At 46.0% G+C, this 514,948-nt stretch overlaps 11 protein-coding genes and 2 long non-coding RNA genes across 63 annotated transcripts; 7 read left to right on the forward strand and 6 right to left on the reverse strand.

Annotated features, from left to right (window-relative positions):
* Window positions 1-12,104: 12,104 nt before the first annotated feature.
* Window positions 12,105-70,407, reverse strand: COL6A3 (collagen type VI alpha 3 chain). Its single transcript, XM_064718347.1, has 43 exons — window positions 70,105-70,407; window positions 61,609-61,756; window positions 55,730-56,332; window positions 51,193-51,795; window positions 48,360-48,959; window positions 46,538-47,104; window positions 43,115-43,735; window positions 41,335-41,934; window positions 39,753-40,355; window positions 38,757-39,359; window positions 36,759-37,105; window positions 36,218-36,296; window positions 35,750-35,895; window positions 34,452-34,544; window positions 34,003-34,056; window positions 33,006-33,077; window positions 32,097-32,123; window positions 31,934-31,978; window positions 31,761-31,814; window positions 31,534-31,596; window positions 31,063-31,128; window positions 30,324-30,377; window positions 29,547-29,582; window positions 28,982-29,044; window positions 28,641-28,703; window positions 27,911-27,973; window positions 27,393-27,455; window positions 27,170-27,220; window positions 27,012-27,047; window positions 26,849-26,911; window positions 26,651-26,713; window positions 25,978-26,010; window positions 25,849-25,885; window positions 25,724-25,735; window positions 25,085-25,578; window positions 24,451-24,550; window positions 23,255-23,953; window positions 22,072-22,180; window positions 21,069-21,352; window positions 19,246-19,500; window positions 17,701-17,775; window positions 12,943-13,113; window positions 12,105-12,840 (listed from the first exon to the last, which is right to left on the reverse strand). The coding sequence occupies exons 2-43, from the start codon at window positions 61,694-61,696 to the stop codon at window positions 12,800-12,802; spliced, it is 8,799 nt and encodes a 2,932-aa protein (XP_064574417.1). The 5' UTR covers window positions 61,697-61,756; window positions 70,105-70,407; the 3' UTR covers window positions 12,105-12,799.
* A 13,382-nt stretch (window positions 70,408-83,789) lies between these two features.
* Window positions 83,790-112,636, forward strand: MLPH (melanophilin). 3 transcript variants are annotated; one of them, XM_064718032.1, is made up of 17 exons: window positions 83,790-84,373; window positions 88,183-88,404; window positions 89,705-89,841; window positions 91,282-91,320; window positions 91,885-91,982; window positions 93,068-93,196; window positions 94,701-94,890; window positions 96,560-96,711; window positions 100,368-100,451; window positions 102,414-102,605; window positions 105,951-106,127; window positions 107,994-108,149; window positions 108,257-108,352; window positions 108,521-108,586; window positions 108,713-108,770; window positions 110,537-110,634; window positions 110,937-112,636. In XM_064718032.1, the coding sequence occupies exons 1-17, from the start codon at window positions 84,144-84,146 to the stop codon at window positions 110,961-110,963; spliced, it is 2,151 nt and encodes a 716-aa protein (XP_064574102.1). In that variant the 5' UTR covers window positions 83,790-84,143; the 3' UTR covers window positions 110,964-112,636. The 3 variants fall into 3 exon arrangements, with proteins under 3 accessions (XP_064574102.1, XP_064574104.1, XP_064574103.1); XM_064718033.1 differs by lacking the exon at window positions 105,951-106,127 and having other exon boundaries at window positions 83,793-84,373; XM_064718034.1 differs by lacking the exons at window positions 100,368-100,451; window positions 102,414-102,605; window positions 105,951-106,127 and having other exon boundaries at window positions 83,791-84,373.
* Window positions 112,637-114,289: 1,653 nt separating this feature from the next.
* On the forward strand, window positions 114,290-115,624 carry PRLH (prolactin releasing hormone). 2 transcript variants are annotated; one of them, XM_064718971.1, is made up of 3 exons: window positions 114,290-114,332; window positions 115,092-115,279; window positions 115,453-115,624. In XM_064718971.1, exons 2-3 carry the CDS (start codon window positions 115,153-115,155, stop codon window positions 115,590-115,592), a joined length of 267 nt encoding a protein of 88 aa, XP_064575041.1. In that variant the 5' UTR covers window positions 114,290-114,332; window positions 115,092-115,152; the 3' UTR covers window positions 115,593-115,624. The 2 variants fall into 2 exon arrangements, with proteins under 2 accessions (XP_064575041.1, XP_064575042.1); XM_064718972.1 differs by having other exon boundaries at window positions 115,092-115,264.
* Window positions 115,625-116,240: 616 nt separating this feature from the next.
* RAB17 (RAB17, member RAS oncogene family) lies at window positions 116,241-123,422 on the reverse strand. Of its 9 annotated transcripts, none has more exons than XM_064718162.1 (7): window positions 123,039-123,421; window positions 122,518-122,592; window positions 119,486-119,633; window positions 118,105-118,256; window positions 117,770-117,895; window positions 117,112-117,205; window positions 116,241-116,761 (listed from the first exon to the last, which is right to left on the reverse strand). In XM_064718162.1, exons 3-7 carry the CDS (start codon window positions 119,628-119,630, stop codon window positions 116,655-116,657), a joined length of 624 nt encoding a protein of 207 aa, XP_064574232.1. In that variant the 5' UTR covers window positions 119,631-119,633; window positions 122,518-122,592; window positions 123,039-123,421; the 3' UTR covers window positions 116,241-116,654. The 9 variants fall into 9 exon arrangements, with proteins under 9 accessions (XP_064574232.1, XP_064574231.1, XP_064574235.1 ...); XM_064718161.1 differs by having other exon boundaries at window positions 122,518-122,666; XM_064718165.1 differs by lacking the exon at window positions 122,518-122,592 and having other exon boundaries at window positions 123,039-123,422.
* A 15,237-nt stretch (window positions 123,423-138,659) lies between these two features.
* Window positions 138,660-247,560, forward strand: LRRFIP1 (LRR binding FLII interacting protein 1). Of its 31 annotated transcripts, none has more exons than XM_064718699.1 (24): window positions 138,660-138,833; window positions 186,115-186,201; window positions 192,759-192,776; window positions 196,042-196,089; window positions 197,282-197,326; window positions 197,846-197,896; window positions 201,241-201,273; window positions 202,724-202,771; window positions 206,045-206,101; window positions 210,078-210,122; window positions 210,988-211,053; window positions 214,844-214,921; window positions 223,226-223,258; window positions 224,013-224,138; window positions 227,390-227,560; window positions 228,450-228,542; window positions 229,017-229,109; window positions 230,222-230,314; window positions 230,786-230,927; window positions 241,000-241,046; window positions 242,159-242,276; window positions 242,703-242,782; window positions 243,383-243,487; window positions 244,757-247,560. In XM_064718699.1, the coding sequence occupies exons 1-24, from the start codon at window positions 138,744-138,746 to the stop codon at window positions 244,865-244,867; spliced, it is 1,878 nt and encodes a 625-aa protein (XP_064574769.1). In that variant the 5' UTR covers window positions 138,660-138,743; the 3' UTR covers window positions 244,868-247,560. The 31 variants fall into 31 exon arrangements, with proteins under 31 accessions (XP_064574769.1, XP_064574766.1, XP_064574767.1 ...); XM_064718696.1 differs by lacking the exon at window positions 206,045-206,101 and adding an exon at window positions 208,899-208,979; XM_064718697.1 differs by lacking the exons at window positions 206,045-206,101; window positions 229,017-229,109; window positions 230,222-230,314 and adding an exon at window positions 208,899-208,979.
* LOC135450476 (uncharacterized) lies at window positions 165,527-169,350 on the forward strand. The gene is made up of 3 exons (XR_010441076.1): window positions 165,527-165,581; window positions 168,786-169,014; window positions 169,110-169,350. It is a non-coding gene; the product is annotated as an uncharacterized LOC135450476 (long non-coding RNA).
* A 1,972-nt stretch (window positions 247,561-249,532) lies between the features above and the next one.
* On the forward strand, window positions 249,533-259,320 carry RBM44 (RNA binding motif protein 44). 7 transcript variants are annotated; one of them, XM_064718642.1, is made up of 14 exons: window positions 249,533-249,562; window positions 251,114-251,856; window positions 251,964-252,007; window positions 252,576-252,752; window positions 253,088-253,262; window positions 253,367-253,392; window positions 253,873-253,920; window positions 254,259-254,331; window positions 254,642-254,732; window positions 255,089-255,220; window positions 255,875-255,948; window positions 257,292-257,437; window positions 257,536-257,682; window positions 258,307-259,320. In XM_064718642.1, the coding sequence occupies exons 2-13, from the start codon at window positions 251,188-251,190 to the stop codon at window positions 257,675-257,677; spliced, it is 1,797 nt and encodes a 598-aa protein (XP_064574712.1). In that variant the 5' UTR covers window positions 249,533-249,562; window positions 251,114-251,187; the 3' UTR covers window positions 257,678-257,682; window positions 258,307-259,320. The 7 variants fall into 7 exon arrangements, with proteins under 7 accessions (XP_064574712.1, XP_064574713.1, XP_064574708.1 ...); XM_064718643.1 differs by having other exon boundaries at window positions 249,537-249,562; window positions 251,118-251,856; XM_064718638.1 differs by lacking the exon at window positions 249,533-249,562 and adding an exon at window positions 249,597-249,766.
* Window positions 259,321-260,027: 707 nt separating this feature from the next.
* On the forward strand, window positions 260,028-281,811 carry RAMP1 (receptor activity modifying protein 1). Its single transcript, XM_064718645.1, has 3 exons — window positions 260,028-260,300; window positions 271,502-271,640; window positions 281,044-281,811. Exons 1-3 carry the CDS (start codon window positions 260,261-260,263, stop codon window positions 281,297-281,299), a joined length of 435 nt encoding a protein of 144 aa, XP_064574715.1. The 5' UTR covers window positions 260,028-260,260; the 3' UTR covers window positions 281,300-281,811.
* A 2,146-nt stretch (window positions 281,812-283,957) lies between these two features.
* UBE2F (ubiquitin conjugating enzyme E2 F (putative)) lies at window positions 283,958-343,048 on the reverse strand. Of its 2 annotated transcripts, none has more exons than XM_064718151.1 (10): window positions 342,904-343,048; window positions 340,123-340,255; window positions 331,563-331,592; window positions 330,636-330,701; window positions 325,224-325,291; window positions 321,764-321,834; window positions 316,685-316,742; window positions 306,619-306,651; window positions 304,318-304,380; window positions 283,958-284,449 (listed from the first exon to the last, which is right to left on the reverse strand). In XM_064718151.1, exons 2-10 carry the CDS (start codon window positions 340,238-340,240, stop codon window positions 284,399-284,401), a joined length of 558 nt encoding a protein of 185 aa, XP_064574221.1. In that variant the 5' UTR covers window positions 340,241-340,255; window positions 342,904-343,048; the 3' UTR covers window positions 283,958-284,398. The 2 variants fall into 2 exon arrangements, with proteins under 2 accessions (XP_064574221.1, XP_064574220.1); XM_064718150.1 differs by lacking the exon at window positions 283,958-284,449 and adding an exon at window positions 292,169-292,325 and having other exon boundaries at window positions 342,904-343,025.
* Window positions 343,049-346,840: 3,792 nt separating this feature from the next.
* LOC135450348 (interferon lambda-3-like) lies at window positions 346,841-347,905 on the reverse strand. Its single transcript, XM_064718414.1, has 5 exons — window positions 347,744-347,905; window positions 347,447-347,509; window positions 347,163-347,312; window positions 347,020-347,091; window positions 346,841-346,933 (listed from the first exon to the last, which is right to left on the reverse strand). The coding sequence occupies exons 1-5, from the start codon at window positions 347,903-347,905 to the stop codon at window positions 346,841-346,843; spliced, it is 540 nt and encodes a 179-aa protein (XP_064574484.1).
* A 5,084-nt stretch (window positions 347,906-352,989) lies between these two features.
* Window positions 352,990-360,277, reverse strand: LOC135450305 (putative methyltransferase DDB_G0268948). 2 transcript variants are annotated; one of them, XM_064718349.1, is made up of 7 exons: window positions 360,146-360,277; window positions 359,003-359,130; window positions 358,514-358,674; window positions 356,676-356,889; window positions 355,169-355,269; window positions 354,896-355,033; window positions 352,990-353,438 (listed from the first exon to the last, which is right to left on the reverse strand). In XM_064718349.1, exons 2-7 carry the CDS (start codon window positions 359,111-359,113, stop codon window positions 353,348-353,350), a joined length of 816 nt encoding a protein of 271 aa, XP_064574419.1. In that variant the 5' UTR covers window positions 359,114-359,130; window positions 360,146-360,277; the 3' UTR covers window positions 352,990-353,347. The 2 variants fall into 2 exon arrangements, with proteins under 2 accessions (XP_064574419.1, XP_064574420.1); XM_064718350.1 differs by lacking the exon at window positions 360,146-360,277 and adding an exon at window positions 359,554-359,827.
* A 4,045-nt stretch (window positions 360,278-364,322) lies between these two features.
* Window positions 364,323-380,258, forward strand: MREG (melanoregulin). Its single transcript, XM_064718352.1, has 5 exons — window positions 364,323-364,473; window positions 368,525-368,684; window positions 375,285-375,375; window positions 376,928-377,091; window positions 379,055-380,258. The coding sequence occupies exons 1-5, from the start codon at window positions 364,385-364,387 to the stop codon at window positions 379,184-379,186; spliced, it is 636 nt and encodes a 211-aa protein (XP_064574422.1). The 5' UTR covers window positions 364,323-364,384; the 3' UTR covers window positions 379,187-380,258.
* Window positions 380,259-500,341: 120,083 nt separating this feature from the next.
* LOC135450309 (uncharacterized) lies at window positions 500,342-508,347 on the reverse strand. Of its 2 annotated transcripts, none has more exons than XR_010441013.1 (3): window positions 508,292-508,347; window positions 507,697-507,789; window positions 500,342-500,432 (listed from the first exon to the last, which is right to left on the reverse strand). It is a non-coding gene; the product is annotated as an uncharacterized LOC135450309 (long non-coding RNA). The 2 variants fall into 2 exon arrangements; XR_010441014.1 differs by lacking the exon at window positions 500,342-500,432 and adding an exon at window positions 502,282-502,355.
* Window positions 508,348-514,948: the final 6,601 nt, after the last annotated feature.

Consider the following 514,948-nt stretch of genomic DNA (forward strand, 5'->3'; position numbering starts at 1 on the left):
GCTTCAGCCTCACTCCTCACACATTTTTCAAGATATTAGCAGGGCTGGGTTTGGGGAGAAAGATCTCCTTTTCCACCTGCCTTGCTCATAAAATCATTCCAGAAAAATCACAGTGCAGCTGGGCTGTGGCTACACCAGTGTTGGGTTCTTCTCAGTCCCCCTGCGTTGGCATCACCAGCTTTGGGTGTACAATCCCCTCGATGGGTGTCCTCTGAGCTGGCTCCCACAGGGGGAATGCAGATAAAATCCTATTTTACAGGTGTTTTCCCAATTCCAAGGGGATGTTTGATGTTTATCCTGAAGTGGGGTGAGGACTGCTGGAGTACCAAGGTGGGGTAGGTGGGGTTTTGGTGATTGAGCTCACTAAAACCACATTTCTGCCAAATTTGGAGAAGTTTTATGGAAAATGTAATGGTGTTTTTCCCTGGATGACCTGGCTGTGACGTGGAGAGGTAGAGGATGAGCTGCCCCATCAGCTTTCCCGTGGGATCCTGCTCCATGATGCCATCCCAAGTGTGCAGGAACCAGAGCAGACGGTGGTGATCTCAGGAGGGCTGAACTTGCTGGGGCTGTTGACAAAAGTCTCTTTTTTCTCCACCAGAGCAGGGACAGCAGCCATAACATCAGCGAGGGACCTCTTCCAGCTCTCACACAGGGATTCACAGCCACAAATCATCCCCTTGTCCTAACCAGCCCAGAGGGCAGTCCAGCCATGCAGGATCTCTAAAACACTTGGCTCTTCACTAATGGGTTATTTCCTTGCATTCCTCACGATCTGAGCTGGTGCTGCTGTTGTTGACCCCCACCAGTGAGCAGAGAGATCCCTGAAATCCCAGAAGTTCCTTTCCTGCCCCTTGCATGGGGATTTCCCTGCTCATCCTTGTGTTCAGTACACACAGGGCTCACAGCATTCATAGGGGCTCAAAAGGCATGTAGTTAAGATGATTTTCCCCCCAGTTTGTGGAGTTGACAAAGGAACTGTTTTCAGCAGAGAACAGGCTCCTTTTGCCCTGCCCTGTCCCCATCCCTCTTGTCTTCTCTGGGAGCTGCTGTTGATCTGTGTGCACTTGGTCTCAAAGTATCTCTTTCTTTTTCTCTTTTTTGTTTTAAATTTTTCTTCTATTTTATCTTGCCCCTTTTTCCTGTTGTTCTTTTCCTTTTTCTTTTCTTTCTTCTTTCTTTTCTTTTTTTTTTTTTTTGTTGTTGATGTTGTTGTTGGGATTTTTTGTTGTTTTTTGGGGTGGTCTTTTTTGTTTTGGTGGTTTTTTCTTTTTTTTTTTAATTTTCCTTTTCCCCTTTTTCCTTCTCCCTTCTCCCTTTTCCCTTTCCCCTTTCTCTTTTTCCTTCTCCCTTCCCCATTCTCCCTTCTCCCTTTCTTCTTTATCTTTTTCCTTCTCCATTCTCCCTTTCCCCTTTTTCCTTCTCCTTTGTCCATTCTCCCTTTTCCCTTTCCCCTTCTTCCTTTCTACCTACCCTTTTCCTTCCTTTTATACCCACATACATTTCCCATTTCCCTTTTTGTGTTTCCTCTTTCCTTTTCCCCTTTCCCTTTCATACACCTTATTTAAATACACATACATTTCCCTTTTTCCTTTTCTCCCTTCTCTTTTCACCCTCTTTTTTCCTCTCCAACCCTCCTTTTTCTGGTTTTCCCTTCCCTTTTCCCCGTCTGTCCCTTCCCTGCAGCTGGCGCCGCCCCAGCCATGAGCTCACGCAGCTCCCGGCTGGATCCCGGATCTGCGTGGGAGGCAGGGAGGCTGCTCGGCCCAGGGCTGGCCACGTTTGGGGTCTGTGGGGGCTGATCCCGACATCCAAGTGTTCCTCGTGCCTCTGGGAAGGGATGGCTGCACACTGAGCTTGGGGTCAGACCCAGCTTCTCTCGATGGAGGAGTGCAGGGGAAAAGCAAAGGGGTTGTGCTGCCTCGTTTGGGATAACCATCCCAATCCATTTATAAGTGGCTTTCCAACATATCCAACTTATCCAACATTATAAACTTCCAGCAATGCCCCTTGGAATGAGTGTGTGCCCAAATATTTATCTCCTCAAACATGAAACTCACATGTGCCGGTTGTGTCTGAGATCCAAAGCTCCCACTGGGGCTCTCTGCTGAGGCCAGAGGGATGAAACTGCACTGAGGGGCCTGTTGGACCTTCAGGGCAAATCCAGGAGCTGTGGAGAATGGTTGTGGTCTGTGCTTTCCAGTTCTGAGCTCGCCAGTCCATGGGAAGCTCATTGCCAGCCTGCAATCCCTGGCAGCACGGTGGAGCCAGGGCAAGATTGGCCTCTTCCCACAGGGAACAAGGGACAGGCCTAGAGGAAAGGGCCTCAAGCTGTGCCAGAGGAAGTTCAGGTTGGACATCAAGAAGAATTTCTTCATGGAAAGGGTGGTCAGGCATTGGAAAAGAGGTTCCAAAGTGGTGGTGGATCCCACGTCCCTGGAGGTGTCCAAGGATGCGGCACTCAGTGCTCTGGGCTAGGGACAAGGTGGGCCTCAAGGTTGGACTCCATGGTCTTGGAGCTCTTTTCCAACCTTCATGACTCTTTCCAACCTTAGTGATTCTATGATTTGCTGCTTGGCCACTGCAGGATTGTCCTTTCCAGCTCTTCCAGAGTCAAGCATGGGCTGCTAGCAGCATTCCCAGGCCTTTACAGCTGGGAAATAGCAGCGACCTCCTGAGAGAGCCTGATGTCACAAGACTGTTCAGCCTGATTTCCAGAGCAGTGGTCTGGATGTGCTTCAAACCTCTGACTGCTTTTTCCAAGCTGATTTTTTGTTGTTCATGATTTCTGTCTTTCCTTTTTTTTCTAGACTCAACCTTGCCCAGCTCTCAGAGCTTCTTGTGCAATCCGTGTCCCATCGTAGACACGTCTGGGAGAAACGCGGAGATTTCCTGAGAGCGCTGCCATGGAAATTCCTGAGATTTCTGCTGTGGATGGACACGTAGGGAAGGAGGAGGCAGCCATTCAGGAGGTACATTTTCCACAGAAATGAATCCTTTCTGCTCACCAAAGGGTTTTTCACCCTGTGGTACCCCAGACCCAAGGGAAGGCTCAAGCATTCACTGCTGCACCAATTTTTTGTTGGCTGCTTTGTGCCTCTGGCAGGTTGGAAATGTGGCTTGGAGCTCTCCCTGCCTGCTGGAAATACCAAGGGAGAAAAGGCACGATAAAAACTCCTGGGGAGGTGGTGGATTTTGGCAGTGGGCTTCTCCCATGCTGCTGCTGAGGCTGGGAAAACTCATCACGTCCACCTCTGGCATGCCTGGAGGAGCCTGGTGGGATGCACAGTTCTGGGGTGTGTAGGAAGGGAAATTAGAATGGAATTAGAAGATCTCCAAGGTCCCTTCCAAGCCAAAGCCTCCTGTGATCCTGTGAGTCAGGATGAGCTGCCCCTGCATAGGGAAATCCATCTGGGAAAAGATCTGAGCCCACACTGCCTCGTGGAGATCCAGGGATCAGCACAGCCCCCTTAGAAAAGCATTCCCTGCCAAAGGAAACGTGCAGGGGGGGATGTTCTCCTCCCCATCCTTACGTGACCACCAGCATCAGATGTTCCCAGGATGGGACACAGCTGTGGGGACGACACACGGTGCTGACCAGAGCACAGCCTGCTCTTTTGCAAGGAGCTTGGCTGCAGGCTGCAAGCAAAACTGCCTTTTTATTCCCAAAAATAAGATTATAAAAGGGAGGCAGCCTTCCAGCTGCTGCCTGTTGCAGCAGCAGGAGAGGAGGGGGTGGAAAGGATGAGCAGTTTTCAGTTTTCCCAACCCAGCAATGCCCAAACTCCTGGGGCAGGACGGGGGGCTCAAAGTGGGGACTTTGAATGGAGAGGGGTCAAAGGGAGGGGTTAAAAAAAGGTGTGGAAAAGCAGAAAAAGACCTTCTAGAGTGTTAATGCAGGTGTGCAGGGGATGGTTGCTGGTTCCCAAAGAGATGGGGAGCTGCAAGCCCTGCTTAGGAAGAGTCACCATCCCTTTCCCTATGCCCACAGCCCTTCCCAAGGCAGCTGGGGCAGGAAAATGGGGCAGATGTGGCTGCTTAGGCCAGATTAGGGGAGAAAATGCTAAAACTGAGAGGTAACCCTCAAGCCAGAATCATCAAATCACAGAATATCCAGAGTGGAAAAGATCCATGAGGATCATGGAGTCCAACACCCCAAGAATCCCACTCTGTGCATCCCTGGGAGCATTGTCCAAATGTTCCTTGGGCTCTGGATGTGCTTGGGCTTGTGCCCATTCCCTGGGGAGCCTGGGCAGTGCCCAGCACCCTCTGGGGGAAGAACCTTTTCCTAAAATCCAACATAAACATCCCCTGAGACAGCTCCAGCCATTCCCTGGGTGCTTTCCCTGTCACAGGGAGCACAGACTGGAGCTGTCCCCTGGGAGATCTGACCTCAATCTCCTCACCAGGCTGTTGAATGTGAGATTAACCCCATCCCTGCAGGCCCCTGCCCTGCACAGCCAGCACCTGGCTCCCTTCCTTCCTCGGCTTCCACTTCCAGGGTGGAGCTGGCTTTAATCCCAAACACTTCAGGTCTCGCCTGTGTTTTTCTAGCACTTAACAAGGCCTTTGCACTTGGGTGTCAAACCTGGCTCACCTTCCTTGTCCTGCTGGGAATGGGCAAAAAGAGGCTCTGGGCTGCACTGGGAGGATGCTCTGACTTGGCCAACTTTAAAAATAATCCCACAGTGGGGAGAGAATTCTAATTCTCCTTGCTTGGTCTGTCTTATCCCTGTGTGGCGAGCTGTGGCTGTCCCCAGACACCCAGGGGCTTGTCCCCTGTGGTTTTTCAGGGCAACATTTCCATTTGTAGGTTTCCCATTGCCCAACTTGCTGCTTTTGATCCCAGACTGACACCTACAACCTGCAGGTTTTGAAGGTAGGAAAAGGGGGTGCAGTTCCAGGCTGCTCTGGGAGTGCCCTTCTGCCTTCCTCCCATGGCTGTTTCCATCCTGGGGGAGAAACAGCATTCCATGGTCCATCCTGGGGGAGAAAAACATTCCATGGTCCATCCTGGGGGAGAAATGGCAGTCCATGGCCCATCCTGAGGGAGAAATAGCATTAAATACAAATGCCCCTGACATTCTAGGGCCACCTGCATCCATTGCAGAGCTGAGCTGCTTTACAAGCCCAAGGAAAAAAGGGATGGGAGATGAGAAAGCACAGAGAAAAGAAGGAGAATTATGGTGCAAGGGGAGATTTTGAGTGTTTATTTTGAAAAAAGCTTCTGGATCTCTGACTTTTTGCTGTGTGTTCAGTCCAAAATCCACACCTTCATCACTCCAAACATCCAGGGATCTGGATGTTTCACCCAGCAAGCCATGCAGGGACCCCAGCACTCAGGGCAGGATTTTGGCTTTTCCAAAGTAATTTCTCATTTCTAGCAGCTTTAAAAAAAAAAACAAAAAAACAAAAAAAACTTTTTCTTTAGGCCTTTCTGTTCCACTCCAGTTCATTGACCATGCTCTTGCAGAGTCCATTTGTAAGGCATAAATATAATCATGTAATAATATATATAATATATATCTAATATTATATCTATTATATAATAATATAATATTTAGCATATTATGTATTACATATTATATATTGTTGTAGTGTGTTGTTAAGTTTCTTTTGTTATTCCCCCAATTTATGTATTGTTCTCCCCTATTATGTGTAAAATGGGTTCGTTCCCCCAGTTTTTCCCGCCCCTGCTAGCCTGTCAGCTAAGTTGCTATAGTAACCGCTATTCATAGTTGCCGATGTGTAATTGCTCCTCCCCTGGTTTCCCTTATAAGTGAAAGTTGTTTCTTCCCTAGGTCCAGTCAATCACTCCCTTTCTCCTCCCAGGTTTCGAGAACCTTCTCCTCTCTGGAGATGGTGGTTGGCTGGGGTCCCAGGACACCTCCTTTACCTTTTGATTATTGGTCTCCATGGAGTGTCAGTTCTGTGAAGTTCATCCCCTCACCTTTCCCGATTGGTTCCGCCTGTACCCACCCCCCTCCTTTATAATCCTGTTTCACCCCCTATGGAGATACTTTTTCCCGGTTGGTTTCCCCGCGTTTGGATCCCGCAACACCTTCAATAAACCGATGTTTAACCCCCGGGAAATGGTCAGCTCCGTTCCTCTCCTATACCAGCGGTGTACGCCAGTCCGCAGCCAGCACAGCCCGAGGCCATCAGACACCGAAGGGTGCTGGCCAGGAATTGCAGAGGGGCGTCGGCCTTTCACCCTCAGCTAGTCGGACTCTAAACTTCGGGCCATATATGCCCTCCTCTGCAATATATAATATTAAATTATATTATATTAATTATATTAAATATATAATGTAATATAATATAATATAATATAATATAATTAATGTAATGTAATATAATTTCTATTAACTCTCACCCACTTAAATAATTTCTGCCCTTTTTTCAAGAGCAATGGCTTATTTGGGCTTCATCCACTCCCACCTCAGAGGAGATCCCCAGCAGCACATTGGAGTGCTTTCATCCCAGGTTTGGAAGCTAATTTTTGGTGAGTGAGAGCTGGGTGTTATTCCTAGAGTGCTTCCCTGGCTGCAAGGCATGGGGCTGAATTTGGAAATCAGAAAATCATGGAATGGTTCAGGTTGAAAGGGACCTTAGAGCTCATCTTGGTTCTGCCCTGTGCCATGGGCAGGGACACCTTCTTCTGTCCCAGGTTGCTCCAAGCCCCATCCAACCCAGTCTTGGGCACTGCCAGGGATCCAGGGGCAGCCACAGCTGCTCTGGGCACCCTGTGCCAGGGCCTGCCCACCCTCACAGGGAGGAATTCCTTCCTAATATCCAATGTAAATCTAATCTCTTTCAGTCTGAGCTCATTCATGTCAGTTTGAAGCCATTCCCCTTTGTACTGTCACGCCAGGCCCTCATAACAAATTTCTCTCCGTGTTCCCTGCAGGCTCCCTTCAGGTACTGGATGGACACAATTTGGTTGCCTCAGAGCCTTCTCCAGGCTGAGCAATCCCAATTCTGCCAGCCTTTCCTCACAGCAGAGCTGCTCCATCCCTCTGATCTTCCTGTCCTGGGGACCCCAGAGCTGGACACAGAACTGGAGTACTCACGGAGGGGAGGGGAGGGGAGGGGAGGGGAGGGAGGGAGGAGGAGGAGGAGGGAGGGAGAGGGAGAGGAGAGGGAGAGGAGAGGAGAGGAGAGGAGAGGAGGAGAGGAAGAGGAGAGGGAGAGGGGAGGGGAGGGAGGGAGAGAGGGGAGGAGAGGAGAGGAGAGAGGGAGAGGAGAGGGAGGAAGGAGAGGGAGGAGAGGGAGGAGAGGAGAGGAGAGGAGAGGAGAGGAGAGGGAGAGGAGAGGGAGAGGAGAGGGAGAGGAGAGGGAGAGGAGAGGGAGGGAGGAGAGGAGAGGAGAGGGAGAGGAGAGGGAGAGGAGAGGAGAGGAGAGGGAGAGGAGAGGGAGAGGAGAGGGAGAGGAGAGGAGAGGAGCAGTCAAAACAATTCTTATCTCATCTGCTAATCCTGTATTTTAAAACATGAGGAATGTGTTGAGAGGTTGTCTACCCAAGGTGGTCACTTCATTGGAGTCTGGTGAGAGTGTTTTAATTCATTAACCAATTGGATCCACGTGTGGGTGTGGGGGACTGTCAGCAGTCACAAGGTTCTTCAGTTTGAGGTACTTCTTGTTAGTACAATACAGTGTAAAATGGAACGGAATAGAATAGAATAGAATAGAATAGAATAGAATAGAATAGAATAGAATAGAATAGAATAGAATAGAATAGTTAACCTCCTGATATCATAAAGTCAAATGCACATCATTCTTCCCTGCGTCTGGGGCCATCATAAATCCAATACAGAATTCCCCATTTTGTGCTTTTCCCTCAGGGACCCTTCTCCCCTGGCATCCCCAGGCAGCCCCCACCACTCTCCCACATCCCTCCCCCTTGCACCTTGCTGCCTGGGAGCGAAAACCCCCAAAATATGGATGTCTGAGCCTCTGAGCCTCCTGTCCTTCCCAGGAGCAGAGCCCAGAGCTCATCCCCAGCCCCTGCCGGGTCACATCTTTACAATATCGGGTTTTACGGTGAGCTCATCGCAGCCGGCAGCAGCGCTTTTATTTCTCCGCGGCAACGGAGGGAGGAAACAAAACACGGGGCTGGAGCAGCCTGGCTGCTGAAGTTTCCTGGCTGCCGGGGCTCATTTTTCTTGGTGAGCTGGCTCTGGGAGCATGCGGGGCTCATGGAAACTCAAACGTCTTTCCCTCTCCCCCGTCTGCTCCCCCGTCTCTCTGCGCAGCGATGGAGATAAAGGTTACACATCTGGTTCGGATCTGCTCTGTTTAACCAAAAAAAAAAAAAAAAAAAAAAACCAAGAAAGCCGTGCTGCTGCTGTCCCATAAATCCTGCCGCAGCTGGAGCGCACTCCCGGCTCTCGCTGGGGCTGTTTGTCCCGCCACGTCCCGCTGAGGCTTTGGGAAGGCTGCGCTTCCCCAGAGCTGCTGCTGCCGTTCTGAGCGATCCCCGGCCTCTGGGCAGCGTCTGGGAAGGTTAAAGTTATCGTGGATCAAAGTTTTTTGGGATTTAGAACCACCCGGGATGCTCAGCTTGGCTCAGGGGAATGAAGCTTCCCCTGCCAGGTGCTGCTGCCCAGGACATTCCAACTATTCTGTCCCCAAAACACTTGTGGGGCTGTAAAACATTGTCAAAAACCAATGGAGCACCTAGAAAATCTAGGATCTTCCAAATCCCCTCATTTTACCTGATCTCCACCTTACTGCAGTGATTTTGGGGTTGGGGGTTGGAGTATTTCCACCCCACAAGCTGCAGACCCCTGGCCAAGGAAATGCCCACACTCCTGTCCCCGTTTCCCAAAGATCCTTTGCTGCAGGCTCAGCTGCCCCAGGTTTATCTGCATCCCTGCTCAAGCACTTGGATACAATCCTCATTTCCAGGAATGCCCAGCATGGCAGGATGTCGTTTTCCTTGAACTCCTGACCTTGGAATGTCAACATTGGCATTGCTGGGAAACCCAGGAAGGATCTGAGCAGGTACATCTGAGCATCCATAGGCTTCTAGACTGGCTTCTTTTAGCGATGCAATAAATTTAATAGCGGCTAATAAAATGTGTCAGAGCCACTTTGCCTCTCCTTGTAAAGGTCTCCCTGGAAGGCTGTGATTAAATGCAAAGCTGCATCGTTGAGGGCACCCAACCAAGCATTAAATGCTGATGCTGTCCTAAATTTAAGGGTCTGGCTTCAGTGTTGAACTCTAGGACACGTCCTGCTCTTGGTTTTTATGACACCACTGGTACCATAAGTGGTTATGTCTGTGCTCTAGGGTTGAACCCTGGAGTTCTCACCACCAGGCTCGTAGCCTTCTGGTCTCTTGGAGCAGCAGAGGGATCCAGAACCCTCTGGATTTCAACTGGAAAAAGTGACATTTGACAGTGACTTTTTGGAGTAGTTTGTCCCAGGGGCTGTCCACTATCACTCTTTAAGGATGAAGTGTGGGTGAAGGAGCGAGTGTAGGATTTTTTGGCTTCTTCTGAACAGCCTGACTGGGAAATACTCCATGAGGAAATTCCCTGGTAAAATAAGGGCTGGTGGCTCTGCTGATTGTGCCTCATCCATCTCCCTTCAGGATCTCAAGGGACAGTGCAAGAAAGATGTAGTGACAGGACGAGGGGGAATGAATCCAAACTGAGGGTTTAGATGGGATATTGGGAATGAATTCTTCCCTGTGAGGATGCTGAGGCCCTGGCACAGGTTGCCCAGAGAAGCTGTGGCTGCCCTTGCATCCCTGGAAGTGTCCAAGACCAGGCTGGACAGGGCTTGGCATAGCCTGGGATAGTGGAAGGTGTCCCTGCCCATGGCAGGGGTGGCACTGGATGATCTTTAAGGTCCCTCCAACCTAAACCATTCTGTGGCTCTTTCCTTGGGTCAGAACCAGCACTCAGATTTGAAGACACGGCATTGAGGCTCACCTGGACTTTAGGCATGGTCATCTCAACCCACACCAGCCCTGTGAAGGTTTCCCTGCCCCAATCCTAGAAAACTCCAGAGATTTAGAGCAATTCCAGTGTCACTTCCATCTCACCACGTGCCCTCAGCTTGAAGGGAAATTCTAGCCCTGGTCCGGGGCAGGGCTGTAAGACTGACCTTCTGAATCATCTCCAGGGGCATTTCTGATGCAGGAGGTGAGGTCTACAGAAGAAACCCTGCATAAAGGGGGGTCTGGGCCACCCCAAAAGCAGCAGGGCGCGGCTCTGGGGGCTCCCCAGCGGCAGCGGGAGCGGCACGCGTGGCTCGGGCTATTTTTACAGCCGCAGCCACGCTGGCAGATGCGCTCCCGGCTGCAGATAACTTCCATGTGCAGCCCCTCGTGGCCCTGGCCGGGGACCCGGGGCGTAGCTCGCTTCCTTAAAAGGCTCGGGAGGCGCCTGCAACGCCCCCGGGATGGGATGGGAGGGGATGAGGGGCCCCTGCCCGAGCTGCTGCTTCTCCCCCCGGCGCGCTGTGACATCCCGGGATGCGCCCCGGCGTCCTGGAGCGCTCCATGGAAAGCAGCTGCCCCGGGAAACGCAGGCGGCGCAGGCATCGGGAAAAGCTCTCCCGTGATGCAGAGGGCTGGGAGCACGGAGGGAGGGATCACTTTAACCCAAGTGCAGCTTTTGGGAGCAGAAAATTGTGAGGGGCTTGGCCGTGCCCGGTTCGCAGTGAGATGCAGAGAGTCCCCCAGAGCCACTGCAAGAGCCAGTTACAATAATAAATAATAAATAAATGGAATTGACCCATTCCCCTCTTTTTCTAATGAAGTAGTGTGCTCTAAGGGGAAAGTGCCAAATAAACAGCTCAGCTTCCCCAGCTCAGCTGCCACGGCCTGGCTCGTTCCCAGCCGAGCTGTCCCCTGTCTGTCCCCACGCAAGCGACTCGGTGCTGGCGGGAAGTTTTGGGCTCTGGGCTGCTCCTCCTGCCAGGAATGAGATGCCTGAACTGTGAATCCCCACGAGGACAAAGCCCAGAGCAGCCCTGTGAGCTCTTCTTGCTCCCTTGGAACCCCCTGGATCCAAGGGGGTGCAATAATTCAGTATCATAAATGATGTGGTGAAGGGTAAATCCTCCTGGGAGATGCCTCCAAAGGAATTGGTGTTGTGTGTGCAGCACACGTGGAACGTCTCCTGCCCATGGAGACCTGACTAAAGTGCAGCAGGACAGCACCAGGTGGCCTTGTCCTCGTGCCAGCCCCATCCTGACCCCTGGAATAACACCTGGATAAGCCTTGAATGGCAAGGGTCTCCTTTCCAAGGTTTAACCAATCCAACCCAGTTCTCCAGGAGTCAGTGCCCTCTCCCAGTCCTCCCTCAGCAATGCCCTGGGTTTGGTGTTCCAGCTGCCCTCTCCATGGCAAGGCTCCCTTTTTCCTTCCAGGCACCTCCAGCAGGCCATGGGAAGTGTTACCAAGCCCTGCCTGGGGACAGCAACTGAGTCCCAAAACCCAGAGCTGCCCTGTGCCCTGGGGTGGCCACTTTCATCTGCTTTCTGCCTTCAGGGGGATTTGGGGGGGGGCAGGGAAATGTGCATTATTTCTGGGAATTTTATCTTCCTTAGGTGAGGTCAGAGAAGGAGAGGAAAGGTAAAAATCATGGCTGTGGAAAGCGAAGGAGACAGATGAAAATACTTAAGGTCATTGTACCATAATACACATAATAATAATACACAGGGACACCCAGGACTGGCTGAGGCCAAGTTGCTAAATGCCATGTCCAGCTCAGTTTAAATTCCTTCAGGATGGAGATTTGACAACCAAGACATCTCTGCTTCCACCTTTTTTCCAAGCTGGAAATCTCCAGGTTGCCAACAGCCTCTCAGTGCTGTCCCCCTGAATACCCTTACTACATCTATCCTCCCTTTGAGGAACAGTGGGATTTCCCCCCCACCCAAAAAATTGCTTTCCAGACCCTGGAAAATGATTCCATTGATGCCCACACTGGCTTTAACAAAGACAAACCCACAAGTTTCTCAAAACCTCCATTAGACTTTATTTAAAAGTTCTTTGTATAGACTTCCTGACACAGAATCCACAATAAAAATAAAACCCCCCCTCCCTCCCACTGCTCCCCCTCCCCAGACTGCTTTGCTTTGTATTTTATAAAACATACAACATCAGAAGAATGCCAGAGGCATCTTACACCACAATTTAAAGATTTGTTAACTGAGGCCTTGGTCCCAGCAGTGCATTTGCATTTGGAAACTTTGCTTCCTTTTCCTTGCTAGTTCGGTTGGCCACATGTGGTACAAATGCATACAAGAGATGTAGTCTGAGACTGAATCCAGCAAAAGGAGAAAAAAAAGAGAGGAAGAGTGGAAATGGAACCAATTTTTTATCAGAATCAGCCACTCTCTTACAAAAAGGCTTCCCCTGTAAAGTTACACTCAGTTATGAGAAGGATAAAAGCAAGCAGGTAACCAGTTGCATTGAAATTATGATGATTTTTTTTTTTACTAATTTTTGTGATGCCTTATATAGGCAGACAGCCAGAATTGGGGGGGCAAAAAGGCTAATTTAGAAGACATGTTGAGAGACAATAACAATCTGCACTTGGGTAAATATTTGGCAATGTTGAAGCTATTCAATATAACCCGGGCACGTGTAGCACTCAGTCCACAAACAGTTTAGCACCATATTGATAGGTCATGCAGCAAAACCCTCTCCTCGGGGTTTGCCTGGGAGTTTAAAGCATGAAATATTACAGTGCAAGGTTGTCTATACCCTTAGCTTCTATAGGGGCAAGGTGGCAAAGGTGATGCTGTCTCAGAGGTAAGTGTTGGCCGGCCCCTGGCTCTATGTCCCCATCGCCGTCACCGCGCCGGGGTTGATGGCACCTGGTGGGGAAAGAAGGAACAAATAAGGTTTTGATGCAGGATTTTAAAGGAAGATAAACAGCCAGGAGCAGCAGAGGGGGGATGCCAGGCTGGCTCTCTTACCAGGGGTGCAGAGTTTTTCACATTCTTTCTGCGTGTTGAACCTGTTGTCGTTGCCGCCGCAGCCGCCGTACCAGAAGCGGGCGCAGCTCTTGGTCTCGGGGTCGTAGTACCACTTGAGCACAAAGTTCCTGCAGGTGCCCTCGTCCTTCTGCAGCCGGCAGACATCCATCACTGTGGGGAAAACCAGGAGCAACAGGGGTCAGTGGCACTCCTGGGTGGAGCACTGGCTTTTCTCAGTGTGTCTGCAGGCTGGGAAAGGGCATCCACAGCTCAGATTGTGAAATCTCCTGATTTAGATGACTAAATCCCATCTCCTTCTTTGCAAAGAGAACCTCTTTCCCTGGAGGTCACCAGTTTGTTTGTCTCCTGTGTTGCTGCCATGCATCCAGGAGTGATGAAGGAGAGGTGATGCATGGCAGTAGTTGTCTGCAAATCCTTTGGATCTGTAGGAAATCAGCTGGCAGTCTCAGAACTGGGAGAGGACTGGCTGGGCTGCAAGGCAAGAAGAACTGGCACCACCAAAAGGACTGACTTCACTTTAAAGAGAAATTTTCCACGTGAAGATGCTCCTGGGTGCACCACACTGCATCTTGCATCCCTCTCTGGGTTAGCGGGGGACAAAACAACAGAGCGCTTGGATTGTGGCAAAATGAAATTGCTGGATAATTTTTTAAAAAATTAAATTAAAAAAATATATCACTGATTTGCCGTCAGGTCACGCATCTCCCTTCACACAGGAAAGGAGAAGGAGCTTATGCCACCTCTGCTCAGCACAGCCTAAACACCACAGGTAAGGGGTAGTCAGAAATCAGTATTGACCTTCCAGTTCAGCTTTGCTTTTGGGCTCCTACAGCCTAAAGCTTCCCCATGCCTTAGGCAGGCTCTTTGCCTTTTTTATATTCAGATTTTCTTTTTCCAAAGACATCTCCCTTCTTCCCCACTTTCCAAAACACTGAAATCTAGCAGATGTGAACACAGGAATGACTCTTCCCCAAACCCTGCACAAGAATGAAGTCCAAACACTAATCAAAACAGAAGGATTTCTTTTGTGTATATAACCTAATTTGCCCCTATTTCGGTCTGAAATGAAACAAAATCTTACCGAAAATTTTCCAAGAATTGATGGAGAGCAAGAACTAGGGAGTTAAAATGTGTTTTAAGCTGTAGGAGGTTGAAAAGATGGGGAGAGACAGGGTTTTAAGTCAGCCCACAGAGAAAATGTGTGCCTGGGCTCCTCAGTTACACTTAAGAGTTACTTTTGTCATGGTGAAAAAGTTATTAACAATTAAAAAATAAAACCATTGAACCATTAAGGTTGGAAAAGTCCTCTAAGACCCTTGAGCCCAGCACTGCCAAGCCCACCACTAAACCATGCTTCATGTTCCACATCTACACATGAAAAATTATCTGTAAAAAGTCCATAATTAAAGGGGATCACAGCATTTGAAAGGCTTCCAAAGGAAAGTGGGTCTGGTGCACGTTTTCACACCCAAAGTGCCTTAAAGTTTGGGAGCTCAACTCATTTCTCATTCTTGCACCTGCTGAGGGCTGAACCCAGAGCTTGAGCACCTTAAAAGCTGAGCTGCCCTGAACTCCTGTGTCCATTTTCCATGTGGATTCCAGCTCTGGCTTTGCAGAAAATGGAAAGGGAATAAAGGGAGCAGAGCGCAGCGGGCAGAGACCTGAACATCCCTCCAGGGCCCCAAGGCTGCTTTCCTTGACTCTGTGCCAGGGCAGAGCGGTGCCAAGTTGATGAAATATCACTTTAGCCTCAGAAACAGTTGCTGGAAACACCATCAAAGCATGTGACAGGGATCAGAAGGGGCTGGCCTGTGGGACAGGGCTAGCAGAAACTCCTGCCCTCCAGAGAAATCCTCATCAGGGAGGCTTCCCTGCTCTCCCAAGGAGGAATCCTGCTCTGGAATGAAGCTGTGTGCTGCTTCACTCTGGCAGCAAAGTGCTCAGACTACAGCCAGAGGATCCATGGTGCCCATTTGCATCCCCAAAGCACCTTGAAATGCCCTTTGGCCACCCCAGGCATCTCTGTGGCTGGTGGTGGCCACCTGCTCCTTGCCTCCTGGATCTTTGCCAGTGACAAAAATTCCCAAATACATTTAAGGATCCTAAAATGAACCTAAGAAAGGCAAATGAGGTGGAAGGGTCTGTAATTTGCCTTTTCAAACCCTGCCAGGCCACTGCAAGGACTAAAGCCCTGCCTCTAGGTACCAGAGCTGTCTTCGCTCCTTGGTTTCCCTCTAAGCTCCACAAAGGGCCCTAAAGCATCTCTGGGAGGGGGAGGCTGCTCTGATAAGGATTTTCTGGGCTCTGTTCCCATCCCAACCCCCTGCTGAACCAACACAGGCGATTTCAAGCCTCTTCTCCCTTCCCAGATCTTGAAGGGGTTTGCAAACATAATCCCTTAACCTCAGAAAATCCTTGAGGAGAGGAGGGCAGTGTTGTTTTCCTGCAGGCCCCTCCCTCAGGATTGGCTTTTCTCTTTTGGTGATGGAGGAAAAAGCCTCCATGCAATGCCCAAGCCCCATGGAGTCACTTTCCATCAGGTGTTTTGGTTACAGGCAGTGAAATGTTGGGAATTCTCTGCATTCCAGCAGAGGGGTGGCACTTCTTGGTCACACAGAGGTAACACAAACAGGTTTGGGACCGTGCCACGCTCCAGTTCAGCCACCCCAGGTCCCTGGTGAAATCCAGGGAGCTTTGCCACCCAGGCTGTGCCAGCACAGCACATCCTGGTGGGACAACACACATGCAAAGTGACTGGCTCATGCAAAGCAGATGGAAGGGCATGGTGGTGTGAAGGAGCAAGTGGAAACTAAATCTGTGCTACTTTTGATGTGGGGCTGGACAGGCTTGGATGCATGCTGTGAAATGGTCAGGGTGGAAGAATGGGTTTGCTTTGTTTGTGATGATTCATTTTGTTGGAGGAGGGGTGTGTTACCTGATGAGAATCTCTTCTCAAGGGGTGGCTGCTGCATGGCTTTCTCATCTGCTGCTGGAGGAGGAAAAAGCGCACGGGTTTGGATTTTAAATGGTGTTTTCTCTCTGATCCAAACATCATTTGACAACAGGACAAAATGCAAAAGGGTGAATCCTCATGGGGTACTTACATGGCTTTAAGCATTTGTTATAGCACTCAGCTTCGGTCTCAAATCTATTGGCATTACCTCCACAGCCACCATACCAACCCTGGCTGCAGAACTTGTGTTTGGAGTCAAAGAACCACACAATCTGATAGTCCTTGCACTGCATGCCCATGTCAAAGTCCAGCAAGCAAGGGTCTGGCCAATCTGCATGGCAAAAGGTGCAAAGGTTAAGTGATCCTGAGGGGGTTAAAAGCTGAAAAAGCAAAGAGGTTGAAAAGAGGGGGGAAAAAAGGAAAAATAAAGTCTGGTTCAGGACTGGTGGCATTTCCCTCTCGTGTGTTTTTCTGGATGCAAACCTTCCTCAGCCTCCAGTTTACCTCTTCTTGCTTTGGTTTTGTCACAGATCCTGGGAGCAGCATAGTGGGAACCCCTTACTCCCCACTGGTGCCCTCACACAAATCCCCCCACCCTCTTTTCAAAGCTCTTTGTCTTGGCAGTGACTTCTAGTCCTTAAGTGTGTTTATCTCTAAAACCAAGTTGCACCTGGCATATGTGAAAGCTCAATGAACACTTAAACGTATGCTCCTTTCCTGCCCCAAAAATGATAATTTAGGTCCAAATCCCAGAGTTTTGATTAGCTGTGCTGGGCCATCCATGGTATTTTACCCATACAAGGAGGGCAGAGTGTAGGGTTTACTCCAAAATCTCTCTGAAGATTTACACATGGGTGTCTCCCACGAACCAGAGGAGGCTCAACTAAACCCATCCCGAATTCCCTGCCCTTTTTATGGTCTTCATCCCATTAAAAACCTTTGGATGAGCATCCTTGGGGAATGCTCCCACCCCCAGATTGCTGGCTGCCATAAATTCTCAGGCAGAGGTGTTTGCTGCAAATGGAGCTGAGATGGAGAGGTCTATGTGGAGGTGCAGAGCAAAGCACTCAGCACATCCCTTTTCCCTAGGGCAGGAGAAGCCCACACACCTGGCTTGCCAAGGGCTGGTGCCAGGGGGTTAAACAAGGGGTTAAACAAAGGCAAGGGGTGCAAGGAACAAGGAGGGATGAGGGGGATGGCAGTGGCAGGGAGAGGGGCCAAATGAGCAGGAAGGAGCACATGGGAAGGGAAGGATGATGGGTCATGCAGGAAGGAGAAACGAGCTGGTCCAGCACAAGGCCTTGGCCCCTCTGCTGCACAAAGCTCCAGTGGTGCCACCAGCCAGGCATGACTGAGATCCATGCTCATCTCACTCAACACCAGCAGCAGCCAGAGCTCCACAGCAGCTCCACAGCTCCTGGCTGCATTTCCCTGTGCTCTCAGACCACTCTGTGAAGAAAATGAGCCCCAGCACAAGCAGAATGTCTGAAGGAAAACACGGGAGCGATGATGGCAGAGCCATTGTTGGTGTGGCTGCAGTGGCTGTGCTGCTGGGTGAAGGCTGAGAGCCCTTCCAGGTCCCTGGAGGAGGGGTTGTGGCACTGATGGTGTGTGACAGCACCGGTGTGATGAGCTTGGTGTCACCCAAAGCCATGAAAAGAGGCAGAGACCCCACTGCAGGGCTCTGGCCTGTGCTGCCAAGGGTGTCACCAGGGCCATGCTCAGATCCCTTGGTGTTAGTGGCACTGTGAGAGCACCCAGCCCAGCAAACCCCCCACACTCACCACTCTCAGGCCCTTCCAGTGGCTCAGTGTTGAGCATCATGTTGGCCAGGGACACCTGGCCCTGTGCCTGGGTCTCTGTGGGGAGAGGCAGAGGGTCACTCAGGGGGAGGGAGCAGCAGCAGCAGCACCCTCAGGACAGTCACAAACAACCCCCAGCCCCAGCTCCAGCACAGGGGCCAGCTCTGGATCTGTTTAGCCCAGCACACACATGGGAGAAATGTTTATTGCAGGCAGCTGATGGGAGGAGCAATCCCCCGCTGCCTGGCTGGGCCAGGATGGGATTGTCTTCCCTCCGCAGTGGCTCTGCTTGGGCTCATCCTCAGGGGTCAGCACAGAGGAGCATCCTAGGGCCCTTATGGGGCTGCTTTGGATGGCCCCACTCACCCCACAGCATTGACAGGGATGCTGGATGTGGCCTCTCAGGAGCCACTTTAGCTTTGGTGTCCTGGCCTTGGAGATGGCAGAACAAAAATGGCATCCCCTCATGGAGCCAATCCATGATGGATCTGTTCTCTCTTGTTCCCTCAAGGGCTCTCTGGGAGCACACTCCTCCCATCAGGCCTCATGCCCCTCTATGGTGAGGATTGTCACAGGTGAAAAATATTCCATGGAGGGTCTGCAGCCATGGGAAGGGCTGGATGTGCTTTTTTTTAGTGTATGGTTTGGTTGTGGCTATGAGGGACTCAGTGTCCAGGTCACAGCTTTCCACCAGTGCCTACTCAGTTTATTCCCATTCAAGGTTTGTTCCACAGGAAAAGCAGCATTGGGAGCTCCAATTCAGCACATGCAAATGTTACTTCTACCCACTGATGTCTTTTCTCAACATTTTTGTGGGCATGTTAATTGCTTGTGAAGGTGAGGGACTGGTCCAAACCCACTGAAGCCAGAGGAAAGGCTCTCCATGGGCACTGGAATTGTCTTGGAAGTGCCAGAGGAAGCCAGACACGGCACTGGCAGGACCAGCACAAACTTCACACCACCAAGCCAAGTCACCTCTGTGCCAACTGTATTAAAAAAAAACATTGGCTGTGTCTTAGACAGCAACTTTTGGCCATGGCAGAGAGTTTAGTGATGGCTGTGCACACATGGAGTTTGGATCCCCAAGGGACTAAACCTTCCCTTTCATCTCCTCTTTGTGGGTTTTTCTGGGTAGTGTGGGAAGCAGATCAGTAGCTGTGGAACTGGCTATTAGGAAAGCAGCTTTTCTTGCTTATTTTGAAATCAGGCTGGACTGAGTTTACCAGTTTGACTCATTATTAATTGCAGTAGTGCAGGCTGGGCCCCCACCAAGACCTTTTGCACCGATGTACAAACCCTCCAGCACATAACAAACCCACTCTGGGACTGCCTTTAATTATCCCACATTCTGTGCTGATTTAACCCCACTGAAGTGCAAACTCCCATTTTTCAAAGAAACACATCTGTCACGTTGGGATTGTTAGTACCAACTTATTCCCGATCCCTATATTTTTTTTTCCCCTCCCACTTTTTGTGCCCACTTAATGAAACAAAATAAATGCCCACATGTTTCTGAGAGCCACTTACTCGTGCTGAATGACCCTGTGTAGGTTACTTTGTGCTGGGATTTTTGGGAGCCAGTGATGACAACAGCGTATTTCTGCCCGCTCCGGAGCCCCCGGATGACGTGCTCGGTGCCAGTCAGGTTTTGCCTCTGCACGAGGGAATGGTCCTGTGCCAAGGTGACAGTGACATCAAAGGTGCTGTGGGGCTCAGGGCTGGCCCAGCGCAGCCTGGCACTGCTCTCGGTGACATCTGTGATCTGGATGTCGTGGGTCTTTGCTGCAGGGCAGAATCAGAATCAGAATCAGAATCAGAATCAGAATCAGAATCAGAATCAGAATCAGAATCAGAATCAATCAGAATCAGAATCAGGATATGAATCAGGATCAGAATCAGAATCAGAATCAGAATCAGAATCAGAATCAATCAGAATCAGAATCAGGATATGAATCAGAATCAGAATCAGAATCAGAATCAGAATCAGAATCAATCAGAATCAGAATCAGGATATGAATCAGAATCAGAATCAGAATCAGGATCAGAATCAGATTCAGAAGGGACACCAAGCAGTGAGTGAAGAGGGAAAAGATCTCGAGGAAGAAGTGCCTCAGTGCTGCAGAATCTTCTTTCCATGGCAAGTGCAAGCTAGGCTGTCTCAAATGCCCCTGCAGGGGAGGCTTTGTTTTCCATAGCTCAGATGATTCACCGAGTGGTTTATTTATCCTTAATAATCTGTTGCAATCTAGCAAATCAAAGCCTTTTTTCTTCTTTTTTCCCCCAAGATTCTCACAGCTTGAAATTCCCAGCACTTTCCCAACAACTGTAAATGTGCCCAGTCAGATCCTTCCTTCTCTAGGGTGCAATGGATTCACTGAGCTGCTGAAGACCTTCAAGCCAAGCCTGCTTAAGAATGAACATAAAATCACAGACTGGTTTGGGTTGGAAGGGACCTTCAAGACCATCTCCTTCCAACCTCCATGCCATGGGCAGGGACACCTTCCCCTACAGCAGGTTGCTCCAAGCCCTGGTCTTGAACACTTGCAGGGATGATAACCTTAACAGGTCAAAGAAGTTGTTATGGAAAGGTTTTCCTACTCTGGCAGATCACTGGATGAGACCTTTATAAACACTGTTTGAAGCACTGGTGGGGCAAGAAACACCCAGAAAAGTTTATTCCCCTCAAGCTCATAAAAGCATTAGCCTTGCAAAAGCTGATTGCTTTTATTTATTGCTTTTTGCTTATTATTTATGCAGGGACTTGCCATCAGTGACTGGATGAGCTTCCCTGTGCTTTTTTGATTTTTTGACACATTTTTTTGAACACATTTTTTGATCCTCACTCGGCTAGTGCAGATCTGCCTGTACCCCCTTGCAAAAATACCCCTTTGTATGAACTGTGCCCACATGAAAGATACTTGGTATTCCCAAAAAGGTCTCCACACTCATCCCTTGATGAACTAACTATTCCTGTTAGCTGAGAGTTCAAACAATGCCATGATATGAACTGCCATTATATGAACCACCATTTATAGCAAAACTTGGCCAAGGGGCAATGCTCCAAGGAAATCTTGGAAACAAATGAGCCACACTAGAAAGAGAAGCTCTCTGTGGAGAAATGGATTGATCCTGCTTGTGTTTTTTCTAGGGGCAGTCTGTCCCTCACCCATTTTGCACAAAATTCTTAACGCAAGTTGGCAGTGCCCCAGCACAGACCTCCCGATTTACACCTAAAACCAAAATTTGCCCTCTGTATGACATTTCCCACAGGAATAATCCTCTCAGAGGTGACAAGAGCCACAGCCTGCTGTGGTTCAGCCCTGCCCACACGGGAAGAGCTGCTCACGCACCGCTGTGTCTCCTCCTGCCGCCGGCCGCGGTGCCTGTGGCGTTGGTGGTGGTGGCAGCCCGGCCGCTGGCTTTGCTGTGGCTCGTGGTGGCACTGGCTGTTCCCTGGGCTGTGGCATTCCCCTGGGCCACAGAGGTGGCTGGGGTGGTCTGGGGGGCTCTAGCCTGGGCCGTGGTGCTGGCAGGAGTGGTTCTGGCGTGGGCACTCGCTGCTGGCTTGATGGTGGCGCTGACCGTGGTGCTGGCAGGGAAGGCGCGGCTGGCGGTCACGTTGGGAGCCACGAACCTGGGCAGAATTTTGGGAATGGAGGTGAGTTGGCGTAAAAACCACTGGCAAGAACCCACCTGAGGTCGAGAGTCTTTGTCAGCTTTAGATTTGCCCACAGTGAGTGAAAAGTGCTTAGATCCAAGCAGTGAAATGTGCCCCTAGTAGAGGTGTCTCTGCCCGTGGCGAGAGGTTGGAAGATGTTCTTTAAGGTTCCTTCCAACCCAAACTGTTCTGTGATTCTCTGATGAAAGTGAACTCAGACAGATCTTCAGTGTGCCTGATTTCAAGCGGCTTGGCCTTCTAAAGCCAGGACAGCTCTGTGCCACCAGTGAGTCTGGGTGACACAAGCTTCCACTTCTCTTCAGAAAATATTAGCATGGGTGAATATTAGCTGGATTCTGTGTATGAGATAACCCAGGGCAGCCCAGCCTCTGAAAATAGTGCTTGGAGTAGAAAGCCCCAAATTCATAGTAATTTCTGGAATTTCTCACCTACACAATCAAAGTCAGCATATACCTCCTTCATATTTTTATAAATATATAAATATGAAATTTACCCCAAATTTAAATTATTCATCACCCTTCTCTATAAGATATCTCTGTTGCTCTTTTGACACAGCACTGGGGGAGCCAGTAATATTAATTGAAATACTATTAGAATTATATTAATTAAAAGACAATCCTGATTTTTGAAAGTGAAGTTGCTTTTTCTTTCCTTTTCCCCAAAGCATTACTCACACTGCTTTCTGCCCAACGAGCACGGGGTGCTGGCCTTGGATTTGCTGACCATTCTGGAGCCACTCACACTGTTTCCTTATCTCTGGAGACAGGTAGAAAGCATATTCACCTGGAGATGGAGAGAGACATTAAATGCTGGAGCTGAGGATGGTTCATACCCACCACCAACACATTACATTTATTTCTTCTTAATTAAAAAGAAACAAAAAACAAAAAAAAAGGAAATTAGTTTCCTTTTCTTGCTTGATGTTTGGTTACTGCAACATCCTGGGATGGGAGATTTGTTATTTCAATTTACAAACACAAGGGCCTTAACTACAAGAGAGCTGTTTGCCTGAGTCTGTCACTTATTTCTTGTAACAGGACACTTCCAACCACACAGGTAATCAAGAGCTGGAAATTTCCAGGACTGCTGTAAGCAGTAAATGGAAAAAGCAAACTGAGATAACCTAAACATTTATTTCCAGATGTTTGCTTTCTATTTAGTGCATGACATTCCTGAATCTGTGGTATATCAGCCCATTAATCTGGTTTTCAGGAATTTTTGCTAAAAACTAGATTTCCTAAAAGAGGTCTATATCTTATCCTTGCTGGATGGGTGTGTTTAGGATCTGGAGGTCCAGCCAGGGTTCTCTAGATAAGCTGAGCTGTAGATTTTCGAGGCACAGTCAGCACATCCCAAATACAGCAGCTTTATTTATCCCTGAGCAAAGAATCCTGTAAATCTGGTCCTTAAATCTGCATAGAGCAACAGCAGATCTCAGCCTGAGCCAGCCAAGGGCCTGCTGGACATGATGTTTATGGTGAAATTGGGAAGAAAGATCTGCTGGGTTTTGAAGGAGCTCCAAGGAAGTGCTGCAAAGGGCCTCAGTGGGATCTACGTGAGAGGCAAGCCAGGTGGGATGAGATCAGAATCCACAGGTGAGCCCATGGAGACCAAGGCAAATCACATTGAAGTGCAAACTCTACTTGGTGGATCAACATGGAAGGGGATGGGGAGGCCAGAATGAGCAAAACCCAGACATACTCAAATTGGTAAAGTATTGGTAAAGCCCAAATTGCACCAAACAGTACAAACCATAAAAAAAGATACTAACTTCAGTGGGTCCTACTGCTAAAAACCTTTCAGAGGCCATGTGTTGCCCCTTCCATGACACTTGGGCTGCAAGGATGTTGCACTTACTTCTGATGAAGGATGGCAGCAGTGTCCCAAAACGCAGCAAGGGCTCTTCATGGAGCTCTCCTGGTTTATCAACCAGCTTGAAGAACACATCATTGGGCTCGCTGGCAAGGCTGTAGATGTTCTTGGCATTCACCTTCCTGCCAATGCCCAAGATAACAAAGAAGTACCCTTTGCATTTTGCACTGATGACAGCCCTCTGCAGGTGCTCAAGTTCTCTTTTGTTCACTTTTCCAGTCATCATCAGAACAATGACTTTTAGATCCCGAGGGCTTGGCACGCTTTCAAAGACATGAGTGATTGTGTGCTCAATTGCACTTCCTAGAGCCCTCGTGCCGTGCAGCTGGGTCATTTGGTTGTGGAGGTAATTAATGATCTTCTCTTTGGATGCATAATCAGTTAGTGAGAACTCAGTTTTCACTGGTGGGAAGCTTGAGTTGATTTCGTGTTCGTAAGGAGCTTGCTGGAGAACAGCCACTCTGGCGTGTTGCTGGGATACTTTTGGCTCTGAGCTGATTTCCAGGTTGGTTACAATGTGGGAAATGTATTTTTTCATTTCGCTGAACTGCAGGGGGGTGGTGGACTCGGAGCTGTCCAGGATGAAGGCTATGTCTGTGTCCACATCAGTGGGGGCTGCCCTTCTGTCTCGGAAGGAAGGTCTCTGGCCAGTTCCAGCACATCTGGGATCTGGGTCGCACACATCTGGGGAAGAAACACAGGGAGCTGGTTTCACCTGCAGGACCCAAACACAGCCCTCCCTCATCACCATAAACATCTCTTGTGTCGCATGAAATACCATCAAGCCCTGGAAATTCAGTGGTCCCATTGCTTGATACCAAAGTATTTCATCCCAGAACACATTCGGTTATGTGTTCTGTGTTTTTTTAATGTGTTTCTTTGTCCAAGGGGATTCCTGAAGCACACTGTCATAAGTGGCAGAAGGCCATCTTTTAGAGCACTTAGCTATCAGTATTTGGGCTGTAAAAGTGGCAACCAGACAAAAAAGGAGCTCCTCTTCACAAAGTGGAGTACGCCCAGCAAAACTCATTCACGATGCCGATGTTTTCCGCTCAACCCAAGAATCCCTTGTATACATCAACAAAAGGGCTGACTCCCAAGTTGGGCTTCCCTTCTTACAACCCACTGCTGCCTGGCCAGAAGGATTTGGAAGTGTTTAGAGGAGAAATTGGATGCCTTACCCAAACAAATGTGACAAGTCAAAAGCCTCTGAATGGTTTGATTCAGCTGACCGCCGCTGGTTGGGAGAACAATGGCGTGACCGACGGCCGTGTTGTTGATCTGGTGAGATGGAAACAGAAACACACAGAGTCAGTAACACTGCTTTCTGCTGCTCTCAGCTCAGAGGAATTCTCTGCTCAGCACAATGCTCTTGGTGATCCCTTTTGGAGGAGCCTCATATCCCCAGTGTCAGTTTAGAGCCATAAACTCCAAGAAAAGGGAGCACTTGAACCAGTGCTCAGTGAGTTTATCTGGGGCTTTTTCCCAGCTGTCTGTCCTCTCTCCCTCTGCCAGCAAAGCTAATGTACTCCCACCTTCCCACCCTTTGCCTTTCTGTCAGACTTTTCCTTCTGTTTCATCCCACACTTGAGTCATGGCCTGGGAAAAGAGGGGTCTCACTAGCATTTCCCAGCATGTGCTATGGGGATTACAAAATTAGTGTTTCTCTCCTAATAGATGGATGACTTTGGCCAGCCTTCCACATATGAGAGGCCTTTGAAAGCCAAGCTTCAAATAAATGCCTGTGGCATCCAACACCATGAAACCAGACTGAGGGCACGAGCAGAAAATAAAGAAAGGGTGAAGGAGCCCAACCTCCAGAGCTCTGGCAAGCACCGCATCCTGCCTGCTGGTGAGGAACACCGGCACAACCCCGGCATCGTAGAGCTTCAGCACAGCATCGTTGAGCTGTGGGGACGCCCTGGTGTCCCCATTGCTGAAGAAGACAGCCACCTTCCTCATCAGGAAGCCACTGCGGGCACGCTTGAAGGTGTTCCTGGCCACGAAGGACATGGCGGTCTCCAGGCTGCGCGGCTTCGTGGTCAGCGTTGCCTGGAAGTTTTGGATCTGCTGCAGGAGGCTGGATTTCTTCCTGGCGTCAGCAAAGCGGATCTCGGTGGTGACCTCGTTGTTGTAGGTGACCAGGGCCACCCGTGCCCCTCGGGGACAGTTGCTCTCAGCGATGGTCAAGTTGTTGACCACTCTGAGCACGGTTTGCTTCATCCTGTTGAAAACCTCCCTCACGACGCCCGAGGAGGTGTCAATAGCAAAGGCCAGCTCGGTTGGGAAGACAGGGCACTCCTTGGGACCTGTTGGAATGGGCATTGGGAACAAGCCATGCCTCAAGCAGCTGTCAGGATGCAGGGACAGTGTCCTCAGCAGGGGTAAATCATCCATACGTGGGGAGAGCAACATGCAGCCACCCTGGGGTTTAAAGGACTGAATGAGACTTACCATAGCAGCAAGCTGTGGAAAAGATGGAGAGAAAAGAACAGCTTGGTCAGTGCCATTCTTGTAACATGATGGGCAAATAAGGGTAGAGAGAGGGGGGCTCAGCAAGGCACTGAGGAGGTACTCACGGCATTTGTCTTTGATGTTCCGCACCAGCGCACATTGCTTTAGGAAATAAAGAAAGGAGAGGACAGAAATATGTCACACAGCCAACCCAGGGGTGTTCCAAAACAAGAGAGAAATTGTGCCACACTTACATCTCTGGATTCTCCTTTCTCGCCTTTAAGGCCCTGTTTCAAAGAAGGAAGAGAAGTTGAGTGCAAAGTGTATCTCCAGGGTGCCTCATGAACGCTGTCAGAATAACTACTGAGCCATGGGAAAATCTGTCTGTTTTCAGCTGTGTTTCCAGCAACAGAGTGCAGGGCTCTTCTGTGTGAGGAGTAAACCTAGCTGAGGTCAAACCCAAAAGGGAGGCTGGAACTGGATGGCCTTTAGGGTCCCTCCCAACCCAGACCACTCTATGAGTTATGATTCTCCAGGTTCACATGCAAAGCAAGCCCCCAGCCACCTTGGCCTTTCTAGGAAGCCTTGTGCCAGCCAGATTTGGTCATGGTCCTATCCTGAATGGGGTGGTGAATGATAAAGAGATGAGAATCTCCTAAAAGGAATTTTAAGGGGCATATTGCCATGGGCAATTCCTAATGCCAGGTAAGAGCATGTCCCTTGAGTTTTTCCTTTGGTTTGAGGAAGGGTAAATATTTGTCAGTGATAAACAGCTGCTTAAAAATTAATGGAGACACATCCAACACAAATAAAGAGGGATTTCCTCAACTTGAAATCAGCAGGAGACAGTGATGGACTTATTTTTCAACCCCTGGCACCCACAGAGACCATTACATGAAGGCAATCAGCAATGCAATGAACACTTACAGATGGCCCAGGGTATCCAATCTCTCCTTTCTGACCGGGTATCCCAGGTACTCCTGCATCTCCCTGGAAAGAGAGAGCAGAGAAATCCCCTCCATGAACATCTGCAGGAGGACTCCCAGAAGCACTTGGAGGAAAAGACGTGTCCATCTTTCAAGGCATTCATGCAGAAGGGAAAATTTGTACCATGGTCCAACTTACTCTGCGGCCTCTGTTTCCTTTGGGGCCGGGGCCTCCAGCAACACCACGGTCACCAGGTCCACCCTAGGAGGGGAAAACAGCACACAAACAGCAGCTCTAAACCTGCACAGGCCCGTGGAAAATTGCTTGGAAAATAAATGCACAGCTCATGGGATGCACCTACCTTTGGCCCTGCGTAACCTACGAAGCCACGTTCTCCCTGAAACAACAGAAAGGTTAATTTGGATATGTTCTAGAAAATTCCCTCATCCATCTGCACTGGAGATCTTGGCTGCCTCCCTGCCCTTGTTGAGGAGGTGAGAATGCTGAGCATACACCTACCTTCCTGCCTTTAGGACCTGGGCCACCAATTCCATCGCGTCCATCATCACCCTAAAATTGGAAAGCCAGAGTCATGAATATGAAAATGAATAACTTAAACCCCACAGGTCCAGCAGCACCAGTAGAAAGAACCCACTGAAGCCACAGGGCTTTGTGAAATTTTTAAATGCTCCTTGAAGTTCCTGAAGTGTCCTTAGAGGTGTGAAGGCATGGCCACACTCACCATCTCTCCTCGTGGGCCCGGCTGTCCGTTTGGCCCTTTGGGTCCAGGGTCTCCAGGCTCACCCTAAAAACAGGAGCATCTTTTAAAGGATGTGCTGAAATTCCAGGCTGCTCTGTGCCTTCCCCACCCCATCAACACTGGTTTCCTCTCACAGAGCAGTCTGCAGCCCTCCTTGTGGCAGAAAGGCATGACTGGACCTACACAGCCCAAAATGCTGCCACATGCATACTCTTTAGTGGGACCTTTGGTGATTTCAGGAAAGATTTCAGGAACCTTCCCGCATGGGCATTTTCTGAGAATCTGCCCAGGAAAGTTCATTGGGAATCTCAGTTGCTCAGCTACTTTTGCCTTTCTGCTCACTGAAATGGGAGCCTCATGAGACAATGAGCACAGGGTTGCTTCTGCCCACACTGCAAGCCCAAGAGGTTCACCTCATGGGTTTCTTTAAGCCCATGCAAAATCCAGCAGCTTTTCAACGCAGCTTTAGTTGCTGGTGCCCAGTGCTCCTGAAGACATACCTTCCTTCCCAGAGGACCAATCCTGCCACGGTCTCCTGGGGGTCCTGGAGGTCCACTCCCAGCCTGGAATGGAAACGGGGAGAGGCATGTTGGCAACGTTCAGGGAAACTTGGGTGCCAGGAACTAGGGAACTGGATGACCATAGAAATCATGTACTGACTACTAGAGCTGGTGTCTCTCAAAACACCTCAGGAAGTTCAGAAGTCTGCTTATGTTTGGGAGGTCCAGCTCAGTTCAATGCAGATGCCATCAGAAATTTATATTGACCCTAAGAGAACACCCACGGGAAAGCAGGAGGGGGAAAATCATGCTGGGGGTGGGGAAATGCAATGTGGCTTTGTGTCAAAGGATGTGGCTGAGGAATGCAGCAGGAGGGAGAAATAAATACATGGGGTGGCCCCTGCAGGCATGTGAGATGGTCATGCTCTGGCTTCAGAGGATGAAACATCACAGAGATGTCCCACCAGTCACTCAGTGATCCTCTTTAACTAAAATTGCAATAATGGACCAAACTCTGAAGTTCTGACCCCTCTGTGGTTGCTTTTATCTCTTTCTCTTCTGTAACTCTTGATCAAGAAGTCCTAAGCATAAGTTGAGAGGAGAATCATGCTGGAAGAGAGTGTGAAAAGAGATTGGAGCAGAGCTGGAGCCCTAGGAGAGGGGAATGTGAAAACACATTGGAATCTTATTAGTTCACAACAGCATGTCTGGGAAGCAGCAGAAGGATTACCCTGGGTCCAGGGATGCCCTGCTCTCCTCTGATGCCTGGTGTGCCAATCTGGCCAGGGGGACCCTGTGTGGGAGGAAAAGAGAGGCTGTCAGCACACCAGAAACACACCAAAAAACACACCAAGATCCAAGGGGAAGCAAATTCTGCCGCGTCTGAGGGATGCTCTGCAAACACGTCACACTTTGGCTGGTGTGGCGGGTGGGACAGCCAGGCCACAGCACACCCAAAAATACCCAAATCCCAACAGCCTTTGTGGGTGAGGGTCTCTGGGGAGGTGGCTGTGATGAGGTAACACCCAGCACCATGAGGCAAGGCCTTCCCTCTGCTGTGCCCTCACTGACCTGTGGCCCTCGCATGCCTTGTTCTCCAGCTGGCCCTGGCTGGCCAGGCGCGCCCTTGGTGCCCTGCAAGAATGAAACAGCACAGGGCAGGTTAGATGTGGTCAGCACCATGGGAAGGGAAAGGGGAGATCAGGGCATCCACAGCTGCACAATGAGTGGAGAAGATAGGATTTTCACTAAGGTTTTTTCTTTTTTTCTTTTTTTATTTTTTTTTAAGATATGGTGATAGTAGATAATAAGCGCAGTGATGGTGAGGGCAATTTGCCTCCTGCAATCAATGGCCAGCAACCATCAGGCCCTGTTACACTGCTCCAGCAGCACACAGGGACAAATCATGGATAGGGACCAGGGAATGCTGTGGCAGGACACCTCTGCACTGAGTCCAGCAAGGAGCACACAGGGAGATGAGACTGAGGAGGAGGAGCTGGGAAATTTGGAGGAGAGAGGAGGCAGAGAGGAACAAGCAGAGCCTGCATGAGCCTTCTCCTGGCACATCCCTCTGGGTGCTGAGGCTGCCTGGTCCATGGTGTGGCAGGAGCACCATTGTTGTCCCATCACCACCTACCTTTATTCCTATGGGCCCCCTTCGTCCTGCCATGCCCTGCAAAGGAAGGAACAATGAGGCTTGTTGATCTAATATCTAAGTACACCTTTCCCTATTACTTTTAGATAAATTCTTCTTATCAAAGCTTCTTAGTCCAAAAACTACATTTGGATGTTTTAAAACTACTGGAGGGAAAGAGAGAGAGAAATCCACATGGTCAGATCTCTTAAATCAGACTTGGGCATGTTTTTTTCCTCCTCATATCCCCCACAGAGGTGAGCTGCTCCCTCAAGCATGTCAGGAGCATGTCACCCTCCCTGGGACAGGAGTGACAAGCAGCAGGAAACACATCCCAGACATCCCTGCTCTAGCTCAGTTTTTGCCTTTCCAAAACCAGCAGCCAAATGCAGATGCATATAATGGAATCACAGACTGGTTTGGAATGGAAGGGACCTTCAAGACCATCGAATTTCAACCTCTTGCCATGGGCAAGGACACCTTCCCCAAGCACTATCCAACCTGGCCTCATACATAAATCATATGTAATGCCACTGACCTGAGCACTGAATTATTTTCATGGGAATAAATTCGACTTTTAAAGTTTCTACAAGTCAGGAAGCCAGGAGGCATTTTCCTTTTGAGATTTTTTTTTTCTTATTGTTGGGGTGGCTTGTTGGGTTTTGAAGTTGAATTCCTGTTGTTTGTTTGAATCAAAATACATGGAAAGGAAGGAGGGGAAAAGTTATGGTCAATCTAAGCTTGGGCCTTGCTGACTGGAGGTCTGGCAACTCTACTCACATTCCTCCCTGCTTCACCGTTTTGGCCCTCCGGCCCTGCCGGTCCAGGATCTCCCTAAGGGAAAAACAAAACTCAAGTGAGAGCACTGAGATGAGCAGGCACTGGGAAAACAGATTCAGTTCTCCAAAAATGGCTCGTTTCATGCTTTCACACAAGTTGAAAGTCCTGCCTTTGGTGGGAATCCTTCTACAACTCACAGAGACTTTCCATCAAGTTTCTGAGCCAGCAGAAGTCAACATTCCTATTTTTTGGGAAATGCCTTCTGACAAATTAAGTGCATTTTTTATTGTGAGCTGATGTGAAAACAGATGGGGTTTGACATTTTCCAAGGAGTGTGTGGGGGTTTTTTTCTTGAAAAGGTTTCAGGTGAATCAGGAGGTTTAGATTTGGTGTAATCTAATCAGTTCTCTGCTGTTGTATCTGACCCATGAGAACATACAAAGGTAATTTCCAAGTTCTTTTCAGAGGCAACATCACAAATGGCATTGTAAAATAATAAAAAAAAAAAAAATTAAAAGGTGCTTTTTACACAAAACATCTTCTAAACTGACATCTTCCCAGAGAAAGTTTTGGTCCCAAATCAACAACATTTTCTAGTGGAAAAAAATATTCCATCTGACAAGGCACAATGAGTTTAAGAAACTTGCATCTTTTTGGCAGCATCCCTTTTTCCCCCATTCTTTGGCCCATTCTGTTGTAAAAACCAAAAAACAACACAAAGACAACAAAGAAATTTTACCATTGGTCCAATTTCACCCTTTTGTCCTCTGGGGCCCCGTTGAGTATTATCAGCTCCTGAATCTCCCTGAAAGCAACAGAGCAATGAGAAACATCTGTGTAAGTGGGACATGAAAATCAAATCTCATAAACTGAGAGAGTTCTCAGCTAGAGCTGAGAACCAACTTTTCTTTTATTTTTTTCCCTTTTTTGACTGAAATAGATGAAGTATTGCTGATGTTTTCAGACAGACACAGCTTTTCAACTGAGAAGTAATACTAAAGGAGAAGAGGAAGGGGAATTTTAATATGGTGAAGCAGTGATTGATGCGTTGGTATAACGTGGTACTCATGTGTCACCTCTGAGTCCTTGCTCTGTCATGGGGCCTGCCACTGTCAAACAGCATTTAATAGGCCAGAGCCCCCCTCTCTGATGAGCCCAGGATCAGTGGGAAGGTGGTGGAAAATCAAGGAGATGCCTGAGCAGTATTTACCGGATCTCCACGGAGCCCGCGGTCGCCTCGTTCCCCTCGTTCTCCCTTGACTCCCTTATCTCCCTGTGGGAAGAGGTGGAGAGTTAGGAAGAGCAGCTCTTGCTTGTGAAAGCATCTCTGCCCAGCCCTCAGCCCTGAGGGGAGCACGATGGCTTTCCACCCTCCCCTGGCCCAAATCCACCTCTACACCATCATTTAGCCCCACTGTAAAAGAGATTAAAGCTTACCCTCCTGCCAGAATATCCCTTCTCTCCAGAGGAGCCAGGCAAACCTTTGTCTCCCTAAAAAAAAAAAAAAAAAAAAAAAAAAAAAATTAGGATATTTGCCACTTCCAAGGTGCTTTTTAGACACTTCGCTGAAGCATCAAGTCATTAAGAGAAAAGCAATTAAAATTACTGACCTCTTCTCCATCAATGCCATCCAGACCCATTTCTCCCAGTTCACCCTGTGGAAGGGAGGCAAGGGGCAAATGCTCAGTGAGAGGAAGGGGGAATGGGGAAGGGGATACTGATGTGCCACACACTCATTATCCACTGCTGTGGCATGAGGAAATGGCTCCCTACCTTCTCTCCTGGGAATCCCCGAGAACCCTGAGGAGATAAAAAAGAGAGTTACTCCACTTTTTTCCAGCTCACTGCCCTAGGGAGCAGTGGAGAAGGAGGGCTGGGCTTGGTGGCAGACCCAGAGCCATGACCAGGACAGGACTTTCCCTAATTTCTCTTATGTCAATGTTTGTCTTCAGCTGCCTCCCCAACACTTGTGCCAAGATAAAATATGTGGGGCATGGGGGTTAATCCAGCTGATCCAATAAAATATCTCACTCCTTGCCACAACTCTTCCTTCACTGACTTTCATTTCTCCCTGCACCCAATTTTATGTTAATCCAGAGCCAGTCTTAGTGCCTTTGTCCAAGGCTGAACAGACTTTTAATGAAACTCAGTATCTCAGCTAATGGGCTTGGTTTATGCATTCCTCTTCTCCTTGCCAGAGGATCATGCAGCCAGAGCAAATGGTAGGAAACATCCCCTCAATTTCAGTACTTCCCATTGTATGTTTCACCACCTTTTCTGGCATGGGGTGCAGCTGCTGTCCTGGCCATTAGCTCAAGGTTCCTCTTCAAAGCCCCAGCCATGGCTCACTTGTCTCCCTACTCCCCAGCAGCAGAATTCCACCCACTCACTGTCCCAGCCCTGTGCCAAGACACGCACATCCATCCCTTCCCAAACCTTTCCCCCAGAGCCAGACTGCAGAAGACAGATCATCCTTGTCTGTGGATTGAGCCTGGCTCTCTGGGCTGCCTTTTTGCTCTTCACAGCAACACCAAAGCCACAGCAGCCTCTGAAAGCCCTGGTGCCTGGCCAGGCGGACACAACCACTCAAGGGTGACCTCCTGAAGCAGCAGGAGATACCCCTGGGGGACTCCCACCCCCTGGGCTCTGGGTCTGCTCTTTGCAGGCTTGTTCTACATGTACCTTTGTTCCTCTGTGCCCGGGGCATCCCTGGAAACCTTGTGTCCCATTCGCACCCGGAGGTCCACGCTCACCCTGGTGCACAGAGGGGAAAAAACAAGTCAGGAGTTGCCTGCTAAGCCTGTTTCTGTAGCTGCCTGCCACAGGAGGTGGCTTCGAGGCACAGGAGCAGCAGGTTTTGCCTGGCCACCCCACTATCACTACAACATTCCTCACATAGAGACCAACTGCAAGTCTTCATCATCATCGAGAGAAACATCCTTGCCAGTCCCTCAGCTGTGAAAGAGCTTTGTGAAGCTTCTCTTCCAAAACCAAAATGACAAGATGAAGCCCTCAGAGCTGTGCACAGATGTCTAATCCCATCCTGACCTTCAAGCCCCAGGAAAACATTGCCTGGCACGGGATGTCTCACAGCAGCCTTTGGCCCCTGCCTGGGCTGTTGGAAAAGCCATGAGCTCTGTCAGCCCCTTGGCCTCAGCTTCAGCCCTTGGGAGTGATGCCTGCAGGGATGTTTATTCCAGGGCTGATGAGGGATTCATGCAGAGTTTGGATGAAGAGTGCTGGTAAGAATTCCTGGGATTCACATTGTCTGCCATGTGAGGGGTAGGAACATCACTCTTGGTTCCACTTTTGGACTAACTCAAATCTTTCAGCTGCAGGTGGTATGGATAACTTTGGCATAGGCTGCAGATTTGATGAAGTTGAGGATTTTATTTGCCTTGGGGAATAGCACAGAGAGGGGTCACATCAAATAATGGGAGTTATTCCCCCATTATCCTTCTCCAGCTCTCGAGAAGCTCCCTACTAACTTTCTCTCAGGAGAAGCTGGGACCAGCAACTCAGCATGTCAGGTGTGGGAAACTCAGAGTTCTGCTGCCTCTTGTAACCCACATCCACATTCCCAGCAGGAAAAAATGTTTGGAGGCTTTTCATTTAGTGGAAACACCTCCAAACACTTGACAGTGTTGAGGTCCCCATTGGAACAGGGGCACTCACTCACCGGTCCTCCTTCATCACCAGGGTAGCCTCCGTAGCCAAGATCCCCTGTGACACCCTAGAAGACAACAAAGAAAATTATTAACTCCCTTCATAGTTCTGTGATTGATATCCAAGGTTTTCTTAGATAAGGACAAAGCAGCTGCTTGGCCATATATGTTAATGAGAGATATAATCTTTTGATGTCCCTATATTGTTTCACAGGATGTTTCACCCTGTCATTCCAGACGTTTATCCCTGCCCTCTTGGATGTTTTGCAGCACTGAGGCTGTGGGGAAAGGGAAGAAGAGCAGCCACAATTGCTCTGCATGTCCCAGGGTCAGTTTTCAAAGGAGGGGAGAATAAATGATGCTGATCTCCCCATTAGCATCACCCACTGCAAATACACGACCTGCACATCGCCATCAGGTTCCTGTGCACAGGGAGCCCTCATCCCCAGATGGAGTGACAAACCTTTGGTCCTATAGGGCCTGGCACACCTCTGTCCCCTCTCTGTCCTGAGCACTTGCAGGGGACCTTGCAGCACGCCCTCTCTGCGATGTTGTCCTGCAGGAAAAATGGGAAGTGAAAGCATTAGAAACCTGCCAGAGTCCCAACAGCTGATTTTGGACACCAGAGGGAAGGGTTTAAACAGAAACTGTGTGGGGCAGAGTGCATGTAGCAGGACATCAGTCCCCAGAGCTGTGCCTGTCACTGAAGAGAGAAATCCCATCTCCAAAGGAAAAAATCCAGGCTGGGGAGCAGACCACAATAAAGTCGCTGCAGTGAGCAGCTCAGCAGCAACCCACAGGCTGAGAACAGTTTGCAAACACACAGTAAAGGAGGAAAAAAAAGGTTAAAAAGAATGATATGGACTCAGAGAAACCACAGCTTGGTTTTACATCATCCAACAGCAAAAAAGAGGGAAAAAATCACTTTCTTTGCCAAGTACATTGCTGGCTGCAAATGTTTCCTGCCAGCTTTGCACATTTACATTTTGAAAGGATTTTTCTGGGCTGAATTACCTGGGGAGGGGCTGGGGACCAATTCTTATCCCAAAACCCAAGGCTCACTCACAAGGGGCTGCGCTTTGATTTGTGAGGAAGGGCCCAGCAAGGCTACCACAGGGACCAGTGGTTAAACCCAATCTTATTAAATCTACTGGAAAAGGAGCTGAATCATGCTGGTAGCAGCTGAGAAGTTGGGAGGGACTGGACATACTGAGGCTGACAGAAAATTAACTCGAGAGGGACTGCATTGGGAAAGAAGTAAACGTATGAAGAGGAAAGAATCATGGAATGGGTTAGGCTGGGAGGGACTTAAAAGGGTAACTCCTACATTTGTTAAAAGCATGTCTAAAATACAGGCAGTGCATGAGATCAGGGAAAGAAACCTTGAAAGCAAGGCTTCTACAAGAGGTTTAGCACTGACCAGGCACGACAGGGCATTACTGTAAGGCTAAAAAAACCAACAGTGTAAACACAAGCAGAAGGCGGGTTTTTGGCACTGCAGCTTTTGATGGCATCTGATCCCATCCCATTTGACCTAAAGCCTTGGCTGGAGAAGGGTTTCTTCAGGAGTGGGAAGAGACTGTGATCTGCTCTGAACTTTGTTTGCTGTGGCATCTGTGAAAGGAGCTGACGTGAGGCAGGGAGGGGAGAGGAGCAGAGCCAAGAGGGTGTAATCCAGCCACGGCTCAGCCCCGCAGGACATCCAGCTGTGGGCTGCCCTCCAGCATTACAAGGCAGCACTGCCCGTGCCAAGTTACTTACAAGCTGCTCTGCCAGCTCAAAGTCCAGGTCCAGCAGATTAACTCTGAGAGGCCTGTTGTAGGTGAAGCCACGGCCGAACTCCAGCTGCATCACTCTGTCAAAGTTGGCCACTCGGTCCAGCCCGACGAAGATGAGAGCGTTGACTCCTGGCAGGGAGAAGCAGAGGGGGTTTTGTGATGGGGAGAGGTGTTAACCATGTGTTATCACCCTCCCCTGTGATCCATCCACATCTTTTATTTCTCCTTTTCAATAGAGAACAAGCATCTTCAGACACATCTAGTGTAAGTTGCCCACGTGCTTAGGTGGCAGCAGGCAGTTAAAACATCATAGGAAGGCAGTGAAGAACAGAAAGTGCATGTAGAGCTCACAAAATCCTTAGCTCTTACTTATCAAAAGCAGATGGATTTAGAAGTGGTGGTAAAATGGCTACGTGTTAACAGTCACTGCCTGGAAGAGCAAAAAAATTACCTTCTGAGTGTAAAGTAGACGAAGCAGCCTCCAGCTGACTTATTGGCTCATCTACACCATCAGTAAAATGGATTATGACCTGGGAGAGAGACAAATTTCTGTCAGGACCCAGAATATTTCAATGCTTCTGTCAGGACCCCTTTTCCCAATGCTTCATCTGAGACAAGGTGAGGGGACTTCTACACCTTTTCCAGGCCATGAAGCTCTGCATTCCTGTGCCAGGTTCCTGTGCATTCCTGTTCCTGTACATCATGCAGGTGTTGCTAGAGAACAACACAGGAAATATCTGGAGAGCAATAATTTGCAGCTAAGCAGTGATTGTGGGAACTGGCTGCAGTGATGCTCATCAATTGTCAGGACCTTGGCAATGCAGGGACAGTGCTGCAAGCAAGTAGGGTTAAGTGACTACATTTATGGTGAATAAATTAAATTTAATTTTTAAAAAAATTATTATTAATTTAGAGTTTCTTTAGCAACTAAAGGACACCAGAAGCCAGCTTTGCGGGCCAGTACCACCCCAGAGGCCTCGGCCCTGGCTCACCTTGGTGCTGCCAGCGGGTGAGGAGCGGAATTTGCTCAGGTAGGACCTCAGTGTGTCTGCCCTGAGGTAGTAGGGCCCGCGGGTCCGCATGTCCAGGAACCTCTCCAAGAGCTCGGGCCGGTACTCGGAAAAATCCAGCCCCTCCACAGGTCCCCCCTGGGCCTGGGCCATGATGGCCACCCTGACATTGGGTGCCTGGTTGCCAGTGCAGCTGATCTTCTGCATCTGTGTTATCCTGTTCAGCACAGACTCCATTCTGGACTCCAGGGCTCGCTGGGAAGTGAAGATGCTCTGGCCGGGCCCAACATCACTGACATCAAAGCCAATTATCACTTCTAGGTCACAGTCTGAAGGGGGAAGATAGAGAGAAGAGCAGCATGGAACAATGCAATGATTGGTTTTCAATTTCTAATTACTCTTTTAGCAGTTAATGAGGACACTGCATCAAGAACTGACACCACTTGCTGCACAAGTGCCTTCTGTTTCTTTTCACCATAGCAGTGACAACCTGGGGAAACTTGCATTTCATTAATTTTCTTTATTTAATTTTAGCACTGGGACGAGCTGCCTAAACCAAGTCCAAGAGAAATTTGCATTTTCATCAGGCAGCTAAGACTGCCTTTCTCTCTCTCCAGCACGTGGAAACCTGTCAGTAGTTGTACAGTGTGCACCTTCTGCCTGTGCTGGAAGTGACACTCAGAAAATCACAGGGAGTGGTTTGGATTCTCTTTGGTATTAGCCTGGTTAATGTCTTAACCACACTCGGGATAAGTTAATACCACCAGCAGTGGTTTGCTTTTCCCAGCACTCAGTTTTTCTTCCCAGTTGGAGCTGCTGCTTAGCTCAGGGCTGTTGTGCCTATCTTTCTATTTCTCCAGAGGTTTAGGAGACGCCTCTGCTTAAAGTCAGAGGGCTGAGGCATGATCAGCTGTGCTGGGAGTAGGATTGGCTGCAATGCAGTAAGTAAAACCAGCTGCTGGGAGCCTGATCCGACAGCAATACCAGCTCACTTACTCACCACAATTCCCCTGCTTGGCTTCTGAAGTAGCCAAATCATGGGATTCCTTCTTAAGGCAATTTTACCTTGAACTACAAGCACTCATGCCCTGTTTTTTTTTTTTTCTCATATACCTGTCATGAGATCAGGCGGGCATTCTGGGTGATCTGGCAAGGGAAATTCCCTGTTTTTCCCCTCCACTATCTAAAGGGGTTATAAGAGAGATGGGCATAGGATTTGGACAAGATCCTGGAGTGACAGCAGGGGAAATGGCTTCCCACTGCCAGAGAGCAGGGTTAGTTGGGATATTTGGAAGAAATTCTTCCATGTCAGGGTGGGCAGGTGCTGGCAGTAGTTGCCCAGAGAAGCTGTGGCAGCCCCATCCCTGGAAGTGTTCAAGGCCAGGTTAGACAGGGCTTGGAGCAACCTGAGATAGTGGGAGGTGTTTCATGGCAGGGAAGTTGAAATGAAATGGTATTTGGGGTGCCCTCCAACTCAAACTATACTAGAATTCTATTATTCTGTGATTTCCAGCATACCATGCATGCCTGAATGGCCAAAAATTTCAATTATATTGTAATAGACACAGGGAGGGGAAACAAAAGCCATCACTTTTCATTTTGACAAAGAAACAAGTTGGTCTGTCAAGATAATACTGGTATCATGTCCCTGTGAGAAAGTCCAAAGTGGGATTTAGTCCAAAGGCTAAATGTGGTGGTAGGAGGCCAGTGATTTAGTGCCTGGCTGTCACATCTGAAATGAGTTCCACCACGGTGGCACCTCTGTGGTGATGTTACTCCAGTCATTCACAGGCTGAAGGCCATGGACAGGCAGCTCTTGTACCAAAAGTTTGCAGCCTCCATCAGACTTCTGGAGGAGAAATGAGCCCATCCTGCACCTCAGGCCATAGGCAAAGCACAACAATAGGACAAACAAGTCCATCAAAACACACTGGACATTAAAAGCCACCCCTGAGAACGTCATGAAGGGATTGTCCTTACCTCTTGTCACATCTGTTGTTCCTGGGCACAACCTCTCCTCCATGGCAGCTTCCAGCGTGACCAGGACCTGCTCATTCAGCTCTGACAGCTCCTGGGCTGTGGCTGCTCTGAAACTCATGGCGCTCTCACTGGCCAGCAGGCTGACTTCCTTCAGGTCGATGTTCCTCACTCCGACCGCGAACACCTTGACGCCTTTCTGCGTGATTTCCACGGATGCCCTCGGCCCATCATCCGTAGACTTCCCACCCGTGACGATGAAGGCGATCTGGGGCACCCTCTGGTCAATCCTGCTGCCAGCCTCCTTCACAAAGTGCCTCTCCTGGATGTGCTTGATGGCCGCGCCGGTGTTCGCCACCCGCCCGCCTTTGTAGATGACTTTGTTGATGGCGTCTAAAATCTGAGCTTTGGTGGAGTGGTCCTTGAGGAAAAACTCATCAGTGACATCCGAGTTGTACTGGGCCAGCCCTACCTGGATAGAGTCGCCATCCCTGTAAATGGCATCCACCACGGAGTAGACGAACTGGAGGACTTCTTGGAAGTTATCTCTCCCCAGATTGATGGAGCCATCCAGCAAAAACACAATGTCAGCCTGCTTCTTGCCTCCTGAAAAGATTACAAAGAAAACACAGTTGTTAGTAATTGCATGCAGCACCTATAGCTTTTAAGCTGCTCAGGGCTTCATGAAGTAGCACTTTGCAAATGAAATTTCTCTCCCCTTTCTACCATTTTAATTTCATTGACCCTTGGCAGGATTTTACATCCATACAAGAAAATTTTTGTACAACATTTCATACAGCATTACTTCTGGTAGTCACCCTCATCTCCTTTCAGATTTAATTACATTCTTTCCTAACTCAACAACTTCAAAGAGTTCTTTTAGTCAATGCAACTAGAGGTTTGAGAATCGAAAGGTGTTATTAAAGCATAATTTTCACTTTATACAAATACCATCTGTACTCTGTTCAGAAAAGTCTTCAGGATGAATAGCAGCCTTACCAACTTGATTTATTCCAGGCGAGTCTGTTGTAGGTATCGGGAGCTCATCTAGAATGTTCTGCACCCTCTTTTCTAAGGTTGAGAGCCCTGTGAAGTCCTGCACCACAAGCACGCGCCCAGGATCGTTGGTAATGACCTGCAGCTGGTCCCTGTCCACGTTCCTGGCTCCGACACCCAGAGGTTTGATGCTTGTGGAAGTGATCACTCTGGCGGGTCTGTCCACATCATCCTGGGACCGGTCTCCAAGGATGACCACCAGGTGCTGGGGCACTCCATCTTCTATCCTGCTCCCTGCAGACTTGATGAAGTAGTTCTTCACCACGAAGTCCAGGGCTTTGCCAGCGTTCAGGGGGGACCCACCTCTAAGCCTCAGGCGGCGGATGGCTTCCAGGACAGCGTTTTTGGACTTGTGGGTCTTCAAGTAGAACTCGGGGAAGACGCTATTGCTGAACTGCACCACCCCAATCCGCACTTTGTTTGGCCCCACTTCCAGCTGCTGGACAATTCTGCTGATGAAATCCCGAATGTGAGCGAGCCCATCCGGCCGGACGCTGTCAGAGCTGTCAATGAGGAAGACTATGTCCTTTTCATCTCCAGAAACATCTGCAGGGAAACAAGAAGAGAGGAAATTATTGGCGTGCCATCCTTTGCTTAAGCTTTGCTGGAGGATTTCTGTGCGATCTGCGGTCATGTGAGGTAGAACCACGAGGCATATTTTGGTCAACTTTAGCCAAAATATGCCCCAGTGCTTCAGGGAGCCTCTCCAAAAGGGCCTGTGTACAAGCGGGGATGTGTGTCTGCCTAGAATTTGAAGCATGCATTACTCACAGCCTTATCTGTCTCATTCATTGATACTCTTCTCTGGATTTGTCAATGTTTCCAGCTTTCTTTTGCCCCGATTTATGCCTGTTTCTGTCACAGACATCTTTTCATAAAAATCTTTTCTTTTGGGATTTTTCCTTTCTGGGAAGCTGAGGCCCCAGAAGAAGAATGTAAACCATTGTTATCAGCTGGTGTGGAATCAAACAGGTGCAGCTGTGATTGGTCTTCTGTGAGTGTTTGGATTTGCTGTCCACTCACAGGAGAGATTGCTTGCTTTCTGCTTGGACACAGAACTTTGTTATTGATTCTATTCCTATTCTATTCTTAGCTTAGCAGCTTTTGAACTCTTCTCTATTCCTATTAGCATAGTAATAATGTATTATATATCATAAATTAATAAATCTAGCCTTCTGATCATGAAGCAAGATTCTCGTCTATCTCTCTCACCCTGAGGAACCCTCACAAGTCATGCAATATGTTTCCTAGAGAACTGCTAAGTGGGAACAGGCAATAGTACACATTGTGTATTTGAATTGAAATTTATCCAAATAAGTGCCATGTTTAAAGCACTTGACTTGAAAATCATAGGTTATAATGTATTTAGGTACTTGGGTAGAATTGCTATCTGTCTAAAGCTTTCCTTCTAAAATTGTACATGTGCTACCACTTAGGTTTTAACTAAGGAAAATCTTGACCTAAAGAGAAGGTCTTTTGGGCAACATTTGTTTGAGTAGCAGCCCAGAGAGAGACAATGCCTTACCTATGGGGGGCTGCACATCTCCCAGCAGCCGCCTGATTTGGTCCACAGTCAGGGTTTCAATCGGAGTCAGCAGCTTCTGCTCGAGGCTGGGCAGCTCCTGGAAGCTGGAGACTTGGAATACATATTCAGGGCTGAGGGAAATCTGTATCATCTCTTCAGTATCCACGTTCTTGGCTATCATTATAGGTGCCACCCCCACTTGCTTGACTTGGAGGGACGGGTACTCAAAGTCGTCGTCGGACTTGCGGGAGGAGAGGATGACCAGGAACTGCGGGACGCCCTCCTCGATGCGGCTCCCGGAGGGCCGGGTGAAGATGGTCTTGGCCACAAACTCCAGGGCCTCCCCCACGTTCACCAGCTGGCCGCCTTTGGACCGCAGCTGCCTCACGGCGTTCTGCACCTCGTCCTTGGTGGAGTGGGTGTTGAGCAGGAACTCCACGTGGGGGTGCTCGCTGAACTGCACCACCGAGATCCTGGTGGTGTCGATGCCCACGTCCAGGTTGTTGACGATCCTCCCGATGAGGTCGCGGACGAGGTAGAACTCCTGGGCGGCGTAGCGGGAGCCGTCAACCAGGAACACGATGTCCCTCTTCACGCCCGCTGCAGGAGAGAAGGCACTGGTCAGGAAGAAGCACCAGGAATTGCTCATGGAGAGCAGCTAAGCTCATCATCTACACCACTAAACCCATGCCTCTGGCCATGGGGATGGTACTCCTTGTTTTCCCTGCCTGGGATAACTCCTAGGAGCCCCAGCAGGAAGCTCTGGGTTCAACCCAGAGACACGACCAGGCTGCTAGGCACATCCCAGGGGTAGTAAGAACAGCAAATTCCAGAGCAAAGGAAGCGAGAGGGAGCAACGGGACACCTGGAACAGTAATTCCTTTTGAGATCTCCACCCGAGAAAATGTAGCCTGGTGGTAGTGCCTACTCAGGGCAGATTGCTTTACATTCAGAACCACCCTCTTTCTTTGGCTTTGCTCTCTAGGAAAGATTCTATCCTATTATACTTTCAGCTTCTGCCTTTCCAGGACGATTTTTTGATTCCTAATAGAGTGTTTTCTGCAGTGGTAATTCAGGTAATTCAGAGCCTGAATTATCGCAGAACATCACACTGATAAATGGGGATGGAGGAAAGTGGTCTGGTTTAGGAAAGTGATCTGGTTTAGAAGGGAATTAACAGAGTAGGACAGCGAATTTCTAAGGGACTTCTCTGGGGTGGATACTCTTCATCCCAGGCATATACTGGCTGGATTTCACTCCAAGGGAGACCAGAAAGGTAAGATCTGATCCTTCTTCTGATGCCTGCCTCCAATTTCCCTTTCCCCAGTGAATGAGGGAGGCAAAAGTAGGAAAAATCAGGATGTCTTACATTTAGCAGAAAGCTGACCTTGATTTTTATTGGTGTGAAGGTGCCCCTGTAGCATCTAAAGGACACGGTTTCCATTTCAGAAGGAACAGCATGGACTTAAAATCCATCCACTTAAAATAAGATTAAGGTGATAACATTCGCTTTGTGGGTCTTCCACGTGAATGTAGCATGGACCACCTTGAGGGGCTGGGCTTACAGGTGGTTCAGTTTAATTTGCACAGCTCCTACCAACCCTGAGTGCACCAACAGGGAGACCATGACAGAATTCTATCTAATTCTGAATTCTAGAATTCAGAATTGGTGTCTTAGCCATGACCATCTTTGCTTTTCTCAGTTTGTGTTGCAGCCATGATGTTTCTAAACATCATGTTTTGCCACTGGCTCTCGGTGCAGACACAAACATCTTCTCACCTGGGCTGGGTGATGTGAAAACCAGGTCAGGGGCCAGAGATTGTATCTCTTGCTTGGTCAGCCGGATGACTCTGTTGGAGACGACCTGCTGCACCGAGTCCAGCTGGCTGAAGTCGGGCACAGAGATAGCAAAATCTGGGAGGAAGGAAATGGTCTGCAGCTCTGTGAGGTCGGCATTTCCAATCCCAATGCCAAAGGGCACCGTGCCGCTCGTCTTCAGGACCACTGAGGGCCTCCTGACATCGTCCTGGGACCGGTCAGCAGTCAGCAGGATCAGGAACTGCGGGACACCCTCCGCTATCCTGCTGCCGCTTGACACCGTGAACACGTTCTTGATGAGGTAGTCAAGGGCTGCCCCCGTGTTCAGAGGAGACCCTCCCATGAGCTTCAGCTGCTGGATGGCACTGATGAGATCTGCTTTGTCCTCATGGGTGTCCAGCAGGAACTCGGGCTGGATGGTGTTGCTGTACTGCGCCACGGCCACGCGCACCTTGTCGCGGCCGATGTCCAGGCTCTCCACGACTCTTTGGACAAACGTCTTCAGGAGAGGGAAACCTCTTCTGACACCGTCCGAGCCATCGATCAGAAACACCACATCCTTCTTCTCACCTCTCTCAACTACTGTTTGAGACAAGTAAGGGAAGGGGGACGAGAAGTGAGATTCTCTTTCACAGTGGTTAATGTTCTCCTCGTACATTGAACCGAAGGAGAACAAAGCTCGGGGAGGGGAGGGCGAGGTGTCAGGAAAGGTGGTTCGGTTCCTTTGCCACTGGATGCAACCCCTGCTGAGGGGGCAGATGGGTGGAAGCTGGTGGAAATTGGAGTGCAGTGCATTCCGTGCCTTACCCACCGAGTCGTAGAATCATAGACCCATGGGAAACGGGGTGCCAAGGGATTTCTGGGTGCCATCTGCTACCTGAGCTCCCAAGGGGCATGGGAAGCTGGCATTTGACTTTGCAGCATGCAACAGGAGCCAGGGATATTTTGTTCCCAAGAAACAAAGAGCTTCTGGACAAAATGGCATACAGGGAGTGCTCACAGGGAGAGAAAAGCTTTTCTGGCGCATTACTGAACTTAGAAAGAAATACTTCTGAGAAGAAATTAAGAAATTGCTGGAGAGGACATCCAGCTGAAAATGCTGAAATGCTCTTCCAGGATGCATCTAGATACTCTAGATACTGATCTCTGGGGTTTTTTTCTTTACTATCTTCAGGCAGGAAAAAACATGCTAATTGTGGCCAAACTCTTCTTCTCAAAAAAAAAAAAAAAAAAAAACAAACAAACAAAAACCACAAAGAAACAAGTAAAAAAATCTCAAAATCAAGACTATCAAGTGTCAAAGATCAGAGAACTTTGACCTGTTATGCTATTGACCAACAGAATTGCAAAGTTTAGGCTAGGCCAAGCAGAAAATATCACTGCCTCTCAAAAACAGCAACTGCTGGATGACATCCCAAAAAGTACTCTTGGCTTGCTTAGAGCAAGGTCGAGTGGAATAAGCAGGAGCATGATCTGCCCCTCTGAAGAAAATATTAATTATCTACTTATGAATGCTCAGCCATGTAAAGAGTTAACAAGGGCAGTTGAACTCTTAATGCAGACTTCAGAACAAATGTATTTCTTAAGAGGATTGTTGGAAACCTGCATAGGAGAGGAAAAATAATATAGGTGGGAAGAGGGAGCAGACATTGCCTGGTGTTTCTCTGTTTCACATACTTCCTCTAAAGTTCAGGAACAATGGGAAAGCCCTATTAAAAATCCCTGTGTAGCAGATGAAGAAAAAAAAAAAAAAAGAAGAAAAATAAGATAAAGATAAGATAAAATAAGAAGATAAAAAATATAAAGAAGGAAAAAAATACAGTTGCTCCTATGGAATGGATGTCTTTTAGCCAAGAATACTAGGAAAACTGGGTGGATGCTGCTGTCCCTGAGCAAACAGCACAATTATTAATAGTCCTTGGTGGCCAAAGGAATTCCAAACGGTCTGGACAAGACAGAAATGGTTTTAAAAGGGAGGATGGAATTCAAGACTTGTGTCAATTGAATCAATTCAAATTGATTGCACAAGTCCTGGTTGAGACAGAAGCTGCACAAATATGGGAAGGGTCATGAATCCTCATGGAAAGGATGGGATAAGAGATGACCAGAGGATGCCATTGTCACGCTCTGGACATTTGGAGCAGGCTGATGTTGGGGAGGCAAAGGTGAAAATGTAGAAGAAAACCTACAAGACCTACAAGGAAGGATTGAATGAGCTAGGTACACAGCTGGTGACATGAGGACTAAGACCAACATGTTAAGCCTAAATTAGATGAAAAGACTGTAGAAAAATCTAAGACCTTTTCATCTCTCCAACGTAGATGAAAATATGAATGTTTGGGAGCAAGCTGACATCTGTGTCCTCCTCAGGTTGAAGGAGATGTAGAAGACTTGAACTGTGACTAGGGAGACAAAAGTGTGACGTGAAGGGAAAGTGCTGTCTGATGAAAGCAACTGAGCAGATTGGCTATGGAATCTGGAAAGTCTCCCCCAAAGGGTTTCCAGAACAGATTAGATCAATGTAATCCAGTTCTGGGCAAAAAGATCCTGCTGGGGACAAGGGTGTGTAGCAGATGGCACCCTGAGATTCCTTCCAGCCCTATTTCTTTTTCATGTTTCTATGATTCTAAGTCCATCTGCCCCCTTAGGGAGAGAAGAGATGGATGTTATCACACTTTTCCTTGTTTCCATCTCCTGTTGGGAGACGAGCTAATGCTCCAGTTGAGGTTGCCTCAGGAAATCACACAGCTGGACACTCATGATTTCCAGTACTGCGGTGTGAATTTGTTGTTGTGGCCATGTAGTTATTTTGAAGACCTTTTAAAAATTATTCTTTAATGAATCCATCTCATCTACTGAGCTTGAATGGTAACTGTGTCAAGAGCATCTGATTTATTGGTGTGTTTGTAGAAAATGTAGAAACTGCCATCATATCCTGGAAGAGATAGCAGAGCAAGAGTGAATCCAGTATGCTGGAATCCACTCCTCCAGAAGAGGGAAGCTGGAAAGAGAAACTGAGACAAGCCAGTGTTTGCTTCTTTTATCTCTAGCCCAGCATTGCACATCAATTAATGCAACATCTCTGGGGCAACAATGTCCTGTTATTTCAGGTTTGTCCCATGTTCTACACACTGGAAACAGCATCAGCTACAGCTCTTGCAGCAGAACAAAAGCATTTTCCCCACTTATCATCAAAATTTGGTTTGGCACTTAATGCTTTGCCAGATCAGAGTGTGAGCAGAGGAAACTCCAAGTACAACAGCAGTTTCTACACAATCATTTTAAACACCACCAGACCCAGATGCTCCAGTTACCAACTGAGCAGGGCATGTAAGTCATGTCTTTCAGCCTCTTGGAAACCCCAGGGCTTGGAAACCCCTGTACCTCCTGGCTGAAGCTGGACTGTTCTCAGCAGGTTGACTATGCTCGGCTGAAGCTCTGAAATCCGCTGGAGGGATTCGACGTTCAGAAGGAATTGTGGGGCGTAAACAATCCTTTCCAGCTCTACAGGGTCAGCATTTTTGGCTCTGATACCAAAGGTTACCACTCCAGCGTGCTTCAGAACATCTGATGGCTCCTCCACATTGTCGGTCGATCTCCCAGCAACGAGGAGGACCAAAAACTGAGGAACCCCTTCTTCGATTCTGCTTCCACCTTCCCTCACAAACAGCCTCCTTACAGCCTCATCGAGTGCAGCTCCGATGTTCAGCTGCTTCCCAGTTTTAATCTTCATCCTTTTCACTTTGGTAAGCATATCTTGTTTGGATGAGTACTCGTCAAAGTCAAATTCAATTTGGATGGTGTCGCTGAACTGCGCAACGGCGACTCGCGTGGCGTCGGGACCCACGTTCAGGTCAGAAATTACTTTGTGTACAAAATCCCGGACGGCAGGGAAGATGCCCAAGAGGTTGGCTGAGCCATCAATCAGGAATAAAACATCCTTCTTGCTTTCTAGAATAAATTCACAAATGAAAAGGGGAGGGGAGGGAAAAAAAGAAATGAAAGGGTTTTTCTTCTCGTATGCCATCCTAGAAAATTGTCTGCAAGTTAGCTGGGTTTCATTCTTTCAGTATTCTTATTTACCAAAGTATTCAAAGTCTGCAGAACTATACAGCTTCTGAGGAAGAAGGGAAAGCAAGGACATGTCTATCCTAAGACTCAATAAATACAGGCACCAGACAGAAATATCATATATTGTATCACATCATGAATTGGCTGGTTCAGTGATGTTTAAGCTCTAGCAATATGTTGACAATACAGACATGAAGTAAAGCAGCAGTGGAGGATTTGTTGGGGTTTTTTTTCCTATTGAAAGGCTCAATAGACAACAAATAGACAGTTCATGCACATAGACACGAAGCATTTTCTGGATCTTCTCCCAATTGCATCATAAGGAGCATCTAAATCCATAAAAGCCTTTCACCTGTTTCAATTTGATGCCCTTTTGATCTCATTGAATACCCAAGGCAAACCCAAGCCTCTTGTACTTTCATATTAATCTTAATGGTCTCCTTTCCATACTAACCCATCCCATATGTTCCCATGTCTTCCTGGGCAAATAGCCATGATAATGGAATTAATGAGAAAAGATCTGTTTAAAAAGGGTTAAACTTGCCAAAAGCCTTTGGGTTTAATACTGAAGGATAGCTTTGAATTTCTGGAATCAAATCCAGCCTCTGTGACAGCCTGATAACATCACTTTGACCAAGTGGTTCTGGGGATGGATTTGTCCACCTGTTCCTGGCTAGACCTCTGCTCCTGTGTGCTCTTTGGCATGATTTTAACCTTTCCACACCACTTCTTGTGGTCAAAATCTCACGCTCCCATTGCCTGATTTAGTGCACATGATGCATTTACAGGTTGTGGCCTTCTTATGGGAATAGCAAGGGAACACCAGAGCCAGTGACTGGTGGGCACAGACTCACTCAGGTCCTCCTTTGGTCCTGACCTACCAAAAGACTTAAAACTGTGCTTTTAAGGTGTGGTAGCAATGACTTGAACAAAATTAAGTGCTGCCAGTGTCAAGCCATGTATTCATAGAATCATAGAATGGTTTGGTTTGGAAGGGACCTTAAAGATCATCAAGTTAAGCACAGCCATAACCACTTTGATGACTCAGGGCTTGGACACGTGTACTGTGGAAACAAGAAATTCACTTAAACAAGATCAACTTCATGCAGTCAGCATGCAGGAAGGTAGGCATTACCTGTTGGGGCGAGTGGAACCTCTTCCACACCTCCACTAACATATGTTGTTATGGGCTTATTTAACTCCTGGGGTAAAGCTGCCAGGGCACTGAAATCATCCACAAAATACACCATTCTTGGATTAAAGGCAATCTGCTCAAGTTCTGCCTTATCCGCATTCCTAACGCCCACAGCAAAGGTCAGCACTCCGGCCCGAGCTAATTCATTGGAAACTTGGAGGAAGGGATCGGCAGAGCTCCCTGCCGCCACCAGGACCAGCACCTGGGGCACTTGTTCATTTATCCTGCTCCCACCGGCCCCCGTGAAGTGACTCGAGAGCACAAAGTTCAGCGCGGAGCCGGTGTTGAGCACCGAGCCCCCCCTGGGCCTCAGCTGCCCCAGGCGCTGGATTATGTCAGCTTTGCTCTGGTAGGAGTACAGGGAGAACTCGGTTTGGGGGGTGTCACTAAATTGCACTAAGCCCACTCGCGTTTTGTCGCTGCCGACATCAAGGTAGTTAACTAGGTCGGCCACAAAGTCCCGCACAAAGGGGAAGTTGGCATTTCCGACGTTGAGTGATCCGTCCAAAAGAAAGATGATATCCCTTTTGGTTACTTGAACTGCGGTAGAGCACAGAAAACAACGTGAGACATGGCACAAAACGAAAAATGGAATTTTTTTTTTTTTTCATCATGTGTGCATGCAGCGTACGCCGTACACGCATGTGGACCGTGTTAGGGTGGAGAGAGAGAGAGGAGCAAAGGTGTGATCAGCACAGAAGTAACAAGGACCTTGCTGGAAATGACTGAATTGGGCAGGGAAGGATCAGCAACCCTTTTAAATGTCAGGCTCAACAGCTACCTGAGGATACCTGCCTTCTTGAGCGCTGCACTTTACCGTCTGTTGTTACAGACATCTGTTTTGTGGGATGTTGAAGGGGGGAAAATTTCCCACTTTTGGCAGCTCTTAGTTCCATTTTTTAAGGTTAAATCCTTCCTGGGCTATCTCCAGGCATCTGAGCTCCAGGATGTAGGTCTACACCTCAAAGACATCACAGGGTCATCACCCTTTTTTTGCTCTTTTTTTGTTCTAAACACGTCCAGATCACAGACCAAAATGCCAAGCTTTTAAATAAAATCTTGGAGATCTGATGTCATCCAAGACATCCCCCAGATGCCTTCCTTCAAATGAATTATTCAAGGATTTATTTATGCCCTTTGCTAATTCTGCTCGTTATATTTCTGTTTAAAGCATTTCTGGCTAGATTCATCTATTCTCTAGCTTGCCTTGTCCCTGTAAGCTTGCTGTTCTGTATATAAAATACATAAATACTGAGCTATTCAGAACAAAAAGGAAATTAAAGGCTCTTTAGAATACAGGGATTGCTCTCAGATTTTACAGATTGTCTGGCTTTCTGTATTTTGAATTTTTCCCAGAAAAGTGCCATTCAAGGCCCAGGGTGAGACAATAGCCAGTTAAAATGCAACTGCCCAGTGTCAAAATCAGTTTTGTTGCTACACATAATAATTTATAGGGGTAGGATACAATCCTTTGCTTATTGTGTGTGTGAATAGCTGTAAGCACAAAAAAAGGACTGGAAAAATAGAGAAGCTGCATGAATGACCTTTGAAGAACGAGAAAACACAGGAACATTTTTAATTTACATTGAAAAATAAGCACATCAGCTTTGGTGTATAGCCATGCAAAACTGTATTAGCTGGAGACACACTCTGAAACCAAGCTTATTAAATTATAGGTCCTGTGATATTCATCTTCATTAAGGACAAGTATTGGCAAACTGATTTCAAAATGTCTTCTTTTCATGTAAATCAGACACATGCTTTAATTCTTTCAGGATTCTTTCCAAACATTCTGTCTCTTTTCCACTGCGGTTTATAATTTTAAATTACGTGAGAAACTAGAAAAAAGATGGACACAATTCAACAGCTACTTAAGCCAGTGGGAACCTCACTATTGATCTTACTGCGGGCTGGAAGAAATCCTGGTTTTCTAATGCTCACATGTCATGAGACAAAAAATCCAAGGCTCAAATATGGTCTAGCACAACATGGATTTCACCTCAAGCATCTCTATTGTGAAGAAATCCTGAGAAATTTGGTATAAAATCTTTGTGCACCTAGAATAACTCTTGAAATGCAGGGGGATCTTCCTCAAAAGCCACAACCTTATCAGTTTCTTCCAAAGTCTACTGATGTCAATGGCAAGGACATATAAAAAGAGTCCACTGTCTTCCTGGAGCTTTGGATCATCTTCCAAACAGATTAAATTAAAATCAATACTGAAATATCTTTGCATGCCTCTTGGGGCTCGAGCTGAGTAAATAATAAGAAATCAAAATACGTTCTTAAAGGGTGAATTTCCGTCCAGCAATGTCAGCTCTGAACATCTCCACAAACAAACTGGCTTATGTTCTTTACACTCCAGTGAAACCTCTACTTTTCTGAGCAAACACCCACTATGGATAATTCCCAAACTGAGGAAGAGACTTTAACACTCACAGGTGTCCCATTCATAGGCTACACAAACCCTAAGAAGAGCAAAACCCTCCACTGAACAATTTGGGTACCTAACTACTAAAGCACATCTTCCACATCATCCAGGCCTTTAAATGTTGGTGACAAAATGAGAACAGGACAAAAATCTCTAGGAAGGAGCCATAAATCTGTAACAACAACCACGCTACCGAGTTCACTGACCTGTTCATGCACTCACATTAAAACATGCTGGAACATGCATTGGTATGGTTTTCCCCATTATCTGTACATGTCGCAGAATAAGAATCGGCAAACTTATAAACCACACCTGCTTAATTAGAAAAAGGCCTTTAATTACCTGAGGGTGGCTCTGGGACGAGCAGTCCTCCAGAGAGTGTCCGGATAGGTGACAGCACTTCAGGAAGAATGGCTTGCATGAACTGGAGGCGGAAGTCGTTCGGGTTGAACACAAAATCTTGTTCATGAGCAATTTCTTGAAGCTCTGCCAGGTCAGCGTTTCTCGACCCAACGGCAAGGGTCACTATCCTATTCCTCTTCAGCTCTGCTGCAGCTTGGTCAACAGCATCCCTGGACTTACCCCCAGTGATGAGCACCAGCATGGGGAGCACCCCTTCCTCCACCCGGCACCCGGCAGCACTGGTGAAGAAGTTGGTCCTCACAAATTCCAGTGCCGAGCCAGTGTTGAGTGTTGTGCCACCCATGGGCTTCATCTTCCTCACATTGGCCATCACGTCCTTCCTGGTCTGGTGGGTGTTAAAATAAAACTCTGGCTTCACAGTGTCTGCATACTGTGCCACGGCCACTTGGATCAGCTCGGGTCCAACCTCCAGCCTTTGGACAATTTTGGCAACGAAATCACGGATTGCATTAAAGGGGGCGGCCCCCAAAGCAGTTGAGCCATCTATCAGGAAGACTATATCCTTCTTGTTCACTTCAATAACTGCAAGTAACACATGAACATCATGTTAGCCTTCAAAACACTCTGCATCAGTTCTGTGCCAACAGCTAAGCAATGTTCAGGACCTCTTGTTTATTTGGAGTACTGTTATTCTCAATGCCTTTAAAAAGGTCTAGATTACTTTTTTAGACTCCAGCAGAGGACTAATAGTAAATCTGACTTTTTTCCCTTTCTAAAACACCAAAGATTTGGAGAGTTGCAACAACTGTGATTTTTTTTACACACTTGAATAATAAAATATATGTACATGTGAAAGCATAGATGGAAAGAAGGAAGGAGAAATCTTGGCACTCAGAGGGCACATGAGATAAAATAAGCAGGTGATGCTCCTTCCACCTGCAGAGGAACCACCTTAATGGTGGTGGTTTGGTGTGAGAAGGATTAGGTTCCTGAGAACAATGACACAAGTAGTCTCCACCTACTCAACATACCTGGATTTTGGGTCTTTGCATCCTAAATCTTATTCCTTATTTAACAAAAATAAGTTAGGGTTTCTCTTGGCACAGCTGGCCCAGTCATGGATGAGCTGGATTGTGTTCTGGTGGCCATGTCTTTAACAAACAGGTTTCCTGGCTTGTTACTTCCAAAACTTTATTATTGATGATGGCACAGGACACAGAAAAGGAAAAACTAGCTTTCCAGTGTCCTGGCTAAGTTTGAAGAAAGATAGTCAGGGAGGAAAAAAACCCTGTTTTGTGGCATTGAAACCAAAGCATCATGATATTAAATACAGCAAATAAATTTTCTTAAAAGGTAGATATTAACAAGACCAAAATGATTGTGATAACAGCATTATACATGATTATCATGATGCCTAACCTTGATACCATCTTTTAGACAAATCCTCTCACATCATCACCTCCCTGACTTCATGCCATTGACGTGAGAAAGGAAACTTTGTGCTGCTTCCAAGTCATGCTGGAGCACCATGAATCATGGTGTTATGTTGGATTTGGGGTATCCTTAGATCACCCACCCACCTAAGAGCTCCTGAGATGGGTTCAGGATCCAAGGAGGCAGGTCCATCACCTCCCAGGCTTACTGCCTGCTTCCACAGGAATCTCACACCCCCAGGCCAAGCAGTAGAAACACTGCCTTGCCCTGCCTGGATGGAGAAAAGCAGCCCCCAGCCCATCAGGGCTCCTCTGCATGGAGTCTGTTTACTTTGGATTTCAACAAAGAACAAAACTTTGGCTGCAGTCCTCCTTGGCCAGCCACCAGCTGGCCATGGATAGCCGTGCTCCCAAAGGCTGGGTGCTGTCAGGTTTCTAACTAGGGGTGAGCGCCACGAGACTGGGCTGCCCCGAGGGGTGACTTGGAGCTGGGGGTGACATTTGTGACTCGGCTGCCCCTCTGCCCGCAGATCCTGAAAGATCTGCCAGCCTTGCATCACCTTTGCAAACACGCCTCTCATGGAGTCATGCTAGAAATAGTATAATTAAGGACCAATCGTAAAAAATGGAAGTTTAAAATTGCCTGCCATGGTGCTGCCAGGCACAAAATGATGAGGACGTGCACAAAGCAAACGTGGTGGTGCCCTCCTCAAGCCACAGCCTCAAGCGAGCTGACAGTCGTCTGCAATTGGCTGCCCAGGCTGTCAGAACAGAGCTACACACAAAGCAACGAGGATTTGTGTAAATGATCCCTTTCACAGAGCCATGATTTCCAGCATTGATCCCTCCAGCCAGGTTTTTTTCCTCCTCAGTTACTCCAAGGAGGAGAGGGCTGAAAACAGGAAACTTTCCAAATGGATAGCAAGGGCTGAAATCTCTGCTTTGTGTGACCCAGGAGAAATGTCCAAAGCACATCCCAGCAACTAGAAACTCTAAAGTGGAGAGCCTGAAAACTTTTGACTTTTGGGGGAAACATCAAAGGGGCTTTGGAAAGATGAGGGATGCTGGGAAGGAAGAGTTCTCTCAGCTTCTCATTCCTGTTGCAGCTCTCAAATCCTGCAGTACTTTTCCCTCAGAGGAATGCAAGAATCAAACCCAAAACACACAGGAAGAAACAACCCACGTTTATGGTTTGCATGGACGCAATTAATGCAAAAGCCTTTGAGCAGGGCTGTGCACATCTCATAGGGTTTAATCCAAAGCCCTGTAAATCTGATGGCAAGCCTCCCAAGAATTTCAAAGGATTTGGGATCAAAGCATTGTATCTTTGACTCTCAAAGCTGGGAATGTTGGAGGGTGTCAGCGCTGAACCCAGCCCTGCATAGCTCCATCCTCATTGCCATGTCAGCTGTCTGGTGAAGCTCCTCATCTAACTCCATCATCCAGGCTCCCCCACTGGGTGAAGGAGCAGAAAGCCTCTTTGGAACACCCCTTCAGCCCAGGATGAACAGCTGGCAAGCTAAAGTGAAGCAAGATGACTGCAGCATTTCATGGGAGCACTTGGCACTCAGAGGGTTTAGCATCCCTTTTGGGCTGCACAGTCTCCCAAACTGCTTTGCACTGCAGCCTTCCAAGTTGTCGATGTCAACCAAGCAAACCAGTCAAAATTTATTTCCATGGGTGTCAGGGGAAGGAAATTCCCTAAAGATCCTTTGGAAATAATCTACTTGCCCATTTAACATCCATCTGTATGTAACTGTACAGGCTGACGTAGTACCTTCCACAAATGAGCTGGAACTTTAAGTGAGAAATATACAAGTGGAGATGAAAAAAAAAAGGTACCAAAATTTTTTAATCTTGCCATTCAAACTGTTAAAAATCAGACAAGAGGAAAGAGAGATTTTCCACTGAGTTGCATGGATCCCAGTATTCACATTTTAGCTACACATGCCGACTTCATATTATTTGGCTAAATATGGCTCTTGTAGGGTGCTACAAGAAGTTCTTCATGTTCTTTCCTGGAATAATCAAGGCAAGGTCATAAAATGATCTTTAAGGCAAATTCCTCCCTTTGATTTAAGCCACAGGATAGCAACCATGTTTAGGCATGGATCAGCAAAGACATCTGGAATGCAGTTTTATATGTCAACATACACCATGAGGAACAGTGTGTACAGAACTCCAGACTGACAAGGGGATCCCACAAGTGCTGTTTGCATTAAGCATCCTGGTAATTAAGTGCAGCAGCTCCAGGCTGGCCCCTTCCAGGGGCCTCTGCAATATGACATATTGTGTCTTTCATAAATCACCTATTTGTACCATAAATCCAGGTATTCATTATTCTACCACACCTGAGCTGATGCTAGTCCAGAAATAATGCCAATGGGACTTATGGGTGACAAAGTAACCTAAGTGGAATATTAACACCTGCATTTTTAATTCCCACAGCCTCATGGAAACAGTAAACTTAGATGATGGATCAAAAGTAAGGATTTCACTCAGAAGAACGAAGGGCTGTTCAGTTTTTAAGTTCAACAAATATGAATGCCACCCTTTTACCAAGGGCAGCCCAGAGGTTCAGTGAGTTGTAGAATTTTACTGTTTTAGCAAGGAGATAATTTCAACTCTGGTACACAGGGATCCATTTAGCATTCCTGATGCCTTCCTCAGCCACATTTTATGGTCATGACACTTCCAACTGACATATAATGTAAGCTTACATGGCATAAATATTTTTGCAACTGGCAGTGCTGCAGTGTTTACTCCCAGGGTGCTTAGATACCTCAATAAGGATTATGTGAGTTTTTTATTTTACTCTTTTTTTTATACTCTGCTCCTGTCTTTTAAAACACCCCATATGTCATGCCAGCTATTGCAACAAGATCTCATGGTTTTTGAGAGATAACTCAGTGGGTTAGTGAATTTCTGCACAGAAACACTGCTTCTCCATAACCAGACCAGAGAGATTAATTGGAAAAAAAAAAAAAAGAATAATTAAAGCTTTAAATATGCTTGTAAATTGTGCAAAAGCTTAATCATTCATGGATTCACTGAAATGCAAGGGTCTAGAAAGGCATACATACCTTCAGTCACAATGGTTGGGGCCGCTAACAAAATGAGTCTTTGGGCCACTCCAACAATGTTGGGCAGTAATAATTCTTGAAGAGCATCAAGGTTACGGATATCCAGGGCAGTATAGGCGAAGCTTCCATCAGTAGCAATCTGCTGCAGCTCTGCACTGTCAGCATTCAGGACCCCAATGCTAAACGAAAATATACCAGCTTGCTTCACCGCTAACAAGCCCTCTCGGATATCATCACTAGATTCTCCACCACTTATCAGCACTAAAATCTGAGGCACCGCTTCCTCTATCCTGCTGCCTCCCGCCTGGGTGAAGAGGTTCTCCACCACGAACTCCAGTGCCGCACCGGTGTTCGCCTCCTCGCCCCCGCGGAATCCGAGTGCCTTCACGGCATCCAGGACATCCGCCTTTGTGGAGTAGCTGCTCAAAGGGAACTCGGTTCTGGGTTGATCACTATACTGCACCACCCCAATGTGTATCTGCTGAGCTCCAACTCTGAGGCTCTCAATCAAATTTACAAGGAAATCGCGTATGGCTGGAAAATTGACACCTCCGATGTTGTTTGATCCGTCAATAAGGAAAATTAGGTCAGCGGACTCTTGAGCTTTAAAAAAAAGAAATGCAAAAGGTGAAAGCATTAAAATGGGTGATTACATGCAGTTGTAACAGTGTTCTGACATGTTTCTTGGAAAACCAGTGAGAAACACGAAAATGAGAAAACAAAACAACGTGATCACTGAGAAGGTGATTTTTGCCTCTTAGTTCTGCATTCTGATTGAATATGAGCTCTCAGGCCCTTCCCAGCAGCATCCACAGCCCATCAAGGGAGGGCTTGAGTGAACACAACACGAGCCAGAGGCTGTAGTAACACGGGGTCAGCATTCTTGGCATGCAAGGAGAAACCTCTGCAAAATACAGTTTTTGGAAATCTACGTACATTCTGTCAGCGGCCTGTACTGTCCAAATATTTAGACAGAGCCAAAAGAAAAGGTGGAATTTGGTGGCAATTCATAGTGAAGGTAGAGGTTGAGGAGGTTTTTATCATTGCTGCCTTCTATTTTTTGGGAGGAAAAAAGCCAGCATTTACTGGATGCAGGGAAAGTTTCAGCTTCTCTGTCATGATTCTGCTCTTTTGCTGGTTAAACACAGAAGCTGAATCTATGGGCTTCCCCCACCATGAATAAATATTATTTAAAACACATTTGTTACAAACAATTGAAAAGGTTATCATTACTTTTCCTTGACTGTAACTCTTTTACCAGTCGCCAGCATCCACCTGAAGTTATGTCTCTAGCAGGCTGACCCACACAGTTCTCAACCCAGGCCACGCAAAAATTGCGTCACTTTAAACATTTTGCACAAAGACGGGTTGATCATTGCCAGAGGGGTCTGGTCTGTACTTTTCATATGGATTCTGGGTATTCAATCAAGGAATGCAGAATCAGGTTAAAACAGGGTGATGACATCAGTCATGACAAAATTATCCAACTCTAGTTGTTTGACCCTACCCAGATGATCACAACATTTGCTGAGATATACACACATCAAACAAAGCTTGCACATGGCTTGAACCTGGTTTTGAGGGGCAGTATTTTTGAGACTTACCAAAGCAGACCCAAAATGCCCTGGTGTCTGCTCTTACTCCTTTTGCTCAACTAATGTTACCATCAAGATCATCAAGAGCTCTATGCATGCAAAAAAGAGGAGTGGGGGGAAAAACCCCAAAGCATGCTCAGATGTTTCCATGCTGGTACTCTCCACTCGCATTAAGAACTCAAATTTCAGACTATTTGCAAATGGCTGACAAGGAACATTCGGAAATCTCTCTGTCAGCTTTCAACTTTGGAAAGCCAAAGGTGAAACCAACAGTGAAGCTGGCGTGTGGTTTAGCAAGGCCAGGAATAAACCTGAGATCTTTGCTATTAACCAGCACTGCCAGTAAATTATTTATTTATTGCCAATTTAGTTGTTTTTCTAGCCCATGTTTTCATAAACCAGGAGATTCAGATAATGCTGCAATTCCAGTGACAAAAGAGAAGGTCTCCATGTCACCATCACTCCCCTGGACCAACTCAATGGCCAGTGTTGGCTCAGAGGAAATCACCAGGGTACAGAATTTCAAGGAGCTCCAGGATTTATTTTTCCATGGAGGCAAAATTTAGGGGTGCTTAGGCTTGGTTTTACTGAGCCATTTTCAGTTGGGATGTACACGTTCCATTTCATTGTAAAAATGAAAGGGAAACCTCACATTGGTTTTACCCAGGGATGCTTTAGATAATCCTGGATATCTTTCTGGAGGAACAAGATTCCAGGCACTAACGGGTTGCTCCCATGGAAGAGAAAATAGATATGAAACAGATGCTTTGGATAATTTGTCATCACTGTAAAAAAAACCTTGTACTTCAGTGCACATTTATGGAACAAGCTGGTGTGGAGAACAAATAAAAAGCATGCTGGTTACACAACTAAGCGAGGAGGGTCAGATGAGACAGACAGGTCAGATTTAACAAATACTTCAGGGCAAACTCGGGGCTGACTGTTGTACTTACGTGAGTCAGCTCCAGGGACTGCCACAGACCAGCAGTTCTGGTTCTCTTTACTAGAACCACTACAGGACTGGGGCTTTTTTACACCTCCATTCCATATTAGGGCTCATTTCTAACATAGCATCAATGGCAGTTTTGGAAATTTTAATGCCACATGTAGTAATCAGATGAATAAATGACTTTTTAAACTCTTATGCAGATATTTGTACCATGTTTTGCACACTGTTGTTGTCCAAGGTTTAGGACCTGTAACATCTTTTCCCATGTTTAACAATACTCTGTATATCACCCATGCAAGTCACACAGGGACAACACTACAACAGTAGGATTAACTTAAATTTGTGTTATAGGATGGGAAGGAAATGCTTGCAAAAAATACCTTTAAACAGAAACAAACTTGTAAATGCACAAAATACACAAAGTAGGAATTTGGCTTTAAAGCTTTTAAGGGAATGTCTAAGGTTCCAGATGTTTCCATTCAATGGGGTTACCTGCTGGCATGGCCCAGAGGAGGATAGCCAGCTTCCAGAGACCAATTTCCCAATTGATTTCAACAGGGAATTTCACTGGGTTCCTTCACGACTGAGATGCCCAACAGCCACCAGAGTGCTGCCAGCAGGTTGGGTGTAACGTTGATTTTCCACCAATATTGGTGTCATCTCCTTAGCATTGGAGAGCCTTTTGTTGCGTTTGTGGGGCAGCTACTCCCCTGTGGCTTTCCTGTGACCTGGCTATTTGCCCTGCCAAGCGCTTTGCACGACAAGAAACACACATGAGCACGGCCTCTTGGTGTTGCTCGGTGCCATGCAGTGATGGAGAGCACCCAGTGGCACTGGCGTGAGGGTTAATCAGGCAAGACAACACAGGGGGATTAATGTCACACTGCCTCATCACACTGCTGTGGCCTTACGTCGCCCCACAAGCTCTCAGCCTTCAGATGGAGCCTCAGGAATAAAAAGAAAGGTTTGATCCCCAGGACTTCTGTTTTGAAAAACAACAAAGCTGCTCAGAAGGCTCTTGCCATGCTGGAATTTCATAAACAGAGGAGGGACGGAGGAAACTTGGTTTGGGTTTTTTTTTTCAGGGAAATTGGGCCCTGTGTTGCAGTCAGTGCAGATCCATTGAAGCCAACGTGGTTTGCAGGGAGGTTTCAGTTGTGGGAAGGGTCCAGTGCTCCAGCAGGTGGAAGCCATGGGCTTGTAGAGAAGACTTTTCAACCACACACCTTCTCCAGGTGCATGAGGAGAGAGGTTAAGGGTCAGGTCAGAGGTGGGCTTTCAGCAGAGAAATTCCCCACCCAGCTTCCTTTGCTGTCTTCACCAAGAGTGTGACTTTCTAGAATGGCACACTGCCCAAGAGTGTGACTTTCTGGAATGGCACACTGCACATCTCCCTGTCCCCCTACCTGGTTCTAAGGGGACATCCATCATGCTGTCCCCACAACCAGCAGCACCCTCTTCAGTCTCCAGAGGATTTTCAGTCAGGGTCACTACCAGGTCTGGTGTGCTCACCCTCTGTTTCCCCACTTTAGAAGTAAACAGGACATGGCAATTTGCTAACTCTGCAAAGCTCCCTATACTTGAATTTCCATGCCATATGTGCCAGAGGTTGGCCTCAAGGTGCCACTGCCCATTCAAGGATTCCTACCCTGACTCCTGGCAGCCCTGGCTCAGTCGGCAAACAGCACCTCAGCAGCTGCAAACACGGGGCCACAAGTTTCAAACCTTTATTTTTAAACCTCTGAACGTCCATCTCAGTCTTGCCCCTCCAGAGCGGCAATGCCAAACAGCGCAGTGCCAGCAGATACCACCAGCCAGCCATTACCTGTGATGTCTTTAACCAGTCCTTTGGCCCCAGCCTTTTCTGGAGTCATGGAGGAGCGGACACTCGCCACTAAGTCCCCAACTATGCCGTGGAGAGCGGTAAAATTCTCCAGGTTGAAGCGGTGCGTATCGAGGGGTCCGCTCGCTACTTCCCGCAACTGCCCTTCCACCGGCTCCTCAACGCCGACCGCAAACAGGTTTACACGGGCCGAGTTAAGGAGAGATGAGGGCAGAGCCACATCATCCCGGGGCTGTCCGTCTGTCAGCACTACAATAACCTGGGGCACGCCTTCACTGGCTCTGCTTCCCGCAGCTTTAGTGAGGTGCTTCTCGATTAGGTACTCTAATCCTTTTCCGGGCTCGGCGCCTCCCCCCACGTAAGTCATGTTGGCAATATGGGACAGGATGTCCTGGGTGGAGGGGAAGGTATTTAACTGGAACTCTGTGCGGGGGTTTCCGCTGAACTGGACCAGGGCAAAGCGAAAATCATTTCCTCCCACATCTAAAGCCTTTACAACATCATACAGAAACTCTCGAACGAGTTGGAAGTGTTCCTTCCCAACGCTCCAGGAGGAATCCACTAGAAATATTATATCAGCCGCGGCAATGGTTTTGACAGCTTTAAAAAAACAGATGGGGGTTTAGGATTTTCTATCGGTCAGCACAAGCATGCCTCCTCCTACTCCTCATCCTCCTCCTCCTCCTCACCCAAACAACCAACAGCCTCCTTGGCACGGTGAAAGTGAAGCTCAGCTTCCCCTTATCGCCCGCAGCAAAATGACAAGCGCTGGAGAACAACCACGCAGCCACCAGAGCCCTGCAGGTGCTGGGGGACAGCATGCCACCTGCCCTGCCCAGAGAGAGGGAGCTGAGGTGCTCCTGCCCTCCTACACCCTCACCCATGGGTTTGGACACAGCCCTGAGCCAGACAGAGACCCTGGCAGCTTCACCTGTTAGTTCAGGCTCATTCAGCTTCCAGCTGCCCGTGTCTCTTGCATGGGTTTTGCTGGCTCCATGGTAATGCTCAAGGAAGGAAGGACAGCTTGGTTTAAGCAGCCTGGGTGCTGGCATGAGCTTCCTGCATTTTTCCTGCTGTCACACTTGGTGACAGCAGATCTGGTCCCAAAGGTGCCAGCATCACCTCTCTAAACAGCCTTTCTGCAGGTCAGTGGCAGTGCTCTTCTCACTGCTAAAAACTCTTTTACACATGCAGGGAGAGCAGAACAGCTCTGCCCAGGAGAAGACCCTCTCAGGACCACCCTGAGCGCATGTCCCACACCCTGGTGCCCTGCAGAGCATCCTCCATGGCACAGCACCAGCCAGTGTCATGCTCGGGGAGGCACCGTGAGTGTTGGCCAAGGCCCGTGTCCCAAGGGCCCTCAGCAAGGTGGGAGCTGAGGAGCAGAACACATCCATCCACAGCATTCCACGGACATGCATGTCAAACACCAAACAGTGCCAAGGAGTGCTTGTACAGGGCCAAAGTCAGGTGAAGCAGCCCAGGCTCTTACCTGCTTGCTGCTGAGCACCAACAGAGCCAAAGCCCAAGAGCAGGAGGCAGAACATTGCCAAGAGGGGCAAATGCCGATGTTTCCTCATTTTGCTCTTTTAGGAGTTTTCCTTTTATTCTCTTTTGTTTCAAAGCACCTGACGTGAGACCTGAGGGAGGAAAACAGGGAGAGTGAGAAATAGCAGCAGTGCTGGCCAGGCACAGATGAGGCACAACATAGAAAAGCCAAACCATGTGGTTTTACAAGGCTTTGGCAGGAAAAAATTTCTTTGCTGCTGGATAGAGTGACAATTCACATAACTGACCTTCAATCACCTCTGTGGAATTAGATGATTTTTTTTTACCTGTGCTGTCCCAGGCAATATGTAATACATAGGAAAAAGCTTAGGTTTCTCTACCAAAATACACAGTGGCCTCCCACCTGCCCTCCCCATCCATGGATGACCAGCTGATACATCTCTGCCAACACACTTCCTTTTGCTGTTGCCTTTTCTCACTTTATTTCTTCCAAACACCACAATAACTGCCCTGAACATTCCCCCTTGCCTCAGCTCACCTTTTCAGCTGTCCCAAATATACTAATGGAAATTTAAGCACTCTAGGCCCAAGTGAGCCACATGATCTGGCTGCACAGCAAAAAGCCCTTGGACTCCCCCAGACTCAGAGCCCTGGTTGTGGAATAGCCTGCACTGGGCTGATCATATTTTGGAAAGGCACCAAGAATAATATTTTATCTTCTAGAGCCAAAAATATAATTTAAGCAAGTTTGTTATCTGTGATCCACCTGGCAAGCCTTCTGAAACAACGTCTCCGCCATGAAGGCTGTGTTTCTGTTGTCATAGAGATGACCAATTTATTATTTAATCTTCATTTCCAAGCCCACAGAGCAGAAAGCAGCAAGGCTTGCTTAACTGGGAAAATATCCTCCCAAAAGGGAACACAGTGATTTAATACCTTTCATTCCCCAGAGGGGATCAATTACTCAAATCAGCCAAAAGTGACTCCAATACATCAAACTGCTAACCAGGTCATCATAAAAGACAAAAAAAAAAAAAAAAAAAGTGATTCCATTTTCTTGTTAGCATCCTTGCCAATTCCATCAATCCAGACAGTTACAACCAAAACAAGAGCCTAAAAGGGCTAAAGGGAAGAGTAACTCTTATTTTTGAGGAAAACTGTGGCAATTACACTGATGGCTATTACTGGCTGGAAACAGAACAAAGAGTTGGGAATATGGGAACATCTGGACATAAGGAGCTAGTCCCACTTCTGCTGTAGAGACACTCCTCAGGGATATCAGAGGGCAGTTCTGTGGAAAGGAAGGAACAACTTCCACCTGGTTTCCTGAAATCCAATGTGATCCTGACACTTCCTCTGGCTCCCTGTGTGTCAAAGCTGGGCTGGGGTCTGGTCTTTTTTGGGAGAAGAGATTTGCAGTATGTGGTCTTTCCTGTGCTCCAGATGGAATTTATGAATGCCCTATAGCATGAGTCTGGGAAAAGGTCTCCTCTGCCTTTTATAATAATAATAATAATAATAATAATAATAATAATAATAATAATAATAATAATAATAATAAATGGAGAGACATTGAACAGGCCCCCAGAGACAGCACACAATGTTAATCAAGACATGGCAAAGTCTTCCCTTTTATTGGCAACCCCTCAATTTATAGAGGCACCTGCAGCAGCCCAGAGGTATCATTGTCATTCCTGAAGAGATTAAACCATCACCTTTGTGAGCTGGCAGCCATCCATCCCCCTGGATGTTCCAGTGCAAGCCAAACCTCCCAGTGCCTCCAGCAGGAGCAAACCTGCTCAGATGGATTGTGTCCCTGGTGGGCATCTTGCTCCCAGAAAAAATAAGTTTCACCCAAAAAATAGTTTCAAATGCAGAAGGGTTCTGTAGGTCCTAGACCTTTCTTTCTGCAAAAAGCACCAAGCTCATGACAACCAACCACCCAACTCCCTGGGAGAGTCTTTCCTCTGGGAAGAAATTTATGGAAGAGCTGTGAGTTTTTGAGTAGGATTCACTTTACAGCATCCTTTGGGATTGTATAGAAGCCTAGAAGAGCCCAAAGTGCTGGACAACACTCTCAGGCATAGGGTGGGGTTGTTGGGGTGTCCTGTGCAGGGCCAGGAGTTGGATTTTGATGATCCTTGTGGCTCCCTTCCAGCTCAGGATATCCCACGGTTCCCTGATTCAAGATGTGCACATCTCAGATCCTCACAGCTGTGCAGCCAACCAAGGATTGCTGGTGATAACAACCAAGGATTGTTGGCAGTAACCCACCCTGGGAAAGGGCAGGATGTGGCTGGAGAAGAGGCCACACGGAGATAGGGCAGCATTTTATGGGACAAACTTCCTTATTCTGGCTAGTGGGATAAGCACAGCACAGTTGAGAAGCTGGAAGGCCTCCGGAGCCCCTTGACCCATTTCAAGAAATGGGAAAACTAGGAAAACCTTGTTAGCTAATTTGCATAGAAAGTGAGAAATTTTTCTACAGGGAGGGAGAAATGCAACTATAAAAGGTACAGCCATGAAACCCAGGTGCATCTGTGCCCCTGGATATCCCGTCAGCTGGATCAATGCTGGAGTCAGGAATGGTGATCTCTCTTTCTCCCTTCCTTTAATCTCTATCTCTCCCTCTTCAATCCATCACCCTCCCTGTCTTCCCTTTCACTCTATCCTTTATCCAAAAGCCACTGCCACGTGCTTATACTGAAATCAGGGAGACCAGTGATTAACACACCAAATTCCATGCCAAGTGTGTAATTTGTTAATAAAACTTTGTAAGCTTTTGCAGGCCCTCTCACTTCTGTCTTCTCCTTCAGTCACAAGCACCTACAAACCTTGGGAGCCCCCTTCCCCTTAAGGGTGGGATGTCACAGAGTGAAAAGGCTGCTAGAACTGAATGGAGAACATGAAATAAAATGCATGCTAAGGAAAACAGCCCACTAAAGTAATGTGTGCTGTAAAGCTGCTCATATTTCTTTCCCAAAATGCAGGAAGTTATGTTATCATCCTGTTTATTAGCTGCTGGCAGCCAATCCCTCCTCAGACACAACAGCTGGGGATGAGCAGAGCACCAAGATAAACCAGTGAAAATTGATGTCTTGCTGGCTAAAAAGTGACAGGACTGAAGCAAACATTTGGGGGCTTTTTTGGTTTTAATGTCAATCAGCTGCTCGGAGCCTGTTTACAGCCACGAGACACAGCCAGAGGGAAAAGTGAAACTCCCTGAGGCTGTGGAATCCCCCCTGCCCACAGGATCACCCATGAACTCCCACAGCACTGGGAAGCTGAGATTTTCCACAGAATTTCTTAGGTTGGAAAAGACCCACAAGACCAAGTCCAACCTGGGGACTGATTCCCACCTTGTCACCCAGCCCAGAGCGCTGAGTGCCACATCCAGGTGTTCCTGGGACACCTCCAGGGATTTCACCTCATTCCCCATTTTATCTTTTAGGAGGCCTCCAGATCTATCTCCAGCTTTCTCTGTGACCTCCATGGTGGTATTCATAGTTCTGTGCAAGCAGGGGGACTTGTCCATCAACAAGAGATGAGTTTCAGCATCACACAAAACCATCCTAAAGTCATAGGAGCCAGGACCAGCCATCAGAAGGAAAAAGGCAGCAAAGTCTTCAGGAAGAGGTGATGGATGTCTCTTTGAGATTGACAACTTAAGGAAAAGAGGAGATTTTAAGAAGAGTTGCTCCTGAACAGGGTTTTCTCTTATAGCCCCCTCATTAGCTAATGAAGAAGAGTTCAGTGCTTGCAGAAAGAGGTGGGCATGGAGATGATTTTCCTGTAAAAGAAGATGCAGCAAGGACAGCAACTTTTTTTGTAAAGGTAATATAATGAGGGTTGGATAGGTGGGGGTAATTTTATTTTTCTTTCCTTGATTGGGGGAGTTCACCCAAAACTCCACTCAGCTCTGTTTTGACGGAGCAAAGTCTCTGGCTCAGTGAGAAAAGTGGGTTTAAGACAATGAATAATGTGATTTTTATTGCTTGGCTTGCCTCAGCCAGGCACAAGAAGTAATTTCCGCTGCTCAATGTGTTCTTGCTTTGTGTCCCAAATTACCATCAGTCACAGGAGCTGGAGGTGGCACCAGCTTGCAGGGGATGGATGATAAAACCAGAGATGTGAAATCATTTTAACACTTGGTTAAGGTAAGTATTTGTGTTGCAACTTTATTCTCTGGCATTGTTGCATTTTCAATAATGTGTTTTCAACAAGGCAATTTAATTGTGGATTTATTTCATTTTTTAAATGAAAAGTTCCTTGCAGGCCCGTGGGGTGACTTCTGGTCAAAAAGCTCTGGTGAAGCTTTTGCTATATCCATTTCAAGCTGGAAAAATATGCTGAAAAACCTGACTCCTTTCCTTTAGGAAAGGAGTTTTCCTGAATTAAGTTAGCACCAAAGCCTGGGGAGCCAATTTCTTCATGATTCATGTGCTAAGAGATTAACTCCTGTAGCCTTCAATAATCTGAAAGTTTTATGTCTGTCTAGAGTTTATATAGTCTGTGCTGACCTCTTAATATTACAGTATTTCATCAGAAGCAATACATCTGTTCCTAATACTGCTCTCAAAAAGCAATCATTCCTACCTCCGACACAATGAAGTGATTTCCTAAAATATTTTCCCCAGCAGCTATTTTTTGCATATATTGCATACTTCTCTGCGCATAAAACTTGACTTTTTACATTTTTTTTTCCTTTGAGTGGATGTTTTAAATTCACTTGCTAAGCTCTTGTTTGCTTGTGTTGAGGTGGGTTTTTTTCACTTGAGTGTAGTTAAAATAGAATAGATGGGATAATGGGAAGAAATTCTTCCCTGTGGGGGTGCTGAGGCCCTGGCACAGAGTGCCCAGAGAAGCTGTGGCTTCCCCATCCCTGCAAGTGTTGAAAGGGACTGGAACAAAATGGTTTTTAATGTCCCTTCCAACCCAAACCATTTTGTGATTGCATTTAAGACATTTGTTCCCATAATCTCCCTGTTCCTGTGACACATTCCTGCTGGAAAGCTGAGCAGCCTCTGGAAAGGAGCAGAGCATGGTGGGCAGAGCCACGATGGGCACATTTTCTGGGGACAAATGGCCTGGATTTGGGCTTGGCCTTGTGCAGCTTTCCCAGCTGGCACACCCAGAGACCTTTGGGATGCCCCACTACCCCAAATCACAGGATATCTACTCCAGTTTTCCTGCCCAGCCATGCAGCATCCACAAAAAATATATTGACTAAAAACCTGAGGAGCAATTGCAGCTCTTAAATTCCTTTGTGCATGAGGGGTGGGTTGTGCTTTTCTTGTGGAAAAAGAGGTGCATTTACAGCTGGGTCTCAACAGCTTTTCTGAAAGGGGGACAGGGAGAGCAAAGCATCATCCCACAGATGGTGCAGGATGCTGTGAGAATACTCTAGACTTCCCCAGAAGTCTCTCATGGGGATGTCAGAGCCAAAAAAAAAGAGGTTTCTGCCTTCACCTGCATTTGCTTTGTGGGGATTTTCCCAACCAAACTGCTCAGCCTCAAATTCCCTTGGCTTGGCTGTTCTCCGCTGCACCCACAGCAGCTGTAAGCCCTGCCAGTGGCTTGGAAGTGGACACCAGGCACCCAGAAAAACTAAATTTATTTTGCATCCCCAGCAGTGGGATAAGATTGCAGTCATGGCTGTGGAGTGAGCAGCTGGGAGAAGCAGCTCCCAAAATCCTGATGTGGATGGAGCCAGGGAGCTGCAGATTGCCCTCTGGAGGCAAGGCATGCTCCTCTCTCGCCTGGACGAATTCCCCCTCATATTTCTCTGAGCTGGGGAAAACGTTAGCCAAAAGCCACTCCCAGATTCTGAGGCTGAATGTCATGATTTTTTCCACGCAAAAAAAAAAAAAAAAAAAAAAAAAAAAAACTTGGTCACCTTTTCAAGGGACAGAAGTGTCTCATGCCTGGCCACCCCTTCATCACAGAACACTACTCTGCCTGGTTCCACAGCACTTGGGAGAAGCCAAGCTGGTTCCAGAGACCTGGTTCCAGAGACTCAGGATGGGTTGAACAGGACAGATCCTGGACTTATTAATGGCTCCAGGTGAAGACATTAAGATTTGTCTCAGCTCTTTTGAAGTGTAAACGTGGCTGCCAAGGGTTACTGGGAAGGTGAGGCTTGTGGGGTTGAGGGCTGCCCCTGAAAAAATTTATTCCTACAAAGGCAGACCTGGACACCAAAAAAAAAAAAAGAAGACAGAAAGGATGGAAAAAAGATCTCCCTGATTTTGCAAGCCGCTGGAGCTCTGATTTTTGAAAATCAGTGTTCAGCAAAGCAATAGAGTTATGGTGCTTCCGTATCCTACCCAGGCAAGTTCCCTGGGTGCTAGAATTTAATATGAATCACATATTCATTGCTGTCCTTCTAAGCATGCTGTTGGCTTGAAATCCAGTTGTTTTCTCCATCCAAAGACTGAGACCAAAATAGAGTTGTTAATAAGAGGAAAGGGAGTATTTGCTAAAATAAAAAAAAAAAAAAAGAGGAAACTCCCTCGAAGATCAATAACTCTTTATGTATAGTAACCAGAGCCTCCCGGAGCCTCCCCACCCAAACAAATCAGCTCCTTAATGTGGAACACAGATCATTTAAAAAGGTGGAAAAAGTGATGGGCATGTGGAGGGGTAAGTAAGGCTGGCTGTGATTCAGGGCAAGGAGCAGGCACACAGTGCCACCCGGCGCCGTGCACGCCCAGCACAGCGCAGGCTCACCCCTCTGCTGCAAATTCTGTGGGGAACACAATCCAAGGCTGGCAAGGCTGTGCACTTACCACAGCTTGTGCTGGTGGAAGGAATAGGATGTTCCCTCCTGTTCCTGGACAGGCACGTAGCAAAAGTAGAGGAGGAACGTGATTTTTTAATTTTTTTTTCCCCCCTCCTTGACATGTGGGAATAAAGCAGGGGCTGGTTTAGCTCACCCTGAAATCAGGGAAAGTTACTGAGTTTGAATGGAAAGTCGTAGAGATGTTTGAAAACCCAGAAAGGGGACTGGGGAGGGTGCTGGAAACTGGAGAGGGAATGAATGAACCGTGGTGTGGTGGCAGCAAGCGCACAGCCCTGCACTCCTGTCTTAAACACTGGCACAGCCCTCGCCATGGTCAGCCCCACTGCAAAGACAGAGAAATTTTGGGGATGAAAAGCCTGTTTGCCTGAGCTCTGACTAAAGGGATGGTGCCAGGGAGAAGCAGAGTTGAGTCTCTCCTCTGCCACCACTGCATTCTTACAGAATTCTTGGAGGAATTCTCCAGCTCTCTGCAACAGCCTTAGTCTGGAGGCATCTCTCTACAAACCTCCTAAACTGGGCATTTGTGGCCCAGAACAAACATAATACATATCACTATATAAGCACCATAATTACCCACCACAAATACTGATTCTTTTTTCCCTAAACCAGCAAGTAATGGGGAAAAACCAAAATTTTGAAAAACACTAGAAAGATTCCTCTCCCCCAAGAGCGTGCACATGAATCATCACACCAACCAGAAACGGGCTGAGAGTTTCCCATTGCACTCACTGGAACCAGAGGGGCTTTGGCTACCCCCATTCCAGCCACTTTTGGCCCTTTTGCTTGGTCAGGAAACCAGTTTGGCCACAAGCATCTCTTGCCCCAGCTCTGCTTGGGAAGGGAGGGCTCAGCTGAGCCCAGCGGGATGGTGGCAGGGTGTCTCCAGATTAGTCATAGCCACCCCCTCAGCACATCCCAGGAGGCTCAGGGCAACTGGGGCTGCGGGGGGAAAGGGCTGGGGAAGGCAGGAGGGACAGCAGACGGAGCTGTGGAGGGGGCCAGGGGCTCCATGCATGGCTGGAGAGCCTTTTCCTTAGGGGAAAAGCTGCTGTTTGGGTAATTTCCCTGTCTGTGGATGACCACAAGAGGATGAGGATTATCCTTGGAGCCACATGCCAGCCCACTCCGGAGCAATGGGGACATGCCTGGCAGCAGGACCTGAGTTGGCACAGCTGAACACCTCTGCTGTGTTCATCCTACTTCACCTTGGGGCAGGAGGGGTGAGGGCAGCTATCCAACATCCCCTAGCCCTGGGAGCAAGAAAGGGGCTGAGATACCCCCTCAGCACGTTCCTTGCAAGGTCCCATTGATGCCTCCACCTCCCTGAGCTGATACATCTTCCCAAAAACCACCACATGCCCTCCTTGGGGCACTGCTTCCCCTGTCATCCTGCTCCCATCCCATCACTCTGCTGCTGCAACAATTCCAAGGCACCAAATCCAAAACCCACGCTGAGGCAACAGGGGAAATACACTTGAATGGGTTTAGTTCCCCTGTAGTGGTGGGGACAGGAGTGTTCCCACACACATCAGCTCCGGGAGGCGCTCACGGGCTGAGCGAGCCGGCAGCTTTCCTAAGTGATGCAAACCTGGGGATGGCTGAAAAACCCCAAGTATACCACCCCACCAAGGAGAATAACCATGTCTTATCAGCTGCCGAGGGGTAAGCAGCACTTACCCCTGAGTGAACCTCCAGAGGAGCTCCTTACTCCGGGATTTTCCTCTCCGGAGCGCCTCTCACCGCTGCTTCATGGCGTGCGGCGCTGCTCAGCCTCCCCGGTCCCCTCTGGAGGGGTGCAGGCAGTGCTGGGATGAGGGAACAGCGGCGGGACAGGGCGCTGGAGGGACGCTGGTCCCTGCGCGGCGGCTGCCGTGGGTCTGAGCGCGGCCGGAGGAGGCGGCTGGCTCGGCAATGCCGGGGGGCCGGGCGTCGCAAATGGGATCCAGATGGTTGGTGCTGGCGTTCCCGGGGCTGAGGTCAGAGCTGCTCATCACACACACACACACACAAAGTCATCCCCCCCCTCTCTCTTCGGGGGACGCCTCCGCAATCTGCGGCTTCCCCCTCGCCGCGCTGGCCCTGCCGCGTCCGAAGCGCTGCTCCCTTGTTGGTGGGAAATAGATATTAAAATTTAAAAAACAAACAGGAAAAAAAAAAAAGGGGGAAAGATTAAAAAACAGCCCTGTGGGATTGGAGGAAGCTGACTGAACTATGTCTTTTGGTGCTGGATGTTTGCAGGAGCGGGGATGTGCCAAGGACCATCCCAAAGGAGCAGCGCCGCTCGGAGATGCTGAGGCTGGGTAAAGCAGAGCCTCTCTCCCTGAGTGGTTCTAACACCAGCATAAGGGGAGAGAGGCTGGGTAAAGCATTTATACATCCCCAGATGGGCAGGCAGAAGTGGGGGATTTATGTTATTCATAACTTATAACACCTTAGCATAAGGTGTTGTATTTTAAAAGATATATAAGTTTAAAAGGCTGCCAATCCAGACGGCAAGTTCCTGACTGGCTGTTTTTTAAATTTTTTTTTAACATATGTGAAGTGAAAGAATACTTTAACCTTTCATTAAGCAGAGCCTAATAAATCTGGGGCCAATTTTATCCCATTTTGTATTCCAGTACTCCAGCAGGACCACTGGCCAAAGTCAAACATTTCAGGCTGGGCTGTGTTTTGCAATAAGCACTGGTATGGAAACTTTAACTCTTATCTCTTGCTCTTGCTCGGTTCCATATAAGGCTGGAGTGGAGATGGAGTCCCTGGAACCAAATAGTCAAGTTCTTTTCTTTTCAAATGGGGGATTTATGATGTTTGCTCTTGGGTTGGTGCTGTTTGAAAGAGCAGCCACATAAAGAAATAGCTGGAATGCTTCAGGGAAGTGCTGAGCCCTTGGACTGAGGCAATAACTCCTTTTAGAAATTGTGCTTGGCTTGGTGCTGGCAGGGACTGAAGACAGAGTGAAGAAACTCCCCAGCCTCGTGCCCAAAGGCAAGCAGGGCGTTATGCCACCCCTCCAAAATCTGTCAGGCTGCAGCTTACAGGCAGGGAGTTCCCAAATAATAAATGAGTGTGGCCAAAGGGAGCTGCAGCTCCTCACTGGGTGTCAGTGGGCACTGAACTGGGGGTGGTGGAAACAGGAACTGCTGGAAAGCCATGACAATGAGCTTATTTTATTTTATTTTAATTTTTTAAAATTTTTATTTTTATTTACCCAGGGTGAGGGACAGCTGCTAAAAAATAAAACACCTGTGATAGAGGAGCATTATGTGGCCAGAAGGATCCAAACCAAAGGCCTTTCCAGGTGATTTCAGCTGTCAGGCAGAGCTCAGCTGGGATGCCCCATCCCTAGAAGCATTCCTGGCCAGCTTGGACAGGGCTTGGAGCAACCAGGTCTAGTGGAAGATGTCCCTACCCATGGCAGGGGGATAGAACAAGGTGGTCTTCAAGGTCCCTTCCAACCCAGGCTATTCTGAGGTTCAGTAAAGCAAGAACTTGAGGCTACAGTTACTATTATAATAAAGAATTACATCCGCCAGTGCTTCCAGTTTGCCACCACCAGTGGTAACCAGTATGCAGCTGGGATCTGTGTGGCCTTTTCTTCAGATCTGCCTGGAAAATCAGAGTTTTCTGTGTGGCAGTGAGGGAATGCAGGGAAACACTCTAATTGACTGAAAAAAAGCCCCAAAAGAACAAACCACAGGAAAGCTCCACGCACCCCCAGAACAGTGGTGAAAAACAGCCAAGTCAGAGAATTCCAGATAAATAATGTAACAACACTGGTGAAAATGTGTGTGAGCAGTGTAATGTGCCTATCACAGCTCAATTGAGAACACGATTAACTGGGGAGTTAGATTGATTTCTTTTCATGCTGTTAGCATTTCTTCTTTTTTTTTCCCATTTGACTTAACATGGTTTTAATATTGAAGTGACTTTTACCAAGTGCTCCAGTAATTAAATGAGGCTGCAAGAGCTCTTCAATTCCCATCTGACTGCCTCATGGCTGTAATAACCAAGCTGGAAGATCTTCCTTTCTAAAAAGGGGCTTTATCACTGACACATAGCAGGGGAGCAGCCAGACAGGATGCTCAGGGCATTTTGAGGTGGGGTTATTTTCCCCCCCCCTTTCACTCACAACCCTTTACAATCCTTCCTTTAGCAGTTCCCTTACAATTTGTGTTGGTGACTCCCAGAAAAATGATCCCCATCCATCATGGGAACCTGGCCTGTGGCTGCTGTGGCATTCTGGGGGTGGGTGACACCCCTGGGAAGAGGGTGACATCTGCAGGGACAGTCTACTTTCCACCCCTAGATACCAAACAAACCCTCTGATAATTAGTAAAAGACTGGATCACATCCCACTGGTAATTTCTAGAGGCATCTGGGACTAAGTTCAGTAATATTTTCTCCCTGGTGCATTAATAACTAGACGTGATTAATGCTATGAGTCAGGAAGAGGGTTTTGAGGAATTCTCTTTCTACCCATGAAAAAAATTAAAAGCCCTGTGTGCTACACCATCTCCAGGATGCAAAGGTGACTTTGACGTCCTCCCACCGCCAGAATGAGGGTCCCAGCTTAAAAAAACATCCAGTGAAACTGGCAGAGAGTGGTTAAATTTCGCAGTTCTTTTCTGATGTGCCTCAGCTGGGCAATTTCCACCCTGACTTAGGAAACCTCTGAGGATTTTGCTCGGCTGACTGCAGGTTCCTGGTGACACATGGTGACACCCAGGAACATCCTGGCTCCATCCTTGAGCACCATCTGCTGGCTTTTCCTCCAGGGACTCCTCGGGCATCTGCAAACCCAAAGTCACCTTTCCCCCCCTCAAATAAAAGCTGCTCCTGCAGAGAGAAAAGCTTCTTGCTCTGAAATCAGGGAGTAACACCAAACCCCAGGTTTGCTCCACTACTTTCCCATCTGCACAGCAGATCAGGGGTGCAAGATCCCACATCTCAAAGCCCTATTTTAAAGAACAAACTCTTTGTGCTGCTTGGAAATGAAGGCTAAGAGCAGCAGAGGGCAGGGCTGCAGATTGCATTTTAATTTTGCTTGCAATAGATAGTTTTCATTAGCTCCAAAGGATTTACTATTGCTTTTATCCAAATGCCTCCCCAGCACCCTGGTTAAGAAGTGGTCCAGGAAATATTTTCCTGAATTTCTCTTGGTTCTGCTCTTCTCCTGTGCTTTCTATTGGTCTGTCTGCCTTCATGCAAATATTTCTTGATGTATTTTTGTCTCATCAAATGGCTTTGGAGCAGTCAGGGAAAGGGGCAAGAGCATCTCTAGATGGGCAGGTCAGAGTGGGAATTAAGAAAAGATAAGAGACACTTGGATCTGCCCTTCCCATCCTGCAGCACTGGCCAAGAATTTAAAACATCTCTGCAAAATCTCCCATCTTCCATCCCTGGGAGTGTTCAAGGCTGTATTAGATGAACCTTGGAGCAACCTGGTCTAGTGGAAAGTGTCCCTGTCCATGGCAGTTAGTTGGAACAAGATGAACTTCCAAGTCCTTCCCAACCCAAACCACTCTTTGATTTTATTATTCTATGATATTTTTTTTTCCTCCCTCTCACAAAAAATCTCAGCAACAAAAACAAGCCCACACCAGGCTGTGTGCATTATCTGAGTGTATATACACACACTTAATCCACGGCCTGCAAAAGAGATCATAATTCAGAAGGTGAAGCTTGGAGCTCAAACCAACCACATCCTGCAAAAAGCACTCCTGCTAGAAGGGATTTTCAGTGATTACAGGGAACAAACTATGCTCAAGTATGTAAACAATGTGGATATTTTCCCCTCTAACACAATGCACAGCCTGTAGGTCAGTAAACTCTAATGTGAACTGTGTTGCTTGGCTTCTAGGAAAGATAGCTCAGCTCTTTTTCAGAATAAAAGATAACTCAGGGAGCATGAAATGCATTTTGGACAACACAGACCTTGCCAGCCTTTGCTTTGGGTTACTCCTGGTTTCTTGTTTTAGAGCCTTCCAGGTGATGCCTTGCACAAGGGAGTGAAAAAACCTTTCCAAGTCTTGGCCTTAGTGTCCTGTGGCAACTTGTGCTGCACAAAAAAAACTGTTAGGAATGGGCTGGATTTCAGCAGTTCAACGAAAATTCCAACTTTTGTGATGGAAAAGGCTGTTACTAATTACAGGGAGAGAGGTGAGGTGGCTTGAAAAGAGCTGGAGTCAGAAAAACGGAGAGGCCAGAAATACTCACTGCCCACACGGACAGGATGATGTAACGGCAGACGAGCCGAAGAGGAGTTACAGGGAATTATTTGCACTCCAAGAGGAATTGTAAGGAATTATTCATACCCATGAATGAGTGTTGTGTTATTTGGGAAGGTGCAAAGGGGAAAAATAGACCTGGGGGGTTTGCTGTAGGCAGTTCCTTGGAAACCTGTGGTCATTGTGTCCCAGCGCTGAAGAGAAAAAATCATGTGTAATGGCAAAAGGGAGAGGAGAGCCCAGGAAATGCAGAGCCCAGGGAGATGCTCCCCAATAAAGAAATAAGCAAATACATTTTTTATCTTTTATTTTATTTTTTTTACATGATAGAATATTCCATGGCTTTTCTTGCCCATGAGTAGGGTGAGATGGAAGCTGGGGATCAGCAATGCTGGAGTCTGATTTGACCTGTGGGGATGGCAGCCCACACCCCAACCTTGCCAGGGCTTCTGCTTCTCCCCTGGGACATCAGGTGAGCCCTGGCTGTGATTTCCTGACAGGATGCCTGTCCAAAATGCTGCTGCTTTTTAATTTTGGGGCTAAGTTGAACAGGTTTAATTAGGCTGTGAAAACTGGGCCACTCTCCTGACTTGAATTAAGGGGTAGGAAAATCCCTACATTCTGCTCACAGGGATTTGAGGAGGGTTGAATCCACTCTGCATCTCTTTCCATAGAATCACAGAAGGGTTTGGGTTGGAAGGGACCCTAAAGCTCCTCGAATTCCAACCCTGCCATGGGCAGGGACACCTTCCACTGTCCCAGGGTGCTCCAAGCTCAGTCCAACCTGGCCTGGAACAGTTCCAGGGATCCAGGGGCAACCACTCTGGGCAACCTGTGCTAAGGCCTCACCACACTCATAGGAAAGAATTTCTTCCCAATATCCCATCTAACCCTGCTTCTGGCAATGGGAAACCATTTCCCTCCACGCTGTGATTCCATGCCTCCCCTAAAAACCCTTCTCCAGCTCTTTTGGAGCCCATATAGACACTGGAAGGTTCTCTGAGGTCTCCCTGAAGCTGTGGGAGCTCCCCTGGGTGGGCACAGGGATCCAGGCCACATAATTTTCCTCTCTTCCCTGTAAACTTCCCGTCGGTTGATGGGGGAGCTTACATAAACATCATCTCCACGTCGTGGCTGTTTTGTTTGGAGCTCATGTCCAAAAAATCCCAGGAAACAGCACGTATGTGGTCGGTATGTATTTATTCCTGAGGGGCTTGTCCACAATTTATGTGGAGCATATGGAACAACTTGTGCTTGAGATGTTTGCCTCGAGATGTTTGATACATCTGGAGATGCCGAGTTTCGAACAAGGAGGGAAACCTTTGGAAGCTAAAAAGCCAAAGGTTTTGCCTTTAGAAGCTCACTTGAAGCTGGTCTAGGCAATTTTCAGAGAGATGGGTTTTGCTGCATGACAGTTGGAGAATTTTTCTTAAAGCAAACATCAGCCAGGTTATTCCCACGCAGTCAAATACAAACTAGTAAGAAAGTGGGAGACCTTAATTCGGTATTGAAGTCATTTTGAAATTGTGAAAAACAAACCACATTAATCTGGTGCAGCGGCACATGTGACCAGGTGTAAGCCTCTGCTTAAAATTGGTATAAAAAGGGTTAAAAAAAAAAAGTATTAGGAAATTACTTTCCTGAGGAAAATAATGTAGTTTTGCTAATTTGCTTGGCAAGAGGATTTGTTGTTTATTTGGCGTTTTTTTTTTTTTTGTTAAGGAAGACAGCCTAGTTTTAGAGAGTCATAGGAGAATTTGAGTTTTTTGTCCTGTAGTTCAGTTTTGAGAAACTCAGGAGATTGTTCAGTTTTGAGAGACTCAGGAGGTTGTTATTGGGAAGCATCTCCAAATTAACGGGAAACCTCTGATGAACTTTTCCCCATATTTAGGCGTCTCTTTGGGCAACCAGTACCTGCAGCTCTCACAGTGCCAGGATCCTGCTGCAGCCCCTGGGCTGGGGATGTCCCTGGATGTGAAAGATCAACCTGTGCTGGGACAGGAAGAGGTGGAGATGGCTTTGCGTGGTTACAGTTGCTGTTTATCACCCTTTCCAACCACTCGTGGCAGAAGGAGTGGAAAAATAGCCTTCAGCTCCCCACATAAAACCTGGAGCCAGAGGCCTTGCCAGCCTTACAAAGTATCCTCTGTCAAATGGCTCATTCATTCATCCTGCAGCGGGGACACGTGAAAATCACATCATTTCCCCAAGGTGGAACAGCAGCGTGCTTGTCCCTAAAAACTCCCAGTGTGGCAGCAGGTCACCTGTCACCTACAAGCAAGCTGGAACAGGGATGATCTTTATGGGACTGAGCACCTGTGGGAGTAAAGCTCAGGCAGAATGAGCCTGATGGAGATTTCTGGCTGCCTGAGGAACAAAAATAACATGGCCAGGAGTGCTGTCCCCTTCCCTCTGGGCTGGCACATCCCCATGCTGAGGGAGGAGGTGCATGGAGAGGATGAGCTCACAGTGGGTGATGGCCTGTCCCAAACTGTGACCAGGCACTCTGCACTGTCACCCCCAAGGGTGTCCCTTTCATCTGAACCTGCTCTGCAAAGCTCAGGCACTGAATTTTTTGGAGTATGGAGCCTGCTCCATTTCCACAGGGAGTGTTTTATACTCTTGATAAAACTGCAGCTTGCCTAGTCCAACCCCTTCCAAACACATGGAACCTCCACCATCCTGTCCCTTTGGCAAACTGCTGCTGCCCAGCCATGTGCCAGGACAACGCTGTGCATCCAAAATAATTAATGCTCCAGCTCAAAGCCCAGCTTTACCTCCATGGTACATGAGGTGAAAACTGATCAGCTGCTCCTCCTCTGTAGGGATGGCTCCCAAATCTTGGCTTGTCTTGCTTTAATCTGTGTGGGGTTTTTTATCTAACACTCAGGGGTCTCTGGTCCCCCAAGCAGCAAGGAGAGGGATGGCAAGTTGCCAACAAGAAGCATCCACAAACACCAGCATTTCTTTCACAGTTAATCTGCATCAGGCTCCCTCTCTGCCTTCAGAGCAACCTAATTCTTTGGAATTTTGGGGTTTTGCCATCTGACATGGCAGCTCTGATTCATCAACCCATCAGGCTTGTTGTCCTTTAATTAGCAGGACCTGCATCCAGCCTGGCCAGTGGTGAGATTATCACTAACCAGAAAATATTTGTGCAATTTATTGGGTGAATGTGATTCTTTTTCGATTCTTAGGGAAGCTTTATCCATCTTTATGTATCCTGCAAAGGTCCAGCCCAGGCTGCAGCACTCTAGGCAATCCCTCAGCTTTTCCATATTGCCATTCCCTCCCCAGTTTGGGTGCACACCCCAGAAGGTGAGCTCTGGCAGGGCACTTAAATTACCTGAAGGTGAGCTCTGGATACCTCAATAAGAGTGGCTTTCCCTCTGGCATCATCCTGGCAGCTGCATAAATCCCTCATGGAAGGCAACAAGCTCAGGGACCATCACTGTGTCCAGCATCTCACAAGGTCTGCTGATGTCTAGTGATATTTTGAGGGGGTTGGGCTGCATTATGTGGCTTTAAACTGATTTGTGTGGCTAAAGAGATATGAGGTTCTGTATTGGGAAATGCCTTGAAGGCAGTGGTAGCCTAGGAGCAGATACATGGCAAAAGGGGATCAAATCTTCTTTAGGATTTAACAACAGGAGCTATTTTTACACAAACGACCTGAAACTCCTCATAGAAAAACCAGTTTGGTATTCAGCTAGGATGAGAAATACCAGAGAGAAAGAGAGGAGGAGATTTGGGATTTTTTCCCTGTTAGAGGCCAGCCCTGGCCAGGCTCCACCAGTCATGGGATAGCAGCTGTGATTTTCCTTCTCTATCAGCAGAAGGAACAGAGAGGAGAAAGCTTTGATTTTAAGCCTTGCACAGAGGGGCTGTGTGGGGCTATAAGTGCTCTGAGGTCTGTGGGGGCTGTGAAGGCTAGAGCTGCAAGGGCTACAGAGATTTTGGGGGCTGTGAGGACCAGAAGGACTTGGAAGGTTTGGGGTCTGTGAGGTCCTAGAGAGCTCTCAAGGCTGTGAAGATTCTGGGGGCCATGGGATCCATCAGTGTTAAAATGTGGCTTTGAGGTCTGTTGGGGCTTGTGAGGGCTAAGACAGCCATGGAGACAGCAAGGTCATTTATAGTTGGGAGGAGAAGTGATTGACAGGTAGGACTAGGTGACTGACAGGCTATCAGATTGATTGACAGGTGGTTCCAAGAGTGATTGAGAAGGGGGTGAGCCACTCAGGGTGATGACAGACAGGGTGACAAGGGGCAGGGCAGCTTCAGGATTTAAACTGAGGGGAAAGATGACAAAAAACGAGTGGGAAAGGTCAGGGGGAAAGGGAGACAAAAAAAGGGTGAGGAATATGATGGGGAAGAGGCAGGAAAAGGTAGATAAAATGAGGGGGAAAGGGCTGGAAATGTGAGGTGAAAAAGAGGGGGAAAAGGGGGTAATAATGGCGGAAACGGTGAGGTGCAACGGAAAAGAAAAAAGGGTGGGAAAATGAAAGAAAAAAGGGCGAGAAAGATGAGGAGAAAAGGGAGAGAAAAGCAGCCGACAGCCCCAGCAGGGCGAGGACGAAGGCTCCCAAAGCCGAGCTGCCGTGCAGAACCTTCCGGGGAAGCTTGGTGTCGCTCCAGGCCTTGGGAATGCAGCAAACCGGGGCGGCGGAAGGGAAAGTAGCCTGGATGGAAGGAGCGGGGCCGGACCCTCTGCTCTCCCTGTTGCTCACCTGCGTTCCCAGGAGGGCGCAGAAGGAGCCGGGACACGCAGGGCTGGAGCTGGGACACGAAAGGTTGGAGCTGGGACACCCGCCCGGCTGCCACCCGCGGCCGCTCCCCTCATGCCGTCCGCGCCATCGCCGCGCCTTCGGGTTTCGCTTTGGAGAGGGATTCTACTTATTTATTTGTTTTCCCGGCGGAAAACTAGCAAATAAAGGAGACAACTCAGACCCACCAGGGGAAAAAAACCCAAAAAAACCAAAAAATAAACAAACAAACACAACAAAACACAAAACACTCGCCGGTCCGGAGCGCGGCTGGAAGGGGAAGGGATCGGTGGTGTCACACCCCGGCCGGGCCCCAGAGCACGCCCAGCCCCGGGTGAGGGATCTTAAACAGGTTTAAAGTCAGTTCTTCTCCCCAGAGACCTCTCCAATGGGAGTCTATGGGGTTTTTATAGAATATATTGCGTTGGAAGGAATTTCAAAGCTCATTTCCTTCCACTTCTTTGCTCCAAGCCCTGTCCATCCTGGCCTGGGACACTTCCAGGGATGGGGCAGCCACAGCTTCTCTGGGAAACCTGTGCCAGGGTCTCCCCACCCTTATTGTAAAAATATTTTCCTATTATTTATATTTGTATTTATATATATTTATATATTTCCCTCTAGTCTTCAGTTGAAAACCATCACTCCTTGTGCTGAGGGGTGCAGCATCCCCAGGTGTGGCTGGTGAGGGTGATGAGTGCGACAGCATTTGGGAGCCCTGGGAAGATCTTTTTCCTTTCTTCTTTCTATTTCATCTTCCCCATCCCTCACCAGTGCATCCCAATGCCCCCAGTTTCTACCCAGAGCATCCCAGTAACCCCAGAACAAAGGCAGGGAGTTCAGGGGAAAAGGGGTTTAAATTGAGGGGAAAACCTCCTTTTCCATTATTATTTATGTTTAAACTGGGGGGAAGACCCCTTCACCTGTGATTTAAGGGTTATAAATGGAAGGAAAACCTGCCTTTTCTGCGTTTTTAGGGGTATCAATTAATTGACCAGGAATTCCTGTTTTCCTGTTTAAGTGGAACGGAGTGATCTTTTTTACGTCATGTGATAGGTTTGAATTGAGGGCAACACACTCCTACACTTCCCCATTTTCATCATCATAGAGTTTAAATTGAGAGGGAATTCCTGTTGTCCCTCACATTTTTAGGGTTAAAATTGAGGGATATTACCCCATTTCCCCATAATTTGGGTATGTGTCCTTTGGGGTTGTGAGTGCTATGGGAGCTCTAAGGTCTGTAGGGTCAGTGTAGGCTATGGGGTTTGTAAGAGTTACCTATCATATGAGGGATGTGACAGCTATGTGGTTTGTTAAGGGTTGTGAGCTGTGTTAGGGATGTGAGGGGCTTTGAGGTCTGTTTGGGGTCTGTGGGCTCTGAGGTCTGTGTAGGGTATGGGGGCTTTGGGGGGCTGTCAGTGCTGTGAGGCTCATGAGGTTTTTGAGGATCTCTGAGGGCTGTGATGGCTGTGGGGGCTGAGAGCTCCTTAATGGTCACATTGACTGGAAAAAAATGTCCTTATATCTTCAACCCCACCAATGATACTCCACAAACTTTGTTTTCGTGTTCTCAGTTGATAGTTTCCTAATTGCTACAGATGTCAGAGCATCGTTATCCGTGATAATTAAAGCTGAATGGTTATTTTCTCTAAGTGAGGCTGTTGGGGTCATTCCAAATGAGATGTGGTCATGCCATAGCATAATTTAATTGCTGTATTAATAGATGAAACCCATGGCAATCCCTCGTGAGTCACATACAGAAATAGCAGTGGCATTGTGCACTCCTTCCCTGTCCTGCTTGTTCTTCTCCAGCATGATGGTGGTGATAAGGTGTCTTTGTAAAGCTGCCAAGAAACTGAAAGGAGAAGGAATGCCATCCCAGCGAGATCTCATGACTTGGAGATGATTGCAGGAGGATGGAGAGGAGAGGCAGAGGCACCCAGGAAACTCCTGGGGTCAGCAGCAACGTGCTTGTTGGAGCTCCTGTTTTGGTTATGCTCCTGTGAGTAAGGATCCTGTGACCTCTCTGCCTGTGGCTTTCAAATGGGCTGGAGCTGCTGGTGGATGTTCATGGTTTGACTCTATCTGGCTTTTGGAAACTCCTCTAGCTTGGCCAGGTGTTTGGGATGACCCTGTGTTGAGGGGAGGCAAAACACCCATCAGTGCTGATGGAGTGAGAAGCAAAGCTGGAGCAGACTCCACTGAAAATCACCATTTCAGCACCTTGTGTAGGCACATCTTCCTTCTGCAGCACTTAAAGCAGCTGTTTGGAAAACTGGGTACTGGAGAAATTATTGGGGTTTTGCCCTTTGGTTTGTCCAAACCCCTTCAGCAGGAAGAAAATGAGGATGTGGGAGTGTTGGGTGGCTTCACTGAGGTGGTGTTTGCTGTCTTTAGGAGCAACTGGATATTATCTTCCCTCATCTTTTTTGTTGAACTCAGATTATGGATTTCCTTCCAGTTATCAGTTAAAACATTGTGAAGTGAATGGCTGGAGGAGGGCCAGGCCACATGTCCCATATATCAGCTCACAGTTGTCTTACAAATAATTACCAAGAACTGCAAAGATAACAGCTCATATGACTGTTATTTTTAAAAGAGTGGCCCTGCAGCTAGAAGATCTCTTAAAGATACCCCAGAAATCCATTCTTTTCCTCATTTGGCAGTAATGAAAATTAGAAATGTTGCCTGGGATCCATCTATGCCTGGTTTCCCAGGAGAGGCTTAGCTTATTTTGCCACCATGTCCCCAGTTCAACTGGAATCAAGGTCCATTTGAGCCTCCAGCTAACAGGAAACATGTAACTTTTCCTTTACATCCCTGATCCTGATCTCCACCCACACATGTGTAGTCATTTCAGGGGCTGGTGGACTTAGGCAGACATATAACATCAGCTGGCCCTACAACTTGGAATCACAAAGGGAAAAGACTTTTAAAACTCCAACCATTAACCTAACACTGCCAGTTCCACCACTAAACCATGTCCCCAAGTGCCACATCCACTTATTTTTTGAAGGCTTCCGTGTGACAGTGTCTGCCTCAGAGGTTCTGGGTGTGTAGGGGGTTTTTTGTTGTTGTTTTTTTTTTTTTTTCTTTTGCATGATTTTGTAATATTTAGGAGCCTTTATTCACAGTTGTATGATAGGAGAGGGAGCTGTGGCGGGCAGGTTTGATTGTCCTCCTTAAGGCAGAGGATTGCTGGGTCTGAACTGCTACAAAATCCAACAAACTGCTTTGAAAGAGAGAGGGAAAAAAAAAAGAAAACAATTCTATCTTTGCTATTATACACACCAGTGAGCTGAGAGAGGAAAGTTTTCCTAACAAGACTCTGTTCCCAGGCAATAAATACTTTGAATTTACTCCTGCACCAGGGACATTTCCCTTGAGGTGGTTTGCTGGCTAAGCCAGCCCTTTTTAGGGGGTACTGGCGTTGCTGAACTCTTGCAATTTTTTCCCCCATTTTCACTGCATAGCAGGCCACATCTTCTTGATTTAAGCAACCTCTTTATCCTTTTGGAGGAGGATGTATTGGGATCTGGGGCGGTCGGGAGGCCCTGGAACAGGGTCTCGTTGTGATGTTAATTAGTGGCTATTGACCGCTCCCTGTTCGGGTGCAGCGGGGCGCAAGGGCTCTCCAGCTTACATAAGGACCTGCCCGACCGATGTCTGCCTCCTGCCAATAAACTGATTGCTTTTGTCGGCACCTCTGCTGGAAATCAATTTTTGGCTTCCAGAGGAGATCATGCGTCCCCGATATCCAAGCTCAAACGCTGCATCTGTAGTCATCACCTTTCCTGCACAAAATCCATCCTAATTTGGGTTCAAAATGCTTTTCTGGCTCTGGTCATGGAGCTTAATCTAATCTTTGTTTCAAGTGAGTTATCAGGGTGGATAATTCCCTGTACCCCTGTGTGAGCAGCAGGGATTTTAGTCCCATCGGGCAGAAGTTTTCCTCTTTGGTCTTGCTGTCTTGCTCCCTGTTTACATTCCTGTCAGGGTGGAAAAAAAATAAAAAGAGTACTATCAATGTTTGCTGCGATGAAGGTGAGAAATGGGTTTGCTTTAATATCCCTAGGCACAGAGGGAGTGTTTTACTGAGCAATAGACGGCAGTTGGAGATATATATATATATATATATTACAATTTATATCTCTTTGGTTGCGTGGTGTATTTAGCGCTTTTCTCCAAATCCTGTCGAACCGTCTTTTCTTGCTCACGGCAAGCGAGGGAAGCGCTGCGTCCTAATTAAGCTGTTTGCCTCAAGCAAAGAGCTCGGCTGCCCAAATTGCTGCGAGAGCAGCTCAGGACGCCAGTGTCTGCTGCAAAGTTTTCCTCACAAACTGCTGCTGGGGGCAAAATGAGATGAGACGCGGGAGATGGGAGCAGAGCATCCCGATGGAGCCGGTCCTCCCGGGCGTGCAGGCACAGCTCCTCCCGGGGATGCTGCGCTCCCTCCCCGAGCCCCTGGCCTGCCTTCCCCGGGGAGGCTCCCTTTCACTCGCACACCCTGCATCGGGCAGGCACACACACACAGAGTAAACATCTCCCGCAGCCCCAGCCGGGCGGGCGAGGCGTGCAGCTGCGGGCAGGAGCCCGGGGGAAGGCAGGGCGGCCCTGCCGGAGCGCCCGCCGCGATAGGCGCCGTGCCAGCCCGGCTCGCCCGGCAGAGCGGCTGTGGTGCTGGCAGGAGCCGGCTGGCCTGCCCGCAGCTCTGCCCCTGCCCGCTTATATGGGCAGCCGCGGAGGTGGGGCCGGGCTCTCCTCGCCCCTCCGACAGCAGCAGCAGCAGCAGCAGCGTCCCCACAGCGAGCGCTCGGGGGCAGCGAGTAACGGGAGCGGCTTCGGCGAGATGGGCAGGAAGCTGGACCTCTCCAAGCTCACCGATGAAGAAGCCAAGCATGTTTGGGAAGTCGTTCGGCGGGACTTTGATCTGCGGAAAAAAGAGGAGGAACGGCTGGAGTGAGTATCTGCTGTCCCGTCCCCTGAGTTGGGGGCAAAGCAGCCAGGACATCGTGGGGTGTAGGGATGAAACAAGGAGGTCGAGCACGGTGAATAGATTACGTTATCAGCGGCAAGGTGACGCATTCGGGCAGCCAAGGTACGAGCTGGCGCCGTGCCACCGGCAGCGATGCGGATCGGTGACTCCGCCGCGCTTTATGGGGACAAACACCAGGAAATGCCTCCGTGAGGCTGGTGGGGCTCTCCCAGGATAGGCTTCCCGGGAGCAGAGGATGGGGATCGGCTCTCTTGGTTTGGCTTCATGTGATGGGTCTCGTGTGTTTAGGGCAGGAGTTGTTCAGTGAGTCCTGGGAGTCCTCAGATCCCTGAAGACTCCTGGAAAAATAACTGAGAGGAGTAGTAAACCTACTACTACTAGTAAACCTATTTTAGTAGCCTTAAATATGCAATACTGAGGACTGTGCTGTCCTGGAAAAGTTTTAGGGGCCCACAAACTGGGAAAAGATTGAAAAGTCACTGGAGCAGCAAATTCTGTGAACTTCAGGGTGTTGGACGAAAGTGCTGTTTAAAAAATGTTCTATCAGATCAGATTAAGTTTTAAGCATGAGAAATCACAGGGGTTCAGGTTTTGTTCATGACCTGCATCAGATGCTGAACTTAATAATGCCTTCACATATTTCAAGAAGCTGCAGTGACCCTCTTCAGGGTCTGGCCAAGTTCTCACTATCCCAGAGGGATGGTCCATGCTCTCAGACTGGATTTGGGCTGTGCTGCACTCCCATTGAGCTCTCAGACCCTCCCAGCTCTGAATTTTGTGTGCCAGGGCTGGTGCTGATACCACGATAATGCCTGGAAAGCAGGAGCTCGTTAGTTCCTCTATCAGATCCAAAAGGAGGGGTGAGGAGTGATAGCCATCCTCGGTTTGGGATATCTGCATCCCCCAAAACCTTCCAATCGTGGGATTTACACCAATGGCTACACAAAACTCTCAGTCAAGTATTTTTCATCCCCCTGATTATTTTTTTTTTGCCTAAGAAAAAAACAGCCTGCGTGGGAGGCAGAGATAATTCAATATCATCATCTGCTGCCTTCCTCTGCTGGTGGCTCTGAAGAGCAGGAAGGAGATCAGACAGGGGTATTTAAAAAAATTACCACCCTGCAAAGGGTGAATGTCTCCCTTGTGATGCATCTGAGCTCAGCCTGGAGGGAGGAGGTGGAGACCCACATTGCTGTGCCCTGCAGCAGAGAATTGGGCGAGGTGAATTCCTTCTTTACTCGACCTTGGCGCCAGACTGGCTTATCTGGGTCCCCTCTGCTGCCCAGAAAGCTTCCAAATTGAGTTCCATGCTCTGGGAGATGCAGGATGGGGGAAGGTCTTGGGATGCTCCTTCCCAGCTGCTGTCTCTCCTCCCAAGGATCCTCTCCCCTGGTTTCTTATTTTTATTTTCTTCTTTAATCATTCTCTGCAGAGGGCTGGCTTAATGCATTCTGAACTTCAGAAATTCCTGTGCTTTCTGAATAATTTCTGCAACAGACCAGACCACCAGCCTGGGAAAGTATGCCACATTCCTGAGTGCTGGACATGGAGCTGCACAAGAATTTTCTGCCTGCAACAAGCTGGGACATGATGTGACATTGTGTCAGACCCTGCAGCCATTCACACCGTGCTCTGACCAGCCCCATTTACTTTTCTATTCATTTACTTTTCTATTCACCGGGCTTGTCCCAACCTGCCAGCCTTGAAGAAATGTCCTGTCCACCCCCTCCCCAGCTTGGTCTTTTTCTTCCTTTTTTTTGCTGCTTCTCTGTATTTTGGTTTTGGCAGAAGTTATTCACCAACAAGGGACAAAGGCTTCAGCTGGCCACAAGCTGCACAGGCGTGTGAGGGCAAAAAATTAAATAATGCCCATTTTGAGGGGTCTCTCCCTGATTCTTTCCATGCCTACAACCCCATTTTTGGGGGGTGGCTCCCTGCATCTCTCCTGGAGCTCTGTAGGTCCAACCCTGCTGCAGCTGGCATCCCAAGAGCACAGATTTATTCATGCTGCCGTGAGCAGAGCAGGGAAGGGGCTGGCTGCTGCTGCTGCCAGCAAGAGGAGACCAGAGGCATGCTGTTCCTGCGGGTTTCAAACTGGTTTGGCCGAGACTCTTCCTTCCTTTGGCAGGTCTGCTGGGTGAGGGAGAAGAGCTGAAGGGATCCAACCGGTCTCTGGGAACCAGAAAAAGCAGTTCTAGTAAAAAAGATTGGATCCTGCTGGCTACAGCCTTAGCACGGGAGTGGAAAAGGAGTGCAAAGTCCAACCCAGGGGTTTTCTGTTTGAGGGTTTCTTTTCAGAAGTCACGTAAATTTACTGCTGGGACTTTTGCACCAGTTTGTCCAAATCCCTGCTAGGATGATGGTGAACAGCAGGTTATACAAGCCAGGTGCCCAGTTTTCTGTCTTTATGCTGGTTTTTAACTCTCCCAGATGAAATGCAAGTTGGTGTCACTCCTGTGTCACCACAAGCAGAGGGAGTGACACCAAAATATGTGTTTTACAGTGTGCTGGCTGCCAGCTGGCCAGAAAATCCTTCCTCGGAAAAAAAATAAAATCAAAAGCTGAGCCCTAATGTGCAAACTGATTAGGTTAAACAGAGATTAGCTTGCTTGAGATGCCTGCCCTTCCCACTGCCAGTCCCAGCACTGCTCCCAGGGCCAGCCAGGCTCCTGCTGTGGTCACCCTGGCGTCAGTCAGGCCCTGGGAGCATCACCAGTGCCTCGTGCTCCACACTGTGATCCTGGAGCAGCCTCCAGACCTGCTTGCTTGGGGGCTTTAACCCAAGCTGACTTCTGCTCTGGGAAACACAGCTTCCTAATCCTGTCTAGAGAGAAAACAACTTTCTAGGACCTTCCCTGCAAGTCAAACATTTTCTTTTCAGCTGTGGCCCCAAAGGCAAACATGCCTGAGGCAGTGCATGGCACGGGCAGCAAACAGAGAGAGCTTTTGGGCAGTGCAGGGTGCCCCACCGGCCTGGCAGGCATCTCAGCTGTCCCCAGCTGCTGCTGGGCCTCAGCCTCATGCAGACACTGCTTCCCATGGGGACCTGCTCTGGCAGCCAGGTCTGGAGAGTGAAGGAAGCCTGCAGGGATGCACTGCAGGTGAAAGTGCTCTTGGAAAGGGCTTCCCTTTCACGGGATTGTCACAAGCCTCTCCCCCTGCTGCATCCTCTGAACAGCCAGAGCCTTGTTACACATAACTTTATAATAAAGTTCTCTGCTGAATTTTAATCCTTTTTAATCCCAGAATTCTTTTCTTCTTTCTCCCCCACACCTTTTTTTTTTAACTAAGAATTCCAGAAAGATTTTAATTCCCTGCAGGACTCCAGGCTTGAAGGTTGTGTCATGTTGGGATACAGCCACAGGGTTTGAGAAGAGTTGCTCTCCCGAGGTTCCTGGCATTAATGATCAACACCCTGTGAAACAAACAGGACAGGTTTTGGCACAATCACTTTTTTATTTTTTTAATGATCCTTGTGGGCCCTGAGCAACTCAGAATATTCTGTGATTCTCATATTAAATTAAATCTAATATTAAACTCCAGTTACCCATCCTGAATCTGGAGCCCACTTTGTTGTTAGCTTATTTAACTCATGATATGTCATTTATTAGATTTGCCCTACAGCTGTTTCCACAAGCTGCAGACTTGCAACGTTCCCTGGAAAATCGTTCCTGAAATGATTGTGACGTGATGGGCTTTGCCATGTGAGGGTTTGCAGTGAGACAGCAACAAACTCAAATTCCTGCTTTTTGTGGGGGGCTGTTTTCTACAGGGAGCTGAAATGCAAGATCAACCAGGAGAGCAGCAAGAGGGAGTTCCTGACCAGTCAGTCCCACCTAAATGAAACTCACTGTGTGCACTGCCTGCAGCCCTTCAAGTTCCTGCTGAACAGCAAGAGGCAGTGCCTGGACTGCCGCTTCTACACCTGCAAGAACTGCAGCCGCTACCACAAGAAGGAGCAGGGCTGGGTCTGTGATCCCTGCCGCCTCTCCAGGTGCTGCTCCTCCGGGAATCACAGGGTGCTTGGGGCTGGAAACCCAAAGCCCATCTCGTTCCTTAAAGCCCATCCCATTCCTTAAAGTCCATCTTATTCCTTAAAGCCCATCCCATTCCTTAAAGCCCATCTCATTCCTTAAAGCCCATCTCGTTCCTTAAAGCCCATCCCATTCCTTAAAGCCCATCCCGTTCCTTAAAGCCCATCTCATTCCTTAAAGCCCATCTCGTTCCTTAAAGCCCATCCCATTCCTTAAAGCCCATCTCATTCCTTAAAGCCCATCTTGTTCCTTAAAGCCCATCCAGTTCCACCTCCCCACCCTTCCACTAGAGCCCCATCCAACCTGGCCTGGAACACTTCCAGGGATGGGGCAGCCACAGCTTCTCTGGGCACCCTGTGCCAAGGCCTCCCCACCCTCACAGGGAAGAATTCCTTCCCTAAATCCCATCTAACCCTGCCCTCTGGCAGTGGGAAGCCATTCCCCCTTGTCCTGTCACTCCAAGCCCTTGTCTCAAGTCCTGGTCCAGCTCTCCTGGAGCCCCTTTAGACACACTCACTCTAAGGTCTCCCCAGAGCTTTCTCTTCTCCAGGTGAGCACCCCCAGCTCTCCCAGCCTGGCTCCAGAGCAGAGGGGCTCCATCCTCAGAGCACCTTTGTGGCCTCCTCTGGTCTCATTCCAGCAGCTCCACATCCTTTTTTGGGGACCCCAGAGATGGAGGCAGCTCTGCAGGTGGGGTCTTACCTGACTGGGGGAGACAGGCAGAATTCCCACCTCCCCTGCTGCCCACACTGGGGATCAGCCCAGCACTGGCTGCCAGTGCACATTTCTGGCTCTTGTCAACATTCTCACCCTCCAGCACCCCCAAATACTCCTCCAAGAGCTCGTCCCAATCCATTCTCCACCAAGCCTGTGTATTCACTTGGGATTGCTCCAACCCAGGGGCGGGACCTTGCACTTGGGCTTGTTGAGCCACATGAGTTTCTCACAGCCCCACCTCTCAAGGCTGTCACAGCCCCTCTGGCTGTCATTCCTGCCCTCCAGCATGTGATTGTGTGTCAGGAACTGAGGGAACACTCAATCCCAGTGCCCATGTCACCAACATGAATGTTAAAGAAATCCAGTCCAGCCATGGGAACACCACTCCTCATTTCTCTTTGCTCTGAGGGACAAGGTGATGAGGCTCAACAGCATTTGCCCAAATTCAGCATGCTTTTAGATGAAAGCATGCTGTGTTTTTGTTAAGACAGAGTTTTTTGGGTGTGTGCCTGCTGACCTGGGGTGCCTCCTTTCTTTGGGCAGGATCGTGAAGATCGGCTCCCTGGAGTGGTACTACGAACACGTGCGCTCCCGCTTCAAGAGGTTTGGAAGTGCCAAAGTGCTCCAGTCCCTCTATGGCAGGCTGCAGCCAGGCCAGGGGCTCAACTCTGCCTTTCTGGGTGAGGAATGGCCTCTGCTGCTCCTGGGGAATCTGTGCTGCACCACAGCAGTGGTGGTGCTGCTCTGAGTGATGTGGGGGACCAAGAATGCTCAGAACGTCTCAAGGAGGAAGCAGAGGTTAAGGGTTGTTCATTCAGACTCAGAACAGGTGTTCTTGATGGCTTTTCTACTGTTAAGTCTTAAGTTTTTACCACAGGCTGGAGAATGTAAGATCATTACAGCTGGAAAACACCTCTGGATCATCCAGTCCAACCCAGTACTACCATGACCACCATTAAACCACATCCCCAGCTGCCACATCCATGTGTTTTTGAACACTTTCAAGGAGTGTTTTTGAACATTTCCAAGGATTGTTGTTCCATAATCACCCTTTCAATGAAAAAAATTCCCTAATGCCTCATCTTTAATTTTCAAAGTCCCGCACCCTGCAGCTTGTAAGTACGTAAATTTGAAGCTCTATTTTTTTCTTTAGTTTTGGTCTTTTCATCTCAGAGCTTGCGGAATTAACCCTAGTTTAACCTGCAGGATAAAGCCAGCCCTCTTTTTTTTTTCCCCCAAGACCTGATGATTTTTACAACCAACCTGATTATCCCCTGGCACTGACAAAACTGTGCCAAAATTGGTGAGCTACCTGTCACCATAACTCTTTTCTTCAGAGCTTCATGGACCTTCCATATTTCTGATTTTTGTCCAAGGGTGCATAAATATATCATTATATTAGTATAGTATTATTACTAACCAGCTCCTGGTTGTTATTCATAGTGCTCCTACTCCTTGGCCTATTTCCTTTGGAAACCAGTGTGGAGTTTATTCCCATCTTGAGGAGCCATAGAAAAGTTTGCACATACCATTGACATGACCTGATTCAACTGCTGCAATCACTCTTTTAAATCACTCTTTTAGCCAGGCAACTCATAGCAGAAATAGCAGCAAAAAAATTTAATGGAGTGAGAGACAATCCATGCATTGTTTGGACAGAAAATGCATCAGAGCACACAAAAACCCAACCAAGCATGAGGGTAACAGCGCCTTAGGCTGCTTTAAATTGAGATTCTGATGCCTTTTTCAAAGGGAAATGATTTTGTTGTTTATTACTTCATTAACACCAGTGAATTGGCTTGACCCTCCAGCGAGCAAGGATCTCCTCCTGGGATGTATCCCTGGCCATCTGCAGTTGGCTGTGCCTTCCCTTGCAGCTCCCAGGCACGTTGCATCAGCCTGGGGAAGCTGTGGCGAGCAGCTCTTTGACTTTTAAAAGTCAAGTCCAATCTCCAAGCGCCTGTTTTGTTCTCTTTAAAGAGCTTTTATAACCATTGTTTCTTGTGAGGGCTAGAGAATGAGAATTCTAGTTAGCCATGGCTCTGAGGCTTGCCCTCTGCTCCAGGAACAGGAAGAAAATGTGATTATTCATTTTTCCCACCATTTTTCTCTTTGTTTAGGTCTTCATGACAGAGTTTATAGCCTGCCAGACATTAACAGTAAGTAAAAAAGGGGATTGAAGTTGATTGAAGGTGATTGAAGCAGGGGGCTTGCAGTTCAAGCAAGGTTTCCAAAACCTTTATGTCTTCACACTCTTAGAGCTGTGGGCCCTTCTGAGGAGATTTGGAGTGGTCAGACCAGGGAAAACATTCCTCCACTGCAGTGGAGATGGTCTGTAGTGCTCAACCCCTGCATTGTGGTACGTTTGGGTAGATTTGGATACAAGAGGACTTTCAGTTACATGCCAAACTTGAAGTTTGCAAGCTCCTTATCTCAAAGCAGTGGGTCATGGATAAACAAAAGAGCTGATGGGAATCAGGAATAGCTCCTGAGCCTTCAAGCAGTGGAGTCACCCAGATGGACCTTGGGGTGCCCCTTCACTTCCACATCTGTGATGGTGCACATCTGGCAGGGGAAGCAAGGAGAGGCCAGCAGAAAAAAATAAATTTGGGGAGTTACTTTAATCTGGGCTTTTTCACTCCATATAAGAAGCATGGCCTCACCTTCAGGTACTGGTGTGACCCCCAGGGTGGGGACTCACCTGCTCCCTGTGTCCCCTGCAGGAGAGTGCCAGCTGCTCAGCAGCTGTGACCCTGCTGGGGATGACAGCGATGAGGAAGACAACATCCTTCGTGGGGCTGAAGCAGAGCGCTACAGCAGGGTGAGTTTGGTGTTTACAGCAGGAGTTTGGTGCTGGAGCTGCCTCACTCTGTGTCCCTGGCCTGCCCTGGGTGATGGTGATGGTGGCTCTCTGTGCCACTTTCAGAACTGGGCCTTTCTCCTCTGTTTTTCTCCTCTGAGATAAGCTCTTCTCCCACTTAGTGTAAAAACAGCCATGTCAGTAACATCATAAATACTTGTGCTCTGGAAAAAAGGCCTACTCTTAACACTGTGGAGGTCACTAATTAATATAAAAGTCATAGCTCTCACCTGTATAATGAGAACCCACCTGTGGTGGTGTTTGCAGGGGCCCCAGGACGAGGGAAGAGGTGAGAATCTTGACTCCATATTTCAGAAGGCTGATTTATTATTTTATGATATATATCATATTAAAACTATACTAAAAGAATAGAAGAAAGGATTTCATCAGAAGGCTAGAAAGGAATAGAAGGGAATGGAATGATAATAAAATCCTGTGACTGACCAGACAGTCCAAGACAGCTGGGCTGTGAGTGGCCATTAATTAAAAGCAACCCCATGAGCCAATCACAGATCCACCTGTTGCATTCCACAGCAGCAGATAATCAATGTTTACATTTTGTTCCTGAGGCCTCTCAGCTTCTCAGGAGAAAAAAATCCCAAAGAAAAGATTTTTCATAAAAGGTGTCTGTGACACCCACCTTCTTGGGGTGTTTTTACTAATGACCTCAAATATTCCGAGACATCTGCCTGTATCATCCTTCTCTGAGGATGAGGAGATGCTTCAGGGCTCAAAAGCATCACCTGGGTCTCTCTCTGAGCTGTAACCTGGCTCAGCTTCCCCAGAGTGCCTTTATAAACCAGGAGAGAGATTCTCACTCTGCTTACAGAGGCTGTGGAAATCAGGAACCCACTTTCCTTTGCCTTTAGCACCAGCACAAGCTGTACCTGGCTCCCTTCAAGCACAACAGCGTCAGGCCCAAATTCCCTCTGCAAAAAGCAGAGCAAACTCAGGCAAACTAAGGAAAGGTCCTCCCTCCCCCTTTCCTCAAGGCCAACTGAGTGTCTGACACTGAATTTGCCTTTCTTGCACTTTGTGTGCTAAAGATGTGCAAGACAAAGCGGCTGCTGTCTGTGCACCCCTTTGATTTCGAACTGGACTCGGATTACTCTGCCCAGTCTCGCCGCCAGTCTGCACAGCTCTCTCCAGCAGCCAGCAGCCCGGATGCTTTCCAGGTACTGGGACACTCCTGGGGGGTTCCTTTCCTTTCTTCCTCCTCCTCCTTGCTTGCTACCACTGCTCCTTCAGCTGGTGTTGGGAGGCGATGGGCCAGATCTCCATTGCTGCTTGCAATCTCTTCTTCCAGTTGAAGTCCTTTGCCTCAGGCCAAGTCAGGAGCAGGACATCTGATCCAAGTAAGGATGAGTGCTAAGATGAGACAGCAGGAGGTTCTCTGGCCGTGTCCCTGCAGATTTCCTTGCTTTCAGCAGACCATGGTTGTTGTCCCCAGGCTGTGGAACATACCCTGTTTTCCACCAGATTCAGTGGTCAAGGGGTTAAATGAAATCAGGTTCTTCTCCCATGTTCCCATCCAGTTTGGCCAGCAGCTCCACGAGGCACAGGATCTTTGTGAGGTTGAGATGAATCCCACAGATCCAACGAGAGTGAAGGCCAGCCAGGGGGATGAACACTGCAGGAATGCTGGATACTTCTAAATAGGAGGCTGGATGTGCCGTAGTATCCAGAGCTTTGGCCAGGAGCAAGACAGAGAGATCCAGAAAGTGCCCTGTGATCCCACCAAGCCCAGGGGCTCACCAATTCCGCCTTCCTGCTCTGGGGAGGAACAGGGATGGGGCACCCTGGGTGTGGCAAAAGGTCTTCCAGCCTGAGAGACTTCAGGTCCAGCTTTTTGGGCTGCTCTTGTTTGCCTTTCCTGGTGAAACTGCACTTTTAAAGCATTAAACAGCTCCTTCTTTTTAAAAATGCTCTGATTAAACTATTCTTGGGTAGAAGCAGGGTGTGCTGAGATCTGTAACAACTTAAACAAATAAATCTGCACAATTCCACGCAAAATTACTGGAATTTGGGGGGAATAATTAGATCCCTCTTTTTGTTTGTCTTTTCCCCCTATTTTTGCAGCAGAATTCAGTGTGAGGTCTGGCCTCTGTCAAACTGGATTTGTGGATTACAGATTATTTAAAGTGGTGGCTGTTTGAATAGGTAGAAAGGGATGGTGTTTTAAAAGATCAGAGGGTGTTGCAGCCTGGCTGAAGGAACTCTGTGCTTGTAAAAGTTACCAGTGCCCCCTGGCAGTGAGGGGAAGTATTGCTCAGGGTTCAGCAGCCAGGCAAAGCCTTTAAATGGGATTATTATGAACTTTTATATTTTATTTAAATATAACTGGCATTATGAAAGGACAATCCATGCATATATTGAAGAGTTAAGAGAGGAGCTCTTAGTGGAGGTCAGGAGGGACAAGGATTTGTAGAATCATAGAACAAGTTGGGTTGGAGGGAGTGTAAAGATCATCTCATTCCACCTCCTTCCACTACCCCAGGTTGCTCTAAGCCCTCCCAACCTGGCCTTGGATGCTTCCAGGGATATCCAGGGGCAGCCACATCTCCACATTGTTCTCACTCTGGGGGCCCCCGAGCTGGAGGCAGCGCCACTGATGGGGTGGGGGCGACACCAGTGGAATCTCCGTTGGGCAGCTGCTCAGCAGCACCCTCAACTCTTCAGTCCTTCCCAGATTTCCCCACCTCAGCTGAAGATGTCTCCCAGGAGTCCAGGATCGGGGATGCAGACCTGGTGTTCCACCACGTGCTGCAGGAGCCGGGGGCCAGCGCTCCGGAGCAGCACTTCAGCACCGAGGTTCGGCTCACCGTCAACGCGCGCAGGAGGAGGAGCCTGGAGAGGAACCCAAAGCCTGGTGGGTGCCCTTGGCCAGATTCCCCTTGTACCCTCTTGGGACAAGTGGCTGAAGGCGTTGGAACAAAGTGGAAACAGCTTTGGGGGCTTTTTTCCTGAACAATCTCAAAGCCACTAAGAGCGTCAACACGAGTTATCCGTCTGCAAAAGGGATTTTCCTTAGGAAAGAATCTTGCTGACATTATTTAGTTGTAAAAGAGCAGATCTTGCTCCCAACAAAGCCAAAGGGGTTGTTCCTCAGGTGTCCATCCCTTTCATACCTACTGGTGATTTCCAGGGCAGAAGCTAGATACAATCCAGTGCTAAAAACAATGGGTTGTGTTTCCTGCTGCAGGCAGAGGAGTTCAACTCTTTAGTAAAGGACCTTGTGGCTGCAGAAAGCTTTGAGTTTTTAGAGGACTTGAACAAGAACTGGTGGTTGCTAAGTGGCATGCTTGTGACTGGGCAGGGTGCATGGGTAGGCTAAAGGATCTGTGGGTTTGTGAGTCTATAAATAACCTCTAAGAGGCAGAATTTGCCTTTTACAACCTCTGTTTTCCCTACAGGGATGGCAGAGTCAGGAGGGTTGGATATTGGCTTGTGTATATGCAAATGTAGAATATGTCTTTCTGTGTCTCCAGTGGCCTGGCTGTATTTTCAGGACATTTGGGAAGGCTGGGTAGACCTTAACATGGCTGTTTAAATTCCCATTCCAAGTCCTGCTGGGGCATCACAGGAACAAGATCCCCATGCATGTTAATTCCATTTTCTCTCATTGTTTTTGCCTCATTTGAAATTCTCCTTTACACAGGAGGCTTTCCACTTTTTTTAAATGCTCCATCCTAGGCTGGTACCTCTCTAGGCCAAGTCTAAACATCTTTCAGCACCTGGGCAGTGCACACAGGGCAAGAGCCAAACCTGGGCTCCCACAAAACTGAGAAGGCAGTGGTGGTTTTTGGTGAGCCTGTTCAGGGCATGATAGCAAGGATGGTGCTCCTCATGCCTTGTGTGGGACCCTGCTGTGCTCAGTGCTGTGTGGGCACAGAGTGCAGAGCTGCAGCCTGGCCCATCCTTAAACTTGGACCTTAAACTTGGTCTGGCTTGCAGAAGCCCCTCCTGCCAAAGGGTAGGAAGTCTGATCTGGGGAAATGCCTCATTATTTATTTGTTTTAAGGATAGGGCCAATGCCCAGAGAGAAACTCAGGGGTGTTTATGCCTTATGAAGGCTGACCTAGAACAGAGGCCAGACAGAGTTAAAGAATAAGGCAAGGATTTATTAAAAGGCCTCAATGGATCCACCTTGGGCAGCACAAGAGCCCAGTCAGGGCTGCACCCAAGATGAACCAAAATGGTCACAAAATGATCACGAGGTCTCTCACTTTTATAAGTTTTGGTCCATTTGCATATTGGAGTTAGTTGTCCAATATGCAAATAAAGGTTATGAGGTCTCATCCTCCTTGTTTTTCTCTCTTCATTCCACATTGTTTGTGCTCTTGGGCCTGAGATTTGGATCATTTATCCTTGGTCCCCAGCTATAGAAGGAATTGTTTTGTCTCCCTGCTCTGTGAAGACACCTCACCATGCCCTAATATGAAGCTCAGAACTGCACACTAAAGCAGCACAGAATTTGAAAATTATAAAATCCAAACCTGAGCACCCCTGTGAGTGCCCTGTTGCTCTCTCTCCCTGAGGCCTGCCCTGGAACGAACCGCCCCGGGCGCGGTACTCGGCCGACATGGACACGTCTGACGAGGAGCTGAGGGGAGCCCAGCTGCCAGTCCAGCCCAGCAAGCGCAGGAACAGAGCCTCCTCCCAGGAGAACATCAGCCACTCCTCCAACCAGGTACCAGCAGCCTCTGCTGACACCCCTGGCCACGTCCCTCTCGTTTCCTCTGAGGTGCAGGGTGGTTCAGGGGAGAAGAGGAGCAGCAGTGGCCAGCTGGGGTTTGCTTTTCCAGTCGCAGCACAAAGAAAAGCAGCTCTGGTTGGTGCTTCCATGGCATGTGCTGCCACCACAATAACAATCCTGCCCTTGCTGCTGCTGATTTCCCAGCTTGTCCTTATTAATCTGAGTTACTTGTGGGTTCTTGTGCCTCCAGAAAGGCTTGCTTAAATGGGATGTGCCAGTGCTTAATAAGCAGATGGAGGTCTGGAGATGGATGCTTAATAAGCACCAAGATCCTTCTCTTCCTCTGCAGTGTGTTCCTGCCTGGTAGGAGTGGGTCAGGGTGACCTGTCACATACCTCTCCTGAGTGATGGAAATGGGGGGAACAGCATAGAGAAAGGTGTCAGACAGGATCTAAGCTTGTGTTTTAATTCCCAAGCAAGGACCTGCTGTTCCTGGTGCTCCCTTTGCCAGTGGTGGGCAGTGAGGATGGTAAAGTTGATCCGGTTCCTCAGATCTCATGAGCAGCAAAATGCAGAGTGGTGTTTGGCTGCAGATGCAGGGGCAGAATCACTTTACAGTCTCACAGCTGGTAATTTGGCATGTCCTGGAGCCCTCTTTGGGCAATCAGTGAGATCTGTGACCACAGCCATCCCTCAGTGTGACGGTGTTCACAGGGGTCTTGGGATGAGGGAAGAGTTGAGGATCTGACTCCATGCTTCAGAAGGCTTGATTTATTATTTCATGGTATATATTATATTAAAACTATACTAAAAGAATAGAAGAAAGGACTTCATCAGAAGGCAGCTAAGAATAGCAGAAGGAATGATAACAAAGGTTTGTGGCTGGGACAGTGAGTCTGAGCCAGCTCACTGTGATTGGCCATTAATTAGAAACAACCACATGAGACCAATCACAGACCCACCTGTTGCATTCCACAGCAGCAGATAACCATCGTTTACATTTTGTTTCTGAGGCCTCTCAGCTTCTCAGGAGGGAAAATCCTAAGGGAAAGATTTTTCATAAAATGTGTCTGTGACGCCTCAGCACCACACTTCGCGTGCCTGGGTAGGCAAAGCTGCTCTTTGCCATTTACTCCTGTGGGCACATGTTTTAATTAACAAATACCATTCCTTCCTCAGCCAGCAGTAAATGGGAGAGCCCTGGACTGGGTGTCCTTAATGAGGCCATGCTATGCTAGGCATGAAATGTGCACCGTGCTTTACAGTGGGCAAATGGGCCCAAATTCCTACCAACGCCTCCCACAACTTCCTCCAGGAGCTGGGAAAGCTCCCACATCCCACATCGGGCAGTGTGGTTTGTTCCCTCACACCTGGTGGTGTGGAGCCCTGTCACCCTAATGGTTACAAGGCGTCTTCTCAGTCCCACTTTACCCCCATTTGCTCTTGTGGCAGCGTTGCTAATTAGCTGAAATAGCTCCCCATCCTCGCTGCCCTTTGTGCTGCTGATGTGTTTACAGCCAGCAACCATCCTACCACCCAGCTCTAGCTAAATCAGGGGTTCTTCCATGTTCCTGTGACTCCAGGAGCTGAAGGTCCAAGAGCAAAACTTTAAAAAAAGAAGAACTCTATTTTAAAAAGCACTTATGAGGCACAAAAAGAAGCCCTGAGTTGGTAACTGTGTGGGTCTTTGCCTCCACGTTTTTAAAAGTCAGGTAGCAACAGGACCAAGCCACAAGGAATAGCTCCAATATACCAAGTTTCTCTCCAGAAGCCATCCTGCTGTACCACAAGGGAGCTCAGTGATTCTGGATTCCCAAAGTCTTGATGCAGTCTGGCTCCTCTTCTTTACAAAAAGTTTCTGTTAGAGTAACCTGTCCTCCCTTCTCAGCAGCAAGGGGTAGTTTCCCCTACCTGGTGTTGTGGGCTGCGCTTTAAGCTTATTTTCCCTTGAATGTTTTAGTGCAGAGCCCACTTTGCCAGCCTTTGTCACACTGGGAAAATTGCAGGAGAAGTGCCCAAATGGGGTGCATCAAAGCCAGCCTTGACTGGGAAGGAGAATGAAGCTTTTTTCCAGCTGGTAGATACCCATCAATATCAACAGCAGCCCGTGCTTCAGGCTCTGATCTCTCTTCCTGATGGAGATGGGGCAGTGGTGACTCCTGGTTTGTCACCATCATCAGAGGCTTCTCATTGCCCCTGGGAGCCCTGCAGGACTCAGGCCTCAAACAGGACTGAAAAACCTCTCAGCAATGGGGCTGAAGTGCTTCCTGCCTGGGGGTTTAATGCTGCCTGGAGGTGCTTCCACTTCGGGCTGGTGATGACAGCTCTGCTCTCCACAGGGCCAGGTTTTTATATTCATCTTCCCTTAAGCAGATGCAATCATGCCTGGCTGTTGTGAGGGTCTAATTAATCAAAGGCTGGCGAGCACAAAAACTGAGTGAGAGGATGGAAATTGTTACAAAAACAAAGCCCACCCTTCACATCTCTTTGTTACCACCTCTGCTTGCTGCTTTTGCTGCTTGCTCCCCTTTGAATGGGCAGAAGCCACTCAGAACAGCAGTGATGCACTGGTAGTCTCATGAAACAGGCAATATTTATCATCATTTATGTTTTATTTGTCTGGATCAAAGGAAAGAGATTTAGTTTTTTAAAAGAAAACAAACCTTCCATTTCTAAAGGGAAATAAAAAAGCTTCTTTTAATGTTTACAGTGATCATAGAGACATTTTAGTTTAAATGGATCTGAAAAATATCTCATTCCAGCCCTCTCCCATGGGCAGGGACACTTTCCACTGTCCCAGGGTGCTCCAAGCCCTGTCCAGCCTGGCCTTGGGCACTTCCAGGGATTCAGGAGCAGCCACAGCTGCTCTGGGCACCCTGTGCCAGGGCCTGCCCACCTTACAGGGAACAATTCCCTCCTAATGTCTAATCCAAATCCACCCTCACCACAAAGGTTTGTCTTGGTTCTTGAGCACAGGAAGTAACTTCTCTTTGATTTCCAGGGTTCTGTCTGTCTGTAATTTCTCTGCCCTTCTCCCCATGCCCCCTTTTTAGTCAGAAGACTGAGGGAGAAGAGAGGGGCGAGCATCTGCATCAGAGAAGTCAGAAAATTTCAAAGTGGTGGGGAAAACTTTCAGGTTTTTCTACTCTGATTTTTTTTTTTTTGTGGATTCCTCTCCACCACTGTGTTGGCAGGCATGTGATGGGGTGGTTACAGCTTGAAAAACATGTTAGTAGGAAGTGAAAATGTATGTTGACTTCAATTTGGGGCAGCATGGGAACAATGGTGAGATGGGTGGCTTCATTACAGGCTGGTGCTTTTATTGGTGGTGAGGTTTTCCATTCACTGCATCACAGCTCCAGGTGCTTTGGTGGGAACTGCCTTGTGCTGGGGGCTTGGGATTGCTCGGAGTTTTCCAGATTTGAGGTTGCTCTGCACCTCCTGGGACTTCCTGCCATTTTTAAGCCATTCCTTAAAAAGATTTTATTTTTTAATGTTTTTCAACTCTTCTCACGGTGGCAGTGTGCTGCTGCTTGCTTTCCCCTGCTGGTTTCCTCACTGTGGTGGCTGGTCTCCTCACTGTGGTGGCTGGTCTGTTCTGTTCTCTCCTTCTTTTCCCTCTCCCTGTCTCTCTCTCCCCTTTCCTGTAGATCCATGAGCTCAACACTCGCATGTCCGCAATCGAGCGCGTGCTGAACCGCTTGGAGGAAAAAATCCTGGCGCGCCCTGACGAGGTAACCAGGCAGGAATCCTGCAGGGATGGGCCCTGGGCTCTGCTGCTCCCCTCCCCTGCCCGCTGCAGAGGCAGCCAGCGCTGCAGGGAGACACAAAATCATGGAAATATTTAGGCTGGAAGGGAGCTCCGAGATCAACCCTGCCGCTGCCAAGGCCTTCACTGAACCCTGTCCCCAAGTGCCACAACCACCTGGGCTGTTTGAGTTCACTCCTGTTTTGGCTTTGGAGGCTGTTCTCCACTTCCAGGTGGTGGAGTGCCTTAGGAAACATTGCATGGTAGGGCAGAAACTGCAGGAAATTGAACCCATTTAGACCCGGTACCTTCCTTGCCACCTCTGCACAAGGGAAATTTGGTTTCAGGCTGATGCTTCATGAAGTGCAAATTTCAGGAGTTTTGTTAGGTGGTGTCTGTGTCTCCAGAGCTGTGACAGCTCATTTGAACTCATGGGACACTCAAGTGTGCCTATGAGGAGGGCACCAGGTTATTGTGACTGTGAGAGCTGAGTCAAGGAGCATTTCTGCCTCTCTTCTGAGCTGCCCTGACCTTACCATGCCATCAAACTTGGAAGAAAGCAGCTAAATTAAGTTAAAGCTGAGCAAGAGTGCAGAATCTGTGAATACTTAGACCGCTTAACATTGATTTTTGGGCTTCTAATTTTAGACTATGCACTCTTTTCCTTCGTGTGAACCCATCACCACTCTGGCAGCTGATGGCTCAGTAGAATGGATGGTGATAATTACAGGCAAAGCCCCCAGGCATGGATGGAACAATGCAATTTTTCCTTTTTTTCTCTAAAATTCACAGAAGGGGTTGGCCACAATTTTAATCATTCATGGTTTCCATCAGTAATCCTGGCCAAGGGAGTAAGAGGTTCTCACAGTGTCAGGTTCCCACACTTTATTCCCATATCCAGGGCAAATCAGGGCAGAGGCAGTGAGTCCAAACAGCTGTGGGACAGGCTGAGGTTAATTACAAAGCAAAGTTTTCTAGCAGAAAGGATAGCAGAGCCCTGAAATAGGTTGCCTGGGAAAAAAAATATTGCCTGCTGCAGATGCTGCTGTTGGAGGCTGTTAAAAAACAGCTCAGACAAAACCCCACCACGTATGACACAGGTAATTGTATTCCCATCTTAATTCAGGGTTGAGCAAATTCAGGAACTTCTGGAGATCTCTTCCAGTGCCTGGGAGTTTAACAGGATTCCTCTCCAGCTGCCATGAATTGCACCTAACAACGGGGGTGGGTGGCAATTTGCCACCTATCCTATACAGAAATTTGATGTGTGGGTTCTCATCCCAAATGAGATCACCTAGAGGTTCCAGAAGTTACCTCAGGGAGTGGCCATTCTCATGACTGCTTGACCTTGTTTCTGGGTTCCTGTGATCTGTGACCAGCCATGCCATGGCTCCTAATGAAAATGTGGTGATTTTTGGCCCCAAATCCCTCATCCCCACCTTTTCAAGGCAATTTTCCACGGAGAAAACCTCGCAGGTTCTGTGTGTGGGGAAAATGGGAGTGGAGGTTCTTCAGGTGAGGGGTTTGTGTTCCTCAGGGAGGAGCTGCAGCACAGCTCTCTGGGCTCTGCTGTGCCCTGGGGTGGTTTGGAAGCCCCTCTGGCCCTCAGAGCCACCAGCCATGCCATGGCTCCTAATGAAAATGTGGTGATTTTTGGCCCCAAATCCCTCATCCCCACCTTTTCAAGGCAATTTTCCATGGAGAAAACCTCACAGGTTCTGTGTATGAGTAAAATGGGAGTGGAGGTTCTTCAGGTCAGGGGTTTGTGTTCCTCAGGGAGGAGCTGGGGCAGAGCTCTCTGGGCTCTGCTGTGCCCTGGGGTGGTTTGGAAGCCCCTCTGTGCTCCCACTCCTCGAGTTCCTCTGCTTGCTGAGCCTGTCTGGGCCCAGGCAGGCCCTGTGCCCACCACAGGAGGTTCTCACACCTTTCCCTTCTCCTGCTCCTCCAGTCTCTGGCCCCAGAGTCCCACACTGACCCTGATGCTGAGGAGGAGGAGTTGAAGAGGAAGCTGGAGGAGTTAGCCAGCAACATCAGTGACAAAGAAGTCTCCTCTGACGAGGAGGAGCGTGAGGAGGAGAAGAGGGCAAAGAAACCAGAGATGAGTTCCTCCACCGAGGCCATGACCAGGGATGTTAGAAAGGTAATCTGTGCCCTGTCACCCACATCATTCCAGGCTGCATCCATGGCTCCTGCTGCTCTCAGTGCTTTGTGGTTTTACACCATGAAATTGTGACTCTCCTTCTGTCCCACACCTCCACCAGGGCTGTGGCTGTGTCTGCATTAACAATGCCAAGGGATAGGGAAGTCCTGGGGTGTTAGATCTGGATATTTCTCCTTGTAGGCTCTCCCAGCCTCTGCCAAAAATCAAAAGTAAAGCCTCTGAGAGTTGTTGCAGGCTCCTGCCTGTCATGGAGAGGTGCACAGCCTCCACATCTACCTGAAGGAGTGGTCCCAGCATCTGGAAGTCACTATGGAGAAGAGCTCTGTGGTGGGAGAAGATCTTGGTGATGATTTAGTTCCTGCAGCCTTTGTCAGGCACCTGCTGCAGCCTGAAATGTCTTTTCCACACCTTGTCAGTGCTCCTGAATCCCTAAATCCCTGACCCCACTCTGCTAGATTTCCAGCTCTGTGCTGCCTCCTGTCCCTGCTCTGTGGTGGGTGACCCGTGGGGACAGGGGGAGAGATCACAGCAGTGTGTCCCCAGTTGTGCATAGGTTCCAAAATAATCCATTAGGGATGAACACATAGTAATTTATGCATCTAAATGCAAATAAATGCACCTGCATGAAGATATTTCAAATCCTCTCAATCCCCAAGAAATTGTTAAATGAGGATTAAATGGATAAGCTTCTGTTCCTGCCTGCCAGGAAAAGGTGGAGCTTGTGCTGACATGGCTTTATAGTTAATGCAGTTCACTTTTGGCAAGCAGATCTTGATTGTTACTTGATTTTGCCTTTTTTTACTGAAGGAGGTGAGTTGTTTGGTCTGCAGCAATAGCAATATTAATATACTTATTAATATTAATTAATATTAATTAATTAATTAAAGCACAGATGGAGAGGTCAGCAGGTTTGCTCATCCTCTCCCTCCTGCCTTGGCTGTGGAAAGGGGATGTGTGAATTTGCTCTAAAATGGTGGTAAAGGAAGGGAACAGGCACCATGCTGCCCCTCTCCTCTCCTGCAAAGCTTGGATTCTGTGGTGACTTTCATGGTGCTATGAAGCCTCCCTTTAGTGTGCATTTGTTCCTCACCACACAAAACCTGGTGGGGTTTGGGCACCACTGGCTGTGCTCTCACTGAGCAGCAGAGCTTCCTCACCCCCAGCATCCTTTACTGCCTCCTTTTTCCTCATCCTCACCCACAGCATCCTTTACTGCCTCCTTTTTCCTGATCCTCACCCACAGCATCCTTTACTGCCTCCCTTTTCCTGATCCTCACCCATAGCATCCTGTACTGCCTCCTTTATCCTGATCCTCATCCACAGCATCCTGTACTGCCTCCCTTTTCCTGATCCTCACCCACAGCATCCTTTACTGCCTCCTTTTTCCTGATCCTCACTCCCAGCATCCTTTACTGCCTCCTTTTTCCTGATCCTCACCCACAGCATCCTTTTCTGCCTCCTTTTTCCTGAGAGCTGCTTTCAGATGCTTGCTGCAGCCAGACTTAACTTCTGCCAGACTGAGCAATCTGCATCATCTTAATAACCATTTCTAATTAAGTGCAGATAAGTGGTAACTCACCAAGCCAAGGTTTCTGTGTTTGAAACCTCTGTTTTTGTGTTTGAAACCCTGAACTGTTGGTTTGGTATCAGTGTAAGATTCTGGTTTCTTCTTATCAAATGAAGCCTGGATCCTCCAGATTTTTTACTTTTATGCCCCCAGGCCCTGCTCTGAAGCAGGGAGGAGTATTGAGGTAGAAATGCCTGCAGTAGCTGGATCAGCCTTGGTTAAATGTTGCCAGCATGGATGATGTTTAGCACCAATTTTCCTTATACTTGCAGCAAATCCAGGTTTGGATTTTGTGTGATTCTGAGGGATTTTTGACAGGAGGTTCCTCCAGCCAAGAGGAAATATTCTGACTGGGGGAGCACTGTGATGGAAGCACAAGAACCTAATGGAAAATGTGGAAAAAACTCTGCTGTACCGTGAAGGCACCATAAAATGATAAAAATATCATCTGCACTGAGTTAGCTGGTTCTCTGCAGGACAGCTTGCCCGGAAATACATGCAGTTGTCAACACAACCAGCACATATGTCACCCCCATCTCCTTGGTTTCTAGGGAATTATCAGCTAGGAGAGACCTGATGAGTTTCTTAGGGCATTTTTACCCGTGTTTAGCACCTCATCAAGCCGAGGGGCAGCACTTAGAGGCAGTTATTGCCATCAGTGCTCCTTGGGGTGGGAAGAGAGGACATAATTAGCCCCGAGTTCTGTCATTGTGGCAATACAATCATTTTATGGGGTCAGGCTGATTTTGTTCCTTTGCCACCAACTCGAGGAGTTGTTTGCATCCCCGCTCAGGCCCGCTGAGGTGTAAAGCAATATGCTGCAATTAGATCTCAACTGCTGGCTAACCCAGTGGCCCTCAGGTGCTTCCAGGGAGAGAAACATCCCTCCCTAAGCTCTTCTCCAAGTATTGGAGGTGACCTCTTTTGTCTCATCAGAAAGCATGGGCTGAAATCAAAGCTCTGCTGGTGGAGAGTCCTTCATGAGCCCCTCAATCACCACTCCTCCCTCTTCCCACAGCTCCTGGAGCTCTGGTGCCCCTCTCCCCCCTGGCTTGTGCTGTTTTATGCACCACATCAACATAATGTTGTGAAAAATGCCAATCACTTGTTTTCTAAAATTTTAAAAGTTTAATAGTAATGAAATGGTTATAAAAATAGTGATACAATTAGAGTAATAATAATTTGGACGATTTGGATTAGGATAATATGAGACAATAGAAACAAAGAGTTACAGACAGTCCAGGTACCTTTTTCTGGGCAGCACAAGTCCAGAAAAGGACCCACATTAACAGAGGATTAACCCTTAAAAGCAACAGCCTGTTGCATATTCATACCCCTCATACATGATGCATAAATTCCATTTAAACACAGGATTCTGTCTGGTCAGTGTCAACTTCTTCCTCTGAATCCTGAGAGCGCCTTCGAAGTGGGAAGAAGTTCATTTCTTCTGATAATGGAGCAATTAATTCTTTTTCTCTAAAAGATTCAGGTGTTCTGATGCTGCTATCTCTCTGCAAGTCCTTTCTTTACAAAAAAAAAAGTATCCTACACAGCATAGTTTCTATTTTAACATTTTTTTTTATAACCTAAAACTATATTTAACAACACTACTTAAGAGAATTAATACAGCATCACTTTCTAACACAACACATATCATATTCATTTGAATAGTTGCAAAAAGCCAATCCTAAAATACACATTTTTCACAACATCCATATTTTTCCCCCCCCTCCCTCCCTGTGCTTTGGCTCTGGCAGAGGTCGTCGGCTCAGGCTTTGAGTGAGATCACGGCCAAAGTGCTGAGAGCCATAAACGCCACGGAGGAGGCGGTGTGGGAGTCGGTGCACGGACACAGCCAGGGCTGGGCCCTCCCTGCAGGGCACCTGCCAGCTGGGAGAGAGGTGGCCGGAGTGTACCAGGAGCTGGAGGAAAATGTAAGGCTCCCCAGAGGTTTTGGGCAGAGGAGGGGTGGTGTGGTGGTGTTCACAGGGGGCCCAAGACCAGGGAAGAGAGAAGGATCTGACTCCATGTTTCAGAAGGCTGATTTATTATTTTATGATATATATTGTGTTAAAACCACACTAAAAGAATAGAAGAAAGGGTTTCATCAGAAGGCTAGCAAGAAATAGAAAAGAATGATAACAAAGGCTTGTGACTGACTGAGACAGTCTGAGCCAGCTGGGCTGTGATTGGCCATTAATTAAAAACAACCACATGAGACCAATCACAGACTCACCTGTTGCATTCCACAGCAGCAGACAATCACTGTTTACATTTTGTTCCTGAGGCCTCTCAGCTTCTCAGGAGAAAAGAAATCCTAAGGAAAGGATTTTTCATAAAACATGTCTGTGACAGGGTGGGAACGCAAAGGAATCACCCACCCCGGAATTCCTTGTTAGGGGGTAGGTCAGCTCTGAAAGGATGGTCAGCTCTGAAAGGATGGTCAGCAGAGAGATTAAAAAGTCTGGACTTATGGTACAGCAGCAAAAGAAGGTGCTCTGTCTTGTGGCTTTCCCTTTCTTGGTTCCTGGTCCCCACCCTGCTGTAGCATGGCTTTGCTGGATCTCAGCAGTCCCTGCTCCAGCAAAACTCGTGCCCCATTCCCTCATTCCCTTCAGCTCCTCTCCAGCAGTGTGTGTGTTCCATCAAGGCGTTCATGAAAGCTGCTTTCAGGTGGTTGCTGCATCACCCCTCTCTTCACTAAGGCTGCCTGTACCTGGGGCAGGTGACAAGTCCACAGCCAGAGCCCAATCCCCCTGCAAGGTTTGTATGACCCTGGAGCACTGACAGCTTCTTTAGCCACCATAAACCCATAGGAATTTGTTCCCTGTGGAAATGTTGTGCACCCACAGTGCCCCATACCAAGCTCCAAAGAAACAGCTCAGAGAAGGGCTGGATCTCCATCTGGGTAGTTGGGTTTTGCTGTAGGGAATGCCCTGCAATGGGGAGCAGGGTTTTGGGACACACTCTGTGGCTCATCTCTCAATCCCTGTGGCTCAGGTTGGGTGGTGCATGGCCTTAGAGTTTGCACTGGGAGCCCTGGGAGTGTGGTGCTGTGATTTGGGTGGGTGGGCTCTGCAGCTCAGTGTATGCAGAGGGAGCTTTGCACAATGCCCAGCCCAGGGAAAGCTGAGAGGGCTGGAGGAGCAGAAATTGCCATGGCAGTGCTGAGATCCTGGAATCAGTCAGCAGAACATCTGATCATCTGATGGGAGTGCATAGGGATGTGTTAATGCTTCCTGAGCTGCCTGGCTTGGACCTGTGTCCTTGGAGTAACCTGGGAGGAGACAAGTGGCAGTAAAAGCAGAGGTTTTATTGGGATAGAACCAGAGGTTTTATTGGGATAGATCCTTTTAGCCTTCTTCTCTAGGCAGCAAAGGCTGCCCTGCTCTGACCCTGCTCCCAGCAACACAGACTGAGCAGGTTGGGAGAGTCAGTTTTTCTCCTCCTCACAGGACACAGCAGCCTGAGCTGGTTTGCAGCTGGTACCTGCTTTCCTTCTGAGCACACAGCACAAAGTGCTGGCTGCTGCTTCTCCAGCAGGTCACTGAGATTTGGTCCTTCCTGAGCCTCTCACCACTTCACACTGTTGGTAATTGCTCTCCAAAAGCCCAGGGAAGGGATAAAATGAGAAGGAAAGCCGTGTCAGAGCTGACTGGCACTGTCTGTGCTGCAAAGCAGCAAGGCGGTCAAAAAAGAGTGGCAGGAGCTGCTGCATCCAGGGCTGCAGCCACTGCAGGAGAGGAGAGCTCCAAGAAGGTTAATTCTTCAGTGCAATTTTTCCTTTTGCTGCATTTCAGGTGTACCTGGCTGCTGGAAAGACCTACCAGCTTGAGAAGACCCTGAAGGAGCTTGAGGAGGGGGCTCAGCACAGCGGCACCACTGACTCGGAGCTGTCGGAGCTGGAGGACAAAGTGGCCTCAGCAGCTGCCCAGGTGCAGCAGGCAGAGAGTGAGGTGAGGGCCTGACCCTGGCAGATGCTCTGCCCAGCCAGAGAGGGCAGACAGAGCCACTGATGGCTCCTCCAACCACCACCTGTGTGCCTTTTCTCCTCCTCCTACAGATATCGGATATCGAATCCCGAATCGCGGCCCTGTCCGCCGCAGGGCTGACAGTGAAGTCTGTGGAGAAGGCAAAGAAGGCAAAGTCGAGTGTGCTGGTGAGCATGGAGGGGGGTGGCTGTGATGTACCTGCTCCCCAGGGTGCTGGGAAGGGCTGTGTAGCTCGCTGAGCCATCCCCAGCCCTCCCCGTGCTGCCTGGTGCTCTGAGGTGTCTGCCTCCTCCTCCTGCAGCCCCAGAGACACCTCTGCCTCCCTCTGTCCACAGGCTGCCTGTCTCCATTCTCCTGCTCCTGCCAGCAGCAGCCCTGGGGAGTCTCTGGATGACATTAAAGTGAGTGTGTGTCAGTCACAGGCTGTGGCACAGCCAGGGGGCTGCCATCAGAGAGAGCAGTGGCCTCATGGAGACCCCTGCCCTCCCAGCCCTTGCCCACAGCAGGCTGCTCTCCTTCTCTTGCAGGCAATGCCCGGGCTGCAGAGGTTCAGGAGGAAGTTCAACAGCCCCCTGGAAATCACCAGTAAGGAGCAGGGCCCTGCCCCTGGGAGATGGGGACTCTCTGGGGCTGGGCTGGGCTTTGGGGGTGCTGCTCCCTCTTTCTCCTCCTCTGCATCCTCCCTGTGCTGTGTGCCTGCAGTGGAGTCCCCTTCCCTGTGCTCATGGGCAGTGAGGGCAGAGCAGAGGTCAGGCTGAGGTGGCTGAGTGCTCCAAGAACCAGGAATTGTCTGCAGCCACCCCATGGTCCAGGGAGACACCACAGTGCCTTCATCCCCTGGGCTGCTGGGTCTCAAAGCCTCTCCTCAGCCCATCCCCTCTTCTGACAGCAATTCCTCCCTTGCTTGGCCACCTTGGGGAAGGAATCCTTCCCTGGATGGTGTGCCCCACCCCTGGCAGTGCTCCAGGCCAGGCTGGATGGGGCTTGGAGCAACCTGGGACAGTGGAAGGTGTCCCTGCCCATGGCAGGGGGTGGAACAAGAGGGGATTTCAAGTTCCTCTCAACCCAAACCATTCCATGACTCTGTGAATCTTGGCCCTGCTGCCCACCTGACTCAGCCTGGGGCCAAGAATCCCTCCAGGGCCCAGCTCTGGACAAAGAGCAGCTTGGGAGAGCTTCAGAGTGGATGGTGACCTGAAACTTGGCCCAGCTGCTGGTGTGGTGGGGGGACAGTCACTGGAAATGCTTCATTCTGATCAACATCAGCGAGACCCATTAGGAAATTACTTTTCTATTTCTCTCTTATCTCTCCTCACAAGCTTAAAGGCAGAAAGAGTGGCTCTCCTTCCAGATACCGGGAGATGAAGGGAGTGAAGGGGGGAAGGATCATTTATTGCAGAGGCAGAGCAGCATTTCCCCCATTCACACAGACAATTATCAGTGCTGTTCCCAGTGCTGGCTGGTGGAAAGGTCCCTTGTCCTCATCCTCCTCAGGAATCGTCTGCTCTCCTTCCTGCAAAGGGCAGGCAGGTAAAGGTCCAGCTGGTGGAAGAGGAGATGAATGAACAGGCCAAGAGAGTCTCAAGAGATGAAGAGGAGAGGAGATGAATGAACAGGGCAAGAGAGTCTCAAGAGATGAAGAGGAGAGGAGATGAATGAACAGGGCAAGAGAGTCTCAAGGCTGGGGCAGGGAGAGCTGAGAGCCTTTCCCAGGCTGGGGTTTTGTTGCACCACCAGAGCAGAGTGTGGGAAGGCTGGCCCAGCTCACACAGAGCTCTGGAGTGTGATGGTGCTCACAGGGGTCCGAGGATGAGGGAAGAGATGAGGATCTGACTCCATGTTTCATTATGCTTGATTTATTATTTTATGATATATATTACATTAAAACTATACTAAAAGAATAGAAGAAAAGGTTTCATCAGAAGGCTAGCTAAGAATAGAATAGCAAAGAATGATAATAAAGGTTTGTGGCTTGGACTCTGAATCCAAGCCAGCTGGGCTGTGATTGGCCATTACTGACAAACATCTAACATAGACTAATCACAGATCCACCTGTTGCATTCCACAGCAGCAGATAAACAATGCTTACATTTTGTTCTTGAAGCTTCTCAGGAGAAAAAATCCTGAAGAAAGGATTTTTCATACAAGATGTCTGCAACACTAGAGAGCTGAGCAGCAGCAGCTCTGTCTCCTCCTTACCAAAGCGCTCCCATCCCAGAGAGAGGAGTGCTGGGATGAACCCAAACCCGCAGCCAGTGGGGGATTGGTGAATCCCAAGTGACTTGGTGGTGGCTGAAAGCTCTGGTGGGGTGGGTGAGGAGCTGCTGGCCACCTCTCCCCTGTCCCTGCAGGTTTTGACGACTCCTTTGACCGCAACTCCGCGTACCGCGGCTCACTGACGCAGCGGAACCCCAACGGCAAGAACAGGAGGGTGGAGCGGCTCTTCGCGGTACGGACCAGCCCAGGGCAGGGCTGCTGGCCTGGATTCCCCTGGCAGTGTCCTCCCCCAGGTTCTCCTGGAGCTGATGGAGCCCTCAGCTCCCTCCCTGCTGCCTGATGAGGGCAGGAACGCCCGGGCACCATCCCTGAGCTCAGGGGTGTCACAGCCCCAGAGAGGATGAACATCAATGAATTCCCTGCATGGTCCATGGGGTGGGATGGGGACTCCTCACTCCTAGAAAGGGACAAGGGGATGCTGGGCTGGCTCAGGGTGGCGTGGACACTGAGGTTTCTCCTTCTTGTGCCCCGCAGAAGCCTGTGATGACCCACCTGTCCTGAGGAGAGGGCACCTCCCTGCTGCTGCGTTTCAGTGAGGATACGAGACCTCAGCAAAGCCAAGCCTCTCACAGCCTTCCCTGCAACTCTTCCTCCTCCTTCTCCTGAGCCCCTCTCTCCCTGAAACCCTGGACAGAAAGGAAGCCAGAGGCCATGGGAGGAGGAGCAGAGCACTGGGGTGCAGACACGTGGCCAAGGGTTCTTGTGGGAGGATGCTGAAATGGGACCTTGGGTTGGGGCAGCTCTTTGGTGCTGGGGCAGCCAAGGGAACCAGAGAGGTGCAGAGCAGGAGTGACCTCCTTGGGGGCAGCTGGGTGTCAGTGTGACATTCGGGACAGGGACAGGGCAGGGACACAGCCCTCCCTTGGCAGAAGCTGTCAGTGCTTGTCCCTGCTCTCTCCAGGCTGCTGAGAACAGGGACAGGAGCTGATAGTGAGCATGGAATGCCCTTGAGGTACCTCAGGTAGAAGAGGGATTCAGGTACCCCAGGTAGCAGAGGGATCCAGGCATCCCAGTGCTGGGATTCGCACACTGATGCTGATCCCATTCCCTGCCATGTCCTTTGTTTCCCTGCCCTGAGCAGCAAAGCAGGATGAGAGCAGTGCTGGTCCCCTCCCAGTGAGCTTTTTGCTCTTTGCCCCAAGCCATGCAAACACCCAGGGATGGCATTGTGGGGCCTCTTGGGGCCACCCCATCCTTGGGCAGGGCTGTGCTGCCCTTTGGGGGCTGCAGCAGCCCTGGGCCCTTGGTGTCAGCCTCCCCCAGCTCCCCCAGGACGTTTGTTTGCCTCCAATATTCAGCTCTGCACTGATCCCAGTGGATCAGTACCAGCCCCATTCCCATGAGCAGAGCAGCAGGATGGGCAGAGGTTGCTTTCCCTTGCAGGTCACTTTGGAAGAGGTTTTTTTGTTCTGTCCCTGTCCTGTACAGCCCCCACTCTCCTCCTTCCCTCCCTCCCCAGTGGGCAAAGTGGGGAGGATCACTCTCAGCTGGAGCAGGGACGTCAGACCAATGCTGAGCTTCCCCTCCATGGCCACCCAGGCTGGATCATTTTAGGCAATTCCTGAGCATCTGAGCTAAAACCACTTTAATTAGGAGCAGTAGGGTGAGTTCTTATGCAAGTAACACATTTGTTTGGCTTTGCTAACAGTAGAGGCTGCTAACTGCCTAGGAATTGCTCCTGTGGTCATCCCAGAGAGTATTGCAAGTCCACAGTCTGAGCTCCCCAGCTGGAAACAAATCCAGTTTCTTAATTTAAAATGAAATCCTTGTGGCCTGAAGCTCAACAGGGTAAGTGCAAACCCTCTGCTGTGGCAGAAGCTCCCAGGCACTGCAGCTTCACTGCATCCAGCCTGGGCTCTGCTGGGATGGCAGCTCCTGGGCTGGGAAAAAGGAGCTCCACCAAAGGGTTTGCACCCACCCTTGTGGCCTCAGGGCTCAGCCCTCACCCCAGCCCATCTCCTGCTTGTCTGGTTCCAGCCCTGGCTCCAGTCCTTCTACACCTGACCCTGTGCAGGGATCCCCACAGGGAACCTCAGCAGTGCCCACCAAGGCAGCGCTCAGTAGCCACTCACCTTGTTCTTTGCTGGTTTCCTGACCCGTTTGCCTGTGTAGAGATGATAATAAACGTTCACTAAATCATGCAATAAAGCCAATTCTGTGTCCAGAACCACCCACCCATCTCCCAGTGTCTGTGTTTTCAGCCCACTCCAGCGAAGGCTCCCTTCCCTTCCCTTGGAACCCCAGAATGGCTGGGCTTGGAAGGGACCTCAAAACCCATCTCACACCCCCTGCCAAGGCCAGGGGTGCCTTCCAGGTTGTTCCAAGCTCTGTCCAGCCTGGCCTTGGACAATTCCAGGGATCCAGGGGCAGTCACAATTTTCTGAGGGCCTCCCCACCCTCATAGGGAAGAATTCCTTCCCTATATCCCATCCATCCCTGCCCTCTGGCAGTGGGAGCCATTCCCTGTGTCCTGTCCCTCCATCCCTTATACCAAATCCCTCTCCAGCTCTCCTGAAGCCCCTTTTAGGCACAGGAAAAGGGCTCTAAGGTCTCCCCAGAGCTTTCTCTCCTCCAGGTGAGCACCCCCAGCTCTCCCAGCCCTCAGAGCATCTCCATGGCCTCTTCTGGAGTTGCTCCAGCAGCTCCAACAATTTCTTTACCCATCCTGTTGCACTCTTTGCTTCAAGGCTGGCCAGGTGGAGCAGGCAGGAGCTGAACCAGCAGCACTGAAGCCAAGGGTGGGCCTGAAAATGTGCACTGGGTGGGCAAAGGGGACACCCAGGCTGGTGCTGAGGAGGAGCTGGCTTTCAAATAAAGGCTCCAACTTGCATGGAAACCCTGAGCAGCTGAAGCCACAAGAACCACAAGCCCACAGCATGAAGGGGCTGCTTTAAACTAGTATTAAAGCTTTAAACCTGTATTAAAGCTTTAAACCTGTATTAAATATCAGCAGCCCTGGGGTGGAGAGAGGCCTGCAGAGCCCAGGGTGGGGATTGCCCTGGCTGGAGCCCAGGCTGGGGCAGGTTCCACTCTCTGCAGCCCTGTCCCTGCTCTGCTGCACATCCGTGGCAGTGCCCTGTGTGCCAGCTGTGCCCAGCACGGACCGTGCTCAGGCAGGGGAGCTGGCACTGCCCCATTTGGAGCTCTGCCCCAGGGCAAAGCCACCCCACAAGGGTGAGATGACAGAGCCCTTTCCCTGCTGGTGACAGTGCCTGCACAGTCCTGCCAGCACAGAGATGTCCCTGTTTTGGGATGTCCCATTCTGTCTGCTTGGACAGACCCTCACGCTGGCTCCTCCAGCATCACATCCAGCAGCATAAACATCAGAAATCTTTAAAATCCGTTTAAAGTGGGAGTGGGGGGCAGGGAAGGTGGGGACTTGGGGAACAAGCCCGTTCCTGCCAGCGCCTTCCCCTGGTGTCTGTATTTAGTGTTCTACTTTCCCTAAAGAAAAATTTTTGGGGGGATGGAGGGGAAGGGGTGGTGGTACCGGTGTGAATCCCGCGGTGGAATTGCACTGTTCCCTCCAGCGTTCAGGGCAGCAGCATACACCGACCACGGCAGAAGAAAACTTCCCCTTGTCCCGAATAACCCCGCGTGGAGGTAGGGCATTAATTAACAAATCCCCAATGCACCTCCCTGAGCCAGCTCCAGCTAAAACGCTGCTCCCTCCTGACTCACCGACATGCCTGTGCTGATTCGATGAGAGGGGAGAGCGGCGAGGGAGGGGAGATGCCCCGGCTCGGGGTTCGCCTCTGACATCAGCAGCAGCCCGGCCATAAAAGCAGCGAGCGGGAGGACCCCGGCTCAGAGCGCCGGCCCCGGCTCAGAGGCACGGAGCGGACACCTCTGCTCGCCCTCGCCGCCCCGGTAAGTGCGATCGGCAGCGACGCTTTCCTCCTTCCCTCTGCCTGCCGTGATGCTCTCGGTGATTGCCGAGCCTGCTTTGCCTCTCCGTGTGTCTGTCTGCTTTGCCTCTCCGTCTGTCCAGCCGGCTGGCGGGGATGGGGAGGTTCACAAGTTGGTGGTTGCAGCACATCTGAGCTCCACGGAGCGCTGAGAACTTTTCCTTGCAAAAGTGGCTGGAAATGGAGCAGCCCCGCCGTGTCCTGCCTCGCCCGGCTCCTCCTCTTGGCTGCCCTGCCCTGCTCCCTGGTTTGGGCGGCTGCAGAGACCCAGCCCCTCGCCCAGCCCGCCCTGCTCAGCGCCTCGGTGCCCTGAAGGGTGGCACAGGGTGTTTGTCCCCAGGCTGTCACTGCAGCAGCCGCGGGTAGGGCTGGGTGCCAAGGGGGCAGAGGTGGTCTCCATCCATCCATCCATCCATCCGTCCGTCCGTCCGTCCGTCCGTCCATCCATCATCCATGGCTCTGCAGCCACAGCTGGATTTTGGTGCTGGTCCCCATCCCTTGGGCTCTGGGCTCTCACAGCTTTAGTCCCTGAGAAGATCAGGCCTGACTTAAGGCACCAGGCTAGGACCAAATCCTATTTCCATGACCACGAGGTTTGTGCAGCTCATGTTTGGTGGTGATATTTTCCCCAGAGCTCCAGCAAAACCCCTGGATTTGTTCTGCTGCTGTCCCACCAAGCCCTTTGCCGCTGATCCTCAGCCACATCCCTTCTCTCCTGCAGTGACATCGGAGCCTTCAGCAGGGCTCAGGAGCCTCCACAGCCAGGTCACAGCGTGCTGGGGATGAGGCTGGGGATGAAGCTGGGCGCCGCCTGCCTCCTGTGGCTGCTGCTGCTCTGCCTGAGCCTGCCCGCCACGCACGGCCGCGTCCTGGAGCGCTCCGTGGAGATCAGGAGTAAGGAGAACATGAGTAAGGGACCCATCCCACCACCCCCCTGCTCAGCTCCATTTGGGGGGTGAGGAGCTGCTGCCACTGTATACTCCTCATCCCCCTTCCCTGCTGCTCCCATCCCCTTCAATGGTGGGCGCAAGGCCCCTTCCCCACCACCCAGCCCCCTGAGGGTCTCTCGGCTTTCCCCGCAGCCCCGGACATCGATCCCTCGTGGTACACGGGCCGCGGGATCCGGCCCGTGGGGCGCTTCGGGCGGCGGCGGGCGCTGGGCGGGCCCGGGGCTGCTCTGCGGGGCTGCGCTGCTCCTGCCCGGCTGGAGCCGAGCCCCTGAGCCCGGCTGGCAATAAAATCCCTGCTCGCTCAGCCCCGTGTGCCAGCCTCTCTGTTCCTAACCTCACCCCCACATCTGCATGGGTGCCGTGGGTTCCTGCCCACCCTGGCGGTGTGACAGCTTTTCCCTCTCATGGTTATCCCTGAACATCCCAAGAAACACCCCAAAAATAATCACAGAGGCTCCCCTTTGCCAGGGGTAGTTCCTGAGCGTGCCAGCTCCCAGGGGTGACCCTGACACCTTCATTTCCATGAGTTGGGGACAGAAACAGCCACCCCATTTCTGTGGGGTCAGAAACTCCTAGGGGTGAAGCGATGCTCTGTCCACCCCACTGCCGTGCCCCAAAACCTCAGGGATCACTGCCCTGCAGGCAGGGTGGGTGCTGCTGCCTCTGCAGAGGGCACAGGTGGGTTTTGCTCCTCTTCCAGCCAAGGGGAGCTCCCACAGCGTAAATGCAAGGCACAGTGACACCACACGTTGGGTTTGGCCCCATTCTGGCTCAGTGATTGCCCCCAAAGATGGGCTGTGAGCCCTGCAATGGGGTGGGTGGGGTGAGGAAAGCACTGGCCCTGGTCCCTGCCACCCCCAGGCTTCCTGTGCTTCCCTACAGGCTGACCTGCAGGACGGGAGGGGAAAGAAATACACACCTTTAGGGCAAAATTCTCTTTATTTGCAGCCTGGGTGTAAAACCACCGGGATCTTTGCTTTGGGGAATTAAACCCTCCCTTTCCAGAGGGAAGGGGAGATGGAGGAGGTGACAGCCAGGGGTGGGGGGATGGCATCAGTCAGGGTTGGTGGCAGTGCTCCTGGCAGGTTGTGCTTTAATCTGGAAATGGGAGATTGGTGGAGGAAACCCCTGTGCTTTATCTCCCGGCTAAGAATGGAGCTAAAGGGTTGAAGAAACCCCTTGTAGCAGGCCAGGGTGGGCTCTGGGTGGGATTTCAGAGGGAGGGTGGCCAGGCTGAGCTGTTCCTGCAGCTCTGAGCCCCTCTCTGAGCTGTCCCAGAGCTCTGAGCTCTGTCTGTGCCCCTTTGGAGGTGGGCTGGGTGCAGTGTCACATCCTCAGCTCCTGCAGCACCTTGTCCCGCTCATCCTCAGGTCCACGGTGGGGCTCCCACGTGGGGATGGCCTGGGTGCTTTCTCTTTCTCCCTCCTCAGGAGCTCTTGCACTAGGAGGAAACAAGGCAAAAAGGGAGCTCCCTTTTCCCCTCTTTTCTCCTGCCAGAGGTTGGGATGCCACGGCCACCCCGTGTCCCACCCCAGGGCACCATCCTGCAGCAACAGCTGAGCTGGGCACACCATTGCCCTCCCAGACTGGATACCAATGCAAAATAACCTTGTGGTGCTGGGAGAAGGCCTGAAAACCCTCCCTGACACTGGGATACCTCGGGATGGATGTGTCCATCCTTCTGCCTTAAGGGCTGGCTGGCTGGGAGGAAGATCTCAGTGACAACGAAGGGGCTGAGCCTTTCAGGGTTCACCTGCCTCTGCTCCCACCCAGAGCCAACCCACAACTCACCTACAGCCATGAAGACATCGTTCACCTGGTGGTTGGATTTTGCAGATGTCTCCATGAACAGGAGGCCTTTTGTCCGTGCAAAGTCTTCCCCCTCCTAAGAGAAACGAGCAGAGTTATTCCCCTGCCCCCTCTGGGTCAGTTTTGTGGTGGATTTCATTGCCAGGCACTTCAGAGGTGTCTGAAAACCTCTTAAATGCTTGGATTTTCCCTGGAAATTTTCCCTGGATGTGTCCCAGTGTTTTCTGTGAGAGGTGGTGAGGGAACCCCAGGCACTCACTGTGGTGTTCCCAGGGGTCTCAGGACGAGGGAAGAGATGAGAATGTTGACTCCATGTTTCAGAAGGATGATTTATTATTTTATGATATATATTATATTAAAACTATACTAAAAGAATAGAAGAAAGGATTTCATCAGAAGGCTAGCTAAGAATACAAAAAGAATTATAACAAAGGGTTGTGACTGAGACAGTCCAGACAGCTGGACTGTGATTGGCCATTAATTAGAAACAACCACATGAGACCAATCACAGATGCACCTGTTGCATTCCACAGCAGCAGATAATCATTGTTTACATTTCATTTCTGAGGCCTCTCAGCTTCTCAGGAGAAAAAAATCCCAAAGAAAACATTTTCCATAAAATGTGTCTGTGACAACTCACCTCAGTGGTGACCTCTCTCTCAGCAGCAAGGTCTGTCTTGTTGCCCACCAGAGCAACCACGATTTCGTCAGGCAGGAATTTCTTCTCCAGCTCCTCCAGCCACAGCTTTGCTCTGCTGAATGTTTCCTGGAGAGATGGAGACAGAACCCCCCCAGAGATCAGGTTTTGATTTAATCCCTTTGTCTCACACCAAACCAGCGAGGGTGGGGATGTTCTGATTGCCCCTCTCAAGGAAACACGTCACCAGCCCTCAAACACATTGAGGGATAAATCACCCTTGGATGGGATTCATGGCACTAGAAACCATGGTGGCATGGTCCTGCCAGGGGCCTTACCTTGTTGGCAATGTCATAAACGATGAGGGCAGCATGGGCATCCCTGTAGTAGAGGTGACAGACACTCTGGTACTTCTCCTGGCCCGCCGTGTCCCAGATCTCAAACTTGACAGTGGCCTCGTCCAGCTCCAGGATCTGTGTGAAGAAGGAGCCTGCAGGCAAGATCCAGGGTGAGTGTTCACTTGGAACAGGAGCAGGGAGCTCAGATCCCCTTTCCTGAGGACAAACCCATCCTGAAGGTCATTAATGATGCTATAACACACAGAATCCACTTCTTGTGGCCATGGCACCAGGCTGAGGTGGCCCTTCCTGGCAGCAGATTTGGGTGGATGACCCCAGGTTTGATGTTGGGTAACTCTGAGCTTTGCAGAATGCCCCCAGACAGAGACAGCTCCACCTCACTGGTGGGTCAGAGCTGTGAATGGGAATATCCATGGAAAGGGCTCCCACTGGAGGGGAGCCTCCATCCTTTCCCTCAGAGAGCAGATGGCTGGTCCAGGAGAAGAAGCTCCACTTTGCTCCACCAGCTGGAGGTGGGATCACAGCCTCTGTACCTGCTGAAGGCAAAACCCAGGTGCATCTCATAAAATGAATTTCTATAAAGTCTAGGTGCTGCAGGAATTGAAACCAGGTGATCTTTATTCCAAACCTTTCTAAGAGACCCTCCTGGGGCGCCTGAATAGCTGGGAAGGCAGCACAGCATGCAGAGAGCAGATGGGCTGCACAGTTTACTCATAATTCTGCTGCTCACCTGCCTCTGAAAAGCAGCACAAAGCCAGAGCTGTGTGATGTGGATGTGGCTTTGCTTGGGTGGCCTGGAAATGCAGAGACGTGAAGGGGTAGCGTAGCCATGATATTTTCTGAAAAATCCCTTTAACAGGATTTTTTTTCTCCTGAGAAGCTGAGAGGCCTCAGGACCAAAATGTAAACATTGATTATCTGCTGCTGTGGAATGCAACAGGTGAGTCTGTGATTGGTCTCATGTGGTTGTTTGTAATTAATGGCCAATCACAGTCAGCTGGCTCGGACTCTCTGGTCAGTCACAAGATTTTATCATTCCATTCCTTTCCTTGCTGGCCTTCTGATGAAATCTTTTCTTCTATTCTTTCAGTATAGTTTTGGTATATAATTTTATTTTAATATAATATATATCAAAAAATAATAAATCAGCCTTCTGAAGTGTGGAGTCAAGATTCTCATCTCTCCCCTCATCCTGGGACCCCTCTAAACACCGTGAGGATCTGGCTTTTGGGTGAACCTGCACCAAAGTGGGTCTGTGCCAGTGCAGGATGGAGCAAGGAGCTCTCCTGCATCCCACCCCTCTGCAGGGAAGCACACCAGGCTTGGTGTCTTGTCCGGAGTCATGGAGCCCCTCACTCACATCCCACGGTGGGCAGCAGCTCCCTGAAGTCGTTCCTCACGTATCTGTAGGCCAGGCTGGACTTGCCCACGGACATGCTGCCCAGCAGCACCACCTTGTACATGTGGGAGACATGGGGCCCCTCCGGTGTCACTGGCTGTGCCATGTCCTGCAAGGAAACCAGCTCTGCTCAAGGAGCGATCCCAGGATCGGCTCGGCCTCCTGCAGCAGCTCCTGACCGGAAATTCTGAAATAGGCTGGAATAAAATCAAAATCGTTAATAACACCGCAAGATGCACATTTAATGCATCAAAGCATGTCAGCTACGACCAGAAGGTGGAGACGTTTAGGAGGAAACCTGATGCCAGAGGCCTCCTTGGATGTAGGCAAGTAGATTGGTGCATCTCCTTTAGGAAAGAGCTGGAGGAATTTCCCAGCAGAGGGAAACTCTTCTGGCTGTGCGCTGCTCTCCAGGACACCTCCTTCCCCGGACTCCTTAGGCTGATATCCCACATTTATTATCCCGGCTAGGAGTTCCATCAGGAGAGCCTCAGGAGTGAGCAGCCCTGCGCACAAAGCGGGTGGCAAAAGCTGAAGACCCCCAGAACCAGCCAAGCCCCTGGAGTGCCACCCCCATGCCACCCCAGAGTGTGACACACCGCCCTGCCGTGCCCAGGGACGGCAGGAAACACGGACCCAGCAACGGGGATGGCCTCAAACCTGACTGAAGAGAGCTGCTGCAGAGCCTCGGTCGGTGGGAGCCCTCCCGGGTGACACGGGTGTCCCCTGCTCCCAGCCCTGGGCCAGGGAGGTGCCACTGCCGGGTGGGAAGTGCCCGAGCAGGGCAGCAAAGCACACTTTGCCCTGCTCTGCCCTGGTTCCTCCTCACAGAGCTCCTCCTCCACAAACACTCAGCCCATGTGGACGCTTATAAAGGACAGAGGGAAGTGCACGGGGTGCTGGGCTGAGCTCTGCTGGAGTGGGGAGCATTCCCTCCACGTGGAATAAAACCCCGGTGGGGCAGACAGCAGGGATCTGCAAGATTTGTGACGAAGAATTGGTGCAATTTTTACCTGGGCTTCTGGGATTTGGCTGTGGAAGCAAGAAGGACCTTTTCAAAGACACCAGTGGAGTTCCTGCAGTTCCCTTCCTGCAGCTCCCTGAAGCTTCTGCAACTCCCTCCCTGCAGCTCCTGCAATTCTCTGCTCCCTGCAATTCCCTTCCTGCAGTTCCTACAGTTCTCTGCTCCCTGCAATTCCCTCCCTGCAGCTCCTGCAATTCTCTGCTCCCTGCAGCTCCCTGCAATCCCCTTCCCGCAGTTCCTACAGTTCTCTGCTCTCTGCAATTCCTTTCCTGCAGCTCCTGCAGTTCCCTCCCTGCAGTTCCTGCAATTCCCTTCCTACAGCTCCCTGCAGTTCCCTGCTCCCTGCAATTCCCTCTCTGCTCCCTGCAGTTCCCTCCCCTGACAAAAGCCCCTTGTTCCTGCGAGCTGCTCATCCCACGTGCCTCCTTTATTTTTCCTGTCCTCCCCCTGCAATCTGGCAGGCTCCAGACCTTTGATTCTTCATTAAGGCTTGTCATTAAGAGCGTTCCCTTGGCTGAACCCAGGTCTGGGTCTTTAGATCCAAGCAGTTTTTCTGCTGGGTGAGACAGGCTTTAATCCCCTCAAAAAACACAAGCAACATCATCTCCCCCAGCTCATGCAGCCCTGTGATGAAGAGCAGGATTTTAGGTTGTGCAGAACAGCTAGTTAGTCATATTTTTCAAGCAGGAAGAAGATAAGCCCTGTGGCACAGCATGATTGTGCTCCTTAAGGTATTGATTACATACATTGGCCTCTCTGGAGGCTGGAAACAAGACTGCCATCCATTCTGGGCAGTTATTGTCAGTAATTAGCCATAAAACTCTCTAAGGAAACAGGAAGCTGCTTGAAAACTACCCAAGGCTGTCTGTATTAAACACAGTTTCTCATCATTTCCCTCTGCTGCTCTCTGTTCACCCTTAGAAAGGTGGGTTGATGCTGGAACAAAACCCACCTGAGATTTATTGCACTGAGTTTTGCCAAAGCTCGCTTGAAACAATTTTTTCCCCCGTGTTAGGAGGCAGAGGGTGAGGCTCCCTTCCCACCTGAAGGAAGCAAAACAAGTGGCTTTGTTCTGATTCGATGGAAAACAGGATTTAGGGGGAAATGGTGGGGGCTTTGGGCTCTTTTTTTGTTGGAAAAGCAGAATACAGAGTAAAACCCTGCATTTCCTGGATGAGGGACTGTGGGGAAAGCATCCAGATATCTAAAATCATCAATTTGGGGAGCAGCAGCTGAGGTGGTGCAGGTCCCCTCCTTGTGCCAAGAGGCCACACTGAGGGGCAGGGAAAACTCCACCTGCTCAGATCCAGTTTCTCTTCAATCAGCTGTAAAAACCCTGCTGGGGGATTTAGTCTTCAGGTACAGCTTAATATTTTGTGGCAGCTGTGTTTGGCAGCAAGTATTAGGGTTAGGATTGCTTGATCCTACACTTGTCATGAAGGTGAGTTCCCAAACAGCCACAACACCAATAATTTCTCACTTCCTAGCAGAGGATTGAACATTGCTGCACCCAGGAAATTGTGTTCAGCATCTTTCACCTGGGCTGGAGGGATCCTGGTGTATTTGTTGTCAGGGGATAAGCCTTTTATTTCCAAAGGAAAGCAGTAATAGAAGAAAAGTCAGGCATGCCTTTGGGGATGGAGTCCCTGAGAAGTCTTATTTAAAATCCTGTTTAGCTCCCTGGGAAATCAGTGTTGTTCAAGTGTAATGATGTCTAACTCTGGTATAAGCTTTTCTAGGTACCAGACATCATTAAAGCCATTTTCTGAGTTTCTGCAAAGGGGTGCAAGGGTGAACCAGAACAAAAGTTACTAAGCACCTCAGAAAAATTACAGGACTTCAACACTTAACTGTGTAAGTCTGCAGTGTTTAACCCTGCAGGTTTTGGACACAGTATTTCAGGTTCTTTCAGATTTAGATACTTAACCTTTCCCCCTCAACACATACAAGATAGTGGTCATGCACCTACCTCCCCAGTTAAGTTGCAGCATCCAGCTCAAAGCTCTCCTCTGCTTTTGGGATCCTCCTCCCACCTGCTTAAGCTCTGGCTTAAATAAGAGAGTGGCCACTCAGAAAATTCACTTAAGCCAGGGCTACCAGGGGAGACAGCAATCCCAACTGCAAAGACACCATGTGTAAATATTAGATTTCCAAAGACACAATGTGTAAATATTAGATTTATACAGCGCTGATCTCCCAGAAGCAGCAGCTCCCCTCAGAGTGAAGGGGAAGGGAACGAGGATCATTAACCACGAAGGGAAGCAAAGCTGCAATAAACGGGACTGCCCAGAGACCCAGCAGCTCTGGGAGGATGGGGGTAGCACACAGAGCTTCCCAAAACCTCTCCTCCTGGGCAGGAGTCACTGCGGACCGTGCCGGGGCTGCGCCGAGAGGATGGGAGGGTTCCTTTCCCATCCTGGGAAAGGCACCTTGGAGAGGGTGGGTGATTCCCTGCCCGGCGGGGAACTCCCGAGCGGAGGATGCCTTTACCTTGCCGAAGGCTCGCTGTGCCCGCTCCGTGTGCCAGGGTGACAAACATGCGTGTGTCGCAGCCCCTCCGTGCCGGGAGCGGCCAAAAGCGAAAGCGCCGGCCCCGGCAAGGTGCCAAAGGTGAGAGAGGCAGCGCGGAGCAGTGAACCTTAGACCCGACACCGGGGCTAAGCTCTGGCAGCCAGGCGAGACGGCGACAGGCTGCTGTCACCGGGGCCATACCCCGTCCTTCCAACCGCCCTTCCCACGCTGGGGTGGATGGGCGGACAGACAGACAGACAGACGAACGGATGAACGGGTGGGTGCGGCTTTCCCCATGTCTCGGGGTCCAAGAGTGTCACCGTGATCTTTTCTGGAAAATCCTCTCTGCCCAGGATGTTCTCCTGGGAAGCTGAGAAGATTCAGCTTCTCCTGTGTTTGCTGCTCCGGAATGTGGTCCGGAGATTGTTTATCCAAACGTGTGAATTGTTCTTACTTAATGGCCAATCATCATCAGCTGTGTTGGACTCTGAGGAGTCAGTCACGAGTTTTTATCACCATTCCTGTTAAGCCTTCTGATGTATCCTTTCTCTTTCTTTAGTAGAGTTTTAGTATAGCATAATATAATATAATATAATATAATATAATATAATATAATATAATATAATATAATATAATATAATATAATATAATATAATATCTGCCTTCTGAGAACATGGAGTCAAATTCTCAATTCCTCATTCTTTCCTAGCCTTCTGTCTGTATCCTTTCTCTTTCTTTAGTATAGTTTTAGTACAGCATAATATAATATCATATAACATATAAATATAACATAGCATAATAATAAATCAGCCTTCTGAGAACATGTTGTCAAATTCTCAATTCCTTATTCTTTTCTAGCCTTCTGTCTGTATCCTTTCTCTTTCTTTAGTATAGTTTTAGTATAGAGTAATATAATATAATATAAGTCTTCTGAGAACATGGAGTCAAATTCTCAATTCCTCATTCTTTTCTAGCCTTCTGCCTGTATCCTTTCTCTTTCTTTAGCATAGTTTTAGTAATATGATATGACACGACACTACACAACATAATATAATATAATGTAATGTAATATAATATAATAATATAAGCCCGATGAGAACATGGAGTCAAATTCTCAATTCCTCATTGTTTTCTAGCCCTCTGTCTGTATTCTTTCTTTATAGTTTAGTATAGTTTTAGTATAGCATTCTTAAATATAATAAAATAATAAATCAGCCTTCTAAGAACATGTAGTGAAATTTTCAATTCCTCATTCTTTTCTAGCCTTCTGTCTGTATCCTTTCTCTTTCTTTAGAATAGTTTTAGTATAGCATTCTTTAATATAATAAAATAATAAATCAACCTTCTGAGAACTTGGAGTTAAATTATCAATTCCTCATTCTTTTCGAGCCTTCTGTCTGTATTCTTTCTCTATAGTTTAGTATCATTTTAGTATATCATTTTTTTAATATAATGTTGTATCATAAAATAATAAATCAGCCTTCTGAGAACATGGAGTCGGATTCTCATCTCTCACCTCATCCTGGGGATGAGTTTTTATCATCATTCTTTTCTAGCTTTCTGTCTGTATCCTTTCTCTTTCTTTAGTATAGTTTTAGTAATATGATAAGATATGACACGGCACGACATAATATAATATAATATAATATAATATAATAATAAATCAGCCTTCTGAGAACACGGAGTTGGATTCTCACCTCTCACCTCGTCCTGGGGACCTCACAAACATCACACAAGAGCATCCCAGCTGCCAAGGAGATGGGGGTAAAACCCCCCAAGGTTTGAGGATCAGGGAGGGCAGGGTGTGGCAGGAGTCATGGCACACACAGGATCTGTGCTCTTTGGTTTTTATAACATGGCAATTTCTGCTGCTGAACATTAGACCTGGCTTTGGTCTTGTGCCAGGGGCAGGCTCAGATATCCCAGGCTTGGGATTGCAAAGGGGATGTGTTTTGTGGGAGAAGATGTGCCCACTTGTCTGGCAAAATTCTTCAGCTGATGATAATTCTGTGTTTCTGTCACTCCTCTTGTCATAGTCAGTGTCTTTCCTCCAAGTAAGAGATCTGGAAGTGAAACAGGCTTAACAAAATCTAGTCCTAATAGTTATAGGGAACAGGGTGAAAAGCAGAAGTCCTGCAAGAAAGCTTAAAAACAATATCACCCTAGTTTTGAAATTAAAAATGTGTCTTGTGACTTCCAAGGCTTCAGCACTTCAGTTCAATTCCTTCCCATTTCAGTGATGAAAAGCCATGGACAGTTTACATTCCCAGGTCCTTCCCATCAGCTCTGCAGGGGCTAGAGCTGGATTTGGGGATCCTTTGAACACTACTTCTATGAATATATATAGTTTTTCCAGTCCAGAAGCAGTTTAATGTGCTCCCAAAAGTTTAATGGGAGTTTAACATGCACCCGTTTCTTATAACTTGTTTCCCAAAGGAGCTGACTTAAAGCCTTTTTATTCCTTTTTTTTTTTTTTTTTTTTTTTTTTTTTTTTTTTTTTTTTCCTTAGGGCTTTGGATTAGTCAGTCCTCTGTGACCCTGGTACAGCAAGGGGGTAGGAAGGTGTTTCAGGATTTTGGAAGGGCTGAGTGTGGATACCTTGGGCTGGGGAATCTTTGCCCACAGCAATGATTTTACCCACTGGTTTGCACCTACAGGCTCTGGTAGAATCATGCACCTAAACTCAACATCTAATTTTTAGTATTAAAAAAAGGCTGGGAGGCTTTGAAGCCTTATGAAAGGATGGCTTTGTCAGGGCTAAGAGAAGCTTCGTTCCCAGTTTGTGCCGCTCTGTTATTTTCATTCCTGCCCTGCCCCAGCCGGTGTCACATCTCAGAGGCCTCTGTGAAGGGCTTTTACAAGAGAAGGTGGTGGGGAGAGGTGCCCAAACAAAGTGCTGGTGCAAATGCCCCCGAGGCCTGCAGAGCCCGGGGCAGTGTGTCCTTTGTGAGAAATGGGACAGCCTGCCCTGGAAGGCTCCTCTGCTGAGCCAGACCCCACTAGAGGGCACAGCTCCTCCACCTTTGGAGACAGCGAGGATGCTGCTGCTGCTGCTGCCCAGCCTCATTTCTGGCCCGGACAGACAGACAGACAGACAGACACCAGCCCATGAGAGACAGATCGAGCTCTCTGCCAGAAGTGTGGATGGACAGCCAAGCTTCTCTTGCTCTTCGTTCTCCAAATAATCGGAAAAGGAACATCTCTGATAAGCACTGTTGCAGTGCCAGGGAGCCAATTTTTTTCTGATGTACCTCTGCCTGCTTCTTCTGAGGGAAAATATGCAGGATGCTGAGGATCAGAGCCCTTCAGTGGTGAGTGGTTTGCAAATAGACACTGTGGCTGCATGGGTAGGGCACCTGGAGCATCCTGCACAAACCTAGGGATGCACCCTGCTGTGCTTGTGCAGTGAGAAGTTCCTCACTTGAAATAAACTTTACTGGGAATGGGTTGTTTCTCTGAGGTTTAGGGACTGCATTTCACTTTACAGCCATCTGATGTAGTTGTGTCATGAGAATTTGATGGATGAGTCTGGCCACGGGAGTGGTGTGGATCAAATACACCTTGTAGACCTTCCCCATTGCTCCACCTCAGCCTTTTTATTTGATTTTTAACTGTGAAGGAAAGGCTGACACGTCAGTGGTGCACAAGAATTCCAGAGGAGGTTAAAAAACAAAACTTCTAGGGTAAGCACTCAAGAATAATTCCAATAATCTTGTATTTCTGGCTCTGCCTGCTGCATAACTTTGAGCAGGATGCCTCTCCTTCCTCCTTTATCTGAGTTAAAGGACAAGGCACAAGCACACAGATCTTTGTGGGTCAGTTTAGAAGCTCCTGGAGGGTTCTTTGTCAGTGGTTGTGCAGCACCTGGCTCTCCCTGACTGTGAGGAAGCATGGATGTGGGCACTGTAAATCCTCCCTTGCTGAAGGAGGAGTGGTTCTGTGGGGAAGGCAGCAGAGTCTGGCAACAAAGGCACAGCCCTGAGCTGAACACAGAGACGGAAAACTCAGCTTTGCCCCTTGTTTGCTGTCTGCCTGTGGGAAGAGTTCTTTTTTCTCCTCTGACTTGGTTCTCCCCCTCTCCTTGGGCTCATCCATATGAATTCCATGCGGTCCCTGTGCAGGCAACCCAGCTCAGGAGGTCTCATCACTATCAAAGCTCCCATGCTGTGGAGGTGAGGCTTGGACTTTGTACTGCTCTGAAATTATGCTCGTCTTCAGCATTTTTGGTCCTCTGAGGCCCCTGAATGCCACAGAATTGTTCCTGATGGGTCAGTTTGTGTCTGAAACACTCTCATTTCTTAATTTTTCAAGAACAAGCACCTGAAACCATGGTCAGCAAAATAAATTCAGAATAATTGATCCATCCAGAGGTAACAGCAAATGATGTTCTCAAAACTGTTTGCCATACCTGTGCTGTTAAACGCGTCATCCCTTGTTTGTGTGGTGGTTTTCATACACAACATGGCTAAGGAGTTAAATCACAGAATGGGAATGCTTGAAGTGTCCTGGAATTTGCTGTTTCTCCATTTCAGTGTGTGATGAAGTAATGAGAACCCAGGGTATTCCACTGGTGATCATACAAGCAAGGTCTGTCACCACTGCCATGCAGCATTGAAAGATCTTTTTGTTTTGAAAGGAGCAAGAATTGTGCCTTTGCTAATGAAAAAAAAAAAAAAAAAAAGATTGAGGTCCTCACTGTTACAGTGCCAAAAAGTTAAAAACATATTTTAAGGATTGGTGGAGCTGGAATGGTGAACAGATCATTTACACTGTGGCTCAAAACTGTGAGCCTGCCCTGAACTGCTCCAGGCCTCTAAAATGCTTGTCTTCCTGTTAATTAATTATTAACGTTGCTAAAACACTCCAGAGATTGGCTTGGAAACATTAAACAAACTTAATATTAATAGCTCCCAGATGATAAGTGATGGTGAACATTAGCATGTGTTAAAGACCGAGGAGGGAAAATAACTACCGACTACAATAAACATTTGAAGTCTGGTGGCATTGAATTACAAAGAGAATACAAGTGTGAACCACAAGAAAGGCTTTCCTGCAGCATTAGCACTTGAAGAGACAGGTGAGATTGTTTTCACTCCTGAAATTGCACTTGACAAGTCACAATAAATAGCCTTGAGGCATGTGCTGAGGTTCTTGCCATGTGTCTAATACGCAAGGTGCAGCTTGGGTGACAAATAAATGTATGTGGCTTGCTCGAGTAAAGATGCCTGCATTGAACAGTTTGTTTATCTCAAACTTCATATTCTTATTTCTCAGCAGACCTTGGCCAGGAGGATCCCTGTGAAAAACGCCAATCACTTGTTTTTAAAATTTTAAAAGTTTAATAGTAATAAAATGGTTATAAAAATAGTAATGCAATTAGAGTAATAATAATTTGGACAAATTGGATTAGGACAATATGAGACAACAAAGAGTTATGGACATCTGGGTACCTTTTTCTGGGCAGCATAAGCTTGAAAAAGAACCCACATTAACAGAGGATTAACCCTTAAAAACAATAACCTGTTGCATATCCATACATCTCATACATGATGCATAAATTCCATTCAAACACAGGATTCTGTCTGGTCAGTGTCAGCTTCTTCCTCTGAATCCTGACAGTGCCTTCGAGGAGGGAAGAAGTTTGTTTCTTCTGATAATGGAGCAACAACTTCTCTTTCTCTGAAAGATTCAGGTGTCCTGTGGCGTGGCTGGTATCTGGCTGTGAGTCCTTTCTTTACAAAAGTATCCTACATAGCATCGTTTCTATTTTAACAATTTTTATAACCTAAAACTATATTTAACACAATACTTAAGAGAATTGATACAGCATCACTTTCTAACACAACACATATAATATTCATTTTAATATTTGCAAAAAGCGAGTCATAAAACACATGCCTTTTTCACAATCCCCCTCCATGAGTCCAGCCCCCCTTGCCAGGAGAGCTGCCATGAGAGACCTTTGGCTCTAGGCTGGGTACCCAGCTTCAAAGGAAACAAAGGAAAAGCCAGCTCCCAAGGGCCACGGAAATGGAGGGAATGGTTCAGTGAAACAAGAGACATCTTTATCTGACAAGGTGCAGGTTTGGCAGCATTTCACATGATTAAAGCATTTAAGCACTCTCATCCACGTGCAGGGTCTGGTGTCTGCCCTGAGCTCCATGTGCTGCTTTCTATCCAGTGGGGAGATCACATTTGGGATGGACCTTGACCTCTCAGGAAAACTTGGTGGCATGTGGCCAGCTGGCTCCAGCTTTTAGTGTGGCACTGACAGAGTGATCACACACGTTCCCTTAGGAAACCAGGCTAAAAATGGCTGTAGGTGGTACCTTTCCAAGCCAAGGGCTATGGAGCAGCTCCCTGAGAGCCAAAAGTTGCTCAATAATCTCTCCCAGAAGCGCTTCATCTCTCTGTGCTCGTGAGGAAACTGTATCCAATGCAACTGAAAATGTTTTGCCTGTGCATGGAAAGAGAACTATTTAAGCAATGCTGTCTAGCACAGACTTGAAAAGCTCATGTGGGTGTGAATATGAGCTTCACTTCCCTGAAGTCCCCACCCAGCTTTGGGGATGCCTAGCCCAGAAAACTTCACAGGGCATTTTATGACAGGTTTTGCCTCTCCATGGCAGCCACAGCACAGTTTTGCCTTTTCAGGTCACAATCTAAATGTTTGGCTGGTTTTCAGCTGGTTTTTAGTCTCAGGCACTGTGTGTTACAGGCATGGTCTGTACAGGCACAAGAATAGAAATTATTTCATCCGTTTGAGCCTGAGTAACCTCGTTTAAGGCCAGATGCTGCTGGAAGAGTTGTAAAGCAGTCATCTTGGGCAGAGGTGAAATGACTCATTTGTTGCCAATAAACTTGGAAGGAACAGAGATGCCTGGGGGCAGGGGGGGGACGACACCATTATCTGCTGTTACCTCCAGCAACTCCTTTTATAATTGAAAAAGGTATTAAAAATTATTTTGGGAATTTCTAATTAGCTGAGCTGAACCACTAATGCGCTCCGGATGTTTCAGGAACTTAACCTAGCAGCTTCCCCAAAAGAGGCCACGCAGAGAAGTGTCTTTCCTGCCTTTCCCCTCTGCCACCACCAGCACCAAGGTCAGAGAGGATGAAAACCTCGGCAGAAATTGAAGCTGAGCAACAAAGGCGGTGCCTGGGGAGGTGCCTCCTCCTAACAGTGCCCAGACATCCATGGCTTAAGGCTGGAAACCCTAAAATGTATTGAGTAGCTGTCCTTAGGGAAAGGCACAGATAGGAAAGGCAGAAGGCAAGAGGAAGGAAAAGCAGAAACTTGGTGGCGGAGTCCATTCTACTCCTGTCTCTGCTTTCTTTTTTCCAGTATGATCCTTGACAAGTTGTTTAGCTGGCTGTGGAAATTGGTGCTTTCTAGGTGCAAAATGTTTTGCTTTCTGTCCAGTTTGGATTATTCCTTGCTTTATCTACCTACTGATTGATTTATTTACTGTTTTTACAGCAGCTGAAACAAAAGGGTTCTGCAGCAACTCATGTTTGGAGGGAAGGAAAATTATTCTCCTAATTCTTGCTACAATGGGAGGGAAAACTGAAAACTGGAGACTTTGACAACACTTGCCTGACTGTTTTGGCTCTTTGTTGATGGAGAGGAGAGGAGCTGATCCCTTCACATTCCTACTGGGAAGGATCAGAGGGGTTTTGGTGCTGCAATAATTAAAGCTGAGGAAAAGCTCACAGGAAAATGGCAGAGCACAGTACCTGCTGCAGGGCTGGGATGGATGAAGTGGGTTGGGATTCCCAGCGAGGCACTGGGCAGGTGAGTCAGCCCCATATGCCACTCATCAGTCACTCTGCATGGAAAACCAGGAATGCTGTGCATGCCAGAAAAATGTGTTATGATTTAAAATCAGATGCACCAGCTCTAACACACCGTATCACCTCAGATGTTTTGTCTCCGTTTCCCCTAATGTTTTGTTACCAGTATCATCTTTCACTTCCCAGTTTAGGCAAAGTCCGTTATTTCAGGAAACTATAATGGCCTGCCTTCCTGCCCTGCTGGTGATTATCCCAGCTGGAATGTGAAATCCTTTAGGTAAGCCAGGAATTGTTAGCTGCCACGGCTGGTTCGCTGCCATTCTGTGTGACAGGAGGTGGGGCAGGGATGTACAGCTTCAGATGATAAAGCAGAACCACAGGACATCACACAGGTGCTCTTCTGTCTGATGCCAAGTGGTTGGAACCATTCCCTGAGAACAGGCCTGGCCATTTTTCACTTTGCTGTAGAAGAGGTGAGTGGAAAATACCTCTTCCCTGACAGGAGTGAAAGATATAAAGTGAAAGAAGTGAAAGAAGCAGAGCACAGCTTTCTGTGCTTGAGGAGAGGGATGCTTTGCCTCTGGTTTGTGCCTTGGAGGAATCTGGATAGATTTCCATGGGGACAATAAACAGCACCTCCTTCCCCTTTTCCGCCCCAGCTGAGGGAGTTTTGGCTGTGATGTGGTTTCCCAAAAGCTCTCCCAAAAGCATGCTCATATGGCATTTTACAGAACACTATGACTAATTAGCGCAAGCACTTGGTCTTTTGCAAACAATTGGTTGTTTTTAGGCCATGTGTTGTGGCTGTGTTTTAACCCAGCCCAAAACAACTGGCGTTTCACAAAATCTGAAGGGCCTGCTTGGAAAATGTGGCTCAGCTTAATGCTGCAACATTTGGGATGGGAGTGGATGAGGCCACACAGCATGGAGCAGGAAAAACACAGGGAAACTTGTATCAAGGCCGTGTGATTCCTCACTCCCGTGTCTCCAGGCTGTCAGTGGGGTGAGGACACCGGCACCTCAGCAGCAGGAATGCTTTGATATATTAATCCCAAAGTGGCGCAGGGTTAGCTCCTCAGCTGCTCCAGCTGATGTAATGCATTGTTTGCACCGAAGCCAGCACGATTTTGTCTGGCTGAAGGATTTACTAGTTCAGACTATGTTTTTGGACAGATGTAGAGGCTGTATTCCCAAACTAAATATGTACATTGATCTCTCGCCTGCATTCCACCTGCAGTGCAGGCAGAGGGTATGCGAGGCACCCCACAGCCTGGAATAGGTTTTAGACCCACAGCACTTGAAATAGGGAAGAAGGGGTGTTTTTAGATTAGGTGGAAGAGACTGGGATGTCTTTTCTTCTGAAAATAGCACGGGGCTCTGTTAAAATGTAGCTTTTTTTACACATCAAGAGGGGAAGCCACAGGAGGAGCAGCCAAATTTGGAGCTCAGCAGTGCTGTGGCAGGCTGGGAATAGCAGATAGGAGCAGAGAGAGCAAACAACAGCCCATGAGCATCCGGCTTTGGGAGACAGCCTGGGGTGGGTTTGGCTCCCCAAACACAGCCCCAGCTGCTGTGGAGCTGGCTTCACTTTGCTCTGCTGGAACACCAAGCCATGGCATGTCTGCTGCTAATTAGATTGGGTGCACAGAGGCTGCCTTGAGCGGGTTCCCATTTTTGCCTGGGAATTTTGCGCCCCATTTTTTGTCACTGGGCTGCTCTCAGTGAGCTCAGTCATGGATGGCACACTGCGGGTGAGCTCCCTGCCTGGCACAGCCACACGGAGCCTGCACATGTTGGTCTGGGTGAAGGCTGGAGGTGCCCTCCAAGCAGGAGCATGGATGTGACAAGGACAAGGACAACCTCTCTGGGGTCACTGAGTGTCAGCTGGGGTGGACACACATGTCCCAGATTTCCTGGCAGGTTAAAAAGCCTGCAGTGCTTGCTAGGGCAGACACATACCCACTCACGACCTCTTTTGGGGTGCATGTTCAGAAATTTGGCAAGAAACCTCTGGTATCCAGACTAAAATGATATATGGTTTGTTTAGCTGCATGCTTTTGTGCTGCCTTGGCTTTAAGCTTCATTCCCATCCCACTTGTCTCCAAAGGACTTTATACAAGAGAGATGCACTTTGAACAGACAAGCCAACCCCTTCTCATCTCAGTAGAGTCCTCCTGCTGCTTATCCTAGGAGCTGCTCTTTCCACAAGTATTCAAGTTTTGATTTATTTTTAATATGGAAAAGCAGGCTTGTGGCACCATTTTAGGTAAGGTCTTGCAGAGGGTTGTGCAATGACCCTTTCTTGAAGTGCTCTCAGTATTTTGGTGTTTCTGTTGTGATGGTGGCATGCCACCAACCCTTGGCCAGTTTGTGACCCCAGAACTTCCTCCTTTTTCCTTATTAACAGTTGGTGAGATCATGAATTTAGCCTTTGGCAAGGTATTGGCTGTCTGCTTGATTTCACTCCACTTGTTTCTCAAGTCCTTAACCTCTTGTATGACTTTACCCTCCTTTTTTGGTGACACTGTAACACTGTGTCATCAGCTTATTTAATTAGCACTGTCCTACTTGTGCTGGGGTGCAGATGGAAATACTAAATGAAATCAACCCCGAGGCTAACCTTTGAAAAACTCCCTCCAAGGGAAGATTCTTCCTCAACCCTAAAAGCGATCCAACACTGAGACCTTGAGCTTCCCAAAGTGGCATCCTGAGTGACCTGTGAAAAATTCACAAATGGAAAACTATCTCTCATGGCATGCCAAGGTGATTAGAGGAGGCCAATAACTCATTAAGAGGTTTTGGAAAGATGAAGCCAAGCAATGATCTTTCTTCAGAAAAAAAACCACATCGCATTGCTGTTGGTAAAAGTGATCAAGGGCTGCTGCTGTGAGATTTTTTTTCCTCCTAAATTCCTCCTAAAGCTTGACTTGGAAGCCCCACAGTTTTGTCCTTGGCCAACCCAAGCCCATGGATCTTTGTTTTGGACCAGCTGGGAAGACATTAATCAGTTCTGGCTTTGCTGTGTGACTACAAACTCCAGGCTAGACATGACAAAGCTCAGCAAGGCTCCCCAAGGGCCAGGGCTCTGCTGATGCAAATAATGACCCTGCTGACTTGCAGAGATGGAATAACAGTGAGGAATTTCATCCAGGCAAAACATACATGGACACCACCAGTCTCCTGAGCCCTGTCTTGACACTGTTCAGATGTGGCAGCACACCTGAAAGCTTTTCCCAGGAGGTCTGGTTTGCTGGAGAGGATCACCTTGGTTGCGCCAGCGTTTTGTTCATTTTCCTGCAGAATTTCAGTGCCAGCACATATTTGTCTGTGATGTAATTTTTTTCCATTAATAAATCTGCAGACCCTGCTGGATACCAGTGCTGTTATGTTTGCAAAATATTGCAACGCTGAAGGAGCCCTGCTCATCTCATGTATCCTGACAGTCTCAAATATTGGCCTCCTCAGTGTGGATTTTCCAAGGTCTTTCAAGTGCTCCACTCTCCTTGGACTAATGGACATCTTGTTAAAGCTGCCAGGCTTCATTTCTGGCTTGGCAGATGCCGTGACCTTACAGTGGAGTGGAGAGGTGCCCTTGTGTTTGCTTTTAACACCCTCACTCAGCCACTGGATTCCCCTATCCCAGGGCTTGCCTCTAGTATAAATGTAATCACATTTTCCTTCACAGGACAAAAAACCATCAATTTTATTACATAAAAGAGGTTCATCAAGTACACCACCACCAGTTTGAACAGCTGATTGCTTGTTCTGATTCTCAACAGTGGAGTTTTACAAGAGGGTTTGGTTTAAGAGCAGCACAAAAATTGTATCTTTTAGGGTGTGCTCTGCACAAAGCAGCCTCCTTGCACACAGGATACTGGAGAATGAGGGGTTTATTATGCATTTATAACAGAGCCCTTTAAAGCTGGCATGGGATACTCAGTGTTGTCCGATTGTCATTCATCACAGTCATGACTTTCAGACAAAACCAGCCTCGCCCTTGTGTTGCTTGTTAAAACAAGGAATGTATGCTCAGTGTTTCATTTTCACTCACAGCGCTCCACAGCGCAGCCAAAACCAACGTGGTTTGAACCATTTATTTCAAATTTATCTGGACAAATTATCTATGTATAGTATTTTTATAACGAGATGGCTTATTTTGTCTATATTCAAAGAAATAAAAAATTACTGTGCGTGTCTGGAATGCAGGGAAAGAGAAGGATTTCTTATACTGCAGAGCACATTTAGTGAGTGGTTTGAAATCTGACGGCAGTCTCCCACCAGTGTATTCTCTTCCAATTTCTCTGCTTTACTCTTTGAATTCTTCCTTCCCTCCTCCACCTTTCTTTCCGCTATTCCCTGTATTTCCTTTCTCTATTTCTTCCTTTCTCCCTTGCTCTGTTTCTTTCTTCTCCCTCTTTCCCATCTTTCTCCTGGATTGCTTTTTTCTCTGTTTCTTCTCTCTCCCTTTCTCCCACCCATTTCTTACCTCCTTCCCCTGTATTTCTCTTCCTCCTTTGTCCCCCCAAGATTTCTATTCCTCTCTATTTCTTCCTCCCCTTCCCTTCTTTCTTTCCTTTGTCCCCTCAATTTTCAGTTTTTGGACAAAAAACCTGCCCAGCCCAAGGATCTGCAAGGCTTTCAGCCAGGCAGGCAAACAGCACTGATGCAAATCCTCCTGCACCCCTGAGCAGGGAAATTCCTTGCATGGATATCGTGATGCAGCTGCACAGGTGGCCGAAATCCCTGGGTAACAGGGACCTAAAAATAAGGCACTGCTCCGTCTCTCCAGCCAGAATTCCTCAAAGGGCAGGGGCAAATGTGAGGATAAGGGCTCAGGGAATGAGTAATGCAGAGCCTGGAAGGGTGGTAGTGCTAAGCCAGGGCTTGGGGAGGTGGAAAAGGAAAGCCTGAGTGATATCTAGGAAAGCCAGACCCAGCAAAGCTTTGCCTCCAGGGTGAGAGCTCAGTTTAAAGCCCCTTGCAAAGCAAGTCCCTTTTAATCCACTTGTGTGGAGTCAGAGCAAACCTGACACCAAATCTGAGGGGGTGACGCACATTCTGCTGCCCAAGCAAGGTGGGGGACTCATCCATCTGCTTCTGCTGACTAAATAATCATTTGATTCTTGCACAAGATAAACAGTCCCAGGTGCAAGGATGCACATCGATGCAGTATCACTACCCAGCCAGTCTGAGGATGACTCAGATCTCAGGTGTTGTACATGAAAACAGCCAATAAATATTGAGCGGGCAGGTGTTGCCTTTTACTTCAATCAAGTTTAAATCGATGGTAAAATTAAATCATAAAGATTAAAAGCAGCTTTCTGGTCAGAAGTGAGTGGGTAGGGTTTGTAGCCTTTTTTGTAGTCCTTTTCTCTGTCTATGTAATAATGAGAGTTTCAGCCACTTTAATTCATATTTAGGGAATTAGCATGAAAATTGAGGTGTAAGGGCTGTGACAGAAATCCCAGAAAATACATGTTCCTTGTCAGTGTGAGTTAATTAAGCACTGATGTACTTGAAACTAAAATTAATCCTGTCCACTTACACTTATTAGGAAAACTCATTGTTGAAAAGACCACGCAGGGCTATGAAGATGTGTAAGGTGTCAGGGCACAAGGAGTGTCTTGTTTCTGTCCTGCTCCCCCTCTGTTTGGGGCAGAGGAACTCCCCAGCTTTACAACTGGTACGGTTTTGATGCCCATTTCCATGATTTCTGGTAAATTTACTGTGTCCACTTCTGGGCTCCTCAGGACAAGAGAGGCTCCTGGAGAGGGTCCAGTGGAGGGTTCAGAGGTGATGAAGGGATTGGAGCATCTCTGGGGAGGAAAGGCTGAGGGAGCTGGGGCTCCTCAAGGGTAGCCACAGCTGAGAGGGGACCTCTGTAACGTGTATAAATATCAGAAGGATGGATATTTATAGATCTGGATATTCCAGAGCATGGACCAGGCTCTGCTCTGTGAGGCCCAGCAATGGGCTGTGAGGAACGGGCAGATGCTGATGCTCAGAAGCTCCACCTGAGCAGGAGGCAGGAATTCTTCCCTGGGCAGTGAATGAGCAGGGAACAGAGCATCCAGGGAGGCTGTGGAGCCTCCCTCACTGGGGATATTCCAGAGCCATCCAGACATAATCCTGTGCCCTGTGCTCTGGGACGACCCTGCTGGAGCAGGGAGGCTGGACCAGACGACCCTTTGTGGTCCTGTCCAACTTGACCCATTCTGGGATTCTGTAATTTCCTACAGCTTGGCAGGGAGCCCAGGCACCCCAGCGGGAAGGGGGTTGGTCCACAGTGGGGCTGGGGGAGCAGGAAAGGGACCCCATACATCCGATTTTGGGTGGTGAGGAGGAGAGTGAGCAGGGACCATCCCACAAACACACACTCACATCGATTGTAGATGGTGAGGACTGCGAGCAGGGTCCCTCAAACAATCCCCGCAAATTTTAGGTGGGGAGAGCAGAGACCCCTAAACACACCCTGATTTTGGATGGTGATGGGAGCAAGGAGGAATCACACACACACACCGATTTTGGGTGGTGAGGGCAGAGAGCAGGAGCCCAAACACAGCCCGGGTTTGGTGTGAGGGCAGTGAGCAGAGACCCCCAAACACTTCCCGGTTTTGGATGCAAGGGCAGCAATTAGGGAGCCCCAAACACACCTCAGGTTCGGTGCGAGGGAAGAGAGTAGGGACCACCAAATACACCCTGGGTTTGGTGAGAGGGCAGCAGACAGTGAGCCCCAAACACAGCCTGGGCTCGGTGTGAGAGCAGCAGATAGGGAGCCCCAAACACAGCCTGGTTTTGGGTGCAAGGGCAGAGAGCAGGAACCCCCAAACAAACCCCAGTTTTGATGCGAGGGTAGCGGACAGGGAGCCCCAAAGACACCCCAGGTTCGGTGCGGACGGAGACCGCCAAACACTTCCCGGTTTCAGATGTGAGGGCAGCGGACAGGGAGCCCCAAACACAGCCCGGACTCGTTGCGAGAGCAGCGGACAGGGAGCCCCAAACACAGCCCGGGCTCGGTGTGAGGGCAGCGGACAGGGAGCCCCAAACAAAGCCCGGGTTCGGATGCGAGGGCAAAGATTAGGGAGCCCCAAACATACACGGGGCTCCGTGTGAGGGCAGCGGGCAGGGAGCCCCAAAAACACCCTGGGTTCGGTGTGAGAGCAGTGGACAGGGAGCCCTAAACACAGCCCGGGCTCGGTGTGAGAGCAGTGGACAGGGAGCCCCAAACACAGTTTTGGTGAGAGGGCAGCAAGTCCCAAACACAGCCCGGGTTCGGTGAGAGGGCAGCGTACACTCAGGGTTCGGTGCGAGGGCAGGGAGCCCCAAACACAGCCCGGTTCGGCGTGAGGGCAGCGACCGGGCACCCCCAGCCCGGTTTCGGTAGGAGAGCAGTGAGCCCCAAACACAGCCCGGGTTCGGTGCGAGGGAAGAGAGTAAGGACCCCCAAACACACTCTGGGTTTGGTGCGAGGGCAGCGGGCAGGGAGCCCCCAGCACAGCCCGGCTTCGGTGTGAGGGCGGCGAGCCCCAAACACAGCCCGGGCTTGGTGTGAGGGCAGCGAGCGGGCACCCCCAGCCCGATTTCGGTGCGAGGGCAGGGAGTCCCAAACATAGCCCGGTGTCGGTGAGAGGGCAGCGAGCCCCAAACACAGCCCGGGCTCGGCGTGAGGGCAGCGAGCAGGCACCCCCAGCAAAGCTCGGGCGGGCGTGAGGCGGCCCGTCCTCGCAGGGCGGGGGGCGGCGGCGCATGCGCGGGGTGGGGGGCGGTGACGGCCGCGCCGGCGGAGGCGGCGGAGGGAGCGGGAGGGTCGCTCGGGGCCGGCGGTAGCGGCTCCGGCTTCGGCTTCGGCTGCGCTCCGGACCGGGCCGGGCCGGTCGGGACCGCCCCGCCATGGGGACGCCGGGCGCCGGACGCAAGCGGCTGCCGAACCGGGAGCGCCTGACGGCGGAGGACGATGCGCTCAACCAGATCGCCCGCGAGGTGAGCGGCGGGAGGCGGCATCCCCCCTTCTCCCGTCTCCATCCTCCTCCCCTCGCCTTCCCCCACGGGCTCCCCCGAGCGCCGCGCAGGCGCCCCCGGCCACCGGCACCGCGGCGGCTCAAGGGCGAGGTGGAAGCCCTGCTTCACCCCCGCCTGTGCTTCACCGAGACCGGGATCTGTGAGGGAAGGACGTGCGGTGCCGGAGCCGCCCCGCTCCAGCCCCGCCGCAGGGCATGTCCATCGGCCGTGCTGATGGGAACCGCTGGGGTTGGTGTGAAACACTGAAAATAGGCCGCTGGGGTGTGTTATGGATAGGTATAAATCATAGAATGGCAGCGTGGTTTGGGTTGGAAGGGATCCCGAAGATCATTTCCTTCCAAGCTCCCTGATGTGGAACACCTTCCACTGGACCAGGTTGCTCTGAGCCCCATCCAAGCTGGCCTGGAACACTTCCAGGGATGGGGGTAAAAATGAAAAGCAGAATACTGCAAGGTGATGGTGGGTGTGGGCATAAGTGACCCCTCTCACTTGGAAACTGCTTTTTGTATTGCTGCCCACCAGATGCTGCATTGTGCTCAATGTGACTTTAACCTACTAAACCAGCTGATTGCTGATGCGTCCTGCCTCCTTTTTCTTCTTAAATTGGTGCAGTGGTAACCAAGATAATGTGAATTTGTTTTTTGTGTTTGCTAAATCTGACAAAGCCTGTTCTCCATCCTTGCTGTGGCCGTCCTCCAATGGGGGAAAGGGGGATAAGCAGCCCTGGGGTTCTTCTCCAGTAGGAAACCTACGAGAAGGATGGAAAGGAACAGTTTACAGGAGCATAGGGACAGCACCAGGGGGAATGGATTCAGACTGAAAAAGACCAGGGTTGGATGGGATGTTAGGGAGAAATTCTTCCCTGTGAGGGTGGGAAGTCTCTGGCCCCAATAAGCTGTGTCTGCTCCATCCCTCGAAGGGATGGAGGGTCCAAGCTCAGGTTGGATGCAGCTCTGAGGAGCCTGGTCTGGTAGAAGATGTCCCTGCCCATGGCACGGGGTTGATCTGAGGTCCCTTCCCACCCAAACCATTCTGTGATTCAGTGTCTAGAATGCTCCAGTGCTGCTGCTGAATGTGGCCATCCTCTTCCCCTAGCGTGGGTTAGGTGTGTCAGCCCACCTGGTGTTGGTGTGACCCCAAGATGGGTTACCAGATAAATTGCTCTTCTGGAAGAATTTTAGGTCTCCCTTGGTTTCCATTCCTGATTCAGAGCTGCAGCAGGATCAGGTGAATGCTAATGCAGGGCTTATTTCTGGTGGCACTGGTAGGTTGAGTTAGCTGAGACATTGTGCTCCTCATTGCCACCAATGCCTTTCCAGTTGTTGTGCACCATTTTCTGGTGGTTTGTAGCATCTTTGGAGTGCATCCAGCAGAGTTTTGTGTGAGTGATTCACATGGTGTGTTCTCTGAAGGCAGATTTTTGTGGCAGGGTGCTGAGTAGGTTCCCAAGGATGGAGTTTGAGGTAGGAGGACAAGAATGTCTCATGTCCTGGACATGAGATAGCAAGTAAGAGTGATTGTGCTGTCTGTTAGAGTCATGATTATATCCTAAGAATTGTTTTGGGATGAGGGTTTGAATTCCACAGATGTGTCCTGGCTGTGCTGTCATTTGATCAAGGAAGGCATCAGTCTCTAACAAGGAACCCAGCTGCTCTTTTCAGTTGCACGTTTTTCTCCCACTTTCTCTTTTCTTTATCCTAGATCTGCTTTTCCCCGCATTGTGTAATGATTTGAGGACTCAAACATTGTGGTGGTTTGTGTTTTGTTATTTTTTCCCCCTTCCTTCTCCTGGGGTTTGTTTAAAGGACAACTCCATTTGCTCAAAAAGCCCAACACAAGCATGTCTTTTATCTTTTCCCTTGAGTGCTAAAGCTGTGAACTGCCAAGTTCAAGGTTCAGCATTTTCCCATATTATTTTATCTATTTGCATTACCCTGTCTCGGAGCTCTTTAATTGTTTTGTTGTTTAACTGCCTGTTCTCCACACGAAGGATCCCAGATGAATCCTTATGGATGATCCAGAATATGTCAACTAAACCTTTTGTCTCTTCTTAGCAAGGACGTTGGGAGCCTCCATGTTAAGAAGGTGGGAGGGTTCCTGATATTTTGGCTCTTCCAGCTTTCCTCACAGGTGTTTAACAAAACTGAGACACAGACACTTGGCTTTTGCACATAGATTTTCACTCCTCTCTTGCCTTTGGTCCTTTGTTGTCCAGAAGCCAGAGGTGATGGCAAGTTATTTGCAGATCCTAGAGTCTCATTTAGAGTCTCATTTCCCCATGGAAAATATATATATTCCATATGGGATAGCCCAAGAGAACATCCAAACCGGGCTGATTTTATTTTGTGGTTATTTTGGCAAACCCACCGTTCTCACTCTACTGTGTGCTCCCATAAGAAGACAGCAAGACTTGCAAGGACTTTGTGATGCTCCTGCCATTTGAATATTAAATTTGTGTGGATTTGCAGCTGGGATGTCCTGCTCTGTGTCTTGCAGAGCCCAGCAGAGAGCCTGGCGTGGTGAAGAGGGCAGCGAGAGCGAGCGTGAGGGGAAGCAACTGAGCAAGAGGAAGGAAATTGTGAGAGTGAAGCATCTTGTAGTGACAGGGATTTAGGAGCAGTATTAGTCATGTTAGTCAGTAGTAGTTTTAATGCTTGAGGGAGTTTCTGAAGTAGTTCATCACCTTGTTTGGAGCTGTTCACAGGTGGAAGGTGCAGATCCCTTCCATCAGGAAAGGGTAGTGCTGTACCGGCAGATCCTGCTGCAGGGTTTGACAGGCACGATAATTAAGTAGATGGCAAATATGTAAATATAATTAACACCAGACACGGTGTTCTGAGTGTCTGACAGACTCACAGGCTGCCACTCACAGGGTTTGCTGTTCACACACCTCTTTGCTGTTCACACACCTGCCCTGTGCTGCTGAGCTTGTTTTCTCCCGATCGATGATGGGCTTCTCCGCTCTCAGGCCGGCCTCCACACCCGCAGATCATTCCAATGTTTAGGCCAATGGAAACTTTTGGGCTCTTTCAGTGCCCTGGGTGAGCACATGGCAGCAGTGTTTGCAGAACCCAGCACTCTGATACTGCTCAAGGTCTGTGCCAGCAGAGCCGTGGGTGCTGTGTGCTGTGCGCTCATCTGTGCCTCGGGAAGGCACAATCCTGCCCGCTGAACCTTCCAGGAGCTGCTTTCCTGCTTGGATTACATGCCTTTGATGTGATTACTCCAGACATTTTTTCTTCAAGGAATTTTTTTTTTGCTAACTTCCACTCCGCTAGCCGCAGTAATAATTGTTCCGTGCTGCAAATCCAGCGAGGAGCTGTGTAAATGAGATATTTCTCTTGCAGGCAGATAATGTTAGTTACTGTTTTTCATTTTCGTGAATGAGAAAGGACAAGGTCAATTTCTTGTTTGTATTAGGAATGTAATTGACACCTTGTTTTGCCACAGGTTTGCAGGCAGATGTGTGTTACACTGTTCAGAAAAATGATCCTGCCATGTGTCCTCTCTCTGCTAGAAATCTTCTTCATCCACCATTTTATAGAGCAGAGCTCCTTAGGTAATAATTAATTTGCAATTAGCAATTCGAGCAGCATAATTTATTTTTTATTGTTAAAGAAAGTAATGTTGCAAGGGTTGTGCCTTCACTCTTTGTACACTTTATGTCGCTTTCAAGAAGTCACCTACATCTTTGTACATACATAATTATTACTTGGTTAAAAACCACCACGATCCATTTATGGACCATGCATTTGATTATTTCTGAAGTAATCAGTTTGGGCATTGACCTGTATTCTTAGAGATTCAAAAATAGGGATGTTACACTGCTATGATGGAACAGAAATTGTTGCTAATTAGAAAAAGCTCAAAATGCAAATGAAACCAACCAGCCAGGCTTAGTGGTTACATTAAGAAGGCACTAAGTAACTTCAGCAGGCTAAATTGGAGTTTGGAGACTAGTGAAGAGATGCTGTGATGGTTGAATGTGGAATCTGTTAAATTGAGGGGTTAATTTGGGGGAGAAAACTCTTTTTTATACAGCACTTTGGGTGACTTCCATAAATAGAGATGGAAACAATTGGCTACAAGTTAAAGCTAAAGCAAGCACACAAGCCACACAGATTTTATTGAACTGTTATGCAAAGCAGAGCATTTAAAGCAGTGTGTTCCCTAAGGATCTATTCCCTTAGGATATATTCCCTATAAGATCTGGGGTAGGATGGGGGTGGAACTTTTTGGAGCAGTATTTGGCATTACAGACGTGTGAAGGCTTTTGTAAGCTGGGTGGATGTTCCAAAAGAATCCCTTAGAAACAGCCTGGCTTGTGTAGCACCAGCACTTGACTTATTTTTTATTGCATTAGGAGTTTTAATGGCTGATCCAAACAAATGATCTGAGAAAAGCATGTCTGGCTTTTCTGTTCTAGAACAGAGAGTTACGAAAGCAAGGGATGCTCTTGGAGGCCTTGACTCAGCCTGGCTGACCTAAATATAGGAAGGAAGGAGGGCTCTGTGGGTGAGGCTTGCCAGTAGGGCGTGGGGAATTGTTCCAGATCTGAGATGATTTTATGTGGCAAATATGCTCTTCATCAAACTCTCCTTTTTTTTCTAATGCTTTGCATCCATAGATCCAAAAAAAAAGCTGTTGGCATCACCTACAGTCTCTCTCCCCCAAGGTAAATGTGGGAAGGAGCAGTTTAAAGAAGCGAGATAAAAATCTCAAGACCCATCTCATGATGGTTAAATGGGTGACTGGAGCCTGTCTTGCAATCTGCCTCTCAACTTGATAATAATTACTTGTCCCTTTATTTTTTTTTTGTGTCCGTGCCTGGCCTGAGTCCCCTTCAGCTGTTCCCTTGCTGTCTGAGGAAGCAGCTGTTTAGGAACTGTGATTCCTGTTCCAGTCAAGCAAGGGACTACTGGTAGGATTAACAGCCTGGGAAGCCCAGCCTCTGTCCCTGTGAGCCCAGATGCTGAGCTTGGCTGCAGGATGTAACACTAATCATTACCTCATCTACAGCGATGTTTTTCCAGGCCTGCTGCTGGATAAAGTTGGAGCTCAAATGTGCTTGCAAGATTTTCAACACTGTGATATATATATATATTTTTTTTTTTTCATCCTTTGCTTGCAAGGAGCATAGTCCAGGTCGTATTTTGGGTTTGTGGAGCGAGGTATTTGTCCCTCTTGTCGAGTCAGCAGGTTGCCAAGAGCAGTGAATGTGTCTAGCTAGGCTGGAGCACTCGTAGGCAATCCTTAAAATAGCAGCTCTGAAATATCAGCTGTTGTCTCGCTGGTGCTGAAATACTTTTTGGGGAGAAGCTGCCCACTGGAATGTGGGGTGTGGGGGGGAGGGCGTGAGGGAGCTGCAGCAAACCAAATTTTCCTTCAGAAAGGTGACTTTGAGGGTTTGTATTAAACCCCAGAGAAGAGGAGGTGCTTGGTCACTTCAACACCAGAAGCAGAGGAAGCTCCCTGATAACGGTGCTCTTGCACCTCTGAATCCAGCAGTGACACAGCTGGCTTTGCATGGAGTAGGAAAATAGCTGATTTTTTTGCTTCATCACACAGTAAAGATGAGGGAAGTGCTTAAGGGCTTCTTGTCAGAAGACATTTGTACCCTCTAACTCTCCTTTCCTTCACCTTATTTTAGTTATGGAACAAGAAGTAGGCTGAAGGACTTTCCTGGCTAATGCTGGGAAGATAAACTGGCATGTGCACTGAAATGAGAACATTACATCAGGCAAAAATATCTTTCCAAAGCATCCTTATGGGCAGGCTTGGTGTAGAAGCAGTAGGTTGCAAGAAATGTAAGGCAGCTCTGAAAGGCCTGGCTGCAGAAGATTTATCTGTTGAAATGAAAGCTTGCTGTGGCACAATAAATACTAAATAAAGCAGTGCTTCATTGGAAGGCATCTGATGGTTTTAGATAGGCAGGAAGAACCTTGCAGTGTGCAAACAACTTCAGGTAGCTGAATTAATTTTCTTTATGAAGATGTGGAAGTTCTGCTCATGCTGTTAAAAACTCATGGTTGTGAGGGTACAGAAATCTGGGGAAACACAGAAATACCACTTTGGTGCTGGCAGGAATGGCCCAGAACTCTGCCCAGTGGGAGAGTTTGCAAATGTCCTCACCTAGACCTCAGCCCCGAAGGCATTTCCCATTCATATTTGGGTGGTTTCTCCTCCTGCCTTTAAACAAACTTTGCTAAGTGGCATGAGGTGTGAAGGGCAAGGCTGGGAAGCATTTCCCAGTGAGCTTTTCTGGCCCAACCAGCTGAGAATTTGGAGTGTTGGGAGAGGAGAAAACTCAAAAAAACTCTGACTAATGCTGCTGTTTCCAAAACTGAGCGTTGCTTGTTAAACCAAAAACTGGGCAGAAATGGGTGGGTCCCTTGGCCAAATGAAGGCAGTGTCCTCCCAAGATGGATTTGACTTGCACTTGAGCATCCATCGTGCAGTTCTGTGTTCCATTCCTCCATCCCCTCAGTGTTTCATATTTTCCTTCAAGTGAAATTCTGATTCACTATGTGCTGCTTCAGGGTGTGGAATTCTGAAAGGAGAGATGTTTGTCTTCAGATTGTTTGAAAAGATGTTAGTTTTGTTAGAACTTGCACATTTTTATGTCTGAAATTAAAATCATCTATTTCTGGGTTGAGGAAAGATGGATGTTTTGGGGTTTGGATGTACTTGGAACATGAAGGGCACAGCTCTGGTCTAAAACTGCAGGTGACTAGTTCTGACTTGAAAGTTTCACTGAATACATTGAAATAACCTTTGTTAATTTAAGGACTTAAGATCCTGTTTGATGCCAGGAAAAAATGAGTGTCTGAGCTAATTGCTCATTAAAAATGTCTGTCCTAGAAGTGGGAAGTTGATTGCTTTGGGGAGTGCTTTCAGTAGGAAATAGCCTGGGTGTGATGGGAGGAGAGGGGGATTTGATACTGGCATCTGCCTTGCCCTTCTGTGTGCCTGTGGGTTTGTCCACCTTGGCATGGGCTGTGGGCTTGTCCACCTTGGCATGGGCTGTGGGTTTGCCCACGTTGGCATGGGCTGTGGGTTTGTCCACGTTGGCATGGGCTGTGGGTTTGTGCACCTTGGCATGGGCTGTGGGTTTATCCACGTTGGCATGGACTGTGGGTTTATCCACGTTGGCATGGGCTGTGGGTTTGTGCACCTTGGCATGGGCTGTGGGTTTGTCCACGTTGGCATGGGCTGTGGGTTTATCCACGTTGGCATGGGCTGTGGGTTTGTCCACGTTGGCATGGGCTGTGGGTTTGTCCTCCTTGGCATGGGCTGTGGGTTTGTCCATGGGCTGTGGGTTTGTGCACCTTGGCATGGGCTGTGGGTTTGCCCACCTAAACACTCCTGCAGCTTCTCACAGTTGAGCTGGAGACAAGGGAAGTGATCTGAAAGTGCCAAATCTGAGCTGTGCTCCCATCTCAGATGTGGTGAGGAATGAAGAAGCTTCTTCATTTCTTATTGCTTCTACTCCTGGCTGGTTTATCACATTTCTTTCCTCCTTCCTGCACATTGCTTTTGTCTGCAAGAGTGGAGATTCTTCTGCCATACAGCTTAACCCTCACATTAGGCTTGCAAAAACACTGTGTGCCTTCTGCTTCTCCAACACTTTGTGAGCTCTTGGAGACAATATTTAAATTATTTTTTTGTGTAATGTGTTGCTGTACCAGAAATCTGAGGCTTTGGTACACCCTAATTGCCAGGTGCACCACTGTGGCCATGTTCCTATTTTTAATAGCTGGTAATCAGGTATGAGAGTGCTTGTTATCTTTGGCATGGGAAGAAATGCAAAGGCAGTGGCTGGGTCTCAGGGCTGCAGTTTCCTTTCCTTTTAGTTCTTGGAAGGTTTATGTGAACGAGACTGGAATATTCAATTTGCATCCAAACCTCTGTCAAAGAACGAGCAAGATGGTATCTCCAACTGGCTTCCTCAGAAATAGAGCTGGGCTTTTCCTACATGATGTCATTACTTGCAGTTTTTGGATGTAATTAGTGTCAGATTGATTTATCTCTCCCAGAGCGGCCGGGTTTACTGGAAGAGAGTTCCACAAAAGAAGTTTATTTGTGTGTTTGCTGTTTGGGCAGTGACTTGTGTGTTAGTGTTGCCTGCAGTGCAGTGGTGATGCCTCTGCCCCCTCTGCATTCCAAACCATTCCCCAGTCCAGCAGATGCTCTGCTCAGACAGGGAATGTAAAGGAGTAATATTTCTTCCCTCCTGGTTTCTGCTTGTGCGTATCTTGTGACCTTTCCCTTCGCCAGCATCTGATTTAAATTTAATATCCCCTTTTTTTCCCCTTTGCCCTCCTCTTTTGAGTACTTCCTACGTCCCAAAATAACCTTTCTCTAATCCCACTGAATACCATGTTTAGTTGAGTCTGTCTCTCATGTGTGCCTTTGCCAGCCCTTTCCAGTAGGCAGGAATGGAATACAGGAGGATCTGGCATGCTAAAAGCTGGGTCAGGTTTTGAAACTCATTCCCTCAGGTCAGATGGATTTCAGGCATCCCCACTTGGGTCTTCTAATTATGGAGCATTTATCAGCTAACATGCTGGGATGACAGGAGAGCAAGGAAAGGCTCTTGGTGTGCCTCACATGCAGAAAAATCCCTGGGCTCTGCTCTCCTATCGGGCTCTTGTAGCTTCACATTTTTTCCCTTTTAAAACACACGTTGCTTCGGAGTCAGATAGTTGAGATATGTCTGGTTTTATCAGTGCCAAAGTGCTGCAGTCTTCACACAAACCCATGAAATTGTATTTGCTTCTGCTGGCTGCAGAGGAAACAGCCTACTTCTTTGGGTTTTTTTGTTTTTTTTTTTTGTTTTTAAATCTGTGTTTATGTTTTGTTTCTCTCTGATGGCAAACTTGAAGTTCTTTCAACAGACTTGCCAGGATAATAGTAGATACAGCTCTTAGGAAACAAGTCAATTTTTTGATGGTCTACAACCCCTATTTCTTTGCTGTGCAACTGTGCATTTCCCATAAGCTGTTTTCCTTAAAATGTCCGTTCTCCCATATGAAAAAAATGCGTGTGTTGGTCTTGGTTTGCTTCCTTTGCTGCATGTGCTGCCGGGCTCTAAGAGGATTTACACTGACAAATATGTTGAACCAACATCTGTTGGAAATGAAAGTGGGCTTTTGGGACATGCTTTGTGATACCCAAAGGTCACTCTGCTCCATTGTCTCTTGCATATGAAATTGAAATCTGCCCCGATGTGAAATGAGTGCGTTGGAGCAGTGATGTGACCTAACCTTTACATGAACTGTGCAGGAATCCAGGGGCTCTGGGAAATGCTGTGGATACAAGAGATAATGTTGGTGTATGTAGAGAATGTCACTGTTTTATTTATAGAAGGTTACACTGTGTTTTTAGGAATATTTGTGCGTTCTTGTTTAATTACCCTAGGGGAAAAAAAAATCATTATTTGGTGAACTGGAGCAAGTGAGGAAAGGTTCTCTGTATGTGTTGGTGAAATGCTTTTGTATCACGGATAGGATAAGCACATCCTGTCAAACTGAGCAATAATTTTCAGTCAAGAGGTAACCCAGAACTTTCTGTCTAACCAACCTATAAATTTAGCATTAGAAAATAAAGGTCATTTGTGACAGCATTCACAGGGGTCTTAGGGAAGAGAGGAGAATCTGACTCCATGTTTCAGAAGGCTTGATTTATTGTTTTATGATGTATATTATATTAAAACTATACTAAAAGAATAGAAGAAAGGATTTCATCAGAAGGCTGGCTAAGGATAGAATAGGAATGATAACAAAGGTTTGTGGCTCAGTCTGTCTGAGCCAGCTCACTGTGATTTGCCATTAATTAGAAACAACCACATGAGGCCAATCACAGATGCACCTGTTGCATTCCACAGCAGCAGATAATCAATGTTTACATTTTGTTCCTGAGGCCTCGCAGCTTCTCAGGAGGAAAAATCCTAAAGAAAGGATTTTCCATAAAAGATGTCTGTGACAATCAGTGGATTTGCAGGGCTGTTGCAAAAACCTAGCCTCATTTTCTAGGGGAGTCTGAACCTGCTAGAACAGAACCAAGCTTTTTTAGGGATCTGAATTACCCAGAGATGCTTCTCTGGGGTCTGCTGCCTGTGCTGCTGGCTGCACAAGGCTCCTCTTTCAGTCTTCCCACTATAAAGTCAATACAGTGCACCCAAAAAAAGTCTTTTTGCTCTGTGAGTTACAGCAATCAGCTATAAACCCCTTAGGAATAACCTTTCTAAGATTTCCTTGCTGCACCTCAGGAACTGGTAGAAAACCTTAGGGGAATTGGGATTTCATTGTAATTTCCTCTAATAGAATGTGATTCTCCAAGGGCTCAGCTTTTGCTGCTGGCCTATCCCATTCCCTCTCACCACTTGTTGTTTCTTTGCCATTTTTCAAACCCAGCAGCACAGGTCTGCACAATTTGGGTGTTAAATAGTTTGTGTGACTGAGGATACAATTTAAAATTCTATCTGCTGGGTGGTAAAGGCTGCTAGGCAAAAATGGAGCAGGCAAGGGAAGGAGCTGCCCAGAGCTGGGATTTCCAGAATCCCAGTAAAATTCCAGTAAAACCAGCTGTGAAGGTCCCTCTTGCTGTACCCCCTAGGCAAGGTGTGTGGAGCCCAGTAGCACATTTCAAACGGAATTAATTTGTTGGTGGGAGTGTCAGGGCACAGATTCTCCAGGTAATCCATTAGTGCTCAGCCCCAGTTGGGAGGCAGTAATCCCCTCCCACCCCCACACAAAAGCTGTCCAATCGTTTCTCAAAACAATGCTGTTTTTTTAGCCCTAATCCCACTTGAAGGGTGGTTCAGTGCCATTGCTGGACTCTGGGCAAGTTCTCCTACCATGTCCTGGCTCTCTCTCGGGGAATTCCTCTTCCCAGGAGGGAGAGGATTGTGGAATGATGGCAGCATGAGAGGGTAACTCCTGTCCACCAGCCAGGTAAGGCCATCTCAAAAAATTTCTGAGCTGATTCCAGAGAACAGTGTGGTTTTCAATTTTTGGTCTCTAAAAATTGCTGCAAAAGTGTGAAGTTATTTTTTTTTTTTAATTTTGTTCCCTGTGAAATATCCTCCTGTGTGTGCTTTTTCTGCAAACTGAGTGCAGGGCTTGGCTCCTCTCCTGGAGCGCCGTGGTTTCAGCGCCGTTGCTAAATGTTTGAAATTTGGTATTTGTGCTTGAAGGACAGAAAATCCAGTCCAGCATGGTGTAGTGGAAGCTGTTATCCATCCTCTGCAGCATCCAGCTGTACTAACAAGAAAAGCCCAGCTTTTTTTAAGGTGGTTTCTCTGGATTTAGACACTTTCCCTTCCATCAGATTTGCTCGAGCAGGTGTTGGCGTTCCCTTGGTGGGTGTTACAAATGGAGAATTTCAGCCTGAGTTTGAAGTGTTCTGCCTTTCCCTTGAGGATAGGAGTTAACCTGAGGGAGAGCTGTGGGCTATTTCCTGTAGCAGAATATCTAAATTAACCAGAAGCACAGGAAGGTGGTACAGTCTGAAGAATTCCATGTAATTCTTTCCCACCTGGATCTCTCCAAACACTTCTTACAAAAAGAAGTGGTCCAGAGCTTAACAAAAATGTATAGCAGTGAGTGGCATGAAAAAAATCACAATTTTTACAATAATTCCCTTGTATATGGTGATTTGTTTTACAGGAGTTTCTCTCATATGGCAAATTTGAAACATATTTCTTTTATATATAAAATAAAAATAGTCACCCCTGGTGACATCTCTTGTAGGATCCCTCATGAAATATATTTTATATACTGCACTTCTGATCTTCTCCAGTGCTCATGATGACTCTGGGCCCATCTTTTAGATTTCATATAAATCAATGCAGTTGGAGAGGGTGAAAAACCAGTGCCTTGCAGCTTGTAACCATTGCACAATATCTAACAAACCTGCACATTGTAAACATAATAAAATGGTCTATTAACAAATTGCTTTATTAACCCTAATCAGTCTAAAGAGCTAAATTTAATTAAATCTGCTTGTGGATGAGAACATTCCACTCATGGAAGGGTGCACTAAAGGTCATCTCCTGTTTTGAATCTTAATGTTTGCATGTGAAAGTTTGTTTTGTCCTTCCTTTGCTTGAGGTCAGGCAGGGATGTGCCTTTAAGCGTTTATTAATATTAATTATTTGAAGAGGTTTTGTCTCCCTGCCTTTTTGTGAGAGAAATTAGGAATATACCTATAAGGCATGAGGAAAAACTTGGATGTATATAGTTGTAGGTATCTAACACTTTTTTGAAATGGAAGTGATGTGCAAAAGGAGATGAAACCCTTTGTTCTATACTTGAATGTTTTTGCTTTGAACTCCCACTTTTTAAAGTACTTAACTCCAAATAGTAATTTGTTTTTTAAATATCTTGAATTTTAGGTCAATCCTTTCCAGGGCAAAAGGCTCTTAAACGAGGAAAAAGGAAAATATCTATTTTCATATACATGGCTGGGAAAGCAAAATGCCACTGAGTGCAGATATGAAACCTTTTTCACTACTGAAAAGTTGTCTTGGACTTATTTTTTTAAAGGATGCTCAAACAGTATGGAGTGTCCACATTTCTGAGTGGCTTCTGCAGCATTATCCCTTGTTTAGACATTTTTATATTACATTTTGGAAGAAGGCTCTGGACCTCTGCCTTACCATGAGAGTGTTCCAACACACTGATTTTTCTCCTGTTGTCAATGAGCTGTGGGATTGAGGATCAAAACTGTTACAAGAAGAGCTTAGCAGAGATAAAATAAAAATGATTTTGACTCCTGAACAGTTTAAATAGTGCTGATAGCAACAGATAATGTGGGGGTCTGTGTAACCTGATTTGATTATGCAGTCTGATCACAGACTTTAAAAGAAATGCACCTGAGGAGAGGAGTGCTCACCAAATACTGGGGAAACACGTGCTGGAGCAGAGAACAGTTCTGGGAACTGGACAGGTTAAAAATCCTTCAGCAGTCATTAGAAAAATTAATTTCACTTGTGTTGATTGCATTAGGCTCCAGGAAGTTCCACGAGCTGACACCATGGGCATGGCAGGAAATCCTGCCTGGCAGCCAAAAGTCTCAGTGTCACCTTGGGAAGGCCTGCAGAGTTTTATAAATTTGACCATTTGTTATGCCTGTGTTATTATATACCTGTGTATAAGTTACTGCTGAAAACCTCAGATGTTTTTATTTCTGTGTGCAGAGATTAATAAATTTGGTCAAGGGTAACTGAGTTATACCTGTGTTGTGTTACTGCTGAAAACCTTAAGTGGTTTTATTTTTGTGTGGGTTAAAACACTCTCTCTCCTGTGAGTAAATGCACGATGGTTTCTTGGATGTATTTTAATATTGAAAAAAGGATGGGGAGGCAGAGGGGGAAAAAACAGAGGCCTGGGAGAGAAGTGACATGCAGTGGTACAGCTTTGGTACTCCTGCAGGGTTTTGTCTGCTCAGGGCCTCAAATCTTTGTTTCTACTGCTTTGAATGATGTTCTTTACAAAAGGCTTTTCAAACTTAAAGAAACTCCACAATGAAGTGTAAGTGGTAGGTGTGATGGCTTTTTTTCAAAGACTGTGCACTCCTGCTCCTTGAGAATGATGGGGTGCTTTGAAAATAACTCCAAAGGGGGATTTTATTTTTTTTTTCTCCCCCTCATCCAGGAGAGCTTGGATTTGGCGTCAGGCAGGCTGTGTAATTCAGACATACTGTGCACCAGACAGGCAGTTTATATATAGAAGCAACACACTTCTAGTGCTGTCTTTAATGTGCTAAGCTTGACAGAATTCTATCTGAGATGCAGTAAGTGGTGGCTCTGGCTGGATTTGCTAGCTGGTGAAGGCTGGGGGAAAGTATGCCCTGGCAAATAAGGGAAATGCAGATAATTAACATCATGCATTGAATTGTTTCCTTCAAAATATTATATATGCTTTCAAAAGGGTCAATAAAGCAGTTATGGGATTTATTGATTTATTTATTGTCACACTCTTCACTTTGCTTTTGCCTCAGTGAAAGCAGGCATGGGATGCACTGAGATGAAATATTCATCCCAATGCTGCCAAACCAGGACAATTATATAAATGTATTTAATTTCCAATTCTATAGTGTTTCAGGGGGTTCTTTGTGAAGGGTGACCTGATTGTGCAGGGAGCACCTTGGGAAGTACAGAAATGAGATTTTTTTATTTCTATGCTTAGTTATTTATTTGATACAGCTTTTCTTGCACAATCGTTTTAAAACCAGTCCTATTTTTATAGTACATGAAAATACTCGGGCAGGGTGGGAGTCAGCAATAAATATTTTTATTCCCTAAAGTGGTGGCTCTTGGCCAATTTCTGTGCTCTTACTTATCAGCTGCTGGTCTTAATTCTGCTGAATTCAAACTTTTTATTTTTTATCTCCGAGAAGCAGGAGTAATTATTTATGCACGATTCCTGCTCCTGAGTGTTGTTTCATTAATGAGATGCTGTGATTGCACAGTTCTTGAAAAGGAGTTCATTCAGGGGCCTGGCTGTGCCACTGTGCCCTGTGTGACACCGTGCACTCAGTCAATGGAGATGTTGGCTTCAAAGTGTCCTTGTGTTTTCCTAAGTTTTACTGAAGATGGAGTCCCTTGAAAGATTATATAGCTGGCAATGCTCAGTGTGATACTTTTTGGATATTTTTTATTTAAGAGAGACCTTTACGCTGGGAGTTTGATTTCTTTTTTTTTTTTTTTTTTTTTGTGGGATAAAAAAATGTGGATCTGAGCACAGCAAGGAATTTTCACCGTGTTGGTTTATCTCCTCATCCTGCTTGGTTGCTTCTGCTGGGAGATTATGCTGCATAAAAATGAAATCCCAAGATAGAAACGAAAAACCCCCAAACCCCACACACTTAGGGCTTCCTAGAAGTTTTGTCAGTCTGTGCTTATTTTAGAAATGGACTAGTTCAGGGGCATGAGAGAAAATTATGGTAATGCCACTGACTGCTTCAGTAGTCAGATGTCAAAGCACTCTGCATTTGTTTTGCTTGAATGCCATTTATTGTTGCTGCTTTTAGAAGATAACGTTCTGCCTGCTGACTTTCATGCATCCCATGCTGGCATCAGCTTGTCTCCATTATGGAATGTCCCAAGCTCATCAAATCCAGAAGTTTCAGTCTTCTTTTTGGTTACTCTTAAGTGCAGGGCAGAAAACAGGAGCCTGGTTTGTTCTGTTGTCTGGTGGCTTTTTCTACCATGGCTGGAAATTCCAGGGGAAAGGGAATGGAAATGGAGAATGAGCTTCCCTCACTTGGACATGGATTCAAACCAGGAGCAGAGTGATCCTGGCAGAGAACTCTGGGAAAATCTGTCAAATGCACTGTAACACATATTCAAAATAAGAAAAAGGGGAAAAATTAATTGATTGTGGGGGAGAAAAAGGATAGAGGTGTTGTTATACCTTAAAATGTATTTGAAAGCAAATGCTGGTGTTGATTTTACCAGCTGCTTGGAAGTTGTGCCATAATTAAGGGAGAGGATGTGATCCTGTGTGTCCATCCAGGGCACCAGTAAAGAATGAGAGCAGAACCCAGTTATGGTGCATCTTTATCCCCCTTTCTCAATTCTTAGCACTTGCTTCCCTCCCTTTTCCTGTTGTTGGAGAGGTGAAGCAGTGCTGGCTCTGGAATGGTGTCACCCTGTGGTTCTGCCTTCCCCTCCCTGCTGCTGACTCACATTTGCACCCTAATGGCAAAGTTAACCCCTTAGAAGAGCAAAAACAATAACTCCTCTGGGAATGCCCAGTGCAGGAAAACTGCTGTCCTTTCCTTTTTTATTTTCCTTTGGGGTCTGGATTTTGCCTCAGGGCTGGAAATGTACTGAGCAGTTCTGCAGGCTGAAGTAGGTCAGAGTGTGAAGTGTCTCAGGCTCTCTGGTTCAGGTGTCACAGAGCTTTGCTGCTTGCTGGCCAACTTTCAATTCCATTCTGAAACAGATTACAGGTCCTTGGCAGCTTTTTTTGGATACAGCACCTTGGGTATTAGTGAAACCATTGCAGGAAATTCTTTTTTATTTTTGTTTCTTGAAGAAGAGCTGTCTTTTCCTGCCTGGATTTGGCAAGGTAGGAAGCCAGAATTGAAGGATTATTGAGATGAATTGATTGGAAGGTTAACCTGGACCTTCCTTCTGTGAGTAGAAGCTCCCTGGTGCAATAGATGTTGTTTTAGGATACTCCTAGAAGACAAGGATGTATTTAAAAGCAGTACTGATTTACTAGCAGAACCTAGAGAAAATGAGCTTTTGTGCTTGGCAGTTCTCCTCCTCTAATACATCTTTTTTCCAGTGCAAATTTGAGAAGTTGTGTCTGTGTGTCCCCCAAGTTTGGCAAGTTCAAAATATATAACTTTAAATATTTAATTCTGGAGTGGAGACTCAGTAGGACTTATGAATGAGGTGAAAGAATAGACAGGACAAGCCAAGAGATTCTTAATAGTTCTGGCTGCTTTTGCATGCAGTGCACCTTTCATCACTGCTTTTGGACTGGAGTCACTTCCTCACATCCAAGATTTTTGGCATCCTGTCTTCTCTCAGTGTAGCTGCAGCAGTGTTAGACCTCTATTGCTTAGCAGTAACCTCAAAGAGCTTTTTGAGGGGAAGAGCTGGAAAAGTGTCTTGGTGAAGTATTGAAGTGGAGGGAGACGACTCACCTTTGTTGGTCAGCATCTGACTCTGTTTATTGACTCAATCAGTACCTTTTTGTAACCGTGTTAATTAAGTTCATGCATATTGCAAACCCGAGCTCACAATAGGTCAGAGATAACACACCAACCCCTCCTTTTGTTTTCAATACTAAGATTTGTGTTCTCAAAACTTACTTTTACTTTCTCAAAACAGCCAAAGATAGAATATCTACTTGTTATGAGAAAACTGCCTGAGAACTCTGGTATGCAAGGTTCTCAAGGCCTTCATGTTTGTCACTTTTACTTTCTCATACCTTATCCAAGGACAAGATATTTACTAGTAATTAAAAACAACCTGAGAACTGCTGCTGTTTACAGAAACAGGCTGTGAGAATTTGCTCCTCACAGCTGCCTCCTAAGTCATTTCTGAAAAATCTCCAACAGTGAAGTTCAGGAGCAGAGCTGTCCCTTCATCTGTTCCTCCCTCCCTCAGGGTGACCAAGCGATGTGCGTGCAAGCAAAGGGGGCAACAAGTGACAGCTCAGAACGGGCTGGGAGTGCTCATGTTCACCTCCTTCTGGTAAAAAAAGTGAGAAAACCTCATCTAGAGACCTTTGCATTCTGGCTGTGGCTGAGGATTTCTCCCATGCAGGGGGGCTGAAGGCTTAGCTCATCTCTTTTACGAGATTATGTTGCAATCACTTGGCATGTGAGGCCAAGCTTTGTCAAAAAAGACATTGGAGATGACAGCTGAGAGCTGAAGAACTGGCACACCTAAAAGGGGAGGGACTTGTCACACTTGTTGCTGCTCAGATTCTGTGCAGGCTTCTCTGAAGATGCTGTGGATGCAATATTAACCTTCCCATATGGTGTGTGAGAGTGGGGTTTGAGGGGCAGAAATCTCTGTGTGACAACTCCAACTGTTGGATACCTCCCTGTGCTCTCCCAGCTTGGCAGCTCCATTCCTCCCCTATTTCTGCTCCTCAAGGGTGCCAGTGTCTGCTTTTCCCATTGGGACAGTTATCCAGGTGTCACTCCTTCCCTAAAAACCAGATTTCCTATTTGCTGCGAAATACCACTCCAGGTCTGAGCCTAAATATATCCCTGATTTTTAATTTATGAAGCATGGCGCTCCAAACAGGCGTGGAAGTAAAAGGATTCATATAAAAGCTTAAGAGGAGAGCATCAGTTCTTTTCAACACTTCCTCAAAAGCCAATTTTGTATCTCCAAGTGAATTTTGAAAGTTGCAGACTCATAACTGGATGCTAAATCTTGTCCACAGAGATATTCATGTTTATGTTTATACTCATTGTACTGAGTGAAGCAGTTCCATCATCCAGAGCAGTTCAGGATGGCAGATGATCAAATTGATTCTTTCAAAAAAAAACCCCACACTCAAAAAATTGCTCAAAGCTTTGATTTGTACTGGTAATTATGGCTAAAGACCTCTCAGAGTCTTACAATTAACTTTAATAACCTCATAAATATTCTGCAAATATAATTAAGGGAAATTACATGTTAGGGAAATAAAGATTAAGTGGCTGTGTTGGTGAGGACTAATAGGGCCTAGCAGAGCTGTGATTTACAAACAAGACCTCACAGAGAAAGTGGCAGGGATTTTGTTGACACTTCTAGTTTGAGGAGATAGTTTTGTTTATACACCTTGTGCAGCAAAATTAATAATTATATTGGACAATTTGAGACTGGTCAACACTATCACCAATCTGTGCTTGGATTTTTGAAGGCTTGAAAGGTAAGTTCAGCTTGAATCCTTTTCCCCATTGGATGGGAAGGGTGAGAGAACCTTCCCCAGAGTGATTCCCAGGCAGGCAGGCACAAATAAGGAAGGGCTGTGTTACATGAGGGAGTTATGGGAGTTATTTGGACTTGCCCGACAGCTGCAGCCCTCTGCTCCTGTATGAATGGTTTCCTTTTTGTCCCAGTGCTTATTTTAATGAACTCCATCTGCACAGAGCTCAGCCCATCACAGACAGCAGCTCACAGTGATCCCTGTGGATGCACTGTGCATGCCATGAGTTCTCCAGTCTATCAGGTTGCACATGAAAGCTGGATATGAAAATGAGGTCATCATCTGCAAAATTTATTTTGTAGTGAACTCCCTGGGGGGTTTGTTGTCATTTGGTTTTAATTTTTTCTTATTTTTCCTCCTTTCCCCTCCAAAAGTCATGATGATAGTGGCTTACCATTTGGGATTTTCCTGCTGTGGAAAGTAATTTTTTTTTTTCTGGAATCTCTGGTTTTACTCTGATATTGGTGTAGAAACTCAATGTCCTATCCTTCAACCTCTTGCCAAGACAAATATGACAAAGGAAATACAGAGTGGGATTATTTTAAGGCAAATTCCATCTGGAATCAAAGAACTTCTTTTAAAACAGAATTAAGGAAGCAGAATCAAAACAAAAATAATAAAAATAACTTAGATTTGTTAATAAGACTTAATTTTTAGCCTCAGCTTGCTCAGGTAAAGTTGCTTCTGCCTGAATCTAAATATATGAAGGATGGCATCCAAAGCTTACTGGGAATATATGGTGCAGCATATTTTCCTTTTCCCCTGCCATAGGTTGCACATAAATCCTCAAACAGCTCACCACACCAAAAATAAGGCTGTAAAAATATCTGAGCCCATGGAAAAATACCTCTCCTGTTGCTAGCACATTAGAAATTAAAAGAATTAGACCGTTTGAGGCACTAGGCAGGGACCTCTTAAATTAGTAACAATTCCCTGAACACAAACATCCAGTTTTTGGGCAGATTTCTGGAAATGAGCAAGGCAGTGCTGGCACCGAGATGACAGTTCCTAAGTAGTATTTCAGAGGAAGTGTTTGTCTGAGGGCTTGAACAATTTCCAGCAGCTGACATTTTGCACCCAAAAGTGTGCCAAATTAGGTAATTTACGTTGCTTTTTCGCTCTTTGTGCTCCACTTGCTTCTCCTTTCATTGCAGCATCCACACAGAGAATTCCTGCCTTAATCTGTGACTGCCTGAGAGCATGAATTAGTCACCTGAGCACTTCTAATAATCTTAAAATGACACTGTGGAGGGGAGTTAATGCCTTAGGCTGTCGCTGGTGGGATCTGCAAACTCTCATCTGCAGCTGTCAGGTCTGTATTGATAAGGAATTGCTGTTGCAATTGGATGCCTGTGATAACAATTAGGGTGGAAGAGATGCAGAAAAGGAACTCAGCTGTTAATCTGGGCATGGTTTGCTGCTGGAGGCTCCTTGGTGCCTCCTTTGGACACTTTCTAATATAACTTTCTATCCTCTTTATATTGTGGTGCCCAAAAGTGCAAACAGTAATCTCTGCCCTCAGTAATCTCAGCCTCCCAGGCAGATTTGGGAGCACTCTCAGTGCTTTTCCTGTTAATGAAAAGTTAATACCACCCACTCCCCACAAATCCTGTGGAAGCAAGAAAGGGAGAGTATTTTACAACTTCCTCTGATTGGCATAGCTAAGAAGGTGCTAAAATTCAGGATACTGCAGCTTCTTGGTTCTATTCCTGAGGCATTTCTTCATTTAAAGGTTAAAGATGACTTTAATATCTTAACCATCAGAATACAGGATGTTCATTCCTAGGCTTTAGCCACAAACTGAGCTGTTTGTGTCTGGTGTGGCTGAGTCTCATTTCTGTTCAAAGGGAGCAAAGTTTACATGGATGCTCTTGCTCTCCTGGTGGAAGCAAGAATTCCTTGCTGTGTCTCCAGGCAGCTTTTTTACGGCATGTGTGGCTTTCATTGCTTCCAGTCCTGAAGTTGGGAATAAAAACATTCTTTCAGGTGAAATCAAGTGTTCATGAAGAATTTAGCCTGTCTAGATTGTGCTCTGTAGGACTGAACTTCCATTGCTCCCAGGGGTATGGATGCTTATTCAGTGTTTAGTTGGTTATTTTCATGAACTTGTCCTTTTCCTGTTTGTAATAAACTCTGCTCAGGTGTATGAACAAACTGTCAGCTGGCAAAAATAAAAACTAATGCTAAACACGGGGTGAGAATAAAGGGATCGGGACTGGATTAACCAGGATTTTGCTGGTGAACTGGGTTAGAAATTCACTGTATCATGTGCCAAGGTTCCTGTCTGGTTGAATTTGCTGAAATATTGAGCTTTAAAAATTGCAAAACTAAACAATGATAGATCCTGCTGTACTAATGGTGTAGCTGATGGGTATTGCAGATTTTTATGTAGGATGTTGTTGATGTTGGTTTAAGTTTAGATTTGGAAAAATCAAGACACTGCCCATTTTTAAATGCAGTATTCTGTAAATAGCTGTGTGTTAACAAAGCTTAGTAACTTTTTATTTAAGACCACTTCATCTCTAAGTCCTCTGGAGCAGCATGGACACATTGAAATCAGTCAGCTACCAGTGAATTTGAAATCAAAAGCCTGAGGCTCAGATCTGTGAAAATATTTGTTTTCAGTGACTTAAAACCTCATCTCTATAGTTTTGTGCATTTTTCAACATCATGGTCATGCAGTTAAGGGTCAGCTCAGAGACCTTGGAGTGGCCTCCCTGCACTGTGGCTTTGTCACATCAGGGGTGATGTGAGCATTGCACAGATCCTGGTCTTGTGTCCCCTGAAAGCTTGAAGGAAAGTAGGTTTGAATCCATGAAACTGAAAACCTGTTTACAAGTATTTGAGGAAAAAGGTTTGCATTTAAAAGGTTGATTTGCATCATTTCCAGTCTGAGCAGTGGTTGGTAATGGTGGTGGAAAGACAGGAAAAAGTAATTTTTAAGTAATGGAAAAAAGGAATTTCTCAATAAGTTTTTGTGTTCCAGTTTCTCTTGGAAATGGTTTCCTGGAAAGCCTGGTGATGTGCAGATGGACCATTGCTTGGGAAGCTGGGACTGAGAGTGCCAGGGGGAAGTGCAGTGTGAGTCCAATGGAGTGGCCTTTGAGTGCTTTAGTGAACACATTTTAAAGATAAAACCAGCACAAGAACTGTGCTGAATCCACGCTGAAACGCCTCTGTAGCACAAAGGGTTTAAATGTCACTGTGAGGCATGAAAGTCTTGGTTTGAGGAGAAAAGACTATTTTTGTACAGCTTGTGTGCTAGAAAAAAAATGTGGTCACATAACTGTCAATTCTGATGCTCCTTTAAGATCAGGAATGTAATATTCCACTTATATTTAGCAGAACTATGGCTCTGTGTGAACGCTTGAACATTTGTTCTTTTTGTAAAGGCTATGGCAGCTCTGTGGGATTCAGAGCAGTGCTGGTGCTTTTTGACACTGAGGGGCTGCAAAGGTGGGGTTTTAAGTACTCTTCATGTTCAGACAACATAGAAAAGCCCACAAAAACCCACTAAATAATTATATTTATAAAGAGCATTGTTGCCAGCAGACAGGCAGGAATTTAGTTTTGGAGGGTGATGTATGCTATGAGGAGCACGCAGCTTTTCCAGAGTCCTTTCCTGGCTTTCCTGTCATCAGAAAGGCATTTGCTCGTAGTAAATGCATTTAATGAAACTAATTTTAGAACTGCAGGTCAGCCCTTAAATTTGTTTTCTCCTTGTTAGTCTCACACCTAGATCAGGCCCTAAATTTTATAACAAACAGGACTTCCAGGTATCATTTCTTCTCCCTGTGCCAGAGCTGTCTTTCACACAAACGAAAGAACACAATTGTCGCCAGTTTTGTACCTTTCCTAAGTCAGATTCCATTTTTTAACACTTGAATCATATTTGCAGCGCTGGGGTGGTGCTTCCCCCCCTTTCTTACTCAATTTTCCCTTTGTTCCCTCTCCTTTATTTCTTTTGTTAGCGACAGAAATAGCGGTTGCGCAAATCAGCAGCGCTGTCATGGGGAGACATCGCAGCATGAACGTGGTGAAAAATGGCCAATTTTCTTTCCTTCTTTTAGCTTTCTTTCTGCACTGACACACCACAGAGGGATGAGCAGGGAAGTCACTGATTTCCTATGATTTTCCAACCTGTGGCTGGACAGGGAGCAGTGGGGTGGTTGGTTCAGCTGGGCTGAACCGGGGGGACTCGCGGAGTATTCCTTGTGTGAAAAATGCCTATCACTTGTTTTTAAAACTGTAAAAGTTTAATGATAATAAAATGGTTGTAAAAATAGCAATATAAATAGAGTAATAATAATTTGGATTAGGACAATATGAGACAACAAATACAAAGAGTTATGGATGTCTGGGTACATTTTTTGGGGCAACATAAACCGGAAAAAGGACCCACATTAAGAGAGGATTAACCCTTAAAAACAATAACCTGTTGCAAATTCATACACCTCATACATGGTGCATAAATTCCATTCAAACACAGGATTCTGTCTGGTCATCATCAGCTTCTTCCTCCACATCCTAATGGCGTCTTCAGGGCTGAGCGAGGCAGGAAGAAGTTTGTTTCTTCTGATAACGGGGCAATAAATTCTCTTTCTCTGAAAGATTCAGGTGTCCTGTGGCTGCTATCTGGCTGTGAGTCTTTTCTTTACAAAAGTATCTCACATAGCATCATTTCTATTTTAACATTTTGTTATAACCTAAAACTATATTTAACACACTACTTAAGAGAATTAATACAGCAGAACTTTCTAACACAACACGCATAATATTCATTTGACTATTTGCAAAACGCCAATCAGAAAATAGGCATTTTTCATTCACACCTTGGCATCCAAGCCAGGCTGATTCCCTGGAGCAGCGTGGCTGGAGTGCCAGTGCCATCTGTCCCTTGGATCCGTGTGTCTGAGGCCGGGGGACAAACGGGCTGGGGCTGGGTGCCAGCTGCCGTGTGCCTGCTCCAGGCATTAATTCCCTAAGGAGATCGGATCAAGCCGTGCCTGAGGAATGGGAATAGCGCAGGAGCTGTGGGCTCAGCGCTGGAGAAACGTGGGAATTCCTTCTGGAAATGCCAAAGGGAATATTCAGGCTGTGCGGCTGCCCCTCAGGGCACCCTCTGCACAGAGGGTTTTAAAGGGGTTTTTAATGGGCCTGTTTAGGGTTCTTCCTGCTGCAGGGGTTTGATGGCCCTGGCAAGGTTTGCTGTCCCCCAGGAGGGTTTGGTGAAGGTTTGATGGCCCTGGCAAGGTTTGCTGTCCCCCAGGAGGGTTTGGTGAAGGTTTGATGGCCCTGGCAAGGTTTGCTGTCCCCCAGGAGGGTTTGGTGAAGGTTTGGTGGCCCTGGCAGGTTTTAGTGGCCCCCAGGAGGGTTTGGTGACCCTCAGGAAGGTTTGGTGGTCCTGGCAGGTTTTGGTGGTCCCCGGGAGGGTTTGGTGGCCCCCAGGAGGGTTTGGTGGCCCCCAGGAGGGTTTCTTGGCCCTCACAGTGTTTGGTGAAGGTCTGGTGGCCCTGGCAGGGTTTGGTAGCCGCTAGGAGGGTTTGGTGACGCCTAGGAGGGTTTGGTGGCCCTGTCAGTGTTTGGTGACCCCCAGGAGGGTTTGGTGAAGGTTTGGTGGCCTTGGCACAGTTTGCTGTCCCCCGGGAGGGTTTGGTGGCCCTGGCAGCATTTTGTGGCCCCCCCCGGAAGGTTTGGTGCCCCCAGGAGGGTTTGGTGGCCCCCAGGAGGGTTTCTTGGCCCTCACAGTGTTTGGTGAAGGTCTGGTGGCCCTGGCAGGTTTTATTGGCCCCCAGGAGGGTTTGGTGACCCTCAGGAAGGTTTGGTGGTCCCCGGGAGGGTTTGGTGGCCCTGGCAGTGTTTGATGGCCCCTAGGAGGGTTTGGTGGCCCCTAGGAGGGTTTCTTGGCCCTCACAATGTTTGGTGGCCCTGGCAGGGTTTGGTAGCTGCTAGGAAGGTTTGGTGGCCCTCCAGGAGGTTTTGGTGGGCACCAGGATGGTTTGGTGACCCCTAGGAGGGTTTGGTGGCCCTGTCAGTGTTTGGTGACCCCCAGGAGGGTTTGGTGAAGGTTTGGTGGCCCTGGCAGGTTTTATTGGCCCCCAGGAGGGTTTGGTGACCCTCAGGAAGGTTTGGTGGCCCTGGCAGGTTTTGGTGGCCCAGGAGGGTTTGGTGGCCCCCCGGAAGGTTTGGTGGTCCTCAGGAGGGTTTGGTGACCACCAGGAGGGTTTGGGGAAGGTTTGGTGGCCCTGGCAGGTTTTGGTGGTCCCCCAGGAGGGTTTGGTGGCCCCCAAGTGGGTTTGGTGCCTCTGGCAAGGTTTGGTGGATCCCAGGATGGTTTCATGGCCCTGGCAAGGTTTGGTGGCCCTGGCAGGGTTTGGTGACCCCCAAGAGGGTTTGGTGGCCATGGCAGGGCTTAATAGCCCCTAAGAGTGTTTGGTGGCCCCCATGGAGGGTTTGGTGGCCGTGACAGGGTTTAATAGACTCCAGGATGGTTTATTGGCCCTGGCAAGGTTTGGTGACCCCCAGGAGGATTTGGTGAAGGTTTCATGGCCCTCAGGAGGGTTTGATGACCCCCAGAAGGGTTTGGTGAAAGTTTGGTGGCCGTGGCAGGGTTTGGTGATCCACAGGAGTGTCTGGTGGCCCCCAGGAGGGTTTGGTGAATGTGGCAGGGTTTAATAGCTCCCAGGAGGGTTTGGTGGCCCCCAGAAGGGTTTGGTGGCCCTGGAATGGTTTGGTGGCCTCCAGAAGGGTTTGGTGGCCCTGGCAGTGTTTGGTGGCCACCAAGAGGGTTTGGTGACCCCCAGAAGGGTTTGGTCCTACCTGCTGCTGTTGGTGGAAGGACGTGGCAGAGGCTCAATCCTGGACACCATCAAAGGAAAACAAACCCTTCATCTTGGCTACATGGTGGTGAGAATTGGTTGTTACTGCAATGTCACAGCAAGATTTAAAAGCTCAGACAGATCCAGAGAGAATGATCAATACTCCCAGCAGTGCAGTTCTGTGGGATTTACAGGACTAATAAAAAACACAATGCACAAAGAGGGAAATAGGATAAACACTTAAATTTCCTCATAAAAGATGGCTGGAATGAAAGCTGTGCCATGTTTTGCTGTAAGGAGGTGGGAGTGGATGACTTTACTGTGACTGTGATAAAGCTTTCCTTTCCCAGATTGTATTTAATCCACGGGAATCTGCATGAAAGTCAGGAATGTATTCTGGGAGTAGCACACTAAACCTGTCACCTACTTTGCTAATTGTGTGCCATTTTGAGAACAAAAGCTAAAGCATGTGAAACATCCAATATAGAGCAAACTCCATGTTTAACCCTGATCAGCTGAGTGGTTTGTTATCTGTGGGTGATGGTATTGGCCAGATAAATCAGATACTGCTGACCCTGTAATGGTGTCAGTGCTGTATTTGCACTGTGCATCACAGCTAGAACCCTTATATAGTCAAATATTTAGGCAGACAAGCTGTGATCTCAGCTGAGTGTCACCAGAACATCAACATGTAAAAGGATATTTTATAAATAAGAGGTGAAAAATCCTTATTTGTGAAGAGTAAATATTGCAACTAGCTGCAACAATGTTCTGTTGGATTTAAGTGGATGATTTATCTTCAAAAGTGATACCTGGTGAAAACAAGTGAAGAGTATCAATTAATTAGTTAAAGAGTATCAATATGAATTTTGTATCAGTTTCTTAAAATGAATCATCCTGGTTGTGTTTTTAGTGGGAGAATCAGTCAGAGGAGATAAAATAATCAAAAATGGTCCAGAAGTGGCCACTGGAAAGGCGGAATTAAAGCATCAGTGAGTGTGTGCTGTGTCCTTTGCAGTGGGGCAGCTGTGGGCTCTCCTTTTGGCACCTCCCAAGCCTTGTCCTGGCTGTGCAGAGCCTGTGTTTGTTTTGCTGCCTGAGATAAGCCCAAGTAGGGTCCCGTGCCTGAAATCCCGGGAGCTGCTCTGGGCTGGCATTGGTAAGTGGGACAGGGCTGGGTGGGCTGGCATTCTGTTGTAGGGCGATATATCAGAAAATAAAGGTAGCATAGAAAGTAATCTTACCCCCTAAAGAGTTGCAGCTGAGCCAACTATTAGAGATTGGGAACAGGCCTGATGTTAACAGGCCACAGCTGTAGCCAATAAGAAGAGTGTTATAAAAGAGTGGATTGGTTGGTTGAGGGGAACTGGAGTCAGCTGGCTGCTGTGGGGACAGGGACCAGTCAGTGCCTAGAGGAGCTGCCCACAAGAAACATCAGGAAGGTACAAAACTCCAGCAATATGGAACCCTTGTAATGTAATGACAACATTCTGTGCCTGGCTTTGGGAAGTGGGACAGGGCTCAGTGGGCTAGTAGTCTGTGCCTGGCATTGGGAAGTGGGGCAGGGCTGAGCCAGCTGCTGGGCTGGCTGCCAGGGCCCTGGAGAGGAGCTGCATGGCCAGCAGGAAGGCTTGCACCCATCCCCAGGGCATTCCCTAGTGATGGAGCTCCTGTGGGGGTTTCATTTCTGCTCCTGCTGGGAATGTCTCAGAGCAGGGGCATCCTTCCCTGTCAAGGCAGTGTTTGGAGGGGAATTATTCCTAGATTGGGCTGGCAGAACTGGCCAGTGAGGAGTGGAGGCTGGGCTGGAGCCCTGTGCTGGCTGCTGCTTACCCAGTTTTCAGTGTCAGTGCTCAGCTTCCACTCTGCCATAAAGCAAATGCTGATATGTGCCTAATGTGAAGTGACTTGTTCTTCCTGAATTGTACGTCGCCTAAGTTCTTCAAAAAGAAGCCAATTAAGTTTTTCTTGCATAGAAAAACTTAAAGCCAAGTGGTTTTGTCTGAATGTGTGTGTAAGTTCTTATGTGCACTTAGGCACACAAAGGAGGAGACTGATTTCTGGAAAGGCTTCAGCATATAGTTGTATCTGAGATTTTCACGTGTATCTTTGTATATATCATCCTTGGGGTGATACTCTACACTTATTTGTCTCTGAAATATTCCATGGATCGCTTTTCATCCTGCTGCTCATCCGAAAAACAACAGTGCAAATTTTTAACAAATAATAACACTTAGCAATATTCTCACACTTGCCATTTTTAAATGCTGAGTGAGGCCTTTGATATGGATTGCTCTGTGACCTATTCCTGTGTGTAACTTTTCCCTGTGCTGGGATATGAGCTGTAGCACCTTGGCAGGTGTAGTGTGATGTGACAAGGCGCTCTTTTAAGCACGTGAGCATTTCCAAGCAGTTTTTGCAGCAGAACAGTTACAAAGGCATTTCTATAAAGACCTGGGCTGTTTATCATGCTTATTCCTACTATACAGCAGGATTTGTGTCAGAGCTTCTCCCGTTTGAAGGGATTTAGCCTTGCTTTTCCCAGGCCTGCACCATGGATTTGCATAAGCTGCAGTTACACACTCCAGTGGCTTTTCCAGGCTCTGGACTTCCAGGGAAGCAGACTGCTGATTGCAGCTCTTGTGGAGCCCTTAACTGAGCTGGGCAGTGTCCTCTGAATGCTCAAGGTGGTTTCCAGATAACCTTGGCATTGCCAGCACTTCAAAAACCCTGTCAGGTTAATAAGGGTGGAACTCCCCAGCCTTTCCCCTGCTGTATGAATGGAGCAGGGACTGATTTTGTGATATTGCTGCCCACTGAAGTGACAGCTCCGTTAATTGAGTAGTGCTGGTGTGAAATCTGCAGCTCCACATGTTTTATTCAGAGGAAACCTTAAACCTGCTGGTGGCTAATGCACGGTGTGAGCTGGGTGTATTCATCTGCTGGCCCAAACCTCAGCACTCTGAGCTTCTGTCTTCACTTCAATGTCTTTTTCAGAGAAAGAGTTCCCTTTTTTACTTCATTCTCTGCTAGGAACTGTATGAAGGAGAAAAAAAATCCATTTTTTATTTCATTCTCTGCTAGACACTGTATGAAGGGGTGGCTGGATAGCAGAAAATTGCATATCCTGGTTAGAGTGAGGCTTGATGACCTCAAGGGGCTTTTTAAAACTTTTTTTTGGCACCTTTATCTCCATGTATAAATAGCTCACAAGTCTCTTCCTCAGCATTGGCTAGATGTAGTGTTAAATGCTTTTGGGAGGTGAAAGTAGGCTTTCTCAGTTCCTTGTGGATGCAGCAAATCCAAGCTGCATGCTATATTTACACACTTAGGTTCCCTAGCAGCTTTTACTTCCTAAGTAATATATGTGCTGGTTTGTTGCACTGTATTTAAAATGCACTCCTAACAAAAGATTTATGCTTGACTTAAAAGCCAGAGAAGTGCTTTAACATCAGTAAGTGTGTATTTAAAATGCACTCCTAACAAAAGATTTATGCTGGACTTAAAAGACAGGGAAATGCTTTAACATCAGTTTGGAGCTGCATGCTGTCAGCAGCTCCATCTTAATTTATTCATGCAATTTTTAGATAATATTTTGATCAGCAGCAATTCTCACATCTGTGGAGGAGTCATTTAAGGTGGCCAGGTTGTGCTGCTCCCCTCGCTGGTGTTTGCTGGGAGCAGCTGAATAAGTGAATAAGCTTGTCATTCCCGCCCTTGAGCCTGCACTGATTGATATTTTTGGAATTGGCTTGGCAAGGGGACGTTTTTCTCAGCTCACTGCTCGTACCACAGGAGAATTTCTCATCTGTATGAAGTGCCCTGGCAGCAGATCCTCCTCCTGGAGGAGTTCACTGAGGACAAACCCAGGGGTTTCTCTGCGTTTGCAAAAGGTCACCAGGAATTCTCAGTGACCTCAAGGAGACTTTGCCTTTCCTTTCAGGCAGCAGCTCACATTTCAAGGAGCTCTCTTGCTTCCCTGCTTAATTGGTGTGCTCTTGAACCATGGAAATTTGGAGATTTTTCCACTGGCATGGAAGGCTTTGAGGTCTTCTCCCCAAATTTTAGTTGGTTGAAACTCTTGTGCTGTCTGACACGGCTGTGAGCATCACCACAGCTTGGGAGAGGTTGCTGTGAGTCTTTTCAGAAATGCTACTCTGCATGAAATTGTTTTCAGGGCTGAGAAAATAATGGAAGTTATTCTTTGTATAACTTCCATATGTATTGTGGGCTGGTTTTTTAATATACCTCAAACCCCTACTTTAGCTTTAGTCATAAACTGTGTTGTTATGATTAATGCTTGACATTAATATTCTGGAATAATTTACAATAAATCTTCTGTTCTCTGGCAGACATGCCTCTAAAACCTGTTGTTTTGTGTGTCTGTAGCTCCAAGTATTTCTACATCCATAACAGACAGCTTTAAAAAATTAGTCAGAGCTTTTGTTGAAGTCTGTATTGGGGTGATTGATGTGTGCAAAGGAACCCAGAACATGTAAAAATGCCTTGTGTTGTTTTTGTGGGGTTTTTTTTTGTGTCTGATATTGGCACTGTGTTGGATTCTACAGATGAATGTAAAATCCTCATATTTTTAATGATCAAAGGCATGGCTCCAATTCAGATTCCTCCTTTCCTCCCTTTGTCAGTCAGTAGGATGTGCATATAATGAAATACCTGTTGAGGTCACTACGGGTAATCCTAGAGGGAGAACCCTGGGAAAGGAAAGCAGCACCAAAAATACCAGAGGGATGAGAAGGGGACCAAACACACCCTGCAGGAGCAGCCAGAAGAGCTAATGATGGGTTCCAGCTGTGGCTCCTGCGGCAGGGACCAAGCTCAGCTGTGCTCTCTTGGCCCTCCTGATACTGCCCTGAGGTACAAAAAGAAATTCAATCTATTCCTCTGTCAAAGAGTTTCCACCAGTTTCCCATCTCTATTGTAATTTATGGTTAAATGTTCTCTCTTTACAGTTCCCACTCCTAACTAAGGAAATGCAGTAAATGATTAGTGAGTCCCAAAATGCTGAGCCTGGGAGGTAGGAGACAAAACAAGGCAGGAGGTTCTGCCCCTAAAAACAGCTTTTAGTTCAATCCTCAGCTTCTGCTTTGGGCTCTGAGGTGCTCCTACTTAAAAACCATCTGTCAGCACCGCACATTGCTGCCTGTTCTTCCACTTAGCCACAAGGCTGTGGGAGCCTGCAGGAATAATATTCTGAACCTTTCCAAACCTCTTCATGTTTGTGTTTTTCCTGCTGTTGAAGTGATGCTGAATGTGGAAGTGGTTACCTTTGGACAGGCTGGTTATTAAATAAATATTTAAATAAAAAACCATGTAGGTTTTGTTTGAGTACTTCAAAAGTATTGGAGATGGAGCAGAGAATGAGGATGCAGAACAGGAATTACTTACAAAACAAAGCTAGCTAGGATTTGTGGGTTATTTTGAGAATCTGGGGGGTCTGGATGCTTAACACAAATTCTAAACATCCCCACTCCCTTGCCAGCTTTGCTTCTTGACATAAGTGGTTGAAATGTATCTGGTGATGGCAATAATTTAATGCTGATTTACCAGGTCCTCATTAGGAATACAGAGCAGTGTCCCTCATCCTCTAATAGTAATTTTCATCCACATCCTCAATGAGAGAATAACCACGTAATTAAACATTTACATTGGAAATTCAGGGGTCCAGCTTTGTGTGGTGGAAGCAGTGTCTCCTTAGGGACACAGAAAAGTGCGCTCTGCTTGATTTACTTGATTTGCTTGATTGCTGCTCCCTCTTGTGGGGTTCAGGCCGGTTCAAACGAGCCTGGAGTTCATTCTTGGTGTGTTTAGATGGGGGAATTAATCAGTGATGGCCTCAAGGCTTGCTCCTCTGTGCACCTCTACAAACCAGAACATTCTTTTATGTCAAGGGGGCTAAATCTGTAAAACATTTAATTCAGATTTTTTTTTCAGGAATTGATCCATTCCCTGTGCTGTTAATCTGTGGCAGGGTTTGCCTTTCTGTCAGAGCAGGCTTGGCAGCACTGAAAGCTCTGACACCTCCTCTCCTGCACTCAGCGCTTCTGCCTCGCCCTCCTCGGGCCCCTGCCCTTCTTAAGGGAGTTATTCCTGAAAATTAAACCCCCAAAAATACCTCTCATGTGCTCTCCTAAATAAATGCAAATGCTCTAGCTGGGAGAAATATTTTTTTTTCCTTGTAACTTCTCAATTGTTCTGCTGGCCTAAAATCTCCACATCTAAAATGTGTTGTGCCTGAGGATGTAGAAATACTGCTTATGTTTGTTTTCCTCCAGAGAGACAGATGAGCTCTGGACATATAATCTCTGTTTTCTGGACAGGAAACTGAAGTGCTGTGGATTTCTTCATTGCTTCTAATTGATGGCAAAGACCATCAAAAGTGCAACTTCACTGCCCTGTTTTTGGCGTGAAACTCTTCCAGGAATTTCCCTCTGAAGCTTAAAAGACAAATTGTCCTGACCTCTTGCAAAATGGGAAGGGGCCACATGAGTGTGACACTGAAACAAGAGCAGTTCACATGATGTAATTTCTAATATTACACCATTTCACAATAATGATAGGATTTGTCTTAGCGCTGCAGTTTCCACTCATGTTGAACTGTTTCTGCCCAGGAGCTGCAATGTGGGTATTAAATCTCAGCTTTGGAGAGGATTCAATGGATTACCTGAAACTTTTGATCTTCATTTTACCTGGCTTTAAAGAATTAATCAATCTTAAATGTTCTGCATGCAAAGTCTGGGCTTCTGTGGAGACCCAGTGCTGTTGTTTGACACAGAATTAATTCCTTGTAAATGTATTTATTCTTTCTGTGATGCAGGCAGAAGTGGGATTTTGGCTGAGATTAAACCAGGAAGCAGGTGCACTTGATTTGAGAGAAAAAAAAAAAAGCAGAATTTAGTGTTCTATTTATGCCTTTTCTTGAAGTTTTATATTATTTTGTGTCACAAACTGAGTAATCCCTAGAACAGCACCAGTAACCTTTACTTCAAAATTTGTGATTTTCTTTTCTTTGGCTGGTAGTGTGAGCATTATTTTAAGCAGTTGCTGGGGTTTGTATCTAAGTGCAGAGCTGTGCTCAGGATTTGCCACCTTTCATTCAGATGAAATTTGCAGTTCAGTGGGGACCAGAGGGTGATCCCCACAGATTACATTGCTTGTAGCAGTCCCTCAATTTCACTTCTTATTTATACTTCAGATATTTTTACCTGTCAGCAACAAAACCTCTGTTTGTGTCTGTGCATCGAAAATATGTTGGCACCCACTCAGCCCCAGAGCCCTCCCCAACCTGTGCTTATGCTGTAAAGCAACCAGATGAGGAATTGCACTTCATTGCAGGTTCCAAATGGGGTTATTGTGCTTTACATTGTGGTCATGACAAATGTGTTTGCTTTTCAGTAACATGCAGCAGTGGCTGAATTAATTTTGCATGTGTGCTCTTTGTTAAGTGTGTGCTGGTGCCTGAGGAGGAGTCCCCAGTGGGAAACACTGGTTGGAGCTTTGCTTCCAAAGAGAAGTCAAGCACCAGAAGTCTGAAGTACAGCTCAGCTCGTTTATTTGTGAGCTCTGAGTGACTTTAATTGCAGTTCTGCAATCAAACAGAAATATGGTATTTAAGTGGCACTCTGCAATACAACCGTTCTGCTTGGGTGTTCTGAGGTTCAGTTTTATTTAAATTTTAAATGAGGATAACAGTTGTTGATGCAAAACACTGCTGGTGCCATAGAGACAACTACAAGAGGTCACTGCAGAAGAGAAACTTCTCTCTTTTTATAAAGAAGTTGGGTAAAACAGAAGAAACCACTGGCTGCAGCTTTATGCAAATAACTATTGCTGGAGACAACACTGGGAAGATTTTTATGCTTTCCTTGTGAAATTCCAGCCCATATTTGCCAATACTGCCAGTGGGTTTTGGTTTGTTTTTTTTTTTCTCCTTCTAGTTATAATTTCTGATTGATTAATTTATTTATATGAGTGATCCAGTCAACTGGACTCCCCCAAAACTATTTCCATGAGTTGCCAGTCTTGATGTAAATCCATGGCTGCAGTATTGTCCAGGGTGTAGAAAACACATGGATTTGTTCTCAGAGGTAACAGCTGTAGAGAGAGGAGTATCCAAATTCCTCCCTGGTGGGACCAACCAGTTACTGACCAGAGAGCTATTTAGGGAGAAAATGCCAATTGAAGAAGTGACGTAAATGTGGTCAGTTGATACTAACTGAGGAGCTGCCAGCCAACATCCTATCCTGGAGTTGCTCTTTCATCCCTGTTTTGCTTTTTTGGAGTGGAAACAGCACGAGTGATTGATTGCTAAATAGCAGTGGAAGTGGTGCACTCTATATATGGAGTGGTGCTGGAGAGCAGAGTTACAATGCTTATGAAGAAAAAACCCAAACCAAAACAAAACCCCACCAACAAAAACATTTACTGAGATAATAAATGCCTCTAAACCGCTGCCAAGATGGAAATGATAACAAGATACCTCGGTTTTAAGAGGTGTTTTAAGATCAATTCCTCGTGGCAGGATTTGCTTTGGTAATCCTGGTGGAGCTCAGTTATTGTTTAGACTAAATATTGTTTATTTTTGTATTTTTAGCAGCAGCTCCTTGCAACTCCAGGGCAATATAATTTACGAGGTAGGATGCAAGTCCCTGATTGTGTCTTGCATTGTACAGGCTGTTCAGTGCAGAATAAACATTCTCCTCCTTCTTGGGGGGGAAAAGGTCTGTGTCAACAAGGCTTTGCAGCCTCTGCTTGCATGCCTAAGCTCTATCTCCAAGATGGGTTTCCTGGCAAACACATCAGCAAATGTTTCTCCAAAGTGCACAGCGCTCATGTATAAATTCCTTCATTAGTCGTGGCTCTCGTTCCCTCCTCCCCTTCCCAGTCTTGGGCTCCAAATGTTGAGCAAGAGGACCAGGAATGCTGAGGCCTTAAACTCAGATAACTCACAGCAGCACCCTCGGCATGTCCTGGTGCTTGGGAATGAAAGAAAACAGAAAATCAGAGCTCTGCCATTCAGAGAAACCCTAAAAACAAAATTGAAAATCGCTCTTGGAATGCCCTTGCAAGAAAAACTTGTCATCATTTAATCTCCCACCAAACTTTAAGCTTGTAGGATTTAGGGTGTGGATGAGCCTGAGCAGGGAAATTAGGTTCAGGATTCACTCAGGGTGCTCATGGGAACATCACAATAGTTCTTCTGGCCAGATTTCCACTGTAGGAATGCTTTATTATCCTCATTCTATGGGAAAACTGGACACTTCTCAAAGGCAACTGCCAATGTTTTGCTAAAATGTTGGATAATGAGATTCTGTGGTGCTTGCAGAGGATGTGATCCCTGTTCATTGAAGGTGCCATCCTAGTTCATTCTCTCTAGGGAATGCAGTCAAATATTTGAGCTGAAGCCTGGTGAAGGTTAGCTGTAAGTCTGACTTTTTGGACTTGATTTTGTCTTTTTTTTTTTTTTTCTGTGTGTTTTGAGTGGGAGAGCTTGGTGACTTGGCACTTCCAGAGGCTACAAGTGCTGGTGATGCTTTCCCACCTATTGTCCCTGATGGGGTAGGATGGAGGGCAGAACCTCTGCCCTTCTTGGAATTACTGTTGGGTTTCTAATTCTACAACATTTACACTCCTGGTGGGAATGGTTAATGAATGGTTTAATGGTTAAATAGTTAATTAATTCTTTAATCTCATTAGGTTGGAAGTAGAGCCTTGGAGATGGCAAAGCTTCATGCTATAGATACACCAGCAGAGAAGCACTTTCCTACAAGTAAAATGCTCTTGCTGGATCCTTTTTGTATTTTTTTACACAGGTTTTTACACTCAGGTTCTGTGAGATAATCCAAACCAAAACTCTTTTTTCCCCTTTGGTTTGATCTGTTTTTTCTTCATTATTAAGCAAAGGAATGGAAAAGCTTAAGACTAGGCCAGGAATTTTTATTATAGGAGCCACTCTTGAATCTGTCACTTCTACAACAGGAAGATCACGTAACTTTTCATCCACCCATATTTCCAATTTCTGAAACTTTCACCCACCCATATTTCAATTTCTGAAGCTGAAGTAGCCCAGCTTTAATATATTCAATTTTAGGTTTTGGATTTTTTTTGCTACTACTACTTTTTTGCTACTTTTGTTAAGGTTGGGATTGAAGTTTTTGAGGTGATATTTTGTGTTTAGATTTTAATGTTTATTTTTCTTAGTTATGTTTTATAGGTAGTGAGTTTTGTAGTATTTTACTAACAAGGTACAAAATGGTTAATTATCTTTTGTTATAAGGTTTTTTAAGGTTAAACTGTCTAATTAAGAAATGACACTCAAATTATTTTTACTTTTAATTCAATAACTAATCACTCAAAGCCTGCAATGCGGATTTTATTTGTCTAATTACAAAATACTAGCTAGACTCATGAAGAAGTAAGAAGAAGGTAAAGAAGAAAGATTAGTTATTGTATTAAAGCTTCTGTTTTGTTTCATTTATTTTGATATATAGCGTATATAGCGTATATAGCGTATATTATACTGTATATATGTAGTATATATGATATATTAAAATAATAGATTATAGTATGATAATATATTATATGTCTATATAGACATTATAACATATAGTTATATAATATAGTTATATAATATAACTATATTATATCTATAGACATATGTGATATTATACATATAGACATATATGTGATATATATAGAGACACATGTCTGTATAGACATATATATTATACATATAGACATATACATATAGACATATAAAATACATATACTATAGGATATAGTTTTATTTAAACTCTATAGTATACTGTTTTATTTCAACTATATAATTCTAATAACAATGTAAACTATATACTTGTAATAATAATATAAACCATAGACTTGTAATTTTTGTGTTGTTAATTCATTTTGGAAGGTTTTTTTATGGCCTTAAGTTAAATATAGTATTTTTTGTGTGTGTGTTTGGGTTTTGAGTTTCAAATTCTCAGCCTCTAGGGTTCTACCAATTCAATATCCAAGTGTTGATGGCATCACTGTTTTGAGGCTGAATGACAAATGTGCCACAGGCTCGTTTGGAGCATGACTCAGTGTGACTTGTGCCTGATCCAGCAGTTTCCTTCCTCCTCCTCCTCCTCCTCCCTGCAGGCTGGCCGGAGGATAATCTGTTGATCCTGGCAGGGGATGGTGGCACTGAAAACCGGGCATTGTTTTCCTAATGAGCACTTGGCTGCGAGTGCTGGAGCGCAGTGCCTCGGTGGTGGCCACCACAAGGAGGTTTTGTTCCTGTGGCCAGCCGGGCTCCAGGCGTGCCAGGATGGCCCAGCAGGCAGGGGGGATGGCGTGATGAGGCACAGATGTCACTTTTCCTGTCCCTCTGACCTTGGTGGGTGTCACTCCAGAGGTTTTTATTGGCTTTCTTCAGCATTCGAAGAACAACACTGTGAACCTTATTAGAAAACCCCTCAAAAATTGGAGTAACCAAATATTTCTTGTAATATAAATTAATTTTTTAGCTTTTTTCCCCATAAAACAAGACATCCTTTCTCTGTTCCCACTGTTTGGAAAGCCAGGACTGAATAAGACACTGACGGACATTACCGAAATTCCAAGAATCATAGAATCATTTGGGTTGGGAAAGATTAAAGTCTAACCAATAACCCAACCCTGGCAAATCCACCAACAGTGACACCACTTGAAGAGAATGCAGGAAATGCACAACAGAATTTCATTTTTATAGCTATAAATGATATCATCAGAGTTATATATATGTTGGTGATGGATAGTGTTGGGAAGTGACAAGAATTAATACTGAGGTGGGCTAAGCTGGAGCCAGAGTGCTCTAAGGTGCAGGTTTCTTTCAGTTTTTAAACCTATCTCTAAAGATTTTGACTACTTTATTCCTACTTGCTTGCCTCTTAACCTACTCATAACATGCCTTAAAGACAAAATAAAAATCAGTTGAGTATGAGCTGTGCTGGGGGCCAAATTCCTTGGAATTTGAGTTATCAGTGATATTCACATGCCTGGAGGCTGACCGGGTGATCTTTCCCTCTTGCTTTTGACACAGCTCCTCGGTTGTTGGTTGTTATGGGTAAAGTACAGTTCTGGCAAGCTGATTTTTAGGCTTTGGGCCAGCATTTGATGAGGATTGCCTTGTTCTGAGTGCAGGCATGCATTTTGTGTGTGTGTGTTTGCAAAGGAGAGGTGTGTTCCCCACAGGGAGATAAGGACTCCATGTCACTGGAATCAGAGCTGCTGTCCTAAGTGCAGTAAACTTCCTTTTTACTTTCTGCTTAGACATACCCAGCTCACAGTTATCCCACCAGGTTTCTGGAAGTGTCAGCTGACTCTTTTTTTCCCCCCTTCTAAATCTCCCATTACCTGTTTTTCTTAGGCTCAGTTTAGCATTGTAGTACGTGCCGTGCATAAATGGGGACATCCTTCCTGCTTAGAAATGTCCTGGAATTAATGTCAGTCTTCCACAGCATCCTATTTCACATGGGAAATGCATGGACACAAGAGCTGTGTGCTGAATAAATAAATAAATATGAATTTTAGAAGATGCTGCTGTTTTTCTGAATAGGAGAGAGCTATGATGAGATAGACACTGCACTTTTGAGGGGATTTGTCAGGACCTGATTGGAATTTCGAGCCTCCTTTTACATAAAATCAATTACAAAATGCTGAAGTGTGTGCTCAGAGCTCTGTATTGCTGGGAAATGGAAGTTTGCTAGCATTAAAAAGACCTCTTGATCCTTCAGTTCCTACCCAGCAGGTCTGTAGTAGAGCTGTTTGTTTGAATTTATCCCAGGATACGTATGAAGTGCTTCCTCAAGGAAACCCAGTAAAACCAAACATCTTGGCTTGGAAAGTAAATAGGAAAAGGTGTGTGTGCAGGGGGGAGTAATTTATATTTTCAGTGTATTTTCCAAGTGACACTGCAAAACCTGTAGAGATTTGCCAGTGAATGTAAGGGGAGGTTAATTCCTGTTAACCAAGAAGCAGAACAAATTGTCTGTTTCAAGCTAAAATGAAGATATTTGTCACGCTGAGCTGTTCTGATGCTTCAGATTTACACAGTTACCATCACTCCCCTTCTCTGTTAAAATGTCTCACTTAAGGCAAAATGTGTTTTTTTCCTGAAGAATTGACTCCAGTGCCTGGTCCTGGCTGCCTTGGGGTGAGCTGTCATTGTGCAGAAGTGCTTTCTTCACAGCTGAGCACCAAACATTACTGGAAGCCCCAAATCATGCTGTTACCTGCACCAAAACTGAATGCTGAGCAGCCTCTGGGAATTAGGGCATGACTCCTCTTGGATTTAAGGCTATTCACAAAAGACAGACCTGTTGGAGGATGAAGTGAGTGTCTGTTAAATGAAGATTTAAATTATAGATGATTCACAGGAACATGGAGTATTTATTCGTTTCTTCATGCACGTGCTGGAGTGGATTTGAGATTTATTTTGTTGAAGCAAAGTTGGGTGATTTACCTGGCGAGGAAGTTAAAAATAACTTATAGGCTCAACTGGAGGCTTTGGAGGTTAATGAAAGATGTGACTTTGGAGATCTTATTGCAGCCTTTCAGTAAAAGAAATTGTTATAGGAATGACAGAGACTTTTGCAAAGTGTATGGGAGTGACAGGACACAGAGGAATGGCTTCACAATGACAGAGGGCAGGGTTAGATGGGATATTGGGATATTCTTTCTTGTGAGGATGCTGAGGCCCTGGCACAGGGTGCCCAGAGAAGCTGTGGCTGCCCCTGGATCCCTGGAAGTGCCCAAGGCCAGGTTGGATGGGGCTTGGAGCAACCTGGGATAGTGGAAGGTGCCCCTGCCTATGGCAGGGGTGGAACTGGATGGGCTTTAAGGCCCCTTCCAACCCAAACCATTCTGTAGTTCCATGATTCACATAAAAACCACTTTGTTTTACAATTGTAAAGTTTCACCTGACCTAAGCAGGGTTTCTCCCAGGGGCAGGGTGCAAGTTAGACCATCCCTAATCCCTCTTATTTAAAGGAAGCACGACTGGCCTTCCCAGGGACAGTGGGACATGGCTTGGCTCCAGGCACTGCCAAGTGATTGCCCCCAAGTGTAAAACAGTGCCAGCGCTTCCAAATGAGCTAGAATACAGTCAGCAGCATGGCAGGGTGTGGTGTGCCAGCCTGAGCAGCCGGATTCCTTGTGCTGGGCAGGCAGCTCATGGAAAATCTGAGCTCAGCCGCTGGGTGGAGGCTTCGCTGGGCTCCTGACCGGGAAGGAGGGCGCAGGCTGAGTTGCTAAGGAGCAACCTGTTTGGCTGGCCCTGGAGAATGCCGTGCCAGGAAGAGATGACTCCCCGAGTGCTCTGCTGTCGCTGCTGAGGAATGGCAGTCATGGGTAAAGTGAGCTCCTGAGGCTTCGCAGCTCTCCCGGCCCCGGGTGTTTCTCCCTGGCCTTTGGGAGGGCATGGCTGAGTGAGCTTCTGGTGAAGTCAAGGGGAATCGAGAGATGCTTTGGGTGAAAAATCCGGTGGAATCAACAGGTGGCATTAACCTCCGTGGAGCCAGGATATCTGCTCTGACCCTGTCTCCAATTGTTCTTGGAGTATCGATCCGTTTAGTGCCACTTAAAGCCACCTGTGCCCTCTAATCCTTCTGTGCTTTCGGCTCATCCACCTCATCACCTTTTGAAATGCAGGGTGTCTTTTTTTTTTGGCCAGCCGCTACTCCCGATTGCTCTTCTGCAGTACTGTCAGACTTCAGTCACACATTTTGGGGTTTTACATTTTTTTTCCCCATTATTCCGTTTCTAAAAGAATAAAACCAACACCAGCATGGATGCCTCATTTTAAGCTCGGCTCCACACATCGCAACCCGCAGCCCCGATATAATTAGCACCGCAATTAGCAGCGGCGGGGCGGTTTGTGTGTGCCATGCAAAGGCCGCCCGGCGTGAACAGGAATATACATTTATAAGCATGGATGTGCAGCCCGGAGGGAGGGAGGGCGGCCAGCTGTTGGGATGCTCTGTTTATCCTCCTCGGGGACACAAAGGAGGCGGGGAGGCGCTGTCCGTGGGGGTTCCGGAGCGATGCCCGGCAGGTGTATGTGTGTGTATAACAGACTGTGAGAGTGTGTGTGCGCTGCCCCGGCTCTTCCGAGCGCCGCTCCCCGCCCGCTCCCCGCTCCGCCCCCGGGCCGTGCCGTGCCGGGCGGGCCCCGGCGGGGACAGACGGCGGCAGCGGGAACCATGGACGCGGCTGCCGAGTGCCTCAGCCCGGCTGCCCAGCAGCAGGTAAGGCCGGGGGGCTGCGGGGGGCTCGGGCAGCGCCGCCGGTACAGCTCCGTGCGGTGCCCGGGAGCGGCCGGCGCCCAAATCGCTTTGCACAATCGCTGAGCAGAACCTGAGCTCTGAGCTGCTCCGGGAGCCTTCGTGCCAGCAGAAGCTGGGAAATAAGTGCTGAGTAAATGTCGCAGCAGCCCCATGGGACCGTCAGGTGGCCGCGGGCAGGTCGGGCATCCCTGAACACGAGCTGTCAGACCGGCCCAGGATGCGCTGTCGGGGTATTAGAAGGGAATCCCTATGGTTACGTGTAGGTTAAGGTTCATCAGCCTGCTGCCTCTGAGTAGTGATTTGCATTTAAGAGAAAGGTGAGGGGTAAAGAAGGATGTGGACTGACCGAGCCCTGTGTGATTCACGGGTTCATTACCATATGTGAGTAAGTGGTGCAAAGTGTTTTATGTATTTATAACTCATATGCAAAAAATGTCAGATAAATGTGCTGCCTTGACCTCTTAAACATAGTCCCTCTTGTTTCCATGCTAAATAGTCACCACTCACCTGGTGAGCTCCTGGGTTAGGTCACATGCTGCTGCAATGGAGACAGGGAAAAACATTGCCATGGGTTAGCACTGGTTCTACCCGGTAGCTATGCTGGTCAGCTGTGTTACAGGAATATTGCAAATCAGGTGTTTAAATTATGTAGGAGGGCAAGGAACCTTATCAGATTTTTGACTGATGGAATGTGACTTGGCTAAACAGAATGAGCAGTCCTATAATATTTGAGGAAGAGGATACAGAATACTGGAATGGGACAGCATCCATCATGAAAAATTACATTGGCCCCAAAAATGACTGGCTGGCTATGTCTTAAGCATGTTGGCAAGAGGTTTAAATCAGCCTGAGAATAGTTATTGCAGCAATGCCCAGCAGTGGTTGCTCACAGGGAGCAGGTGTAATTTAGTCAGGCAGACTTGTGTTTTAAGGTTTCTCTGGCAGTGGGATCAGAGAGCTTTTCTGGGTATGGTTTGGTGCTGGCAAGCTAACACTTCAATCCTCCATGACAAATATGACACTGACTTTGATTACTAGCCTTAGAAGCAGGTAATTTGGAGTGCACTGGAATTGAGGGGTGCTTTGTATAGCTGGAAAACTCTTACACATGTAACTATGTGGCAAGTCAACATGGTCATTTGTCACCGCTCAGAAAAGCAGCGTAACTTCCTGCCTTTGTTGGCTGTGTCTTGGGGCTGCCGGGCGAACAATGAAGCCCTGGCTGTTTCAGGAGGGAAAGGCTCTGAGAATGCACACCTTCAGGATGTGTGTGTGTGTCACTGGCCTCTACCTTAGCAGCTCACCTCAATAATTCTCTCATCGTGCCACGGTGACAGCGCAGCTTCCCCAACGCGCGCGCGGGGCCAGGAAGCCGCAGCTTCCGTCACCATTGTGCTCCGTCCCCTGCCACGGGCACAGCCAGGCCTGGTCCCCACCAGTGGGGTTTGAAAGGAGGCTCTGTGGGGTAGGGGTCTCTCTGCAGCAGCTGCACATCCCGTGCTCCTGCTTCTCCCAACTTCTGCAGGCAGCAGAAGATGCTTCTCACCCTTTCCAGCTGACAGCCAACACCTGCTTTGGTGTTTTGTTCACATGTAGTTCTGCTCCTGTTACAACCTGCTCAGTTCTTCCCTCTTCAGATCTAAACATACTGAACTCCTTAAGCCAGGGTAAAGATTTGCTGCTGCACAGGGCTGGGGTTTTATTTTCAGGCTGAGTGACCCTAAAGGTGGAGTGTCAAGTGCTGAGCAAGTAGCCCAGCAAAAGCAAGGAGTGTTTTGGAGTTCAGCAGTGCATTTCTTTCAGGGCTTGGTGACTGTAAATCATTCTGAGCAACTGCAATAAAAACCCAGCAATTCAGTGTGTATATTTGTAGTATTTGAGCAAGTCCCATAAATTAGGGTGATGATTTTTCAGCTGGTGCCCAGTTCTGTGTTCATCTCAGCCATCTCCTCTCGCTTTGCCCATGGGGCCCTTACAGAAGCCTCTGATGAGGTTTGGGTTTTTTTGGTGTGACATGCTCAGCAGGGCTGAAGCTGCCAGTTCTCCTTGTCAGATGAGCAATATTTCATAAAAGGGAAGTTGCAAAAGCTTGGTAATGAGTGCAATTAGACTTCATATTTTTATTCTTCTGTTTTTGACAATGATCTGTCACATTTGATTGAGGCCTATATTGCTTGCTGAGTCACTGATGAATTTTAGATGATTTTAAGAAGTCAAGGAGACTTCTTCAGTCTTAGTGATTTCTAATTTCTTTTTTTTTAAATCTTTCCTTGAATAGTTATTTATGCCTTAGGCAGCCTAAAGAACAGCTTTTAGTAAGCTGAATTTCAGAAGTATGTGAATTTTTGGGTGGTTTTCTAATGTTCAGCAGTGTCTCTTGCAGGTTGCAGTGTGTTTCTGCTACTGCCCTTAGAGGTGACTCTGCTCTGTCAAGTGCTTGGGCTGGACAAAGACCAAAGTCAGCCAGGCAAAGCCTGTTTTGGTTTAGTCAGCACAGAGGGAGAAATGTGAAGTTAGCGTTGCTGCTTGCAGGCTGTGCAAGAAATCAAGGTATTTATAGCACGGAGCAGAGTCCAGGAGGCGCAGAGAGTGTGGTCTGACAAACCCCGATGCGTTCCGTCACGCCCGTGCTGCTGAGCAAGAGCCCCACAATAAATAAATCTGACACTGCTCTGTGTGGGTCTGAAAGCCTGGCCTGTGTTTTTATTCTTACATCTCCTAAAAGTTCACAGCTTGAGCAGCTGGGGCTGTTCTGGGTGTCCCTGCCCTGTGCCATGCTGGGGGCACCCACTGTACCTGAGCTGGGCTTTGGCACAGGAAAATCTGTGTACAACAGGCTCCCACCCTCACTGCAGGGTGTGCTAGGCTTGCTAGCAGCCTTTGGTTTGACTTTGATAACTCCTTGCCCAGTGAGATGTGGGCTCCTCCCTGTCCTGATGGATTTACCTCCTCTGAGCTCACAGGTGATACCAGCTTCATCACCAGTGCCACCTACAGAGTATTAGAAACCAATTCATTCTGAGTGAAGTAATTCCATCCGCCAAAGTATGCTAGGAATGGGATTGTGAAGGCCACAGGTTGACCATTTGATGGCTGGCCTGACTCTTATAGCATGATGTATTTCTGTTGAGCTGGAGAGCACCCTCCAGGATTTGTGGGTAGCTTCACATACTGAAGACTTTTTTCCTCCTCTTTGCATATTTCCTGTCCCCCCCTTGTCTCATTTTGCTGTGGCCTCAAAAACCCTTTAGGGAAGGATGGCCTGTTTCTTACAAGCCCCCCTTTGTCCAACACAAATGAGCTGGTGTTTAGGAACCACGGTGAAAATAACTGTGTAATCATCTAAATGGCACCCAGACATCCTTGAGAATGTGCTTGAAAATATTCCTCAGTGCTTGATGCAGCCCTTTAAGGGACAGCAGCCTTCTGACAGAGAAGTTGGGGTTACTAAGGAGCCAAGAGCATGATTTGGTGGGGATTTGTTTCTTTACTCCATGAGGATGGTCAGGCAGGGGAACAGGAGCCTGGAGAGGCTGCAGAGCCACCAAACTCTGAGGTTTTCAGGAGCCATCTGGACCAAGCCCTGAGCAGCGTGGTCTGAATGTGATACTGACCCTGCTTTGAGCAGGAGGGTGGATAAGGCCTCCTGAGGTCCCTTCCAGCCCAAACAATTCTGTAATTATTTGTTTCAATGTGATGAAAATGAGTTGCTTCAAAATATGAGTGTTCAGAATGAAATAAAACTTCATGACTTCTTCAGTCTCTGATAACCACAGGTTTTTAGCTTAAAGTTCAAGAACCCAGGATACTATTTCTGTTGTTTTTTTTATTCAAAGATACTTAAGGCTGGTGTGGTCATGGAAAGAAAAAGTTCATAAATAAACAATATGCTTGTTCCAAGATGTAAGCCATTGTTAGTCAAAGCTGCTGAGTGAAAATGTGTTTTTTATTCTTACAAGGTTTGCAGGTCGGCTTTAAATGGGCAGCTGGAGGGCTGCAAAGATGAAATAGAATAAGGTAGAGATGCACCATGGATTGGCACTAAAAGCAGAATTATGTTCTAAGAAATGACACACAAAATGTGTGGTTTTGCATGAGGTAAAATTCATTTAACTTCCTGCAGTTGGTGTCTGTAATTTAGAAACTGGCAAGCCTCATTCTCAGGAAGGCCTGAGAAAAACTGGCTAAATTTTTAAATTTTTTTCCCTATTTTTCAAGTTCCTTCACTTCATATTGTATTGTGCTTGCTTCTGGGAGAATATATAATTCTGCAACATAGCTAGCAAGTGTGTAAATCCTTTGGCCCCTATCATATAAGGAAAACAAGGGGAAATATGTATCATTTGAATTATATCTGAATTTTACATACAGGCACCTAGTTCTGATGTGAAAACTCAGCTGGTTATTGAAATTCATGAGGATGACAGCTACAATCATGTTAACATCCAAATAATCTTGTTTCTGCCTTTTTCTGTCAGGAGGAAAGTTGGAGGATACACAACCTGTATTTTTGGTGTGTTTTGCTTGTGGTGACTTTAGGGCCCTTTGTTTTCCATAGGGAAAAACCAGTTTGTGCTGGTGTTATTCCTCACCTCTGTCAGGTGGTGTTTGCCAGTGTTTATTTAAATAAACAGAAGTGTTTATTTTTAAATAAACAGGAGGGATCACATGAAATCAATACCAGGCTTGTTTCCAGAGCTGTGATTTCAGCACACATTTCAGGGCATGTTTGGATACTGGGTGTCATCAGCAATTCCAAACACTGCAGATGGGTCAGGACACTGCCTGCCAGGGATTCCACCCGGGCTTTGCCCAGCAGCAGGGCTGGGGCTTTATTTTCCTGGACAGACTGCTTTAGGTTGGGAGGTGGTGTTGGAAACATGTTTGGGGATCCATGTCTGCACCCAGAGCCTGCTGTCACCTGGCTCTGTGAGTAACAGGTTATGGCACGGGATGGGTTTGGGTGCAGGTGTGAAGAATCTGCTCCTGCTATGAATTTCTGCCCATGGCAGAGCCACTTACCTTGAAATTCAGGCAAAGAACTCATGGAGAGCAGCTCTGTGCAAAACCAGCTCTTTACTCTTTCTACCTTGGGCTTTTAAAAATTCTCTGAGAAGGCTTCTTTACTTTTTAGAAGCAATTTTTCACTGGGACCTCTGGAGTCCCCCAGTCCAATCCCCTGGGTGACCCTGAGCAGGTGACACTGAAACATGTCCAGGTGGGTTTGGGATGCTCACCCTCAGTGAACAGAAATTCTCTCCCTCGTGCTGAGGCGAAACTTCTTGTGGTTCAGTTTATGGCCATTGTTCCTCATCCTGCTACTGGGCACCACTAAGAAGAGTCTGGCACCACCCTCTTGGTGGACTTTGGGATGTTTGTATGGATTTGTATGGATTGATGAGATCCCCTCTTGGTCTCTCCCAGTCTGAAGTTTTAAGATCTACAGCACCACAAGGCTCCTGGTCCTACCGTGCATCAGCTTGTGCTTGATTTTCATCAGCTCTTTTCTGTTAACTGCAAGTTTCAACCATCCTACTCCCTTCTTTTGGTTGGTTTATTGTTTTGTTTTGGGTTTTTTTGCTTTGTTTTTGGTTTGGTTTTTTCCCATGCTTTGTTTGTGTTTTTGGAGGCTGTGACACTTTTCCCTGGGTTTGAGTGGTGACTGCACTTACAGAAGGGAAAAGAAATTACACTTTCTGTTTTTTGGTGGTTTTCCTTCTGTTTAGAAGCACTACTGAAAACACCGGTGTTTTGATTTCTCTGTGTGCCTGACCTCGATGTTATGGCAGATTTTCCTGTCAGTTTGGATGCTGTAGTTACAGTGAAAGGTTTCAGAAGCAGAGGAGTTGGGTGCAACACCAGGGTGGCTATGAGTTGTGCCTTTGGCTCCCTTCTGAGCTGCTCATGGTTGTGCTGTACCAAAACCTGAGCTAATTTTACTTTTTCCTCTGTAAGATCTACTGGCTTTGCCTGGGATTTAAAGCAGAATATTAAAAATGTTACTGTCTATGATGTTCCATCACTTCCACCTGGGCTGAAGTGAGGAAGCACCGTAGATCTCTCGAGAGGTCTGTTCTTGGCAGAATTCCACTCCAGCGAGGTTTGGACTGGAATGTGGAATTTTGGAGATTTGTAATGGAGCTAGTGCATTTTCTCTCCATAATTTCAGCCTTAGCTGTGCATACTGAACCCCAGTGTTTACCCAAACCCTGTGCCCAGGTATGTGTGCACAGTGTCAGTGGTTAGGAAAAATGGCACATAATGTGTTTGGTGTTGGTCGAATTAATTCATCAATAAAAAAACAAGCCACGCTGCAGGGGAGGGAAGAAAAAACCCAACAAAACAACCCAAAACAAAACAAAACAAGCAATAAATAAATCAACCTGCTTCCTCTCCAGCCACACAAATAATAATTAAAGATCCCTTTTAAACACAAGTGTGCTCAGGGAGGGTAGTGCCTGCACGGGGGTGTTACGATAACAAGTTAGGGAAGGCAGGGCCATTACCTGCAGTAGGGAATTAACTCCTACAGATGTGTTTACAGCCTTGCCCAGTCAAACCTCCCCATTGCCTGCCCTGCTTCCAGAGCGTGCTCCCCCTTGGGCTGGCCAGCTTTGATCTCATCCCATGCCTGTGTTCCCCTTCCCAGGCTGAAGCCAGACTTGCGGCGAAGCGAGCGGCGCGGGCGGAGGCGCGGGAGATCCGCATGAAAGAGCTGGAGAGGCAGCAGAAGGAGGTAAGGCCGGGGCTTTGGGGGGCTGTATCCAGGGAGGAGGATGTTCAGAGATGCTGGAATAGAGGGCTTGTCTGTGTTTTGTTGAAATAGTCTGTGTGGAGCTAATGTTGATCATAGAAAAACCTGGAAAAAACGCAAGGATTTTTATCTCGGTGAAGCCGGCGTAATTATTCACAGAAAATCCTGGTGGTTGGTAATTCCTGTTTAATGTTAAACTTTGAAGTATGCAGCTTCCTTCTGTGCCTGTCGGAGGTGGTGGATTCTTATCACTTCGTTAGAAATCCAATGAATATGGAAGATTCCTGGCTCTTTGTGTAACTCCAGTGGGAAGCTGTTCTGCTTCCTGCTGTGAATCCACTGCCCTCCCCAAGTTTGGAAAAAGGATGGGCTGCTCTTGGCAGGGGCAAGGGGAGAAACTGCACTTGGCAAAGCATTGCCTACGTGGTGAACTCAACCAGGAGCTCTCAAAAGTTGTGCTTGGTGATGTGCATTGAGTGAAGCAGCAGAGTGGCTGCAACAACCACTCTGGTTGAGGTTAGAGGGACAACAGTAATCACAATTTAGTTTTTTCAGTAGATTTTTGAAGGAGAATGAAGAAGGAGTCTGGGGGCAAGGTCTGGGAATACTTAGTAGGAATAAATGTGGGGCAGCAAGAACGGGAAATGGCTTCACACTGACAGAGGGCAGAGTTGGAGTGGATATTAGGAAAAACATCTTTCCTGGAAGAGTGGTGAGGCCCTGGCACAGGGTGCCCATGGAAGCCCTGGATCCCTGGAAGTGTCCAAGGCCAGGCTGGATGGGACTTGGAACAACCTGGGATAGTGGAAAGTGTCCCTGCCCATGGCAGGGGATGGAACTTGATGATCTTAAGGTCCCTTCCAACCCAGACCATTCTGTAATTCAGTGGTTCTGCATTTGCTTTGAGGTGCAGAGCAGGATCTGGTTGAGCTGTGGAGCAGTGAATGAGGAGGTGACAGCAGGATGTGGATCAGGATGTGACAGCAGAGCCCACAAAGGAGCTCGTGGGCAGGCTGCCCACGCCCCGCTCCTGGTGAGGCAGGTCTGGATGCGTCTCAGCTCCCTTGCTGCAAACACAGAGCTTGGGGAAGGTGGGAGCCTTCTCCTGCTGCAGTTGCTGCTGTCTGAGGGATGTTTCTTGCAGCCTGGCCCAGCCTGGGAGGTGCTGTCACTGCTGTGCCAGCAGTCAGGGCTGGGGGATTTGGGAGCAGCCGTGGGAGGGCTGTGCTAAACAGGCACCACGTGTTTTGTTTGGGTAGCAAAGTAAATAGGGGTGTCCTGGCAGTGACACCATCTAATTTACAGGTGACTTAATGAAGCTGATGACCCCTTTGCAGATTAAAAGCTGATGCTGCAAAGGGTGTCTTAGTAAACTGAAATTTAGGTGTGAAAGCTAAAGCTCCTGCAATTAAGGGCTTGTCATCTGAAAACCTGTGAAAGCTTTGGGTAGATAGAAATTGGGCAGGGCAGGATGTCCCTGTGAAATACCACAGTCATTGAAAGCTCAGCCAGATACCCATCACAGTCTGCTTAGTAACTCACTGGCATAAATGGCACATTTATTTAATGTTTTGTATGCTTGGGTATTCTGTAACTTTTTGAAATAGTTTAATCTTACCCCCCAGATGCCAGGTAGAGATGTTAAGGGGAGCTGCAGGAAGTTTTTCATTGCCACAAGTGTCTTGCAGGTACAATAAAACATAAATACAGAAAATCCCAAGCAGTGATCAACACAAGATATCTGGCACCTACCCCTTCCTTGGAGGGGACCCTGCTGTGACACTGGGATCTGAACACCTGGTTCTCTGCCATCTTCATTTCCCTTTGCAAACTTTGCAGAAACATAAAGAGTGCTTTTCCACTGCTGCCATGTTAAATAACCAGGAGTTAAAGCACTTGCTTTACTACTTCAGAAGGCTTTTTAGAGCCCTAAGTCCCTTCTGGGAGTTAAAAAGCAATAAATGAATTTATTGCGTGTGCGTGTAGTCTTTCATGCTTTAAGCTGTGTGCATGCCCTGGCAGGCTTCTTGTGGAGCATGGATTACTTGGAAATATATTTACTCTGCTGCTCTGAGTTAAAAGTTTCCAGGTGCTACCATTACAGGCTCTAACTATGGCAGTGAAAGAGAGTGTTTTAATGATCTGGGTTTGGAAACTGGCTCCTCTCCTGCCCACCACCTCATATTTATGACATTTCTCAATCTTGCACTTCATTTCCCTCATTTTAAAGTAATTGGGTGACTTTTGCATGAAGAGTCTGCACACAGGATTGAGAAATGGTGCAGCAGGTATATCTGGGCCTCTGGCAGAGAGCTCTCAGTTGCAGGGGGAGATGTGGGAAAGTTCCTGTGGGAGACTGCTCTGCGGTGGGGCAGGATTGCAGGTGTGCTCCAGAGGCAGTGTCATCTCCTCACCTGGCACCTCCTCGTGCCAGGCAGCACAAAGAAGGGTAGCTGTGCCAGTGGTTTGGCTGTTTTGGTTTGCTCTCTTTGTTGTTGTTGTTGTTGTTTTTGGGGGTTTTTTTTCTCCAGGGAAGGGAAGCTAAAGAGGAGAAGTTGAGCGCAAGTTTCATAGGGACGTATAAGCTGGGTACATGAAAAGTGTTTTCTGAAGCTGAAGCAAAAAGTGGGCACAAGAATTGTGACCTGATCACAGAATCCCAGAATCTATTGAGTTAAAAGGACCTTAAACTTAACTTGTTCCACCCCCTGCCATGGGCAGGGACACCTCCACTAGCCCAGGCTGCTCTGTCCAGCCAGATCTTGGACACTTGCAGGGATCCAGGGGCAGCCACAGCTGCTCTGGGCACCTGTGCCAGAGCCTGCCCACCCTCCCAGGGGACAATTCCTTCCCAATATCCAATGTCAGCAGTGGGAAGCCATTCCCTCTTGTGCTGTCACTCCAGTCCCTTTGTGTTGCACCATATTTCCTGTTGGATGGGGCTCCTTTTGGAGCATTCCCAATTCTCCCAGCCTTTTCCCACAGCAGAGCTGCCCCATCCCTCTGATCATCCTGGTGCTTCCTCCAGCAGTTCTGCAGGTGGGGTCTCACCTGAGCAAGGCAGAAGGGCAGAATTCCCCCTTTCCTGCTGCCCACACTGTGGGATCAGCCCAGGACATGGGGAGTCCCTCTGGAGATAAGGGTGTTGATCACTCCTGAATCGCAGAGATGTGAATCAATTCCTCTGTTTATTAGAGAATGTGTTCTTGGTGATGAGGCTTTAGGAAAGGCACAGGTCTGACAAGTGTTACAGCTTGAATGCTTCTGACTTCTCATTCAGAGCTGCTTTGTTGTTGTTACCCACCAAAGATGTAAATAATTAATCTGGAAGTCTGGTATAATTCTCTGGTTTGCTTGCACACATCAGTGAGTGCAGGCTAGCTCTCATTGCCAGGGCCTGTTCTCAGCTGGAAGGACAATTAGGATATTTGATATTTCCTCCCTTCCCTGGTTTCCCAGCACTGGTGGGAGTCAGAGCAGTGAAGGGTCCTGGTTTACCATACCACGCTGCCATGCTTTTGAAACACTTGGTTTCCAGCTGCTGAGTCTGAGACCAGTCCCTTTGGCTTGTACTGTTGAGATGTGCCTGGTCCTGAGACAAATTCCTGTGTGCATTCAGGTATTCATTGTTAATTCATGCAGAACAGCAAGCCAGGAGTGGGCAGCCCAGTTTTTCTGAGTAACAATTTGTTAAAGGTAAAATTGGAGGAAGAATTTATTTTTTTTTTCCTGTGCATTTATTTTTTCCTCTCAGAAGCTTGACCTGAAATGTATTAAACCCTTTTTTTCCCAAGCAATATTTAACAGTAACAGTTTTTGAAAGCTGCAGCAGTAGGGCTAATTGCAGAGAATGCTTTCTTTGTGTTCTGCTGGCAAAGCTTTAAATGTCTCTTCAAGGGCTGACACTTGGAGACCACAGTGTAAGCTGATATTAGTGCCTGAAGTGAAAAGAGACTGATCTCCTCCCACTCCTTAATCGGTGGGATAAGATTCTTCCCTGCCAGTTCACACAGCAGATGAGCCTGTACTTCTGGTTCAAGGCAAGTGCACTGTGCTGCTCTCCTGCCTTCATCTGCAGCACTTGCTTTGAGGGCACAGCATGAAACTTGCCTTGGCTGCTTTGTGAATTCCTTCCTCACCTCACTTGCACATATTTTTCCCCCTTTTGGATTCATATTTCTTTGGAATAAAATGTGCTACCGATGCTTTCTAGTAAAAAAAAAGGGAAAAGCAGATTCTTGTGGCTCGAATGGGGAGGGGTGAGACTGGCTATGAAACTTGGTGCTTACATAAGCAGGGAGGAAATGGAGGAGGTTTGTGGTGGTTCATCTGTATCTTATACACTCACTGTGAAGATGCCCAAGAAAATTTGAAGAGGGATGATGTAGATGATGATTTTAGCAGACTCTTCTTCTGCCACCATGGCTTTTTCTGTCCAGTTTTAAACCTGCTTCTATGAAAAATTTTATTTCTGTGTGCAGCCTCCTTTGATGAGGAAATCAGGAAAGCTGTCTGCTGTTAATACTGTGGATGAAACATATTTGAGTTTTTTGGTCATACCCTAACACAGAAAACTGTGTACCCTAATAGAGGAAACTGTTCTTGAAAGCATTTGACTTCTTAGATGTGTATTGACTGTTTTTGGGGGTCACACATCTGCAACAGAGGTGATTGTTTAAAAGTATATGTTTTCTCTTTTCTAAAGAGGACAGTGTCATCACAGAATCCTAAAATGGCTTTTAAGGGTTGGAAAAACCCTTAAAAACCCCCTGATTCCAACCTCCCTGCCATGGGAGATTGGATTCAGGATTGGAATCAGGTTGGAATCACAACCTTTCCCTTGTGCACTGCTGAGGGATCAGTCACTTCGGAGCAGAGCCATTGTAATGCCTGTTGGTTAATGGGTTCCTCCAAAACTCCAGGTTTTATAAAAAGCTGGAATAGTCAAATTATTAATTTGGCTTTATCCCTAAAGCCTCCCCACCTCCCTCCACAGTGCCTGGCCTGAACAAGGGCCCTGTTGTTATCTTGTCCATTGGCAATTTGGGTCCTGGGCATGAGGCTCCTTGTGTGCCTTGCCTTGAATCCCTGCTGTGCCAGGCCTGGAGCACTGGGCTTTGGAAAATAAGGATTCCATGGAGCTGCCTCGAGGAGTGGGTGAAGAAAACCAGCATGGAAAAGTTAAAGCTTTGAGGTTAATCAGCTGTGTGGTAATTGCCACGTTTGAACCTGTGGTGTTTGGCTCCTGTGTGTGGATGAAAGGCACTTTGAGTGTGCCATGGAGAAGCCAGAAATTGGAATTGTATGCAGCCTTGTGGGAGGGCCCAGTTCATTTTCCTCTCCATGGCTTTCTTAGGGAAGTGGGGTGGTTACTGTGTGGTGGGAATGCTGGTTTTTAAATGGGTCCTAATTTTCCCTCCTGTTCCCCTGCTTGCTGGAATGGGAATTAAAGCTGCTGAGGCATTAATCTGGGTTGTGCATTGTCCTTCATGAAGGGGAACCTGATCAGGAGGGCAGGGATTGAGAGACATAAGCTTTGCTTCCCAGCTCTGGCATCCAGGTTCCCATGGGGTATCCCTGAGAGCAGTGAATGCCAGGGATCCTCCAAATTCCCCAAAATCTGGGAGACTTCACTGCCTTGCCACCAGAGGATTGTGCAGACAGCCAGGTGGTTTTCAACAAGAAGGGTTCTTTGGGGTAATCAGAAATGTTTCTGGTTTCAGGAAAGATGTGAGAAAAAACCTATTTTCTGTTTTTATGTGGATTCACGAAGCTTATCAGTTAAGAGCAGTTCTCCTAGAGCACAAAATTCAGGCGCAGTAGAGTGGCTGTAAAGGTTTTGTGTCTTATCAAAGTGCTCCAAGACTATGGAACAACACTGTCAGCAGGGCATTTATTAAAGCCTGAAAATAGTGTGAGGCTCCACAAGAACATTAAAAATTGACAGAACAACCTGCAGGGGTGCTTTAATGCCAACAATATCTGTGGAAGGAATTTCCCAGGAATTTTCACACACTGGCACTGTGCTGTGCACAGGTGAGAGGTGTGTGGGGTTGGTGCTTTTGTAACTGTGATTCATCCCTCAAGGACAAATTCTATCCTCCAAAGAGGAACAGTTGATCTGTAGTTAATGCTGTTTGCTTTTATTGTGCTGGTAGATACGCGACTCGTCCCGGGTGAATATTTGGGCATCCATTCCTGGTTTGGAGGGAAGGCTGGAAAAATGAGAGGTCCTGGCTCACAGCTGGGTTGGGTGCAAAGCCTGGGGATAAAATGTCCCATGTGCACCCCAGAGGGTGGTGGGAATGGGAACAGGAATGCTGTGCTCTAGCCAGTCACATGGAGGAGACCCACGATGCAAACACTGCTTTTGTCCTGCCTGAATCCACAGGGCTTCACTGTGCTCTTCTCTGTGTTGATGTTCTGCTGTATTTTCTCTATAAACGCTGTTTTTTCCCTCCAGAAGGAGCTGTGGAGCATTGCTATGTATCCATCATTCATGCTAGCTTTGTTCCTTGTTTCTTTCCCTTTCCCCCCAGATCTATCAGGTGCAGAAGGTAGGGCTTGCTCGCTTTCCTTCTTGTTTGCATGCCTTCTTCTTCCCACCCTGTGAGTCTTGCTGCAATTTCACAACCACACAGTCATTCAGGTGGCAAAAGACCTCCAAGATCCTCGAGTCCAACCTTGGAAATCCTCTGAGGAGTGGGAGATGCCCAGCAGGCTGCAAATTTCCATGTAATTCTGCCCTCCCCTCCCATAATCATGTGGGGTGCACAGTCAAGGGCAGTGGGGGAAGGTGACCCATGTAAGGTGTGTCTGGTCAGGCACTTAATGTGATTTTTTCCTACAGCCTGTTTGGCAAAGGATAAGCAGTAACAGAGAAGTGACTTGGCAAAGCAGGGTCACAGGAGGACGCAGTGGCTCCCTGTGTCACCTCTGTTCATGTGCTGAAGGCCAAGAAAATCACTGGAGTGTTTCAGGCTGGGCAAGCATTTAACAGGTGCCAGCAGGAAGAATGACTTGCAGATGACTTTATTTGCACAAAGTCACTGAAGGAAATCAGGGATGCTGTGTTTGAATTCATAATCCTTGGGTAAATAAACTGTATGGCCTTCAACCAACACATTAAACGTGATTTTATATTGTTTAATCCTCTCTTATCTCAGTTTAAAGTCATGATCTCTTCCCTCTTCCTAGTTTCCTTTCCATGATGATGGCAAAGAGGATAATAACAGTAGCTCTAACTGAGGTCACTTGCCATGTAGAAACAGAGATTTTGGGGTTTGTGTCGTGATGTCTGGTTGAAATAACAGCCATACATCTGAAAAGAACAGAATATAGCAGCCTGGCTGTTCTACACTTCCAGCATGTGAGCTGAGTGGCACCTATAATCAGAAATAACTCCCAAGAATTTTTACAGGGAGGGAGAAAACACATTTTTCTTCAAGCCTGCCATTTTGTACCTTATTGAATCTTTCTCTTTTTTTTTTTTTTTTTTTTTTTTTTTTTTTTTTTTTTTTTTTTTCTTCTGAGTGTTTTTATTGCTTGCTGAGTGCTGAATGTCTCCCTAAACCACAGTGTGCTTGGTTTTGTTCTGGCACTCCAGCTGCCCTAACTGCATGTTTCAAAGCCTGCCCCAGCCCTGCATGTGCTTCTTGGGAGTGCTGTTCTCCTCTTGGAGTGTGTATGTATATGAAAAGAGCTGCTCAAATCATGTGCTCTGCTATTTAATCCTGACCCCATCAATTTGGCAACAAGTCCCTCTCACTCCTGGTTTTATTTTTGGAGTTGGGTGAGCGCTGAGTGACTCAGTGTCTGCCCATGGATCGACAGGCTCCTTATTAATCTTCTTTATGGGAATTAATTTAACCTCCTGGTGCAGAAGCAGCCCCCTGGGAGCCCAGGAGGTTGTTTACTGGCCTGACATGGATGAGGAGATAAGTGGGTTATCCTCCCAACATCCCATGGTGAGTTTGTGAGTCCGGCAGTTTCGCCGGCGCTCAGGGAGCGAATCGCATCTGGAGTTCTCTCTCAATGGGATTAACATCATTAATTATTGAATTGTAATATCACTTTTCAAGGTGGGAGGGAACCTGAGTCCAGCAAGGGCCTCTAAGTGAAACCTGAATGAATGGAAAAGCAGCATTTCCTCCTTCAGCCCGTTGGAACCAGGCCCCTGGGGGCAGAACAGAAGAGTTGGTGTAGAGGGAGAGCTGAAAAAAGTGGCTGTGAGGGGTCAAAATACTTGAGAGCTCAAAAGCTGCCAGTTCAGTCCAGTATGACACGTGCTCTTTAAAATATTATAAATTCAAATAGTCTCTAGGCAGTCTCATTCATTAAGATTTTTCTTCAGGGGATGTTAAGCGTGTCGCTGAGTAATTTGAAATGGAGAAGGAAAAGCCTGTAAGTGGAACTTAAACTGTTTCCTTATCTGCCTTTTGCAAGGCTGAATTCATAAACCAGTGTCAGGAACTGAGGGCATGAAAAGAAAGCAGAAACCCTAAAAAAATTACAAATGTGTTTATGGATCCTTCCTATGTGTGAAAAAGGATTCTCCATTTCAATAGTGTGTTCGAGTTTTTTAAACTGATGTCTAGTGTTAGAAAATGTTCTCAGTCTGTTAATGGCTAAAAAGCCTCTAATAAGGCTTTACCTGACCTGCTTTACTACAAAGCATATAATCTGCAGGTTCTCATCATGCACACAGCTCTAGGAGTTCATGGAATTCTCAGGGGTCATTCTCAGGCTGAGATGTGTATAACGGCTACTTTTATAACAAGCTGGTGCATGGCTTATGAATCTGAAGTGGGAATAAAGTAATACAGCACAGAAGAATGTGCAGCTGTTTGGTTTAGTTTATCAGTAAATAGTGAATGAGGTTTTAAGGGTGAACATAAAATTACATTAATACCATTGAGTGAGTGCTAAAACCAGATTGCAATACAGAACAGGTTTCTATTTTTTAAAAAAATAATTTCCTAAGGTTTGGCTGTTGATATTTCTGCCTCCTCAAGCATGTAAGAAAGCTCTAAAATACATATTCTTGCTTAATTAAGCAAGATTGCCATTTGCCTATTGCTGTGCTGTAGGCCAGTGATTTTAATTCACACAGGAATCATTTTAATGGACACCATTAGAAACACAAAATTCCTGAGACCAGATTTGACAGGCTTCTTTGGGGAGGAAGAAAAGTCCCATTAAACCTGTGGATCTTTGAACAACTTGCTGCCTGGAGGAAATTCAAGTCCATGGGGAAGTTCCCAGTGTTGTCTTTGCCTGCACTGGTGGATCTTGTCCTCTTGTACCCTTGTTGGGGCTGCCTCTGCTCTCAGGTGGCTCAAACAGCCTGGTGCTCTGAAAGGAGCTCTGTGGAGCTCCAATCCAGCAAATCAGGGTGCCCAGAATGAGTTGTACCCAACTTGTCTGCCCAGTTTGACAGACCTTTACGGGAAACATGATTTGACAGCAATTTTCATCCTGGAAGAGTCCTGCGCTCGCCTCCCTTGTAATGAGTCTTGACTTAACTGGGTCAGGAATTCAAGACTCATTACTCTCCTTGCTCCTGTCCCCCAGCACAGGGGGTTTTGCAGTGCTGAGGGAGAGGAAGCTGCTGAGCACCCTGGTTGTGCCCAAATTCCCCTTTCTGCTTCCCAGGCAGCTTTTCCCAGGCATTCACTCCGGTGCCATGCGGCACAGCTCTCACTGGCACGGTCATGTGGAGCTGTGTGGCTTGGCCAGGGCCTGGCAGTGCATGCCTAAATGTTCTGTGTCTGCTTTTCTCATCTAAATTCTGCTTTTTTTTTTCCCCTTTTCTGTCTGTAGAAATATTATGGGCTGGATACTAAGTGGGGAGACATCGAGCAATGGATGGTAGGACTTGATCAACGTAGCTCAACAGCTTTTGCGTGTGGCAGTTCTGAGTAGTTTATCACAGAGTTTGAGATCCCTCCAAGTAGGTATTTTCATCCATTGGGAGTGTGAGTTCCACTCCAAGCAATCCCACAGTTTTGCTTTTCCAGCTGAAATGTGAGTTTTGATCAGCTTAAAACTGGTAAGGACTGGGTTAGAGCCATCTCCTTTTACAGACCTGTGTCCATGCTATTTGCTGGAAGATTAGATTAGGATAAAAACCTGTTAAAGCCCCTTGGGACACAGGGAGTCTTTGTGCTCATTTTACTTTTTGTGGGTTTCATCACCACTTCAGCCTTCTTAAATCTGCCTTCAGGTAAATTGTGGGCAGGTTTCACTCATGCTGTTTCATTTCCCTTAGCGCTTACTGGCCCTCAGAGAAATTATTGCTGCCATGTGTCAATCCTCACTTTTTTCCAATAATACCCTGTCCTGGATTTTAGAATTTGCTAAAACCAGTGAATACCAGCTACAGACATGGCCACTAGCAACATTTGACTGTTTTAACACCCGTGATAGGAGATGAAAAAGTTGCTAATGGGCTGGAAGGTTTCAAATGTGTTTCAGCCCTAAGTTTATGAAGCCAGTTAGCAACCATGCCAGCTGAAAGCTGTGGCCTGCAAAGCTGAGTATTGCACACTGGCAAAGGCAAAACTGAACAGCCAGCTTCCAGTGTGGAAGGTAGCTTCCCAAACTCCCCAAATTCCTCGGCCTTTGATAATTAATCAGTAAATACTGGTCTGCATTGACCGCCCCAGACTCACACTGAGTCTCCTCAAATCCTTGCTGGATGAGCACAACTCCACCTTACTGGCAGTTCCCTTGCTTGGAAGTCAGCTCTGTTGACTACAATATTAAAACTTTTTTTTTTCCTACTGCTGTTTCCAAATTCAGTGGCAAATCAATTTGTTCAAACCACCTTGTTGAAATGTAAAACATCTGATGTTGTTTCCAGTGTAGCAGAGAGGAATTTTGGGGTCTCGCAGGAGGGAGGAAGGGTTTTTCTGCTTCGACAGGGTGTCACCTCCTGTTGTTTGGTTTAAGTTTACTGGCTCCTGTGCGTGGCTGGAGCTCAGTGTGTGTTTCTGGAAGGCTCTGTTGCTGTGTGTGTCCTCTCAACACCTCCCTCTGTTTTCTCTCTCTGCCTTGGTAGGAAGACAGTGAGCGTTATTCCCGTAGAGCCCGAAGAAATGCCTCGGTCAGTACCTGCTTTTGCTTTTTCTCTTCAGACAGACATTTCAGGTTAAGAAAACAGACTCTGTATAAGTGTACAAGGCACTTCCTTCTCAAAAGAAAAGGAACCAAAACAAGCTCCCACCTCCCACCAGCCCCGGCAAGTGGAAACCCCAAAGCCACTTCCTGACTTCTCTGCCCTCTCCCCATCACTCCAGGGAGCTTTTGCAAATGTGCAAGAGTAAAGGGGGTGGAAAGTGGGGAAATAACCTGTTTGGAGTGTTTAATGTTCATGAAAGGGCCAAGAGCTTAGAGCAGGGAACACCTGAGCAAGCTCCTCCTTTACCCTACAGTAAAATGCTTGACTGTTTCTTGGGCAGGGTGTGATTTCATTTGCTTTCTGCTCACACTTCCAATGCAATCCTTTTGTAAAAACATTGAGTTTGTGCATCTCTCCCTTCCTCCTGTCCCATCAAAGCCATCAGTGCCTGTTACCTGTGTTCTTTTCACGGTTTCTTTTTGTCTCTATGCTTTCTCTCGCTAGGCTTCGGATGAAGATGAGCGCATGTCAGTGGGTAGCCGTGGAAGCCTGAGGGTTGGTAAACTGTGCAACCTCTGTGTGCATGTCTGTGTGTGGCTGTCACTGTCCCCTGTGCCCCCACACTCCGAGGGGACTGTCCTGGACGTGTTCCGTGTTGGGTTTTTCAAGTGCATCACTGATTGTCTGCAGTGTGTGCCCCGTGCAGGGAGCCTTTGTGGTCACTGCTCTTCACTCCTGCAGGAGGGACTCAGCCGAGACATTGGTGTCTGCATGCACCTTGTGAGCTCCCCTGTTTCACTCTGAAACTGGGAATTTGGGAAGGGGAATTGCTGGTGGGGTCAGTGTTTATTAGCCCAGGAAACCTGAAGTGATTGATCAGTGGAAGTAAGTGTTGGGCGCTTTGGAATTGCAGGTGAATATTCATAAAATAACAGAATATGCTGAGCTGGAAGGGACCCACAAGGATCATTCATCCATCTCCTGTCCCTGCACAGACCCCCCAACAATCTCACCCTGACATCCCTGAGAGCCTTGTCCAAACTCTCCTGGAGCTCTGGCAGCCTCAGGACTGTGCCCATTTGTGCCCATCCCTTGGCAGTGCCCAGCACTCTCTGGGGGAAGAACCTTTCCCTGATATCTAACTCAAAAATCCCTCTGACACAGCTCCAGCCATTCCCTTAGGTCCCGTCACTGGTTACTGGCTTTAAAACTGCTTTAGAAATACTTGAAAAACATCTGCAGGCCTGAGTTTTGTGGAGGGTGGGATTAGTGAAGCACTGAGTACTCATCTGTAGGAAAAGTTCAGTTTTTCCTCCAAATGTCCAGACAGTATTTTCCCAGATAACACACATTTATATAAACCTTAACTCTGTTTTTACATACTAAAAGACTGATTGAAAAAAAAGAAAATTCTGCTGCAGAGCCCTGCCAGGGATCCCACTGTAAAATTGCACAAAAATGTGCTTAAAAATATAAAGTGCTGCCTTGTTCCCTTTTTAGTGGAATCCTTATTGCTACTCATGAAATGCTGTTTAAACCTTTTTTGCTCAAGATTACAAACTTGAGTGCTTTTCAGAGCTAGGAGATGCCTCACAGCTCCAAAGATTCAGTGGAGAAAATCCTCTCTGCACAGCAGAACGTGAAAAGCAGTGTTTATTTTACTTAGGGTTAAATGTTGACATATGGAAGCGTTTTCTGGAGGGGAAAAAAGATCTTTAGTTCAGTTGAAATATCAATTCTATCTGTTTGGAAGGTGATGACAACATAGATGGGTTGTGTATCCCTGGCTGTAAAGTGGCACGATGCAAACACACCAGCTCTATGTTTATAGCACATCTGCATCTGAAACATCTTCTCTCCATGGAAATCCACCACTGATTGTTTCTGAGGTGCTTTTGCAGCACAATCCTGGGGTTTGTATACATTTAAGGAGCAGAAGCTCTGCGTTCTCCCTCCTCACCATCCATGGAGGAGTTTTCCTGGCCCTTTTTTGCTGAGCAGTCTCAGGCTCCGATAACCAGGGACGTGGGATGGCCCCAAATTCCTCCTACTTCTGCAAGGAATGTCCTTCTCTGACAGAAGCATCTGCCTGGAACTTTCCACCCTGCTGCTTCTCAGTGATGTTGCACAGGCCCTGTCCACAGAAAGCAGCATTTGGTGGTGGATCTGCTGACATTTAGGCAGGCACAGGAAGAGTTTTGACAGAGCTTCCTTGCCTTGTTTTTGTGTCACTGGGATTGTAGAAGCACGTAAATATTTGTCAGTCTGAACTGAAATTTAGCCTTCTACATCTTCCAGTTGTTCTATTCACAGTTAATTAATAGAATCACAGAATGGGTTGAGTCAGAAAAGACCTTAAAACTCATCTTGTTCCACCCCTTTCCACTATCCCAGGTTGCTCCAAGCCCCATCCAACCTGGACTGGAACACTTCCAGGAAAACACAGCTTCTCTGGACACCCTGTGCCAGGGCCTCAGCACCCTGCCAGGGAACAATTCCTTCCCAATACCCAATTTTAACCTATTTTTTGTCAGTTTGAAGCCGTTCTTCCCTTCCCTGTCACTCCAGGCCCTTGTCCACAGCCTCTCTGATCACTCTCCCAGTGTGGACTTACAGCAGATGCTTTTAGTAATTAGTAATTTAGTAATTTTAGACCACATCTGTGGCCAGCCTGTCAAGGTTTGGCTCCTGCTGCATCTGTCTTCAAAATAACAAAGCCAAAAGCCCCATAAATTTTGACCAGCCTTAAAAAATCACCTGAGTTCTTGTGTCCAGTTTGGCTTTGGAGCTATTTTAGCCTGAAGGCAGCATCACAAACAGTTGCCTGGTGTCCATGAAGGGTTTATAAATGGCTTGGAGAATTCTGAATGATGCTGTCTTTGTGGAGGCTCTCCTTCCATTGTTGCAGGATGCCATTTTTGGGACATTCCTCTTCCATCTTTGGCACTCAGGCTCCTTGCACTGTGAGGGGCTGGTGGTGCCAGGGCTTCCCTTTTGCAGCTGTGCTTCTCTTGTGTGCAGGAAGTTTTCACTGAAATGAGCCAATATCAGACATTCACTTCTCCCTGGGGCTTCACCACCCCGCTGATCAGTGTGGGTTTCACTCTGGGCTTTTCTCCTGGAATATTTCTGAAGTGGATGCCCGGACTGCAGGCACCAGAGATGTGCTGAGGTCACTTTTGGGGAGCTTCTGGATGCTTCTGGCAGAGCAGGCAGCACTGCACACTGCAGAACCTCCAGAGATGTTCATTAGAGCAGGCCAGCAAATGGGCTGAGGCTCCAGAGCTGGGACTGTGCTGCAAACAGGGACCAGAGGTCCAGGGCTGTGTCTGTGGCTCCTCCATGGAGAGGCTTCTTCAGCAGCTTCCCTGATGATCCTGAGCCCATCCACACCTCCTGCCACTCCTGTTCCAGGAGTTCTGCAAGCTCAGTTCTGTATCATTCAGATTTCCCTCAGTAACATCAGCCTGTGTTTGTTAGGGCTCTTGAACCTCTCTTCAGTCCCTTTTCTATTTCATTTGTCCTGGTTCTCCCACTTCCCAGCTGGCTGTCTCTAATCCAACACCATCAGCATGAAATATTGTTGTGTTATCAATCACTCATGATTAATTTGTGCATCCTTATTTTATCAATCACTCCTGAGTTATTTGTGCGTCCTTGTTTTGTATCCTCCCAACTTCAAACTTGTGCCTTTGTGCAAGAGATCCTGCATTATCAAAGTTCTTTAGTTGGGATTTCCATCTCCCTGCATTATCAAAGTTCTTTAGTCGGGATTTCCACCTCCCTGCCTATTTTTGTGTTTGTTTGCTGTTGGTTTTGTTTTGGGGGAGTTCCTTTGGTTGACATAACTTGCATTTTCCTTTGTTTTCTGATTTTCCTCTCCTCTCATGCCTTTACAGTCTCATTTGGATTATGCCAGCACCTACCCAGTGGTGAGAACAGTCTGCAAGTTGCAGAGTGTGTGTGTGTGTGTTCAAAAACTAATCATGAAGAAGCAGCTAACCCAGGTTGTGATAACTGCTCTGAGATCAGGGTGATCTGGAGGCGTCCTGAGGCAGTTTGTGGTCTGTGATGTCAGGGTGCCACTTCCCTCTCCTCCTGCTCTGACACAGTTCCGATGAGAAGTGACAAATGGTTAGAGAGATCCGAGCTGGGTTTGGCTCAGAGGTTACCACAGGCAGGGCAGAATGGATTTCCCCCGAAACACTGTCTCTGTTAAAGCCTGTCCATTGTTGGACCAGCTGCATCTGGATTTATTTCAGCACAGATCTGGAAAGGAACAAAACTCTCATAAACTGCCTGTAAATAGATCTAGTAAAGGTGACAGGATGTGGTACTTTCAGGGTCCCCAGAACAAAGGAGGAATTGAGATTCTGACTCCATGTTCTCAGAAAGTTAATCTATTATTCTATGATGTTATATTATATTAAAGAATGCTATACTAAAGCTATACTAAAGAATAGAGAAAGGATACAGACAGAAGGCGTAACAAGATAATAATGAAAACTCATGACTCTCTCCAGAGCCCTGACACAGCTGGCCGTGATTGGTCATTAAGTCAAAACAATTCACATGAAACCAATCAAACAAGCACCTGTTGGATAAACAATCTCCAAAGCAGCAAAACACAGGAGAAGCAATCAGATTATTATTGTTTTCTTTTCTATCTGAGGCTTCTTAGCTTCCCAGGAGAAGAAATCCTGGTGAAGGGATTTTTCCAGAAAACATGACAGTGACAGACAGGACAAGCACACTGCCTACCAAAGCTGCAGCTTGTGTTACCTTCGCTCTAGGGGACAAAATCACATTAATAATAATGCTTTGACAGCAAGTATTTGCTCTGGGAACACTGAGATAAAGCAGCTCCTGAAAGAACAGAAAGGGGCAATGAGGACTAAAGCTCAGTTGAGAACATTTCCACAACTGGAGGTGTGCCGGAGTCTGCAGGAAGCAAACTGGGCAGTGCAGTCCTGTAGATTCCCCTGCTTTTCCCCTCTCCTTCATTCCAGTTTCCAACCGGGATCTCAGCACATCCCTTTGTGCCTGACCTACATCCCGGAATAGCTGCAGCACGTTGGGGTGTTTGCATGGCTCTATTGATACAGTCAGGATGGACAGCTGTGCATTGACTGAGCCCGGCCAGCGTGGCTGATTGGGAGCACAGCTGCTGAATTTACCAGTGCATTTAAGCAATATTCCCAATAACTGAGCAATGTTCCCAATAACTGAGCAATATTCCCAATAACCGAGTGTTTTATTCCATTGGCTGCCCCCTGAGCCCTGCCCTGCTCCTCTGCCTGCATGGGGATGTGCATGCCTGGCCCTGCATGGGGGTGCACACACACTCACTGATCTCACCCCACGTTCTTCATCCCACTGCAGGCTGGATTAGAGAGTGAGAGGACCAAAAAGAAGAGCTACTCCAAAGCAGTATGTATTTCTGTGTGTGTCTCACAGAGGGTTCTGTGAGCCTCCAAAGCTGCTGTGGCAGGACAAGGAGTGTGTGCAGGTGGCAGAGCTGCCAGCCCAGTGTCAAGGATACACCACAGCTATCAGCACTTGATAGGAATAATGAGCATTTGAATAATTTCATCTCCAAAATGTGGGCTAATCCAAGCTCTTATTTCAGTGCTGTGCATAAAGAGTGTGTGGGAAAAGTCAAAAACTTACTGGAGCTGTAATAGGCAATATTGAGAGAATATGATAGAATCCCAAATGGTTTGGGTTAGAAAGGCCCTGAAACCCCATCTCATTCCACCCCCTGTCATGGGTGAATCTTATTCCAGGCAGGCAAAGAGGACACTGATGCCTCAGGTTTGAGCTTTTATGTTTTTCAGATTCTGTGCTGCTTTAGTGTGTAGCTCTGAGCTTCATATTAGGGCATGATGAGCTCTCTTCACAGAGCAGGGAGACAAAACAATTCCTTCTCTAGCTGGGGACCAAGGACAAGTTATCCAAATTTCAGGCCCAAGAGCACAAACAATGTAGGCTGGAGAGAGAAAAACAAGCAGGATGGGACTTCATAACCTGAAGTTATAATTGGACAATTAACTCCAATAGGCAAATAGACCAGAACTTATAGAAGTGAGAGACCTCGTGACTGGTCATCCATTTTGTGACTATTTTTGGGTTCATCTTGGGTGCAGCCCTGGCTGGGCTCTTGTGCTGCCCAAGATGGATCCATTGAGGCCTCCTAATAATTCCCTGCTTTATTCTTTAGCTCATCACAGCTGGAGGCTGGGTTGGGGTTCTTTGCCACACTGGAAACAAGCAGAGAATTTTTCTGAGGGCTGGAAGTTGGGTGTGGGATTGAGACAGCCTGAGGGAGCAGCAGGAGCCACAGCCTGAGGTAAAAAACATTGCAAGCAGAAGTGGACACAATGGCAGTGAAGTGGTTTCCTTTGACAAAAGCAAGAAGAAAATACAGAGAAAAATAGGGTCACAAAAGGGAGAAAAGTAAAATGGAGTCTTTTTTGCCTCACTAGCATGAAGTTTTATTTGTTCTAATTTTCATGAGGGTCAGATGCTTTGCATGTAAACGTGGCCTAGAACAAAGGCCAGCGAGGTCTGATAAAACTGACCCTGCTCTCCAAGAGCTGCCTGGAGCATTTGCCTTCAGAAATATGCACTGGAGAGGTTTCTGGAGAGGGTGGGTCAGAGGGAAATGGCCTCAGCTCTGGGGCTTCAGGCTCAAATCTCTGGGACACACAGGGCAAATGAGGCAGATTCCTTTAGAAGGGCCTGAACTGTCAAGTGATAACCAGTTACCCTGGCCTTGTGGAAAATCCATCATGCCAGTCCAGCTGGAGGTCCTAAGCAGGGTAATTATTTCAGGGCATAAAGGATGTTCCTGAGAATTGACTGTGAGGCTCCTGGCTGTCTCTGCGTGACACGAAGCGAAACCTTGGGCCAGACCTCCTTCTTGTAAAAGGAATGTACAGTTGGAAAATAGCTTGGTTAGAGAACAGGACAGCTGGGAAGGATCTCAGCTGCTCTGCTCCCAGCTAAGACAGCATCATCTGGGTTTTTTAAGGAGGGAAAAGCAGTTCCCCAGGAGTCTGTGTTGCCTGGCTGGCTGAGTGCAGGGAGTGAAGGCAGTTTCATACAGGGTTAGAGTGAAAATACTGATGATAAACAGGAGACAACTTGTCAGAATGGAATAACAGTAAAAACAAATGGGGAATACCACATCTGGGAAAAATGAAGGTACCATTGCAAAGTAATAGGATGGTTCAGATAGTGATCTGAGGTTACGTTTAGTCAATATTGCACAGCTGAAAAAGGCAAACAAGTCCTCAGTGTAGCAATAAAAGGGGTGGTGAGGTGATTGGTCTGCACACAGTGCTGCCTTCAGCTGCTGGAGATCCATTTTAACCATTCTTAAGCATTGGAGAAATTCAGGGAGCTTGGGAAAAAAAAAAACCAAACAACCTGGTAAAAGCTGGAAAGAAGCCAAGCTGTGTGAGAAGGCTACAGCAGAATTTCAAATCAGTTCTTGAATAAAAGAAACTTGGATGTTTGCCTTCCATTTGGGGTGATAGTATTGCATTTCAATAGAGATTCTAAGCTTTTCCCAGAAGTTGCTTTCCCAGCTTGGCTCTGAACTGGTTTCTAAGTTAATTTGTTTAATTTTTCATGCAAGCTGCTGTATAGTAGATGATAAATATTTCTCTTGGAAATTGATTCAGATTGGTTCTAGTGGATTTTCATTTTAGAACTCATTAAAGCATGGACTTCAAAACTCGATTTTAATAGAAATTCTAATTAAATTTCCACCAAGCCCCCACCCCAAATACACAGAGTGCTTCCTTGTCTTCAGTGTTAAACCAGGGCTGGTTGTGAGGTGATACCTGAACAGTGAATTGCTGGGGAAACCTGAGCTTTTAATGCTGTCCATTGAGGAGACTTTTGGGTCCTCTTCTTCACCACCCCATTCCCAGACTCAGGACTGAGTCACTGATTGTTTTCTTTTATTCCCAGCACCGCTGCCGTAGGGATTTGAAACACCTCACCTTGTTTGTGGAGCAGTCCTTGTGGGCTTGTTTGTTTTCCCTCCTGACCCCAGGGAGGACAGCTGAGCCCCCCCAAATCTCCTGCCAGCCCTCAGAATCCTGGTGTGAGGCAGATGGCCGCTGTCTGGGTTTCATTCTCATGCTCAAAATCAAAAAGAAGAGAATTTATCCAGCGCTGTATGTTCGCTAAGCTGGATTTCTCAAATGGAATTAATTCCTCTACTACAATTTGCAGCTTTTTAGGTGTTTAGCTGCCTGAGGTATAAACAGCTATAGTGATTTATGCCCTTTATTGTAGTCTCTGATCTCCTTTCTGTCCCCATTTTGTGCCCTATTCCTTTGACAGAGTGTTTGAATATAGAATAATATTTAAATATAGTAATAATAGGGGAGGCAAAAAAAAAAAAGAAAGAAGGGGGGATCAAAAAGGGCAAGCAGGAGTATCCTTGACATTTTTGGCTGTTCTAGAGGCAGTGACACAAATGTTTGTGTCCTCATGTTTGAAATCATGACCTAATCCTGCACTGCTCCTGCTCCTGGTGTATCTTTGAAAAGTTCTGTCTCTGCCTTTGCCTTTCATAAGTGATGACATTTGCTTAAAAACTCCCTTCGGGGTCTACGTCAATTTTCCTTCTCTCCTTTTTTGTCTTTCTTTCTTTCCTTTTTTGTTTTTCCTTTCCTTCCACAACAGACCAATGGTTATGAGGAAGACGTGTATGGATCATCCCAGAGTAGAAAATCTAGCAGGGTTAGTAGATGATTTCTATTGCTATAAAATTCTATCATTCCATTTGATGGGATTAAAGCTAATTAGCAAATTCTTTCTGGCAGTGAAGCAAGTTTTACCTGTCTTGCACGTTGTGGGTTTGGAGTTTGTCAGGCACTGGAGGTGCAGCAAGAAATAAAAAATCAAAATCTGGGAAATAAAAAATCAAAAATCAAACCCTGAGTGAGGAGTCTCAGAAATCAGTACAGAAAGATCTTGGGAGCCAGAACTGCTTTAACTTGTGAGCAAAAGTGGTTAGAAATTACATTGTGGCAGCGCTGGCAGGGAGGGTTTCCACCTGCTGGAAACAGAGTGAGTGCTTCTCCACCTCTGCAAAGGTGTTCATGCTGTGCTCTAGCACTGAATCTCTTAATTTAGACCATGCCTTGAGATTTGCATAGTTAAAATGGACTTTGGGTTTGAATTTGCATAGTTAAAATGGATTTTGAATTTTCCCCAAATGCACATTGTTTATTTGAAGTTTGCTTAACTAAATGCCTTTGGTTTTTTGGTCTTTTTTGTCTTTTTTTCCCTTTATAAACCATATCCTAGGGTTTCTGGAAACGCCTACAGAGCTGAAGAGCCAGTGCAAGTGTTCCCACTTAACTACTTAACATTGCTGGACTTTTATTTCCAGTCCAGAAAAGCTTAATAATTAACTCAGTTGTGAGGATGCAGGTCACAGTGTTCCAGCACAAGTGTTGTGTGTCAATTACAGCAACTCCTGGCCCTGCTTTGTTCAATACTGGGGACTGTGCAGATGATTTAAAGGGGGTGTCCAGGCACACCCTGGGGACAGAAGGGGAGCTGTTTGGGTTTTTTTATTCCCCCTTTATTTTAACAAAGCCACACAAAAAGCTCAGAGCCTGTTGATCTTTGTGCTGCCAAGGCTTCTTAAGACATTTAGTGCTGTGCAGCCTAAAGCTCAGTGTTTAGGCCAAAAATAAACTCTTGTAAGCCTCCATTTATCCAAGTGTTTGAGCAATAACAGGCTGAACATGAGAGGGAGTTCAGGGGGTGACTTTGTAGGCAGAGTTAAGCAGGAGCCTGGATAAACAGTGAAACCTGATATTTCACATCCATCTAAAATTGTTGCTGCCATATAATTTAGCTGGCATTATGTGGATAAGAGACAATGAAATGCTGTTGCTTGAGCTGCTGAAAAAACAGCCTGTCCCATTGCTGGCCCATTTGAGGAGTTCAAGGAGCTTTATTCTGTAGCACTGGTGATAAATTATGTTCTTACTCTTTACTGACATATTCCAGTGCTCCGAGGGCTGCAGGGAGAGCAAAATATCTGCAAGAAAGTCATCCAGGGGGAAGAGGTTGTTTGGTTTCCATTTAAATAATTTTAAATCATGCTGGAATTAGCGTTTGCAGCGTGGGGGTTTAGTCTGAGTAGGGCTTAATTACAGCAACATCGTTAGTTCCTTGTAGTTCTGTTGCTGTTTGGATTAATCATTAATTAGGAGGGGGAGGAAGGTTTGGGGGTAACTCAGAATAGCTGAAACTTCAAATTGATGCCAGCCTGCTTGGCATTCACTTTTTAGGAATATTGTCTCCAAAATGCCCAAGCTGAATCACAAAGTGACAAGGAAAAATGAAAAATAGGAAGATTCTTCAGGACAGCAGGGAAATGATGAATGAACCTGCTGGCAATGGCTGTTTCCAAAATGGGTGTCCAGTTTTAAGTCACAGCATGGGCTGATCTCCTTGTACACACTGCACTTGCAGTGTCACAGGTTGATCCCTTAAATATGATTAATGCCATGTGCCAAACAGCCCACGTGCAGATTGCAAACTCTAAGCAGGAATGAAAATAATTTCTTAAAGTTCACTTCAGGTTTCCCTTCAGACAAAGTCTCCTTTTACAGGCATTGTTTGAGGGGCTTTGGTTTGTGGCTGGTTGTTGCTTGGGTTAGGTTTTTTTGAGGTTGGACAATGATTTGCCTCAGCCTGTACCTGTAGGTATTGTGACATATCTAAATTTCAGAAAAAAATCAAACAAATTTCTTTATTTTGCCACAGATCTGCCTCCTTTGTGAGGGAATTACCACCTCCATGGACCTGTGGTGAGGCAGGTTAGGGTTGGTGAGGAGCTGACTGCTGAAAGCAGAGGGCCTTGGCTGTCTGAGAAATGTTTGGAGAGGAAAGGTGTCAGGGAACGGGTGTGAAAGGAGAGCTCTGGAGAGCAGCAAAGGGGGTGAAAGTGTGACATCTTTCAGAGCAACCACTCCTCATTAACATCCCCTGAGTGCACCAGAAGTGCAGGGATGACTGGATGCAAGGCAGACAGCAGGGAGAGAAGGTGTTTAATTTAAAGAAGGTGCTTAAAGTCTCACTTCTTAGAGAACAGTTTTCTTGCCATGTCTGACAGTGGCTGCTCACACTCCTGCTGGGCACAGGCAGCAGCTTTGGTCCCTGGCTTTGCTCTGCATCTCCCAGCATCTCAGGGTGTAGCTTGCAGGACATAAACTCCCCAGGATCCCAGGAGGAACCTGGCCAGCTCTCTGGCCAGTGCATTTTTCCAGTGCTTCAAAGGCCCCACAGTTTTCACACATCCTCACAACTTTAATGCAGTTCTCTCTTCACACATCCTCACAACTTTAATGCAGTTCTCTCTTCTTTGTGCATCTGTGACCACTTTGACTGCTTTGCAGTTTGTATTCACTTAGTTTACTTTTTGCTTCCCATTTAAAGGAATAAAGAATGAAGCTGAGTTCTCAAGGAGTTTTCTTTTTTTTTTTGTTTTGTTTTTTTGCTTTGTTTGTTAATGCAGGCTTCCTACTACTCTGACCTGGGTGTCCCCAACAGCAGCTATGCTTCCACATCTCAACTTTCTTCCCAAAATGGAAATTGGGTCTGTTGCCCTCTGGCTTCACCTGGCCTGGACTTTGTTTGGATAATACAACCTCTTGTGCTTAGGAATCAATTGGACCAATTGTCAAGAGTCTCTGTAGCTCTTTTTAGTGAAACTTTAAAAAAAGCCTCGAACAAACCAGACCTTTTAAGATTTGGAATGAGTCATGGAAAACTGTTTTCAAATGAGCACAGTCAGTTTTTCCTTTGCTGCTCCTCCCTTTCCTTGTTGGTCTGGAAAGATAAGGGAAATCTTAATTACCTGAAGTTCTCTGTTTGAGGCAGCTCCTCTGCATAGCGTGTCAGTCTGGTGAGCTTGAGACAATCCAGTCTGCACTACATGAAATTAAAGGGAAGCAGCTCCCAGAGTGCTGGGAGAGCATCAGTGGAGTGTAAAACCCTGTGAGGTTGCATTGTCCCCTGTGTGTGACAGAGCTGGTGCCAGCAGAGCTCCAGCAGTGCCCCAGGGGTATGGATGGGGCGCTGGCAGCAGGACCTGGGTTTGGGGTCACTGCTGGAGCCTCCTGCACCCAGCTCTGCCACACACACAGAGTGCTCTGGCTTTGTGTGAGTCCTGCCTTTTGTGGGGGGGATGTTACTAACACTTGTTTCAGGCTGCTCTGCTTGAAACACTTGTAATTTTTCCTGAATTGGTTGTGTTTTCTCTGTGTTTGTGAATAATGAAACACACAGGAGATGTTCTTACAACTAACAGTGTGTGCTTTGAAGCACTTCTGTGTAGCTCTTTTTCGTGAGGACAAACCCCATTTCTGGCTCCTGTACACCAACGTGTGGGAGACAATAACAGCTCAACAACCTAAAATTAAATTTTACTGTTTTGCTTTTGCATACTGTCTGTGTCCTCCCTTCCTGTAGGAAATGCACATGCCTGCTTGGTATTCTTAGTCTTTGGGAGCAGAGATCTAATGCTTTCATGGAGCACATGACTAATATTCTCTGTACTGGGTTTCCTTCTGCTGTCATGTAGGGGTCCTAATCTCTCACCAAGAGGGTTCATTCTGTTGTAGGCACCTGGTTGTTTTTTTTTCTGTCGAATTTTCTGTGCCAAACCAAAAAGTGTTGTGCTTGTCTCCCCCAGCCCTCCCTGCTGTACAGCGATGCCCTGCCAGCCAGGAGTTACAGGGTTTGTTGTGCTGATGCTCTGAGCACCAACACCAGAGCCTCCCACCCCCAGCCATGCACATCCTGTCCCCTGCTCTGTCTGTAATTCCCCTTGAGTGCATTTATTTGTCTCACCCCTGGTGTCCCATCCATCTGAATGCCACGTGTGTGATGCTGGTTGTGCACACCTTTGCTGAGCCTTTTTTTTTATTCCTGTTGGGATTGTGCTCATGGGGTTGTGATGCTGCCAGGGAATTGTCTTCCTTGGTGTCTTTGCAGCAGCAGGACAGAGAGGCAACATCAATTCTTGCTGGCTGCTTAACAGCTAACAAAAATCTGTTCACAAATATAATTTTTTAGACAAATTCCTGCCTTCTTGTTTAAAATTAGCTTCTCAGATTTTTTTCTCAGAGCTTAGAGTTTCCTGAACCATATATCTCTGTGCTAAACCAGAGTCTGTCTTAAAATATTCATTTTCCTCCTATTTTATTAATTTACTAAACTGGCTGGTAAGTGGAGCTTATTAGGAGGTAAGTGAAGCTCATCACTGCCAGCACCAGCAGTGAAAGTGAAACAGATGGGACCGGTGTAAGAATTGATGTAGCCATTTCATGGGTAGGCAGTCACAGCATTAAATTCAAATTGAATTGTGAGAAGGGTTGGTGTCCCACCTTGGGCTGGGTCAGATCCTGCACGTTCGCTCGCCTCGGCTCGGCTCTTCCCTGCATGCTGCTGGTGTTGCACCCAGGAGATGGCCCCGTGCTTGCCCCCAGGAGGTGTCCCTGTCCCTGCCCACGCTGCTGGCTGCCTGTGCTTGTTCTGGGTGAGTTTGTGGGTGTGCAGAGAGGCTGAGTGCCATGCTGTGCTGACTCTGTGTTTCATTGTAGGCGTCGGTGTACGACGAGAGCGTTTACAGCGGGAGCCGGCGCTATAGTGCCCCCAGTTCCCGTGCTGTAAGAGCTTTTCTGCTTTTCCCTGCTCTGTCCCTGTCCTCTGCCGGCCTGGGGAGCCTCCCACATGGGCTGTGTGACAGCCAGGACCTGCTGCTGTAGGCAGCAGGAGTGGGAGCACCATTCCCACCTGCTTCCATGGGGCGGTGATCAATGGGAGCTCGTCCCTCTGGGACTGGGGAATCCACTCCTGCCTCACACAGATCAAACACCTTGGGAAGGCCATGCATGAAATCCTTTCCCCCCACCTAAGTCTTAATTCTTGTCAAGTGCAATTTTGTAAAATAATCAGCCAAAAATTTAAAAATCAGTTCTGCATAAGCAGTGTGAAGTGGGAATATATGGGTGGCTTGGTTTTGTTTCTTGGATTTCCCATGAGTTTCCATGGAGCAGTGATGGATGGGAACTCATCCCTCTGTGGGACTGGGAATCCACTCCTGCCTCACACAGATCAAACACCTTGGAAGGCCATGCATTAAATCCATAAGGCCATACATGAAATCCTTTCCCCCCCTAAGTCTTAATTCTTCTTGTCAAGTACAATTTTGAAAAATAATCAGCCAAAAATGTAAAAATCAGTTCCACACAAGCAGTGTGAAGCGAATGATTTTTGGGAATATATGGGTGTCTTGGTTTTGTTTCTTGGGTTTTCCACCAGCTTCCATGGAGCAGTGATGAATGGGAACTCATCCCTCTGTGGGACTGGGAATCCACTTCTGCCTATGCTTGGTTTGCAGATAAAACACCTTGGAAAGGCCTTTCCCTCCCTAAGACTTAATTCTGCTGGTCAAAACTGAGAAAAATACAAGTTTGAAAAATATTCAGCCAAAAATTTAAAAATCAGTTCCACACAAGCAGTGTGAAGCAAATGATTTTTGGGAATATATGGGTAGCTTGGTTTTGTTTCTTGGATTTCACACCAGCTTCCATGAAGCAGTGATCAATGGGAGCTCATCCCTCTGTGGGACAGGGAATTCAGGTCTGCCTCACACTCAGTTTGCAGATAAAAAACCTTGGGAAGGCCATACATTAAATCCTTTTCCTCCCTGAGCCTTAATTCTTCTTGTCAAAACTGAGAAAAATACAAGTTTGAAAAATAATCAGCCAAAAATGTAAAAATCAGTTCCACACAAGCAGTGTGAAGTGAATGATTTTTGGGAATATATGGGTGGCTTGGTTTTGTTTCTTGGATTTCCCATGAGTTTCCAATGGGAACTCATCCCTCTGTGGGACAGGGAATTCAGATCTGCCTCACACTCAGTTTGCAGATAAAACAATTTGGAAAGGCCATACATGAAATCCTTTCCCTCCCTGAGACTTAATTCTTCTTGTCAAATACAGTTTTGAAAAATAATAAGCCAAAAATATAAAAATCAGTTCCACACAAGCAGTGTGAAGTGATTTTTGGGAATATATGGGTGTCTTGGTTTTGTTTCTTGGATTTATAGTTAAATATATTTTACAGTCATATATTTGACAGTGCTTCCAAAATGTGTGTTCATGTGAGTGGAGGGCTCTGTCATGGATGGGGAGCAACAATATAAGGAATGACCATATAAATTGTGTATTTGAAAAAAAGAAACTCCAGAAGTTGGTTTACAGATTAAAAGTCACAAAACACCTTCATATCTCCTCTGTGGGTTTTTGGGGCAGGCAGTATATCTGCTGCTGTTGTGTCCACCTGGAAAACAAAAAGGAAAAAAAGGCAATCTCTTTAGATTTTTCAGTCCTCCTCTGTGGGCCCTCTGCTTATTCTGCCTCTCATAGCAGAACCCAACCAACCAAGAGAACCCCAGCAAACAAATAACCACCATCTAAGGCCATAAGAGTGAAAAGCCTCGAGACAGACAGTGATGTTAACTTTAAACATCACATTTTTATTAGCTAGGAGGAGGAAACATTTCCAAGAGTGCTTACTGAGCACTTGTTAGTCCTTCAAGGGCTGTGCCATGCTCTTGCCAGCCCACTGATTCACATCATTTACAGCAAACCTTTCAGCCCAAAACCTGTTTGCGGGTCTGTCAGGGGCTGGCAGTGGCATGAGGACTGAAACCCTGGTGCTTTCCCCTCCCTCCATCCCCATCCCCATCCCACCCTGAGCTACAGGTGTTTATTTGTGTGTAACCCAGCCTTTCCAGTTCCTGGAGTAATGAGAGACTTGGAGCAGGAGGGGTTTGCCCCAGAGGCAGTGACCTTGTCACAGCACCTGTGGTTGTTTTAATGCCCCTGAACCTGAGAGGGAGTGTCACCTCTGCTGGCTGTTCCCAAAAAATGTTTTTGGAAGGGCAGGTGGATGCAGGGGGTGAGGCTGAAAGTGGCCTTGCTTGGTCACAGCCACTTCCACAGTCAGCCCTGCAACGCACAGGGAGCAGCTGTGGGATAAATAGGGCCTGGAAACATTAATATGGGGCTCATCCGTACTTACAAGTTTTTCCCTGTCACATGTTTCAGATTTATTCCAAACCCTTCTTTCAGTAAACATAAAACACTGCCGTGACCAAACAAAACCTGTGGTTTTACTTCAGTGCTTTTTGCCTTTGATTTAGGAATTATTGTGTGACTGGCAATAGTTGGAAGCAGTGTGCAGCAGAGTTTTATAACCTCTGGAAGGAAGATCAGGTGCCCAAAGCCACTGTTAGACACAGAGTCCCAGAATGGTTGGGGTTGGAAGGGACATCAAAGGCCACCTGGGCAGGGTCACCTTCCCCTCTCCGGACTGCTCCAAGCCCTGCCCAGCACTGACCATTCCAGGGATCCAGGGGCAGCCCCAGCTGCTCTGGACACTGTGCCAGGCCCTCCCTAGGGGTGCATCCAAGGGCACTGCCCTGCCCATGGGCTGTGCACCCTGCACAGGATGTTTTGTGGGCTTGTGCTCTAGCTGGGGTTATTTCCAGCTTACCCTCTCACCATTCATTAGTGCTGCAAGCTTAATTTGATGCTGTGCTGCTGTGACTAATGGTGATGGAGCAGCCCTGCAGTGGCTTGGCTGCTCCTGTAGTGACTTAATTTAAAAAGCCCTGAAAAAACCCACAGCATCTCCAAAGTGTAAAAATTCTTCAGATTTCTGTGTGTTTGTATCTGAGAAGTCCTTATCACCTCTGTAATAAACTCATTGTTTTCAGGGTAAGTTCTAGTTCTATTTCCCTGATGCTTTAAACTTTCATTTTCCTGTTCCATGTCCACTGCATTTAAACCTCTGGAAATAAAAGAGCATGGACACATTCCTTGTCCATGTCCTGCCCTGCATCTCTGCTCAGATGTTTCCTTTCACAAAAAGCTACAAGACTTTCTTTGGCAGGAGATGAGGACTGCAGGTGCTGGAAAACCAGGAGAGAGACTCAGTCTCTGAGCTGGGCTCAGTTTTTACTTTAATCCCCACATAGATGGATGTTTCTTCCTTTGGCCTGCAGAGCATGAATTCATTTTATATGTGCATAATGTTGGGAACATGGGAAAGTGATTCACCAGAGCTCTTGGAAAGTAGTAGGATGGAGCCTTTTGTAGAGAAACTGAATTGTTTACTTGTCACTGGTACCTGAAGAGATATAAATAAATGATTAGTATTCTAAGAATTGAGTCAAAGCTCTACTTGAACTGCCAGTGGAATTACTGCTTGCCTTGATTTTCAAATTAACAATTCTCTGTTTTTCACTGCTGTTCCTTTGTCCAGCTGCATGTAACCATCTCTTGAACTGATTTCAGATGTGATGCTCCACATCCTCTCCTGCTTCCCTTGCCAGTTCTAATGCCTCTCTCTTTTCTCTGCCTGCTGCTCCTGGATTTCCTGCTGCAGCCCTCTGAGTACAGCTGCTACCTTGGGTCGGGATCTCGGGCATCCTCCAGAGCCAGCTCTGCTCGGGCCAGTCCAGTGGTGAGCTCCTCTCTTTCTCTTTGCCCTTTGTTTCATTCCTCTCTCCTTCAAGGTCCTTTTTTTGTACAGAGAGGTCACTGTCTCTGAGTAATCCTCAAGGGATGTATTATTTGCTTAAAAGTGCTGTCACGCTTCTCCTGTAATCTGCCTAAATGTTTGGAACCTCAGAGTGAAAAATTATCTAGTAGTAGCAATGGCAGCAGCTATAAAATTCTAGAAAGATTTCTACAGAAATTTCAGCTATGAAATTCTATTTGCAACCTGGTAGTCCATAAAACAGCAGAAGATTTTTTTAGTGATTCAGGTACACCTACCTCAGACATTTCCCTTAATGGCACTGTTAAATAGTAACCACTAATCAGTCATCTGAGCAGGAATCCTCTAAATATCAGTGCTTGTATACCTGGATTTATAAATGCAGTGATGGAGAAAATTAGTTAAAGGAGTTTTTGTGAGTTTCTTAGGGTGTTAAGTAGACCTTCTGGGCAGCACTTTAGGAGGAACTGCAAAACTGAAGTGATTTCTATGCAGATGCATGTTAAGACAAAGAAACCAGAGGAGAAATTGCAAAACTGAAGTGATTTCTATGCAGATGAATGTTTGGACTCTCATGCACTTTGGACTCTCATGACAATGCTGTGTTTGCTTTAAATGGAGAAAAAAGGCCCAGCAAGGTTATTGTGGAAAAGACTGGGATGTTGATGGGAGTGCTGTGTCTCCTTTTGGGGAGGAGGAAACCCTAAACGTCCTGTAGCATTCAAGCAGTTCAGTTTCTGTCCAGTGAGCAGAATTTTGGTGCAGAGCTGCAGGGCTCTCCAGAGGTTGGATTTGATTATTTTGTGGGACTGCAGAGTACCAGGCGCTGCAGTATTTAGCAGGGTGAAGTGCTAGAGGGATAAAGAGCACCCAGCTCAAGCTGTGGCTGAGCAATGCTCAAGTGCTAATGATGCCTCAGGTTTGAGCTTTTATATTTTTCACATTGTGTGCTGCTTTAGTGTGTGTAGTTCTGAGTTTTATATGAGGGGATGGTGAGGTGTCTTCACAGAGCAGGGAGACAAAACAATTCTTCTATAGCTGGGGACCAAGGATAAATGATCCAGATCTCAGGCCCAAGAGCACAAACAACATGGGCTGAAGAGAGAAAAACAAGAAGGATGGGACTTCATAATCTAAAGCTGTAATTGGACAATTAACTCCAATATACAAATGAAGCAGAACTTATAAAACTATGAGACCCTGTGAACAGTTGTCCATTTTGTGACCATTTTGGTTCACCTTGGGTGCAGCCCTGGCTGGGCTCTTGTGCTGCCCAAGTGGATCCATTGAGGCTTTTTAATAAATCCCTGCTTTATTCTTTAACTCTGGCCTCTGTTCCAGGTCAGCCTTCACAGGGCATCACTAAAGGCTTCTCCACCCCCTGCTTTTAGGGGTTTCTGTTCCTCTCTGTGGCTGTTTCCAGCTCTGGGTATTTCTGATTTATTTCCAGGCATGGGGACAGCTGCTGAGTGCTCTAGGATGTCTGGTAGAGGAAACATGCAGCTTACAGTAAACTAAAATATAACAACATTAATTTGCCACAGAGAATGAGTTTTGGAGTCTGCCATTAGAAAACATACAACAGAGCTGTGTGCTCTGAAGTTTTGGTGTTCCAAGTGTACATTCACTTTTTTAAATTGTTAAAAAACAGAGGGAGTTTCATTGGATACTGTATGGCAGCTGGTGAGCTATAAATAAATCAGTGTTTTAATTAGCCCCTGAACCTGAGTCCCTGAGCTATGAGTTCTTGCAGAATATAACTAACATTAGTAATACATCTTAAATGGATTTGCAAACTGAATTTCAATTACCCCCAAAGCAAGAACTAACCAGAATAAACAGGGATTCCATGACAGCTCTGTTAGGGCAATAAGAACTGGGTACCCACGCAGTGCATGTGGTGTTTTCTGTGTGCCAGCTGAGTCACTCCTGCAAGTTCCTCACAGGAATCAATCACAGGATGCAGGGGTGGGTTTGGGCTTTAAATCCCCTGCTTACACTTTGGCCCCGTGGTATGCAAGTGGCTGGAGATGCTGTGCTGAGTCAGCACCAAGCTGAAAATCTGCTCTGCAGGGAGACAGCAGGCACTCCTTAAATCACCTTTCTTTGCTTTAATTAGTGGTTTATTGCCTGCTGTGAAGAGCTTCCCTTATTTCTGTCACCTTGAAGAAGAGCAGAGTTAATGCCACAGTGAGTCCAGGTGATCCTAAAAGTTCTCATTGCTACACAGGGTCAATCCAGCAGCACTTTGTGATTATGATATTTTTTTTCCTGCATTAAACAGACATTGCTTTTCCTGTAACTCAGGGGAGGGATCACTTTTACTGACAAGGTTCAAAGTGTTCTTGTAGAGTTTTCAGTCAGGTACTTGAGAGTGGAGAATGATTCCATGGAACTTTACAAATTAAAGCACACAACAGCTTGTCCCTGCAGCTCTGAAATTTTTTTACTCACTGTTCAGTGAGCAGTGAGCAAAAAGCAGCAGTAGTTTTCCTGCAGTGGTTTTCCTGCTGTGCACAGCTTTGCTAGCTCATGTTCTCGTTTGTGTTACCATGTTGGTGATACAGTCAAAGGCAGGAAGATACTTCAACACAATGTGTGAATATTTGGCTTTGTAGTTATTTTAGGAATTCACTATATCTGAATGAGGTTTGCTGTTTGTTTATTTTCCCTTAACATTTTTCATGTTATCCCACTGGTAATTATCTGCTGTCCTTGCAGTTACTGCAGGTATGCAAATATGTTGTTTAATAGTAAACCATCCTCACAGAAAGTACAGATCTTAACACTACTGAGAGCAAACATCAGGCATTTCTGTACAGATGGGCCTGAGCTCTCAGCATGTTTTGTCAGAGCTGGACTTTTGATAGGAATTGCAGGAGTTTTGTTGTTTTTCTTTGCTAAATCAAGAAGCCACTAGTGAAAAGCAATTATTTCTAAATCTGGAACAGGCTCAGTGGTATTTGTCTGAAGGCTCTCTAGGGCAAGGCAGGTGGAACAAGAGGAGAGGGCTGTGCTGAGATGATGATGATGGTGATGATGATGATGATGGTTCATCCTGGCTTGTGGAGGCTCAGGCAGCAGCACAAGCAGTGAGAGTTCATCCTGAGCACACACAGAGCTGTGGAATATCCTGAGCTGGAAGGGACCCACAGGGATCATCAGTCCAAGCCCTGGCCCTGCACAGACCCCCAACCATCCCACCCTGTGCATCCCTGGGAGTGTTATCCACTGGGGCTGTGCCCGTTCCCTGGGGAGCCTGGGCACTGCCCAGCACCCTCTGGGGGAGAACCTTTTCCTAAAATCCAGCCTAAGCATCCCCTGACATAGCTCCAGCCATGCCCTGCATCCAGAGGAATCACAGGGAGCAGAGATTGGAGCTGCCCCAGGGATGGAAGGTGCCAGCCATGCTGAGCTCTGCCCTCATCTCCTCTGCTCCAGCTGAACAATCCAAGTGCCTTCAGCTGCTCATGTGGCCCCTGCAGGCCCTTCCCCATCTTCTGTCCCTCCTTTGATGGCTCTCTGACAGCTTTAGATCTTCTCAAAAGCTGCCCCAGCCCAGGGCAGACAGGACAGTCCCCTCCCTGGCCTGGCTGGCACTGCTGGGGTGATCCCCCAGGACAGGGATGTCCCTCCTGGCTCCAGGCACTGCTGGCTCACATCCAGCTGGCCATCCACCAGCACTGCCAGATCCCTGCTGCCCTCTCACTCACTCCCAAGTGTGGGCATACCTCAGTGCCCAGCTGTGAACACATCTGCTCACTGGCAGACACTTACAGAAAGAAAGTGAAGGCACTGACAGACTTAATTGTGGTGGAGGCACTTAGGAAGCTTTGCCTTCTCTCTGGATAGGGTAGGTTGTGTCCTAGCCCTGCATTGAGAGTCTGGATGTGCTTTGGGATAGGGTAGGTTGTATCCTAGCCCTGCATTGAGAGTCTGCATGTGCTTTGGGATCCTTTGGATAGGGCAGGTTGTATCCTAGCCTTGCCTCTGATGGTCTGGGTGTGCTTTGGGACCCTTTGGATTGGGTAGGTTGTGTCCTAGCCCTGCATTGAGAGTCTGGATGTGCTTTGGGATAGGGTAGGTTGTATCCTAGCCCTGCATTGAGAGTCTGGATGTGCTTTGGGATAGGGCAGGTTGTATCCTAGCCCTGCATTGAGAGTCTGGATATGCTTTGGGTCCCTCTGGATAGAGTGGATTGTATCCTAGCCCTGCATTGAGAGTCTGCATGTGCTTTGGGATCCTTTGGATTGGGTAGGTTGTATCCTAGCCTTGCCTCTGATGGTCTGGGTGTGCTTTGGGATCCTTTGGATTGGGTAGGTTGTATCCTAACCCTCCCTCTGACAGTCTGATACAACCTTTGGATAGGGTGGGTTGTATCCTAGCCTTGCCTCTGACAGTGTGGGTGTGCTCTGGGCCCCTTTGGATAGGGTAGGTTGTGTCCTAACCCTGCCTCTGACAGTCTGGATGTGCTCTGGGACCCTTTGGATAGGGCAGGTTGTATCCTAGCCCTGCCTCTGACAGTGTGGATGTGCTTTGGGACCCTTTGGATAGGGCAGGTTGTATCCTAGCCTTGCCTCTGACAGTCTGGGTGTGCTCTGGGCCCCTTTGGATAGGGTAGGTTGTATCCTAGCCTTGCCTCTGACAGTGTGGGTGTGCTCTGGGCCCCTCTGGAGTGAGGATTTGCTGCAGTGCTAACTTGCATTTCTGGCACTGATAAGTTTGTTTAGGCAGTGACGTTTGGCATAGCACTCATTCCTGAGAGAGGATCCTTCTCACAAGCCCTCCTCAGACCTGACAGATCTCAGCAGTGGCTTTCCCCTGCTGACTGCTGCTCACTGCTGGAGCTCAGGTGGCTCTCAGAGAAGCAGCAGGAGCTCTGTTGCAGCTGATCAGACTGGTAAGATGGGGCTTCTTGGAGGGGTTGCACTGACTGCAGTGCCTCTTTCCTTCTTCTTAATTCCAGGTTTTGTAGATACCATGCTGTGTTAAGCTCTAGCCTAACAATTTTTCTCTGCTGTGGGCCATATTTCCATTGCAAGCTGTGCTGTGCTACTTTAAGGGCAGGAAATGATCTTAATTTGATTTGTCACCAAAAATCCCCTTTGCTTTTGTGAGGAAGTTAAGTGCAAGATGTGAGCTGGAGCAGGGACAGCCACAGTTCTGAACAGTGAAACTGTTTTGATACCTGAGCAGAGAACATGGCACAGGCAGAGGAATTTCAGGCTTCCCTTCCCTGATTGTTCAGGAGCCTGGAAGCTGGAAACTGTGCCTCAGTCCTGGCCTTTCACTGAATTTAAGATCCCTGTACTTGCAGTAGGTGTTTGGTTGGATGCCCTCTGTGGCAGTGCTGCAGGAACTCATTTTGGACACCCCACTGGTGGCAAAGAGCTTCACCCTAAAAGGGTTTTAACCCTTTTAATCCATGGAAAACAGGCACTTTGGCCATATAAAGGCTTGTGGGGTGATTTTGCTCGTGTTATGTTTCCAGCTGTGGTGAGCTCTGATATTGCTGACATTTTTGTAATGTGGCTCTGGATTTATTCTGAGATTGCTGTCAGAGGAGGCTGAACTCTGATCCCACTGCACCTACTTTGCACAGAGCAGCCAAAACAAAGATATGCATGCTGGAGTTCCTTGGAAAATTACTTCCTTTTCCTGCTTTTTTATGCACTGAAGTACAAATGGCCCCAGTTGTTGGTGGAGAGGAAGATAACCTGTGGTGCAAATGAGAAATGGTAGTGTTGTGTAAATTAAAGGTACCATTAGGTGAATCCCTATTTAAATCTCATTTTCTGGCAAGTATTCTGTCAATCCTTTATGTTTGTGTGTGGAGAAGTCCCAAAGCCAGGATATTTTTATGAAGGGCTGTGCTGAGTGCATGTGAAGGTGGAGAAGTTCTTCTCAGCCCATTTAACAATTGCAGTGCTCTTGATTGAATGCTAATACAGAATCAAGTGTTTGGGGCAAGAATTCTGTACAACTTCAAATAAACATAAACATTTCTCTCCTGACCTTTTTCTGTTTCATTTATTGCTGAATCAACTGCCAGAGGGCTTGGGAGGGACTGGGGGAAAGCTGGAAACCTGGAGGTCCCTCTGGTGGCTGATTCCTGTAGGAAAAATTTATCTTTTTAAAAGGTACTGTGAATACATTAGTCTAAACATGAGCACGATGAAAGCTGTATAAAATATTCATCTAAAGTAGATTTCTCTTTTTCTACAAGGCAGATTTTGGTGCATCACTGCCCTGTAACCATAAAATTAAATGCTGCTTGTTTCAACCTGGCTTTTTGCTTAGAAAAGTGCTGTGTAGCAGGAGGCAGCTGTGTAATGTAAGGATGTTATTTTGGTGTGAGGAACTGGCTTTTCTTGAAATTGATTGAGTTCTTAAGTGTTAATATTTAAATGAATTGTTAGGGATAGTTGCTGGTTTTGAGGAGGAACTGCTCTGAGTATGACATTCATGGCACTGAGTGGATGAAGATGAAATCTGGCTTTTTCCTTAACCAGCTCAATTTTAGATGTTACTTAATAGCTTTCATTATTAGAGATTATGCTCCATCAGAGTCATTATTTAAGATAGTTTTGCAATAAAGGTGTAGCAGGCTTCACAGGTGTGGCTAGGAATGCTCTGAGTAGAAACACTCACTGCAGTCATGTCTCTCACCACGTTGTCTTCAACATTCCCCTTTGTAAATGCAAGCTTCTGTTTGACTCATGTGATGAGTCAAATTTATTTTATTTTATTTTATTTTATTTTATTTTATTTTATTTTATTTTATTTTATTTTATTTTATTTTATTTTATTTTATTCTATTATATTTTATTCTATTTTCCTCATATGCTGCATCATTAAAACAATATCAATATTTGCTCCCTTCTTTATTTTGCTGAAAACTGAGATTGCACTTGGTTCCACAAAACAGAGGCCATTGTGCAGATGGCTAAAGGAACATAAATGTTTTGAGTTGTGCCCTGCAGGACAGATTTTGCAAAGGCTGTACACAGATTTCCAGAGGTACATGTGTGTGGACACAGACATCTTTTGTCACATGCCTTTATTGGCACTGCCACAACTGTCCTGATAAACAACACCACAGTGTTTGGCCAGGCTAGAAGGCTGCCAAATGCAGCACTTGGAGCTGTCTGGCATGAAAATAAAAAGCTGTTTGTACAATTCAGTCCATCTTGTTCATTGAGTCTGAGCTAAATTGTCTGCCTTCATTAATGACCCTCTCTTATTGCCTCCAAATTCAGAAATCGGAGCGATTTTTCCCTAAAGATTTTATGTATTCAGTGTCTTGGCAAGTTTAGATCTAGTGCTTTAAGTCTGGCTTATTTTACTTTGAAGCCTCAGCCTTAAGTTTTCTTAATGCTAATTCACAGGGAATTTTAGCTGTGAGATGTCAGTGTGAAAAGCTGATTTGTAACACAGTTCTGAGATTTTTTTAACAGGGTAACCTAGGTAAATTGATTAATAATGAGTGAGATTATCCCCATATTGTTCTATATAATAAAAGAAAAAAAATCTCCAAACAACTGTGCCAAATGTGGACTGATTAGAAAGAGATGTAGGTTTTGAGTGTGTTTTCAGTGGAAATTATCAATTTAACCTCAATTATGCCCTGCCTTCCCCTGAATCAGCTCTGTCCTGATTGTTTTTCCTGTAGTTTCAAAAACACTATTCCCTTTGCCAGTTAGGCTCTTCATTAATTTTTCTAGGAGTCTTTTGGGAAACCAGCTTGACTGTGCTGAATGTCCCAAGAAGAATTCAGGTTATGTTGAGTTCTGCTGAGTTTTTAATTTAATTCAGTCCTTTTTACACTTGATTCCATTTCAGATGGAGATGTTCTGTAACTTTTAAACCCTTTATCTGTCTGCATCCATGGTAATTTTCTGTCCTCCTAAATACTGCTTTCTCACTGTTTGGGTTCTTCTAGACTAGTTTTGGTACAGGATCTCTCTTGTAAATTAGCAAATTGCAGTGAAGTACTGAAACCCTTAAAAAACCATTTATTTAGACTTAGGACTGATCCCTGATTTTTGATTTGAGGGTCAGTTTTGTAGTCTAGGATCTTTGCTTGAAGTCCCTGTTTGTCTTGAGAGGGGAATATTAACCACAGGTTTGAAGCTTTAGATTTCAAGTCTAATTTGGTACCTTGCTTTTTGGGATGGGGAAGATGTGGTGGCATTTCTGGGATATTACTGCTTTCTCCTACCCTTTATTGATTCTATTAATAATTCCTTCTCAACCTCTCTTTTACAGATTGAGGAAAGGCCAGAAAAAGACTTTGAGAAGGTAAGAAGGATCTTATCAATTATTCTGACAATAGTGCTTTGTTCAATCTTTTCCATGGGTACAGCTTGCCATGAGTGCACAGAAATCTCCTATAAAATCCATTGTGAGGCAAAAATTGGAATTTCTGGAGCCTTCTGCTGCATTTTTGAAGATGAACTTTTGAGCCCCTGCTTACTCAATGTTAAGTAGCTGACCTCCAACAGCAGTTGGCTGAAACTGCTTTAGGCTAAGCCACACAAACACTGTGTGTGTTTATTAGATCTTAATTATGAGACCTAAGTTATTTATGTAAAAATAAATAAATCATCATAATAAAAGAGGAGGCTGCTGCATTAACCCTGAGTACAGTCAAACAGTTCATGTGGCCACTGCTGCAGAGTAAATAAATATCTGTAAAGGAGAGGAGCTTCCAAAGCTTCCACAAAATGTATTTTTACAATTTTTGAACATGTGTGGCAGGCTGATAGAAGCCCCTAAAGACTTTCTCCAATTAAGAATTAACAGTTAGAAGCTAAACTATGCAAACTCCTATTGCAGTCTTATTTAAATACTTCTGATCTGCTTTTTCTCATTAGTTTCCCTTGTTAAATCTTGATTTAGATTTTTTTTACTTCTTGGAAAGTTTGATTTTAATCAGAAGCGCATCATTTAGAAGTGCAAGGATTGGTATAAAAAAAAGAAAAGGGGAAAGCTACAAACCCATAATTTATGTGGAAAAGAAAGTTCTGAGCAGTTTATGTGTGTGTGATTGTAGGGAGCACGAACTGTCTCAAGTTTGTCAGCAGCTACCTTGGCCTCTCTGGGAGGCACTTCTTCACGGAGAGGCAGTGGGGACACGTCCATCTCAGCTGACACAGAGGCTTCCATCAGGGAAATCAAGGTGAGGAGTGCTCATCCCAGAATAAATCAGGCAATGTCCTTCAGGGGCAGTGAGTGGGCTGCTGGAAGGAGAAGCTGTGCTGGAGATGTGTCTCAGATGGGATCTCCGAGCCTGGAGCAGGGAATGGGAGGAGGGTGGGGATAACACAGAGGAGAGGGCCTGGCACAGAGGGTGATCAGCACTGAAAGGGACAGAGGAGAGGGCCTGGCACAGAGGGTGATCAGCACTGAAAGGGACAGAGGAGGGCTGGGATTGATGGAGCCTTTGAACCTGGGTCTGCACCTCGTCCTTAACACTGCAGATTCTGTTTTTTCCAGCCAAGAGAATCAGAATTAGCCCAACCCCCTGACCATGAAATCTGGTGGTGTGGTAAGGCCTCAGCTTAGGCTCAGAGCCCTTGAGGAGTGTGGGAGAGGTGTTGGGAGCAGCACCTTGAGCCCTGCTGGTCCCTGCCAGCTGCCCCCTGCCCTTAGGGCTGTCACTGACCTTTGTCACCTCCCTCAGGACATCTATGAGCTAAAGGACCAGATTCAGGATGTAGAAGGCAAATACATGCAGGGGCTGAAAGAGCTGAAGGTACTGAGTGCTGTGTGAACATTAACCCAGAGCTGCCCCTGCATGCTGTTCTCCTGGGAACTAAACTGGGTGCAGAGTGTCCCAATAACTGTGGCAGACTCTTCTGACTGGGGGGTTGTGGTGGGAAATGCTTCCAAGTGCTCCCTGAAAGGCTCCTGGTTGCTACTTGCACGTTGTCTTTGCTGGTTTGCATTGTTTTTCTAGCAAATTAAAATTATTTGGGGTTTTTCAATATAATTTCCTAATCCAGGAAACTATATAAAATATAAAATATATATAGCAAATTATAAAAAATATATAAAAATTATATAAATAAAATATATTAAAAAATATATATAAATAAAATGTATATAGCAAATATACTATATAATATAAATAGCAAATTATAAAATATATATATAAATAAAAATATATAAATAAAATACATATAAATAAAATATATATAAATAAAATGTATATACCAAATATACTATATAATATAGATAGCAAATTATAAAATATATATAAATGAAAATATATAAATAAAATATATGTAAATAAAAATATATATTAATAAATATATATATAAATAAAATGTATATAGCAAATATACTATATAAAATATATATAGCAAATTAAAATTATTTGGGTTTTTTTAATATAGTTTCCTAATCCAGGAAACTATATAAAATATAATATATATAGAGCAAATTATAAAATATATATAAATAAATATATAGAAATAAAAAAATGGTATATAGCAAATATGCTATATAATATATATAACAAATTATAAAATATATATAAATAAAAATATATAAATAAAATATATGTAAATAAAACATATAAATAAATATATATATAAATAAAATGTATATAGCAAATATACTATATAAAACATATATAGCAAATTAAAATTATTTGGGGTTTTTTGTATAGTTTCCTAATCCAGTACTGGGAGATGAACTAGAACTCATCTCCTACAGTACTAAAAACAAATATGAGTTTAGAACCTTGTCTGTTTTTATTTTTATAAGGCCATGTGAAGTGTCATTTTGGTTTCCCCTTAAAAAATTCTTGCAACAAAACTCCATTTATCAAAGCCACTTCATTTAACATGAAGAAGGAATTGTGAAGCTCTTGCTGCTTCCATGAAGCCATAAATACATTTTGCATAAACAAAATTTTATTTTGTTTATAAATACAACGTAAATATAACAACCAACTTGTACATCCATGTTCCACCCACCTCCTAAGTGAGCAGTGACACAAGCTGTGGCTTTTTGGGAAAGGCAAATAGATAAATTCAACATTTGCCAGCATTAATTGCTGATTGTGTCATCAGCTCAGTGCTGACAGATGAAGGTGTTGCCATTTTAAGTGAGTTTTATGAAAACAGCAGTAGTTAATCCTTTTTTTGGTTAAATTTTTGTTTTCTTTGTGGTCGCTGAATAGCAGATAAAGCAAAATAATCACACTGCATAGAAATGTTTCAATCCATGTCCCTTTAGGGGTGATTTGGACCTAAGCTGCACTGTTTGATGCTAAGACACCAAAACATGGCATGCTGAAGGAGTGGAGCAGAACTTCCTTAACTTCTTCCTTGCATATGCTTCCTTTCCAGCTCCTTTTTGAGCTTTCCAAATCCTGATGCCTTTCCTGTGCTTGCCATTTCTCATCTGGAGCTGGAAAGTGCCCCAAAACACAGTCAAACATTTGGAACTGGAGAAATTTCTATCCTAAAAGAAAAAAATATCTCATTTGTTAATAGAAATGCCAGTTAAACTGATTTAGATTTTGCCACTGTCATCCTTAGTTCTATTATCAGCTGGAAAAGGAAGTATATGAAATTCACCCCTACTTCAGCTGAAATAATTAAAATTACACAAGTTCCATGAGAAATTGTTTGATCTGTAAAAATGTTGACACGTGTGTCCTCCTTGTTTGCACATTTACACTCCTTTGTTTACATAACTCTTTGTTTATATAACTCTTTTATTTCTTTATGAAAATCAAGTAGTGCATAGTTTGCATAAATGAAAAATTATGCTAATCTTTATTTGTTGTTATAAATGTCTCAGTATCTTGTATTCAGGTCAAGCTGGCAGAAGGGGTTTTCAGGATTCTGGGAATTGTTTCTTAGAGAGTAAATTTGTAAAGAAGGGATGTAATATGGGAAATCACACATCAGATCACAAAAGCTGCACCTTTCTCTGTCACAGTGAATCCCGAGTCAGTATTGAGGATTCCCACATTGCAAGGATCTCTGAAATTACTGGCCGTCAAGCTGCCTGAATTTCAGGCTCAAATCATCCAAAGTGATTTTAATCAAGGCCAGTTCACCTTTAAAAATAAAAAAAACCCCAACTTGCCATCTTGAGCAGCAGCTTAGAGCTGCCAACGTGCAGGGGCAGGGGGAGGAGGGAGAAGGAGGGAGAGCAGGAAGGCAGGAGCTGCAGCAGCAGAGCTCAGGAAGCGCTGGATCCGTGCTGAGGTAAGGCTGCTTGCTTGGCAGCACAACCCTGATGGGGACTGGGCAGGTTTTCCTCACCTTGGGGCAGCTGGGAGCCTCCAGCACAGGATTTGTGCTGCTTTCCATAGGCAAATTTTGGTGCCTTATTTCCTCACTGAAGGTCTTGGTTGGCAAAGTGTCCTCCTCTATTTCTGGCTCTGACCGAGCTGCTTTTTCCCTGCAGGACTCTCTGGCTGAAGTTGAGGAGAAATACAAGAAGGCTATGGTGTCAAATGCTCAGCTGGACAATGAGAAAACCAATTTCATGTACCAGGTGGACACCCTGAAGGATGCACTCCTAGAGTTAGAGGAGCAGCTGGCAGAATCCAGGAGGCAATATGAAGAGAAAAGTAAAGTATGTAAAGAGCTCTGGCATGGGGAAAAAACAGGGAGAGATTTGGAGGGGGGGAGAGATCTTTGGGAGGAGGCAGCTAAATTATTATTCAATATTTTGCATTACTGGTTTAATTAGCATTAAGTGAAATACCAATTTGTTGTGTACTTGTGATCGTACAAATGAGAATTTTCCCTAAGCCATTTCTGAAGAAGGGGAGAAATGTTCTGGCTGGTAAAGGCTATATTGGTATTATCACACCTCCTTTTATATTCCATCTCCAAAGTAAATTCATGGGGTTTGTCCATAGGGACTTCTGGAGCAGTTTTGCACACAAAGGTGTCTCCAGGCAGCCTGTGGGAGGGTTGTGCAGTTCAGTGGTGGTTAAATGTTGAATTAAGTTTTACATTAATTCAGCAGCTGGCAGCGATTTGTTCTTAAATAATAAATCTGGGGCTTATGTTTTCAGAACTGTCTTCTTGTAGTTTGGGGCATTTCACTACACTCCACTTCAAAACACAGTTCCTGAAAGATACTGTGTGGTTTTTTTTCTTTTTATTTAAAAGTCCAGCTAACTTTCAGTTCATGGCCATGTGGGAAGAGTGGGTTAAATTGCCATCCATTCATCTGTGCAGTCTGAAGGACTGGAGTGTAAAAGCTCTTCAGCCTGCTGCTCAGCTTGTGAAATGGGCTAAATGATGTCTGCCACTTCTATATTTGGTGCAATAATAGCATCTTGGAAAAAGGACAAACTCGTTAAAAATTGCACTCTTGTGGGATTGTGATTAGAGGGATATTCATGAATTACATTGCAGTAAGCATTTTCTTTGTGTTTGGGCTTATTTTCCTCTTTTTGATGGGATGCTATTTTTGATTAATATTAATCTAGTGAATATTTTGTTATTCACAGGAATTTGAGAGGGAGAAACACGCTCATAGCATATTGCAGTTTCAGTTCATGGAAATCAAAGAGGCTTTGAAGCAGAGAGAAGAAATGCTTGCAGTAAGTAACTGGTTTTTTCTTTTAATGGCTTCTTTGATTGGTACATTCCCAAGCAGCAGTAGAGTGGAGAATGTGAGGCATGGAGAATTTTATTCCCTATTCAAGTTTCTCACCAGAAGAAATATTAGTGTTTCAGGCCAAACAGGTTCAGAGCTGACTAATGCAAATAGTACTTTCCTAAGTATTACCTTATTCTTCCTAAGTATTGCATTTTGGACAGCTGTTTGTGGAGATGCAGAGGAAAATAACAGAACTGGAAAATACAAGAACAGTAACTTGTTTTAAGTGATGTTGTGGATAACAAGATTGTCTTCAGGAGCACAGGTTCAGTTGGGATGTCAGGAACTGTGCATTGAAGTTACTCAATTACTTTAGCACCTGACTTTTTTCATTCTTTGGCATCACTGCAATCTTGGCCTTCCTTGTTAACCTGTTACCTGCTTTCTGTCTTCTTGTTTTGCTCCTGCCCCTCAGGAAATCCAACAGCTGCAACAGAAACAGCAGAGCTATGTCAGGGAAATTTCTGATCTCCAGGAGACAATAGAGTGGAAAGACAAAAAAATAGGGGTAGGACTTGTCAACTCCTCCAATGTGTTCAAAGTGACACTGATCCTGCTTTTGTAAAACCCCTCTGTAGTGCCTTTGCTTGCTGTGGCTGTCCTATGGTGTTGCCAGTGAAGTAGCAAATAGCAAGTGTTGTCTTTGGCCAGTAGTACCTTAAAATCCAAGGAAAACCTAGCAGCTGCTCTGCTTTCAAACCACGGGCAATTGATTTGCTGTGCTGCACCATTTGCATTTGCCATATGGGGAAAGGAAGTGCTATTTATAATGCAATTCCATCAGCACTGAGTTTTCTCTTGTTCGGATTCAATCTGCAGACTGAGCAGAAACTGGAGTGGGATAAAGAGGTAATGGAGCTATTTATAGGAGGTTGGGATGAAAGTCTCCCTTGCTTCTCATCCCTTCCCACCACCTCTTATCAAAGCCACATGGAAAGCCACTCTGGTTTTCTTTTGCAGCTGAACACTGAAAGGCTTCCTGAAGAAAGTAGGAGAAAGAAATCTGGCAGCTTGCCCATGTTTGTGATGTCCAATATTTTGTAGCAGCTTGAAACTGAAAATTGCCTAATTTTTTTTTAAATTGATCTATTTGTACTTAGATAGAAATACTGGGAGGGGGAAGTTCAGTAGCAAAATATGCATTTGCACATGGTGCATTCCAGACTAAGGATGGCTTAATGGCAGCTTTCAAATTAATTCAAATGTAAAATAAAAAGACTCCTGAAATCCAGTGGGCCTATTTCCATGCCCTTCCATTAACACGTGGGAATGACATGGAGTCCTCAGTGTGCATGCTGAAGCAGTGTGGGTTTGGATCAGCTTGTCTAGCAGATAAGAATAAAAAGTGGACCTTCATTTGAAGGGTCCCCAGTGAAGAATTGGGCTCTGAATGTCTTTGGCAGGAATTCTTGGTTACTGAGGAAGCTTTCTTGGATTTGAGGTTTCTCTCTCTGTATGCAAACTCAGTCCTATAATTTGTAAACTCAACCTTTTTCATCTGTGTCCCTTCCATCCCCTGAATATCTTAAATCTGCTCATTCTTGTCTACATTTGTTTTCATGGCCTTTACTTGTCTCCCTTCCTTTCTTCACATCTGCTCTGTCTGTGTTGGGAACTCAGGCACTAGAGAGGCAGAAAGATTTCTTTGATTCCATAAGGAGTGAGCGGGATGACCTTAGAGACGAAGTGCTTGTGCTGAAGGAGCAACTGAAGGTATGCAAGAGGAATAAAATAAATTTATATTCACCTGCTGACCCTTTTTCCCTGTACATTTGGGCAGAAATATTAGATCTAGCTCAGTAGCAGTAACTCAATTTTCATGTTGCCCATAAATTGCCATTTCAGGGATTTTCTATATGAAGTCCTTTCCCCTGCTATTGATTGTGAGTTCTCAGTGTAGACTGGAGTATAAAGAAGTTGTTTTTGTAGGAGTCACTTCTCTGAGGAACATCTTATGCAGCAGATTTATGTTAAAAATAATAAAAAAAAAGAGATGGGGTCACATGCTTTCTGTCAGAATGGCTGAACTGAGAACTGCAATATCTGTTCTCCTTCCTGACTCCCGGCCACGTTTAATGGAATGATTGAAACAATTGTTTATTCAGAGTATCTTGGACAAGAGCACTTGACAGTCCTTCCCTTGCTGAGCAGCAGGCTCTAAAGCTTTGCTTTTGCTTCCCACAGAAACATGGAATAATCCCAGACTCTGATGTAGCCACCAACGGGGACACATCAGACATCCTGGATAACGAAGGACACTTGGATTCTCCCCGAAGTGCCCCAGGCACCACTCAGGCATTAAAGACAGGAGGGGAGGGCATGCTAGGTAAGTGCTGTGTGTCCTCTCAGCCCCTGCTGCCTGTCTGTCCTTCATTCACCCACCTCTGCTTGGATGGGGCAGTTGTTAGTGGGACAATTAACAGCACGCAGCATGCTCCTTGTCCAGTCACTCCCTGTGCATTTCCCTGCTTCCTTCGTGTTGATTAGCACTCCCAAGTGTGTCCTGCAGCCTCCTCCAGCAGCAGACTTCACCTCCCCTGCAAGGTGACACAGGATGGGAATGCAAATAGGACATTACAGATAAGCAGCAGTCATTCACGTTGCCATTTACACTCTGAATTGGAAAATTGTCCCTGGATAATCCTGCTGCTGCTCAGTGTTTCTCAGCACATGCCTTAAATATTCAGGGAAAAAGGCATTTTAGTTTCCTATCAAGAGCTTGTATGTTGGTTCATTGATGTCCCTGAGAACTGTGTCTGCTTGAACAACAGTGCTGGGCTCTGCCAAAGCACACCAAAGGATAAATTCTTTGCTCTTGTGCTATTGAACACTTAAAATTAACACTTCTGTGTTTTTACTTGTTACATTGACACTTCAGTTACATCCTTTGAATTTGACAGCGTTAGGAAGGAGAAATCTGGTTGGCAAAACCTCTTTATGCTTTTATGTGTTGAACTTAGTAAAGAACTATTGTACTAGTGTAAGGAAATAAAGTAATATTTTTGCTTTGTTGGATTTTTTTTTTGTTCTAAATGAACATATTAATAAATAGCTGCAGGCAGCCAATTGTTGCAAGTGCAGGTTCTCTTGCTTTGAGCTTTTGGCTGCTTTTTCCTCACTCAGTTTCTGTGTGGAAACAATGTGGAACACCAAAAACCAAGGTAAGGGTGTATTTTTAAATGTAATATGTTTTCTACATCTCTTAATCCTGGGGTTTCTTTTTTCAGAATAGGTACAGCATAGACCCAAAAACTAACAACACTATTGTTTTAATATCTGTTGCTTTTAAATATAAATTGAAGGAAAAGTGTTACAACAAAAATAACCTTCAAAAAACCACAGAAGTCCCCACCCCTTTGGGTGGGTGAAATAAGGGGCTCAGGTTACCTGAGCTTTGATCTGTGCTGGGAGGTCTGAACAGCCAAACTATTCCCTTGCCAATCAGATTTTACATTCAGTGTCTGTCATCAGGCACTGATCATGCCTGTCTTGAGATTTTAAAAGCAAAATATTACTGAATATTCCTTCATGATTCCATTGTAATGGCATCAGACTCCTGCACGGATAGAGGGGTGTCAGGGTTAAGGCTGCAGAGAAAATTGCTGAGGAAGAGCAGTCCTTAGAGGTACATCTGCAGGTGTTGCTGTTAAATGGCACTGCTTCAACCAGCTGATCTCCTCTGCCAGAGCTGTCATCCCCACAGCCAGGAGCAAAAATCTCCTCCCTTACAAAACACGAGCCAGCACCTGAGAGTTCTTGCTTTGAGAGGGTGGTGGTGAGTTTCACTGATCAAACCCCCTGGATCCTTACTAATTCAATTGCTGCTTTGCCTCACAAAATTGGCAAAAGCTGATCTTTTATTAACCTGCTCTTATTCTGTCTTTCGGGTTTTGAGTGGGGAGGTAAGTGCTGTGGTGTGGCCCCCTCAACTTTCTCAATGGTCTTTTAGGCAAAGCCAAGGAAGTGGAGATGAAAAATGAGATTTTGGAGGATGTGGGGAAAAGAGAAATCTTGCAGAATACTGAGCATGAGGAACACAAAGAGGAGTCTGAGGAGGAAGTACAGACATTGCATGCTGCTGAAAACGCAAAGGCAGAACAAATGGTTGAAGAACGGCACGCCCTGCCTGCAGTGATGTTACCAGAGAGTAGGTTTGCAGAGCAAGCCCAAAGCCTCCCAGAACCTGTGTCAGGGAGCACTCCTTCAAACAGTGACAGTGACACAGATGGCTTGAGAAAGGTCACAGAGCCCAGGGGCACAGCAGCCCAGCAGCCTGAGAGTGCACAGGCTGAACACCATGACTTGAGTGCAAGGACAAATGAGATCCTGGAGCTGGGCTCTCTGCAAGGCCACCCGATTTTTGAGACTCCTCAGGAAATGTTCTGTGACTCAGGCACAGAGCAGCAGCTGGGAGAAGCTGCACCCAACCAGGAAGAGCAAGAGGATCTTGAAACCAGCCATGCCCTGAGTGATGATGAAATGGATGAAGGGTCTGACACCACAAGTGAGGGCAGTGAGTTGGTTTCCAACCAGGCAGGGCTACCTGAGGGAGCAGTGGCAGGCTTGCTTAGGGAAGAGGGAAATGTGGAGAGTTCCACTCCAGAGGAACCCCAGCACTCAGAAGAAAGTGCTGAAAACAAGGTTGCAAATGTCTTGGAGGAAAAGTTTGTTGACTGCACTGATGGGAGAAGTGATAAAACAGCAGGTGACAGAGCTGAAGAAGAAGATGAGGTTGGGAACACAGTTCAGGGTCAGATGAGGGAAGATGAGTCTGTGGCTTTGGAGGGGACAGAGCCATGTGAAAGGGATGTCCCAGCAGAGCCGCTTGGAAAGGAAGGTGGAGAACATCAGGTATTGATCCAACCAGATTCTTCACAGGACAGTGCTTCAGCATCCCCAGAGGAACCAGGTACACAAGGTAAAAGTGAAGAGGAAACTGCTACAGCTGAGAAGGATGGACAGAAGGAAGAGCTGATGGAAGAGCTGGAGGAGTGTTCAGGTTCTGCTGGAACAGGCAGGCAAGGTGTGGTGTCTGTGGAGGCAGCAGGCTCCATTCCTGAGGGAAAGGGAGGTGAGCTGCAGCAGGCACAGCCAGGAACAGAGGTTGGGGCGATCACTCAGGAAACCCATTCAGACCCAAGTCTTTTAGATGATAAAGTTAAGGAGTCAGAATTGGAAACAGGAGATGAGGCTGGCGAAGGACAGGAAAGTAGGACAGAATGGGTAGAAGATCTGAATCCAAAGGCAGAGGTTCAAACAAGTTGGGGTAGTGAAGAAACAGCAGAAGGTACAGAGGGAGAGAAAAATGTTCCTTCAGAGGGTGAAGAGCAGGAGGTGGTTCAACAAGTAGAAGGTGAATCTAAAGAGGAGTCAGGTGTAGGTGTTACTGTAACTACTGAAAACAAAGCCAGTAAAGAAACTCTGAAAGAAAACGAGCAAGAGGTAGAGCTTGCACACCACCCTGGTGGAGAATCTGCTTCTGAGGAAGGTGCAAATGATGCCCTGCAACAGAAACCTGTGCAGGATGAAAACATTGGTGAACAGGTTAAGTTGGAGGAAGGGGCAGATAATTCCCTGGCACAGAAACTTGTGCAGAACGAAAACATTGGCGAACAAGTTAAACTGGAGGAAGGTGCAAATAATTCCCTGCCCCAGGAAGCTGTGCAGGATGAAAAGATTAGTGAACAAGTTAAATTGGAGGAAGGTGTAAATGATTCCCTAGAACAGAAAGCTGTGCAGGATGAAAACACTAATGAACAGGTTAAATTGCAGGAAAGGGCAAATAATTCCCTGCCCCAGAAAGCTGTGCAGGATGAAAAGATTAGTGAACAAGTTAAACTGGAGGAAGGTGCAAATGATTCCCTGGAACAGAAAGCTGTGCAGGATGACATTAGTGAACAAGTGAAATTGGAGGAAGAAGTAAATGATTCCCTGCCACAGAAACCTGTGCTGGATGACATTAGTGAACAAGTGAAATTGGAGGACCAAGCAGAGGAAAGCCTGGAAGATGATGGTGATGCATTTGATTTTGATGAAGAGTCAAATCAAATACTAGAATCTGATGGAAAATGTGATGGAGAGAAAGCTGATGCACAGGGAGAAGAGGGTGATGGAGCAAATGGTGCTGTTGGAAAAACTGCCCACACAGACAAAGCTGGAGAGGGAAGAGACAAAATGGAAACCAAAGATGCCTTGACCAAAGGTGGTGAAGCCCTGCAGCATAAGAAAGATGAGCCTGAAGAAACAGGGTGCTTGCAAGGGGAAGCATTGGGGAAAGCTGATGAGGAGGAAGATGAAATCAAAGTATCAGATTCTAGTAAAGTGGGAAAATTCCAGGATCAAGATGTTTTGGAACAGGATTTGGAAAGTGCTTTCATTAAGAGGGCTGAAAGCAGGGAGGATCTGCAGGTTGGTAAAAGGAGTAAGGGCAGGTCCAGAGATGACTGTACAATCTCCTGAGCTCAGAATCTCAAACCTGCACGAGTTCCATGCTCTGTGAGCAGTCCCAGGACACAAACATGCACTTTGCACAAGACATCAGACCTTGGAATACTCTTAGAGCTTTGCCTTTGTAGGTAACTCAGCATAAAGCACGGATGTGGTAACGATGCAAGTTTTAAGTTATTCACTGTTGTATACCCACCACAAGAAATTGTGAGTGGGTTTGGTTTTGCTGTGTCTCAGGTGGAAAGCTTATCACCTGATGAGGAAGCTTCACAACTTGACTATTGAAATTATTTTATGCAATTAAAGTACCTCTAGTGTGGATAGCTGCTCCTGGGGAATTTCTATAGGAATTTTTTTATTCTAGCCTAGTTGATCAATATCATGAATGTATATTGGGCCTTTGTGAATTTATGCACATTATGCTTACTTGTACTTAGATCTACAACAAGTATATGAACTCTTGATGAAGGAACTCAGCAGATCAGCCATCACTGATGGTGAAACTTCTTTCAGAATGCTTAAAGCCTATGAACCAATCTCTTGATTTTTTTTTTAATATGAAGAAAAAAAGATCTTTTCATTCCACCTTGTGTGTATTTCTTATATGGTCACATTCCAAAATATAGTTCGATCACTGTGAATCTGCTTAGTCTGAGCACTTTGGAAAAGCAATACACAGTTTGGAGAAAGTGCAAGAAGCAGGTCTTAGTTTGATGAAAGGAATAAATATCTACATGTTTACTTCATTTAGGCACTTTGCACCACAATAGGCCTTTTACACCATGTCTCACATGGGGTTTTTATTTTTTTCCAGAGAAAGTGTCAATACACACTGTAATGTGTGCTTAGGTTTGCTATCAAGTACTGTCTAGATATGAATATATAAAAAATATCTATTTTTCCAAGAAGATTTTTGTTTAAAATTGCATTTGCTTGCTGCATTATATATATATTATTTTTTGCAAACTCTGATTCTGAAACAATGTTTTTATCTCTGAAACAAATCTTATCTCTTTCCTTCTGGAAAGAAGATAACTTTGCATGTCTTAACTCTTGCTGGATATCAGACCAAAGATGACTGTTGTTTTGTGTACTAGCCCCCTGGTGCCTTTTGGAAAAGCTGGGTTGCTTTGAATTGCTGGCATAAATTAAGCTTGTGGACTCCCTTGCTGTATTTCCTCTTGCATCTCTGCTAGTGCTTGGGAGGAAGAGCATGTTTTGCATATATAAATATTCATTTAAGTGTTAAGCAATGAATGTCCCAAGGGAATGCAGACCGAGGGGGGTGTGGGCTGTGGAAGGTTGTATTTGTGTTGATGTTACAAAGTTGTCCGAGCACAGACAGACTGCAAGATTTGAACTTGTATATCCAAATGTACTGCTGTATATAATTTAAATAAACATATTTTATACTTTAAAGCACCTGTCCAGAGCACTGTTTCTAAACCTGCACGAGGAGTTATTTAAACCTGTGTCATTTCAACACCATTTTTCTGCAGCTTTTGTTCAGTTTATTGCCTTGTGCCACGTAGCTACAGGAGCCATCTCCCTAGGACTGGGCAGCCTCGGGGTTTGAGCACCTTGAATATGTGATGGCACCTTAACTGTAGAGCTCTAACAGGTCTGTAACGCTGTAACTCCTTTCATGTGGCTTCTCTCCAACTTACAGCAGATGCACCGTGGTTCCTGTGAGTATTGGCAGTTGTTCCTAAGGGTTTGCACTAGATGCTAATCCAAAAAGTCATAGATCTTATAAGCATTTCTTATTAGCATGTAGCAGTGTTTATTTAAAGATTTAGCTCTGAGTAGTTCGTGTAATATTCTAAATAGTTCATTGAATAATAAATAAATTCAGTGAAAAGCGGTGTTTATTTAAAGATTTGGCTCTGCCATACTCTCAACAGTAATATATGGTTTAATGTTGGAAGTGGGTTTTAATTGTTTAATAGATTTCAACAGATCATTAAATGTTCTTACCTGGCTTCACCTCTACTGTGGATGGATCTATCAGAGTTAAATTAGGCATTATATCCTGTATTTCTTATGAGTGCATTTCTGATTTTAACTAGTTTTTCCACTTCAGAAAACACAGCGTCTTTAAGAGAATTCCTTTTTAAAGCCAAGTCACAGGAGCAGAAACACCTCCAGTCTTACCTGTCCAAGTACCAGCTTTGATCCCACTCCCAGTGTAACTGGGAGCAAGAACATGGAGAGGCTGTACAGAGTAGCTGCTGTGCCAGAAATCCATCCTGGAATGTTGAAAATGAGTGTGTGTGTGATCCAAGTACGAAACTTTTGTCTTCCGGAATAACCCCAAATGCTCACTGGGTTTTCTGGGCATCACCTAGTGGCACTTAAATGCTGTAGCCCAGGTTTGTGTATATCAGAGCTAGCCTGAAATGCTTTCAAAAGCAATATCTCAAGAAACTTACTTTGATAAAATAGGGGAATAAATTGTGAAAAGGTCTTAGTCAATATCTTCTTTACTATAGAGAAGAACAGTCCTCCTGTCCCCCTCAAAATCAGTACTGCAAGCCAGTGCTTCCAAATCCTGTGCTGTCCCTGGCAGTGCCCCTCTTCTGAGAAAGACAGAAAAGCATTTTCTTATCTTCCAAAATAAAGTGACAAATCTGGAGAGGGAGTGTGGTGGTGTTCACAGGACGAGGGAAGAGATGAGAATCTTGACTCCATGTTTCAGAAGGCCGATTTATTATTTTATGATATATATTATATTAAAAGAAATTTATATAGTAAAAGAATAGAAAAAAGGATTTCATCAGAAGGCTAGCAAGGAATAGAAAGGAATTGAATGACAATAAAATCTTGTGACTGACCAGAGAGTCCGAGACAGCTGGGCTGTGATTGGCCATTAATTAAAAACAACCACATGAGACCAATCACAGACCCACCTGTTGCATTCCACAGCAGCAGATAACCAATGTTTACATTTCATTTCTGAGGCCTCTCAGCTTCTCAGGAGGAAAATCCTAGCAAAAGGATTTTTCATAAAAGATGTCTGTGACAAGGGAGTTTTGCCCAAGCTGCTCTGAGAGCTGGATTCCTGCAGGCTGTTCTGAGTAGCTGCTTGGGGCTGGGATTCCATGGGATGTCTTTCCACTCTCCAAGAGCAGTTTATCCTTTTTATTTACATCAGGGTTTGTTACTTCCTGGGCCACACATCGTGTAAATCCTGCAGGTAAAACCAGCTGCTTCCCATCCCATGCTCCCCTCCAAGTGGAAAGAGCCATGGAGGCTCTGTGGCTGATTTGGGAATGTTTGGAGCAGCATCTGAGCGAGCAGTGCCTCGAGTCAGCTGCAGTGCCAAGGCAGTGAGATCAGTCCCTGCATGTGAAAGTGTGGCACAAGGCACTGGTCAGCACCATGCTCACCCTCTTGTGTCCTGCTCCCTCACAGGCCCCATCTCCTCCTCAGCCCTCTGTTAAACTCTGGTGTGGGAAGGCCATGAACTGGTGCAGTGAGTACCCTGGGAATCACCTTTCCAGAGTTAACTGAGGTGAATGGCACGCTCTCATTATTCACTGTGGTGTCTTTCTATGTGGAATAAGGATAATGACTGTTACAGATGAGAATTTTAATTAGCTGCTTCCTGTCCTGATTCAATAAGCTGTTCTTTCCTGCTCATCTGTTCTCAAGGTCCTCAGATTTGTTGGAAAAATATCTCCTAAATGCAAAATGAAGGTGACCCTGCAGAGCAAGTTTCTGTGTTAATGTGGGGGTTTAAGATAAGTGAAACCCAAGAGAACCTCATGTCTACAGGCAGAGAACTTTTCTTCTATATGAATGGCAATTTTAGCAAACTCATTTGTTCCCTGACTTGGTAAACCCTGCTGTCTGCATGTCCCAATGGGGTGCACAGATATCCATAATGAGGGCAGGGAGAACTGGAGGTGAACCAAACTTGAAGGTTCACCCCAAAATGCATCCTCTTTGCAGGAAAGGGGCTTTGGGGGAGCCAGTGTGCTTCCTCAGTGGAAGCTGGCACAGGTGTCCTTTCTTCAGGCAGGCAGGTTTCACCCCACAGCAGGGCTTGTGTTCATGAAAGTCACAACGACGTTGTTTTCAGATCAAAATTGTTACTTGGCCCTTTTGGAGTCAGTTGGTTTGGGCTAATTTTGAAGCAGCCTAAAGGTTTCCTGCTGCACCAGTCGTATTCTCTTCCCAGTCCTTGGAACTCCATTTCTCAGTCTTTGCCGGCCTCTAAATCCCAACACAATCTCTTGAGCCCAAGCTTCTCCAGCCTGTGTGCTGTTCTTGCTTTCTTCATTGACCTTTATGTTTCTGCCATATCTTCCATCTTTTGCAGAATTTGTCTTAAGTTTTCTTTCCTTCCCATATAGATCTGTGAAATTGTTTTATCATTTTAAAGGGTTTTATATTCGGAAATTTTGTTTGTGGGTGGTATTTACAAAATAATTTGGTTTGGGTTTTTTTTTTTATTTTCATATCAGTGCTCAGGTGTAGCAATGTTACAAATGGATGAAAAAAAAAGAATAGGACTTCAGGAAGTTCAAAATGAATCCATAGATCTGCTGAACTGAGATGTTATGCTAAGATCTGTGTTTGAGTATTGCATCAAAAGCCAAGGTAAAGATTTTATTCCATGCTCTGGAATGGGACTGTGTGGGGGTGTGTATTCCCAGCAGGGGAATGACATACCACACTAATGGACTCCTCATGTCTGCTGTACAGAGGGACTTCCATTGGGAGAACAGTTTTCACCATGATTTGACTCAATACAGACTTTTGGTTTCCTTTAAGTGCATGTGCTAACAAGAAAAATGGAGAACCACAAGACTTTGGCCTGTTCAGGAGTTGTCAACAAAGAAGAAATGGTATTTTTAAAGCTCTTAAAAATATTTAAGTCTGTCTATCAACAGAATTTGTGGGGTAAAAGCCCACCAGGTTCTTATGTGTAATTTACCTTGCTTTCCTAAAGTTTACAGAAAGATATTTCTCTTGAGTGACCTGTGGCTTTAAACCATTTAATCAGCAGGCCAGACCTCAGTTGTGGAGCTGAGCTCTGAACAGCCTGAGCTCTGCACTGCTGGCAAGGGAGGCCAGCTGAACAAACCTGCAGTGAGACCCAGCTGAGGTCAACAGATCCTCTCCTAATGAATGTATTTCCATGTGGTGTTGCAGTGTACTCCTGCCTGAGGTGTACCTGAACAAACTGAGCTTGTTAATTATTCATTTAGGTGGTAAGAAAATGTGCTTTCACATTTTGCAGCCCTTAATGGGGACAGAAAAAAATGAAGTGATTTGTTTGCTTGCTTTGTAGTTCTTTTTTCCAGCTGTCTCATTCTGTAGAGTGCACTTTATTAACGAAGGCTGCACATACCCACGTGCTGATCTGCAGCACTTCCAAGTCCAAATGTAGCACAACAGTTGGTGCAGGTTGTCCATTGGCTCTTGACGTTTGACCTGGAGAATTGACTCTGAAGAGAAAACAGAGTTTTACCAAACTGCTGCGTTCGAAACACAAATCATTTGATGAGCAAATGGTTTTTTTCTGGTCATAATATTGGGGCTAAAATGTCACTGCCATGTGAAAGAAGGGAAGAGTTAAAGTGCTGAGAATGTAATTGTAGGTGTTTACAGTATTGTCATTGTGTTAAACTGTCCAGACCTGTGAGATTTTTTGTTGCAGTTGTGCTTGACCCTAGAGTTCTTGCATGCTAACCTAACGTAGAAGATTAGCCTCTTTGCATGCAGCTGGCTGCTGCTACTGCTGGGACAAGCATGTTGTGTGAGAATGCCCTAAGTGCCCTGGCTGCAGCCCCCTGCCAGCCCTGCTGGGCCTCGTGTGTTGTGGTACGTGCCCTAACTCCCTATCAGTAGTCACTAACCTGAGCGGGCCAGCCTCGTGTCTCAGATGCGCTCCCGACGCGCCGCCGCTCGGTCAGCACTGAACTCTGCCTTTTCTCTTCCAGACAGGCTGAAAAGGCTCATTGATGAACGGGAGTCCTTGCTAGACCAGGTAACTACAGGGCAAGGGAGGGATTAAGGAAACAAAACCAGCCCAAACCCAACGTATAGATCAGCAGCACTGTGGTCTGGTTGCTCTTGCTGCCCACTCTGTTCTTCCTCCAAAACATTCCTCCCCTGTGTTAACTCAGGATACATGGTTCTCAGTAGTAGTCCTTCAATAGTCCTTGGCCATGGCTCAGAAATTGTAGAAGCAAATTTTCTCTCCAAGAGTAAGCCCTCCCCTCTGCTGGGTCTGTGGGTGAATGGGCCTTTTGGAAAGGTTTGGTGGAGGAACTGCAGATGGGTAAAGAGCAATTAAAGGAATTATTGCCATGGTATTCTGTGACGGCGTTCACAGGATCTGACTCCATGTTTCAGAAGGCTGATTTATTATTTTATTATATATATATTACATTAAAACTATACTAAAGGAATAAAAGAAGGGATTTCATCAGAAGGCTGGCTAAGAATAGAATAGAAAAGAATGATAACAAAGGTTTGTGGCTCGGATTCTCTGCTTGAGCCAGCTGAGTGTGATTGGCCATTAATTAGAAACATCCAACATGGGCCAATCACAGACCCACCTGTTGCATTCCACAGCAGCAGATAACCATTGTTTACATTTTGTTCCTGAGGCCTCTCAGCTTCTCAGGAGGAAAAATCCTAAGGGAAGGATTTTCCATAAAAGTTGTCTGCGACAGTATTCCAGAGTGGCTAAAAAGCTTATTCAAAAAAATCTTCAGCTGTCTGTTGACCTGCAGGACACTCTGTGCTTTCATTGATGCTCAGTGACCTTGGCCTTGAGACTGGCACGCAACCAAACACAGGTTTGGGAGTTTTTAAGAAAATAATGTTTTACATGGATGTGCCTGCAGAAGATTTATGGCTTTTCTAATAAACCAGTCATTTTTCACTGATTTTTTTGATCCTGAACTTGTACATAAGCACTGATGTGTAAAATACTGTGAGTCATTTGCCAAAATACTTTCTAGGATATTACAAAGGAACAGAATATTTTTTTGAATTTCTGTTTAAAGAATTCATAATTTGTTTTATAATACTGGAGTGAATTCAAGCCACAATTTCCCTTAGTGATTTTAATAACTGTTTTCTCTCCTTCAGATTAAAAAATTAAAGGGACAACTGGAAGAAAAGCAAAGGAATGCCAAGATGGAAAATACACAGTCTGAAGATGAAGTTCTGGAAAACGGGACAGATATGCACATAATTGACCTCCAAAGTGAGCTGTATTTTGGTTTTAAGAGAATTTTGTGCCCTGCATGTGAGTGAGAAAATGTATCAGTACAATAATAATCACATGGCTCTGAGTAAGAATGAGCCTTCAGTTCCAAGGGAGCTTTGCCCTTGGAGCAGCCATGCACCTCTGCAGAGGTGAGGGAATTAGGAGCCTTTGTTTAGGATTGCAGATGGAAATCTCTGTTATTGCTCCTCAGCAGAGCTGGGGGGAGTTCAGATTAATTCTGCCTTCAGAGTGGTTGGCAGGAGTCAGGCAGGACTGGGAATGGTGCCTCTCTGCTGGGCTCTTTCTGAGAGAACTCTCCTGCTGCCTCACATAGATCCTTGATGCATGGAAGTTTTAGCACAGACTTGTTAGAAACTGTTCACGCTTGTTCTGACATCTCTGATAAATCTGCGATTCTTTTAGGAGATGCCAACAGACAGATCAGTGATCTCAAATTTAAACTAGCAAAGTCTGAGCAAGAGATAACAGCATTGGAGCAGAATGTAAGTTTTTGGCTTGTTCTGTTTGTTCAGGCATGGTGAGAATACAAAGAGAAAGTGTGTTTTGATAAGTGATAAATGAAATTATGTTTACTGTGATTTTCCCTTCAAATAAGAAACGGGAGTGTTGGAGCATGAGGGCCACTATGACATTTATGTATGGGGAAGAAGGAATATATTATTCCTCTGTGCTGAGGGAAGAATGGTCAAAACCAAAAGTACCTGATGAACTCTGCTGAACATTTCCTTAGCATAGCTGTCAACAGGTTTTAAATGGTTCCCAGCAGATGGAGATGGAGTTTACACACAGCTGTTCCGATTTGATTGTTTGCTCTTGTCCAAGGTACATCAGCAACGCTCTTGCTAAGAGAAATGTAGTCAATGGACTGTATTTTTTCTTGCTGGAAGCATATTAAATATGGATGTGTACAAAAGGTCAGCAGTAAATTACTGTTGCCAGGCTTCCTTGGTGTTTTCTTCCCTTTTATTTTATCAAAGAGGAGTTAGCATCTCTCTGGTTATTCCTTGAGTACTAGTGGAGGACTAAAGCTTCAGAGTAACTTCTTGGCACAGCTTCTCATCCCAACCTTTGCCTTCACTCAGGTAATACGACTGGAAGGCCAGGTAGCCCGCTACAAAACTGCTGCTGAGAATGCTGAGCGAATAGAGGATGAACTGAAGGCAGAGAAACGCAAACTGCAGAGAGAGGTAACTCCCGCTGCACGCTGTCACAGCTCAGCCTGCTCCTGTGGGGGAAACCTGCTTCCCTGGGTGTTTTAGGGGAGGAACACCTTTCTTGGCACAGCAAGGGATGAGCATCTCATTGCTGTAGTGCATTATTTCCTCCTTATAAGTGTGCCACCAAGTTTTCAGCACTCAGACTGGAGGAACAGTCACGGCTGTGAGCTCCCACTGCATTTTCACTGTTCCTTCCCAACCTGACTTGCTCAAGGGATGTGAGTTGTTGCTCCCACTGCCTTTTCACTGTTCCTTCCCAACCTGACTTGCTCAAGGGATGTGAGTTGTTCTTTGTGAGCCTGTTTGCCTTGCCCTGCCAATCTGTTCAGGCCTGTCTGGGGTGGTGTGGCTGTGCACAGGCTCTGACCGTGCCTCTGTCTCCTTAGAGCCTGAATACCTTCATCAGCTTCTCTCTCACTGCCTCCAGAGGGGCTTCTTTGATTTTTTTTCCCAGTATGACTCCTTGCTTATTCTAAATATCCTTCTGCTTTGCTACCTATAAATATTGTTCTGTGCAGTCCAGCTCTCTCTCCCTACCCCGATCTCATGGATACATTCCAGCAGAATGAACATTACCCCTGGTGTCTAGGACAACATTTGTTCTCAGAAAGAAGTAAAACTGAATGTCAAAACTCACCTGAGAGAGCAAAACTCTGACTGCATAGAGCACATCCGTGCAGCTATCCTGAATAATAATAATAATAAATAATAAATAATTATAAAGAATAAATAATTCACCTCTGCCTTCCCCAGCCTGTGCTGCAGATTTATGGTCTGCCTCTTTATGCTTATGCAGGGTTTTATAGGAAACTGAGGCTGTGGATAGAGTTCTAGGAACCAGAAACACAAAAGCTGGGCAGTGAGACAGGGGTACATCACCCAGAGCCTCGTGCTTCTGGATTGAGGGAAATTCTGTGATTCTCTGGGTATCTCTTGCTCCACAGGAGTAACCTTCTGTCCATGGTGACTGCCTCAAGCCAAATCTGGACTTGGGAGACCGCATTTCTTCTTACCTCGGTCTTTTCTGTTCAGCATTCTGTAAATACCCTGGGTTCTTGGCAGTGTACTTAAACATTCATGTGTGTGGCCTGCAAAGCAGTTTAATGCTGTTAAAGGAATTTTCAGCTGCTTTGTGTTCTGAGTTAGTGTGGTCAGTTAGCCTTGACAACCACAGACCTTGCTGTGCCTTTGCAAAGGGATAACACGGTGAAATTCACGGTGTTTTTCTGCTTCCTTCAGCTCCGTTCAGCACTGGACAAAACCGAGGAGCTGGAGGTCAGCAACGGCCACCTGGTGAAGCGACTGGAGAAGATGAAGGCCAACCGGAGCGCTCTGCTGTCCCAGCAATAGCCAGCCCTTCCCGCTGCTCGGAAGCGGAATGCCGCCGCTGCCCGGGACGCTTGGTGCCACCGCCTCCCGAGACCAGGCCGCCCCAGCTCCTGCTCCGTGCCTCCCCACGCAGATCCCAGCCTGCTGCACTACATCCATAGGAGGAGTGATGTGATGTGATGTGATGTGATGATCCACGTGGCTGTGCCCCGCGGGAGCCCTTGCACGCCGAGCTCTGGGGGGCGCTCCAAGTACAACGCCTAAGAAGCACATGGAATTCTCCATCCTGAGGGCACAGCAGCCATTTATTGCCGTTTAAAACGGCACTCAAAGAAAACACTTGGTGACTGGAATTTTTGTTGTCTTGCTGAAAATTTTAAAACGAACACTGTAAGTTTTGGGACTTTTCTCATGACAGTATCTGTAATTTAGTGACTACGGTAGAGTTATTCATAGTAGGTTTTTCATTTACAAATCACTGTGGAACCACAAGCCATTACAAAGCAAAACTCCTTCAGTGGAAACCATGGAAGAAGATGGTCTTGGAAGCAAAAGTGACCTTAAATGACTTTGCCAATAAAACAAATGTGTTTGGAGGGATTTTTGCACCAGTAGAATCGTGAGACTCTTTTATTTCAGGGTAAATAGGCAATAGCTTCATTGAATTTTCAATTTTTATTTGTATTATTTAATCCCTGCTCTTGGAGTCGAAGTAAATGACTTTTAAAGGATGTAAGGTTGCATTAATAAACCAGCATAAGGCCGTGTTTTCAGAAATGGTGGGGTTTGCACTTGGGTCACTCTCTTCGGTGCATTTATCAAAGCAAGTGTCATTTGCTTAAACATAATATGTAATGGGTTTTTTACATCAGAAACTATCTACCGGTCCATGACCTACTAGGAAACGATGCCGCTACGAAATCCAAGTCTGATTTTTAAAAGAATAACTGCTAAGTAAAGAAGCACTTTAGAAAATATTACTGCATATGGGTTTTCTACAGCTACGGAAGTAGCGAGTTGTCTCCATCTAGGATCACCGCGGAGGTTTCCCATTCTCCCGCAGAGCAGCGCAACCCAGTGAATGCTGCGGGCGATCCTTGCGTGTGTAACGGTGGCACACGGCCGGCACTACAGCTCTGCTTCACCAGAACTCATTCTGAATGTACTACTCAAAGGAGAGCAGCAGCTACCCCAGGAACAAGGCTGCCCGTCCCACCTCAGCCCTAACAGGAAAGCCGGCGCCTCTGCTATCCGCTCGCGCGGTGGAGCAGCGTCTCCTGTCCCCTTGTGGCTGCCTCAAGAGCTTCTACCAAGCCAAATCAACGCCCAGGAGATCACATTTCTTCCTAACTCGGCCTTCAGACCCTGCAATCCAGGTCTTTCCCCAGCCTCCTCCTCGCAGACGGGAGGTTAGAGCAGGAACCGCTGCTGTTTCCAACACAAGGGGATCTCTGGTATCTTCCTCGAGCACCTTCGCGAATTCAGTAAACCAAAACTGCTGTCTGAATGTGTTTCTCTGGTTTGGCTAGGAAACAACACCCTCGTCTTCATCTCTTCCAAGTGCACAAGGAAAATTTAGGAATGAAGTACTGAAATTATTATTCCAGGAAAAGGATGAAGAAGGCTTTTTTTTGTGCCCTTGGGGAATTAAGTATGTCCTTGTTGATGAAATGTGGTGAAACGTGGGTTGGAAGGAATATTTTTAAATTAAATTTCCACTCCAGTTAGGGCTTTGGGTTTTTGGGTTTTTTAATTGTTTTTGAGAGGAACATTCAGGTGCAGAGCCAGGTTTCTTGTGGAATACCTCAAAATGGCTGTGGATACCAATTTACAATTTTCTGTGCATGACTTGTGTAATTTCTGGTGTACAAAGCCTCGGGGGCCTAAAAAACAAGCAAAGGGATTTTCAGAATGCAAACAAAGATGCTAAAATACAACATCTTACCAGTGGTAAGGTGTGTGATTGCCACCAGTCATCACTTCATTTGTGGCAGCAGTGCAAGCTGCCTCTCCTGGCAGGGCTCAGGAGAAACAACCCAGCAACCAAGCGTTGGTCCAAAAGGCAAAAAAATAACACTTTGTTCATCAAAAAGGGATGTGTTTATCATTTGGAAGTAGATTTCATCTCACACCCCATAAGCATCGACCTCATGACGGAAATCAGATGTGTATTTCACCCTGGATATGCTCTTAGTAGAAACCTTTGTGTGTAATAAAGTAGGTGAATGTTGAAGCCACATTTCCTCCCTCCCTCTCCCCTAACTTTCAGTATGACTTAGCGTTAGAATAAGGGAAGAAAAAGAACTGGTTGGTTTACTGCAAACTGTTCTATGTTTTTCTGTGAAGAATGTACAACAACAGGGCTTTGAATGGTGATAATAGCACATGTCCCAGTCCTAAAATTTGAGCACCAAACGAGAGAACCTCAGTGCCCTGAGAGTGGGGCTGAGGTGGCGGCAGCCGGGCGAGGAACAGCTCCTGGGGGAACCAGGACAGGTTTTCCTACAACTTCTGTTTCAATTTCCTATCCTCTGTTTTATTTTTAAATGTTACATGATTTTTATCGCTTGCAAATGGAATGCTACCTGAAATGTTTTTGGTTTTGTTTTTGTTGGGTTTTTTTTCCCCCCAGTCGCTCTGTTAGGAAATGTGAGCCTGGAAAAGGAAATCCATTATGAGCAGAACTCGCCAATAAAATGTCACTTGTTTGGGTAGTTTTTATGGAGTGGTCTGTCCATGCTGATGTTACCAGTACAGGTTCTCTTGGAAAATACAGAAAATTCAGGGTGATACGGGTCTAACAGCTCGTTTTTCTTTTCAAAACATTGCTGCAGGATCACACAGAACATGAGCAACACTGGTCGGGACATGTACAAATTCAGGGGCTTGTGTGACTGAGGGCACTGGTGTGAGATGTACCTCCAAATATCAGTGTTTTTTGTGGCAGAATGTGACATGCACCTCCAAATTTCAGCATTTTAATAGTCAAGTGCACTTGGGTAGTAGGAGGACAGAGACAGTCCCCCATCAGGAGAAATTTGAATGGTGTTGCTAATTGGATTCATTCTCCAATTTTATTTATGGTGAACACAGAGGTAACCCACACAGTAGCTTTCCCTGAAGAATCCTTCACGAAGACTCCTTCACAACAGGAGGCAGCTTGGTTCATAAAAAATACACTGTTCTAGTATTAAATGCCCTCTTGCCCTGATGCGTTGCCAGAACACTCACTTAAGTGAAAAAGACTAAGCAGGAGGGGAGTGCTTGTCTTCACTTTAGATGCTCTAAACCATCGTATGTCTCTGAAGATTAGTTTTAGGCAACTGAGTGGTGTTTTACACACTTCATTATGACCTTTACACATGTGTTTAAATGAAGAAGCAGAGCCCCTTGCCCAAGTAGCATGGACCTGTGTGGCAGGTAGGTTTGTCTGCGCTCCTTCAGCCTGGAAACTTTCAGGTAGGTTTTAATGTGTGCCAAAGGAGGTTAGAGCTGCATATTAGGAGAACTTCCCTCAAAGGGTGGGTTGGGCACTGAACAGGCTCCCCAGTGACTAGTCACAGCCCCAAAGTAGAGTTCAAGGAGCTGCCAGAGTTTGGTCAATGCTCTGAGGCACAGGGTGAGATTAGTGGGGTGTTCTGTGCATGGCTGGGGGTTGGACTCCAAGATCCTCGTGGGTCCCTTGCGGCACAGGATAATTCTGTGAGTCTGTAGTAGCCGTACAAGAGCTGCTGCTCTCCCTCCCCGCTGGCCGCGCTTTGGTCTGTCAGTGCTCGGCGGCGGGAGAGCCGTGAGGGGAGAGGAGGGACCGTGAGGCGACAGAAGGGACTGTGAGGAGAGAGAAGGGTTCGTGAGAGGAGATAAAGGATCATGAGGGGACAAAAGGATCCGTGGGCAGAGAAGGGTCCGTGAGGGGACAAAAGGGTCTGTGGGGGGAGAGAAGGGACCGTGAGGGGACAGAAGGGATCATGAGGGGAGAGAAGGGACCGTGAGGGAACCAAAGGGTCTGTGGGGGGAGAGAAGGGACCGTGAGGGGAGAAAAGGGTCTGTGAGGGGAGAGCAGGGACCGTGGAGGGAGAGAAGGGACCCAGAGGAAAGAGACCGTGAGGGAAGAGAAGGGACCATGAGGGGAGAGCAGAGACCGTGAGGGGAGAGAAGGTACCGTGAGGGGACAGAAAGGACGGTGAGGAGGGATAAAGGACCATAAGGAGAGAGAAGGGACCGTGGGAGGAGAGAAGGGTCAGTGAGGGGACAAAAGGGTCTGTGAAGGGAGAGCCGTGAGGGGACACGGCAGTACTGCTTCTGAAGGAATATGGCTGTACTGGCTCTGAGGGAACACGGCGGCCGCGCCTTTGAGGAGATGCGGCGGTACTGTCTCTGAGGGGATATGGCGGCACCACCTTTGAGGGGATACAGCGGTACGATACTGGGGAATATGACGGTACCGCCTTTGAGGGCATACAGCGGCACCAATTCTGGGGAAATATGGCGGTACCGCCTCCGAGGGGACACAGCGACCCCATTGTTGAGGGGCGGGGAGGAGGAGCCCGGGTAGTGGGGGCCGCAGCGGCCCGGGACTTCGTGCGCGGCGCGACGCAATGAGCGCGGGGCGCGGCTGGGCCGTGGCCGGTAGCGGGCGGGGCTCGTGAGGGCGGGCGACCGGAGCGGCCTGGGGCTTGTGTGGGCGCGACCGGAGCGAGCCCGGGGTTTTATGTGGTGTGTGACCGGAGCGGGCCCGGGACTTTGTGCGGGCGGCGACCGGAGCGGGCCCGGGGCTTCGTGTGGGCCGTGGCCGGAGCGGGCCCGGGGCTTCGTGCGGGCGGCGACCGGAGCGAGCCCGGGGCTTCGTGTGGGCCGCGACCGGAGCGGGCCCGGGGCTTCGTGCGGGCGGCGACCGGAGCGAGCCCGGGGTTTCGTGTGGTGTGTGACCGGAGCGGGCCCGGGGTTTCGTGTGGTGTGTGACCGGAGCGGGCCCGGGGTTTCGTGTGGTGTGTGACCGGAGCGGGCCCGGGGCTTCGTGCGGGCGGCGGGGCCGCGCCTCAGCCTGCCCTGGAGCTGCGGTGAGACGCCGTTCTCCGGTCTGAGGGTTTCTCCTGGGCGAGCGGGAGCACCGGGCTGCCCTCAGGGCTCCCGGGGCGGGCTCGGCTGTGGTTCAGCGTTTGGTTGTGTCACTAACAGCGACAAGGAGGGGTTATTGTACCTTATCTGTGGTGTGGAGGTGTTTTGGTTCTTGTTCTCAAGGGAAAAATGAGGGGGAAAAGTCACTTCTCTGTAGTAATAATGTGATTTCTGTACAGGCATCTGGGATGTGCTTTGGCAGCGTTCGGCTTCTTAATTCCACAGAGGTGCTCAAGCTTTAGTTAGGTGGTGAAAGTAGTTAGTGTAGTAAAAAAGGACAACGTTTTTGAGGCAAAAACAACTGTAGAAGTGTGTAATTAAACGGTGGAAGTGTTCAAGACCAGGTTGGAGGGGGCTTGGAGCAGCCTGGGCTAGTGGAAGGCTTGAATGTTTGAACATTTGAATATTAATCCTTATTCCTTCCCATCCCCTGGGGAAGGGCTGTCAGAGACAGTGACTGGAATTGGGATGTGTCATTTAAGTAGTTTAGAAAGCAGACATAATTGAGAAATACAGCTAATGCTTTTATGTATTCCTTTCTTTGTTAGAAGTTTCTGAGGGAAGGCAGAGAAGAATTGACAATATTTCTAAGAAACAAGCTTCACAGGGAGCATCTTCCATCCCTCCATGCTTTCTCTCTGCTTTTTGTTGGTGCTTGTTACCAAACTGGGTTTGCTGCAAGTTCAGAGGAGGTGCATTGCTTTAGTGTGGTGAATTGCACAGCTTCTTTCTGTTGCTAAATGACTTTCCTATGTTCCTTTATAACTGATGGAAAGGATTCTTGGGGTTTTGTCCCTGGTAAGTTTCTTAATTCTGGAGAAGCAAGAAGAGGAATATGCTTTGATTTCCCCCTTGTCCAACACCCAAGGGGGGTTTTAGTTTTTGGGAGGCACAGAGCTCAAGCTTCACCTCTTCCTTAATAGAAGCAACCTATATTTTAACCCTTTGTGTGCTGTATGGTGTCACAGGGATTCCACCAATTCAGAAATCAGCTCTTGGGATTTCTTTAGGAAGGTGCTGTAGAATTCCTCTGTGCATACAGTAGGTGAAAAGAGGATGGTTAATTTAATTATCAAATTAATTTAATGTATTTTTTTTGTCCTTCTGTATGCTATGGAGCATCTTGAACTTCTCTTCATTTTTATTAAGGCAGGAAGAGCCAAGCCAGTGACTTTGAGTTGTGTGATTCCCTCTGAGGAGCAGCAGGAGCTCGTGTTGGTGCCATGGAAGTGGAGAAGAGCAGCAGGAGGAGCTGCTTCACTCAGACCTCCTGCCTGGGTGCAGATTTAGGGGAGGACTCCCAGCTGGAGTATCTCAGTGCTCACGAGGAGTACGAGGAGGAGAAGAGCAACTGGAGTGAGTTTTCTGAGCAGGAGGAGGTTGCAGAGGTGAAGGCCGTGCCACCCCAAATCACAGCAGGGGAAGAAGATTCTGGAAAGAGCCTCAGACCCAGCCAGAGCGTAGCAGTGGAGCCAGACAGAGAGGAGGCCCAGCCCTGCAAACACGGAGAGCCCTCCTACTTCAGCAGCTGTGAAAAACCAGCTCATGGCACCAGCAGCACTGCAGGGGATGCTGAAACCCAGCTCCCAGCCCCTGAAATCCTCCCTGGCAAGAACCCTGTGGAAGCTGCAGATAAATCCTCTGCTGGGAGGCCAGAGCGTGGTGAATCCCTGAGGAGTGTCCCCAGTGTGGCTGTGGCTGCTGCCTCTGATCCCAGAGCTGCATTCCCAGCCAGCAGAGGCAGCAGTGCCCAGGTGTGTCTGTGCTCCAGGGCAGTGAGCACAGAGGTGACCGTGGTGAGCAGAGCTCGTGTGGGGTGGCAGGGTCAGACCTCTGTGGATGCTGCTTCCAACACGGAATGCTCCACAGGAGCTCTCAGCTCACACCTGCAGGTCAGTGACACAAACCAAGAAGGGCCAGCTTGACACAACTTTCATTGATTTTGACTCCATGGGTGTTAATCTGTAAGTTTTGACTTCTTTTTTTTCTTTTTGAAAAGGAGGAATTCAAAGATCATCTTGGTTGGAAGACAGGCACCAACAGGTGGGTCAGGAGTTGTTCTTGGTTTTGGAATTTGAGATCCTGCATCAGAGGTTTTTTCATGTTTTCTGTGGCTTGGCAAAACTGATGGTATTAAAAGCTTGCTGGGCACCAGTTTGTGCTGCAGGGGCTTGAACAGGTGAGAAGAGTGAGCTGAACACTTCCTGAAGTTGAACAAAGACCAAAGCAGCCTTCTTCTACAGATCTCCAGAGATCCTTTCCAACCTAAACTATTCCTGTGTTCATTCCTAAACTGTTCCTATTCCTAAACTCTATGGCTGTGGAAACAAAATAAGTATGTTTGTAGATCCACAGCATTGCCAAGTTTCTTTTTGTTCTTAAGGCTTCACTTTCTGAATAGAAATTATGATGTGCTTGTGCAGTTCCCACCTCTCTGATAAAACTGACTGTAATCCTCACAGTTATTATTGTGGGCTAAACAGGATTTTCCTTAAATCATACCAGAAATAGCTTCTGGCTATTTGAAGCTCTTTGCTTCAAAATAAAACACCTCAAACAAAATCTTGAAGGCCCAAATAATTATTCTGTTATTGTGATTATTATTTTAAAGGTCAGCACATCCCAACAAGCAAACTGGGAAGAATTGTGGATCGAGCTGCTGTCAGAACATCCTGCAGAGAGCGATTGAAGCAGAGCTGCAGCTCCTGGCCATCCATTACGAGATGTGCTACCAGCACTGCTTGAAGGTTTATGAGCTGGCTTTGGAGGAAAACACCTGTCTTGGGAGGCACGTGCTCCAATCTCCTTTAAAATAAAATGGGTGACTGGTTAGCAGGGAAAAAATTGCCAAATGGTGCTGGTAGATTCTATAGGAGTGTTTATAATTAGTGGTGTTATCCCCAGGCTTTATTTCCAGCCTTAATTTTTTTTTTTTTTTGTAGCATTCACAGTCCTAAAATCCTGCTTTTTCCCAGGAATAAAACTCAAGTTCATTCAGTTAATTCATGTTGTATATACTATAATCTTAGAGAGGAATCTTTAAACCCTGTAAAATCTTTGGGCATCTCCAGAAGCTGTAAAATCAATGAAATGTCTCAATTGATGTTGCTTTCTTATCCATAGCTGTGAGAAGAAGGCTGAGTTATATTCATCTCTGCTGCTGGCTTTGGATGAACTGGACAATAATTACAGCACCATGAGAAAGGAAATAAACATGGGCACGCCTTTAAATGAACTTCCACCACTGTCAGTTGAGCTGAAGTTTCCCCCCCTCTCTTCCTTCTACATTGCCTCCAAGGTAACTTCTTAACTGTTTCATGCTTTTCATAGAAATTGTTTTATAATTAAGATAATTATACTTAAATCCTTAAATCTTTCTCCTTTTTTTTTTTTTTTTGACAGTTTTTCAGAAAGATTCTTTACTCTGAGTAAGTAGTTTTCATTTGTTGTTGTACTTACCAAGTTAACTGGGGAATGAACATATAAGATGTTAAACCTATAATTTCTTTATTTCAGGATGCATTTTGTTGTTTCAGGCTGTTTAGCTGAAACATCAACGTTGCCCTGTGGGTACAATGGTTTTATTTTAAGGGCATTTTTCCTCTGTGGTGTTCTAATATGGAAAGCAGGGAGTATCTTTACTATATTTATAGTAAAAGTTATCAATTTACAGGTCATTTTCCCTGGTTCCCTGCTTTCACTTCTAAAAATCTTTGTCTACAGTTAAAATGGCACTGAGCAACAAAAAACTCCCCAAAAAATCCCACACCACAAAAACCCAAAAAGACTTTGCTGCCAGCAGAGATAATATTAAGCATACAGATAATAGTAAAAGATAACTTGAAACTGTTTTGCCAAGATTATCATTCAGATATGAAAAATGATAGAAAAATAACTTCTTATTTCAGGCAGGTACATGACAGAACACGTTCAGCGACCCCATCCAGTGACTCTCTGTAAGTGGAGATGAAAACAAATCTGGCAGTAAGTTTTTACTGAACTGGGTTAACTGCCAGAGACTGCTTGAAGCTTCCTGTTGAGCATGAGTGAAGTTAATCAAGAAAAAGCAAAGGCAGTTGTTTTGTTTTGTAAAAATTAGTCAAAGTTGCACAGGTGTTTTAAATTGTAAGGAATACATCTGAACATCACACAGAAAACCATTAAGATATAATGAAAATAGCCAAAATGTATTAATTATGTTAATTTTACTGTGAGCTTCTGGAAATATTTGAATTACTGTAGAACTTAAAATTGTTGTCCCATATTTTGTATGAAATTCTTGGATGTGTTTTAGTGATCTTTCAGGTGAAGGGAAAGCTGACTTTGAAGAACCAAAACAGCAAGAAAAGGGGATTTCTGTCAATATGGTAGGGAATTCTTCACTCCTGGGTTTTGGAGATGGTCATGCTGAGAAGTATTTTCTCCTTTTAGGTGCCTGCAAATGTGATCAGAGTCTTCAGGGCTCTCAGCCTGGGGTCTTCTGCCTCTGACTGCAAATGCAGCTCTTATGTTCACAATTTTAATTGCCCTTTCAAAATAAAATAACTTGGGGGTTCTTAAGGATGACCAGCAGATTTAACTTTTTTAAATTCAACCGCTTCATGGGCTGATATCCTGAAAAATAACTTACTTATAATCAGGTGGGAGTGCTGTGATGTAACTGAAATATGTTTGTAGGACAACTCACAGACTGATGGTGATCAGCCAGGTGACTCTGCTTCCCCTGAGAGGTGGGAAGAACTGATTAAAGATCAGGCTCTGGAACGTGGTGAGTGATCTCCTTGTAAAATAATCTTCATTTGTGAACTAAGCTCTCAGGGGAGGAAGGAAACCGTGTGTAAAACATGAGTATGGTAACACAGCTGCCCTTTCTGTGATGGAATTTTTATATATCAGCTATCAATGTTTATTAATAAGTAATAACAGCTCTATATTAATTACTTACAGCTTTAAAAAAAGTTTCTACTTAAATTAGAATTCCAAACTAGTAATGTCACCTCTTGGAAATGTAGCACCAAGAGATGGAAGTAGCTGAAATCCTCTTCAGCACAGAAATTTGATACTCATTTATGTAGCATACCGTGATTTGAACTTTAACACTTGAATTTTATCCCAACTGCCAAGGCTGTGTAAAAAATGAGGAAGGAAGTGAGTATTGGTTTGATGCTAAGGAAGACTTGTCAGCGGCAGATATTTCAGTAATGTGCAAAGAAATGAAAAAGCAACAAGGAAAGCAAGACTCGATTGACTCAAGAGGTAAAGTTGTGTGCTTTAAGCTGATAAACCAAATCATGGTGTTTATTATTGGAGTGCTCTGTTCCTTCTCCAAGCTTAAGTAAACTGGGAATAAATGCCAGCTGGGGTTTCAGATTTATTTTCTCATTCTCTGGCAGTGAATCCTTGCACTCAGCTGAGTACAAGGATGTTCTTCGTCCATCTGTATTTTTCCTTGAAAACTTCACCTGCAGTGCTTGAACTCAAATTAATAAATACCCAGCCAATCACATAGATGGAAATCTTCCATTTTTTATTCTCCTCTTTCTTTTTGTGCTTCCTTCTGTGCTGAACTTTTCAGATACAAATGGTTTGTGTTTGGACACTTGAGTGCTGGGTGTGGTGAGAAGTGCCAGGGTGCTGAAGGCAGAGAGTTTGGGGGCTCTCTGTACCAGCCTTTGCACTGATACTGTTAATTCAGGGCTGTGTTTCCTTTTAAAATCTCAGGAAACACTCAGAGAAAAGATGTTCCACAAACTGAACTGCTGTGCTTCTCAGGACACTCATTTTCTGCTAGAAGATTCTCTTCTTTCCCTTAGTTTGTTCTAAGGTTTTCTGTCTGGGCTGTCCAAAATCTGCAGAGATGTCAGCCCAAGAACAGTTAGTAACTTTTTGCTTTCTTACATTTATTGTTAGAAGTGAAGATAGTCGTGAGTGGGAAGGAACATTCCTCTGTTCCTGTCGGTGACCCAAAGCCCTCAGTGCCTGAGGTAGGTCTGTTCTTAATTTGTAGTAGGAATTTCTTGCCTTTTTAAGGCTTCTTTCATACTCTGCATTTACTACCAAGTGCCCTGATCTGAAATCACCTACTCAACAGCTGGCACATTCTGTACTTGGAGATAATAAAAGGGGAAATAATTATTACTAACACTCCTTGTGTAGCAGACTAAGAGCTTTAAATCTTCTTGTCTCATAACATTTAATAGATAGAAAATTATGTCAGGCAAGGAAAATACCTTACAATTTGGTAATAAATTTGTGGCAGAAGAGTGAAAGCACCATTCTTTTCCCCCTGCATTAAACTATGTCAGTCCAGCTATTTTTTCTTAATTCTAGGACAGTTCGGAATTTCCCCGTTTGCACTAGATTTTTCATCTTGTAACATCTATTTTTTAATGTAAATGTCATGTGGCTTTATACAGGAAAGATTTTGGGGTAATGGATGGGAAGGAAACTCATGGATTTTCTAACATAAATCCAAGAAACTTCTACATTCAAAGAGAGAGTATTGTGTTGGCTTAGCATGGTCCTTGGAGAGTAAAGGGCAAATCAGTAATTGCTGGTGCTGCTCACATAAACCACACAGATTTGCTGTCCTTGGGGATCTCCCTTTAAACATGCTGCTCCTTTGGGAAATGGTAATTGCATCTAAGCTAAAATAAATCAGATCCAGTTATTTTACTTTATTAGAATAAAGCAGGAATAAGATGAGCTTTAAGGTGCCTTCCAACCCAAACCATTCTGTGGGTCTAGTATTTCATATTTAATTATATTTTAAATTTATTTTATTATATTTATAATATTCTGTATATTATGTATATTTTATATATATTATATTATATATTATATTTTAATATTTTATGTTTAATTCATTATAATTATCGTATTGTATATAATTATATATTATATTTATTATATTCTTTTTATAATTAATTATGTTTATTTTTATTTAATTATATTTAATTATCTTTTATATTAAAAATAAATAATAATGTATTAAATAATATATTATTTTTATATTTATAGTATTATATATAATTACATATATAATATATATTTCTATATATTATATATATTTATATTTTAGATTTATTTTATTATATTTATAGTATTATATATAATTATGTATATAATAATATAAATATGATATAGATATAAAATATAAATAAATATATTTGTATGGTTTATATTTAATTATGGTTATTATTATTATTGTTATTGTTGTTATTTTATATAATTATATTCTATATTTCTTTTCATAGGAAAGAGGTGTTGTATTACCTGTATGATACTTAACCCATGCATTTTTCCTCTTATTTTGATGCAATTCCAGGATCCTGGGGAAAATTCCCTGCAGAAAACATCCACTTGTTCATCTGTGAAGTCATCTTGTATCTTTGTTTCTCCTTATGCACTGAACTTGAGCAGCTTTACCAAGTTAGTAAGGAGACTTCAAGAAAAGCATCCCGAGTTCAGCAGGTCAGATATTCGGGTTATTTTCAGCCCTGATTTGTAACTAATCACTAAATGTGTGGCACAAAACGTGATGTTAACCTTTATTTCCTCACTTCCCACAGAGCTGAAATTGTGGGGGCTGTGCAGGAGGTGAGGAGAATGAACAAAGGAGTGCTGAGTGGCCTGGCCATCAGTGCTATTGAGGAGAAGGCCTCTGCCATTCTGAGGAGTTCCACACCCTACTCTCAGTTGGAGGAGCCCTGAGAAAGGTGAATATTCCAGCCTGAGGGGATAACCCACCCGGCGGCCTGACTGGGTTAATGCAGGGGGTGCCAGGGTGAATCCACTGGAGCAGTGCTCTGTAAGGACTGGGAGCTGTAAAACAGGGTGTACTGTATAAAACTGGTGGTTAATTACTGCATATGGGGATTTTGGAAGGAATTTGGAATGAGTTAGAGACTGCACCTCTGAGTTTTTAGATGATGTGGTTTATTTTTCTTCCATATGGATAGGAAGGGTGAGTTTGGCTCACACCTTTACTGCATGGTTCAGGAGGTCACAATGTGTTTAGTTATAACACTTTTTAAGGCTTTATTGACCAGTAAAACACTGTTAGCAAGGATATTTATGGTTTTGTCCCAGTTTTAAATATTTTGTCTTACAGACTCATGCTGCAGTGTAAGTTTTCTTTGCCAGTCATGTTATGACACACAAACCTAGAGTATTGCATTCTAAACTAACTACTTTTATTTTTTCTGCATCTTAAACTCTAAATTTTTTTATCTCTGCTTTAAACTATAAATCCACATTCTCACTTCTAGCACCTCAGTTTGGAAGCCTTTTCCAAGGTCTCAAATCAAATCCTGTGTTTAATTCTAAGCTTTGGCTTACAGGCCCAAAGTTCTGAGTGCTCCCTGCATTTTGGATTCCAACATCTGGAGTGCTTCGCTGCTGAACTGTGTGGAGAGCACAGTCACACACCTTCGGTGCACAGCTGACACCTACCGGCCAGGCCTTGTGTAGCCTCTGATCCATCCAGAAATCCCAGCCCTGGCTCCCTTCTGCATCCCAGCACTGATGGTTCCTGTCTGGGGGCTCCTTTCTGCATCCCAGCACTGATGGTTCCTGTCTGGGGGCTCCTTTCTGCATCCCAGCACTGATGGTTCCTGTCTGGGGGCTCCTTTCTGCATCCCAGCACTGATGGTTTCTGGGCTGGAAACCTGACACAACCAGACTGTGCCTTGTCTTTTTCTCACACCAATCCCTTTTGCACAATCTCGTGGCACTGCAGGAAGCTGCAGCGAGCTGAAGGTGTGAAATCACAGCCCAGAATCCCAAAAATTGTGCCTGTCCATCCTTGCTTTGGGTACCTCCTAGCAGTGCCACTGCCAGGTTTCCTGCAGAAAGGAAAAAGTCTATGTGTTAATCTCCTGTCTGACTTTCACAGGGCTGCAGATAGGGACAGGAACTCACCCCCAAAATGTTAAAATCTTATGTTTGAAAGCGTTTTCAGTCAGTAAGGTTTTAACAGCCTTGAAATGTGTTGTGCTTTCCTTGTGGAGTGATTGTTTGGTTTTCCAGTGGTGCGTGGGCTCCGTAGTCCTAATTGTTCCTATTACAGTATGTTTTTCCTGCTGTTTTGTGTGGGAGATGATGACTTATAATAATTTTATTTTCCTCATGAGGGAGGTGTGAAATGGCCAAGTCATTACTAAATAATGGGGAGAAAAAGAATCCCCATTTTCTATATTAAGGAACAAGTACACAATACATGTAAGAGAAGGTGATTCTGCTCAGAGCTCACCTACAGTTACTCAGTCTCTCTGTTGTACTTTGTTCTAGACCCTGCTGCAATTGTTGCTGGAAAGAACAGCCTTGTTTACTGTCAATAAAGGTTAACATTTGTTCTTCAAAATAGTTGGGCCCATGTTGTGCTGTTTGCAGACCTCTGCTGCCTCAGGGCTGCGGCTTTGGCCCGTGCTGCAGGTGAGGCCTCAGCTTTGGTGTTTTTGGGGCTGCCAAGATGGGAGCACTCCCAGGCTTTGCTCTTCCCGCTCATTGCCAGCAGCTGCTGCTGTTTGTGTTCCCCGGGCTGGGCTCTGTGCTGGGCAGGTGCTAACAGTTCAGGAGGAGCCGGCTCTCTGTTCTGTTCCTCCTGGGAAAGCAGAAGCGTGCACGATGTGAGACTCGAGTCAGCACACTCTGTGTTCCTTCACGCTCCCTTTTTTATTGATCTTTGAAAGGAAGAGCTGACTCCAGGCGCGAGAGAGGCGGGTTGGGGGCAGTGACCGCGCTGCAGGCAGAGTCCTGCCCTGAGCCCAAGGGCGTATCGGGATCCGGAGCACCGGAGGAGCCCGGGCAGGCTCCGCTGCTCAGCACAGCTCGGAACGAGCTGCAGGTGGAGCTGTAGGAGCTCGGCAGCGATGTTACACTCCGATAGCAATTAAAGCAGAATCCACAAAACATTCCTCCTCAAAATCGCCTTCCATGTGTACGTTCAGCCCCAGAGAGGGGGAAGGCAGGGGTTTTTAGCTGGGGTGAAACCCCCTCGGAGGAGGTGGAAGCGGGGTTAGGGAAAGGGCGGGAAGCAGCCGGACTGCTCCGTGCATTTCTTCGGAACTGTTCGCTCCGTTCGCCGCGCCTCTGGGCTGCGAGAGGGCGATACGGAGAGCCCGAGCTCCATCCCGCTGCCCCACGGGAGCGCTTCCCTCCTCTGCCCCGCGCTGCCGCCGGGGGAGCGGGGCCGGAGCCGGGCGGGGCCGGACCGCCCCGGGCCCGCCCTCTGGCAGCGCCGCGGGCGCGGAGCCCGCCCGGCCCCGGGAGCGGAGCCGCTCCTGCCGCGGGGCCATGGCCCTGCTGCCGCGGCGCTTCCTCTGCTTCGTGCTGGGTAAGTGCGGCCGCCGCGACACAGCTTCCCCGGGGCTCCCCGGGACTCCCCTGGGCGCGGGCGGGCAGCCCCGGCCGCCTCCCCGCGGCTTCACCGCTCTCTCTGAGGCACGGCCCGGCTCCAGCCTGGCTTCGCTGGCCACACAGCAGTGGGGAAATTAAAAGGAGAAATGATTCCAGGGCGCTCGGCCTCGGGAGCAGCGACGCGGTGGTGCTGTGGGACGCAGCCTGCTTTGTGGGGGATTCCCTGCTGTCTCGGTGAGAAGGACCGAGGCGAGTTCTGCCTCCTCTCTGTGCGTTTTGTTGCAAATGTTTGAGTACTGCCTTTGGAGCGTGCCTGCCCTTTGCTGAGCCGCAGCGAAGAGGAGGCAGCCAGAAGTGCCCCTTCGGAGAGCTGAGGTTGGATGTTCTGGGGTTACCGGCGGTGGGGTGGGAAGCGCTGGCTTCCATGGGTTGTTTCCATGGGATGCACCGTGCCTCGGTTTCTTTGCCGCTCCTGGCATTTCAGTGCAACAGGTAGAGATCTGTGCCGTGCTTGTCACCCGTGTACCCGCAGCAAAAGCTCGGAAGGGTGTTGGTGCTGTGTAAAAGTGCGTTTATTTACGGTGCTCCAAAGGGAAACTGCACCCCCTCATCCTAGCGGTGATCTGCCACAAAATCAAATGCTCCTTGAGGCAGCACAAATTTCTCCTTCTTTCCCTTCCCTCCCCTGTGCCGGTTTCTCCCCCAAGCCCCGGTGAATAATGCATTGAGCCGTGCTGCACATAATGTGCTGATCTGTACATGTAATTAACTATTTACTACTCCTCAGCTGTGCAGGGCAGGAGCAGCCCGTGCCCTTGGACGAGGCGCATTCCCCTGCTGGGTTGCAGGGAAAAACTGCACGTTCCTGGCTGCGGAGCCCTGTGCAGGGAGCACTAACTCCTGCTAGCTAGGATTTCTCTCTGCTCCCTTTCTCCGACTCTCCCTTCTCTTGATCGGGGAGCTGTAACTTTCAAAAGTACTCCAGACTGCTCCTTTCCATCTCCAGTGGGCTCGGGAGCAGCGGGATGTGTGAGCCAGGTGCCCAGTGGCAGCTAACCTTGGTGCTGTGGATGTGTTTTTCGGTACCTTCTCCTCCTGGGATTTTGTTTTTGGAGCACATTTAAGGAAAAGACCCAGCCTTTTTACACTTTTCTGCTTTTATTGTCGGGGCTGCACTGAAATTGCAACCAAATGCCCAGAAATGGTGATTTGCACCAATGCAGGTGTTTTAAAGTGAGATTTTTTTTTTTTTGTAAAGGGAAGGGTATGAAAGAAAAATCTTTCTCTTAAAGCTTGAGCTTTTAGTAACTTCACCACTGGCTGCAGTCCTTAAAAAGCAGTGGCAGTCAGGGAATCAGCCGTCCTAAAAACCCGTGTCATTCAGCAGGCCAGGGATCCAGCTGTACCCCGAGGTAACCACTTCCATTAAGGCAAAAGGAGGCATTTTCTGGGTTTTGGCTGCAGCGTCCTGCAGAGGCTGCTCAGGGAGGAGGGGATGGGGCAGGGATGGTCGGCACACTCAGCTCTGTGCTGTGGTTTGGTGCTTGAGGGCAGTGCTTGGATTTCTTTTGGGTGTAGAGAACTATTACTGTGGGAGGTAAGAGGCAGTTGCAGGTAAGGTCAGTAAAACATTAATATCTTCTCGATTCCCTGCATTTTCTGTCTGTCTTTCCTGTTTGTGTAGCCTACAGATGCTTTCTTAAAAACAAAACTTCTGGGTACTGTGTGTGACCTCTCCTGGAAAACAGGAATTAAAGTGCTTTGCGTCCTCTCTCAGCCCAAGCACACTCGGTAATGCCTCCCACTGATTGCAGTTTGAGTGCCTCCTCTACAAAAGCTAAAGCTCCCTTGAAACTCGTATTTAAGGCTGCTGCCTCTCTGAGAAAACCCTCAATATTTACAGAGTGCCCTGGTAGAAATCCCTGACAATGAAGTAAAACATTCCTCCTCCTTTGAGAGCAGCTCTGGCATGGAGAGGACTCCGAACTTCCTATGCATCAAAAGGGAAGCATGTGGATGGGGACAACAAAATTCCTCCACCCTGTATTTCCTTGCAGCGCTCCCGTAGGTGCCAGTTGTTTTTCCTGCAGGATTTGGTGGCTGTGTGATGTGCTCAGGAAACCTCGTGGCTTTGAGAACCAGGGTTGCATTGATTAACCTGAAGAGACGCTGAGTTTAAGAGCCGTGAAGCGTCACAACCTCCCGTTCGTGCTGACCGAGAGGCTGCGGGTAATGCAAATACAAATGCCATGGCCTGGCTGGAATGAAATGAGACCTCGTAATGGCTAAAGATGGGCTTGGCATCTCTCACCTTTCCACGGGGCTGGAAATGCACCTTGGGGTTGTGGCAGAGTTGAGGGAGGTCTTGCCTGGGAATCCGGAGTTCCTGCTCTGCTCTGGCAACTTTGTTCTGCCTCCCTGACTGGATGCAGTCTGGCTCTGTCATTTTGGGGGGATTTGGGGCAGGTCTGGGCCCCAAAAGCGTGGCTGTGGTCAGAGCCCCTCCCAGCACAGACCCTGCTCCAAGCAAGGACCAAAACCCCACTGGGCTGGAGCGAGAGCAGCATTAAAATCCCATTAGAGGGGAAATGCAGCGTGTCAGCTTGCTCAGATAGCTGAGTGCCTTTTTCTCCTCTAAAACAGTGGCTGGGGTTTGCCAGGTCAGTTCCTGCTGTGGGTGGGTGATTACCAGGGAATCTTCATCCCTGTCTGCCTTTAAGCTGCCCACAGAGCTGGCTGCTTTTAATCATCAAATCCACTAATGAAGCTGCTTCATGCTTTCAGTCCCTCGTTTGTCTCTGTGCTTTTAAAACAGGAGCTTTTGGGGATGTGAAAACAGAGAACACCCCAGTGGGGCGGCAGGCAGCGGCCTGGGTGGAAATGCCCCGATTTCAGCCAAGGGTGACCCCCCTGGGCATCCCTGTATCCCTTAGGAAAGGTTTGCAGGGAAAGCAGCAGCACTGTGTGTGGGGGGGAGTTGCAGAGAGGTGCAAAATCTCTTCAGCTGGAAGGGGGGAAAACCACATTGAGAAGTCTCTGTTGGAAAGGAAAACAAATGATTCTGGTGATTCCTGGGCTGCTCACGTGGCTCAGCAGCAGATTCCAGCCTGGAAACTCAGTGCTGAAAGTGTTCAGGGAAGCTGCTGTTGTGTGCAGCCTGTGATGGGTGCACCAAGGTGACAGTGAGGTTATTTTGGTTTTCTCCCCAACAGATTTTTATATTTACTCTATATGTGCTTCTTCATGGGAAATCTGTTAGATTGCCCTGGCAGGGATTTTTTTATCTTGAAGGTAATTCAGTAAAATGTTGCAGAAAATCTGTGTTTAACACACGTTGAAACCTGAACCAGCAGGATCACAGTGTGTTGTCTCCAAACCAATGCCAGGCACTTTTAACCTTGGTGTTGCTTTCCCCTGTTCTTATTTTAGCCTCAATCAACTGAAATAGCTGGAGGAAAAAATAATCCCGGGGGTGGAAGGAGAGTACATTTGCCTTTAGCACATTCCTGAGATCTGGAGTGCGGTGGCTGCTCCTTTCTCCCTGGCTTGGAGACCAGGGATCTGTGGCATCCAGTGCTTTGTTGATGTTTTAAAAATAACTCTAAACCTTGCTCTAACGTTGGGCTGAGGTGTTGGTTTGGCAGTGTTGGACACCACAGTCCTGCCTGGGAATGCAGGGGGGATGTGGCTGATTCCCTTCAGCCCCTGGATTTGGGGTGCACAGAATCCAGTGGGGATCCCTCCTTTCTTCCACCCTGCTCTTGATGGTGGCCCCAGCCAGAGATGGTTTGAGCTCAGGGTGGGTGAAGTCAGGGCTGTGCAGGCATTGCTAGTGCCTGTGTAAAGCCTGTGCTTTGCCTCCATTAATTCAATCAAGAAGAGCTGTTTTCCAAAAGACCCCGCTGTTCATCAAGGATATAATTATCTTTATAACTAACAGCTCATGGCACATTTTTCCCTCCCCTGATGTGCAGCCAGCCAGCAGTTGGGTTTCAGCATGCCTGGCTTTTTATTTCCTTTCTCCTTCCTCCCTTCTCGGCTGCTTTTGATTTTATTTTACCTAGTGAGTGAATTTGGGTGGGTAAATAAAAGTATTTGTCATTCTGTCCTCTGCAGAATCAAGTCTAGGGACATGTAAGAGAAATCCCATTCCTGGAAATGTGCTTGGCAGCCTCTGATGGATTACAAGGCTAAGACAGGTGGGAAACTGAGGCAAGGAGGGAAAGACCCTCATGCAGTTTCTTGGAGCAGCCTATTTCAGAGTATTTAGTGGTTAATATTATTTAACAGCAATGCTCTATGACAAAAAGTCACCCAGCTAAGCAGGACTGGGTGCACTGGGCTGCACAGTACAAACCTTGATTTTGCATTTTCATTCCAGTCCCATACTCTGCATCTTACAGGAGCTGTTACATGGAACCTTGCATGGATTGGAATTACAATTGTATCATATATATCACTCCTCTTTCAAGTCCAGTGTTTCATGGAGCACCTACAGCATCCAATCCATGCCCAAATGAAAGACAATGATAAAAATTATAATATATAATTATATACTGGACTTGAAAGAGGACTCTCACAGTGCAGTGGTACCTCTGAGCCCCCAAAAGCCCCCAGGCAGGCTTTGCTTTCAGGCAGCTGGCTCCTACCTCAGCTTCCAGCTAATAATTCCCTGGCAGTTATTTTTAGCAGTTTATTTTGTGCCCTCTTACAATGCTTGGAGTAGCTATAGAATGGCAAAAAAAACTCAAGCATCCCCAACCCAGCAAAAAGTAAATGCCTACAAATCATCCAAGTAGCAGCTTGAGGGGTAAGTCACTTCCTTCCTTTGCAGGCACAACAGGATTTGTGCCAAATTTAAAACCTGGGAGATCCTTGTGGGGTTCATGAGGATGTTCAGCTGTATGCAAAACACCTCATTAGTGCTGGCTGGGAAAAAAAGAAGCAGCTTTCTCTTTATTTTGCTTAGTGTAATAAAATGAAGGGAGTAACCATTCCAGGAGCAGGGAGTTAATAAATCACATTAAAGCCCTTTAGGTTGTTGGTGCACTTCCCCTTAATATAAAAGTGGTTTGTGGGGAGGGCCCGAGAGGGCTCTTGAGGCCCAGCACATCTTGTGCTGCATTCCCTCAGCAGGGAAACCTTTGGCCCCTTTGGAAGCTTTCCACAGGGCCTGTCCCCAGCACCCTGATCAGGGGTGGATCCAGTGTCCCCTGCCTCCCAAGCCACCATGGGCTGTGTCCCAGCCCTGCCTCTTCCCATTTCAAGTTTTCCCCCCCTCTCAGCTTGAGTGGCTTCTCCCCCATCCCGCTTTCCTGAGTCCCTTTGTGGCAGTGAAGCTGTTGGACAGGCAGAACTGGGGATGAGCTCTCCATCTGCAGAGCTCCAGGGGAGCTCCATCCAGCAGGATCTGTCCCTGTGGCCGTGCCCTGTTCAAGCTCTGTGCTCTCCTTCTGCTGCTCCATCTGCAGCCCCCGGAGCAGAGGGCAGGGAGGGGGATCCTCCTTTGGAGGTTTTCTAAGTGAGCCTGGGCAGCTTGTCCAAGAAATCCTGGGATCAGCCTTGCCAGTGCTTGGAGATGGACAAACCCCCCCCACTCCCAGCATCTGCTCTGCCTCCAGAATCCTCACTGTGCTGGAAAATCCCCGCTCCCTTTCAGCACATAAACCCCCCCAAATCCCATGAATTCCCTTTTAATTCACAAATCCCATTAACTCCCTTTTAATTCACATCCTGGGTGCCTGCCCTGGAAAGGGAGTCTTGCAGGTTGAGGGACAGTGGCAGGAGCTGCCTGGGTTGGGGACCTGCTCCTGAAGCTCTATGAGCAGATTGGGAACGGGATGATCCTGCAGGTCTCTGCCTCCCCCATGGTCACCTGCAGGGCTCAGATCCCTTTATCCATCTCCATTCCCAGGCTGCTCATGGAACTTCAGGAGCATCCTGAGCCAGCTGGGCAGGAGGAGAGGCTTGAAAACTCCATTCCCTGTACAAATCCCAGAGGGAATAACCCTGCCTGGGCTGGCAGCACGGGCAGCTGCTCCTGAGGAGGGCACAGTGCTGGGCCAGCCCCTGCTGTCCCCAACCCCTGCTCCAGAGTTTTCTGTCCCAAAAAAGCATTCCAGCTGAACACCAGCTTTGTTTTTCCCTGCTGAACCGAGGGCTGTCTGCAGGCTCTGGAGCCTCTGCTGAGCTGTGGCAGCCCTAGTGGAAGGATTTTTTTAAACAGAGGGTACCAGACCCTTCCCAGGTTTCTGCAGATGTTGGAAGGGACAGTTTCCCATTTTTGTGGCTACAAACTGGGATGTTTTTCACGTTCATCCTCTGCCTCCTGCCCTGTGTCCTCTCCCCACCCTCCTGTGAGTGTTTTACTCAGCAGCCAGCTCCAGACCATGAGACTTGTTCTGAATAAAGCAGCAAAACCACCACCTTGAGGAGGAGAGGGAAACAGCCTGTTTCCATCTGGGGCTTGCTGAGAGCATTGATTATTTGAGAGTTTGGGAGAAGCCCAGGGGAGGATGCTGGGGTGTTTGTTCTCAGAGCCCAGAGCTGTGCTGGTGCCACCTGTGCCAGCCCTGCTGTCAGTGTCACTTTGCATTTATCTGCCATCTTTGGGCTTCAACTTTTGGATCAATATCTGCCTGTTTCCTGCTCTTGGCTATGAAGCCTTGAACAGTTTCCTCCTAAAAATCCAGGCGGTCCAGCTGGATGTTGTGGTGAATTCCCTGCAGGTGTTGTCAAGCAGTTTCATCGTTCACCCAGCACCACCAGGGGTGCCTGCAGAAGTGCCTGGGAAAGGGGAACATCCCATGCTGCTGTGCCAGTCTGGAATCCCCAAATATGTTCTCAAGCTCCACAGTCCTCCCTCTGGGGTTGGTTGCACATCCCAGCAAGAGAAACCCAGGAATTCCTGGGATTCCTGGAACGCTGAGGAGGGGAAAGGCCAGAGAGCAAGGGATGTGCAGAGGGGTGCTGATGGGAAGTGCAGGATGGTTCTGGTACAGAAAGCTCAGGATTTTTGCAGGTGAACCATCACTGTGACAGATGTGTGGGCTCACATCTGTGCTCCAGGCTCCAGCTCTGACAAGTGCAGTAGGAGAGTCCAGTTGCTTTCCCTCTTCCTGAATTTTTTGTAACACTTCAGGACCAACACTGTTTTCCTCCTGAAATAAAATGTGTGACAGGCTTTGTGCAGCTAACCCTCAGTAAGCTGAGTCCTGGTGGATGCTTGCTGGGACTCTCCAGGACATCAATCCCAGGGCAGTCATGAGGATCTGGGATGCCTGCAGAACCATCCCTCAATCACCTCCTCACCACTGCCCTCCAGGTGTTTCCTGTGAGGAGCAAACCAAGGGTCCTTAATGCTGCATCTTTTCACAGGCAATCAGGGATTCTCTCAGCAGGGAAGGTTGTTCATCAACATTCTCCTGAAAGGAGGAGAGGGAATGGCTTCCCACTGCCAGAGGGCAGGGTTAGATGGGATATTGGGAAGGAATTCTTCCCTGTGAGGGTGGGCAGGCCCTGGCCCAGGGTGCCCAGAGCAGCTGTGGCTGCCCCTGCATCCCTGGAAGTGGCCAAGGACAGGGCTTGGAGCAGCCTGGGATAGTGGAAGGTGTCCCTGCCCATGGCAGGGGTGGCACTGGATAAAGCTGAAGGTCCTTTCCAACCCAAACCATTCCAGGGTTCTGTGATTCCCCACGTCCCTGTGGCACCTGAAGACCCAGCTGGGCTGCAGTGGGATGCTCCCAGAGGAGCGCTGCATTCCTGCAGCCATTGTTCCTGAGGGAGTGGCAGTGATGGGGCCCATGAGAGGGGAGGCAGCTCAGCCTTGCTCCAGCGTTGTTGTGGAGCTCAGTTCTCCAGCAGCTCCTTGCAGCCTGCCCAGATGGATGCTGCTGAGTACTGAGCTGTGCCTGCTCTGGAGCTGAGTTATTTACAGCTCACTGCAGCTGACTTACACCATCTCCATCAGCAGAAGGAAACCTTCTGGAAGGAGAGACAGGAGAATGAAAATCCCTCCCTGCTTTTTTTTTCCTCCCCTGTTGTTACAAACCCTGAGCCTGAAGTCTGCAGTGGAGCTGGAGGAAAATCTGTGAAGCAGCAGGGATCTGTGGGGTGAGGTGGGCACCGTGTGGAAGCATGGCAGGAGCTTCTCACTTTGACCTTAATTTGTGCAGTTGCAGCTAAAGTCAGCTCTCCTGGTCAGCTGGAAACAAAAGAGCTTTTCTGCCTGGCCGTGCCCAGCTCCATCCTCACGGCACTGACACAAAAGGGCCCTTCACCATGGCCAGAATGCAGTGTCCTTGCAGAAGGTCACTGGCTGCTGCCTCTGCTTCCCCCAGCCCCTGGCCCCAAGGGATTTGCAGAGCCCACATGTAGGTGTGGGAGAAGCATCTCCAGGAGCAGGTCCTGCTGGGGCAAGCAGGGGGGCACTGAGGAGCTGCCAGGGGGCACAGCAATGTGCTCATCTGCGTCTGAAGGAGCTCCAGAGCTGCATCCTCTGAGCTGCTGGGACTGGCAAGTGTTTAAAGCTCCCCAGGGTTTGGGTTTCACTTGGTTCGGGTTGTTTTTTAATGGTAGGACTGATTTTCATGCTGGCTATGTGTGGCTTGCTGCTTCTTGCAGCCAGGTTGTAGTTGCTTCTTCCCCATGGTTTATTCAGTGTTTCTCCTCTCTCCACTCAAGGTTAAGGTGTTTTTGCTGAATTTCCTCAAGTGGCTTCGTCTTCCTGAATTTCTCTCTGTGCTTTGCATGTCTCACTCACTCCTTCCTGCTCTGTTTCCTCCTGTGCTCCTCAATCCCCTTGGCTGCTCATCTTTCTGCTCTTTAATCCCTTCTCCTCCCCTGCTCTCCCTTGTCCTTTTGCTGTGCTCTGCTCCGCACCTGCCACATTCCCCAGCAGCATTTCCTCTGCAAGCTGCTTGTCCAGACAAGTGATGGCTGTGGTATTTACGTGTCCTTCACAGCCCAGTGCACGGATGTCACCGAGGGGTGACCCCGGGGTGCTCCTGAGCCTCCCTGGGACGCTGGTGCTCACTCAGCCTTCACTTGGCTCATCCAGATGGGAAGGGATGGGGAGAAAATCTTCCTGGCCATCAACCATCCTTCAGCCTGTCTGGACTGAGATTTCCAGTCTGTAAAGCATTTTACATTTGCCTCATGTAAATTTGTTTCTTCCTCTTCTTCTTGTTCGTCTTTTTCTGCTTCTTCTTCTTCCTTCTTCTTTTTTCTTCTTCTTCTGCTTCTTCCTTCTTCTTTCTTCTTCTTTCTTTTTTCTTCTTCTTTTTTCTTCTTCTTCTGCTGCTTCTTCCTTCTTCTTTCTTCTTCTTTCTTTTTTCTTCTTCTTCTTCTTCTGCTTCTTTCTTCTTCTTTCTTCTTCTTCTGCTTCTTTCTTCTTTTGCTGCTTCTTCTTTCTTCTTCTTTCTGCTTCTTCTTTTTCTTCCTTTTCTTCTTCTTCTTCTTCTGCTTCTTTCTTCTTCTTTCTGCTTCTGCTTCTTCCTCTGCTGCTTCTTCTGCTTCTGCTTCTTCTTCTCTTGGTGCTTTGCTTCAGCATGTCAACCCTCCCATCTGGGAGCCTTGGCTGAGGCTGTGCTTCTGGTTGCTATCAGCTAGGCAGAGCTTGAGATTTTGATAAACTGAGTTTTATCATTGCAGCAGTGAGGGTTTAATGCTCTTGAACTTCTCTTGGCTGAGTAGCTCCCATGGTTTTATCTCAAGTCAGGCCAAAGTGGCTGCTGCTGTCAGAGGCAGCGTGGGAGCCCTGCACCCATCCAGGAACATCAGCCAAGGCTCTGGGGGCCCTTCCACCCAAATTCCCACCAGCTCCTGACTTCCCACCGATTGCCATGGGATGCTCTGAGGATTTTGGAGGCTGCAGAGGGATGGTGTCCCATGGTGATATCCCTTGGCCACTAAATAAGCAGCTCAGCCCTGTTGTGTTAAAAAAATCAGATAAAAATAAAGCACGGAGTTATTCACATGTAGCAGAAAATAGATGTGGTATGTGGTGCCTGCCTGCAGTGCACTCCAGAGCTGCAGAGGCACTAGCTGGCACTTTGGCACCAAGGGAGAGCTATTATTTATAGCCAGCCTCACTAAACCATTCCCCCAAAGGGTTTTTTCCCCTTCCCTTTGTAGCATCACTGTCCCTTCCCTTTCCCCTCACCAGCAGCTCTGCGCTGATTGTGCCTGAGGCTGTAAGCAGCTCCTTTTTGTCTCTGTTTTAAAGCAGTTGCAGGGGCACATTCCCAGGAGGGAATTCAATCAGCGCTGTGCAGCCAGGGGTGGGTTTGATGGATGTCCCTCTGTGTGTCCCTGTGCTCCATCAGAGGTGGATGTTTGTTCCCAAGTGGGGCACCGTGCAGGTCATTTTTCAGGGCTCAGCAGCAGGGTTCTCTCATTGCCCAGCTCCCCCCACACCCTTACTTGTGCTTTAAGCCCAAAACCTGGACATTTGAAGTCCAAAGGCATTTTGGGTGGTCAGCAGAGAATAAATCCATATCCTTACTGATTTATGAGCTGCCCAGCAGGTCTTGAATAACTGATTTACCAGCACCAGGCACTTGGGAGGGTTCAGTGCCCCAGGGCTGAGAGGAGAGGATCAAACCTGGGAGGAGGAGGACGTTTTGCAGAGCTGGGGCTGCTCTGGTGGCAGCAGGGCTTTGGCAGGTGCTCTGTGTGAGGACAGGGCTGGTGATGCCCTTTGAAGGCTGGCCTGGAACAGAGGCCAGGCAGAGTTAAGGAATAAAGTAGGGATTTATTAAAAGGATTTCCTCAGTGGATCCACTTTGGGCAGCACAAGCGTCCAGCCCACGTGAATCCAAAATGGACCAAGATGGTCACAAAATGGATGACTGGTCACGGGGTCTCTCACTTTTATAAGTTCTGCTCCATTTGTATATTGGAGTTAATTGTCCAATTACAGCTTTAGGTTATGAATCCCATCCTGCTTGTTTTTCTCTCTTTATTCTGCCATTGTTTGTGCTCTTGGGCCTGAGATTTGGATCATTTGTCCTTGGTCCCCAGCTAGAGAAGGAATTGTTTTGTCTCCCTGCTCTGTGCAGAGAGCTCACCATCCCCTAGTATGAAGTGCAGACCCACACACTAAAGCAGCTCAGAATGTGAAAAACATCAAAGCTCAAACCTGAGCAGCAGAGCTGACAGCCCTGGTGTCTCTTGCAGCCCAGCACTTCATCGCAGCCACGGCGTGCCAGGAGGCCGACTACGGCGCCATGATCCGCCACTACTGCCTCAAGGAGTTCCAGCACAGCATGGAGGGCATCGGCCAGCGCCTCTGGTGTGACTGGGACGAGACCGTGGGGTGAGTGAGCCCCCCTGCTCCTCCCTCTGCCATTCTGGGGTTTGTCTCGTGGGGGAACACCCTGCTGTCACTGCTTGGCTGCTGCTGCTGCCCTGCCTCTGTCCCTGCTGCGTGCCCAGGGAGTTTCTCCAGCCTGGTCACACCTGGAGGGTTTGGAGGGGGGAGCAGGGGATGTTGTGTTCCCAGGCTTTGGTGGGGTTTTTGGCACTGTCTCCTGTGTGTGCTGCGTGAGGTGGGTTGGGAATGCCAGAACAGCCAGGCCTGGGGGTGCTGATCATTGGGGTCACCTCTGTCCTGCATGATCTCTTCGTTTGTAATGTGGGTGATGGGACTGAGGGTAACCCCAGCACCTCAGGTGACACAAACCAGGAGGGTTGTGCTGCTGCCCACGGGGACCTCAGCAAGCTGGGAACCTCCTGAAGTTCAGCAAAGTCCTGCACCTGAGGAGGAGCAGCCCCAGGCACCAGGGTGGGCTGGAGCTGCTCAGAGAGAAACCAGTCTCTGGGTTTGGAAAGCCAGGTGTCTGCTAAGGAAGGCAGGAACCTCTCTTGGAATGGAAAATGCAAACCTCCTCCCTCTGAATATTAAAATTCTGAAATGAAGGGGAGCTCTCAGGTAAAGATATGGATATAGGAATAACAGTTCTTTCCTAGGAAAAATAAAAATAAAATACAAATGCAGTGATACAGAACACCACTGCCAGAGCAGGAGCTGCCCCCCTGTGTGTCAGGGAGGTGGCACAGCCCCATGCCATGGTGGCTCAGCCCTCCTGCAGTGCCAGCTGTGGTTCTGCTGGAGCAGGGATCCTGCACAAGGGGGGAGTTTTCCTCTGAAGCTCCAGGGGTGCTGGAGATGGGCCTGGGCTCCTCTGGGAATGCAGGGGAGCAGAAAGCTGCTCCTCTGGGAATGCAGGGCAAAGGCTGCTGTGCTGTACAAACCTCAGACTGTATCCAGGTAGGAATGCTTGGCTCCTCCCCTGGGAGATAGATGATGGAATTTTATCAGCCATGCAGGGCCACTCACTGGCCATGGACAGAAGAGATCTCCTGGAAGGAGGATTGGTTGTGGAAGAGATAAAAAAAACTGCCCAATGACAGATGGGAATGGAATACACAGCCCCAGGCACATCCTGCATTTCCAACCTGAGACAATCAGAAAGGGACCTGGGGGTTCTGGTGGGCACCAGGTTGAACCTGAGCCAGGAAAATGTCCTGGTGGGAAAGCGTGGGCAGAAACTGAGGTGTGTGTCCTCTCTGGACACCAGGAAATGTGTTTTCACTGTGAGGGTGGCCAAACTCTGGCACAGATCTCCCAGGGAGGATGTGGAATCTCCATCCTTGGAGATACTAAAAACCAGCTGAACATGGTCATGAGCAACTACAGGGCCTGCTGTAGGTGGGCCTGTGTGAGCAGGGGTGTTTGGACAAGCTGAAGTGGATCTCCAGAGGTAATCCCCAGCCTCAGCCATTCTGGGATTGAAGGGATTTTCAAGGAGGGTTTGGAAGTCGGGGTGGTGGTCATGCTCCATCACACAGCAGTGGAGCTCCAGTAGGAGAAGAGACCGTGGCCCTGCAGTGTGCTGGAAATCGATGGGTTAATGAAGAGGCAGACTGGGATCCCCATCATGGGGGCTCACAGTTTGTTGGACGCATTTTCCAGGAGGTTTTCCATTTTTGCTCAGCACTCTGGTTCTCCAGACAGTTCAAAACCCCATAACCCACTGAGATGTCCTCAGAGCCTGGCTGTGAGAAATCCCAAACTGTCCCACCAGAGCTGCTGGCTCAGCCCCTGCTTCACAAGTTGTGTGTTGATTTTCCCAAGCAACTACAGGGAGAGGCTGCAGTGGGATGGCAGTGGCAGCAGCCTGCTCAGCCTCCTGTTTGTAATCAGTGTCAGGGAGCCAGCTGTGATTTGACTTGGGAGCACAGGAGATGCAGCTCTGCTTCCCTGGTGGAATGCTTGGGGGCATCTCTGTGGGATGAGGAGGGTGGAAAGGGACACCCCACACATGCACTGTGAGGATTTGTTGGGTTTTTGGGGGGAATTTCCTTTGGCTTTGGTTTTATTTTTATTGCAAACAGTGCTTTCTTTGGATAAGCTCTTTCCTAATTTATAGTCAGCAGAGCTGAATGCTTTGGTACCACCACGGTGTAGATCTGCTGAGATGGTTTTGGTAGAAGCTCAAAGACTGGTCAGGGCTGGCTGTGTGTTGGTGTGAGGGCTTGAGAGAACAACCCCCCTCCTTCCCCCTTCTGCTGACTTTCCATCTTGTGCCTTTCCATGGCCTTTCCCTGGGAAAATGAAGTGGCAGAACAGAAACGAGCTCATGTGACAGCAGCAGGGCTGGGGGTCAGCTGGAGACAGGGAGCAGATGGTGCTGTGTGCCACGAGGGGTTTGCACAAAACCTGAGAGTTTTGGTGAGATTTCTGTGGTTTCCTGCTTCGTGGCCCTTTCTTCAGGGTGAAATCAAAACCTACACACGTTTGTGTATCCATCAAAGGTTGGACTTCAAGATCTTGGAGGTCTTTTCCAACCTTGATGATTCTGTTCTGTGACTCTAAACATACTGTTGAGATTTCCTTCTCCTTGATCCATGGCAGAATGTAGGGGAAGAAAAGAGAGCTGGAAGACTCTGGGAGGTTTCTGGTCTTGAGAAACCTCATCTGGTGCTCAGAAATGCCCAGGGCTGCTGATGTTGTTCCAGCCCTGACCATCTTGTTCTCTATCTCACATGTCCTGTTTGCCTCCTAAAGAGCTTCAGCTGAACTCCTTAGCCTTGAGGCACTTGGAGGAAATGTTGATAAGTTTGCAGGGTTTAATTTGATTGCCTGAATCCATTTGCTCCGTGCAAACACATGGCTCAGGGTTATTTGAGAGATGACATTCCTCTGATCCTCCTGTGCCCCCAGGACAGTAGGAAAATTGGGCAGAAACAGTTCAGTGACTGCAGTAAATCAGCTGCAAGGATGTGGGGTGTGGGTAGGCTCAGCACCTTGCTCCCTGGATGTGTGTGGGAATCTCCATCCCATTTTTGGGGAAAGGGAAGATGTCCCAGCAGGAGTGGGACACAGCTGGCTGGTCACCCCTCTGGCTCTAGGGGAAAGATTTTGTCTTCCACCGGGTGTGAGACAAAGAAATGGGAATGAAGCACTTGCCTAGAGCCTGTTCTCTGCAGATTTTCCCCCAAACCAAGGCATCTCAGTGCTTGAAACCTGTCTGAAACGAGGAGTGTTAGGAGGTTCTGCCTCTGTACCATCAGCAGCATCATGTTGGGATAATTCCCTGGATGCTGCATTTAGCAGGGAAATGCCCTAAGCTCCATCATTCCTGCTCAGTTGAGGATGGGAACATCTTGACACACACACAGAGAGACTCCAAAACTCAGACAGGATGAGTTTTAAAGTGGGTGTGCTTTTATTTGGCATGGGGATATCTCCACAAAGCCACGCCTGCCCCCTGTTCACTCAGATTTTCTTTTATCCCCTAGAATGTTACATATATATCAAGGTTCACAATAAATAATTTCCTGGCTCCCCTCCCTCTCTGCTCTGCATGCTAATCAGCTTATCAGTTGTCTCTGGGGGTCCTAGGGGATGAAGTAAAGTTGTCTTCCTCAGGGCTGACACTCTGACCCTGCTGCCTTGCACATGCTTACTGATCTTTTGGTCGCTGTCCAAGGCAGGAGATTCACCCAGATTCATCTGGTTTGAGAGGCCCAAGGAGCCTCATTATCTCAGCATCCTTGCATTCTGTATCCTGCTCTTGATAAACATCCTTCCCCTTATCAGGCATCCTTGCATTCTTCTTGCTGTTTTGCACGTATTCCTTTCCCTTCTCATGAGACCAAGGATGCAGCAAATATTAAGCAATGTCCATCATTTATGTGCCTATTCCTAATCAATACCTGCTAATTTCTGTGATTAATATTAATATAGATATCCTCTAGTTTCTGACTTCATGTTTCAATCTGATAAATGAATTGTCTCAGCACAGTCTGTAATTGTGGGTCGCTGGTCCTGTTTATAGGCAGCAGATGCTGCTCTGTGGATGGTTTTAGTAGTTGGTTGTAGGTTAAACAACTGAGTTAACAGAGAAGAAATTGATAAAACAAAGAAAGTAAAGAAGTTTTCTCCCAATAAGATAAAAAGTTTAGCACATAAACTGCTTTGTCTAATCTTCCCTGGGAAGTTTCTCCTTCCACTGCTCGCACCTCACCCTCAGAGGCATCAGCTGAGCTCCTGCTCCTGTCCTGATGCAGCCAGGGGCTCTCCCTGGAGCAGAGTGCTGGGTGAGCTTGGGTTGGGCCATGGGGACGAGCACCAACCCTCTGGGAAGGTTTGTCCATCCCCCTGAGCTCTGCTGGCTTTCTCAGCATTGCTTATTTAGGGAAAATGGATGGAGTTTGATATTCAAGTTCTTCCCGTGGGCTGAGGGAAGTTGTGTGAGCTGTTGCCACTTTGGCTGCCCTGGACTCACAAGCCAGACTGGAGCTGCATCTCGGGATGTTCGGTGGCTGAGCTCTGGCCAGGGGCTCAGCTGTGCCCAGTGCGTTATCCCAGAATCAGCCTGGCTATTTTGACTGCAGCTCCAGCTCCCTGGAAGCGGTGGCTGGGCCAGGGGCATTAGCTGTGGTGTCCCTGGGAGCAGCTATTTCAGGGATGTGGAGCCTGGGGCTGCCCTGCCCAGCCCAGTGCGTCAGCAGGCGCTGATGACTTGGGGATATTTGTCCTGCAGGGCCTGGCCAGGGAATGGATTTGCAGGAGGATTTGTGCACAGGGGGATGCTCAGGGTGCTGAGTGCTGCCACAGCTGTGGGTGTCACTCCAGCCCAGCCAGGCATCTTCATCCCAAATATATCCAGGCTGTGGCATTCCTGAAAATCTCCATGGAATGCTTTCCCTGGAGCTGCAGGGGGAAAGGAGCTCACCAGGGGGATCATGGTGCTGCTCTGACAGCTGCAGCCAGGGATGGAGCTGCTCTCCCAGCTGGCAGCACACTCACACTCTGTCTTCAGGTTATTTGTCCATTATTTCCACAAAACAGATTGATCCATTCTCTTATTATCTCATTATCTGCTTATTTATCTTCAGCTTGCCAGGTCCCTTCTGGATACCCCTTTAGCCTGGCTCCAGGCTCACCCTGCAGCCTTGCAGCGGAGGAAATCAATGTTTTCCTTTAATTTGCAAAACAAAAGTGAAGCCTTGTGGTGTTTGCTTTTTTCCCTTCTGAAGCAAGGAATTGAGGGAGGATAGGAAGTTCTGGGATACTCGCTGAAAAAAACCAAAGCTGTCAATCCTGTGAGCCCCAGTCCAGTGCAGCACCATCCACATCCAAGTGCTGTCAAGGAATAAATGCCAGAGCCAATTCCAGCCTTGGCTGCAGTGATAAAAAGCCCCAGAGGAATTCCTTAGGATTTATAGCAGTATAAGCATTCAGATGCCATCAAACCCTAAATCATTCTTTGACTGCTTCCCAGCATTCCCATCCCCATCCTGCCTGCAGCCCTTCATCCCCTCACAGTCCAACCACAGCATCCTTTAAAGCCAAACCATTGCCATGGTGACAGGGACAACAGTTGGAACTGCAGTTCACTTTGGGTAGGGAAAAAATACTCCAAAGCACAGCCAAGCTTTTCAGGGCCAGGTTTCTGTCTCCTGGCAGTGCTGGGATTGTTTGGGAAAACCTGCCCTCCTCCCAGTGCTATCCTACAGTGGCTGCTTCATAGTTTTGTGGAGGAGATGGTGTTTGGGAGATGGAGGCGTGCAAATGAGCTGTGGGCTTGTCTGAAAGCCAGAAGCTTGGCTCCAGGCAGAAAGGAAGCTTGGAGCAAAGTTTCTTAGGGAGGCTCTCCTGTTGAGTCAGGGGATGCAGAAAGGACCCCCTGGCCTCCTCAGTTTCCTGGGGTGGGGTCTGGGTGTGGCTGCATCCAATCATTCCCTACATAGCACAGGTGGTTATTTATATTGCCCTGTTTATTGAAACCAAACTGAAGCAAAGCTGTTAAAATGAGTAAAATAATTGTTGTGTAGAGATTGATGTCACCCATGTGGGCAAATCCTGACCCCCCTTCTCCATCCCTCCGTGGGAATTCTCACAAACAGGGTAAAGTTCAAGCTGCTTTACCCCCACTGAGGCAGAGCATCCTCTCTCCAGAGAGTTAAACTCTGCCTGAGGCTCATCCTTGCAGCCTTGGCTCAGCTTTGTCCTGCTCAGTGTGGGGGATGTGGGGGGAACACAGCGTTCTGGGGTGGCAATAGCAGGGCAGGAAAACACCCCCCTCTGCCTGAGGGATTTCCCCAGAGCCCAGGCTCAATTCCCAGTGGGAGCAGGCTGGCCTGTGCTGTCACAGTAACGTGGCCCTGCCTGTGAGAGGAGAGAACAGCAGATGCTGCTGTGCACAGGCAGTGGGACACGTTCAGCAGTGGCAGGAAGAGCACACCCAGGCCCAGGCAGGAACACTGCTGCTCTCCAGAGGGATCCTGATCCTGTCTGCCAGGGCACTGTGAGCAGCCTGGACCTGGGGTTAACCCTGGGTACCCTTCCCAGCCCATGGATCCCCTCTGTTGGTACCTGCTGTGGCAGGAGAAGGGCCCCAGTGCCCTGTGACTGGTGCATTTGGGATGGACAGGAGATGATGGAGGCTCACAGGGCTGTTGGTGGGTCTGTGAGATGCAGTGGGATAAATGAGAGCATTTGGCTGCAGCTGAGAGCTCAGCTTTGCTTTTAGCTGCTGATGCATAGCAGTGCCCTGGTCAGGTGAGCTCTGTGTAACCAGGGACAGAAACCAGCTCCTGAGGAGCACCAGCCTTGCTCTGCCCTGGCCAGGAGCTGAGGAGCCCTCAGTGTCACCTCTGCACTGGCACCTGTTCCTGAAAACATTTATTTTCCCTCTGGGACCCTCTCACTCATTCCCACTGCCCTCAGAGACCTGTGGGGCCAGAGGGTGAGAGATGCCACCCTGCTCTAATGAAAACAGCAAAAACAGAAGGGACAAGAGACTTAAGGTGTGTTAAGCCACCCCATTAAGGTGGAGGGACCCCCATGGCCACCTCCTTGTGTCCCCACGCTGCTGGTGGGGCTGTGGCTGCCCAGCCCCTCTGCTGAGCTCCATCCTCACATGCTGGAATACACTGCTGCCTCCTGGAAAGGGCAGTGCCAGTTTATCCTTCCATTTGCTGCCCCTGCTGGGCTCTGGTTCCTTGCATGCCTCACATGCACTGAGGGGAGCAGTGATTTATCCCCATGGAAGTGCAGTTGGAGCCAGGGAAGGGCTAAGCCAGCTGCACTATGGCTCTTCAGCTTTAAAAATAGCTTTTATTTGCCTGTTAGCGCTTTCCCTCTGGTTCCTGAAGTTGCTGCAGCTCCTGAGATCTCCTAAGGATGCTGATGAACGGGAAATGGTAATTCTGCACACTGGGATGCTGAGCAGAAGCTGCTTTTAGCAGCTGCAGGCCCTGTTAATTAAATCTCTGGCTGTGTGGGCACAGCCTGCCCCAAAACCCCAAACCCCAGCTGAGGAGCTGTGCTGGGGCTGTCCACATGGGCTGGGAAGCTGCTTCCAAAATATTTCTTTCCCCCAGGCAGGTTTTTAATTGGAGAGCTGGGGTTTGCTTTGCTTTGCTGCTCTGGGATTAGACGTGACTAATTGGGATGGGGGGGGAAATTGTATCTGGGTTTTTATGCATGGCCACTTCTAAAGCAGGGGGGATTTAGCTGTCAACTTTAAACAGGGAAGGTTTAGATGTCATTTTTAAACAGCTTTAGCTGTCATTCCAGAGCATGGCTGGATGGCCTGGCACAGGGACAGTGGCTCTGGCTCAGGGCTGCTCCTGCTTTTCCAGGTATTTTTTAAAAAATGGAAAAATGGACTTGATGGTCACAGAGCGGTGGGATGGGCCGTGGGCCTGCCCAGCTTTCTCCCAGTTTTAAGCAAATTAAAGGAGATTTTTGAGTAGATTCAATGTACTTATTTCTGTCCCCCTTTGGAATGAGCTCACACAAGGTGGAGGATGGTGCTCTGAAGGCCAAGTTGGGACAGGTTTCCTGAAGGTCTGCTTTAAATGTGGGTCTGGCCTGCATTTTCTAATAATACCAGTTCAGCCAGGAAATGGCGCAAAATTTAACACAAACCAAACAAAAACTTCCAAACTTGCTTCTTGGTGTTCCTGTAAATACTATTTCTGTTTTCATTTCCTTCTGTAAATTAAACTACCACTATGTCACTTCATAAATGAAAATTGCTTTTGGCTGTGAGTGAGAACTTAAAAGTTGCCATCAAATGTGGGAATTTAAAATACCCTGTTACCTTTTTACCTCCTAGCTATGAACTCAAAACCCCATATATTTTTATATTTGGGTTATCATAAATTTTCAAAACCCCTCTATATATTTTTATGGGGCTAGTTATGTCCAGCTGCAAACTCAAAAAATGGCTACAAAATTTAAGAACACAGATTTGTAGCAGAATCTCAGGTATGAACTTCTGTAACAGAATATAAAATACTGTACAGGGAGGGGTATTGTATATATAATATATATTGCCAAAGCATATAATATATCCCTCCCTGTACAATATATATTATATATAAAATATTTATTATATACACATTATATACAATATATATTTTAATATATATAACTATATATATGTATAATATATACTATATATAGTATATATATAGTATACTATATATGGTATATATAGTGTATATTTAGTATATATTCTATATAAAATATAGAACATATACATTATATCCAATATACATTATACATATTACCATATATATATTATATGCAATGTATACTATATACAATATAGAGTACATATACATGTATTATATATAATATATAACACATATATGATGTATATGACATATATATTCTATTCTACTCATTATAAATTACATAGTATATATTTTGTATTTTATATACACTGCATATAATGTATACAATACATACAATGTATAATATATATAGTATATATATGCCATATATATACTTATATGTGGTATATATACTATATACATGTATATACTGCATATTATGTATACAATGTATACTATATATAATACATATATACAATATATAGTATATATGTACTATAGTCTACTATATATAGTATATATAGCATATATACTATATAGATAGCATATATGCTATATAGATAATATATACCATATGTACTATATGTATTGTAATATATATTATATATAATACAGATATGATGTATGTTATATATATGAGATATTCTATGCTATGCTATGCTATTGTACTCATTATAAATTACATAGTATACATTTTGTATTTGATATACACTGGAATCCCATACTGGATATTGCTCGGGGGGAGGGTGGCGGTGCCACCGCGGTGCCAGCCTGTTGTGTCCCCGTGTTTTGTTTTGCAGCACCTACGGGGAGCTCACCAACTGCACGGCGCTGATCGCCGAGAAGCTCGACTGCTACTGGCCCAACCGGCTGGTGGACGAGTTCTTCGTGGCCGTGCACAGGCAATACTTCAGGAACTGCTCGCCGTCGGGCCGGGCGCTGCACGACCCCCCGAACGGCGTGCTGTGTCCCTTCATCGTGCTGCCCGTGCTCGTCACCCTGCTCATGACAGCGCTCGTCGTGTGGCGGAGCAAACGCAGCGAGGGCATCGTCTAGGGGCGGGGAGGGACGGGCGGGTGTTCCCTGGATTTGGGAAGCGCTGCCGGAGGGTACCGAGCCCCGGCGGCAGGGACAGCATCGGCACCGCTGCTCCTCCGCCCGTGGGCCCGCTGTTTCCCAAAAAATGGCATTTCAGCGGTGGGTGCTGGGCGGAGTGGGGACTCCGCGGGGCTCCCCCCGCACCGGCTCCGCTCCGCCTCTTCCAGCGTGTGCGAGCAGGGGAATTGTAAAGGGAAAAACCCCAGGGGGGTGTGGGGAGTTTGAAATCCTGCCAGCGGGTCTGGGGGCGCCTGAACATCCTCGGCTTCCTCTCTGTCCTATTCTGGGCTCCCCCCAGACGTGGAAAGGCATCTTCTCCCCCAGCCCCCTGCACAAGGGCTGGGTTTGCCTGGGAGCTGGGGAGCAACGCGAGGAGGCTGGTGGTGGGAGCGGGTGGTGCCCTGGGGCTACTAACAAGGAACGGGAATAAGGTGCTTTTCCTAAATAAATAAAGAAATACCTGAATTAACCAGGTGCCTGTCTCTGTGAAGGCTAAACTGAAGCCTCCCCCTCCATGCCCTCATTCTGTGGTGGCAGAGACCCCCAGCATCTATATATATCTATTTGGGGTCAGCTCCAGAGCAGGGAGCCTGGGCATCACCAGGGAAGGGATAGGACGGGACGGGACGGGACGGGACGGGACGGGATGGGATGGGATGGGATGGGATTGGGACCCCCAACCCCACCCTGACAGCTCCAGACCCCTTCAGTGCCTTGCTGGCTCAGGAAGGGGTTCCCTGAGGACACCCAGCTGCTGTTTACTCCTCACTCTCACATTTCCCAAAAACCCCAAAACCCAGTGGGATGCCCAGCCCCGTGCCTGGCCCACCCAGCCCAGGCCCCCTCTAACCCAGATCAGTCCATGATTCTGGCAGAAGCATAGATTAGTTGCACCTATACAAATACACATAAAAATACATACAAACAAATATATATTTATGTAAATACATACCCCCACCCCCTTCCCCCCCAGTCTCCTCATAAGAAATTCCATTTATTTTCCTGGACTGTGAGGTGATGAGATCTAGGATTCCCCCCCCTCCACATGAGCACAAACCAATGCTCAGACCTTCTTGTACAATATTTAACAGTATCCAAACTTTATTATTCTGCTCATCTCCTCCAGGCAAGCAACAATACAGGGAAGGGGTGGAACAGGATTGTTGTGGGAGGCAGGGAGGGCTCTGATGGCTGCAGCTCTGTGCTCTCAGGGCTGCTGGTACTGGCACAGCTTTCCCTGGCTGCCCTGAGCAGCACCCAGCTCTGCCCTGCCCTGGGCACAGCCATCCATGGTGACAGCCCAAGCAATGGGGACTCTGTTCCCTCCTCGTGCTGACAGCACCAGGGTGCCTCTACAGCAAGAACTAATTTCTTACAGCAACCTGGTTGAGTTTTTGATTCAAGAATAATAGAATCCTTTTCATGCCATAAGCAAAAACCAGATCCTTGCTATTTCTGTGAGTGTTTTACCCCCTACCTTTGCTGATATATCTGTTTTGGCAGCAAAGATCTCTCACTGCAGGTGCCTGCTTAAAACACTGAGCTGTTTCTTGTTTCTCTGTGAATACTGTCTGCAGGTGAAGCTCTCCATGCCAATCCCTGCATTTCACTCCCTGCTTTCCAGGCATCCAGCAACAGCTACAGGAGCTGCTGAAGCTGCAAAGGAAAAGGCACAGGGAGAACTCAACACAGAAGTTTCATGCCTACAGTTTGCACCCCAGCTCTGCTGTGCTCTTGAGGGAGATTGGTTTCATTTCCTCAGCATCTGCAGCAGAGGAACAGCAGGAGAGAATGAAGGGGGAGTAAAACCCCAACAGTCAATGGCCAAGTGTCACACACACACTTGCTCTGCATGAAAGCACACAAATATTTATTTCCTGGTTTGCAGAAGCTCAGCTGGGCTCCATCAGCTCCTCTGTGTGCTCCCAGTGCTGGAGGATGCCCAGGGAGCTCTGGCACCTGGACTGAAGCCTCTCCTGCAGGCTCCCAGTGCCACCCAGTTCCTTACAGAAAAGGCACCTGCAGCATCACATCCTCCCAAATCCAGAAAGCCAAATGTGCACGAGTGGGGGAATGTGCTGTGGTTCAAGCTGTGTCCTTCCCTCCAGTGCAGGAATCCTGGGAACACAATCAGGTGCTCTCCAGGTAACAGTGCCTAAATTTACCTTCATCAGAGCAAACTGCATCTGATGCTCCCTCACCACATCTTGATTGGAAAGCCAAAGGCAGATTTCTTTTTTAAAAAAATCTCCCTTCCATTAATTTTTTCACAGAAATATATAATATATATATATTTTTTATATATTTATATATATAATTTTACTAATACTAAACATGTACTTAAGTTACATATTAGCCTGTATTTCTTTTAACTACTTCACACAATGAGTAGAAACAAAAAACCAATAAACCTGTAGCCCAAACAGGGCCTGAAATTAACAAAGTAAAAATTCCAAACTGTGACAAAAACATACTTACATTAAACAGCATTGAGAACTTCAATACCAGAAGCAGAATCTCATTTTGCACTTCCACTCTGGCAAGCTCTAAGCCTCAGCTGAGTGATTCTGAGAAAAAGCTCATTTTGTTTTTTCTGCTCATCAAAGGCAACAGTTTAGTGATTTGGTTCACAGGAGACCATTTATTGCCAACTCGAAGTGTTCCAAAAACACGCCACCTTTTCTGCTTGGGCTGTTTGGGTTTGCTTTTTTCCTTCCCCCCCCTCCAGATTAGGCAAGAGTTTAAAAAAAAAAGTGTAATTACAATTTCAATAGTGACTTCTTTTAACTTCTCAAGCATACCTCATCAACAGGATATACAGTACAGTTCAGAAGAGTAAACATTTGTAAAAGGAAGCAGACAACTTTTTCAACCAACAGACACAATTTCTTGCTGTATTTATGCTGAACTCTCCTTTGAACATGGACAGGTTATGAAGTTAGTTTTCTTCTTCAGAACAACATGGACACAGGACTGGTACAAGCCAGGCTGCTTTGGCTGCTGCTGAGGTTAAGGACAGCTCTGGAGCCGTGGTCCTGCCATCCATCCATCCCTTCATCATCTGGCGTAGCGCTTAATGTAATCTTCCACTTTATTCCGAAAGTCCTCCTGCAGGGAAGCACAGCTCTGTTAGCCAGGCACAGCAGGGATGGGCTCACAGGGAAATGGGCCCCTGGCAGGAGCCCTGAATCCTTACAATGAGTGCTCCAAAGCAATGGAATCCAGGGGACACTGGGGAATCAAGTGGGGAAAATCTGCCATGACCAGCTGCAGCTTAGGTGCCTGTAAGAGCTGCAGTGAGGGACGTGGGACTCCAGGGGCTCTCCAAACTCCAGGGTGGTGGGTGACAGAGCTGTGCCCACAGCTGTCAGCTCCAGCTGCAGGCAGCCCTGGAGACCCTTTGCTTTTGGTTACAATGCATTATATACTTTTCTTTTGGTTACAATGCATTAGATACTTTTCTTTTGGTTACAATGCATTATATATTTCTCTTTGCTGAGCATCTTAATCCAGCAAAACCAATCTATACCTTAACTATTATCTATAGCCTATCATAACTACTGTAATTACCATATTCATCTTACTGTTCTCCAATCACTAAAAGTCAGTGCATTACAGTTTAAGCTAGAAGTTGTTTTTCAGTTTTCTTGCAGTAGAAAATTCTGAGACCTTTTTTCTACTTGCAACATTTGCTGACTTGTTTGCCTGTGCTGTCTTTCTGCTTGGTAAAAACATCTTCTTGTTTGGGGTGGGTTTATCCTTTGCTCTAAGTCATAAAAACCCCTTCTAACTAACACACCTTTTGCCTTCTTGGTTAGCCAGCAAGACTGGCTCAGCAATTCTTTTCTTCTATATCAAAACTTGCTTCCATCTCTATTCCTTCTTCAGATTCTACATTCAAAAACCTTTCTGCTAAGCACACATATCTGTGAGACTTTCTTGTCAACCTTTCATCCTTCCCAACAGGTGCACACACTGCTTGCTATTCCATAACCTCTGTATCCAGGGAAAACCACAGAATTCTGGTAGTTTGTGCTTATAAAGCAAGAAGAAATTCTGACATGGTGTGATCCCTGTGCAAGCAGGGATGCCAGGCAGACACCACATTCCTGCCATGTTATTCTGTGCCATTCACATTCTCTGAAAAATCCCTTCACCCAGGATTTTTCTCCTGGGCAGCTGAGAAGCCTCAGAGAAAAGGAAAATAATTCTTATCTCATTTGCTCCTCCTGTGCTGTGCTCATGTGGAATGTGTTTGGGGATTGTTCACCCACAGGTGATTGTTCCATTGGGTTCTGCTGGGAGTTGTTTTGGCTCTTTGGCCAATCAGGGCCAAGCTATGTCAGACTCTGGAAAGTCAGGAATTTTCATTATTATCTTTTTAGCATTCAGTAAGTATCCTTGCTGTATTCTTTAGTATAGTATTTAATATAATATAGTATTATAAAGTAATAAATTAGCCTTCTGAGAACATGGAGTCAGATGCATCATTCCTGCCTTCATTGGGACATTCCCTGCAAATAAAATATTATTCTCACAGGCTGGTATTAAATATGTTCCATCCAAACACACCAAGGGCCTGTGCTCCAGAGTGCATTCTGCTGCATTTCCAGCTCTCATTTTTATGTGCTGCTGGAATATAAAGCAGGAAAACCTGGGAAATGTATATACTCACACCTGTTAAAAAAGAAAACAACTAAAAAACCAATGCATGCAGTAGATGAGGAGGTTTTGAAGACTGTCCTGGTACACTGGAGATGCCTGCAAGAGCAGAAAATCCTCTGCCAAGGCTCTGCTTTTACTGGGAAGGGCACAAAATCCCCCTGCCATGACCTGTGGGATCATAGCAAGGCTTCAAACAATGTCACTTGTCAGCTCCATGTCTGCCAATGCACAAAATGATGCCTTTCAAACACAGCCCAAGTGTTCTGGCACACACCACCCAGAGCTGGACATCACAGCACACCAGGAAGGGGCACTAATATGACCTTTTTGCCTGAATCAAGCTTCAAACACATCAATATTTCCCTGGCTCCACCAACACACTTCAAACACTTGAGATCAGCTCCCCTTGTGAAGGTTTGGGTTTCTGCTGCTGAGTGAAAGGATAAAGGTTATCCCATGGTTCAAATCCAAAAGGATCAAAGCAAATCTATGATCCATGAGAAACTCAGTGGTTTCACTTTTCAGCTGATCAGGTTGCATCACAGATGTCCATAAAAGTGCAAAGTGCTTGGAATTTCAACAGAGTTTAAAATGCAGTTTAAGGCCAGAAATCCTGTTACAAACAGGGCTGCAGAAATCCCACTCCTCCTCAGGAACAGGCTGCCTGCTCTTTTGGGGTGAAAGAGCAGCTATTTGTGTCCAATATGGCACCTGCTAAAGGCAACAGTGTGTGTAGTGACTTTCTCACTCTGCTGCAAGCACACCCATTTCCACACTCATCCAACTGCATGCTGTGTTCAAAAATGCTGTATTTTAAAATGCCATCTCCACTGCAATTAAATTCCCAAACCCAGGGAATTCCAACCCATAGATGCAGGTTATGATGGCTGTGGTGGAAACTGTACTCACTCAGGGCTTCTTGCACATTGTTTCCTGTGGGAAATGGATTTGTAGAGAACTCTCAAAGCCAGACAGAAGGCTCACATATCTCTATATAAACTTTGAGATAAGGAATGCTGACTTAGAAATGCCATGGGGTAGGACAGACATTAAGAGAGAAATGGAACTAGAAACAAGTTTCAAAGGATGGCCTTGCAAATAAGGCTGGATACTTTGGAGACATAGAACTATGAAAGATGCATTGTAGAGGGAGCCACGAGGGGTAATTTTACATTACTGGCTTTAAGGCATTTACAGCATGGTGTGGCTAAAGCTGATAGGCCAAGAAACACTGACAGTGTATTGTAATTAGGAAATAGTTGAATGTATTGTAATTAAAAAATAGTTGGCTTCTGATTGTGATAACATGAATTATAACATCTGTATTGTCTCACCATTCTCATGAGACTGAAAATAGAATGAAAGTATTTAAATGCCTCTCAGTTGCCCCATTTCTGGTCAGAAAAGGGCATAATCCAAGAGTTTCCCACTCCTGTGTTTCTCCAAAAGATGAATGACTACAAGGAACTGAGCCCCCCTGGACACACACACAGAGCAGGGCAGTGCAGGCAGCTCAGAGCAGCCCTGGCTGCTCTGTCCCTCTGTCCCTTCATGAGTTGTTACACAGGGAAATGAGCTCTCAGCAGGGAAGGCAGAAGGCTCCAGAAAGGCTCCCTGTCACTCCCAAGGAGCTGATGGTGTTGGCAGGATGCATTCACAGGGTGCTGTGTGTGTGTGAACAGGAGGGGCTCAGCCCAGAGCTGCAATGTTCCATCCTCACCTGCCATATGGCTCAGCACCTCCTCATTAATGGGGGGCACTTCTCTCTGGGCACAGCTGCTTATGTGCAACACTGAATAATCAGATGCAAAATAATTCAGCAGAGCAGGATGTACCCTGCATTATAAAGAGGCAAAATGCTGCTAGAAATGAGAAGGGAAAGGAGGATTCCTAACATCCCTTCAAGGATGTAACATGTCCCACAGAAAGTGCCCTCTGTGTTTAAACAAAGATGTTTTGTTTGTACAAAGAGGTTTCATAAATAACCATTACATGAATAAACATATAAAATAAACAGGACAGGGGACAGTGATTTTAAAGGGATAAAGAGAAGGTTTCCTTTCAGTGAAAACTTCCTGCACACAAGAGAAGCACAGCTGCAAAAGGGAAGCCCTGGCACCACCAGCCCCTCACAGTGCAAGGAGCCTGAGTGCCAAAGATGGAAGAAGAATTTCCCAAAAATGGCATCCTGCAACAATGGAAGGAGAGCCTCCACAAAGACAGCATCATTCAGAATCCTCCAAGCCATTTATAAACCCTTCATGGACACAAGACAGCATCATTCAGAATCCTCCAAGCCATTTATAAACCCTTCATGGACACAAGACAGCATAATTCAGAATTCTCCAAGTCATTTATAAACCCTTCATGGACACAAGACAGCATCATTCAGAATTCTCCAAGCCATTTTATAAACCCTTCATGGACACCAGGCAACTGTTTGTGATGCTGCCTTCAGGCTAAAATAGCTCCAAAGCCAAATTGGACACAAGAACTCAGGTGATTTTTTTAAGGTTGGTCAAAATTTATGGGCTTTTGGCTTTGTTATTTTGAAGACAGATGCAGCAGGAGCCAAACCTTGACAGGTTGGCCACAGATGTGGTCTAAAATTACTAAATTACTAATTACTAAAAGCATCTGCTGTAAGTCCACACTGGGAGAGTGATCAGAGAGGCTGTGGACAAGGGCCTGGAGTGACAGAGAAGGGAAGAACGGCTTCAAACTGACAAAAAATAGGTTAAAATTGGGTATTGGGAAGGAATTGTTCCCTGGCAGGGTGGGCAGGCCCTGGCACAGGGTGCCCAGGGAAGCTGTGGCTGCCCCTGCATCCCTGGCAGTGCCCAAGGTGAGCCTGCACAGGGCTTGGAGCCACCTGGGATAGTGGAAGGTGTCTCTGCCATGGCAGGGGGTGGGATGGGATGAATTTTAGGGTCCCTTTCCAACCCAAACCATTCTGGGGTTCTGTAATTGTATTTAAGAGCACTTGGGGGAGGATCTGTAGAGCCTCAACCCCAGAAGAGAGTTCCACTGTGCCCTTTCAAGAGGCATGGTGAAACACACACTCAAGAACCAGGCACTGTTTCAAAAACTGACATTTGACCTGATTTGGCAGCTCTGGGAGAAGAGATTTCATTTTTTCAACTGTTTATACTACACCAAATTATGCTTATTAACTGCTTGTCTTTTATTAAGCTTTTAATTTGTAATTTGCTCAGTAATCCAAAGCAAACACAATATTTTGGTGACAGCTACCAGAGAAGCCTGGAAAAGTTCTGATGGAAACTTTCCCTAGGGAATCTTCTTTATTTATTTAAAACAAATTATGTATAAGCATTTCCCAGAAATAAAATTTTAAAAATAGATATTAAAAAACATCCAAAGTAGATTTAGCTCATTTATTAGCCCTAACATACTCACTAGTGGTACACCCTGCACTGTTTGGCCAGTCCCTGTGCAGTTTAACACATCTGTCCCCTCACTGTGATTACAACCATGATATTGTGATGAATTTATGATCTACCTCCCCATCCTTTAGATCCACAATCCTCTAAAATTCCAGTGAAACCAGAAAATGATCACAGATAATTGCTCCTGCCCTTCCCTCTTCTGTGCTAGTAATCATAACAGTAGTCATTCTTTTTTTTAAAGCAGCTCTATTTTAACAGAACATTATCTCAACCCTGCATTTATTACCAAGGTGAAATTCCAAATACCCTCTGCTAGGTCCTGACTTGTGGCTCTGTGGATCAGCAAAGGGGGTTCTGAGCAGCAGCAAAATGGCATTTATTAGTCAGCCAAGGCTTTAGATTTAAGAACCAGGCAGATCTACCCATTAGCCCTATGAATTATACTGCAAGGCACCTTTTCTTTCTTTCCCCCTTGCAGAAATAAGTACTCACACCCATCAACCCCCACACATCCCCTCCCATTTAAGGAGCTGAATGAAACCTTTGAGTAGTACAGAAATCTCAAGTATGAGGTGTTTTTTTTACAATTCTTGTTCCTGCCTTGCTCTCCTTTCTCTCTCATTGTTTTATTCAGCTCAGTCTCTACATGATGTGAAGAGTTTTCCAAGCTCTGTAATTAAATTTTAGCTCTCTGAACAAAGAGAGGAGTAGGGGGTGAAAAACCTGCACAAAGGAATCTCCCACAAGCTCTCTGCTTAGCAGGTGCAGCCAAAGCCACATCCATTTCCATGGATCCCAACTGTGATTTTAAAATCCTGTGATCCCAACTTCAGATTTTAAAATTCTCCTAGACACCAAGCCACTGTCATTTTGCAAAATGATGAGGAAATGCTCGAGCAGATTTCTTAGTAGCCAAATCATAAGGTGGGGAGAAAAAGGTGAATTTTTTACTGCAGTTAAAAAAAAAAAAAAAAAAAAAAAAAAAAAACCAAAAAAAAAAAAAAAAAAACAAAAAAAAAAACCACCAAAGCCAGAACACACCACTGCTGGTATTTGGAAAAGAGCAGCATTGTGAGGAAGAAGATAAAGACTAAGGTTTGGATTTTTTATTTTTTTTAGTATCTGGACACAGAGTTAGGTTACAGAATTGGTGTGGGAAGCACTGACCTGCCTGCCAGGACAGAGGGAAGCTGCAGATACCTTCCACAGACACAGCCATTCATTGGCACATTCATCTGAGATTTCACATCGTAAGGAGGAACCATTTCCCTCAAGCTTCCACAAACTTTCTGCTGTCTGGAGAAAGATAAAGGGAGAGAAGAACTCTCTGAAGTTCCTAGAGGTGGAGCAGGCTATGGATGAGATAAATACACCTAAATCCTGCTGGTGCCCAGGCAAGAGAACTGAGCCAGATGGGGAGAACCAAGCAGCTTCCCAAAGGAAATTGTGCCCTGGATCAGGTGCAAGCAATGGAAGGAGAGTCTCCAAAAAGACAGGATAATTCAGAATTCTCCAAGTCGTTTTATAAACCCCCTGAGGCTTGATGGAGAGGTAGGACAGGTCTCTTACTGCCATTTAACATTTCACCTGTGCTGCTAAAAACAGAGAAAATGGGAATGAACCAGGGAGCAGAGACTGCTGAGCTCAGGAGCCTCCTCTGCTCCTCCAGGGCTGGCCCAGGCTGTGGCAAAGGGTTACACAAAAGGAAAATAACCTGAATTATCCCAATTCCTCTGAGGGCAGCCTCCTGTGAGCTGCACACACACTTGCACCATGAGGATGCCCTTCACTGCCAAGAGAGGCTCTGTCCCTGGGCTGCAGGATCTGCTGGATGAATCACAGGCCCAGAGGACATGGGAGCAGCCTGGCTCTGGCCAGAGGTTCTGCAAGCTCTGCTCCAGGAGATGATGTTCAAACCATCCTGACAGGGCAGGTGAGGCTCCCCGAGCTCAGAGTCCCTGGGAACTGCCCTGCCATATGTTCCCTTTCAAAAGCCAAGATGTTCCTAAAGGATGCAAAGCAAAGATTCCTTTTAAGCCACTCAGCTGCCTGAAGCATCTAAAAACAAAAGCTTTTTAAAACATCTGCATTTCTTCCACATTACCTCAGCAAATCAAACCATCTGCAAAAGCTTAATCAACTCTGCTGAACCTGAGAGAGGCTCCATCCATAATCAAAGTGTTATGGAAGATGGGGAATGGCTGCTATAAATACTTGCAGCATTAGAGAAGTAATGCTTTTCCTATTTACATCTGTGAGCACAATTAGCAGCTGTGCTGTTGCTCATTTGCACATGCCATTTCATGCACTTTGTGCTGGCTGGGAAAAGCTTTCAAAGGCTGCTACAAGGACACACAACATAAACTAGGGAGGCAATCCAAGAAAAACCCCAGTGCAGCTCTGTACATGCAGAAATGCTGCAGAAAAACAAAGATGTGCTCTGCCATGGCTGCCAGGGTTTCAGTGGGAACAACAAACACCAAACAGGGAGCTTGGGGGAGCAGAGGAAGTGAAGGATTTACTGCAATAAATATGGAGATAAATAAATGCAATGACTCACAGGGAGAATTGTTGTGAAAAGATGTTTTTGGACTGGGATGGAACTGTTGTTCTTAATAAGCCATTAAGCTGTAATCGGAGAGTAATAAAAACCCCACAACAAAAGTTAAACAGCTTCCAAAAAAACCACATCTAGCTTGAAAGCCTTTTGGGATCACATTCTTTTCCAGTGTGGTAAAAGCTTGGAAAACTGAGGTTAGCCAGAGGTAAAGATCTACTTCAGATCCTCAGATACACCTTGTGGGTGCATTTAATTAAAAGAATTCTTCAGTGTTTCATAAGCTCTCCAGAAGAAATCTGGGAAGAGATACTTGATTCAGCAGCCAGGAATAAATCTGAGTTTCTTCTTTCACCTGAAAAAGGTTAAAAGCACCATCACACTTTCATCACTGCAGTTTGTACTGTTATAAATAAAAAGCAGCGTTCACACAAATATTTGGAAATAGGAAGAGAGATTGCAGGATGTCAAGGGCTGGTGCAGGGCCATCCATTTAAACCAGGGGATGGGGTTAAGTGGGAAACCTCATGCTGGACCAAGGACAGAGAGATCCCAGCCCACAGGAACCAAGCCCAGCAAGGATGAGCTGCGCTAATTTAGGCAACAGCATTGACTCAAATATTCTACAATGCAAACAACATAAAAAATGAGGTCCTGGCAAAGGCAGCTTGGAGCACACATGGTGAGAGCCAGCTCTGTTTGTGTCCCTGTCAGGACCAGGATGAGCAGCCCTTCTGCTCTCTGCCCTTCCCTGAGCTAAGAGCCTTCAACAAGAGCTTCTGACAAAGTCTGACACTGAACAGGCTGAAAATAAAAACTTGAATTTGCATCCTACGTTCTTGGACCCAGACCAGAAATCAAAAGCCTGAAAAGTTCCTGGTTTTGAACCAGTACTTATTTACAGTTTCTATGGGTATAGAAGTACTTGTATCACCCCAAACTGTTTTCTGACACAGCCTTGGATCTCACCATAAACTCTCAGGAACTTCCCTTTTTCACTGTAATTTGTCACTAGGAAAGACTCTGACCTCCCAAACTTCACATCAGAGTAATTCCAAAATCGTGTGGAGGAGCTGAAAATGAGAAATCCAGTCTGAAGATGAACTGAAAACAACAAAAAATGGCAAGAGGTAATCCAAGGAGATTTTATGAAAAGCAGAGCAGAATGCAGGCAAGCAGAGCAGCTAGTGTGACAAAGTCCATAATTTTACAATGATTTATATAATGTCACTCTTTCTCTATGCCTTGAGAATTAATAATTCACAATGAAGAAGCACCACTTCAAAGCCTTGACCTCAATTACTTCTTCAGCAATTTTAACAGCATATCTTGCTCCAGTGTGGGGAGTAAGAGCCAGCAGCACTGAAAATGAAAAAAATCAGAGTTGCATAGAATTCATATATGCAGCAGTGTGCCCACTAATTAGTTCAGATGTAGCTAAACAGGGAAGAGGAAAAAAGACAACAGCAAGTAAAACCCTGTGATCAGTAGGAAGCATGGACAGCCTGTGGTGTTTGAATGAAGCCTCACTCAGTGTGCAGGAGTCTGGAGCCCCTGCAGCCAGGGAATGCCTGGCACAGGCAAGGAAGGGCTCTGGCATGCAGAGACAGCAGAATGGGACTGCTCACATTCTGTGCAGACTCCCTGGCACTCTGCACCCCCTCAGGGCTCTGCTCTGAGCTGGGGGTGCCACAGAGCCCACCTGCAGCTGGCCTGGCTCTCTGCTGCTGCTGCTGCCGCCAGTTTTGGTGACAGCCACAGAACTGATGGAAAGACTCTGCTGCATGAAGGACAGGTGGGTGGCATCACTGCATGAGCCTTGTTCCTCTGCCAAAAACAAACACTACAAAGCAAAGCCATTGCCAAAGGTTCACCTCAGTGACACTGGGGAATGAACCTGCTCAAAGGCTGAGCTCAGCAGGCCATGAACAGTGGCAAAGAGTCACTGCCATCCCCAGAGGTGACTCTGGAAAATTCCTCCTGCAAATGTCTCAAGGATGAAGTGCTGGAAAAGCTACAGAGCAAACACCCCCTCTAATGTGATTCAGAATTATTTCACTTGGTTCTGCTGGTCATGAGCAAGAGAACAAAGAAATGTTTCCAGCACGTCCTTTAAGTTGCATTCCATTAAAATGTAAGATTATTTTCATGGAACCTGACAGCTGCCTTGCCAAGTTTTCCAGAGGCTCCTTACTTTCATCATTATCCATAATTTTATATTTCTTCAAATTATTCTGCTGCTGTTACAAGACTATCAGACTGACAGACTCCAACTTTCATCAGAGAAGTGAAAGGACAGAAAACAGAAAAGCTTTAAAAGCAACAGTGGCACTGGGCTGACACATCTGCACACAGCACAGATGCACCAAACACAGGAACATTTTGTTAAATCTTTGTTAAATCTTCTTCATAGTTCTTAGTCTTGGGGTATGGAGGAGAAAAACATCAGGCTTGTCAACTCAGTATCTCCTTGACCCTCAGCTCCACAGAAGTCCTTCTGTTCCACACCTAATTGCTGTTATCTTGTACTTCAGTATGTTCAAGAGAACATTGTTTAGTTTATAATATATGGAGGGATTCCCCTCCTTCCCCATGGCAATTACACTTCTACAGTCTAGGAAACTTCAATCAAAAATTTACTTTAAACCTGAAGTGCCCTGCAGTTCTGAATCTCTCCCCACTCAAAATAATTGGCATTAATCACATTAAATTGACTGCTTCTAAAGCTAAGGCATCAACTTTCTTTTCCTTTTCACCTATTTCAGCAGCTATCTGTACCATAAGGATATTACCACCCTGATGACAGCTTTTGCTTCTCTTTTTAAAAAGATGGCCACAGACTTTAATCCCACATGAGAGAAAATTCCCCTCCAGCCCAGGCATTATAGCTGGGACTGCCAGCAGAACACAGGAAATAAATCATGGATGAGCAGCCACTCATCCTAAGCCAGTGCCAGCCATGAAGAGCAGCTCTCCCTGAGCAGCACAAGGAGAATGGTTTAAAAACCCTCTTTCTGTCGGTGTCAGAGGCTTCCCAGGAGAGGGTGGCTTAGAGCTCCTTGCCAAACACTCTTTACTCTCTTTAGCACAAGGCTGGAGGGCTGAAGTTTCCAAGATGTAACAGAGAAAAGCCCTGGGATGTAACAGAATCAGCACTGATTCAAGCCACAGGCCAACCTCAGTTCTGACAACCAGAGACAAGAATTTATTTTGCAGGCAGATGAAAAGAATAAAAAGTAAAATGTCAAGATATAAAAACTGGTTGCTCCTTCCCTGGTGCATTTTAGCTTCTCTGGGCAATGGGAACCTTTGGCACCTGTGAGCACCAAGGGCAGCACAGCAGAGCAAAGTGGGCTGGGTTTATTCCTTCCAAAGTGATCCTGTGAGAGCACTGATAAATCAGGTGAGAGAGGCTGTCTGTGGAGGCACATCCCAGCAAGGAACAGAATGCAATTTAAATGTCAGGCTGTTAATCCAGGACTAAGATGATCCAGATGAATGCCCAGCCTCCCACTGCTCCATTGCCCTGCCCTGGGTGAATCATTTCCCTCTCCACAGCACTCCAATTCTCATCAACAAACTTCCAGCAGCTCTCCAGCCTTGAAATTTAGTTTGGTTGCCCAGCACTACAATTTGTGGACATCAGATTCTATTCTATTCACACAAAAATAAGTGTCAAGTCTACAAATTCTGGAGTAAACCAACATTAAGCACTTCATGATACTGAAAATAAAACAGCCACCTATTTTTGTTTAAAGTTGTTTTTCAGTTTATAACAAAAGATAAATAAAAGATAAATGAAATCACTTACAATGACTGCTGAACACTAAAAGGAAAATCAGTACAAGATGAAAAGCTTAGCTTGCCTGCAGCCAATGAAGAAAAAACCCCAAATTTGCAGTGGTAAAACATCATTTTTCATTCCTGATGAAGAGAGTAAGACTTTTAAACCAAAGGATCATCTTTTTTGCCTCCTGTTAAATCTGTCAGTGTTACCCACATATTTAAACTTTGCTGGCAGACATCTGTGAGTTTTCAAAGAATATCAAAACCAGAATATTCCAAATCCACCCAGTTTACTGGTGAGACCTGGTTTATCCTCTCCCCTATTAAATGAAATCCCCATTTCTTTTGCCAGGGGGATTTCAGCCCCGGGCTTCACAAGCTCAATGCCACTGAAGAATCCAAAGCAGCTGTTGTTTTGTGCAGCAAGCCCTGCAAGGGCTGGGGGAGTTAAAAGGGCTGCTTTGGAGTTGAGGGTTATGTTAGATGGTGCAGGAATCTGAGAACCCCCTGAGCTCCCATTTCATTGCTGGGGAGCACACACCCCAACAGGCTCCTCTGGCCAACTTGTTTCTGCTGCTGCAGCTCAATAAAACACAATAAAAGCAATTGCAGGATGAAATCTCTGCAATCCAAGCACTCAGAGTGCCTGACCAGAGGCTCTGCCTCATCACAGGAGGGCTCATGTGATAAGCACCATCCTCTGACACTCCCAGATGAAGAAACCCAGGGGGATGTTGGATTAAAGGCTCTCAACATGAAGGGCTGGTAAATTCACTGCAGAAAATTCCTGCACAACTTGCACAAAGGCTGATTTCTTTCCCCAGTGCTAAAACAAAATCTGCCAAAATAAACGTGGCTGCCCCATCCCTGGAAGTGTCCAAGGCCAAGTTGGAGCACCCAGGGACAGAGGAAGATGTCCCATGGCAAGAGGTGGCACTGAATGGTCTGCAGGGCTCCCTCCAAACCCCACCACTCTGTGACTCACATGGAAATCAATGTGGAGCTTACATGCTAAATGTTTTACTACTGAAATAAAGATCTTTCAAGACAGCAGGAAAAAAAAAAACAAAAAACCAAACTATTTTGGCTTGGTAGCTTTGTTACTGAATTATTCACACTGGTGACAAGGCAGGCAGGACACGATGACAAGCTGAATTTTCACACAGGTTCCTTTCAAGTCTGCCAAGACAGGCAGGAGTCCATGGAAAAGCCCCAGTCCCTGACAACACCTCACTTGGCAGCTGGAACCAATCCCCTTCTCTCCTGTCACTTTGTCAGAATGACTGCAGCCCTAACCCAGGCAAGCACCAGCACTGTGCCAGAAATAAATTCCAGAAAATCTTCTTTATTGCTGATTTCTCACTTCTTTATGCCACGTTCAAGAGGTCAAACTTTGATGCTTTGGTTTTTTAACCCCTCAGACATAATCCAGCTCAATCTGTTCATGCCTTATGAGTACCTGGCATACCCAGCACGTTGCTCCTCCAGCAGCAGCTCAAACACAATAATAATAAAATACTTTTAAAAACTACATTCAAGGAAATGTTTTTGAAGTATTTTCTCTGTTCTAAAGCAAATTTTCCAGCTGCCTTGAGTCATCACTAAATTTGACATTTGAGCTTAAAAAATGGTAACAGTAATTTTCAGAACTCTTCGTGTATCACTGTCACTGTTTGAATACAGAACTTTACAGGATTTGTTTGGAGAAAAATTCCAGCTGGCTGTGATGGGAAACCATTGGCAAGGGTGAAAAGCCTGACAAGAGAACTGGGCTAAAAATAATGAGTGAATGAAATAAATGAGCATTATTTCTTAAAAATTCCTTAGGGAAGGCATTAGAGAAAGCAGTTTGCCATTAAAATCCCTCGGAGTGCATTCCCTGGCTGCAGTCCAATGAAGAAACATTCAGACAGAAACATGATATCAGCTTGGGTCACAGAGATATTTCACTTTTGAGCCACCCATGTGCTTTGAATACTTTGCAAAACTAAAGCATTTCAATTTTCTGTTTCTTCAGGGACCACTACCCACCAGAGAACACAGATTATCTACAATTATCTGGAAAATAAAATACTGTTTAGAGCTATTTCTAATGCTTTTTACCACAAATAACATCTTCTCTGAAATGCACAGTGACAGGATGCAGCATCCACAGCCCATGACATTTTGGTTATTATATTTTACATTCTCTAAGTATTTTATATAAAAATGTCTTTTAGAGAATTTGGACAATTTTTTGGTGACTGCTATCCAAACAAGATGTTTTGCACCCATATTGGCCAACAATTACTACAGATCAGTGGATAATATTTCTAATTCCCAGACAGATTTAAGCCTCAAGGAATTAAGCCATAAATAAACTGAAAAATATCAGAATCTAAGCAGTCTGGAGGTAAGGAAGTGGCAAGGAAAAGACCTGATGTCTTCTGAAGAGGAAAAATCCTGCTAAATATTCAAATATGCCTTTGAAATAAAAATTATAAAGATAGAGGAGGTACAACAGAGAAACAAAGAAGGTACTGTAAGATCACTTAAATAAATTACTTTAAATCAGAAGATCTGAGGAGGAAATACAGATAATGAATATTTTCTTCCCCAAACTTCCAAGTTGAATTTTATTTTGTGTTAGTTTGCCTGCTAAGAGGATCCTGTGGCACACTGGCATTTACAGCATGCTTTTCACTCAGATGTATCAAAGAGCATTTCAATCAGACTGATCTCCTGAGATAGGAAATTACATTAACAGAAGAAAACTAACTTCATCAACATGATCAATGATGAGATAAAACAGAATCCAAATCTGAAGGTATTATTTAATTTCAAATACTTCTCTTCAGCTCTACAGAAAAATGGAATTTGAAGGAAGGCTTAAATCCAAATGTAATTATGCCCTTATTATGTATGAGCACAGAAATACAAAGGCAGGAGGATGAAAGCACAGCTGGCCAGGACTTTACTTTGGAGGAGTCTTTAGGAGGATCAGATCTGAAATGACACAGAGGCAGCGAGCTCTGGGACTCTTCAGCTGTCTGAAGGCAGCAGCAGGGCAAGGACAGAGTTACTGCAAACTTCAGCAGGGATAAACACCCCAAATCTTCCCCCTCAGATTAATAACTCAGAGAAGAAAGCACCAGGAATAACTCAGAGAAAGCACCAGGCTCTCAGATTGGGGTTGGATAAAACTTGAGGTGGGACACAGGGACAGGAATTCCTTTCCACTTGCAGATGTGCTTCCCAGGCCAGACCTAAGTGTCTGATTAAAAGCAACAAAAACAATCAACAAGGAGGAAATCAGTCTTGGCTAAACAAGCTTTACAATCCCAAGCTGCTGCTGCTTCCTGATGGCTTCAGAACTGAGGAGGCTGTGCAGGGCAAGTGGAAATTCAAATTGTGTTTCCAGAGGGATGCCTGGAGATCCTCTACAGAAAATCTATATTTATTTCTTACTTTCATCACTGACTTGCTGACAAGCTTCTCTTGCCATGGCTCACCTGCTCTCAGGAGGTCACTGGCCCAGGCCCTGATACTTTGTGCTGCTGGTTCCTGCCCAGTTCCCCAGGGGTTTCAGAGAATTCCACACTGGTTTGGGTTGGAAGTTCATCCCATTCCATCCCTGCCATGGGCTGGACACCTTCCACCATCCCTAGCCTTGTTCAACCTGGCCTTGGACACTTGCAGGGATGGGCAGCCACAGCTTCTCTGGGCAATGCTTGAACAATTAAGACTCTCCTGTAAAAATTCTGACCTGTTTGCTGTTTAAGGGCTCTAACAAACTGCCTACAACTATGAAATGTTATAAAAATTACCCACCTTTGTTTATTATTCTACTGTAATATTAAGAGCTTTTTTACAATGCCTGTTCTTCATCTGTGCCCTGCCAGACCTGATTTTCTCTCCTGCTCTGTTGCAGAGTTTGTATGACAAAACTTACAAGTCCAACCTGTAGGTTATGTCTTTTTCTTTCCACCCTTCCAGGTACATTTTTTTCTGTAAATTAGATTATTTGGTCCATAATTTTCATTCCATAACTCTGATGTAAGACTTATGGATATCTAAGGGAGATGCAGCATTGAAAGTCATTTGTCCAGCACCTAATGTTTTGAAGATGCCCCTAGAATCCTGCTGCCAGTTGTGACCAAAAAAAATCCAAAACCTCTGGCACTCACAGAGCAATTGTGGCTTCCCCATATTTTCTTAGTTCCATTACTAGAAGTTGTGTTAACTCTGTGAGCAGATCTCTTCAGTGAGATCTGTACTGAGCCACTGTTTCTAATTACTGATGGAATTTCTAATGGAGTGAGATCAGTGCTCTCCCTGGTGAGGACAATGACAGGAGAACATTCATCCCACAAGAGTCACCAGAACACCCTCCAAGGACCACAGGCAGCTGACAGGAGGGCCTGGGTATTTAAAGCCAAGTTTCCTACAAAACTGAGGGCAGAAAACCTTCAGAAGCAGCTTCAGATTCTCTAACGCCACAAACTTCATAAATCCATCTCCACAGAAATAATCCTGAAATAAAATCTTGTATTTTATTTATCAGCCAGAGAAACCTTTAATCAAAATTTAAAAATTAAAAAAAGAATTGCAAAAGTCAATCCAGAGCCAAACTCCTCCACACAAACTTATGCAAAATAATTGAGCATTAAATGCTGCTTTCCAAATAAAATCAAGGCTCACTGAATTAGGTAAAAAAAATGTGTTTGAAGTGGGTCCTTGGCAAACACTCACCTCTTCCCATTAGATTTCTCAGCTCTGGCACTTCAGAGCTGCAGGTAAATGTGACAAGCTGGATTTTCACAAGGAGGAAGAAAAATTCCCTGCCAAGAGCAATCTACCTGAGGCTTTCACAAGGACACAACAGCAAGCACTGAGTGAGGACTGATGGGCTGCACTGAGATGGAAACAGCACAGGGAGATGGAACTCAGCTTCTCCTACTGCTGAAACAGCTCCTGATCACAGGCATGAAAAATAATAGTGTTTGCTGATCTGTAGGATGACAGAACTTTGCTTGAATTGCACCAAACACGGGGGAAACATAATTAAAATAGGATACAGCATTGGGGTTTTTGACTCAGCAGGCCTAGATGAGGAAGAAATCTAAAAGGAATAGTTGGAAAAACATTTCTACTTTATGCCACACTGAGCTTGCAAGGAATTTCCTGTTGTGTGTTGTACAAATGGCTTTGAAAAGTTTTCTGGCAGCAGTGAACACCTCTAGGAAATGTAAAGATTTTTACATTTTACACTGGTAAATCACCATGTCCTGAGGCAGCTCCCAAAGCAGCCATGACAAGGCCATACAGAGAGCATTTCCTACATTTCAGCTACCAAATCACACCCACTGCCCCTCTGCATGAGGAATACCAAGTCCTGAAGCAAAGTTCACTTGGTTTTCCGCTGCCAAGCTCTTCCAGAACTCAGATCTTCCATGAAAAATAATAGAGTGCTTGCTAATCTGCAGGATGACAAAAGTTTGTTTGAATTGCACCAAACACAGGGGAAATATAATTCAAATAGGACACAGCATTGGGGTTTTTGACTCAGCAGGCCTAGGTGAGGAAGAAATCTAAAAGGAATAGCTGGAAAAACATTTCTACTTTATGCCACACTAAGCTAGCAATGAATTTTCTGTTGTGTGTAATACAAATGGCTTTGAAATGTTTTTTGGCAGCAGTGAACACCTCTAGGAAATGCAAAGGTTTTTACATTTTACACTGGCAAATCACCATTTGTCAGGAGGCAGCTCCCAAAGCAGCCATGACACATAAGAGCATTTCCTACATTTCAGCTAACAAATCACACCCACAGCCCCTCTGCATGAGGAATACCAAGTCCTGAAGCACTAAGCTCACTTGGTTTTCCACTGCCAAGCTCTTCCAGAGCTTGAATCTCCCAAAAGATCCCCAATGTTTCAGTGTTCAGCCTACCTGACAAGCTCTATGTGTTTGCTGTATAAAAACCAGCAAATCCCACAATTTTTATTTCACATCATTTTTAGGTGAGCAGTCATTAAAACTTAAAGACTTGCTCATTGCTTTAGAATCCATGGGATTGATTGATAATTAATGGCTCTGGCTATCCATAACTACTGACAGAGTGACTCCTGTGCTAAATGCACTGCTCCACAAGCTCATTAATTAGTAAGAGCTTCTTTAAATTCAGCAAGAAATCAACAACCAAACTGCTGAGATTGTATCAGTGTGAGAAGACAATGCTGGGCAACTCCTTGCTTGGTTTACACAGACACATCAATCATCTTTTTATCATCCTTTTATTCTGATTTATTGAGCTCTACACCAGGAGAGGATGCTTGCTTATCTCCCAGTGACTGACTCAACTGCAGAGCAATGTGGGCACCAGAGATGTCCAGCATTTGGGAAAACAGATGTTGCCCAAATTTGTTGTACAGCCTGCCAAAAATTACTGGCACCTAGCAAGGTGTGTGTGGGAGAAGTGTAGAATGAGTAAAGCTGCATAAACAAACACATTTATTTTTTAAAATAATTTGTAGAAGTGGCTTGATGCTCAGTGACTGAAGGGAGCTGCAAAGGAACAAGTTCAGTCAGTGGCAGCTCCCTCCTGGAGCTGAAGGAAGTCAGGCAGGGCTGGAAGGTGAAGCTGCACCAAACACATCTCAGGCAGGACAGGTTAATAAAACAATCAATTTATGGAATTGAGCTCTGAATTTTCTATCATTTTATATCTTAGAACAAGGCTGCTTTTCCAAATGTGCTCAGTTACACACCACAGGTTTTTTGCAAGAATGGAGAGGTGCCTCCCAGAGAAAGGGATCACAGCAGCCCCTTCCAGCCTGACCCAACACAAACATTCCCAGCACAGCTGCTTCCCAAGAAGAATTTGCTACCTAAAAAAACAGGTCTCAGAGGAAAGAAAACTAATTAACATTCCCATATTAATCCTATTGGGCATTGCAAATATTTCTTAAGAGCCAGGATGGTACCACAGCAGTCTGACTCCACAACAAAGTGTTTATGTAAAATATGACATCTCTGCCACAGGGAACCAAAACAACTCAGGCTGCAAGTGCAGCTTTTCCTCTCCCTTGCATTATTTATTCTCTCCACAAAGGCATCATTGATTTTTTTTGATGTCACCACAAAACATACTACAAAAAATCCAGCCCTACCTGGTGCTGTCATTACACACACATTAAATTCAGAGAGGCTCAAAAAAGAAAATTAAAATGGCATAATATGAATTTTAGAGATGCTTATGAGACCACTAGGAGTTTAATAAATAAAAAATATGTTTTCTCCAAAAAATTGTGATTTAGAAGATTGTCAAAAAATCACTTAATTTGCTTTTTACTTCTTCAAACAACTTCCATGTAATTAATAAGTGTTAACAGTACCTATTTTTGAGGGCTCACCTCTGTTTTTGAGGGAGGTGTGCCTTTTAAATCAGGCAGCATTTTCCTTTCTGTGGATTCCCAATCTCTCAATGAGGCTGAGAGGTGCAGGACAGCAATTTGAACCACCCAGGGGCTGGAATGGGATGGGTTTTAAGGTTCCTTCCAACCCAAATCATTCTGTAATTCCATAAAACAAAAGCACAGAGACCCCTCTCTTCCAGAGGAGGTTTGCACGTAATTTTTTCCAGCTTTGCTGTATGTTCTCATCTCAGCCCTGCACACATGGATGAATACCAGAATAGCTACAAGATCTCATTAATCAAAAAATAGCTGGAAAGATGAACTTGCAATCCTGGTATTTCCTCTTGAAAAAATGAGATAAATTAGGTGCACTGCCTGACTGTACTTTCAATGAACTCTTCAAATCAACACTTGCTTACCTGGAAACTTCCTGCAATCTTAAAGGTTAACTCCAACAAAAGTGTCAGAAAAGTTTAATTACAACAAGATGTCTGGAACATAACTAGGAGTGAGTTCTGTGGGCTTGAGGAATGCATCCATGACATGATGGAATTTTGGAGATGGATCCAAAGGAGAAATTGGCACTTTTGCTCAGAGGTGAGCAGTACATCTCATTTATGTTCACCAGGCCATGTTCTGCCTTGCCCAGTCCATAATACATAAATATTAGGATCAGTAAAAAGAAAACAGAAGTTTCTACTCTTGTTCTTTAAATTGCCCAGATTTCTCCTGGCTTTATAAACACAGGCAGCATGGAATAGCTCTGAGTAAAGGAGCTGCCTTTGGAAACACAGAGAGGAGATCTTCTCACAGCTCTTCTAAGGCAAAGGCCACCCTGCCAAAGCAGCTCACCACCAGCTTGCTGCACAGCACATGCACAACTTGAGGGAAATCTCAGCCACAAGAAGGGAAAGATGATCTATTTTGGGGCTGTGACCACATTGTGGCCCACAAGCCCAGCAGATGGTGACTAACTCAGCTGTGTGCAGTTTGCTTTCCCAGAGAAAGCCCTTTTTGTTTGAGTAACTGGCTGCTGATACAATGAGTCACTCAGCTACCTCGAGCAGCAGCTCCACCACTCTAAAAGGAACTGCCTGGGAAGTGCTGAGTACAGAATGTGTGCTTGTTTAGGAACAACCTGCCTTAAATAAACCACTGACTCACCTTGTCACGCAAATGATGCTCTGCAGCCTCAATATTCAAAGGATCGTCAAAATTCAAAAGATCCTAGAGAAGAAAGAGAGAACATTGAGGGGCTCCCACTCACTGCATCACCAGGAGCCCAGAGACCTCAGGAACAAGAAAATGGAATAAAGCAAACAGGACAGCAGGTTTTATTTCATCTTTTTTTTCAATATTTCATCATTTAATCACTGCCTCGGTGTCAAAGGTAAATGCAAATGAGTAATTTGGTAATTGGAAAGCAAATCACAGAGCAATTAAATGGCAACAGCACCAGGGCATTTAAGCCCTGCTGGTGTGGGCCCCATGACACTTCTCCCTGGAAGTGAAAGTATTTCTATCAGAAAACTAAATTTTAGAGGAACAGTCAAACCTTCAGGAGGCACAATTCCTGTTGGTTTTTCTTAGAGGACAAAGTAAACCTTGAAAAAAAACTTCTGCAAACAGTGTGCTGATAAAGTGGGAGTTTCCTTAATTCCACCTCCACAGAAAAGCAATTTCATTCTCTGTGAAGAAGCAATTTCCCTCTCTCTGTGACCTGGAGCCTGACAGGGAAGCTTTAGTGCTCTGGGAAAAACAGGGGAGTGGAAATAGAGGAAATAATAGAAATAGAGGAAATAGTGGAAATAGGGGTAAAAGAGTGCAAAGATCCTGAGAACTAATGTGGAGACACGGAGCAGAAATAGTCCTGACAAACCTCAGGTCTCTCAGTTTAAACTCAAATATTACCTTTGGAAGAAGAAAGGGTTTACAGTTAAAAACAACAAAGAAGAGGAATCAGCATTAAAAAATAACACACAATCACAAGTGGTAGATAAAACCAGCACTGAGAGATAAAATAAACAATGGGAAGGATTCCACTGATTGATGAATGGAAAAAGAGATTTGCTTTTACAAACAAACTGTAGTTTGCTGATAAATTAAATTGGAGATTGAAAGATTAAAGAAACACTGGGGAAAAACCCTGAATTCCATAAGAATGAAAAATTAAATAGGAGGACTGTACATTAGAGGCAAATCTTGGTGTCAGGCATTTCAAGAAGTCTGTACATCTCAAGTACCTCAGCCAATGGGGAAAGAGAGAAGGGAAATGGGGCTGGGAAATTGGGATAAAAAGGAGGCTGCATGTTCCAAAAATTGGAGAGACCCCAGGGGAACACCCCATGGCCTCTCCCTTTATTTGAATTAAGTTACAGGACTCTTCTGCCTCCTTTTTGGGCATAAACCTCTGGTGTTTGTGGATTTATTTTCCTGACACAGCCATGACAAACCCCCATGGTCTCCTAGGCAGGCCCACCCCTCCCTGCAGCTCTTTGCTCAATATTTTGATTTTATGCAGCTCTGCCCCTGAGGATTTTGTTTCCTCCCACTTGGCATGCACAGGGAGAGTGACTGTGAAATGCAATTCACTTTTGCTGGAAAGGCAAATGCTCTCCAAACTTTTACATCAATTTACCAAAGAAATTGTTGAAAAAACCAAGGCTTTGGATGCCAGGAAATCCAAGCTTCCTTCTACACTCTGGAGTGGGTGGGGTGGGCTCTCCAGAGGAGAAGACAAATGTAGCCACCAAGTCAGTGCTGCTCTTTGCCTCCTCCTGACCTTCCCACCCAGCAGCAATGGCTGAGGAAAGGAATCCCTAAAAAAGGTAACTTTTGTAAAGATTTTGTTTCTCTGCACTTTTAGGGCAAAAGCAGCTGTTGCTTCCTGCCCTCTCCTCCATTTTCAAGGTGCTCCTGAAATTACAAGTTCCTTGCTCCCAAATATCTTTAAAAAACAGAGGAGGAAATGAGATCCCTGAATAAAAACGCATAAATTCTGTGACAAGTCAGGTTTTATGCAAACAAGGAATGAGACTGCAGGGCAGATATTAATACCAAAATACATTTTTTTTTTAAAGACTAACACCAACACAATTCCTTCTCAGAGCAGTATGAATTTCTATTTCACAATTCCTTCTCAGAGCAGTATGAATTTCTATTTACTAAAATCAGCAGAAGTAGTTTCACAGTGTGTGGAAGATCCCAAATAATTTGTTATCAAAATATCCTCTAATATTTCTAACCAAAGTAAAACCCATGTACAAAAAGCTGGCATTTCAGACAGTCTGGATGAGTTCCACAAACAAAAGCACAATCTGACTTCATACTCATCCAACACCCACTGAAGCCGAGGGAAATCAAGACCTAAACTTTTAAAGGCAGTTTGGTTTGTCATTAGGTGATGCTGAAACTAAACCAGGCAGGCAAAGGAAAAGGGGGCATGCAAAATATTCTTTTACTTACAGTAAATAAAGAGTTTAACCCCCAGACAATATCCTGCAAAGAAAAACAGTTAGTTAGACAGGCATTTCAGGAGTTTTGAATGTGTTCACAAACTTAAGTTTTCCATTACATTAAACTTAGTTAATCCATTAAATAACTGGAAAAAATCTAGATTAGGAGTAATGTATGACTAATTTAAATCAAAATGCTGAAAAGGCATTCCCATTTCATGGCCACTTGATATTTAGAAGCCAGCAAAAACTAAATACTGCATATTCAAACAGAAGGTCAGAGCTTTCTGTGTGTATTCCTGTTGCTCCTCCATTCAAGGAGAGGAGTGATACCTCAGGATTTGCCACCAGCTGGAAACTGCACTGCTTGAAGGGTGGGTAATGAAAGCTAATTCAGCAATCTATTCTTAAATTAAAGAGGGGTCAAACTAATACTTGAAACTGCCAACATATCAGAGAAAAGAGGGTGAGCTGTAGTAGGAGTACAGAGAAATACTGTTCTCATATAAACATATGTCTCAAGTCTAAAATGCAAATTTACACTAAAGATAAAGCCTCAAAGCACCAAACTTTCTAAGCACAGCAAAGATCTTCAATAACTGAGTGTATGTGAGCTTGTTTGCTGCTCTGGGCCCTGTGCTGAGGGTGTGCAGCACAGAAACCCAAATCCCTTAAGGACCATGTCCAATTATGCCCTAATGAACAAGGCACAATGTCAGCATCCCACAGCCTCTCCCCATCCAATTCCCTCTGCTCCTGCACAAACCTACTCAAGTTTAGCTGCTTTTGGCCTGGATTCCCAAGTAAATTGGATTCTATTTGCCATCTGGATGGCAGCTGTCTTCTGCTAAGTTTTCCTTATCTCTTCCACAACACCTGCTAATAACAGACTATTGAATGTCCCTGCATGGCTGATAAGAACTAGAACATCCCATTGGGAGATGTGAGCCCAGGGGGAGGAGCCAAGCATTCCTGCCTGGATATAATCTGGAGATTCTGGAATAACTGCATGGCTTCTCCACTGGATTCCCCAGAGGAGCAGCAGCCTCTTCTTCCACTGGACCTTCAGAGGAAGAGACTGCACCTTTCTACAGGATCCCTGCTCCAGCAGAACCTCCCCTGGCACTGCAGGAGGGCTGAGCCACAATTCCAATGGGACTGCTGCCAACAGCCTGACCCACAGGGTGTCAGGTTGGGTTCTGACTCTGGCAGTGTTGTTCTAGTTTACTGCATTGTTTATCTTATCTTTTTATTTTCTTCCCTATTAAACAACTGTTATTCCTGCTCCCATATTTTTTGCCTGAGAGCCCCTTAATTTAAAATTTATAACAATTCAGAGGGAAAGGGTTCACATTTTCCATTTTAGGGGAGGCTCCTGCCTTCCTCAGCAGACACCTGTCTTTCCAAACCAAGAGAGCTTTGAAAACATCAATGTGCCCAGCAGGGCTGGCACTGCCAGCCTTTCCAGCCTCAGCCCCTTCTCAAGTGTGGCAAAGACAGCAATTTTCAAACGTGGCAGCACAGGCACTGAACTGCACAAAAGGGGTGACCCAGACATTTCATTCCAGTTATCTTCAAATATCTCTAGTGCTGAGCAGTCACCCTCACTTTCAAAGAACAGCTCTGCCAGTTCCCTGGCAAGCAGGAGAAAAATTAACATTTCAATTTTAATTGTTTTATTATTCAATTATTTCAAAGAAGGGATGGAAATCATTGTTTCACACTTTATTTAAGCTTCTGTGCTTGTTCAACTGCTGGCACAGACACCAGGCATAGCAGAGGGCAGCAGAGCATGGTATTAAGGACACCTGTATTAATCCTAGGGGTAAATTATTAGTACAATGCAGTGATGTGCCAAAGTCACAGATTAAAGGAAGGTTTGTTGGCATGGAGAGCAGCAAAAGGCAGGAAGGTCTCAATTTCCACTTGATTCTCCCACATCCAGGGATCAGAGGGTGCTCAGCAGCTCTGGGCAACCCCAAAGGTCAGGATCCCATTCCCCTGCTGCCCTCCAAGGCTGTTCTGTCCTTCAGGGAGGCAGAGTTGCAGGACAAAATGACATTTTTAGAAGTTGCCTTCTAGCTACACCATGGGACAGCAGGCTGCAGCTGCAGAACCACAACACTGAGCATCAAAGCCATCCTGGACAGGTACAAGGTCACCTGAGGACTCTGGGGCCTGGCCATTTCTAAGTGCTGAGTGCCAAACCTGCATCCCCAGGGGTACAAACTGTCCACAGTCGTTCCAGCAGCAGCATGGCTGAGAAGGAACAAACCAGGAGCAAGGCAGTGCCTTCCAAAACCCTAAGGAGCTCATGTTCTCCTTACCCTCAGCAGTGCTGCTCTGCCAGAAGCTCCCCAGACAGATCTCCTCCTTGTCCAAGACAAGCTCCAATGCCTCACACAAGTAAATGCTGCAGCTCAAAATGGAGATGTGATATCATATTTTCATATTATATAATCAATTGTTCCCAAATTCTTATTTGCTGAACCCTGGTTTTAAAGCTTTGGGGTGCTTGACTCACTTGAGTTGGTTTTACAGAGTTCTATTAAATAAAAAAAGGAAACATCAAACAAAAAAACTCCAACAAAAACCTTTGTACAGGCACAAGCTGTCAGAATGCAGTACAACTGCCATTCTAGACACCAAAAAGCATAACAGGATTACTGTTATTACTGAATAATTTACCTGTGAAAGTCTTAATACCATTTTTGATGTTTCCATCTATTCCAGTTTTATGATTTGCTGGATTCCTTTTACACCCTTACATGGCCCCATAAGAAAATAATGCTAAATTACTACCAGAGGACAATTGCTTTTTGTGATGAGCTTGAGGCTAGGCTGGATTGAAACCTAGGATATTGAGAAAGGGAAGTGGGATGGAACAGATGAGCAAAAGTGAAGCAACTATTTGGTATTTGAAAAACTCAACATATTGTTGAACTGCAGAAATAATCACTCTGCATTGCTGACTTCAGCAGAGCTGCTGGCTGCAGGCAGATAAGCACAGCCTTGATGCTTGCTTTGGCTGTTCCTGAGGAACCAAAAGGATGGATAAGGCACTGAAGATCTTGTCAGATTTAACAGCTTCAAAACTTCTCTTCTCCTTCAGTGTAATAAAACATCAGGATTCAAATATTTCCTGAACTTGTGGATTAAACAGCCTGAAAATCAAGTTAAGTCCATGTGCAGGTGTTTTTGAAGGTGATCTTCACAGGGAGGAGCAGAGAATGTTCATGGTGCACACCTTGACAGTGCTGCACTCCAGTGAGACCCCACTTGTACAAGATCAAACATTGAAAAGCTGTTTCCTTCACAAAGCTGCTTTTCATCAGACTTCTCCTCTGGCTGTAACATCAAACTTGCAGAGGACAAGGGCACCGCTGCTGAGGTGCAGCCACAGAGCAAAGCTGAGAGCCTCTGCTTCTGGCCCAAACCTGCTTTTTGTGCTGGACCTGCAGCCTGGTGCTCCAGACTGCAATGCAAGATGTTTTCCATTCCCATCTGTGTGGCAGATTACCTTTGTCAAGAGGGCAGTTTGCCTTTGAGTGACCACATTCACACCTCCCTGGGAGGGGACATTGCTGATAACAGCTATTGAATGTCACTGCATGGCTGATAAGAACAACAGCATCCCATTGGGAGATGTGAGCCCAGAGGGAGGAGCCAAGCATTGCTACCCAGATATAATCCAGAGGGAGGAGCCAGCATTGCTACCCAGATATAATCCAGAGTTTTGTGAGACACCAGCACGGCTTTCTCCATGGGATTCCCCAGAGGAACAGCAGCTGCCTCTCCTTCCACTGCATCTTCAGAGGAAGAATCCATCCTTCTCTACAGATCCCCCTGCTCCAACAGAACCACCCCTGACACTGCAGGAGGGCTGCAGCCACATTTCCAATGGGACTGCCACCAACAGCCTGACCCACAGGGTGTTAGGTTGGGTTCTGACTCTGGCAGTGTTGTTCTGGTGTACTGCAGTGCTTATTTCATCCTTTTATTTTCTTCCCTATTAAAGAACTGTTATTCCTGCTCCCATATTTTTAGCTGCCAGAGAGTCCCTTAATTTAAAATTTAATGCAATTTGAAGGGGAGGAGTTCATTTTCTCCATTTCAGGGGAGGCTCCTGCCTTCCTTAGCAGACTCCTGGCTTTCCAAACCAGGACACCTGGGCTGCCAAACTCCTTGAGCTGTTGTATCTGGGGCTGTTCCCTGGGTGGTGTCCCAGAGCTTTGCCATCAGCTCAGATGTCACCTGTGGCTCAGATGCATTTGGGAGTCCAAGGCAGGTCTTGGATATACAAATGGGCTTAATTCACATTTATTGTAAGTTCAGAGGAGGCAGGGATGGTGTTTGAAATCGAGATCTGGGGTTCCCAAGCCCAGCAGTACCTGGTTAAATCCACAGTGGGTGAGGGGAACATGGAATAATGAGGGAAGCACACTCTGCTCCATGGCACTGCCACCATCCTGGGCTGGAGCAGGGGAAGTCAACACAAGCAAGTCAGAAGTCCAACAGACTGCTGTAAACACCCCTTTAGAATTGTCCCTTTTCATTCTGCACTATTTCTGTCCTGCATCTGAGTGAAAAGTTACACTAAACCCCTGCCCACAGATTTATTTACAGCATGCCAAACGAGGAGAAAAAACCTGCTGCTGCAGCAGTGTCTGAAGTTCAAGAATCCTCAAAATCCTCAATGCAGCTTTTGAAACAGCCTCTCCTGAGGCCAGGGAGTCTCAAAGCTTTACATTTCTAGGAGGTCTTAACTCAGTCACTGATCTTGCCAAGGGACAGTTCTCAGAGCCACTTCACAAAAGCAATGCCACTGAAACCATGCCACACACAAGGGGCTCAGAAAGACAACCACAAACACTTCTGCAGAGTGAAAGCAAACATGGAAATTGCAAATTAAGATTAAATTAAAATTTTCCAGTTTACCTCAATGTTTTTGAGGTATGGAATTAATTAAGATTAAATTAAGATTTTCCTTTTAACAGGCAAAGTATATTTAACACATTAATTGAAGAAGAGAGCAAACCAGACAAAAGCATCTAACAAACTTCCAAACTAAGAAATTCCCTTAAGGGATCCAAGAAGCATTTCTGATCTAACAGACTGAACAAAACAAAACTCATTGCTAAACAATTCTTTATAAACAAACAATTTAACCCAGTCAGATGAACAAAAGGAGCAGCAGTCATTTATACAAGCATGTCTGAAGTAAATTTTTTTGGTTTGTTTTAAAAAGAGCTGGAAATGCCACTCCAAAGTCCAGCTTGCTCTAGTCCAGCCCATGCATGGCCAGCTCCTGGGGCAGCTCTGCTGTGCTGTCTGCCTATTCACCTCCTCAATGTGGTTTTCCTCTTCCTTTCCCTTCTTCCACCATCTCTTAAAAAGAATCTCAGTTTCTTCCTCTCCTCACTGCAGCCTAAAAAGCCACCAAGCACACTTCATCCCACCCCACCAAATAATCCCTCATCCCCACCAAAAACTTGTCCTGGGGATCAAAAAAAATGTTTTCCTTCCAGAGACAAACAAAATCTCTTTTTATATTTCCTCTCCTGCTCTTCTTTAATCTTGCAAAGGTTGAAAAACATTGTTTCCACCTAGAAAAAGGTGACAGAGTGAATGGCACCTCTCTTCAGCCACCCAAAAAAGCCAGCTCAGCTGTCATGGGCCTGTCACCCCTGCCTGTGCTTCCCACCCAAACACAGCAGCAGCTCCCCCAGGGCTCTGGGGACCCTCAAAGGCACAAACTGCTGCAGTTAGCAAACACAAAAGCAGGAGGGAGGCTGGAGAAGCATTCCTTTTGTACTGGAATATGGGAGGGGAAAGCAAACAGGAGCACAGCGCTGTCCTAGAGCAGGGCAGCTGGGAGGTGCCAGCATGCAGAGCACTCCCAGCCCTCACTCTGTCCCTGGCTCCTTGAGCCCTGTCCCCGTGGGTACTGCAGGACAAGGGGATAATCCTGGCCAAATTGTTCCTTGGGGAATTCTCTGGGACTTTTAAATGAACACAGGGATCTCAGCACTGAAGCCATCACCCTCTGGAGAGCACTCTGCTCAGTGCATTAAAGCTGACACTAAGTGAATATTCAGAAATCAGCAGTGTGGGGAGAACAAGCATGGGTTAATTACAATTATCTCAGCTCTCCTCACTCACATGCCCATAATAACAGCTACTCTACCTAAACCAAAAATTTGGCTTTGCCAAGGGACATTAAAGAGAGAAAATAAAAATTTTACTAAGCATTTCTGAAGCAAAAAAGCCATTAGAAGACACTCAGTTCTATATTTTCACCAGCCTGGGCATGTGTGGAGGGGAAAGAAATAAATCACCTCTTACAAAACTGATAAAGCCAATTTATAATATAGTCAAAATACAACACAATATCTCTTTGGAAAAATATTTCCTGAAGCTTATTTTAAGAAAAAACCTGAATGCCAGATCTGCACAGAAGATTGTCTTCAGCAGTTCATAGCTTCTTTTTCAAAATACTGGGTCTGAAGTTGTTATCTGGGGCTTATTCAATTTTCAGAGGTGAGGAAGACACATAAAAAGACCAACTCCAAAAGAGGATTTGAATAAATCAATAGCTGTACAATGTTATCATAATGCTGAGAAAAACAGCCTGAGCAACAAGAATTAATCTAACATAAAGCTTGCAGGTTTCTTTTTTCCCTTCATGCTCAAGACAGTGACAGTCACTTTACTGTCTGTTCCAAACACTCCTCTTCACTAATTACAGATGATGTTGACAGCAGACCATCTTATTTTCCTTGAGATGATAGGTGAAAGTTTTGTACTTTCAAAACTCCTCAGGCTGATGCTTAAACATTGAGGTAAACAGGGAAAATGAAGTCAGGACCTTCTGATTTATTTCTCCAAGAGATGAGTTTGACATTTGGATAATTCCAAATGAAGTCATTCCAGTGCCTGAAGACAAGGGCAGAACCAGTGAACCAAACAGGACAAAATGCTGCCATTTAGTATTAAAACATTAATTAAATAAGCAAGGCTCCTAAGGATTAACTCCAAGTAGCAATAGTTTACTGGAAATGAGTTTTAATTCCTTTTAGATCAGGTAATCTAATAGCACAGACAGATATTTATTAACCAGGATCTGGGGTTATGGGAGAGAAATTCCTGAGAAAACTGTGTTTCCTGCAGGGGGGCATGAAAAGCTCTCTGCAGATCTGTAGTTTCAGACTACCTGGATGTTTATTGCTCTCAGGAGAGCCAGGAGCAGAACACAAAAATGACAAACCCAGCACTTGGAACCATCTCAGTGAAAAACTGAACTGCACACACACCTAACAAACAGGGAAAGGCTCCAGAACAGCCCAGCTGATCTCTGCGAGAACACAGCCACAAAAAGAAAAAAGACAAATATTCCCTGTTAACATCCATCACACCTTTTTAAACACTGGCTTTACTGTTCATATGCTCAGCCCTCCACAGAGCTGCCCAAGTGTGCTTTGATTATTTTTAAGGTCCATCCATCAGGCAGTGATTTATGAAGCCATTTCCAGCTGCAATTAGTCAGAGGTAACTGCAGAAGGATCCTGACTTTTAGAACCAGTCAGGCATTTAAAATACACATCCACCTGTTCAGGTCTTAAAATCAATCACCTGAGATGTTTGCAGAGCAAAATGAAAACAAGCATTTAGGACAAAACTGAGGAATATTAAGAGAACTAACTGAGCTAGGCAGGTGATAATCCTGGCAAATGAGGCACATGTTGGGGACTAACAGGAGCCACTACAGCACTCTGGAGTTTGAAATTGAAATTACTGAAGGCTACAAAGCAGAGGAACAGCAGCAGTGTGAAGTCATGTGAGGTATTTAAAAGCTGGTACTTCCAACAACATTAAAATAACCCTGAGAACAGAATGGAATTAAAGCCATCTATTTGCTTTCTGCCTGGGAAACTTCAATTTAACCATCACACCTAAAAACAGGAGAAAAGCAAGTTCAGACACTCTGAGCAGGGCCCAAAGTAACTGCAGCAGTCTCCAGCTTTGTGAATAAGCTGCTTTGGAGAGAAAAGTGTGCAATAAAATGATGCACAATGTGACAGAATGGAGACTGAAAGGTAAATAAGCTCCTGTTGCTAATTCAGGTTTAGCCCCAAAGGAGCAGAAGGAACACAAAAATCACAAGAAGGAACACAAAAATCAGCTAAGAAACAGTGCAGCAGTGTTCACACAATCCACAGCCTGGAGACCAATCACTACCAGAAATTATCTAAGGGTTTGGGATTCTGGAGTGTTTCTATGAATAAAAAGAAAGTGATTTTAAAGGTGTATATATAGACAGGCTGGCAGGGTAATGTTTTAAATCTCTTCAGGAGAAGAGCCCAACTCTGCTCAGAGCCTGATTTCCAAACAGCATCTCATGCGGGAATTCAGAAATAGCAGCACATTCTTTATTTCCCTCTCTCACACACAGGCTGCTCTTCACAGTGGTCCATGGAAATGTGTTCCCAAGCACAAAGAAGGGAAAACAGATAAAGCTCAACTCTTGGTAACCTAAGAATTCAATCATGGATGAGATGACAGCAAGTGCAAAAAAATGTTGGGAAACAAAACTGAGTTAGGTCTTCCTCTCTTAAGAATCCTCCACACTGTAAAAAATACATTTTATCAGGTAAGTTTTCCAGACAATTTAACAGATTTTCATTTTTATTTCAGCAATTTTTTCATGTTTCTACTCATTTGATAATTAAAAAAATATTTAAAAGGTCACAGCAGTTATTTTGAAGGATTTTACATATAAGAGCTCTGCTGTCACCACAATGGCTCCAAAATGAGACCCAACCAAAAACTTGAGCCTTCTAAAGCACACAAGCCCCACACATGCAGCTGGCTTGTGCATGTGTATTTTCTATTTGAATGGCTTCTCTAATGCCCCTGGAACAGTTTTAGTGGCAGGAGGACATGGCCACTCCCAATTTAATTCTTTAGGAGTAGTTCAGAGTGCTTTACTGGGCAGGGCTGGGTGCTATTCCTCCAGAAAACCAGGCTGGCTTCATATAATTCACAAATTAAATCCTGATTTTCAAGTCCATAACAGGCCAAGAATGGATTCCAGCCCACAGAGCTTCTGTGCAAATTCTCACTGCTCCCCTGGTGGTGATGAAAAGCTGTAAATAGTGAGCTCACAACTGTGGTGCTTCAATGTTCAAAAACTTTAAAATCCAATCTGATTTTTCTCTTCTTGAAGTTAAGCTACTGCTTCCTTTTCTCCTGCTGAATCTTTCATTTCAACAATCACAGAAAAAGCTCCTTTCTTTTGTACTAATTTTTAAGCTTAAAACTTTCTCTGAATGAAAACACAGGGACAAGAACAGAACTAATTAACTTAAATTACTCAGTGTCTTGATTTAACCTGAGGTGAAAACAGGAAACACAAAGGGCAAAACAAAATCACACCAAGTGATGAAAAAGCAATAGGGAAAGAGTGCTTAAGAAAATCCACAAAACAAAACACTCATTTTGCTTCCAGAAAGTCACATGCTCACCTCAGCAGAGATTTTACAGATGAAGAAAGTCACAAATCTCATTCACAGCGCCAAAGAGCAAACCAAGTATCAGATAAAGGTCATTTTCAATTTGTTTTTTGAAAGAGACAAACACCTGATGTGTACCCTTTATCCACCTAATGCAGTTAAAGCTCTGCAAGAAACAACTTTGGCAGCATTCCTGGGAACAGCAAGAGGAAGATAAATGTCCTGCTCAGGGCTCTGCAGGGATTTTGTCAGGAGTATCAATCCCATGGAAATTACCAGGGTTATGGATTGCTCTTGTGTTTGCTGCCTGGTGAAAACCAGCACACCTCCCAGAGTGTGGGTCCTCAGGGTAATCCCAACCTCCAAAACCTTGGAGCAGAGCAGGATTTGTGCAGTCACCCCAAAATTCCCAAAACATTTCTACAGTCAGCACTGTACCAAAGACAAAAAATCCTCATCTCAAAAACCCGCTCTTGAGCAAACCACATCAGCTGTTTCTTTCCAAGGCCAAAAAAGGGTTTTTCAAGATTTATTTAGAAGGAAACATCCAAAAGGTAACAGTACCTTTAAGGTTCTAGTTGGGGCCCAGCCAGTGCCATCAATTGAGTGTTCTCTCAATAAACTGCAAAAGAAAGACACACACATTACACAGAGCAACTTCTGCTTCAATTGTCTTTGGCAGAAACCTCACAAGAAACCATCAGGAAGTAATTGCAAGATAAGATCTAATTCTTGCACTATTTATATCCAGGTAATGGAATTTTAAACCCCAGGAGTTGGGATGTCTGTCTAAAATTACCTTCTCCACAGTGTCATTACAGAACTCCCCATCTGAGCCCAACCTCTGTCAAAACACCTGAATTCTTCTCCTCCAGCAGCACAAGTGACAGAAATGCTTGTGACAGGCTCAGCATTGAACCCTTTTTTTATTCCCTGATGCATTTTAGAGCATGTTCATCTCTGGTGAAGAGACAGCCTTGCAGGGTAACCCGTCCCTCACCAAAACTGGCACAAACCAATCCAAAAAAGGGTGTTCTGGGGAGGGATAGCTAATTAGCAAAGAGAGGATCATCACCCTCTATTCTCTGAAAGGACTTCAGCTTCCTACAGGTAAAGATAAGAAAGGGAGAGAGTTTTAGTCTGGCTGCTCTGGAGGAAAAACTTCCATATAAAAAACATATTAAAAAATTTTAAAAATATATATAAAGATATATATATATATATAAAAGATATATCTACATAGGATATAAATTTATATCTCATATATAAAAATATATAGGATATAAAATATATAAATCCATATATAAATATAAAAATCTATTGCATTATAAAATAATAAATAAATATTACATTTGTATGATTGTATTCTATTACTATATTTATAAATATTGTATTATACAAATATGTATACACAAACATATATATCTATATATATATATCTTGAATTTTAATATTAATATAGAAAAATACAGAATTTCCTAGATGCACAATCCAGAATAGATGTCCCATTTTATGGTACATATTAAGCCCAGTGAAGCTGCTGAGCAATTTGCAAGTGGAAACCATTGAGGTGTTCAGGCATTTCTGGACCTTTCAGATCCCAACCTCAGCAGTAATGAGGAGGAGATATATTGGGGATCAGAGCAGAACTGAGAAATAAGCTGATGTCTTGCTCAGAAAAGTAATAATCTGAATGAAAACAATGTAAAAAGCTCCTTGAAGCATCATTTCACAATCACACCTTCCTCTGGAAGGAGTCAGCTGAAACAACTCACACAGCAAAGCACAGAAACTCCCCAGCAGCAGCAGCTTCTGCTACTGAAATGACAGGACAGGGTTAAAGAGAAATAGCTTAACTGTAAGGTTTTAGCAATTCCCAGGCTGACATGCATTAAGTCATTTTTAAATTACAGTAGGTGATTAGATCACAGAGGTTATGCAGTTGTTTAATGAACATGGCAAGTTCATATGCAAGGAAATTCAATCCTTGTTCAGTGCAGAGACCCCAGGAACAGGATGATAACCTGGACAAGCCCATTCCACCTTAAGTGTGCTGCTCATCTCATTCCTGTGCCTCTCAAAAGATAAAATATGCCATTACCACTTGTGCAACGTTCAGAATAACATCTTGTGGCTGCAGTTTGTCTCCATATGACAAAAGCAAAAAAAGCTTTTTGCCTGTTCCTTATCAAACTGTGTGGCAGCGCTTCCATTTGCCTCTCCATCCACCTGACTGGGAAATTCCAAGTGGGGGAAAGTTAACACACTAAATAAAGTCAGAAAAATATTCAGTGCCAGAGCACCTGAGCATGAGCTAAGGCTCATGGCCCCAGGGCTGTGCTGGCACAGCTCCAGCTGGAACACCACAGCCAGGATGAGGAGACACCTGCACCTCTCAGCACTCTGGCAGGAAAGCAGGGAACACACATGTCACACACATATTTTCTGAACAATCCTTTCATTAGGATTTTTCTTTTCTCCTGAGAAGCTTCTCTCCATGTTTTGCTGCTTTGCAATGTGATTTGGAGAACTGTGAATTGTTTTTACACGATGACCAATGGCAGCCACCTGTGTCAAGGCTGTGAGCAGTCACAAGATTTCATTATCATTCCATTCCTTTTCCTTGCTAGCCTTTTGATGAAATCCTTTCTTCTATTCTTTAGCACAGTTTTAGTAGATAATTTTCTTTTAATATATCATAAAATAACAAATCAGCCTTCTGAAATATGGAGTCAAGATTCTCATCTCTTCCCTTGTTCTTAGACTGCTGTGAACACCACTACTGACACAGAAGTGTCCTTTGGCTCCATACTCCCCATTTGCTGGTAATTTGTTATTAGAGCAGCACCCTCTTTCTTCTACAGATTAAAAATTATCATTAAACCCCTCAGAACCTTTCTGAGGGGTTTAATGATCATTAAACAGAATCTTTCCCCAGATCTAAGGAGATCCCTCAGCCTATGATTACAAATCAGAGATCAGCCTGGGTTCCATGGGCAGAGGGCACAATCACTGCTTTTGAACCTTCAGTAACCAAAACAGCCCTGATGTGACCAGTCAGCTGCTCAGCTCTCATTTCAACAAATACCTCCTCATCCTGTAACTCCTGCATGGCAGAAAGCTGAGGAACTGTTTTCTTTTTAAATAAAGAGATCTTTTAAAAAACATCTCCTGAAGTGGGAACTGCATGATTGCAGTAAGTGTAAAACCTTCTGAAACTCCAGCTGACCCAACCTGCAGCTTAAGTGACAACAATTTACTGGAAGAAGATCAATCTGGAAAAAACACAATTTTTCCTATCCACATGTGTACTAGAGGGGACATCCAGTATGGGCCAGACCTAATTAGGATCTGTCATTGATAATAGGGCCCAGGTAACTCATTTGCTGATGGGATTTGTTTGGAGAGGAGCATCCCCTTTCTTCTACAGATTGGGAATGATCATTCAAGCCCTCGAATGATCATTCAAGCCCTCAACAGAACCTTTCCCCAGATCTAAGGAGATCCCTCAGCCTATGATTCCAAATCAGAGATCAGCCAGGGTTCCATGGGCAGAGGGCACAATCACTGCTTTTGAACCTTCAGTAACCAAAACAGCCCTGATGTGACCAGTCAGCTGCTCAGCTCTCATTTCAACAAATACCTCCTCATCCTGTAACTCCTGCATGGCAGAAAGCTCTGAGGAATTTTTTGTCTTTTTAAATAAAGAGATCTTTCAAAAAGCATCTCATGAAGTGGGAACTGCATGATTGCAGTAAGTGTAAAACCTTCTGAAACTCCAGCTGACCCAACCTGCAGCTTAAGTGACAACAATTTACTGGAAGAAGATCAATCTGGAGAAAACACAATTTTTCCTATCCACATGTGTAGTAGAGGGGACATCAAGTAGGGCTAGACTTAAATTAGGATCTATCATTAATAACATGGCCCAGAGTAACTGCAGTAACTGCAGTCCATAACATAAAGCACAGAAAAACTCCACATTTCCTGCCCAAAACTGCTACACTTGACACAGTTAACTATTGAGAATGTTTCAATCCAGGGATGATTATCAAACCAACACATACCACAGCATGAGCTGTATGTGAGGGGAAAGCACTGATGAAGATGATTTTCTGCTTTTAAAAATAACTGCAGCTATTTTAATGCAGAGACTCTTGTGTAAGTTGATTGCAGATACTATACATAGAATGCATTCTCTAACAGGCAGAAAGCAATTCAGTTATTTTAGTTTTTCCATAGAATGCCAGACATTTCCAGGGTTTGATACGTTGAGGGATCTGACAATCCAAAGTGTTTCAGAGCAGATGCTGAAAGAATGCCTCCACTTCATTGGAATTATGATGCTCCAATCACCACATTCATCTCTTATAATTAAAATAACTTCTAGAAATGGAAAAGCTGTGGCTGTGCCATCCCTGGAAGTGCTCCAGGCCAGGCTGGATGGCTTTTGGAGCAGCCTGCTCTAGGGGAAGGTGTCCCTGCCCATGACAGGGAGGGAACGGGATGAGCTTTAAGGTCCCTTCCAAGCCCAAGCACTCTGGATTTTGTCAGTGTGAGGTTTTACTGAGCCCCAGCTGTGGTTTGGTGCCTGGTATTTATATAAACACCTCACCTGTTCACTCCTCTACCTGCATTCACAACATTTCAATTTCTTAGTTATGAGCCTGACCTGCCTAGGAAGGGCAATACAAATCTTCCTTTTCACCAGGACTTTCACCACAGCACTAAAATGATTTTTTCCATCTAGAGGAAAAATTCAGCTTCTCTTTAAGCACTGATTTGCTACACATGGTGACAAGCATGCAGGATTTTCAGAGCAGCTTTCAATCTCACTTACGGGCTTTGCTTCTGCTTCATCTGCTTTTTCTTCTGTGTGCAATTAACTTGAAAAATGACAGAGAAGCTTCTCACTTGTGTTTCTGTTTGGTTTCTGGCCAATTTCACCATCAGGTGTTGAGGATGAAATTACAAAGTTTCACAAATTCATTTGGAAGAGGAAACATTTACTATCAAGGAAAACCACCCAGCAAGAGAAGCCTCTCACTCTGGCAAAGTGAAGTTTTCAGGTTTCATTACTGACTTATCCTGACCCCAACCCTGCTTTGTTATAACTGGCACATGGGTCTTATCAATGGATATTAAATATTATAATTAACATAGAATAATTACTGTCAAATTATTATACAAATATATATAATATATAATATATAATATATAATATATAATATATAATATATAATATATAATATATAATATATAATATATAATATATAATATATAATATATCGTATACTTTCTTCCTCTCTTTTTGAAATAAAAAGAATTTTCAAGCTCTTAACACACTTGGGCATCAAATTTATCAAATGCTAAAAGCCTCTCTCAGGGCCTGAGGATGATTCAGATATGAGAGAAGGAAGAGAAAAAACAACCAAATACATTTTGTTTAGGATAGAGTTTATATTTTTACCCCATTTTTTGTTCTACAAGAAAAACAAAGCAAGAATGAGACTTTCAGTAGGTTTTTTATGCTCCTAGAAGTTACATGTTACAAAAAAATACTGTCAGGACAGTTACATCCAATATTTTATCAAACACAGAAACCTCCAAGGTTAAAAAACTCCAACAGAATGTTGTTCCTACCTTAGGCAGATTTCTCCTGTCTCTGTAATGTTTGGGTGCCAGATTCTTGTCAAACATTTTACCTTTGGAGGCTGCCAGGAGAGAAAACAAATTACTGTGTTATCTGTTAAGCTAAAACCCTGTTATAACTCATAAAACAGAAAAAAGGCAAATAGATTTGTATGGATTTGTATGTTTAGAGCAATGGTGCATTATCTACAAGAGTCAAAACAGATTTCTCTGCCCTTTTAGCTTTTCTCAACTCTTCATAAAAAACCAGGCTGGTATTAAGATTTTCTTTATAAAAAATAACTTTTAAGAAAGCCAAGAAAATTTACTCCTTCAGGGAAAACACTCTAAGCCATTCAGTTTCTTCATACTTAACTGTTAAGATAATAATTTAAACCAAAAAAACTTCACCAAGGATTTTGCAAATCAGAGATTTGTTAAAAAAACCAGCAGAGGATGCAAAGATAACAAAATAACTAATAATAAATAAGTAATAATAAAATAACTAACTAAATAATAAATAAATAGCTAATAATAAATAAAATTATTTTAAATACAGACCCTCCTGTTCACAGCTGAATTAGAGGCACTAAAATGAAAAGCCACAGGCAAGACCACCAAACTTCTCAATGTCACAGTGAGGTTCTGAAGTACAGATTTTTCAAGTATAATCTCTTTTGCTCTGGTTTGGTGAAGTAAATAAAGAGTGGGACAGAAAAATGTCAGTAGCTTAGCAACAGCACGTTGCTGCCTCCCTGCTCTCCCCATCAGGAGCTGCAGCTTTCAATCAGGCAGATTATTTCTGATGGGAAGTGTCCTGGAATCCATCAGCTCACACCAGCACCTTGCAGAACTTCAATTAAATCCCAGATTAGAAATGTGGAGCCATCTCTCCTTCCACTTTTTCCAATGATGTCTTCAATCAAGAGGCAGAACAGCTCCAAGAGCTGCATTTGCATGGCAGCATTGTGTGGTTTATCTCATTTTGTTCCCAACTTCCCAATGACCTTTTCAAGAAACTTTTTAAATTAAGACTCCTTGGAAGAGGTAAGAAAATATGCATGGCACTGAAACACCAAAAACAGACCTAAAAGAGATGTTCTAGGAAAAAAAACACTGATCACCACAATAAATCTGGGACTGATAATGCAGATTTTGCCTTTCCTCCACTTCATTTCTGTGCAATAACTCAAGGGACATCAGTCATGGCATTATTGAAAATTAAGTGGCTCACAGAAAATAGTCTCAAACTTTTTGCCCTCCAAAACAGCTCAGAAGTTTTCTAACAGCACAAGCTTTTCATTAGCCACACTTTCACATTGTTTTGAAAGATGGTGTCTAGTTCTCAAGCAAGGCAAAGCAGCAGAATTTATTCCATGCCATTAGATCAAGATAAAAGAGTAAATTTCTACCATATGCACCTTCAAACAGGAATGTATTGATGAGTCAAAAAAAAGATTTATGGAAACTCTTTTTAAAAAAAACCCAAATCCTTACAGTGAATTAACTAATGTCTCATTTTTTGTACTGTGGAAACAAAAGAATTCCTTTATCCTTTCAAAGTGATTTTCATTGCTGAAAGTTAGAAAAACCCACTCCTGACAGTAAGACAAAGGTTTTTCTCTCTCTCCTTTTTCCCTTTTAGACACACAGGACAACTGCAGCATCACCATAAAATTCATCTTCACACAAAACCTCACCTTGAAACTTGTTCCAAGTCATTTTGGAACCCTCCCTAGACCAGCAAATCCAGAGATTTCCTCAGGATGATGTTCTGTGAAATTCTGCACAACAGAGCTCCCCAAATCAATTTATTTCCCTGCTCAAACTCCTCCTTCCCCTCAGACTGCACAGGTAATGCAGCCTCAGCTGGGGGGCACAGCACTGACCACATTCACTTCCTTCTCCATTTCCAGCAGCCACTTCTGCTCTGGGATTAAGATGAGCAGTTTCAGTTCTTGATAAATCAGCACTCTAAAAAGATGTACCAACATCTTGTAATTTTTTTAAATTATGTATTATTTATATATTTAATTTGATCTCTTCACTAGTGAAGAAATTTACCTGGTGAAGGAAAATGGCTCCTAAGAGAAATCTGGAATCAAAGTTATTTGAAATGTTTTCTCTGGACACCAGCTAGTCCCAAAGCTAAACCAATTTCCCTAAACCACCCTGCAACTGCAGCTCCTCTTTACAGCTTGTAAAAAACAATTTTCCATAAGAGGAAGGATAGAAGAGGGATACAAGTTTCCCATAGAGAGGATACAAGTTCCTGGGACTGAACTACACTCCAGCCCTGAGATATTTCTTGCCATTTTCCAGCAGCAGTTTCTGCAGAATACAGACTGGCTGAAACTGAACACTGCAGCCAGCAAAGCACTGAGGGGTTTGCCTGCAGGACACAAGAGCAAATCTTCCAAATTGTTCCTCTTTATTTATGTTATGCTCCTCCACTCCATCCCACATATCCAGCCCTGGCAGGTCTGCAGAGCTCTCCTGAAATCACTTGTGTCAGTCCCTTCTCCCTGGCAGAAACCAACCACAGCCTCTGCAGAATTCCATCAATATTGGATTCATACTGCATTAACAACCTGACCACAATCCAACATTCAACCTCCTGCATTGTTCCAAAACTTTTATTTTTGTATTGGATAAGAGTTGCTCAAATTTAAAAATATTTCATTAACACTTGCTGTAGATTTCTCAGCTGAGCAGGGAACAATAATAAACCAGAGACTTTTTAGTTATGGAAACTGAGAATCAAAAACCTCAGATCAAAACTGAACCTCAGCTCTCCTGTTACACACAGCAAACACTTTCCTGCAGCAGTGCTGTTTGGGTGAACAACTGGAATACAAAAATTAAAGGAAATGAAATGAATACACAGAAGTTATTAAGGGTGACCTCTGCCACAGTTTGAAATTCTTTGGTAAAGTTAAGGGGAACTTCAAACACCCCACAACCAAACCCACCCAGCTGCAAACACTGCGTGGCTGTGACTGCCACTACCACACACAGCTAATGCTGAATTCAGGCTCAGCTGAACAGGAACCAAAGATCTTCCCTGAAATTCTTCTCCAGGATCCTCCCCCTCTCTGAAGAACTCTGCACTACCAACACCAAACTAGGACACCAAAGCAGAAGAATTTCAGGGAAAACTACAGAACTGTCAACTTTTTCCTTTTGGTTCACTTATTTCATTCTTAGATATATAACTTTTTAATGAGAATAATCATTAAATGCAGATCTCATGAATAATTAACAGGAGAGAGCAGAACCTCAGCCAGAAGGGAGGACACTCAGGTTTCACTCATCTGCACTTCCAAGAGCTTCTGCCAGACAATTGCAGAGATTTATTTTATTAAGAGACAGAAGATCCTTTCTCAATCTTCATGCCAAGCTCCCCCTGAAGTCCTGTTACCTGCAAGGAAAATCTAAAATGACAACTGTGAGACCAATGACAAATACTCACCACCATGTTGTAGGCATCAGGAACTTCAGTTTCAAACTGAAACTTTCCTCCTTGGTAATAGCCCTCATCTAGAAAAGGGAAAACAAGGCAAATAGTTAAATAAGAGAAAAACATCAAGATTAAAACAACAGCATAGGGTTATCATCAAACACTTCAGCTGGTTGCTGCCACCTAACCCAAGGAGTGTGTGAGTATTTTGTCTTCCTGCACTGCCAACATTTCTACAGCAGAAATCTGAAGTCAGGAGAGCAACCAGTCCCAGAAAAATCCACCATCCTGACCAGGAACAGGGACACCCAGCTGGAGGAACCTTGCAGTCAACTTCTCACTGTGGGGAGCAAATCCTGGCATGTGGCAGGCAGCACCACACCAGTGACCCTTGGAATGAGCTGGAGAAATTCTGTAATTGCTAAAGCATTGCCAGATGCTGCTCCAGAACTGAGCACATCTTCCAAATTTGTGCTTCTAAAGCATTGCTAAACCCTGCTCCAGTGTCACAGACACATTTTATGGAAAATCCTTTCCTTAGGATTTTTTCTCCTGAGAAGCTGAGAGGCCTCAGAAACAAAATGTAAACATTGGTTATCTGCTGCTGTGGAATGCAACAGGTGGGTCTGTGATTGGTCTCATGTGGTTGTTTCTAATTAATGGCCAATCACAGTCAGCTGGCTCAGACTCTCTGTCCCAGCCAGAAGCTTTTGTTATCATTCCTTCTTTTGCTATTCTTAGCTGCCTTCTGATGAAATCCTTTCTTCTATTCTTTTAGTATAGTTTTAATATAATATATATAATAAAATAATAAATCAGCCTTCTGAAACATGGAGTCAGATCCTCATCTCTTCCCTCATCCTCGGACCCCTGTGAACACCGGCACACTCCAGGAGTGAGCACATCTTCCCAAACCTGTGCTTATAAAGCACTGCTAAATCCTGCTCCAGGAGTGAGCACATCTTCCCAAATTTGTGCTTCCCAAAGCACTGCTATAAACTCTACCCCAAGATTTACCACATCTTCCCAAAGCTGTGCTGGCAATCCTGGTGAGTATACATTGGTGTGTGCAAGGAATTTCAGAGTGCACTTCAAGAAGGGCAAGCAGGCTGTTTCACTGTCATTGTCTTACTGTGATGTATCTGCTAGGAACACACGTCTGCCTCTCTGCCAAGCTTAGTACTGAATTATTAAAATGGCTAAATTATCAAATATGACATATTAAAAGATCTACTTGCATTTAAGCAGGGCTAACAGAATGGGATGCCAAACTGCAACTTTTGAAACAACTGTGCTTGGAAGCTGTTTCTTCAGAGCACTTTGCAAGTGATCTGAAATGCAGCTGGCATTGCCATGACTGAGGTTTTGCATGAAGAAAAGCAAACAGGTACCCAGGCCACAGTGGGGGTTTGAGACACCTGAGGGATGCTGTGGCTCCAAGCACCCAGGGCTGGTTACCATTCTATCATGCAGCTTTTTTATATTCCTTAAACCAACACTGCAAAGAAATGTTCTGTGAAACAATCCATAGTTTACAGAAAGACTAAGATTAACTTTACTATTATCTGGCTTGTTCCAAGCCACAAAAACCATAGCTTGTCTACTGTAGGTCAGCAAAATCCCCCTTCAGGTTGCTGCCTCCTGATCTGCTTTTCAAATCCATTCTCCATTCCCACTCCAAGTCAATTCTGAAGTGAGCTGGATTTATTAAGTAAATTTAGGCAGAAAGTAAAGTGACAGGCACTGATTTTTATAGGAAAAAAGCAAGATAAAATAATTTCTCTTATGTTTTTAAATATACAGAGGTAAAACTCAGCAAAGCAAGTCTTTACTGAAGAACAAGAAGTAAGAGGTGAATTACACTGATAGCCTTTGGTCAAACTGCTCCCTGTCAAATGTGCAGTGCCCTCAGAGTGAGACACTGCTCCAGAAAGGAATCCTTGGAAAATGGTCCAACATCCCCAGGAGCTCCAACACCACATTTATCCCACAGAACACAGACAGCTGACTGCACTTTACCCACCATCCAGCACTAGAACACATTTGAACCAAGTGTCAGGAATTATCACATTTCCAAGTACAAAAGTTCTTTTCCTTGGCTTAATTTCACTGGTTCCTTGACTGGCTGGACTAGGAGCAAAGCATGCAGCAGCTCTTCACATTCCACCCCTGCTAAAATGAAATAAATGCCTGCTGATGGATGTATCCATCTGTGGTTTGTGTCAAAGAAAATCCCCAGGTTTAATGAACACTCAAGAACTTTCAGATCAAGTCTTCCTCCAAGACAATTCCAAATTCATCACTGCCTTATATTAAATCTCATTTTATATTTTGGTTTTACCTTGTCACCAGTCACTAATCAAAACCCACACTGGGTAAGCTACAGGCTCTGCTATCAAATAAGGACATATTTACACAATTAGGAGAGCAAGACATCTCTCCTCCCCTCTTTTATACAATTCTGCCTCTGTGTTCCTAAAGCAACAATCAAGCTACTCATTACCAGTCACTCAAATATAAATTAAAAATTCTGGAGAGCCTCAGTACCCAGCCAGAAATCCTGCACTGCATTAACAAGATAATTCACAATGAAGTCATCTTTCAGCATCTCAAGTATATAGGTTCTCAGACTGAGAGAGAAATCCTCAATTTTTTAGGCACGGAAAAGTGGTGGGAAAAAAGTTCTGGCAGACTTAAAGAGAGGAAAGAGCTATAAATAAACCCATCAAATGGAAGAGCTTTAACACATAAGTTAGGAAGTTGGCCACAGGGACTTTTGCTAAAAAGGGAGGATGTCTGAGCCACAGTTTTCCTCCCACTGCTTAAATTTATGTCTTCAGGCTGTATTAGCAGAGCAAGCATCCCTCCCACTTCAGCCTCAAGTTTCATTACCAACAACCTGGCTAATCTTAGCTTGTGTTTGTAGGGTGCTTTAATGCTCTGCAAAACACTTAACCAAATGATTTCCTCACTTTAGAAGAAAATGCAAGGTAATTAGGGCAGGCCACAAAGGATGCACTTGGGATAGCTGCTCCCTGAATCAGCCATGCTCCAATATTTGTGGGCATTTCACCAGAAACCAGTGCCTTTATTAATCCCCCTAGAGGGGCACTCAAATATCCACAAATGCCCAGACTAGTCCAACAGCTTGGGAACTGCAGGGAAACTGCATTTACTGCACTTACTCTTCTGGGTTTTTAGCTACCTAAAGTCACCTCCTTGATTTTTCTCCAGGTCATTCCCATGATTTTAATCCTCAGCTTCCAATTTTGTGCTCCAAGTACCAGTGCAGCAAGCCTGGATTCTAAACACCTCCTTATTTTCCTTAAATTTTCATCCAATATGAGCAAAAATAAGAGCAGAGGCAATGGTGGCACAAGGGTGTTTTTCAAAGGCAGAACAAATGTTTCAGATGACAAAAGGGAAGAGAAGCTTCAGACAGCAGAGAAAAGCAGCAGTGTCTGCCTGGGGAACAGGGAGTTTGTCCACTGCAGCAGAAAAATCCAAGTCTGAGCCTTTTTTTATCCACTGATAGTGCACTGCAGGAAACTGGAGCATACACAGATTGGAATTATTTCAGTTATATTAAAAAAAAGCAGCCATCCTCATCAAGATTTTCTACAAAATCATTTTCAATTAAAAACTTGCTGTCAACCAGGATGATTTTGCCACATTAAATCCTGGCTGAGAAAGGTTTTTGTGAGAGGTGCTGAGCAAGGGACCTTGAAAGGATTTCTGCTTGGTGGTCAAGTTTATTTTCTTATTTAAATCAGTCTTTTTGTGAAGCCTAAGGAAGCTTCTTTTACTGTCCTTTCAGGACCAGCCACATTCAAAATGACAGCAGGGAACAAAGTCAAGATTCATGCAATCCTGTTCAGACAATACAAAAAGAGTTGGCTCAAGCTTTGGCCATAAAACTTCTGTGACAACCACTCTGCTGCCTCCAGGAAAAACTAGAGAGAACTTCAGTATTGAAAAGAGGCACAAAACTACAAAGATTTCTTGGTCTGTGTTCTGCCTTTAGAGTGCTAAACTCTGGCTGATCACAAGATTGTACACCTGAATTATGCACAGCTGAAAATAGCTGTTCACTGGGGTCAGGCTGCAAGTGCAGAGACTTCAGCTGTGCAGTTATATTTAAAGTAACAAAATGTTCATTAAGATCATCTCATTGGCAAGATCAGTGGCACAAAACCCCTGCTCTGCATTCAACAGCTGGTTTCTGCACAAACAAAACAATTCCTAGGGTTTAGACACCTTGGAGTTGGGACAGCTTTTTCATACATTAATCATTTGCATAGTGATGCTCTTGTAAAATCAGTTCTTTCCCAAAATATAATAAAGAGTGTCATGTGAAGGGAAGGGCATTTGGTGTAAGCAGAATTAACACCCACCAAGTAAACATGAGCACAACTCCTACACAGAATGACAGGGACAGAGCCCTAGATCAGCTCTTGGGTTTATTTTTAATTACACTGCCAAGGGCAGCCTCACTCATTTTTCCATCACAAAAGGGAGGCACATGAATGGATTTGTCACCAGAGACCACCCAAAATTTCTGCTGGGGGATGGCTCAGGGGGTTTGGGCTAAGGAACAGCAACAGTGACACCTAGTGCTGCTCTGGCTCCAAAATGCTGATTACAGAAACACTCCAAAACTCCTTTAAGTGCACACACAATTGTTTCTCCAGCTCAAACAGCAGCATGACTGCACTCTCCTCACCCAAACTCTGCTGACAAAAAGCAGCCACAGACAGTGGCACCAAGGAGAAGGAGCTGCAGGGGACACTGAGCCAGCCCAGCACACCTAACACTGCACACAGCAATGCTCTCACCTGAGCAGCTGCACAGCAACACACACAACAAGTGCATGCCAAGTTTAAATAAACTTCCACGCAAACTCATCCATAAAATACAACCCTTTATTCCAAAATGCAAATTTCAGGGGGCTATTAAGAAATGTACATGGAAATGATAATTTATGAAAATGCTTTTACTGCTAGCAAGAGTTTCACAGGATACTCAAGTTGTGTTAATAATAAAAAAGTCTGATTTGACATATTTGAACAATCAAAGGCTCAGAGATTGCTCCTTGTTAAGCATCTGTAGGCACACCCAATCAGCACAGGGAACACACAACCTAACAGGGCTGGAATGCCAAAATAAATCAAGGTGGTTTGGAACTGGCTGAGAGGAAAATGTTCTCCATCCAAGTACAAAAAAATCTGAGTATTTCCTAACCCTACTCATTTTTGAAGGCCTTTTTACTGGAATCTGGTTGTCAAAACTCAGCCCAGTTTCTCCATCTCTTCAATGAAATTATCATTATTACAGCCAGACTTTCTTTGACTCGAGGCTTCATTGGAATTCTTCTCCTAAACACCAACACAGACAGAAACAAAAGTAACATTGAAAAAAAATTACCTGGGGTTACAGTTAGCTGAAAGTAATGGAGCTTGTTTGGGTCAGGAAAATTCACTTTACATGTACCTGTGAAGCAAAAGAATAATTTACATCAGAAATGAGCTCTCCACAGCTGGCTGCCATGAGGAGACAAATCTATCATGGTTATTTTATCACCCACATTATTCAGCTTTTGGCCTCTTAACCCATCAAGCTGGCTGTTCCTTTTCTGCAGCCAAGGAGCTAAACAGTATATAAATATAAATAGTTATAAATCCTATTGGCCTGAAAAACCTACCTAGAACTGTACACAAACCTAGTAAAGCATTCACATTGTAGTGACTGAAACCACACATTCTTCTGGAGTTTGCTACCCTATAACAGAACTGAAAAAACTTTATCTAATTACTCTCTGTAAATTCTCTATAACTGCCTTTATATCTCAAGTAAGATTCCAGATCTAAAACCATATTATCTTGCCCTCTTTTTTTTTTTTTTTAGGGAATATGGATCACTCTTAAAAAATTACTTTTCAAGAGTATTTTCTCTATTAAAAGACACCAGGTTACATCTGGAAGTGAAAAACCTGCATGTTCCCTGAGAGCTGAGCTATTTGCTCTGCCCCTAAATCAGAATCTCCTGTTTTGAAAATGAGAGAATGAAATAAAAACACGAGTGAGGCACTAATTGCACCCTGGAGTCCCAGGAACCTTTTGGGCACTTGATCAAAGTTTTGCTGCCACTCCACAGCAATTAAAAACTGGATGCAAATTATCAATACTCCTTCCAAAGGACACTAATGAGAGTCCAGCTTCTCCCAGAAGATGAAGCAACAGAGAAAAATCTGTTCAAGGCAGAGTGGTGGAGCTTTGCACAGTTACCAGTCAAAATGCTCATTTCAATGCTCCTTTCCCCCTTAAAATGCACACTATTAAATGTTATACTCACAAGGTAAATTAGCTTCAAGGTCTGCAACCTCTGTTGAAAGAAAAAAGAGAAATAAAACCATTATTTATGTATTTATAAACAAGCATAAAGCTCTTCTTCAAGTCCAAATTGGCAGATCTAATTTAAACCACCCTGTAAATCCAATTTTATTAAAAAATATAATGAAGCTGCAGTGGAAGTTTACCTTGAAATTTCTCTTTAAGCCACTCAATTCATTACTAAAAATGCTCATCTGCCCTACAGACATGGCAAATGTATCCTCCTTTGATGGGGAGCTCAGCTCTGCCAAGGCTCTGCCACACAGAGCACTGGCATTTCTAAAATACAGGTTTTGTCATTGATATTCACTCTTATTCAATTAAATTCTCCTTTTATTTCTTTCCTGAGTTTAAAATTCATAAAGGAAAGGAAGCATCCTGATTCTGTTGCACAGCCCCTAGGAAATGAAGGTTTGAGGGTGTTGCTAAGCCTGCCAAGTTACCTTCCCTGGAAGAATCCTGCTTTTGTGTATTTTATTGAAATCTTCCTTTCAATTTCTTATGAACCACATGCACCAAGGTATCTCCCCCTTTTACTTCTGATGTCCTAGAAAATAAAATTGAGTATATTTTTGGCTTTTCCTGTGGTCTTCTTTTCCACTTCTGACTTTGCTTTCCACAGACACAGCCCATTTATTTGCGCTGGCAATGTGCAAGATTTCAATCCCAACTCTCAACACCACACATCTGAAGAGAACTGTCACTCAGAATTGCTGGCACTGAATCCAAACTTATCACAACTCATTCTCCAGAACTCCTCCTGCCACCCATGCTCACCATGGATTGCATTTCTGTGCAGTGGAATGATGTTTGTTTGATTTCCATCTCCCTTGTGCTTGGCACACCCCGCCCCTGCAGCCTAATACACCAAGAGCAAAAACCACCAAACCACACTTACCTAAACAATTCACAACTTCACTCTTTTAAAATCCCATCTTTGCAGCCAGAGCTGATTTAACCAAAGCCAGGCACTGAAAGGCAACACTGGAGCCATACTTTTGCTAAAGAACTGACTTTATAGAACAAACACACACACAAAAATGTAATTTCAGCTGTAATCAAGGACTTCATTTCAATTTTCCCTTCCTGGTTGATAAAAAAAATGTGACAACCAACCCCTGAAGGCTGCAGCTATGAAAACTTTTCCTGAGATTCTTTTCATTAAATTCACCAGCCTTTCATAGCAGCACACCAATCTCCACTGCAGGGCAGAGTTTGGGACCTGGTTCAATTATTTTAAAGTGTTGGCTGCTTTCCTTTATTGCTTTCTGTGCTTGATGTTCACCTTCATGAATTCCTGACCCCAAAAAAGGGAGATATTTACATGCTCAGTGCCAGCAAGGGCTGAGCTGGGCAGCTCTGCCTCCTGCAAGGGTCAGTACAGAGTTTAAGGTCACCAGAGTTTCTCTGAAGTGTGTAAATTCCCCGTGGTGTGTGCACACTCCTGTGTTTCTCTCTGCCCTGGCACAAGAATGAGTGGTTTTTCTGGTGAAAACATGAAAACAAAATGCTCACAGCCAGCAGAAGCTCCTTCTCTGAAGGTGTGCAATCAGGTGGGAATGCTGTGCTAATAAACCCACACTGAAGTTTTGGAAACAAACAACCCAAAATTGAGGTTTCTACTGAATGCTGTGCTAATAAACCCACACTGAAGTTTTGGGAACAAAGACAATCCAAAATTGAGGTTTCTAATGAATGCTGTGCTAATAAACCCACACAAAACTTCTGGAAACAAAGACAAATAACCCAAAATTGAGGTTTCTAATGAATGCTGTGCTAATAAACCCACACTGAAGTTTTGGAAACAAAGACAAATGACCCAAAATTAAGGTTTCTAATGAACTCTGCAACAAACCCCAAACTAAGAATGAAACAACTTCATGAAGCCAAAGCAGATAAAGATCTGCTTCAACAATATGAATGTTTAAAGCAGCACCAGGTAAGGCAAAGTTACTGTTATCTGTGCCATAGGAACACACACTGGTGATTCACCAATTAACAAGCACATTTAACAGCCAAAGCTCAGTGTTTGAGGCTTTCCCAAATTCTGAGTCTCTGGTGGTGACAGCAGTGACACTGGAACCATTTCTGAATGTTGCTGCTCCCAAAGCAAACATTTGGAGCAGAGCATTCAAGCTCCACTGAGATTGTGATGCTTTAACTCCCACATTTCCTGCATAAATCAATACCTCTGGCACAGCACTGTGTAAGCAAACACCCCTTGAGCAGCCTGCCAGCCCATTTAACAGAGATTTGTAAACAAGCAAAGCATGGAAACTCCAATGCACTCAACTGCCAAGAGCTCCAAAAGCTTCACTAAATTAAAGAACAAACCTTTTTCTAACCTATTTCCTCAATACAATACCTTACAAATATTTTTCAACCTATTAACTTCTACCACTCAACACTTCTAACACTAATCACCTATTTTTTTTCTCACAGTCCTGCTACAATTCATCTTTCACAATTCTGATTCTCTAAGATATCCAGTCTTTTATAATCTTCATAAATAATATAATAAGAATATATATGATCTTTTTTAATATTATATAACCTATATAGATGTGTATATTATATACTTATTTTTCTATAACCTTTTTTATTCACATTCTACTTCGACCTAAAGGTGTAGGGCAAAAGTAAATTATGAATGGCTATGGGTAGATGCCACTTATCACTGACCAAAATATTTATTTTCTACATAAAAGCATCTCCTGTCTGTGGTATAATGTCACTGTTGCAGTATTTTAAAAGATCATATTTTAAAACTTGTTAAAACTTAGTTCTAGTTCAATCTCTCTGAAGAATATCATCTCTATTCCATAGCCTTCCTAAATCAACACACCTTATCTCAGTGTTAACATATATACAAATATGTAAGATACATCTATACAAATATACAATTCTGTATAAACTTGGAAAGTTTTAAAAATTCTTTCCAAATCCATTCCCCACACAAACCTCAAGTTTTTCTGAGCTCCTCTTGCAAGAAATGACTGTCAGTACAGGTGAACAGTGACGAAAATTCAGTTTGAGTACTTTTCATGGTCATTTTGTGGAGAATCTGCATCTGGGTCTCAATTCATGGCATTAAGAGGAGGAGACAAGCAGAAAACCCAAGTGGTGGGAAACATTCAGATTCCTGCTCTTGACCCAGCACACACCTGCTTCAACAGCTCCAAATCTACCTCAAACCATAAAAAAGGCTGTCATATTTCCTGAAAAATCCTCTTTGCCCAGCATTTCTCTCCTGGGGAAGTGAGAAGCCTCAGAGAAAAAGGAAAACAATATTAGCTCATTGCTTCTCCTGTGTTGTGCTGCTTTGGAATGGGGTTTGGAGATTGTTTGGTTTCAACTCAATGACCAATCACAGTCAGAATATGTCAGACTCTGGAGAGTCACAAGTTTTCAGTATCTTGTTAAGCCTTCTGTAAGTGTCCTTTCTCTATTCTTTAATATAATATATATCATAAAATAATACATTAACCTTCTAAGAACATGGAGTCAGATTCACCTTTCCTTTCAATGACAGGGACTTCACAAAATACCACAAAAAGCAAGGCTTAAACTTAAACCCAGCACAAACACTGCAAGAGCTGGATGCAAACAGATTGTGGCTCAGCTTTTCTCCCTCCCATGCAGCTCCTGAGCAGCCAGAGTTATTTATAAATGATTCCACAAACAATAACTCTCCCTGGCCATGACAGTTCTCCAGACAGAAATAGGAGCACTCCTGCTGGGTGTACAGAGTTTATGAATGCTCAGTGCACACACCACAACCCCACTGCTCTGCTCCCTCACCCCAAGTCAGAGTTTAGCAGTGCTTTGGTTACTAAGCCTTCCAAAAACTCAGACTTTCTGCTTCATTTTGGAGCTGCAGTTTGGTGTTAAGTACACCAAATAAAAGCTTTATTTCCTCAAGTGAACATTCTCATCCACAGCACTATTGCTTCTCTGATTTTGTTCAAAAGCCCACTCTCCTGTTTAGGTCCCTCTTCAATTTACTTCTTTAAGACTTCCAGAGATGAAGATTAAATACCTTGGCATTAATAAAAATTCCATTTTCTCAGTATTAATTCTAATACTTTATTAATTCTGGAAATGCTGTTGGCCTCCTAATCCTTACCCAGTTATCTTTACAGCATTCCCTACTTAGCTCCTCTGAACTAGCACAGCCCAGTATAAGAATAAAAGTATTTCCTCCTCTCTCAACTTTCCTCACCTGTTTTTGTGAGGAGGGATATTACTATTTTTAAAGGCTTGAAGAAAGCAAATAAATGGTTTTCCTCATTTTTAGTTACAATGGATGTTCACTTTCATCATCAGTTTTCCACTTCCATTCTCTCAGGCTTAACCAGAGGCACCCATTAAATATTTTCTGGTTACAGAAATGTAGTGGTAAAAGCAACAGATATTGAAGACAACCAAGGGATAAACCTTGTTAATTCATTTTCACATATATTAAGTTATTTCAAGTTGCCACAATCAAACTAAGCATATAAATGTGATAATATAAATATAGAAGTGAATGGTGAAGTTTCTGTGCACTACCAAAAATGCAGTGTAAGGGACAACCTTTGTGCTGCCATCCTGGATGCTCTCTTTAATTCCCTTTAGCAGTCACCTTCATTATACAATATTCATCTTGGGTTTGTCCTCAGCCCTTTTTACATTTCAGAAAGGATTTGCCTTTCAAGCTCAGCACTGCATGCTCACCATGAGGAGCAGTCGTGTGGCTCCCAGCTCCATGAAGTTCCCCTTGGAGATGAACAGGACATGAAACATTGTCTCTGCAGCACAGAACAAAATGAAAGCTGCTGAAGCCATTGTGCTGCTTGCTCTGTTTTCATTTGGGTACTGGGCTTACAGAATTAGGGCTTTACTCTCTACTGAGCCTAGATGGAAATGCAGTGAGAACAGATGAGCAGATGAGTCACACAGAATTGTGAACAAAGCTGTGCTTTACTAGATCCTCTCTACAGCTGGAAAAGAATTTCCAAACGACTCAGAATTAATAAAACTTGAGTGACAGAGAAATTTCTATTCATAATACATCCATAAAATAACCCAAGTGTCCTGAGACATGACTGATACCTCAATCTGTGACAATGCTGGATATGAGCAGTCAAAGGAACAACTTAAGTGAAAACCAACAAAGGGCACCAGTATTTTAAGAGCAGCTTTTCCCCAAAAATGGAAGTGGAACAAAGATGCATCCATCACTAAATTCAAGGTCAGTGCCTGACACCATTATTTCCAACACCAACTGAGATGTTTCTTCACACCCATAGCACAAACAGCTATCATACCTAAATCAGCACTTATTTTTCGTATTTTCAGTTGATCTGTGCCAAGTCTTTAAAAGTTTGTAAGCATCACCTACACTTGTCAGTGGCTGGGTTGTGGTCATCACCTCAACCAAAGCAGAACTGATCTATTGGTCAGGCAGAGGACAAGCACAACTGAGGGCTGCAGGGCTGTCAGTGTGACAGCACATCCTCAGAGATCTGGACTGGGCTCTCCATCAGCACAAACAAGGCTGGCTGCAGTTTACCTCCAGAAAAAAACCAAAACCAGGCACTGTCTGTGTCTGGCCAACAGCCTTAGCAAAGCTGGCAGACATCTGTCTGTCTGCAGGATTTATCAGATGATCCCCCATTTACTGGGGAGCAAGGATAGGACAGTGGTGCCTCACCACTGGCACAACACTCTGGGCCTTTCCTCATCTCCTCCTCCTCCCTTGCTGAAGACCAGGATTTCTCTTCTTTTATGCAGGAGAGATTATTTCCTGATTTGTGACCTGATGGGGCTTTTCCCCTGCTCTGCCACTGTCATCTGTTTGTAACTCCAGCCAAAATGGGCACAAGTGACAAGTTCTACTTACTGCTGGCTTTGGGGTGCAGTGCAACACCTCAGCTCAGCTCTGACAGCTGCACAGACAAGCAGTGAAAGCACTGGGGCTGCTCCAGCTGCAGCAGCAGCCCTGCTGGGGGCACATTGCAGCAGCCTCTGCACTCCTGCCCAAACCCATTCCTGCCATCTCTACATGGCCTAGAAACACCTTCAGCATCACAAGTTCACTCCTCTCAGTCTCTGCAGCTGATCTATCTCAGTGTTGAAGCAAATTCCAGAAACTTTTGTAAACAAAAGGTTGACATTTAGCTTGAGCAGCTTAAAAGAACATCCCCAGAAAGCCTTTCCCACTACATTTCCCTGTCACTTCCAGCAGTGACACTGGAATGATCTGCTTCTCCTGCCAGTCCCATTTCAGCCAGAAATCACCCTCAGCACACTGACAGCTCTTCTGTGAATTGTGGTGCTGCATCCCCAATCCCAACCTCTGCTCTGCAATCCCAGCAATTCCTATCAGTGATGGATAATTCCTGAACCAGGAACTCCTGCTGCCTGGACAAGGTGGGAGATGGGAGCAGGAATAATGAGTCATTCCCTGATGGCTTTTTAAACATTCTTTAGCTGAATTACAGCCTGAAAGAAATGCTATCATTCCCACTTGAATTTCAGAAAATTCCAGCAATCCCCAAAAAGGGATTAACAGGATTATTTCATTGATTCTGGGAGGGAAAATTTTAATATGTATTCCCATGTATACATACATTTCCATACATGTGTGGGTTATCTTTGCACATTTGTGTGTATATTTATATCCATATATTTGTGTATGTGTGTGCATTGACTTGAACACACTATAAAACTATATACATCTTATTATCTTGAATCTATACTATGTTTATAGCTCACTAATAATTAATGTAACACTCAAGTGCTTTTATTATTAAGTTCTGCTAAATCTTTTACACATAACTGTTGAGTCCAAGCCTGAGACTCCTCCCTGAGGAGTTTAGAAAGGAAGGGATTTCACTCAGAACCTCCTGACTCAACCAAGAGTTCCCTTTACCTTTTCCCTTTCCTCTTTTCATTCCAGCCTCTGCATGTATCACTCCAAACTGACTCTAATTTGATTTTCCTTTACCTGCATTACCTATGCAGTAAGCAGGATGCCTACCAACCTTTGTTGAGCTTTTGCAGATTTCTATTAAGGCACATTTCCACCAATGCCTTTAATGGTGACTCTCTAAGTGACCTCCACCACTCATTTCCATGCGCCATAACCTCAGGATCCAGCACTCAATACTTGTTTAGATCCATGTGAGCACTGACCTGCTTTTAACATTTGTCAGACTGAGACTCATTCAACACTCAATTAGTTTAAATACTTAGTTTTACTTAGTTGTTTTAATACTCAGTTTTATTTAAATAGCTGGTTTGCCATCACAGCCACAGCAAATAAAATTACAATGTCAATACAATTTTTCTATAGATTACATTCTTTTCCTCCCCTGCACACTTGGGTATGGTTTTTAAAACCATGACTGCTGTAAGCACAGAGTAAAATTTCTTTGCCCCCTCACATATAGAATATTTATTTCACACTGCTATCTCCCCCTCAAGTCTATACCTGTGGGTTAGGGAAAATCTCAGATTATATATATTTAGTAATTTGGCTTTGTGCTTAGCTGGGTTAAAGAGCTTACTTCTGCTGCCTGAATCATTCCCCCTCAGAACTGAAGTTAAATAAGGATTTCCAAATTGGAAGTGTAAGAGTGATCACAATCATGATTTAAAGCATGTAAAACTTCCCAGTCTTTAAAACAATACAGGGAGAAAATTGTGGATACAACATTGCCACAATCCAGCTGAGGCACTCCCAGTGCACTGAGGCAGCAGTGACACCTTGCTCCATATATCTGACAGAATTTACCCTAATTTAGAAAAAAAAACATATGCAGGGCTATTAGGTAATATCAGCCAGGCAATGACAGCCATGTCAGCCTCAAATCATCCTGGAACAGGAAATGTGGATTTCCTCTGACTGGCAGGAATCCCAACAGTGGCAGCTTCAACATCAACAACAGAGTATTTGCTACTGGAGATTTTCAGCAGAAACTTCAACCTCAACAACACATTCCTTTGCCTCTAACATTCAGCTATCACCAGAGGGACTGAACCTGACTTTAATTCCACAGTAACTGCAAGCTGTCAGCATCTATGGATTTTTACATATAATATTATCTATGCTACAAAAAAAAAAAATAAGTGAAGGAAAGAGCTGTCTCTGATTTAACAATAAAATTTTTTTAGACCCTAGTTTGCTACAGGTGGATCTAACTGGTCCTTCAATTAAACCACCATCACCATTGGCTAATTAAGAAACCACTCTTTGGTAAGGAAATCTCCATAACATATTCCACATGTTCACAATAGCAGGTGCAGCAAGTTCAGGTAAGAAATGTTTATAATACTTTTCTTTGAGCTTTGTGCAGCCTCTCCCAGAACAATGTAAAGTGGGAAAGCGTTTATTGCTCTCTGTGACCAGAGAGCTGCTGCAATATCATAGAGATAATTTCAGAAATTCCTGTGGGAACTTCTATGCAATGCAGTGCTGTTTCTGGCAGCAGAGCCAGAAGCAGCAAAGGCCAGCACACCTCCCTGTGCTGCCTCACCTTTAACGAGCAGCTTGTCCCGCACAGACACCCTGCGAGTGGAGTCGGACGCTGCGCTGGGCGCTCGGGGGCCTCTGACGCCGTCATCCCGCTTCAGCTTGCTTGCCAGAGTTAGCATCACTGCTGCTGCCACCTGCAACACAGGGCAGGGACAGGGACACTCACCTGGGGCAGGGGGAAACACATCAGGGCTGCTGGCATGCCCCAAGTTTGGCTTTTGTGTTTTCCAGATCCTCTGCGGCTTTAGTGCGTAACTCTGAGTTACACACTAAGCGTCAGCAAGCTCTCTTCACAAGGCAGGCAGACACAACAATCCTTTTCCAGCTTGTCCAAGTGATGGTAAAAGATTTTAAATCACAAAATTCAGGGAGCTAGAAAGAAAGGCTCAGTAGGCCCTAAGAAAATGTTAAGGGTAGGCCCTGGTAAATGTTAGGCCTTGTGTTTGCTGCAGATCATGTGAAACTGCACCTGTGTTATCAGTATATGATAAGCGATATGATTGTTAGATGTGATGATGATTTAGTAATTAGATGCAATTATTGTTTAGTCATAAGGGGAATCATGAGAAAGGGGTTTGAGGGGGTTATGAGAAAGCCATGCTTGGATGAAATCAATGTACACAATAGAACAAAGTAATTTTGATAATTAATATTTAAGTTATAGAACGATAGAATATAAAACATCGTGATGGGGGTTCATCCCAAACCCACGTTGGAGTCAGACTGGGGTTTGTCTTCCCCAGACACCCAGAGCTCTCCAATTAAAGCACCTGCATTAATCATTCCCTGATTATGTGTTCCTGAGCAACAACAAGGACAACTGTTACAAGCTCCAGGCCCAAAAAGTATAAACAATGTGGGCTGAAGAGAAAAAAACAGGGAGGGTGGGACTTCATAGCCTAAAGCTGTAACTGGACAATTAACTCCAATATGCAAATGGAGAACTTACAAAAGTGAGAGACCCCATGACCAGTTGTCCGTTTTGTGACCATTTTGGATTCACCTGGGCTGGGCTCTTGTGCTGCCCAAGGTGGATCCATGGAGGAAATCCTTTTAATAAATCCCTGCTTTATTCTTTAACTCTGCCCAGCCTGTGTTCCAGGTCAGAGCTGAATAAGGAGTGAAGGATGATCACAACAGGTGAATAAAGGTGGGGATGCCCTCAGCACCTGAGGAATGAGCTTGTTTGGGCTGGGAGCACTGAGGGAGGTGCCAAGAGCAAATTCAGTTTTCTGGAGAGAGGTCAGGCTTACATCAGTGTTTACACCCCCATCTCACTGCCTGACACTGCTCCTGCTGAAAAACAGCTGTGAAAATCCCCCCACTCTCCTGCACACCTCACAGGCAACACTCACAGCTGCCTCCTGGCTGGCCAAAAGGGAAAAAAAACAAAAAGGAGGAAGAGGAGGGATTCCTGGAACAACTCTCTGACTAGGAAGTGAGCTTTGAGACAGCTCCCAGGGCACAGGAAAGGGATTCAGGCTGCAAACTGCAATCATCTGTACAGCTGCACTCCTCACAGGGCAAAAACCTGACACACAGAGACCAAATAAGAGAAATGAAGAGTTGCTTCTGCTGTGCCAGCCATCCACTCTAGAAAATAACCACACTGCTGAATTAATTACAGTGAAAGGCGGTCACAATGCCAAAGCCACGAAGCCAGAACATCCAATCTGTCACGGCTTCATTTGTTTTGATGCTACTCCCAGTTGAAGGCAACGCCTCCTTCTTGAATATTTTGGCTAAAAGCAACACAATGCTGACAAAATCCAAACCCTTCAGGCTCCCCAGCAGTTAAAATGGGGGCTACAGCTACTGCTAATTCTTTAAATCATATTAATTAATTCAACCAAATAAAGGGGTAAACATGCAAAGAGCCAGGGTATAATCTTTACGTGGAAGTTGAGAAAAGCTTAACAGAAAAGCGAGCAAAAAAGCTTAAAAAAAAAAAAAAGAAATAATGTATTTCACAGCAGTCCCTAACAGCAGGAAACTGGCGAGATCTACACGAAGGTCAAGCTCCCTGACGCTGACAAGTGATGTGTGTGTCAGCTTCGAGATTTATGTTCAAAAACAAAAGTACAGTGCGGGGTGAATGTAAAATCCAGCTGGCTGGACCGAAACAAACTGCAGGTTTTACCCCGGAGGAAGAAAGAATAAGCAGAACAAAACAGTCCCTTTTTCCCCGGAGAAGGAAGAAACAACAGCTGCTTACAAAAAAAAAAAAAAATTAAGAAAAAAAGAAGAGGAGAGTAGGGGTCTGAAAAGTAATGAACGCGGCCACAAATTAAAACAAAAGAGGAAAAAAAAAACAACACTGAAAAAATGCCTGTAAGCTGCAGACCAGCTGTTCCCTCAGAAATACCCCCATCTTTTAGGCGCTGATTTCAAATAAATTCAACTTCGATGGACATTAAATGCCTAAATACCTTCACAACTTGTCCCGAACAACCAGGAAACCCAAGAGGAGCATGACCAATCTGGAAAAGAAATTACTCGCTTCGGCTGCACCCCAAATTTTAGTGAAACCCAGCAAGAAAGTACTCTCAAATCGCAGGTAAAGCTTTGCAGAGGAGGAAGGGAGAGGAGCTGTGTTGATTTCTGAGGAAGGGAACAAGAGTTCGGGGAATTGTGCAGCTCCCCGGAGCCGGGGCAAGGCACGGGGCTGTGGGGCCGGGGGACCCCGCCGGGAGCGAGGCCTGGCGGGCCGGCAGATGTGGGGACAGCGGGAGCTTCCAGGCCCGAGCCGGGGGCTGAGTGAAGGGGGACAGCCCTCACGTACCTGAGCGAGGCGTCAGGGCCCGGCAGCCGCGGCCAACACCATCCCCGGCGCCGGCCTGGGGCAGCGGCGGCGGCTCCTCCTTCCCTCGTCTTCCTCCTCCTCCTCCCTCAGCCGAGATCTCGCGAGAGCGCAGGCGGGGCAGGGCAGTGCCCCCGCCTCGATCTCGCGAGAGTTTGGCGGGGCGGCGGGGAGGCCGTTATTCGCCGGGAGGGCGGCGCCATGTTGGCACTGCCCCGAGGGGCCCCTCAGCGGCAGCCCCAGTGCCTGAGGGTAGCTGATATCGTTGGAATTAGCTGTCCCCAGGCCGAATCTTATCACTTTTTGTAAAGGAAATTACAAAATCCTTAAGGTTAGGAAAGATCTCTGAGATCACCGAGTCCAACCTTTGACTGATCTTCACCATCACTGAGTGCCCCGTCCTTGAACACCTCCTGGTTCCTCGTTTGAGGAACAAGTCATTCCTTAAACACCCCCAGGAATGGCGATCCCACCACCTTCCTGGCGAGCAATTTCCAATAAATTCCATTCTTTTCCTGTCCTCTCACACTGCTGTGGAAAGGGAGGTCATTCAGCCACGATATAAATTAATGTTGAGTCTACGGCAAATAGGAACACACCAATAGGGAGAAAAAGCAGTGATTGTGTGAAAAATGCCAATCACTTGGTTTTTAAAATTTTAAAAGTTTAATCATAATAAAATGGTTATAAAAATAGTAATGCAATTAGAGTAATAATAATTTGGACTATTTGAATTAGGACAATATGAGACAATAGAAACAAAGAGTTACGGACATCCGGGTACCTTTTTCGGGCAAAATAAGCCCAAAAAAGGACCCACATTAACAGAGGATTAACCCTTAAAAACAATAACCTGTTACATATTCATACATCTCATACATGATGCATAAATTCCATTCAAACACAGGATTCTGTCTGGTCAGTGTCAGCTTCTTCCTCTGAATCCTAACAGCATGTTCATGGCTGAGCAAGGTGGGAAGAAGTTCGTTTCTTGTGATAATGGAGCAATAAATTCTCTTTATCAGCAAGATTCAGGTGTCCTGTGGCAGCTATCTGTGCAAGTCCTTTCTTTAGAAAAAAGTATCCTACATAGCATAGTTTCTATTTTAACATGTTATAACCTAAAACTATATTTACCACACTACTTAAGAGAATTAATACAGCATTACTTTCTAACACAACACGTATAATATTCATTTGAATATTTGCGAAAAGCCTATCATAAAATACACATTTTTCACAGATTTTCAGGGGGACTTCAGGAGCACAGCTTAGCCAGGCTGCAGTGTTTGCCTTGGTTAAGGCAAATCTACTATTAATTAAATTTACCATTAATTAAATTAAATTAATCTACTAATCTACCCAAATTAATCTACTATTTCTACATTCCAGCAGCAGATGAGAGGAGGACAAGAGAATCGGATGGAATAGTCAATCAAAATGTCAATAAGATCAATATGCAACAGTCAATCACGACTCACTATTTAAATTTTTTATAAAAGTTTATTAAGGGATAAAAGGGATAAAATCCAGTGCTGGGGTGCTTGGCTATTTTCCAAAATAAAAAATAAACAAAAACTTCAACCATGTTCTCTATAAACTGTTACATTACAGGGAATACATGCATATTCATAAGAGTTTATACATATTCAAACATTCCTTTGAGTTTAGATGTTCTTTTGCTTGGTTTTAACCTTTGACTTGTGCTCATGCTATCTTGTAGATTAAACTAATGTATTTTATTTCTTCTTGTGGTTCCATTCTGTTGTATTTTCACTCCCTGATAATGAGGGTTAATAAATTCTTTTACTTGGTGCTCCGGTTTCTGTTTCTGTTATCTTGTCTTTCAGATAAGATAGTCCCTAATGTGGGAAATCACTTAATTATTTTACACCATTTTCTGAGCTAGTTACATGTAAAAGCATTTTAACATTTCACAGTCCATTATGCTACAGTCTAAGATAGTGTACATTACAGTACTATTTATAAAAGCTATACATAAATGACAGATTATACTACATCAGCAGCAGTAATTACAAATTGTACAATATCAGGATTTTTGTGATCAATAATAACTTGCAAAAGCTAATACATAAATGCAAAAGCCAATAACTTTATTTGTTATTTATAACATCAATCACATAGAAATATCAATCATATAGCACAAGTCCACCAGATGGAATTTGTGTAAAAAATTATTGTTAAGAGTGTGTTTAGTAACAGAGAGTGAATACCTGGGTATCGTAACTAGACTGCCCAATAACTTGAGAAATTTTCACTGTTCTGTTAAAGCTGTAAAACAGGTGCATAAACTTAAGCTCTTCCATTAAATAAGGGAACCAAAACTTAGCCATGAAAGCAGCACCCAGCTCAGAAGGCAGAGCTGGAAACACGGGAATTTTGGCAGACAGCTACTGAAATAAATACTCGCTGCATCCTAAACATTCACTGCAGTGATGCCGCTGCATCCTAAACATTCACTGCAGTGATGCCACTGCCCCTTCCCTAAACCAAACTGGAACTGAACTTACTGAAATCTGCTTAAAGCAGCACAGGGCTGCTGCTTAGAGCCCTTCCTTCCTTCTTAGGCTTTTCCCTCCAGATCCATGTATCGTTTGGATAACCCAGCTTTGGATGTCCTAGAAACATCCTCCTCTCACAAATGCTGGCTGTAGGTAGGGAATCCCAGAGAGGGATTTCTCACAAGCCTTCAGAAGCCAGGGGTGAAATCGGGAGTAGGGCCAGAAGGTTGTGGCCACATTTCTCTTTCAAGGATATTTTCTGGGAATCAAAGCAAGGAACCTCAGAGAAAGAAAAAATAATTCTTTTGTCATTTGCTGCGCCTGTGTTGTACCAAAGTGGAATGCATTGTGGAAGGTTGTTTACCTGTATGCAATTGGTGATTGGATTCTGGTGTGAGTGTTTTGATTCACTGGCCAATTGAATCCATGTGTGTGTGTTGGGACTGCCAGCTGACAGCCACGAGATTCTGGGCAGCTGAGTTGAGTGTTTGGCAGATTTATGGGGTAATTTAATATAGAATAATATAGTATAATAAAGTAATTAATTAGCCTTCTGATAAGATGGAGTCCTCATCGTCATTTCTCCCCTCGTGGCATCTGCCTGCTGGGAGCCCGAGCTCACAGAGCAGAGGTTCCCGCAGCCCGGCTTTGGGGAGAACGAGCCGAACCCCGCATTCCATAGGAAATTCCAGCCGCGCCCTCGCGGCTCTCCCCGCCCTTGGGAGGTGCTGCCCCGAGGGCTTTTCCCTCCGGACGGGTTTTCATTGCCCCGGGCGCTGCTCCCGGCATTAGGTGGCAGCACACGGGGCGCGGCCGAGCGACAGAATCTGTGAAAGCTCTCCAGAAAACCCAACATCCCACACAGGCTTTTTTCCTCTCCCCGCCCCCCAAAATAAGGTTCTTTTTGGGCAATGTCCTTGCAAGGATGTGCAGGCGATACCTGTGCTGTGATATTGCAGAAAAGCATACTAAAAACACGTAGTGGCAGTTTATCCGCTTATCCGCTTATTTAGTTAACTACTTTAGTTTTCATATTAAATAGCACATAAGAAAATAACTCATACAAGCAAGTATGCAGAATACACTCTTTAATAAATAGCAGGTAAAAAAAATAGACCTCCTTAAAAACATTTTAAGAACCAGAAAAACAAAGGTACCTTATAAATACGCATATTCACGTTCTTTCAGGAAGGGCATTATCCCGACCCGAGCCAATAATTTAAAAGACCATAAAAAAAATAAAGAAAAAAAATTGTTTCCTCAGCTCGCATGAGTGAGAAGAAGGGTTAAATAGGTGAAATAGGTTAAATAAGAAGTAACAGAGCAGTGCAGTCGTTTTTCCCCGGTTCTGGGGGCGTCCCTGAGAGGCGATGCTGCAGGGTGGCTCCGAGGGCATTTCAGCACTTGTCCTGCAGGGCAGCGCAGCGCAGGTTGTCCAGCACCTGCAGGACGTGCAGGATGGTGGTGGCCCTGAGGCACTCGGCGCTCTCCTGCGGGGCGAGATGGGCTGGGTCAGCTCTGCAGAGGCGCCTTTTGACGCCCCAAAAGCCCGCAGAAGCCCGCCGGCCTGACTTACCGCTCCCATGGCGTTCTGCAGCTTGTGCAGCCAGTGCCGCAGCCTGCCCGAGGGCTGGTGCGAAGGATCCACCTGCAAAGGAGAGCGGCCGGGTCAGCAGCGGCCCCACAGGGCAGAGCCGGCCCGCAGGGCTCGGGGGAGGCACTCACACAGCCCTGCACGGCCTCCCGGGCGCTCCTGAAGAAGTGCAGGGGCTCCCGGCACAGCTCGGCAAAGGCGGGGGCAGCGGGCAGCCCCAGCATGGCCGTGGTGAGGTTCAGCTCGGCCGCCACCAGCAGCACTCGGTCGGACACCTGTGGGGGAGAGTGTCTGGGTTAGGGACCCGATTAGGAGGATGGGGTCTCACAGACCCGCCCGGGGGTGCAGGTGGAGGTGGGAGCAGCAGACAGGAGAGCTGTGCCCCCTTACAGCATGACCGTGCTCTTACCGGCAAGTTCACCGCGTTCCATTTGCGGTGGAAGAGCTTGGTGTTGCATTTGTGGGTGGTCTCCTGCAGGCATAAACCAAGAGAGAGACTGAAAAACTCTCATTGTGACTCCTAGCTATGTTGGACAACCCCGGCCAGCTGAGCATCCTTCATGTCCCCAAACACCCTTGGAAAGCATCTTGCTCATCCCCAAACTGCCGCAGGAAACATGCACCTTGTCACTCAGGTCTTGAATTCAGCATCCCCTGTGCCTTGCCCCCCGCCAGCCCACAGCCCCCCGTGGCCAGCAGTACTCACAAACTCGTCTCTCATCCTGTGCACAGCGTGCCGCTGCTCGGGTGCAATGCTCTGGTACTGGGACAGCCTGCAGCCCTTCCCCGGGATGCCATGGGGAAAGGCAGCCCCCAGGCTGACCCCCAGCACCAGCACGAGCAGTGGGGCGAGGCCGAGGTGCAACATCTTGGCAAGGAAAGCTTGACAGCCGGCCATGGAGTGCGGTGGGGTGAGGAGGCTGAGGTGCAGGATGCCAGAGAGGATGAACTGCAGGACTCCGGGCAGGATCCGCTGAATTCCAGATGCAGAGGTGCCTGACAGGGGCTGCAGGTGCCTTGTTCAGACGTGGAGCTGCTGAGCTTCTGGCTGTCCTGGAGAGTTGCTTTGTCTTGCTCGCTGTGACTGCCTTGCTGCCCCATCTCCAGCTTTTTATTCCTACCTGCTGCTTTCATCTTGGCAGGAAAACCCAGGGCTGGTGCAGCTGGAAACAAGAAAATGAAAGTGGTGCAGGGAATCTCCCGCCTCCCTGTTACCTGCTCTGCTGCCTCCAGCCCTGCCTGCTCTGCCTCAGCCCAGGATGCCGGGGGATGCTGGGGCTGGGGCTGGCAAGTGGGGGGACACCAGCATGACTGATCCCCACCCCGAGCTGAAAGCTGTGGGAAACACCTGGGGGCAACAGGTTCACGGGGACAGGAGGGGTTTTGGTGCCTCCTGAGTGGCAGCAGGAGTTCAGGCCTCAGTTTCCCCGTGGGAAAGGCCATGGGGGAGGCATGGGCCATAAGCAGCAGCCAGGAGTGGGCACTACACAGTCCAGGCTGCAGGTGGGAGCTTTTATGGCTGTGTTATCTGAGGGACAAGGTTCACCACCACAGCAGGGAAAAAGGTGAAGGCAGAAGCACTTACTTCCACCTGAAGTTTTCCAGATGGGATACAGTTGTGGAGGGAGATGAAAATGAGCAGGGCTGCCACTGGAGCTGGCTGGGGTTTCCTCCCTGTTCAGCCTGGAGACACAAATAGGGTGTATGGACACCCCTCTGCTGACAGCTGGAATCTACCTCTCAGCAAACTGTCCCTCCATCAAGGGAACCTCCTATGGTCACTGCTGAGCTTTTAGTCTCATGAGTCCATCAAGCATTAAATAAAAAAAATTAGGGCAATGCCTGGATCTAAGAAGCAGGGACAGTAAGAAAGTAAAAGGCATAAATGCACTTTGCAGGGCCTTACACAGCAACCACAGAACACTCCAGGAGGACCCAATTTTTAATGTTCATTTGGAACTAAAGTGCTGATTTCAAAGAGTCCAAGAAAAGGAGAAAAGTTCTTGTGGAAGCATGTGGAAAGGTACCCCTGAGGGTGAGCAGAGTGGCATGGATGTGCTCATGGGCTGGGACCTCTCAACACCATGCAGCCCAACCCTTGCTGTGGCAGGATCAGCTGGCACAGGCTGCCCAGGACAGTGGCCAGGGATGGAGCAGACACTTCAGAGTCTGTTTTCCTTGTGTTCAGATGGACTTTCCCTGGTTCAGCCTGTGCTGTGCTCTCACACCACCATGAGCCCCTGAGCCTCCTCTCTCAGCCTTTCCTCATAGCAGAGATGTTCCTGTGCATCACCTTCCTGACCTTGATTGGACTCCTCCAGTCCCTGCCATGTCTGTCTCCCACTGAGCAGCCCAAAACTGCATGCAGAACTTCAGGAGTGGCCTCACCAGCACTGAGGAGAGGGGAGGAATCACCTTCCTCAGCCTTCTGGGAACACTCCTCCCAGTGCAGCCCTGGATACCATTCACCTTCTTTCCCATCAGAACACTTTCCTGGCTCATGTTCAATTAATGAAGAGGTCGAGCAGGAGCTGCTGTTGTCTCACAGGGTCCATCCAGCCCTTCTTGAGCCCTTCCCCTGCTCCAGCAGCATTCCAGAGGGCTCTGATTTTTCCTGGAAAACCATGATGGAGACAAAGAATGGGAAGGGGCAGCATGGATTGGACAGTGGCTCGTTCCACTTTGTCCAAACTGGACACAGACACAGCTTGGAGAAGAGCCAGGACAGGAAAACGTGGTGCTAAAGCCCCAGAGCGTGGTGGGCACAGGTTTTCCATCCAGTCATGGAAGTGGCCACTGAACCAGGCTCCCAGCCAGCCTCCCTCACAGCAGCAGCTTAGGGGAGGTCAGTCATTAAAGCCTGAGCCCTGGTGTGGGCTGGGGTCCCTTGTGTGCCCTTCTGGGGAGCAGGACAATGGCCTTGTCTTTCCTTTCTCTCCCATTAAAGAAAGCCACAGGAGATTAATTTTTATTCAACACAGCAAAGTTCATGATCAGTATAGCTGTGAAATACAAGCCCAAACCAGCATAAATAAGACCACTTCTGTCATCCAAACAGGCACAGCTCAGCTGGAATAGAGGGCACTTTGGCAGAAAATCCCAACAGATGGAAAATAAATGTGGCCCCCATGAGAGAGGGCTGATCCACCACCAACCACGGTCCCACACCGCCGATTTCTGCCGAGACACTTTCGGGTCACCCGTGGGGTTACAGGGCAGCATCACATCCTCGTGGGACAGCTTGGGCTCCTGTTTCCCACGGCTGTGGCTTTTCTCTCCCAGGTGTCGTTTCTGTTTGGAGAAGTAAAGCGAAACCTGATCTCTTCACACATGCAAAAGGAAATTCAGAGGCACCAAAGAGAAGCTAAAGCTGCGAGGTGAAGCCAGGCCATGAGCGCGGCCCCCGGCACCCATGGAGGCTGGGATGGAGGGATGAGGATCTCCCTGCTCAGAGATTTGTGCCTCCTCAGACACAGCTGAGCCCCCAGGGGCCTGGCTGAGCAGCTCTGAGGGCTTTTTCTTCATGGGATGAAGCCCATCCTGAGCTTTGGTGCGTGTCTTGCCCAGCAATGTCACGCTCCACCATGGCCCACCCAACCATGGCTGCATTCACCACAGCTCCTCCAAACAGTGCCAGGGCCAGCTCCTGCCCTGGAGTGGAGAGTTCCCCAAAGCCAGCACGGGCTGGGGACATCACACTGTGCCCAACAGAGTCTGCAGGGCACTGGGGAGCCACCACAATCAGTGTTCCAGTCCCAGTGATGCCCTGTGAAGGCTGGCCTAGAACAAAGGCTGGACAGAGTTAAAGAATAAAGCAGGGATTTATTAGAAGACCTCCATGGATGCACCTTGGGCAGCACAAGAGCCCAGCCAAGGCTGTACCCTTGGATACCATTTTGGATACCATGAACCAAAATGGTCACAAAATGGACAACTGGTCACAGAGTCTCACACTTTTGTAAGTTCTAGTCCATTTACATATTGGAGATAATTGAAGTGCCATCCTTCTTGGTTTTCTCTCTTCAGTCCATGTTGTTTATGCTCTTGGGCCTGAGATTTGGATCATGTGTCCTTGGTCCCCAGCTAGAGAAGGAATTGTTTTGTCTCCCTGCTCTGTGAAAAGAGCTCACCATCCCCTAATATGAAGCTCAGAATTACACACTAAAGCAGCACAGAATCTGAAAAATAGAAAAGCTAAAACCTGAGGCATCATCATCTGCCAATGGTTCTGTTCCAGGAAAGCAGCACAGATGGTGATGATGAAACCCTTTCCTTGTGAGGCTGCAGCCACTCAAGCTTGCTTGGAATGAGAAATCCCAGGTGTGGGATTTCCAGGTAGGAGAACAAAAGTGAAACCTGACTGTGGCCGGGGCTGGCGTCATTAGCGGGTGAGGCAATCGCTCCGTGGTGACTCACAGGTTCCTGCATGGCACCAGCATGGCAAAGGTGCTCACCACTGGGTAAGGATGAGCCCAGGTGGCTCCTGACCCCTGTGGGCCAGTCTGGGAGGAAGTGACTCCTGCTAGAGTAGTCTGGGCAGAGAAGACAGAAAGAACAGAAAGCATGCCCCAAACAAGCCAGGTTTAAAAATAAACCGCCAAGTGAGGTGTGGGAGCCCTGCCCACAGGCAGCAGCGGGCTCTGCTCATCAGCCATCACCAGACCTGTGCCTTGATGTGGTGCCACCAAAGTGCCCCCAGCCCCAGTGCATCCCCCAGCACGTGTGAGCTGCAGCAACCCCTGCCCCGCTGATGCAATCCCTGCTGTTACCTCCTGCCTGGGCACCCGCTGCACCACGCTGCTGCAGGGAGGGAAGGGCTTCAAATTCAATCACAGCAGTAATTAACAAGCAGACTTCAACTTGTTGTAAATTTAAAGTGAGGAAAAATCCCAAACACTCGTTCCCCAGAGCCTTTTTGCCAGCACTGTAGGGACGCGGGATGTCATCTGCTGCAGGACCCCTCCCTGCCCTGGAATGTCTGCAGGGATGCAGCTCACAGGGACCAGCCCTGCCAGCAGAGCAGGCCCTGGGCATGGCAGCAGGGGTGCCACCAGTGCCAGCCTGGGCAGGAGAGACCCCTGGTGCTCACCCAGCAAGGGAGGCCTGAGAAGTGACTTAGGGCTGATCCAGTACTGCTGCCCCAGCACCTGGCTGTGGGCTCAGAGAGCAGCCTCCCATCCATGATGGGATTCCCACGCCATAGCTGTCCTACTGAGACCCCATCACCCTCCTGTGGGACCAAGTGGGGGCAAAGCCTTTGTCCCCCACCCTGGGAGCCCAGGACCTCAGCAGAAGCACCTCCAGCCCCTGTCAGCCCCCTCTGGGCCTGGGAGCAGAGGTGGCAATTCACCTTTCTTAATAATGCACTGATGTAGAAGAGAGTGAGGGCACAGCCCTTCCCATGGTGTCAGGGAAGCCTTCTCACCAAGGACAGGAATTACAGGAAAGGGAAACATCCCTGCAGAGGGTGGGTCTGCACTTGAAATATCCAGAAGGCAAACAGGAGGAGACCTGTGCCAGGCTTTGCCCAGCTTTTGAGCCCTCAGGTCTCCTCTTGCCCCTCCCAAAAATGCAGCCTCTAATCTTGCCTTTGCAGCGTGGGTGGGTGATAGGGCACAGACCTCAGCAGGGGCACTGCTCTCCTTCAGCAGTGATCCCATAAAGGCTCCTGAGCTGTTCTGAGGGGCCTCACTATGGCCAAGGCACTCCTGGGGCAGGAAAGGTGCTGATACCAGGGATGGGGGCACCCTGTGGGTGAGAGCAGCCCCCAAAGACAGTGCACAGCTCCTTGCTTAGCCAGAGCAGGGAATGGCCCTTCCTACCCCAAACCCACCTTCCCCACAGAGCAGAGGGGCACTGAGAGCATCAGGACACAGTGTCAATGCAGCACAGTTATTCCCACACCAGTGAGTGCTCCACAGCCTCTCTGTAAAACAGGAACCACAGGCAACATTTTCTCAGCTGGCTTTTTAATTACTATTAATTGTGTAAGAAATTACACAGTGAGTTTCAATTGAGTAAGACATTGAACAGTGAGTTTCTCAGCTGTTCCTGTGATTCTCTTCCCCATCAATCCACAATGGGACACTTGCAGTGCTGAGGGAGCAGCACGGGGCAGACAGCAGGAACAAGGTGGACAGGAAGCTGAGGGGCACAAACCCCATCTGCTTTCCACAGGAGACCAACATTTCAATCAGCAAAATCAGCAGGAATCCTCCCAAGGAGCAAGAGCAGTTACAAGCAGGGTTTTAGGAGACAATCCACCTTCCCCTTCCATGGTGGCAGCAGATCAGGAGAAGGGTTTGCTCTCTCAGCAGCCCTTGCAGCCCAGCACACAGACGTGCCTCACCAGGAACTCCACCGGGGTCTCACGAGAAGAAACTCCCATTGTCTCCAGCATCCTGAAAGGACAAGCACAGCAAGGCTCTCACCTGCCCACACTGCTCCCACCTGATGTGGGGCAGCAGCCAGAGACAGATCCTTCCACCCACAGCACACAGGGGGGGTGGCAAATGCTTCAGCTGCTGCACAAGGGTTGTTCTGGTCAGGGAATAGATGAGCAGCACCCCTTCCCCTTGTTGGGGCTGAAACAGATGGGTGAATGTTGGAATGCAAGGCTGAGCTCCTCAGAGAGGGACATGAATGCAGGGGCTGAATTAAAGCCTTTAGAGAAATTAAGATATATTAAACCACATAGATACGAAGTGGAAGTGGGTTTAAGTTTTAAGTAAATAGAACTGTTATAGTTTTAAGTAAGTTTAAGCTTTAGGTTTTAAGTAGAAATACATTTTAAGTGCCTTAAGAAACTGTATTAGCTAGCAAAGGCCCTAAGGCCTAGCTTAAAGCTCAGCAGCTTAGCCCTAGACATAACAAAAACTTAGCAGAACCTTGCCACGAGGATAGAATTGTTCACATAAAACAGGTAAAACTACATATGTAAACAGACAGAACTATTCACATAGATAAACTTTGAAGTAAGAAAACAGATAGTACATTTGCATAAATAGATAATATTATATAGGTAGTTTTTTTAAGAACTGACACTACTTGTGTACTACTCCTGCACATTAGACTCAAGTTTAGTTCATTTAGAAAGAATGCTTTAGAATCATATTTTTAGTTGATTGGACGTTTTGTGAATAAAAAGTCCCTGTAATGGGGTGCAAAAGACAAACATCAATGACCACCACAACCATGACTACCAACAACCACAGCAGAAGAAGAAAACAGAAGAAGAAAAGAAAGAGGAGAAAGAAGGCTGTGGTCCCTGTTGCTGCTCAGAACAGCAGAGCAGCTCATCCCTGCTGCTGCTGCTCAGGACATTGGACTCTGTGCCAGGGAACAACTGTTGCTGCTGCTGTTCCTGCACAGAACCCGGGACTATTCCAGGTTTGCAGCTGCTGCTCTTGCTTGGGACTTTAAGCTAGAAAGCTTTTAGCACTGACTTTGCCACCTTGACCTCTCTGCCTTCAGGATTGATGTATTTATGCAATAAAGAACCTCAGAGCAGCCCACAACTGCTCATGTCTTTTTGAAGACCCTAGATCTACTAAAGCTCAACAGGTGAAGATGCAATCACCAATACTTTTCAAGCCCTTTGCCAATTAAAATCAAGGTGAAGAAACTCAGGACAGTCTCGTGTCAGAGGTTTCATGGAAACATTCATGGTTTCATGGCACATCCTACTGCTACACAGGCTTCAAATCTAAGGATCTGCTTCAAATCTAAGGATCTGCTGTTGAACCCCTGACAAGTGTCCATCCCTGCACACTCCCCTGCAGCTTTGGAGGGGTCTGCACAACCTCCCTCTGCATGCACTGCACAGAACAGATCCTGTTTTCCCGAGAGGTTTTCTCACCTCTTTTCAGTCTCTTGGAGAAGGGATGTTGCAGCTGCAGGGTCATTCTTCTTAAAGGTTTGATATGAAGAGGTGGACTCCATGTAACCAACCACACCCTCAACAGTCATGGGAATTGGGTCGTAGATATCAGTGATTCTGCAAGAGACACGGGCAAGAAAGGAGCATTGGCAAGTTAAATCTGAAAGGCAGGGGAACATCGACCACAGGTTGACATGGTAATAAATATAAAGAAACAAAATATCTGACACCATCAAAGGTGGTTCTGCTTACCTCTTCTTGTCTGGGAATGGCAAGGACTCAAAGATCGCTTTGTAGTCATCCAAGACAAATTTTACCTTATCATTTGAGTATTTTAAAATCTCGTCCCAGCACTGTAAAGACAGTTATTAAAAACAAACACAAAGTTTGTTAAAGTATATTAAAAATATACTAAAAACAGTGTATTAAAAACAAACACAAAATCACTTGAAGTTCTCACACGCCACCTAACTCAGGTTGGGCTTGCATGTGATACATTCATATGTCCTTTTTTCTTAAAGACTTGTTGCATAAAAATACACCAAAGTCTTGTTTAATGTCAAGAATTCAAGGACCCTGTTCTAGAAATAAGGATCCTGTTCCTGTCCTCCCTACACAGCTCTTACTGATAGTGGAGTCTCCTTTTATCCAATTGTTAAAACATGCTTTGTCCAGAAAGGTTCCTAAAAAAAGGCCTTCTTCCCAACAGCTTCTACTTCCCATTCTTTTCCCTGTGATCAGAGCAACAGGAAAAGTCTCCTAGACAAAACCAGCCCCCAGATCTGCCCTGGCACCCTTCTCACCCTAACCACATCTGCCCTATCAGTCCTCATGTCCCTCTCCTCATGATCCAGACAGCCCAGTGTGGAAGCCTCTAAATCCCTGCAGTTACCCCATTCTGCATTAGGATTCCTGTCATCACACCCCCTCAACCCCACTCCTCCCTCTCTGCTGTGGGATTCATGTTCTCTGAACCTGAGAGAAGCAGAGAAAAGAATGATCAAAACAATTCTTATCTCATTTGCTGCTCCTGTGCTGTGCAAAAGCAGAATGGAGATTGTTTATCCAGAGTGATGGGGTTTTGCTTCCTTGGCCTGTCATGGCCAAAAAGGACTGGGGGACTGTCACAGACATATTTTATGAAAAATCCTTTTGCTAGATCTTTTCTCCTGAGAAGCTTAGAGGCCTCAGAAATTAAATGTAAACATTGATTACCTGCTGCTGTGGAATGCAACAGGTGCATCTGTGATTGGTCTCATGTGGTTGTTTTTAATTAATGGCCAATCACAGCCCAGCTGGCTTGGACTCTAGTCAGTCACAAGATTTTATTATCAATCCATTCTTTTTCCTTTCCTTTCATGCCTTCTGACAAAATCCTTTCTTCTATTCTTTTAGTATAATTTAGATATAAAAGATATCATAAAATAATACATCCGCCTTCTGAAACATGGAGTCAACATTCTCATCTGTTCCCTTGCCATGGGACCCCTGTGAACACCACCACAGGGGACCATCGGGACTGTTGGCTGACGGCCATGAGATTCTGGGCAGTGGAGTTGAGTGCTTTGGGCAGATTCAGTTTAGATGTAGTGTAATATAATATAGAATAATGCAGTATAATAAAGTAATTAATCAGCCTTCTGATATCAGTGGAGTCAGAGGCATCATTTCTCCCTGCCACGGGGGCCGCCCTGTGTTTCCAATCCTCTGCACCCATGAGTGCCACACATTCCCCTGCCCTGCGGCGTTCCCAGCTGACCTCCCTGAAGACTCTGGTGAGCTGCTGGGAGCAGTCCCCGTGGCGCAGGCTCATGTCCAGGGTGTAGGTGCTGATGGCCACGCAGCCGCCGGGCCGCAGCACGCGCTGAGCCTCGCGTGCAAAGCGCTCCAGCTGGAACCAGTGCGCGGCCGTGAACGAGGTTAGCACGTCCACGGAGCCGTCCTGGAACGGCAGCTCCTCCGCCGGGCACACGCTGCGGGAGAGGGGAGAAAAGCCACGGGGTGTTGGGAAAGGTGGAAGTTTGTCAAAAAAGTCTCACAGATATGTGTGCTTAGCAGAAAGGTTTTTGGATGAAAGAATGTGTGGTGGTGTTCGCAGGGGTCCCAGGATGAGGGAAGAGATGAGAATCTGACTCAGTGTTTCAGAAGGCTGATTTATTATTTTATGATATATATTATATTAATACTATACTAAAAGAATAGAAGAAAGGATTTCATCAGAAGGCTAGCAAGGAATAAAGTGGAATGTTAACTAAAGCGCATGACTCTCAGAGTCCGAGCCAGCTGGACTGTGATTGGCCATTCATTAAAAACAACCACAACACCAATCACAGATCCACCTGTTGCATTCCACAGCAGCAGATAATCATTGTTTACATTCATTGTTTACATTTTCCTTCTGAGGCTTCTCAGGAGAAAAATCCTAGCAAAAGGATTTTTCACAAAATATCACGGTTCCATCTTTATTCTTGTAGCCTAGTTTTGATATAAGTTTTGATATAGAAGAAAAGAATTGCTGAGCCAGTCTTACTGGATAACTGGATATGTTAGTTAGAAGGGGCTTTTATGGCTTAGAGCAAAGGATAAACACACCTCAAAGAAGATGTTTTTACCAAGCAGAAAGACAGCACAAGCAAACAAGTCAGCAAATGCTGCAACCAGAAAAAAAGTCTCAGAATTTTCCACTGCAAGAAAACTGAAAAACAACTTCTAGCTTAAATTGTAATGCACTGACTTTTAGTGATTGGAGAACAGTAACATGAATATGGTAATTATAGTAATTATGATAGGCTATAGGTAGTAGTTAAGGTATAGATTGGTTCTACTGCATTAAGATGCTCAGCAAAGAAAAGTATATCATGCATTTGTAACCAAAACCAAAGGGTCTCCAGGGCTGCCTGCAGCTGGAGCTGACAGCTGTGGGCACAGCTCTGTCACTCACGGCCCTGGACTGCTGTAACCTCTTGGATACAATAAACTGCATTTTGGAGAGCTGCCTGGAGTCCCACATCCCTCAATTCAGCTCTTACAACACGGGATAGAAGACATACAGAGCAGGATGTGGAGCCAGAGGGTGTTTTTGGATGGTTTGTGATGCAAGACAAAGTCTAGGATAACACTTGTTCACACCAGGAATTCCATCAAATGGAATCTCTGGTGCCAGCTGGCTCTTACAACAGTCATACTCATGTCACCATGATATTTTCTGAAAAATCCTTTCGCCAGGATTTCTTCTCCTGGGAAGCTTCAGCTTCTCCCTGTTTTGCTGCTTTGGAATGCGACTTGGAGATTGTTTACCCAGCATGTGAATTGTTTTAATTTCATGACCAATCATGGTCCAGCTGTGTTGAGGCTCTGAGGAGTCACGAGTTTTTCTTTATCATTCTTGCTAAGCTTTCTGATGTACCCTTTCTTTAGTATAGTTTTAGTGCAGCAGAATAGAATAGAATAATAAATCACCCTTCTGAGACCTTGGAGTCAGATTCTCATCTCTCACCTCGTCCTGGGGACCTCACAAACACCCCATGCTCACAAACCACCCCCTCCACATGAGGACCGAATTGTGCCTTTGGCCCAGTGTGCTGTCCTGACACTCACAGGTAGGAGATGTTGGGCATGCAGGGGGTGGCCTTGGCCTCCTGGATCTGTGCTTCACTGATGTCCGTGCCCACCACCTTCTTGAAGTGCTCCCCAAGGAAGTGGGTGCCTTGTCCAGAGCCGCAGCCAACATCCACCGCCAGCTCCGCAGGGATGGCCTTCTGCAGGGAGAAGTACAAGTGTCTCAGTGGGCAGCTACACAATTCCTGTGCTTTCATCCCATTCCTTCCCCCAGCACCCACTCAGCAACAGCCTTGGCATGGCAGAACCTGTAGAAAGCCTCTTCTGTGCCCCCATCTGGCCGTGAGCCCTGCTGCTTTATCTTTCCCTGGGGTGCCAACCAACTCCCAGCAAGGTAAACACCGCCAGCCACAATTCAATACTCCTTGGATTTTTCCCCACCCACAATTAAATACTCCTTGGATTTTTCCCCATCCACAATTCAATACTCCTTGGATTTTTCCTCCAGCCTGGCCGTGCCCCGCTCACCTTCTCCCGCAGGTAGGAGAGGATGGTGTGCTGCAGCTCTTTGCCCGGTGCAAACCTGTATTTCTGGTACACGGCCGCATGCCCTCGGCCCTCGAACATCTGGGTGGCCATGCTTGGTGAGCTGGCACCTGGGAGGAGCAGCAAGATGTGATCCCCGGGGATGTCACACGGCACCGCAGGCACTGAAGCCTCTGGTTCCCGGCGTGGCCGCAGGGAGGACTTTGCCCCGAGGCTCCAGCAAGGGAGAGCGAACCTGCTCTCCAGGAATCCCTCCCACAGCCCTAAGCTCATCACAGGAGCAAACCAGCGGCGGCCGACAGGAAAAGCCTTCCAGGTTTTTACACACCCTACAAGGAGTGTGGAACTCCTTTGTTTACCCCACCCACCCGGCTGTTTCCTCAAATAATTCACTGAGCAGTGAAGCAGGAAAACTACCAGGAAAACTACCAGGAAGATATGGAGGCTTTTACTGCCTGGATTTTTTTTTTAAAAATTCCATTTTGTCGTATTAGCAACACAATCACAACTCCACTTTGCGCTTTCCTAACCACCTGCTGCTTTTTGGCCCTTCCCCTCCAGCAGCCAAAGGCTCTTAGGGCGCTGAACCCATCACCACGCGTTGAGGCGAGCGGGGCCCTTCGGCCTGGGCACAGCTCAGCCCGGGGAACCAGAGGAGCACCCGGGGACCCAGGGGAGCCTCTTTGGGAGCCAGGGGAGCACCCGGGGAGCCGGGGGAACTTCTTGGGAGCCAGGGGAGCTGCCTCCTGCCCACTCAGCCCCGTATGGCCCCGGTTCCCGCAGCCCGGGCCCGTGGCGCCGCCCCGGAAGGCTCCCGGCCGTATCCTGTTCGTGGCGCCGCCCGAGCAGGCGCTGTATGAGGCAGCGGCAGCTCCCAGAGCTCGGCACCGACCCCAGGCACTGCCAGGAGGGCTCCGTGCCCTTTTTCCCGAGGAAGGATAAATTTATGGAGCGATACGGAAATGCATCGGGAGATCGAGAGTTGTTCTGCCTCCACGCAGGAGGAGATGCTGCAGCAGCTCAGGGCTGGAGCGCCCAGCCGGGAACAGCAGCGCTGCCAAAGCGCTCTCTGCTGCAGGGATCCTCCCGAGCCTTCTCCCCGCACCACTCCCGCTCCCTCCTTACCGGGCAGCCCCCGCAGCAGCCGCTCCCAGCGCCGCCCAGCCCGGAGCGGCGGGGCCGGCAGCAGGGAAGGCGGGGGAAGGCGAGGGATGGCCCCGGCACCGCCTCCGTTGCCGCCCGCCCGGGGCTCCCCTGCCCAGTGAAATCCGCGAGGCGGCTCCTGGAGGCTCCATCCCACCGAGATCCTGGAGCCGCACACAGCTCTGCGGTTGCTGATTACATAGTTACAGCTTTCAGATCCCGGGAATCCTCAAGCAGCCTCCACATTTCACGAAGCAGATGCAGAGCCCGGGAGATGCTGCAAGGTAGCAGAACAGGATTCAATGCTGCGGGCAGCCAAAGCCAGACCTACAGAGCTCTGCCTGTGGTGTCCAGCAGAAAGAGAAAATGCAGCAAAAGCCCCCAACAGCAGCACTTGAAAAGCTTAGAATATTGGGATTTCAGACCTGGGCAGTTTGGCCTGATTCAGGGCAGGATTTTACCCCTTCCTCAGGAGAGTAATAATTCCGTGCAGCTGAGGCCAGTAGAGCCATGGTTTGCTGGAAGCACAGTCCCTTCAGTTTGTACTTTGCACAGCAGTCATGGGTCCATGCTAATTAGCACAGCCTTTAAGCCACTCCTAATTTTAAGAGAAATCGGTGAACTTACTCAAGGACTGAAGACAGAGGCTGGCTTGAAGCAGTTTGCTAAATCACAGCATGGGTTGGAGTTCCTGGGCTTGTGTCCTGAATGTTTTATTTGGGCCACCTGCTGCTTAATCCTGCAGGAAGAGAAAACATCACACAATCACCAAAGGGCCCTGTGTTTTCACACCCTGGCTCTCTGGGGTTTGCACACCCCATTTTGCCGGGATTTTGCTGAGAGCACCACTGCAGACAGGAGGGGTGATGTCCCTGAGGCACCTGCCCAGTTCCAAACCCCACAGTTCCTGGGCAATGCACAGGTGATGTTTAACTGGGCTACAGCTGCCACCAAACACCTGCAGGAAAGCAAAACACCAACCAGGCGTAGGCTGCAAATGGCATCAGGCCTTTCCTGAGCTCTCCCAAATTTGGCAAATGGGATTCTGCTGCCTTTGACTCCCTCCTCCATCCCTGCTGTGCTCCCCAAGGGATTGCTGCTCCCTGCACCATGCAGAAATAAATTGGTCTCCTCAAGATTTGGGTTGCTGAGCCTTAGACTAAATGTGGGTTTAAATACCAGGCACAGAGAATCAGACACTGTCCATCATCCCTGCCTACCCACTTATTAAATCCAAATAATGGAATGCCAAAGTGCCCTGGGGTCTTTCCGACTTGTTCCCCAAACCTTCAGACTCTGTGGATTTTAATTATAAAGCAGGGTCCTGGATTAATAGACCTTCACTGGGAATGCATCTCACTGTGAAATTTATTAAAACTGAAAAAATGAATTTATTTTAGGGGACAAAAGGCCAAAGTTTACTCCTGTCAGTCCTGTGTCCAGTGGTATTTTTTTCAACAGGTTTACCTATGGGTGGATTGCTTGGAACTAAAGGAAGAGGAGGCCAATGGCACCATTACCCTGCTGCATTTAATTAACAAATCTAATTGTTTTAAATTTCATTTCAACATTGACTCAGAAGCTTTTTGTGGGACCACACAAGAGGGAGGATACCCACAGGGCTGGGGTCCACCTTCTCATCCTCAGGATCCCCTGAACAAGTCAGTGATATTTCTCCTACCTTGTGGAAAACTTGGTTTGATTTTAAGATCCCAGTTAGGCTTCAGCTCTTGTGGGACTCTCCCCTGTTTATTTGTTCTCTGATGGAAAAGGAGCAAGATTTATTATCACAACAAGGAATAAAGGGATTGGAAAAGAGTTGGTATTTCTTCAAGGATCTTTTCAAACCTAGAGGGCTCAGACTTTAAGTTAGTGAAGAATATAATTCTCTTGTCTTAAAAGCAGTGGGGTATGGATACAGTTCCTTGTAGGGAAGGGATTTATCCACAAACCAGAGATGTCACTGTTGATGTTTTAGAGCTGCCTCAAGCTGGCATTAGGGCTATCCCTGCCTGCTCCTGGGCATTTGCAACTCAGGAAAAATCAGTGTTTGTGTCAAAAGAAAGCCCAGATGAACACAAGACCAGAGAGGGGAGGGAGAAGAGAATTCCCACAGCAGTGACTATTTTAGGGAAGTGCGTCCCTGCCCCTGCAATTCCCGGATCCTTGAAATGGCAGCAGCAGTGGCTGGTGATGTCCTGTGGTTGCTGTGCTGCAGCACACAAAGGGCTGGAGGGGAAGGAAAGGCAGGCAGGACATGCTCAAGGGCAGAGGAGGAAGGCTGCAGAGGAGGGAGCCCTTGGCTTTGCAATGCTGCCTCGCCCTCGGCTCATCCGGCAGAAATCCTTCCTGTGGAATGGCTGATGAGCAGCACTGGGGCTGAGAGCAAAGCCCAGCGCTGGGGGCTTCAGAAACAACAGCAGAAAGTCCTTCTCCCTCCACTTCACCTCTCAATTAAGGAAGCTGGGAAATCTGGTGGTGGAGCCAGTGAATTAAATGAAATTTAGAAGTCACCTGAGAATCTGTGGCTGAGCAACCTGAGATCTCCCATTCCCCACACAGGGGCCGGATCCACTGCTGGTGTATTAACAATTCTGGAATAAAAGGAGGGAGAGAGATGTGAGCTCAAAATGATCTTATTTCACCTTTCCTTGCATGCACTCTGTGGTCATGAGGATGTAGTGGCTGATATTATTATATCTGCTGGCACAAGCAAAAAGTCCAGTGGCGTCAGGAAGCCGCTGTACTAAAATTAAATAACTCTTGGGGATGTGCATGGCCAAACCAGACTCACAGCAATTGCTCTGGGTCTGGCTGATGCCTGATGGGCTGCTCTGAAATTGCAAACTAATTTGTGGCAATTAAACAAGATCCAGGACCATCTTAATTCAGAGTTTAAGCTTTTCCTTCTTGGGGTCCCAGCCAGGCATGTGACAGAATGTGGGACAGTGAAAGGAATGAGAAGGGGGTGTCTTTACAAGCTGTGGGCCTGATGGTGGGTAAGGGCAGATAGGGAGAGGTGAAAAGAAGCAATGGGGGGAAAATATATAAATAAATTCCATAGGAATTCCACTAATTGACACAGACTGTTACTCAAGACTGTACTAAATATCTGGATTTAGAGAAAAAGAACAGAGACAAAAAGAAAAGTGGGGTATACATTAGAAAGGGCCTTAGGTATCAGGCATTTCAGGTATATATTCAGATATACATCTCAAATACCTCGGCCAACAGGGAAAGAGAGAGGTAAATGTGGCTGGGAAATCAGGATAAAAAGGAGGCTGCATGCTCCAAAAATTGGAGAGACCCCAGGGGAATGTCCCATGGCCTCTCTCTTTATTTGAATAAAGTTACAGGATTCCTGTGTCGCCTTTTTGGACAGAAGCCTCAGGTGTTTGTGGATTAATTTTCCTGACAATAGGGAGGAAAAAAAAGGAGAAGGCAGCAATATTTTAGGCCCTTCTCTTTTTCCTCAAAAGCCCCTGCACTAGGAGACAGCTGAGTCCATCTCTCCCTGCCCATTTCCATTGCAGCTCCCAGGATCACAGCCCTGTGTCCCAAAAGCCAGGTGGGAACAGGCCTGGAAGTGTAGTGCTGCAGAGGGTTGGAAAAGGGGAATTTTGGGGTTCTGGCCATGCTGTGATGACCAGCGATGGTCTGTCCCAGTGGGAGCACGAGGGCTGGAGGCTGCAAATGCACCATGGCATTGAGGAGGGTGCAGAAGGGCACAGAAGGGTGTGAGACAGTGCAGCAGGGTGACGAAGGGCGTGTGAAGATGCAGGAGGATGCAGGATGTGCAGGAGGATGCAGTGGGATGGAGGAGGGTGCATGAGGATGCAAAAGGGCAGGGAAAGACGCTGCAGAGGACAAGAGGTACAGGAGGGTTTGGAAGGGTGCAGAAGGGCGCTTCAGGATGCAAGAGAGTGCAGGGGGGAGCCGGGGGTTGCAGGAGGATGCAGGAAGGTTGCAGGACAGTGCAAGAGGAAGATGAGGGAGGGCGGTTCAAGGAGGATGCAGAAGGACGCAGCAGCTCCCCCCCTGAGCTGCCACAGCAGCGGGGCCGTGTCGGGCAGGGCCGGGCCGGGCAGGGCAGAGCCGGGCAGGGCAGGGCAGGCAGCGGGGGCGGTGCGGAGCCCGGCCCTGCCCCGGCGGGGCGGGTTCAGGGGACGGCCGTGGGGCCGGCCCGCCCTGCCGTGCCCTGCCCGGCTCTCCGCGGTGCCGATGGGGCTGCGGGCCTGGCTGCGGTCGCTCGGCTGCTGCGGCTGCTGCAGCGGGGAGGCGGCGGCGCCCGAGAAGGAGCCCCTGATCAGGTGAGACCCGGCCCGGTTCCCCGGCGGGGGATGTGCCCGCCCGGCCACTCCGAGCCTTCCCCTCGCTGTCCCCTGCCCGCTCCCCGCGCTGTCACCGCCGCTGGAGCGGAGCATCCATCCCTGCCAGAGCCATCGCGGCTCCGGAGGGATCTTCCCCGGCTCTCTTTCCGCCCGGGTTCTGCCACAGGGGCTGGACTCCTGACAGCGGGAGCCCTGCCCACGCATCCCCTCGGGGTTCCCCGACCCTAGGGACGGTCCAGTGCTTGTCTTTCCAAGGTGGGATTTCAATGGAAGAGCTGAGGCACTGAGCTAAAAGGGGACCCTGCATCCCTGACCCACTGCCGGCAGCTCTGAGTTGTGCAGAGCTCTATTCGCAGGCTGGGCTCGCAGAATCGCAGAATGGACTAGGATGGAAGGGATATTAAAGCTCATCCAGTTCCACCCCCTGCCATGGCAGGGACACCTTTCACTATCCCAGGCTGTTCCAAGCCCCGTTCAACCTGGCCTGGAGCACCTCCAGGGATGGGGCAGCCACAGATTCTGTGGGCACCCTGTGCCAGGGCATCAGTGCCTTCACAGGGAAGAATTTCTTCCTAACACCTAATCTAAATCTCTCGTCTTTTAGTTTAAGCCCATTCCCCCCTGTCCTATCACTACCTGCTCCGGTAAGAAGTCACCCTCCCCTTTAGGCACTGGAAGGGCTCCCTGGAGCGTTCCCTTTTCCAGGTGAACACCGCAGCTCTCCACCCGGCTCCATTCAGGGATGCGGGGAGGAGATGGATGCTCAGCGCGGCCGGCTCTGAGGGGGAGCTACGTGTGCTGATCTCTGCGGAGCAGCTCCCGCTCTGCTGCTCTCGGTGCACAGAGCGTGAGGTTGGGGCTGTTGTATGGACAGATCCTCCCTGACCCGTGGAGAAGAGCTGTGCAAGCGCTTAAAGACGGTTTGCATGAGGCAAAACACCGGTGTTTTGTGGCAGCTCTCTCCCTTTCCCCGATGCCAGCCCCGGGATGGAGCCGGGACCGTGCCCTCCTTGTGCCAGACGCGTTCGGGGAGCAGGGTGGGATGCTCCCTGCATGGATAACAGCACAGCTGGGCACACACGGCTTCAAAGTGCCCTGGTAAAGCAGTTACCTAAATAATGACCGGCTAATCCCAAGCATGGGGCCTCCGAGCCAGGAAATTGGCATTAACCTCCCGGGAGCCGGGCACACGTGTGGAGAGGCTCCCGCTGCTGCCCCGTGTCCCTCCCCGGGCACCTGGCTTTGGTAAAGGGCCCCAGATCCAATTAATGCTGGCCCCAAGGAGGAAAGGCTCTGGAAATTCTGGGAATTGGAAAGGCACCTGCTCTTATACACGTGTGCCAGCATAATTAATCCAACAGCCTAATTGCTGTCCCTAACAGCATAATTGCTGTCCCTAACAGCATAATGCTTGCCCCTTCCTGGGGGGCTGTGGGGTCTCATTTCATAGTGGGGATTTTGCAATAGCTTGCTGGATTTGTTTTTACTGCAGTGCTGTTTAAAGTGAATGAATTGCTCGAGGTTTCAGCTCTTTTAGCTGAGTTTTAGGTTTGGGAGCTGCTGTTGCAAAGCATCCAGGCTGCTTGGTTGTCTCTTGATGTGGGAAGATGGGGTCTGGCTTGAATGGTGCACTCAGGATGAAAATCAACTAAATATTTGGGCTCTAAATGCTGAAATTTAATGTGAACTGAAAGCCCCCTGGAGCAGCAATGATGAAGCATTGGTGCTCACCATTTTCTGGATAAAATCCACAATATAAAATGCTCCCTGTCCCTTCTGGTCCCACAGAGATTCCTTAGCCTGCACAGCCACAGCTGTCCCCGTGCTTCTTTTCTCCCTCCCATTTTTTCCTTTGCAATGTTGCTTGCAAGAGCTGTTGGCAGAGCTCTCTGTGCTGGTATGGATTGCCCGACTCCTGGGCACTGCCACATGCCTTACAGGATGTTCCATGCTGTGATTTGGAAATGGGAATGTGCTGGGAAGGGCCCTTCGAGCTGTGAGGGAGGGAGTGGCTTAGAAAAGCTCAGGTGTGGCAGTGTTATTGCTAAATACTGGTGTTTTAAGTAATTCAAATGTTAGGCATACTTACTGGGGTAAATGCCTGAGTGGGAAGAAGCTCAGCATGGGAGTGAACTCCTGCTGATGGCACAGCTGGCTCCTGAGGGCTCCCTCCCTGTCTGCTCCACCATTGAAAAATGGTTGTGCCCCTCCACACCCTCCAAGTTACCTTTGTTTGCTTGTCTTTAATGAGAGATTATAAGAGATTATCTTTCCCCTTATTACCTGTTGCTCAGGTTTTTGGGTTGTTGAAAGTCTAATTAACCTCCCTGCTGGAATGCTGATGGGAATTAGTTTTTTTCCTAGTTCATCTATGTGCTGGAGCTCCTCTTAGCATCTTTTTATGGCTTGGTGCCATGGCACCCACAGTGTTACCTGAAATTTTTCTGGATGGGTTCCTTGGAAAGGAATGGGGTTTGGGTAGCAAACAAAATAAACAGTGGGTTGTTCTGACAAGAAGTGAGCAGGGATTGCCAGAGGGTGATAAGGCCAAAAATAGTTCTCCACTTGTATTGTTCTGCTGAAGCAGCTGGACATCTTGCTTAGACACTTCATGGAAATCCCCTGCTAAAGGTTCTCTTGGCAGAAGTGTCCTTGTTAAAAAATTGCACATAAAGGGATTTATATGCAACATAAAGCCATAAAACACAGAACTGCCCCAGTGCAGAGAAAAGCTCCCCACCTCTTGTGAGGACAGCCTTCCCAGAAGATGATGCTCAGCTTTGCTAAGCAAATAAAGCCTGGAGTTCATTTGAAGGCTGAGGACATTGCCATTGCCAATGCCAAAATAGATGGGGCTGAATATCCTTTCCATGCCTTGTCTGTTGTTGCACAGCTCAGCACATCACTGCAGCTCTGAGGTGGGAGCTGCTGGGTGGGGGCACCTGTGGGCACTGCATGGTTTGGTTTGAACCATAGCTTGCCTGCTCAGGATGGAAAAAGAGGAAAAAGATGAAAAAACCTCTGTCCCCCCCATTCTCCCTGCTCTCTGGGAGAGGGGAGGGCACAGCAGTGGGCACTGGGAGGGCAGCCTGGTGCTGATCTGCCTGACCCTGTGTCCCTGCAGGGACAGTAACCCCTAGGTGTCCCTGCAGTAACAACAACCCTTGGGTGTCCCTGTGGTGACAATAACCTGTGTGTCCCCGCAGTGACAACAACCCTTACATGTTCCTGCAGTGATAACAACCCCCATGTGTCCCTGCAGTGACAACAACCCTTACATGTCCCTGCAGTGACAATAACCTGTGTGTCCCTGCAGTGATAACAACCCCTGTGTGTCCCTGCAGTGACAACAACCTGTGTGTCCCCACGGTGACAACAACCCTTACATGTCCCTGCAGTGATAACAACCCCCGTGTGTCCCTGCAGTGACAATAACCTGTGTGTCCCCGCAGTAACAACAACCCCTGCAGTGATAACAACCCCTGTGTGTCCCTGCAGTGACACTAACCTGTGTGTCCCCGCAGTGATAACAACCCCTGTGTGTCCCTGCAGTGACACTAACCTGTGTGTCCCCGCAGTGACAGCAACCCCTGCAGTGACAGTGACCCCCGTGTGTCCCTGCAGTGACAATAACCTGTGTGTCCCTGCAGTGATAACAACCCCCGTGTGTCCCTGCAGTGACAATAACCTGTATGTCCCTGCAGTGACTGTAACCCCTGGGTGTCCCTGCAGTGACACTAACCTGTGTGTCCCCGCAATGACAACAACCCCTGCAGTGATAGTGACCCCCGTGTGTCCCTGCAGTGACAATAACCTGTGTGTCCCCCGGTGACAACAACCTCATGTCCTGCAGTGAACACCCCCGTGTGTCCCTGCAGTGACAATAACCTGTGTGTCCCCGCAGTGACAACAACCCCTGCAGTGACAGTGACCCCTGTGTGTCCCTGCAGTGACAATAACCTGTGTGTCCCTGCAGTGGTAACAACCCCCGTGTGTCCCTGCAGTGACAATAACCTGTGTGTTCCCGCAGTAACAACAATCCCTACGCGTCGTTCGGGGCCACGCTGGCGCGGGATGAGGAGCAGAACCTGTGGAGCACCCCCCACGACGTGACCCACACCGAGGCCGACGACGACCGCGTGCTCTACAACATGATCGTGGTCAGGAACCAGCTGGACAAGGACTCGGAGGTGAGGGCTGGGCTGGGTGTGGTGAATCACAGCATCACAGGAGGCTTTGGGATGGAAGGGACCTCAAAGCTCATCCAGTGCCACCCCCTGCCATGGGCAGGCACACCTTCCCTATTGTATTTGCTGGGAAAGTCCTGACACAGGCAGGAGTGATGCATCTGACTCCATGTTCTTAGAAGGCTGAGTTATTACTTTATAATACTATATTATATTAACTAATACTATAACTATACTAAAGAATACAGAAAGGATACTTACTGAATGCTAAAAAGATAATAATGAAAACTCCTGACTCTTTCCAGAGTCCCAACACAGCTTGGCCCTGATTGTATGAATCAGGATCCAATGGAACAATCACCTGTGGGTGAACAATCCCCAAACACATTCCACATGAGCACAACACAGGAGAAGCGAATGAGATAAGAATTGTTTTCCTTTTCTCTGAGGCTTCTCAGCTTCCCGGGGAAAAATCCTGGGCAAATGGGTTTCTTAAGAAAATGTGAATGCCCACATTCCGCTGTCCCAGGTTCCTCCAAGCCCTGTCCAACCTGGCCTTGGACACTTGCAGGGATGTGCCAGCCACAGCTTCTCTGGGCACCCTGTGCTCACCACCTTCCCTGAGCACCCTCTCAAAAGGGATATTTTTCCTAATATCCTGTCTAAAGCTCCCCAGGCTGTGGTTTGGGTTGGATATTTCCCTGGTTTGTCCTTCCCATGGGCGGGCCCTGTGGGGCTGTGTTGGGTTCAGTCTGCTCCAGAGGGATGCAGGGCAATTATCGGGGAGCAGGGAACTGGCACGGCTCTAGTGGGAAGGGAAGAGTCATGGCTGTTACATAAAGGCTGTTGTGCAGCCCTGATTTCCTCTGCTAAGGCACTCAGTGCAAAGGAGATTGCAGTGGCCTGATTAGGAGCAGGCTGGAGCAAACAGTGACACATTTTTCCCCTCTCTGATTGCTTTCATGATGCCAGAACATTTGCAGGGAGGCCTGAAGGCTTCATGTTTAACTTCAACGTGATCCTGCTTCATCCAAGAGTCTGCAGGAGTGTAACTGTTTCTCCCTGTAAACCAAAAGCCAGCGCAGCTTTACAAGGAGCCTTAAACCCCAGAGAAATCAAAATTACAGTTTTAATTAGCTAAAAGAGGTAATGATATGCTTGTATACAGCTGGTCAGTATCCCCACTTAAGGGGTTGTTTTTTAGCAAGTTTGATTTAATGTGGTGTTTACAATGGATGGTTTTGTAAACAACATTTTCATGGTTGCATGTGACCTTTATGGCTCAGACTGGAGATCTCTTCCCTCCCCACTGCTGCTCTCTCTACCTCAGTTGCTTGTCTGAGAGAAGCCAGGCAGATTCCTCCATCCCAAAGTGGCTGCAGGAAACAAGGACAGCTCCATTTAGGGGCTGCACTGGTGCACAGCAGTGTTGTGTGTCACCCTCGTTCAGGGGGCAGGGAAGAGTGTCACTTATGGCTGAGCATGAAAGTGCTCCTGCATGTCCTAAACCCAGTGTGCCTGCCTGCCCAAAATCCTGCCCTAAATCCTGCCCTCAGTGTGTCTGTAGGGTTTTTAGCAGCTCTGAGCAGTCCCTGTGGAAAAACAAAGCCCAAAACTCACAGGGCTTCCTCTCCATAGCAAAGGCAGGATCACATATTCTGCTTTTTCATGCAGTGCAATCAATAAAAAGCCTGGGGAGCACAACATCAGGACAGCAGTGAGGAAAGTTTTGAGGAAATCCTTTATCCACACTATACACTTGCTTTGAGTGTGGCCCCGTGCCCTTTGCAACCCAGGATTGGCAGTAGCTCTGCTGTCCCCTCCTACAGCTGGGAAACTGAGGCACACAGGGAAGCCCAGCAGGCTCTTGCTGGGTGGCTGGGACAGCAAAGCCAGCGTTCCTGCTCTTGGCCCCTGGTGCCAGAATCTCTCCTTACTCCAGCAAGCATTTAAAACTAGGCCAGATTGCAGTGCCCCTCCTAATGAGACTTCAGCTCAGAGTCTGATTGCAGAACAACACTGGGCTGCAAAAGCCAGCATCTGCTTGGGGGGGCTGCTCTGCCCCTAAATTCCCAGGGTGAGCCTCTGGATACTGCAGGAGTGAGGATGGAGGAACAGTTTTCTTGTGTGGTGCAAAGTGTTACAAAACCATAGGTACTTCCTGTGGTTAAAACTGCCTGAAAGGAGAACTTGCTGCATTTCTGCTCCTTCATCTAACAAAGAAATTGTGGTGTGCAGGGCACTCACTGTGTACTTTGCCATTCCCCACCTTTATCTCAGTGATTTCCCAGCACAGGCCTTTGGAAGGATCCCAAAGAGCAGGCAGCTGTCCATTGTGTTCTGATCTGCATGGCCCCATCCTGGCAGTGCTGGTGGTCATTTTTCTGTCCCCACCATGGGGCAGGACCCACACATGAACCATCCTGTCCCTGCTGGCAGCTCCAGCCCAAACTCAGTGTGTCCTTAGCTTACACAGGGAAAACCAGGAAAGCCATTGCTGAGGGACTGGCCAAGCAGATGCAGCCTTTGAGGATCAGAGCTGCCATCACAGCTTTTGAATTCCAGGATCATGTTTCAAATATGGGGAAAATGGGAGGTTTTGTCCCTACTCTGGCTCTGCACTGTTGTAAGGTAAAATAAATGTGAGATCTGGGGCTGGTGCTGGGTCAATGAGTGTGAGGTGCACAGAGTCCCCTCCTGAGGTCCCCTCTGGGGTGGCCCTGGTTTCTCCATGGCCTCTGCTGGGGTGTGTGGAGTTACCCAGCTGTGGGCAGGGAGCTGTGCACCAATCCTGGCTTCAGAGAAGGAGCCAGGGCAGCTGCGCCACAGCTGTGGGAACAGAAACTAAAGGTGACATTTTGCATGGTGACAGGAAAACCCCCTGTTCTCATGGCTTGCTGTAAATGCAGTGTTTCTCTCTTCCCTTGGCTCATTCCCTAGGGAAAGGTGGGATCATAAACCCCATAGCAAAGGCAATTCTCAGCCTGCATCCCTGCCAGGCGCCTGGCTGCCAGAGCAACACTGGCATGACCCCCCTGAAAAGCCCATTAATGAGCTAGCAAGGCCTATTTTTCTTTCTCCTCCTGCTCTCCTACAGGATTATTCTTTTCTAAACAGGTCACAGAGAAGGTCAGAATTGTGACCAGCTGTTACTGGGGCACAGAGAGGTGATGGGATTTATCCAGGGCTGGGGAGCCCAAACCCAACCCTCTTAATGTCTGCATGTCTCTCTCAAATTGAATCCAATTTAAGCTTCTTCTGAGATGTCAGTCTGTAGTTTATATTTGTGTTTTATCTTTCTTCAGCTGCTTCCAGTGGAGCCAGAGCAGGAGCATCCCTGGCACCTGCCTGCACTGATATTCTGCAGTCTTTCCCTGATAACTCTGTTTTGACCTCATTTCTAAAATAACTCTTGAACAGAATGGTGACCTCAATTGCTTTTAAGAGAATAAAGGCAATGGATTTGGTAGAGAACTGTTCTGGCAGCATGAAGAAAGCTCCCTAGTAATTAGGAAACTTTCATATGATCAGGGATGAGAAGCTGGACAGTGCTGCCTGTTTTCCCTTGGCACATTTTTTCCCAGAGCTCTGAGTTATGTACCAGCCTGGCTTATTCCATGTCATTTGGCATTTGCAGCTTTAGTGTTTCACACTAGAGAGTCTGGGGAGGTTTTCCAGATAAATATTTGAAGGGCTGAGCATGTAGAGAAGGGAGGGAGAGGGGTTTCCCTGCTGCTCCTGGAATATTCTTGACTCACACACTCGGGGTTTTCTCAAGCCCTCACTGGTATCTGTTGTAGGTTTAAAGGGCAAAACTGGCTGCAAAAAAACAGGGCTGGGAACTGCAACCTGCTTTGGTTTCCTGTGGTTAACTCAGATTTTGGCAAAAGAGTTAAAAGCATTGAAGAGTTAAAGGATTGCTTTTGAGTGCATGGCTGGGACATCTCAGAAACACCTCACGTTTGTGTGTCAGTGTCCCCCTGTGCTTTCAAGCCTCCTCCCTGGCCCAGGAGTTTATGTGACTTCTGAGAAGGCCAAGGGAGAGGGGATTGGTGTGCAGCCCCTGCCCTGCCCTGAGCAGCCCTGTGATCTCACGGGATCCCTCCCCAGAGCCTCTGATCTCGCCCTTGCCTGGGCACGGGCAGGGCAAGCTCTGCTCTTCCTGTGCTGTGCAGCTCGAGGGAGATGCTTGTTCGAATAATTTTGGGTGTGGAGAGATGCTCTTGAGTTGATTCCCTCATTAAAGGCACACAGAGCACAGCCCATGGCAGTTCAGGTGTCTCTGCTGGAAGGAATTGCCTGGGAAGATCCAGTGGTTTCTGAGACCGCTGGAGAGCAGGGCATGAGTCCTTGTGAGAGCTCAGCTCAGTCTCATCCTGATAATCTCTGCTCCTCTGGTCTTTTTCCATGGCTGGGAGCATCCTCCTCCCAGCTTTCTCTACAGAAAGATAAACAGATGCAGCTTCATGCTCAGGCAAAATAAATCCCGCCAGAACAAGAGGTCCCACCCAGGCACCACAGTTCAGCATCATTTTGGGATTTAAGCATCAAAATCATTCCTTTGCACACTCCCCAAACTCTCCATCAACAGGGCACTGTCAGAGCTCCTCTGGGACTGAACATTCACCATACTCACTTCCATAACACAGCTCAGACACTGTGCTGTACAAGAAAGCCATAACCTAGATTCCCTTAAAACAAAAACAGACAAGGGAAAATACGCTGCTGTTAATCCAGAGAAAATCAGGAGCAGCTTCCCTGCATGCTAAGCACTGCTCTCCATGCTGAGAGAGGAGCCTGGCTCCTACCACAGGGTAAATCCCCACAGCCCTGGAAGCTGCTGCTGGGTGCCAGGAGGCCACGTTTTGTGAGAGGAGCATCTTTCCCAGTGGCCCAGCTCCCTGATTCCACAGCGTGAAGCAGGCCTGGGATGACAGTGGCTGTCTGCACTGGAGGCCTTGTTTCTCCCCGTGGGAGGGCACAGACACCCAGCTATTCCCCACCAGCATGCCCAGACTGGCTCCCTCTCCTTTCTCCCCGTGCCAGGGGGTCACAAGAGGGCTGAGACGTTTCCAAGGAGCCCCTGCCAGCAGGGACCAAGGCATCGTGCAGCTTTTCAGCCTCTGTCTAAAAGCTCTCCAGTTTTCAATAAACTTCCCACAAAGCTTGAACATAATAACCCCCCCTCTTTTGTTTTCCACCCAGAGCAGCTCAGTTCCCAGCTCTGAGCTGGGAGAAGAGAGTCCTGCCCCTGCCTCATTCCTCTGTGCAAACAGCAAAGCTGGTCTCAAGTGCCACTCCAGGAGAGAGGGAAATGTGCCTCTGGAAGGGGATTTTGTTTTCTGGGAGTGAGTGGCTGTGGCAGAGCTGGTTCTCCTGCTCTCCTGACCTGAAGTCACCACTGCCTTAACCCTGCTAGCTGCTTTTTCCAAAGTGTAATCCCCAGGGCTTCCTGTGCTGATCAGCAGGAAAACAGGCTTGGCTTTAAATCTCTGCTGTTGTGGCATGTCAGCCACAATCAGGGAAAAAAAAACCTAAGGAATCTTCAAATCTTTATGGAATCAAGTCAGCTCTTTGACCAAGTACCAGAAAACAGTGGGATTTTTAACATAGGGCTGACCTCTGTGGGTGTTGTTTTTCTGCTCTGAACCCAGCATGGCCTGCAGGAAAATCTCAGGGTGACAGCACAGATTAACACCTGTTTATTCTTCAGGAGCCCATCTAGGTAATCCCCTGCTGAGAAATGAGATTAATTAAGGTTGTTACTGGAAGGAAGTTATCAGGTGATGTTGTCACCCTGCTGTTGGGCTGCTTCTAAAAATGCACCCTTTGCAATGTGTGCATTGATTAAACTCAGGTAGGAAGAGCTGGAAAAAGTGCTCCTGGTTTTCTTGCATTTCCTCAGGAGTGCATGCCTATGGAATCATGGCATCATTTAGGTTGGGAAAGTCAGCTGAGATCATTGAGTCCAGCCATTAAGCCAGCACTGCCAAGCCCATTGCCAATGAAACTTGTGCAGTTGTGTTTAGATGTGCTGGTGTGACTTTAATAAATGACCCCAATGTCCCATTATCCAGCTCTAAAGCTGGAGGTCCAGTGCATTATTTCAGCTGTGCAGTGAAGTGAGGCTTGAACTGCAGCACCTGGCAGCCACTCAGGGTTATCAGATCAGATGGCTCCAGTTCAGCCCTCATCCATCCCTGTGCACCTCTTTCAAAAGAGGTACCCTGATCTTTAAAAAAAGCCTGGTTTTCTTGTTTTCTAGTACTTCTGAACACCTACCTGCTCCAGTTCATGTCAAACAGGGCTCCATGTCTGACTGAGGAGCAGTTGTCACCAATACCTGAGCTAAATTCTGTAATTCCAGGGAAACTGAAAGCAGTTTGGATCAGAGAAGACGCAGAAATGCTCAGCCAGGTGTCAAGCTAAATATTCTGTGTTGGTCAGTGTAATTTCTTCCAGGGGCAGCAGCAGCCTGGTCATTGACCTTCACAGCCACCACCTCACCAACTCTGCACCTCTGGCTCCCTTCCTCAGAGCTGAAATTCCTTGAAAAGCAGCAGATCCCAATGACTGAGTGTCTCTCACCCCTTTGCTTTGCAGGAGTGGCAGAAGCTCAACTATGACATTTACACTTTACGGCAGACCCGGAAAGAAGTGAGGAGCAGGTGGAAACACATTCTGGAGGATTTAGGTAAGCTGGAGGCCAAAGGGATGCAATTCCAGTGGTACTGAATGTGAGATCCCACCATGGCTGAGGATGGGAACAGCTCCACAAAATCAAGCTGGAGAGGAGGGAAGTAAAAGGAGGTTGCTGAGCGATGCCCTCAGGTGTCCCACGTGGTACCTGAGGCTCAGGCATGGGGAGGGGACAGGGACACCGTGTCTGCAGGCACATCAAAAGCCCATGATCACCTTCCAAGCCCATGATAACATGCACAGTCATCCATTTCGAGCTTCCTTGTGGAAACCTTGCAGTGGGAGTTCACCCAGGGTTTTCCCAAACAAGATAAGCAGGAAGGAATGAATATTCCTTTCAGATGGGAACACAGATACATCTATTTGGTTTCCTTAGCCAATGGCAGCTGATCAGAGCTAAGCCTCTCACCTCATTTGCTCCCAAGTGGGTTTGAAATATTCTTCCACCAAGTGGAATTGCTCCACAGGAACCCTCCTACTGCTGTTTCCAAGTGCTGGTGGTGGGTGTGACTTTGGGCTTTTCCCAATTGCCTGGCACACAGCATGTGACACTCAGGACGTGCCAGCACATCAGCTGGGTGACTTCCATCATGCTCTGGAGGTGGGTGGTGGCTGCTGAGAGGAGGATGAGTGAAGCTATTCTAGGATACCCTCAATGGGAGCCAGAGATGGGTATCTCAGCCACTCCTGCCCTACCTGCTATTCTGGCATTTGGGTGGGAGGAACATCATAAATCCACAGCCAGGTGTCAACCCTCATCTCCACCCAGCTGCTCACAGCAGGCCAAGCTTGGGAGGGATCACTTGGCATCCTTCCACCTCTCACTGCAGGCTGACAGAGGCTCTCCCACATCCCTCTCACATCCACAGTGGCTCCAGGGATGTTCTGCAAAGGCTGGGGATGCTTTGGGATCATTTGGCCTTAGTGACACTAAATGAGCAACCAGATGTGAAACCTGCTATCTTCTGTTATCTAGGCTGTCTTCTGTTATCTAGGCCTCTGCTTCAACCATGAACCCACCACTCTCACACCATAACTGTTTTCATGTGAGATGCATCACCACCAGCCCCCTGGAGCTGAACAAAGAGTTAATGGGAGCCATTGCATTTAAAGACCCCTGCACTCACTCTCTTCCAGCTTTCCTCCCCTGGATACCCTTCCTGTAATTGATGCTGGCTGCTACAGGAACAATTAGCCTGGTGTTCATCACTGCCACAGGTTTAATCCCTGTTACCTGGTTTAGGGAGCCCCAGCAGCCCTGAAAGCTCTGGTAGCATCAGGAGCATGCAAGAGCTGAATCAGCACCCTGGGTTGTGCATGTTCACACACCTTTTCTCAGAAAAACCAGCAACAAACTCACTGTGACTACTTTTATGACTTATTTTCCCCACCAGCAAGTTTATTCCTGTCCCACAGCCTGCCTGAGGGAGTGCTGGTTTGTTTTAGGAAGTGGGGATGCAGCTGCCCAGAGTGGAGGGGGAATAAGGAACCTTCCAAGAGCCTGAAGGGCTCAGGGATTATTTGTTTCTGTAACAACTCTTTCCCAGGTTTCCAGAAGGAAGCAGATTCCCTCTTGTCAGTGACCAAACTCAGCATCATCAGCGACTCTCAGAACATGAGCAAAGCCCGGGACATCTTGTTAAAGCTCTCGGAGGAGACCAACATCTTCCCCACCAGCTGGGAGCTGTCTGAGCGCTACCTCTTCGTGGTGGTGAGTTCTCTGAGCACACCTTCCCCCATCCAGCTCTGCTGAGGGAGCTGGGGGTGCTCAGCCTGGAGGAAAGGAGACTCAGGGGTGACCTGTTCACTCTACAGCTCCCTAAAAGGTGATTGTAGTCAGGTGGGGTTGGGCTCCTTCTCCAGGCAGCACTGACAGAACCAGAGGACACAGTCTCAAGCTGCACCAAGGGAAATACAGGTTGGATATTAGGAAAAAGGTTTTTATATAAAGGGTGATAAAGTACTGGAATGGCTGCCCGGGGAGGTGGTGGAGTCCCCATCCCTGCATGTGTTTAACAAAGCCTGGATGTGGCAGTGGTTTGGTTGAGGTGTTGGGGCTGGGTTGGACTCAGTGATTCTGAAGGTCTCTTCCAACCTGGTCATTCTGTGAATTCTGTGAAAAGATGAGACCTGATGCCTGAGAGTGGCTGTGGAGGGAGGGCTGAGACAGAGTGGAAATCTTCCAGAGTAGAAATCCGTTTTGATTTAGGTGAAATGTACATCTTTGAATTAAGTCTGTAGCTTATGAACACAGCTGGTCTGACTGCCTGTTCTCTCAAAAACATATGCTTGAAGAAACTGCTTCAGCCTAAGGACAGCTATAAGGAAGGGCCCCTTGAACTCTGAAACAGACAGAGAGGATGCTGCAGGAAACAGGGCAGGATGACCCAGGAGTTCTTTCTGTACTTTCTGATTAAAAAAACCCCTAGCTGCAAGTATACCACGAAATCAGTAAAATGAATATTTATGAACCTGTTGTGAAAGGCCATGCATATGGATTAGTAAGGGAGATAAAAGGAGGTCTGGAGTTCCCAGAGGTACACATGTCCTTTTGAGGGGAGTGATCCCCACATGGATCCAGTGCTGGAATAAACATACCAGCTTTACAACTTCCACAAAAGTTGTGGAGTTTGTTTCCTTTTCCACAATTTGGGGCCCTGGGCAGGGATGTCCCTGGAATACCCAGAGTGACCACAATCCCCCTGTGTGAAAAACGCCAATCACTTGTTTATAAATTTTAAAAATTTAATAGTAGCCATGATCTTTTCTGAAAAGTCCCTTTGCCAGGCTTTTTCTCCTGAGAAGCTGAGAAGCCTCAGAAGGAAAATGTAAACATTGATTATCTGCTGCTGTGGAATGCAACAGGTGCATCTGTGATTGGTCTCATGTGGTTGTTTCTAATTAATGGCCAATCACAGTCAGCTGGCTCAGACTGGTCATTCACAAGCCTTTGTTATCATTCCTTTTCTATTCTTAGCTAGGCTTCTGATGAAATCCTTTCTTCTATTCTTTTACTATAGGTTTAATATAATATATATCATAAAATAATAAATCAGCCTTCTGAAACATGGAGTTAACATTCATGTCTTTTCCCATGTTGGGGCTGCCTGCAAACAGCCATGGGTTATAAAAATAGTGATGCAATTAGAGTAATAATAATTTGGACAGTTTGGATTAGGACAATATGAGACAATAGAAACAAAGAGTTACAGATGTTCACGTACCTTTTTTGGGGTAGTATAAGCCCAAAAAAGACACATGTTAACAGAGGATTAACCCTTAAAAGCAACAGCCTGTTGCATATTCATACACCTCATACATGATGCATAAATTCCATTCAAACACAGGATTCTGTGTGGTCAATGTCAACTTCCTCTGAATCCTAACAGCACCTTCGAGGTGGGAAGAAGTTAGTTTCTTCTGATAAGAGGGCAATAAATTCTCTTTCTCTAAAAGATTGAGGTGTCCTGTGGCTGCTGAGTCCTCTCTTTAAAAAGTATCTTACACAGCATAGTTTCTATCTTAACATTTTTTATAACCTAAAACTATATTTAACAACACTACTTAAGAGAATTAATACAGCATCACTTTCTAACACAACACACATAATATTCATTGGAATATTCACTAAAACCAATCCTAAACCAGTCATTTTGCACACCCTTGTTTGGCAGGACCGCCTCATCGCCCTGGATGCTGCGGATGAGTTCTTCAAGATGGCCAGCGCCGTGTACCCCAAGCGGCCCGGCGGGGACCGGCTGGACGAGGCTCCCCGGGCCCTGCAGAGCGTCCCCACGGTGCCCTGAGGGACCTGCCCCGGCGGTGTGACACAGCCAGCTCTCCTGGGCAGGCTGCTGTGCCCGGGGCCAGCAGGACAGAGCCCTCCTGGTGGCCCTGTGGAGAAGGCAGTGGGCAGGGCAGGGCCAGCTGTGCCCAGCAGGAGCGCGCACGGAAAGGGACGCTGGCACCACGGGGCTCCCCGGCATGAAGGAGTGACAGCTGGGACACCACTGGCCTGTAGTGTATGAAATAGGCACAGGGAGGATCTGCCATGCCAGGCATTGCTGCCAGTGCCTCCAGTTCCAAGGGCTGTGAGGAAATGCACCTTTCACCTGGCTGTACCTGCCGCTGTCCCCTCCCTCGAGCTGCCAGCCAGGAGGAGCGGCGAGACGGGAAAAACACCTCTGTGTCTACAGCTCTGTGACTCTGTGCACTGCTCCTCATCCTCAGCCCAGCCCTCCAGGCAGGTCCCAGGGGATTGGGAAAGAGGCAGGAGCTGTGCCAGGACAGGATTTAATTCCAGGCAGCAAAGCCTTGGAGCAGTGTCACAGTTGGGTGCTCCATCCCCAGCCATTCGTGGTTGAGGGATGTTTTGACATCTTAAAGGATGGTAGAGTTTAGGAAGGTGCCAAGTTCAGAGCTGCTGAGAATTTGGCTCCTGGAACATTGGTTGCCCAGCATCTCAACCTATTTTGAAAAGTTTTGGTCTTAATTGCCTAAAAAAACCCCAGCACAAAGCTGCATGTACTGGCAATCTAAAAATCCTCATTACCAGCAGGGATGGTATAATGAACATCCTTTTTATCTTGGGGTTTTGTCTGATAATGAGCAATAATTTTTAAAACACTGGATTTGATAATTTAAAAACAAGTGGAATTTCTTCACTGATGAACACACATGCTGCTAATTGGCCAGTTGAAAATGCTGGTTACACAGGGCCTCCCAAAGTAGCAAACCAGAGCTTTTATTTGTTTATACCTACAGCGTTTGAAAAAAATATATTTATGAGCTGTTTTTGTTTGTCAGTCTTCCTGGGAAACATTTTTGTCAACTTAAAACAGCAGTGAAAGCTGAGTTTAATAAAGAAAACATTGCAAAACCAGCCTTTCTTACTCACTCTGTGAACCTATCCAGGTAACAATGTTTATGTTGTCTGCTGATAGCAAAAGGGTTGGGATATTTGTAGAGCCTCTGCAGCTTGTTCTCCACACACTTTTAAATTGCCTGTTGACTTAGGAGAGTTACATTTGCCAGCCTAAGACAAAAGTCTTTGTAGGAGATGATGGGAATCAAATTTAATTTCAGTGGGATTTGGCATTAGGTACCCATTTCCTACTGATTTATTTTTTTCTAGCAGGAGTTCAGCTGCCCTTTGCAAAACCTTCTGTGTTTTTATAGAAAATAAGCTTTGGTGCACGACAAATCCAGGCTTTGATTTGAACAAATTGTCGTGGAACAGAGAGAGATCCGTGCCAAGGTGCCTGACACCACCCAAACCTCAGCCCTTGGCACGTTGTCCCTGACAGTGCTACCTGTTATTTAAAGCCACCTGATGAGTTTGGAAAGCTCAGAGGCAAGGAGAGAAATCCTTTTAGCTGTGCTGCTTTTTTTGAGCACGGAGGTCAGCATTCAGCAGTGCCTGTGCAGAGCTGCCCCTCACTGTCACGGCTGTCAAACCGGTTCTCATGTCACCAGAATGCATTTTGGTGGAACTTCATAGGGCAGGCTGCCCAAAAGGGACAATAATCAGTATTTCTAAGCGAGTTTAGCTGCTGAAGTAAGATCCCATGTGGGGAAAACACTGAGTTTCTGAGTGCAGCCACAAGGAGAAGCTGGAATTTGTTGGATGAGAGCAGAGCCCTCGCTCCTTTCCGCACTCAGGGAGAAGTAATCGGCTCAGAATTTCTGTTTATGGACAAATCACAACAGCAACAGAGAAAAACCTGTCAGTCCCAGCACTCAGCTAAAACTGGTCATGGGGTATCCTGAAAATATTGCAGCCTTTGGTGAAGTAGAAGGATGCAGATCTTCTAGGAACCAGCAGAAATTATTTCCATATAGATGCAAGTTCAACTTGGTCATTCAGTCCACCTCCATAGGAAATGTCCTTGCATTCACTCGGGACAGGAGACCAATAAACAATATTTCAATTAGGAAAATGCAGAGAGCAATTTGCCCTTTCTAAAATCCACAGAAAATACCAGGGAGATGCACACTAGTCCTGGAATTCCTGCCCTGCCAGAGCAATTCCCTTCTTCACCAGAAGCCATTTGGGATTTGATGCACCACCACCACCCAGGCCTCCAGCTGCCATTCAGATGGGCTTGATCCCCCACTTGATATTTGGGGAGATGTTTTGAGCATCCTCTAGGTCCCAGCTGCTTCTGGGGAGCCAGACTGCAAGATTAAGTTCTTTTCTGACTTAGAGATGGGGTAACTGAGAGGGGCTTTAAAAACTTATATTCTATTTTCAGTCTCATGAGATGGGTGAGACAATACAGATGTTATAAATCACACCATCACAATCAGAAGCTATTTTTAAATTACTGTACATTATAAGTGTTTCTTGGCCTATCAGCTTTTGCCACACCATGCTTCAAATACCTTAAAGACAATTATCTAAAACTACCCCTCATGGGTCCCACTACAATGCATCTCTTTTAGTTCTATTTCTCCAAGGTATCCAGCCTTATTTGCAAAGCCATCCTTTGAAACTTGTTTCTAGTTCCATTTCTCTCTCAATGTCTGTCCTAGTCCATGGCATTTCTAAGTCAGCATTTCCTATCTCAAAGTTTGCATACAGATATGTGAGCCTTCTGTCTGGCTTTGAGAGTTCTCTACAAATCCATTTCCCACAGGCATCCTGCATGTCCCAGGTGCCCCTGGGGAGCCAAACCCTGCCCAAGTCCAGGGAATGTTCCAGCAGCTGCCTGGGAAGCGGAGGCTGTAGGAGAGCCCAGCGAACAGCAGATGCCACTGTTCCCTCAGCATGGGAAAAATCCTGTTTACCATGCAGGGGAAATATTCCCAACCTTTTCTTGCATGCATCGAGTCTCTGGAGCCTGCAAGAACTGGATTTCTGTTAAAGGTTGGGGTTTAGACATTCAATAATGACTCTGGCTCTTTCCAGGAGATGGTGCCCAGCCCATCTCTCTTCCAGGGCTGGGGCCAGGGCCTGTGCTCCTGCTTGGAAGTGCCACTTGCCCTGAGGCTGGCTGCTGCAGGAATTAGCATCTTCACTAAGAACATTTATTCATCTAAGTAGAGAGTGGTTTTGGTATCCCTTCCTTCTATCACGAAAGGAAAAAGAGCAAGAATTCTTTAAAATGAGTGATGTGAGAGGGTTTAAAGTACATCTGGGTTTATTTGGTTTCAGATATTTTTTCACCCTCAACTTGACATTACATTTAGCTAATATTTCATCAGAAGAGAAAGAAAGAAAGAAAGAATTGACCTTTTTGGTTTTTTTCATTTAAAAGTCATGGTTATGTTTCACTTGGATTTCTTCTCCTAGAATCACAGGGTGGTTTGGTTTAGAAGAGACCTTAAAGATGTTCCACTCCCTTCCACTATCCCAGGGTGTTCCAAGCCCTATCCAACCTGGCCTGGAACACTTCCAGGGATGGGGCAACCACAGCTTCTCTGGGCATAATATTTTAACATATTAAAATGTTATGCCCAGAGAAGGTCATGGGGAGCAGCACTGGAGAGTTCCCTTCCTCCAAATTAAAGCTAGGAAGTCATTATGGTGTAATTAATAGAGACCAGCTAGAAAAAAACACAAAAAACCATTGTGCATATGCATGTGTGGTTTCTTCTTTGTATTCCAAGTTTTCCTAGGGCATAGATCCTGAATTCAGCAGGATGAGCAAAAGAAAAACTGAAGTGTGGTGGAAATGGAGCTGTGAGCTGTAAGCCAGGCAGAAGGTGGCAGTGCAGGTGTTTGGTAAAGGCTGGAGCAGCAGCAGGCACAGGAGATGGAAGCAGTGGCCTGGAAGGGGTCTGGCTTATCCATTTTACTTGTTAGGGATGTAAATCACAGCCTAAGTTCTGATAAATAATGAGAATGGACACGGGAAAGAAAACTGTCATCTTTTAAATTTCAGCTGTAGGAAAAATTACCATTTCAAACTGCTCAGTTTCAATCATTTCCAACGTTAGAAATTCCAACACTTACACACTGTTCCTGGAGGGAAAGCATGTACTTTTCTGGTCTAATGAGGATCCCTAATGTTGAGTGACTGGCCACAGAGTAGCTCTCCAGAAGCATTCCTTTGAAGACAAGCAACATTTTTGTGTGGGGAGTCCTTGTTCAGCAAGTTGTGGATTATCAAAACCATTTCTTTGCCTTACAAATTGCAGACCTTGAGGACACATCCATCAGGAAGCTGTCCTTGCACAGGGGAGACCATGGAGAAATCTCTTAATAAAACCCTCAGGAAAGACCAGCAGAGCAAAAGCTTGGCTGCTTTGCCTGTCTTGTTTGGGCTAATAAAATGTGCTGCACCTCTCTCTGTAAGCCTTGTCCTTACTCTTGGGGAGAACAGAGGTTTTTCAGAGCGATAATAAATTTAAATGAATATTTTGTTGGACTTGGATTAGGAAAGGGAGACACCATGGAGGCCGTGGGTGCCTTCCATAGGATCTCAGCAGCATTAGAATAAACAGATTTAGGAAGCCAAAGATAAAATAGATGAGATAGAGATCGAGATGATAGAGATAGAGATAGAGATAGAGATAGAGATAGAGATAGAGATAGAGATAGAGATAGAGATGATAGAGACAAGATAGAGCCACATGTTTAGATGGGGTTTGGAGCAACCTGGGCTAGTGGGAGGTGTCCCTGCCCATGGAAGGAGGTGAGCTCGGAGCCCCTTTCCACCCCAAACCATTCTGTGATGTCAAAGCAAAGGCAAGAGGGCAGCGAATGGAGGCACAGAGGCCCAGGCATGGCCCAAGGGGAGGGCAGAGCATTTATCTGGGATATGCAGAGGGTACAGCACTGGTGCCAGGATCTGTTGTGATGGTGCAGCATCATCTGGGTAGCAGCAGCAGGAGGAAATGTGTTTGTGCATGCCCCAACAGCCAGCAGCAGAACTCCAGCCTGAAGAGAGTCACCAGCATGTCAGAAAGAAGGGAGATTTATGAAAGGATGTGTTACCAAAAGTTTCTCCTTCCCAGAGTGGCAGCTTTATATCTGCTAAACTGCTGGGATTCTTTCCACTGGCTTGAGCTGGGTTTGAGTCAGACTTTGGAGACACAAACACCAGAGCAAGTCCAGACACCACTGCAGTCATAAACAAACCTCCTGCCAGCTGCCCATCTACTCTTCTTCTGCATCAAACTCACAAAAATAACAAATATGGTTCCTGAGAGGACTTTTTACAAGGGTTGAGAGGATCTACCTGTACTTCCCTAAAGAACAAAAATGAAGCCAAAACCATTTCTCCCAGCCAAGGGATCATAAGGAAAATTCAGGCTGGAGGAGACCTCAGGAGGTTCCCTCAGCCAACCTCCTCCTTGCTTGAAACCATCTTCTCTCCCCTTTTGAAAATGGCATGGAAAGCATTGTTGGCATGCACAGTGCTTCATCTCTCCAAAGCAGTACTGGCTGGTACAAAGAGAATAAATTTCTTTTTTGTTTGAATTAGGAGAAACAGAAGATCTGTGAAAACCATCTGGAGGGCAGGTTTGGAATGGATACTGAAACCCAGTGGATACTGATACCCATGAAACTGATACCTGTAAATCGAGTGACCATGGGCAGGTTTAAATGTGCATTTTCCCATTCCTCCCGAGGTGAAGGAGCTGGGGGGAGGAGTGAAGGGAGCCTGGAGCCACCAGGGCAGTTCAGCCAGCCTGGGCCCTGGCCAGAGGGGTGATGTGGTCAGCAGGGAGCCAGCAGCACCCACAGGGTCAGGGTGAGCCTGCAGGGGAGGAAGGGAAGGGCTGGGTGTTATCTCAGTGATTGGGAGCTGGCCCAGCATTTGGAAACTCAGCTGCCATTCCCAGCCGTGCCCCATCTGCCTCTGCCCCTCAGGTCACCCAAAAGCACAATGGGGAGGTTGTGCCTCCTAGAACTGGTGTCAAAATGCTCTTCCTGTGCTGGAGGTATTGTCAAGGTCTTGATATTTCTGCATCTGTCTTCAAGTAAAGCTTTGTATCTCTAAAATGTTCACCATGCTATTATCCAAAAGACTCTGCTATAATACTTTCAAGATGTTTTGCTTCAATTTTGACTTTTCTTTTTTTTTTTTGTTTTAATATAATGCTCTCCAGCTTTTTAATATAAGCCAAATCAAGCATTGCTTCTATCCAGAAAATAGCATTTCAAATTTAGATCACAGCAGTGCTGAATGCGTTGGGTTCTTTCTAAATTCAGGGGAATACCTATTCTCCCAAATAGTTTCAATTCTGATAAATCAGAATTTCCAGACAGAATAGCAGTCAGTTTAGTTTCAAGTGCTAACCCTGCCCTATACTTAATTCTTTTTGTGATCTGCTTGGGGATGCACTAACACTGCACAGCTGTCAGGAACATCCCAACCATTTTTCGAGGGAAAATTACATTTCAAAACAAAAGGGAAGGGCATCTTTTAATCATTTTGACTATGTTTAAATGAGATCACCAAGAGAGACTATACCTCTGCATAGACATGTGCAGGCATGCTTAGGAATTTGGCTTGCCTGCAGTTTATGTGTCCCAATTAAAGGCAGATGCAGCCTTTTGCTTCCATGGACATTTATGAACTGGGAGATGTGCTAACAGGGAGAGAGCTTACACACAGCAACTGCTCCTGATCTAATCACACACATTCCTACAGGGCTGTTTGGCTCCAGCTTGCCCAACTGCAGGAATATTTCAGTTTTCCTTCCTACCTCCTTGGACAGGAATCACCCACGTTTGGGTAATCAGGCAGTTTGCAGTTTGTGTCCCTTCTCCCCAGTCTGTGGCTAAAGAGGGGAATTACAGCATGGGAAAGTGGCTTAGGCTCCAATTCTGCTTTGCAGATGAGAAGGAGCTTCTCTGGAGTACCTGCAAACCTACTGGGAATGCTGGTGAGTGGCTCAGAAAGCTTGGCAGGTACTGAAATCTGCCTTGTGCTCGGGAGTTCACTGGAGCTGAGCACCACTGCCACCCTGAAGGGCTGGGGATGCCCTGCTGAGGAGCACTTCAGGTACCTGCTGAAGCTGCCAGGCTGCAGCTCTGATGGAGTGGGGACAGCAAGACTCGACCAGCTCCCCTGTTGGAACCCTAGTTACTGAGAATTTTAGACTTTCTGTGCTAGAACCCAACCAGCTCCCCTGTTGGAACCCTGGTTACTGAGAATTTTAGATTTTCTGTGCTGCCAGGCACTGATCCACCAAGAGAACACTGCATTTGACCTGAGGTCGTGGAGAAGGCTTCCAAGATTGAATGATATCACTGGGATTGTGGGTGTGGAGTTTGAATAGAAGTGTGAAATACCACATGGTGGAAAACTTAAAGTTTAAGGTTTTAGAATACAGTAATAGATATAAAGCAAGATGGAGGTTTTAGGGCAGTGGCTGGTCCTTCTTCTTCACCTTCTTCTCCATGGGTTTGGGTGGTTTTGTGTAATTGGATAGAAAAGTCCACATTGTGGGGCATTGGTGGTTGGTTACTGGGTTAAAAGTAAAAATAATTCAGGTGTCATTTCTTAATTGGACAGCTTATCCTTAAAAAGCCTTATAGAGAGAGAGATAGTGCTCCATTTTTACTTTGTTAGAGAGAAGTGCTGTAGGACTCGGGATTTGTGAGACTGTAACATAGATAAGAACTAATAAACATCTGAGTCCCAACAAGAAATATCATCTCAAGCATTTAATCCCAACCCTGGCAAAAAAGAAGCAAAGGCTCTGCACTCCCCTGCAGCCCTGGTGTCACCCATGAGCCCAATCTGACCCAGACACTCAGAGGTCACTGTCAGCTTCTCTCAGCAGTTCTTGCTCTGAAGAAGAAGGATCAGCCTCTGCTTTAAAACTTCTGTCTTGCTCTCTGTGTATTACTTTATCATAAAACCCCAAACTCCAAGTGTTCTACCTTGTGTGATATTACACACTTCTAATCAAACAATACACTCATAATCTCAGTGCTATTAATCAGTGTTGGAAGTTTTCTCTATGGTTTCAGGTTAAACGTAGTGCTCTCCTGGGGGTCAGTCTGTGAGTACAGAAAGTGTAAAACTCCCAGCACACACAGCTCCACACCTGAACAGCAGCAGTGCACAGCAAGCTCAGTTTCCAGAGGCAAACACCCAGCCCATGGATGGGAGCCAGCACAAACCCCTCAGGCAGGCCTGGCAGACAAGCAGGATGTCTCAAGGTAAGCTCAGTGCAGTTTTTGTTCCTGTGCTCATAAATACTCCTTGCTAATGCTGATTTCTCTATGAGCTACATACTGTCAAGAGTTTCAAGAAGTCTCACAGCAATGCCCATGCTTCACACCACTGCAGAGCATATGCAGGACCAGAGGGCCCTTTCCCACTCTCCCCAGCCCTCATTTTTCTTACCAATGACAATTTACATCACTACCCACCACCTTTCTTCAGATTCTTTCCTTATCTTTATTATTCTTATTTCATGTTATGTTTATCTTTATGTGTTTCTTACCTTTGAGCCTTCCCTTCCTCACCTCCCCATTTCCTAGTTTGCAATATTGTAGATCTGTATAATGTAAATCTGCAAGGTTTACAAGCTGATGAGGTGGTAGGGGCTGACTGGGAACAGGATCCACTGATGGCAGTGGTTAGCAGGCTTTTCCTCTATTTAAGAAAAGATGTAACCATGGAACTATGTGAGGTGACAGTCAGCAAATCTACAGCTCTGCTGTGAAATATGTGCATAGACGTAAGCACCAGCCTGTGACTGAGTCTCCCACACATCACCCTGTGCAGGAGAACTTGCTGGAAATGGCAAAACTCTTCCCTTTTTTAATGATTCATGCAAATACAGCCACTGGATTGAGGGGAGAGGGCTCGAGGTTTGAATCCGGGGGGGCTGGTAGTCACTGTGCAGTTTCTAGATAAAAATAAACACATTTCCCAACACTGAAAAAGAACCATCCAAAAGAGATGAGTGGCCACTCCACCCAGCTTTTCATTCCTGTGTTTGCAGCTACTTTTGGAGATGCTATTCTCCATTTTTTTCGTTTCTTTTAGATTAGAAACCAGTTGAACTTGGTGAACTGGATATAAAGGTAGGGGGAAAATGAAGACGAGCAAGGAGAGGGATGGCTGTGAAGTCCTGACATTGGGTTTTGACATTGGGTTTTCCCTTGCTAAGCTAAAACTTGGAGAACCAGCACTGCAGAGTAATCCCTCCAAAGACACAAAAGGTCATAATGCACCCATTTATTCTTACAGCCTTGCACAAAAGGGGTTTTATGTGCAGGGAGGATAATTGTGGGTAAGGAAGAGGTCAGCATGGATGATGGGACTAAGCTGTAAACACACCTGACTGAGGCAGTTTATCTTCCTGCTTTAAGTGCACCAAACATTATTTTTCACTTGGATTCCTTTGTCCAACACCTCCCTGGTTCAGCAGGATGTGAGCCCACATGCCCCAGGCCAACAGAGCACCATCACTCATGGCAAGTGATGGCACCCTTGAGATGTTTCTGCAGCTCCAAAGAGTGCAGAAGGGTGAGCAGCAGCAGGTGGAAGGATGCACAACCCTCCATGTGCCAGGGCTCCCACAGTGCCATCCCACCCAGCTCCTTCCTGTCCTGCAGTGAGGATGGATAAGGTCAGGACACAGCCCTCAGTGGCTTGGGGACGCTCTCCTGGTGACATCAACTCTCTGACAGAGCAGAGCAGAGCAGAGGGTCCGTGCCCTGGAGCTCCTCACATAAATCACCACAGCTCTGCTGAGCCCAGGTGTCCTGGGGCCTGGCCCCAAACACTGGGCTTGTACAACAACTTCTGGCTGTCTTGGGATGATTTGTGCCTTTTGAAGGTGCAGAAGTGGCTCCATCCAGAGCCAGGGCCAGTGACCTGTAGCTGGGGTTGGTATGTGATAAATGACAGCGAGGAGCAGAGGGCAGCTGCTCTGACTCTCACATATGTCTGCAGTAAACAAGGGATGGAGGCAAACACACATTCTGCTATTTTAACCTGCTATTAACTTTTCAGTTTGAATTTCCAGCACTTATTACAGCCTTTTGTTGGAATGATTTCCCACCCCAGGAAGAGGCAGATGTGATGTTTTCACAGGCTGCAAGTGCTTTGTGCTTGCTTTGCCCTGCACGGGTCGTTCAGCTTGTCTCGGTTTGAACAGACAGGTGTCTGCTAAGGAGGGCAGGAACCTCTATTGAAATGGAAAATGTAAACCCTTCCCTCCAAATTGTTATAATTTTGAAATTAAGAGGCTTTCAAGCAAAGATACAGGAGTGAGAATAATAGCTCTTTACTAGGAAAAATAAAATTAAAACACAGTGATACAGAACAACACTGCCAGAGTCAGATCAGGAGCTGCCCCCCTGTGTGTCAGGGAGGTGGCACAGCCCCATGCCATGGTGGCTCAGCCCTCCTGCAGTGCCAGCTGTGGCTCTGCTGGAGCAGGGATCCTGCACAAGGGGGGAGTTTTCCTCTGCAGCTCCAGGGCTGCTGGGGATGGACCTGGGCTCCCTCTGGGAATGCAGGGCAGCAGAAAGCTGCTCCTCTGGGAATGCAGGGGAGGAGAAAGCTGCTCCTCTGGGAATGCAGGGGGCAAAGGCTGTTGTGCTGTTCCAAACCTCAGATTGTATCCAGGTAGGAATGCTTGGCTCCTCCCTTGGGCAGACATCTCCCCATGGGGTGATGGAACTTTATCAGCCATGCAGGGACACTCACTGGCCATGAACAGCAGAGATCTCCTGGAGGGAGGATTGGTTGTGGAAGAGATAAAGAAAACTGCCCCATGAACAGCAGAGAACTGCCCCACCTCTGACAGATGGGAATGGAATACACACCCCCATTTGCCACCTAAGACACAGCTGGAGACCATCAGTGGGTACAACCAGAGCAATCATTCCAGCTGAGCATCTTATTTAGTTTTAGTCTTCATTAGGATTTTATTTAGTTTAGTTTTAGGAGTGAAGGATGCTTTACCAAGCAGAGGTGGTCATTTAGGCAACACAGTTTGATGGAGAGGCTGAAAAAAAAAGGGTGACCCTGCATTTGCCCACTGTCGAGCACAGAAACCTCTCCAAAAAGGACTCTGGGAGGAGGAGGGGGTAGCAGGCAGTTCTCTCCTTCCACCCTTACCAGAGGCACTAACCCCTCCTGAGCTGATATTATTCTCTATGAAATAGCCTATAAAAGATTAAATTCAAGCTATCTGTTTCTATTTGTATTCCTCCTGTGTAGTCCTTTGAAGCACATTTTAATTCTCCCTGTTCCCCAGCCTCATTTCAGCTGGTGGTGGTGGAAGGTATTTAAAGTTACAGCCGTAATCCCATGGGCCACCATGAAAGAAATTAGAAAAAAAAGAAGTAGGAAGAAACCCAGAAAGAAACCCCAGGTCTGTCTGATGCACAGCACTGCTTATATTTCAATTACAGAGAGCGAGGGGCCAGACTCAACAGAGTCTGAGACGGGGAAAGTAAGAATTATGTTGGAAAACCAGACAGGGAATCCATACAAGAGCAAGTGGCTGTAAATGGCTCACCCAGGTAAGGCAGTGGGCAGGTGGTGACTGTGCTTCCCACCAGAACTGAGCACCCCAACCTGACTTGTGAGAAACACTTTGCTCACTTTGAAAATATAAAAAGGTTTTAAACCTCAAAAAAAATACAACAAAGGACTATATAAGGAAAAAGTTGCAGCGCTGGGAACCACCCTCGTGCACACCACATGGCTCGTTTGTCTTCAAGATGGATGCTCAGTCTTTTATACCCCTGGGGGTGCATCAGCCAGCCCTACCCCCTCCCAAAGTCTGTCAGTCAGCTCTTCTTTGCCATTTATCAGTGGAAACTGCTTTATAACTGGATTGGGGGTCAGGTGTTGCCATGCCTCACGCCCTAAGCACCCCCAAGCTTTTCCATTGCCACCTGCCCCATGCAAGCGACACATGTGCAGCCTTCTTTGTACCTGTCCCAGACAGCCCAGGCTGTCTGATGGCAACAATACAGGGGGGAAAGGGAACTGTGGGGAGAACAGAGGGCATCTAAACCACAATAACATAATTACACATCACTAAAGCCTTTCTGAATATTCACACAATAGTTTTCTTTTAATTGCGAGAGCCAACCATCTCCTGATCCATCTCTAACAGCCTGACACTGCCTGAGGGTCTGACCTGCAGGGCCCTGGGTGATGCAATCCAAAAAGCAGCACCACTCTGGAAATTCAACTGCACAGAGCTGGTGTGGGGCAGGCAGCTTCCCAACACCATTTCCTTGCTCCAGATGTGGGCAGCAGGGGATTTCTGTCCTAGCACCGCTGTTTGCCTCCTGCTGCTGCCAAGCCTGCACCTGGGGGAGGCACAGGCTGCTCAGGCCGGGCAGGGAGGGATGAGGGAGGGATGAGGGAGGGATGAAGGAGGGATGAGGGAGGGATGAAGGAGTTCTCTGTGCTGGCCCCCCGGGCATAGCCCCTCTGATAAGCGATCCCGCCCGAGTCCCAGGCTGACCTGGGCACGGCTTCCCGCACAAATACACAAATCCAGGCTCCCGTGGGAGTTCTCAATGGGGCTGGGCAGGGATTTGCGCCACGGCCGAGGTGACATGGTCCAGCTGCCTTCCCCGGGGAGGCTGGGGGCAGATAAACAGCCCGACTGGCTCCTCGATTCTCTGATTAGCCAATGTTTTCCTGCGGGCTCTGTTCTCCTCGTCTCATAAATCCCCTGGCTGCTTGGCCCCTGGGCAGCCCTGGGGGCTGTGAACACCCATCCTGCGCAGCATCCTGTTCCCGGGCTAACAAGGGAGCGTTTCAAAAAGCTCCGAGCAGGGCGATGCCAAACCAGAAACCTCGCAGAGGATGTTGCAAGTCGGGCTTTGAAGGCAGGGTTTGTTTAGGGACGTCAGGTTTCAGCTGGATCCACTGATACCGGACATGCCAAGGAGAAATCCCAAGTACCGGGCAAAACTGAGTAAGATTTTCAGGATTTGGGTACCTTTGGCTGAGCAGCACATAAACATCCTGGCCTCTCCTCAGCAGGGAGGGGAGGAGAAACCACTGTGCCCTGGGGGCTCTGTCTGGGTTAAATCAGAGCTCTCAGAAGCACAACCATCAGCACCTCTCCCTTCCCGTGTGCCCAGCAATCACAAACCAGCAGGGGCTCGGGATGGGCTCTGGGTGTTTGGAGAGTGCAGAGCAGAGCCTAGAGCTGAGCTGGGTCAGGTTCCACCGTGTTCACACAGAGATGTCAGTCAGGCTTACTGGAGTCACCAGGGGAGCTGTAAACACACAGTGCTGCTTCATCTTTATAAAGGAATTAAATAGTGGGAAATCCTGCTTGACAGCAAGGACAATGAGAGAATGGGATAGAGCCTCTTGAATTTCCAAACTCTGCCTGGGATCTGATCCTATTAACGAGAGGGTTTCAAAAGGGGTTTAATTCTCTGTCCCTGCTGCCTCTAGCCTTGCTTTTCCAACAGGAGATGGGACCAGAAGGCACTCCAAGTGGGGGATGCTGTCTTTCTGGTGAGCGGCTCTCAGTCAGGTCACATCACAAGTCCTGGAAGCTGTATTGAACAGACTGATGCTTTTAGGAGATGCAGCAGATGCAGGCAGGCTTTTAGCTTCCAGAGCCTCCAAATGGCTGGATGTGTATTTTATTTCAATGATCTCTCAATTGCTGGTGATTACATAGAGCAGGAGAACAGACCCATTTGGACAACTCCTGCTTGGTCAAAGCCTATATTTAACCTCAATCCCTGTCTCCCTTTCCAGCACTCCATGATAAGGTTTATTTTCCAGCCAGCACCTGAACACTCAAAAGTCCTCAAGAAATGAACATTAGAGCTGGAAATGCTCCAAATCCCTGAGCCTGCCAGGAGCTGAGGGCAGCACTTGTAATTGCTGTGAGCTCCCTTTAGCCAGTGAATCCCCATCCCTAGGAGTGGGAGCAGAGCACCAGCTCTGCCTGTGAAGGGTATCAGCTGCTAGTGGTCTCTGCAAACAGCTCCATTTAATCCCATCACCATCCATCTGCAGCTGTATTCCCCAAGTCACTCTTTGGGAGCTTGATGACCTTATAAAGCATGACTGGGTTTTGTTTAAAGAAACAAAACCAGCTGCCTGCAGGGTACTTTGATCCTGAACAGTATTTTTAAGTACTGGGGCTGGGTGAAGCTGTGAAATAATCTGCTGGTGGGTCAAATCTCTTTTTTCAGGGACTCTCTCTGTCAAATAGCACACCTGATTTTCCTGCTCAGTGTCAAATATTTGCTGTCTGTCTGAGTAGAAAGGCTATTTCCCAGCAAGCCCAAATATCTATCTTTGCAGTGGTACATCCTTTCACTGCTGCCTAGTCTTCCTCACACATGTGATGTGTACACACACTCAGCTGTCCAGAGGAGCCAGACACAAAGCCAAGGTGAAAAAGCAGTAATCAAAGTTGCACACAAAGCACAAAGTGCCCCCAAATGCCATTAGCTTCCAGGAAACAGTAAACCTTGAGATTCCAAATCACCCTCGGTGAGAGCGAGCCCAGCTCCATTAGGTTCAACAGGCTCTGTTACACTTCACTGAAGTAGGTCTTTGGGGGTTTATTTGAGGTTAACTGCCCAAATCCCTAGCTTGCAGAGCTCTTTATGTCCAAGATAACAAATGCAAAGGCAAATAGGAGCTAAGAAAGGAGCTGTGCCAGTGTCTGGTTCCCTGCTCTGGCTGCCTCTGTTTGCTGACAGCACAGCTATGCAAAGCATTTGGCTCCACACACAGCGTGGCCGTCCTGCTTTTATTCCAGCAGTCCCAAAAATGGCCCATTTCTCTTCTGTTTGCTCTTGGGGGCTTTGCAGAGCAGCCAGGTAGGGATACCCACAGAGCAAACATGTCTTATCAGCACTTTTCCTTGACAAGGAGAGTGAATTATAAACAGGACCTGGCCACCCCGGCACAAAAGCTGAGCTTTGTCTGCACCTGGAGGATGCTGCAGTGGGAAAAGCCAGGCACTGGTCAAACTGGGACAAAGCCTAATGCTGCAAGAGGCCAGAGCTGCTGCCACAAAGCTGCCCCATAGGATGGATGCTTATCACTTGCCAGGAGTCTCTGTACAAATCACAAATGGGACAGGGCTGCTGTGGAACGTGCCTTGAGCTGTTTTATTTTTCAGCATCAGTCTCATTACATGGTTATGGCAATGGGAAGATGCCACCAGCTCACATCCCAGGCAGCAGACACAGAACTTAATGTTACAACTTACTTTATGAGCTTCTTGACCAATCACACAAAGCAAAAGCATATTGACAGTACTTCTATCCAATCACTGTAAGCACAGGTACCTTTGGTTGAAACAATGCTTGCTTATTTTGAATACAATACCTGCTTGTAAGCCTTAAAACACAATGCACAGAGCTCCATTATTAAGCTTCAAACTTCTTAATATCTTGCTAGATAAACTTTTCTGTAGCTTAGAGAGTTATCCTAGACAAGCGTTAATACACAGACAATTGTTCTGTTTGTCCTTGCTTTTCTACTTTTTAAATAATTTTTCTGCTGACCTAACTCATGACTGCTGCTTAGCTCTAATCACAGTTCTATTGTCTCTGAGGCCTGCCTTTTGCAGTTTTCCCAAAACCCTCTGATTCTGTGGATTCCCACAGATGCTCCCAGAGCAAGGACAGTGGCACAAATGGCCATGTCACTGCTTCACCATGGTGTAGTTTTACGCCCCTGCCCAGCTCCAGGCACAGTAAATCCAGAAACAGATCAGCACCAGGCCGATGTCTCAGTGCCTGGCACCCCACACCACCTCTGTGTCCTGCTGGTTTCTCATGCATGAGCAAGTCTGGGCTCTATTTACAAGTGCAGCAATTAAGCTCATGTTCAAATGTCTGTGTGATCAGGACCCAGAGCCATGAACCTCCCAGTGAAACATCAAACCAGTCTCTCTTTAACACATACTTATCTCATAGATAAAAATGGCCTGTTGAAGTGGGGGAGGAAGAAGGAACTTGCCTTAAGGACTAGGAACTGGGAAGAAAGGATTTTATTAGTCATGTCCTCAGGGTTCAGCAGTGAAGCAGCCCTGATCTCAAAAGAATACACATGTTGGGGAAGCGGAAAGGGGGAGTTTGTTGGAGAGGAATGTCAGCACTCAGGGGATCTGATCAGTTTGTTTTGCTGTGGGACAGCTTCTCCTGGGCTGGCACTCAGGCATCCCCTCCCTATGAGAGCTCTGCTCTCATATCAGCCACCAGCACAGCAATAACACGGGAGCAGCTGCTCACAGGCCCTGTCCTTTACTTCCATTTTCCAAGAGGCAAATTTCCATCCCACCCTGGGTAACCCTTCACTTTCACCCAGCAGTTCCACACCACAGGCTGTCATTTCACATCAAAGAGGAAGCTGGGAACGTGGTGACTGCTCCCAGGAAGCAGGATGGGAATTAACTGGAGAAAGTCCAACCGGGTTCAGTGAGAAGAGTAAAAAGACATGATTTATGTGGAAAGAGTGAAAGAATGAGGATTGTTTAGTCTAGAAGATGGATGATCATGACCTTCAGATTCACTCAGGACAGAGGAATGGATTCATCCTTTCCCAGAGGAAAAGTGGATAGTAGAAGTAGTAAGAGAGAGGCTTAAACTGCATCAAGGAGGACTTTGGTTATATATTAAGGAATACTTTCATGCTTTCCTATGGTTGCTCTCCAGACTTACCTGTGGAGGTTTCCTCCCTGTATTTTTAAGAATGAGATTCATTGGTTATATATAAAATACATATAAAAAAATATATAATATATATAAATATTATAGATAAATATATATTATATAAAATTATAATATATAATTTATCTAGAATATAATAATAGATAAAATAATACATAATATAATTGATATAAAATTATAATATATATATATTTATATAATGGTTATATATAACATATAACCAATAAGTTAATTATAACCATTATTGGTTGTAAATATTGGTTTATTAACCAATAATTATTGGTTTATTAACCAATAAATTACTAATAACCAATAAATTATTTATAACCTTTTATTGGTTGATTTCCCCCTAGTAGGACGTAAGTCTCAGCCTCCTCCCACCTTTTTTTTTTTTTTAATGAATAGCACCAGTGCAACCCTCACTTACCAGTGAGGTTCTTGTTACGGAAGGAGTGGGAAGGGGTTTGGGGATCAGAGCCCATTATTATCTTGGGGCAAAACAGGGTCCTTTATGAGAGGAAAACACTCCCAATTCCCAGTTGTCTCAGGGAAATGCTGTGGTGCCTCTCCCTAAGAGAGCACAAAGCTACAGCTGGGTAAAGTCTCCAGCACCTGACACTTCAGGAACATCAACATCTCCCTGCAGGGCTCCAGGGAGGATCTGAGCAGTGCTGCTGGTACCTGGCATTCCCAGCATTTTCCTTCTTCCTCTCTGTTTTGGGATCACCTCCCTTCACTGTCCCTGAGGCCTCTTACAGCTATTCACACTTCCAAGAGAAGCAGCTGCTCAGTGAGGATGAGGCAGGGAGCACCATCCCATTTACTCACTCCAAACAAACTCCATTTCCCCATAATCCCCAGAACCATGGGGGATGCAGAGCCACACCTGCTGGTCCTGCCCCTGCCAAAATTTTCTGAGTGATTACAGTTAGCCAAGGGCCCTCCTGGATTTTTTGTCTGGTAAATATCAATTTATGATCACATCTACATCTCCTATGCCATACTAGCATTCCTAGGACCCTGAGGACCCTGCCACCTCTTCTTCTTCTCCTAGCAGGCAAGGTTCAGTGGTTTGGGATAGCTTTTTCTTTTGGCAAAGAGATTTTCCACCCCCTGCCACACCAGACACCCTCATTTCCTGCTCCTCCTGTTTTAACCACAGGTCACAACAGCTGAGGAACACAAATTCTGCCCAAGTCCCTGAGGCCTGGGAAGAGATCTGTTCTAGCAGGGACTACATAAAATTAGCTCCTGATGGGAAATCCTGAAAAGATTAAGCTTTTGCAGGGTAAGCTCATGGGATCCTATTTAAGTGTAAAACAGAGGAGTTCACCATCCATTATTCCCCAGGGCACCCAGGTCTAACCCAGGCTGCATTGGTTACTCATGGGCTGCAGAGGCCCTGGAAGCCACAAACCAACATTTTTCTGATTTGGGGCTGGTTCCTGGAGCCATGGGCACAGAGGGAAAGACATAATAAGTGCTGCCCTTGTGCCTCAGCAGGAGATGTGCTATCTGAGGGCTGCACAGGGACAGAGGAGGCTCTGTCCTCATGTGGGACAGAGCAGTTCCCAAGGGATGCTCTCGTGGAAGGAAGGCAGCTGGGGAGGGATGGTGGGAAGGGAAGGAGGCAGTGGGGAGGGCAGAACAATAGTTATTTATCTTGATTTGAAAACCTAAAATTTCTAGTTTGTTTATCCTGCACTCTGTGGAGGGAGCACAGATTCCCACAAAAAACGTCTGGGAAGAAGAGGCTCCCATGTCTTTCAACTGTTCAAAGAATAGGACTACAGTGTTTATTTGAATTTTTTAAAAAAAGAAAAAAACCCCAAACCAAAACAAAAAACTAAAAAAAAAACCAAAACCACAAAAAACCCCAAACAAAAAACCACAAAAACCCCCTCACCAACCAAAAAAAAGCCCAACAAAAACCCCAAAGACAAAAAACAAAAACCAAAGCCAAGCAGCAGCCCCAGTCCTCATCCACACATGGATGCTGGCACTGCTTGTCTGGATCACAGAATCACAGATGGGTTTGGGTTGGAAGGACCATGCCATTCTACCCCCTGCCATGGGTAGAATAAACATAAACATAAATACAGATATAAATATTCATTTATTTCATCATCCCAGGGTGCTCCAAGCCCTGTCCAGCCTTGCCTGGGACACTCCCAGGGATGCAGAGGCAGCCACAGCTTCTCTGGGCCTCACCACCCTCACAATAAACTCTTCTTCAAGTCTCCTCTGGTCCCAGGGCAGGTCTGGGTCTCCCCATCTTTTACTCACCACCACAAAATTTTGGAGGGAGGATGGAAACCAATGAACGAGTACCTTAAGTGACAATCTCAGTGGTTCAATTCACATCAATCCACAATTTCAGTGTTAAGGGGTCAATCTCTCCTCAGCCCCTCAGTCACTTGCACGAATCCTTTCCCTTTTCAGAGCAGCTCACCCTGGTCCCCAGGCTGCCAGCCTGTCTCAGGAGCTGCCCACATTCTGAAGGTGTGAGACACACCAGGCAGTGAAAGATGATAAAGGTGGTGAAAGGGAGAAGCCTATTAACAAAAGTCACGCAAATGTTAGAAGAAGATGCACAAAAAGACACTGCATGTGTTTGTACTCACTACCAGTAATTCAGAACATAGAGCAGCCACCAGTCTGGGTGAACAGCCCAACACTTCCTGCCATTAGACCCATCCCAGAAGTCCAGAGGCAGCAGAATTAAATTTATTGCATTTTTCCTGGATAGGTTTTAGCCAAAGCAACAGGTTAACTCTTTGGTGTCTTGTAGCAGGCACTATGGAATATTGTACATTGTTCTGATGTGGGAGCTAAATGAAAAAGAGCCTTTTTTTGGCTTAGACCTCAGACTGGAGAGGTTTGATCCGGCACTGCTTTACAGCAGGACAGAGCTCACATTTGGCAGGAAAACACCTTTGAAATGAGATTTATTGCAAGTGGAGCAGGAACCTCGCCTGCCGTTCTTCATGAGCAGTTATCTGGTACACCCAGCTCTCCTGGGGACAGCAGCATTTGGTCAATTTTGGTTCCCAGCAGGGGCTAAGGGAAGGTTGGGAAATCACACACCAAGAGGTACTAAAGGCTATTTTTACCCTGTCTGGGTTTACACCCACCCATGTGGGTTTGTTGGTTTGGTTCATGAGCCAGTTCTCAGCTGGTTTGCTGACAAAAGCAAGGAACAGCTCATTCTGAATGGGAACACCCTGATTTAAGGCCATGAGTGATCTGGTCTCTGAGATCTATTGTAGGAATAAAAGTGGGCATTCCTTACTTTATGGAGAAAATACACTGACAATAAACTTATTTCAGTGTCATTAATGTCTTTATATACTTAGCCTCATAAATGAAAGCTATTGAGAGAATTTCTGGAATGGAAAATGTTGTCAAGAAGAAAAGGAACATACTAAAATTTATCCCAGAGGAGACTAAAGTGGCCCAAAGATGCAGACACAGCCTTTGGGGCTTTGGAGCCTCCCAGGCTGGGCTGGGGAATGTTGGTGGGTCAAGCCTTGGGTGCTTCTGCTCTGCACCCAACATGGGTCAGTCGAAGAGGAAGGATGATGGGCAAAATGAACCTTTGCTCTGGACCACTGTCATGGTTTGACCAGGAAGGAGTGGGAATTCTGGGAAGCTGTGGTCAAACCAATGAAAGTTTTGAGTTTCATACTGACACCTGGTGTAGCCAGTAGGGTTTGGACACACCTCCGAGAATACACAGGGGTTAAAAGCAAGGCACTGCCCTGGCACTTCCTCTTTTAGACATCGTCGGGCGAAGAGGTCAGATCTCTCTCCCCCGCCCGGCCCGCTGCTGCTGGGCGGGGGAGGGGCCAGCCATGCGGTAAGCCTAGAGCCTAGACAGAGGTGGGGGTGGAGGGGGCTCTCAAAGATAGAAAAGTAGGGGAGCCCCAAGAGACATCGAGACATCGGGCAGCCAGCCCCCCCCCCTCCCCCCAAGAAAGCAGCCAGCCAGGAGGAGAAAGAGAGAGACTGCCCGGCCAGAGCGGCAGCGTGTGGGCAGCGTGCGTGAGAGTCGCTCCAAGACCGACAGACAGAGACTGAAAACTTTTAACCCTTTCTTGCATAATTGGGGCCTTACAAAAATGCTAATCCTCCTCGAAGCTGAATAAGAAGGGAGATGAGAGATGAGATGACTTGGCCCGGAGATTGTGGAGATGATTGGATGGGGAGAGATGATTTGGAGTGGCCTTTTGGCTGGACTTTTTCTTGTAGCCATGGACTCAGTTGTTCCTGTGACACAGACTGCATTTAGGGGGAGGCAGTGCCTCAAAACCAGGAGGGTTCATTTGTGAGGACCCCCCGGCCCCAGGGGGTTGGAAAAATATGGGGGGGACAGAGGTCCCAAAAGCAGAGACTGTGCCTTTTTGGAGTGAGACAAGGCATCCTTGAAAGACAACCCTAAAAGCAGCTCTGGTCCATGTCTCGGTGGTGAGAGCACTGGGCATGGAAGGAACATGTCACAAGCGGCAAAAGGACTTTTTTTTCCCCGGGCGGTGCCGAAGTGACAGGGAAGCACACGAGGTTCTCAGTGTGTCTCCACGAGAAGCCTATGGAACGAGAAGGACTCCTTTCCTCTTCATGAACTGCAGTTTGAGTATACTAAAGTGTCGTGCCGGGCTGGGCAGTTGGTGTTTTTTGAGAGAATGTATTGGATTGGGAAAGTCAGGGAGTGGGGAGGAGGAAAAGTGGTTTTTGTAAGGTTTTCAATTTTTTTCTTTTCCTTATAGTCTTTCCCTATTTTTTCCTGTAGTTTTAGGTAATAAAGTGTTCTTTATGTTTAAGTTGGAGCCTGTTTTGCTTATTCCTGGTCACATCTCACAGCAGACACCAGGGTGAGGCATTTTCATGGGGGCACTGGCTCTGTGCCAGGCTCAAACCATGACAACCACTTAGAGAAGTGCCTACATTTGGTAAACAATAATGATTAGGCTGAGCTTTTATTCCCTTCCTCAAAATTCTCCTGTTTCCCTTCTAATAAAGTAACCATTACAGAAATAGCCTTAGGAAATAAACCACAAGGAGCAGCCTTGTCTTGCTTTCCAGCAGCAAAACATGGAACAAAGCACAAGAAAATTCTCTTGCTTTGCAATTCTGTGCACCTTTCAAAATGTTTCTCCCACTGCAAGGAGTCCTGAGGATTGACCACCAGTGTTCCCAGCCCATGGAAGTGCTGCAATAAGCAGGATTTACCCAGTGACCTTCCCTTTCTTCCTACCTGCTCTCCCTGAATAGACCTACCACTGATTATCTACCTCCAAAAGATCTCTGAGGAAGTGGAAGCTAAAAGCTTCTCCTTTGGGGAATTTTGGTCTTGTTGGCCTTCTAAATGCTGAATATCTCACCCTCCTCTATCAGAGGCAGTTCACATCCTGCTGACTCGACCCTTCACACAGCAGTTCAAGCCAGAGACAGCCCTGACCACATCTAACAATGACAGCACAAATTCAAGATTGTGTACATACCCCCCCAAGTTTCCATGCAGTGTGATTGATCAAATATTTGCTTTTCTCAAAGCAGATAACATTTGTGAACTTACAATCTTCAGTCACAAAGCCTTATCCCCCTGTACTATTTATCTCCAGAGTACAAAGGCCAATTGATTTCTTCCATGACAGCCAGACCCAGGCTCTCAGCTTTCACCCCTGCTGCAGTTCCTGGTTTGAGTCTTTGTTTTGAACTCATTTGGAGAACAAGGGAGGATAATGGGGAGAAGAGGGTCAGTAAAGAATGGAAGTGTTTAGAGTTAACCAGTCATCCGAGTACAAAGAAATCATTCAGCCCCTCTCTGCAGTGAGGGACTCATTTAGCCCATGGCTCTTTAAGGCTCTCACAGCAATTTCTGCTGCTCTGAGTGGAGCTTGGCACCTGCAAAGGGCAACTCCAGCCTCTTAAATGAGTTAGAGAAACTACCCAGTGGCTAAAGTTACCCAGCCAAGGGGTGAATGGATCCTGCCAGGTGCTGCACAGACCCTGAGACACAAATACAGTCATGGTGTCTCAGGATTAACTTCTGAACCTTGAACCACGAGGTCGAATTTCCATTTTCAATTGAGAATCAGAAGTGACGTGCTGGTCTGTGAGCCCCAAAGCACAGTAGGGGATGGCTGCAGATACTGGCAATAATAAGAAAAGCACAGCTTGGCACAGGGACAAGCTATCACTGCTTCTTAGCTTCCATCCCAAATCTCAGATGCAGGCCCACTGGGCCAGGGAGGCTGCTGGAAGTGATACCACAAGGATCTGCAGCCTTAGGATGACCCCGAGGAATGGAATCGCTTCAGGAAACGGAGCTATGAGAAAGAGATCCATGAAAAATACAGTGGAAAAAATGCATCACTTGGCTTAGCTTTAGTTTTGAAAGTAGAGGAAAAGGTTTAAGTTTGAAAAGCCTCAAGTTTCTCACTCTTGCATTTAGTTTTTAAGTCTGCTGCAGAGTAAAGATCCTTTCTGCCCATGAACTTGTGGCTGTTGTCTGGACACATGGAAAGGCTGATCCACTGCTGGTGGAGGTCTTCCTTGTTCTTCCAAAGAGCTTGAGGGCCAGGACTTTAACTCTGTGTTATGTCTGGCTTTAAAGTGCCAGGGAACTCCTGCACAGGTTTCCTTGCTGCCCTTGTAACCCTTTCCACTCTTCAGTTGAACTGCCTAGAAGGGCAGTTGGACATCTGGATTGTGACAATGTCTTCTCCCTTTTAGCCTGTTTAAAATTGTCCTTTCTGGGGCACCACTGCTGGGAACAGAAGGAAGGCAATGAGGATTAATCCTTCCCAGGAGTGCCACCAGCAGGGGAGCTGTCAGAGGCAGGGCTGGACATGCAGAGGACTGATTATAAAATCAGGTGGGCTGGAGAAGCTGGTAGAAGTTAGAGGGCAGAGAAGCAGCCTCCAGATTCATTGACAGATGGGGAAACTCCTCTGGGAAAAGCAGCCTCTCATGACATTAAATTGGGCACCCTGAAGCTTTGGTTTCCCCCTTCAGGTTCAGCATACCCAGAACCTTCCTTTCCTCCCCCATGTGCCCCTCTGCCTTTCCACCAAGCTTTGGAAAAGACTCCTTTAAATCACAGATCTGTCACAGACATCTTTTATGGAAAATCCTTTCCTTAGGATTTTTCCTCCTGAGAAGCTGAGGGGCCTCAGGAACAAAATGTAAACATTGATCATCTGCTGCTGTGGAATGCAACAGGTGGGTCTGTGATTGGTCCATGTTGGATGTTTCTAATTAATGGCCAATCACAGTCAGCTGGCTTGGACAGAGAATCCAAGCCACAAGCCTTTGTTATCATTCTTTGCTATTCTATTCTTAGCTAGCCTTCTGATGAAACCTTTTCTTCGATTCTTTAAGTATAGTTTTAATGTAATATATATAATAAAATAATAAATCAAGCCTTCTGAAACATGGAGTCAGATCCTCGTCTCTTCCCCATACAAGAACCCCTGTGAACACCATCACACAGATCTAATCCAGGTTTCTCTTGCTTCAGAGAAAACTGCCAGGGGAGAGGCTACACAACTGCAGAGATGCTTTTTGTGTTTGGGACATGCCGATGAGTCCTGTGAACACAGGAGATGCTCCTAAGCAGGTTTGCAGCCCATTTTCCCCACTACATCCATTCCTAGAGTTACTCACCACTGGAATAACAGCAAAAGTTGGAAGCTTCAGCCTTGGAGGATCATGGACTAACGAGATCCAAAAGCTCACTAAGACCTGCCTGGCACTGAGGGGCAGACACACCATTTCCTATTCAGCCCACTCAGTTTTTCCTTGTGTTCTCTCATTTAATCAAAATAACGTCATCTGCACAGCACAGATACAGGAGAAAACACCAAGCAAGAGCTACGTGCTGGAAGGAGAATATGAGAACCAGCCAAGAACAATAGCTTATGATAAAACTCTTCACTTTTCAGATGTCTTACCCAATTGTTTGAAAAGTGTGGTGGAAAAGGAGGCCTTTCAGTGCTTCCCTCCCAAAAAATCCCTTCATTTTGCAAAGGACACTGAAAATTCTGACTTAAATCAACATATAGCCAGAGTCAGGAAAATTCCCATTAATTTCAGTTTGCATCAGTTCAGAATGTGCCCCTCAAAGTTTTAGGGTCACTTAACCCTGCTTTAAGGAGCTCTGTACTTTGGGATCCCGTTCATGTTATCACCATGAAATAACAGATCTGGAATCTGGGTTGTTTGCACATGAGCTCAATAGCAAAGATAAATGAAGTGGAAACTGCCCACACCTCTTGCATATGGAAATCTGTGTTTAAAAACAAGAACACCCACACAGCTCATCATCAGGAGATGAGTTTCTTGTTGTTTTGTGGTTGCACTCACAATAGAAACACTGTTCTGTCATGAGCACTTTCAGCCTCAGGTCTTGTGATTCTCAGGAAACTTTTTGTTTGCATGTCCAATCCCACTATGCCAACAAGCCATGATCCAATGGATACACCTTATTGATTCACACTGAAGTTCTTGGTGACTCCCCTATCAGAACTATGCATTAAAGGTGGGGAAAGGAAGCACCTTGGCTTTAGAGGATGTAAGAACCACCCTGTGTCAGATCCACATTGAACCAGTGGCAGAAATAAGTGATGGTTTTCAATCCAACCTCCCTCACCCAGTTTCTCCATTTCACCTGCTCATTTGAAGAGCTTTGTAGGAGCTGTCAAGCCCAGTCCTTGCATGAATTTTGTCAGCTGCACTCACACCAAGTCCAGAGGCCTCACACACACGGCAGCCAGCCATGTCCAGCTTCCCTGGCCAGTGCCATTTCTGCTTCCACTTGGTCCAGGGTGGGACAAGCTGCTTTGTTTAGGGACCTGCCAGCACACAGAGGTGGTTTCTATAGCCTCCCACTGATGTGGGCCCTTACAGTCTCTGTAGGAACAGAAAGCATTTATCCTTCCTCATATTTTATAGGGGAAGCAAAATTGAGCAGGTTTAACCAGGAAATCCGTGGTAAAGAAGAAAAACTTGGGGCAACATCCCCAGTTTCTGCTATTCCTAAACACTGGGTGAAGCCTACAAATCCCACATTAAAACAAGATTTAAATAAGGATTTGATAAGTTATTTCTTCATTTGTGCTTGCAGTAGCACATGAGGAAACAGAAGGTCCAAGAGCCTCTTGGAAGCAGATGCTCACGTGCTTTCAGCTGTGCTCAGGCCAAGGTGCTCCGTGGAGCCCCAGGGGAAGGATGCATTTCTCTGGAAGTTGGGCTGAAATTAATAATGTTTGACAACTGGGTTGGATAAAGGGAATGCAGCCACGTCTCCTCCCCAGCCACTCAGAGAACATGAGGAGAAGTCCCATCCTCATTTCTGTGTTCAGACTCAGCCCTGCCCACAGCCACGTCCCTCCACAGGAGGAGGAAGGCAGTAAAATCTCTGCTCACACTTGTCAACAGCCCTTCACACTCAGCTCTCCCCATGAAGCAGCAAAGTGTTGCTTTCAGGAGGAAAAGCACATATTTTCCACAGTGATAAACAGGACAGGTTCTTCCCTGGCAGAGGCTGGAACATCCCCCAGCTCACACACACAGCTTGGGGGGATCATTGCTGGCTGGGACAGCAGAGCTGGGGCAGTGTCAGGCACTGACCACCACTGGGACTCCTCATAAAGCTCCTCACATCCCACACAAGCTACTGGGAAGCTTTCATTAGACTCAAGGGGATGGGGATGAGACCTTGAGAGGCTGACCTGGAACAGAGGCCGGGCAGAGTTAAAGAATAAAGCAGGGATTTATTAAAAGGCCTCAATGGTTACACCTTGGGCAGCACAAGAGCCCAGCCAGGGCTCCACCCAGGATGAAGCCAAAATGGATGACCAGTCATGGGGTCTCTCACTTTTATAAATTCTGGTCCATTTTAACTCCATATTGGAGTTAATTGTCCAATTACAGCTTTAGGTTATGAAGTCCCATCCTTCTTGTTTTTCTCTCTTTTGTCTGACACTGTTTATACATTTTGGGCCTGAAATTCAGATCATTTGTCCTTGGTCCCCAGCTAGAGAAGGAGTTGTTTTGTCTCCCTGCTCTGTGAAGAGAGCTCACCATCCCCTAATACAAAGCTCAGAACTACACACTAAAGCAGAGCAGAATCTGAAAAATATAAAAGCCAAAACCTGACGCATCAGGAGGGTGTGATTTTCACACTCTCCTGGGTGGGGAATAAGGATCTGCTGCCACCAGGCTGAGCCATCCAGCAGCCAATACAGCCCTGAGCACTTTCCCCTGAGCCAAAGCCCTGCCACCAGGGGCCTGGGGCACAGCAGGAACACCCATCGTGCTGCTGGTGTTAATATTCACTGCTGGCTCATGGCCCCAGGCCATTCCTCCAGAGCAAAGAGGGTGTGAGGGGGAGCAGGAAGAAGCAGCAGCTGAGAACAGGTATTGGGATCTGCTGTGCAGCTCCCAGGACTTGTCCATTCAAGGCTCTCAGTCAGAGGCCGAGTCCACACTGACTCCTGGCAGCACAGACACCTCTGAGAGAGGACAGAGAGGTCACAACCTCTGCTTGAGTGGCTCAGTACATCTTCCAAGAGACCAGGCAGACAGCAGCAGGAAAACCAGCCCAAACAGACAGCTCAGCTACCCCAAATGCTCTTCATCCCACACTCAGAGGTGAGTCAGTGGCCTTTGGACCTCTGGGGCTGTGGAGGCTCTCCAGAACGCTTTCAACTGCCTTGACCCTTCTGGCTTCCCTGATCCCAAACTCAGGCAGCAAAGCCAGCATTAGCATTTCATAGGGTGGCTCTAAAGCCAGGGTGAAGATGAAGAGAGGCTGATATGCTTTGAGCTCCAAGTCAAACAAACTGTAAGAAACTAAACAGGGCAGAGGAATCTTTTTGTTTTGCAAATCATGGCAAGCACCAGCTCTCCCTTACCTGCTAAACCCATCTCAAGCTTATGGAAAAGTATTAGGGAACGAGCTGATGCTGGAGTAATCTCCTCGCCTCTTGGGCCAAGCTGCAATCAGCTCTGTTGGGAGCAGTGTGCTTGGGGCCAGGAGCAGGAAGGAGGACTCACTCCTGCAGGAAGCTGACCCGGGCAGGATGGGCTGATAGCCACCTATCAGCAAGCTTTCCATTGCTAGCAGCTGGCAGAGTCTCAAATTTGCTTGGATTGCTGCTCTGCTGCCTCCTCACTATCCCAGACTTCATCTGGAGCAACCTCTCAGTGCTGCCCCGCCAGGCAGAGTCCCAGGAACAGCCTCTCCACCATCCCATGGCACTGTCCCATGGAGAGCCCCCTCCCCAGTCCCACCCAAGCCCCCCTGGAGGGCTGCACACCCTGGAGCAGGGCTGGATCTGGCTCTGGGAGGGAGGACCTCGCTCCTTGAGCTCCCTGTGGTCCCACAAAAGCCCACACAAATCACACACGGTGACAGGCAGCCACGTTTCACTCCTTCCAGCCTGACCATTCTTAGAGTGGATATGAAAAAAAACCCCAAACCTTCAGGAAAAAAGGCCCAGTGGACATCTGTGCAAGCTCTGTCCAGATGTTTGTCAGAGCTGGCTGCTGGGCTGGGGTGTATTTGACATTTACATTTAGCAAAATATCCAAAGAGCTGTGATTACAAAGGGCCTGGGGAGACACTAGGAATGGGGAGGAAGGAGTTCTTCCTGTTTGCAGTGAATGGATTTGTCTGACACTTGGGCATAACAAATCCTTCAGAGACTGGCAGCAAGAGAGAAGGGAACTCTGGCTTAGCCCATCAATCACAGCATTACAATCACATCACACTTGGCCACAGAGAAAAGGACAAAAAAACAAACTAAAACACACCTCCCAAACATACATCACAAAACTAAACATTTTGTCATTTTGTAAAAATAGAAGCTAAGGCCAGGAAAGAAGTCCAAATAGTTCCACTTCAGAGACAGCAGGAGAAAGAAGGAGGAGAGGTTAATCCAGAGAATGTAAAGAGATATTTTAATATCTACTTTTCAGCCTGGACTTAAGGTGAATAGTTCTCCTTGTGTCGTATGAACAAGTTGACAAAGGCTGAAACAAAACCACAAACAAACCCCAAGGCATCAGCCTGGAATAGCAGAAATCCCTGTGCTGCAGAACATGAGCTGCAGTCAGGCACTCCTGAGACCCCAGCTGCACCCAGAGGGGGCAGGGACACAGTGACAGACCGGATGGAAAGCTGTAAAGTCACATTTTTAAAAATAAACATCTGGACTCTCCTAGGCTGCCCAGCTACCTGGTCAGAGTGCACACAGGACAAATGCCCAACAACAGCCCAGCCCAGCCAAGGGTCAGTCCCTAAAACACCCAGAGCAATCTGCAATCACCAAGGCAGCTTTACCACTTCAGTATAGGAAACCAACAGATTCATTTTCCCATTTGGATTGATCAGATTTCTATTCAGCTCAGGTGGGGGAAAGCATTTTTAATGTTCTGTGATAAAGGAATAAAGATGAGGCACTAAGAGATGCTGTGACACATGGAATAGCTTCTCTATTCACTCAGCATTGGTCTTCTCTATCCCAGGTTTGGTGAAGGGATGTGGCAGAGGGATTTATTCCTGCAAGTTTGCTTGTCTGTGCAGCACATCTCAGCCACTGCTCCTCCCAGGTAACAGAAATTTAATTCCAAGGCCAAACCATGGCACCTGATTGGGGCCATGTGCAGAGAGGACAGAGGCAAGAGCCCAGCATCCCAAGCTTAGCATTAAATTCTCTTCCCAGAAGGAGGACGAGCACTTCCAGGCAGGCTTGGCTTGTGTTTCTTTCCTACTTGTCTACTAGGAGAATCTCCATCAAAGAAGATAAAAAATATCTGAGGACACCTTATTTGAAGTGTCCTCTTTTAGCCGTTTGAAACATGCACATAAACTTTTCACCGTGAACCTTGCACGGCCCCATCAGCAAGATCCCAGTAATTAATTAGACAAACCATTTATTTAGCCACCAAATCTGACCAAGCAATTGTCAAAAGTTCCAGGCAGTGCACTGCAATTCCCAGCCCAGGATAACAGCGTGGCTCCTGGTGAGCAGGGCAGGCAGGGATCCAACCTTCCAGAGAAACAAGGCATCCTTTTGTGAACACAGCCCTCAGGGCTTCTCTTTGTCATCCAAGAGTAATTATTTTGCATATCTCAGCCTGGGTGAGCTCGAGGATTGCATTTCATTACATCCCAGGCACAGGTGTTACACCAGATTTTAAGGAGGATTTTTGATCCTGAAGGGGACAAGGAAAACTGGATATTGAGAGGCTGTTAATAAAAATGCACCACTAGAAAGAACATTATAGATAAAACAAATATCACCCCTTTAATTATTCATAGGCAGTAGTTAATTCATGTTATTAACTAATTAATGACTCACTTCAAGGATAAGGGAAAATGGTCTGTTTATAGCTTAAAATGATGTTATTGCTGCTTAGAAAACAAAAACAAAACATCAGCTGAAGATCAAACAGCTCTGTCAAGTCCTGAATTTGGTTCCAGGAAATCCTGTGTTCTTCTCCCCAAGGAGCAGTGATTCACAGTTGTGTCTTGCTAAAGAGACTGAAGCTGGGTGCTCTCATTTGCTCCACTTTGACAAGTTTTTACATTTTTTTGGTCCAAATTTGCAGATTCCCAGAGCCAAAATAAGCTGCGGAGTGTGAGACAATAATAAAAATTTGAGATTTATTACAAGGTTAGTAATATTTTAGCACTTTGGAGACCTGGTAGAGAGCCAAGACAGCCTTCTCTTTGCTCTTTGCCAAGTATTGTAAGAAACAGAACAAAACAATATGGTGCCTGCCCCAGAACACTCCGAGCCCAGCAAGCACAGAGATGAAAAGTGCTCCAGGTCATGGAAAAATTGTGACTTTCCCAGGAGACGGTGACAGTTCACACAGTCCCACACATGGCCTTGGTGCAGCCAAGTCTGGGAGAAATGGAGGAAGATCTTGCAGACCTGCTGCACTTCTGTCTCCAGTAAAGACCTAGAAAGGTTTAGAAGTGTTTCAGCAGACTCTCAGTGTGCCATGAATTGAAATGGTTGTGAGGAGCCACGTGTTTGGGTGCAGAGGGAGCCCAAGTTTAGGCTGGTCCTTGGATGGAGAAGCAACACCTTAAACAAAATGAGTGTGTTATTTCCCAGGGAGGTGAGGGGGCAGAATTCCCAGCTGTCCAAACCTGTATGAGCTGGAAGAACTCTGCTGATCAGTTTGTGGGCGCTCCGGTTGTAAACTGCACTTCTGGCCCACTTTGGTTTTCTCCCAATTTCTCACAAGAAGCCTTTCTGAGACAAGGCAGGAGATGCAGCTTCAGTCAATCTTGTTGCCAATCCTCCTTGTTTCTTCGATTATGTCACCAAGCTAAGCACAACCAGATGGGGACAACAGCCAAATAGGTCTACATAACATCACAAATCTCAACTGCCACAGAAAAGAAAAAAATATAAGAAACTTCCTGACAAGCCTTCCCCAAACCTCTCTAAACTCACTCACCCTCATTACTTCATTTGCACTAAGAGACAAATTGGTCTATACAGAGCATCCTACAAGAAATACAACCCTTACCTTGACATCTTGTGATTTCCAGGTCCTAATTAAGGGGGAAAAAATCCAGGAAATGGAATTATAGTCCTAAAGAGCACATGTGAACACTGGCAACAGGGGTGTCAGTAGATATGCTAATACCTGACTCCCCAAAACGCTGTGTGGAGCATCACTTTCCTCTTTCCAGCTGAATTCATGGACTCATCACAATTCTAAGAGAACAAACCCACAACAGCCAAGTGGGCAAGCGACAGAATTAACACCCACCAGCCATTATTAGAAAAAATACACAAGGGATTTTTATTGGCAACATCAGTCTTTAAAGACATTGATTATTCAGCCTTATCACTCAACTGAGTATGACAAATTTGCATTTGTATTTTTAATTTCTTCCTGTGCATCACTTTGGACACAGCTTTTCTGTTAAAAGAAAAGCCCCTCAACAAGTGGGGTCTCACCTGAGCAAGGTAGAGGGGCAGAATCCTCTCCCTTATCCTCCTGCCCATACTTCTTAAAACGGTAAATTAAGTATTATTGTGTTTTTCTCATGTTTTCTAGATTTTTTTTAAAAAAAACCCCTTTAGCATTATTAAAGTTTGGTTGGATTAAGAACCCTCTGTCCCCTCCCACCACTTATCCACCCTGCTTCTTCCCAGCAGAGGTGCCTGAGGCCACCAAGTCAGCCCAGGAATTCCCGACCACCAAGGGGTTTGTTGTTCTGGAAACAGCAGTCAATGACTAGAGCAGACATGGAAGACCAGCCTGAAAAGAGATGATGGATGTGAGGACACTGGAAACACAACTTGGTTCTGAAAGTCTCTTCTCCTCTGAGCAAACCACGTTCCAAAGATGCTCAGAGCACTTTCCACATTAGCTTGCACTGAGAACACAGAAAAAAGGGGGGAAAGAATCTTCCAAAGGGAAAAAAATATCAGAGGCCTTGATTTGGCAACTCTTAGAACAGATTAGCCTTCATCTTGCAAACAAATCCCAAGTAAAAACATCAGTTCAACAGGAAAAAAACTCACTCCAAAATAGTATTGTTTAGGAAAAACAGCAACCGAATGTTTTAAGTTGTATTGTTTTCCAGAAAGCTTTGAAACATTCACAATTCTCACCCAGACTCTTTTCAAGTCCTTTAAAGGGTAATTAGGGAGAATAACATTCAGGTCTGCCCTGCACATGGTTAGATGTGTGTGCACTACAACACAACTAGAGTTATTGGAGGATTTTTTTTTCCAGGCATGATTTTTCTCTAGTCTTCCATATGTTCCCAATAGGATTAGAGGAGACCAAACACTGCCCTCCACAAGCTATACCCTTCTGGATGTAGTTTTATTTAAAAAAAGAAAAAAAAAAATTGGGAAATGGCTGTCAAGGGAAATAATGCCAGGGGGTGAGGAAAAGGGAATTGCCAAGAAGGCTGCAGTTTCCAGAGAGCAGAGCATGAGTCAGCAGAGTAATTTTTTTTTAAATATATATATTGCAGAGCACAGTGATGCCCTGAAGACCACAACAGATGAAACCTCTTTACTGTGTGTGTTTTATCAATCAGGCAGCAAGATCTCATTACTTCCTGACAGAGGAACTCCCTGCAAAAACAGCTGGGATGCTTTTTAAAAATCCACAAAAAAACCCCTCCACAACTTATTTATATTTTAAGAAGAGCTTGGGCAATCTTTGCTCTTGAAGGGCTTGCCAGTGTGAGCAACTTCTTGCACCTCCCTATATCTGATTTATCACCACAATATAAAGAACTTGCTTTTCTCTCTCCCTGACCTTGCAGCTCTGTAGGAGTCCTCAAGGGCTCCTTTTATTTGCTCTTAAATCCTGGAAAACATTGCCATTTACCAGTGGCTGGCTGTGGTTCCCACCTCCCACAGCAGCCAGCCCCTTTTACTGCTGTTTACTCCACTTCCTTGGCACTCACACCCCACTCCATGCCTATGGAGGAGCTGGGAAAGCTGCACCATCCCCAGGAGGCTGAAAGAGGCACTCAGAGCCCCAAAAGTGGTGGAAACACCTCACTCTCACCCCTCAAACCCTCTGGGGGGTCAGGGCCAGGTCCTTCAAGCCCCCTTAGCCCAGCAAACACCTCTGAGATCTCACAAAACCTACCAAGAAAGGTTTTTTTCCTTTTTTGAAAAAGGTTGGGTTTTTTTCTCCTTAGACTAAAATTATAATTTCCAGTCCTTCATCCTTAGCAGCCTCATTGTACCATCCAAATGTCCAAGTAGGACATTGGCCACTTGGTTACCAACAATTCAGTATCAGGTCAAAGACTGGCAGACCCCTACAAGAAGGGTGGCAGGAAAAGCAAAACCTGCTTATCAACAGAAGGAAAACCAAAACTGCAACATGATAAGTACCTGCTATAAATGGAAGGTCCTAGAACACCTCAGTAATCCCATGCTTGTAGCTGTGCCACTGGGGACAGGCAGGATCCAGGGATTGGAGGGTGGCTCTCACCCCCTGGGAAGAGCTGCCTAAGTGCTGATGGAGCAATTCCAGTTGGGGAATGCTGGTCCCAACACAGCTGAATCAACTCCCCAGTTAGCAGCCAGGGCAGGTGTCCTCAAACACATTCCTGCTCCTCCAGACCTCCTCAGAAAGCATCTCAGGTGGGTTGTGTTTGGCCATTTACCTCCCCAGGACTGTCTCCAGCCCCTCCTTGCCTTCAGGGCTGGGTCAGGGCAATCACAGACACATGGTCCATGGAGATGGACAATTTTTGGGCAGTCAGGACTGCTCCTTCACATCACAGGGTTAGAGCTCTTCAGATGCAACCAGACTTTCATCAAATTGATCCCCAACTGTGACACTCTACAAAGGTGGCCGTGTCTAGTCTGTAATTTCTGTAATTTCCCTGGAGCACCAAGAGAAGCTGCCACTCTACCCCTGCCGGAGCCTTGAAGCAGCTTTGACCCAGGTGTCATTCCTCAGTGTTGCCAAGAAGAGTGTTTCTGTTAGAAACAATAGAACTTTTAAATAATTTTACTTAATGGCTTTTATGAGCTTTTAAAGTAATTAATTAATAATAATCAATCTATATTAATTAAAAATAGTGTGTTAGTCTTAAATTACTCTTAGCCAGCATTTAGCAAAGTTTTCATAAGCTACTTTTGGAGCTTGGGGAAAACTACTGAAACTTTGAGTTTTGACAAACTAACTCTGATGAGCTTCAATGAGCAAAGCATGGGAGAAGAGAGATGTATAAATCCAACAATCCAATTGTTGAAATTGGATACAAGGAGTTCAGAATTATGGACTACAAGGACATGTTGCAGAAACCAGAAGATAAAGAAAATATTAATAAAGACTCGCTATATGTGTGCTGGAAAGTCCCTGCTGGAGGAAAAAATACTAAAAATAAGGAGTAATTAGCATGAGCAGTGAAAAATCAATAACCAGTAGAGGACAGAATACTAATTAATGAATGATGTAATTTTGAACCAATGAACATTAATTTCTTCGTTTGCCAAAAATGTATAAATAAGTGGAAAAGTTTTGTATCAGTGTTTGTGTGGAGGCCAGAATTTTGTTGGCCACACACACAAACCTTGGCCAAGAATAAAGTAATGCCTGACTCACTAACACCACAAAGTCAGTGTTAGAAGGTTTTATTTATCCTGATTTCAGAGGATTGGGTGACATTATTGTGAGTGATAACCCAGGCAGGCTTTAGGATAAAGGGCTTGTTTTCCTGTCCCATCTGCATGAACACATGGAATTCTCAGGCAAGCATTTATTCTGGAGCAGCTCACCCAGCCTGGGCTGTGCTTTGCACGTCTCAGAGGATTCCTCCCCACGTCTGTGAAACATCAGAGCTCTCTGTTCAAGCACATGTGGGCTCCTGCCCAGCTCATCCTCTCTTCTCCCTCATCTCTGAGCAGGGCCAAAGAATTTTCTGCTCTATTTCTCCTGACTGAAATGGGGTTTGACCCCAGTGCTTTCAGACCTGGGACCCTGAACGTGTGACTTCAGCACCCATTTGTATGAAAACAGGTTGTGTCACAGTGAGGAGGTCCAGCCTTGACCCAAAACCTATAGGGGTCAGTGGGAAGGCATTTGGGGGACATTATTGGGCTGTGGGTGCCCAGTTCAGGGGTGAAAGCACTGGGCTCAAAGGAAAGCAGTAGAGTGGTTCTGCTCTTGCCATTTGGCTGCTGGGTCCTTCTGCATTTCATCATTCTGCTTCCTTAAACATCTCTATCATGGTACAGGACCCTCTGAAACCTTTCAGTGGAGGGAGTTAAGGGTCATTAAATAAACCAGCTCAGAAATGGAGCCTCCTCTAATGAGCTGTGCCACCAAAATCAGTCACCAAGTAGCTGTGAGCTCTGAAAGAATTGGGGAAAGTCGGGGTCGATTTGCAAATGGAGCGAACGGGAGGAAATCCGATGCATAAATAATCTGTCATGAACTCTTCACCCTCTGCTCTCCCTGCTGAAGCCTCCATGAGCTAATCAGCAGCTCTGCTCCTCAGTGAAGGCTGACAGTGTGTGTGTGCCTTCTGTGGTGTGATGTGATGGCCCCTAATTGATTTTGGCCCCGGACTGGCTGTGCGTGCTGCATTGCTGGGAAGAGCAATAACTTGGACATGCAATCATCCTGGGCAGTGACCAAGACAAGTTGTTCTCCAACAATCTCTGGATACCTTCCTCCCTGCAGCCTCAGTGCTCCAGCTGAGCTCATCCTTTGGGAGACTTTCCTCTGCTGCCTTGAAGCACCTGCTGGCTGGAAATGAGGCTTCCTGGCCATTTAACCTTGGATTTCAGGGCTTTGGATATTCGTGGTGAAATTTTGTGTGAATTTTTCTTTGGAAAAGGTAAAAGGCTCTTTTAAAAGGACTAAAAAATCTCAGTAAAATAGGGTTCTATGTGACAGATTTTGGAGGTCTGTAAGGGCACAGCTGAGATGCTGTGAACACTGATGTGGGTGACACACTACAAAAATAGTTGGAATCCTGGCAGAAAGACAGTTCTCTTCTCTGGTACTGTGTTTCATCAGTGTTCCTGTCCGGTTTTCGGCTGTTTGGAGGGCCTGGAAGGGCCCGGAGTGGCCTTGGGGCAGCCCGCGTATCAAAGGACGAGAAGAGGCTTCAGTTCTTCTTTCGGTCTTTATGTTTATTAAATGTTTATCTAAAAGATTTTCTTTTGGCCCGACAGAGGTCTGCTCAGCAGCCAGCCATGAGCACACTCTGTCCTGCCCTCCGGACAGTCACCTATCTTTATACCCAAAGTTACGTGTACAATATTTATCATTTTTCCCCAATCCTTTTTATTCTTATTGTCCGGTGCACTTTCAGTAATGACCAATCCCAAAGTGCCACCATCACCACAGAAGATGGAGGAGAAGAAGAAGAAGAAGAAGAAGGACAGGACACGCCCCAATTCCTCCATCTTACTTCTCTAAACCCCCCTGTACAGCAATCTTAAACCCTGTGTCTCACCCTCTAATTAACTAATCCCTTCACCATTCACCCCGGTGAAGTCCTCCTATCCTCATACAGGTGTCGTCTCCCGTGTAGGATCAAAGTCCAGCCACCAGACACTTCTGGCAACATTCCAGGACTCCCGAGCCCCCCAAGGGTGGTCTCGGTGACTCGGCACCTCTGTCCTGAGGTGCTGAGATCCCACATGTTCCCACCTCATTACAGCCCCAAACCTCTCCCTCATCATCAAATACTCTTCCATATGGCCAGATCTTCTTTCAAGTTCTACTGCTTGCCTTGTTGGACTTTCACAGTGAGACTGGTCACAAAAGACATTTCACTCACTGCTCTACAAACAACCATCCTCAGCTCATGGCATATGTTAATCCACCACCAGATTTTTAGAATTTCTTAGGAAGAGTTCCCCATTAGGATCTCTGATGGGAGTTTTAACTGCTGGCCTGAGAACAAGGGTAGATAACCTTACCCAGCTTTTCTTTGGTAAATCAAAAGTACTGATTGAAATGAACCCAAAACTCATTGACCAGAAAAGGTGATTCTAACAAAAATGTGGATTGATTTATAAACCAGTCCAGGTTCTATACCTGTTCTGGGGGAGTCTCTTTCATCCTGTAGCTGTACTCTTATCTTCTCACCACCTGCCTTTCAGCACAAGTTGCTTGCTGATTCCCAAAGGCATTTCCATGCATAATCCCCTTTGGTTTAAAGTGACTTCACTAACACACAAAAGGCTTTGGCTAAGAAGGACCAAGGGCAATTTGTGCTGGAAAAAGGGAGGATCATCTTTAGGAGGTGCTGCTGTAGCAGGCCAAGCCAGTCAGGTCTTCAGCTAGAAAAGAGATTTGAATCAGCCTGATGACAGCTAAAAATATGGCAGAGGATAGGAAGTATCATGGGAACAGGTCCTTTGGAGGTCAGATTGAAGGCCCACCATAGGTAGGAAGAGGGGAGCCTGCAGGTATCCCTCCCTCCATCCCTGTCCTACTCCTTGCTGCCACCTTGCAGCAAGTCAGGGACTGCCAGAAGCATGGATGAATGACTCTTCCCAAACCTGAATCCTCTTCCATTTTCAGTGTCTGACAAGGGGTTTTGGTGTTATCTCCTCCATGCTGTGTGTGACTGAAAGCCCTCTCTCATCTCCCCCCAGGGCAGTCATTCCTTTACTTGTTTTCCCCCTCCATAGCTTTCTATAGCCTTCTTGGGGAAGATGAATAGGACTGCACACAGAATCCCAACCCCAGGGATTTATTTAATCACACAGAGTGTTTTCTGTGCTGCTCACTATTTGCCTGTGATAAGTCCTGCCTTTTGGTCTCTGGTGAGCACTACGCTGATGTTTGTACAGGCTGATCCACAGTAAATTCTCTGGAGCAGTGATAACTGGGTGTGCTTGTGCCTGGGCTCCATTTCTGCTGTGTGCTTTACCTTGCACTTGACAAAATCCAATCCCATCTGCCATTTTCCCAAATACCCCCCAACACCAGGACATCCTTCTACATCTCTTTGCAGTCAGCTTTAGCTCTAGATAATCCTCCTGAATGTTTGGAAAACACTTCTCTGTAAAACCTAAATGTTTCCTCCTGTCCTTGGTTTGCTTATTATTAAACATTTGTAATTGATGAAAAATCATTCCCTCCTGGGGAGGGGGCTTGTCAAAGCGTACTGACTCTGTCAGCCTTAGCTCAGGGTTGTTTGACACTTCAAATAGCTGTTATAGATTTGTGAAGTGTGATTTCTCCCTACAAATGCCAGACTAGCTCCTCCCCAGTCTATCAGTTTCAACCAAATGCCTACTAATTCCAACATTCCTGCCAGCCTGTCTGACAGACAGATCAGGATTCCTGGTCTGTGGGTCCCAGGAGGTGTTTTAGGAACTGGTGACATATTTACCACGCTCCAAACTTCCAGCACAGAGACTGGGTTAAGCAAGAGGCTTCACACCACAGAGGTGGAACAGTAGTTTCCTATCTAAGCAACAGGAGAGCTTCTGGGAGAGCAGCAACTCTTTTAGCAAGTTATTGCTGCTGGTTCTCTTGGCTTGGTCTGGCCAAGGTTTCATGGGTTAATGAGCCATCACCCAGCAGACAAGCTGGCTGCAGTTACATCCCAAAATGGGGGTTTAAGCTAGTGAGTTTTACTTCACAACAGAATTGGAAGAAGAAGACACATTTATTCCAGCTTTCTGACCGGCAATAAACAATTTGGTTGGACAATTCTGTTGCTCCAGTTGTAAATCACTGCTCTTGGCTCACATGGTGCTCATATTAAGAGTAGCTGTAATTGCCCCAAAATATTATGGAGTCACAGATGGGTTTGGGTTGGAAGGAACCTTAAAGCCCATCTTGTTCCACCCCCTGCTATTGGCAGGGACAGCTCCCACTAGCCCAGGCTGCTCCAAGCCCTGGCCAGCCTGGCCTTGGACACTTCCAGGGATCCAGGGGCAACCACAGCTTCTCTGGGCACCCTGTGCCAGGGCCTCAGCATCCTCATAGGGAAGAATTCCTCCCCAGTATCCCATCTAACCCTGCCCTCTGGCAGTGGGAAGATGTTCCTCTTGTCCTGTCACTTCAGCCACTTGTCAAAAATCCCTCGACAGCCCCTTTAGGCACTGGAAGGGCTCTAAGGTGTCCCCAGAGCCTCCTGTTCTCCCGGTGAACACCCTCAACTCTCCAGCCACCAAAGAACTTCCAGCTCAAGGACAGGATAGGCAGAGGGTACAGGTGTTTTCCAAGGATGGGGAGCTGTGCAAAAATCCCTGTCCTTGATGTAGGGCCTGGATTTCAGACTTACAACCTCAGCCACTCAGAGAAAATTGTGCTGTGGTAGGATAAGCTGGCTCTGAGGCTGCAGGGGTGAGAGGTTAAAAAACTCTTGAACTAGATGTGAGCTGAAAGAACTGCTGCCAGGTTAACTCCTAGAAAATCAGCCTCAGTCGAGAGGGCAGAGCATTAGTGTATAAGCTAAACCAAGTGCTGATGCAGGCTTTGCCAGGCTGCCATTCCACCATCACTGGCACTGCCATCACATCATCTGTTACCAACCCCACTTGTCCTCCCTTCCTCTGTTGTCACTTCAAGGGACAGGAGCTGCCGCAGCACAGCCTGCAGAGCCCTGCTTCCATCTGTCTGTCTCCCATTTGAGCATCCTCCTGCTCCCAGACAAAAAGCACCGCCTCTTTGGGCTCTTGCAGGGGAAAAGCATGAGAGAATTATCTAGTGCAGACTTTTTGGCAGGCTTTCTAAACTCTGCATTACAGTGTATATTTCTAGACAATGCCTTTGCCCTTTTGTGGTCATTTCAGAACAAACTCAGCTGCCTCCTCCAATATTTTGGTACCTCTGCAAGCTTGCCTTAGACCAAACAGAGGTTTGGAGTGAATCAAACTTTAGTGGAATTATTTTAACATATGTGCAATAAACACTCCCCTTCTCTTTCTGCTTTGCTACTAACTCACATCACAGTTACTCCAGGATTTTGCTACAGGAAAACAGCATCAGACACAACAAATGGGAGGCACAAGTAGAGTCATGGCTGCTGCCTGTGTTTATGGGAGCTCTGCATCTATCCCACGCTTGGGTCTTTAAAACTTGAGCTGTACAAAAATTTCTGTAGTGAAACATGAAACCAAATGAGACTGACCCAGACTGGGATTTGGTTTTACATGGGAAAGTCAGGCAAAGTTCACCTAGAGAGTTGTGAAGGTTCATGAACCTTGGGAGTGAGCAAAGGTCCAGTTCTGAACAAGCCTAGACAAACCTTTTCCGGAAATTTTAAACAACTGGGCATTTGGGAACATAGATCCTTTAAAATAAATACTTCTGATAGGAAATCCATTGGAGTGAAACCTGGTGGCTTCAACAGTGCTTAACATTAATATGTTGAATGAACTGCAAGTTCAAGCTCACACAGAGCCTGAGAAGTGTTAAATGAGTGGGAATGAACCCCTTGTTCCTGGGGCTCCAATTAAAAATGTGTCATTTGCAGCTCTAGAGTTAAAGAGAGGCGTATTTTGCTTTATTGGATACATGTACTATGTCTGAAATATGGATCTCTCTGGGTGGGACCTTCACATATTCAAAGCATCTCCTCATTTTCTCCTGAAAAGCCTCTCAGAAACAATTTATTACTGTAAAATATCAGTCTGACCTTCCTGGACCTTCTTTTGGCCATGCTCAGCAAAATACTTCAGAAACATCAATGCAATGTAACTGAGGGTTCCCTAATCACTACTGTTAACAGCTGAAAATCTGAAATATTTCTGGGGAACACATCCTTAGAGACAGGTCCTCTGACTATCAGTATTATGATGCCATGAAATAAAACCCAGGAACTCACCAACATAATGGAGTTTCCCTGAGGTAAAGAAATATTCCAGCAACTTGACAGCAGTTAGGCATTTTGCTTTGGGTCACGACTCCAGCTTTTTTTTTCCAGATTTGGCCAGGAGAAATGGAAAAAAGATTTACAGTACAGCTAAAGGCCAGACACCAAACCTCTTGACTTATCGTCTGGTATCTAATCTTTAAATTAGAAAGGAACTGAAGGCACGGCTTCAGAAGTTACCACTACTGGGTTCCTAAAGCTGGGGGCGAGAACACAATAATGTAGTTTTTAGAAGCCAGATGGGTAATCCATACTGTTATTAATATGTGGAACACTAGCTGGTCTGCAAGGGGCTCTGCTGTCCCTTTCTCTGGGGTCGGGGCAGCAGTGGTGCTGCACAGATCTGAGCTCCAAACACGAGCACGATGGTGGCCCTGGCCTCATGACTGGCAGCAGCATGAGGGGGTTGGAGCTCTTTTGGTGATCTTGATACCCCTGGCTCCTGCCCTGCCTGCCATGCTCACTCGAGAGATGAATGGAGATGGGCAGGGCAGAGCAGGGAGCTCGTCTGGCAGCTTAAACACAGAAAGGAGCAAAACTTCCCAGCCAGATTTTTCTTTGTTCAGCAGTAAGGAATAACCCTCATTATCCCTAATAAAACTCTCCAGCCATCCTGTGATGGGCAAAGGAATAAGGATTAAGAGATGGAATGGTGGTGCACGTGCCATAAACATCACTTCCATGTGAACTCCACTGCCAGAGCACACATAATAAAGCTTCATTTCCTGGTGCTGTGCCCTAACTGGAGCACACTGCCCAGATCTTCCTCTTGCTCTCAGCTGAGAGCCAAGTCATTCTATAGGATTATTTTGTTAAGAGCAGAGCTATTTGATCTGAAGAGATTTAGCAGCAGATTATGGCCACAGCTTTTTCCGGATTAGCAGCAGCAGGGGAAGAGGGCAGGAGCTGTCTGGTGGTTTGAGTTGGATCCTGGAGCTTGGGAGACCCAGCTTCAGTCCTTTATCTCCTTTCTCCCACACATCTGGAGATAAGATACCTCTCCTTCTCTTTGCACACTGAACCTCACACCTCTCCTCTGCCATTGGGGAAAGCAGCTTTGGATAGAGCTGCTGACTTGGGGAGAATTCCTGGTTTTCATTTCTCACAGAATCACAGAATGGTTTGTGTTGGAAGGGACCTTAAAGCTCATCTCATTCCAAGCCCTGCCATGGACAAGGACACCTTCCACTATCTCAGGTTGCTCCAAGCCCTGTCCAAATTAGCCTTGAACACTTCCAGGGATGGGGCAAATTGCTGTCCTTTGTTTCATGAATTGTTTAATGAAAATTACTCTCCCCTGGACTCCTTAAATGCCATCTCTCTTTTTGCACATAAATATTCCCTTTATATACAGACAGCTCTAACTGGCATGGGGAATGGGAATAGTCTTACAAATTTCATAGTACCAGCTTCCCAAACCAGCCAGTTCCAGACAGGGTGGTTTATTACAACATCCTTTGGACTCTCACACTGTTGGAAAGTGTTACCTGAGTATTTCTAGTGAAACACAAGAATGGACACGTGTCTAAAAGATATTTGTACAGATGGGTGCACACACAGACAGGCTCTGCTCCTGAAAGCACTCTGTGACAACTCCTCCCTTGTAAAAAATGATTGTTGCTTCCACAAAATTGCTCTTGTGCCACACCTGCAGCCCTACATAGAAGAATGTTTATCTCAGGGCTCTCACTTGGCTTGGCACCAACAAAATCACCTCTGGTCCCACCATAAAGTCTTTCTGTAGAAAGTACAAGTCATTTAACAGAGAGAAAATCTTCCCAGAATTTTAGATTAGCTCTGTGGTGGGAGAAATCAGAAGTATGACACATCCCTTCCACCTCATGGGCTGGAATTGCACCTGGAGTCTCCATCCCATCCCATCCCATCCCATCCCATCCCATCGCATCCCATCCCAATTTCCCCAGTCTGTCTCTATTTCACACACCAAAGCCACATTTGGAATGTTATGCACCTGGAGCAAGCTGCAACTCCAAAAACAGCAAGAGAAACCATAATCCTAAGTTCCACAGCCCAAAGCAGCCATCATGAGATGCTCTGAGTCTCTTCCAACTTCATAAAACGATGGCCAAACCTCCTTTGATTGCTGTGGGAGCAGGTTGTAGCTCTTTCTGAACCAATTAAATACTTCTTTCTCCAGGGCCATGCCTTAGTGTTAATTCTTTGGGAAACACTGACAAAGCTGTATCCCTCTGAGGACCAGAATGCACTGGGTAAGCTGTTGCCAAATCTGCTTCAATTTTGGTGTGTGTGGAACTATGAAGTAGCAACAGGGCCCATCACATGCTGGGGTACACATCTAACATGCCAAGCCCTGTGGCAGAGGGACAGAAGACATTTCAGCTCATGGGGGGCTCTTTGGATCTGCAGCCTGGTGCAACTCATGGACCAGCTCTGGGTCAGTCACCCTGCAGGGTTTTGTGGGCCTCAGTTTAGAAACCATGGGGATACATCAGAAAAGTAACATGGTAATTTCACTCAGACTGGAAAAGAAAAAGTTAATTTAAATAAAACATAATGGAATATAAATATAATTATGGCTTTACTGACTGAGTCTCCTCTTACACAGCCCTAGCAGTTACTGGAAATACTGATTAACTTGAAAATACAAAACAACTGCTCTTAGAATTGGATATTCTAGTGAATCTTCCTTCCCAGCTCTGTGACGAATTCTTGGATGGCTAAACAAGAAATCAGTTCTGGGCACTGTTCACATTATGGGCAGAAACCAAGTCATGGTAACATGGAGTTGATTGTAAGCCTTGATTACAGGCACTGTATCAATTCCATGGATTTGCTAAGAGCTTGGGCCAAAGGATTACACTTGTACTGCTATTTATGGATCACATGTTTATATTTCACTTACAGGTCAACTTCAGTGATGTAACGATGACCCCAGGCCTCTGTTGAAGGGCTGGCCAGGGAGATGCTCACAGGGTTTGACAACTGGAGAAACCTGGCACAAACATGGGCTCCTGAGAGGTGTGAGGAGGCAGAGACTGGTGGTCCTGAGCCTCCACTGGCCCTTGGGAGAAGGTGGGGCTGAAAAGGGGGTGCAGAGGCCACCACGGCGGCGCTCCCTGTCCCCTCTGCTGCACAAGTCATGACCTCTCTCGACTACAAGCAACACTGTGGAGATTGTGGGTATCATGTTGCTTAAAACTGGATGCTGAGGCAATTTATTGCTTTTCACAGAGGAAATGAGTACAAATTTGGCTGGGGACATAAATAAATATGAGATCATTTACTTGGTGCTGACTTACGTGATGAATGGTTTGCCTTTAACCGTTTCCATCGCACGTTGTCCAAATCCTGGAAGCGGCGTCCTTCTGGGATCAACAGGAGCTCTAGGTGCTCTGCTCCTCAAAACACCCACATTTCTCAGTGCCAAAACAAGCACCAGGCACTTTTCAACTCTCCCTTTCAGGATTTTGTGTTTGCACCATTTGTTACTATTTTTTTTAGTAAAAAAATCAACCTGATCATTGCTAAAGCCCTGAGACATCATGACTTGTCCTTTCCAGACTTCCATTTTTCACACTTAGACTGAAATGGTCACCAGGTCTATGTGTTTTGCACCGAATCTTTCTTTGTGCATCTATGTACTGAAAGAAACCTTTAAAAGTACCAGTTGGTAGAACAAATGGCAGTGTAATTTTCAATGTTTGAGATTCTGATTATTCAAAATTTCATCACAATGCCCAGATCCAGCCTTATGTATGGAGTTCTGTCTGAATGGATCTGATTTTGGGGACATGATAATAAAATATTGAATAGAGCTATAAATCAGAGTTTGAAACACTGCAAGCACCAAGTTTGGTTTCTACCATCAAAGCACTCTGAGAACAATAGAAGTCTGCATTGAAGTAGTTTGTGCTGTCAGATGGAGAGAAGATGTGGATGGTCTGGGGGAAGGAGGGGAGCTTGGAGCTGTCACAGATTTTTGTTAACATAAATACGAGCATAAATCTGTCCTTCATGCCCCTGAAGACACGTAGCCAACAACCTTTTGAGCAAGAGACAATGTCACAGGCCACAAAGGGAAAATTTCCAGCCCAAAGGACCATGACTGCCCCAGGAGCAGCTGCAGCAATGATGTAAGGAGGAAGAAACGTGGTGGTTTAAAAGCTGTGGGCCTCTGTGTTCTTAAGGTGAGATACATCATGGAATCAACCCCTGCAAGAACATCTTGGCCTTATGAGTGCTTCACTTGAAGCTTCAGTTCATCAAGCCATGGATCAAAGATCTGTGGAAGGCAGACTGGGGCTCAGTGGAGTGTTTTGAAGTTCCTTTGTAGAATCAGAGAATGGTTTGTGCTGGAAGAGACCTTAAGGGTCATTTAGTTCCAATCCCCTGCTCCAGACAGTTCCTGTGACCCTGGACAGGGATGCTTTCATGTGAATGCCACCTGCCTCAGGTCCTGTGCACCAGGAACTTAAAACACCTTTTACTCTTGATCCAGGTCTTGGTGAACCTGCTCCCCATTCCAGTCCTGAATTTCTAAGAATCATTTACACATTCTCTGACAGCAGCCAAGGGAATCACAGGCTATTCTTGCATTCCTCTGCAGGGTTTGTTCCACCAGCCTTTGAGAATTGATGTCCCCAGAGAAAACTCAGGTAAACCAAGCAGAACATCCTACCTTGTTATCCTGGGGGCTCTCCTGAGATCATCCTGTTCTGCATCGTGTTTCTTTAGCCTGACTGCAGCCAGCTTGATTTAGCCACCAAGAGCTATGAGCTGTCTCCCCTGGTGTTGTATCCATTGGGTTCTGGAGCACAATGTGTTCCTTGGAGTGGATCTCCATGCAGACAGGCCTGCAAAGAAAAACAGACCAAGCCAGGGTTACTTCCCTCCTCCTAATGCCTGTCCATAGTTAGGTCTTAAAAAAAAAAAATAAATGTTGTTGTTGCAAGCACCTTGCTGACAACAAATCCTTTCTCATACATCCTTTTAGTGCTGGTGCCCTCCCTCCAGCAATGTCAAATGGAAAGAGTAAGGTTTCAGGCTCTGCACCAAGAAATTCCTGTTTTCAAAAGGCCAGACACAACAGCTGGGAAATTTTTGGTTGTTGCTGCCTTGTGTCAGTTCTTGCCCATTCCTGGAGTGGGGTGTAATTTCTGAAGCCTAGCAGCATTTGCAGCAGGCTGAGCAATCTTTGAATAATATCTTGGCTGACATTTCCCAGAGGCAGGAGTGTGTACTAACACAGAGCTATATGTGTGTTTTATGGCTGTCTATACACACACAGGCCTGGGGGGAGGAAAGGGGGGTAACTCAGCACGTCTGGCTTTCAAAATGCTGATTCAGGAGACTGGAAGCTACCCCCAAGTTGCTGTTCTAGCCAACCCTGCCCTGTTTTCATCCAAGAGGAGTCTAGGGGAGCTGAGATGTCTGTTTAGGGTGAGGGTCCAGCCCCCAAAAGCAGTGACTGCCAGCAGCACTGCCGGGCTGTAATTATGAACAGATTTGTTTTTGTGATATTCACATTCCCAATGCTCCCCCTGCCTTTCCCCCTCTCAGGGAGCTGTCTCCTCCTCCTCCTCACAGACATGCTGAGCCCCTATGGGGACATACATTTCCATGGGCAGCAGCAGAGGAAACCCATGTCAGCCCAGTCATCTCCTGGAAGTAGCCTCCTACTCCCTCCAGCACCACATTTCCATTACAGCAGCAAGGGTTTTTTGTCCTCTCACGGGTGACTTCCCCCTTGGATCCTGTCAGGAGTGACACAAAGGTGTCATTTTGTCTGGCTTCTCCAGTGTGGCTGCCCACACACATTCCCACAATCGTTTCTTCCCCCAGACTCTTTGCAGACACACATGTGCACAGAGGAGGAGGGAATCCCCTCGTTTCCAGGAAAGGCAAGGGAAGCTGGCTGAGCATTTAGCACCAGAAACTTCAGCATGGGAGGTGTGATCTGAACTGAGGACTTGAGACTAATCACACCAAGCTCTGAGTGTTTGATCAGTCCTCCTCTGCCCTCCAGTTTAGGTGAGCTCTTAGGGGGCTTTGTCCTGGGGTTTTCATCCCAAGCATGCTCTGCCCCAGGCAGGGATTATCCAGCATCAAGATGTGGAGTAGAACACTCCAGAATCACCTCCTGATAAAATATCTGAGGCATTTGGAATCCACATCCATCTTTCCTGGCAAAGTCTTTGCATCTCAGATATTTTGCTTTCAGAAGTTCTTTGGGCCTGAGCCCAAGGAGGAACATCTCCTCCTCTTCCTCCCACCCACCTGAGCTGACAGATACAGCTGGTGGGGGCATTCCTTGTTTGTGGGATCAGGAAGGAGATCTGCAGCAAGTCTCCAGTGCTGGATGTGCCTCTGTCCTGTGGGGATCAGGACTGTGCTGAGGAAAAGCAGATAGGGTTTCACACAATCCAAAGCACATGGACAGGAACTAAAGCTGCGTAAGCACTTTTCTTTCCCGGGGAAATTTTCCAAACGTATGTTTCAAAGGAATGTGAAAATATCCCCCCTCCTTTCTTGCTTGCTTCCTAGAAGCTCAGCCTGATGTGGACAATCCCCTCAGACTCTGCTCCAAGAGGGATTTAAGGGTTGGGAAGGGATAGGGATGACAAGGCTGGGAATTCATGGCCTGAGCAGCCAGTGCAGAGCAGGCCCCTAGGAAAGGATTTATCAGTCATGGAAACCACTTAAGGTTAATCATACAGTGCTGCTGTGAGAAAACACACTCAGGCACTCAAATCCAGTGAAAATTGATGTGTTTGGGGTCATTTCCCTCTGATGTTTGTATCCTCCACAGACAATTTAGCTTTTTGGGCATCCCCTCCTCCTCCAGGAATGTCCATGCAAAAGGAAATTTCTCCATGGGAAGTAGTTTATTTAAAAGCCAGTTTCCATGGGGGAGGGAAAAGCGAAGCCTTGACCAGACATTCTGAGCAGCTGCTCTGTGCACATATTGGCTGCAGCGCTGGGGGCTGCTAAAGACAGAGCTCCAAGGGCATGAGGGAAAGGTCTGGGGTCCCCAGCAGAGGAGAGACATGGACATGTTGGAGTGAGTCCAGAGAAGGGCCATGAAGATGATCAGAGGGATGGAGCTGCTTTGCTTTGAGGAAAGACTGGGAGAATTGGGATTGTTCACCCTGGAGAAGTGAAGGATTATGGGGTGACCTAATTGTGGCCTTCCAGTGCCTGAGGAGCTGACAAGAAATGTGAAGAGAGACAAATTGCAAGGGCCTGGAGTGACAGCATGAGGGGGAATGTCTTCCCACTGCCAGAGGGCATGGTTAGATGGGATATTGGGAAGAAATTTTTCCTTGTGAGGGTGGTGATGCCCTGGCAAAGGTGCCCAGAGAAGCTGTGGCTGTCCCTGGATCCCTGGAACTGTTCCAGGCCAGGTTGGATGGGGCTTGGAGCAGCCTGGGATAGTGGAAGGTGTCCCTGCCCATGGCAGATGGTCTTTAATGTTCCTTCCACCCCAGAGCAATGTGAGACTCCGTGAGAATGTTTGATGAGCAATGCCAACCCTTCTGCAGGAGCTGAGCAGGGGAATCAGTCCAGAGAAGCTGTGGCTGCCCCTGGATCCCTGGAACTGCTCCAGGCCAGGTTGGACAGTGTTTGGAGCAGCCTGGGATAGTGGAAGGTGTCCCTGCCCATGGCAGATGAGCTGTAATGTCCCTCCCAACCCAGAGCACTGTGGGACTCTGTGAAAATGTTTGATGAGCAAAGCCCACCCTTCTGCAGGAGCTGAGCAGGGCAATCAGCTCTCTATGGGGATGGTGCCCCATGAACATGGAACCATCCTGCCCTGCTGATCCCACGATGGCTGCTCCCACCTCCTGCACCCTTCCCTTGCTCTGTGAGACACAGACCTGCTGTGCTGAGGTGGGTATGTCCATGTGCACTGACACGTGAGTGTGTACAGGGATTAGCAGATTCCAGTGTCTCCCACTCATCCCCAGGGGCTGAGCATGGCCCTTGTCCAGGGTGAGGGATGCAAGAACCCCTAGGGCATGTGGGAAGCAGTCATCCCTTGGGAAATGGCTGAAAACCCCATCTATATCCCTGGCTTTGCACTACATATCCCCAGCACTGAGCTGAGTCATTCCAGACAGGCTTATCAAAGATGATTTCCCCTTTAACTCCAAAAGCATTTGCTGGTTATAATTACTCTTCTCTTAAAAAAACCCCAAAAACCAAAACCAAAACCAAACAAAAACCCCAAGAAAAAACTCCAACCCACTGAGAAAAAGCATCCTCCTCCAAGCACTGTACACATAAATTCATGGAGAAGGAATGACAAACTCCCAGTGGGAGTTTCTGGTGGGTCACCACATTACTTTGTAGACTTTTGTATTCTTGCAAATTGTCATGTAAAATGACATTGAAGGTCTGCACAAAGTTCCCATTGTAGCCATTTTATTTCACATCTAGATTTAACCAGTAAACCTACAGATCAGCTTCAACAGAAGAAGAAGAGCTATAGGTTTTTGCAGGTTAAATTCCAAATCCTTCCCAATGTCCCGGTTTGTGTGTGACCGAAACAAGCACCAGAGGTGAAGAGAAGGAATTAAATGTTGGAGCCTTATTCCCAGGGAATGTCTCTCAGCAGAGCTGCTTTGTGTATTTGTGTCTATTTACACCCACTGAGGATCTAAAATTACAGTTTAAGGAGGAAGCTAAACCTGGAGTTTTTAACAAGCCTAAGCAGTTGAGTTTCATGCTCAGGAGCAGGGGGCACTGTTCTGGTGCTAACTGGGAGGAGAGCTAGACTTGAGAAATTATAATAAGAGACAATTTTCACCTTATTATCCACCTCAGGAAAACCAAGCCTTTTAAATATACCTCAGGATAGAAGCCACAAAATGTTATTTAACATTGGAAAAGCCTTTCTGGGACTTAAAACAGCTTTCAGTCATGGAAAGGCAAAAATACATCCAGATACTCCTTTTTTTTTCTTTTTTTTCTGCAGACAACTCCAGATTAGAAACTCCTGACACCAAACCTGCCAAAATTGTCCAGACTTGCTCAAAATCACAAACAGCAATGAACAGCAGTCCCAGAAATGGGAAAGGCCAGAAGCCACTAAGCAGGAATCTAATTTTGTAACCAGGAGCTTTCTTTGATCTCTTTTACAGGTAACAGACAGACCTCAGGCTCAGCATCCCTTTGGGAGGGGTGAGAGAGGCAGGAGCTGAGTGATCCTGCAGAATTCCTGGCGTGGGGGAACTGAGGTGGGCAGCTGTGGAATGACTTACTGAGGTGCTGAGGGCCAGCAGAGCTCTGCAAAGGAAATCTGCCTCTCCCAAGGGCACAGGAGCTGAGCCCCACATGGCCTGCAGGAAGGAATCTGAGCAGGAGCCAGGAGAAAGGGCTGACCTGTCATCAGCTCCCCCTGCCAGGGCAGAACAAAAGGAGATGGCAGGAGAGCTCCCAGCCCTTCCCATCTCTGTGCCCCCTCTCAGCTCTGGAACCCCTGGCCACTGCTCCAAAGCTCAGGTGCAGGGGGAGCAGGTGAACACAGGATTCTTACAATCCCAGGCAAGGAAGCAGCTTTACTTTGGAGGGAAAACAGCATGGAGAGAGCTTCAAGGTCCCATCCCCAGCAACAGAGCTGCTTCCCACTCTAGCATGCAGATTTTTAGCTGGAAACAGCCTTCCCTCTGCTACAGCTGTGCCCCTCCAAGCTCGTTCCAGAGGGATCTGGTAAGGATTTGTCTGTGTCTGAGCTCAACACACAGCCCTCTGACACAGAGGGAAAAAGCTTCCTTCGGTAGCTCACAACCAGATTTCAGTGTCAGTTTAGTTATTATTCACAACAGCTCTGCCTGGAAATTTCTACAAACACAAGCAAAAAGTACCAGACTGTGGGGATGACCATGCAAACTTCCAGGGTGAAGTTTCTGTCTGTCCCACCCTTTCTGGGAGAGGCTGAAACACTCCAGGACCCCTTTTCTCCCTGTGCTCCAACAGTGTGATCCCAAACCAGCCAGGACCTGGTGCAATTCCCAGGAATGAGATTTCCTTTAATTCACAGGCTCTTGTGTTTGCCCTCTCAGCAGTGTCTGCAGCAGCTGAGTGCACTTCACAGCACAGCCTGATTCCGGAGGGATGCACAGAGTTCATAAATGCTCAATAGAGCTCCTTGAGCACGTTACAGACAGGAAAATTATACTGCTGCTGGGTGCTACCCATTGATTACTCATTTATTAAAGCATTCCCCCCCTTCCAACCACTTGTAAATAAAAGCCTTGCTATTAAAACTCAGCTCTCTTGAAAGCACAGAAGCACACGGAGATGAAATTCCTTCCCAGATGTGGAGTTGACCTCTATTTACTATAAACATTATCCCACCTTTAAATTTGGAAATGAAACAAGGGTGAGGCAAGGAGTCCTGATTCTGGTCAGAGCTTCCCTGCAGTCAGAGGTGAGCTCTGGTGCCAGGGCCTGCTCCAGCCCTCCTGCCTGCCTGCTTCCACAGGATCTTTGGATCACTCTGTCCATGTTTCAGACTGGGTGGGGGAAAGGTTCCTTTGCACAGACATCTGATGAGGCTTACTCACAAGTCTTACTCACCAGCCACTTGCTTGTGGGCACGGAGAAGTTCAAGCCCCATTCTTTGCTCAGACCCAAGAAACAGCCACAAATCACCTTAAAGCAAAAGGGTTGGGCTCGACTCAAGATCATGTACCCTGTGGTTTGTATGAAAAAGCAACATCAGTTGGAAGGAATTTCTCTCAGCTGAAAGTCAGGAAAAACATTTATGCCACACAACCCCTCTGCAGCAGCACAAGGCTCAGCCAGGCCTCAGTGAAGATCCTGCATCCCAATCCCTTCGTGGGTGTGCCTGCAATTCCCAGTCAGGCTCTTGCATCCCACACTGACAAAAGAGAACAAAAGCTGATGCTGCCAGCTTGAAGTCTGAAGCTTCAAATCCTCCCATTCCATGAGGGGGTCAAGAGGAAACTCAGCTTGCTGCAGCCTGAAGGTCCTTTCATGTGAAGGAATTTCATGTGCAGGTCCTGTTGGCTTTAGAAAACACCTGTATCTAGTCCCAGCTCAAAGCCCTGTCTGTAAACACCCCCTGATGGTGAAGCCTGGTGGCACTGGTGTGTTCTCCTGTTCTCCTGAGCTGAGAGAACTGGAGTGAGGATCCAGGCAGAGTACAGGTTGTCCTTGTGACTGCCAAGCCTCACCTTGCACAGCTTTTCCTTGAATCCAGCAGTATAAAGGCCTCAAAAACCCTTTATCTAATCCAAAAATAGCTAAAATCACTAGTAATTAAAAAAATTAAAAGAAAGGGGAATATTATTTCATATATTCCTCCACCACTGCATAGACTCTGTTTCCTATTAAAGGCAACTGTGTGTAGTGTTTCCATTAAGATTCTGCTTCCTGTTGTGTAATATGGAATGTTAAAAATCTCAATATCGCTTCAGAAGTTATTACAAACTCCAGAGAGTTTTCTATTCCCAAGAAATCTCTCCCAGTGGGAAGATGGAATAGTTCCTGCAGAATTTACAGCGAATGCCTCAGACCCTATGTAATATTTATGGTGTCCCTCTCATCTTATCCAGGATGGTTTGCTGCTCTGCTGCTGTGAAAGAAAAGCCTGTTTCAATGGTTCAGGGCTGTGACATTCACTTTGAAGGATATTGAAGTGGATATGACAGCCACAGGAAATGTTCCAGTCTCGCTGAGGTACCTCAGAGAGGTATTCAGTCAAATGAGAATTCACTAATCTGATTCCCAGGGAAAAAAAATAAAATTAAAAATCACTGTAACTTAATGAAGAAAGAGAAAGAAACATGATAGATCTGCATTCATGGTTTGCTAGAGCTGGATTCCACGAAAGCCAGGAGAAAAATTCCCATTCACTTTCATGGGAATAGGATTTTGACCCCAAAGGTCTTCCATTCAAACAGAATTATGATGCATTTTGAAACCTTGTGAGAATTAGGTGAGAATTGCATTAGAAAGAAATCACTGTGTGCTAGGATATATTTGCATGGCCAGAGCTCACAGATCCCACAGCCCTTCCTATGGAAACATAAACTGGGGCAGCAGGACAAGCCAGGTGGGGTCGTCACTGCTTCAGTGGCTGACAAAAGCACAGAGGTGCCACCTCCAAACTGTTGCTCCACATATCAGAGTGCCTGGGCTCTGTCCACTGCAGAATAAATGTCTGCCCCAGAGCTGTTCCCACTTTGCAGCCTGTGGGAGAAATGAATGTACAGTGGCAATGAGCTGTGTGTTCTAACCTGCCAGAAGAAGTGGAGATAAAGAAAGATGCTCCTTTGGGTTGAGCCTGGTACAAGATAGAAATGACAAACAGATGATCAAACTGACAGAGAGGAGGTTTAGATGAGAGATTAGCAAGAAATTGCTCCCTGTGAGAGTGGGGAGGCCCTGGCACACAGAAGCTGGGTGGAAGTGTTCCAGGCCAGGTTGGACAGGGCTCGGAGCACTCTGGGATAGAGGAAGGTGTCCCTGCCCATGGAAAGGGGTGAGACTGGATGAGCTTTAAGGTCCTTTCCAACCCAAACCACTCTGTGATTCTGTGATTTGATGTGTGCATGCTGACAACTCCTTAAGTGAATCCTTTTGCAGCCCTGCATCCCAACCTAAACTTTCAGAACTGGAGGCCAGAGCTCAAAGTCCATATTGAAGTCCCTAGACCAGACCATGATTCCCATGTGCCAGGCCCTCAGCAGCTTTCATTCATCCAGAGGGAAGATGATGGCTACACAGTACTTGTTAAATACAGGTATTTTCTGAGGAGCTGTGAAGCTGTCACTGCAGACAGCTCGTCCCAGAGGTGCTGGAGGCATCAGTCAAGTTGAAAGTTAGGGAAATGGGATGTGACACCTGGATGAAAGGGATGAAATGAGCAAAGAAGGAGCCAGGGGCCCGAGCTGAGTCCTGGCTGTGCAATGTGCTGGATGGGACATCAGCTCTCCAAGGAGCCTGAGTCACTGCAAGGTGGTCTGAGCATAAGTCCTGGGAAACACTGCCAAGATCAACCTGCCCTGCTCTCTGTGCATGACAGACACAACCCAAGAGGGCTGCCCGTGTCTCTTGCTGTCTCCACAGAGAGGAGATTATGTGGGAAGGAGGAACCTGCATTAGCTGTGTCCTTGAGGGCAGATTATAGTTCAGGAGACAAACAGTCCTAGGAGCAAGGAACAGCAGGAGTGCTAAGCCTGCATGGCCATTTTTAGCCTCCTTTGCATATTCACACGTACACAGGAAGAGAATTCATTGCACCAAATAAACCACAGGCCTGGCTTGGACATGGACAAACAGTTCTGGATGACTGGAGGGTGATGTTGCAGTGAAAGGAATAAAAAATTTTGCACGATGTCTCAAGTGACATTTAGAGTGGGGAAGATGGGAAACCCTTCACCCAGAGAGCACACTGATGGAAGATCCATGGGACAAGAAGGAATAGTAGCTGCTCCATATTGAAAAGCAGAGATGCTGAGGGGAGCAGTAAAAAGATTAAAGTCGGTGTCTGGTTTTATTTAACAACATCATTAATTCCTTGAGAATCAAGAGGAGTGAGTACACTCACATCTGAAATGACTTTGAGACACGCAGCCAACATCCCTGTTGCACTGAGCACTCAGAAATATGAGGAGGAAACAGTGAAACAAGATTCAGTTCAGGATAGGGAATGCCAGGGAGGGAGAGTGATCCAAACTGCAGATATGCCGTGGAAGAAATACAATTTGAGAGCGGGGATTGGGGTGAAAGTTGTCCTCTGGGACATGGATTTATAAAACAGTAAGGCAAGACAGATACCATAATTTGGGTGTAGTTGCTGTGTGCATTAGAGAAGGAGCATCTCTGGCAAAGGGATCACTAGTGAGATTACAGGGATATTACTGATGAATCCAAACTTAAATGGAAAAGAAGAAGAAAAGGCAGGCAAGAATAATAGGAATGAATAAGGGATGTGTGCATATAACTTTAAGGCTAATTGAAATAAATTTAGAAAACTCTTAAGAGAAGACAAAATCACCTTTTACTTTAAAAACATTGATAAGCCCTCACTAGAAATTAAGTATTTGTTGAGAAAAATGTGTTCAAAAGCTCAGGATTTCATAAACCTAGTACAAGATGCAGATGAGGGAGAAGTCAGCTAATCTTCCTGTAAAATGGCAACAACCACAGTGCAGAGATACAACCACTGAGGTACTGAAGACAAGTATCAAATCCTGGTATCCAAAATGAGTCCCTAGCCAGGATAAACGCCTGTTTTCCTATCCCCTGGGTGGTAAGAGGGAATATGTGAATTTACTGTTTGGGAGATATGGGAAAAAGCTGAATTTAAGGAGAAATGGCCTCTCTCTGCATATGAGAGCTACTCCAGGCTTGTTTATATTTTCCTTTCCTGGGATGATTTGAAATGAGTTTGCTGCTCATGGCTGTCGGCTGCAGTCGGAGCGTGCAGTGAGAAGGAATTGATAAAAATGCCACTTGGGATTTCCATGCTAAATATCAGAGCACTCCCCTCGTGTTCAGCAGCCTGATTAGAGCAGACAAAGCACTTGAAGAACAGAAGTCTAATGCAGGAAACAAGTCTGTGTGGAAGGAGGCAAAGACAGGCCTGGTTCACATCACCAGCAAATCCTGCACCCCCAGGAATCCTGCATTTCTCCATGGAAGTAATACCTTAAGTTTCAAGTTTTTCTGTTCTGTTTTGGTGTTCAGCTTTTAGCTTTATATTAAGTGCTACTAGGATCTTTCCACAGGGTGGTGATGACAAAACAATCCTGTTCTAGCTGGAGACTCAAGGACAATCTCTCCAAAAGTGAGAAGAGGAGGGCGGGCAAGCAAGCAAGGAGGATGCAACTTCATCATTTGAAGCTATGAATTGGACAGTTAACTCCTTGCATGCAAATGGACTAAAACTTATAAAAATGGGAGATTTTGTGACCAAGCCCTCTTTTGCTTCCATCCTGGAGCCATCCAGGTAGAGCTGGGCTGGGGTTAGACAACTCGTGGTTGAGGTTGCTTGGACAGAGGTGTATCCTATCTTTCCTGAGGGATGTTAGGGGAGTTCTTGTGGGACCAATGGCCTGATTGTTCGCCAGAGAGGGGCTGAACTGAGCACGCATTCCTCTCACACCTCATTACCGCCTCTGTTTGTGTAAGTGCAGCTCCTCAAGTCAGAGGATGCTCGTTAGGAGCCGGCTCTGATAAACACAGCACTTGTGCACTTGCCTAATTTGGTACCTCTGATGAGCCAGAACTTAATAAATGCAAACTGCATCCCAAATTACTTAGATTTGTTCAGTCATTTTCTGTCTTCCTCAGCATATTCTCTGCGCTGATCTCATGACATTCTCCTTCATGCCAGGTTTTTTTTTTTGTCTATCTGAACTTTCTTTTTCCACTAGAAGCCTCCAAGCCGGGCTCCTCTCAGGCACTTTGCATATATTATTTCACTGCTCCACTGGAATGGTTCAAATTATAATTTTCCAGCTGAGATACAGAGACTAATTCATTCAAGACCACCTTTTCTTTGTTTGTGTGTGTGACAGCGTGGATTTCTCTGTGGTTCTTGAGGAGATAAAATGCACCCAAAGTGCTCTGGGAAAACTGGGAGCAAGACAGTGAAAGCAATTTGTGGAGCAAAGTCATGTTCTATCAAGTGTATCCTATGCACTCCTTGGGGATGAGCTGATGGTGGGAGAAAGGACAAGAAACCAGACACAGAAAATGCTGATTGACAGCTACAAATCTGGGCTGAAACCCTCTGCTGATACTGATCAAATCAAACCCACAGCAGGAATACATACCAAGAAACTGGCTGCTCATTTTTGTGGCTCAGAATCCAGCAGTGAGCACCAGTGTTGTATTGGGGAGCCCAGGAATGGATGTGCATCCTTCTCCTTGCTCCTGCCCTGAGTAAGGCAGGAGATCCACCAGGAGCTCCCCAGCAGAGTCCAGAGCAGGTCACAGAAATGATCACAGGGATGGAGCACTTCTGCTATGAGGAAAGGCTGAGACAATTGGGAATATTCAGCCTGGAAAAGGAAAAGGAGACCTCATTGTGGTCTGGGAAAGGAAAAGAAGACCTCATTTCAGCTCCTAAAGGGGGCCTGTAAGAGAGATGGATTTTTAGCAGGGCCTCTTGCTCTGGGACAAAGGGGGTGCTTCTAAACTGAAGGAGGGTCAGTTTAGATTAGATACAAATTTGTAACAATGAGGGTGCTGAGGCCCTGGCACAGGTTGCCCAGAGAAGCTGTGGCTGCCCCATCCCTGCCGGTGCCCAAGGTCAGGCTGGCAGAGCTCTCAGCAACCTGATCCAGTGTCAAATGTCCCTGCTCACTGCAGGGGTGGGACTGAATGACCTTTGGAGGTCCCTTCCTACCCAAACTATTCAGGGATTTTGTCATCTCTGCTCTGGTGCTTGTGCCAGGGGCGATCTCACCCCCAGCTCTTGGGAAACCAGGCTTAGGTGCCTCTGATCTTTCCTGGGATGGACACACTGGGCAGGGAGGGCTGGAGACATGCCATGAGGCCTCTGGATGCAGCGGAGTGCGTCACCATCTGAGTGTCAGCACGCAGGGTTTGTGGCTCCAAGGACTGCTCCATGGCTGTAATCCCAGAAAAGTCATTCAGGGCAACAGAGAAACGTGCCAGGTAGATGCCTAACATGAGGATGGAAGTGTCTCTCATTGCCTTGGCCCACATTGCTGCCCAGCCTGGGAGGGCACGAGGGGGATCATCCACGAGAGCAGGATTGGCAAGCAGAGGAGCAATGTGGGCAGTGGGATGTCACAGGACAAAGGAGACACGTGGGAAAGGCTGAATCCAGCTTTATTTCTACCGTTTCATGGCCATAATCCTGATATTTGACAAGTAGCTCAAATTCACTTAGAGTAATCTTATAAAGTAAATAGATTTGATCCAATGTGTTTAATTTAAAGCACTTATGTTTTATTTATTCTTTTGCTGTGAAGAACAGACTGCACTTTCTTTAATAATGTCTAAGAAACAAAGGTTTCCAATCCCCACACAGGGCAAAATTCATACCAGCAATACAACTGTGAAAAGTGATTTCCTTGAGCCTCTTTTCATGCAGAAAAAAACAATTCCTGTGCCTCAGGAATCAGTGTGACCACATATTGAAATGTTGTGCTTCAAATAACTGGATATTTGGGAAATTAACTCATGAATGATTTGTGAAGTTGAGAAATTGATAAGTGCTCAGTCACAGCAACAGTAATGAGTTGATATGATGATAAAACTCATGGAGAATATATTAAGGGCCTCAGGGGGAAAAAAATAAAAAAGGAGAAAAAGAAGGAATTAGTTTGCAAAATATGATTGTTTTTGAAATGTTTGCCTAGCAACAGCCCAACAAATGCTCCAAGTATGGCCGTATTTCATATTCTCACAGCAATACCACATCATGTTTCAACACAAGCCAGCCCTGAAATCCACCCTGGTGACCTCAGCTGCCCTGCTCTGGTGCTGGGGCATCTGGCAGCTCCCACCCTTCCCGAGCCGTGGCCGATTGCAGCCCTGCTGGCCACTGCAGGGCACACAGCACATCTGTTTCCTACATTGCAACAACCCATTCCCCACTTTCTGTCGCCTGGCACCACGGAAGAAAACAACTTGATGCGTCAATTTTCCTGTCTGTGCCCACCTCTGCCCACTCAGCTCTGCCTGACCTCACTTTCCCCACACGTCTGAGCTGGAGGAGTCAAAGTCGGGTCAAGTCCTTGTGTTCCAAGCCCAGGTAAAAATCTCTTCCTCACAGAGTTCTGTTCACTTTTCCCATCATCTCACTCATGACTTTGGGATCATGGCTTTGCTTTTCAGAGCAGACTTGAAAATTTGAGTCTAACAGCAGAAATAAATCAGGGAGTTTCAACAAAGTCCAGCGAACTGCTAGAAGAGAAGGAAAAAAAGGGGAAAGGAAAGGAAAAGGAAAAGGAAAAGGAAAAGGAAAAGGAAAAGGAAAAGAGCCAATCTGTCAGAAATTTAGCCTGCCAAAAACAACGTTCTGATCCATTTGTGTCCCTGTTATCCCACAGAGCTCAGATGTAAGTGAGAACTGTTTTCAGCATAAATAGTGGCCGTGCTATAAGAAACAGAAGTTATGTACATGGAGGAAGGCTGGCACATGGCTTCCCTGAGTTCTGAGCCTGCTGTTGCCAAAGTTGCACCACTATTTTCAAAAAGAAGGTGGATTTAGGTGCTCCTGTCCCTCAGCAATGGTATTTGTCCCCGAAGATGAGCTCAGGCTCATGAATTGCCTGCTAAGCCCTGCCCTCAGAGGCAGCTGGGAGCCCCTGGTGCAGCGCTGGCATAACTCAGGAGAACAGAGCTCCTGGTGCACTCTGAGCTCCAAGTGTGATCCAGAAGCCTCCATCCCAGCACACCTCTCCTGTCTACTCCCTTGTCTCCTTGGCCAGCAGAGCAGAGCAGAGCTCTCATGGCAGGCAGCAGGGACAGCACAGCCTCACCACCCCAGAAAGGGACATGAGCACGTTCTATCTCCTGCCAATGTGGCTCTGGAGAGGACACCTCTGCCAGAGGGATAAGGCAAACAGCCAGGCAGGTACAGCTTTAATCAGGTCCCCTTTTGAGGCAAAAAGCCTTCATTTCATCACCTGTGTCACTCTGCAGTTGGGGCAGGCTTGGAGCACAGGGTGGGCAGCAAACACAAGGCAGCTGCAGGGACCTGCTGAGCCTGGCAGCTCTCTGTTCTCAGTGCTGCACCTGAGCGGGAGCTCCAGCTGCAGATCCTGGGCCAGTGTAAATTTTGTCCCCAACAGGAGGGCCAGGCAGTGCAATTAGATCAGCTAACCCTTAAAACACAGACAAAGCCCAGCCCAAGGCCACCCAAGAGCAATTCTGAAGTGAGAGCAGCTCAGCAGCTGTCCTTGGGTGGCTGAAATCTGCTTTTATGAGCCCACTTGCAGGAAGCAGGGACTACACATCATCACCTCTGTTCTCCAGGTCCAGGTCCTGCAGGCCTGGGTTTCATGGTGACTGGAACCAGATCTTTGTTGTTGCATTTGTATTGATTTAACACAATCACTTTTCTGTTAAAATTACCTGTACTCTATGAGTTAGAATTTTTCCTGACATCCTGCTTTTACATCTGTCAGACTCCAGACAATTCCTATGCACAGCACAACATTTACCAACATGGAGTTCACCCAGCAGCATTTTTAGAACATTTCTGAGATAGAAAAATGACTTTACATGGGATAACCTTGTTCTGCATCACGCTGCCATCAGATTTTACCTCGTGCTGGGACCCTGAGAGCTGGAATTACAGTTTTCACATCTGTATCACAAATTGGATGCAGAGGGATCAGTGCATCAGTGGCTCATCAGCTGCTGCCTGCAAGGCACACTGAGGCCCAGAGAGGAAAGCATGGCAGTGACAAGTGTTGTTTATTAATATCTGAATTAATAACCCTTTATTTTGCAGCACATCTCTGACTTAGGTCATCACACCCTTCCCACCTCCCCATTCCAAACCACAGAGAGTTGCAATACAGAATACATCTGTTTCCTGTTTCAGAAATTGCAATTACACATTTACAACCAGCACCCTCAGCTGAGATTCAGAGGCAAGCAGTTGTATTTACACATAAATATGTGTAAATGTGCTCCTGAACTATCAGGCTCCTTTGCATTGTATTGCCTGCTGAAAATGCAGAATAGACAAATAGAGGAGAAAGCACATTCCTGTTATTTAGAGAGGTTTGCACCATCCTCTTTTTCTCTTACTGCTATTAAAATTAAATAGGTGTTGGGGATAATCTGCTATATTTAACAGAAATAAGTAATTATGATAACACACAGGGAGAAAAGACAGTTAATTAAATTGGTAACAAATGTTCCTTACTATCGAATCAGGACAACCGCTGTGGCAGGGAAGAATGACGAGGAGGACTCCACCTTATCAGAAGCCTAATTAATTACTTTATTTTACTATATTATTCTATATTATATTACTCTATATTACATTACATCTAAACTGAATCTGACAAGAACTCAACTCAACTGCCCAGAATCTCATGACTGTCAGCCCACAGTCCTGGCACACACACACTTGGTCCTGACAGGCCAAGGAAACAAAACCCCATCACTCTGGGTAAACAATCTCCATATTGCATTCTACTTTTGCACAAACACAGGCACAGCAAATGAGATAAGGATTGTGTTTTCTTTCTCTGAGGTTCAGAGAATGTGAAACCCAGAAATATTCTTGGGAAGAATTGTGTCTTGCTTTTGTCCGTGAAAAGAAATGTGGTGGCACCTTACTAAGATGATATTATTATTATTATTATTATTATTATTATTATTATTATTATTATTATTATTATTATTATTATTATTAATAATAATAATAATATAATAATAATAATAATAATAATAATAATAATAATAATAATAATAATAATATTAGTCATGAGAACCTGCAGGCCAAGTAAGGGTATGTGCTGCCTTCACTACTTCACTGAAGCAAGGCCAAAGCCTGCCCAGCTCAATTTAGGCTTCCCATCACCTGCTGACATGTTGGATGCAGACTGGAAGCTCAGCCTCTGCCATTGTGGTAGGCAGTGAGGCTGAGGGAATTGAATCCCTTTGACCACTCCTCTCCCTCTGCCTCCTCAAGTTAAACAGCTTGAGACTGATGGGCCCAGCCCTGTGCTCAGGAATAAACATTGGTGAAAGTATTTGCAGACACAGGACCATAATCTAGAGGCCAGCGTTGATCCCAGATATCATTTTGTTTATGAGTGTCAGTCCTGGGGAATGACTGAAATCCCAAGGGAAAAGCCTGTGCTTCAAGATGCTTGCAACATCTTATCCCCCAGCCTGACTCAAGCCTGACTTGCCAGAGCAATCAGCATCTACAACAGAGCTAAAATCACATGCTGGTGTAGGATGGATATGTTTTGCAAGCAGAGCTGGGAGGTGGAAACATGCAGACCTGCAAAAATGCTGGCACTTTGCAGGATGAGAATTTGCAAATGCTTTGGCCAGCTCTAGGTTCTTCCACACTAAAAGCTTGTGTGGACTGGCTGTGTAAGGAAAGAGAAAACAGAAAACAGAAAGACTCCTGCGCAGGCCTGCTGCTGCTTGAGCAAGGGAATCAATCACCTCTCTCCTTGGCTCCTTACTTGGCATATTCTCTTCTCCTTGCTGGTGAACCAAATGCACATATCTTGATTGCTCATGAGCTCCATGGTGTGTCAATCAGCTCTCTGCTACCAGCTCTTCCTCTCCAGTTCTTTCCTTGAGCTCCTGAGTGCAAAATAACTTCCAAAATTCTCTTCCAAAAGAGTTGCTGCTGCCCAAATGTGGAATGGAAGCCAAACCTCTGAACCTCAGGTGCACACAGTATATACACCCTGCTTTTCATGCAGTGATGCTATTTATAAATAATATAAGCTATGACAATTTAGCTTTTAGCTTGGAAAACAGTGGTCTGGATTTTCAGGTTGGCTTAAACCTCAGCACATCCATCAACACAAATGGCCAGCACACACAGCTTCCTGCCAGGGTCTGATCTCTTTAATTAGAGGGAATTTTAGCAGGCTTTTCCCAGCCTAACAGTCACGGTGCTGCAACACTGACAAGCCCATCAAGAGAATGGGCAGCTGGAGGGATTCCTGAATTGCAGGAGCTCACCTGTTTTTCCTGGGCCAGCAGCAGAGTTTGGGAGCTCCAAACCTGGCTTGGTGTGTTTACAGGGAGATCTGCTGCTCACACAATTTGCTGATGTTTCCCAGGCAGCTTTGCAGATGTGACAGGGCTAAGGAGAGGCCTCTGGAGACCCAACTCCTCTACAAACAACGCTGGTATTTGCAGTGACTCTTTCCCTTTGGGAAAGCTCAAGGCTTAGATGGGTGCACTGTTCTCTGAGGAAAAACCTGTCTGGATGACTGAGTCACCAGCTGGTGACTGCTCTGCAGGGCTCAGTATTGGGGCAATTCTGTTTAATACCTTTACTGACAACCCAGATGAGAGGATTGAGGGCACCCTTGGTTAGTCTGAACCAAGCTGGGCAGGAGTGTTGATCTGCTGGAGGGCAGGAGCTTGGACTACTCTGATTTTAAGTTTATTTCAAGAGGCCATAGCAGATTAGGGTGAAGAAAAGAGAAAGCATTGTGTCAGATCAGCATTAATTACAAGAGAAGGAAGGGGGGAATCCTGATGTGCAGTTTGTCTGCCACAATCAGGAAATGCTGCAGACATCTCCTCAGCATCATCTGCTGTCCTTATTTCTTCTCTGGGGTTGAGGCACACTGGAGACAAAAGATTATGCAGCCCCAGCAGAAATGTTCGTGGAATGTTTATCTGATCAGCTAAAGCCTTTGAAGGCTTGCTTTGGTAAAGAGTTGTAACACTTCATCATTCAGATGCAACTGAAACACTTTGGTGTCTCCTTTTTGCAAGAGAGGCTTTTTTTTAGGACAGCAAATTGGTGTTTTGTACCAACAGCAAGAGCTGGGATGAAGTCAGGGAACCAGAGTTCATGGAATTATTTATTTTTCTGGACAAAGCTAGAGAGGGGGTGACATGCTGTTTCATGTTTTTCAGACACACTGCACTGTCCACCAAACAAAAGGAAAAAGTGTCCCCACACCCCAGTTTTGCTGCTAGCTGTGCAGTGAGATGTAAGCTCCTTCCCTCTGCTCTGCAGGGAAAAAAAACCTGATGCATGTTACTCCTGTCTGCATCACGAAGGAGACTGCACAAAAGGGAAAAAGCATCTCTGCTAAGAGTAAGACTGCTGGATTTCTGCATGGAAAAAGTGATGTCAGACCCACAGAAGCAGTTTGGGAAGAGCCAGCTTATTGGCCTGCTCCACAGCTTGGGAGTAACCCCTGGGCAGTAACCCCTGGGCAGCCAGGCTCTGCCTCCTGCCCTATCCCATGTGATGGGGTGAAATTAAAGCAAACCTCATGATCATCTTTTAACGCCACTCAGCCCATCCCAATTTTGGGGCTACCTGAGAGAAATATGGAAAGGTTTTGGTGTCTCCAGGCTGGACAGTTACAGCTCACATGGAGCAGGGCTGTGTGGGTCTGCACAGTCACATTCTGTGATCAGGGTGACATTTGCAACTGTGTTTCCTGGTGCTTTCTCTGCCTGGATTCCAGGTGTTTGAACCAGCTTGGCTGCATGATGCATTGCAAGGGACAAACAGTGCTGATTTTCCATATGATGCCCAGCAGGGACACTCCTAAATGGCAGCTGCACTGAGCTCACCTTTCTGACCACTGCTCCAGCTGCTTTCAGCTCTCTCCCCAAGCTAAATCGTTGATCACAACATTTCTGTGTGCCTGCAGGTGCTGCATATTCATTCATGTCAGCTCAAAGACCACGAGCTCAGACGGATGTCAGGCTGAATTTCCAGCTTCAAGGGGAAAAACAAACTTCAGGGAGACTATAATGTGCCTGCTCCTACTTCTAACCACTTGGAAAATACCATTTTGTCACAGGATATCAGCTCACCATTCTGAGCTCCAGCAAATTTGCTTTTAAAGCCCTCCAGTCCATTTTTGTCCAGGACATGTGCCCTGTTCTGAGCTCAGCCTGGCAGTGGTGGGGCCACAGCAATACTTCAGCTTGAATCCAGCCCCTTTTAAAGCCCAATTCTGCAGGAGAGGCTTCATCTAGGCTGGGTCCAGTTTAGTAGTTCCTGAACTGTCAGCAGAAAAATGCACACCATGCACATACAAGACTGATGGTGGGAAAGTCTCTCAAAAACCACTGGTGATCCCTGTAAGTGCCACTAGCAGTAACTTGCTTCAGTGCAATTAATTCCTGTAAATCTCCTGATGATACCAGCTGTCTCCTACAGACACTGCTTCAGTCTCCTCTAATCTTCAACTGCAGAAAGAATGTTCCTTATAACTTCCGTGTCTCTATGGGGAACATTGTCATTTCTGCTTTCTGACTTTCAGTGTCACAGAGTGGCTCTGAACCTTCTCCTAAGTCTCTTTCCCCTCACCTTGCCTTTTTTTATTTTTTCTTCTTTTTAAAGCATTTTAGGCTTTTAGTTGCATTGTTCCTGGTATTGCTTCATCTGTGCAACTTTTGTTGCCGAAGCAAATGGGGCTGGAGCTTGAGCAATGCAAGCTCAGAGCAAGAAATGAGATAACTGAGGCAGGAATGAGACAAGGCAATGCCCTGCTCTTGCGAAAGAGAAATAGAAAATATAAATTTCTGAGGTTGCAAACAAGCCCTTTCTGCTGGATCAAACCACAGCATTACAGGCTACAGCAAAGGATGGTTTCAACATTTTCAGGGCTGTGGTGTTTAGGATTAATTTAGGATATTTTGCTTTTGCCATGATTTGAAATCTTTCATACCCTCACAAGGCAAAGAGCAACAACTGTGTACTTTAATCTTTGCAGTTCCTCAAAGATATTGAAATGTTTGAAATCCACTGCACTCCACAGGATGCTTGAAACTATTCCTTTAAAAGGAAATTATGGTTGAGATATCAATGTCAATACAGTGCTAGCTTCACTAAAGTTCCACTAGCTACAAAGAAAATGTTTATTTATGTACCCTTCCATGATTCCTTGCATGTACTGAGCATTATAAACGTTTCCAGGAAAAATTACTGTTTATTTACAAGTTTTATTAGCACAGCACCACGTGACCTGATGTTAATGGGCTGGGGGGACTGTAAAGAGGCAAAACCATTTTGCTTGGAGGAGAATAAAATATAAAGGGACAAAATTTGATTTAGATGATGATCTGCAGCCCAGAGAAATGAAGGAATCTGCCCAAAGTCCCACAGACCCAGAAGATCCTACATTTGCACATTTCCCAGGAAGAACTTTGGCCCCATTAGCTTAGATTTTAGAAAATCTCAGGCTATGCTAATTAATTAATTAATTTATTGCCTCTATGCTATATACAGGATGAGGAGCCATTAAAATGAGCACAGCCTGCTCTAGGGTTATGTGTCTGCAGGGCCCATTAGAGCTGCTGCATTGTTTTTCCTTGCAGCCATCATGCAGGAATTAATATTGGACTATGAACTTCCCAAATTCACTCACGGTCTGAGCTCTGCTAAGCAGATCCCTACAGATATTTCTTTCTTCTTAAAAACCACATTCCAAGCTCCCTAATAAAAAAAATGTATCAAGGTAAACCACAACCAATAATATTTTTTATAACTTCTACCCAGTTTTATTTTGAATTTCTATATTGAGTTTTAGACATCAGTTAATGTCACGACTATGATGACATCTATCAGTATGATTTGCCATTTGACTTGAACTTTGGGTAAAAATTCTTTCTGTCCCATATCCTTGCATTTTGATTACTACAACATGGAGGAAAATAAAAATAAAATAATTTTCCATTGGTGTATAGGTGAGCACCCTGAAGTGTAACACAACTATGGAGAACAACATGTGGGAAGGAAGTGGGAACAAGCAGTTCTTGTGAGTGGGTGATTTTAACTCGAGTGAAACATCCTTTTCTTATCTGTACCCCCTGCTGAATTCACTTTGGCTCAAACCACCCCCACGAGGCTTTGCTGTGTGGGGAGGCTGAAGTCAGAGTTCAATCTCAGGCTAAAAGAGCAGTGGAAACTCATCCTGTGTCAAGGAACAGTTCAGAAACCTTTAGATTTTTGGCACCCACATTTCTAAGATGTCATGAGCTATCCCAGTCATGCTGGGGGAAAAAAAAAAGAAAGAAAAAAGAAGAAAGGAAAAAGTGTTTCTGATATTGCCAGTATTGCAGACCAAGCAGAATTTTTTTTTCTGGTGGTAGAAAAACACTTGGATGCATTTTTTTGAGAGAAAATGTTGTTCTCTGTTGTTGGGAGCAGCAGAGAGAATATTTTTTCCCACTGTAGCACTATCCTGCTTTCCACAAAGCATCCTGATACAGCTACAGGTAGGATGAACCTCATCTTCCTCTGCAGGCATCTCTGCACTGGGAACATCCCCACAGGATTAATGAACTGCTCCCAGCTTCCCTTGAGCACAAAAGATACCAATTTCCAGCAGTTAATCCCATTTCTGGGGGAAACTGCCCATTTTCCCCTGCAGGGCACAGCCAGCCCCTGCCACTGAGGAACATGAGCCTGACAGCTTAGCAGGGATGTAAGGAAATTATGGATGACAATTATATCCAGAGTTATCTAAATCAAGCAGAGGCACTCAGGAAGGTTATAATGCATAATTCAGGTTGAAGCTGACCTTTAACTACTGCAGGCTGAAATCTTTTCCTGAAGCAGAATATCTTGAGAACTGGTTCATAAAGGGCTTTCTACACATTTCTCTGATGCCCTGAGCAGCAACACACTCTGGTAAACAAGAAACCAGCTCCAGGAACTGTTGGCCTAATCTGGACTTGCAAGCCCTGATTGTTAAAAGTTTCAGGTGAATATTTGTGTATAGTTTAGGAGAGAAAACGAAGGACAGATGCTGCTAAAGACTTACAGGCAATCAGGATATCATTACCAGAGTTGTAGTCAAGTTAAGCTGTTACTATTCTCAGTTTTATTTGGATTTTACTTTAATCCCACAGAATCCAATAAAATATACCTTCTTGGAAAATATATTATGAAAGGATCCTATTGAAGCACCTGCTGTCCTTGCCAATAAGCTGTAAAAAAGGGAAAGACATTTGGAAACTAGTGTTCAGAGACTGGGCAGGAGGACTGGAAACTTTGCAGAGATGCTGTTGTCCTGTTTATCTTCTTTCCCTCTTCTTGCTCATCTGGCCAGCAGTGAAGGAGAAGTATTTTGCCTCTTGTGAGTCACACTTACCAGAAACATTTTGCTTTGGGCATCTCCTTGTTGCCACAATCCCGGTCCCCCTTCTTCCTGTATTTCCCATTTGAATGGAAAGACACCAACTCCTCTTTGGAAATATTACATGCTCTTGTGTGAAGAGCACTGCATTGGGCATGTCCAAATCTTTCCATTACAGCAATCCAGGAACAACTGCAAATAACATTTGTAATCAGAGTAGGACCCATAAGATGAGTCACTGATGTCTGAGAAGTTCCTGACTATGGCAATTCATGGGGAGGGGGTGGTTAAAGAGAGGGAGAAAAGGAAGTTTGGCTCTGATCCAGACTCATATCTGTACTGGAAGAGCTGGAGAAATAATAAAACCTTTCCAAAAACACCACATGGGAAAACACCCATTGTTTCCTCCAATCTTTACTATCCTGTGGGGCAGAGTAATAGACTCATAGAGGAACTCTCACCACATACAATCAGCTGTTCAAGAGGTTTCTAAGAGGGTCAAAGATTATGCTTCCAGTGGAATGTGGTAGAAAAGGAAATGAGTGGCCCTGCTGCCCTGTCTCTGCCCTGTCTCTGCCCTGCAGAACCTCCTTGGGCAGGGTGTGCCCTGCGTCCTGCTTTGGGTGCTGAAATCAGTGGAAAGTCCCTCAGCACATCAAGATGCAGTGAATCACGTTCCCTTTCCAATTTGCAATCAGGGGAAAGGAGTTATCCACAGGCTTGGCCTGCACAGGAGGCTGTGAGAGCCCCACTCCCACCTGATGGAAGCCACAGGCCTTCACCAACCGCCAGAGAAGAGGCACCGGCTTAGAGCTGGTGACAGTCACTGCCAAAACAGCCTTGGAGGCTTCCATGCCTACCTCTGGCCTCTCCTGGATGCAGGATGGACCATGACATCCCTCTAGGCTGGCAAGTCTTTCAGTTCCAGGTTTTGGTTCTAAATAAGCAAAGTTCGCTGGTTTCTGGCTTTCCATGTCAAGAATTGCATTACAGTGGATGGGCACCCACCAAACAGCCATGTTGAGTCCAGCCCCAAGCTACTTCTGATCCACCAGAGCTGAGAGTTGTGATGTATCCTGACGCTCTGAGAAGTTCTGAAATTCAGAGTGATTTCCTAGCTCAGGCATGGGTGAACCCTCAGCAGATACCCCCAAAGTTTCTACAATGTTCCTCACCATCCTTCTCAGAACTGCAAACTTAACCGAGGGCAAGCACATCCTCCTTGCTGTCTGCTCGTTGCCAGTGCTACTGCTGAGTGGATCCCAAACCTTCCTGAGGAAGGAGCCCTTCCCTGTACTCAGCATGGCTCATTTTTTAACATGTGCAGGTGAAGGATGGCGTCCTGAAGGTGACCCACTCTGGGTCACTCTGGCCTAGCAGAATATCTGGAACCACTGTGCACAGGGAAAGTATTAATAAGGATGTCACAAACCCGCATGACTCCACCCCACAACTCAGTGGGGTTATCCTTCCTTTCTCCAACTGCTGCCTCTGAGCTATGGAAACTGTTGGAAAGAGCTGGAGGTTTGGATCATAACCACTGCTTTTTGCAGCAGGGTATGTTAGAAGTTACAACAACATGGTACAAAACCAACTTTTTCCAGGGCCTCTGATTCCAGTAGTAACTTGTCTCTCACCCTGACATGGGTCTTGCTGTTGTGCTGCCACTGCTCAGATTGCTTGGCTGCTCCAGTCCGTTCCTAGAGCTTTCTGCCCCCTCAGAGTCTTATCATAGTCCAGTCCACAGAGGATCCCTGCACCAGAAGTTTTTCCTTTTTTTCTCCCCATCTCATGCTGAATATCCATCCTCTGCCCCCTGAAATTACTAGAGAAGGCATTCCTGTGTTATTCCTTTCCTGATCAATCGAAACCATGCAGATCTGTTCTCACACTCATTTTAGTTTGTCGGCACCAGGACCTGAAGTTCAGACTTCTATTTAGACCTGACTCTGCTATGCTTATCTTCACATTATATTTAACCCTCTGAGTTTCCTGGAGGAGCACAGATGAGAATTTTCAATTATGCACCTTTCCCAGCTGAGGTCAGGGGACCAATTCCTGCCCCTTTAAACACTGAGATAACCTTTCCAAGACAAACTCAACACCCTGTACTTTGACACCCAGCTGAGGCCAGCCTTGGTTTGAGGGACAATAATTCTCACCCAGGCAGCATGGGCACGTTTCTCTGCTAGAACAGGAAAAGTTTCTGTAACTGTTGTGGCCTCACACCTGGTTTGAGTGTAGGTGTCTGGCTTAAGTCCTGGAGTCAGGCCCTGGCCATCTTTAGTACAAATTTAAACCCAGCCTCTGGCTGCTGTAATTTATGCTAATAGTCAGGATGATTGCCAAGCCAACTCACGATGCAGGGATTCAAAAAGTGACTGAGAGTCACATTCTGTCCATTATTCTTCTAATGATGAGCCCATTGCTCAGATCTGAGCTGGGGAATGAATACCACCGGAAGGCAGCAGAAAGTGAAATCATCCTGACGTGCCTCATTGCTTACCTGTGGTTTCTGCAGCAGGCCCAGTGAGCTTTCAGACCTTGGGGCAGAAATTTGTAAATTTGGCTGCTTCAGCTCCAACTGAAATCACTGCATGCAGGGAAATGTCTGCATCCTACCCCAAGAAAAGACAGGATGGGAAGGCATCCAGGGAATGTGCTTGGTGCTAGAAGGCAAGTGTGTTAGAGTTCCCATGAATTAGCACAGCATTGTTTCCAGATAAAAAAACTGAAGTGGTTTGGGTTGCAAACCTCAAGCAGTTCTAGATTTCTTCAGTGCTCATCTTAAAGGTAAAAGTTTTCCATGGATATTTGTCCATAGTTCACAATCTTTTTGTCAAACAAGCAACATTTACTTTTCTAGAAGTCTGGTTCTTTGGCCAAAGAGCTGGTAGGCCAGAGCACTTCTGATCAACTGCACATGGTGCAAAGTTATCTGAGGTATCACTGAAGGATCCTTAGCACAGGATGAAAACCAATATTCCACCTTAGCTCAGCAGATGATGGTTTGTGGAGGTGCAAGGAATGTTGTAAGGCAAAGGGAAATGGAGGGCATGAATTGCTGGGCTGTGGGCTGTTTATCAGCTCTTGTCTCACTTTTCTCATGCAGCTCTGTGGGAGGCATTTCTGTGGGACATGATAAAAGCTGGGATGTTTTTCCACCCTAATTTTTTAATGCTTTCTTTGATTTTGCTGTAGATCCCAGAGACCAGATGTCTCATATTAAAGGAAGAGTCACTCTGCTTCTCTTTGGGGACATATTTGGGGAAGGAAGGGAGGAAGAGTTTTTTCTTTTTGAAATGAGAGTTAAATTGACACACAGTGGATAAATGGCAGGCACAGGCTAAGCATGCTGTTGATAGAAAAGATAACCCTGAACAGTGAGGTTGATCACCACAGGACCCAAAGATATTTTATTAAAATAACTTACAGAAGCTTTTGGGCCATCTATAACTAAGAGTGACCTGACATTGTGATTCCCTTTGTCTCCCAGGGGATCCTTCCCATGTCCCCAGTGGGATGAGGATGTGAGGGATGACATAACTCCCTCCTCTGTGCAGCTGCCTCAGCTCTGACAGGAACAAATGATGGCAGCCTGCTGATGGCAGACACGTTAGTCATGCTCCCACTGTTAATTGGGCTTCTGCATCTGGCTGGCTTCATCTGCTACCCCTTGGAACACACTGACAGCATAAGCCATCTCCTTGCCTGAGGAATTCCTATGCTTCACAAACTGAGACCCCAATCCTGCGTTTGAGCTTCTCGCGGATACTTTGTGTAAACGTCATCATTCTTCAAGGAGGCTGCACTCAATAAATCACTCCCTTGATGCTGCTTTGAGAATGGGATGTGGATGTCATTTATCTCCCCTGGACTGGAGACCAGCTGGGCCACTGACATCACTCCCCACAAATCCCAGAGAAGCCCAGCAGAGGTGCTTAGCCCAGTTAAAATCTGCAGCACATCCTTTCCACACTCACCACAACCTTTAGGCTGACCAACAAAACAAGGTGGTGAGCATGAAATGCCAAAACCCTCCCAAACTAGAATGTGTTACTGGAAGGGAGTGAGGCACCACAGGCATTTTGGTGTCCTGAGGTCCTGTGGTCCTTCAGAAGGAGACTCCAGCTCATTCCTGCCAATGCAAACTCAAGGTAACGGCGGCAGCAGCGCGGGGAAAGCGAGCAGAGAGCACTGCAGTGCTGCCAGCTCCAGATGTGCCCAACAGCTGGAGCACCAGCAGGGTCCCTCAGCTCTGCCCAGCTCCCTGCAGTGTCCTCCATCCCCCAGGAGTCCCAAGGGAGCTCATTTCCTCCATCTTTCCTAGAGGCATCCAGCAGCAGCTCCTCCGCTAGGATTTATGGCTCTCCCATGGGGAACACGGATTCACATGAGTCACTAAGCAGGATGACCATGAAAATGGATATTTTAGAAGGGTTTTTGTTGGCACTGCTTACCCAGTTAAATGCTTATAAAATAATTACTAAGGGGGAAAAAAGGATGTTTTCAGGAAAAAAAAAAGTACAACCCAAACAAAAAATACTTCACAGAACCCAAACAAACTACACACATTTCTGTAAATTATTTATGATGGAATTGGCTGTTGGGCTCAAGCAAGTTACAAGGATCAGGTTGTCTATGTTCACAAAAGCAGGATCCTGCTCAGAAGTTTAATTTTTAACTTAAGGGAAAGCAACAGAAAGAGCTGCTGCAGAGGGCATTAAAATAGAAATGAAAACAGACTTGGTCAGGTATTATTCTCACAATATCTTTGTCATTAAAGAACAAACTCAAAAGAATGCTTGATTTTTGCAAGTCTGATTTTTGCAAGTCTGATTTTTGCTTTCAGTCAATGCTAGAAAATCTGAACCATTTAACCAAAATTGTTCATTCATCCCATGCAAATATTTGAATTTTTTCTTTTTTCTGATGTTTTGACTAGATTGAATGAAAATATATCATAATTATAAGTAATTATTACCAAAAATCACTACCAGCAAATTAAAACTCTCATCCTCTCTCTTCCACTGGATTTTTCCCTCCTGCAGTTTCAGTATGACCAGAATAAGTAGCCCAGCTTCCCAAAAGACTTGGATTATCCAGCTGCCTCTGCACTGACTCACAGGGAAGCTGTGGACAGCAGCTTGCAGACAATGCTTTCCATCTGTCCATAAAATCCCCCTCAGTGAGCATGGCAGAGCTGTGCTGGTGCAGCACAGACACCTCACGTGCTGTACCTGCAAGGTGAGCTGCTCTCCCTGCATTTGGGAGTGCCCTTATCCCTCTCCTGCATTACTCAGTCCCTTCCCTAGAATATCTGAAGGAGACAAGAAAGATGGAGAGAGACCATTTTCAAGGGCCTGAAGTCACAGGAAAAGTGGGAATGACTTCCCACTGCCAGAGGGCAAGGTTAGGAGGGATATTGAGAAGAAATTCCTCCCTTTGAGGGTGTGAGGCCCTGGCACAGGGTGCCCAGAGAAGCTGTGGCTGCCCCTGGAAGCATCCAAGGCCAGCTTGGACAGGGCTTGGAGCAGCCTGGGACAGTGGAAGGTGCCCCTGTCTATGGCAGGGGGTGGCACTGGATGATCTTTAATGTACCTTCCAGTCGAAACCATTCTGTGATTCTCTGATTCTGACACAGTGATGGGCACTAAGGAAGGAGTTTGAGCCCCTTATCCCACTGCTACTGTCCAGCTGGGAACCATCGCTGCTTCATAACACAGAGAGAAATGCAGGTTTCTTGGATTCTGGCGCAGCCAGAGCCATTGGCTCCTGCTGACCACCTAAGTGATCCCACCAGAGCAACAGAAGGAATTGATTGGATTGAGAAAACAGCTATAATTAGAAATGGGTTAAAACAGATGAACAGACCTCATCACTTGTTTTTTGTTTGCTTTAGCAAAACCAATACCAAGAATGGTTTGGCCGCAGGCCTCATTTCTGAGCTCATAATATTCACGGGTGGATCTGGGAATAAGAGAAATGGTTTCTGTCAAAAGCTGTCAGCAGAGAAAGAGCAAACTATTCTCCATTTCAGCATGCTCCCACTTGTGTATAGCTGAACCCGCTCTGACCATCACCACATCTGTCACTGTGGCTTTGCAAATTCAGTGGCTGGATGAGCCTGTGAAGCTGCTTCTCTTCACTTCGGCGGCAGAGAATTCACTCTGAATTCAGCCTGGGACTCTGCAGAAGGGGTCTCTGCTCCTCAGCCAAGGATCATCAGCTCTGGGAAGTGTTTACAGAGTGGCCCAGTGAAAACTAGCACTGCAGGCTCTGCTCAGGTGTCACCAAGGGGCTTTGGCCATGCAGGAGGAAGTAAATTATAATTCAAAGGCAGTATTAATTCCCCTTCTGCTTCCCTCTCCTTCTTTCCCCTCATTTCTGTGCAAATCCACACATACATGAGTATCTGACTGAAGTCAAGTGCCACCCAAAAGTAATGCTACCAAGTTCAAGGGTTTTAGTTAAGCTGCAGCTAGGCAAGCCAACAATTGCATAAGCCCCTTCATTGTAGGAGCTCTGGCTGACATGGAATACGACAGGTTTAAGTGCTATTACAGCTCCAGAATTTCTTATGGGTTCTACAATCTGAAACTAATCCAGGAAAGCACTTAACCAAAATTTATCTTCCACACCACAGACATCCATTGAGCTACATCTCCATCAACCCACTGCTTTATAAAGCATTAATTAGCAGAACCAGCCCAGATATTTTTGGTGTATTCACTTTTATGGAAAAAACATCCTCAGCTGTTTGCCATTTATCAAGGAAGGATGGAATGTTATTATTAAATGTGTTTCCTTAGGCGCTATCACTCACACACATTCCCACATCAGCTGCTTTTTTAAGTTCTTCATCTGTAAGGGAAACATTAAAGCCTTGCTGCAGGAACCAACCCTCATTTGTTGGTCCTGGAAGTCCCAGGGGGTTGGAATTCAGGACATCTCTCTGTCTGTCCTGGATGGCTCAAACCCCTGCCAGGGGGCTCAGAGACATTGGCACAGAGCCCAAGATGCCTGTGACTTTGATTATGACCCAAGGAGCAAATTACCAACTTTATATGATATGCAAGCCATCAAAGTCTAAGCAGAATAATAATTAGTTTGTCACGGGGTGAAAAATAGGCTTTTGGGGTTTTTAGAATGGGGGTTCAAGAGGCAAGATGGAGGAATCTGGGTGTGTCCAGTCTGTCTCCTTCTTCTTCTTGGCCTCCATCTTCTGCTGTGCTGTTGGCACGTTTGGATTGGTTTAAGGTAAATAATGTACATGTAGTTTTTAGTATAAAAATATAACACCACCCCAGGGGCAGGCTGAGTGCCTCTGTCTGTCCTGCTGAATAGACCTTGGCAGGTCAGAGAAAGAATTTTATAGATAAGAAACAATAAACAACCTTGAGAAGAAGACCAGAAGAGTTCTGACTCTTTCTTCGGCAGCCAGGTTTGGAAAAGAGACTTTCTAACCCATCTTGGGGTCACTCTGAGCAGCAGAAGTCCCGAGACCAGGGACCTTTTTTGCAGCTATTGGGAGTACCAGCTCTGCTCCTCTGTCCCATTCACTCGGCAGAGCTGGGCCATTGATGTTTGCAGCTGCAATCCAGCCAGAGCCACGCTGAGTTTTACTAACAGAGCATCTGATCTAATACGTCTGAACTCCTCTGCTTGCTCAAGCAAAGCTACAAAGCCTTTGCTGTGATTCTGCCAGCTTTCATCAGCTACCTTGGTCAGGGCTGAACTCTTCCTGGATGGGAGTTTTCCAAGAAAAATGCAGCCAGCAGCCAGCCCTGCAGCACAGCGCTGGCGGATTTCAGATGTGGTCATCGGCAGGCGTGGGCTGACTCTAAGGGAAGCATGCCACCCCCTGAATCACCAGCACAGCTTCCTCCAAACCTGCAGCTCTCCTGGCCCTATATCACAAGAGGTTTCTGTCCCTTCTGACATTTTTTGTTTACTCTCTGTAATTTTCCACTATGCTAGACATCCATGGGTTTTTCTCACTGGAGCAAGACAGTGGCCCAGTCAGTTCACCTGGATGCTGATATGCCCAAGGCCTGGCATTCCACCACTAACCTCTCATGCCAGAACCTGGGGCTTAGCAGCCTGTTAAGGTGCAAATATTATTATTGAATATATTCAATATTCACTGAAAGTCTCATAAGGGAGATTGGTCCCACTGGCTTACCTTCTCTAGACCTTCTCCAAGGTTAATGAGAGAAAAAAAAGAAAGAAAACAGGGAAAATGCAGAGGGAAAGGAACAAACCCCCCATTCCTGCTACTCCTCTCCTTCATAGGCTGTGTCTGTCCAAGCAGTACTCACAACAGGCCCTGGTGCAGCAGGAGCTGTGCATCCAACACTGCACAAGACCAAAAGCAAGACCCCCTCCACCTGCACAAGCCTGTGCTTTCTCTGGGTTTACTCCAAGCTCAGTGCCAAGGCTTTGCAGCTCTGCACTTGTGGGTGGCATGAAATGGCATCCATAGTTCACAATAATGGATAATGGATCTCCTGTTGTTCCCTGAGCTACAGAAACAACTTTCCAGGTAAGAAATTTTTCCTCATCTCCAACCTGAACCTCCCCTGGCACAAGTTGAGGCCATTCCTTCTTCTGCTCTTCCTGTTCCCTGGGAGCAGAACCTGATCCCCACAGCTGTCCCCTCCTACCAGGACTTGTGCAGAGCCAGAATGGCCCCCTTGACCCTCCTTTTCTCCAAGCTGAGCCCCTTTCCCTGCTCCCTCAGCTGCTACTGGTGCTCCAGGCCCTTCCCTGGTTCAATTCCCTTCACTGGACACACTCCAGTGTGTTCTTCTTGTCATGAGGCCCAAAACTGGACACAGGGTTTGAGTGCCCAGCACAGGGGACAGGCACAATCTTCAAGCCATTGACCTTCTTCCCCATTAACCAATTGACACTCAATGGCCAAGAGAGAGAGGAATATGAGAACTCTTTCTCATCATATTTCATCCTGAAAATGAAGGTACATGGGTAAAGGATGCTTTTCCCTGTCCTGGGAAGAGAGCTGCTATGTCTTTTGAGGCTGTGAGCTTTTTGTGGGCTCTTGTAAGGGAACCTGGGAGATGGAGAGGTCCTTATAATAAGGGAAAAATGTGCAAGATTCTATAAATTCAGAGTGAATCTGCATTCATTCATTGCACTCCCTGTGCTCTTTTCCATTAAATGCATGGATGCAATGGCCCAAGGGCCCCAGAAGCTGAGCAGCATTCAGAGAAGGTCCTGAAGGGCATAAAATTCCTGCAGAATTTTATGAAGCTGGGATCAAAAAGCCCACACATCTTTCTGTGCATGCCCTGAACCTCATCATGATGTTCAAAGGAACAAACCAAGCTCTTTTATCAATCTTATTTATCTGAGACTGATGCTTCCCCCGCCCTTACATTTAGAATACAGGATCCAATCTTTATTCCAGGGCATGGTTTTGAGCTCAGAGTTGGTGGGCTTCTGGTGTCTGGGTATGTACTCAAGGCTGTGCAAATCCCTCCCACTCAGAGACCTCTTTAGCCAGACTGGTGCTGCTGTTCATGACTCAGGGCTGAGTCATTGAACCTCTTGCTCTGCTAATGCTGCAAGACCATTTATGTGTGCCTTGATTCCCTCTTTGCTGCAAGAGAGGGCATGAAGAGGAAATGGGAAATGGGCACTGTGGCATTCTCACTTGTGAATAAAGAGGAATAAATCAGGGAAGCATTTACAAGGGGGAAAGGAGAAATTAAATATGAAGGCACCCTAATAGAAAAGTTCCCAGCCTTGATAAGAACTCAAAAGAAAAGCAAACACAATGATTTTGAATCTGTTGGTCTACCCTGGGTTATTACTGTTGGAAAACACTGTATCAGTAAAGGAAAACAGTGCCACCAGAGGCCAAGGAATGACAAAAACCAGTTGTCTAGAGGGTAGGAAAAGGAGGAGAATTTCTTGTTGTGGAAATCTAGACTTCCCAAGAGAATTCCTCTGCTGAATTTAGTAGATCCTGTCACTAAATACCTTGTAAAGGAAGGCATGCCTTTGCATATGACTTTGGCTAGCTTAAAAGAATCCATGCTAGCAAACCTATTGTTTAGAACTCAACAGCAAACCTATTGTTTCTCAAGCTGACTCAAAATACTTTCTGGGAAGGAGTAGAAGCTCACTGATATGGTTTTAAGTAAAGGATCACCTGGTAAGTGAGGCAGCTGAACAGCTGTCTAAACCTAGGTCATATTTGATCAGCAAACATTTCCCTTTCATGCTGCTCTTACTAAATCTACTTACTGCAAGATGTGCTGCAGCCAGCTTCTGTGTGCTCCAGCTCTTCCTCAGTTCAGCAAGAGCTTTGCTCAGGCCAGGGGAAATTTGTTGATTCAAATATTTTCCAAAGGTCAGAAAGGACCTATTTGCTTGTACACCTTCACCTCTTCCATCATCAAGAAAATGAACCTCTGTTATAACTTCTCTGTGGGTGGAAATAACTTTCTTTTCTACCTAAGCCACCACCACTGGGCCCAGCAGACCTGGGACATGATTTTCAAGAACAAATACTTGAACTTAGGGATGAATGTGACCTGTGATTTTGCCAGAATGGGTAACATTGGAAGGGAGGTAATCTAGCCCAAACTCCCTGCTCAGGCAGGGCATGTTACTCAAGATTGAGTCCAGACAGCTTTTGAGTATCTCCTAAGAAGGAGACTACAATGTCTCCCTCAAACACATATTTAATCTCATGAGTGCAGAAGGAATGTGATAACACAATTCCTTTTCCCTGTTGTCACTCTGCAAAACCCACAGGTCATTCAGACTCAGATTCCTGCTTAAATTGGTAAGAAACTCTACTGATTTCACCTGGATTTTTTGAAGGGAAGACTTCTGTATACAAGTATCAGCTTTATGGTCTTGTCCTTATACTCCATGCCTGACAGAAAGGAAAAAACCCTCATTTTCTCCACTAATGCCCTTTATTTGTTCCATCCAGTGAAAAGTGACCCAAGACATTTATTAGGCTAAGGCACTTGTTTGGTTTTCCTTGCTCATAAACTCGTGGGAATGGTCAGAAGCATTTCCTGTTATTTCACCAGGCTCCACACAGGTCTCCACAGGAATCCTGGAGAGAGGGAAAAAGAGAAGAGCCCAGCTCCTGCAGTTCTTGGTGAGCACTGGGGTGGACACACACACACACAAGCTCAGCCCCATGGAGATGGGAAGAGGAGCTCTGTGCTGGAGGAAGGAGCCTTGGCAGCTCCAGATTCTTCTGTGGCTCACCTGAGCTAAACCCTCTCTAAATGGTGTGATAGGGAGCAATCTGGGAATATTGGCCTCCATAGCAAAGGAGCCCTCCCCTCCCTTTGTTCCTTGTGTAAAACACAAAGAGGTAGAAGCCAAGCAGGTATAAAGTTACTCATGGAAACACCAAATCACTGCTGGAAATGAGTAACACAGGTGAGGGGAACACTCAGACAGTCACAGCTGCACCCACAGATGCTCACAGTGCAAATGTGTCCAAATAACAGAGGCAGCTGCCCATAATCCCTGTTTCTTGTTTCCCTGAGGGCAGTACCATCCCTGTGCCAGGCATGGCAGAATCACATCTCATGGAAGGACTCCTGTGCTGGCAGCAGTTCCAAAAACACTTCCCTGGTGCTGATGGCATCTGGGCATCTCTCAGACTGTGTTGATTTATTCCCCTTGCAACCCTTTGAGGTGAGAAAACACTGGGTCCTGCACTTTGCGCAGGAAAATTCAGGCATTAAAGGTCACCAAGTAGCTTTGTAAATCACAGACAAGCCAGTGATGCAGGAGAGCTTCCTTCCCCTTTCATTGGGAACATTCTGCTCCAGCTGACCCAGGGGAAAAGGCTCCGGCCCTCTGCCACCCATCCAAGGGTCACTCCAGCATTAGAACAGTTATTTCCCAACAGCTCCAGAAAAATTACCCTGGCTTGGCTTTAGTGAATTCTTCTCTTCTCCACCCTGCCCCAGGTCATTCTCAGAATGGACTTCATGAGAAAAAGGAACTGAAACACCAAGATGTGGCTCTGGCTTTTGAACATGGTTTGGGGAATTTCTTTAAAATGCCTAAAGAATTAAAGGCATGCTGAAGCCAAGAGAGCTGCTCCAGTCAGCTTTGGGAAGCAGCAGGTCAGGCAGCCAAGCCCTGCTTCCACACCATTTGTGCTCACAGATTTTGCATCAAAAAAATCTCAAAGACAACGACATAAATGCACTTTCCCCCCCCTTTCTCTGCTTCCCCTAGCAGGGCCTCCTGTTTCTTTTGCAGTTCTGATGGGACTTTGACTGGAGGCTCTGGTGCACACATTAGTAACCCTAGAGCCTCTGTATCCTACAGCAGGCAGGAGCTGGCAGGTAGGGAGAAGTTGTAAGGAAACTTTGCTAAAAGCCAGAGCCCTGTTCTTGTGCAGAGCCCCAGCTTTTCAGCCCTCGCCTCCTCTCCCTGCTGACACTGTCTGTGCACAGCCATCTGTGTCAGGACAGCTGGGAGAACAGGCATGCATGTACACACAGGGAGACACTGCCAAAAAACTTCTGCAGAGTCACCAGATCAGCCTTGTGGCCAGATAGTCCACAAAGGAATAAATTCTGCATGTATTTCCCACCAGAGCATGACGCTAAATTCACCCCTTCCTAATTTTTTTTTGTGTGTTTCAGCACCTTCTGCATCTGTTAAACAAAATATCTTATAAGGATGCAGAAGTAAAAAGACTCATCAGTGTCCCTTTAGCATAACTAGCTGCTGCTTAAAGAATTATATAATAACATGCAGGAAAAGAAACCCTCACTTACTTAGAATGAAAATTTTTCATAAAGCCCCTTTGCTTTTGTTCAGTGGAAACTCATTTAAACTTGATTTATTACACCTTGGAATTCAAAGCTTCAGATGAGATTAATGGGCTGTTTTTTGGTTACATCACCTTCATGGATTGTCAAGACAAGCCTACAGTGAATTCACAAAGGAAAGTTTGGTTACAGTACCCTGTTAAAACACTGGAGCAATTGCTGTTTCTAAGTAACTCAATTGGATAACATAACAGATAGGCTTCATGAGAATAAATATGGAATTTCCACTGTATTAGAACAGCGAGCTGTGGCCATGTTTTACATTACAGGAATAGGTCATATATTTTTAAATACATCAGACGTGACTCATTCTTCAGCCCACACTCTGATTGGCTGACAGAACATATTTTTCCCCTTTTGGACTGTGTTTTTGGGGGATTTTGAGCTCTGTACTTACACTTTCTAGTGTGGTTAGGTAGGAAGTTGACAGTGATGGCAGAGAGGCTGGAAAAGGAGGATTTTCAAGGGCAGGAAAGGCCATCCTGTACCCTGCTGCCATAATCTAAACCAAGGCTGTAGGGACAAGCAGCACTCATAGAGCAAAGGGTTTGTCTATAATAGCGTAGCATCCTCAGACTCCTTGGAATTTGGATCCTATGGGTTCAAAGCCAGCAGCAAACCCATCCTCCCACCCTGCAAGTGAAACCTGCATCCAAACCCTCCTGCAAGTGAAACAGCATTTTTCATCGCTGCTGGAAAATAAAGAAGGTTCATCCACAACCATGTCCAGCAACTCCAACTTTGACACGTTTTTTGAAGTTTCCTTAGGCAGAGAATGTGATTTCCATCAGATATCCACATAGAGAAGAAAGAAAACAACTCCAAATCCCAGCTTCAGCCAGCAAAGCCTTAGGAGCAGATCACAAGTGGCACGTGGGGGCTCAAGCCCCCACCCAGAAGGGCTGGACAGAATTCCCCTTGCAAAGAGAAATTCCCAAGGGGCTACAGGACCCATTTAAGGTGGGAGCCTCCCCCCAGCTCTCCAGCAGGCTCCACGTGTTCTAACAGCTTGACAGGCTTCCAGGAATGCAGCCTGGAGCCAGTAAATAAAGGGCTTAGTCAATAGGAGATGCAAAGAGTGATACTGTTTGCTAACTTACATCCAACCCATAGAGATAGCCAAGCAATTGGATTTGGCTTCGTTTCCACACAATCTCCATCCCTGGGGGTATCTAGTTTAGAAAGCAAATTTCTTTACAATGAAATGGATTTGGCAGCCCTGCTGCAAATGAAGTTCATCTTGAGGGCAAAGAAAAAAAAGCCACCACCACCCTCCCAACATGGCTAAGCAGTCACTGTGTAATTTATGTCAAATTATTGGTTGCTAGGAGGAATAGATCCAGATTTGCCTACATTTGCTATAGGAAAGGATTATAGATCTTTCATTCAGCCCATCAGAAGCATTATCAGAGCTGCTACTTAGTCTGCCAAATGTCTGATAAATGACCTTTTGGGGATTTTGTCCTTAGATGTTTCGTTTCTTTAACAGCCTTGTTTAAACCATGGTGAAGGACATGAGCAGGCTGTAAGGCTGAGCCATACATGGAGCCTTTGCAGGACCAATAAAATCAGAGTATTTGAGCTTATAAATATCTCAGATTCTCAAATCTCCAGAGGGGAAGCTGTGAGAAAGTGCAATAAAACCAGAAAAGTTGGTATTTCTCAAAGATACAAACTAAAGAGGGGAGAAAAAAAGAAAAAAGGAAATTAAACCAGACTTCAAAATACACAGTTTCATAGGAAAAAAAAAAGTTTTAGATTTCTTTTGGGATTAATGGTGAACCAGCTTTACTTCCTATCCTGCTATAAAGATCTTGTATTCAAGGAGGAGTTGGGTTTAATCAAAAATTAGCAGCACTGCAATTTTGTTTATGGTTTCACATCTACAGAAGTGCTCACACTTTGCTTGGTGTCAGGTTTGATCTGAAAGAATTACAGGATCCTACCAAGTAAATGAAAGCCAGCTATCAACACAGGCCAGACTGTTCAAAATTATAAAGTGGATATCCTTTCCCAAAAGGATGAATCTCTGCAGCACATGAGCAGCTGTTATATTCAGCTCTGATGAATTTTCTTTGCACACTGGAAGCACCCAGCAAAGCAGCACATGGTAATTAAAAAATTAAGCCTGATACTAAAAGCCAACACATTTATGGGCCTTAGTAGACTTTTCTCAGGAGTTCGCAGGGCTCACCATAAATTTACATGCTTGTTTAACTTAACTGGGCCTATATGCTGGAGGAGGTTTTTCTTCTGCTTTTATAGATAATTTTTCTAATATAAAAAATTATAACTCATGCAAAAGCAGCCTGGTGCAGCACAGCTGTGCTCTGGCACAAGTGCTGGGACAGACAGAGATCAAACTGAGCTCCCCAGTGCCATTGCCCAAAGACATTTAGACTGTGGCCCATGCCTTGGCCTGTGGTTTGCACAGCAGGAGCCCACGAGCAGGGCACAGGGGAGCCACAACAGGGTCCTTTTCCGTGTCCTTGGGGGCCACCTGCTCCCTGCCACTGACCTGGGGCCAAGCTGTGCTCAGCCCAGAGCGGTTTATTGGTCAGACTGAAGGTTGCAGCTCCAGCTGCTGAACAGGGGCCATCAAATCAGCAGTGGGAGGGGAGCTGTCTTGAACCTGTGAATTTACCTCGGGGCCACATATGACTGAGGATGAAACCTGTTGTAAAGTGAGGATGGAACAGTTAGAAGATAGAACAGTTTGAAAAGTTGATATTAGTTTGAAAAGTTGATATTCTGTAGCTTTACCTCCCACAATCACCTGCTTCACCCTGCACTGTCCAACTCAGCCCCTCTTTAGAGCAAGTGACACTCACAACTCCATGGTGCAAAGAGCAGTGGCATTGCTTTTGAATTAAAGCAAGTGCCTCCATCCACATACCCCATAAGAGTGGAAAATCAGTTTTATGGAATGGAAATTCCCTTAGTCTTAGGGCCTCCTCAATGATCCCATCAACAGAGTAGGGGCTGAGAAATTCCAAAAGGGTTTGCATGGGCATTTTCTGTCCAGCAGCTGAGGCAACTCCACCAGCCAGGCATTAAAGGTCACCTGCCCTCCCCTACAGGTGGGCTAGGGGACAATGTCCCATTAAGCAGCTCTAAGTTTGCTTTCAGGTAACCATTAACAGGAGCTCAATGCACAGACAATCAGCTCCTCCTGCCACCCACCCCTCCAGGTGCCACAGGGATAAACCCCAGCAGTGTCTGTAATTACAGACCAGTGTGGGGCTGGGGGGTCCGTTATAATCCTTCCTTTGACACTCCTTTTGCCCTGGTCCAGCCTTGCTCAGGAATTACTTAATACCCCCTAACCCCAGCCCTGTTTTCTTGTGGGGAGACAAAGCTGCACTTTGCATAATTCCTGAGCAGATTTTCCTTTGAGCTGGAAAAGCACATGGATTTGACTAAAAGACAATGGAGGCTGTATGGATGAAAGATGTACTTGGGACCAATAAATCTGGTGAACACGTTGAATCAAGACCTTGAGTACCCTATTCTAGGTGCTGATCATTTCTTTATGTGATTTTGGATGTGTTTTTTGACAATAAACCCTGAGATTGTTTATAAGTGCTTTGGTTTTTTGGAACCTTCTGTCACATGATCTACTGATAGGTGAGGGAGTGTAAATAGAGTTGGGTGAAACTGGAGAATTTTTGACCAATTAGTTTGGTCAAGAAAAATGCAGCTAAGGCTGCATTTAAACCAAAATAGTGTTGGTTTAAACCAAAATACCAACCAAGTGATGGTTTAAACCAAAATCAGTGTCAAAATGAACAGGAAGAGACTGATTTGTTAGAATTTCTGGTCTTTGTGTGGCTAAAATAGATACTGTTAGCAGCAGTGAAGGAACCAGGTGCTTTCATTGTACCTGTTCACAGCACCTGAGTGAAAGTCAAAAGTCCCTCAGAAAAAGAATCTCTTTTCTATTCTATATGTTCTTCATGCTTCCCTGCTCATTTCATTGCAGGGAGGTTGGACTGGATGACCTTTGAATGTCCCTTTGAACCCAAACCACTCTATCATTCTTCAATAGCACCATGAATCACTGCCCAAAACACAATTTCTGCAGCTTGCAAATGTTTATCCTCTAAATTACTGCAAATTAACTGATGGGAATGAAAACACAGTTAAGAAACCTTCATGGTAGCCCATGACCAAGTCCCTGATAGCCTTCTCAGTGCACACAATGTGATTTGGTTATGTCATGTGTCCTGCTGTTTGCAAATATTCCATAGAAACCTAGAGAACTGTGGGCATGAATCACCTCAATACAAGTCCTGTTACAGGTCGGCAAAGGAAGGGGAGGGAATAGCCAACCTAAACAGCACAGGTAATTGATCTCACATTCTTCTGTTTATACACCCATTGCCCTGAAGGCACATTGTGAGTCCCTCCAGATTGCTCGAAACGTCATTTTTTTCCCGTGTTTCCTTAGAGACAGAGGTGAATCAGCCTGGAGAAAAGCAGCTGGAGTCAATAAAAATTCCAGAGGGATAACCTGGCCCCTCCACCTCAGACTTTCAGAGCAGGACTCTGCTTTCTCCTGTTACTTCTGTTTTGAGGGAGGAATGCAACACCCTCTAATTAAACGGGAAGGATCTCTGGGGGGTTCCTCTACCCTTTCAGCTGTTTCCCTGTTTTCCCATGCTGTGTTTGCCCTCTGCTCTCTGTTGGTAAGTGAATGGCTCAGGCACTCTTGTCTGCCTGTCAATGCACAGTCTGAACACCAGCTAATTCCTCTGTCCCTCTGACACAGAGTTATCAATCTCTTGGTGAGGCACTTAGGCACCAACGATTCCAGGTGTCATTTGCAGCCCACTGGACTGGAGGGAATCTCTCCCTGGGCTGGGTCAGGACCAGGTGCAGCAGAGCTGAAGCTTTATTCCACCTCCCAGCCTCCTCACCTTCAGCACGTGTCCCCTCCAGCTGTACCTTGGAGGTTACTCAGGTGATAAAATGCAGTCCTGTTCAAATCCTCTCCCTTCCAGAGATGCTGTGCTTGGTGGAAAATGCCCCAAATCAGCAATGAAGAACATGAGATGTGGCCACCCTTGAAAGGCTTAATAAAACATTCATCTGGAAGCTGCACAGCTCCTGAACCTGTGGGGCTTTTTGTAAATGCCACTCAAATTGCTTAACTGCTTCATTTCATTCAGAAAGATGAGGGGTAATCACAGAGGGGTCAGGACATGTAAATACAGTTAAAACAAAAAGAAACAGATGCCTCTAAAAGAAATGGTGTGTTTGTTATCCTTTACTTCTGGGGTTAGAGTTAATAGAGAAATACTTTCAAATTGTCTCAGACAATTCTTTTAAATTGATTTCTTCCAGGCTTAAATTTGCATTTTACCTTTATCTCTTTTATGAACTTAAACACCATCTACAGCCCCGCTTTTTTTGTTCTAAATTCTAAGCTTTGAAGCTGCTACCACACAGCTCCAGCCGTTGTGGGTGTATATTTAGCATGTTAATGTGTAACAGGTTTCATTCATAAGGCTCAATATATTCTGTAGCATAACACTGCCAGAGTCAGATCTGCTGTGATCAGCAGAGGCTCCATTCAGGAAGAAGGAAACTCAGCCTCCTCGCCTCTCTTTTTCTGGGGAAAGCCTTTGAAATTCACAGCAGAGCAGAAAAAATGAGAAGTTCCCTCCTACTCCTTCCAATTTCAACAAGTTGCCCTTTTTTTTTTTTTTCATTCATGAGCATAGAAGCTATTAATAAAATCCCTGAATGAGAGTGGTTACCCCCCAAAAGTGACACATACCTTAGGCTTTGCAAGCCAACATGACAACAGTCAAAACAGAAATCAGCCTCTCAATATCTCAACACATAACTCTGTCTGCACTTTAAATAAAACCCCATCAGACTGCATCGTATCAGCTGCAGACAGATGAGTCACTAGAAAGCCTGAGACAAGCAGACCTAGAGTCACCTCCAGCCTGGAAAACACTTCCTGTCTTTAATGAAGAAGTGGAGGGTTCTGTTGGTGAAGCAGAACTCCTGGCAGGCAGATGCCCTGCGCTCCCCATCCCCTCCTGGGGAAGGGGGAGCTGAGGGCAAAGAGGAGCAGTGGAAAAGGAGGAATGAAGCTTTCTGCAGCTGGGACAGCAGCAAGGTTTGCCCATGAGCATAGGAACAGGAGAACAGCCCTCCAAGGGAAAATATGGCATGAGGCACAGACGTTTTGGGTTGCAGGGCAGCAAAAGTTTAGGCTGGTTGGATTTCTTATTCCTGTCTCGTCCAGCAAAGCTGGTATTTTGCTTTTCCTCTCCTGAAAGCACCTCTCCGTGGCAAGGTTTAGTGCCAGCAAGGAGTAGCTTCTATCCAAGTGACCATGTGTGCCCCAGCAGGCAGCGCTGGAGGGATTGCAGCAGGACAGGACATCTGTGTGGGGCTCTCTGCCCTTAGCAGGTCCATCTGTGACTGCAACGCCTTCTCTCTCCCTCAGGCACTCTGATAACAAACCAGCAACAGCCCCAATTACCAGGTCATTCCCCTTTCCTGGTGCTGGAGACCTCCCAGGTGGGATTCACATCCCGGCTTTCTTAAGGCAATGTGGGGCTGCCCTCAGCACAAATGGCTTGGGTTAAAACCTCCTTCTCTCTTGACTCATCAGCTTTCTTTACATGGTTCCTCTGTTGACAGACAAAATCTCCACCAGTCCTACCCCTCCAGATTTTTCAGGAGAAATGCAAACAAAATTTCTTTAGTCAAGCTGCCCTTAGTTCTTATTAAAAGAAATCAGAAAAACAGTTCCTGTCACTACCTCTGCTTGCACTTCTCAGACCCCCTGGCAAGTTTTAAAGAGAAAAGGGGCTGCACAAGCTCAGAGCTGTCCTTTGAGACTGTCAGACCCCAGAGCCAGCCCAGTTACCCCCTTTTCCCTTGGCAGCTGTGCCCTGCAGCACCGAGCCTGCCATGAGCAGCTTTCAGGGTGGAGCAGGTAGGGCACAGCTCCCAGCCCCTGGAAAAACATCCCTGAAAGTTGGCTTGCTCCATCTCCAATAAATCCACACCCAGCAGGGAGCAGCAATCCAGGGAAGCGAGTGCTCAGCCCAGGAGGGAGCAGGACAGGGGTGCCTGGGCTGAGCCAGGGCAGTTTGGTGGGCATGGAGGGAATCAAGCACCTTTCTGCAGCCTGGTGGACATAGGGACAGGAGCTGTTTGATAAACAACACAGCCAAGGCTGGTGCAGACAGAGGCATTGATCTGACCCTGTCCAAGTCTTTAGATGCCATCTGAAAAGCAAAGAATGGAAGGTTCTTTGTCACCCAGAAATGAAGGGGCAAGAGGAATAAAGTGCAAATGAGTAACAGTGAGGGATGGAGAAGAGAAATACTTGGAAATACTTCCTACTTGGAAAGAGTAGTACAGCATCCATTCCTCTCAATGGGATAAATTAATTACCTCAGCTCTGAGCAACCATAATGCTTGAAACCCAAATATTTATGAGCTCTAGCATGCTCTTTCTTGCCCCTTTTATTGTCTTCTGATTAATGCCTTACCAAGAGTCAGCTGTGCTGAGCTCAGTACAGGTCTACATCAGGATAAAGCTCCTGAACATTGCAGGACTCAAAACAAGCCAAGAGGAGAGGAACATGCACCAATAAACTACAGAACATCTACATGATTTCCAGCCCTATGAAACTGGAAAGCATTTGTCTGGGAAAATACCTGCTCAGGTACTTTATGGTCAATGTGGCCTTTTCTCAAACCTGATTGTTTGGACCACAAACTATCCCCTAACAAAACAATTTCTAGTAGGAAAAACCACAGCTTCCTCACCCTGTTTAGCTCCATGGGATAAAGCAGCCCAGATCAGTTTTCTTCATGGAAATCTGTGAAGTGTTTCACTTTTGAGGACACTGTAAGTGGCCTGTTGCCATCATTTGAGTGGAGCTGGGGAGGCTCCTCATTCCCAGCGAGGCTTCCCAACTGCTGGCTAACTATTTCCCTGCCATATTCCAGCTGCTTGGGCTCTCAGCAGAGCTAGAAACATTTCATGTGCATTCAAAGCACTCCACAGATAGCAGTTGAATGGAAAAGAAAGTTATTCGTATTTTGCTCTTGGCTGGAGGGATTTCCCCACAAAACCCTGAATGAGCAAGGAGGGGAGTATCCAGTGCTGTTCCCCTGGGGACACCTGGCCATGCAGCAGCACAAGAGCTCTGGGTTACACTCTGCAAAAGATGGGGAAAAAAAATGAATGCACATTATCTCCTATATGCACTGCTGATCCCAAACATCTCACTCTCCAACTGCTGAGTTCCAAAGAAAACAACATCCTTTTAATCCTGTGAGAAACATTACCTCAAAAAATTGTGTTTAGCCATAATCTCCAAGTTTTTGGCAAAGAAGAAGAAGCAGGTGCTGATTTTTTTAATCCCTAGGTGAAAAGGAGAAAAGATTATCTGCCATAACGCCATCCTTTGCTGCCCTTTGGAATTAAGACAGGGAATTATTTCTGCACAGCAAAGGACCAGCCCATCCAAAACAAGAGCAGGCACACACACACACCACCCAACACCTCATTTTACTAACACAAGTGCCTGGAGTGCTGTAATGGTCATTTCTCTGTAACTCCAACAGCCTCTGAAGAAAAACAATAGGCAGGAAGAGAGACAGGGAACACAAATGGTGTAAAGTTTTAAGTGTGGATACAAGTGCTTTATTAAATATTGTCTGCCAAATGCTCTAATGCTGGAGGAACTTTGCCAAGCAGGAATTTGGCTCTGTGTGCTTCTTTGTCCATTTATTTGGTTTCTTTAAGCTTTATCCCAGCTGTCAATTTAAGGTATTCTGGATGCACAAGTAGGTCTAAGACAGTGATGCCCCTCTTAAATATTTATCAAGAAACTCACAGACTGGTCCTTTTCCAGGGAAACCCTTGAGCAGAATTTAACTTTTTTAGTAAAGGTGCCACTGCTCCATGTGATGGTTGCACCTATACCTGTGCTGAAGATTTTACAGATACTCTGCAAGCCCCAGCTTTGCTTTCTGACAATCATGAATATAAAGAACATTCCTTCATCCATTCACTGGTATTTACAGCAGCTGATTCTTTTCTTTCTTCAACTCAAACCACAACATCTCTTTGTTTGACTAGATAATAAGCTAGCAGCAAGTGCTGTTTGCTTAAAGCATCTTCAAAGAGTCTCAGAGCACACAGGCCCCAAAGCAAGCTACTCTACACAATCCACTTGCCTGTTTACAAAACTGCAAAGCAAACCAGTGTTTTCATGTTTTATCTGAGATAAAACTCGTGTTGGGTACTTTGAACAGTGCATACAACAATACCTGATACCTTGGTTAAAACAAAACCACGGGTCAGAGTTGTCAGTGTGAGTAAAAGGAAGCTTTTAGTCTTTCTGCTCATCAGCTGCTCCTGTTTGCACTGGAGCTAAGCACTGATGCTGAATGTATGAAGTCCTTAGAATCCTTTTTATCCCTTCCATGCCAAAGCCCCTGGAATCCCCTCTCATTTTTCCTCCCAAGCCATATGAAGCAAGGCCACCCCTCTGCTATAAGCCAGGCATGATGATCCTCATAAAGTGGTTTTCAACAGCAAATTTCAAGAAGCTGAAAAAATGCTCCAGGGTCACAAAGACCTTTCTGGAGCAGGAGGATCAATCACACACAGGTCAACAACACTGAGCATAGCTGAAGGCTGGTATTTCCCATAATTAATAGCAAGTGTTTAAGAGTATAATTACCCTTCACCAACCAAGAGTGCAGAGTTGCACTTTTACATACTAAAGTTCAAGCAGCCAAGTCAGATGGACTGCTCCAGCCCACCACCAAAATTTTAGCTACTAGCTTGTGAAAAAAAAAGCAAAAACCATCAAGAGGTGGATGGGGATGATGTGCTGGGTTTGATTCACCCTGAGAAGACCTGACCAGCTCAGCCATCCTTTGAGTGTGCCACAACCATTAATTCTTGGGCAGGGGCAGTGCCAGTGGTGCCCTATGAGGTGTGGGAAGGTGCCCTAGTTTGAACCCTGAGCTTCAGGCAAACCAGAGCTAATTTATGGATGAGGGGTGAAGCAAGTGCTGCAATGCCTGTCTGCCCAGCCCTCAGGCATGTCTCACTGCCAGCAGGATTTTGGGTGGCTGCTGAAGTCAGCCCAGGCTGGTCTCAGCAGCTACACCAGCTTAAACAGCTCCCACCTTTGCCTGTGTGCCATCGATCATTGCCTCTGCTCTGACAGCCCACTTGACCCCAGGGCTTGCCAGGACACAGCACTAGGGAACAGATCAGCTTAGATTCACTTCTAGGATTATTTTATAGCCTGGAGCAGTTCACTGATCCAATTTACCTGCTGCCTTACCAAATGCATGCCAGGCACTGGGTCACAACAAGCAGGTGAAGGGAGGGGACACGGGGGATGCTTTAGGGTGCCATTGCTCCTGGGGAAAGAACAGTGAATCTACCCCTGGGATTGGGGAGCAGCTGCTGAGGATGTGGGAATCCTTTCTGGATTCAGGTGCCTTCAGCCTCTTCTGGGCAATCTTCTTTGAACCAAGAAGAATCATAATTTGAACTAAGAAGAATCGTACTTTGAACTGAGGAGTCACTAGCAGACTCCTTAGTTCTTTCGTGCTGCTCAGTTAAGTAATTCATAATTAAAATTTCAACCTTCCCTGTGATAATGCCACTGTGCCAGCTTTCTAGATGCTCTTTTCCCTAAAACCCTACTAATTTGCCACTATCATGCTGTTGATGAGTTGCTCAAAACAGAACACATGTTGCTAAGGGCCATAAACACAAGGCTGTTAGCTCCTTGTCTCAGAAGCCAGTGCTTGAGGGCACTGAGCCTACCATTTAATTAACAGCCAGAGGAGCTGGGAATTGCACGGGGCACAGGAGCAGCCAGTGTAGAAACACCATCTGTGCAGAGGAGTCAGTAAAGGAGATCTCTCATCCCTGCAGCCCCGGGAGCACAGAGGTGTCTGGGTTGGATCTCCACGACTGCCTTAGCGCCACACTTGTAAATGCAAGGCTGGTGCCAGCACACAAACTGTGTGTGGTTCAAGGCTCCGAGGCAGCTCCAGGTAAGCCACAAATGTTTGTGTCCCAGGGCAGGCGTTTCCAGGGTGCCCAGACAATCCAGAAGAATGCCTGTGATTGAGCTGTCAGGCAGATGCACAGACTCCTGTCTAGACACACAGAGCACACGCCAGGGCAGGTGGATGGACGCAGGATGGGATGTGGGTGGCAGCAGGAGGCTGAAGGGAGCAGTGTTCCACAGCACAGCAGATGTCCCAGCTTTCCATCTGCCTAACCAGGGCCAGATGCCCTTGCAGGGATTATCTGGCACATGTACTCCTTGGTCTTCCTTCAGGCCACATCCTGTCACAAGCCCATGTGAGATTTGGTGTTTGCTGTTGTGTTCAAGAGTGCAGCATCATAACCATGGGAGTCACATTCACATTTTCTGAAAAATCCCTTTGCCCAGGATTTTTCTCCTGGGAAGCCGAAAAGCCTCAGAGAAAAAGGAAAACAATTATTATCTGATTTGCTTCTCCTGTGTTTTGCTGCTTTAGAATGTGTTTGGAAATTGTTCCATTGGATTCTGCTGTGAATTATTTTGACTCAATGGCCAATCAGGGCCAAGCTGTGTCAGACTCTGGAAAGAGTCACGAGTTTTCATTATCTTTTTAGCGTTCTGTAAGTATCCTTTCTGTATTCTTTAGTATAGTTTAGTATAGTATTCTTTCATATAATATAGCAGCATAAAATAATAAATCTCTCTTCTGAGAACGTGAAGTCAGATTCATCATTCCTTCCTGCCACGGGGCACCCCGTGACCAAGGAGTACAAATACAATACATGAGCACAATACATCAGGACAAAAGGATTTGAGCAGAGAAAATAATTTGAGGGTATACTCAGCTTTTGAACATTTGCTCCCAAATGATAACTCGTTTCCTTGAAGGGAAACCTGTGTACACAATTCTCAAAAACTGGAGCCTCAGCCCTTTGTTGGAGATTCACTTCTTTGGGATCTAAAGTGGAATTAGCAATTGGACTGCAATGCACCTTTCCCTCTTGCCCCAGATTTAAGTCGGACAAATGCTAAAACCAATGCTAAAAGCTCAGGCTGGGCAGATTTCAAACCACTGCTGAGCAGGATTCACCATCAAGATATGTTAGCAACAAAACTTTCCTTCCAGCAAAGTATCCATACATCCAGCTGGATATCTGCCCAGACCACAGAGCTGTTCAAACAGCCTTGCTGGAGAATTCAGTGCCCCAGCAGTCAGTCTCCAAGCCAGAGTCTCCCAATAACTTGAACAATAAAATCTCTGCACCCAGTCATTAAAAGGAGGCAATGCTGTCAGTGACTGAAGGAAATGGCAGGTCCCTTGCTAGTTCAACAATAATTACATACCCTGTTTGTGAAAATGTTCCCTGCCAATGGAAACATCATTTTTAATAATTTTTAAGAGGCTGTTTTTTTTATAGCCACTCTGTAAAGCAAGCTGGGAATAAATACTCATTAAAATCAGATCTAGAACTCAGTACTAAAGCAAAAAGCAAATGCAGTGGGTTTCACTTGGTAAACTTTCTCTCCCATGGTCCCAGGCCCCACAGAGCTGCAAGGCTGTGCTGTGCTCTCTGCAATCCTTCCAGCAACTCCCCCATCTCCACTAAAACCCAAACTGGACAGGCCAAGCTTGCAGTGACATCAAATCACATGGCTTTGTACAAATTATCGGGATGCTTAGCCCTGAGTCCCCTTTCCTAGTTTTTTCCCAGCCCCTTTTAGTCTCATTTCCCTCTGGAAGGAACACAAACCAGTCCTGAGACACAAACTGGATCAAAGAGGTGTCACCCATCACAGCACTTTGGACACAACAGGCTGTGACCGAACCACAAAGAAGAAAAATGGCTTTTTTTTTCTTTTTAAAGACCATGTTTTTGCACTCATATCAAGCAAATCCCTAAGCATGAGCACTAAGATACAGCCTGCCCATGGGAATTCTGTTTTAAATAAGGCTGATCAGGTCCAGACAGAGCAGAAACTTCTACCTTGCCCCATGAGCTCTCCTGAGGTTGCTGCTGCCCACTTCCCTTGGGACACTGGCTCAGACTGGAAGCCAAAGGGACAAGCTAGTTAGAGTATATAAACTTATTTTGCTAGTATAAAAATAAACAGAACTTGGTGGTTTTTTTTCTGAAAGCACTTAAAGCAGACGTTGTTTTTTCAAGCCTTCCCAAAGTTTTTAAGGATGTTCCTCAAATTTTTAATGTAAATACCAAGAGTACATTTTGACTACCAGAAATGAAAAATGTTTTGAAAAACAATTTTGCTGGAAGTTTTGTAACTTAAAAAATATTTAAAAAGTTGTCATAAAAAATACTTCACAGAGAAACCTTACTGTGGAAAATTTTGTTTTTAAAAAGCCCATTGACTTTCACATATTTTTTTGGACTGCTGCTAAGAGGAGAAAAGCTGCTGCCATTCATAAAGAGGAATTTGGAGGCAGAGCTTTTGGGGTCTGTGCAGGTAAGTGCATCTTCACCTTGGCTTTCAGCTCCACACAGCCTCACCTGGCTGCATTTCCTGACAAAAGAGTGAGGCCAGAGCTGGAGTTTCCTCCTGTAAGATACAACCTGTTGGTCAGGATGCTCTAGCCATCAGCAGGCCAGGGGCCAGTCCTGCATTTCCTGGGGTACAGAGCTCCTGAGGGCTGGAATGTCCTCTCCATGCACCTGGGACCCCAGGAAGAGTCATGGGCTCTTTTGAAGTGTGATTACAGCTGTGCAAATAATTACATTTAGGTTCCCTGGCTGGACTTGAAAACATACTATTCTGCTTCAGATTTCAAAATTTTGAGTGCACCAAGAGACAGAAATCATCCGGCTCCCACCTGGGTGAAACGAAACATTGCATTTTCAGAAGGAAAGGCAGAAAATATTTTAAATGTGAATAGTTGGTCAGCAATGAAACAGCTTTGAGGGGTATGCAAATCAACACTGCAAATATAGAGTCCTTCCAGAAGGCACAAAGATTGTCACAGCATGGGTGAGATGGGCAGGAGGCACAACAGAATTGCTGCAGGGCTCGTGCCACCCTGGCACCTTGCCTTACCCTTTTGTCCCATCTACACACTGGCTCCTCACAGCAGGCCCAAGCTGCAAAGTTGGTTCTTGACCAGATTTGCATTTGGCTCCTCTTCTCCTTTGCAGGAAGGGCTTGCAAAGCGGAATTCTATCAAGTCCCTGAAGTCTGTGGAAAGGGAAAGGCCATGCAAATGCTAGACTGCAAAATATTAGATGCTAGAAGTCCAACATCAGCAAGTCCAATGGTATTATGCCAAGGTGAGTGCTGATCCCAACCACACAGTATTCCCAAACAAAATTCAGAAAACAAAATTTGCTATTTATGTTTTTCCTGCCAGTATCATCATAAAATAATCTGGAAACTGATTCTGACTTATAAAAATTAGCTTTCTGTTAGCTCTTATCTGCTTCCTAAAGGCTGAGGAGGCCACCAAGAGCGCTGCCATCACTCACTGTGTGACCCCACATGAGACACCAGCTGGGACACACATGGAGGCCTGTGAGGCCTCAGGGCATGGATCTCCTTTTAGAGGAGCCCCTCGTGCCAGAAGAGCCCCACAGGAATCCATAGGACTCAGATTTTGTGGCCTGATCTGGGCTTACATAGGTGGGGTGGATGAAAGATGACAAATGCCATTTCCTGCCCTAGCAAATGCCAGTTCTCATCCCTTGGGATTGTCACCTGAGCCTGGCTGGAGCAGCCCAGCTCCTGCTTTTATCCTGAATATAAATCTGCACTGAGCTCTCCTTCAAGTAGTTTGCATATAAAGTGAAGCTGGCATACTTTGGCACATGAAAATGGATTTAATGAAGGCCTGGTTTAAAACTGCTTGGTGCTTGCCAAGAATATTTCACCAAATCTGAGCAGGCTCTGGGCCAGGCTCTCGCTGTTCCAGATGCATCAGGCTCCTATTCTGAGAGCAGGGATGAGTCACCCAGACAAACTGCAGGCTCGGTGTGCAGGGTGGAGGAAACAGCCCAGGCCAGCACAAAGACACCGAGGCAGGGGGAGCCTGGGCACTGCTTCAGCAGCCTTGCATCTGCACCTGGGAGTGTTTGCATTCCCAGCATGCATTTCCCTAAAAATATCCCAGCTCTGGGATACCTTCTCCACTTCTCCCTCTGCCATCCCCTCTGCTTTTAGTTTGAAGATCACAAGTCAAACTTCTCCTGTATTTTTCCACATTTCACAGCAGAGAATAGCCCCAAAATCCCATCCAATGATTTTCAGTCCCTGTAGACTCAAGTCCAACAGTGAGAATGAGACAGCTCAATTTGTCTTTTATTAAAATTAAAGCTGCTGTATTATACTGAGAAGAACTTTCCCTCTGTTAATTGTTAAATCAGATTCCTAACATAACATCAATTATGATTAATTGAGAGTTACCTACCTTGCATATACAAGAGAAGGAAAAAGTGACAACATAAAATCCCATAATGAAAATCTCCAGGCACCACTGTTTGGAGATTTGGGATTTAAGATTTAAATTTGCCTTCTAACTCCTGGCTGCAGCAGAGGATTGAACAGAAATGATCTTGTATCCAACAGCTTTAACAAGGTGTGAGGAAAGGGCCTGAGGTGAAGATGCTGGACTGGAGAAGACACAGGTGGAGGATCAGTCACACCAGAAAGGGGACCTGAGTTTGAAGATTGCTCACACCCAGCCTAGCTCAGTCTGGAACTGAGGATAGAGAACCATGGAGACAACATGCATGGAATGGGTCAGCTCCTCAGTTAATGCACGATAGTGCAGCAGTAAATTCTTTCAGAAAACAACTCAGTCCTCCTTTGGGCAGGACTTGCCCTGATTTCCAAGGGCAGCAGCCCCCCAAGCCCCAGGCCTGCAGTGCAAGGCTCTTTTGCACTCTGGATTCCCAGCCTTACAAACTGAATGTGCCATAATCACAGCTTGCTGCTGCAGTCTCTCCTTCACTCCTTGTGCTGCTGCTCCAGGCAAAGTTTCACTGCAATGCACATACCCCCAGAAATGTGCCTGTGGTTCTTGGAAGCCTAAATTTGAACTTCTAAATAACATAACAAAAACAACTGAGAAGTAACTCAGTGCATCATCCATGGCATTTATTAATCTTAGATCACCCATGCTCACTGGCTGCTTTACTGAGTAGCCATCAGCAGAGATTTATTTCCTTCCAAATGATTTCTCCCTTCTTGAGTCAGAAGGGACCTATGTGAAAAAGTCATCCTTTGGAAAAATACAGTAAAAGAAAAATCCTGTCCTAAATTGCTCCTTTTCAACACAGTCTGCATTACAGTAGCTTGTAGCAGAATAACTCCAGAGACAAAGCTGCCTTTCTGCCACAGAAGAGGCTGAAAGAGACAGTTAACACTTAATGTTTACATCCTCCCCTAGACAGATGGTTGTTTTTCTTGCCCAACCAAATATGTATATCTGGCCTGGCTCCAGTGCCCCGCTGGTGCTGCTGTCATACTTTACCCTGTCTTCTGAAAAAATAAAAGAAAAATGCCCGATGCTTTTCCTAACAAACCAAGCTAGACACTATTTCCCGAGCTCACCACTTGAGCAGTCACTGCTTGCTCTCTGAAAATCCTGGAAATGCAACGACAGCAGCTGAGTACTCATTACCAGCACTGTTGCTTCTTCTCATGGCTCAGAAGCCTTCAGCAGCAAAACTGCTGCAGATTAATTTTCTGCAGCTCCTTCTGCTAAACAGGGTAAAGGCGTCAAGTGCCCATTTACAGCTTTCTCCATAAATCCGTTTTTTTCTCAGGGCTGAGAACTTTGCTGATGAAGAACTCCAGCAAGAGTTGGATCAGGCCTAGAGCAGCTATAAACAGGAGACTTCCCTGCCTCTAACAAAACTTGTGAGCTCCTGGGCTTGGAATTTTACACTTTCCAATCCAAGCTCATCAGAGTCTATTTCTGGAAGCTTTCAAAAACTTCCCAGGGCGCCTTTCTTGGACTTGCAGTTGTACAATGTATCTTTACATCCAGCCACTGAGGAAGTGAAGGCAATAAATAAATAAATCCATGAATTCTCCTTTTTTTCAGCCTGTCATTCATTTTTAAGTGCCTCAGACAGCAGAAGGTTATAACCACCATTAAGCTGGATTTCCCTAAATCTAGAGGTTGCAGCTGTGATTTTTATTATGGGTTGATTGAGCCATTTGTAAGATTTCACCTTAAAGCAGAAAACCTGCCAGCACCAGAGCATGGCTGGGCTCATGTTCAGTCAAAGCATCAGGTCCATGAGTTTCCTTGGGCCCTGGGAGCACATCCTAAGCCCAGTCAAGTATGAAAAGGAGCCTTTCCGAACTCTTCATGGTCTGAGTTAGGCAGAAATACCACCATAAGGTTGCTCTTGCAACATCTCTTTTCCTTCACATTACTCACAGAGTTACTTGGCCTGAGCCATCTGTGCTTCTCCAGCTGAGGTTCATCACTGCCTTCCCAACAGCTTCCTTCCAAACTAGCACTGATTACATGAACATAATTAAGACACTATAATCCTCTTAAGTTTAATTAACACCTCTTAAACTAATGGTTCCCCACCACAGATCCCAAATCAAGGGGAACTTCATTCAAGTACCCAAATGAGTTTGGGCTGGTCTCCAAAAAGTTGATCCATGCACAATATTATGTATTTGCACAGGAGAAAAATAAACTAAAGCTATGGTCAATGCAGGATTTTCCTAGGGAATCCCCTATATCCTTTCTCCACTAGCACAAAGGATGAATCATTTGTAAAACGAGACCATAAAGTACAGACACAGGAAGATTTTTTGAAGATGAATGGAGGGATGATACAAAAACTGCACAGATTAAATGAGTGTGTATTAGTCAGATATATTTACTTTTCACAGGCAGCCAATTTCACCTTACTATCACATAAAAGCCTGGCAAACTTTATGTGAAGAGTGGGGATGTGTATCAAAGGAAAAATTGGCAGAACGTGCTCCTAAATTTAGTATTTACATTAAGTGGAGCTATTTCAAAGAGTGATTTTTTTTCCATTTTAAATTATTAATAAAGTCCACCATAAGACCAAAAATCAGAACTTCAAATACTCTGAAATCAGGACTCCCACCTTCATTGAAAGAATGATCATGCAAGTGTTAGCAAGCAGAGGGATAAAAAGGGAGGTATATAATTGGGCCCATTGGTTAAACATAGAAAAAAATGGCACATCAGTTCAGCTCTAAGACTGGACACTGACTTCCCAGAGAAATAAAAACCCAGTTTATATTTTTAGTGAAGAACAGAGAAGATACCAAGGAGCATTCTCAGCTCCCTGCTGACAAAAGAACTAAAAGGAAACCTAAAATCTTTGAGTTTGGCTGCCTGGCTTTGCCTCTAGACCTAAAGAACAGACACTGAACAATCAAAAGGCAGCATCTGTTTGGAACCCACACTGAACATCAGGAACAGGAATGCAGAGTGGAAACAAAGATAAAGAAAGACATTCATTTGTACTGCCAGCAGAACACCAGAGTGTAGCTTATAAGCTAGCAGGAGTGTATACCACAGCCAACATGTGCTCTAAGTCCCTTTCCGGAGCCTTCATCCCTCCTTTTCATTTTCTTGACAGCCCATGGAAAGATGAGAATGCAGCAAAACTGGGGAGAATTCTGCCAGGATTAAGTCAAGCCACCTCTGCATTCACAGGCAGGTTGACTCCAGGTTTTTATGTTAACCACTCTGAGGGTGCTATAAAGGAAGGAGACAATTTCAGGTGCCTCCAGCAAATCTTAGAGCGTGCAAGCTCTGGAGAGTGAGGGGATGAGATCCTTCAGGCCCTGCCGTGGGAAGGATGCAGCACAGGGTGGACCAACCCTAGATAATGAAGCTGTGTGATGATGTGGTGACTCTTGGAACAGTCCCCTGGTTTCTCCCTGTGCATCAGCACACCCACTCCTTTCAGGTGTTCACACAACTATACCTATGTTGCTTGGCGGTTTCATGAAAATATCCCCACATACTGTTGGTGAAACAGCAGAAAATTCCAGTCTTTCTGGATCTGAGCCATGGTTTCCTGCTGTCCCAGGAACCTCTGTGGACTTTTACCATTAAGCTTTAAACACAAAGTGGTAGGAAGTGGATGTAAATCCTTGGAGGTGAAGCTGAACCATTCCCATCAACCAGATATTGTCTTTTCCCCTCTTCAAGACCTCTGGGGCCAACCCTTCCCCAGTTTTCATAACAGCAGGAGTTTGGATTCATAGTTCATAATTCCCAATTATCCCTGAAACAGATTACAGAACTCAGGATTTAGGATCCTTGTGCACATATTTAAGTTAAAGACTATTAACTTACAAGCACCAGCTGAGTTAAATAACTTTAGGCAGCTACTAGATGGGGACAAAGTGTGCACTGATGTACACACACCCTGTGTTAATCAGGATATCCCAAATGAGCTGCTGCTGCTGCCTTGGTGACTGAGGGAGGGACTCAAGGCCTCTTTTTCATCCCTGGATTCACAGACCTGCAGAATGATTGCATCCCTGCTTCCATAGGAGGCATATCTCAAAAGTGTTGCACATCAGGATATCCTGATAGGCAGGAGGGAATATTTTTGGGCAAGAATCATAATTCTTTCCTGACTGCTAACATCTGTTTGCTAAAGCCTACAGAACTTCCCTGGAGTTTTGAGGTTTAAAAACATTGCTTGAAGATGACATACTAAATATTATTAAAATGTGCCTCATAATCCACACCCAAAACCCCCCAAAGAACATTTCATATTTTCAGTCTTCAGTCAACACAACTTTTTTGGACTGTTTTTAGCTTCTTAAATGATGGTTATTTAATTAAAAACTAGCCCATATAGCAGTATGGAAAGGGAGCTAGACAGCCATAAACCCACAAGACCAACTCTGAACTAGGCTAGGATTGGAAAATAGTGGTTACATCCAACATCATCACCTTATTGGGAATTGGGATAACCTGCAAACACACTCACTGAGCCACTGGGTATAGGTAAACAGATGGCAGATGGATATTTCTCTTCTCAGGCATCCTTGGAAGGCCTGCAGTGGTGCAGGATTACTCCAGGAAACTGAAGTCACCATTCAGGAGCGTCATTCCTCTCTGAGCAGGGCACAGCTGGGACTTGGAGCACTCTGCTGACCTTCTGCAGCCACCACTCCTCCTCCTCCTCCCCCTGGATGATATGCATTGACACTGATCTCCCAGAGTCTTGGGCTGCAGTCACATTGCTGGGCCTTTTCTCACTCTTCCCTTTCCCCTAAAGTCAATTCCATTCACATTTGTGATTCATGAAGCTTCTCCTTTACTATCCCTCATTTGCTTTGTGTCACTGAGTGACTGGCTCAGGTGGATGGATGAGACATTTTTAAGATCCCAGGTAGAAACTGCCATGTCTGTAAACCCAGGAATTGGCAGAATGAGATGAAAAGAGACCTCCACCAAGCAGCCAGAGAAAGGCACTCCTTTCTGCTGATAACACAGAGCATAAAAGAAATAGATGTACACCACTATTTAAACATAGGTGACTCGTTTTTGGAAATTTTTTGGAGGTTCTAACTAGAAATTTAGCCTTTGATTTTTAAGTCATGAGTGATTACACCTGCCCTGCTGATCTCCTCCCTGAAGGTCATGCACATAAGGAGAGTTCTCTCTTGTACCTCTCTTTAAGCTAAAACAATTAACACTTTCAGTCACCTCTTGCACAAAAGCCATTCTTCACCCTTAATCTATTTTTGTCCTTCTCTCTATATTTATTCTCTTTTTGGGTATCAAACAGCACATAAAGTCTTTAAGGGAACAATGTGCTGAGGATCTATACATGGCCACAAGTTTAGTTTATTGTATTTTCTGTTTTGGTAATTCTTAAAATCATTTGATCTGCTTCTGGCCTCGGCTGAGTGGCTACTTTCATACCTATTGCAGCTTTTCCTGAAAAAGCTGGGTTTCAAAACACTCCTACTCACTAGGAGTTAGAATCGCACATGGATGATGAAATCCCAGGCTGGTCACACATAGGGGGCACAGCCATATTGACCAGGGGGATATGACAGTGTAAAGTGGCAGCTCTCTGAGCTCAGCAACCAACAGAGCATCCCAGCCTGACCTGTCACCTCAACACCTGGGTGTGCACACAGCTCTTACAATCTGACACCACCTCCACCAGCAAAAGACAGGGCTGGACTTCACCCTTTGGGCAGGCAACAGGCAAACATCAGCCTGGCCATAATGTGTTTATGTATATATAAATACACGTGTTTATATAGGTACAGATATAGGGAGATTTTAATAAAGTCACTTTGAACTTTATTTTTAGCCCAGCTGAAAGCCACAGACGAAGAGGCCTGCTTTTTGGCATGGATCCAGCTGTGCACATTTTCAGCATCTGGAATGCTAATGAGGCCAGCTCTATTTAAATGAGCTCCTTAGCACTGCTTGTGCCAGCTTCCCAAAACAGCAGCCAAAGAGCACTTAGCGTAACGTGCTTCATAAAAGATGAAAGGATGGCTCAAATACCTGGTTAAGCCTTGAGTGAAACCCCTTTCTCCAACAAAATCCAGGTTTTTTGACAAAGTCAGAGCTATTTCTCATGTTTGTTTCCCTTGGACCTATTGGAGTCTATCAAAACTCATTGGACTGGCTCAAATCAGCTCTGATGCTCCGTGTGCTCCCTTTAAAGGCTGCCCAGCACACAGCCACCTCTGGGGTTCCTGTCCCCACTTTTCCACATCAGCAAGGAGAAATCACTTCCAACCAGGGCAGCAGAAGGAATTTGCCTTGCCTGGGCATGCACTGAGTGTTTGGAAGCTTCATCAGTGTAAAGCCTGGGGCCTAGCTTGCACAGGTCACCTTCTGCCTTTATAGTTCTGAACAAGCCAGGCTATCCCCAAGATATAAAAATCTTCCCGGTACAAATTCATCTACTTCCCTCCTCCATATATCTGATACCTTTGACAACTTTGCTTTGGTTCAGGTTTATGCCAAGACCTGGCACAGTGCAATATTTCTTATTTATAGACAAATGGGGTAAGATTTTCTCAAATATGGCAGCCTACAATAGGCCAAGTGCATTTGCTGTAATTGAACTCCAAAATAGAGGCAGGAAAAGGTTCTCTCTTTTCCACCCAAAATCAAGGCCATTTTTCTGATGTCTTCCCACTCTCCATTTCCAATCAAGCTGACAGTAATTCATGGAGCTTCATGCCAGCACCAAGACAGCCATCAAACATGATAAGCATTAACTTTTTATATGAATTCTACAAACTAGCTCTGTCTAGACAGGAAAGGATGAGTAATCAAGCTTGCCAATCAATCCAGCTGCATAGGTTTGTAAGGATATTTGTTTTAGTCAGCATTTCACTTCTCCCTGGCAAGTTCCATCTTCTGCTGATACTTCTAATATGCTCCAGTTTAATTTTCTCACCCCAGGCTCATGAGACCTCCAAAGAAAGGTGTCCCTTTACTTCCAACTGGCCATGCCTTCCAGCTTTGCACAGCTTCTGTTTCTCCTGGCCTAGAGAACAGAAAAAAACCTTTTCATATATGGTTAAAATCCAACCTGGTGAGTTACCCTAATACAGGAGTCACCTCAGTCAAGTTAGCAGGAATCCCATGGGAGCTATTCTGCATAGATGAGATCAGCCACTCCACCCAGTGCCATTAGTTGCTGTTCTTTTTGGTGTCCCCTGATTTTTCAAAGCTCAGCAGAAAGTATTAATATTCTCTGGAGGAGAGGGGAACCTCAGCCTTCAAAATCTTTATGAGAATATCCTGAGTTTGTTTAATTGTGAGATTTTGATCTTTCCTTTGCTTTCCAATAGAAAAGAAAAGTCAAAGGTTTTCAGAGACTGTTCAAGCCTTGAGATAATTGGTAACTTTAGGAGTTTTAGGAGAGCTTAGGACTAACCACTGCTCTCAAGACACAGTGCAGAAGAGGTTTCAACCCAGGGGGCCCTGTTTGTCATCAGCTGTTGTCACCTTATTGCAAAGCTCCCTTACCTTCTCAGTGATTTCTCACGGACATCTCCTCACAGCACTGACATCTCCTTCTTCTTCACAGCTCAGCCAACAAATCTCCCTCCTCACCTAGCTAACCCACCCTTCTATAGCACTCATCATTATTGGACACAGCTGTGACCTGTTCCTGATCTCTGGTAATTAGTACACCTGCAAGTCCTCAGGTGTGAGATTGCCTTCTACACCATCTTTATTTTCTTACATTCTATCCCCCCACAATCAGCTGCTTACAGATTCACTCATCTATTACCCTGAACCTGGGAGGTGACCCCTTTTGTGGCCATTCCTGTTGGCTCCCTGCAGACACTTCCAGAGACATTGCTCTGAAAGGAGGAGGTCTGTTTCCAAGACTGCTAAAAGAGTTCCCCAGATGAAAACATGACTTCCAAGAGCTTTGGTACCCATAAGGGCACTGACTTGGAGTGAGTGGCCAGTTGGAAGAACTGCTCAAAAAGAGCGTTGGGATTTTTTTTTCCCTTATGTGTATAATGTAGAAGAGTACCTATGTAATGTGGTAATATGGGTAATGTGGTAAATTCCGAAGTGCTTCAGAATTTTTCTTCTATTATTTGTGGAACATTACTATTCAGTATTGTCAGATACTGGACAACAGCCCAAATTCCCAGAGTTTCACTACAACAGAGCCTTTGTCCGAGATGTCATCCCAAAGTTTATTATTAAGTGCTTGGTGCTGTCACTCAGAGGTGTCAGTCACTCAGCCAGGGCATGGACACAACTCCTGATGGCAGAGGGAACTGTGTACAGCTCCTTCGCCTCTCACCTCCAACCTGCCTCAGCAGAAGCAAGAACAGCCACAAGCAAATTCTCACTTGCAACCCATCTGTGGGTGGGCTTCAGCACAACACGTGATATTTCATTTCCCCATGTCAGTGGTGGAAAACTACATGTTTGTGTAGAAAGCAAGCAGCCAATAATCCATATTCTCCCTTTAGTTACTTTTGGATGAGTTCAACTTGTTAGAAGAGGCTTTTGGCTCTGATAAGCAGAGGAAATGGAAAAGCCCAGCTTGGCCTTTACCTGAGATTTGCCTGTCTCAGTTGCAGTAGGTTTGAAACTCGTGAGTTTTTTGGACAGCACAGGGGTTGGCTCCTCCAGCCATGGCAGGTTTAGGCTCAGTTTGAGTGGGATTCAAGATGAGAAGAGCTGGTAGAAATGAATGGCCAGATAAAAAGCTTTCTCTGGAGAGTTTCCAATACTGCCACCTATACAAACTGAACTCTGGCACAAAATCTGGAAAAATAGTTGGCTTACATTTGTCATGTTTCCCTTGTACTGTGGGAAGCCTGTAACCATAGGTGGTATTATTATCACCTCTGCTTTAAATATAATTCCTAGCTCAGCTTAGTTTTGTCTACAGTGATAAATGCCAGCTCAAAATGTACATTTATACACCAAATTTCATCATAGGATCACAGAATGGTTTGGGTTGGAAGGAGCCTTAAAGCCCATCCTGTTCCACCCCCTGCCATGGGCAGGGACACCTTCCACTATCCCTGGTGGCTCCAAGCCCTGTCCAAGCTGGCCTTGGACACTCCCAGGGATCCAGGAACAGCCACAGCTTCTCTGGGCACCCTGTGCCAGTGCAAGGAGAAAGTTGGATGTGGAAGATCCTATGCCATTTGTTACTTTAGGACATGAGCTGTACTAATACAAAGTGAAATTTTCAAGGTAACTTAGAAGGGGCTAAAGGGCTCACTTTGGGAATGGGACACATGGCTCTCCAGGCTGTTCAACACACAAAACATCTTCTTTTCCCATGGAAACAGCAACAGAACAGGCACTCATATGAAAAAGCACATGAATGACTGCTGTCTGCATGACAGCATGGATGAACATGAAATTAAAAACAAACCAAAGTGTTCAAACAGCACTGGAGAGCCAAGTCACTGCTGGCTCACCACTGTGGCCTGAAAATGGGTCAGGGAGAGAAGAGCACAATGCCATCCTTTCCTCCACACTGCATGTAAATACAATCACTATTGTATTGTATACAATCACTATAAATACAATCAGCATTGTTATGACAATAGCATGAGAACTATGGAAAATGAAAGATGCCTTGAAGACAGGCACAATTTCCAGCCCTTAAACAGCACATTTCAAAAGCATATTTAAAATAGGTATTTCCTATTTCCACACAAATCTAGCTCTGGAGTTTGATGAGTTTGGGATATGGGAAGTTGGAGGCTTTCAGTTCAGGCACATATTTAAGTGTGTTTTGAGGCTGTTGAAGAAGTCTATATTTCAGGTATTGATATAATATACTATTTATATAAAGAGGTTTGGTTCAAACATCCCCTCCCCAAGTTTAAATGTGGAGAACTGAACTCCAGCTTAGCCTACGAGCTCTTTGCATGGCCCTGACAGCATAAAAGGGACCTTTTCTGCAATCTTTCCCAAAATCATGCAGAAAGATCATTACATCATTACGCTTCAAAAGATTCTTAGTTTCAACACGTGCATGACAGTAAGATATTGATAGATTTTTACCAGGAATTTCAATGCCCCACAAAAAGACACCATAGACATCATAAAAGATCATAAAATATTCTCATCACCTTTCCAACAGCACAGCCATAGCCAACATTTCCATCCACACTGGGTTTGCATGTTCAGAGCAAGACTCATTAAGTAGGTTCTGGTGACTTGTGCAGATTTGTTAACATAGAACCCCTTGGTAAGTGGAGAAAGCAGCCAAAACACACCAGTAAATTATTTGCTAAGATTATATTAAAAAATACCAAGCCTTGCTGAATAATAAAAGAATACTAATGACTAATAGAAAAAGCAACCACAAATTAATGATTACACAGGCAATCAAATCAACCACAAAATGGATCTGGTTCTAGATAAATCAAGTTATTTATCCATGATAGAAAAGACCCAATAGGAGAAGCTTCTGGAGGTCAGTAGTTGGACCACCATGATTTCTTTTACACCAGCTGGCTAAAAGGTTATCTATGAGAAAGCACCATTGGATTTCAGAGTCTAGGTCTCATTTTCTTCTAGACTGAATCAGGTCAGTGGCAGATATGATCTAAACACCCTAAAGGCTCTCAGGCACATGGCCACGTTAGGAGCTGCTCTAGGCACACTAAGATGCAGACTGACACTGATTAAAAACTTTTGTGTTTTTTAAACTCTTAGTGAAAGTATGGTCAAATTTTTAAAGCATCTCAGAGACTTAGAGGATTAAGTGATTTGTATTACCTTCAATGTATTTTAGTCTCTCTCAGGAGATGCATAAAGAGCAGAACACTTAGTTTAGCTCACTCATTTTCGCTTTTCTTCCCAACATGATTATTTGTGGACTCCCCATCTGAGCTAACTTAAACTTCAGGCAATATTAGGCATAGTTGTAGCTAAAAAAGCTAAAACTTTGAATAAGTATGGTGATGCATCCTTCCCTAAATCAGGACAAACAGAAGACAAAAAAAAAATGAGCAATTCCTGGCTAATGAGACCTGGTCATGACCCATACCTCAGAGCATTCCTAGTACATTATAGCAGATACAATAACTGAAAATAATATTTGCAAAAACAAAAGGAAGCTAAGACAATTTCCAGTTCCTGGCTCCTGTTTCACTCTTCAGTAGGAGCTGGTTATTTATCTGAATTGCTGGTCATCAGGATTCATAGACATTTTACAGCTCCTTAGTGTGTAAAAAAACTTAACGAGATGTGAAACAGGTCAAGGATTTATCAACCGCTTATTGAGTAACCTTTCATCAACCTCTCAACTTCACACCTTTTTTATATGTATTTATATTTGGCTTGCAGCAAAATAGGCCATGTTTAGTAAAGAGCATATTCTGAGTTTTGGCAAGTCAGCCATTGCACAGAATTCCACCCAAGCTGTTTCACTTGGAACAGGAACTCAGTGAGGGGACCCCTGTATGTCACATTAGTATTTTCTGAAAAATCCCTTTGCCCAGGATTTTTCTCCTGGGAAGCTGAGAAGCCTCAGAGAAAAAGGAAAACAATAATTATCTGATTTGCTTCTCCTGTGTTTTGCTCTTTGGAATGTGTTTGGAGATTTTTCACCCACAGGTGATTGTTCCATTGGATTCTGCTGTGAATTTTGTCTCATTGTCAAATCATGGCCAAACTGTGCTGGACTCTAAGGAGAGAGTCACAAGTTTTCATTCTTATCTTTTTAGCCTTCTGTAAGTATCCTTTCTGTACTCTTTAGTATAGTTTAGTACAGCATTATTTTATATAATATAGTATCATAAAATATTAAATTAGCCTTCTGAGAACATGGAGTCAGATTCATCATTCCTTCCTACATCTGGGGGCAGCCCAAATACAATACTTGTATTCACTCCCTGAGGTTTCAGGATGTTCAGCTGGATGGGGGAAGAGAAGCAGCCCCAAACTGCTAGCACTTTCCAGGCAGAGACATCAGAGGTCTCAAAACCCACAGTGAAACTTCTTCAGCTCTGTTAAAGTCATTGTTGGATGATATTGAAGGACAAGACTGACTCCAGCCCTATGCACCAGCAGAAAATTAATGTATTGAAACCTCCCAAGGTGCTTTGACATCCTCTGCAGGTTTCAGTGTCCCTTGTCTTTCAAGGCTGAGACTCTGGCTGTGCTCTAGAGTGTCACTCAGGCAGGGAGTGGTGGCAGAGGTTGTCCCTTTGGGCCCACACAAACAGAGCCACATCACTGCAGCACAGGGAGGAAATGTCTGGAGCCTCCAGGCTGAGATGGGGCATTTCAACCCTGCCACTGCAGACAAGGCGTTCACAGCAGTCAGCTACTCAGCCTGTGTATTTAAGGACTCAGTAAATAACTACTCAGGTCTTGGTTTTTTCAAACATACCAATGGTATTTTCATCAAAAGACCCTTTCTACAGAAATAGACGAAAGAGAAAAAAAATATTTATTCAGAGTGTGTTTCAGGGAAGCGTCACTGGCTGGTGTTTTATGGTAAATGATTAGGGTGTTCTGGGACAAACAGACCTGGCAGGCCAGACTTACTGCTGTCCTTGAACTGGGACAGGTGCAGGGGGAATAGCCTGGGCCTTGTCTGCTCAGGCCCTGCTGAAGAAGGGATTTTTCCATCCAGTCTGCTTGAGAATAGCACTTGAATGCCCAGAACCACTAGAACACAACATGGTGCCCATAATTGTGACTCTCCCCTCACCATCTCTTACTGAACCTTCCCAAAGAGGTATTGGAAGTGATGGGTTCACCCTCCAGAGCTTCTGAGCTGCTGGGTCACACAAACATCCAGCTGCTCTTTTGAAGAGAAGCTGCAGACACATCTGTGCCTGGTATTCAGTTACACGTTCTAGGCCCCAGCAGAATGAACTCTTAACAATATAGCCCAGAAAAGTTTCTGAAAAATGAGAATAAAGTTGTTCTGAGGAGTAGGCCATAATCTTCTCATCTACAGAAGGTTCTTCCCTAGTTACTATTCCTGTCCTCAGGCAGGAATTTAGGTGGCCTCTCTTTTAAGAACTTAGGAAATATCCCTCTAGTTCTGCAATCAGCAGCTCTTAAGTCTGCCTGCAACATCAGATGCTGCGAAATGGCAGGAAAGGATGGATCCAGTTGGAGTAACACTCTGAAAGCTGTTCCTACCAGGACCTTTGTCACAATTGCTCATACAGCCTGGAACAGTGACTCATGTGATGGCATCTAGTCAGGAAGGCTGGGGCCTTTTGTACAGGGACACAAGGCCATGCTGTGCCTCTCCTGAAAGCAGGGAGACGGGCCACAACTGCTCCACATCCATGAGCAGGCAGAGACTCCCTGCCAATTGTGCCAAAAGGGGCACTTCAACCATCCAGCAACTCACTCTGCTCTCAGGAAGGCACACAGCCAGCTTGGCACTTGCAGCAAGCTCTGGAAGCTGCAGTAACGCAAGGAATTCTCCACATACATATTTTTGGTCGATCATAACAGCTAAATTTTGAGTTGTGTGTTAGGATTGGAGATCACACTCCTGCATTGTAACCCCCTGTATAAAACAGGGGCTCCAATGAAGTCAGATACCTGTAGGAAGGTGTATGCTCTGGAGCTCAGCATGCTGCTTGTGACCCATCCATTTTGGAGGTCTAATGCCTTGCAGCTCCCTCTGGCACTCCAGGGACAGAGGCACTCTCTGAGTGGCTCAGCCCAAGTAGGTCACCTCATTCAGCGACAAGCACCTCATCCTGGTGATGCCTCAGGTTTTAACTTTGCTATTTTTCAGATTCTGTTCTGCTTTAGTGTGTAAGTCTAGGCTTCATATCAGGTCATAGTAAGCTCCCTTCACAGAGCAGGGAGACAAAACAAGTCCCCTCTCTAGCTGGGGACTAAGGACAACTGATCCAGATTTCAGGCCCAAGAGCACAAACAACATGGACTGAATAGAGAAAACAAGAAGGATGGGACTTCATGTGCTGGAGCTGTAATTGGACAATTAACTCCAATATGAAAATGAACCAGAACTTATAAAAGTGTGAGACCCTGTGACCAGTTGTCCATTTTGTGACCATTTTGGGTTGTGTTGCCCAAGGTGGATCTATTGAGGCCTCTTAATAAATCCCTACTTTATTCTTTAGCTCTGTCCAGTCTCTGTTCTAGGTCAGCCTTCACAAGGCATCACTAATCAAGGCACACAAGTTTCACTGGGGACTAATAAAAAACACTGATCCAAGGAAAATGCAGTAAGATGGGCCTGGCATCCCAGTTTGGCTCATCTCACTTGACAGAGTGCCTGATGAGTTACACAACTTCACTATGAAGGATCACAAATGTTTATATCCAACAGATTTCCCAGCACTGGCAGTTAAAGCGTGGCAAGACTCCTTTGCTCTGTAAGTGTCCAACAAATAATCATGCAAGCCCCTCCTAGGTGACCTTTTAAGGCAGATGTGGACAAAGATCTCTCCAAACTATCCATAACAGATTGTTATTTTACCAAGAAGCATCCTGAAATCACTTACACCAGTAAGAAAAAACCCCACAAGGCAGGGGGCATCATATTTCAGCCCACTCATTCCATGATGGGATCTTTATGATATATGCACCAGTCCCTCATAGCTGAGCTCAAGTCAGCTACTGCACAGTGAGCACCTGTCCACAAGCCAGGTTTAAATCTAAACTAAATCTAAGTGGGAAACCAACTACTTGATTTGGTCCTGGGATAGGTAAGAAGCTGGGTTAATGCACTCAAGAGTAGCAGGGGGAAAAGAGATGTCCAGGTGGCAAACAAGACCAACAGATCCTTATATCAGATTTTCTGAGGATAGAAGGTCACTGCTGACTGTTTCATGTGCTGTACAACACAAAACTTTCACTCCCATGTTACACTTTGCCATGTGGTTCTTGCATTTACAAACTGCCCTGAATGAACACACAAAATGGGGTTAGGGTTTCCCTGGGAAACAGAGCAAATCTGCAGAAGAGCATTTCTGGGAAATGTGGACAAAGGCAGGGCCAAAGCCTCTGCTGGCCCAACTCCACTGAAATCAGAGCAGCAGCAGATAATTCAGCCATACATTCTTAGAGAGTCACTGCTCAAAAATCTCTCCCAGATGGGAACAAAGAAACAAACAAGAGATATTCTCATTAAGAAGAAATTAGAGAAATTTATTTAATCAGAGATAGAAACATTCAACTCCTACCTCTCACTATATCAAGAGTTTCCCAAATGACCATCCGTTGACACTACAGAACCTCTGAACTTCAGAGGAACCACGAAAGAGAAACAAACAGAAATGAAAGGGAGGTGCTGTTAAGGGGAAAACAATAAATTGTTTTTCTCAGAGCCAATATTCCTTTTTAGGAGACCAAATTGACCATTGTTTCACTCAACAAACACCAGACATATAAAAAAGGCTTTTAAAAGCAAGTAGAAAGTGCTTAATATACCCAAAGTGGCATAACTGCAATAAACAAATAAAATGAGTGCTGCCAATTAGAATTCCACAATCCTTCAGTCAAATGGGCAACAAATAACTACATCAGTCCTGCTAATCTTTGTGATACTATCAAAAAGGGGGGCTTCAATTCATCTTCTCCCCCCAGCAGCTCCCCTTCTTCCAGACAAGGTGGTGTCATTCACAGGAAGGGAAGCAGGACATTCCTGCCACCACCACGGGTGTTTACAAGAGTTGGCTCATGCCTCAAATGAGTGGTACCACAATTCGTGGCTGATTTACACTTCTGTATTAAATCACATTTCACCTCAAGGAGAAAGTGTGTAATATTCAACTCCAGGTAAAATTTCCCCAAGACCTGGAAACTCTTCACATATCTGCCAAGTCCTGGAGTAAATGCTCACAGCATCTAGGAGAAACCAACTTGCCCCTTACCTCATGAAAATGAAGGATGAAAACAGAAAATACTCCAGCACCCTCTGCCTTCTCTGTCCACAAAACCCCCAGCACTCTGACAACATCCTCATTAAAGGAAGCTAATTCCCTGCCACTGGTACATGCTAAGGCAGGCCAGTAGCAACAAGAATTAGGATGCTTTAGCAGGTTTGAAATGGCCAAAAGATATACTGAACTGTTAATTTTTATGTTTGCTATATCACCAAGATCCAGAACACTCTCTCCTGCAGAGCAATGCACCAGATGTGCTCAAACTGTGCATTGCTCCCATTAAAGAGCATCATCCCTGCACTTCGAGAGACATTGAACAGGTCTGAGTGTATCCAAGACCTGAGGTGTCCTGAGCTATCTCAGATTGCAGGCTGCACAATGGCTTCTGACTGCAGCCATCTGCAGGGCTGCAGCCTCCAGGTTTTGCTGGAAGACCCATGGATTATGACACCTCATCCTTCAAATGAGGGTGATCTTTCAAAGCAAAGGGCTCCAGACACAGATGCAACTGGAAACAGAATGTCATCACATGGAAGAGATGGAGGCTGAGAATATCCAGCCAAAAGATTTGAGCTCATTTCAACCTAAGTTCTGAATCCTTTGGTGCCTTTCAAAGCTTTTACAATAACAACATTTTTTGTACTGATTGGGGTTCGGTTTTGTTTGTTCAGTGCCTGAATTCAGTTCCAGTTGGAGTATTACAGCTCTAAAAACTCCCCTTCAAGATACCACTAAGTGATGTCTCAAAAAAAAGCTGACATCTCAAAAAAAAATTAAATAAAAATAGAGGTTTCACTAGCTATGTGGTACCTTAGCACTGCAACAGAGGGGGCATTTGCCTTTCTGTAGTTCCAAGCAACACTTCCTTCACCCTCTCGACTTGGTGGGACAGATTTCCCTTTCCTTCCTTCTGGGCACAGAATTGCTGCCATAGAAATTAATCACCAGAGTCTCACAGTGGTTATCAAGTTTATATATAAAGTGATGATGGTACATGATTAGTTTCAAACAGCTGCTGTTCATTGTGTATTATTCTCCACCTTCTGATTTAATGAGCATTTGTGGCAGCTCAATCAGCTCCTGATGAGACATTTGCACTGTCCCTCACTTTATCCAACAGCTCCTGTGAGGCAGCAAAGCAGCTGGACACGGAAAAATATCCACTTGTCAGTCCTTGCATTTCTCAAGAGTTATGTGAGGCTTCATTATAAACCTTGGAAGTAATTAGAATTAGAGATTTGATTAATCTGTCAAATGTGAGCTACCTAAGCAGTTCACACACTCTCTCTTGAAAATTAACCTTAAGTTCTTTGAAATTAACCTTTAAGTTCTTATTTTTCTATCAAGAAATATTTGGGAAGGAAAAGTGGGGCAATATTCCATATTCTACTGGAATTATGAGAATAAAAATGTTTTATTTGTCCCTAAGATAGAAGAAAGAGGTATTAAAAAAACCCCAAATATTATTAAGGGCTAAGATTTTTACTGCTAAGTACGTTTGCTCTCATCCCAGTTGTGGAAAACAACAACTTGCCTCTTCTAGCAAGCAGTGAAATTCCAGCAACAGAAGCCAAAAGAAGTGAATGAATTTAGCTAAGCCTGGCTCCCCAAAGCTGCTTTTGTTCCACCTCTGTCTGGATTTCTCAAGAACACCTCTGGCCCCACAGTATATCCAATACCATGCAAGAGCTTCTTTCCCATTTGAAATTGGGAGCCCTCATATTTGGACATAGGCTAAGCAAGGTGAGATTAAATTCCTCAATTCAGAGTTAAGCTGTCTGATGGCACTATTACGTATTTTTTTCAGTTTCAAAATACTGCCTGCATCCTCTACCACATGAGAAAAATCACTTTCACCTGTTACAGCAGTTTTTAGCCCTGAGAAGCTGCCTTCTATCTAAAATACAGATAGAACTGAGCACTAAATAAATGTATTCTCTTAGTGTTCTCTTGGATAACTGGGCTTTTTTAGAATTTTGTTGGTTTGTTTTGTTGTGACATGAAGTACACCTGCTCTGGAGAGATGTGTCAGGAAGCTTCACCCTGCTCAAGTCCTTTATTCTGACATTTGAACTGGAGATATCAAGATCTCCCAAGTAAGTTTTATTCCAAATCCATCTTACCTAGCCATCAAAGTCTGGAGGTTTTAGCTGTTTGCCTGCTTTTTCTGAAAGAGTAGAATTCAGCTCAAAAACTGGAAAATAAGGAGAGCTAAAATCCCAAGCTCATCTTTAGGCTGGTACTGCAGTCTGAGACATCTGACATTACTAAGAACAGTCAAGCTGAACTCCAACCTCTCAGCCACATCTTATCACAACTGAAATCAAAAATATTGAGAGGTGATGCCACTCTGGAAACTTCTCCCAAAACATGATCTGGTTTCAGAGACTCTAGCTCTATCTTTAAAGTATTTAATTTAATTTTTTCCCTATTGATTGCTTTGACATATATGATGCCAATTCACATCTTGGGCACTCTGCAGTTGGGTTTTTTGAGGTTTTTTTGATAATTCTTAACCCAAGGGCTTGGCAAAAGCAGATGGGTAGAAAGAAACATGCTCCTAACAGCCAGATGAGATCATCCTGTGTCATGTGTGATCTCTCACCCTCCCAGATTCAGACAATACCCTATAGACGTTGAATGTATCCATGTGATGCAAGTGTGTATCACAACAGTTCTCAGAAATGGGGGAATCTGGAACATCTCCTCTTTTCTTGCACTCAGACTGTTGATTTCTTGTTGAAAAAGGACATTGTGAGGAGAGACATGCTGCTCTGCAAGACAATGGGGTAGGCAACAGCTGCATGGTATCCCTGCAAATCCAAACATTTAGGAACAGCTTAACCCAAAGAAAGTCATGGCTGTCAGTGCATTTCGAGATGCCAGACTGGAGCAAAGTCTCTGCCATCCTTCCTCAGCCTGTTTTATCAACACCTGGAACAATTTGCTGTCAAAGATGAAGCTGCCAGTGCCAGGATGATGTGGGAGGGTACAACCCAGCACTGCTCCTTTTCCATGCCCCAGGGCTGCTCAGCCCACCCTGCCACAGCTTTCTCGGCATGAAGCACAGCTCAGCAGCCACTCTGAAAAGTAATGCTAATTTCCTCCTTAATTCAGAGCTAAGCATCACACAGGGATTTATTGGTACAGAACTGCTGTAAATAAAGACTACATGCTCCAAATATGTCATAATTTTTCTACCACGAGTGCTACAGAAAACAGAGTCTTGCCTGTAATATATTGGTTAAATATCTATAAATACCACAAATATTAATACAAGAAGTGCAGTGCAGAAGAGGACTCAGAGCCAGCTCAGGAGCACAGGGAGAGAACCCAGGGGTGTAGAGCCACCAAGCCATCCCTCTGGAAGTTTGATTATTTAGTTATCAGTTAGGTGGATGCTGCTTGGGACATGACCTCAGGATGAAACTGACCTTCATATTTAAGATAAGTGTTTTTAAGAGCATTCAAAAAAATAATAAAGGCAGATGAGCATCCAGCATGAAGTATTTCAACTGTCCCCAAGTATGCACAGAAGCATCTGCATGTCTGATTAGCCTGGAAATCTAAAAATCTCATCTCCAGCTTCAACTGCAGCCTTTCCTCAGCTTGGAGCATTTACAGAAACTCTCCCTAGTGGGGAACTCCCAGGTATCCTTTGAGCTGGAGGTTACAGTTCACAGCCAAGTTGCTCCACATATGTTGTGTAATATTCAAAACTCACATTTAAAAAGTGATCAGGTATCAGCAGTTTGATTATTTGATAATTATACAGAGTTCTAGAACAGAACTTGCTTTTGGGATTTAAGCACCTGCTAAAAGAGACAGAGTATAATATCTAAAGAGAAACATTTGGAGATTGAGGAAGAAAAACAAGTTTAGGAATGGGACAAGGATGGCTTTCTGCAGAAAATCCAAGTGTTCAAGAGAAACACTGGCAGGCAGAAAGCAAGGAGAAATGTGTGGAACAGATGAAACTATGTGTGGATTTACCAGTCTCTAAGATCATCCCTACTGGAAATTCACTGCTCATCTGCAAGAACAAGGGATTATTTGACCATAGCTGGATAGAAATCAAAACCCTCAGGAACATGGTCTAAAAAGCAGGACAACATCACTCTTGATATTTTTCTATTTTGCTCCTTACACAACAACAGTAGGAAGACTGGACCCACCGTGTCTTTGGACTTCTTATGGAATACACAGATTATCGTGCAAGTGTTTGGAGCTGGAGAAAAGCCTGTAGCAGCTGGAATCCTATTGAATGACAAGCCACGGAAGGAACAGCCTGATGTATGAAATAAAGATGAGAAACAGCACAAGGTCTCAGAGAAGAGCACTTGAAGGCTTGTGAGACACCACAAAAGATCTCAGGAGAGGTGCCCAGGGGAAGGTGCAGCCCTGGAAGCAGCAGGGTGGCAGGAGCTGGCTGGGATTGAACAGGCAGCTCTAGGAGAGGCTGCCAGTGGTGTGGGGTTTGCCTTCCGCCAGCAACCTTCTCACAGCTGCACAGGAAAATAGGAAAAACCCCAAATTTCACTTAAAACGTCTCTAGCTCTTTATGAGGATCATGCTTTTTTTTTTCCTAACAAAAACAGGCAGAATTTATGTACTTTTCTTCATACCAAAGCAATAGTACAAGGCTTTACATAAGTGTTTAGATAAATGTTTGTTAGTCTTACAGTCATAAGTGATGACTAAACCCAGATGAGAAGTCTTGGCAGAGAGCAGCAGCCAGGATTGAAGGACTGTTTTACCAAAAAGACAATAATAAGCATTTTTGTTTGCTTTAGTTCAGTGGATAAGGCATTCAGGGATATTTGAAATCTTTGTTCAGATCCCTGCTCTACTTTGCTGTGCCCAACACTGGGCTCATCTGCAGGATTGTCAATTCTGATATTGATCTTGTTATAAGCTTCTAAAATAGAACCTTAACTGAGGTGGTTTGGGATAAGCTTTTCATCAAAATATAGATGTTTGTAGTCAAGTTTTGTGCTGGGGAGCCTTTCCTCCAAAAATATAGTTTATCCCTCAGAAAAGAAAAAAGGTCTCCACATTGATCACCCAGGGGCTAGAAAATAAATCTGTGCAAAGTCTAAATTATCCAAGAAATCAGATTATCTTCTAGATCATACAAATAGATACCCCCTTTTCTATTTAAATCATTGGTTACAAGTAGAAATTATGGATATTTGACACACACAGAACTAACAAGAATGGCTGAGACCTGCAGGGTTATGGTTGCTGTGCCATAGTGCAGCAAGTCAGGACAGCTATTTTGATTTCTACTTTTCCAAAGTGTTCTTTTCTGGCAGAAAATCAATGATTTTCTGAAAAAAAGTTCTTCAAATGCTTCATTTTAGTTACAAAACTGCATCCTACCTGATCTGAAGAAAAACCAGGTGAATCCAGATTCCTGATTTGGAATGAATATTGTCATAAATCGTTAGTGTCTATCACAGCATGTTTGGGGCAAGAATTTACTGCTGTTTTACATAATTTTGACAATGATTTTACAGCATTTTCTTGAAGATGCCCTTTCAGACCAAGTTTTCTGGGTTTCATGCTTTTAAGGCTTTTGTTTTTTAAAATTATAGGAATTTCAAAGCAGCAGGTATTTCCACATGAAAAAGCCTCAGTGTTGATTTCCAAAATCAAACACTGGATCCCACAAACTCCAGATAAAACTGTGGATACCACAACATTCCCTCCAAGCCTTTCCCACTGTCTAGTTGAAAATCCACAGCTTGCAGAGAAACTAAACCCAGTGGGGTGGGTGTCTTATTTAAAGTCTGAAATGCACAGTAAAAAAAAAAACAAAAAACCAAAAAACCACCTTTTACTTATGTTTATTTATAATGACATTGATCAGACCAGGATTGGGGGATATGTATAAATTCCACACTGTCATAGGTAAAATAGCATCCAAGATCAAATAAAACCTGGGGTATGGTTCTGAACACAGAGAGTTGATTTAAAGCTGCACAACTCCACAGTCACACCATTTTCTGAGGCACAAATTAAATTCTACAAACCCAATTTGTCATTGTCTTAAAGTGCATGCTCTTAATTATGCTCCCGTTCAAAAAAATCTCATTAGTGCTTTGTGAAATGTGTGTATTGCAAATGGAAAAATTAGGGGAAAGAGACATTAAATGTAGACCAAATAAAAGGTTTTCTCATGAATAGTTAAACTGACTGTATTTAGTTTGCCTTTCTGTTTGTGTGTTTTTCTCTTAGCAACAAGGGGAAAAACACTTTCTTTTAACCATAAGAAACCAAAACTGCAAGAGCATAAAAATTGACATAGAAAATAGGATATCTGAAACTACCTACAACAAATCACTTACACTGTTTAGGCTATAATTGAAGCTATTCCTCTAACTTTGAAAGAACTCAGATTTGTGTAACTACAAACAAACATTTAGAATTGTATTTTAAAGACATTCTTCCCAGAAAGCTTTACATGTGGAACCCATTCAAATCCTAGGAAAACCCTGAGGACTTTTATTCGGTCTATTTCCAACTCAGTGAGATTATTCATTTATTTAAAATTAGTCACCAGTTTATGTATTTGCAGAAGTGAGTGTGCATGAAAGATTTCTTACATCCCACTGAAATGCAGACATCTCTGCAGTAAGACAAAGCTGTTCACAAGCTCTACACCACAGAAGAAATAAAGCCATCAGGTTCAAGGAAGACAGAACACAACAGCCAAAATTAAAACTTCACCAGGACTAGACTTTACATCATTTCCCCAGGCAAAAAGTACAACACAAGCTATTCAGCAATATGTTCACAAGTCAAAACTTTGCCTCTGCATCTCAGATGTGGTTTATCTTAATTTAGCAAACCCCAGAGGAGAGTGCCACTGATTTGAGTGCTTTAGCATCACCTGTATGGGAGGAGATACTGCACAGCAAAGCTGGGAGGGGAACATGCTCAAACATTTCCCAACCCAGGGGCTGCAGAATTTCTGAGTAGCTACAGGAGGTAAGTTTTACTAAAGTATTAGCATACAGGTGACAGAAAAAAATAACCCTCTGAACCTGTTATCATGCTGGGAATGACTGCCATGGCCTGTTAGGCAGGTCTCACACAGCCCTAAAGTCTCCCAACACCTCACCACAGACTGGTGTGATGAGAAGCTCCAAGGCAGTTGTGGGTTCTGCTTTTCACCAACATATTCCAAACAAATATTTGTTGGCATTAAAACCAAGGAAAACATGCACACCTTTACACCTTCCAGCATGGGCTGGAAATTAATGACCCACAGTTGGCAGCACACCTTCTCCTTCCTTGAGGCTGGAATAACTCAAGTAAACCACGATAGCAAAGTGCAAAACAGGGTTTTAACAAAGAGACTTCCCAGAGCATGGAGATTTCCAGCAAATCCCTTTTCCTTAATCTCCATTACTGTATAACCAGCTGCTGTTTGGGAGCTTTCTGAGGAGACTCTTATCAGGTGGGGGAAATCAAGGGTCAGAAAGAGAGCTGGGCACTGCTTAAGCCTCTCCCAGGTTTTCTTGCCTCCATCACCGAGCTAATCTCAGCCTGAACATTGCCCACAGGTAAGAGCCAAGCCCCCTGCAGCTAGGAGAACAAAAAGGCAAAGAAGATTATCATCTTGAAGCAAGGTGGGGAAAGCAGGTGGAATTTGCTGCAGTGGCTTGAGGGGTCAGTACGGCCTTACAGGACCAGCCATGTGATTTAGCTGACAGCAGGGATGGGATTGTCCCTGCCCTTTTTGCTGTACAAACTTCAGCAGGCTCTGGGAACCTTGCAGCATCATCAGGACATGGGCAGCTCTTAGAAACTGTCCTGGGGTGACGTTATGATGCTTGTATATCCCCATTCATCTGTTCTGTGCCTTTAAGACTGGCTCTGAAGAGTGGAAGTTTTGTTTGGGTTTCTCTTATCAGGAACACAGAGACAAGCGGTACATAGGGCTGTTTTTTCACTTCCAGCTTCAGCTTGCTGCTTTTGCTTGCTCTCTTTTTCTGCTCTTGCTTCTGCTCTGCTTTCACCTCTGCCTATTAGCTAGCTCTAGCTAAACAGTCCACATTCCTTCCTGGACTGTTTCTCCTCTCCTGTTCCTGTGACAATCTCAAACCTGCTCCGGACTGGGACCTGGGAACACCGAAGGTTTGCCTGCAGCAGCTGCCCCAGCACTGGAGGGACTGGGAACAGAGCAACCATCAAAAAAGAGACTTTCTGATTTTGTCATCTTTCTCAAAGCGGTGTCATCGGGTATTGTTCATTTTGTGTGCTGGGGGGTGCTGTGTCTGTCAAATAAACAGGTTCTTTCCACCTCTCTCCGAGGAATTTTTTCCCAAACCGGTTGGGGGGAGGGGCCCTCCTTTGCAGATTCTTTAACAAATTTGCCCTAAACCAGGACAGAAACCTTGACTGAGCAACACTTAAGGCTGCAAACAAGTTGTATACACCCAGCATTAAGCAGGTTCTGCAGCATTTAACACCTGCAGGAGCTCTTTGTAGGGCCAGAAGAGACCAGCAGGTGCTCCTGTACTGTCCCTGCTCCTGGACAGCATCTTATCAACAAAACACCTTTTTTTTGCAGGATTTGTGGAACAATAATATCCTCCCACAGCCTGTGGCAGCTTTGTCTAAGCAGTTCCGCACACTGAGCCACACTATCAGTCTTGGAGGAGATACATTGTCACAGAAATGTGTTTCCTTTTAGCAAACTCAATGTCTCTTGTCCAATTTCAGAGTGGAAATAGCTGCATGAGGTGAACGTTGCAGCGTCACCAGGACTTGGGCCTGAACATTGCCCACAGGTAAGAGCCAAGCCCCACTGCAGTTAGGAGAGCAAAAAGACAAAGAAGATTATCATCTTGAAACAAGATAATTCTGGATTTCCAGTTTGACTCCAGCCCACAATTAAACTGTGTGTAGATTTGAGCTGTACATCCTTATTGGAAGTGGCAGGCATTCAGGACAGGGAGGCAAAGAGGTAACAGCATGAGCACAGGGTCTGCAGGCTTCAGCCACAATCTCTTTGGGGTTCATTTGTGACCTAGAGAATAGAAGGAATGGGATGTGTCGCAGACATCTTTCATGAAAAATTCTTCCTTGAGGATTTTTCCTCTTGAGAAGCTGGGAGGCCTCAGGAACAAAATGTAAACATTGGTTATCTGCTGCTGTGGAATGCAACAGGTGGATCCGTGACTGGCCCATCTTGGTCATTTGTAATTAATGGCCAATCACAGCCCAGCTGGGTCAGACAGAGAGCCAAGCCACAAACCTTTGTTATAATTCTATTCTTAGCTAGCTTTCTGATGAAACCTTTGCTTCTATTCTTTTAGTATAGTTTTAATGTAATATATATCATAAAATAATAAATCAAGCCTTCTGAAACATGGAGTCAGATCCTCGTCTCTTCCCTCATCCTAAGATCCCTGGGAACTCAGTCACAGGGATGTAAATCCTGGATGCCCTATGAAGGCATCAGCACTTGATACAATGGAAAATGATACAAAGCTGCTTCATGAGGGCTGGGGCTTCCAGCACTCAGAAAAGGGGGGAGGAAGAGACAACAACTCAGATGCATTTAAATAAAGCCTTTCACGTTCTAAATTTTAGAACAGATAAGTTGAGAATGTTTACTTCTTAAATGTTCTAAGTCCTGTGTTTAATTTTAACCTTTGATTTACAGGCCCGAAGTTCTAAGAATTCCTTGCATTTGGGATTTCTACATCTCCCCCTTCTTTTTGCCTCAAGAACACTCCTTTGATGGCTTTGCCAATCACCTTTTTATGCACCGGAGCAGGCAAGGCACAGCTGTAAGTGCAGCTATGATGACAAAGCTTTGCCTGCATTAGGACTGAACAGATTTATTTCAATGGCAATATAACTAAATTCATCCTTAAATTAGCTATAGTCTGAGGTTCTCACATAGCAAAGCCAAAAGCAGTTTAAGAAAAAGCCCTGGGCAGAAAGTATTTTGTTTGGACACACAGAGAGCGCACCAATATGGCCCTACTGCTGCTGACTAAACCTTTTCATTACAAAACACAAGCTCAAGTACGTGCAGGAGCAGGTTTTTAGCATGAAACATGGAACTCAAAAATCAACTGTGCACATGTATAGGAGATATTGGAGAGGGAACTGGCAGGATGACTCAGAGGTGGTTTGAAAAACACTTCCAGGACTTGCTTTTAACAAGGCTGACAACCTTCTGGTTCCTTAAATGATTGCATAGAGAGCTTTGAAGAAACAAAGAACACTGTAAAAACACATCACAGAGCTAAGTAAACACTCCACCCTAATAGGAAGTCTCTCCCCCCTCTCTGATCAGACATTTTTGTGTGTTTTCAAGGCTGAATTTCAGATCCAACCTCAGAAGTTCCATTCTAATGGCTGTTGGACAAATCCCCAGTACCATGCAGTGAGGAACCTTATTCCAAGCAGTGTCGTCACAACAAAAATAAATTCAGTACTCTGGCTTTATGTTGGGTTTCCTGAGTGACATATCTTGGTTGTAAGGTACACAGGAAAATTCAGACTCAAGCTAGTTACAAACAACAACTTAAAAGCCATTAAAAACTCCAAACTGAAAACAAAGCTTCAAAAGTCAGCATAGACTTACACTGATTTTAATCCTGAGGAGTTTGTGACAAACTCACACCAATACCATACATGAGCAGCTGCTTCTAAAGTGTGGTGCAAAACACAACAGTTTTAGAACAACAAAACCATCCAACCCCCTCTTTATTTTGTATTAAAACAAACTTATGCATGATGTGCCTTATTTTTCTTCCCTGACATCCTCCTGGAATGCCAGTGAAGATTTTTGCCTTCATACCATTGAACATTTTTTAGTGCTGCTTAAGCCCTTCTGCACATTTCTGCCTGGGATTGTACCTACCTCTTAATTCCACTGCCAGGCTTGCACTGGGTCTTGTGGCTCAGTTCATGTCCAAATCCAGAGTTAACTGCTCTAAAGTGAGAGGGGAGGATGCACTTACAACTACTATAGCCAAAAAATGGTTAAGAGAAGACACTTTAGTACAATTACTACAGGGACAAGGAGCCCCACTCCTGTAGCAGTCCTCAGATAACTTCTTCACCTCAAATATTAGCCATGTCCAGAGAGGAACATGAACCAAAATATTTGGACATCACAAGAGTTCTGGATTGGAATGTTTTCTCCATTTGTGCATTTGGAATAAGCAAGATTACTTTTGGCTTGTAGAGTGTGAGAAAGTTCCTTTTCAAAGCTTTTCCAAGAGAGAATAGGAGCAAAAAACACCTTCATGGAAGAAATATTTCCTTCCAGAGCATTACAGCAATTGTTGGTAGAGGCTGTGAAAAACTGGATGAGCGTTAGTCCTCCTAAAAGCAAGATCAAACTTCAAATTTTCTGGAAAGGTTGAGCCACAATAATTAATGCAATTGTTTTTTGTTCAATTGTTTTTCAGTTATTGTATGATCTCAGTACACATGCTTGAAAGTACAACCCTGAAGGCTTCAAAGATTGAAAAATTAGGAAGTGACTTTCCACTGGTTTAGCCAGTGGACCAGTATGAGCTGTCTGAACATTACCATAACAAACCACCATTACACCACTTAAAAATAATATTTGTCTACCAAAGCTGTCTGTTACAAAGTCATCAACTTTGAGCAGTTTAAAAAAAGGCACTAAATTATAGGGTGGAAGTGCTCAAACACAGTTTTATTTGCAGGGAATTTGCAGGACAGCTTTGCTCTTTTATCAGGAGCTGGCAGACAAGGATTTAACATGTTTTTAAGATCCTGGCATGATCCAAGCACTACCAAACTTTGCCATTTACTGACATTCACCTCTAATCTTACAGGAGCAGTCCCATCAGCCCTGGTCCCAGTGGGACTGGTTTGTTTTGGTGACCTAAACACCCAGAGCCAGCCAAGTGCCATTAGTGTGGATGTGGGGAAACATCTCATTGCAGGAGAGGCATCAGCACCTACTCCACCCTCCTCACAGCACCCAGAGCCAGGCAAAATGAGGTAGGAAATGCTGTTTCTAGGCAAGTATTACTAGGAATGCACCCAATCTTATTTTCTCAGCCCAAACCCAAAGTTTTATGGCTGATTGGATGGACACTGACTTATAAAGCAAGATTTTTCAAGTGTGTTCCTGGGCTACCAAGTACCTTTCATCTAGGACAAATTATCTTTGCTCCCTCTGCCTCAGAAGATTTCTTACCTACTTCAAGCTCCTTTGGAGAAATCAAAGACAAGGAAGGAAGGATGCAGCTCCTGGTTATTCATAAAGACTCAGAGGTATAGGATTCCTCCCACACTGTGACTAACATCAGTAAGGTGTATCAGTATTTCCCCCTCTCCGTTAAATCTGCCAAGCCCAACATCATCAAGAAAGCTTTAAGTGGAAAATGTAAAATAAATTTCACCCTCTCAGCATGTGCCATTCCCTGTGCATCACAGAGCTCTCACATTAACTTGCCCAAAGAAGAAGAAACCTTGCAGTGAAGAGAAGCAGAGACCAGAGCTGGCCAAGGAGACAGACACACAGTACAGAATATTTTAAGTCAGGGAATTAACTCCTTAGTGCTGACTGCAGTATTTTGAGGGCAGCAGGAGGCTGGTTTGCAAGGCCAGGCTCTCACCTCTCCTGCCATGCTCCAGTGATGTGTCAGCAGGCTGATTTTCAGTCAGCACAGCTGAAATGTTTCTCTCTTGCTGTCCCCACTCATGATGCTCTGGAGCAGAGTCACAGTCAGCTGCTCTGGGATGAGGCAACAGCCTCCAGCTCATCCTACAGCTGGAGAAGGGAGCACTCACAGCTTCCCCTGGGGCATTCCCAACAGCTTGGAGATCATAGCTCCTGGGACACAAAAGGCACATGGGGAGAGGGAGCTGTGCTCAGCAATCATGGACAGCCACAGCTGCTCAGCCTGGAGGTTTCTCTCCAAGTGCCTTCCCTTTCTCCTCACCTTTGTGGCTTCCCTCACAGGCAGACTTGGCTAAAAAAGCCCCCATGGGACCTCCTCCCTCCATAGCCCACTGGAGCAGCAACTCAAATAAATTCCTTCTATTGATGTTTTCTTCACTCAACATTTAAATTCACCCCCCCCCCCAGCTTCAGACACACAGGAGCTCAGCTGATTCCTGACCCTAGCACTGACACTTGGAATTGGCACACAGGAATTAATTCCTGGCAATCACATTCTTGGAAGCAGATGTTTAACACAGGCCTTGGCATTTCCCCTACCCTGCCATTCAAAGCTCCCTTCCGTGTGTTGAGCATGGTCAAAACTCCCAACTGGAGATTTCAGTTTTACTGGAAACCTCCAAGTAAGTTTTCATCACAAATTAGAGAAGTTTCAACAATTCTGTTTCAACAATTAAATTACCATCTCAGGAAAATATCTTCTGGAGTAAAAAAAAAAAAAAAAAAATCATTCTATTTCAGTAAAATTGAGGAGGTTTGTTCAAACAATGGTGTTTTGAAGCTTGGTAATACAGTAACTCACCGTATTCCCAGTGAAAGCATTATTATGAAAGGAAATCCTTCATCTTTGTTTGCTTACATGACAAAGCAACACTAATGCCTGCATCTTACCATCAAAGTTTTGGATTTGTTAAAATACATGTGTTTTGTGTGGAAGCTTTCTGTCAGAAGGCTTCCTACCACATGTGCTCCACAGAGCTGTCAGCATGAGGCTCTGTGGGGCAGTGGGCTCTGGGAAGGGGAGTCAGGAGTTTGCAGACAGGACTCCCAAAAATCAGCACCTCTCCACTGCTGAGAGACCATTGTTTGTGTGTCAATAAATGCTCAGCAGCACAAGCTTTATATTCCTCACACCGACCCCACCTTCCCACTTAGTGCTTCAGCTTCATTGTTGCATGGTTTCCCCACCTCAGTGATTTTTTGATCAATAAACCGAGCAGAAAAAATAACTCAAAGTTTATAAATACATCATTTATAAAGCTTCTCATCTCAGTTTCTCCCAGCCATGCCTCAGGGTGGTAATTATCCAGGCAACATCTCTATTGAAGACACCAATTTGCTGCCCTGCAGGCTTCAGCCAGGTAAGAAGAATGCTGTATGTATCCATAAATCATATTTCTATCCAGCCTTTTGAGAGAGATACATAACATTTAATAAATGGTTGCCTTTTTGTAACTTAGGTCTAGAATCTTAAAGTATTTGTTAAAAGAACTGATGGCAGATACTGTTTTTCTACTAATGTAATTATCATTAAATGTTTCAAAGTGGTAGATCTCAGGCATATGCAAAGGAATTAACTGCACTGATAACTTTCCAACGAGTGGAAATTGTGCTTCTTCAAAAGTAGCCTTGATATTTCAGCTGTAGAATCAGCAAATAAGCCAGAAAAAATATCAAAGCAAAAAACTAAAGGGATGGCCAAGAAAAATGAAATTAAGAGATACAGGCGCATTAATATTAAGATTGGGAGGATTCAAATAGTGGAAGGAAAGTGAGGAGTACTGGGTCACAGTCTGCAGCTTTTCTGCCTCTGCCATGGGTGTGGTGCAAGGACAATGCATTTCAGCCACAGCTTGGAAAGTGAGAAATCTTCTGCCTGGGTGTAAAGCCAGAGGCAGCTGTAGGGATCAGGGATAATGTGTGGATGAGCATGGCCCAATCTCCCAGTGATCGCCTCACAGGGAGATTTTTGTTTGCCATCACTGCAGAAATAGCACAAGCTCCAATTCTCTTGTTCCAGCTACTGCCTGCACTCACAATACTCCAAACTGACTCTCAACACAGACTGGGCTCCCAGCTAGTTAAAAAAAGGAATAATACTGAATTATATCAAGCTTGTAACCTCCCCAAGGCTCTGAACACCCCAAGGTGAGCTGAACACTGCTTTCAAAAGCTTGACACTGATAACCCACCCCACCACCTGGCAGTGGCTCAAAGTATTCATTTCACCATGGGTGAAGCCCAAAGACTCTGATGGCTGCAGCTGAGTGCAGCACAAGCATCTGGAATTGCCTGGGCTGGAATAGAAGTACCAATATGGCATTTCAGCTTAAATGGGTGAAACTCAACATGACAGTGGTTCACACTTCACTTCCTGTTGAGTCCTTAGCAGCCAGCCCTGCCAGAGCTGCAGAAGCCAGGAGCAAGGCAGGGTGAGGCCATAAATCTCCAGGAGGGATCCTAGAACTTCACAACACATAGGAGGTATTAGAATTGGTGATTTGGTTTATTTCTTGCCCAAAATCCATCAGTTCTGGGATAAATTTCCCACCAGCTTGTATGACCATGACCACAGGCAAATACAACACCAGCAAAAAGTCAGGAAGTCTTGTTCCTGCAGCACAGCTTCTTGCTCACAGATAACCCAGATGGGAATTACACAGCTCATCTCTAAGAAATTACTCACAAATACTGTCCATCATCTATTTAATTTTACCAGTTATAGCTCCCCAAGTTTCCATTGGGACTTCACTCTGCTTGTTCCTCAGGGACCAAAAGCATAAAAGATAGGTGGGTCTGTGAGTGGAAGACAGAAGAAACAAAGGATTCCTCAAACCCTTAACTGCTCCAGCTGCTCTCCGTGCCACCCTCCAGAAACAAGCCAGTCTTTGTCCCAGCCTGGACTTCTGAGCTTTGCTCAAAAAGGGAAGTAGCACTCTGTCTAGACTCATTACAAAAGCACTTTCAGTGGTTTCTGCTGAAATATTAACACTTCTCCATATAAGAAAACATGACTTTCACCATTTGCTTACGAGAACAAAGGACTGAGTTTAATTTTTTTTTTAACCACTAGAATTGGGATAGTTGACAAAATATTGTAAACTCCTATTTATACTCAGCACTTGTTCTTCAAAGAAATGTATTTCATTGTCATAAAGGCCACAAACTGAAGAATTTTTTTCATGACAAAGAAATAAACTTCATTTTTCTTATTTAATAACAGCAAGTTTTCAAGCACCATGAGAAACAACTCCATTACCTTGGCCAAGGAAAAGGCAAGGAAAACCCCCCCAATATTTGTAAAGCTCTTTCTCAAGAGCATCATGGGCAGTGTTTCTGGTGAATCAGTATCTCCATGGTCAATATTGACCATCCATTTGCTCATTTCCCACACACAAGGACATGCTGTCTTCAGGCTTCTGTACCATGAATGGGCTCAGCTTCTCCACAGAAGAACATGGAGAGATGATGTTCTGAATATCTGTATTTATACAGCTTATTTTGCTTTTTGGCACATCAGCAGCAAGAATAGCTGCCTTACCTGCAGAACTTACAGAACAACAGTGAAAAATCCCATAAAGACTATCCAAAACTTGATGAAAGGCGTTACCTGCTAAAAGCTTTGAGGCTGCTCTCTGCTCAGTCACAGAGCTGTGGCTGAGCACTTGCTGATATCAAATGTAAGTTTATTCACAGTAAGGCCCTAAAAGAGAGCACAGGAAAAAACTACCATTAAACCACTTTCATAATTGGTCTTCACAGGGGTTTTTAGCCAGTCTCACACTTCAGAGGTACTCAAAGCAAGCAGGGCAAAAGGAGTCTATTTATCCCAGGGTTTATCCCAGTCACTCCTGGTTAGTACCAGCAGAAAACACAGGCAGCACTAAAAGCACCAAGAGAGTCAATATTCTCTATTTAAAACACCCTCTTGGGCATAAAGGAGATTTAAATAGTCAGCTCAGCTCTCTGCAATACTTTTGAGTTTTTAAGGAAAGTGGTGCATAATCAGAACAAAGTAAATCAGTCAGCATCTAAAATTCCCCGTTCACACACAGACACAGCGGATTCTGCAACACAAGTTTTTTCCAGAAAAAGCTCACTGTAGGAAGTTTTTACACTTTTGAGCCTGGAGGAAGCTTCATGGGAGTTGGATGAAGCAATAGAAAGCCAGGGAAAAGGGACACCATAGCCTATTCCAGGAATACCTTTTCCAAACCAGGACCCACAAAGAATTGTACACCAAGGCCAGCACCTAGCAAAGACTCTCCTTTACAAAATAGCAACAACAGAGCTTCTCCTCCATTTAAAGGCTGTGAACAGGAGCTAGGTGGTGCTTACCATGGAATCCACCTGGCAGCCTCCCCACATCCCGTCCGGTTCCCACCCCAGTAATGAGCTCGCTAATGAGCTAACCAGCGTCAGCTTTCTGCTACAGCTGGGCACGAACGCCGGGCTCCAGGCTGACAGGAGCTGAGGTTAATTCATCTCTCCCTTCCTTTTCAAACAACTCAAATGGCCCACTACATTCAAAGCTTAATTTGGTTCAAATTTTGTTCAGTACACGCTAAAATTTTGTATTTCAGAGGCAAAGATTCAGTGCCTCTTGCACTACCCTCCCTTGTGGGTCTGCTGTCTCAGCCCCCTATCATGCACAAGAGTTTGTCCACCTAAGCCATGCCATGAGGGCTTGAGAAAGATCAACATTTTCCACCAAAACTCTGCTTTGACCACATATTTCCAACCAGTTTTCCTTTACTCCAAACATATTGAAGGCAGCAGGAAGGGGCTGTCTGTTTCAAATCACATTCCTCACCCAATTTATTTTTCATCCTATTTATCCATTTATTTCTAAATACACCCTTTAGAACCATCAGTATTAATATTACAGCCCATTTGATTTTAATTATCACTTATTTACGGGAAGGGCGTGGCCAAATTAAATTGTAATTTGTGAACTGACAACTCTCATTTAGAAAAGAAAACAGCTGTACGGACAGATTTTTCACCATCCCCCAATAAGAAAAGCGAAATCCAGCAAGGAAAATGTATGACAAAGAGCTTTATTAGTTCTCCTGGACACTACTATCACATTTTAAGCAGCATATCCAGCTCCCAGAGGGATGAACAGCAAAACTCTCCCTGTTTCAGTGGCACCAAGGCTGACTGGAAGGGAGCCACAGATGATATTTCCAGGTCAGTGCTCCAGGAGCATCCCACATCATCTGCTACACAGATGTGTCCAGATGTGGGGGTGGCAGCCTCCTGGAATGAGGCAGACACATTTCAGAGGAAGGCAGCTCCCAGGCAGGGCAGGGTATGGCAGCAGACCCTCTGAGCTTGGGAATTCCAAGGAGCACCCTCAGCTTCATCAGCACCTTTATCATGAACCTTTCACATCTAGAAATTTTCTAGAATGTAAATTTTCTAGAATGTAAATTTTTCTGGGGTCAATAGATCATGGGAAATATAGAAAGGGATTTTTGTTAATCTGCAGACAAAAAAAACCAAAATGTGCCAAAGGATGGCTGCACAGGGGCCCATCCCATGGCTGCACAGACAAAAGGGCTTTGAGAGGAAAATGTATCCACAGAACTGCAGGAATTATTGCTTCCAGTAGAACGTAGGAAATCCTCACCAGAGGGAGGTCTGAGGCCACTGACTCATCTGGTGCAAGGCAAAATTGCTGCTTCACAGTCATAAACCATTTAGGTTGGAAAAGACCTTGAAGATCATCAAGTTCAACCACGAACCCAGCAGCACTTCACATCAGTGAAATTCTGCTGGTTTGCAGAAGCAGATAGTCTGTGTCTGCTGAAGTTGCACAGACAAGTTTTCTCAGCCAGCACTTTCCCTCACAGTCTCCAAGAACTTGTGTGTCCCCCTCAGATTTGTTGGTGGGTTTGTTATTTCAGTAACATTCCCCACCACCCCATGGAGGAGAGCTGAAAGTTATCTTGGAAATGTGCATTTACTCTCAGTTAGAATCAAAACATCAGAGGCTCTGCATCAGACAAACAGACACTTTGGAACTAAATTTATCACATTTCTCACAGACAGTCCTTGCCAGTAATGCTATCAAAAAATATTACCACTTCTTGATATTTTAATGATTCTTTCAACATCTGGTTATTTTCCTAAACACCCCAATTTCTGCATAACGTGGTAAAAGACTGGTGCTGTTGTTAAATTCCTGTTTCTTTTTTAAAGATACATAATAAAGCTGGGATCTAATCTAACATCTTTGAAGATATCACTCAGTAGGGAGGAAGAACAGGATTTTCTGAGCCAGCAATGTCCCAAGAGCAGGAGCACCAGGCTCAGAGGAGCATCAGGCTCAGGCTGATATGGATCAGAGGGGATTTCTGGAAGTCACCCTGCCTCCCCTTCCACGGAGGGACAGCTTTGCTCAGGTTCTTAGAGGCCTCTTCTAGGCAAGGTTTAACATCTCTAAAGCCACTTCAGTGGTTGCAGGAAGCACAGAGGCACCTAAGAGTAAATGCAGGGAGGCAGGAGAGTGAGACCATTGATGGGAAAGTACACAGAAATTGATGAAATTGTATCTAAAACGCATTATTTTTTTTCTATCAATCCTACCCAGAAGAATGACCATGAAATTGTTTTCAGAGATTTCATAGATTCATGGAGCTCCTGTGGCATGTCACCTCTGGACCTCCATACCATTATAATCCAGGATTCTCCAAAGACCTCTTCTGTGCCGTCAACACCTTTAATTTTACCATTCATCTCAATTTATTTGGCAGTTTTCTTAACAGCTCAGCTTCTAAAGACACGGATCACTAGAACAATGTCGACTTTCATGGTGAAAACCCCTGCAAGATTGTGGAGGAAAGCAGAACAGAGAACCTTACAGATTCCAAGGCCACAAGTCAAAAGCAGCCCCAATTAATTTTATTACCTCAACACGCAGTGAAAGCCGGTTTGCTACCGAGCCCCGTCGGATATGGGGATTCTCAATCATTTCCACATTAGTGCAGCTTTCATAACTTCTCTCTTGGGCATATTCAGGCTTACTCACACCTGAGCTCACACTTCAATCTTTCCTTTCAGTCACAAGATCTCTCTCTTTCCTACTCAACAATTTATTGCTGACTCTTACAGTGACAGAATTATCCTTGACATTTGTGCCCTTCTGGTGCAATGGGTTTGCTTTAGTCAGCGGGTTCAGAAGTTGAGGGAGAGGAGGATGATGATCACCTAAGGAAACAAAGTGTGGGCGACACAGCTAAAAAGATCTCACAATCTGTAATCCAGCCTCATCTTTTCTAGGGATGGGACTCCCTCTGGAAATGACTGCTTGCAAGTAGCAAGACTCAAAGCAAGGCTGAGGCTGAGAGCAGAATTTATCACAAGGAAGCTCAAATGGGAAATCTGAGTGTTATTTTTTAGCATTATTGTATGGGTGCATAGACAGATAATATAATGTTTTATCTTAGGAAGTGGGAGGCATGGGAAACATCTGCTGAGAGCATGACCACTGCTTTAATGTATTAAATACAGGCATGCTATAAAGGCAGATCACCCCATGTACTATTGAATTAAAAAATAAATATTGCAAAGCTTTACGTCCTGGCTTCCTGTTGCTCAAGAGACATTTGTGACGAGGTTTCCAAGAAGCAGTTTCACAAGCAGTTATCTAATTCTAGCTGCTGTGTCATGGTATAGAACAAGACTTTCTTCAGTGTTGGGTCCACCACCCATTTGTCTCAATGAAATTTCCTACAAATCTTTCTCCTTTTTATCATTCTCTCTGCTACCAATTCTGCACTTCATGTCTGGGTGATGTGTCTCTACAAAGAATGAGAAACTCTGTCTTTTTATGATTGCTTCACTCCTTTTCTAATAAACACCGACTGCTATTAATCACTAGCTACCTAATTAGGCACTTTGCTTAATGTTCTGTGGTTGGAAAGCAAAATATTATTGCCTGGGTTTTTTCCCTTCCACTGTGGAAAGTGTTTCACTTTTGTCCTATCCTGACCCTGCTTTTTGCAATTATTTTTGCCCTATAAAAGGCAAATTCCCAAATCCTTGTTCTCAGAAACTTCTAAGGGTCTCAAAGCCATGAACAGAACATCTTGCTGCAGCAATTGGGGTAAATCTCCCTATTTGCAGACATATTGACTGGTTTTATACTTCTGTCAATTGACTTCTGTCAATTTAATCCAATTAAGAGTCACTCCCTGGAGTTTTAAGATCTCCACTGTACTCACCTCATCCCACCTCTCTGATCTTATGTTATCTTGGTCCACCAGAGACTTTCACTTGTAATTCTGCTCTGCCTAATTCACCCCAGTGGAGGATTGTTATTTCATTTGTGTGGGTCCATCTCTTCAGGATCCTTTTTCCTGAATCACTTCCTCTTCAACAAACATTTTTTTAAATCAGGCTATGTAACTGATGGTAAAGCATTTTCAACATGCTCTTAGAAAGACCCACAGGGGGAAGACGGTTGTATGACAGCATTTCTGAGTGCAAGTTGCTTGTCAGCGAGGACTCCACTTAAAAATCATGTTAATGGACCCACCCAACTTCATAAAGCCAGCTTTGGAGGCATTAAGGAGACCTTTGGTGGTCAAGACCAGCTGAATGTATTCCAGCCCCAGAATACTGAGTAGGCTGTGTAAACGGCCTCTGAACTGCTAAATTGCATGGCATTGTTTTTACTGAATGATTAAAACACTCCAACACCCACAAAGAACTTCCAAAACAGCTGAGCAAATGCTTTCAGAGGGTGTCACACTTTTTCCTTTCCATTTTTCAGACATACCCCTTTCCAGTTTTGTAACTGTTGTAAATAAAAGCGGCCGGACAGATGTTTGGAGAAAGCAAAGAAAAGGGGTCACAAAGGCAATTAAAGCAAAACCAGCCTGTTCAGAGCTGAAGATATGGCTCCCAGTTTCTCTTCAAAAATAACTACAGATTCATGTGTCTTTATTTCAGTGAGCACAACCCAAGCTCATTTTACAATGTCTTCTGAGCAGAATGAAGAGCAACAAGGCATCACTCAGAGAAGGAAGAGCACAGAGGAAAGAATAATAGTGGAGTAGAAAGGACAAAAATCCTTCTAAAAACAAAGCACATCATTAAAGGAGAAAAAAGCTCCATTAAACATAATATCTGAGACAGCAGTGTTTTTTTATACCTTACACTAGCGCCACGAGGCCTAAAATGATGATCAAGAATTCTAAAGCATGATGTTTTGTAAAACAAACTACAAGACAGTCCTTGCCTTGAAGTATTTACTGCTTCAGCGTGGAAGGAAAGAGGCAGAGGAGAAGAAAATCCAGGCCCCAAAGAGTAGTAGGAAAGGGAATGGGAACAGCACACTTATTCCCCTGACACCAGTTAAATGTTCAGCGCAACAACTCCCTAGTCTGTTATTTTCCTTCAGGAAGAATAGATCTCAGCCACTTAAGAAGTGTTTTTAATTTAAAACTATTTTTACTTCAAAGCCTGAAGTGCTGCTTTGTAAACCCATCAGGCTGCTCTCTCACCAGTGACATTTTCCTATCAATAAGGAAAACAAGAAAGGCAGCAGGAAGGAATTGATGAGAGGCTATCCCAGGACACAGGGGTGGCCCAAGAAAGCTGCACTCCTGTGGTCACAGAGACCAAGGTTTTCCAAAATCAGGAGGTGCACAGACAGGATTGCCAGCTGGGCTGTCCTGAGGTGGGAATCAGTGTCACGGTGACACGACCTTGGTCATGCCACACCACAGTCACAGTTTCAGCTGTTCATCACCATTTACCAGCAGCCATCAGGGCAGGGTTTTCCATACTGGTGTGTTCCTGGAAACCCTTTGCATTCCCACAGCACTGAAAACAGGGCTATGGAGGACACATTTTGGGAAAAAAACCTTCTGGTCTTCATCAACTCCAGCTGGTGCCCACCAGGACAGAGCTGAAAGTGAACGGGTACCAGCTGAACTTCTTGATGCTGAAGAGCAGACTTTGAAGAAATAGAAGTGAAGGGAATTTTGGTATCCACATGGCAAGCATGAAAATAACCCCTCTTTGTACCTAAATGCAGCAACAATGCCCCGCTCCAACAACTGGGACCAACACTGAGTTATGTCAACATATGACTCAGAAGAGGAGGAGGAGGAGGAGAAGATGGCAAAAAGGCCAAAGGAAGGCAAGGCTGCTGGAAGAAAAGCAAACAAAAAGCAGCAGAGAAAGCAGCTGTGTTCAGAAGGGAGCGTGTGCGACTGGGAAATCGGTTAAATTTCGGGGAAATTTGTCTCCCATACTTCCTAATGCTCCCAACAAGCCTGCCTCACATTCTCAGAGAGGGCAGGGGAATGAAAAACATACTTGGGGATAATTAAGCAAACATGGGATGATTAAGAAGGTAAAGCTGCTCTCCCTTCGATCCAAACCACCATTCCCAGCACCCCAGCTCAGAGCACATTCCATCCTTATTTTTCAAATCAGCCCACTCCTGTACTGCCAGCTGCTACCCTAGGCAGGGAATACAGCAGGTTGTGCAAGCAAGAAGGACAGAAGCCCAACCATGCAGGAAATCCATCAGGAACTGATAAACCCCATACAGGTATGGGATTTCAAGGGAAATGCAACCCCATCCCTACATGTTACAACTCCTATTTAATAGAGCAGGACAACAAATGCCAAAGATCTCACGTTTCCACCATTTGAAAGATCCTGAAAAAATAGAGACAATTGGTTTTTTATGGTGGCCTCTCCAGAAGCAGCATTTAACAGATTCAGGGACATACCTGTGCAGAAAGTTAGCCCCAAGTCATTGGAATTTCTTACGTGTCACCAAGGCTCAGTACAGACCTGTGTTTGAGGTAATAAACCAGCAATCTCACTTTTCAATC

The sequence above is a fragment of the Zonotrichia leucophrys genome, chromosome 7 (assembly GCF_028769735.1).
Source record: "Zonotrichia leucophrys gambelii isolate GWCS_2022_RI chromosome 7, RI_Zleu_2.0, whole genome shotgun sequence".
Classification (NCBI taxonomy): Eukaryota; Metazoa; Chordata; class Aves; order Passeriformes; family Passerellidae; genus Zonotrichia; species Zonotrichia leucophrys.

What these genes read in the sequence shown, in the direction of transcription:
- RBM44 (XM_064718642.1), top strand. Translation starts at nt 251,188, where the DNA reads ATGGAAGTGGAGAAGAGCAGCAGGAGGAGCTGCTTCACTCAGACCTCC. An exon ending in CTCTCAGCTCACACCTGCAG is followed by an intron (nt 251,857 to 251,963) that starts GTCAGTGACACA and finishes CTTTTTGAAAAG; the next exon opens with GAGGAATTCAAAGATCATCT. An exon ending in ACCCCATCCAGTGACTCTCT is followed by an intron (nt 253,921 to 254,258) that starts GTAAGTGGAGAT and finishes GATGTGTTTTAG; the next exon opens with TGATCTTTCAGGTGAAGGGA.
- LOC135450348 (XM_064718414.1), bottom strand. Translation starts at nt 347,905, where the DNA reads ATGTTGCACCTCGGCCTCGCCCCACTGCTCGTGCTGGTGCTGGGGGTC. An exon ending in ACAGGATGAGAGACGAGTTT is followed by an intron (nt 347,510 to 347,743) that starts GTGAGTACTGCT and finishes TTATGCCTGCAG; the next exon opens with GAGACCACCCACAAATGCAA. An exon ending in CCGTGCAGGGCTGTGTGAGT is followed by an intron (nt 347,092 to 347,162) that starts GCCTCCCCCGAG and finishes TCTCCTTTGCAG; the next exon opens with GTGGATCCTTCGCACCAGCC.
- MLPH (XM_064718032.1), top strand. Translation starts at nt 84,144, where the DNA reads ATGGGCAGCCGCGGAGGTGGGGCCGGGCTCTCCTCGCCCCTCCGACAG. An exon ending in TGACCAGGGATGTTAGAAAG is followed by an intron (nt 102,606 to 105,950) that starts GTAATCTGTGCC and finishes TGGCTCTGGCAG; the next exon opens with AGGTCGTCGGCTCAGGCTTT. An exon ending in GGGTGGAGCGGCTCTTCGCG is followed by an intron (nt 110,635 to 110,936) that starts GTACGGACCAGC and finishes TGTGCCCCGCAG; the next exon opens with AAGCCTGTGATGACCCACCT.
- RAB17 (XM_064718160.1), bottom strand. Translation starts at nt 118,539, where the DNA reads ATGGATATTCCCATTCACAGCTCTGACCCACCAGTGAGGTGGAGCTGT. An exon ending in GGCCACAAGAAGTGGATTCT is followed by an intron (nt 118,257 to 118,367) that starts GTGTGTTATAGC and finishes TCTTGCCTGCAG; the next exon opens with GCTCCTTCTTCACACAGATC. An exon ending in TTTATGACATTGCCAACAAG is followed by an intron (nt 117,896 to 118,104) that starts GTAAGGCCCCTG and finishes CCATCTCTCCAG; the next exon opens with GAAACATTCAGCAGAGCAAA.
- PRLH (XM_064718971.1), top strand. Translation starts at nt 115,153, where the DNA reads ATGAGGCTGGGGATGAAGCTGGGCGCCGCCTGCCTCCTGTGGCTGCTG. An exon ending in CAGGAGTAAGGAGAACATGA is followed by an intron (nt 115,280 to 115,452) that starts GTAAGGGACCCA and finishes CTTTCCCCGCAG; the next exon opens with CCCCGGACATCGATCCCTCG.
- MREG (XM_064718352.1), top strand. Translation starts at nt 364,385, where the DNA reads ATGGGGCTGCGGGCCTGGCTGCGGTCGCTCGGCTGCTGCGGCTGCTGC. An exon ending in AGCTGGACAAGGACTCGGAG is followed by an intron (nt 368,685 to 375,284) that starts GTGAGGGCTGGG and finishes TTTGCTTTGCAG; the next exon opens with GAGTGGCAGAAGCTCAACTA. An exon ending in ACACATTCTGGAGGATTTAG is followed by an intron (nt 375,376 to 376,927) that starts GTAAGCTGGAGG and finishes ACTCTTTCCCAG; the next exon opens with GTTTCCAGAAGGAAGCAGAT.
- RAMP1 (XM_064718645.1), top strand. Translation starts at nt 260,261, where the DNA reads ATGGCCCTGCTGCCGCGGCGCTTCCTCTGCTTCGTGCTGG. An exon ending in CTTCCTCTGCTTCGTGCTGG is followed by an intron (nt 260,301 to 271,501) that starts GTAAGTGCGGCC and finishes TGTCTCTTGCAG; the next exon opens with CCCAGCACTTCATCGCAGCC. An exon ending in GACTGGGACGAGACCGTGGG is followed by an intron (nt 271,641 to 281,043) that starts GTGAGTGAGCCC and finishes TTTGTTTTGCAG; the next exon opens with CACCTACGGGGAGCTCACCA.
- COL6A3 (XM_064718347.1), bottom strand. Translation starts at nt 61,696, where the DNA reads ATGAGGAAACATCGGCATTTGCCCCTCTTGGCAATGTTCTGCCTCCTG. An exon ending in TTTCACATCACCCAGCCCAG is followed by an intron (nt 41,935 to 43,114) that starts GTGAGAAGATGT and finishes TCTCTCCTGCAG; the next exon opens with CGGGCGTGAAGAGGGACATC. An exon ending in AAGGAAACAGAGGCCGCAGA is followed by an intron (nt 26,714 to 26,848) that starts GTAAGTTGGACC and finishes CTCTCTTTCCAG; the next exon opens with GGAGATGCAGGAGTACCTGG.
- UBE2F (XM_064718150.1), bottom strand. Translation starts at nt 340,240, where the DNA reads ATGCTAACTCTGGCAAGCAAGCTGAAGCGGGATGACGGCGTCAGAGGC. An exon ending in ACAGGAGAAATCTGCCTAAG is followed by an intron (nt 316,743 to 321,763) that starts GTAGGAACAACA and finishes TTTCTTTTGCAG; the next exon opens with TTTATTGAGAGAACACTCAA. An exon ending in GGTTAAACTCTTTATTTACT is followed by an intron (nt 304,381 to 306,618) that starts GTAAGTAAAAGA and finishes TTTCTTCTCTAG; the next exon opens with GATCTTTTGAATTTTGACGA.
- LOC135450305 (XM_064718349.1), bottom strand. Translation starts at nt 359,113, where the DNA reads ATGGCCACCCAGATGTTCGAGGGCCGAGGGCATGCGGCCGTGTACCAG. An exon ending in TCTCCTACCTGCGGGAGAAG is followed by an intron (nt 358,675 to 359,002) that starts GTGAGCGGGGCA and finishes TTCTCCCTGCAG; the next exon opens with AAGGCCATCCCTGCGGAGCT. An exon ending in TCACCAGAGTCTTCAGGGAG is followed by an intron (nt 355,270 to 356,675) that starts GTCAGCTGGGAA and finishes CTGTCTTTACAG; the next exon opens with TGCTGGGACGAGATTTTAAA.
- LRRFIP1 (XM_064718668.1), top strand. Translation starts at nt 138,744, where the DNA reads ATGGGGACGCCGGGCGCCGGACGCAAGCGGCTGCCGAACCGGGAGCGC. An exon ending in AGAAGAGCTACTCCAAAGCA is followed by an intron (nt 202,772 to 208,898) that starts GTATGTATTTCT and finishes TTGTTAATGCAG; the next exon opens with GCTTCCTACTACTCTGACCT. An exon ending in AATATGAAGAGAAAAGTAAA is followed by an intron (nt 227,561 to 228,449) that starts GTATGTAAAGAG and finishes TGTTATTCACAG; the next exon opens with GAATTTGAGAGGGAGAAACA.